The sequence below is a fragment of the Ischnura elegans genome, chromosome 5, assembly GCF_921293095.1.
Source record: "Ischnura elegans chromosome 5, ioIscEleg1.1, whole genome shotgun sequence".
Taxonomy (NCBI): Eukaryota; Metazoa; Arthropoda; class Insecta; order Odonata; family Coenagrionidae; genus Ischnura; species Ischnura elegans.
In genome coordinates this window covers 122,859,942-123,436,657 of record NC_060250.1, presented here as the reverse complement: position 1 = coordinate 123,436,657, position 576,716 = coordinate 122,859,942, and the positions used below count along the sequence as shown (strand labels likewise).

At 37.7% G+C, this 576,716-nt stretch overlaps 12 protein-coding genes and 1 long non-coding RNA gene across 23 annotated transcripts; 5 read left to right on the top strand and 8 right to left on the bottom strand.

Moving 5' to 3' along the window:
• The first annotated feature begins 70,410 nt into the window (after positions 1-70,410).
• Positions 70,411-71,113, top strand: LOC124159880. The gene is made up of 2 exons (XR_006865043.1): positions 70,411-70,800; positions 70,990-71,113. It is a non-coding gene; the product is annotated as an uncharacterized LOC124159880 (long non-coding RNA).
• A 2,994-nt stretch (positions 71,114-74,107) lies between these two features.
• On the bottom strand, positions 74,108-127,402 carry LOC124159520 (dynein axonemal intermediate chain 4-like). 2 transcript variants are annotated; one of them, XM_046535383.1, is made up of 22 exons: positions 127,201-127,402; positions 122,753-122,877; positions 122,093-122,173; positions 116,608-116,785; positions 116,172-116,308; positions 106,895-107,041; positions 104,441-104,533; positions 104,024-104,087; positions 100,071-100,142; positions 99,358-99,432; positions 98,610-98,693; positions 98,447-98,524; positions 97,963-98,040; positions 91,412-91,621; positions 86,285-86,394; positions 82,832-83,085; positions 81,441-81,730; positions 80,322-80,581; positions 78,723-78,902; positions 77,840-78,013; positions 74,874-74,951; positions 74,108-74,345 (listed from the first exon to the last, which is right to left on the bottom strand). In XM_046535383.1, the coding sequence occupies exons 2-22, from the start codon at positions 122,855-122,857 to the stop codon at positions 74,244-74,246; spliced, it is 2,850 nt and encodes a 949-aa protein (XP_046391339.1). In that variant the 5' UTR covers positions 122,858-122,877; positions 127,201-127,402; the 3' UTR covers positions 74,108-74,243. The 2 variants fall into 2 exon arrangements, with proteins under 2 accessions (XP_046391339.1, XP_046391340.1); XM_046535384.1 differs by having other exon boundaries at positions 122,753-122,874.
• A 12,229-nt stretch (positions 127,403-139,631) lies between these two features.
• LOC124159518 (WD repeat-containing protein 75) lies at positions 139,632-185,170 on the bottom strand. Its single transcript, XM_046535381.1, has 14 exons — positions 184,863-185,170; positions 184,572-184,770; positions 184,199-184,470; positions 182,058-182,245; positions 181,281-181,436; positions 178,926-179,128; positions 174,538-174,722; positions 174,210-174,370; positions 171,472-171,670; positions 168,064-168,242; positions 158,151-158,311; positions 157,606-157,815; positions 142,315-142,397; positions 139,632-140,143 (listed from the first exon to the last, which is right to left on the bottom strand). The coding sequence occupies exons 1-14, from the start codon at positions 184,967-184,969 to the stop codon at positions 139,894-139,896; spliced, it is 2,553 nt and encodes an 850-aa protein (XP_046391337.1). The 5' UTR covers positions 184,970-185,170; the 3' UTR covers positions 139,632-139,893.
• A 218-nt stretch (positions 185,171-185,388) lies between these two features.
• LOC124159519 lies at positions 185,389-186,090 on the bottom strand. Its single transcript, XM_046535382.1, has 3 exons — positions 185,903-186,090; positions 185,621-185,807; positions 185,389-185,537 (listed from the first exon to the last, which is right to left on the bottom strand). Exons 1-3 carry the CDS (start codon positions 185,984-185,986, stop codon positions 185,470-185,472), a joined length of 339 nt encoding a protein of 112 aa, XP_046391338.1. The 5' UTR covers positions 185,987-186,090; the 3' UTR covers positions 185,389-185,469.
• Positions 186,091-193,589: 7,499 nt separating this feature from the next.
• LOC124159515 (leucine--tRNA ligase, cytoplasmic) lies at positions 193,590-229,297 on the bottom strand. 4 transcript variants are annotated; one of them, XM_046535378.1, is made up of 20 exons: positions 229,170-229,297; positions 228,754-228,923; positions 226,858-227,076; positions 226,561-226,773; positions 226,126-226,287; positions 224,376-224,620; positions 222,557-222,782; positions 219,372-219,590; positions 219,135-219,275; positions 218,891-219,015; positions 216,762-216,949; positions 214,535-214,643; positions 211,722-211,992; positions 209,404-209,542; positions 205,684-205,792; positions 204,273-204,510; positions 202,641-202,919; positions 200,773-200,985; positions 194,960-195,200; positions 193,590-193,802 (listed from the first exon to the last, which is right to left on the bottom strand). In XM_046535378.1, exons 2-20 carry the CDS (start codon positions 228,754-228,756, stop codon positions 193,606-193,608), a joined length of 3,537 nt encoding a protein of 1,178 aa, XP_046391334.1. In that variant the 5' UTR covers positions 228,757-228,923; positions 229,170-229,297; the 3' UTR covers positions 193,590-193,605. The 4 variants fall into 4 exon arrangements, with proteins under 4 accessions (XP_046391334.1, XP_046391332.1, XP_046391333.1 ...); XM_046535376.1 differs by having other exon boundaries at positions 229,161-229,266; XM_046535377.1 differs by having other exon boundaries at positions 229,141-229,232.
• A 114-nt stretch (positions 229,298-229,411) lies between these two features.
• LOC124159517 (AP-4 complex subunit epsilon-1-like) lies at positions 229,412-253,738 on the top strand. The gene is made up of 15 exons (XM_046535379.1): positions 229,412-229,499; positions 229,588-229,767; positions 229,848-230,043; positions 230,126-230,352; positions 231,870-232,070; positions 233,478-233,722; positions 235,537-235,705; positions 236,819-237,033; positions 241,448-241,776; positions 243,135-243,328; positions 245,902-246,016; positions 246,411-246,557; positions 247,667-248,012; positions 250,008-250,239; positions 253,547-253,738. The coding sequence occupies exons 2-15, from the start codon at positions 229,651-229,653 to the stop codon at positions 253,631-253,633; spliced, it is 2,820 nt and encodes a 939-aa protein (XP_046391335.1). The 5' UTR covers positions 229,412-229,499; positions 229,588-229,650; the 3' UTR covers positions 253,634-253,738.
• Positions 253,739-254,428: 690 nt separating this feature from the next.
• On the bottom strand, positions 254,429-376,079 carry LOC124159514 (transient receptor potential cation channel subfamily A member 1). Its single transcript, XM_046535374.1, has 23 exons — positions 375,851-376,079; positions 363,914-364,307; positions 335,040-335,185; positions 330,976-331,236; positions 292,113-292,269; positions 289,929-290,019; positions 287,442-287,637; positions 286,381-286,590; positions 284,482-284,718; positions 278,341-278,541; positions 277,732-277,910; positions 276,559-276,671; positions 274,822-274,988; positions 274,396-274,565; positions 271,180-271,324; positions 269,232-269,339; positions 267,428-267,682; positions 265,465-265,736; positions 263,219-263,345; positions 262,185-262,457; positions 259,058-259,217; positions 257,842-257,969; positions 254,429-254,716 (listed from the first exon to the last, which is right to left on the bottom strand). Exons 3-23 carry the CDS (start codon positions 335,151-335,153, stop codon positions 254,558-254,560), a joined length of 3,723 nt encoding a protein of 1,240 aa, XP_046391330.1. The 5' UTR covers positions 335,154-335,185; positions 363,914-364,307; positions 375,851-376,079; the 3' UTR covers positions 254,429-254,557.
• Positions 376,080-376,483: 404 nt separating this feature from the next.
• LOC124159507 (cohesin subunit SA-2) lies at positions 376,484-456,732 on the top strand. Of its 2 annotated transcripts, none has more exons than XM_046535361.1 (23): positions 376,484-376,680; positions 377,097-377,277; positions 381,755-381,899; positions 384,151-384,283; positions 385,957-386,174; positions 404,521-404,694; positions 405,322-405,526; positions 405,631-405,856; positions 408,974-409,127; positions 410,313-410,461; positions 410,610-410,832; positions 414,533-414,751; positions 416,175-416,357; positions 418,552-418,764; positions 420,516-420,677; positions 420,986-421,171; positions 425,629-425,782; positions 426,955-427,088; positions 430,047-430,217; positions 431,739-431,947; positions 432,288-432,448; positions 434,669-434,744; positions 455,069-456,732. In XM_046535361.1, exons 2-23 carry the CDS (start codon positions 377,099-377,101, stop codon positions 455,418-455,420), a joined length of 4,026 nt encoding a protein of 1,341 aa, XP_046391317.1. In that variant the 5' UTR covers positions 376,484-376,680; positions 377,097-377,098; the 3' UTR covers positions 455,421-456,732. The 2 variants fall into 2 exon arrangements, with proteins under 2 accessions (XP_046391317.1, XP_046391318.1); XM_046535362.1 differs by lacking the exon at positions 455,069-456,732 and adding an exon at positions 449,024-451,132 and having other exon boundaries at positions 376,485-376,680.
• A 1,637-nt stretch (positions 456,733-458,369) lies between these two features.
• Positions 458,370-490,140, bottom strand: LOC124159512 (P2X purinoceptor 4-like). Its single transcript, XM_046535370.1, has 10 exons — positions 489,824-490,140; positions 489,613-489,724; positions 489,387-489,530; positions 486,417-486,592; positions 476,829-476,924; positions 470,164-470,305; positions 469,929-470,062; positions 466,737-466,884; positions 465,438-465,539; positions 458,370-459,038 (listed from the first exon to the last, which is right to left on the bottom strand). Exons 1-10 carry the CDS (start codon positions 489,961-489,963, stop codon positions 459,003-459,005), a joined length of 1,230 nt encoding a protein of 409 aa, XP_046391326.1. The 5' UTR covers positions 489,964-490,140; the 3' UTR covers positions 458,370-459,002.
• Positions 490,141-490,220: 80 nt separating this feature from the next.
• Positions 490,221-531,354, top strand: LOC124159510 (protein MTO1 homolog, mitochondrial). 2 transcript variants are annotated; one of them, XM_046535366.1, is made up of 13 exons: positions 490,221-490,737; positions 490,861-490,979; positions 501,100-501,310; positions 505,787-505,963; positions 509,923-510,035; positions 513,018-513,163; positions 514,365-514,522; positions 517,222-517,385; positions 520,510-520,681; positions 521,176-521,338; positions 528,881-529,120; positions 531,066-531,126; positions 531,223-531,354. In XM_046535366.1, the coding sequence occupies exons 1-13, from the start codon at positions 490,512-490,514 to the stop codon at positions 531,313-531,315; spliced, it is 2,043 nt and encodes a 680-aa protein (XP_046391322.1). In that variant the 5' UTR covers positions 490,221-490,511; the 3' UTR covers positions 531,316-531,354. The 2 variants fall into 2 exon arrangements, with proteins under 2 accessions (XP_046391322.1, XP_046391324.1); XM_046535368.1 differs by lacking the exons at positions 490,221-490,737; positions 490,861-490,979 and adding an exon at positions 494,675-494,774.
• Positions 531,355-535,259: 3,905 nt separating this feature from the next.
• On the bottom strand, positions 535,260-545,334 carry LOC124159509 (zinc finger protein 304-like). 3 transcript variants are annotated; one of them, XM_046535365.1, is made up of 3 exons: positions 545,248-545,334; positions 543,970-544,691; positions 535,260-543,251 (listed from the first exon to the last, which is right to left on the bottom strand). In XM_046535365.1, the coding sequence occupies exons 2-3, from the start codon at positions 544,647-544,649 to the stop codon at positions 541,013-541,015; spliced, it is 2,919 nt and encodes a 972-aa protein (XP_046391321.1). In that variant the 5' UTR covers positions 544,650-544,691; positions 545,248-545,334; the 3' UTR covers positions 535,260-541,012. The 3 variants fall into 3 exon arrangements, with proteins under 3 accessions (XP_046391321.1, XP_046391319.1, XP_046391320.1); XM_046535363.1 differs by lacking the exon at positions 545,248-545,334 and adding an exon at positions 544,771-545,023; XM_046535364.1 differs by lacking the exon at positions 545,248-545,334 and adding an exon at positions 544,771-545,023 and having other exon boundaries at positions 535,260-543,248.
• A 105-nt stretch (positions 545,335-545,439) lies between these two features.
• LOC124159513 (phosphoserine phosphatase) lies at positions 545,440-571,802 on the top strand. 3 transcript variants are annotated; one of them, XM_046535371.1, is made up of 6 exons: positions 545,440-545,601; positions 546,099-546,259; positions 557,997-558,131; positions 559,433-559,578; positions 569,701-569,862; positions 570,946-571,802. In XM_046535371.1, the coding sequence occupies exons 2-6, from the start codon at positions 546,120-546,122 to the stop codon at positions 571,038-571,040; spliced, it is 678 nt and encodes a 225-aa protein (XP_046391327.1). In that variant the 5' UTR covers positions 545,440-545,601; positions 546,099-546,119; the 3' UTR covers positions 571,041-571,802. The 3 variants fall into 3 exon arrangements, with proteins under 3 accessions (XP_046391327.1, XP_046391329.1, XP_046391328.1); XM_046535373.1 differs by having other exon boundaries at positions 545,475-545,598; positions 546,097-546,259; XM_046535372.1 differs by lacking the exon at positions 545,440-545,601 and adding an exon at positions 545,643-545,896.
• Positions 560,208-562,408, bottom strand: LOC124159511. Its single transcript, XM_046535369.1, has 2 exons — positions 562,148-562,408; positions 560,208-562,013 (listed from the first exon to the last, which is right to left on the bottom strand). The coding sequence occupies exon 2, from the start codon at positions 561,998-562,000 to the stop codon at positions 560,270-560,272; it is 1,731 nt and encodes a 576-aa protein (XP_046391325.1). The 5' UTR covers positions 562,001-562,013; positions 562,148-562,408; the 3' UTR covers positions 560,208-560,269.
• Positions 571,803-576,716: the final 4,914 nt, after the last annotated feature.

The following is a 576,716-nucleotide window of genomic DNA, read 5'->3' as shown; positions in this document are numbered from 1 at the left end:
GGAGACCACTTCTCGGGTTCCTCATTTGGCCTTAATAGCTGCTTAGTTGTGGACTTGTTTTCTTTAAGCCATAACTAAGAGATATAATGGGCTGCGTTCTTTGCTGCTGCCGACGCCAGCACCCTAATTATGTAACTGTGAGAAGGGTGAGAGCGATGTCGTTGCCAGGGGCAACGCGATTCCCACGACGGAAGGTGATAGCAGCGATTATGAAACCGTGATCGCTCTCTTTATCACGCTGCCAGCGTCATCGGCCTATCACGTTCGAAACGGATGGTGATAAGCATATGCTGACATAAAAACGAGCACTAAATGCATATGTTAGGAAAAAATTATTGTTTATTTAATTTAAAAATGCCCCATAATCGATTAAAAACCAATGAAATCCTTAATTATTTCTACTGGAGTGCTCTCTTGACATTATTAGTTGTCCACGTTGTTCAATTGTTATATGCGCACGGTAGTGAACTCTATTGAGCTGCTTTATTTCCACACAACAACTTGGAAAGTACTGCTAATTGAAGTACATCCGTGATTCAAACGTCAATTACTTTATATCGCAGTTTAATTATCAACATTTGCCAAGTACGTTCTCCAACATGTCAACATCGTTAAACTCAACTGATTTGGGCGTTACTTCTTGGATCGTTGAAATGTGAAACAAAACTCAGAACTATTCCACAAACTTTTATTTTAACAGTCAGGTTAGTCTTGATAATGACGGTATAAACGTCGAAAGTAGTAGGCTGTTAAAATAAAAGTTTGTGGAATAGTACTGAGTTTTGTTTCACCATGAACATCGTTAAACTCCTTTTCGATTTTTTAATCATCATAAATCAACTATTAACTACTTACATTCAAATCGCTAGCGCGATTACACTTCCATTATCATTTCAACATTAATTAGTTTCAATCCAAGGTCTCGACTTTTCGGCCATTCTCTACGATATAGTAAATATAATGACTGGAGCATCTCCCGGCGAGCATTAGCATAATGGATTACGTTATCACACATCTAAAAGTAATACTACACTTTTCCAATAACTTTACCATTATACAAGTACTTTATCATACTATTATCTATTGGCGAAGCGAAGTACTTAGCTTTGAATTGCATCCATTTTATGTTTCCGTTGTTTGTTATTGTCATTTCAAAGACTCCGCAGACGACGCATTCTCGGACAAAGATGTGTCGAAGGATTTCATTGGCTCTTCAGATTTATCAATGATACCAACCTCACGCGCTCGTACCTATATGATACGCGCGATGACGGTGGCTTACATGATCGCGCGATACAGCGGAACGTGATAGGAGAACGTGATGGTCATCTATCGCCGTCGTCGCTGTCACATTTACATAATTGAGGTGCAGGAGGAGGAGGAGACGGAGGAGGAGGTGACGGTCCTGGCTGAAGCAGTGACGGAGGGAGTTGTGGAGGGAGATGATCCCTCCGAGATTTCGCTGGATGCGTCCAGCGGAATCTCGGAGGAAGGCTACCTGGGGGACATAGAAGACGAAGGAGAGGAGGAGCTTCTACCTGTCCCCCACGATGGTAGCGGTGAGGGCTCGGGGTCCTATCACCACTTTCAGCCGCTGGTTGAGAGGGGCCATGGGTCTTTCGAGCGCAGCCTGATGGCTGGAGGTGACTTCTCAATGGATGACATCTTCCACGAGTGGTTCCTCCATGACCTTTTTTAATACTATTATTAAAGGAGGCCATGCGTACCTCAGTCAGGAAGCTGTGGAGTGAGTGAGAATGAACGGGGCCAGAGGAGGGTCACGGCCCTACTCTGACCTCGGGGGTGCGTGGTATAGGCCTGACCGGAACCGAAGGGGACCGGAAGGGGAATCCCCACATTAAACAGGATAACGAGCCGAAAGCGCGGCCTCCTGGGCTCGGCATGGAATGCGCTGAAGAAACGGTGGAACGCAACAATTGTTCAACCCAAATACAATTGAAATCAATCCATGTAAATTAATTACTCAAATAAAATATATTTTCGTCTGTGTCTTGCCTTTATTAATCCTTCGTCCTTCAATCCCGGCGAGAGTAATTGGATGTTCATGAGTTTTAAGTATTTTTTATATTTCTCTGAGGCTTTGGAGGAGGATCTATCCCCTCACTCCCCCCCCCCCCCCTAGTTACGCCGTTGTCATGAGACATCAATGCCTGATGGAGTCGAGGTATAACTGGATGGCAGGAATGGAAAAGGAAGACCACGAATAGAGGACTTGGAACAGATTAAGAAGGACGTGAAATTAAAGATATACGTACAGTGGCGGCTCGTGAGTCAAATGCTGGGGGGGCGCACACCACCGAGGGGTCATACATTTTTAATATTTTGTGTAATTTAGTGAGTTTTTTAAGGCAATATAGGTATTAAATTTTGTGAAACCATATGTTCCGTTTTCTTTGAACATAAATATCTAGTTTTCCTAATAAAGCTTGGTTAATAAATACTGAATGCAGTAGACTCTCGGTCAGCTTAGTCCGGACTCTCGATTGTACTGATCAATGATCTTGAAGAATAAAAATAAAGTTGCTGCGATATTTTACCGATACAAACGAAAATACGTAACTTTGCGTTTTAGCGCCTACATTTTTCGCGCGGATGTGACCGCAATAGACTTCTTTTTCGTTTTTGCAATCATAATGCGTTATTTGTCAACTCTATACAATATTTGAAATGATTTGGGTAGCAATGACACTTGTAACACCTGAGGAGGGACGGGAGTGTCATGGACCTCCACTAGGCAAGAAACACTTCTAGAATGCGCACGCTTTGTTATTGCAGATGTAACCTTCGATTGCTGTGTTGTCGTTGTTTATTGAGTACAGTATGATTTCAAATCAATAATTAAAGTTTAAACATTTCTCACACATTTTTTTAAAAATCTGAAATACTCTACTTACCTGCCTTTAGTTATATTGCTTGTAGCAGAAGTCCATCCTTCTTTCCCTTTGTCCAGCAAAGTGATTAATGGGGAACTTGCATGAATTTTTTTTATTTCACAGGCGGACAGAAAATTATTTTCTGAATACAACAAAGAAAACCGCATGTAAATCTGAGTTTTCCTTCGCGAGATATTTAATGATAAATATAACGAATTTTAAAGCGCGGGAAAAACTCCCTCACCCCCAAGCCACTGCCGACGAAGCCTCGATGACGTCAAAGGTGCCTAAACATCACGCGAAGCTATTGTTGTGATTGTTTGTAATAGTTGCCAGCAGTTGTGAGAGCTTCGTTTGTTAGACGTGTTGATTATTTTATATTTAAAGATAAATATCCGACGATAGAGGCTTGGAAGCCCTCATATTTTGCATTATTTATAATATTAATATCTGAGTAAGGGCATAAAATATAAAACTGGAGCAGTTAAACCAAAAATTTTATAATACCTAAATAACATCGTTGTAGGAGTCTGAGCCACGGCCATTGGAAGGGGGATACGTAAATTGTAAGTTGATGTTATCGACGGCATATCATTCATTTAAGTATGTAATTAGAACGATTTTGATGTTTACTAATGTCCGCTTAGCTTTTATATACAATAACTTCATCCGTTTATTCATAGGTACCGGAGAATTCGTCGTTTCGGACTGTATGTGCTTGTATTATGGGGTGAATTCCAGTCAATGCAACTTTTTCTCTCTGATTGGAGACATCTAGGAACATTTTTGTGCCAAAATAGTGTTATTTTCAACGTGACATCTCCCGTTAAGCTACTACTAATAATCACAGTTCCAGTGGTTGTAATGCACAAAGTTTGACAAGGTTGAAAAATATCGGCCAAGAGTTATCAGTGTTCCTTCGTGATTGAATTGTAAAAAGTGCTATTACGCTATCGATAAATGTCTAACAGTAGTGTAAAAATTGTCAGTGGCGTGCTAATCTCCGTTGTTCACCGTAGATATGACATTTCACGATCATGCTATTGAAATAAAAACTGTGAGTGAAGTTTGTTATTCCATTATTTCAACGAATAGTAGTGAGAAAAGTCACCTGTGTCACTTGTGTGGGCTAATTTAAGGGTTTAAATCAGTGAATGAATAGTTGTTTTCATCATAACGAGTTCTATTATTGTAAGTTATGTACGTGATGAATATAAGAATGTGACAGTGACATCCAGTTTTTGATAAGAGTATTTGCCTATTTTCCACTATATTTTTATGGTATATGCTAGTATATTGTTTGTGGATTTACCTACATTATTGAAATAGGTTATAGCTTGTGTGTGTGTTTGCAGCGGAACCGATTCGCGATCTCACATGTGGATTGTGTGCAGACTGCTTTGCTGTGAATTCGTACCGTAGGACGGATAGGACTACCTTCTCCGTTAATTCGGTGTTGCCAAATTCAACAGCACAGCTTACTCTAATGTCAACAGCACAGCTACGGATCGTTATCCTCCAGTATTAAAAGTTTCTTTTACAACTCGATTTGCCGCCGACGTATAGCAATAATTTGTCTTAACAAATTACATGAGGGTCGTGGCATCAATTTTTGGTGTCCTATAAAAAGGTTGGTGTCCTAACACCCCATGCCACACGCCTTTTAGGCGGCTGGCGGGGTATTATGTAGATGTAGATGAATTTCAGGTGTACTATTCGAACGAGTGGCAACGTTATCATCCATTTTTCTGATCACTAAAACATACGAAGTGAAACGCTTATACTTCATCATCCCGTTTCCGCATTATTAATATCCCAAGTAATAATCTAGGCACATTAGCAATAGGAAAACTTGCCCAAGAATAACAGAACAAAATAAAGTGACGATGAGCGGTTAAATACTCCCTCAAAAAAAATTTTACACCATGCGCTCAGCGTATTTCCCTACTCCCTACGGTTGTTTAGGCACCTATGACGTCACGCCTGGCCTCGGCAACGCTCGGGTGTCTTCGCGCAGTGGTCGGCTCAGAGAAAATTTTCTCGATTTTAAATGCAATTTTTTTATTTCTTTTGATGTTGAATGGAGAAACTGAAGGTATTTTTGCGAGCTAATGTATCCATTTGACTTATTCAAAATAGTTTTTAGAGCAATCTACGACCCATGCAAGTTCCTCATTACACGTTCGTTGAAATCAGCGCCGGGCAAGAATTTTTTTCGAGCCGGCCGGCGCAGCGATGCCAACACACTCGTCGCTCTGCGCATGTCCAGACGGCGTCCCAAGACTATCATAAGGCACAGGCTTAGACGCGTCATAGCACCAACAGCCCCCACCACTACCACTCTCCATATATCTGCATTGTGATGAATTGGGACGTTCTGGCCAGCGCCTCACGGCTACAAATACGAACCTTACGCGTTATTTTTTTTTCGTGTGTTTCGTACACTCTCGATGCATGCGATTGAAAATAAAACTTCAATTAATTAGATGTACAATGATAAATTAATGGATAATTATTTTTTTCCTTTTTCAAATATTTGGGAGGGGCGGCGTCCGAGATTCCTTATGGGCAAGACGCCACTGAGCTTGACCCATATTGAAAAATGAATTTGCAAAATATTTCTTCGGGAAAATGAACTTTTTTCGATTGTGAAATGTGTTAAAAGTAGTTTAAAACCCTCTACTTACACCGTGTTAGCATGCCTAGCACGGCCTTGCTTGGTACAACCCCTCCCCTATCGGCGAAGCCATCCGAGAGTATCCGGGCTCTCACGAAAGCTCAGCCGCAGGCATAAAGTGAACTATATTAGTGAGTTGACATCGCCGCGCCGCCCGACAGCCGTGTAATCTTGGAGTTGCAGTGTTGCAGAATACCTTCTTTTGGTGACCAGTATAAAATATGCTATTTAGATTGAGATATTATGAAAAAGTAAAAATGTTTATAATTCTATAGTAGAGGTGCTAGTTGCCTTCGTCGGGGGAAGGAAGACCAGATGAGGATATACTATATAAAGATGGACATTGCGAGTGCTCCTTCTGTTTGCCTTGATGATGACGCTAGAGCCGTCGAAATTAGTCGACAGCAAATAAAAGTTTGTGGAAGAGTGCTACTTGGTTTTCCCTTAACCATGAATATCTCATCGTTCCACGCCAAAATCAGTTGATTTCACTCGTTACTTTTATTCGGTGGTTTTTCCGATCTCTACTGGAATCGTAGCCGAAAACAGGATAGATGTAGCAAAGAAAAACCAAAATGTAGGCCAACTGCGGACATTGACTTAGAAAAAACAAAACATGCATTTTAAGGTTTTATAATGGGGAAAAAAAAGGTTTGCTAAAGTACAACCAGATTAGGCCCAGAAGAAAAAGAGAAAAACCAGAGAAAAAGCTGGACCAAAATAGGTTCTTAATTTTTCTCCGCATCTCCACTCTCGACCTCGAATTCTCGGTACCCTGAGTGCGCAATGTGCATCCGCTTTTCCCCTGGCTTCACGAAGTTGACGGACAGTTTGACGACGTCGTATCCCTATTCGGCCAACCCACTATAGCCCCTCCACATCTACGAGGCACCGTGCAAGCCACCAAAAGGGTGTGTGGCCCGGGGGGTGATTCAATACTAAGTAGGCATACCTACAGCACTCACATCCTAACAAGATAGCCGCAATCAAGAACACGCTCGCTCGTCTGACACGGGCCAAGCGCACAGGAAAGGAAGATGCTGTCAGACCAGAGAATGCTTAGGACACGAACATGCGAATAAAACCACTATGTAGAGATATGAAAACGGAAACTAGCGCAGCAAGTGGTTCATGCATGAATTATAACATGCCAAAAAATCATACAGGTAGTTAGTATTTAGAAATATAATAAGCTATTTACCTTTGCATTATATTCAGGTTCTCACCGCGTCCGTTGACTTTTGTTGACAACAGTAATAAGTTATTACCTAAACATACAGAGCCTATCCCACTTATTCCGAGTTAAGCTACCCGAGAGCTAAATTATCGCAGGGATAGTGAATGGTCTCTGAATTTTTGTGGAATAAGCGACGTCTTAACTCTATCGGTTCTGCAGTCTATTTCCCTAATCTTATCCTTGAGATCGTTTCCACCGTATTCATTAGGCCCTCTTATAATATCTTGACACCAGGCAAAAAAATTACTTGAAATTTCCACAAAGTAATTAATCTAATTTTAACCTCTCAATCGGTCAGACTTTGCCATTCTTAAATCAAAATTACATACACACTACTATTTCAACACATCTTGCTGCTCGCCTCCGTATTCCATTTATACCCAAAACCATACCTTTTTCATTAGAGTCCCATGCACTAGCGGTGTACACCAAATGGGGTCAAACCTAATATTGTACTTCAACTTCCTCTGATATCGATGTTTAAAAGTTCGCCTTCAACTAAATTTATGAGATTAAAAGAAAATTATCATTTATTATTATGAATCTAGACGATGCACTTTGTTTTTAGTTGTTATTTAAAAATATGAGAGTAGTAAAACCACTTCTTCGAAGGTTCATTACAATCCGATGACTACAATTGATATTAAACCACTCCATTAAAAGCATAAATCAACCAGTTCCTGACCTCTCATTTCATGCAGTAAATTTATTTTTAAGGTATTAACCCGCGGTAGCACGCGCTTTTCACGCAACGCGATAGCTCGAGGGGCGGGAAAAAGACGGTCGGGTGTTAGGCAGCTAAACAAACATTAATAAATAACGCAACGGTCATATATTTGATGCTTTTGGTAAGCTAAATATTTTGTAAACATAAAAACTTATTTTCGATGTAATAAGGAACAATAAGTGACCGAGGCAATGAGAATTTGACAATTTTCAGCTTTGAAGGTAAGCAAAAAATAGGCTTATTAGACGGCTAAAAGTTTTACCTGCTTACACTACTCCGCAGATAAATTCGATTAAACCGCTGACAAAAAGGATACAAACATTCGTTTAAAAGAGACATTGCAATGTTTCCACTGAATTTATTTTCACTCGACGCGTTTCGTTGTTAAAACAACATTTACAAGTTTTTCTTCCATCATATCGTGCCACATATCATATAAGATATAGGATACCAATAGTTTGGAAAAATAAAAGACTCTTCAACTTTGGCCCATGGCTGGCCCATTAGCTTGCAAATGTAGAAGGAAACAATTTATATCAGGTGCGGATTGATAAGCAAATCGGAAACATCGTCTTAAGAAAATGGGCTTCAGACGGGATTAATATTAATGTTTCCCACAGGTTGATGTTTGCAATGGTGAACGGTGAGGTTTTTTCGGTAGTCATTGGAATTCCGCTCTAAAGATGGTGTATGTGAGGAGCAACTACGTTGAGATAGAATGGCTTGGGCGGGAGCGGAGTCGCGAGACGCGTGTTGTCACAAAGTGGCTAAAACCAGCAAAATGTTATTTGGAAGTGAAACTAGTTAAGTATTGAAGGATAAATAGCAAAAAACAGTTTCCCTTCCCTTGTTTAAGGATGAAAAAGGGAACACATACGTCCCCATGAAAAGACCAGCAGATATGAAGTCCGAATTGAGAGCTGCGTCGAACTAATGTTCGGATTGATGGCATCTGATGAAGGTGAAGCACAAAAATGATAAAGGAAGCAAACACCAGGAATTCTCTTTTCATTAAGCACCGTCCAAGCAAGTCCTGGTAACCATGAGACTACGCTATCTCAGCAGGACAACGGTCGACTCTCTTTCGTCAGACCGAAAGGTTTAACGCACGATTTATATTTTCCCAAACAGATGTGGATACTACTCACAAAGTTCCATGAGTGTCAAAAAGATTTAGATTTTCGCTTATATTTACCTTATTATATGCTCATTTTAACGTCCGACGCATTTCTCCCCTGTTGCAGAGGAGAGCAAGGAAAGACGAAGCACATTTACCTATTTACAGATATACCTTCTGGCACTTCATTCTCGCCGTGAGGATAAAAGTCTCAAATTTAAAAAAAATGTCTCTCCGACGTCTTTTTTGCCTTTTGACCGATATTAAGGAAATCAGATATTAGTGTCGTATGTTATGTGAGAAGGTATCTTCCTAAATGGTATATTTAGAATTTGTTTACGTTTTTCCTTGCGTTCTGACTATTTCGTGGTTGCTGACTGTTCACTGAGCGGCTGCCTTATCGTCCCTTCCCAAAACGGAAGGCTATTCCTAATGACACCCCTGCGCTCATCCTGTTCTTGCAAGGTAAATCCCTGTAGAACGGCAAAAAAAGCAGTGAGAAGGGGGATTAACAGTCGTCCAAATACGTCACATTTATAGTCAAGTGGAGCAACTTATAGACATACCTTCTTACATGTTATTCTCTCCTTGGAGATTCAAGTTTCAAAACTCGAAGAATGTCTTTCCTGTACGTCATTTTTCCCTAACAGGACATTTTTTGAAGCCAGATATTGTGTCGTATAAAATGTCAGAAGGCATCTTCGAAAATGGTAACATCAGAATGTGTTTACGTTTTTTCTCGCGTTATCACTAATTCGGTGTTGTTGATTGTTCACTGAACGGCTGCCTTATCATCCCTCACCACGAAGGCGGGATATTTGTAACACACCCCCTTCGCTCATCCTATTTTATCTGAGTACAACGCCATACAATAGCAAATAAAGAATTAAGAAGCGGGGTAGTAGCTGCCGTGCAACGGATCGAGCTAAAGTAAAGTAGGGCAACTTACTGATATACCTTCTTGCTCTTTATTCTCGCCGTGAGGTTAAAAGTCTCAAATTTTAAAAAAAATTGTCTCTCCAACGTCTTTATTTCGTGCGTATACATCACGGTTATAGTCAAGCGGAGCAGGTTACAGATATACCTTCTTACACGTTATTCTTTCCGTGGTTATACACAGGCCCGTCGCTAGCTGATCTGGAGCCCGTGGCAAACTGGGATCGTGCCAAAATCACCACCCCCTTTAGAATGATATATCTCCAATTGGGAAATATAAAATATATAATTTGTAAACATTTTTTCATCATAAATATATTTTTAGATTATGAATGTAAAACCGACCAGAATATTTAAATATTTCGAAATGAAACAGTACAATAGAAATGAACATACTATAGAATAATAGTATTATAGAGGAATATAATTGTTAAATATTAAGGCCTGTTTACACGTTACATTGACACGTACGAGTTAATGTACGTTTGCGTGAATGATTTTTGTGGACCGGAACGGAACATGTACGAATGCATCAACCAAATTAGAACACGTACTATTTTCTGTGCATGTATTCGCACAAGTTGGGTGGTTAAACGGTGCATCTTGGCGTTTATTCTCGCGTTCATACATTTAGACATTAACCCGTACGTGTTATGTACCGTGTAAACAGGCCTTTATAATGGAATTTTTCTCGAATTACTTTTGCGAAAGAATTGATAAATTATTTAAAATTTAATTATATACCTTCCTCATCGTTCTCACCGACGACCTCTAGTAGGTTTTTATTAGTTTCAGGTTGCTTGAATAACAGTGACCGCTATCGTGATTTAAATACGAAAAGCTATCCACAGGTATGTGAATAAGTCCTGGTGGTCACCCTTCTTGATAGAATTCAAAATCTTCAATGGTTTCGCTTGTGTTTTTATTTCTTCGTGAATAACTGTGCCGACATGCTGTAGTTCATTGTGCAGTTCATTCCCGTTAATGCCAGAAATACCTTAACGCGTCAAATAGTTCTGAAGTTCCTGACAACACATCTCATATAACTGATCATTTTTCGGGAGGTCGATTCGATAGAATAGGAATCTCTATTTCTTTTTATGTTCATTGAGCTGGCTGAATCGCTCCTTGAGGGATGTAGATACAGTGTCTGTCAGAGGGTAGAACACGTCTCTCGAAAATTCTTCTTCTAGCGTGGCTTCGTAATTATCTGTGCTTTCATAAGAAAGTTGTTTTTTCTTCTTATTACGTCGATTTCTCGGGAAATCACATAGGATTCCCCAATTTTCAGCTATATATTTGACATCTATAATGGATTGACTGAATTCGTTCTCTCGATAATTATCAACTAAATGGATACATTTTTCAATTAGAGTTACTGCTAATGAAACATCTGCGGTTTATCCTTCATTACTGACGAGAGTTTTACTGTCGAGATTGACCTGGAATGGCAAATCTGCCAAATCTTTGTATCCTAATCCTAAGGTATGCCAAATCTTTAAGCAGACCAGAAATGAAAAATCTTCGAAATCAGACCATCGCAATTCATCGCAAGAAGGTAGGTGGAAGGGGTCTTCCTTCCCAACAGATACCACGTGATATATGAGGATATTTTATTGCTTGTAACTTTGTACTTGATGATGACGCCACTGCGTCGAAACTATTCGTACCACGAAAATAAAATGGTGGATTAATACAAAGTTTGTTCGTTTTTATTCAATAAAATGAACTTCCACAAAGTTGAGCCTGTGACCATAGAGATTGTTAAGTAATATGATATGTGCCTTCAAGATAGAAACAACTGATATTCTGCAGAGCTTTCGGAATTACTTTATTTCAATGAAAAAATTTTATACAATTATTTTGAAATGTTTATCATATTATAGGTCATCATCATCATTGGTCAACAATCCTAGGATTGGTTTGACGCAGCTCTCCACTCTATTCTCCTATCAGCTAATCTTTTCACACCTACGTATTTCTTCTCTTTCACATCTCTCTTCACTTGTTCCATATATTTTGTTCGAGGTCTTCCTTTTCCATTCTTACCTTCCACTTGTCCTTCGACGATTGTCTTCATCAGGCCATCATGTCTCAGGATGTGGCCTATAAGGTTGTTCCGTCTTCTTATTAAGGTTTTCATGAGGCTTCTCTTCTCTCCTACTCTTCTTAGGACTTCTTTGTTACTAACTCTGTCGATCCATTTGATTTTCATCATTCTTCTGTAGCACCACATTTCGAAGGCCTCTATCCTTGCTTTCTCCGCTGCGGTCATTGTCCATGCCTCACTTCCGTATAGGAGCATACTCAAGATGTAGGTTCTTATAAATTGTTTCTTTACTTCCATATTTAGGTTTCCCGCTGTAAGCAGGTCTCTCTTTTGGTGGAATGCTCTCTTCGCCTGGGCTATTCTGCTGATAATTTCTTTCTTACTTCTCCCGTTACTAGTTATCTTGCTTCCCAAATAACAGAATTCATCCACCTCTATCAGTTTTTGCTTCCCTATTTTAATGCTAGTCTTGACTTCTTCTCTTCTGCTGCATACTACAGGTATACATATTAAATGGATATTTAAATGATATTTCCACATAAAAAAACGTTTAAGTTTGAGCATTGGAAGTGAAGTGATTGATTGAATTATTTCCAAAAATAATATCTTATACCTATTCACCAATTCGTAACTGCAGATGTCTTCTTTCTATCGGCACTCAAAAAGCTATCGCGTGCCAAGCCATTTCAACATTATGAGTCTCAAGCAGTCTTAAAAGCCGCAACAAAGCTTCGATATCATTTTAGTTTTGAAAGAAAAAGACATTTTATTTAAAAAAGTTTCTTGGTCACATATTTATTTGTATATGAAAGGAGAACTGCATTGCAAATCGGTTATATTGTCATCACCTAAGGCGATGTAACGCATTGCTGAGGTATTGGAACTAGCCGATGAAGATTTTGAAGTTGGCTGAGCATCGCTTGCTCTAAAAATAAGGATCTGAGAGTGTTTGAAAATATTTTAACTCTGAAGAGTCAGATCATCTCAGCACTAGTACTGAAGAGGCTATTACATCCGAGATGAGAGGTAGAAATAGCCTGTGTGCTTTAGGCCCCCACGGGACGACACTGAAGAAGGAGTCGTACGGATTGTCGTGATTCAAATGCGGTAGAAGGAATAAAGGACTGCATATTGACTGCTCCCGCCCCAGTTGGTGTTCCACCATTCGCCGAGGACACAACTAATCGCCACTGCAGATAGCACTGCAGGCGGGAAACGAAAATTGTCTCCTCCACCCCATCGCAGAATCTGTTGGATTTCCGAACACCATCTGTTGCTCTTAGGACTTCTTTACATCGGAGAAAATAGCACAGGGGCGGTCTGGCCAGGTCACGACCACCGAGAGACAAGGCCTGAGCGCTGATGCCTTCTAATTGTCTGCCGTCACGAGCCGTAGGTTATCAACCACGCCTTCCGACAATGCTTGCAGTTGTTTATATTTATAAGCCATTGTGGTGAAAATGGTGATTGGGATGTTGAACGCTAAGTTATTTGGAGTTTTAAAGCTTTTGCGATGGTTTTGTGGGCAACAGTATTGAATACAAGTGTTCAAGAAAATTGTGTACTAGTGTCTGTCTCTGTGAAGAGTAAAATACACGGAGGAAACTAAAGTGTGTGTTTTCAAATTTCCTAAAGACGAAGAGACGAAGAGGAAATGGATACTTAGCATTCCAAGAAAAGACTTCCAGCCGACGAAATATTCCAAGGTGAGTTACTATCTTTTTCTTTCTATTTGGACGGCGTGATTATTCAGGGAAATGTTAGTATAATGTAAATGCTGATCGTCATTAAAAGTGAATTAATTACATTAAAAAGATATTTGATATAAGCATTGACCGGTAGTCGAATTGTCATTGGTTTCTTGAAACAATTCTACTCTCGAGTGTATTTGCAGGTTGATTTCAATATTATTTGCGTTATCCCTTGAATAATTAATGGTTTTCATTATTTCATAGCACTTAAATGTCTTTGAAATTCTCGCATATCAACGCTAAGTAGAATACGATAAATCCAAAAAAATTATCTCTATTTTTAAGGTGTGTATTCGGCATTTTCTGTTTGAAGATGTGCTTCATTAAAGCTCCTACTTCGATGAGAAGTCAGGAAAACTGCTGGCTGTACCATTGAACAGCCCAAAACTGAGGGATGGTGCCATGCCAAGGATGTTCCCTGATTGCCCTGGGTACCTTACCACTTCAGAGCAGACCAGGGATGCGCCATCAATGAGGGAACAGCGTCTTGAAAGTGCTACTGTGGAAGCTGCTTTAGCTGAGAGTATGAAAATTCAGGAAGCATATTAGGCTTACAAGCTAGACTCTTTCTGAAACGTAAATTCTCTGGTGAAGACTAATAAGTATTCAGCATTTTGGGATGTGGTCGTGAAGCCGTGCTGTAATATAAAAGCATTTGGAAGAGTGTGCACCACCTCTTATTACTTACTCATTAATAGTATACATTCATAATAATATCAAAGTCTACCACTGAAAAAGGGAATTAAAAGCAATATGCAAATTCACTCCACTTTTTCAAGCCTCTTTCATGTATGAAAAGTACCTATGATGTGTTGGATAGAATTTAAAAACTCCACAAATAATATAAATATTTATAGCGATATTATTTTTATTTTATTTTATTTTATTCCCAAACCTCCGAATACAGCTCTCGTAGGCCATTTTAAATCGGGGTATTCAACAAATTCAACAATGAAACGTACACGAACAACCATGCCCTGCATAAGGGGAACTTACCCAGGCGGGACTCGTACCCGCGACCTCATGTTTGGCAGGCGAGGACTTTACCCCGCCGCCACCGAGGCCGGCAACTGTAGCTCTACTGGAAGAATGCAAAATTAAAGACTCTGCAAATTAATCTTTGAATAACTTTATCAAATCACAAATGTCTCTTGTTCCAGACAAAGAGGTAAGTAGGTTCAAGAAAAGAAGGTAACTAAGGTGACATATTTGTATTTGCTGCAATGTTTTCCCAGATAGCATGCAAGCTTGCAGCAAACTTGTCATAGGCTTGTCCTTGGCTTGTCACGACAAGCCTTGTCGTGGCAAGTTTGCAGCAAACTTGCTGTGACAAACCTATTCTGGCATGAAAGCTATGTACAAGCTTGAATAAAGCTTACAAGTTATGTGAACACATACAAGCCGTAGACTTGTACATCACACCTGCAGAATACATGCCATATTGCACCCATAGCAGATTTGTCATATCATTCCTGCAGCAAACTTGCCATATCACACCTGCAGCAAACTTGCCATATCAAACCTGCAGCAAACTTGCCATATCGCACTTGCAGCAAACTTGCCATATCACACCTGCAGCAAACTTGCCATATCAAACCTGCTACTACCCACACATAGCATGTTAGCTAACGTGAAGCTTGACTTTTCCTTGCCATCTCAAGGTTGAATTTTTCATGCCTCTTTCCAGCCTATTTGGCTTGGTTGTAAGATTTTAATAATATGTACTTAATGAGAATTATAGTAATATAACTATATAATGTTATTTGATATAATTATCTTCATACTCATAAAAAAACTCAAGTATAAAACTTTTCCCATTATATTACGAACTTATTTTAATATTTTGGATTAAAAATCGTATTTTGAACTCGCGCCAAAACGCCCGGCGGCAGTCTTATGTACCACGTGACCTAACGGTTGCCGTTATTTTGTGATTGTGAATTTAGCTGTGAAGGCTGTGAAGTAAAATCTTGTTTTACAAGCAAATTTACGTTGAAGTATGCTATGGAAGAAGAAAATAATCCGTGTTTCGTAGTGAATACTGGCAAAAGGGGATTGGAAGATTACTGAATTCTCGGAAGCAGTGGCTTTTAGCGGCACGAAGAGATTTAAGAAGTTGCCTCTGTCAGCATCTACTCATCTCTGCTGTGCTGATCATGTAAATGTGAGTAAATGGAACATTTTTTTCTATTCGATACTATGTATGATTAATGAACCGCCAATTACTATCCAATAATTATTTAAGATTATTCATTATTTTATTCTCAGTGTAATTGCAATTTAGCATGATCTTTGCTTTCGCTGGCATAGTGAAAAGACTCCATTCAGACGGTTTAAGTTGAAATATCAGGGTTCTCGCAGTAGAATCCACTTTGTTAGCAGTTCTTCATGACGTTAAAGTATTAGTCTCAACCTCAGTAAACTCGTTTATGAAGGATTTTTCTTGAAAATGAATATTTATTGGGAATATGTCGAAGAATAATAGCAGTTAATTAGCTGTTCTAAACATAGCCATCATTTGAACTCCCTCTAATCATTATAATTTAGGCATTGATTTATGCTTTAGTTCATTTTTTTACAAATGCCCATGTATATATCGTACATTTCTGCCAGTACATTCTTAACAGGCATGTTGCACTCAAGGGCATAAGTAACACATTTCTAAGCTGTTTCTGTGCAATAAGATTGCAATTCTTAAAATTTTTGAGATGTAAAGTAATCAATTACTCGTGTTTGTTGACAGAAAAATTAGTGGTGTATTAAAATCTATGGTTAGCACCTGTTTGATAAGCATTTAGGCAGGATTTATGATGATTAAGTACCAAGTGTGCTAAGGTAGTATAATATAAGCAAATCAATTGGTATTATTGTATTTATAACAATTTCATATTTACAGGCTGCAGTAAATTAAAACTAAAGAATGACCAGCTCCTCATGTGGATGGGAGAAATGGCACCTGGGTTTTCTCACTTGGAGAGGAAAGTAGATGCTTTATTGGCTTGTGACCCAAAGCAAAAGGATTCTGCTGTGAAGGAGATGTATTTCAGCCGATTGCCATTGACAGCAGATGAGGATTTCATCAAACTCTGCCGTAGGATAAGTGAAGAAACCTCATTTGGGCCAAAGTTGGTAAGTGAATAATGATAATTTGTGTGCTACCTTCCTGATTCAAAAAATGTATGATTGTTTAATGAAAGAACAATTAAGTTTTTGTAAGAAAGTTTCAAAATTGATGTAAATCTGGAGCTCGCCAGACACTCTGTGTTTGGAATTCAAAGTGCTATAAAAATACTCAAGTACATCATAATTTTGAAGTGCGTATGGATTATTGTCCTATGAAATATTAAACAATTATGGTATGATTGGATTTTTGTTATTTCATATGCACTTGTGCACACATACTACATGTGCATACTAACCATGACAATTGTGTTAATTTTTTTGGTGAATTTTTCTTCTGGCTATAAACATGATTTTTGTTATTCTTGTATAAGCTGTTAACTCTTAATTGATCTGATCTTTTTTATCTCTAGATGCAATGTTTGGTAGCAGTTGGTAGAAGAAATGAATGAGCACTTCTACAAAATATGTTGCGTCGTCTTAGAATGACTATGTAGCAGAGCTGTATTCCCTTACGGGCAAACTTCAGAAGAATTCGGTTAAGAAATCATTTTATAGCACTTCAGTGTGTCCTGTTATTTTTCGTGAGTGCATCCAATAAGATATTCTAAGATTATTATAATAATTGATCGTTGAAATGAACTTTTAACACTGCATTAAGTATGTTTTTATAATTTCATAGGTGTATGCAGAAGGGTCTACTCTGATGCATCAGATGTGGTGCTGATAGGGTGTCTGAGTAATTGGCTCAACCAGGCTAAAGTCAGGAAAATAAGAATGTAAGTAGTCGCTTCTCATTTCCCTGCCACATTAATTTGATTCGATGGAAGTTGAATCATTTACTGCCATTGTGAGAATGTGGGGGTACAATATGGACATATTATTTATTGAATCTGATTGCTTATTCTTTTTGGAATATTAGTTAATAATTTCTCAATTTACCTCCCTGATTTAAGCAAATGATACATGATATATCATTTCACATGGAGTAATTACTATTTTCTCTTCAGGGATTGGCAGGATAAACAGACCGAGGATCAGGCTGATGAAGACAATAATTTTGCTTAAAAAGTTCATCAGTAACGATCTATAAGTATGTAACCATGTAAGTTCCATGCACAGCCTTGTACTCCCATAACTTAACAAGAATTCAAAAGAATGAAGTTTTAATTTTAAATCCTCAAAGCCAATCAGCATACTTGTGAATGTTTTGATAAAATTCGAGCAATATGTTTTTACCTTTTGAAGATTTCTGTAATTTAGTTATTACCATGTGTGGCCTAGGGGGTCATACATTTTTTTAAGTGTTTCTGTCTTAGATGTTTCCTATTCAGTTTGTAAGTATTTCACTCACTTCATTAATAATGATTAACTATTGATGACTAGACATCTATCTTTGGTATGTCCACTGCTGCCTCAACATGTACATAATTAATGAGAAAAATAAACTCTTCAGCATTTATTTGTTGCCCATTTTATTAAATAAATTTAGCAGCCAAATTCTGTGCATGTGAAATGACTAACAATTGATAGAGTAGAAAATTTTCAATTTTGTTGTTGTAAATTGATCATTATTTAGGAGAGCATTTTATTTAGCAGAAATTTTAAGGCAGTTTTTCCTCAGCAAGTGTCACTACAGAAATGGTAGGTGTGGAACTAGTTTTCCTAGTATGTAGCAGGTGTGACACTACACGTTTTCAGCAGGTGTGATGTGACAAGTTTGCAGCAGGTTTGATGCGACAAGTTTGCCGCAGGTTTGTTGCGACAAGTTTGCTGCAAGTTTGAAAAAGCGTAACTAGGAGGTTTGATTCAAGCTTGCCGCAAGCTTGCAGGCTTGTCATGACAAGCTTGCTGCAGGTTTGGTGCGACAAGTTTGCTGCAGGTTTGATGCGACAAGTTTGCCGCAGGTTTGTCGCGACAAGTTTGCTGCAAGTTTGAAAAAGCGTAACTAGGAGGTTTGATTCAAGCTTGCCGCAAGCTTGCAGGCTTGTCATGACAAGCTTGCTGCAAACTTGCAACTTTGTCATGACAAGCTTGCAGCAAGTTTGCAGCAAGTTTAGCATGCTATCTGGGATTTGTAGTATCTCCTGAAGTTCATAATTTTGCTCGCAATTCTGGTAATTTGGTTTTCCCACATCCGGTTACTGTCAAACGGCTTTGCTCTTCTTTTAAAGTTGGTCCAATTAATGAGCAAAATGAGCATGGGTTTCTATCTTACGTGAAGCACCGAGAATCTCATTACAGAGCCACGAGCGTTATATCACCCTTATGATGGATGAAGTTTATTAAAACCCTTTCTTGACTACAAGGGCAGATGTATAGTAGAACCTGCATATAACTCCAGCAGTTTAGCTTCTAGTGCTCATGTGTTCGCGGTAGAGAACTTACTGTATACATTTAAAGATGTTGTCCATATTTTGCCAGTGAGTACTCTGTCAGCCTGTGTTCTAAAAGATATTCTGAAGAAAGTCATCATTGGTCTCGAAAAAGTTGGTCTGTATGTGGCTTGTGTTATAAGTGAAACAAATACATTAACAGGAAGGCAGTATCTCTCTTCAACAATCCACCGAGGCTGAGTATAGTTTATCCACATCCTTCTCATTATTCTTGATCATTACTGTAAAAGCAATTGATTCTGTCCATATGTTTAAATGTATTCGCAACAACTGGATCAATAAGAAAAACTATTATGTTCCCAACTGAATGCATTATATGCTATATTTCTATCTTATCATGTAGGACATGGTATTTTTCCATTAAAAAAATTTCCCCAGGTACTTTAAAGCAGCAAATCCTAGTTCACCGTTTCTTAAAAGGTTACAATTAGGTGCATAAATTGCCATGAAATTATAGTTTGCAGATAGGTCTAATCAAAGCAATCCCTATGTAATTTAACAGAAGCACAAGCTAGTTTTATCCTAATCTTGCGCATGTGTAAGAACATAACTTTTATATTTCATAACCGTTTAATGCAGCGATGCTGAAAAAATAAAGCCCCGTGAAGGATGTAAAAACCCTATGACTTCTACGATATAAGTATCACTGATGAGTAAAAAATGTTTTACTGAATATAAGACTTTTAATGATATTCTCGATGTTTCGAATGCATTTGGAAGCAAGCGGTTTCTCTTCAAAGAAGATTTTCCGGCGAAGGCGTTGGTCCATTCGAAACAATTATGTTTCCCGAGGTAGGGATTTACTGTTAACATCGTTTAAATGTAAGTACATATGGTATTATATAAGGAAAATTGTAGCCGGAGAAATGTCTGTTCACATATCGTTTGGTTTCCTTACGCATTCCCCACAAATCGGCGCTATCAATGGCAGTCTTCGCTACTCCCTCCGTCCGCCTACGACTCGTGAGGTCACGATGGAGCGCTCAGGCCATGTCTCTCGGTGGTTGTGGCTCAGGCCTTCGCCGAGGGTCCCGAGCAGCAGGTGGCACCCACAACGCTCGCGTCTATCGTAAAAACTATTTGAAAGGGGCATATTAAAAAAATAACCAGATTACTTGAACCTTTTTCTTTGCTATTATAAAACTCCACAGTCTCATTAGTTGCTCTACACTGTATGCATACTCGTTGTAAACGTATTACATAAAAAATAAAAATATTAACCCTTTCACTGCTGTGGACTTACTTTTTCTTCGTACCTGCCATGCGGTCAGCACTTTCGCCGATGCACTCCGAAAGGTTGCTAATCCGGGACCCGGAATCCTCGACCAGCTCACCCACGCAGGACCGTCTCCTCGACCCTACCAGCGGGGGGGCCCTTTCTCCCGAAAAGTGACCGCTCTGACTTCAATTTGAAAATCAATCAATCAACCCGATCATCAAACTATGATTGTTTTCATCGCACTCCTGCCAATCAAACAATCATGCACGTCTTTGAACCGTGTTTCTGTGGTTAAAAATAACTATTTTGTTAACTTCGCTAACATGGCCATTTTCCGGTTGTCCACAGCCACGCTTTTAGCAAAGTTAACTAAATCGTTATTTTTCATCGCAGAAACACGGTTCAAAGACGTACTTGATTGCTTGATTGGTAGGGGTGCGATGAAAACAATCATTTTTCGATTATCGGATTGATTGATAGAATTTCAAAATGAAGTCAGAGCGGTCACTTTTCCGGAGGTAGGCGCCCCGCAGGTAGGGTCGAGGAGACGGTCCTTCGTGGGTGAGCTCCATGAGGATAGGGTCGCGGATTAGCGACCCTTTGAAGGGTGTACCACACCCATCCCGGAGGTACCTGTTCCATTGGCTGGCATTTTAACCTTTTCGCTGCATGTGAGGAGAAGGTTTTCCGAGATTGAACAGCAGCGAAAAAGATTAAACCGGCGGTATATAAAAGAGTCAGTCAGTTACAGCAGTCAGTGATATTGCCTCAAATATTGCTGCTGCCATTAAATTAGCTGAATGGAGAACTACCCCTGCTTTTCCCACATTATAAATCCAAAAATAATTTAATTGAATGGAGCAGTAATCATAAATCACAGAACCCCAAACGATGTGACATGGCCGAGAAAAAATATTTAGTGTCGCTAATAGCTCAGTTCCCAGCAAAATAATCTTTTCTGAAGCTCGGCAAATTGTCTCTTAGAAACGAAAGAAACTTTCAGGGAAAAAAGGCTCCGAAAGCAAATATGTGAATAATTTGAAATAAATACATGAATTCGTGATCCAGGAAATATTTCATTTTTAATAGCCTCCTCACCACCTCTATGCCCCAGAAATGCTTTTCTGAGTCGCACTTGCGATAGACCCTCCGAAGTGAGCTGTGAGGTTGCTCATCAAAAAGAGTCGCTTACACCATCACCAGTGGCTCCCATTTCCCAACCCCACATATATCATGGCCAATATTTTATTAATGATACTATGGAACTACCGATTCATATTGTTGTAACACGACTTATTTTCCAAACCGATTAATTTCTCATTAAATCCACACTCTTTGTTTGATATGTGTTCTTGCCAATTCAATTAAATTATCCCTATAATATAAAAAGCTCTGTCTAATAATAATAATAAATTTATTCCAACCATAATTATACACAATTACAAAATATTACATGTATTTGATTGGAATAAAGGTTCCCCATTGAGAAAAAACTGCTTTGGGATCATCAAGTCCCAGCCACCTTCTCAAAAATAGAATTCCAGGTTCTGTTTTCATCCATATAAATGACCAGATATTTTATATGGCTTACTCTTTCACTCAAAATACACTGACCACAAGACAAAGAATTGATATTAACACATTTAGTACATCTATAATATATCAAACTGTCAGGATCACTGGTTACTTTTTTGAGATTAAATATAATGTTTTACACCTTATTACCATAGAGTTTTTAGAAAAACCAATATTTTAGTTTGTCCAAGTCACTTTGCATTTGCTTTTGTAATTCATACATACTCCTGTCAGAGTATGAAAGTGCAATATCATCGGCAAATGAAGTAAGTTTACCATAAAACTTTCCATTACACAAATTATTAACAAAAATTAGGAAAAGTATTAGTAAAATCCTGACACTGAGCATTGTGGGACCCCCATATGTAATGTGTGTTTTATAACTGTTACAGTTATGGATATGCAGATAACAAAGTCTGTCACTAAGATAACTCCAGAACCAATTCAATGCAATGCCCATTATACCAGCTTGTTGAAGTCTTTCTAGTAAAATTTTACAATCAACAGTGGCAAAGGCTTTTGCTATGTCAATAAAAAGTCATGCTACTTTGCTGTATTTATTAAGTCCCTCATATAGAATTGAACAGAAATTAAGTAAGGCCTCTTCAGTATTTATGCCTTTTAATAAACCAAATTGATTGTTACAAAAAAAGTAAGATTTGTAGTATCGTGTTAGTTTATCGTTTTTAGGTTGTTTCCTCATTTTTTGTAAAGTGTATTTCGTTTAGAAATTTTGTGAGAAGTTTTGGTCATCCATGGCTTGATTAGACGATTTTTATGGCTAAATCTTTCTAGGGAACTTGCCTGACTTATGTATGATTTTGCACCTGAAATGAAAAGAGTGAGAAACACAATTAAAACTATGGATTAGGATTCTTAAATATGTGTCATTTCACCTTCCATTCAACAAACCATTGTCACTTCAGGTCACTTATAATACATTATCATTTGATTTGTTTTTATCAGTGGAGAATCGGATTATGTATAGATTCATAATTTCAATCATAAATAAATAATTTTATTATTATGAAAATACATATTCCAAAGCTTTTGCATAGTAAGAAACAATAAAGGAATAAAATGCAAACAATTATTTTAGGAAATCTTATATCACAATCACTATTATGCCATCAAAAAATAGGAAGACAGCAAAATTTAAATAGCTCAAAACATTGAAGTTGGTGGCAAAAATTTATGTATACAATGCAATTACGTTACAAATCAAGCGAGCATTATAATTTATCGAGGCTTGGTAAATATTCGGATTGAAAGTTGCTTTTTTCTACCGAGATAATGTTTTGTCCTTCAATCTAGAACGTTAATTTTTGAAAAATTAATATGGTAGTGCATTTTCATCTTGCACAAGAGCCGTTATTATTCCCAGGAAGATTAATCCTGATTACCCCACTGGGAACATAATTTAAGTCTTTGTCGTCATAAAATTTCCCTCTCATTTCACAAACATCGTAGAAATTGACACTGGAAGCAAAGGAGGCAGACATGTGAAATGTTTGTCTTTATTTCACGGGTTATCTCAAATTGAAAATCAATAACTTAGAGCATAACCCTTTACAAGGTAAAACCTTCTACTTGGTATGTTTCCGTAGTCAGGAATAATATGCCCCGAGCACGTTAAATTATTATAAAAAAATACAGAATTATAGTGGAAACAAGCATATTAGATAATATTAATATAATAATAATAATAATAATTTATTCGCTGAAGGCAATACAATTGCATAGCTTCGTCAAGTTACATTACATAAAGGATAAAACACAAACAAACAATGGCAATAGAACACAGTGTGTATGCAAATGACAATTAAAGATACATCAGGACAATATTTAATACATTAATTTACATTTAAGTTTTCCTTACATACAACATAACTCATTTAAGTTTTTCTTTACATACAGCATAAAATTCATCAGTAGAATATAAAGGTTTTTGTATTAAAAATTTTTTTAGCTCAGTTTTGAATTTAAAAAAATTGTTGATTTTTTTAATATTTTGTGGGAGTGAATTGTGGAGTTTTGCTCCTTTGTGGTATGGACCCTCAGTATTTAGTGTGGTAGATCTAGTTTTGATGTGGATATCTAGGTTTGACCTGGTATGATGCTATAATATACATTGAATCAGAAATAAATAATTTTAAAACAATATAATGCCAAAATATTTGCACAATAATAAACATCCAAAGGAATAAATAGCAAATAAACACAATACATATGTGAAATATAACTTTGTGTTAATTATTTTGTATTTCTTTAAATAGGATGTTTTCAAAATTTAAGTGACTTATAACATGAACTTTATTGACAGAAATTAATGAGTGTGATGTACGTACGTTACTAATTAAGCGAGGATCTTAATTTATCACGGTTTGATTAATAAACAAATTCAAAGCTGCTTTGTTCCTCCGAGATCACGATTTACCCTTCAATCTTGAGCATATTCCCTTCGCGACGGAAGTTCATTTCCATTTAAAAAATTAGTCATTAGTATTACACCGGCTGTAGGTCTGTGATGTGGAAGGCAAGAGGAAACCACCATAATATCATCCCGAGGAGTCGCAACTACTCCACTCATTTTATATCAAGACAAAATGGATTTCTCTATAGTAAAATATTCCGTGTGTTAACTAGTCCCAAATTCAGATTTCCTGGCTCATTGGTCAAATGTGGTAAAATGCTAAGGACAGGAAAGTGGAATGTTAATTCGCATCGTGCCTGTGGTAGGCTAGAAAACTTGGAGGTACCAAGAATGAACCTCAACATATTAGGCATCAGCGTAATGAAGTGGCTTGAGGAGAAAGACTTTTGGAGTGTAAGCCAAAGAACAATACACACAGGATCGCTAAATGGTAAATACTGGAGTAGGGATAATGCATTGGAAGAGCAGCGGGATGCATGTTAAAAGAAAAGTACCTGCAGTTTAAGGAAAGGATAGTAATGGTCAAGATAAAAACAAAAGCCATAGCTTCTGTAGTGGTGCAGGTTTACATGCCTTCATCAGATTATGAGGATGAAGAAGTTGAAGATGTCTATCAAACAGGTAAGATGGGGAAAAAACCTTACCATATATAGTGAATGGATTGCTGCCGTCAACGAAGGTCGAGGCAGGATAATAGAAGGGAAATATGGATTAGGAAACCGAAATGAAAGAGGAGGAAGCTGCTTGAATTCTTCACTGAACACAGGGCAGTGTTGGCCAACACCCCTCAAAATCCCCAAGCGAATAGGATATACATGGAAGATACCAGGAGACCTTAGGAGATCCCAAATCGACTACATTATATTGAAAGTTAGATTCATGAACCAGGTGAAGGACTTCAACAGCTACCCAAGGGCAGATATCGACTGTGATTATAACTAAGTTACGACAAAATACCCCCTAAAATAAAAATAAAATGAAGAAAGCCGTGAAAAACACAAGGCAGGTTGAAAAATTGAAGGAGGTTCAGCATCAACTGACTTTTAAAGAAGCAGTAAAAAAATAGCAAAATTTACGACCCATAAATCAATGGAAGAAAGTTGGGAAAGTCTACAGGCAGAAGCCAATTAAGTTCTTGCAGACGAAAAGACGTTATGGAAAAACCATGGGTCACGCAGGAAGTATTGGATCTCATTGAAGAAAGAAAAAAGTAAACAATGTGAAAACAGAGGAAGGTCAGAAACAAGAGAATAGGAAACAAGATATGTCGTAAAGCAAGGAAAAGCTAGAGAAGCGTGGATGAAAAATATCTGTGATCAGAACAATCTTGAGCATGGAAAACTAAAGGCCACCAAGAGGAAAGTGAGAAACCACCCTGATGAGAGGGGTGTAAGATGTAATACCCTTAGGGGAAAATGGAGAACTAACGATTGATAACAAAGGGAAGAAATGGAAGGAATATCTGGAAGATTTATACAAAGGAAACAGCATGAGAAGGAATGCTATGGAAAACGAGAGGGAAGTAAATGAAGGTGACATGGGAGCCCCTATTCATCAGAAATCAAAGATGAAGAGACCTTTGGATAAATAAGCCATCCACAACTGATGACATTCTACCAATCTAATTAAAAATACAAGAGAAAAGGCATTGAACCAGCTTGAAGTAGCCTTGAACACGGCATGATAGGCAGATAATATGATCCGGGACTCATAGACCTGGACGTAATTCGATTCGTATTCTTTCATGAAGATACTCCCCATTAAATAGATCATCGGCGCTTGGTATTCATCCATCACGTTAAAGCATGTCCATGAGAATCTCCCAGAGTAAAAGGGTATTACTTAAACTGCAACATAGCTTCACATCTACCGTCGGACATACGTATTTGGAAACCCCACTTCGCAATTTAAGTCTTCAGGTGACGGTCGCATAAGGACCTTCACTTCTAACACCTACCAAAACCTTATTAACCGATTGAGGATAAGCGTCTCCCTCTTACAAACAGCCAACGAAGTAACGTGAGGATGAGGCTAACAAGCGATGGCTGGACAGCTTCTCATTGTAATCCAAACAAAAGCATTTCTAGCTATCACACTCATGGGCGGATCCAGGATTTCTTTCTGGGGGGGATACAAGGACAAGGATACCTGTTAAAACAAAACGAACGCAATGAGAATGGGACCGTATTAAAAATATTGCATTGGCGTAAAGAGGAATATGCTTTTGGGGATGAGAGGGCTCTGGGGGGGATGAGAGGGGTTATTGGGGGATAGCCTTCCAAGAAACTGGGAGGTCAGGAAAAAGTTTGAAAAACAACATGTCTGAAAATGCATGTTTCATCATTTTGGCATATAAAATTTAACTTTAAGAAGATGAAGTTATTATATATAAAACCTAGAAAAGATATTTAAATATTTTTTATTTCTCAGAGGTTTTGGGGGGGGATACAACCCCTCATTCCCCCCCATCGTTACGCCCTTGAAATATTGCACATATATAGAGGTTTGGGGGGGGTATGCGCCCCCGTGCCACCCCCTAGGTACCGCCTACGATCACATTAGACAATGATTTCCGCCTACCAAGAAGAAACCTAGGAAATAGATCCAGCCCAATACTTTTTCCACGGGGGGTGAACTATCAAAATAGGTAACTTGCATACATTTGAGATATAATCAAGAGCCCTAAAATTATATAAAAATATATGTTTGCATACCTCGGTGAAAGTTTTTTTATTATTTTATTATAAAATTGAAATTGGCGAGACGCAAATGAGAATTTTTTGATAATATATTGCGAGTGGGTAACTGTCGGAAGTGTAATTATGACCTCGGATACTACAACCGACTTTGAAAAAGAGTACTGGATTTGTGAAAATTGAAAGAACAGTGAAAATTTAGAATTACCTCAAGAAATAGGTAGTACTTTGGACTGCTCCCCTAGATGTTTACAGAATTATAAATTGTTCATTTCCTAAATTAGTTATATCCGTTATCGAATGATACATATTTCCACTTAGCGTTCCCTCAAATTGGGATAATGTCTCTGAATTCAAAACGCGAGCCGCCAAGTGAAATAAAATAAATTCTCCCAAATCCGCAATTTTCAAGCTCCTTAAGGCTGCAAAGATTTCCGCAAATATTGACATAAATTGTCTTTACTCTACTTATACATAAAAAATTTCCGAAAACGAAAACATCTTATCCAAAAATGAAAATCTAGGAATGAGAGAATTAGGAAAAAAAATCGTTTGATTCTCCCCAGGAGGATGTATAATGCACTTTGCCGAAAGGAATAGAAGCAATCATCGCCAATGCCTCGCCTAGGAGAGAAGATATTAGATTGTAACACTTTTCATTTGCGGATGTATCAAACCATTAATGTACCACCAATTTAAATACATCACGATAATCTGGCCAATAGAAAGCCACCAAGAAAATTTCGGAACGTCAATGGCTGGAAGTCTATATTTTTGAAACAGCACAGAGAAACTGGTTTTCCCATCCACATCACTCATGGGAAACATCAAATTGTCAAAAACAGACGAAATAAATTAATAATTCTCCTGGAACTCATTTGCCATTACGGAATCTATCTTATGCACGTCCGTGCGATAGCAATTATTGCTGCACTCATAGATTGATGAGCAATGAAACTACTTTCACCTGTCCGTAATTACCCCATAGTTGGGATGTACGCTGACTTGCCCCTGTTATATTCTCAATTCACTTGCGCGACTACATACGAGACCTAAAGGGTAGCTTCTGAATCGCAGAATTGGATTGACTCGATTCACAATTGTGAAGAAGTGGGTGCGCGATGGGTCGTAAACGGATAATTAGTGAGTTAATTCAATAAGATTGACATTAAAAGAAAGTCCAAAAGTTGCACAATTTGTCATTCTTAATTATGTGCTAAAATTAATACTATTCACTCCAGCTGAGAAATAAGTCAAACTAATAAATGTGTATATAAGAGGCGAAGGGATAAAGTATTCAATAGGTGAGATACCAATAAGTCAAGAAATTAACAATGTAAAATGATGAGGCATTATCATTACCAAATGCTCTCATGTAATTGTTTTTAACATGCTCGAAATTATTGTGAAGATATAAAACATCCTACTAAATCTGTTTTTTTGGGGTAGCCACCTTACCCTACAAAGAATATATAAATGTAATTAATAAATATAATAAAATATAAATTATAAATATAATAAAATTAATGCCTTCGCTTTGTATTACGAAGTATCCTTGTGCCCCCTAGAACAAAATCCTAGATGCAGTCATGCTTGTGACACCCCCCCGCAGAAATAAAACCTGGATCCGCCCCTGTTTACCATTATATGGATAAATATTTCAGAAAATTCCTCTGTGAGGTGTAAAACACAAAAATGTCCCAGGTTGGGTGCACACATTAAAATACACACTTAAATATGAAAATAAATAAATTTTCAGGGGCACCTACCACCTTCCTCATATTTAAGAAATATGTTTATTAAAATGTCTTGTACTGTGTGTGCCCCACCTGGAATATTTTCATCTTATATGTATAAATATTCAAGGCTTTTATCCCAAAGACCCTTCCCCTCCATCTCACTGTCTAACAGTGTTATATATTTAAAAAAACAATGCAAATTAGCTACGCAAATGAGGCTCTAATTTTCATGGTTTAACTGACCTGGCAGATTGCTGCTGAATTCTCAGTTAGCCACAAAGCCAGAGAGGTATGAAGAGTTTGGGTGTTATGTGGCTTACCTGCACTGATACTCTTTTGTCGTCGCTTTGGAGGTATCAGACAATGATACACTCGTTACAAACTTTTCACCTACTTAACGATGAAATAATCTTTCAGCATTATAACAATTCCTTGATTACTGAAAGACTTGAGGACTTGTGGTCTTCTCAGCGGATGCGTTGCAGGTAGTCACCTCCAGGGGAATAATATGGGGGATGTTTACGCTCCCTAAACACCCCTACGCTCATAAAAAATTAAGACGTACATTATTAAGAACAATTTATACTGATCAAGCACTACCTGAACCATTACACTTATTTAAAAAATCACATTCATCCATTGTTATCCAATCCATTATTAAAGCTATACCTAACAAGATACCTCAATATGCACGCCTGAATTAATCTAACGCCATAATATGGACTCATTGTCACGATGTCCGAAGGCCTGCCTAGTCTGAGTTATTTATGATCAACAGCATTATATAATTAATATATAACCCATATTCTCCTGTTGTGAATTTTAACTGTAGCCGGAAAAATACATGTCCCTAATCTTTTTGTGTAACAATGTCATATTAACATTACCAAAAATGGATTAACAATGTTAACAAAATGACTACTTGCATACAATTGAATGAATTAACATATTGTTATGCACACAATATATGCCCAATGTAATTGCACCTTGATGGATGCTTTCTGAATATGCTTTATTTATTAAGGTTTATCGTCAACTGACAAATGTGAAATTTTGTCAATACCTTAACTGCATTCCATTTTACTGGATTTGCACCAACACTTTAATTTTCACAAAAGTTACATGCAAAATGTTTTATTTTGTGTCATCAATCACAAAGATATTAAGTCTCTAGTTGTCGGCGCAGTAACCTTCAGGTGTCTTTTTCATGGACCTCCACAGTTGTCTCCAAAAGCAATCACTGTCGTTGTAATGTAACAAAAAAATTCTCTTAATGCAATGAAGGGGAGACCTAAAAAGTTAACTCTCAGCCCAGAGATATCATTTCAAGGAAGACGTTTAGAAAATATAAACTTTTTAAGTGTCCAGAAGTTTTTTAAATTAAAAAAATGCAAGAGTGGGTAATTCCAAATTATTTGACGCTTATCTAATCGGCGATATTTCCATGTATTTCGATTATTATTTAAACATTTTAAAGATATGATTGGGCAATATTAAAAAAAATTTCCAGGAAATCATTACAGTGAGCTGAGTGTGTAATTTATGTAAATTTTTTTACAACTTACTTGGACTTCATGGGAATTACTAAAAATTAATTGCAAATATATACCATTCTCCATTTAATATATATATCTACTACTATATGAATTAGAAAAAAATAATAAAGTTATAAAAATCAATACGATGAAATTATTTAAAAAGATGAAAACAGAAGTTATAAATATGGCATCCATATTAAGGACGGCACACCTATCCATGAGGATGTATTTTAATACGAGTAATTTTTTGTAGGATCTATTTTTAATAATTAAACCTTCTAATACGAAAGAGGTATTGTAAGTTAATTCTGAAGATCATGCAAAGAGCCAGAGGTCCAAATATCACTTCAGAAACAAAACAGCCGAAAAAAATGAAAAATATATACTGATTTTTCCGACACCATTGGCTTAATAAATATTTTATAGCAAGGAAAATCGCGTCACCGGAAATTAAGTACCCAAAATTAAACAAAAAAGAGTATCAACCATTGTAACATTATTGTTGCAACTTTTTTTTTTAATATGTCACTTATGCTCATTGAATTCACCGAAAAATTCAGAAAGGTAGAAAATATGACCAGAATCTCATGTTTCCCTCAGATAAGGTCTCCGAAGAAGTAAATACTTGAGCGCCCATGACGGTTGCCGAATTACCTACCAAATGCAAGGCCAATATGGAAACCTCGACCTGCACATCGCAATGAGAAAATTATTGTCCTTAGATCACATTCATTGGAAAATCAGAGGTTTTGCGTCAACGGCAAATGAACTCCTTATAGCCGTTGGTGGTGAACTGATTGATCGCTGCAGCCCTCGACAATAACTTTTTCAAGCAAAAATGCTATGGTAAGTCAGTTCCGCTGCCCAGGTAGTGCAACATAAACATCATAAACATTTGCCGCACGCATGAACCCTGGCGATAACAAGTTGACAATATCTGTATGTTGACTTGAGCATACTTGGACATCTTAGCATCCATGCTGCTTATTTCATCCCTTTGACATCGGTGGTTACCACCCCTGTGTCCTCATTAGGGCCACGGTAGTTCTCTTTGATTAAAAAATAGTGTTTTTCATTTTATCAAGACCTTGAACCGTGGTTGTGCCATTTTCAGCTAGGTATTCAGAAGATTTTCAATCTCGAAATTTTTTAGCATGCAAAATCCATGCAAAATTTTACATATGGACCCACATTATTATGTCCACAATATTCTAATTTCAACTGTTTACTAGTGTAACTACATTTAAAACCAGGAGTAAACATATAATTATGAATTTTTCACCAGTAAATGAGATAAAAATAATCTTACAATACTTACACTCTAAGCGGAAGCCATCAACATGGATGGCAGGTTAGAAACTCTGACTGGGCACATAATAACAGCATCGAAGAAAAGCCTACCAAAAAAGGAATTCAAAAAGCGCAGTACTTCAAATTTTTATTAATTCAAGCTAATTCTACATATACTTACAAAAAACAATATGCACAAAGGTATAAGAAAAATTATTGCTAAATTTAAGCATGTAGAGACAGTTGAATCATGCATTTTACAAAAAATCCCCAATACCAACGAAAAAGGAGGAACAAAAATGTATTTTACAAAAAATATGCTTAAATGGGAACATAACTTAATATTTAATTCTAAAGAATATACCATTACAAAAACCAACATTATCAAGAGCAGTGAAAATGAATAAACATAGTAAATACATTTTAAATTACTTTAATTCCTTAAAAAAACACAGTAATATATATACACCATAGCATAGTAAAGAGAAAATATAAAAAAACAATACCAAAAATTGGTGGATAAAATCAACTAAGATATGAAAATAAAAAATTAATGGAAATTAATCAGTTATGTCACCAAGAAGCATATTTCTAACAAAAGAATAAAAATAACAAAAAATGAAAACATTATACACAGAACAAAATTATACGAGCCAAAAATTTCATAACATTCTATCACTTCAAACCTCCTAAGTACAAAGAACAAATACAGAATTTGAAATTGCCCTAGGATACCATACTGCTTTAGCCAGAGGAAAGTCCAACGCTATAATTCAAGCATGAGATAACATAAATGATTCATTAAAATCTACAATTGATTGTACAATTGGACTTTTCTCTGTTTATCCCCCTCCCCACGTAGAGGGAGCAGTTTGGATTTTGAGGGGGAGGTAGGGTGGGGAGGGATTTTTAGTGAAAGGAAGGGACAGTTAGTGTCAGTATTGCTACTAACACTACCATTAGTACTACTACTACCTACAAGCACACACTCACTCATTCATTAAACCACATTCCATTCACTCATTCATCAAATCACATTCCACTCTCTCGTTCATAAAATCACATTCATGCATTCATACAGCCCTGCCTACCTAAATACTGCTTTATACGCCTGAATTAATTAAACGCCTAAATACGGAATCGTGGCCACGATACACGAAGACCTGCCTAATCTGAGTCATTTCTACTCGACGGTAGGACGCAATATAAAATCCCTACTCTCCTGCCGCAAATCCTAACTATAGCTGGAAAAAGTACATGCATTAATAAAAAATATACAAACACCCTGTACAATAATTACAACAAACAATGCAAAAAAACAACCATCTTCAGGCTCGGTGTCTTCTTCCTTCCTATCTTCATTCTTCCATTCTTCACGATAAAATCCTCACTCCTCCAGTTGTCCGCGCAGTGACCTTCAGGTGTCCATTTCATGGACCTGAACAGTTGTCTCCAAAAGCAATCGCTGTCGTCGTCCACAAGCTTGACCTGTGGTAATGTAACAATAAAAAATTCTCATAATCCAACAAAGGGGAGACCTAAACAGTTAACATTCAGCTCAGAAATATCATTTCGAGGAAGACATTTAGAAAATATTAACTTTTTGAGTGTCCAGAAATTTTTTAAATTAAAAAAATGCAAGAGTGGGTAATTCCAAATTATTTGACGCTTATCTCGTCGGCGATATTTCAATGTATTTTCATTATTATTTAAACATTTTAAAGATATGAATGGACAACATTAAAAATTTTCCCGGAAATCATCACAGTGAGCTGAGTGTGTTATTTATATAACTTTTTTACGACTTACTTGGACTTCATGGGTAATACAAAAAATTGATAGCAAAAATATACCATTCAACATATATTTAATGTATGTACTATTTAATGAAATGGAAAACAATAATGAAATTATAAAAAATAAATACGATGAAATTATTTAAAAAGACGAAAGCAGAAGTTACAAATATAGAATCCATCCATGAAATATGGAGCCAGAGGTCCAAGTAATCACTGCAGAAACAAAGCAACCGAAAAAAATGAAAAATATATACTGATTTTTCCGACACCATTAGCGTAGTAAATATTTAATAGCAAGGATAAAAGCGTCAACAGAAATAAGTACCAAAAATTAAACAAAAAAGAGTATCAATCCTTGTGACATTATTGTTGCGACTTTTTTTTAATATGTCACTTATACTCGGAATATATAATTCACGGATAAATTCAGAGAGGTAGAAAATATGACTGGAATCTCACGTTTCCCTCAGGTAGGGTTTCCGAGGAAGTTATTACTTGAGCGCGCATGACGGATGCTGAGTTACCTACCAAATGCAAGGCCAATTATGGAAACCTCGACCACTACATTACAATGAGAAAATTAAACAGCAAAGTAAATACTTATGATAGACTTCAGAAAATCCCCATAACTGTCCTTCATTTGAATTATCAAATTTAATGGAAATGAAGTTTAAATCAAATATACGAAAGCAAACGCATATCATCGTCGTCAACCAATCAATGCCTTAAGATTCAGCGCGGGATCCGCGGGATGTAAGTTTTGTGAGTGTTACAAAAAAAAAAGCGAGATCTTAATTTTGGGTGCGGTTTAATTATATATTTTCGCATTGCAAAAGTGAAAATATTAATTTATTTTTCACGCAATCATTACATTTATCATCGAGGTTCGTGAATGTAAAAATTATAGTGCACCTATGTGATCACTAAATAATGGTTCTGAACTGAACTCAAAACTTTGAAGAGGGATGAATGAAATCTTACCGTCTGCCTGCCCCATCGAGCTGTATTCGTTCGATCTCTTTGCACGACCTGTCATCGAGGCCTCGAGTAGTCAAACTCACACAATACCTTCCAACAAACTCTGCAATTGAAAAAAAAACGAACACTCATAAAGAGACAAAGCAATGTCCTCGAAAATCGGCTTCATGGCCGAATCAATCAATAAATTTTCTTGTGGTGCATGGACGTTACAGAGTGAATAAGCTCACCTTTTAATTAGATTTAAAAAACTTCGAGCGAAAAATAAACTTTCCCGTAATGCATAGGAAATTAAAATAATATTCAATCAATTAATAATACTTGTTATAATAAAATAATTCCAATTAAATGGAATTATATCATTGTTTAAATAGCAAAAATTAAGGATTGATTTTGAAGTGGGTAAACTTTCACAGGACAAAAAATAGCTAAATAATTCTGTTTCAGAATGAAAAATAATGGTGGAGAATAAAATTTGTAATGATTAAACAGACAATTAGAAACTAATTCAATATAAAAGTTATTCAGACTGCTTCTTAATGTGAAAATATTTTGCGGACTCTGTTAAGGGAGATGATATTTTGACTCAAAAACATTAGTAAAGAAAATACGTTGATGCGTGATTATGAGTCCACCAGAAAAATGTTACCACAAAAAAAAATATTTGCAATATTTTTTCACAACTTTTCAATTCAATTCAAAATTAATATAGGTCAATGAAATATCACATCAGGTTACTAAGTACCAGATACTATTTTCAAACTAAGAAGTCAATGACTAAATTCAGGAGGATATTAAGTGTATTTGTTAAATTTGATGGCATTAAGGGCAAATTAGAAGTTCAGTATAAGCATGAGCACAATTGAGTTCCGTTAATGAATGCAAAATTGAACATTCTCAAGCAGCTCGTTAACTTAAAAATTGATATGGGAAAAATGAACCAAATTTGAATGAATATTATGAGATCATACCGCTCCTTATCTGCTGCAACTCATGTAGAGCCGCAAGAAGTCGGCTCGGTAAGGTGCACCATCCCATCTTCTTCCAAGTGTCTTCTTTCTCCTTATCATCATGTCCAGCTATGGCTTGCGGACCTAGGGAGAGAGCGGGTTAGTGCATACACAAATAAATAGCCCTTCCGAGGAATGCATCACTCCAAAGCAGCACACAAGAACGTGACAATGGCATCCATAGGAAATCATAAATTTCCTACCTAGCCACAGCCACGTTCCTGCATGACGCAATGGAATACGTAATGCAAAACCACGGCACAAAAAACTAAAACTAACGCACGGAAAAAACGCCTAGCCTTACGCAAATTTATGTTTATTGGCCGGAAGGGCCCAAAGCTAAGATGTCGCCTTCTTCTGGTCCCGCGATGCCATCCTCTTCTGTCTTCTCTTCTTCCGATGAATCTTCATTCTTCTCTTCACATCCAGCGGTGGCTTGCGGACCTAGGGAGAGAGCGGGTTAGTGCATACACAAATAAATAACCCTTCCGAGGACTGCATCACTCCAAAGCATCACACAGGAACGAGACAATGGCATCGATAGGAAATCATAAATTTCCTACCTAGCCACATCCACATTCCTGTATGACGCAATGGAATATGTAATGCTAAACCACGGCACAAAAAAACTAAAACTAACGCACGTAAAAAACGCCTAACCTTACAAAAAATTTATGATTAATGGCCGGAAGGGCCCAAAGCTAAGATGTCGCCTTCTTCTGGTCCCGCGATGCCATCACCTTCTGTCTTCTCTTCTTCCGATGAATCTTCATTCTTCTCTTCACATCCAGCGATGGCTTGCGGACCTAGGGAGAGAGCGGGTTAGTGCATACACAAATAAATAGCCCTTCCGAGGATTTACACCACTCCAAAGCAGCACACAAGAACGTGACAATGGCATCGATAGGAAATCATAAATTTCCTACCTAGCCACAGCCACGTTCCTACATGACGCAATGGAATATGTAATGCAAAACCACGGCACAAAAAAACTACAATTAACGCGCGAAAAAACGCCTAGCCTTACGCAAATTTATATTCATTGGCCAGAAGGGCCCAAAACTAAGCCGAAAATATCGCACACGTCTTCTAACGATGCTCCTCTTCTTTCTTCTGTGAATACTTGCGTCTTCAATCTCCTCTTATTCGTGCAGTCTTCACTCTTCCTTCCTTGAAGTCCAGCGATGGCTTGAATCTGTGAAGAGGTAATATTAGTGCATGCACAAACAAATAAATAAATAACACTAACATGCAAGCCCTAACGCGACGCAACGGAAAATAACTCGCAGCACACGCAAATATAAATAATATCACGCGGAAAAATATCACACGAAATCACACGATTGATAAAAATCACACGCAATCGGATTCCTGCCGTTCTTCGAGCTCAATTTGATGTCTTCAATCTTCATGGCTGTAAGGGAAAGAGTTACAGACATGTTACAATTAAGTACAAAAAAATACTCAGTTCAGGCGAGGGATAATCAATATCCACTCATTCCCAATACACACACGCATTATCCTCTCTCTTCATTCTTAGAGGCCCCCTGCGATGTCTTCAATCTTCGGGGCCTCAGCTACGTCTTCTTTCTTCATTCTTCACTCCTGTAATAAATGGTGTTAGTACAAAACCCACCCAAATACCTTAAAAAAACTACACACACAAAAATACCCATATGGATTTCCTGCCTAAGAATGCATTCTTTGTCTCCTAGGACCGGTCTCATTCGTAGTAATTAACTTTAAAGTGCACTTTCTGGTGCCTTTGTTTCAGCGCTGTTTCGAAACCTTTCTAAACTTGCTCCTTCGAGCCGTTACCATTCGTGTACCATTTTTACCTAGAGCTCGTGCTTTGATAATCGAGGGTGAATTCACTTTCCACCAGGAGTCTCTCATAACTCCAGTTGTGTGGTTCAGGTTGGCCCTCATTTACCATTTTACGCTCATGATAACCTGATATAAACCGGATGAAAATGTACGGCAATGCACAGCGTCCGAGGAAACTGCACTCTTCCCAGCTTTAAAGTCAAATCGATGAATGGTGTTCTAATTCTTCAATATTCATTCTGAAATTGAAAAAGCAAAAATGTGGATTAAAATTTGCGTCAAATCTCTCCGAACAACATAAAAGGAATTAGCATTTGATGTCCCGCGAGGCCATCGTTTTCTTCTCTTCTTCATTCTTCTTTCTCCACCCTTCATTCTTCCCCTCACGTCCCGGGATGGCTTGCACCTAAGGAGAGAGCAAAAAATTAAATTAAATTCGGGGATCAGATTATTAAATATGGGTCGCTCCAACTTAATTCAACAAGCGTTTGTCCCTGAGAGACTCAGATTATGATATATGTATTGGTCTATATTAACCTCAAGCTAAATACCCTGAGATATTTTTTAAAATATGGTTTTAATATGTTATCGATTTTTTCCAAAAAAATTGCCTAAAATCATATAAATCCCATAATTTAACTATCAAATAGTCTTACAGCCATTATTTATTGCTTATTCAAGAGCTTAGTCCTTTCGGAAGACACTCAGAGTAAGATATTTATAAAGTGCACTTCCCTGTTATTGTTATATTTAAATGTTTAAAACATTGTTAATCAATTTTTCTCGAATAATTCATCTCAGAATTGGCCCAAGTATTTATTTTTTAGAATGTTGGCTATTTCATTACCTTAGAACTAGAAATATTAAATTTATATCAACTTCTGAATGATATTTTTTGAAAATATTTAAACGTTTACTTTTTCTCCCGTGCGGCGCTCTGATTATTTCTAATACCAGTCTATGGACGTTAACTCATAGACTGGTAGTCTATATCATAGTGGTATGATCTACAGCGTCAACTATAAACTGTCAACCATGAATTTATCAAAATCTGAGACCCTACGGGACAAGCTTTTTGGAATTGAGGTGTAATGACTCAAACTATTATACCCGTTTGTCTTTAAAAATAGTGGAAATGGATGCTAAAACAAAGGCTGTTTAATTAAAAATAAGGACAACCAAAAAATTCTCGAGAAATTCACATATTTTCTCAATAACTTTTAAACATCAGGCTATTTTATAGGGAGCATGCTAAAGTGATATTGAATAGGGTAGGTATATTAAAATCTCTCGTAAACAGATTAAATTATTGTACTTAAATGTGGATTTCTTTATATCCACTTGATTTTAGCAGTGAAAGGTTTGTATAAAGATGTGAACTAACTTAGAAATATATAACTTTAATTATTATGTTAAAAACACTAGTGAATTCGTAGAATAAGCAGTAACAAAGAAATACATAGCAAACAAACATTTTCGGAAATATTACATCGTATCAACTATTTCTTTTAAATAGGGAGAAAAAAAAATTTAAACACATAAATAAAAAATTAGAGTTATTGACCACACGATGTTAGTATATTACAAGTTGAGCAAGATTCTTTAACTATATGGGATTTGTACAAATTGAAATTCAAAGTTTCTTTGTTCCGCCGAGATCACGATTTAACTTTATCTAGTTTATTTTGGATAAATTAGTACGGAAGCATCAAAAATAGAGTCAATATTAATGTAAAAATTTCCTTCTCTTTTCACATAAATCGTTGAAATTGATACTGGAAACATAAGAAACAGTCAAGTGATTCTTATTTCTATATTTCACGGGTTATCTTAGCGGAAAATGAAAAATCAATAACTTAAAACCATGACCCATAACCATGCGTTATTATCGCGACAGAATTGAATGCGTATTTTTAGTTTAAATACGTTAATTTAACCTTCATTCGTTAGAAAATTTTTTTAAAAGTGTTTAATCATTTTTAATGAAAAAATACGTGATACTTGCAAGGTCCCCCACGTGAGATAGGGTGACAATCGGCTTGAACCTCTCGGCCCCTCCTAAGCGCCTTATCTAATTAACCCTTTCGCTACTAACAAAGTAAATATTCGCCCAGAAGGTTTTTGACACGGAAGACGAAAGCAGCAAATTTTCGTCTCATATTTTCCTACGCAAACAAACTAATGCCGCAAATGTCCTTTTCGTTTCCCTTTTATGCCGGTCGCAGCTACGCGAAGTCTTATCGGGACCCAACAAAGCGGGGACATAGGCCGCACCCTCGAAATCCGGGAGGGGGTACCAGGACACATCGTCCGAGTTCATCTGCGTCCGACGTCGTCGGCGACATAAAGGCATAGGAAGCAGCTTGCATTGAGTGCCAACCCTGTAAGTGGTCACCGACACGGCCCCATCAAGAAAATGGGACTGGTGGGTGTCTGCATATTATTGAAAAGGACAATACTTGTTTACATTAATGAGACCCTTTGTGCTGGTAGAAAGGTGGGGTGGCGCAGAATGATAAGCACTGTAAGTATCTTTGGATTCGTGGAGGTAAAATTTATTTGAGAAAAGTAGAAAAGGAGCCAACAATTGTAGTTAGCATCTTGCTTATTTCTGACTAACATTAATTTTGGAAACTAAGAGAGCAAATTTTCGGAAATTTTAAGGACTTAGAGAACGAACCACGTATTAGAATAGGTAAAAGTACACAGGACGCTAGAAAATCTCTATCACCCCGATTTTCCAGTCCATTAAATGTAATAAATAAGCCGCTGCTGTATGGATAGTTATAAAAAAGCCTTTGACACAATAAAAATACAAGATGTTCTTTGATATACCACATCTGGCAGAAATTCGTAGCATTTCTATAAACTCATTTCGAAAGTTTCCCGACTTCGCGCTTAAAGTTTTTAAGGTATTATAATAGCCATAGAAGTTCCGAAAATATGTGTTCTGGAGTGGCTCAAGGATCAGCGTTAGGTCCAGTATGATTCTTATTATAAATCAATCATCTGTGTAATCGAAATTTTCAGTGGGAAACTAATCGCCTTTGCGGATAACCTAGTCCTTTCTTACAGAAGTTTGAACAAATAATAATACTGGGTTGATGTAACTGGATTGATGTACATCAATACTTAAAATGTGATATAAACGGTATCAACCAAAGGTTTGCAACGAACAAACTTAATTTAAGCGAGAAAACACTATTTATTTATAATGTATACAACAGCTTCCCCATTGACTAATGTTGTGTACCGTTCTTCCAAGCGAACTAAAATGACTTGCTTACAGTTTCACACTGCTTCGAGTTGAGGAATACAAATACCATGGTTTAGCAATTGATGAGCATCTAAAATTGAAGCATTACACAAATAATATTGAAAATAGTTTGAAAAATTATGGAATGAAACACTACTTGATTCGTAATAAGTGTTCTTTAACTGTAATTTACAATATTTATTATGCCTCGTGTAATCTAGGGTAAATTATGGTATGTTAAACTGGGATAGTGCATTTAAAAATTCGCTCAAACGTACACATACAGCTCTAAGAGCAATCACACTTGCTCCTGCAGCCGGAGAAGATGGCCTTTCACTCTCTTTTCCTATAATTGTTAAACTGCAGGTACCTACTACCCCCGAGACACTGATAAATCTATTAGGTGGTAAGGTTTTCTACCTTCGTGGTGGTGGAGGTAGTCGAAAAGTCTTGGATAAGCACTAATAATACTATCTACGAACAAATACTTCATGTGTATTGCCCAAACTAAAATGTAATTTTTTAAAGGCAGCTTTCTTTTCTTGGGACCAAAAATTTGCACAAGTTTGCGAAAAACAATCAAAGAGAGTAACAACTTGTATACCATCCTTAAGCAAGTGAACCTGGATGTATACTAAAAATGTACAATTCCTCGCAGTCTCACTAGGGGTAGTACCGATCGTTTAAGTTTCCTATTGATTCAAGTGATTCCCCTATAAGTCGCTTAGGGTCACCCCCAGAAGTTGTGTGACTTATGAAAGCACGTGCAATTTTATTCTCCCTAACTTCGTTGTGCAACAGCCGCTTATCTTCTTGAGGGAGCTATAATATAATATAATATAATATAATATAATATAATATAATATAATATTTCACCAAATATGATGGTTTCTAAACACCTTTCAAGGTGTTTAGAAAGGTGTTTAGAAACCCTCATATTTGGTGAAATGACACAAAGGTATGCCGCCGAATATTTCAAAAGACCCCGAAGCACTATTAAATAGGAGTTGAAGATTGCATTTCCAAGTTCCCCAAGCCACCCTAAAGTTTTTTGCAGGAAGGAGAATCAGCTTTTACTTGTCATATCGACAAAATTGCTATTATGATTTCCAGCTTTATTTGAGATTGGACGTTAATATTGTACCTCACCTGGCAAGGAAAGACTGTGCAATGTTTTTATAACACTGTTCCGTGCTGTGACTGGGTAAAGTCATTCTTAAAGAGGCACCCTCAGCTGACAACAAAGTTGTCGTCAAATTTTAAAAGAAATCGTGCTAAGAATAATGAAAAATTAATCACCGACTACATCGACCATCTTAGAGAGACAGTCAAATATGTATCGCCTGGCTAAATTTATAACTTCAACGAACTTGCATGTCGGATGATCCTGGAAGAAAAAAAATACTAATTCGTCGTTGAGGGTGCCAGTACCCTGAATATATCATGATTTCAACTAAATCTGACGTAGGAATGCCAATGGAGACTCGCTGCCTCCTTACGATATATGTATAAAGGAGTGCATTCATGGACCACGTGGACTGAAAATGGCTCTGAAGGGACGCGATACTTTTGGACGAAGCAGGGGTGGATTGATGGCGCAACGGTTGAAAAGCAAGAACAAGCTTCCCCACTGAAAATACTAAAGATGCAACAGATGGCATGGAGGAATTGAATAAATCCGTAGAAAAGGGCGAATATGTTAGTGTTCATTGGAACGGACTCCGACATCCAGGTTTGGTGCTCTCTGAGACAGAGGAGAGAGCAGTGATGGATTTCATGTCGCGAACCAAAAAATTTCGGAAGTGACCGAAAGATAAGAACTTGCTATTTCATAAGAGGAATGAAATTTTCAAAGCTATTCAGCCTCACATTTTTAAAAAAGAGGGATTTTTAGGGTACATTCATTTTATGGTTCATTTATAAGGTTCCTTCATAATAAATTATTCTTGAAAGAACTTGAAAGGATTCTAAACAATTTTTTACCTTATGTATACATGTTTAACGTGACCAAAAATATAATATTTTCATTCAATAGCATGTGTTTTTAAATATCCAAGGACTTCTTTGCCCCAAGTAGTTCTTTTAACATGTCTTTTTTAGTGAAAAAATATATCTTGGGCCAAAGTTAGCACATCCAGAGTGTAACATTGGCACAATATTGAAAACTACGAAAATTTTTAAGAAACAGAATTGAGCCAAAATGTAGCCGCCAGCTAAAGTGTATGATGTTATCGAAGTTTCATAATGTTGCCATAACATAAATTCAGTAAAAACTATTTTCTTATAGAGAAACTTGTTTGAAATTGATGAAATGTGGGCCACAGTAGCCCACGTGTACGGTACCAGTACAAACACATGGCATGAACAAGGGAAAACAAAGACACTGTGGTATTGCAGAATGGGATAACTCTACAGGCAAGATATAACTAAATGGAAGACATTGGCTTACGGTGTCCATTTTACATGCGCTATTGAGATAAGCTGCACTACCTGCAACGATGGAATGATGAGGAGAGCTCCATTTGAAGATATTTTATCGAGGGCCAAGAATAAATTGGAAATTGTTCACACTTATAATGGGAGAAAAGTCATTCTGAGGAGCATGGTATTAAATTGCGACGAAGAATGACTATTCCAGAAAGGTATTTGAATATTTCCTTAAGAGTATAGAAGATGCGTTGGAGTCGTTCGAAGAAGACGTATTATTTGTTGTGAATCAGATAGGTGAAACTATAAAATAGCTCTTCCAGTTTTAATCTGTAGTAAGTACATATTTTTTCTTGAATAAAAGAGACATTTTTAACACAAAAATGTAGATACAGTTAACTCAAGAAAAAGGCATTGCAGGATTATCACCTGGCTTCATAAAAAATAATGAATCTACGTACTTAAACACATGCACTTCTTTCTTAGCAGATCAATTTAGTGAGAGGAAATCAACAGGGAAGTGGTAGTGGTTGTATTATCGTGTCTTTACGGATAATTACTGTCAAAATCTCTGTCGATTAAAATTCCTATGCCTATGAAAAAATCTCTGTTGATTAAAATTCCTATTCCTATGAAAAAATTAGTATCGACAATACCCGAATAATAACTGCACACATTCTTAGTCATCATTTTAATTACCCTAGAGCAGCGGTTCCCAAACTTCAAAATTTCTCGAGTTTTAATCCGTAGTAAGTACATAATTTTTCATTGAGTAAAACAGGCATTTTTAACATCTTCAAGTGGATACTGTTCACTCAAGCAAAAGTCATTTCAGGATTTCCTCCTGGCTTCATAAAAAATAATGAATCTACGTACTTAAACACAATCACTTCTTTATAAGCAGATCAATTTAGTGAGAGGAAATCAACAGGGGAAGTGGTAATGGTTGTATTATCGTGTCTTTGCGGATAATTACTGTCAAAATCTCTGTTGATTAAAATTCCTATGCTTAGTATCGACAATACCCAAAAAATAACCGCACACATTCTTAGTCATCATTTTAATTACCCTAGAGTATGAGAAATGGTTGTAATTCCGTCTACAGTCATTGTAATCAAGAGCAGTTTGTCAGGAAAAATTTTTGGAAGTTGCGTGATTGAAAGTACAAATGATTTCCTTCCAGTAGGTGTGCTAACCTCACTAATCTCAGAGGACTAAGTAAATATAAAGTGGTATATGTACTCTTTTACCCTTCATAATCAGATGGATATTAACTATTATAAATTTATGAGCGAAAGGATATACTCCATTTCTTCATTACTTCAATAAATTAGGAGTAGTCACACCGAAATATTACTATTTGGAAAATTATGGTCCCACTCTCCGATTTTATCTTCAACACCTTTCAAACGAAACTTAATAGAGAACTTATTGGGAATTATGACAAAGGCATGACTACCACTGGACCCCAAATCAGTGCACGTGCCAGAGGAGCAAGTCCAGAACTTATTTAAAGCATTTCGGCCTTAAATATGTGAGCAGTAACTGCGTCAATGCCAAAACGTCTGCAAAAAGTAGCTGAGACTGCGAGTGATGAGACACAATATTAATTAACCGAAAAATGCATAGTTTTACTCAATAAGCACTTTTTCCACCCCGAAAAATAGTAATAAGAGAAAAATCACGTGTGAGCATGATTAAAATTTGGAAGACAATTGGCAAATGCATTTTGGTCACTTCGATTATAAATCATTGTGTTAACTTTGATCGAGTCAATATTTTGATAAACGTAGTCGTTTATAATTCAGCATTAACTTTTCCTTGAGCCCACTGTATCTATTATATTGATGCTAAACCACCCTCTTAAAAAAAAAGAAAAAAGTACGATTATTTCGAACTCAAACCTTCCCAGAAAGTCTCCACAACTACCGCGCAGAATAAGACACCTACTCTGCTAAAGGGCCACCTATTGGTAATACACAAACGTTGAGTCCAAATATGAAAACAAAGAGATAAAAAAGTTCGCCATTGAGCACGATAGAAAACGCTCCGAAGGCCCAGCGTCTACGGGGACGTGAGTTTCCTCAGTGCGTTCCATTCGCTAATATTAATTACGATAAGGCCTTCGATCGCGGAGTTTGACTTCAGCTTTGGAAAATCTGTCCCGTCCGCGTTCTTCCACGACGGCTCTAGGTGTAGTGACGGCAAAGGATGCAGGTTGCTTCGTGTGCCAACCTTCCGAGTTTTCACCGACGATCAGTTAAATAGGGCTCTTGGGTATATGCACATAATTGAGAACAATAGTGCAAGCGTGGATCCTGAGTCGCTGTCTCAAGCTTTGTCTTCTAAGGTTAAGGTAATTGGGTGCAAAAGAGGCATGAAGAGTAATTTCCTGAAGGCAAATGATACTTAGGTTTTCGTAGTAGTAATGATACATTTAAAATATTAGGAATAATTTATGCTAAAATTTCATTTGGAATCCTAGGCATTGCAATATAAGTCCATCATATATTTATAGTAAGAATAGATGTAGATACAGGAGCGTACTTTACTTAAGGAATAATAGTAATTGCTGGACCTACGGGAATTGAATTATTATTTATCATATACCCCTACGTTAGAGGGCAGTGCAAAATAAATGGGTACTTAGGATAAGGTGAAGTGATAGTGATGAAATGCGGTTTGGAAAAAGGTTAGATAAGGGGCCAAAAGATTTACTTAAAAGCTACTAATCGTCCACGGTTTTCATTGCTATATAAGCCCTTTGTGGATAGGGTATTGAGCATTGGTACATGAAGACGGTATTCCTAGGTGGAGTGCCAGGTGGAGGAAAACTTAGTCACGAAAAAATCTGGGAATTTACGCGATGGAAAATACCAACGCTTTCCTTCCAGTGGGTGTGCGAACATCAAACACCGCTAAATATCAGGATGAGATAAATTAGAGTATGAATTATTTCACCTTAAATAATACGACGACTATCGATACCTATACATTTATGACTTCAACATTTCACTAACTATTGAGTAATCATAGCGAAATATTTCTATGTGGAAATATCATGGTCTCACCTTCTGATTTCGTAACTAGAAACGTAAGAAGAACATAATGCTGGCTCATTCACCAAGCATAAACCCCATGCAAAAAAATTATTGGGAATTATGACAAATGGCAACCGGGGGTGCTAGCAATCAAACGCATATCTACGACTTGTATAATACATGTCGGCCTCGTGCACAAGAGAAATTAGTTAGATCAATGGCTAAACGTCAACATAAAGTTGTGGAGAGATCGAATGACTATACTCAATATTATGTAATAGAATAAATTATATGGCTTAACTAATTAAGCACCTATTCTACAGCAGAAAAATCCTCAGAGAAAAATCACTTGTGATTCTAATGAAAAGTATGAAGACAAGGGGTCATGCATTTCGGTTAACTCAGTTTAAAATGGTTGTGAAAACGTTTCAAACCAATATTATAACAAATTTAACCTTAAAAAATCAGTATCAACCTTTTCTTGAGCCAAATGTATGTACTCATTGATGTTATGATTTCTTTTAAAAAATGAATAAAGGATGATTACTTCGATTATTAACTCGAATCCTCTCAGAACTCCATCGCTACTATCAGTATAGAACCACGTATTAGCTATACACAATCGGTGAGTCTAAATACGAACTTAAAGAGACGAAAAACTTCGACACGTAGCCCGAAAGAAAACACTCCCAAAGCTCTTCCTCTTCAAGTGCATTCCATCTGCTGGTATTAATTCCGATTTTTCAGCGAACCAGCTGCGTCAGTAAAATGGGGCTCGTGGGTGTCTACATTCAATTGAAAACTCAATAGTGGAGCCAAGGAAAGAGGAAAGTGGGTACAAGATAGGCATGACTAGTAAAATTCCCTGAAGGCAAATTATACTTGGGTACTCGCAGGTAAGAATCTAGTGCAATATTAATTGTTACTTCAGATAAAAAGTGATAATGAGGGTAATGTGATTAGGTAAAAGGCAAGATTAGTGGCCAAAGATTTTAATAAAAAATATAGTGTTGATATATCGTTTTTGCGACTTTTTTGCAAAGGTTAAGTACTCTGCGTTGATGGAAGTAATTGATCTATCAGCCCAATTTGGCTGGTGTATGAGCTACTGGGACATTAAGACGGCATTCTTTAATGGAGCACTAAAATAATACATTTATATGATGCAACCAGAGGGTACGAAAATTACAGGAAAAGAGAAAGTAAGCAAGTTAAAGAAAGGCTTCGTTTGGTCAAAAAAATCGTCTCAAGAATGAAATGAGGAGGTACAATCTGTTTACATCAATGAAATTAAAATCAGTGTGACTCCAAACCAAAAAAAGGGTGTTTAAAAAAGGGTTAGAGGGTTACATTCTTTTTTTTTTCGTCTGAAGACTTTCACAGCTTCTTTTATCTATGTTGTTGGTGGTTTTCGGGTATTGCTGTGTACAAAACAAAAATACCATCAAACCATCCGCGAATACCATCCGCGTCTTATACGTGAGTCCATCGAGATAGCGAAAAGACCTAATAACTTTAATAGGGAGGATGGGTATAACCTCAGCCGTATATGGAGAGGGTTCCTAGCACAACATAATGACCAACGGCTAGCGGCTAAAATTCAAATCCGGCACAACAATGGGTAGCGAAAAAAACATAAACATAAATAATCTCGGGACGAGAATAAATTCCTTCCATTCTCTTGATAACGCTCCCAGTAGGAGGAGTGAAACGTCGAGTTAAAATGTTTTGTACACAGCAATACCCGAAAACCACCAACAACATGGTTACATTCTTGTTGTGCGATATTTGTATTTTTGTTTTTTTGCAATTGCTGTGTTGAAAAGGCTTGTTGTGCAAAAAAGTAAATTTCTGATTACGTTTGAATTGAAAGACCTCGATGTAGTGATAACTGCTCTTGATATGAGTGTAATAAATAGAAGTGATGGAATATTGGTAGATTAAATTATTTGAACGGGATCAACGACCATATGAAGTTTACAATGGAGGAAGACGGAGAACTTTCTGGTGGGAAAAGAGGGGATTGGAACATGGGCATATACTCATTACTCAGCACGAATAAATGTAGTAGTGAACACCTTGAGACACCGCTACAACACAATAATCGACCGAAACTACTCAGCCGAAGAAAGGCGGAAACTAGAGGCCTTCCTGCGTCGAAACGAATGCTACGACAGAATTATCTCACCAGCATTCAATAAAGCCATGAAAAAGAATTATGAGGACAAAGAAAACACCGCAGAAGCAGCGAACTCCTCAACAAATAACCTCAGCGACCGAAAGAAAGCCTACTGCATATAAAGGGGACGACGGAAAAAATTGGAAATATCCTAAAAACATGTCAGATAAGGACAATCTTCTCTCCTCACGTGCAGATAAAAAATCTCTTTAAATCCGTCAAGCACAGAGCTCCACTACAAGTCGAAGGGGTCTACCGGATCCCTTGTCAAACCTGTGGGAAGAACTACATCGGCGGAAGAGGCGGATGAGTTAGAACACGCCAGGAGGTACACGAGAGGGCGAGTCGACTGGGGTAGTCAACTAAGTCCACGGTAGACGAACACGCAGAGCTGGGCCACGCAGTCGACCTTAAAGGAACAGAAATTGTCGCCTATGTGAAAGGCTTTTAACAGAGAGTCCCAGAGAAGCCATTGAAATAAAAAATAGGGAGAAGAATAATCTTAACTGTGACATCGGAGTTAAAATAATACGTACGTTGATACCCGCAATTCGAAAAAAAAACATTCAACAACCTACTCCTCCAACCTCCAACTCCCATCCCCAAATTCCTATTTCAATATATGAACAAAAATTCCTACTTCAACTTATTCCCTTGAGAAAGCGACCAGCATTCGTCGTGCAAATGTTGGGGCCCCGCGAAAATTGACGCAGCGACATAGCCTTAAAAGTTTTTTCACTAACACAGTGATGATCGCTATCACTTTGTTAGAGGGGTTAGAGTATTTTAAGGTTGAACCTTATAGGTACACCCCAACTAAAGAAATGGTAGCCAGCATTTCAAGGAAACATTTGAAAGCATTTACAGTTGCAAAATTTAGATAAAGGTTGAGTTTAGTACAAAATGTTAACTTATGAATATTGTTTCTTTTTGGGTGAAAAGCATGATATAGTTAGAGGAGATGCAGTGTTGTAAATATGTTACGTGTAACTAAAAAACCCACTGCGATATAGTGGCAGCACTGTTTTGATGAGGTTGTGTGTGTTCTCTTTTGTGGTCACGTCACTGAGTCTGTTCCCTGACACACGACAGACAATTGTATTCATTGATTTTTTACGAGGCAATGAAGGTCTTAAGTACATTATATGCAGGGTAAATTATTAGTGGCTGTAACCCGAACAAGATGAATAATTAAAGGATGTTTTCTAAGGTAATGAGTAGCCACAGTGATGGAGCTATTAAACTTCCACCGTCAACGAAAGATATATGCCCCAACCCAATGGATAAAATCCATCAAGAGATTTACCTTTCAATTAGGAGTATCTTTATGTAACCATTATGTAAAATAATGGAATCTGTGGGTGAAGTAGAGAAATACCTTTGTTCAGGTTTACAGTGATTAAAAAATCGATACATCCCTCATTACAGGCGCAGTAATATCAATTACATGCCTACTGAGTACGCTTCGAACTTGACAACGGCCAGAAAACATGAAGGTGGAAATTCGAAGAATGCTCCTCGACGAATGCTATGCTGGAATGCTCGAAGGCTATGCTGGAATACGGTAACGAACGTTAACACGGGAATAGGTATGATGCTTAGCAAAAGTGCCGATTAAAAAGCCACCTAATGCATGATGAAAGGTTGGTAATGGTTAAGGTATAAAACAAAGCCAATAACTATTGCATCTCCGAATATTTGTAAGCCTTCATAAAAGTTGACAAATTGCAGAAGTGTAGCAAGTGTTATCAAGATATCACGGTAATATTCAAGCAGGTTAGAGGTGAAGAAAATGTAATTATTCTCAATGAATATAATGCTTTCACTGGCGAATTTCGAGACGGGAGAAAAACAGAGAGGATGTATCCAAAATGAAAGACTAACAAAGAACATTGCCAGTGGTCGCGAATACAAAATTAAATAAACACAGCCAAAGACGATATACAAGGAAATTGCTAGTAGAGATGAGAGATTCTAAGTTGATGAAATGCTAGGAACTTGTTTGAGGTTGATTCATGAACGAGAAAATGGACGTCAAACATTACCTTGAGATATAAAAGACCGAGGCTATGTCCCATTGCAATATTGTGTTCCCAAAAATAATATAAAAAAATAAGAAATCGATGAAAAGCATTTGGAAAGTTGAAAATAAATAAAACTTGGTATCAAGTGTAATTTCAGGAGGCAGAGTAGAACAAAATAGCATCGGATGTGACCGAGAAATCAGATGACGAGAGTCGCGAGATAATGATAAGTGGCCTAATGGGAGCAGCTGAAGAAGTTCTTGGGAGAAGGAAAATCATCAGAATGGATCACGCAAAAAGTCTTCAATCTCACTGAAGGCACCACTTAAGTAAGTAGAGTGCTAAATGAGAATAAGGAAAGATATTTGTCGTAAATCCAGGGAGACCAGAGAAACGTGGTCGGGAATACAAAAACATCGTGCGCGTGGAAAAGTAGAGGATCGCAAGGGGAACCTCGTCAAACAATGAGCGTATGATGAATACTGTAAGTGACAAAAACGGAGAACTTATCACCGATGACTAATAAAAGTGAAGAGATGGATTGACTATCTGTATGAGACGTGTATAGGAGGGTGACTAAGTACGAAATTAATTTAAATGGACATCGAATATTAAATATTAGAGTGTAGCAAAAAAGAGCATTAAAATATGGAGACAAGCATCGGAAGAGGTCGACCAGTTTCTCACCAAATTCCTTTACCCTTCTTCTTCCAAGAAGAATTTGACGCAGCAGTAGTGTGGATTGGAATTCCATGCTTAGAATTTTGAATGAAGTTAATTAAACAATGTTGAACAATGACATGTGAATGATCCACAAATTGTTTAAAAAAACAAGTCTGGGTGATATTTTATAGGGCTAAGCTATGAAGAATCAATATTTACGAACAAAGTCAAGTGATCTGAGGTAGTGTTATTTCATATGTAATTGTGATAGTTTACAACTAAATAGGCACCGAATACATCAAAGATAGTACTGGGAGTTTACATGGATGAATATCCTCGAGGAGAAATCATCACACGATTATAATATTTGTAAAATAGAAAAACATACTAGTGAAGATGGGCAGAACAACGACCAATGCCATCTGAGAATCATGCATCAAATACTAGGGTGTAGCAAACGACAGGAAGTTAAGAATAGTATAAAACTAGGGAAATAAACATTGGAAGAGGTCGGCCAGTTTAAATATTTCGGAAGCAGGATAACCAGGTGTAGAAACAAGAGAGAAATAATCAGTAGAATAGCCCAGGCGAAGAGAAGCTTTCAGAAAAAATATTGCATCAATTTTCTTATTAAAGAAGGAAATTTTATCATAAAGTTCGGAAACCTCCTATCAGAACTTACAATTCGAGTATTCTTCTCTATGGCAATGAATCATCGGCAATGACAGCAATGCAAAAACTGATTGGTATTCGGCTATATGAAAATTAAATAGATCGATCGAGTGAGGACTACGGGATTCCTTTGAAGAGTGGGAGAGAATAGAAAGCCTAGTCAATACTTCAAGTAGAATACACACCATCGTAATCGAACATAACTTAAGAAACTGATCTTCATGGCCTGATGAAGGCAATCCTCGACGGACGACTTAACAGTAGATTTTAAGAGCGGAAAAGTAAGATCCCTGATTTCGTATTTAAAAAACCATAAATGAAGTAATGAAAGAGCATTTGAGATATTCCATCGCTCTCACCGTGACATGATTAAATATTAAAATGTAACCTCTCAAAATTCACGTGGACTACGTAAAATTATAGCAAATTTAATACGTCCTAGTTGCCTTCATAGTCACGGAGGTTCATACCAGTTAACAGCTGAGGATTCCTAGTATAAAAAACTATTGTAAAATAGTAAATGATGAAATATCGTCTTAAAAATTAACACAGAATAAGTTAATTATTGCGCACCGCACAAGATTAAGTTCTTATTTAGCTACTAATAGATAAAAGAGAAGCAGAAGATCTGTGTATGGGAATATTCAAAGACTTATCAACTGAAGTGATTGCTATTGACTCACCATATTTCTTCTGTCTTCCTCTTCCTTGAAACCCCATTCAACCCCAACCGTTTCACTGCACTAATTCGCTAACCCAATATTAATCGAGGACCTGAAAAGAAAAAGTTCGCATTAATGGCTGGCAATATTCACGCAACAAAAGTTTACACTATACATGGAGCCTAACTTAAGGATTATGGTGAAATTATGTGCTATAACAAATTATCTTACTAACGACCAAAAGGTGAAATAAGTGGAAAAAAGAAAGGGCCAATTGAAGTGCTGTAAATCAAATTATGATCGCCAATGATCTATTATTTTTCCTCTAAATCAAAATCATATGAACAATAAATGCGGAGCGGTTTCAGAGTGGCAAATGCATGTTTTAACAAATTAAGTAGATCGCAATTTCCGAAGCTTAAATAGCAAGGACTTTTTAAAATGCCTCGTAGAAACTTTAATTATGCAGAATTACTCGCCATTCAGGCACCAATTAGGGAAAAATTTTAAATGATAAATAAGTGTTCCTGACTTGCAACTGAAGAAATCGCGGATAGGGGCTTCATTTTGAAATTACAGGTTCTTTCACAATCAGCAACGAAGCAGCTTGGCTAGCATGAAATACACAGTTCCAAGTCTACTTTTAATACTTAATTTTTACAGTCACAGCGATAAAATTCATCAGTTTGACCTTCGTCAAAAAAGGAACTAATCTGCTGAAGTAATAGAAGTAAGCTACCGGATTGCCGTTAGGATCATAATTCCTGCAATCAAGTCGTTATCTTTGATCTTCTAATAAACACGATAAAGGTAAAGATAAAACTACTCACAGGTTACTTACTTATTTCAAAAGTTGGCACTTCATAATGGAATTTTATTTTTATAATTTACACTTATTACATTCGAAAAAAATCAATTCAGTCAAGGGTCCAACGCGTTCAATGATCGAATACTAGCTCTGGAAACAAATAAAGTACGGAATTTAGTCCATTGCCAACATACTATTCACAAAATGTGTAAAACATTCTTAGATCACAAGAAAGAGAGTAGAAACAGGACGGTATTAATCGATGAGGATACTTCCCTATCACTAGCGTTCTTTAAAAAAAAACTACTGGTACACTAATATTAACTTCGAGGCAATTTCACACGTGGTAATAAAAGTTGGAATTTGAAAGCAGGTGGCGTAATGCATATCGTCACTCAAACTATATGCCACTCTGATCACGATAAATTGTATTTGCGAAGTATCCTACAATTCAGATAATAAGTTTAAAGTGCATTGTATATAATATGAAAAGGATTCACCAAAGAAGCAGTTAAGGTACTCACCTCTTAACCCCAAGACAGCTTGCCGCGAACTGAAGTCCAGAAACAAAGGGAGGGGAGGTTCCGAAACTCCGTCAGCCATGTGACGTGTGCCTGTGACGTCACGATAATTTCGAACCGATTTATTTATTTAGGCAACGATAAATCTATTTAAAAAACAGCTGGATATCGTAAAGGTCATTTGAAATTTTATCCAATAAAATACATCAATAAATACGGTCATTTTCTACATTATAAACAATAAAATATATCCCGCGGAAAATCAATAATAGGATTAACCAATGAGATTCGTTCATTTGGTGCCGCTGTCATACAAAAATAGCGCGGATTTTCTTAAGCGGCCAACGGTCAAACCACACGTGATCAATGTTCTAGAATTTTCTAGTCATCTGCGAAGGTCATTAGGTACGTTTGCAAAACACGTCATCGCATTACGAAAAACTGTACATCAACGGTCCGCATTCAACTGTGGTCCCCAAAGCAGCAACACCCCCTCCCACTACTTACGAAGAAAGCGCACCCCATACCCTCACCAGCCGTCCTTTCGGCAGTGTCGCACTTCTGAAAGTTTTTAAATTGTTAATTTTATTTCCTGGTCTGTTTCATCCGGTTCTTCCGTTCGTTGAAGTCACCGCCTCATTATGCGGAAACGAGGATGGAGAGCGATTACTACAAGCTGCATATCAACGGAAATACTACGAGGAAATGCAGCGGTATTGACTGAGGTAAGTGAGCACAAGTAATTTTTATGAATTAGTGAACCGAGAAAGTAATTTACATCATTATTACCCACAAGCATTAACATGTCACTAATTAAGATCATCTTCTTTCACTATGCTACAGATCCTAACTTGCCTGCTCCTTTGTAGAATTTTTCATTTATAATGGCGTAAGTAGCGATCACACCTTTCTTGGCCTCAAAATGGTGTCGCTAAGCCTAAATAAGTATGTCATTATACTTTCATGTGCACGCCGATCAAATTAATAGCTACTGATTGAAATATCATAATAGCAAAGTAGTATTTATTTTTTCTGGCCATTCGCAGATTCGTTTCCGTGATAGCAAAGCTCAACTTAAGCCATGTCCGGGTGGAGTAACCTGATGACGTTTTTTTTATACAAAGAGATTGCTAAATGGTTCATTACGAACCAACTGAAGATATAATTCACCTGCGAAAGTTACTACTTCAACGAGAGCATAAGGACCGACGTATAAAAATGAATTTTTTTCCGTGAAGATAGACAGCATTCTTGGTCTTAATCGTCGAATCTTAATCATGGTATGTCATGTCGTTATGATTTCATCATTAGAATTAATCATTTTGTAACGACTCAAATTCATTATCTTTGATATGGCAAATTTTATTCTTCACTGAAGGCATAAAAATTGGCATCTCGAGTAGGTTTTAACATATTTTAAATTAATATAAATTTTGCTTTAATTTTCCCCGAAATAAAACCATTGTCAATTAGAATTTTTGCGGACTTTAGGCACCACTTCTTTGCGCCACCAGGCATGCCTATTAGAAGTTCTGTGTTTAGAGAGGTTGAGTGAAGGAGATTTCGCAACAGGTCATCGAAGCCACAATGATTCGTCACTTACATCCTTTCAAGCTTCAAGAAGAAGCTGTACGGAAATAATCAATGAATTTCAGCTTCAGCACAAGCCTTTCATTGGTATTAGCTTGGTCACCTTTGCTAGAGGGATATTTCAATTGACAAATTGATACTAAATGAGTTTGTGGATTGTAATGAACGCGTTTCTGCATATCTTTGAATGTGTAACTTATCAGTATTGTGTAATTTAATGATAATGGTCGAAGTCAACAAAAGCTAGAGAGATACGTATCGTCAGCCCCGTAACTTTTAAACACAAGTTAAGTCGACAAAATAACGGTCAATTTCTTTGAATATTCTTTCGCAACTCACGAGTTATGGCAGTACAACAAGAAGGGTCTCGTGGTTTACTTCAGCTCTCAAGCTGTTTCGATTTCTCCGTAAACTATTCAAGTTAATTATTCACTTAATTAATTAATTATTAGTTGATCCGAGGGATCACTGACATTTGCACGTTCATGTGTTAACAGCGCAGTGGGAAGGGGAAAAGAAGCTTATCTACTTCTCCCAGGTCACGCGATAGCGTAAAGCAATACTACGGCATTTATACCTACCTATTGAACTAATCTGAAAATCCTTTTTTATTAATCCCGCTATACTACAAAAACCGATAGCTCCAACATTCCAAGAGTATTTTTTCATTTTCAAAGAGACCCCACGAATTGGGCCAAGACTTTTCCTTCCCATAAGAAAAAAAAGGAAATTAATCAATTTAAAAAATTACTTTCTGCAAAAACTGTTTCACCTCCACGTTGAATAAAACTGCAAGAGGAGAAGACTCCCTACCTTTTACTTGTTACCGGGTCCATCGGCGACAGAGCTCAGCTTTACAACAGCGACTCTTCAAAACACTTATATTCACCTGCACTTCACAGTGAACACAACACTGACAATGAATTATTTGATGAACTCTAGACACTTTCACCTCACTCTTTAGCCGATGAGTAACACATTTTGGTAACTTCACATAATTCCAAGAGACATGCACACTGCTTCTATCGTGATGAAGAACCAATTATAATTATCCTTGCGTTGAGGCAAAGGCTTTAAGAGATCGTTGACAGCTTCCTTATAGGATTGCAGTGTCATTCACTGGATTAATTGAATTGTTCACTCCACCTTTCGTAAACTGTAAAAAGAACAAGAAGCAGCTTCAAGCTGTAGCACTAAAAATTTGGAACTGATGAACGGAAGAGTTCTTAATCATTATACTCGAAAGGAATATGTAGTCAAAACCAAGGATGTGGGAACGAAAACTCCAATAATTGTGACCAAATAATTTGCGAAAGAATTTTCCCTTCTTGATCAAACATTATGAACATTTATGATTAAATTATTAGATTATCATGGATTAAAAGGTTATTTACGAGAATAGGACTCACCCTTACACTTAAGCGACGGAGGATACACCTTCTTACCCTAACCGAACTGCTGTGGGACTAAAACTTCACTAGGTATGTTAGAATGAGGAGGGCAGCCCACGCAAAGTGACGCACAGCTTATTGCTACCAGTCCTGAGAGGTAATGGAGGGCGGGGAATCACTTAGGATGTCAGGGGAGGTTGCCGGGCACAGAGAGCCCAAAGGTAGAGTCAAAATTGTCGGTCTGATTTCGAGTCCCAGTACATCGCGAAGGCCTTTGGGAGGGGTTTGGTTGGCGCGTCGTAGGGTGGAGAGCTGGTTGTTAAGGGGAGGTATTGAAGTAGAAGAAGAAGGGATGGGGGAAGGGGAGTCAGGGCGCCACAAAAGAGACCCTCTACATTCCTCTCGTGACGTCACGTACTTTGGTCGCAAGGTTCGTTTTACTGCGAATAGTTGCAGAGTGAGCTCTTATGTTAATTTAGCTGTGTTAAAGCAATGAATTTACAAGTACGAGTTAAAGCGTGAATATTTGAACCAAATCACATGAATATGGACCTATATTTTGCTATTATGCGTAATATTACTATGACCGTTCGTAGTGCATGCGGTGGTCATCTTGCATGCTGCAAGTTGGTAATTAATCACCCCCTGCCAAACACTCGAAAAGTGGCTTGCGGAGTATTATGCTGATGTAGAAGAATTAGAACATGCAGTATTTTCCGTTCAATTGCCTGCATAATTGGATTTGGTAACACGGTACCTTCTTAAGTTTATATATTTACACATTTTCTTTCACGTTTTTGTGTATCCTATTACCAAACATAAACACCAAGGAGAAGTTCTTATTCATTATACGCAAAAGAAACATGTGATGAAATGTTTTTCATGACAAGTCCTAATTCGATTATTATAGTAATCTTTAAAGTCTCAACTCACCTATTAAGTATCACGGGATTAACTTCCATCCGAATCTTACTTCATTTTCGTAGCATGAACTGTGCTATCCAGAATTGCAATACATAACTTATCTTATGCTATCACCGCTTTCATTTATTGCATAATTTTTATACCTGGGTGGAGGTTGGTGCGATGGCGGTATGTGACGAGGTTTTTAGTTTTCTGATCCCCCGACCAACCAACCACCTCAACTATAGATAGTTAAGATGTAATGGGTAATATTATTGACCTGAATATTTTTCATTTCTATTCAGTATTTTCTGCCTTCTTTTTGTTCTTCCTGATTTAATGTTCCGTGTCTGAGTATTGTTTATTTTTTAATTATGCTTTGTGTGTTCTTTTTCATTTCCGAGGGCTGTTTTTTCCAATCTCCAACGGGTCATGAATTAAAGTCAAAGTGATCGATTAAAAATCATTTCATCCCTAAATATTGAGTACACTTTCGCTTAACTTTCGTCGCAATCGCCTCGGCAATGGTTGTTCTTCATGAATCGTTGCTGCGAATGCCTTTCAATGCATTTTACCGGCATCCTGAATCTAATCGTCCGCTTTAAAACGCTTCCCTCATAGCCAAATTGTCTCTCCGACGAAATATGCAAGTCATAGATACATAGAGGGTGGTCGTAAACGTCCCATTGAAATTGCTCAAAGAACAGTTGGATTGCACCAGCGCTTAGAGGACGGGAGTTGTCATGTATCAGAACACTTCCAGAATTCAGCACGTCTCTTATTTTATTTTGAATGGCTCCGCGCAGTGTGTTTTTTTACCCCAAGCATTTGCAATTATCGCTAATCCCGGCAGAATGAAATCCAAAAGTAACACTTCTTTTTTGTTTCAAAACAGAGTAGCATCATATTTCGATTGTTTCAGGATCGCATAACTTTTCTTGGTTTGCTTGGTGACTTTTAATGCCTCCATTGCTTTGATTGTATCTTTGTTGCAGGTGTCATATGGAATCCGTATCATTCTTAGTCACAGTTGATTTTTAAATGTTTCTCTTTTATCAATATAACGGACAAGAATTTTCAATTCCCATTCATCAAATTTCGTTGTCACTCCACAGTTCTCATTAAGGGAGAGAATCAATTGCTGTGATCTTGCTAATGAGGCTTGCAACTAGCCTTAAACTGACTACTTGTGTTCGCAGATGACTGAGCTTGTGGTAAGGAGGGCGTGGAGTTGCCCGCTGCGTGCAATATCCTTCCGGATTACTCATTCGATCCATGCACTAGAACATTGGAACTGCACTCAGCGTCCAAACGAACGGAAGGGCTGGCGGGCGCAGAGCCACCGATCGCTTTCTCCCTTCCCCAGATCCTGCATCCGAGTCAGTGGTCGCCAAAGTGGACCAGCTATCTCCCCATGTCCAACCGAAAGAACTTCTGTGGCCCAAGTCCAGGAGAGCGCGGCTTGCGATGGTATAGGGGGACAGAGATAAGTCGGCGTGTTCCTGGAATGAGCAGGTGATGGCCGCTGGGAATGCGGACGGATGAGGAGAAATCTTTGTTTTCATCAAATTATAATTTCAGGTAGTCTTCCATGATACCCATACTATCTGAGATCTACTTTATCTTAAAATTTAGAGTAACTTCCTTTCACACGTTTGAATTGATATTTCATTGGTCATCATGTGATTCTAATATGACTTGATGTCCATTGGTCTTCAATGTACATCAAGTCATATTAGAATCACATGTAAGGTAGCTATCTGGCTCATGACAAAATTAATCCAACATTCACAATATCGCCGAAGTTAATATCTGCCACATGTTTCTGAAAGAAAATTTCTTCTCGACATAGGCAAAATAAGATAACACGTAATACTTGAAATTCCAATTTGAAATAGCATAAAACCTACTTTATTAAATCATTCTAAATTTCGTCTTTCCATTAGGTACCATTTATTTCTCTACTTTCTACCTTTCTTCAGCAGCATCTTGTCTCTCTTCTGAAATTATTAAATCTATTTTTTGAGAGCATATACAATTCAATTGCTTAATAAATGTTCATTTACTTCCTGAAAAATGCGCATGTGACCATAAAACAATTGCTTTGGCAATGACAACTTGTGGGAACTATTCTCAGCCATTGAATTCAAATATACCTATATTGTAAATTATCTCAATGACCTGAGCCTTGTTGGTTAGGCTATGACAAAATAGATTAGTTTTTTCAAAAATAAAGAAGTTTTATAATGTAGTAAACTAATTCCGCTTTATGAAAATACAGCGCCTCACAAGCAACATCACCATGAAATTGGCTGTACCAACAGTGCAAAGGACAACGAGAGCACAACGCAAGACAACACAGCTGGTGAATGGATACTCTTCGTCAAGTATTCACCAGCCCTGATGAGGACACGGTGGTCTCTTTGGGGGTTATATCGGCATCCCTAATGTTTCGGACGAATACCAGATCACAAGGCATCACGGAAGAAGATAGTTCCAGATGATTTTTATTTAACTATGTGTTGGCGCAGGTTGGATTAGAAAGAAAGAACGTCCATTCTGTTTGACACTCAACGGAAGACTCCGCCTTTTTTATTAACACAGCTGTCAGCTGTTTTTCAATACATAATTCAGTAGAGACAGATGGCACTACTTGTATGCCATGGAATGCCTTGAAAATATTGCAACTCCCAACACTATGTCTGCCACATTGTCACTTATAAATGTATTAAATAATAATAATTTATTGACAAGACTTGACGACGAATAGATACTGTAGCAAGGATCTATTGTATTTATCTTTTGTAAGTTATTAAATGAGGTTCATGGCTCAATTTTGGGGCAATGCCCAAGTTTGTTGTAAAATACTGTAATGTTATAATTTATGTTATGCCATAATTTGTACCATTAGCATTTTGTAACCACCCATCAGAATCACTTACTTGATTTTAGAAAATGAAATGTATAACAATAAAATAATATTAAATAAATATAAAACACCAGCCACGATGGAGCAGCAGCAGCAGAGAGAATTAAGAGGTAAACACAAAGTTGTCCAATCACGTTAGCATTTATGGTAAGTATTCATTGTAATGGCGGCTTGTCATATTATGCTATGATCATAATGATGTGTTCCAAACGCCCTCCTGAAAATGCTCTGGCATGCAAGATGCAATCTTTGAAAAATCTACTCCTCCACTAGCATTTGTATATAGTCACACAGGGAGCAGTTAGTTATAACTGATGTAAATATTTAACTGTGGTTATCACAGCAACCAGACCCCAGAGGTGTCATAAAACGACCGTTTTCGCAGTAGAATCCTGGGGTTCAGGGATCGGAGAGTAAAGAAGGTATGAGTCTCAGCTGGTATCTTTTTGGTAGGTCTTTTTGTATGAGTCCCAGGAAAACAACTCAATTTTTCGAGGCTTTTAATAGAAGCATGGTCTTCGATCGTATCCAAAGAAAACGAAATGAACTTCAATGAAACGTGCACTCACCTCGGCTGAAAAACCATAGACCATTTGAGAATAGGTGTCTTGAAGAAAAACATAAAAACGGTGAATGCTGAGCGTTATAACCCATACAGTTTCAATAATCTTATCGCGTCGCGGCTAATCCAACTCCTGACTCGCGAAGACGAACCCTGCCGCGCGATCGAAAAATCAATGTAATTTCCGGCGTCGCAAACTTATTTCATTGATAACTGCACAAACACCTCAAGAAATCTTCAAAAAATGTTCTCATATAAGTAACTCCGCGTGACTTTGCCGAAAACCCATTTGGAACTTAACGTTAAACAGTATCCGCCATTTTGTAACAACACGGTAAGAATTTATCGATGATATTCTTTAAGATAAGGGAAAATTAAAGAAAAAATACCATGCCAACAGGTTATGTGGTTTTTTATTCTGCAAGAATCTACCTATAACTTCACATTCTGCTTACTTCGGAAGATTTTCAGAGAAAATTGAAGACGGGCGTTTTTATGCGGGGGAAACGGGTGGGATCTTTGTCAAATGAAGTACATATCCTTAAATTTCAATCACTTCTGAGCATACCTGCGAAGTTTCAAGTTTATAACTCAAAAAAAGTCATTTTTTAATTTTGTCCGGCTTTTCCCGATTTCCGCGCACCGAGGGTCGCCTCGATATTTTTTTCCGTCTGGCGCGGCCTCGAAACGGCGTCAATAAGCTTCGTGAATAGAGTATTTTCACGTTTTTGGGAATTGGTTCAAAAAATTAAACCTCAATTAGGCTAAATTCCGAGTCGGAGAAAAGATAGGTATTCTTTAAGTGAGATATAAAAATATTAAAATTTGCAAAATTAATATTGCGGTGAATCACCAGGTGGCCATATTCTCAGAGCTGTGACGTCATTTTGTTTTATGTGTTTCCAGGCATACCTTGTTCGTTTGCAAGGCCGTCCAACGTCGTGAAAAGACTGGGTCAGCGCACGTAGTTGAGTCTTTGGCCGGCAGAGGCGCTCTTTTGAGAACATGAATAGGGAGCTTGCATAGGGCACTTGTATTTCAGATATAATCGCTACTCGGGCTAGTAATTTAATTTTCATATTTACTACTATTGAAATTTCATGTTAAATTTGAAATAAATATCCAAAGTTCTTATTTGGAAATTTCATTCTTTATCCCTTAGGTGCATGCCGCAGATTTTCCCTTTGCGAAAAATGAGCGGTATGTAAATGCAATTGGGAAATGGCTGGGAAATCAATGTCCAAAGAAGTCTTGTCTTGAATAAATTTAATTTGTATTGGATATTTTTTTATTTGCTTATGTCTTTGACTGCATGTAGAACTATATTATATTTAATATTATGTGGATGATATATTGCCTAATTGTTTCAGAGTCAAGAGGTCAATGAAGTAGTAAGTGGTCCACAAGGGGGCAAGATTGAGAGCTAGTTCTAGAGCAATCAACCTTGATTCCAGCTTGCATTGCTATCTATGAAGGTGTCATACCCTTGATTCCGGCTCTTTTTTTCAAGCTTGCTACAGCCTTGACCGGAGGAGACTAGTTAGCTTGAATCAATCTAACAGGCTTGTTTTTTTCCAGGTTGCTGCAAGCTTGCAGCCTTGATCAGTCAAGCTTGATTCCAGCGTGCATTGCTATCTGGGATACATAATATGGACTTTACACATCATATTCTCACAATCCAAAAAAATATCTGGATCTGCTATTTTAACGTAGACGGTTTGAAATAAAACTGTGTACATCCCCAGGCGGCACAGAACCCTCCGTATCTAATTCGTATGTACATAGTACCCATTGACCACGGGGATACTGTGCCGCTCCGTCGCTTTTCGTCAATGGATAATTTCCATTCGCGGCCTGTCGACGAAGCGCGTACGATTGGATACGAAGCGCGCAGGAACACGGCACTCAGGCTAATCTCAATCGATTAGGTCGAAAATTAGAAATATCGTAACTCGCACGATCGAAAAATGTATCGAACGCAACACAATCGATAGCTACCGACCGTAGCGAGAATGTTATGAATCATTATGAATTGTAAGTTCTCAATAGGTAAATAATACTATATCATGAATTCTAATTACCATGATACAGTACTATTTACCTATTGAGAACTTACAAAACTTACTCGGCCACTTAAATAACTCGGCGAAAAATGTGATTCTCAAGGCTAATTCACGCATCCCCAGCATCCAGCATTCTTAAGTGGCTCGTACTTACTTGGAAACCTTGAGATGTTAATAAGAGTAAATTCTTATTAATTTTGACACTAAATAAGACATCACATAGCCCACGAGCATTAAAAAGCTTACCCTAAAGCCTGACGAAATAAAATTTTTAAATAAAAATTGCCGATGAAACAGGATTGCTGACACATCTGCTATTAGTATGATCGAATTCATCAAAATGCAAGCAAAAATTAACGTATAGTTCAGTCTCAGCTACTAAAACTTACCCATATCAGGCGCTTAAGTATTTGAAAAATTATTTGGGATGAGTAAAAGTCTCTAGGTCACTGCAGTAAATGTATCAACCTATTAAAAATATGAAAGTCCTGCCAAATCACCAGCATAAACACTTGTAAAATAAAACATGGTATCTCTTAGATCACACCTCCGATTTTATACTTACTTTGCATGAAGTCACCACCACAAGAAATTTTAAATAGGCAGGAAAGAAAAAACCAACAGAAATACAATACATATATTATGTATTTTCTATTGTCAACCACAATAATATTTCCAATTTTCTCTTCTATCCCACATCTAATTTAGCGAAACAATTACTCTTATTCTCTTTCGAATAGAAAATTATTTAAAAGAGGACTGGTCGATACATAAAAACTATCTTCAATACTTTCTCCGATGAACGTCCACTATCACAGCATCAACTTGCACAAATCAAATCCACAAATATGTCACTTCTTCCACAATGTCTGTATTATGTACTTTCTATTGTCAACCACAATAATATTTCCAATTTCCTCTTCTATCCCACATCTAATTTAGCGAAACAATTACTCTTATTCTATTTCGAATAAAAAATTATTTAAAAGGGGACTGGTCGATACATAAAAACTATCTTCAATACTTTCTCCGATGAACGTCCACTATCACAGCATCAACTTGCACAAATCAAATAATCCACATCCACAAATATGTCACTTCTGCCACAATGTCTGTCTTCTTGGCGACAGGTAACAGTGAAGCAATGGTACCTTCCTCCAATCTGGGCACCTTCAATTCAGCAAGAATTTTCTCCTCGTCTTCTCGTCCAAGGCCACAGATTATTTTCTGATATCACAAGGTGCGATGTGAAGCTCACACACCTAAAATTAATAAATAATAAAATACCATGTAACTTATTAGGTCAAATCATTTCCAATTTTTGGTATTTCTCCATGAGAAATCAAATTACTAGGCTCGTAAATATAGTAAATATTTGTATGCCTGATATTTTTATTGTTTTCAACTATAGCATAAGATAATTTGAAATGATGAAAGCCGACGTGTAATACACCATAGGGCAAGCTAAGAAGCAATATTCGATCCTATAAACTTGGCAGCTTATTCCTTGTTTCTCCTTTAACCACACGTTTACCGAATGAATTAATACAATAAAGACAACTAAAATGCAAGAATTTTCAAAAGAATTGCTGCTACAATATTTTGAATAACCATTTTTAGTACTGAATAGTACTATAGTACTTCAGTACTGAATAGTTCGGGATGTTGATGCATCAACATCCCGAAGCCACTTCTAACTTTAAATTACATCCAAATAATTACAGCGAGAAAGAGTACATACCTCACAGTTTTTCATAGGGGTGAAATGTTTTCTTCTTACCGCCCAAATGCACTTCTTCTTCAACTCAGAATCTTTTGGAAAGCTAAAAACTTGAACCATGTCCCGGAGTTTCCATTACATCCCGACAATACACACACGAAAGGCATTTTTAACAAAAATATCTCACAAACACGTTTCTGAAGCCCAGTGAATGAAATTAAAGAATAAGGGAAACTTCACCATTACCAGACACTCTATTTTTCACAAACTTAACCACAAAAATCCCTGAAACGTGGTGAGACGTGACGTAAACGATGCGATCTCCAACGGCTTGTGAAGGCATGTGATCTTTCTAGGAGGATATGGCACGATGGCACCACCCGCGAAAGAAAATAGTCCCAGACCGAATACAGTTTTATCGATGAGATACAATTTTATCGATGCATATGAATTTGCCAGTCCTCTTGCATCTTTTTTCGTCATTAAAGGAAATAAAGAAACAAAACCTTTTTAGTAACTTCCTAAGCCGTATTTTTGTATCTTGATGGTCCACCCTCGTATTCAGGTACGAAAACTTCCAGTGCCGCCTGGGTTGTATACAATTTTATACATTGTATACAATTTCATACATTGTATACAATGTCATACATTGTAAACAAAATGTGTAAATTGTATATAAATTTGGCTTTACACAATTGTATACATTTTATACAATTGTAGGGGAGAGTGGGGCAAAACCGACCAGGCGGGTCAAACCGACCCCTTTAATATTTACTAGTAGGTGATTATTTCCAGCGGCAAAACTATGAACTAGTTGAAGAGGCCGCCATTTCGAGCTGATCGAGCTAGGTTTCGTTGGCATGCTTGACGATGTTGGGGTTATGTAGAGTTCTGAAGTTTTAACCAGTTTATTTTACAACTTTAATGGCATATTTATTTTGATTTGAGAAGTGTAACCACAATCTGGTTTACCGAAGGTGAGTACATGTGCTTATTTACTGTGTTTACTTATATTTTAACGTACGAGTAGCTTAGCTAATGATTTTGGATAACCTCAAATTGCCATATTTGTTTTACTGTGTACCTAGGGGCAAAACCGTCAACAGAAAGTGGGGCAGAACCGACCGGGGTCGGTTTTGCCCCACGATATTTCAACTTATCAGCTGCGCTTCACTATACCTAATAAAATAATATAACCCAATTTATTAAGTACTAGCTGTACCCGTTGCGGCTTTGCCCGCATTCACGATATTTCAACTTATCAGCTGCGCTTCACTATACCTAATAAAATAATATAACCCAATTTATTAAGTACTAGCTGTACCCGTTGCGGCTTTGCCCGCATTAAATTTTTAAACTGCGATATTAAATTTCACCCAAACTACTCATGACAGCTCCACAAGAAAAGGAAAGAGTTAAAAAGAAAGGAGGAAGAAAACCTGGAAAGACAGCCATACTTATATCGTCCCCTTAAAAAGTAGAACTGGAGGAAGACGAGAAAAAAAGGAGGAAAAGAATATTAGAAAAGAAAGAATGAAAGCTAAAAACAAAGGAACAGTGGCGAAGAATGATAAAAATAAAAATCCTAAAAGAAAGCTTGCTTTCCAAGCCACAGCCCCCCAAATATACAAAGTGAAGTCGAAGAAAATGAAAACCAACCAGTGTTTGAACTGTAAAGGATGGGCTCATGAGGCGTGCGCTAATTATGAAGAAGAAGATGACAATTTCATATGTGACTTTTGTTCCTAAAATGTAAATCTAAACTCACACAGTGTTAATTTCTTATTTTTCATTAATAAATATTGCTGTACATTGTAAAAACAGTGAGTTTTGTGATATAAATTCCCAAAAATAGCATTATAAACTTTTTTTTATGTAAAACATATGGGTGTCGGTTTTGCCCCTCCATTTTTCACCAACTTAACCACAAAAATCCCTGAAATGTGGTGAGACGTAACGTAAACGATGCGATTTCCAAAGGCTCGTGCCAGCTTGTGCAGGCATGTGACCTTTCTAGGAGGATATGGCACGATGGCACCACCCGCGAAAGAAAATAGTCCCAGACCGAATACAGTTTTATCGATGAGATACAATTTTATCGATGCATATGAATTTGCCAGTCCTCTTGCATCGTTTTTCGTCATTAAAGGAAATAAAGAAACAAAACCTTTTTAGTAACTTCCTAAGCGCGATTTTTGTATCTTGATGGTCCACCCTCGTATTCAGATACGAAAAATTCCTGTGCCGTCTGGGTTGCGCGCAGTGAGAGTTCCATGATAGGTGTCCCTGCAGACGAGCCATCACGCATTCGCGTATCCATACTAGTGAGACGCCAACTATCGACCGAATTCGGAAGTAGACCTCCGAGGATACCTAGCAATTATCTTAGGAAACCACGTTGACGAATCTTTGGCATTGTTGGGTATTTTTTTTATTTCTCCTGTTATTTCGCTCTCCTCAAAACCAAGAAAAAACTTCCTTGAACTTTTCTACGTTATTTTTCGAAACGGCTCGACGCTGTAACACCAATGTTATCATCATGTATTGCCATCTCGCTGGCGCTGTCGTAATTGTCTGTGTTGACTAAAAACGACTGCGCCTGCAGCACCGCCATTGGTAATTTATTCTCGCATGTAATTCATCGTAAGATCGGAATTTAACGAATTTATACCTTTAATATGGCTGTTGTGCATTATTAATGTATTTTACAAGTCCAACGACTTTAACAATCGAGAACAACGCTACATTTTAATAAATAAACACGAGTCGCCAATACGTAATTCATGCGGACGATTGCTACCGATCACTTCCCCGCCGGCGATGGTGCTGCCAACATCGGCGCTTTTCTCCGCAATTACAATCTGCGCCAGCAAGCTGAGATATTCCGTCGGGAAATACGAGGGGATATTGAAAAGTAAGGTCTCCTATCGCTTTAAAAATGGAACATAAATTTATTCTCAACTTTGCGTGTATCATTGGAAAGGATGAACACTTACCTATTTCTCTAATAGTCGCCTTGATGGTCAATTAATTTTTGCATCCTTGCAACCAGCATTTTAATACTGGCGGCGTACCACTCTCTCGCCGCGTTGCGAAGCCAACTGTTGACTCAGTCTTTCATTTCCTCGTCTGACTTGAATCTCTGTCCTCCTTGTAGTTTTTTGAAAGCGGGAAAAAGGTAGCAGTCATGTTGCTCCCCGAGCACAATATCCTGCTACGGATCATTTTCCAATGTCGGGCGGTTATACCGTCAAATGGGGTCGCCAACTGGCAAAATGTTTTGGCAATCGATAGATCGCATCGAGGGTCGAGATCAGAGGGAAATTGAGTCGAGGAAGATCTGAAATTTATGTTGGAGTGAGTCTAGAGTTGCAAACTTATATTTGAGCCTGGATGTTCGACCCGAAGATGATATCGAAACTAGGAGTCTCATTAAATTATCCTAAAAAGTGGGAAAATGAATTTCACCCAATAGTGCATGATGGAACGGTAGAATGGAGGGCATTTTTGAGAATTTCAAGCACTTGTAATTTTTATAACTAACTTTTACAAATGTATAAGTTTTTTGTTCATTAGAACATTTTTCTGGCATTGTTTGAAAATCTATAACGTTTACTTTCCCATCATTGATCAATTAGATCAATTAAAAGACTTTTCATGTTCCCATAGGAGCCCTATATTGATTTCCCATAGTAAATCAACGTGAATACCACGTTATCACTTGAACGCTAATGCATGTTTTCCCGAAAGTTTTCGATTGATAACCATGGAAACGTGAACTGTGACAACGTAAGCCATGGTAAAGCGAGCAAAAGAAAAGCGCATGAAAAGGCACATTAAAATCTTCATTTTCACCGGTCTTCCTTAAACTTGTATTCATATATTGGTATACAAAACGCATTAAAAACCATAAAAACTATGAAAAGTGTTGAATAATTATAACTAATAATACACTAATGTTATTATTTCTTGGGGAAAAACATTTACCTTCATTTGGATGCGAACCGGAGACTTCATTATAGCAATTTAATAGTCAAAGTACCTCTCCATGTCACGAATTACCAGTATGTGAAAATGAAAGATTGACATGGTTTTGAAGTGGTAATCATGGGAACAAGACCTGGGAGCTGTGAACTTTGGAACGGCGAACAATAGAAAAGCATGTCGCTCACAAACAATTTCATCGATAATTCGAACCAGTCTTGAATTTCTGAGGTTTGGAAGAGCCAAGGAGTATGTGGATGATTCCAGCCTTACGTGGACTGATAATAGACATGGGCTGCTATTATGGATAAGCGTTGCAAAAAATAGCATACGCTATTCTGCGGGTCATTATAGCAACGACCCCGTATTATGAATGAAGCGTAGTAATAATTTTGTTCGGAATAGTAGCATGCTATTTCTTGCGCGAGCTATTTGGAAGCTCCGCCTCTTCCCGTATGAAAAACTTTCTGAACAGTTTGCGTAACCAATGAGGGAGAAGATATTTTATATATTTTTCTGTATTTTACGGAATATTGACTTGAAATTATAAATAATTGCTTTATTTACATTTAAAAATTATATTAAACTTTGGAAATATATAATACGCTTTGAAAATCTCATTTAAGAAATCAGCTGTTTGTTGTGGTTGTGATAATTTCCCAATGGCTTCAGACAGGTGGGTTAGGTCATAATTTCGTTGTTATAATGATGATTTATCGGACATAAATATTCAATGATTTACCTATATCCGATCGGTCCTTTACCGTGAGATATATGCTATGCGAAATAATCATTGAAAGCTAAATATGTTTGATTTTCTTCGTAAATGTGTTAGGCTTCGAAGTCTGTTTGTTGCATATCAGAATTAATATGTATCAACTTTTATTGTATTGCTCGTGACGATATCGTTTTACTGTATGAACTAGAAGCTTTCGTTTCTAATGTTATCTATATATTATATGACTCCCTAATTTCAGTGTTCATTCTCTGTTTAGGAAATGAAGTAGGTGGCAACGTCACAGCTGTGCTTTCATGTATTATGATGGAATAGTATCGATATTTCAGCTGCATATTTGGAAAAAGCAGAGGGAGGTGATGGTGAATTTGAGGATGGATGGAACAGCTGTGAAAAAGTGAATCTAGCAATAGTGAATCGTGTGGAAAGTGCTGTTGTGTCAGTTATCATTGTTTTCGTATCAGCTGATTTTATTATGTGCTCACTGAAATTTTTGATAGACCCTGAACTGTGCCGATAAACTGAAACTTAATTGTGTGAATAACTTACTTGTCTATAGAGGAAACAATTTGTATTAAATTCCACATGATATATATTGCATTAATGATGTAGTGCATGGATATTCCATTAAACGTTTGTGGTGAATCATATTTGTTCGGAAACTTTATTGGTGTTCGGAGAAATCCTTTGTTTTCAAGCAAGTAATTCAAGTCGACTGCCCGTGTTTATAATTTAGTAAATTTTTAGTTTTAATTGTAGAAGGCAGCGAATAGTGGGGAAAACAATTTCGACTCGTTGCATGTATTTGTATATACTGTCCAATTGAGGAAATGAACGGCTGATCAAAGTATATGGTATTATTATGGTAATATATGGTTTTCATTGAAAGCTATAACTATTAATATATTTGGCGAGTTAGTGTGTTAACACAAGCTTGAAATTTTTCAAGAATCGACCTGATAGCCTACATTGAGGATATTTTTAGTAGCAAGTCAAGTGATGAAATAAAATTATAAATTGTAAATATGAATAAAACACGTAAAATTTGGGCTAATGGTAGTAATTCTTTGCATTAATTGTTATTGTTTTCGTACTGTCGATGAAGCAAGCTTGTGCTTCATATATTAAGCTCGAATGTTAATTCCTAACCAAATCACTTAAATAGTTAAATATTCATCACTTATGCTACTATTATTTAATTAAAATAAAGCTGATATCATTTTATTTTTGGCTATTATTCCATTTTTCAATGCTTGATTAGGGTCGCGGTCCGTTTCACGCTTCAAGCGCCTCAGGTCGGTCCGTTTCACGCTTTGGAGGGCTCTGAAGCACAGGAGGTGGGGCCCGGGAGCGAGCATAAATTATCAACTTTGATAGCTCCAAACGCCCCAGCATTTACGTGAAGTGTTTGGAGCGAATGCGATATATCGTTTGCAATCATTCGAGAAATTGCGCCAATTTCCCATGATATTATCGCGGTTACTATGCACTGGTGAGATAAATAAATAAAGCTGTGGAATAGAAGACATTACCATCGTAGCTGAGAAAGGTTTTGGTTAATAATTGAAAGTAATGGAGAGAAAAATAATATTAAATGTGCATGCCCGATCGGTTAAAGGAAGTCGCCATGCCGTGAAGGGCCATCAAAATCTACAGAAAGTAAGTGAATACAAACGATGAATTATTTCAAGAGATGTTAATGACTTTAGCGTTATAGTTATTTATGATGTTTCTATTTAATAGTGTGTTTACTGTGACGATACTTTAGTTTATTGAATTAATTAGCTTAGAAGTCCCTAAAGTAACGTTATTTCTTGTGGTAATCTCTATCAATTCATTTTTCCCAAGCAATGCCAAAGAAGAGGCGAGTCGATGTAATAATTGAGGAGTTCATTAAAAATATCAACCAGGAAAGGAAAATAACAAGCGGGAGCGCGAAATAGAGAGGGAAGAAAGAAAAAAGGCGACGGAGGAGAGGGAAAAAATTAGATGAAGACAAGCGTCAAAGGCCCGAGGAGAAAACGGAATTGTAAAAAACAGTGATAGATTTGATGAAGAAACTAATTTTTTTAAATCAGTGACATTCTTTGATTGGGTTTTCATAATATTTTTAACGTAATTGATATGAAATAAGTAAGAAGAGTTTCAATGCATTTTTATAAGAAGTTCTTGTAATTTGTTATTGTTTTATAATTATAATGTATTTAATTTCTTAGATATATAAATGTAATTAGTCCTGAGGTAATTCATAATCATGATTATCTTCCTTTTATTCACCCCTCTCATCCTAATTATGTTTTCATTTAATTTAATCGGTACTCTTTCCACGTCAATTGGAGCTACATCGGGCGCTTCGCCTCCACTTTCTTCACAATTATTAAGGAGCGCACAACAAACCAAGATGAATACCGTTATCTGTTCCACATATAATTAATTTCAATTCGTCTCTTACTTTTTTATCATTAATTACTTTTCGAGCCTTCGAAAACTTAGCATTGAAGAGTTTCTGATGCAAAGTCATCCCGCAGTGTAGTTCATCTTTTCGTTTCGCATCAAGACCCGTAAAATCACTGAATCTCTGAATAGTAAACTCAAATGCTCATTGATTCCATTAGCAGAGTCTGCAATGATGTGGGTATCATTGGGAAGGGATTCCTCTTGATGGCTCAAATGTAAGAGAGCCGTGATTTTTTTAACCCCCGCTCGTCATGAACGGTAGCTGCATTGCTCGCCACACGATTGATTTATTATTTTAAATAAGATCAGGCTTACCAATGACAATACTTGAAATTACTTGAGAACGTTAGTGCACTGTAATTCCCCACCACATTTTCTACGTAAGATAGAATCCGTGGCTTCAATGCCAGATTTCCCCTCGCCTCCATCATTTTAATGGCATAAATTACTAATAAATCCACCTCATCGACGTTTCCCAATTCCTCCTCACTCTCACTTGTACTAGCGTCATCACTCGTATCCGATTCGCCATCAAGAATATTTGTTAGCAATTGGAAAAAAACATTCCATTTCCGTGCGATTGAAGGTAAGATCGAGATGTCTGATTGATAACATGTTTATAAACAAACTCTTTCATTCAACAACTCCCTAGCAACCCAAGTCGAAATGCCCGCCGTTCTGAAATGCCGGTCCGTTTCACCGTCTTGCTTGAAGCGCTTCAAAGCGAAGGAATGAAACGGACCGGCCTTTAGAGCGGTGTCGCTTCAAATCGCTTGAAGCGTGAAACGGACCGCGACCCTGGTTACTTTAACCTCAGAAAAACAATTCGACATCGCAATGCGCACGTTTTCTGGTTGCAATACCGAATTGCTCGGCATCGAAGACCGCGTAATATTATAGCAAGCCTACCGGTTGCAATTCGCCGTTCATAATAGTAAATAGCAACGGGCCTATGCTATTCTGAGAATTACGTCTTCCGGTGTAGTAAAAACACGAATTGCAACCGTTCGTAATACCAAATAGCATAGGCGTTGCAATACGCTATATTATAGCAACATCGGTTGCAATAATGAAGAATAGCATAATGCTATTCCATCCATAATAGCAGCCATGGTGGAGGGCGGTAAACAGTTGCGCAAGTAGCTGAACTACTGAAATTATTCGTAAATGCCGTTTATTACTGGGTAAGGCATTTCAAGGAAGGCGATGAGCCACTAATGGGCAGGCGAAGGAGCGGTGGACATAAACGATTTGGCCAAATCTTGCCTGATGAAGTCGAGAGGCAACTGGATGTCACGAATGAAAAAGAAAGACCGAGGACAGGTAAAGAAGGGCGTGGAATAGAAGAAGTACATAGGTGCCAATATATTATGGCCGGCAGCTAACCGACATTTTGCCGGTGCCGGCGCGTGATCGGTGTGTTTGCAAGCTCCCATGCCCTTCCATGGTTTACTATTGGAATCCGATATTTTACCGGCCGTCCAAAATCGGTGCGTGTGCAAGGGGCCTTATCTCCATGGAAGTCCCATTGTTACCCAGAGATCGAGCCTTGAATATCTCATCCATGAAAACAAATGAAGGCGGGTACTTGAATTCAATTGTTGCCTCAGACGTGATTGAGATCTTTGGAGAGTCATAAGATTAATAAAATATAAAAGGAGATATCGCTGTAAAAAATTATTTATCCTTAGAATAAAATTATTTTGATTTCAAATTGAAATCCCTCGGTTTTATTGCTTTCTCAAATTTATTCTCATATGAGACAATTATAAGAAATCAGCAAGTGGGTCAAGATTATTTTGAATGAAGTTGTTTTATATCAATTATTGTCAGTGGTGTAAAATAGCCATGAAAGTATGTGGCTTATTTAAAAATACGTGAGTAATCAAATCGTGACATAGACTCGATCCAATAACCAACACCATCTGAGCAGCTCGTTAACTCCACTTGACCACCACTGCCATGCCTTAGTGAAACATACAGTAAACGTTTAGTACGTGAAATACAAGCCAACAGTGAAAACCGGGGCAAGTACGCAGTAACTTTACCCGAAATTATCATTAAATCCAACATAAATTAATGAATAGTGGATGGTGTAATCAACAACATTAATATCAGTTAATGGTGGAAAGTGACCTGTAAGTGATAAATGAAATACTTTTCATCTCCACAGCTCAATACAAGATGATTTCACATTTCGCATCTATGTTTGATGTCAATCAACTTAAGTATTTTTTATCCACAAAACCTCAGAGCGGTCTTTGCTAACTAATGTAGAAAACCTGGGTTCAAATATCAACTGGGTGGGTCATGCAGCCGAGAGAATACCATAAGTACGTGATTTTCCATTTGGCTAAGTGGCAGAGAGGACTAATTAGTCATCATTTTAACGTAAAAATTGTCGGCATTTTTACGATGCTAGCATACAAACATTGCGTCGTGAGCATAGTCAGTTGTTGAAAAAGATATTCATGCCCTGTCTCCATTGTTCCCTTCATAACTGAATGAATTTAGTTTCTTATTATATTTTATTGTCATATATGAAACAATCAGTAGCGTATTTACAATATGCATACTTTCAGGAAGACAGAAATATTTATCAGAGCGCATGGAAGTCTTCATTGCTTCAAGAACAATTTCCTCCGTTATTCTTTCGTTTTAAATGGTGCGCCAATGACCTCCAGTTCATGTAAGATTTCTGGTTTGTTCACCAAGGCCTTTTTAATCGCGTTTACCAGGTGCTGATCCTAGGGTGAGAGAATATTGCAATCAGTTATTGTTACTTTGCACACAAATTGTTAAATCTCCTACCTATTAAAATCCAGTTGACCCTGGAAATTAATTGGCTCTAACTAATCTGCAATGGAATACATAATACACTATGTACTTGAGGTTCCAGTAGAAATAGAGAATTACTTATCCAATTAGCAAATCCAGCGAGTCTATATCCAAGAAGTAATTCAAGCATAGAAAGATATTTTGTTGGCCTATGACTTGAATATGGATTCTTACCCAGAAAGTGTTCCCTAAAAAGCTATTGTACACGTGAATTGGTTTTTCCCAATTTTAAGTAATTGCCGAGTTTATCTTAGGAATAATATTCAACGGGTTAGTTTTACCAGGACGAACGAACATTTTTAAATGCTTCTTATTTATGGATTAGCATCATATTATTTGAAATTTTTCATGCATTATGATCCTGAGAGTTAATTAAATCATCATTGCTTTTTTTTATTTTTGAAGTATTTTTTAAATATGCATGCTGTTGTACTTACTGGAAATTTTGCCATAAATGGCACATCCATAAGGTGGTATACGTATACATTGCCTCCTGAATCTCCGGCTATCACATTCTGAAAGAGCAATGTCAGCCAGCTTATGAAATTCAGTAACAATTCTGTATGAAATATGTTTTGAGGGGATGTACAAATATTACGTAAACACTCCTTGTGGGGTAATGAGTTTTCTTACCTTTGATGAATAGTGGGAAGGAAGCAAAACATTGCTTACCACAGAGAGGATCAGTGATCAAAAAGAGTGTTAGATTAGGTTAGATTAACGCTTATTGTTAGTATAAACTTTTTCTGCATCATAAACTACTCCCAGTTAATGCATTATGCGTTTCAATAATTATTAAAGTATACTTACATATATTTAATGAGTAATAAATATTATCAGAGTACTTTTAATCACTCAAAAATTGGGCTTTAATTGTATGCTTTTTATGGAAATTATGTGGCAGTGCTAAAGAAACATTTCAGAAATGTATAAAATATTTAGTTTTCTTTAAATAAAGCAAAATTTGAAAAAAATTACTTAGGCCAGGGGGTTTGACAAATGCTTATTTTTGATTACATTGGAGGAGGGACCGAAAATGACTAAAAATGTACTCACGCATGGAAGAACTTGAACACTACCTTAACACAGCATGAGGAAATTTGTAGAAAATAGTGATTGGTCAAGTGATTCATATTTTTTGCAAGTGTTAACTTCTGTTTTCTTGATACATTTTATGATACAGGGATTTAGATTTACCGGATCCATTCAACCATCACATTTTGGGAGGAAACTCAAAAATGCCTCTATTACCAACCACCTGCGATCTACTGGGAATTCCATTCTAATGCAGGGGGTTCGTTTGATGCTGATAGGAATCATTGCAAATGGTTGATTCCAACAACCAGGGGCGGTCTGGGGTGAATATGGTTGGCTGGGGCTCAGGATGGACCCCGGGAAAATTTTAGGAAATTGCATTCACGGAAATGGATTTTGATGCCATTCTGGTTCTTGAAACCCAAATAAAAATGATTAAAAATAGCAATATCGTCAGAAAAAATACTGTCAAAAGTGAGAATGTCACAGCTTACAAAATTTTATAATATAAATCTAAAAAAAACTCTAAAACAAGCTTTTCAAAGAATCCTTTCAAAAAAGAATCAGGTTCTCTTAATTCTTCTGTCTCCTTTATTTTATTTATTTTTATATGAACTTTTTACACTGAGTATGTTGTAAATAAAGCAAATTAATGATAACTTAGAATTTTATAATTTCAAAAATAACTTTGGTTCGAGTAATTTCAATCTTTATTAATTGCACCTTTCGTATATGCTTCATGATATACGCGAGCGTTGTGGGGGTCCCCTAACCTCGGGGCCCTCTGCAATTGCTGACCAGCCTGTCTAGCCAGACCGCCCCTGCCAACAACATAATTAGAATTTTTATTGTTTGAAATATTTCCTTCTGGTGATTATACAAACCCTCGTAGCGAGTGGTCATAGTGAAAATTTTCAAACTCAGAAGATGGTATGGTATGTGAAGGAGACGACCAGCAGCCGAGGTCATTTGCGCCATGAGGGAAGGGTCGAGAGAAACCCGGCGTCGGCATTAGCCTGCTCTTAGCGAATGGCGCCAAGGGACCACGGTTTAACGTCTCATCCAACGGATGGAGTGTTGCGCTTGAAATGTCCTTCACACAACACTCAAGCAGGGAACAGGCTATCTCTAAAAATTTTCTGTCTCCGCCGGGATTTGAACCAGAGGCCACCGTGTGGGAAGCCAACACTCGAGCCACCACACCAACCCTATCCCCATACAAAAGATTCTGATCAAGTTGCTGACCGATCCGAATCAACCATTCAGAATGAAAAGGGGCCGTATTCTGAATTTTCAGAATGATTTCGGTCGGTTTGAAGCATGTCCTCCAGGATGTTTGATGATCTTGATCAGTCGATGAGAAAACTCGATCTTGATATTTTTACATTTCTCATTAAGATGCTCTCTTCACTATAATAGGCATTGCTCATTAGTCTAACAATGTCTCATGGATGAAAATCCGAATGCCCTATCATGAATTAATGATTGCGCACGTGCATAGGCGTGTTCAGGATTTTTTTACGAGTACTCCAAGAGTGGTTATGAGTACCCTCTTGTCCTTTAACGTATTCTCTTTTATGAATGACTGGCGGGACGTACCCGGCATTGCTCCAGAAGGAAAATACCCAAAGAAGTGAAAACCGGGAACTTAGAGCTCATGGTGCATAGTAGGATTTTTATGTTTTCTCTTTCAGGGTGTCAAGAGGTGTGCCTACCCGGCAGGATATCCAACCGCAGAAATTGTATGACATGACATAATAAACAATAGTGGCAAAACGATGCAAAGGACATGTCGGATGTAATCGAATGTATCACTATGGGCTTTGAGAGCAAGAGATGCACATGTGTACTAACTTTGTTCGCAATCCGTGCAACTGTATGGAAATCATAGCGGACAGACAAACAGACATCCCCTTATTAAGGATTGATGTAAAATGAGAGGATTTAAATAAAATTTTCCCTTTCTTCTGCAATTCAATTGCTATAAGAATTTAAGAAAGCTAATTACATTGATAACGAAGTGAGCTGTGTATTCTAATGAGAGAAGAATATTTTAGTCTTAAAAAGTAGTAAAAGAGTCAAGTTAGAAATCAAATTACATATTTCTTTTTCTTGGGTCTTCAAGGCTGCTTCCACTTGCCTTGGAGGAGGCACAGAGCGCAATCTCAAATTTATTATGGAATATGTGATATAGAGAATTATGTAAATTTGAAAGGTGAACTAATAGGAGAGTGGAGTGAAGAGCTATGTCAAACCAATCTTCAGATTGTGACTTATGGTGATGATGACATCGCGTTAAACATATATTGCTAAGCAAAAGCAAATTAAGCTGTAAATACTGTAACATCTCATTTTTTACTCAGCTTACCAGGCCATCCAAACTGAAGGTAACAGATGTGTAACTGTGTCCATTTGGGTTTGCAAATGTGGTGACGGGTGAGGATGTCCTTCGGGCCAAATCCCAAATGCAGAGATCGCCCCCTTTGATACTGGCCACGATCGTCGAATAGTGCTTTGACCAGTGAGCGGTTCCCACTTGCTCCTGAAATTGACGTACATTCCATGAAGGCATATCATCTTCCAATAGCTACTCTCAAAGCTTTGATTCCTCATTATTCTTCCTACAGTCAGCTTTCACTACATCATTTAGGTACTCTGTCTCATATGGAGAGAGATGAATTAAAAATGGAGAGCTAGGAATAAAATCCTCTAAAAATTTCAATTGCTAGGGAGGAAGAACATTTGAATATCTATTTTTCTGTATTATTATTATCAATTAGAGTTTGTATTGCCATAGCATATTCCCCCCAAAGCATATTCCTAGTTATGTTACTGCAACAGGGAATATTTTTGTTAATATTGAGACAACAGTTTAAGCAGGTGAGGACAAATGCAATTATTTAGCTTAACCCTTTCTAACCCAGAGGTACTTCGGGGAGAAATCAAATTTCAAGTTTTTTAATCTTGAAAGCTTGAAAATTTTGCACTCAATCATGATTAGTATGGGAATTTAATATTTCGTAATTAAGCTTTACACCACAAAATAATACGTAGTTTAGATATTTCTGACATAGAGCTGAAAAGTTATGCATTTTTGATGTTGCTTAGGAGCAACATTGGGTTATAATGGGTTAAGTTATGTTTCCCTCGAACCACACCTAAGAAAATCATGTCAAATCATGCATGGGTGATCTAGGATTAGGGAATTCTGGATTTGGGGTTAAAATAGGATTGTTTCATGTTTTAATTACCATATCATGCGATAAGGTGATGAGTGGTTGCCCAACACCGAGACACCATATTCGGACGGCCCAGTCTCCTCCACAAGTCAGGAAAAGTCGGTCAATAAACGGGTTGAATGAAAGGCAATAGACTGGTCCATTGTGTGCTCTGAAGAAATCGTCATGGTAATGCATTTTTCTGTAATAACACTGAGATGGCAAAGTTAGTCAGCCTTTTAGTGACCATTATATAAGTACCTATATTTCAGGTGTTATATCATTATTTATTTTAACTTGTTTATTCATTTATGCTATAATGTTACATGAATGATTAGCAGGTGAACAGTTGAATAGGAACACTGACTTATCTTTACAAACAGCATATGGTATTTTCAGTTTGGGAAAATCTGAGACTGTGTCAGGAGGAGTTTTTCGTGCCATTTCTTGCCAGTCTATTTAATCTTTGTACTCACAGGAACATAATAGCATCACTACAGACTTTAATTTTAACATAACTAGATGCCTATTGTCGACGACGATTGGAGTTAGATTTTATTTTGGTGAGATCAATTCATTGCTAAGCATAGACGCTCATTTTCAGATGATGTTTTGTTACTGGAATGCCTACTAAATTTATAACAAAATAGCCACATCCCCCTCCCAAGTTGTTCAAATTGATGTTCTTTCTGAAGGAAAACCATAATTTGAATGACGATAATATAAGTTGATTTTTTAGGTGTTTGTTTGCTAATATTGTTAACTTGATAAATCTTTTTAAAAATCCCTAACTATTACGTGTTGAAAGAACAGTTTTTACAGCAAATACATTGTAATTTTTACAAAATTTTTGGCTTCTCCTCATTCTTTCCATGGCAATCCCATTTTCTAGACTGCTTTTTTTGGCAGTCGATAAGGATTATTTGTTTAAGGATTGTATTGTAGTGCCCTATTGCTACTGCCATTAACTGTATTGTTTCAAAATGCATAGAAGCCAGCTGGAAGGTGAAGATAATTCTGACTTGAAAGATCATATGTAGCACTTCACTCAGTTGAGCTGATTTCTTCATAGGCGTTGGTGTTTATTCCTATTTTCTCTCAGTAGAATCAATGAAATTTGTATTTTTTCCCCTCTTTTTTTGTAGACTTCACACTTCTTACAAGACACACTGATGCTTATCAAATAACAATGCTATGCATTCTTGGTCATCCAACACGCATGCAGACATGATGTGGCCAATTATAAATTTAAATTCAGAATTAAATATTGACTATTTTGTAGACTGTTGCTGCAAAGTTGTACATTTTCTGTGTGCTGCCTCACATAACTTTGATTTGTTTTACGGACATAATGGGTGACGAAAACTAAACTTCATACAGATAATAGAAAAGACACACATCTACATACTAAATAAGGAAATTAAATCTTACTATGCATAGGAAATAATTTATCTTAAATGAACTTATTTATTACTGGCACTGGAAGATTGCTAGACTGGGACACCGGATTACCTGACGTGTCAGATTACTACTAGGCCTAATTACAGACATTGTACAGATTAGATGAATCATAAAATGATTAAGAGTTCACTGAGCTAGTATTTATTTCCTTAAGTTTTTAAATATTCCCACCTCATGAATGCTTCCATCATCTGTGGCTACCAAGTATAAGTGTGATAAATCATAGTCCAATGCAGCAGACACATTGTGTATTTCGGGCAACACAATTTCATCCGTTTTTTCCTCCACCTTTCCATGCCCTCTGCACTTCGGGTGCATCTCAATGCATGTCACTGCTGGTCTCGGTGGCACAGACATAGGCATTTTGGGAATAGGAATATTGCTTTCGATCCCCTTGACTTGTCCGCATATTTTTGGAAACTTGATCACCACTTCATGGAGAAAAGATGGAAAAGGAAAAAGTGTTTATACACTAAGCATGAAATTTGCCACGAGAAAATCATTTCGCCAAGCCCAGGATTCAAACCCACATTTCCCGATTCCCTGTGTTACCAGTTTCACCAACAAGCCATCTTCCTCCAAGGAAATTTCAATTTGGCTGGGTGTAGCATACCTGACTAGGAATTAGGAGATGCGGGTTCAACTTCCTAAACAGCAGACGATATCCATCGGATATCTAGATAAGTTTAATACATCCAAAATACATTGTTGTAACACAATGGATATTTTGACAACGTTGCATAGATATCGTATTTTTAACATTCACGACAAGTTGTAAAAATAACATTATATAGATATCCAAGTTGTAATATCCGTGATATTAAATAACAGTCATTCCAAACAGTATCCATGGGTAGCATTTGTTCTGTATGGAATCGAAGAACACTAATGTTTTGTTTGTATGCCTGGGGATTGCCTAAAACCATAGCAAGCACACCCATTATCTACTCATTAGATGTAGTGAGGATATCTAAGAGATGTTGTAATATGAACCTTCATGTCCACCGTTGGATATCACCGCAACGTTGTATTGGTGGGTCGTTTTGATATTTGACAGATATCCATACTATGTTCATTGGATTAACGTGGACATTGCATGGATGTCATATGTTATGGCATTGTTGTCCAGATGTTGTTGGGAATTTGATAGCTGCTTGGGTCCTGAGCTCAGCCAAATGATGATGATAATCACTTTCCTTATTTAAAAACTCTAAGAACCTGCGTAAAATCACAAGAACCAACTTATCCAGTAGTATTTTCTGTTTTATTTAGCAAACTGAGATAACTTACATTCAGACATCAGCAGCCCAAATGAGGTCTTCCAAGTAAATAATGAACTGTCTCGACCTCCTCCAACTAAGTAAGTGTCTGCTAGCAAGGCAGTAGAATGTGACTCATCATCCAATCCATCCTGTGGCTTATCATAATTCTTTTTGTTCTTCTTGTGGCTTGGTTTCTCAACTTGCTCAGCATTTTTCTTATTGTTTGACTTTTTCTTTGGCTCATCAACTAGTTGATCCAGCTGGGGTAAAAACCATTCCAAGGCATACACATGCCCAAATGAGTGGGATTCTTGCAGACTTTGTTTTAAAAATAAGAAGGATTACAAAAATCAATGCAATGGCTTTACAAAACTGCTAAAATTTCAATAATTCAGAGGATTATATGAATAATGTATGTTGTATTCTTGATAATGTAAGTCTTTGTTGATTTAATGAGTACTAATTCTGCTCTTAAGCTGGGTCTCCATAGTAAATGTTACTTGATAAATATTGAACATTATCAAAAAGAAGAAAATTTAGGATGACATATTTGTCAAAGTAACTGCAACTTAGTGCCTGTTTGTTATTACATAGGCTTACATCATTATGTAGGATGCTTGGTAATTTTGAATTATAACCTCTTAATTCCATATTGCAACACAATTATAAAGAGGATAAAATACAAAATCAGTGTTTTTGAATATTTTGAAGGGAATTCATTACTCTATTTAATGCTTCTCTCGTGGATAATACAGAATCAGCATGAATCAAAAGTCATTTTTTTTTCACTCAAAGTGGTGAAAACTTTTTGTTTAAATTGTGTGCATAAAAAGGGGCTGACTTGGTGCATTAGGTTTCTATCTCTACAGTTGCTCACTTTAAGCTGCAATGCCTCCACTAGCATGTAGCTCAGGTGTTATGCCCTTCCTCATAGAAATGGTGATATCCTAAAACATTACATGTTTATCAAACATACCAAAGGCATATATATGTATTGGAGTTAAAATATAGTGCTGATTGTAACTTCTATCTCCTACACCAAAGGAAAAAGTTGGAATCAAAAGGCAATTACTATATATGTATTTCTTCTTAATAAGTAAATACAAACAGAAGTCTCTCGCTTTAGGATTTTTGTAGTTTACAATGAAAGTGCACCACTGTACCTACCTTAATGGCTAGCTCTATAGAGCTATCATTATGGTATGGTTCTAATCAATGAAGATATGTAATAATGGAATAATGTGTCTACATAGAATCCAAGAAGCAGGTTCTAATACCACTTGCATACTGCTCCCTCATTAAGGAAATTTTATGCTGTGGTTTAATAAGAAAAAAATGTAAAGCAGATTTGGAGTTTTCTTCTTAAACCAATGAAGTGTCTTTTCGTGTTACAAAAAAATAGATGAAATAACAACTTACATTACATTGCTGCAGACACTTGATATATCTTCTTGGATTTCCACGAGAACAACATCACCACTGCTGAGCCCCAAGGCAAGAATATAGAAAGATTCGGGATGAAAGCGTATGCTAATCACTGATGAGTTAGTTTCCAGCCTACGAAGAGGTCGGTCTTTAGGCAGTGCTAATGACCAGAGTAGTAGCAGTCCTTTTTCTGGAGTCAACAGGCTATTTACATATCCTTTTTCACCATAGCCAATAGCCAAAATGTCCTACGATAGTGAGAGTCAAGCAAATGTATAGGGATAAATATTGTACATGCCAGGTGAAGTTTATTCAATGGTATATTCACTATTGTTAGAGACATTTTGTTCTGAGCTTAAATCAAAGTTCTTATTGCATGGCTATTATCACACTGGCACCAACATTGGTCACCAGAATTTTTTGTCTAACTTTGGCAGGCAGAATGGTGGAATTGAATGTTCATTGTGAATCTTTCTGCTCCCTTTATTCCAGTGATTTCATTCAACCTGCTTCTCTCTGATTAATTAGTATGGCTAATTATAAGTTGATCATTTACAAATTGCATTAATATGTTTAATCTCAATGTCGCACTCTAGAATGAAAATGGAAAAAGCTGGCCACAGTTCAAAAAGTTTTTTCCTGGTTACTTCAGAAGCTGAAACTTAAAGAATACATTTTCAACAGATCCTGCTACATAATAATTCGCCATGATAATGATGACATTGAAAATTTTTGCCCATAATATTTCTTAATACATATTCAATTTTTTAATAAATGTTCTTAAATATTTTTAAGAGCATTATAATAGGCAGTGCCAAGGTCTTGTCTTCCATAAACATCGGCTCACTGCCTAAAATTCAAGTTAATGACGTAGAAATAGATTATTCTGAAAAGGTTAAAAATTTAGGCGTTATTCTAAATAAAACACTAACTTGGGACGAACACATAGCATGCATCTCTAATAAGGTAATTAAATCTTTGCACCAGTTAAAATGCTTCCGTAACCTAATGCCAATACCATTGAGACTCAAACTAGCGAATGCTTTGTTGATTCCTCATATTGATTACTGTTCTTTGGTGACGTCGAACATTAACAAATGTCAGATATCTAAATTACAGAAAATACAAAATTGTATCTTGCATTATGTGTGTAACATTGGATATTATGAGCATGTCACTCCATATTATAAGGAATTAAAAATTTTAAAAATTGAAAAAGAAGAAAATTTCAAATGGGTCTCTTTATGTATAAACTTTTAAAAACTGAAACTCCTTGTTACATTTTCCAGCCTTACATAGATAACTTAATGAAAAAAACAAGATTTACAAGAAATAAAAATAAATTAATTGTACCTATTCATAAAACAACCATGTACCAAAATTCATTTTATGTTAATTCATGCCATGTATGGAATTCGATTCCCCAAGAATTAAAAAATATCTCAGGATTCAATAATTTCAAAAAGTCTTTGTTTTCTTTTTATTTTTATGATAACTGAATTTAAATAAGCGTCTGCAACTTGCAATTTTTTGTTTGTATGTTTTTTGTATGGTTTTTGATTTTGTTTCATGTTATTGGAAATCTGTATAAAGGTGGTTGTTTGAGTTGGTTGGTTTAGTGTTTGATGATTTCTTCTTTTTTTTATGTTAACCTTCTCAATCTGAGTGTTTATTATTATGTATTTATTTAGGCTCCAAAGGAAAGGATTCCTAGAGCCAATAAAGTTTATTTATTTATTTATTTAAGAAATCTATTTCTTTAAATGATGACATAATTAGGAGGGAATTTTTTTCATCGTCATCAAAAGAACACTAAAACAAATATGTACTTAACAAATGTTTTCATAAATAACTGATTTTTGACCTGTTCAGAATTCATAGTTGAAACCCTCTTGCTAAAGATTTGCAGTGGTAATATTTTGCCTGAAGAGTGTGCCAACCCAGTGAGAAATGGGTGGTGGAATCCACGTGGAACCCACGTGGAATCCACGTTGAGTGGTGGATATTTGGTGGTGGTGGATATTGAGTGGTTGGACCCACGTGGAATCCACGTTGATTTCAAGTGGATTTGTGGTGATTATCATAAAATGTTAAACAGAATTTCTAATTTGTGGAACTTAACTCTCTGGTGTGACATTGCCTCATTTATCATCCTGAAACCACGCTAGTTATGTGAAAATGTATCGCACATTCTATTTTTATATAATTCGTGGAAAGGCAGCCATGAGAGCACATGAAAAATCGTAGACACATATATAGAAGGTTTAGATATAGAGTGGTTGAGGTTTTAATGGTTTTAGGACAGCACCAACTGCTGTTTTAATTTTTCCACCAAATTTCCACGTGGGTTCCACGTTGATTCCACGACCAAAAACACGTGGTATCCACGTTAATTGTCCACGTGGGTTCCACGAGGATTCCACCACCCATTTCTCACTGGGAATACATAAAAAAGCAAAAAAGATCATAAGTAGGTACGTATGCATACTTTCCAATTATATTATTGCTGGATTTAATTCTGCTTGGGTGGCTCACTCCACTACTTAAGAGGTCCATTAAACCTACATTTTGGGAAACCATTCCTTTATCATAAATATTTGTGTCCCTCAAAATATTGGACCTTATATTTGGAGTTATTAATGTTACTATTTTATTTTTTAATGGAATGTCACCAATCTAAACTGGAAAATATTATGTGTATGCACTTTGATACGTCACTTCCATATCAGTAATTTTGAAAACATACTCTTATCATTCCCCACGTAGTGTTTCAGATAGTAGTAAACAATATCTCTATTAAAACTTGTTTTCTGTGATACTTCAGGCAAGGTTTAGCCTGCCTTCATGGACTTACCGCCTCCTCTTGCCTGGAGTTGACAGCGTCTCAAATCTAGGATTTCTTTAAAATTCAAGGAAAACAGTGTTCTAGCAACAAGCTCATCATTCCTACTGGTAAACAAAAATGGCTTAAAAATGAAGTGCATTCAAATATGTAACCCATCCAATCCCCTGATTGACTATCTTGTTTATTTCTGAAGGAATTTTTATGTAGTCTTTCATAGGGTATATTAAGGAAAAAATCCATTTGTTCTGTTAAAATGTGTGTAGGAGAATTTAAAGGACTGGTTCCTATATTCCCATGATGTCATTTAATGCACCTCTATTTTGTGGAGTTACAGGACACCCTCAGGGGAACACCCAGTAGTTCATCGCATATTTGGAGGTCAAAAAGGGAGATAGTTTAACTGGTTTGAAATTCCCCCGTTGGATGAGGAATAACAAACCATTTTAACAGAAAGCCATTTTACTGCTGAGAGATAGTGGCAGCACAAATGTTTTGTGATGCTTTCTTCCCCACTGAAGACTGTGCATTCCCTGAAGTGGAATGGTTAAACTTGCATATTTTGCATATAAATTCTGGTTGATTGGGAATGCATAGCATCTTACCGGACTTTCTATGCAACATGTAATGCAGGTGACTGCTTTTCCTCTGGCTCCTTCATCTTGAAATTCCCACAAAAGATCCAAATTGTACATTGATTCAACATCTGGCTGTTCTGGATAACAATGGCAAAAAATGTTGACATAAGGATGATTACCTTATTCTACAGGTTTGATTAACCAAACATAATGACAAAAACTACAAACGAGTATAGAAATATGATACATTATTGTTTTGGTTCATTCGCCACATGGAAGATTTAAAAATAGAACGAAATGTTGGGCAAGCAAGTTTTCAAAAATTGGATTGAACCCTTAAGAATTTCTGGGAAGAAATATTGTTTTATGTACCCCAGTATCCATTTGAATGAAATGAATATGGTGTGTGATGTCATTGGTCAAGAGACACAATTTTATGGCATTAGTTTGGGTTTGGTGCCGGAACACAAGGCAGTGGCCGGAAAAATGTTTCAAAGAGGTTCACATAGGTAGGGAGTTAGTTCATTGGAGGGGTGTGCCGATTATTGCATTTCCTAAGCCTTTTGGGGCATTTAAATTACTAGGCCATATCACTCACTATGGCCCAGTGAAGACAAGACAAAGAAAACATGTTAATTTTGACTGGCAATTTAATTTATAAAATCATGGCATTATTCAAACCATAGAAAAGATGATGATAAGATTTTCCATCAAATTATTTTGAGGCTTTGTATTCATCATCATCATCATTAGTCAACAATCCTAAGATTGGTTTGACGCAGCTCTCCATTTCTCTCTCCTATCTGCTAATCTCTTCATAGCTACATATTTATTCTCTTTTACATCCTTTATAACCTGTCCGATATAACTCATTCGGGGCCGTCCCTTGCCCTTTTTCCCTTCCACTTGTCCTTCAACGATTGTCTTCATCAGACCATCGTGCCTCAAAATGTGGCCAACTTAGTTGTCCCTTCTTCTACTTAATGTTTCTAGGAGGCTTCTCTTTTCTCCTACTCTCCTTAGCACTTCATGGTTACTCACACGGTCAATCCATTTTATCTTCATCATTCTTCGGTAGCACCACATTTCGAATGCTTCCACTCTTGACTTCTCTGCTGCTGTCAACGTCCAAGCCTCGCTTCCATGGAGAAACATACTCCATATGTAGCATCTGATGAATTGTTTCCTTACTTCTATGCTGGTATTTTCAGCTGTAAGAAGATTCTTCTTTTTGTAGAAAGCCCTCTTCGCCTGCACTATTCTACTGTGTATTTCTTTCTTGCTCCGTCCATCGCTGGTAATTCGGCTTCCCAGGTAAGAGAACTCGTTCACCTCTTGAAGCTTATGCTTTCCTAGGTTGATGTTTGTTTTAGCCTCCTCTCTTTTACTGCAAACTAATATCTTAGTCTCTTTTTGTTGATTTTCAGCTGATATCTGGCCATTATCGCTCTGTCTCCCCTCCCGACTTGGGCTTCCCCCTTCAACAGGGCAGTTTGTCAGTTCCCCTTCCCTTGGACAGTTTTACTAAAGGCTTACTTCTTTCATTCTGCCTTTGAATCCTATTCACATCCCTTCCTTTTCTTGTCTAGGCACTCTTCATTTCATCTTTGTGGGTGATCTGTTGTGGCTAAAGCAAAATGGAGGTGAGGGGAGGGAAAGTTTCTCGGCGCGTGACTTTCCATTTGCCAATCAGAAGACAGTTGGTGTGGCATAGCACTTTGGAAATGCAGTCGCTCTAAGACCTCCCTCATGTTAAAATCGTGAATCCACTCGCAGAGCAGAGTTGCCAAACCCCACGCGTTCTCTTGCATGTCTTTAAGTATGCCTTTCACCAATGCATTCCATATATTCACATATGCATTCAGTGTGGTAGCTGTCAATGTCATGGGTTTCTGTGAAGGGATTATCCTCAATACCTTCCAAATGAGTTGGTGTATTGTCTCGGCACCTTGCCCAAAATACCTGTGGCCACGCAGGACTTGCACGTCCACAGTGACAAATTAGGGTGGCTATGTATTTGGTAAGGTTAAGTTTACTCCTGCCCTCTCTCTAGGTACTACCCCTCCCCCATCAATAAAGCCCTTGAAGTGTCCAGGCTCTCACGAAAGCTCAAGCGCAAACATTAACTGAACAGGTAATAACATTCTTCTCTTTCGATACCCCCTCTCTCTCAGGATTTGCTCCATCCAAATTTTTTGTCTCCTCCGTACCTCATCTAGAAACTGCCTCTCCTCACCCACCATGTCTAGCACCCTGTTGTTCCTCCACCTCTTTGTCCACATCACCTTCTCCATTCTCCTTCACTCCCACATCTAGTCTTCAGTTATACTCCTTCCATCTACTCTGAACCTCATCTGGCTCAGATAGCATTCCATTAGACTTGCTAATTTTTCACATGGCTTGCCCTCTTTTGCCACCTGATAACGGCTTTACCTTGGCGTACATCACTCCTATCTCTTCTTCCTTCTGAAATACTTCCATTTCGTCACACTGTCTCTTCCACCAAGCATTTATTTTCCCCTCGTTTATTGCATTTAAATACATATATGGAAGTACGCAGATACAACGGTTGTAATTGAGTTTTAGTCTAGCTTTAATAAACCTCTATCCAAAAAAATTTGAGAGAGGTTTATTAAAGCTTAAAATTTAAAGTTATATATGTATACAGAGTGATGATGAAATAATCATGGTGGATTGCTATAGTGTCTTTCCTTACTGAGGCTACATTTCATTTGTCCAAATTCACCGATGTTTTAGCAGTAAATTTCAATTCTCATGTAAATTTGATGCAATCTCAAATTTATATTTTTGACATGTGTATAAGTGACAATTACTTTGTAATTAGCAAAATTTTACATTTTATATTATCTTTCTTTTGCTGGCAAAATAAATATTTCAACAACGGAAAATATTTTACTGACGACTCCACACAATTTCTTTACATGAACAATCTGTAGGTAAGCTAAGAAAAGCTAGCTTATTTTTAGCTAATTCAAGAAAAACAATCACCGCCCTTGGCTCTCCAATAAGTTAAGCTTATGAATTAATTGTGTCACTCAACTGTGGATGCCAATGGCATATCAATTGCTAAGTATATCCATTGTTCTCTAGTTGCACGCATGCAAGCATGACAAAACTTCCAAATGATCCTTTCCAAAGGTGTTTCTCAATTCTCTTTAAAAATTCTAACTGATTATTTAGCTGCTGTTGCAACTGGAATATTTTTATGGGCTGAAAAATGGCATCATCTATTAATGTGATTCTTGTCTTTATTTTGACTTAAGTTTTAGAGATTCATACCAGTTTTGGGTGCCGATACTTTAGAAAATATCGGTTGTCAATTTCATATGACGTTTCATATAAAATACAACAAGCCTACCATTTAAAATATTTATCTGTCCTCATTTATATAGTAGGTTTATTTAAGTTTTGTCTAGGTAATACTGAAAAGAATGTGAATGGTACACTGAAAATTTGACTATAGTAAAAATTATAATTTTTTTAATGCCTGGCCTGTTTGGAGATTGGCATCACTCTCTGGAAGTAGGCAACCATCAACTAACATATTTCAAATAGGTACGATATTCTTAAATTTTCCATACATTTAACTGTTCATGTAGTCACTGATAATTACAGATCATACACTGATATAGTTTGCAAAATATAGTGCTAAATAAACAGAAAATTATACCCTTAACAATGTTTCTTGGCACATTTTCCAGCCACGCTTCCCATGATCGAACTCATTAACCCAACGTTAACATTTATATTGTTTATTAGACAAAATGTACAATAAAGCCTAAAATATTATAATAACTACTTCATGAAAGAAGATCAAGCTATATTGGACATTGGACATATCACGTAGCCTTTGGGAGTGCTGAGCAGCAATTTCCGTTCATAGCATATTTCCATCCAATATTTCATATCCAACTATCATTACTTACATGATAATAAGTTCAGTTGAATCGCTCATTACATTTCTATCGATTTTAAATATGTATACTCTTAGAATATCCTAAATGCTTTGAAACTACACATTTACTTCTTGTAATCCATATTTATCAATCCTTGCATCATTGTAATGTTTGTATTCTTGATGGCAGTTGATGCACTTAAGTATATTTCAGAACGTTTTACTTTTTTATTATCAAATTCTAATCACTGAAACTGTCCATGGCCTAATAATACCAAAAATAGAAGACCAATTGTTGGCATGGATAGAAAATATTTTATTGAGAAATGAAAGTGGCCAGAATGAGATAGGAAAGAATCTTGAATCTCGCTCGAGATTTTAGAGGCAGGAATTTTCAAATTCTCACTCGACCTTGCGCGACAAAAATAATCCCCACTTGCACAGCCCCACCATCCATGTTTCAAATTCCGCCCCGGTGGAATTTTTTTCCTGAGGCAATATATGTGAATTTTACTACAACATACAGCAATTTAGGATTGCTACAGCAATTACTTTGGGGAGATATTGATTTAGTAGGACTTGTTAATCTTTTTTTTTTTGACATATAGTGTGATGATGTAATGGACAAACTAAATTTAGGTGACAATGCAAGATCATGATGCGTGATGCTGTTTGGCAGAAGTCACTTATAATTACAAGAGCCAAACATTTATGTTGGCTTAAGTAAATTAGTTCATTCATGAAAAGGATAGGAATAGAATATGTTACCGAGTTTTGGTGGAGGATATTGTATGTAATCAGGATACAAAAGTAACCAGCGAAAATAATTGAAATTATAACTGAATACCAGGAAATGAAAAACAAGCCATGCACTTTGTATTTTGTGTCAAAGTATTATTTGTAGTAACTGGAGCATAAATTGTTTGATTTTCCCATTGCTCTTCTAAAAAAATATTCAAGATTAAGTTAATGACCCATCCACTGTAGCTTTCAAATATTTCTTTGGGATGACAACAACATTAGCATTTACAATGAATTACAGCAAATCTGCGTTAATTTATCAGTTTTCTGTCAGTAAGGAATGAGCAAAATATCATTCTTTTTTATTTCAATAAAGTTTTCATCAAGCATCAGTATGAAGCTGATAAGTCATGCTAATATATGCGTACTTAAACAATAGGACATCAATAGTGGAAGGGATTGAATTTATAAGGGTGAAAATGGCAGTTATTACCTACCTGGTATGCATTCAATTTTCTTCGATCGACATAACTTATCATATTCTTTCTGGTATGTGAAAATATTTTCTAAAATATTCAAAGCTTTTTTAAATGCTTTGCTTCTTAATATCATCTGGTATTGTTCTTCATTTGAAAGGAGTTTTGGTGATAAGTAGTTAGCAAATTCATCGCTCTTCAATATCTCTTTAACTTCCTTGTAATCCATTACTGATTAAGAAGTGGAAAAGTTAGAAATCTTAAAAATGAGAATGATAAAATTCCTTATATTAATCAATATATTGACTTTGAAAAATGCTTAATGAAATATATCATGGTGCAATAAATGATCAGCTATTATACGCAATTGCTTTTATGTTTGTTTAAATTTTTTTACCAACACACTAATCTATTGAGTATGTCAATATATATTGCAGCTTCTTCTTGCATATGCATCACATTATTCAGTACATTTTGGTTGTCAGTGCCATTGAATATAATTTGGGCAACTTACTTGGGACAAATCTCCAAGAGCAGAACCAAATCGAGGCATCACCTTGAGTTAACTCTGGTTAATTGCAACAAAAAGAGCCACTTAAACGGGTCAGGTATCGATGGTGTTTGCCCAAAACTTATATGAAGGCGTACTATCTATTAAACACTAAAAATTGCTTACATATTTACATTCTCCTTCTCAATGGGTTAGCTAATCCTCAACATCATCCCACTTACCACTCCATAGACATGCACATCCATGCATGAAGACTGACAAAAATGGATTATAGGCTCTCATAATTTCAGTTAAATGTCAACGCTTTTCGCTAGTATTTATATAGATACAGTAAACTCTTGATTTTACGAAGTCAGTGGGACCGGAAAATTGGCACTTCGTAAAATCGAGTTTCGTAAATTCAAATCTTTTTCATAAGTCACGAAAAAAATGTTCGCTTTTGTTTCTTCCGCCGTTTTTTGTCTTTAGTGGTCTTATTTAAATGTTTTCAGTGGTTATTCCCGGTATAATTCATAGAAAAGGCTTTTTGCTATCGATTTATGATGTGAAAAATCGTTAAATAATTTTACCACCATAAAATTCCCATTTCTTGTTCATACTTCAACATCAACGATCGCTAAAGAAATTCCCGACCAGTTTAGAAAACGTAATCAAATAATGAATTGCAATGTTTATTATAAGAATTAACAGTAATAAATTTGTGGTTAGGAGCCAATAGCTACTATTAAGTATGCAAAAGATAGATATTTGTTTCTGACACCCACGGAATTTTAGCGGCAGCCGGCCTAACCGCCATTTATGTCGCCCTCTATCGCTCAGTGACGAGAAAAAAAGAAAAACAAGGGTCTTAGCCCGTTTCCAAAATAACCTTCGTAAGTTAATATTTCGAGTTACTTCGTATTTTCAGCAGAATGTGCTATATTTTCACTGAGATTCAATTACGATCATAAATAACGTAGGATGTGATTATCTTCTGGCGAATATTTGAAGTAAATTCTGTTTGAGTTCTCCGTCCGACTACTGTGTTCCATCATCTTCGCAGACGTTGCCATAAAAGACTTAATTCTTCATCAGGACTGTATTCTTCATACCGGGTGTGAGGTGACCTGTTCATATAGTATGTTTCTCTCCTTTTATGCCGACAGGAGCAAGGTTCCAACCGGAAAACGACAGGAGAAACATCTTACAGTATCGGAGAAATATAGATATAAACGTTATTATCCACATTGATTGTTTTCCTACAAGAGACGTTTTATCATTTCTCAACGTGGTTAAGTATTGGTTCGCAAGCGTGAATTCCAAAAAAATGACACGCAAAAACCTGTACCGTCACCTCATTTAGTTTTCGTGTTCCTTTCTCCGCCGTATTGAAAGTTAGGCAAAGGATCATTGACATAGAGAAAAGATTTTCTTAGTTTTAGCACTAAAAAATAGTCGCGCCATAATCGTAAATAAATATAGTGTGGAAAGAGCAAAGAAATTAATTTCAATTGAAAAGTCAGCTGAGAAGAAGAGAGACAATTATAAGCGCGGCACCATTTTCCCGATAGTGGAAGATACTTCTTCCGCCTCTCTCCGGTTAATAACTTCCCCCCGTTGCAGGTAAAGATGAACCATGCCCTTCTCCACAATCGGGGAACGTTCCCAGTGGGTGGGGTGAATAAGAGTGGGATGGGGATTGCCTGAGGGAAGAAGTGTGGTCAGCACAAGGACTGGTGGAGGGGGCAAGACAAAGAAGGGTGGGGAAATGGCCTTCAGCTCTGCCTCAGTCTACTTTTGGGGGCCGTATTTTTTTGCGACGCACACAAGCTCAGTCTCCTTAGGGAGGGAGTGAATGGGAAATGCTGGGGAAGGAGGGGTTTGGGATGCGTAAGGTGGGTGTCAGCAAGATCAGCCAAAGGCGGCAGGAGGGAAGGGACGGCTTTGGAAAGACGGAACCCCAGCATGGGAGAACGGGGAAGCGCGTGAGAAGAAAGTTCATGGTTAGACTTGGAAGTGCGTCTTCATTACGAGAAGCCTGAAATATAAATTGGCGGTAAATAGAGCCCAGTACTTAAGATATTTAAGTTGTTCATTCACAAAGGCCAATATATACACGAAAAGATATTATGGCGCGGATTGCATGTATCAACGTCCATTTCGGGATGTTATTAATTTCTGTTCCCATTTATAAAAGTAGCAAATAGATTTGAAAGAATGATAATCATGAATAAAAATATCTAAATCGATATCCAAACGCACATGAGCAAAATAGATGAATGTATGCATACCGATCCATCGCAAGTAATACCGCTCAAGCTTCTTCCGGTATAGGACTTTAAAATCCTGGATAATGCCTTGGTCCAAGGGCTGGGACTTGCTTGTCGAGTTCGGGGGTAAAAAGAGGACTCGAACATTAGCCCATTTTCGATCTTCCACGTATTTATGAACGGTGGCATTATCCATTATTAAAACAATTTTGCTGTTCTCTCCAGCAATTTTTCTCTGTAGACGTATAACCGTTTGCTGGAAAATTTCTCGGGTCATCCAGCTGTTTTTATTTGCATGGTAAAAAACGGGGAGGGCTTCCAATTTTACATGTTTTAAGCACCGTGGCCTTTCAAATTTCCCAATGACAACGGGCTTATTTTGTCCGTGCCCGTTTGGTTGACGCACAGCCCCACAGTAACACGCACTTTACTCTTTTTCCCCCCATGGCACCTTTGCCCTTTGAAACCCAGGGTTGCGTCAGGTAATGCATTAAAAAATAGCCCAGTTTCAGGGGCCAGCGAGGGTGAGCTCGTCGAGGAAAGGGTCCCGGATTAGGGACCCTTCGAAGTGCTTCGGCGAAAAGTAGTCAAGTAGTCTTCGAAGTACGTTCACAGCAGTGCAAAGGGTTAATTAGCGGTGTACGAAATACTCCGCGCGACCTTCCTGACATGTTAAACTACGAATTATTGTCGATGCTATGTTTACGAACAGGCACGTAAATAGGGGCATAATGTCAGCCGCGATATTTTAACTGAACTCCTACTCCCCCTAAATTCCCACAGTGAGGTTTTTGGCGACCCATTTCTCTCCAAAGTTGCATTATCATTTACGATTTCGCACTTTTGATGGACCACAGTTGGAAGCGCTGATTTTTTAGCTACTTCCGCCGGCGTAACTAGTTTTGTTGACAATTTTTTCGCCGTAGTTCGTATAAACGAATGCCATTTGCTCCTAGGGACCGAGCCGAGGTTCGTAAATTCAAAAAATTTCGTATAATCGAAACTTCGTATAATCGAATAGCGCCATGTATTTAGCATAGGCTTTTCACCGGGACCGCAATATCACTTCGTATAATCGAAAACTTCGTAAAATCCTGCTTCGTAAAATCAAGAGTTTACTGTAGTAGGTATGGACAGATCCTGGATTTTTTTTATCCGGATTCAGATCGGATCCTTGATTTTCGGATCGGATATTTTCGGATCCAAATGCATTTTCATATTTCTGCTATTAAATGAAGTAATTATTCAAGTACTTTCCTTCATAAGAGAAAGAAAAATCATGAATTTACAATAGATTTTTAAAAAAATGAAGTTCTTTTGATTAAGGGTGTGAAATTAGTTTGAAACCCTTTGTTTTGTATCCTGTTGTTTAAACATTACTCCCCCTGGTTTTGGACCCCCCCCCCCTAGCGAAGACAATGATTTATGGTCCGTGTGATTTCGGAAAAAAAACAACAGAGGCACGGGCTGATGGACGGCCAAAGGTGGTTTTCCAAAATCTGTGACGTAGTTACTTTTGACATAGTTATTATCCTACAATGCTGAGATTCCCCTGACGATTGTTCAATCTCTTGGGAAGAGTCACACTATGTGCCAGTCGTATTTTGCCTTTTTTATTTTCCACGGCTGTAATTCTGCTACGTAACTTCGGATCCAGATCCGATGTCTTCCGCGACTTTGGATCCAATGTATCTGATAAAGGGCAATATCCTAGGATATTTGGATCTGAGATACCCGATGCGACCATCCGTAATAGATATTAAATCAAAACTGCAATTTTATCCACAGTATTCTATGCTACACTTCAATGTCCATGTCTGTGTGTTTATGGAACCCGGAGAAATGAGACAGCTGCTCTGTTGGTGCAAAGGGTAATGGTCCCGATGTGTGCTTTTTAACCGCTATGGACTGTCCATAAAAGTTTATACATTTGATCTTCTTCCTCCCTTAAACTTAGCCTTCCCCTGCGCACACGTGTCAATTGGGTTGCCGTCTTAGTAGGATGAGCGATATATGTACTATAAATATGTATATGTATAGTATTTAATTTGCCATACTCTCATGCCCGAATAAATTGAGAGTTATTTCGTCAATTTATTTATTTCCTTTTTTAAATGGTGAATACCACTCTTTTGACATGGTGGTGACATTCCCTTTTGCATCCATCCATAGGGCAAATAGAGCTATAGATATTAACTATATGATGTACATTAACGTCAATGATGATTCACGTCACTTAGATAACATTTCAGTCTGACGCAACCTAGGTTCATTGTTTAATGTTGAGTCGAGAGCAGCACAGAAGGTACATAAGAATAATAGGGGCATTTTCCCGATGGCTTGGAATTCAAAAGTCCCCAGCTAAGACCCTAGACCTCAATAATGTTGACAAATGTCAGAAGTGTTGTGTTGGTAGTTGTTTTTCTTTATATGCTTGCAGTGGCGGGAATTTATTTTTGATTCTTGTTTGTTTCTTCTAATGCCTTTTTCCCGCACTAAAAAGTGGTCATCAGTTGACTTTGTGTGATGTAACTAGGTGAAGTCCCAAATATATTTCGTTGATCATGCAATCTCTCACCCTTTTTATTCCACTGCTTACCTGAACCTTACAAATAAGTAGTATATAGTCCTGTTGCACTGCTATAAAATATATTAGCAAGTACTTTTATGCTGCATATTATATACTACCTTCATATTAATTTAATATATTATGAAGGTACGGTATTTTTAAATTGTTACTCTACCGGTGACTGTTAACCTTAAGCCACCAAATTTATATTCTCTTCACTGTAGGATTTAATTCTGATTTTCCATTTAATGCTCTTTAACATTGCATGCATGTATGGCCAAGCAAGGCACCACATGGATTCCCCATGCATGCTTAGTGTTTTAAGATTATGAAGTGGTATTTTATATAATAATATGTATAGCTTCAGAAATTTTGTGGCCACCAATCGATTTGGGAGGATGGAAGGGCGTGGCTGTAGCCCTGAATGAAAGTCTTATTCTTGGTCCCAGGGTTTGTAATTTCCCGGGGCACTTCAGACCAAATAGAAGAGAAAAATAAGGTGTTGGAATGTCATGTGTTGAATATAGTTTCAATCATATGAGAGGTGAATTTTGCAGCTACCCCATACTATTCTTTATTCAGCCAATACGTGAGTATATGTATTTGGGATGTTGAGACCCCAAATGCCAATGATGCCTTAAGAGCAAACATACAAATAAAATCACAGGTAAGGAAAGAAAGGGATAGGAATGTATAATAGAAAAAAGACGAAGACAGTGGTGCTGTGGTAGATGGAAAAAGCCAGAAATCAGAGGGTAAAAATACAGCCTTACTAGGCCTGGATCCCAGAACCTCCCAGTTGGTGGCCGGGTGCTCTATCAATTGCACTACCAGGATGTGTAGATTTACTATGATTTCAGCAGGGGTTTATACACAGAAAACTCCCTTTGCTTTGGCCCACAAGAGTAACCAATGGATGGCACTGGGGCAGCTCACCACTCACCAACAGAAGAATTGGACAAGGACAAAAGAATGAAAGGAAAGATACACACTCACATGATAGCTGGAAGAGACAGCAACATACGTTTCAGGGCACGGTGAGCATAGTGAAATAATGCTACCATATGTAAATATAGAAGATTTTTTTTCAAATTTCTAGTAGCCCATTAAACATCAAAATTATTAATGGCGCCTAATTTTTGTAAATTATGCAACTTTCTGCAGCTGCAGATATAGCTAAGAGGACCTAAATGTGGCTAATTCATTTTAAGGAGCTAGAAGGAATAGCTTCAATTTTACTTACAAGGTTCATATCCTGGGAGAGGAGTTAACTCCAGTTTTTGAACTGCAACAATTGGTTCTTCTTCCTCCTCTTCTTCTCCTGCAAAAGAAAGATATTAATAATTAATACTTAAATTAATACAAAATGACTTAACTCCATATGGAGTTAAGTCATTTTGAAACCACAAACAAATTCTCCATAAACTGAGTTCATATTTTATTTTTATTGGTTTGGTCTTTCATGATTCATTGCAGTATTGAAATGATTTTTTTTTTTCAAAGAACAAATTATTACAATAAAATTGATCCACGAGAGTTCATAGTAAAAGTTCCTTTTAACATTCCTCTTATCTGTGGAACATGTCAAAGAGTAGTAAACACTCTTGTCGTGGATTTGTAACTTTACCCAGACCCATTGGCAGCACTTTTCGCATGAGGTCGGTCAAATTCTCTTTTTACAATTGTTTGTTGCATAAGAAGGAACTTGTAACCATGTTTTACAATACCTTCAACTGTCTCTTTTGGAGGTTGCAGTTTATCTCTCACTCTTCTCACTTCTGCGATGAAGCCATTATAGTCATTTTCTAAAGATAGAATGGTAAACCATGAGACAATTTTGGATCTCTAAAGAAGTTTTCTCATATTTTGCCCTAAAATGAGGTAACATACCCAATTCTTCTGCAAGCTCCTCGATATTGGGATCCTCTTCATAATCTCTAATGAATTTACAAATAATTTTTATTTGTTCATCATCTGAAAGAAAATTTAAGTTACATTATTTGCACGAAATATTAGTGTCATTTTTATATCAATTTTATCCTTTACATGGTCAGCTAAAAACAATGTAAAAATGCATCTGAAAACAATGTAAAAATAACAAAAATTGCAGCAAAAAGGTTGACAAATAATAATGAAGTACTTAGTGTAGTTAGTTATGTAGGGATTTATTTGCATTCACAGATTCTGAAGTTTTCTTAATGCTGGTGTTTATATGCAAATTGAAAAATATTGCCTAACATTTGGATTCTGTATGGAGGGACTTATTCGAAACATTTAAATTATTGATCACATTGTATATCAAAGAAACGGAGATGAGGTGTTTGTATATTATTTGAGTAACAAATTCAGACTAACTCAAATGCTCCAAAAAGTATGTATGCAGTAGGTGATTGAAAACATGAAGACATATGAAGGGACATTATACAAGCTATTGAAATTCATAATCATGACGTCCACAAGGAAATATAATCATTAAATGTGATGAAAAAAATATTTAATGTCTGCAAATTGCTGTCAGATGTTCATGTATAATTTTTAGATGATACTCAATTAAATCCATTTGTTCAAATTTAATGAAATATGACTTCAGCAAATGATCATTATTTACAATATATCGTTCTTTTCTTAGTGCACTTACATGGCAGTTTCTTCAATTCTTCATCCATGATTTGCAAATGAAAGTTGATGTAAGACAGATCATTCTTAAAGTGACCTGTATAAATAAAATAGAGATAAATTTTCCTTAATTCCAAGCGGTCAAAGTGATTAATTAATTATCTACACACAAAATATGCAATTATTCTATTTCAACTGCTGTTCAATGTGGCCATTGTTATTTAATGTGCATGAAGAAAGATGGTTAGAGACAATAATAATATAACATGTCAGAGTTAAAGTATTACATTTAAGTCAGCTAGGTTTGTTGATGATCAGGCCTTGATAAGCCAGTCAGCGAAAGGGCCCTGGGCCTGAAATCCATTTACTTAATGGGTTTATTACATGATTAAAGAAGACTATACTAGTTTTGCATAGGTAAAATAATGATGGCATTTAATTCATTCAAATACTAAAACACACATCCCACTTGAGATCATAATATTCGTTGCAAGGAAGAAATTATTTTTTTTAAATAATTATTCCAAACAAAATATTTTAGAAACAAAAAATGTAGTCAATTGACAAGTGTAATTTCAAAGAATACCTTTAATATGATGCACATACATATCTCAGGTTCTTTAAAATGTTATTCAGCTTTTTCTATGTCCTGTAAACAAAAAATTGGCCCAAGCAGGTGAGGGGTTAAAGTGGTCAAAAATTTTATCTGCTATAAGTGGTCATACATTGACTAACCATTAGGATCCATCAGTTTATCATACAGTCTCTGAAATAAGCATTTTCTTATCTTCTCAGCATTTCTGTTATCTGAAATAATAAAACATAGTTTAAATAAGCAGTATTCTCAGAGGGAGTTTAGTATTAATTCATTCATAAAATTTCTTTTTTAATTTAATTTAATGAAAACCAGTAGCCTAAAGAGCAGACATGCATTCATTTGGAATACACATATTGGCAAATCACTCATAACATTGAGATTCTGATACGGCCTAAATAATTTGCATGAAAATAATTACACATAGTTTATTCTCTGCTCTTACTGCTAAATATGAGAATAGGAGTATTGTCACATATTTTGCCATATGTTTTTTCAGGACAGCAAAAAGTTTAAGTTAGATATGAAATACTAATTCCTATCATGCTGGAACCAGAATGCAGTAGCATAGCGATGGAGGGAATTTTCCGGGTTACAATTGAGCTACAACAATACAACTTGAGCCTTTAAAGCTTTTACTTCACCCTATTTATACACTTTAATCAAATACTTCAGTAAATACTTGTACAAAATTTCTGTTTCTGAAAAATCAAGTTTTCAATATCAAAAGACCCAATATTTTTGGGGGAAGACCCGTAAACCCCCTTTGCCCTAGGGTTCTTCCCATACACCCTGTAAGGGCCCCGAAATCTCCAGTTCAAAATCCTGGCTATGCCATTGCCAGAATGGCAGATGCAACTATAACTAACTATAACTAGAATAACTATAACTACTACCTTATTTATAGAGATATGTGAAAATAGCATTTTCATTTTAATTTTATAACACTTTCATTAGCAGTTAACGTATAGCATTTTATAGCATTTTTTTTCTTTATTTTCATAATGTATCATTAGTAGTTGACCACAAAGTGTGATGAAATACATTTATGTGAAAAATACGGAATAGTTTTAATAATTATGAGGTAGAAAAATAATAAATTAAGGCTTAAGATATAAATTAAGTAATTAAAAATTATATTATTAGCCTGAATATTATTTAAACTAGTTGAACATCAACAATGAACAAGTTTCAACACTTTCTTCCTTCAACCGGTTGCTCCTGTCAGTCACAACTAGATTGTACTGGCTGAAAAACCTCCCTGCATCCACGATGTTAACTGGTGTCCAAATTATGTGGAATGCAGCATTAGCAAACTCAGTTTTTTTCTTCACAGATAGCAAGAAATATTTGCTTAATATCGTAGAAGCTACCAGGGTTCTCCCTCAACCTCTCTTAGTAGCTTCCGATGAAAATACATGTGACCATCTATGAAGCAGTAAGGCCCAACGTCCAGTGGCGTAGCGAGGGGTCCGGACCCCCTTTCCTCCCTCCCCGAGATATAAAAACACAATTACTTCGCTTCATCATAAAATAAAACAAAATATTGAAATGCCATGAATTTATAGAAGATTTCTTGGAAAATTGAAGTTTTTTTCTATTGTGAGAAGTGTTAAAATAGGGTAGTTTCCTTCATCAAAGAAAACTAAAAGAATTGATTGCGATTCCTTACCCATCATTAGTGAATTCATAATATACAAATTATTTGTTTTCAGAAATCCCAGTTTAGACGAATGGCAATGGTCAATTTTATCCTCATTTGAAAAAGGCCAGATCGGCACCCATGCGATTCCACTCCATGTGACGTCACAGGGACCTAGTTTCTATACGAGTAGATAGGAGTTTTACATTGTCTGAGATTACCAATGCATGCATGAGGCACAGAGCTCAGGGAAACATCTCGTAATAATCACCTATTAAAATTACCTAAGTTCGGAAAGTTTCCTTCGTTTGGTAGGGTATAAATCCTTATTTAAGCCAAGCGCTACCTGCTAGCAGCCTGCATCGTTTCAGCGCTCAAAGCCTCGCGCCAAGATCACCTCACACGGCGACAGCTGGAACCATAAATACGTCACACGGACTTTTCCCAGCATTCCTACTTAGCCGTTGCGTTTTCGCGCGCTTGAAAATTTTCACTTCTCGTTTAATCGCGAAAAATAGATATCGTCATTCAAAAATCTAAGAGCGTGAAATGCGTACTTTAGGAGGAATAATCTTTCGATTTAGGCAATAAAAAATAATAGGAAACCACCCTATTAGTTCAAAACCCTCTGCTTATTACCCTGCTTTGCAAAAACTTTCCCCCAGCTCCCCCCCCTTACTCCGGACGAAATTCCTGGGTACGCCACTGCCAGCGTCTCACGGCGGCACTCACGCAAGTTTCCCGCGAGACCTCCACACTCGAGGTGAGAACCGAACGATTACTCTGTGTCCCGGTTCACGCGGTGCCAACTGACCTCCTGCATCTAGCGATTTGATCGAAGAATTTTTCTTCCTCATAGAATAATCCTCCAAAATCGCTAGAACAGTCATGGCTTTGCCTGGTTTCGCTATTTAGTTGGGCCCTTTTCTCTTCTATAGCGTTGAGGTGTTTTTCCCCGTCCCATCCCTTCCTTCCCTATCCCATCCCAGAGGCGTCGTCGGGCTCCTATCGCGGCGGCGCCTCTTTCCTTTTCCCTTCCTCTCCTCCCCCTCCCCGGGTGATCGGGCGTATAAGTCTCTGACTTGTTTCCCGGCCCCGGTGTGTTGTACCCCTGAAGGGCTCCCCTTGAGCCCTCATTCTCTCTGACCTCCTGCCGCGCGCTGCTGCCCAAAAATGTTGATGCGTTCTCCGATCGACGAGTTTCGGTGAGACGTGGATGCCGAAAACATTTAAGTTGGTGGCGACTACTACCCGGCGGCCGTGGCACATGCGGCAGGGATCGGGTAAAATGTAACTACGTTCTTTCCAGGAGTGGATTTATTTATGACGACGCAATATCCTTTGAGATGACGCCATGAAGGAACTCGATTCAATTTCAAATGCAAATTGCGGAAAGGCAAAACACAGAATGTCATTATCGCTAAATATATACCACTAACGATCCTTGGTAGCGTTTTAATAACCGTGGTCAAGGTCATAGTTTTTTTTTTAAATAAAACACCACTCCCAGGAAGAAATAGAAGCGTTTCTGTCTCCCGGCAACTGTCGCATAGGTTGGTGAACACGTTGATTTCGCGCCTTTTACAAGTTCGCGGCGGAAGTGAGTGAAGATGGGCTGGTAGTGCCCAAGGAGTCCCAGCCAATTAAGCGGTAACTGTCGGCGAAGCATTTCAACGGCGCTCGGCACTAAATTCACGAATTTTTCCATCGAAAAGGCAAATTTGCTGTTTATTAGCATGAAAGTCCTGCCATCGCGCCCATATGGCATTTATTCACGTGCATCGCATCAATATCGCATTTATAGCATTTGCGATTTTCACGTATCACTACTTACTATACAAAACTTAGCTATGGATATGGATAACTTTCCAATATAAATTTCCGTATAATTAATTTATGCAATGGCTTTATTCTTTTGTATCTAATAAATTCGCCAAGGAAAACTGAGAATTACTTTTCATGCATTTTCGAAGTCATGTTAACTTTAAAAAATGCATCAGAAATATGTAAGTGGAGAAATACAGGACTTGCACCAAAACAAGTTAAGCCGTGTCCAACTTACAAACATCTTACCATTACATCCCTTGAAAATTATTACAAAATCACCCAAAACCAATCGATAAACCATTAGAAATATAATTTTATTCCTAGGATTTATTCAATGCAAACTTAGTTGGCAAGGTAGCAGTTGAAGATAACGCCATGTAAATTGAGGAAGTCTTCCCTGATTCATTTAGGATAAATTAAGGAATAGGCATGAACAGTGCTTTATCTCATGTTATCAATAAGTGCCTGAAATTAAAAATTTTAATTTCCACAGCTATCTCCAGATAGGTAGGTTATGATCTCTCTTGATCTCAATCTCAATTAGCTGATAGGAGATTTGAGTGGAGAGCTTTGTCAAACCAATCTTTGGATTGCTGACCAGTGATGATGATGATCTCCAAATACCTTGTTGCAGTGCTTCCTGTATACCATCATATATCTGTGAATCTGTGACAGTAACACTGAAATCCTGTAAGGAAATGGTAAAGGTATTTTAGCATAGTGTTCGGAGAAAAGGAAATTATTCTTTTAAAAGAAACTCTTGAATAAACATATTGGCCAACATTATTCATATATTAGTCATTTTATCCAATATTTAGATAAATTAATCATCAAAATCTCACGATGAGGTAAAATATCTTCATTAAAAAATTCCTTAAATTATTTACACATGTGATTTCAAAATCTATTTCTAAAATGTAGATTCCTATCTGTAATCACTAATTTTAAGCACAATTGGTCTTTCAGTTCCATTTTCATCCAATTTGACTCAACGGAGCTTCATTTTTCTATTGAAAGCATCCTATTATCCCGAATATTTACCTTTAGGGGTAGATCACATGTTTCCACCTGTTGGTCAATCATTAATGGCGGAATGGTCTGGGTCTCATGCTGTGCCGTAGACTTCCTTATTTGCTTTCAAGAGACAAGAAGAAATTATTTTACAATCATTATTTAATTTTATGCTATCAATCTACGAAGAGGAGATAGAAAATTAACTAATGATCTTAAATGTCCATCTTAAAAATTCTCAAGTTAACTTATGGAAAATTTCAGAATTTTTTGAATTTGCGATTTTGGAAGAGCAATTTCCCAGCACGGCTATGGCCGGGATGGAAGAAAATTGATTCCTTTCTATTAAAGATGTGTCAAAATATGTAACCGAATTGCAAAAAGTAATTGTTCACTGAAATGAATAAGTTGGAACATGTACAAGTCTCTGAAACACACTGTTCATGTCTGCACTTTCCTCGTGCGGTGAATTCGGGCCAGCCGTTATGCTCACCAGTCAAGCTTACTTTGAACGGGTGGCGGATACAGTTGGGGGCGCAGGGGGCGCGCACCCCCCCCCCCTTGCGGGCCCGCCCGTATTGCCAAACATAGCAGAACCACAATTATAACTTTTTCATTTCATAAGATGGCATTGTCTTGTATGCGTGTGTAATAAATTTGATTAAAATTTTCTTAAATTCGGCATGTGACTTGATTATTTTTTATCAGGATAAAAGTAAAGGTAACTCAAGATATCTTTTGCGCCTCCCCTCGAGTTTTTTCTGTATCCGCTACTGCTTTGAACGCAACTAAATCACTAACTTCCTCCAAGTGGTGCGTCGCGGTTACAACAGATGGCGGTTACAATGCAGACCAGCCCCTCTTCGTTTTCTCCCATCCCCCTTCGTCTTACCTCAAGTCATCAAGAAAACCTAACATATAAACTGCCGAACAATTAGTTGGCCTGGCCGTTCGTTTCCTCTCGGCGTTCGATTCCGTCTTGGAGTTCGTTATCATCTGGGGGTTCGTATTCATTTTACCGTTCGCGTTCTCATTCATTCGTGTTTATTTGGGCGTACTTTTGAAAAACAAAATTGGTTCTATAGTTTATTATCTGAATTGTATTAAATTGTAATTCGACTACAAAAGGGATGAACTTCGCACCCGTATGGAGAAAGTCGGCGGAAGCTAGTATTCATTATTTTCGGTGTAATACGGCTAAATCATAAGTAATGAAGAAATAACTTTCTCAACCACGCCGATTTTATTTGAAGGCCCATATTTTTTTACACTTTCATTAAATTATATTTTGACCACTTCACTTAATTGCACAAGAATGAACCACATAGCTTATAATCTTTTCATATTCATACTTCGCAGGGTTAAATTGATGTGGATTCACTTTAAGACAGAGAAAATATTTTTTTATGATTTAGTAATAAATGCATAATAATTAAGTAAATAGTAGTCGGACGGGGAAAGAAAGCTGATAACAAATCGCAAAGAGCGCAGACATAAAGTAAGTTCTCAATATCCATTTGAGGAAAAGTTTGTTTAAAAATCTTAAAGGGAATAAAATTAGGCCGAAATTATGTTTCAATTAAATATTGGTCAATTATGATGTCAGTTAGTACTATTTTACCGTATCGAGGTATTTTTAAGACACATTTAGAATAATGTTTAAAGTATCGATCAACCTTCACAACGCGGTATAAATGAAATTACGCGCAACGAGTTACTCGTTAGGAAGAAATGAACAGGCCCGGAAGAGGGAGTTTGGCCAGGGGGGGCAAAGATCAGTTTGCCGCCCCTATCCTCTGATCCTCCCTCGCTCCCTTCCTCCCTCTCTCCCCGCCAATTAAATGTAATTCATCCGGAAGCTATTTTTTTGAGTTGCGGCGATTGAAATTACACACCGTATGATTGCTATTAAGAAATTTTATAAATATAATTGGAAAATAATTTATAAATTAATAAATATCGTTGAATAATTTAATTAGAAAAATTATATACTTTTTTTTAATAAACTTTTCAAATTTTGCCGCCCCTTGTGATCTTCCGCCCGGGGAACGTGCCCCCTCTGCCCCGCCCTAGTTCCGGGCCTGGTAATTTCTCTGCAAAATTACAGTTTTGTTGAATCGTGAAATATAAATACATTGAGAACTTGTAATAACCACGGATTGGAATCGTGTATGCTATCGATAGGAACTAGACTTTCGCATTGCCAGCTTTGAATGCGGACAAAAAAAACTCTGGGAGAAAGATTTATTAACCGGGTGTCATAGTAAACTATATTAATAGCATCAAATAGAGGCTAAACAGAATAGAAATTAATATGGAAAAAGTTTATAATGCAGAGAATTCATAGAACTCTTGTTCAAGAAATTTATAATTTAGAACTGTTCTTTTATTGAGCAGAATGAAAATTAATGGTTCATCAAAATCAATGGTTTAAACTAGCTCTGTATTCTCCATATCATAATGATATTCGAAAAATGTCTCTACCTCCTTTTTTTCTTTTTTATGTTTTCTTTTTTGAACTTTCGGAGGCTTTGTTGCTTTGTTTTCTTCGGCTGTCAATGAGGTGTCCATTTGTGGGGCATCAATTTCAAGGAAAAATATTGTCTCAGTTTCCTCCAGTATCAGGACAAACTAAAAGAAAAATTCACAAAATTAGCGAAAACTTGTGATATTTTATGACTTGACTTAGGTTTTTATGAGGATGTAATCAATAAATTAAAGAACAATCTTGGTAGACAGCTAAATATGAACATGTCCACTCAAGACTAGATCTGAAGTTAGATGTCTGGTAACCAAAGCATTATTTTCATTACCGTTTCCCTAGATTAATGAGGCTGCATCAATTGTTATTTAGGATAAATTCTTTAATTTGTGGAAACAATCGAAGAAATAATTTCAATGACAGCATTCTCCCACACGCAGTTTATTTTAAGGCCTGCCAGTGTGCAAGTTGGAATAATTTTTTGCTTGGTCATTTTAAATAATTTTATTTCATTAAAGTGGGATATTTTACACTTTAAGTAGAGCTCTTAATTCGTGGAAGTACTTATATCATAATGATTGCTGATACCAACAGATGGGCTAATGTTGCAGCGGAGCTTCAAGCTCAAACGTTTACGACTTTTTCGAGAACTTTTGCGAGCAGGCGGGAAATTCTTGGAAAAGTAGAGTGAGGCTTATCGCTAACAAGGAAAACCCTTCGCCCAGCCAAATACTCCAAGGTTGAATAGGAGCTTTACTTCTCCTTATGCGGCTATAGAGAGAATAAACTGCCAATCACTGGGCCAATGTAGCAGCAAAAAAGGCAGAGTAAAGAGCTTTGCAAAATAAAATTGACAATTTTAAGAATACAACTGGCTGGTTGACGAACTTTAAACCTAGAACCTAGAGAAACCTAGAACACTGAAAAATTGCGGAGGAATCCTCGATGGACATTCAAATTTTAGATTAGTGTCATATCCGATGGTGGCCATACATGGAATGAATAAGCCCTAAGTGCACTTACAGTTTTGACGAAACTTTTTTGTTTTTCAATGTATTACCGCAGGTGACGTTGGGATTAAAGTGCAAAAATTCCATGGGGGAAAAACAAAAAGCAATTTGTGCGTGACAGACGGAATACGCGGGAATCAAACAGGCCCCGATATCATTACACCTGTAGTAATTGGGAAATTTGAAAGAACCCGGTGCCTTACAAATTTAAAAGTGGAAAATCTACCTGTTTTTTACAACTGAAATCCAAAGAGCTGTATGAACCGTGTAATAATTCAGGAAGCTATAATATGTTTGCCAATAAAAATGGCTGGTGAGAAAAGAAACATTGTCCACGCATAGGAAAACGCCGTAGTACATAAACACCTTGAAGATCTAAAATTATTCAAAGAAAATTTTTTATTTCCACCCCGGAACACGACCAGCAAGTGACAGCCGCTGGACTAAGACATCTATGGTGGATCGGTCTTATTATCATCCCAGTGTTACACCGATTAAGGCATGTTTCCATGAAGTATTTACGAATTATTCTGGCAGTCTACCCTCCCTTCATGGACTTCTCCCTTCAATTTACAATAAAGCCTACTCCCATTCATTCTATCTAAAATCCTATTTTCTTCCTTTCTCTTCCTGATATACCCAACATTCCATCCTCTAACCCTATTTTCATCGTACCCTCGCCGCTGAGCACTCTCTCCATCCATACCTCCTGTCTCCTCCGCATCTCATCTAAAAGCTGCCTCTCCTCACCCACCATGTCCAGCACTTCGTCGTTCCTTTTCCTCTCCGTCCCCTTCACCTTCTCCATTTTTCTCCAGGACTACATCTCGAATGCCTTCCTTAAGTGCCCATGCTTTCGCACCGCAAAGCATTACTCTCTTCCTGATGCTCTTACTACTGTGTCCGTTTTCCCCTACTGTGCTGTCCGAATAGTTGGATCACTCTATCAACTGGATCTGATTGGATTGTACACAAAATATTTTTGCCTCCTGTGCACTTGGAAGGTCGAACATATTTTCTCCGTGTTCTGCATTTCGTATCTATTTTGCTGCTTTTAGAAATGGTAAAAACATAAAAAACGTGCCGAAATGGATGCTCTCCATGTCATCCGCGCCTTATCACAGTCCTACAAAGATATTTCCACAGCAACAATTACTCATTAACTGTAAATCAACGCCATTCCTTTACGCCTGATGAGGATGTGTTAGAGGTCAGTAATCAATTAAGCTATCAGAATATTTTTTATCCCCGAAAATGTAAGGACTGTGGGTGATACTTTGTTAATAAGGATTATAAGAAATTGTAATGGGAAGAGGACACAAATGAAATCGCGGTGGAGACCAGGGTTAATGGAGACGACTTCCTATAATACTTGGGGCACGTTGGAGGATGATATCAGGTACTTTCAAGCCATTATATAGCAATCGACGGCTATCTTCTTACCTGCGAGAATGTGACGTCAGAAGCATCGTCTGAGAAACTGGTGGCCGGTACCAGTCACGACAACAGTGACGACGAGGGCAAAAGTAAAAATATCCTACATCAAAAATAAAGTTCTCCTCGGCATACAGCCGCTGATATATTTTAAACATGCGAGCAACATAGATTCAGAATTTAATTGTCACTTATCTACTTTGGAAGCCACAGTTCACACGGAATTATAAAGAGAAAATACCCAAAAAATAGTTTTTTGTGCCATAACTTATCATGCGAAACTTTTTCTTATTATCACCTATTTTCTTGAATAAACAAATTACTTTTTCAAATAAAGTATTTTGGCATATTTTCGAATAATTTACTTTTTCAGTAAATCCGTGTAATATTTAATAAAAATGAAGCAGTGAATATCACCTTCCAGCAAATTAGCCGTTCATTATTTCCAGTCTCAGAGTGCACCTTCCTTCCCCCCGATCTGGAAAATCTTTCTTCTCAAAAACCTTCGTTTACTATTTCTTCTGTGCGCACAACACCTCTCACTCTTTTCCACTTCCAATTCATTCTCCCTCAATGGAGGTGGACCTTAAGTGCGACGTAAAAAACTCTGTCCCCCTGTGTAGCCGCTGTCAAGGACAAAGCTCCCTTTCCGCCAATCCTTCTCCAATCTTATCCCGACCTCTCTCTCCCATCCAATAAGCGCAGACAACAACGTGTCCCTTTGGGGAAGAAACGCATTCTTCATTTATCATGGCGATAGGAGCAAGTTTCCAACCAAAGGAAGGATGGGTCCTGAAAATGGTGGAAACTTGCTATTCGCCATTTTTTTCGACATGTTTTTTGTCCTTTTTCGACGAATATTGGAGATGTGTTAGTTCCACCAAAAACTTCCAAGAAAAAATTCGTCATGTAAATAACGCTTATTATTCATGCAGAAAAAATTAATTTTCTGTTTTACCACTACAACTATGTTGCCCCATCAACTGAAATAAATATTTTTCCAGAACGGGGGCACTAACGAATGGCATATGTATTTTCTATTTCTCAGGACATACAACAATTATAACTTACAAACTAACTCGCTCGCTCAAGGATATTAATCAATGGTAACGTGATCTTTAATGCTGCTCATCGTAGACGCTAAGGGTGGGTTCCCACATTCGCTACCTATAGTACACCATTACGAAGAATGAAAATGCTAGTTTTTTAGGAAACCGAGCAAACTAAGTTTTCAAAAGACTCTAGTGCGAATTTTTCATATTTATCAATGAAAATGTGCTGCACATATTTTAAAGTGTAGGAATTTTCGTTAGCGGGAAAGGGCCCAATGAAGCAGAAATACGCATTTGATATCAAACGGACAGTAATAATTATTCACATAATTTTTCAATAGTTCCAAATTCAAGGAAACGATGGAGTACCTTTTTCGATTGATAATCCTAAATAAAAAATTACCTTACCTATGGAAATGATTCATTGAGAGAGCACCGATGTTACTATTATCAGGTTACCAGTTGTGAGAAATATATCAAATGAAGAAATCATAGAAAACCTGTCTCTTCCTGGAAATACTTCGCCAAAATAGTCATTCGCCGTATATCTTTATCGCAAAGTGGCGGTGTAACAGACAGTAGAGCTAGTCTCCATAGCGGCTATCAATGAATGCGGCAATAACGCCAGGGATGGCGCCATCAGATCCACTTTGATTTCACGTTAAGTTCTGCCAAAATTTCAATCGAAATCTCAATTTTTCACATTATTTCCGGACGGTGACGATTAAGATCAAATATACTGGTCTGCAATACGTTGGTTGGTTGGTTTGGTGGAGGAAGCATAGGAGCCCAAGGTGCAGCCACCTCCACGTGGTAGGCTCTGGGTCGTTTGGCTAGCTTCTCTGGATGGGTGAGCGAGGAGCTCCACATTTGCAAGATCATACTAAAATAAACACCTTTCCTGATCGTAAGGGAGGAGAATTTGACACTAGAGGAACATAAAGCCGTCATATCGAATCTCGAGTAAGAATTTCCATCTTCAGTGATATCTTTGTACGTGAAAATATGGTCATATGGTAAATATGGACCGAAAATATGGTCGGCGATGGCATAAAAGAGCATACTTTCATCCTAGCCATTACCCTTGACAACTTCAGACATGACAACCACGTTTTTTTACAGAAAAACATCTCTATTTCGCGTCAATTATCGCATGCACAGCGTAAAATGAGGGAGCGTATTGCGGGTTGCCTATCCCACAAAACTGCTTTCGAGATCACGATATAAGGTCATTTTCTCGACAATTAAAAGCAATAGAGATGACGTATTTGGTCAAAAATATCAAGGAAAGACTTATGTTATACCCCATTGGAAAAATGAGTGCCTGCTAAAACCTAATTTAAGTTATTTACATTTTTAACGTTTTTTGTTAAAACTTTCGATTTTTTTCAACACAAAATGGCAAGCAGAAGATATTAACCGATTTTGAAAAAATAATCATACCTGTTAATACTCACTCGGATACGAAACTTTTTCCGGGTATTACGATTCGCTCCGTAAAAAAAGTGGCAAAACGAGGCACCCTAGTGATCACTGATCAATCACCTTCCATCCAAATTGTTCGATGAGTGACGCTGTTTTGTGGGCCACAACCTTGTTCCCTGTGGGCATCACGCCTTTTCCTAGTGCAATCGAACTCCTTTCGTCAACCTGCCGCGTCTTTTGTTCTGGATAGCCCTTTGGAGTTTGCTTAGGGCCTCATAGTGCCTCGCGTGGTTGATTTTCGTATCCTAGGGTATGAAATCGACCATCAGGACATATTTTCTGTACCAGAAGACGTTAGCCGTAATCTTTTGCGCTGATTTTGAGAATTCCACTCCTTGTCATGAACGTTGAGGCGGCAATCAGTAAATTTTCTGCGCCACTTTCCAAGTCTATGCACTTCGGGTAACACACTTCTTCCATAGGGTAGTTTCCTTCATCAAAGAAAACGAAAGGCATTGATTGCGATTCGTTACCCACCATTAGTGTATTCATAATATGCAAATTATTTGGTTTTAGAAGTACCAGTTTAGACGAATAGCAAGGGTCAATTTTATCCTCACTTGAAAAAGGCCAGACTGGCGCCCATGCGATGCCACTCCACGTGACGTCACAGGGAATTAGTTTCTATACGAAAAGATAGGAGTTTTACATCGTCTGAGATTACCAATGCATGCATGAGGCACAGAGCTCAGGGAAACATGTCTTAATAATCACCTATTAAAACTGGCTAATGTGGGAAAGTTTCCTTCGTTTAATAGGGTATTAATAATCCTCATTTAAGCCAAGCGCTACCTGCTAGCAGCCTGCATCGTATCAGCGCTCAAAGCAATGCCCCAAGGTCACCTCACTTGCGGCAGCGGGAACCAGAACGACGTCACACGGGGTTTTCCCTGCATTCATACTTAGCCGTCGCGTTTTCGCGCACTTAAAATTTTCACTTTTCATTTAATCGCTAAAAATAGATATCGTCATTTAAAAGTCTAAAAGCGTGAAATGCGTACTCCAGGAGTAATAATCTTTCGATTTAGGCTATAAAAAAATAATAGGAAACCACCCTATTGGCGATTAATTTCAATCGGAGCATACCTCTTCGCATGCAGACACTTAATGACAGACCGCAGTTCACATTTGGCGGGAACAGCAATCGGGACAACCATCACGAATGGGTGCTTCGCCGATAATTATCTTGCTAATGAGAAACTGCTTGTGCGACGCCAATTCTATCATCTGACCTAAACAACGTTCATTTGTGGAGTCAAGAGTGGGGACTCGAACTTAATCTGAGCAAATGCATGGCGGTACATTTTTTGCGGAATTCGTCCAACACTAACAATGTTTATGCAGTGGATGGCATTAACATAAAGGCAACAGACGAAGTGAAGTACCTGGGAGTTACGATAACCTCGAACCTCACGTGGGGAACACATATAAAGAATATTTGCGGCATAGCCCTGAAGAAATTAGGATTCGTCAAGCGTATTGTGGGAAGATTTTCGGATGAGAAAGTAAAAGAAAGGTGTTATTTCGCTCTCGTCCGACCGCACCTTGAATATGCAGCGAGTGTATGGGATCCAGTGCAGAAAGACTTAATCCGCGAACTGAATAAGATACAAAGGAAGGCTGCGCGTTTCGTCAAAAACCGCTACGGGCGTACAGACAGTGTTACCCAGATGTTAAGCGAATTAGGCTGGGAGCCGTTGGAGACTCGGAGGCTGCGCGCTAGGCTTAGATTGCTTGAACAATTAAGAATGGATATCTTTAAGAGCGACACAGAGAACATAATCTTAGAGCCACACTATATTTCCAGGTCCGACAGAAGCGATAAATTAAGAGAGATTTTTTGCCGAACGGATAGATATGGGAATAGGGTAGTTTCCTTCATCGAAGAAAACGAAAGGCATTGATTGCGATTCGTTACCCACCATTAGTGTATTCATAATACACAAATTATTTGGTTTTAGAAATACCGGTTTAGACGAATGGCAAGGGCCAAATTTTATCCTCATTTGAAAAAGGCCAGATTGGCGCCCATGCGATGCCACTCCACGTGACGTCTTAGGGACCTAGTTTCTACACGAGAGGATAGGAGTTATACATCGTCTGAGGTTACCAATGCATGCAAGAGGCACAGAGCTCAGGGGAACATGTCTTAATAATAACCTATTAAAACTGGCTTAGGTCGGAAAGTTTTCTTCGTTTGATAAGGTATTAATAAACCTTTTTTAAGCCAAGCGCTACCAGATAGCATGGTACTCAGCTAGCCGCTAGCATCCTGCGTCGTTTCAGCGCTCAGAGCCTCTCCAAGGTCACCTCACAAGGCGGGAGGGGGAACCAGAAATGCGTCACACGGACTTTTTTCCCATCATTCCTACTTACGCGTCGCGTTTTCGCGCGCTTGAAAATTTTCACTTTTCATTTAATCGCGAAAAATAGATATCGTCATTTAAAAATCTAAAAGCGTGCAATACGTACTCCAGGAGTAATAATCTTTCGATTTAGGCAATAAAAAAATAATAGGAAACCACCATATTCGTTTTTCCCCCGAACAATAAAGGACTTTAATAAACGCTTGTCCCAACCTCGTTAGAGCACTTCTTTTTTTTAATAGCTGTAAACGGCTGGTGTCCTAACACCCCCTGCCACACGCCTTTTAGGCGGCTTGCGGGGTATTATGTAGATGTAGAGATAGAAAGGAGAGGACCAATAAATACGACAGGGTGGCTAGATTTTGCGTATAGCTGTATGCAGCGATTTCTAGTCTTTAGAGACCATATTTTTCATATTCCCTTCTTATATAATTCTAGCGGATCAATCACTTAGACTGTTTTGAAACATGGTGTTGTAGTATTATGCAATCAATTCGTTGTGACCTCGGCAAAGACAGTCGATCGATACAGCCCCACCCAATTGTATTCTTCACGCGGAATATTATTCTTCATTTCTCATTTCCCACCGTATCACATCGTCATCAATTGAACTTGATTACTGGCTCTTTCGGAAACGTCCAAAGAAAAAATCTCTTACAGTTATATTACAGTAATAGTTATATATAGTGCTATAGTAATCGCGCGGCTTACAATTCCACCATTACCAGCGGATCAAAAATGTATTGTTGACAGCAGCAAAGCGATTTGTTCATTAAAAATGTAAATGGTGCATTGCAAAAATAAAATATTTTGGCCATGACGACGTAAAGAAGTTGATATTTTGACGTTCACCCAATTTTCACTCGTTTTTCTTGACTTAAGTCTTCATGAAGCTCCACCGCAGTTTTATGCAAATTCTCCAGCTTCACCGTTAAACCTTTTCATTTAATTATCATAATTAAATAATTTTGTCAGGTACGTATAATTATTTTTATAATTATACGTACCTGACCATGGATTATGAACATTTAAATATCTCATTAAATCAATGTCTTATCATGGAGAAAAGAGGAGCTCCTCCTCATTCTATGGTATTATTTGTTTCCATTTCAAACTTACGCGGGTTTCGACGGTCGTAGATGTAAAACTGAGTGTTCCAGGAGATGTCAGGTAGAATACGAATCATACAATAATTTATGTCATACAGCCTTTGAAAAAAGCTTTTTAGATGATTAATTACTATAATAATATCAAAATTCGATTTCAAATGATTCCATAAAGACAATAAAAGTCGGAAAACACTGAAGTTAGTAATAAAACTTCTTGAAATTACGAAATTTGATATTACCAAGTGCCGATTTTTCGGTCCTGATGACTTCGTTCTATCATGCGTTTACTGCGGCTACAAGTAATTTTTCGGAAATGGTTTTATATATCACAGAAATATTTAACAGGATCACTTCAGATTATACGAACTAAATACCTTATTAAAAGGATACTAATAGAAAATATTAACAGGAAGCCTTCAAATCGCAGGCAAAGATTTTCTGGTTATATCGGGCAGAACTTGATTTAAATCGCTAATACCCTTTGGTATACTAAAGTATTTGTTACTTATATTTGTCGCAGGATTTTGCTTTTGAGTACATATTTAACAGAAGATAAATAGAAAACTTTCAATCATTTCTGTAATGCCACTTTAGTAATGTGAATTACAAAGGATTCAAAATTATTGCCCTTCTTGTCAAAGGTTTGAATAAAATTATATTTTCAGAAGCAGAAACAAGGTTCATTATGGCATAGGGAAAATTTGTATGTTAAGGTTAAGTAAATACTTTTGAAGGAAAATAATATTTTTAGTCATAACTTGAGACACAATTAACATTTCCAATATTATTTTAGCCCTTACGCAGTTATTTCATATGCTCTTACCTTTCCATCTTCAATTTTCTTGAATTCGGCTTTGGTGTACACTTCATCATCAAGGATTTTCACCTTAATCGCTTCCTCCGATTTTACCACCGTAGGAGTTATTTCTGCTACTTCTTCTTTCGCCAATTCCTCAAGATCTTTTAAAGATTAACAATTTTTCAGATTATGTTATTTCTAAATTAATTCTGTTGCATCTTATGAGGGAATAAATTATGTAAAATATCTATTGGCCTTTAACCATCTGCATGAAATGACGTTAAATTTGTTCAGTCTAAATTTTAAGTAAACTTGCCGAATAAGTTTTTTTGCTTTATAATTTTTAAATTTAGCAATAGTTTAATTTATTTTTAAGTCAACCTATTTACTTGACGAATTTGGTTGTTCTAATTCATCAAAACTTTAATTTATGTTGGCATAATAAGTGGTCGACACCTACCAATATCAGCCTTCAAGGGTTCATAACCAGAATCCTCCGACAGTGAGCTCTGACTGGGTGTATGGTGTCCATTGCTCTCTTTCTCTGTGGGAGGACTGTAGTTAAGCCATTCCGATGGATCAACCTCTAGGAGAGGAGTTGGAGGTGGTAAAGTAGGAACATCGATTGGTCGTAGAATCTGTGGAAACCATTGCATTTCATGCATTAGCATAGTTAGAAGCTGTCTGTTGGAGAGGAGAACAGAATTTGGGGGGGGACTGGACGAGGGAAACATAACATAATTATAGCCATGGTCTTTCCATGCTATTTGGTATTTCTTTATCCACTTCGAAGATAAAGGCTTGCAAGTTAGCACAGATTCGGCCTTATCCTTGGAGATTAATGATATTTTTGGGATGAGCTAATCCTTTTCAACTCGATTTTAAGCGTTTTGCTAGGGGATTTCTCTGTAATACATTGCCAAAATCGGAAAAAATAGCAATTTGCAAATTATATACCAGTACGGAGCGCTTAGCATGAGATTTCAATACCTGTTGAATTTGGCGTAACAATTAGCGTTGGGTTTGGTCGATTTTATGCCCACCCCAGTTTCTCCACCTTGACGTGGCGGGTAGCCTTGCGTGCTACAGCGACTTCGAGAGTTTTGCCGGCGATAGCCTTGGGTCTCTGCCTTGCCGGACAGGTCTTCGAGGTAGGAGCCCGACAAAGAGAGATACCCTGGCCCTCCATGATGGGGTCTGAGCGCTGGGCTGACGAACCGCCTCTTTTGAACTAATTCGTTTTGAATCATCGACAGAGAGCCTCCAAAACAGGAAAGGAAAAATAGGCTAAAGGGTCGGCTAGGATCAAAGGGACTACGATTTGGAACACAAGGACACTGGTGGTGAATGGAGCTGCGGATATGCTAGCAGAAGAGCAAGATATGTACAACATGGACGTGTTGGCACCACCAGAAACGAGATGGCCACCTAACGGGAGAGTAAATACCAAGAAACATTTTATTCACCACAATGGTTGTGAAGATAACAGATATTATGGGGGAGTTGGTTTTGCAGAAGGAAAGAGAATTGCATTATCTGCGATATATTTTGATGGCATAAGTAACACAATATGCACTATTAGAATAAAACGTAAATTAAAAAATATAGCTACCCTAAAGCAGTTAATACGCGCCAACTGAATACCCGGATTATGAAGAAAAAGACCCTTTCTATGAACTTCTTGACGATCACGCTAAATTGCTAAGAGATGACAAAAATTATTCTAGGTGTTGAAAATAATGCCAAAGTCGGTCGGGAAAAAACGTTGAAACCGGCTCTGGGGAAGGAAAGTCTGCATCATGAGTCAAATGACAACGGAACCAGACTAACCAGCTTCGCACTGGAAAATGACTTAAAAATGTCGAGGACTTGTTTCCCAAGGAAGGACATCCACAAATATGCTTGGATATCCCCAAATAGTGTTAAAAAAATATCATTTACTTGCATACCAAAGACACTAAAGTTGCATAACTAACGTTAAAAGCATTAAGGGAGTAGAATGCGTGACAGACCACGCTCCAGTTTTTATCAATACGACCCAAAGAATAGCCCATTCAGAAAAGTAAGAAAGGGAAAAGTATCGGAAAACAGACGTCGAAAAACTCATAAATAAATGCATAGTTAAGGAATGCAAGTTTAAACAAGTAAACAGGTTCCAAATTGTACAAGACATGGATAAAAATGGCAATAATATCAATGGAAACTGACAAACATTCAAAGAAGCAATGCAGCGATTGCGGCAAGAAAAAAAGAAGCAATAAACCTGGTTTGAGAAGATTATTGTAAGCAGGCAGTGGGAGAACGAAATAAAAAAATAAAAATGGTCTGAATTCACAGCAAAAGGACAGAATACAGGTAGTCTCACCTTGCGATAAACAGAGAAACAAATAAAATTTTAATTAAGAAAAAATAATACATGACATACTAGACAAGGCAGAAGAGGAAAACTCTACGTACAACCTAATAGAATTTTATAGGAAAATAATATTCTTAAAAAAGGTGGTATTCCATATCCATACAGAGTAAAGAATAAAGAAGGAGGTAATACAAAACCACGAATTATTAAAGAAATGAAGAGATTATTTCAGTGAATTACTGTACGTTGAAGAAGTAGTCACCATATCAGACCAAGACAGCGAGACCAACTATTGTCAAGTTCAACCTAACATAAAATAGTCAAACAGATAAGAAGTTAGGAATACAGTAAACTTTTGAAAAAGCAAAAAATCTCCAGGAAAGCATGAAATGACAGCTGCATTACTGAAAAAAGGTCGTAACACAATGATAGGTAACAGTGGCGTTACTAGGAATATACTTTGGGTGGCTTGGGAAAACTTAGGGGGAGGGGGGGCGACCCCCTCCGGGAAATGGGGAGTCCCGGTACGAAATTTTTTGAAAATAGTATGCCTGAAAATATATTTTACATCATGTTGGCACTTAGCAACAGATGCAGTTATTATATGCCAAAGCAAGACAATAGTTTTAAATATTTTTTTATTTCTCTGAGGCTTTGGAGGGGAGGGGGATCTATCCCCCTCATCCCCCCATAGTTACGCCATTGATAGATAGATTATGGGATATGTATGAGATTATGTAGATATGTTCCATATGGAAGGAGGAAGAAAAGTCAAAGGAATGGCGATAACCATGCATAAGATAGGGAATAAGAAAGAAGTGTAATAGTAAGGTAGTAATAAGTAAGATAAGATTGTCATTTAAGAGGCATTGCCCTTCTGGGCATGACATATAAAGTCCTCTAAAAATTAATCCTACATCGCATGGAATTTTGTACAAATGAAATAATCCAGGAACACCAAGCAGGATTTATGAAATGTACTACATCAACAATAAACCAAATAGTCATAATAAATAAATTATGTATATGAAAATATTGAGAGTATAATAAAAAAAGTTTCAGAAATCATATGACAGTGTAAATAGAGAGACTATGAAGAAAGTTGGACATGTTTGGAATCTAAAAAAATAATTGATGCCATGATGACCATTTCAAAATCAAAGGGCTCAGTACGGGTTAATGGCTACACCTCGTAATCATTTGGAATAAATTCTGGAGTCAGATAGGGAAAGGGCTTCTCCCCAATTCTTTCTAGCATTGCAATCGAGGAAGCCATGGAAAACGTACCGCAGATGGACCTTGTGCCAGGATTGGGACTAAAATCAATGTTCTAGATTTAGCGTTGCTTTTAGACCTCTATAAATACTTAAAGAGTAGGTAATTATTTCGTATGATAATGGAGAAAAGACTGGAAATAAACTAAATACAAAGTAGACTGAACTTAGACGGGTGCCTACACGTAAACATTAGGCTGTTCTCTTTAAAATCCCTATCCCCCCTATCCCATGAAAGAAATGTAAGAATAGACCGTAAAACAAAGGTTCAGGTACAAGCGAAGGACAGAAAAAGCTAACTCGGGACAGATATCGACAGTGACCTTAAATTAGTTATGATGAAATGCCACCTAAAAATCTAAAAACAGGAGAAAGTCGTCAAAAACATTTGGCAGGTTGAAAAATTGTAAGAGGCTCAGCATTGTAAGAGGCTTTTAAAGAAGCAGTGAAAAAAGAAAAGGATTGGATGTGACCAGAATTACGTCAAAGAGAGCTAAAAAATCGTTAGAAATAGATTACAGACAGCAGCTGAAGATTCTTGAAGCGAAGAAGTTATTGGTGGAAGAAGAGTTGTTTTGAAAATGCCATGTATCGCGAAGGGAGTCCTACATCTCATTTCCAGCCATACAAAGCTATAGGTGAAATGTATTCACCAATTGAGGTTACAAAGGATTTCGAAAGATGAATTATAATCCCAATTCCAAAGAGGAAAAGAGCGGAGAACTGCGAAGATTTTAGGACCATAAGCCTGACTACACATGCGTCGAAGATACTGACAAGGATCATCTGAATAAGGACCGAAAGAGGAACGAGGAAAAATGTGGATTAAGAAAAAGCAAAGGCACAAGGGTAGCAATTATGCTGCTCATAGAGAAGGGAATCGAAAAGGATAAACAAACGTGTGGCGATGATAAAGCCAGGGTAGCGATGCAAGCAAGTGGCGATGATAAAAACAGGGCCTAGCTGTGAAGAAGCAAGAATTAAGAAAGAAGTGAGACAAGGCTGTGTTATGTCACCCGTAATTTTCAACGTTTTCTTCGAGAAAGCCATTAATGAAATCAAAGAAATATCCTCGGATGTGAATATCCATGGAGAAAAAATTAGCATGCTAAGATTTGTCGATGACATAGTCGTTATAGTAGAAACAGAGAAGGATTTGGAATATATTCTTGTTAATATGGGTGGGTGATGGGTAAATATTAACTGAAAATAAGCACGAAGAAAACCAATATATTATAACGCAGCAGAAGAGAAGAAGTCAAGACTAACATTAAAATAGGGAAGGATAAACTGGAAGAGGTGGATGAATTCTGTCATTTGGGAAGCAAGATAACTAGTGAAGGGAGAAGCGAGAAGGAAATCATCAGCAGAATAGCCCAAGCGAAGATAGCATTCCACCATAAGAGACCTGATTGCAACGGGAAACTCAAACATGGAAGTAAAAAAAAAATTATAAGAAGCTACATTTGGAATGTGCTTCAATACGAAAGTGAGACATGAACAATGGCAGCAGAAGAGAAAGCAAGGATTGAGGCCTTCGAAATGTGGTGCTACAGAAGAATGATGGGGATCTAATGCATCGATTGAATAAGTAATGAGGAAATGCTAAGAAGAGTAGGAGAGAAGCCTTGGCAAGAAGACGGAACAACCTCATAGATCACATCTTGAGACACGACGGCCTGATGGAAACAATCGTTGAGGGACAAGAGGATGGCAAGAACAGAAAAGGAAGAACTCGAAGGAAATATATGGTACAGGTAAAGAAGGATGTGAAAGAGAAGAAATACGTAGAGGGTGAAAAGATTGGCTGAAAGAAGAATTGATTGGGGAGCTGCGTCAAACCAATCGTAGGATTGATATGAAGAATATGCAAATTAATAATTGCCCAATACTGATCTATGGGTCAGAAACGTGGACACTAAACCAGAAAGAGAATAAATCATTGATATAGTATTCGAAAATAAGGTTAAACGTAAGATAAATATACCCCATTATGAAAAAGGTAGGTGAGTAAGAAAATTCAATAGAGAGAATAGAGAGGGGATGAGAGAACTCAACAGAAGTAACGATATTAATGGTGAAATTGAGGGTATAAGAATAAGATGGTTTGGCCATGTGTTGAGAAAAGAACACGGAAGTTAAACGGTTGGAGTTCATGATCATCATCAAAGGCTCTTCTATATACTGATTGTTTTATCCCTCTTTTGTCTTCCATTTCCTCGTTGTTATTATCTTCTACTTCTCGCATGCTAAAACAGTAACCTGCTGTACAGTTCAATGGATATAAAATTACATGCATAAAGGTAAATACTTACGTATAAAGCTGGTGATGGATATGTTACAAACGCAGGATCTCTAAGAGGAGCAGGAGTCACATCTTTTCCTTTATAAAGTACCTGTGAAAACATATTTCCAGAAATATCATCACCTATTTAGACGCTCGAGCGTAGATCTGTATTTATTAAATGTTAACCTAAGGACAATATAGTTTATATGTTTTTGAACAGTCACAGAGTAATGTAACATACCTAATTATAATTTTAGAGCTCATGCAATTCAGTGGCGGATACAGAAAAAACTCAAGGGGGGGGGGGGCGCAACATATCTTGAGTTGTCTTTACTTTTATCGTAATAAAAGATGATCAAGTCGCAGGCAAAGTATATGAACATTTTATTTAAAGTGATTATAAACATGTAAAAGACAATGCCATCTTATGATATAAAAAAGTTACAATTGTGGTTTTGCAATGTTCGGCAATACAAGCGGACCCGCAAGGGGGGGGCGCGCGCCCCCTGCGCCCCCCATCTGTATCCGCCACTGATGCAATTCGAGTATCGATTAATCAGTTGACTTGGAAGAGTTACCTCTGTTTTAGTAGAATATTTCAGTTCACAACATTTTTATTAAATCCTTACTTGCCAATTTATTGTTTTTAGGGAATATGTAAGGATTTTTCTCCTGTGGGCACACAAACCTTTCCACTGTCCAAATATGTGATTTCTTCTTTTGGTGGCTTTGTATACTTCTTGAAGTATTGTATCTCCTTTTGCTTCCTACGGTTTACTTTTGCAGTGCTCATTGATAAAGTTTTGGTAGCTTCTGTAAAGAAGAGAATTACTTCATTCGGGAACTGTTGTGGACATTTAAAACAAGATTTTGCAATTATCATTTTAAAAAATTCATTTTGTCCAAAGATCTTATACGAAAAGGTATATGACACGTCAAAAAGTGGGAGACTAACGCATAATAGTAGCTCACAATAATCACGGTGAATGTAATATGCAAAGTAGGTATTTCTGTGACATGCAGTATTTTTTCAACAGAAAACAGGGTAATTAGACTAAACAGTTAAATAGATACTCCTCATATAATGATAATATATGGTGGGGAATATTTTCATTTTCCATTGAAATCGCGCCATTAATTCAGACGGCACTTTAAAATAGAACGGAAGTTTATTATAAATTCGAAGTCCCATTCTTTGGAGCCTAATTTTTATCTGCTTACTAAATTATAGTGAAGGTTTTGCATATTTCAAGTTTCATATCTATGAACAATGGAGTTTGCAACAACCTAGTCCAACATATTACATTGTATGACATAAGGAATAAAATTTTCAATGGAATGCCGTAAGCAATATATTTATTATAACAGATTTTCTACGGTTGAATAAAAGGTAGCAAATGAAGCTCAGCTTATCTGAATATATTTCAATATTCTACTTATGAAAGTACCAAGGCTGTTATTCGGAATGAGGGGTCGGAATATATAGCAGTTGCTATTCCGCATTCCGTTGCTAGTCATTATTACGCCCATCCGTATTTTGAACGAAGATGAGTGATTAATTACAGCCGGGCTAGTTTTCGCGCGAGCTATTGGAAGCTCCGCCTCTTCCGGTATGAAAATTTATGTGAACCGTTTTCGCAGCCAATGAGAAAGAGGAGATTTTACATATTTGTTCTTTATTCTACGTAATGCTGACTCTGCAAAGATGTGTAATGGTTTTGTTGTCATTTAACAAAGTATATATCACCTTGGATATGTATGCGCTTTAAAACCCTATTCAGGGAATCATTTGTTTAACTGTTTGGATATATTTCACGATGGCTACGGCACAGCCACTGAGAAAGGTGGCTGATTGCTACGGATAGGTGTATTTGGTATTATTTCATTATAATGGTTAAATAGGAATAAATATTGAATCTACTACCTATAACTACTCATTTGTCCAACGTAAGATGCATGTTATGCGAAGTAATCATTGAAAACTATAAATGTTTGAAGATGCCTTACGTTCTTGTGCAAAGTAATAATCTTGGAGGCCCGAGGTGATGACCCCTAACAAATTAAGTTGTATGGCATAAGGAATAAAATTTTACTCGTGACGATATAGCTTGACAGAATAGCTTCGAAGGTTTCGATTCTATAGGCCTTTTTACACGGCACACGGAATTGCGCAATCTGACGTACGTGCGAAGGCGCAATCAAAATTGCGTCGTGTAAAGCGGTGAATTGCTAGAACATATGCGAGAATGCGTGGATGCATGACGGCAAAATAGCCCGTTACAATTTCGTTCATGCATTCGCGCAATTCCACGCCATATTAGAAAGTAATGCAGCTCTAACCTGCGCCATTCCGTGCCCCGTGTAAAATGGCCTTAATGGTAACTCTAAATGATGACTCCGAAATTTCAGCGTTTATTCTTTATTGAGGAACATTAGATATAATGGGGCGTGTGACTCATTCACTCACGTATATTAAATTTCCCGATCTCTTCTAGAAGAGCTGGAGATCTGAAATTTGGCACAGAGATAAAGGACCGGAAGTTATCTGGAGGAAATTTCCGAAAACCGGAATTCTACGTCACCCGCCATTGTTATGACGGTTACGACGTTGAAATGGTGGAAATGTCACATTTTTTCGGAACGGGATTTTGGATTTTTATCAACTATTCCTATAGTATGTATGTGATATGGAGGGTTGTTGTTTTTAAAGAAAGGTAATGCAGGGGAACACGTTTCCTTGTAATTTTATTAGTTGTCTTTTAAGTTTATCATTGCGAAAAAGCCTCCCGATCCGAAATTTAACGGAAGAAATTGTATGTTTCCACACTTTGCGCTGTACTAGACATCCCTTTGAGATATCGACGGCGAAAATGATATTATCTATGCCTACAATGTTCTTTGTTGTATGTGGGTGGCAGTTTATTTTCGTCACCCTTGCCGTGAAAACATTGAACAATCTTTGAATGTCACCAAAAATTACAATTTTCTTAATATTAACGCATCACTTCGTCAACTTATATCCGACCAAATACCTTTAAACTCCGTAAGTTAGTATTTGACTTTAGAAATATTGAAAATTTTTGAACTGTTTTGATCTAATGAAAAAATAATAATGTCCGACACTTCGCATTTTTTCCGGACTTACGTTCAGTTTTACTTGAATACTCCCGAACTATGGGTGCGATGCGAATGGCTGTTATTTAATAAGAAAGCAAATGAATGTGGCCACGCTTTTTTTTTAATTTCAGTAGTTCAAATTAGATCAAATTAATTAGATATTTTTTTAACAAATTTTATCGATTTTCTCACAGAAAACTTGATTCCCGCATCAATCTCATATTTTAAAATGAATAGAATGGAAATACATTTCTCGCATAAAATTTATTGGAGCATATACAAAATTTGACGGCAAAGCCGGTTTCAAGGTTTAGCCACCGAGTTTATACATATAATTTTTATGTTTCAACCATGTATGTGGAAAAATGCTGAAAATCAGGGAGAGAATATGGTAAATTTGTGAACGGATGGAACAGCTGTGAATAGGTCGTTTTTTCAGACTTGAATAATTAGTAAAACACCAATAGAGATTGTTTTTTTCTTAGTAATGACTATCTTAACTTCGATATGCATTCTAGTTTAACTTTGACTGTTACTGGCTTTCGATTGGTAAATTCAGTGGGTTATCAAAGAATCTAGGAATGCACAAAAATCTATCAGAGCCGCTTCGCTTAAATTTTCATACCCGGCTATACTTAATTTCCATGATACTCTTGCGAATTACGTCCAATTCATTAACGCAAAAGTCTTCCAGAGACTTTTCCCAAATTCTCATGCAACTTCTCTTATAATATTGTGCCACTAACAAGCGTAATTTCTGAATCTCTAATACACTTAATACGTGGTAATATTCTAGATACAGAACAATTATGAACTATCCCTATCATAATTATGCGAACTAAAGGTGTGATGATACTTGTGGCATAATTTCACAAATTCTAATTTAAAATTTTATTTTCTTTGCAAGGAATTAATTGGTTGGCGGGAATTGTGGAGATCCATCACGTCGGGAGACCACCTTGCTTACATTGTCAGATTTAAAACAGTGTGAATTAGAATAGTGATGTCAGAGGTAATCCAAGTCCCAGAGAAGAGGATTAAAAGTAAGATTTCAGTTTCTACAATGGGACGAGTAGCCACGATTCCTAAGCCTTCTTTTGCTAACGCCGCTTTCAGACGAAGCGGCTTTTTGCATTTCGCTGTGGGCGGCAGGGAACCGAGTTTTGGAAATAATTAATGCGCCTATCGTTTAAGAGAGGCGTTAAGGTAGGGTAGGTCGAGAGAAATCTCATTTTACGTGGGTTCGAAAAATTTACGAATTCGCCTCACCTAATTCATGGACGGAAGGGTTCATTCAGACGCATCAAACTTCATCCATTTCCATTCGGCACGACACGGAGTGGTACCGTTCCCATCCACGGCGGCGATTGTAGACTGAGCGCCTTGGGCACAGACGCTACTCGTCGTGCCGTCCACAACGGATGGCAAAAAGTGGGATCGTCTGAAAGCGACCTTGCGTTGTACTGAGCACTCTACACTCCTCCATTTTAAAAGCTTTTTTCCGCGAAGCTGCCATCAGATTTATCGATAGATTAATACTATCTGTGACCAATGTGTAGCTCAAAAATGAAAGAAGAACAGGAAAAATGAAATTTTCGGGAAAACGACTAACACGAACCTATTTACGAGAGAGATAGTCAAGTTGGTGAGCGGTTAGTACTAGGGTCTTCGCACATGCTTATAGATGATAGCTTTAAGGTTTTAAATTAACCTCAACCGGTTAAATCACCGAGATTGACCCCTATTTGAAGGGGTGATTGGACGCCAATAATTCACTTGAGTATCATCCCGGAGAGATGAATCTTGAAGTTAAAGTATCTCTAACCGAGAAGCAATTATTAACTCTATAGAACAAATAAGTTAAACTCTAGTTCTAGCCCATAATTTCAAGGTTTACTCGAGAAGACAATGAGTTATTCTCTGTTTATTATCTTTCTCTCTAAATGGAATTCTTTCTTAAGACCGAACACAATTGTAATTTGATCTCTAAAAAAATCTGCTGGTAAAAATGGTACTCACGGTTATTTGGCTGCAGTAATATCTGGCTGTATATCTCTAACTTTCTCCGAAAGAAGAAGAGTAAACAAAATCACAGAAGCCGAACCAAATGTTAAAGGTTTCCAAAACAACTTTGTTGTGGCTAATGATAGAATATAGTGACGGTATGACTAATCGGGCGATTGTTGGATGAATTTCTGTTTGCCTGCTCAAATTATAATTCATTTTTGTTCTTCAACAATCTGTAACAGTGAATGAGGTGATTTTCGTCACATGTCCGCTAGCTCTGGCTGTCCACAGTATCGAAAAAATCACCGTATTTTCTTCGGAACACAATTTTATTTTATAATTTTCCGGAGCATTAGTGGATTATTCTGTCTTAATGCAACAATCGATGGCCTCTAATGCCAATGATCTCCAATGCTAATATTAACTTGGCGTTACTATTCGAATAATTTTGGTTTGCCATATAATTCTTCGTTATGTTTAGACGTTGAGAATGAAGATATAGCTTCGAAAGCTCCGGAAATAATTTTTCCCGTGTGAATGTTTCGAGTTAAAATAGATTAAAGCAAAAATTTTTCCGCGGGGAAATGTTCAGAATTACACAATCCTTTACGAATTTGACCATATAGAAGATGATTTGACTTTATAAAAGTTGCATTGAAATTACCTATCTTATCTTTCTTCTCGTTACCTTTTATCTCCTACCAATTATTCCCCGTTTTTCCTTTTCCTATTTCACCTCTGCTCCTTTTTTTTGTTAAACGATTTCCATCAATTTCTCAATTTACTTTGGTGTAAACCAATTAGTGCTGCGCGAGGGTTTGACGAGGCTCGAGAAGTTATCGCCCCTTCGAATTTCAAAATAGGATCACCATCTGTCGACAATAAGAGTTTACGATGTCATCCTTTGCGGATTCATTCACAAAATAAAAATATTTCATTTCATGAATTTTCCTCTGCATCCATTTATTTAAGACGTCGGCTAAGTGATAAGAATAACGTCCCGTGTGGCCTTCCGATTAAATTTAGTCAGACTCTCTTCAAGTTACAACAGTTGCAATTTCCAACGGAAAGACCATGAACATACATGGGAAAGACTAAGGAATTATGGACATGTATGTTCATGGGAAAGACTAAGAAATTTCCTCGTAAGAATCACGGTTTCCGGTCTATCAAATAATCGCTTTTGGCTGAAAGTAGTTAGAAAAATTACCGATGCAAGGATAAAAAGTTAAATAACCACGGACATATCTATTTTGAAGGAAAATGGGAAAAGTTAGAGAGGTAAATCCATGGAAAGTTATTGTAGGTATAGCAAAAAATTAAATTTAAAACGACATATTAAAATTATAAACCGTTAACACTGCCGGGCAAAGCGGGACACCCGAGACTCTCGCATGCAGCGAAAAAATTGCAAACTATTAAAACTAGATTTAAGTAGCAGAGGGCACCAGTTTTTGCCACATAATTTCGCATAAGTCAGTAGAAAAATAATATCTTCTTGGCAACTCAATTCGAACCTTAGCACAACATATTTTTAAATCGTCAAAATTAATTTATCAAAACAATCTACTGAAAATGTATGATTATGCAATGAAAAATAATCTCCACACTAAAAACTACAGTGAAAGCAGTTCTTCCATTACCTAAGAACTATTTGTAAAATTCCACTTTGAAAATTGTATAGTACACGTGCGCTCCAAACGACCCATCGCCAAGTTTACTGATGGTGACGTCAGTGTCCTGTGAACAATACATTAACGTGGTGCTAGTAGACTATTTTTGTCCCAGTTTTAGAAAAACATGTCTTTTTCCGTGCTTTTTTCTCAGTACAGTTTATTTTTTTCATAACAATACATGGGAATTACATCATCTCTCATATGACCGATTTATATCGAATAATTGACAGGTTTGTAAAATGTATGCATACCGAAAGAAGCAGCACAGTCTTGGCAAATAGCAATTGGTACTTTTTCATCCTCCTCATCTACGGGGATTTCCAGAGTGTTTTTTCCAGAGTGTAAGAGTTTTTTATTTATGTTCTAGTGTCACCTCAGCCCCAACAGGACGAACCCTCAAATTTCTTTTCAGTTGAATGTATCCGACTGCTGAATCACCGTATGTTTCTCTTCCAGACCTAAGGAATGCTGAGTAAATCGGCGTCAAATATGTACCGTTGTATTTCTCCAAAACGTTAACTTCACATATTCCAATATAGTACCTAGTACGCAATGAATAAATGGCAGTAGTTAGATGAGATAAAAGCCAAGATCTAGATTACTAGCTAACGACATAGTTGATTTAATTTATCTTACTTTTCAAATTTGCGACTTCTTAACTCCGCGTCGACGAAATCATGATTATCGTAGAAGAAATCATTAACCATGAATGAATCTACCTACAGAATGTTCCCAGAATGCGCCTTCACGTAGTCGGAGTTAGTCATTGCGCAATATGTACACCTTAAAATCTTTAAAACTATTCACAACTGTTTTGACACAACCTTCAAGTTACGAATAAGTAACGCCGTTAGTTATTGCCATGGAGTGAATCCTCAGAGTAAGGATAGTGAATCTGCTTACTCACATTCTGACGTCACAGGACGTTCTGGTAGTGCGAAAGAATTTAGTCATTTTTGCGAACTTGGGAGCTCTGTAGCAACAAGAATGCTGAGAATTATGGTCATTTTTTGCATATGCTTTAACTTTAACTTACCCATCAATATATTTTTAAAATTATTATTTAAATTTTATGAGAGCACCCCAAAATGAAGTGGAATGTATTAAAAATAACATAATCATTAATTATTTGCACTTTATGTTCTCCATACATTTATTATTGAATTTCAGCTCGTCATTATGCTGGAAATTAGAGAGATGTTATCCGGGCATTTAATAGGAAAAGACTGTATAACCCTAACGCTAGGTTGCGCTATATTGTTTGCTATTAGAGTATCGTTGGGATTGGTAAAGGTCGACCAGATAAAGGGTTGAGGGTCTAGTAGGTTAAGGTGGTGAAAAGTGCCCCAAGATATTTTGAATAATAAAAAATATACACTCGAAGTGCATCAAAAGTTATGTGTTTACCCAAAGTTTCAGGCCTTAGCAATGGATTAACCCCAAACAACCCCAAAAAAATTGAAACATGATTTTTAACCATATCTCCTGTTTGTATTTTTGTGTAATCGTTTTCTTGATTTTATAATGTATATACTTTTACGCTCCACCATTCAGATTTTTTTTTTCAAAATGTTTTGACCGAAAACTAAACTTTTACATAACTTTGAAATTTTGAAAATTTTAAAATTTTAGGACTCGGAAAAAATATACGTTGTTACCCCTACATCAAAGTATCATCCTGTTTTTTATCAGATTTTTAAAATTGATGAAACACGGTCAAAAACACGAATAACTGCGTTGCGCCATTTGCATCTATGTATTTCAGGAGGATATTTGATTTGATAGTCGAGAGCAACGATTGTTGATCAGTTTGTAATATTATTAATTTAGAATAAATATTAACATAAACAATACATATCACACTAAGGTTAATCTTATAAGCAATAATCTTATAAGAATAAACTAACTGTTTACAAATAACAGCTGTTACTAAGAGCAGCAGCAGAAACGGAGTTTTCTTTTATAGCAGCAGTACTAGCTCCCAGCCAATCAGCTGTCTTCTAGTTGATTCAGGAACGGGATGGTTTCCTATAGTATAGTTGGCTTCTTTTCTTGAGGTTTCAGTCTAAGCATTGCATTGGGTTAGCTGGGGAAAGGAATATGGGAAGGTTTTAGGGCAAATTTGGGAGTTTTATGTCTGCGTTTATTTGGAATAATGTAATCCCAAAGATTCATTATCAGTTCGTTATTGGTTTTGCCAAAAGAATGCTGAAATTTTTCTACTGCAGTTTTAAGAAATGACAAAATTGGTGTTATTTTGAGATCGTTTCGGATTTGGCGGTTGCTAATGAACCATGGTGCTCCAATTATTTTCCTAATAACTTTATTTTCACAAGTCTGTATGCGCTTCAGATGGGTTGCTGCGGCGTGTAGCCAAACTGGAGAGGCGTACGTTATAATAGCGGTTTGATCGAAGAGTTGTAGAGTAAAAGCTTAGTCTTTAAAGCCAGAGAAGAATTCGACTTCATCAGTGGAAATAAAGCGGCGTAGATTCCCTGCGATTTCTTAATTGATGACAGGATGTGACAGGACCAGGTGAGGCGTTTATCTAGCGTAACTCCGAGGTATTTTACAGTAGAGCATTTCGGAATACGCTTATTTCCGTAGTAAACATTATGGCCTTCGCCGGCTTTCGGTCGTCTGGAGAAAACTATATGATTGCATTTATCTGCGTTGACGCTGAGTTTCCATTCGGCCGCCCAATCTTCATATTCGTCCAGGTGGTCTTGGAGAATGTCGGTTGTTTTATGCGGATCGGATCCCTGGGCCATTAAGGTTGTATCATTGGCATACTGATAAAGGCGGGTTTGAGGAAGGGAAGGAGTATCATTCACGTAGAGGTTAAACAAGATTGGGGAAAGGATTGCGCCTTGTGGCACGCCGGAGGAAATGGGATGGAAATAGGATGCAGAGGAATAGATTTGGACAAAAAAGGATCGATCGGAAGTAAAGGATTGGATGATTTTGATTAGGTAAGGAGGAATATTGATATCAGTTAATTTTTTAATAAGGCCCAGAGTCCATACGCGGTCGAAGGCAGCTTCGAGATCCAACAGCACGCAGTGAGAGATCAATCTTGAGTTGAAGCCGGCGGTTATATCTTCTACCAGTCTCAGCACTTGATGAGTAGTTGAAGTGTTGCTGCGGAAGCCGGTTTGCTCTGGTCGGATGATGTTGTTTTCTTGCGTGAAGTTGCGTAAGCGAGAATGAATAATCGATTCGAACAGTTCTGAATTCAAGTACGTCGAGTAGTAGCGATTAAGCCGCAATATCATCGGATTCTTGCTGCAGTGGAAATATTGGGACGTTAAGTGAGGATGAACACATTTCCCCAGAGATAACGAGTGGTGTGAGGCCTCAAAGAGATGTAAGTGCTGCTTGGTCTCACTTCACAAAGTGTGGTAACAGTCTGGCCAAGTGTAAAGTGTGTGAGGCATTGATAAAAACTAGACAGTAATACCTCTGGTCTCTTTAGAATTTTGAGAAACAATAATCCGGCCTAACGTGTTGCATCATGGGAACTCAGGAAAATTGGTAAACAGCAGTATCGATGGAGTTCCGGTACTGACTAGAAACTCGGATCGTGCGAAGAAAATTACTACAGCCATTGCTACTAAGATCGCGAGGGACATGCAACCCCTCGACGTACTGTCAGACCCAGGGTTTCGATACCTGATGAAAACTCTAGAGCCGAGATACGATATTCTCTGCAGAACAGCATTGTCGAGGAAATGTCGTTCCTTCGATGTACCATCAGTGACAAGGGCGTACCCGGAATCAAAACTAGGGGGGGCAAGCCATGGTTGCTCAAGTTGTAGGTAAGCATTAAGCATGGAAAAGGTGAATGAAATCAACACTTTAAGGAAGCTGTAACAGCTCTTTATTAGTTTTTAAAATTATTTGCTTGAAAAAATATTATTTTCCTTAAAGACATTTGCGATTTTTACTTCTGGGGGGCGGGGGGGGCAGCTGCCCCCTCCTTCCCCTCGCTGGGTGCGCCCATGATCAGTGAGGCTAAAGTTGCTGGCCACAATAGAAGAGGATATATCCTCAGGCAAGTAACTAACGAATTCCATAATTTCTCATTATATAAAAAAAGTTTTGTACCACATTAGCATATGCTTATGACGCAAAATGTTTTTAAAAATACTGACAGACGAACATCTAAAGGAAGGTGGCGCGCGAATAACTTATGGATCTTATCATTCCGTAAGAAGAGGTGTAATTATGTATTTTCTAAATTACCAATTGCTATGAAAGCGAAATTAAATTCCAAAAACGCGCAAAAGGGAATTTTTCCATTATGTGCCGGAAAATCGGGTATTATGCATAATTTTTTCATATAAGTGTGATGGACACCTTGAAATTTGTTATCAATATTCGTCACAATTCAGCGCTAATTTACCAGCGATTAAAATCGTTTAGTGCTATTTAATTTACTATTTCCCATTCTAAAATAAAAAATGCATTTGTAAAATACTTTTGAATTAGCTCTGATAACATCTCTGTAACAGTAGTTAATAAACAGTAACAGAGATTATTTTATGAGTAACTGAAAAAAAGAACTCGGGAGTCAAAGGATTTTGTTCCAGGGCTAAGGTACCACCTCAGAGTCATAAAGGAGCAGGTACAGGCTGCCAATTTGGGCAGAAAATTTAGAGATGTACCAATTCCATCCAAAATTTGCCTCCATTCTGAATTTCTCGTTAACAACCCTGAATCACACGATACTTTTTCCGTTTAATAGTAAGGGTGTTTGATTCCTTTCCCAACCTCCCCTCAACGGCTGGCTAGTCGTAATGCACCGCCTCCGCTTATCCTCTTTTCGCTGATCACCACGGCAGCCAATCGCAAACAGCATTGGGAAGGGTGTAAATACTGAGTAGTCGTCCGCCAACAAAAACAGCTCAAGTTAAGTTGGGCAACCTACAGGGATACCTCCTTATATGTTATTCTCGCTGTGGAGATAAAAGCCTCAAATCTCGCAGATTATTTTCGCCTCTGGGACGTCAGTTTTGCTCTAAAAAGGGCATTTTGGAAGCCGGCTATTACTGCCGTATGTTATGTCAGGAGGTATCTTCGTAAATGGTGTCATTAGAATTTGTTTACGGTTTTCCTCGCCTTCTGTAGCTTTCGTGGTTGTTGAATACTCATAAAATGGCTGGCTTAACGTCCCTCCCCTCAACGGCTGGCTACCTCCCCCGCCCTTCCGCGTATCCTCTTTACTCTGAGCACCCTGCCAGACAATGGCAAATAGAGCATTGGGAAGGAGGGCGACTACTGGGTAGTCGTCCGCCAGTCGAAACTGCTCAAGTTAAGTTGGGCAACTTACTGGGATACCTCCCTACATATTATTATCGCCGTGGAGATACAAGCTTGATATCTCGAAGATTTTTTTCGCCTTTGGGACGTCAGTTTTTCTCTAAAAAAGAACATTTTGAAAGCCGCCTATTAGTGTCATATTATATGTCAGGAGGTGTCTCCGTAAATGGTATCATTAGAATTTGTTTACGTTTTTCCTCGCGTTCTTCAGCTTTCTCGGTTGTTGACTACTCATTGAACAGCCGGCTTATCGTCCCTCCCCTCAACGGATAGCTAGTCTTAATGAAACCCCTGCACCTATCCTCTTTTGGATGGGTGCCGCGCCGGCTAATGGCAAATAAAACATTGAGGAGGGTGAGTGTTCGTCCGCCAACGGCAAGTGCTCAAGTCAAGTAGGGCGACTTACAGATATACCTTCTTGCATGTTATTCTCGCCGTGGAGATACAAGCTTGAAATCTCGAAGATTTTTGGCTCTGTGACGTTAGTTTTGCTCTGAAAAGAGCATTTAGGAAGCCGGCTATTAGTGTCGTATGCTATGTCAGAAGGTATCTCCGTAAATGGTATCATTAGAATTTGTTTACGTTTTTCCTCGCGTTCTGCAGCTTTCGCGGTTGCTGACTACGCATTGAACGGCTGGCTTATCGCCCCTCCCCTGAACGGCTGGCTAGTCGTAATGCACCCCCTGTGCCTTCCTTTTTTGGATGAGTACCACGTCGGACAATGGCAAACAAAACATTGAGAAGAAGGGTTAGTAATACTTATTTACTATTAGTTTTTACGTAGGGTTAGTCCGCCAACGGCAACAGCTTAAGTCAAGTAGGGCAACTTTCAGGTATACCTTCTTACATTTTTCGGGTTACCGTGTTAATTTCGGCAATTTAATTATGTTGCCGCTTATTTATTTGCATTTCATGCAAAAATGAAGGTAAAAATTGTCTGTATTTTCACAGCTGTAAATCAATGAAGTAACTAATTTTTAGTGTGTTTGTAATGGGTGAAATATGTTTGCATTTCTGCCATTTCGACGTAATTCACCTACCTGCTAACGATTTTAAGTTACTTAAAGGCCCATCGTCTGCTCTCCTCTGCTTTCTGCGTTAGTATTTACTTACCTTTTAAGTGAATAAAAAAAATCAACTGATATCTTCAGGATTTACTTTGTGAGAATAAAAGAATAAACTTTATAAGGTTCACTAATATATTTAAAATAATACCAAGGACCACTAATGTATTTTTTAAAAGCTGTGTTTCAAGCCTCTAAAATACTTATTAGGTGCATTGCGATGATGTGTTTTCGAGTCTCGGGGAGCTTGTGAGCTGGCTGCGATTAGACTCCCAAATGACCAAATGGTGCATAATAAAATGCTCATCTTTCGCTTCGATTCAACGATGTTTTGATTGCCTAGAGCGTGGGGTTCCAACTCCACGGAAAAGTCATTACTAGGACAGAGTTTCTCAGGATTAATTGATGCCTGTATTCGGGAGAGGTTGAGACTAAAAAGTCTCCTCTTCCACTTAACCGCTAATAGGGTAGTTTCATTGGTTTGATATTTGGAGGGAAGACCCATCAAGGCCTTAGGACAGTAGATATCCATTGAGGGTTACTATAGGTCGACACATATAAATGAAAACAAATGTAAAAAGGCAACAACAATGTCTTGATCCCCTCATGACAATAGACGACTCATGCATCGAAACGTCGGCCATGATGGTGAACCTGACCCGGTGGAAATCCCTAATAACCTTCCACGACCCAGCAAAAAAGTTTGCACTGACAAGAGGATTAATATTAACTGTAGAATCCTTCGAGTTATGTTTTTCCCTTCATGCGAGTCAAGCGGCGTGCCTATCGGGCAGGATGTCCAACCGCAGAAGTTGTGTGACGTGACGTAAGAAATGGTAATGAGCAATCGACTCAAAGGACCCGCAGGACATAACCAGAAGTAGCACTACGGGCTTTGGGAGCACGAGATAGATAGTATTAACTTTGGATGCAATCCGTGAAATGCAAAGCGAGTAGACCGACAGTCACTTTTACATGCATATATATGTATTAGCAGGCCACCCGGCGTTGCTCGGGAAGATAGTAAGGCATAAATTAGTATAGAAAGGAATTCCTTCAATAAGTGTTCATAGTACCCAGAGAAGTGGTAAACTTACTAGCACCACGGGCGTCGCCGCCATAGGGGATGGGGGACGCGTCCTCCCCAATATTTGAAAAGTCAGTTTTGTCCCCCCACCCGAAATAGGGAACTTGCATATATTTAAGATATAATCAATAACCCTAAAATTATATAAAAATATATGTTAGCATACCTCGGTGAAAGTTTTTTTTATTATTTTATGACGTAGTTTGCGATAATTAATACATCAAAGTTTACGAGAATTTTCAAATGCAAGTGAGAATCAAAAACGCCCGATGATTGGCTGGTAGAAAAATGACGTCATAGTTCAGTACGAGGAGGCACGGCAAAGGTAGAGGTTGCATACTTGAATACCAGCGACAGCGTGGTTATGATTCATTTATTGAAGTGCAGACGTATCTGAGTTGTTCATTGTGACTTCAGGGCTATTATTTGATCTATTTCTCCTCCATTGAAAGCGATAGATTGCGTAAAGATGAAGGAATATGGTTATTCCTGGGCTGATCCTAGCAAGCTTCCTGTTACTGATTCCATCATGATAACAGGGTTTTTTAGTGAAACTGTAGATTTCGTCGGCGCCGAAAGTCGATGCCGAGAAATGGAAAGGTAGCTGATGTGCATCTGAAATGTTTTATAGTTCATAACAAAGTGAGACTTGAGTCTAATATTGGCGAAAGCGTATACTCATGTGAAATGTGTATTCTTTTGGCAGTCCGGTAGAGTCTTATGGTGAACTTATTTCCACCTCGAAGCTGTCGATGATTCTTTCAACTTAAAAATACGTTGCCTGGAGGGCGACAGGAAGCTCTGAGGAAGCCAGGCTATCAGTTTCAATTTAGTAGCGATAATATAGACGAACTTCCAACACAATCTACCATCTTGTGACTCAAAAACCCTGAAGCCACTTCCTATTCTGCAGAAAGAATCGGTCAATCGCACTTCGATCAATATAATAAACACAACGTCTTCAGGTGTTAAGAAGTTACTTTTGTAATGAAAGCCTTCCTAAAGTAGCATTAAAATGTGAATATTTTCCAAACAGAGTCTTTAATACATTTTGGGAGCTTTTCTAACGATATAACTGAAACCTACTCTAAAGGCGAGCTCGTCGTCATTGCGATCGGTTGTCACTTAAAAATTCCGTATCGGAAATCCTAGAGGGATGACCTTCGACGATGACCGTGATCACCTGCACTCTCACTATCACTGGAACCCGTGGTGAAAATATCATCCCAATCCAATTTCTATTTAGTTTTAACTGGGGAAAGAGCAACATAGAACTGCACATTCTTTGGGCAACTTTGGGTTTGACTTTCCCTCAAACACTCCATTTCCCCTGTGGTGCACATCAGTCCTATCTTTATACGATGGCCTGACAACCTTTAAATGGATCCTTGGTTTATCCTGACAACCAACTAAATAGAAATTGCTGATCCACACGTCTTCCTCTATCTCCACAGTTTCCAAATTAAGGGCAGCGGAACATTCATCTTGTGACTCAACTTTTTCTGAAAAGCAAGCAACGGCGTAGAATAAAATCAAAGAATGCTGCGATTCATTTTATGTGACCACCTCTGGATTCCATTCTTTTTCCATCTACAACTTCCTTTATCTTTCGGGGTAAACTATGGGACAAGATAATGTTTAAATATTTTCATTAATTTATAACAAAATATAGGTTCTAAAAATACCCAAAAGCGATTTTATTAATCCGCACTGATGAGTGTAAATTAATGTGGAAGATGAATGCTGTAGACGTAGTTTTCCCTAGGTTGAGTTGCAAAGTTCATGAAGTTGACAAAGCGGCTAATTTTTCGGTGCGCGGAGTCATTTATTGCACTGGCCGTGTCTACATTTTTGAATTTTTTTGTCATAAAATAATTCAGAATTTAGGATAAAATTTCCTTTAAAATGACGTATAGTTCATTATTATAGCATGCAGTGAAGCCAGGATATAAATTTGCAAAGTACAGCGGCACATCATTTTGAAGCCGACAGTAGGAGAAAACGCTGTCTTCTTGGCTGGCACTCGAATGCATGAGGATCAACGTTGCTCTATATTTTCATATCGAATTATCGAAAAATCTCAGTTTCAGGTTATTCAGACGATAAAATATGGAAATATTATTTATATTAAAGGTATCTTCGCTCACATAGCACACGGGTTTATCATTCCGTTTATTATACTCTTTATTTTTCCGTAACGCTCATCCAAACAGACGGCATGCATCGAGGCTTTTTTTCTAATTTCCTCCGTGGGAATGCAGACGAAAAATTTTTCTGGGGTATTACTGCACAGAGGAACAATGCACCACTTGTAATTTTTCCTTATTTCAGCCATGTTCTCCTTTAAACGCAACGTGGCTCTTCCAAACCTGCAGTTACTGGGCTTGGATCTTGGACTCCTACTGAACTATAACGTCACGGCCTAAGATTAGTGGGGGCGGTATTTTTTAGCCCGCGAAACTCGGGAGACTTTTGGGAGTCATTTTCTAGTGTATAAACTGAATTTTAAGCGGAAAAAAGTATATTGCGGTAATAAGTGTTTACTGTAGTATATCAGCATACTGTTTATAAGAAGTATGCAATTTCCCTATTGTATAAAAAAATTTAATATACCCCCATTTGCCCCCCCCCCCCCCCGAATTGTTGATGCTGACGACGCCAATGAGTAGCACCACGTGGTTTGGGAGCATGATATGTACCTAAGACTACCTTTTGCCGCAACCTCTGCAGCCGTATTGAAACGCACTTAGGATAGCCTAACAGAGATACCTCTTTTAAATAAAAAGATGATGATAATAATAATAGAAGACCATAAGTGATTCATCAAGTCAACGGTTGACACATGCCTTTAATTATGCTGCTCAGCGCTCCATTGTCTCTCGTCGGTAAGCCAATATAATGTGACTTCCAGCATAACAACAGGACAAAGGACAGATGTTTCGGTGGAAGATCACAGAGGTCAGATCCCAGGGGCTAGGTGTAAGGGAAGCCAACTGCCCCTCCCCTACACGCAAAATGCCCTTATCATTGGAGGGAGTGTATCACATCCCCCCATGGCGTTTTATCACAAAATTGAATCCCCGGCCCCCCATATTTGATTCTGAATCCGCAACAGCGGGAATATCTGCTGAGCGGGACCAATATGTACGTGTGAAGGCATACGAACCGCAATTCACAGTGCATGTCTGCCACGCTCCAAGTCCGTTTTTCCTCGAAACAACCAAGAATACAACCCTGAATACTTACTTATACAGGTGAATCAACCCGGAGAAGGATACAAAAGCACAACGTAAATATTTTTGACAGGTTTATTGCAAAATTGATATCGGTTTAAAAAATAACAGACGCTTCATATACACAGCAAATTCATTTTATCGAAGGAACATACACTCTGATCGGAAGACGGCGTCACACATAAATTTCATTTCGAAAATTTGCTAATGTTAATCCGTATTGGAAACACTTTTAGTTCTGATTTCATTTTCGGTTTCTTCGCACGGCCACTAAAAAAATCAGGATCTTGAATTTACACAATAAATACAATAAGTCCTTTTGTTTACAAGACTTTCACCCAGTCAGCACTTTCACCTACAACCTGTTGCAAATGAGCTTCTAACTCTGGCGTCGACTCAAGTTTGGCCCTAACTGCCTGACTACCAGCAGTCCTCTCCTTCGCAATGTTGTTACTGGAATCGTTTTCTCCTGGCTGCACTGCAGTACGATCACTTTCGTCTTCCGAGTCAACATCGTCATCATTCTTCCCCTCGTCCACTTCCATGTCCGATTCTTCATCTTTCTCAGTGATTCTGCAACGAAACGGAAATTTATACATTTAAAGTTTAACATGCACACCTGGAAAGAGCTGTAAAAATGACCGTAATATGAAAGTTAAAAGAAATGGCTAGCGAAGGGTCTGATCCAGAGAGAAGCGCAAATTTGGATATTACACTTTAAACGCCGGCGTATATAAGCCTTAAGAAAAGGTGTACTAGTCTGATCATACTACTTTCAATCATTCGATTTCAAAAATGACCGCAGAGTAGATAGCGGTAACCTTTCTCAGAAATATTGCCCAAGCTCGAGATATAAACATGATAGACTCTACCGCTTTTGTCTATGGCATTGCTATGGTAAAATCACAAAGATATCACATAAAAGGATCTCGATTAAATTTTCTAAAATGCGAACACAGCAGACCTTCAGCCGTCCAGCAGTTTCGTCTGGGTAACCTTTCACTCCACATCGTTACAAGAACATAATTGTCTACAGCGTCATCAAAGGCGTTTGATGATATCATTGATATTTATTATGGTGAGAATGATTTTTCTTTCGGCCAGCGATCTTCTCGAGGGGTGCAAGTCAAATGCGTTTCCTTGTGTCGTCTCCATGGTCGAAGGCTGTTGGGAGCGGAGAAAGATGAGTGAGTGTCGAGTTACATCATGATGTAGCTCCACGGCGAATAGTTGTATTTACCGTCCCAAAATAGGGTCATCGGCTAAAAACACCCACTTTCATTAGCATTAATATCAGTCCATACGAATTATATACTCTTATTGACATTGCAGACAAGTATTAATGACACGGTCGATATCAGCAGTACAACACTACCATTAAAGAAACTACAAAGATCCAGTCCTACCATGCCAATTGGTTAAATCTCTTATTTTCGCAGTACACATTATTTAAACCTAATGGGATTTTTTCGGAAATGTTTATATTAAAAAGTTCTTCTCTTCCATAGAAAAAGAATTACTTGCTCCTAAGTGATTGATATGGTAGCCATTGCTTCGCTGTGACACCTCTAAAGATGGGCATGTCATTCTTTAAAACTGCAATTAATTTTTGCGACAGCAGACGCAGAATTGGCCAAATTAGGGTGAAATTATTTGTGTGACACTTTTTCCTAGTTGGAGTATAAATTACTACCGTGAGAAACTAGTTTACGCGATCCGTCACACAAAAGCGGCCGAGATAAATGATTCGATGACGAATATTACTGACGAGGTGGCAATTACCGTAAATTATTTTAGAGGTCTATGCAGTGGGCCGGGAGATGTGCCGTCAACCACCGCACTGCATTCAAATGTGTTGAAAATAGTCGCCACTCGCCCTCACCCCTCAAGACGGTACTGGGTTAATGGCTGTTTACCGAAATTTACATTTGCGATGATATAATCTATCGGATTCGTAACTGTTCAACGCAATTTCTCGCGAGAGTAAATTCTGTGTCGCAAACATCGAGAATAAATGAATCGTTCTCCACTCCTCGCCGCGTGCGGACATACTTGAAAGAGGTTTGAAATGCACCTGAAGGACGCAACCCACCCGCCCAAACTATTAGCATCCGTTTACCCTCATCAATCTTCAAATCTTGAAACTAAACTTGTACGTACGTAAATTCAAGCCAATATACGAGATGTGTCCTAAAAAATAAGAGGAATTTTTACATTTCGCGAGTTCGGAGAGTCCCGATCGTTTTTTATTATGCTTTTACACATGATCCCTGAAGCATGATATATTTTTCAGCTTTAATCATTGTTTACTTTGTCTGAGGCTGCTGCTAAGGTTAGGCGTATTTTTTTTAACTCGGCGATTTTCATTTCTTAAAATAAATGGATCAAAGAATGATTGAAAAGAAAATAATGATCAGCAAATTATGTGCAAAAAAGTGTGTGAAATGTTAACGAAGGTCTATGCGGAGTCTGCTACGAGAAAAACAAGAATTAACGAGTGGTACAAGCGTTTTCAAGATGTCCGTGAAGACGTTGAATATGACGGACGCCCGACCACATCAACAACCGATGAAAACGTGGAAAAAGTGGAAGAAATGATTATCAATCAAATTTGTACCCCAATGAAAATCGAATGGGACTACATTGGAGGCAACAACATTAATGAAGTCGGATAAATAAATATTAATTCTCAAAAAACTAACATCCCGTTGTTTTTTGAAGCGGAAGCAATATTTCGAACTTACCTTTGTTTCTTAAATAAGGATGTGAGAAAGGAAAAGCACATCGTGCGTAAGGGCGGCATTGTGTGAACAGGCATGCGCAGCAACTGGAACAAAAGAGAGAATACACTCAGGTCAGACACAGGCAATAAAATCTTAACCCATATAATTTGATCCCCAGCCCTTAATAGATACAATGGAATGACGCTAATATTTGAATGAAGCCTAGAAATTCTGCATGCGGAGCATGGCGTTCCACGCGCAAGGAATCACTTCCGCTGGGCTGTTTTTTTCTCGCATACGTCGGATTGCATTGAAGACTATAATACTTAATGTTTTCAGAGTACATATGCAAGACCATAGTCAACATTTGCCTCGGCTTCATTTTTCTCTATGTAGAATACTTAAATTTGAGCTTAAGGAAAACATTTGGAAAGGTGTACGTGGCTCATAATTCTAAGAGGGAACTAAGTTGGGAAACTACATAATCCTTATATTAATTACAGAATACGCCATTACAGAACAGATACGTCTATTTAACATCATGCACACAATGACAAGGTTGCTTTGTAATTCCATTCAGCTGATCGCTGTGGATGGCCGGGTGGTCTTTTGTTTATGGGGATGCCGACTTACAAAAAATATTGGGGGGCCAACCCGGGGATCTTGCCCCGGGAAATTTTTTAAGTTGAGAGTTTTAAATATTTTAAGCATTTTAAAAGAGTCATATGATCAACATTAGAACCCTGATAACTCGAATCTCGATGTCAGGACACTCCGGGGAAAATCGACGGGCCTGACACATTTTTTCCTCACATCCATAACGAATTTTTGAGGGGGCTCGGGCCCCCTCTGGCCCCATGGAGTCGGCGCCACTGTTTGTTTAAAGACAATTTGAGTAAGGCTTTAATCCTTCAGTTCTCTGACATACGATATCAAGTGCAAACGCACACGTCCGTAAGCACTTTCTGATGTAATTAATGCGTTGACATTCGGATTTATTTTTCACTGTCATTGGAACGTTTTTTTCACAATTCCTGAAGTGAAACTGTTTTTTTTGTGTTGGTTTCTATTTGCCTTTACATTTTGTTTCCCAACTTTGCCTCCATCGATTGTTAAAAGAATTTCCAAACATTTTTGTGCCAACAAAATTCTACGTTATTTTTCTTGTTTTGCTCTTGCTACTGAATGCATAACTTATACCGTATGAGTTGAGCCTTGGGGGTGGGGGAAGAAGAGGCTATCTAGCCTCATTCACCCCCTATTAATTACATGGAACTGTACTCCGCCATTCCGGTGTGGCGACGATGCCACCTTGGTTCGCCATCGGAGAGAGCGAGTCCTTCCACAGAGGAGCTGCCCACAATTGGCTGTACGCGGGGTCCATTAGGAGGAGCGCGCCCCCCAGGGAGTGAACGGCGTGCATGCGGGTAGGATGGTGCAACAGCCGACGATCGGGGAATCAATTGGGGGAGAGGACAATGCCTCTTCTTACTACTTGATAGATGGACATCCCACAATCTTTTCCCCCATCTGCCGTCGCATCGATTAGGTGAGAAGCGTGTGTAATTGGTGGGTCGTCCGATGACTACAAGGGAATTAGTTTGGGAGTGCATTCGAGGCGTATATGGATTGAGTAACCATGTTATTTGTTTGGGCTGTTGACCGCACTCCTTCGCCACGTGAATAACGCATCCTCGCGGGCCATCTTCGATTTGACCAATGGGAAACGATCCGAGGACGACAGCACGTTGAACTGGTGGCCTCATTTTCACCCAGTCACGTTCTCTGAGAAGAGCTATTTTCATTTTATTTATTGAGGGACTTTTATAAGTCATACGACCTATTTTCAAGATTTTTTTACTTTCCGAGGGTTGCAACATGATCGACTCATTCAAATACCATTTTCTTTTCACCGAAAAACCTTCATTCTCCCTTCCTTTCAAAAATTTCTCCTTCACATGTTTATGCAAGAATTTTAAAGAGTATGAGTCAATAAAATTTATTTCCTTTAAAGATATAATTAAATTCTTTTTAAAACGTTTTTCTTCGAAACGAATGCATAGAAAAACAATAACTAGTAAACTTAATTACTAGCAGTAACTCGCATCATATTCAAATTTTCAAAGAGAGAAAGATGCGTAAGCTGAGAATGAAGCCGAGGATTATGCTCCTGGAATTTGTAGGGCGTAACAATTACTTATATTATGCTCCTGGAATTTGGGGGAATAACAATTACTTATACACAATGAAAGTTATGGTACTTTTTCTCACAATTTGTGAAAAAGTACCATAACTTTTTATTGTGTACAATGTATTTTCACAAAGTAAAGCCTGGAACAATCGAGTTTAACAATTACTTAGCAAAAACACGGTTAAAACAATGATGTGCAATGTGAAGTAATTAGATCTTTAGTTTTCTTAAATCAACAAATAAACTGGTTTTGCATCGTATTAATCTATATATTTCCAAAGACAAATCAACCATATCTTTTCCTCACAAAAACATGCCCTTAGCCAGGCTTTTCGAATTCGAGCGTAATGTATACATTTTCCCTGATGCCATGGACCCTGAATATTCCCTGACCTATTTCTCATTTCCCTGATTACCCGTTTCAAATCCCCTCCCTTTTCCCTCATAGTCCTGATTTCCCTGACAGTTAGCAACTCTGAATACGCACCAAACCTGCCACTTACGTAGACACCTGGTCACAATTGGGCTTCAAAGCCTTGTATTACGCTATTTATGTCAAAAGTCATTTCAAAGATAAAAATTCTTCTTCGAGAAAAACAAAACAACTTTATTTATCAAACATAAATTGACAATTTTCATAGATTTGTTTATAGGTGCAGCAACAGATGCGGTGAGAACCCAAATATCGGAGGAGACTGCATTCTAGCGCTATGGTAAAAATGCCGCGAAAACAAACATTTAAAAAACCGTTCCCAATAATACTTCCGCAGCTGAACTCCCCTTTAATTTACACCAAAAAAGGAAGTTCGACATCAGGAGAAATAACAAAGATAAATTCGAGCGGGAATCAGTGGCGATTAACAGCAGGAGTGGTTAGATTGGCGTTCGACGATATTTGGGCAGTTTGGTTGCGGGGGAAAGGAGGAAGAAGTCACAGGTGAGCGCGTGTACGTCCCTCCATTCGGACATGGAGGATGGGCAAAAGTGGGCTGCTGCGTGAATCGAGGGCCACCCTCCACATCCGAGTAGATGCCAGGGGGAGGGAAGGAAAGACGTTATTAAAACCGCCGCGTCGTGAAGGGGACTCCAGTGGAAGGAGATGACGCTGCGGAGTGCCATGTCGCCCAGGTCCGCCGTCTTGCTGATCGTCGCGAGCTGCCTGCTACTCTCCCTCGCCTATTCTCTCCCCGTCTCCTCCGACGCACAAGAGGTAAGCCCGTATCCAGCATCCGTACTTTTTACTCTACATCAGGAGCCTCTGAGAGGTTCATTATGTAAGAATTTAAAGCAAAGGTTAGTGAGGAGTCTGATCTGGAGTGTAGCGCTTTACGGTGCAGAGATGTGGACAATAGGGTGATTTCCTATTATTTTTTTATTGCCTAAATCGAAAGATTATTACTCCTGGAGTACGTATTTCACGCTTTTAGATTTTTAAATGACGATATCTATTTTTCGCGATTAAATGAAGAGTGAAAATTTTTAAGCGCGCGAAAACGCGACGCGTAAGTAGGAATGATGGGAAAAAAGTCCGTGTGACGCATTTCTGGTTCCCCCTCCCGCCTTGTGAGGTGACCTTGGAGAGGCTCTGAGCGCTGATACGACGCAGGATGCTAGCGGGTAGCTGAGTACCATGCTATCTGGTAGCGCTTGGCTTAAAAAAGGTTTATTAATACCTTATCAAACGAAGAAAACTTTCCGACCTTAGCCAGTTTTAATAGGTTATTATTAAGACATGTTCCCCTGAGCTCTGTGCCTCTTGCATGCATTGGTAACCTCAGACGATGTATAACTCCTATCCTCTCGTGTAGAAACTAGGTCCCTAAGACGTCACGTGGAGTGGCATCGCATGGGCGCCAATCTGGCCTTTTTCAAATGAGGATACAATTTGGCCCTTGCCATTCGTCTAAACCGGTATTTCTAAAACCAAATAATTTGTATATTATGAATACACTAATGGTGGGTAACGAATCGCAATCAATGCCTTTCGTTTTCTTCGATGAAGGAAACTACCCTATTAGGAAGGAGGACGAGAGAAGACTGGAGGCATTCGAGATGTGGGTGCGGCGAAAAATGAAAAGGTGAAGTGAAATGAGAGGAGGAGAAACGACGAAGTTCTGGACATGGTGGGTGAGGAGGGGCAGCTTCTAGACGAGATACATAGGAGACAGAAAGTATGGATGGAGCGAGTACTTAGCGGGAAGGGGATGTTGAAAACAGTGTTAGAGGGAAGAATGTTAGGTAAACGAGGGAGAGGAAGGAAAAGAATAGGATTTCTAGATAGAATGAAAGGGAGTAGGCCTTATTGTGAATTGAAGAGGGAAGTGATTGATGGGGAGGGAGGATCCCAGAATTCTTCTCAAGTACTCCATGGAAACCTACCCTAATCGATAGAATACTTCAACATAATAATAATCCAATCCTCTTCCTACACAGCGCAAATGATCAGAGGATGGTATTCCGGGCAGCTACTTCCCCCTTCCCCCACCCAATTCTTCCGATGAGTTTCCATTTGAGCGACCAATCTCCAACCACATTCAGCAGTTTGACATTATTCACTTCTCTCGCGAATTTTTCTCGGTCGCTTGAATGTAGTCGTCTCAATTACTTGGCTTCCCACCGCCTCTGATGATGCAAGGTGACCGTTAAGGAGTCTTTCTTCGACACCCGAAAACGAAATGCATTGAAAGAATTCGGCACAAGACAGAAAAATGTAAGTTACGACGAAAGAAGATCATCCCCATGCGCGGGACGAATTTCCAGAAGGATTGTATACAAAGTCGTGGAACCATAATCCTTAACTCTGGAGATGTGATTCTGGAGAAGAATGGAGAGAGTGAAGTGGACGGAGAGGAGGGGGAACGACGAAGTGCTGCACATGGAGGGTGAGGAGAGGCAGCTTTTACGTAGTTACGAACGTTAGAACTGCATTTCTCAATATGGCGTAGAATTGCGCGAAAGCACGAACGAAATTAGAATGGGGGCTATTTTGACATCTTACGTGCATGCACTCTCGCATACGCCCTAGTAATTCACCGTTTAACACGACGCAATTTTGACTGCGCCTTCGATCACACGTCCGATTGTGCAAGGACGTGCCCCCGTATGAAACGGCCTTTGGATGAGATACTTAGGAGACTGAGGGAAGGGATGGAGCGAGAACTGATCGGGGAGGGGATGTTGAAAAAGGTGTTGCAGGGTGGAACATTAGGTAAACCATGGAGAGAAAGTAGGGGTATACGATTTTTAGATAGAATGAAAGGAGCAGCCCTTGAAGTGAATTGTAAAGTTAAGTCCATGAAGGTAGGGATACAGCGAGAATACTTCGTGCATACTCCATGCAAACCGACCTCAGTAGGTAGAAGGCTTAGAACGCACCCGTCGCATCCACTTCCATTATAATTCGGAGCGCAAATATGAGGACGTAAGTGTTCCCCTGGTCGATACAGATTCATATCTTTGATAAGTGCTCACGTTGAATGAAGTTTGAAATCTTGCTTTTTGACGAAGTTGCCCGTCGAAACATAAGTTGAAGGCCGAATCTTAGCGCGAAGGATCCTGTGGCTCAGTTGAGATATCTGTAATGTGATAGGTTCGTACGCTCGCGATCAGGTTCACTGTGCGCTGCAGACAATTGCGGTCAAGGCAGTTGAGGGCTCTTTACCGACCACGGACATTCTAATCAACCGCACGACGCAAAATTTCGCACGACGCACGCAGAGTCGCACATCGCAACGGGAGCGTTCCAAGCCTTCGTCCAAGGCCGGAAGTAACAACAATGCTATCTCCACTAAGTATGCAGACTCTAAATTATTAATAACTTCAAGTTAAGAAGAAATTTCACAAATAGTTTAAAATCACAGCTAGTTTCAATACATTTCGCAGTACCTTCAGGAGAAGAATAATGCAGACTGAAGAGAAACCGATTGTAAGATTAAAATATTTGCGAAAAATTGCAAGTAACTTCCATTTTAGTAGGATGTCAGAATTCCCCGAGATTAAGCCTTAAGAGACTCTCCAGACACTGAAATCGCCTTAAAACAGGCCCAGCAATAGCTTAAGCAACGAAATCGCTATAGACAAAGCAATTTTGACCAGCTGATGAGTCTGTGAACATAATTGGGAAAAGATTCTTTCGGAAACTGTGGAAATGAGAGTCCCATTTTTTGGGTGTCCTACCGCACAAGGATGAGAGTCAAGAGTTTTGTCTGATGACCCATTCTGCTTTCGGTATTGCCGCCACGTTTTTGCCAGGTAGCCGGCTCATATATAAGCATCACTGAAAATACAGCAAATTCATCATTGACCTGATAACACACCCAAAACTGGACTAGAATTTAAGAAGTTGCCTGAAAAACAACCACTCGGCAGCATCCCTGAAAGTGTAATGGAGCAGTCAACTAGACATAGTGGAAATCTCAAAGCCAACAGTTTTGTTCCCTGTCCTGGAGACCTCCAAATGTCTAATCAGAGACACTCTACCTGAAGAAGACACCCTGACAGGAGACTAAACTGTTGTCTCTCAAACCAACCTAAAGCGAAGGAACAACCACAAAATGGACTCTCATACCTAATGTTGCAGAAACCTGCAGTAGAGCGTGAACTAAGGTTAGTTCAATCCTCAGATTAAAAATGAACAAGACGGCTTGAAGTGGCAGTGTGGAGAGAAGTTCAAGAAAATAAAAATTTCCATCAAAATAAACCTCGTGTAAAAACACACGTCGGAAACGGCCAATCAGACCCATAGGGGATCGATTGAGCACAGATTTTAGCATTTCTTCCAAACTAGGTTGCATGTGCAAATGCTGGAAATGATGACCCATGTCACATGTGCACAAAAAAAGGTCATATAAAGTTCCCTCCCTTATCAATAGCACAGACCCATTGAACCCAAGAATCAGAAATTGAACCATAACACCTTTGGCTTTCCAAGTCACTGCATCATTAGAATGAAGTAGCCTTTGTAATAAATATACCTACATAGTTTAAAGGTTAACAAAGAGGCCCATAAATCCAAAGGTCTGAATGTGATTCCCATCCCAAAAAAAATTGAAATTTCGGTGTTTGTACATATTTTACACTGATCCATTTGGATTAGTTGTAATGTTGCCCTCTGCATTAAATTCCTGCCATTAATTGATAATTCTACACACTTCTTGTTTTTAAACATGTCTTCATTGTGAGATGTTACCATGGATTTAAAGTAGTGATGGGTCGGTTCGATTCCTCGATTCTTCGATTCCTCGATTCTCGGCCAAGAGCCGGAATCGAAAACGAGTACTTGCCAAGGCGAAAAATCGATTCCGATTCCAGCAGTACCTACTTCAAACAACAAAATATACGACCGCATTTCCAATAGTCATTTGAATTTTCGTGCCACGTAATTGTAATAACAAAACACATATCTTATTGGGATGTGCGAGTACTCGAAAATTCAAATCGATCGAGTAGTTGGTACTCGACTCAAGCGTTTCGAGTAGCATTACGGATGTCGAGTCGAGTAGTTAAGGTTACAGAGCTTTCGAGGCTAGTAGGTCCAGCAATCTGCCGACAGGAAGCGCTATCATGAAACTCATGTTATAGTGCAGTTTTTAAAGCCGATAAGTCATTCTAATGCCTTGGTCTGGTAGTTTCAGCTTGCCGAATACACTACAGTTGTCGACGTGGGCGCCGAATACCTTTACGCCAGCCGCGGCGGCCGTTCGTCTTCCTACCCCGCGCACACTGGTCCGAAATCGGAAAAAGCTGGAATAAAGTCCAAAATGACCTTTTTGGGGATAGAGACTTGAAACTCAGCGTAAATACTCATAAATCATTACCAAATATTGATTTATATGCCATTTTACATAAATGCGAACCTTTAGTGAGATACAGAGGACCAAACATGACCAATTTTTCAATGCCACACGAGATATCGTTTTTCCTCAAAAAATCTTTGAATTTATTCAAGTGGTTTTGCGTTGGTATGAGTTTTGTGGAATAAAAAACGCAATATTCCTTTGATCTGGTGCTTTGCCTATACTTTCAATGACTTTTGAAGATTTTGGCTCTCATCTGTCTGGTTTTACAACGCAAAATGGCCGACCCGTTTTTCACGTGAAATTTGACATTAAGTAGACATTATCTTTCGTTTACGAAAAATATAACTCGGAAAATTTGAACCACAATATAAAGTAGAGATTTCTAAAGAGTACTAAGTAGAAATCTTGAAAAGAAAGTTGGCGACGAAGGAAATAAGAGCGATTTTTCAATCGCGCGTCAAGGCTGACCTACACGCCGCGGACCTCTGAGGCTCGGTAACTGAGGCCGATTTTTCAAGTTTTTTAAAACATTAGTCCTGAAAATCGTCATTTAAAGCATGGATAATCGTCTTCATTGACTTCAAACACTAAACTGAGGATGTTAAAAAGGATTATGTATAGATCGACTAGACCATTTAGCGCGCATTACTCGAGTGAAAATACTAAGGATTGGATATTTTTCGGAACCATCCCGCGCGTAAGAAATATGCCTCGGGTAGTGAAGTAAAGTGATAAGATTAAGTCAGTATGCTTAAGAGAGAGAAAAATGAACTGTTTCCGTGAAAGGCAACAAGCGATACCCTTTTTCCCTTTCCACCCTCGCCGAGGTGAGTCGCGCGGTAGGGGGAGTTTTCACACCACAAGGCTCTTTTAGCCTTTTCTATTACTGCGTCCGTCCGATGTAATATTCATTTGTAGCATTTAGTTTCTTTCTTGAACTTAAAAAAGCAAGAGATTTAAATGTTGATTGAATGACGTGAGAAGTATAGCATTTTTTTTGGCTCTACAAAACTAAAGTTTGGTTCTATAGTTGTTCGCTTCGTCCACTTGAATTCCATTAAGATTCAAGATCCAACAAATCGTTGATATAATTTTTAATAAAAATTCCAAAGTCTCCGAAATCTTGCAATTTTGGTGGGAAAGTACTTGCCCAATAACACACATGTGTAGCAAAAGGCAATTTTCTGCAGGCAGTAATACTGTAACATGGAGACGTCAAAACCTGCTGGCTGAGCATGTAGAATAATTGGATTTTCTGCTTGAGAATTTGAAAGGGCCAAATATTACATGATTCATATACGTAGTATGTAATCTTTATTACAGCTATGAAAATTCCTGTACTCAGGGCTCTCCCTTGTAGTTTGGATATATATATATTGTCGACATATTATGAGTGCCAATATTCTAGAGTAATACCTATCATGTAACACCACTTTTCAGGTATATTCTGTTTTGAAATTTAGCTATTATATTTTAATTGCATAGTAATGATATGAAAGATTCTTTTGTCAACTGACTCTTTCACAGAGTAATACTTTTTAAAAGTAGTTTTCTTGTTGCCTGGAATTAAGTGATATTTTTCTTGGAGCCTATGGTATCAGAATCGATGGAATCGCTATCGGTAGAATCGGAATCGAAATGTCAGAATCGGAATCGGGATCGAAATCGATAAAATTTTGGAATCGACCCATCACTAATTTAAAGGCATTGAATACATTTTGCATAGTAGCATAACATAATAAAACGGAAGAAAGGCTTTAAAAATTTATTTTAAATATCTCGTTATAGTTATAGGTAACCTAATAATAATATTTAGTAGAGAATTCAGTGTGTGAGGTTGCATATAGCTTGATGTGCCTATTTCAGGTGATTATTCTTTTTTGTTTCGAAACAATTTATATGGGAGGCTAAAACCCTACCCCTCGTGCTTGCAGGTGATTGACAGCATGCGCCAAATACCACAGTGGCACTGCCTGAGGATGAGGAAATTTCACCTGGTGAGGAAGTGCCGCAACTTGAGACCACTCAGCTGACAGCCAGACCTTACACACGGTGTACAAGAGCCAAGACTGTGACCACTTCCCACAGATATGCCGGAATTCTACACTCTCGAAAGCAAACGACTCCGGGGATGGGGAAGCATTAATAACATCTCGAATGAGCATCAAACACTTAAGACTAAGGGCTATGAGATGCCATTTGCTAATTAACAACAAAAAGTTATAACTTATTTATGTTCAACACACCTGATTCAATCACCGATATGTACAAAATATTATTTATTATTATATATATATATATTTATACTTCTGAATAGATAATAAAAGTAAATTAATTCCATCAAGCAGAAATTGGAATGCCTTAATCCAGAATACCTAACATTAACCTGACAGATGATATTCAAGTGCAAAGGACTTGAGTGACTAAATATATAGGCAACCGGAACAACACCATCAATGCATTAATTACGAAATAAACAAGGTACACTGGCATAGAAGAGTTAAAAGAAACATGAGTTAAAAGTTATTTATCACTATCTTCAGCCCTTACATCAGCAAAAAAACTCGGCTGTTCCCAATTTTCTATTTAAATTTGGCAATCTTTATGGTTGTTTCCTTCATTTAAAATCAAATCCTAGTGGCATTTCCCACATCATTAAAATAATAATTATATGCTAGTGACTGAAATTAAGGAATTCCGAATTACTTGGACAGCTAAAGTCAAATTTAACTTTGTTTGAAGAAGCTCCGAATGGCAGCCATAGCAACTTTTGGCTGACTGATGCTCTTGATTTATGTGACAAAAGATAGGTCCTAGTGAACTACCAACTGAATTTATCGGTTCAGAAGCACTGCGCTTTAAGAAACATGTGGTAATGATCATTTTTTTAAATTATCCGTAAGTGAAAACTTTCCTTCAATGTGAAAGGTATTATTTTTCGTTATAAAACCTTGTACGCATCCAACACAGTATTATGCTCGAGAGGCCTGGCAAATAAATGAATAATGTAATTTGTGTACAACAGAATACAAGCTCACTTGAGACTGGTTCATTTTGAGTGCTTTCTCTCTTGCATTCAATATTATTGCTTTTACATATATGGATGGATATAACTTAACATCCATTACATCATCAATTGTCTTTATCAATCTATTATAAGTTATATTCCTGTCATTAATATTCCATCAGTTTCCTCTCACTACAACTGCGACAACCTTAACATGGACTTTACTACTGGTAACAAAACTAAAAGGTTTTCTGTGAACAAGATGACTAGCTTTTGCCTCTGGTTTAACAAAAGAAGTTCAGATTGAGTGAGGGAGTGGGTCCTAGGCTAAAGGCCTGGTTACACGGTACATGAGAATGTACAAGAAAATGTGAGAATGTCTGAATCTCAGAATGAACGCGAAAATGCACCGTGTAACCACGCAAAATGTAAGAATGTATGAATTTCTGAACGCCTGCTCTAATTTCATTCAGACAATCATACAATTTGAACTCAGAGTCACCTGGTGGCAGAATACGAAAACGACACATTCATTTCATCTGGCTTGTATAGGCGACTTCTTTGTTTACGTACGGCCCCGATAGTTATTTCGATTTGATATGATCTTGCTTGACTTGGATATCTCACTGATTGGATATAGGTAGCGAAAGAATGGAACACAAGAAAAGGGGATGGGTAAAATGAAGGACCAGATGGAAAGGTGCTGAATGTATGAACCGCGAGACTTGTCCAAGATTGAGATCCAAATGATCGTTAAAAGGTCATAAAAAGCATGTGATAGGCAAAGAAATAAGATTCAAGTACTATTTACGCTGTATTTACTCAAGTTCCTGTTTTTGAATCGAGACCGACTGCAAAGCGAGTCGAAATTTTAGGTGTTGCGTTGACATGCAGCGAACGTTATGGGCATCGCAGTAATAAATATTGAATTTACCTTGCCAAAAGCCTCATATTTCTCGTATATTCCTGTAGCGTGCGCCGATTCACAGGAGAAGGATGGAGAGAAATCACGACACACTCGCTTTCAAATCTAAAATTCAACTGCCTTTATTATGCCCTGTTTATTATATCACAAGGCTTAAGGGCACGAGAAATTTTGAAAATGTGCTTTTATTATGGAACACTACTATCAACAAAATTTTAACGATATCGGCGAAAGACACTTTGAGAATATTCCTTGTTAGGGGCTCCTTGTGACGAGAGGCCGGCCGCCCATTACATTCCTTATTTTTCACCGTGGTTTAATCGTAATCAGTATTTATTCTTGTAAACAGCCACTTTCCTTATAATTTGATCCTACAATGGGTAGAATGATAGATACATTTATAGAGTTGTTTACAAAGTGAAATAAGTAACTTGATAAAATCATGCGGTAACCCTGATTTAATAGTGTACTTACGTTGAGGATAACCCGTTGACAATATAGATAATGTATTTGACTCCATTCTGTGGATCATCAACCACTCATTACTCAAGAATCTGTTCAGAAAACCATTCAGAAAAATGAACAGATTCTTGTACATTCTAATATACCGTGTAACCAGGCCTTAAGAAAGATTGTAGATTATCATATCACAGAGTCATTTGAAGCTCAAAATGTGACCCTATTTTATTCAATACTATCACACAGTAATTAAGACTCTTCACATCCAAAATAGGATTTTAGTATTAAAATGTGATATATGTAACATCATAATGAGCATTATTAAAACTTTTTAATCTTTTCTGCCATTCCTGCTTTTTAAAGGCACCGTTGCTGAACATAGCAGGCACTCATTACACATCTAGCTGCAAGGGGGAGATGAACTGACAAGGGGAATACACGACCTTCGCATCGCCGATCGAGCTCAAATTTTGCGAATCGGTAGTTTATGGGTACAAATGTAATATGCCGAAGCGAGACGACGCACTTCTCGTAAAATTCCGAGAAAAAAGCAATTAAAAATCGTTAAAAATGAAAGTACGCTATATAATCTGTTTTGAACGCCCATGTTAAACAATAGGGTGACAGCCCAGTGGATACGGTGTCCGCCTGTGGAGGTGAGGGTAGCGAGATCGATGCTCGCTCAGGGAACATGTTTTTGTGTTGATTTTTAAGAATTTTATTGTTTAAATTTTTAAAGTTCGTTTTCTTATCTTCGTTACTACTATGGAATATATTTTTAAAAGAGTTTTTTAAAATATTTAAATCAGGGATGGATCACCTTGGGATTCGGAACTGAGGATGAAGGGTGGATAGAAACCCGGCGTCGGCATTAGCCTGCTCTTAACGAAAGGCGCCAAGGGGACCACGGCTTAACGTCCCATCCGACGGACGGTGTACTGCACAACTAGTGTAATCCACATTACACGCAGGGATTGAATTTAGGAATGCCCCTTAATTCTTTACCGAGATTTGGATGTGGAAGGCCAGTACACTGCCTCACCACTCCAGTTAATCCTTTATTTGCAATTTTCAGGATGGAACTCATCATAAAGACATGTAAAGCAAAGTGATTTGCGGCACCACGAACAAGCAGAAAAGGCTGATCTATCGGAATGTTGAACGCGTGGTTCGCAGCTAATATAATTTTTATCGATGAGCAGCTCCTAGCAATAGTGCCACGCACACGTTAACTCATCCGTAGGAATATCCAAGGATAGAGTCTCTATGTTCAAAAGAAGTGTGTACCACTAACGGAAGGAAAGGAAAATATCACTTGACACACTGTATCTTATGTACATTCACTCCAAGATGGCTCTCTGCCTAACAATCTACTATTTATCTCTCCTCACCATAGTATCAAATCAGCAAAAAAAATCAAAACAAAAACAAACATGCTCACAGACAAATAAAACACAACAAATAAACTCAAAAACAGAAAACAAACCAAACACATACAAAAGTGATTCCAGTCATAAATACACATACATCACCCCTTTCCGCTCTTGCCCGTCGGCCGCGAAAAAGGGAAAAAATTTGCAAAACTTTCCCCAATTATTCAATTCATCTATTACAGGTTAATCAAGTACCCACATAAGCTTATATGTTTCCGGGAAAATTATTGAACATGCATGTTTGCTTCGAAGCTCGCTGGCACGAGACAATTTTACGTAAATGTAAATGACGTGTGTTTTCCTTCAAAAATTATGGACAGTCGTTCCAGTTGTGGAAAAAACGCCTTTTCTACTTGTTCGTGGTGCCGCAAATCACTTTGCTTTACATGTCTTTATGATGAGTTCCATCCTGAAAATTGCAAATAAAGGATTAACTGGAGTGGTGAGGCAGTGTACTGGCCTTCCACATCCAAATCTCGGTAAAGAATTAAGGGGCATTCCTAAATTTAATCCCTGCGTGTAATGTGGATTACACTAGTTGTGCAGTACACCGTCCGTCGGATGGGACGTTAAGCCGTGGTCCCCTTGGCACCTTTCGTTAAGAGCAGGCTAATGCCGACGCCGGGTTTCTATCCACCCTTCATCCTCAGTTCCTAATCCCAAGGTGATCCATCCCTGATTTAAATATTTTAAAAAACTCTTTTAAAAATATATTCCATAGTAGTAACGAAGATAAGAAAACGAACTTTAAAAATTTAAACAATAAAATTCTTAAAAATCAACACAAAAACATGTTCCCTGAGCGAGCATCGATCTCGCTACCCTCACCTCCACAGGCGGACACCGTATCCACTGGGCTGTCACCCTATTGTTCAACATGGGCGTTCAAAACAGCTTATATAGCGTACTTTCATTTTTAACGATTTCTAATTCCTTTTTTCTTGGAATGTTACGAGAAGTGCGTCGTCTCGCTTCGGCATATTACATTTGTACCCATAAACTACCGATTCGCAAAATTTAAGCTCGATCGGCGATGCGAAGGTCGTGTATTCCCCTTGTGAGTCATATACGCATTACATAGCATTCCCCGTGATGTTCAGAGGAGCAAAGCACTCTCGGCGGGAATGAAATTTTCATTTTTCAATTAATCACAATAAATAGGAATTGCCAATTAAATATAAAACTGGGACAAATACACAATCCAAACACTACAGTATTTCAATAGAGACAAGAAAAAAATGGGAACCACCCTATTCAGCATGGGTTAACAACACCCTGATGAGATAAAATTTAATATTTCAGTTCATTTGCTTCATAGGAAAAAAATTTAGGGGGTCAGAACAATGGTTCTCTCAAAAACATTTTTGTCCCAAATGCCCTAACCTCCACTTTACAAAATATTTTTCTAGTCCCACAAAGTACACTATGATAAGGTTTGACTGTAATTCCTCAAGAGGAAATGCCAGAACCAATATGTAATTTGAGAGCGTAAAAAATACCTCCTCAATTCTGTCCTTTCCAAGGATTCCATCGCAGGAAATGTCGGACGGGATGACAGGTTTCACTTCAGAGACCCTCATTGTATTAGCCATGAAAACACCAAACGGAGTGAGGTTCAAGTCACTCCTGTTGCTGATGCTCCCCTCCAAAGCGCCCCCACTCGCTGCTTCCCTTGATCTATCTTCTTGGTTCTCCAGAACCAACAGTTCCTAAATCAAAAATGGTTTGCATCGTATCACATATGATAACATGAAAGAGAGAGAAATTGCAAACTACATCAATTCTAAATTAGGGTAAAAATTAAGAATTGAATGACACTTTTTTTAATAGCCCCCATTTAAAAAATTAAAAAAATCATGTTTCCAATATAAAAAATATAGGAAAAGTGATACATGAAGAAACAAACCAGGGACACAAAGGCTGGAAAAGTGAAGATGGTCCAAGCTGTTGTAATTACCTTGAGTGGGATATCAGCAAAGTGATAGAAAAAAGGCATTATGAACATGGCTCCCATGTAAGTACACAGCTAGTACCCATAACTCACCTGATGTTCATTCATGAAGTAAAGCTGAGACTTCTGCTGCCATTTCATCAAATCACTCCTGGATTTTGCCTGAGGAACAAATTCTGCCAGAAGAATTTTATTTTCACCTAAGTTGGGCTTTATTAACACAGGCTGTGGCTCTGAAGGCTTGAAGACAATCACTGTAAATAAAATTTAAGTGAAAACCACTGGTCCCAAACCACATTTGTACAGTCCTATTTTAAAAAATCTTAAAACCATGCTACCTCAAATTACTTTGTATAAGTAATACATTATACATACTAAATCTGTACATAAATTGAAGACTAACTTAAAGGCAGCTTGTGACATTAATAATGAAAAATATTTAGATCTACATTTTTCATTTATAAACCAACCCAGGATTCATTACAGCATTAGTGCCATTATCTGGGTAACATTTTATCAGATGGCCAGGTACAATCACAGTTGAAATTGGGATAGGTAAGAATGGAGATGGGTGACGATACTCCAGTCTCACTCAATATTATCAAGTGTTTGCTGAAGATAATATATCTTGTATAAATGGTGATTGCATAAAAAATGTAAGCTGTTCACAATTTCAAAGAGCTCAAAAAAAATCAAGGGAAGGGTGCAAAATTGCAAGGTGAAATGCAAAAATTGCAATGAAAGGGTGGGTTTCAACCAAGTTATTTTTGATTGTGAATTTACAATTGCCGAATTGACACCAATACGATAACAAAAAAGAACTCCATCCCATGCAGGTCAATTAAGCCCTCACAAACCCCCTGCAGAACAAAGATCCTGTGCGAGAGAGCAACGAACTCGGGACAGGGAAAATGGTTTAGAGTAGTGACGGGCTTAGTCGGACATTCTTGTGATCCCAATCACGGTCACCATTCATTTCAGTCACTCTGTCATGATTGGCAGGTCATGAATAGTTGAATGTGGATGGCAATCACGACTGAGTAGGCAAACACTACCAGGTCTATCCATTTCAAATCACCCAGTCCATATTGCTCAACATTTTTAATTGTCCTGATTTCTTTATCATTGGTTCCCTACAAGTAGACAATCACAAAACCCCACTTGAAAAAATTTATGAGCCATACTTTTTTTGGGAGCCATTTTTAAAAGGGCGGCTGGGCAAATTTTGATGACAAACACTGTTTGCATAAAGTTTAATTTCAAAGATATTTCAATAGATATCAAAATTATTTAAAAACCAGTGTGGTTCAATTCAATGTTAGGAGACCATTTTTTTAAATTTTTCTATCATAAAATACTGTGTGTCAAAATCTTTCCGTAAAAACTCGGGGAAACATTTGTCAATGCTAACTTTTTAACGCCATAAATTTTTTATGAAGGAAACGAGACTCACTAATAAAATGTTATTTCTGAGTTGAATACTTAAAAAACTACTTGCAGTATAAGTTTTATCACTGAGAATGCACTCCATTTTTTCTAGAGCTTGTCAAACAATGCCTTTTAACGTCGATTTTTGCAGGTCAATATTTAAAAAGGGACCTAATGAAAACAAGTGAAAATTTTATAGAATGTTCTTTATACACACACAAATATCCCACAAAAAAATTATGACTGAAACTCTACTACCTTTAGAGTAGTGGAGCAGTGAATTTCAATAAGGATGCAACCACTTTGGATGCTCCTGCAGTGCAAACAAGAGCTCATGCAGTGCCAGTATGCACACAAAGGCTTGATTAAATATTTACTGTAACAATAAGTATTGTTTAAACTATTAAAATTACATTTATAATGAAAATTATTTCAATATAGAAATATTATGCATTTTTGCCATCATTACTGCCACCTGGTACAGTTTACTCCAGCAAGTGCATTGTGGTTACAGCAGATGGCGGTCACAATGCAGACCATGCAATACATTTCTATTTTTAAGTACCGTATTTCACGGCCGATAAGACGCACTTTTTTTCTCCTAAATGTGCTGTAAAATTTGCCTGCGTCTTATGCGCCGATGGTATACGGATATCACGGGTATAACTTCGTCCTATAATAAGCAACCGTTTTGACAGGATAAATAATTACCATTAAGTATTTTTAGTGTGTCAGGCATTGAAAATAGTTCAATTCATTAAAAATTTTGATAATAGCACTCTTTTGAGCAGGTTGTTACAAATAAAGTTTTAATACGTCGATGTCTAACTCTCTTTAAAAAATTCCCGGATAAATCAGAAATGCATACAATGTAGCATGTTTAGTTTAATCTTGCAATGGGTGCTGCTGCAAAACTTACATACATTGAGCCAAAGGAGATGTCATCTATATGCTAATACATTGTATCTCTCACGATAAACTCACGAGTCTACCGGCACCACCGGCACTCAACCTTAGGTAACAAAGTATGAGCTCGGTGTTCAGTCAGTTCAGGCGTAATACGTATCTTTCTATTTAGTCTGCACATGTGCTTCTAAGCACAGAAACTTGGTAATTTCTGTATAAAAAGTCAAAATTGGAATAACCTAATGGGATCTAAAGAGAAAAGATTGTCGTACAGTATTGCGTTTCAACTTGAAGTCGTGAAATATGCTTCGGAACACGGCAACCGGGCAGCTGCAAGGCGTTTCGGCTCACCTCCAACCGAGAAGATGATACGAGAATGGCGGAAGCAGAAGGTAGATTTAATGAATCCAAATAAGAGTAAGAAAACTTTAAGTTCATGTTCTCCGAAATGGCCAAAGCTTGAGGAGCACGTTAAGACCTGGATAATAAATCACACGAAGAACGGGATCATTGTTTCAACAAAAATGATTTTAATGGAAGCGAGAAAGTTGGCGATAGATATGTCTATTGCCGATTTTTCTGGGACAACGTCGTGGTGTGAAAGATTTATGAAGAGAAATGGTCTGTGCATGCGTACTAAAACCACAATAGCACAAAAACTGCCACCCGAATACGAAAGAAAAATTATCGAATTCCATAAATATGTACTTAACCTGAGAAAAATGAAGTGTTTTGAAATAGGACAGATAGGAAATATGGATGAGGTTCCCTTGACATTTGATGTGCCATCAAATAGAACTGTGGACGTTAAAGGAGCAAAGACAGGTACGATAAAGACTTCCGGCAACGAAAAAACACGCTATACTGTTGTCCTTGCGTGTTGTGCTGATGGTTCAAAACTCCCTCCTTTGTTGATCTTTAAACGAAAAACGCTGCCTAAGTGTACAATTCCACATGGAATTTATATTCATGTTCATCCTAAGGGATGGATGGATGGAGAGGGTATGAAACTGTGGTTGCAGAGGGTGTGGTCCCGGCGTCCAGGTGGACTTCTGAAGTAATCATCTTTGTTAGTGTGCGATCAGTTTATATAGATAAGGCCCATATAACGGACTCCGCAAAAATCCTTGCTACAGAACTGAAGACGCATCTTGCTGTGATTCCTGGTGGATTGACTTCTCAACTGCAGCCTTTGGATGTTTCAATCAATAAACCATTCAAGGAATTTATGCGTGAAGAATGGATAAAGTGGATTGAGGCACCAACTCACGACTTCACACCGACCGGAAGAATGAAACGGCCGTCAATTTCTACCGTTTGTGAGTGGGTGAAAAAGTCCTGGCAGAAAGTAAAAACTGAGACTATCATAAAGTCTTTCAAAAAGTGTGGAATCAGCAATGCGCTGGATGGAAGTGAAGATGACATTTTGTATGAGGAAAGTGACGACTCCCGAGAAAATATGTACGCGAATGATTTTAGCGGCAGTGATGAGGAATTTCTGGGGTTCTATGATGAATAAACTCTGATATATTTGCTCATTAATAATTTAAAAATTTTTTAATATTAAATTTCCGTTATTATGTAAAATTTTATCATTAAAATTCTTTTTTGTATTATCCAAGTATTTTAGTTTTTTTCGTAAATTCTAACCTGAAAAATCCAGGTGCGTCTTATGTGCCGGTGCGTCTTATAGGCCGGGAAATACGGTAATATTCATTATAAATGTAATTTAATAGCATAATGAAAAATTTAAAAAATGGTTTCCAAGTTTTTTTTAAGATGAACACACTGGTTTTTAAATTATTCTGATATCTATTAAAATAGCTTCGAAATTAAACTTTATGCAAATCACATTTTTCATTAAAATTTTCCCAGCCGCCCATTTAAAAATGGCTGCCAAAAACAATATGGCTTGTAAATTTTTTTTAAATGGTGTTTTGTGATTTTCTACTTGTAGGGAACCAATGATAAAAAGATAAGACTTATTAAAAATGTCGGCAACAAATTTTATTCATACTGGGTGATTTGAAATGGAATGACCCTACTCTGTTGTCAATCATGACCCGCTGATTGCTCTCTTCTTAAGAGTAATATCCATGTTGCTCGTTAAAAATAAATTGTATGTATCATAAATACAAAAAGAACTGCATCTAGTGGCTGTGCTGTCCGTTACGTTAATGAGTAAAATTCTTCACTTTTAATAGGACAATCATGAATATTAATTCTTCTCGCCAAAATTACCAAATGATGAATAATCCAGAAATGAGACATGTGCATTTAAAAATTTCCTTAATGCAGGAGACTGTCATAGAGAATGAAACAAAAGAATGCTGTGATTAATTAATCCATTTTATTTGCATTTCAGAGCAATAGTACCGACTACATAAGTATGAAATATGGAACTGGCTTCCACAAATGTGTACGACACTGCTGTACGATACATCGAGGGGGTTGTTTTCTTCTTACACCAAGGTTTTTTTTAAATTTTATTCTTACAAACAATTTTACAAAAAGTAAGGAATAAGTATTGTATACATAACAAACCTCATACAATCTTAAAGTAATTATTTCGTCAACAGAAATCTTTAAAAAAGCAAACTACATAAATGCCCTGAAAAGAAGTTGCCTCATGGTGCCTTAATATTAGATTAGAATTTTCTATGAAGGCCAAGAATATTTTTAAAATGCCTATGGAACAAATTCAGAATGTAAATAAACAACAATAATGATAATTTGACAAAACAACAAAAATATTACATATTTGCATTTATAAAAAGTAGCTGAGATACTTTTTCCCCTTTCAATAAAGACCTTGTTTCAGTGATAGTTCTACCTGCCTTTGAAAATATTCTTCCAGAGGGTACTTAAGTCCCTACCACACAAAAACTCTTCTTTGCCAATTGGAATAGCCTTGGGTATACTCACTCCCTCTCCTGCCACCATTGGAGAGGATTCCCTTGTCTGGGCAGAAGACGTTCTACTATATACTTGCCAACCTCAACAATTGAACTTGCAGTTGGGTCAGTATTTTCTACTCTACCACGGACTTAGGTGTCAAAAGAGTGCCAAAGAGATGGCATACTGCTAGCTCTATAGTGAGGCTGTGTGAGTGTTGTTGATGACATTTCCAGCACAGTGGTACGTTTATTTTAAAAACCTTTCACTCTTTCAATAATATTTGTTTTAGTTCGATCAAAACAATTTATATCATTAAAGTCCATGTTTTTTGAACCTTGGATCTAAAAATGTGGCAACTGCAAACACTTCATTGTCCTCAATATGTTGGAATCGCTTCTGAATGACCTCTAACAACTTCTCTGATAAAACTTTGGCTTGACTGGGGAAGTTGGCTCTTTGGAGAAACTGATTGCACCTATCCCTTAACCCCAGAGACATAGGTATAGAGTTGGATACAGCAACACATTTTTCACTACTTATTTCTGTGGTGATGCTATCAAATACCTGTAAAATTTTACAGCAATGCTCAATCACATCGATGTCATCATTAGTCAATTTTGACAATTTCGCATCATCGACCGCCAATGTTGACAAGAGGGACTTCCTGATCTGCACAATTCTTTTCCGCATATCAAGGGTGGAATTCCATCTGCTGGTTTTGAGTCTTCCTTCAATTTTAAAGTATTGTCATAGAATTTTAATTGCACTGCCTTTATATCAGTGATAGCTTTTGGGCTTCGCCTGAAATGCCGAACAATTTCTTTGACCATGTCCACTATTTCTCTGATAGAATTGTTGATTTCATACAGAACAAATAAATGTATTGTACGGGCAAAGCATGGTATATGTTTCCAACCAGTGAATTTTACTGCAGCTACCATATTTGCTGCGTTATCTGTTACTACAGCTTCAATTTTCTTTCCTATTCCCCAGTCATTTGCTGTGCGAAGCAGTTCCCTAGCCATGTTCTTATCAGTATGCCTATCATTGTACTGAAAATAATCCAATAATAGGATTTCATTTCTATGAAATCTGAAATAAAATGAACTGTCACTGACAGGTAGGTCACGTTGGACCTTGAAGTCAAGCTATCTATTGTCAAACAATATGAGTGAACTTTCTTAAAATGTTCCCCACTGATTCTGAAATTATGCCATGCAGTTGCGGAATTAATATTTTTGAAATTGTCCTTTGGCTTGGCAGCTGGTAAAAGCAGTTTTATTTTTATATGAACTCTTTAAAATATTTACTTTCCACCAACTGAAATGGTAGGTAATTTATCCCTATGGTTTTCACTAAACTAAAATGTATACCTTGATTTTTTCCCTCAGACATTGGCCTCCTCATGAAGTTGGTCAATGTGGTTTGCATAGAAGCACATTGATTAACTTGAGCGGGTGCGTCAACTGTCTCAATTGATTGAGATGTAGAAGGAGGAGGAGTATCTTCTATCAGGGCTTCCTCATCAGTGCCATGGGACACAGATGGGAAAATTCTTGGTGCTCTTATCAGAATTGTTGGGGAACCAGCTTTAGGAGCCTGGTTAAATTACCTGAAGCTACTCCTTTATAAGACAATACTTTGGAGCAAAAACTACATTTGGCTCTACCAAAACCCTCATCTTTGAAAAAATTCCATTTGCAGCCTGGCTTTGCTTTTTTTGGAGGCATTTTCACAAAAACCTGAAATAAATATTGGATCATTAATGTTCTTAAGCTGAATGGGTATTGTAGTTATAAATATATCAGGTCATAAAGTTCCACAATGGGTTACATTAACTAAAATGAGCTTCTCACTCTATCATGCAATGAATATTAACCCTTTTACTGCCACCGGGCCGATACATCAGCCCTCGCTGGTTGAGCGAAAACTGCCTGGGGCCGATTTACCGGCCCAAATAATTTCACTTTTTTTTTTCGTGATTGTGGCCTTTTCAAAGGCTGTAATTTATGTAAACCCCCATAATAATAATTCATGGTTATAAGATGCAAATATATCTTAAGAATTGGGCAAAAAATCTAGACGTATTATATAAAATTAGGTAGCTGAAAAATTTTTTAATCTGAAATGTTGCTAATTCCGGAAAATAGCCTTGGCAGTCTTCGTACATCCCGCCTGAAATGGGCTGACAGTAAAAGGGTTAAATCGACAATATTTTACCAAAAAGGAGGAAACTTTCATGTTTCACGATTTGTGGAGCTAGGAATTAAAATTTGGATAACAAATGATGACATGATGATGAATTTTCACTACTAAATTCTTTTTCAAATGCTGTCATTTTTAACTATTCGGACTGCGACTCTGTATACGCTACTTCTACACCTCTCTGGAGTTTCATGCCAAAGAGACTTCCCTAAAATTATACACTCATTTTGTCTCTTTCCACTCTTTGCCACTTTCACTCATTACTTTTATACTTTAATAAACAAGCTCTCTCCAGAAGTAATTACCCAAAATTATCACTTTAAATATGCTATAAATCTAAAAGATAATCACTTAAACCACTCAATACTCACCTTGTTTGAGTTGTGAGATGACTTCAGTCAAGGATAAGTAATAGATTTGAACTTTGAATTTTCTTGAACGAATATTTCAGGTGAAACAATAAGTCAACTCGTTACCCCTCATTCCTCTTCAAGATCTCGATAGTTGAGTACTTTCACATTCACAAAAATGGCCAACTCAAGTCGTGACAGACGATCATCAACGATCATCTTCGAAGAAGGATAGCGATTGGACTGAGTTTGAGAACGACTCATGAAATGAACAATGAAGAATGACCAAATGGCTGGCGATTGACAGAGAATGGCCACGATCATAATGACCTGCATCTGGAAATGAACTGCGCGATAAACGAAACAATCATGAATGACCAACTAATGCGATTGATGGAGAACATGTAGAACTTCCACGGTCATGAATGACCTGCGAATGGAAATAATCGTCGCAATGAAACAATCATGAACAACCGACAATCGCGACTGATGGAGAACATCCACGGTCATGAACGACCGATATGAGGAAATGACCCTCTAGGCCATCTGCATGATACCGTTCACCGATCAATCTCAGCGATGACCCTGGTCACATGATTCGATCGTTTATGACCGACCCATCACTAGTTAAGAGCCACCAAATGATTGTTTCCAAAATAAAGCTGAATTTCTCTTGTTTGGAAGTAAATATGATAAAAGAAATTTCATTAGGTAGCAACCACTTGCAACACCATTTATAAATGTTTGATCCCAGGATGCATATAGTGGGTGGCCTATTTTGGAGTTATTTCTTTTTCATTTAATGAGTATGTCTTGTTTTTGTAGTGTTTTTAATAATATGCAGATGTTTTCACATAAACATTTTGATCCATTTTGTTAATGCAATAAACTTTTTGTGTGGCATCTTTGACCTTTCATTTAACTTGGGCATATATCACATTAACAATACATGCATGCCCAAGCTATTACTAATACTCAAATCATTAAAATGTTAGAAGTACTGCTTGGACGTGGGTACCGACATAAAATTTTCGATTGCAGGAGGATTGGGGGAAATAGTAACAGTGCGTGTACTAAGATAGTGCGTGCACTGTAGTGTAATAGTACTGTACGTGGCAACATCCACAATGATGGTCTATACAGTGCAAATTTGTCACTTCAAAATAAAAATTGAGTTCAAAGGATAAAAAAGTACAAAAATAAGATTAAATACTATGTACTCTGGTACTGATCCTATACTGTGCCCAAGTAAACCCTCGCAATAGCAAATTATAATTTCTTTAAAGGTGGAGCAAATAATGTTCATGAAACCTATTGTCAACACCTTTTCAGGAGCCGGGTAGGTTTGATCACAGAAGTACTTCTCTTAAGGGAACATATAGATAATTGCCAAAAGAAAAGAAAAATTTCTTCGGCAATTCATATCCTCACTTAATCTCACCAATGTTGACTTACTTTGTTGAGAGTTACTTTTACTGATGGTTAAGAATAAAAAACTGAAGTAAGATAGTGGAACCTGATTTTTTTACTTTGACCAACTGCCAAAGCTTGTCCAGTTGCGCGAAGACTTCATCTACTAAGTACCGAAAATAATAATCTTTTATCAATTGTGTAAGGAAGTCGCTCGCCGTCTAGTGCCAGCTCGGTTCCGCTCTCGGTGTAATGGAAGATTCGCAGAGTCACGTTCGAGTGATGGGTCCAGTATCTGAAACTCATAACACGTTGCAACCTCTCGCGTGGGATCCATCCTCGTGCATGACTCTGACACCCTACTCCGATTAACAACTTGCTCTCGCGTGGGAATTGGTCTCCGCGTATTCCTCCAACACTTTATGCCGTAACACGTTGCAGTATCTTGGCGTGGGAAGGCGTATGATGTGCAAAATCATGCGGCCTCTTTCCGGCCAATAGGAGGACGCTGAGAGGGTCACGAGACGGACGCGACACGGGGGGAAGCCTCTTGGAGGGAATAGACTGGGGAGTCTTACGCTGTATCTCGGAGGGAGAGTTTGTATCTTTGCTAGTGACAATTAAACGTGTGGAACCAGACTTGTCATATCATTCTGTCTTCTACGAACCTGGCCCTTCCTATAAGCTTAGTGCTTACAATTGCATCATATAAAACCTTTAATACTACATCATTTTCACCAGCGAGATTTACAGTACCTGCATATGATAAGAAAAGAAGTAAGGTAAGAAAAATAATTGAATACACTCACAATCTCCACTGGGTGTAAAAGCGGCCATATGGCTGGACAATGGATCTGCTGCAAGAATATTAATTTCAACTGGAACTGTCCAAGTCATAGTCAAGCTTAGTATATTCCAAACAGCAATGCACTCGGGAAGTGTGCACACAATCAAGTGGCAACAATCACCACTTCCAAATTGTAAATGACTGGAAAGAAAACAAAAATTACACATAAGAAAAACTAATAAGGCAAAGTACGGTTGATCGATACGGGCTCAATTTTCACAAATATAAGAGCACATCATTTCTGGGCAAAATTATGTACAGTCGGATCCGGATTTAACGTCTTCGCATTTAACGTTTTTCCGCATTTAGCGTTTATTTTTTAGGGTCCCGATTCATTCCCTATTAGGGCAATGTAAAAATTATCCGTATTTAGTGTTTCCGCATTTTGCGTTTTTCCACATTTATGGTCGTAAAAATTTTTCCCGCACAAGATGTTTTTGCCCGATTTAACGTTTTTTCTTGACGACTCATGCAAATGATTATCCAAATCTTCGAATTTCTGCTCATCAACAAGAAGAGTCTCATGAAAGTTTACCAAGAGTCAATAGAATCTACCGGGGAACGCTTCTTCAACTGCTTTCTTCCGCGAATGCAGCGCTGGGTCGACCTTCAACTCGCAAGCTAGGTGATTTGTCTTCTCGTAATGTTTCGCTCCCCTTCTGATCCAAACACCAGACACTTTTTGTATCAGATCCGATCTAATGGAGCAAATTCATCCCTTAATAACCTCTAACTACCTTATCCTTCACTTCGTGAACTTCGATGATACGTGACGTCTGATGACACGAGTTATACCCCGAGGGCCGCTACAATGATGGTTTCCTCGAAATGTTTTCAATTGACGGCTTATGCCCCTTTAAACTCTACTCTCTACGGGTAGTCCATTTTTAGCCCAATATTTTTCCAGTCGGCTACTTTCTCTTTTCAAAAGAGGCCCAATATCATTTGCGCAGTTCACTAGAAGATTCTTTTTATAATCCATTCCAAGGTCAGTTTCCACGGAGGAACAGCGAAAGAACAGAGGAAGTGTTTCCCCTGCCATGACCGTGAGTGAGAGCATTCTTTCCCTACGGAACAACATTATTTTACATCGTAATTTAGATATCCCGGAGCCCATATACCGACATGCGGCTGGTTGATATCGCTGCCGATTCAAAAATATTTATTTGGTGCTATTTTATGTCAACAGCGAATGAAAATCGGAGTTTTGACGAACTATCACGGTCCATGACTCTAAATAAATCGCTCATGCTGGAAAAAAATCACCGCATAATCACGGTAAATTAGATGAGCGCGAAAAAATACGAAAATCCAGCAGGAATCCCTTGGTGGTTGACTGCGACATCATAACTCGGACGAAATTGCCAAACTCCGGAGGCACTGACAATTTTTCAGATGAAATCCAGTTCTATTGAAGATTAAAACTTTTCACTTAACAGAGTTTAGCTAATCGTTATTCAAGGTCCAACCAAATTTTATTAAAAGCTGCCGAGAAACGGTGAGTCGGAGTCAAGGTAATCAGCGTGCCGCATACCTAAGCAACTTCTCCCGGCTCCATTCGTCCTGTATGAGGCCGCGGATATGACAACGAGTCTGGTGTTATCATCGAGTTGAATCACCGACTTGTAAGCATACTAAAATAAGATTCTACTTTTTTGGATGACCTCGAAATCCAAAATGTGCGCACAGGAGGCTCATAAATCTCTCATTTCGCCGAGGCAACAGAAAACGTTAAATTGGCAAAATTCCAGTAAATCTCCCTTTTCCTAGATATTCCGTAGTTTAGAATTCGGGATTAGCGATCTTCTGCTGTCCCTTTATTTCACTCATCTTCATTGATGCAATGACGATTTTTTCGAGTACCTATTTACACCTTTTTTATTATATTAGAAATGCTATAGTCACCTACATGTCACTTTTACAGAAAAAAATTTAAATTTTCTTCGAGGCCACTGAAATATTCGTAAAATGGAATCACTAATTTCCATAATAATATTCCGTGTGGGAATGCTTTTAAGTTGATGAATATTATAATTTTCTTAAAATATCTCATTGAAACAATTGTCATCTTCTCATTACTTATTTTTACTACCCATATTTTTAGCTGATTCCTGAAAAGTATTATCCAACCTTAATTCGGCAAATAACATTTAATCAATGAATTTGTTGTTGCATGCAGCAACTTTTAGTTACTTAAAATAATATTTTTTATTCATAAAAAGCCATTCCAATCATTACAGACCCTAAAAACTGAAAAAAAATGGCAGGTCCTCATTTAGTGTTTTTCCGCATTTAGTGTTTTAAATTTTGTCCCCCCTGAAAAACCTTAAATCAGGATTCTACTGTATTTGCTACTAAAAACTTTGAGGGGTCAAATTGACCCAAGGCAGTTCTCCTCCTGTTTACAGCTTCTTTTTCCAACTACAGTAGAAGATCAATAATCCAGGACTCATAATAATGAAAGTATCTTCATCACAAAAGGCCTTTTAAATTTGTAAGCATGTACAAATGTAAACTCAAATTTTTATGGAGTGCTATCAAAATAACACCCATGTGAGCACTAGTTCATGATTGTCCCCCTTTGACTTGCATAGTAATTCAAAGAAGAGAAGGTTTCTAATACCTAGAGTAGAAATTGATTCAAAGATGATTGTACCACACAGCAGCAACACCATGAATCATATATTTTGAGAGCTTACCCCACCTCTCTGAGGGACAAATGAGGTAGCAGCCAAGTAACACAGTTAAACACAAGGCTCGCTCATAAATTATGACTCATTTACTATCTCAAGAATTCTGAGGTTTAATAAATTAACACACAACTTGAATTGAAAAGAGCAAAAAAAGATTTTTTAGGACCATGAAAATTTCAGGTAGTCGCCAAATCATCTAGGTTAAGGAAAATTTGTTGATTTTGAAAAATTTTTGATCTGTATATATGTTCCATAATGCCTCCCCAGAAAAGAGGAGTGTAGCAGCATCTTATAAGGTGTATGCTTTAATGCTCAGATGCACAATTCTGATAATCAAAGTAATAAGGATGATACCTGAAAGTCCCACAAATTGATGAGATACATTCCAAACATTTAAGCAACAAAAATTAGTTTTAGTTGGTAAATTAGGGAGAAAATGGAAGAGATTAAGGAAAGACTAACGATGCATCCACGGCAAAATTAGGAGAATATCCTTTCCCAGTTTCTCCTGGACTTTTATAAGAATCCCTCGACTTTTCCAGAATCTCCAAATTCCAAGATAATTCCAGGTTTTTCCTGATGCTCACCACTCTTGTATAAGTACACCTACCCAATTCAGCCTTCAGGTTGAATCACTGGGTAAGTAATTATATCCCGCAAAAGCAACTACAACTCACCGAATATTTTGATGGAAGTCAGGATGAGTGAGGCTAGCCTTCAATTCAGGAGCATCTGGAACCCATAATGTAAGAGTGTACTCAAAGGCAGCACCCAAAATGGAGCCATCAGAGGAGAATCCCACGTCTCCAGCAGCAAGGCCTTTGTAACTCCCGACACTCTCACACTGCCACACCTCTCCACTATCCACCTTATCCTCTGCATGACAAAAAGGTATTTTTATAATTATTCCCTTGATTTCAATATGAGTATCATCTTTGTGAACACCAAAATCTTCAAATCAAATCTATTTGGTCTAAAACTAAAATTTTTAGGTTGAGTCTGAGTAATGATGCCATAATTTATAGTCAACATTCTAAGGTAAAATGCAATCCATTCGAAACACGATTAAGCTATGTGTTACCAATGGTTACGGAGTTCCATTGCCTAGAACTAGGCTTGAATTGTAAGAATATGAGTCCATAAAATCATACTGCAACATGAAAGGAAACCAAGCGCATATGTGTAGTAAAAGTGCATCGTATTGCGACACGGTCAAAACATAATTCAAAGGAGGCTTCTTATGTGAAAGATGGGAAAACACTGCTTACACACAGAAACTTTCCTTGCACAGAAACAAAATTTTCCGTGAATATTATGAAAATGATTCTGAATAAGCAGGCAAGTAAAAGGAAAAGTAGAAAGAAATCATAAAAAATATGCCCAAGACTCGATCTAAGTGCTTTGGTATGAAAATCAAACACTGTAATCACTAGATAATAGTAACACATAACTTAATCTTGTTTGGATGGGACTACATTTTACCTGTAACTGTTTAAATGCATTTTTTAAAGCATTGGTTACGAAACCCCACATGGGGGATACATAACTCCATGTGGGGATTATATACCGTATAAGCGTGTGTAAGAGGCGCACCCCTATTTTGAGCATCGAAGCTATGAAGAAAAACATTTTACAGCATTTTTTTTATACTATCGCGCGGTGTTGCAGACGTACGCCTGGAATATCGACAGTTATTGAAATTTCTTCTTTCAGTACTAATTGAAAAAGGAAATTTTGATAACTGCGGCGGTAATAGCGGCATGAGAGGGAGTAGGAGGGGAGAGGGAGTGGCATGAGAGTTCCAATCTTCTCTTCGCATACGCCGTTGCTCTACGATGCTTGCCCTATTCACGAACGATTTTGTTTAAATGCTCTCGCAGGAGTATTGCAATAGAATTGCAGCCGTGGAAAATTTTAAGTCAAAACACGACAGCCACATAGCATGAACCTTCCCAAGAGCTTGGACAACAATCGGGGCAATCTCAGCACCGTAGGATAATAACCACGTCGTAGATTTAACGGAGCCACACTTGGCCCTCCATCAGCCAATGCCTCTGCCGTTTTTTTTACTTTCCGAGACCCCACACAAAAATAGGAAAATATCAAGTTACAGGGGAACAATGGAAACGTGTTTCATCCCTACCCCGTCTCACCAACTGACCTTGATCGATCTCCCAGTTTCTGGAGGCCACATGCTAGGTGATTCATCTACCGAGCCCGAAGATATCTTTATAGCTTTCAATAATTGTATGACACGCACCAGGTTCAAAAAAAGAAAGAGATCTAACGCGACGCATATCTGACAGAATTTAATTTTTTTAGCTCTAATTGTTTGACACCAATATAAATAGTTACAACAAGGCTACTAATATTCAAAATAATCCAAACAGCACAATTTCTGAAGGAACAAGCGTAGCATAAATGCATTCAAACAAGACGAGCCTGACTGGAAACTTCAGGCAACGCAAACTGCGTATATCACATTGCTGCGCCTTCGCCCCTTCGCTTTGAAGGCAACGACGTCACATGCAAGATCGGATGTGTTCGTCCCTTGCTCCTTCGCTCGTAGCCTCGTTGCTTCGAAGACGGAGGGTGCCTCCTTCCCCTCGACCTCTCCTTCAGCACTCTTTACTTATGAGCATTTCTGATTTCTTCTATCCACAATTTAGTCCAACAGTGAACATACTCGTTTGGATTTTTTAAACCACAGGTTTTGACATCAATATAATTTTCAATTGCAATAATACTCATATTAGTGTCTGAAGATGATTTTTGTAAAATCAGGTCCTAAGCGTAATGGAAATTACTCGGCAAGACAGATATTGACTATTACCCAGGTATGTCCTTCAAAACTACGCGTTTCTCTAAATTTGATAAGCGATTACTATAGGCAGTATAAATGCTGCGGGATGCCCACTCGTGGCAGTAAATTTAGCGCGCCCTCTGGAGCGAAAAACCTTGCGCGATCTTTTCCATATTCACCTCTGGGGTACCGACGTGACGGCGCGATGCTTACAAGAAAAGCAAACAGGAGAATTTTAAAAATTAGTCACTAAGGGAGAAACTCCCCTGCCTGCCGCTTGTTTTTGACCCAGGGTTTCAGATGACTGACTCAAGCTGAAAACCAAGGCCACTCAGTTCCCCTTGGACTTGCGACCGGTAAAGGGGAGGGAGGGAAGAAAAAAGTTTGTGTAGGAGGCACACCCTCATTTTCGGCTGCAATTGCTGGGAAAAAAGGTGTGCCTCTTACACGTGCTTATTCGGTAACCAAGAGGTTATATTGCGTGATTTGAGAGCAGTGCCTGATGGATTATAACACTGCAAAGTTTGATTGAATTCTGGTACCCCGATTTTGGACACTTCCCTTGTAAGACTAAAAATGTACATATTTTCTAAACATGTCAGCAATGATTACCATGAGAAGCTGCACTCTCCGCTAAACTCCATATCTTAAACTTTCCATCATCACCACAGGTGACAGCCATTACTTCGTGAAAGTCTTCCGTCCCAGGTTTCATTTCAAGGGCATATATCTCCCCAGAATGTGGTGATTCAATACAAGTGTTTAAGGCAAAGCTAAAAGAAAGAAACACTTTATCATAAGATAAATAAAGTAATAGAATTATTATGTGCAAATAAAAGAAGTAACAGTTTCCATCAAGTTGAGTTATACAGAAAATAACTGGCAATTTAATAGGATTTCATGCAAATAGTCATCTAACTTCCCATTTCATTACACTTACTTCTGCTTGTTCTCATTAAACTTCCAAAATTTCAGCCTTGATTCCAGTGCTGAATCAGGATCCTTCCTAACTTCAACTGTTGCCATCCAACTTCCATTGCATGTAAATGCCACGTGCATGACTTCAGTGTTGAAAATAAACTTATTATTCTCTTGAGTAAGGAAGTTCTGGCCGACTACATCCAGCTGGAGAAAATAAATTATGGAAAATTCTAAAAGCTACATTTACTGCTTCTTTACTACATGTATTGGTGCAGAAAAACATGCCTTTTAAGTGCCAAACAAGAATACCAAAATATTTTAATAACAACTATAAAAAAGATGGCACTTACTACCTGGGAACAATCTACATGTCTATCAAGTGGACTGAGAAAACCACACTCCAGTGTAGATTGTGATGGGATCAGACCAAATGACTACCCATGGAGCCCATCATTGCCAATGCAATTGCAGGCAGATTACCCTTTCACACGGGCAGCCCAGCACTTTGCAAGAAGCTCTGGACTCCAGGTGTGCTGAACAATGACAAACACAGAAGAGGGTAAGTAGAGGAAGGTGAGTAATACCACAGGAGAAAATGCAAACAGCATAATGGGAAACAATTAAGAGGAGGCACAAATTCCTTTGAAAAGAAGTTTTAAACAGAGACACTGAAAAACCAAGCAACAGCCAATCATTGAGAAATAAAAAATCATTGAAAAAATTACACCAGGCTACACACTGCGACCAACCACACATCATAATGGATTTATCCATCACTGGCGAGTTGAAAATAAGCAGACGACAGTAGTCAACTTATTCAAAAAGCCTCAGATGCACTCCTCTATCATCCTTACATCCATGGGTCAGGATGCATGGTGGAGCAGCAGTTAACTCAACTACTTTAAGCATAAAAATAACCCTTATATTCAAATAGTAAACTACCAAAAGAAGTCTTCGACAGAAAATGAAAATTCAACCAATTGGAACTACGGCACGTAAATTTAAAAGCAAATATACTGGCACCTTACAAAATGTTAGGTATCACAAAAGATACTCAAATAATATAATATATTTAATAATGCTACGACACAAATGCCATGTTACGTGCTGTGACCAACCACACATCATAATGGATTTATCCATCACTGGCAAGTTGGAAGTAAGCAGACAACACAGTTGTCAAACTTATCCAAAAAGCCTCAGATGCACTCCTTTATCATCCTTACAGCCATTGGTCAGGATGCATGGTGGAACAGCAGTTAACTACCTAAAGCATAAACATAACCCTTATTATCAAATATAAAACCAGCACAAGAGGTAAGTTACTCAAATGCTATTATACAAATACAAAGTTATGTGCTGCCACCAACCACACATCATAATGGATTTATCCATCACCGGCAAGTTGAAAATAAGCAGACAACACAGTTGTGCAACTTATCCAAAAAGCCTCAGATGCACTCCTCTATCATCCTTACATCCATGGGTCAGGATGCATGGTGGAGCAGCAGTTAACTCAACTACCTTAAGCATAAATATTCATAAGCGCAATGATTAAAAAAATAGACATCCAAAATAAATGCCACTAAGGAGTGAATAACTATGGTTACATTAAAATAAACATTTACCTTTATTTATCAGAAAGCTAAATACATATACATAAATAGCTGTTTTAAATTATAGTTACCATATCACCAACTCTAAAGACATTAAAACCAGAAGTTACAGGTGCATGTAGGGAAACTAATAAAATAGCATTACAGAGAGAGAGGGAGAAGCCTTCTCCTCTTGGAGGAAGTACGAGGAGGGTGAGAGATAACAGAAGGAATAGGATGGAAGGTAGATACAGTCATGTTCAGCACATTGCAAGAATCAACAAAGTGTTCTCACAGGTAGTTTTGGGCAATCATCATTTCCCATACAACAACATCACTTAAGCTCGGCGAAGTACAGCCAACTTCACCTCTGATTCAAATTTTCTTGGGAAATACACATCATAGATCTTGCAGACTTTTTTTTCATAACTTGCATTGCAGTCATACTTTCTATGAGAAAGAGAGACCAAGCATGCAGCAGAAGAATTTGCTTCCACAGTAATGTGAGGTAAGAAAACTTAATAATTATTTAGGAATAAAATAACAGCAAAGTTTTGAAATGCCACTTACAAGTAAAGATCCATGAAGTGGTTTTATTTTTTGCAAAAATTTGTTTTAAAACTATATGTTTTCGGTGTCATAGAAAATCTTGGCGGTGTTGTTATAATGTTAAAAGTTTTGCACATTTCTAAGTGTTTTAATATTTTTTGGTGCACATTTCACGATTTTTTATACTTTTTAAGCATTTTACATAACATTAAATACAATTTCAACAGTACAAAATTTCTGATAAACCAAATCAAGGAAATGGTACAGGGTAGATATATCAATGGTTCAAGCATTAATATTATAGAGTGAGCAAGAAAAGTTGCACCGTGAACAATTCACTTGATTAATTGTCTTTGTGAGGAAGACTAGATCAAAAATTGACCAAATAGTACTGAAATTTGTTTTAGGTTTTATTATATTAATATAGGAAAAATCATTCGCCTTGACCGGGATTCCGGTCAACTCAAGGGCCACTACAGGCACTACACAATAATTTTGCTTATGGTACCACACAGACGTCTTGGTAATAAAAATACAGGAAAGAAGTATGACACTTTATGAATTGAGTGCGGAAAAAGTAAAAAATATCAAAGATCATCCCTCTCAAATGATGATCTAATAAAATCCCTAGCAAACTTTCTGACAGGGTAAATGTGCATCCATAATAAAGTATGACAGGGCCACTCAGACAGAAGTTGAGGGACCTATGTCCAGAGCACCCAGGAAGGACCCATAAACTGTTTTCCGTCATGAGAAAAGATAAAATTTCCTTATGCACCCAACTCCTATGGGTAACCCTGGGGTGTACCGGCACAACAGTGCCCATAGCCACGTGCATCACTGCCCTGATGTAATTTGTAAATTTTTATGAAACTAAACTGCCTTTAAAAATAAACTGCCTTTTTTTGTAAATTATTCTACGTTTCCCAGTGAAGTCTTCTCTACACCCAGAAATATTTTAAGTACTTTGGAGCCAGTACAAAACAAAGTTGAGGAGATCAGAGGTTTACTTCCTTATGACCGAACTTCATTCCAAGTGAGCCCACATTAGGGAACTTTGAACCAAGCTTACTGCGGCATGTATTGCAACAGGCCATATATTTTACATGCCGTATGTTTCCTATAGCTTATCCTATCTCCACCCTTCGTCATCTTGTTTCCTCTCCCACAAACATGATGGTGCCCTAGCAGCTACCCCGACCAACTTTTTCTGTAAACACACCCCACCAAAGTCCCCCTATGTACTTTTATAAGGGCAAACTTAAAAATAAGGTCTCCTAAGTCGTTGCGTCGCCACATGAAGCAGCCGTTTCCATGGGGCTTCCCTCACATCTCCAACCAGGTTTGATATAGTCATACCATTTTTGCCTGGGAAAAAGGTGACATCTATCGCCATTAATCGTCAATTGGTTGAAATTTACGGTGAAAAATGTATGATTGTTAAAAACTTTTATAAGAAGTGCCACAAATTCCTTTCCGGCTGCGCAAACGTTCACCTTCAGGTGGATTCCCAAATAGCTCACTGTTGACCACCAGATGCAGCGCATGGAATGTGTGGAAGATGTTTTGCGCCATTTTGAAGAGGAAGGAGATGATTTTTTTGGACTCTTATCACCCAGCGATTTCCACATGTCGCTCGCCCTATAGCAACACCTAGCAGGGACGAAGTTCGTGACAGACAGCTAAGTGCAAGGGGAGGTCAATGCTTACCTTCGCAGCACAGACGGAAGCTAGTTTGACGACAGTATTCAAAAGTTCATCGTGCCAGTAGTGCAGGGAGGAGGGGTTTGGGGGTTAAAAACCCCCCCAGAGCCCAGAGAAATTTTTAAGTTTTATCCATTTTACTTAATAGGATTGATATTAATAATAGAATAGTGTAAGGATTAATAAAATATCCCTCAGAAAGCCGTAAAACTCACCATTTTGAACAGTTTATCTTTAAATTCCGCAATTTACTAATCTCGCACCTACCGCTTATCCTGGTGGGTATTCCATACCCCCACACACCCCGGTATTAGTTGCCACACCTAAACCCCCCCAGCCTTAATTCCTAGCTGCGCCCCTGCATTGTGCAGATAAGAAAAGTCATCTGGTGCCAGGGTGACTACATCAAAAAAAATAGCTGGAGCCAAGACCTTTCTAACGATTTATCCATCAATTTAAATAAATGTCATATTTGGAGATTACTTTTAAGTTTACCCTGGTACATTCAGTGAGAAGACATAAAAACAACATCAAGGGATGGGTCAACAGCAAGACTTACATTATACAGCAGGCTGTTGGAATAAGTGGAGAAGAACTGCAAGTGTCCTGAGAGGCCATTCAACACCAGACTCTTGGTTCGAGGATCGAACCTCATCCTCCTGATTCCCTTGTAGTTAGTTTCCTTGTTTGCAATATTCACATTCCAAGTAAAATTTTGGATCACTCTCTCAACAGTTAACCGAGGACTTATTAGTTGAATACCTAATTAACAGAAAGTGAACATGATTATACAATAAAAACAAAATACAAAAAAACAAGTAAAATAAAGATCATTATTAAGGTTTTCATATTTAAGAAACACTTCAAGTAAGTATAAAACAGAATACATGATATGCCATTTCACCAGCCCGTTAAGGTAGATGTGATAAAAACCTGAGTTGATATCACAAAGATATTTTTAATGCACAGTCAACTTTTGCCCTGAGCATATGATTGATCAACAAACATGGATAATCAAGTATGTTTATGATAAATGTGGTCACATTATTATCATTACACATTTTATAATACTTCGCATATATGAAGCATTAACCAAATGGCATAAATTGAAAAAATTAAATAGATCGTTAGCTGGAGCCATAGCTTTTTACCAGCCTTTATATCAACTCACCAACCTGTCTGTTTGTTTGTCTGGTACAAATCTTGTAACTGAAATTTGACTCACTTCCTGTGAAGCAAAAACGCTGAAATTTTGCACACTTCTTCATTTCCGATGACAATACATGAAAATATAACTTTTTCTCTCCAACCCCCCTTTAACCACCCCCCAGTCAACCTATAGCCCCCCAAAACATGTTTGTACGGGGTGGCATTTTTAACATAGGGGGGTGGCATTTTTAACATAGGGGTAGGCATTTAAAAGCATAGGGGTGGCATTTTGAAACATAGGGGGCTTACCATTCACTGAAAATTTAATAAATAAAGTGACTTTTTTAATACGTCACTTTTGGTTTTTCGGGGTCACTGAGTTTTTTTGCTTTGTGTCATATATAAACGTTGCTCATCCCCTGTAATCTAAATATAAAGGCTGGTTTTAAAAAAAAATTTTTTTATAAGAGCTTATTTGTAAGCAATTCCAACACAATGAGTAACTTGATAAATGGTTATTGGTATGCCTAGATGGTGTGAAAGTCACCTTTAAGAAGCTAATCAATTTTTGCAAATTTTCAGGCATGAAAAGATTAGTTGCTTAAAACTTTAATAGATCTTGTCAGCATTAAGATTTTTTTCAAGTTTAGCAGTGTTTTTGTTTTATTTATTTGATAAACCTGAGTTGATTTTACCTGAGAAGTTTTGAATTTTAAACAGTGCAATTCCATAGGTCACATTGAGACACCTGAAATCTGTCCAATTGTGGCCCAAGCCAAAGTGTCTCGTTGTGCCCAAGGCCCAATGTGCAGCCTTTGACTGTTTTGATCATACGAGAGTGATGAAGTTAATTGAAATACATATATTGAAATGCCAACTTCTATTTCATCGTATTTGTTAATTGAAAAAATATTTTGGAATGGTTCTTTTAGCATTTATGTACTGTGAAAGTCAACTCTCTTTGGAGTAATGTGAATTACAAGTGTTCAAGAGATATGGCAATTTATATTTGCTTTATGGTCTTATTAATTACATCTGTACGCATATTGCTACTCGCCACGAGCCTTAATGGCATGTGCTCTTGCAAAAAGTGGTTTTCATTCTTTATGTGGAAGTTGATCAGTATAAGCAAAGAAAAAATTAACATTTTAGCACACACCAGCCCTTGCAAGTGTAGCCGCCATATCTACACATTCAAAATGAAACTGCTTATATACCTAAATGCCATTATGATGATTAAAAAAATTGTCTCATGCTTCTGCTTGCTGCAATTAAAATTATTGATAAACTTGACGCCATTAGATCACAATGAAGACTAAAAAATATATTGCCATGACAAAGTCTCGAACCCTGCCCACCTGGGTGAGAGTCGACGACACTACCACTACACCAACTGCTAAAAGGTGCGATATTTTGGGATTATATATGGCTTGCTAAAAGTACCGCATGAAAATTAATTACCGCCAAAGTAAGGCCCATTCAATGTAATGGCATAAAAAATATGGCATTGAAAAAGGCGGAGCAAGGTACGTGGTATCCCCTTGTAAGTAGGATGAAATTCGCCACAAAAGAATCCAGATTGAAGGTCAGGTATGTTATCCTTTACAACAAACTATTTCATTACAAGGAGTTTACAAGACTCCTCACATTGGGAGACCTCTATTAGAATTCCCTGAATTCTCCTCAATTTGGTAAACTTATGATACTAAAAAATATGAACCCATAATTAACTAATAATGAAAGCTTTCATGAAGCCACAACTTACTATTATCTGCCATTGATGCAACCACAAATTGATTTTCAGGGGCAACAGCCAAATAGCATATTGGAGATCCCATCCTCGGAACAAAGTTCTTCTCCTGGTGATCCAACAGCCACTTGACCAAAACACACTCTCCTCCTCCACTGAACATAGACGTTCCTAAAAGATAAATGAAAATAATACTTGTAGAATACATTCAGAAACACAGCAATCAAATTAACTTTTGTCACTATGACATCAGATATGCCATCCACTAAAGGTAGCACGGCAGCTTCAGCAAATGCTCAAGTTCTCCATTCATCCCATGCCGAACTTCAAAAATTGTCCAGACAAAAAGGTAAATAAGGTTTTATAGGGGCCACCCAGTTCTAGCAAGTACAACAATATGTTCTCCAAAGTTAACACACTGAATTTTTTTAGATACATTGCAGACATTTACAGGGATTGAATATGCAAATAAGGAGAGCCCTAAACCAAATTTCCAAGTCTTAAACACAAGCATAAATACGATGCCATTTCATTGCAGTGTAAGAGCTTGACTGAAACATCACTCACAGTACTTCAATCCTTAGGTTGGTTTGGATAGGTTAGGGTACATCTCACGTGTGAAGGATAGGGGAGCCAGTTTCTTCCAATGGGCCACTTCACAATTCAAAGACTATTGGTATCACTCAGGATATCACCCTAAGATCCTTCAGTCGCTCCACCCACTATGCTACCCAAACTACAAATTATTACAGTTTTAGCACTTCAGAAGTCAATTTAATTATGCATACTCACCAGTGTCCGAGAAGCAGATAGCATTCACAGGCAAAGTGTGCCAATGGTAAATGGATCTTGGAGGAAAGTTTGGATTAAATATTGTGTTCCATATTGTAATACATCCATCAATACCACCAACTGCCAGAATCTGCTCCCTCTTGTGAGCTGCAATGCATGTGTACCTCCTTGTTGAATGGACAAAATGCCTGCCGCAATAGATGTTAATAAATCAATGAGAATGTTTAAAGAATTTTCTCATCAAGAATAAGTTCATCAACAAAATATCATGCATAAACTAAGTTCAACAAAAATAATTAACCATAGGTAAGCTCAACATTTTCTGCATCATTTTGCCGACATTTTCACTGACAGTGGTCTCCATTAATTCTGATAAATTTCTTACCACAGGTTTTCAATAGGCCCCAAAAGTGCGCCTAAATTTATTTAAGTAAATGGGAACAGAAATTAATGTACTTTTCACCCTAATAGATTGAACTTTTTTTTTTAAATTATCTGATAAGATTTAAAACTTTCCCAACAAAAAGAATGAATAAACTTTTCTCGGGTTTCCGTGTCTAAGAAAGTCTAAGAACTACGATGTTTCGATTAGCCTTGAGGATGGAAGATGAGACGGAACCTGAAATGCCGGCAATCTCAGATTTTCATACCCTTGCAGAAACCCAAGAAAAAATCATTCATTATCCGATAAGAATTAACATACTTCTCTGGGATTCTTATTCCCTCCTAGCGTCCCTATCCTCAGTCCACACTCAGAGCTCCTCTTGGCAGCTTCAAATTAACCCCTCAAAGTCAGCTGTGATCTTGAACTTAGTCTTACTTGTGACCCATACTCCTTTTAAAACAATCCAATCTGTTACGATAGTTCTCAGTGTGACCTAGGCTTAGAATGACATTAAACTCACAGCCACATACGCCACATCTTAAGGAAAGCTACGGCTATTGTCGGACATTTTACTGCCACACTGACATTGAAGACACTTTTACTCTCCGGTCATTATTTTTGCCTGCATCCTCCCAATCCTTGAATTCTGAGCCCCAATATGGATGACCACCTGTCCCACAACTTAGAGTTTCATTCATCGTCCTTTAAACACCTTTTCCAACCACCGCATTCCCTCCCACAGATATCCCAGAGAATCTACTCTTTCCTCCCTTGGAATTCCCCACCTCTTCCACTGACTCATGCTATGTGATTCAAAGTTCCTTCACAGTATTTGGAGTGGTAATCTTGGGCCCAAAACTCTTCTTCCCCTCTTTCCTCTGTGTGTTCCTCCCAGTACCATATGCAAGTCTCTTGCTTACAATCCTTCATATAGGCTATCAACATCCCAGCACTCCCTGTTCTACTGTCTCCCAAAAACCTAGCTTCAACTTCCTGTTGTCCCTGTCACCCTCACTTGACCTTTCTTCCTTGCTGTCTGTTTTAATGTGTACCCTATTTTCCCTGCATTCCCTTAATAGACTTAAAAACCTGTTTTTATTAATTTTCTAGTCCATATTTTTTCTAAAATAAAAAAATATTTATATTGCCGTAAGTAAAAAGCCTTGGTGCCATTTTTGAGCATTTTGAAATAAATAAATATAAAGTCCACAGAATAATGCTATTATCCTATGGCAAATAAAAGTTCAAGCACTGTGTGATTTGGAACTTTTACATAGGAGATCCTGCAACATTACTTGCAAGGATCGGGTAAACTTTCTCTCTTAACTAGGGTAATGTTACTTTTATGTCATTCTAGGAAGCAACAGAAAATGCCGATCAAATAAATCAACTTCACAATCTTGTACTGATGAATGAGCCCACAAAATAAAATCAATTTCATCGCTCTATTGATGATAATTTATGCCAATGACTGGGGTTCTAAAGGGTTCCAAACGAGTCAATAGTTGGAAACTACTGGAGTCTTCATCAATAAGGCTTCTAACCTTTTGGGGATTAGCTTCCCTGGATCGAATCTCATAAAGAATATGCAGAATCATCCATGGGCACCACGAATCTGACCAAGGGCAATGAACTGAAGATCGCATCAAAGGACTTGCCACAGAGGTAAAGGAGACACATGTTTTAAAAGATGGCACTAGTATTTTCAGTTAAGTTTTACAAATAAAATAATGTAATAAAGGAATAAGTCACTCACTTGACAATTTTTCCTTTCCGGATATCCACTGCATAAACGGTACTCTTATGAACCGTCCCCAAATACAGATTGCTTTCATGTCCTCCAACAGCAAAAGACCTTGGCTTTTTGTTCAACTTCACGTCCATTTCATCAAAGTCTTTACACGAAGACTTGTACCTTAGCATCCTGTCGAATTTTCGTCCATCTTTACTCAAGACTACTAAGATGTCTCTCTCTTTACCGAGAAAATGAGAGCCGCTGACTAAAGCGGAGTGAAGTAACTCCAATTGCTACAAGAAAAATGTACATTTATCAGATACCCGGTGCGCATAATTGCGCGGAGGCACTAATGACATATTCAATCGGGTTATCCGGAAATAATAATACTCACTCTTTCCTCTTGGATTACTCCAGAACTCGAATCCCAGAATATTATTTCTCCTGTCTCCGAGCATGCGGCCAAATAGTTTACATCGGGTAGTAACTGGAAACTGGAACATCGGTGAGAAAGACCACAGTATTCCATAAGAAAATTCCCCGTCTGGGTGCTGTAGGCTCGTACATTATTACCCCAAGCAACAAACAAAACCCTGAAAAAGATTTCGTGAAGGAAATATCTTATAAATGAAGAATGAGGAATATAAACTGCACCGCATGAATTTTTTCCAACACCATCACTTACTTTGAATCCTTGGAAATCACAGGAGGTAGCGACACAATACTTCCACCGCCCTTCCTTTTCAAAACCAATCTTTCACCTTCACACACGTGGCTCCGTGCATCAGTCATCTCTATTCTAACGTAACTAAAAACGTCAGAAATAAATTATGGCCACCTGAGAAGCAGAATAATGTATTGCAAATACATGAATTTGCATCTATCACATAATGATGTCTAATTCTCTTCGGATGCGTGGATAGAACCGGCCAGCTCTCGTGCAACAACAGGCACCTTGTGTACAGGAAGGCGGCTTGCGCTCTTCACTTCTTTTTTTAAGTAACATTCGTAATAATTTACGTATTTGTAAACAAAGACATTAGTTGACGTTAAATAAAACGTTCCCGTCTGCAAAACGGTAAGAATCTCGAAAATCCATCCAGTTATTCAGAGCGACTGTAATTACAGTTTGCTGAAAGTTACCACCAAGCGCAGTGATTGTACAACCTATTACAGACCTTTCAATGTTCTCGTTCCAAATGAGTAACTAGTTCATAAAAGAACACATTTTATTATAAATACCAATTAATTGACATATTTTATACATAAATGACATAAGCATTGAATACAGTTCATTCTTGTCTCCAAGGATTCTTCTCGGTGTTGATGATGACTACAGTTTCATTGTATGCTGCCATATCTGTGAATAACCAGAGTTATTGCCATCAAAAGCCAAAGGTATGAATAAAGTAATTTAAACACGCGCTTTTATACAATGCATACCAAAATTATTAGTAACTTCTGGGGGAAAGGTAAGATAGTTCTCAGATTTCACGACATTTCTTCCCATGCCAACGCCATGGACTTCTACGATCCCTTCCACAGGTTCTTGAAGCGGTTCATCCAATTTCACAGTGACAGTGGTATTATCAGAAGAAATCATGTCGAAGGACATGCCATTTGGGTCACGCTGAAAAGGATAAAATTGCAGCAGTTCATTAAGCCGTCAGACACCGCCAAAAGAAGCCGTCAAATTAAACGTCAAAATACCATAGGAATACCTACATTACAAACCTTCCCGAGAATAATAACCTTTTGCCCACTGTGACGAGGAAGTAAGGACCCACTAATACGAAATCTCTGATCCATTTCTGCCCAAATTATAAAGTAAAACACTAGGATATTCACACGACTGGCACTAACTTTCGTAACATATGCGCATAGAATGCGAAAGACAGGTTTGGCGGTTTTTTGGACCAATCAGAATTTTAGAGCGGGTAAAATGAAACTCATTTGCAGTTCACACTTAAAAAAGTAGGCATTCTTCGGTTAAAATAAACCTCCACGTTAGATATATATATTTAGAGACTATATTGGACTAGTCTAAAATTACAGGTGAGAAAAAAGAGACTTTAGGAAGCCATTAAAACAGCCTTTGTGGAGAATATAAAAGAGAAAATTATAATCATCGGTCTTAAATGTTTTATACCGATCAAAGATTAAATTTTAAAAATTACACTACATACGTCTTTAGTAAGACCAATCACGACTTTCTTGAAAAAAATGCTACTCAAAAGACCCATTTCCATGTGTATGCGCTTCGCTTTGTAATCACATGAATTAGGATTTAAATTCCAGTCCACAATATACCCCATTATCATCAAAACATTACTGGTATTTTATCCATAAAATAGATTATTCTAAATGCTTTCCAACAACCTTTACTAAGGATATATAAGCATGGACTTGTGAGAATAGATTTATCCTTCACTTTGGCCTAAAAAATGAAATGTTTATTAAGTGTTACTCTTCTTGCATATAAAGACTGCTAGCTAGATCTACATCAGCAGTACTCCCTTGTGAATAATTCTTTATTCCTTAAATTTGCTCTCAGACACACTATGTAATAACCTATGAGGCACCTTTGCCATTATAAGATATATCTTGTCACCAATTAAATCCTCATAAGTTCATGTCTCTCAATAGGCCAACTCAAATAGGCTATGATCGGTAAGCACCAGCAAGTGGTACCAGCTAGTACACACCACAGCAAAATTGGCATATTTTTATTTATATATCTGGAAATGGGGAAACAATTTTGCAAGTCCATAGCATACGTGTACTTTCATTTGCAATTTCATCAAAGATATAAGAAGCATTCATCCTCATCATGTGTTATTTAGCAACCTTAACTAGGATTTGAATGACTTATACATAGAACCAGGGGAGGGATATGGGGGTGGGTCATAACCCCCCGTCTCCAATTTATACTAGAAAAAATGGTTATTTTTTTCAGTTGTTAAATAAACACAGGTGAGGAGAGCCCCTCCCCCCTTTGCCCCAACCCTTAAGGGTCCACTTCTGCAATTCTATCCATTGATCCACTCCTGCAAAGAACAGTATAGATGTAATGACCCAGCGCATTTCTCATGAAAAATATTACAGCTAGTTTACACAAATTTCAGATCTCTTCAACTATCTGAAGGCATAGCCTGGTGAAAAACTGTAGTTTCTATAATGTATACATTATCAGCATTCACTAATTATAGCAGTGATGATGGGGATAATAATATTTTTCATGATGAAATTCACATGAAAAACTACAAAATCACTGAGAACTTGTTCAGTATTAACCCTGCTTATCCACAACCGTGCCTGTAGCCGACATTCATAGGTGGATTTAGGGGGAGGGGCACGTGTCCCCCAGACACTTAAAAAATAGACAAGATTTTTAATATGGTTATCATTAAGTTCGTTTTATTTTGTTTATTGTAAAGCCTCAATAATTTGTATCAAAATGAAGAACATTTTCTACAATAATTGTTGCATTTTGTGCACATTGTTGCAATGATTGCACAAATATGAGAAGACCTGCCAGACCCTTGTGCCTCCACCAGAAAAAAATCCTGGATCAACCCCTGTCAGCATTGATAACTACAAAGAGGCAGTATTAGATCTTTCCATTTTTTTTTGGCTCTCACACTTGCACTATTGGGGTCAATGCAGATTTTAACAACCAATGTGCTAAAACAAAGAATAGTGAGTCCCTCATGGAAAAAGATGTGATTGAATATTTCATGCTGCCATGAAAAATTTCATGGTTTCATAGTCCTGAGGACGATAGCCGAATTGGGCATCAAAACATCTGCAGTAATACAGTTCCTGACCCCGTGGCAATGCCGAGAACTTTTCTTGCACCTATGAAATGTTTGACAGTGGGTGAACCATCACCAACACCCACCATGCACAACACCATTCATGGGAATTAAAAGTTTACTTCGTCGCACATGCAATGAGCACACTATGTATTGCAAGGTCCCCTGGATTCCAGTAAAAACAGCAGGAGAGGAAATTTAAAAATAAAATTGAAGATTGTGAGTATAAGCACAATGCTCCAAATTCTAGCAATATTCACAAGTAAAGTCAGCATGTACAAGCATTTGTAACGTTTCCAATATGGTCAGCATTAAAGACTACCCAATCTGTGTACAGTGATTGCATACCTATATAATAGCAACATATACTGTCCGCAGAAGTTTCAGCACATGTTTTTACAGAAAATGCTCTTGGGTTGAGGAGGATACTTATGGGATTGTAAAAGCATAGTTGACTAATAGGAGTATGATGCCAATTGTAAAACTTAATAGGAAAACTACATGAAGGTCCATAGAGGTAGGTTTGAAAAATTAGTGAATTTAGGATGGACATTTCTTACTCGTTTACTAAAAAGGGTAGAAAAATTAAATAAAACATGTCCTCAGTGCATAGTGGGGGAGACTTCAAAAAAGTTGTAAAAGGATAATGGTGATGACAGTGTAATATTATCTAAGAAGAGAGGTTATAGGAAAAATAGTGGATCAATACATACATAGCTATGCAAAAGGACTCTTTGTTTTGCAGTATGAGGAGTGTCTCAATTGATTAAGACCTTAATCCAATGGAGAAGATATTTTCATCTAATGTCTTGAAATATGTATTACATATTTGGATACAAGCCTCACCTGATTGAAGCTATTCTCAACTCGTTGAAAGATTTTAGTAGAATGGTGGGTCTTTAAATGGTAAAAGGTTTATTAAGAAGTCACAGCACATTAAATGAAACCCATTTCTGACCCAAAGTGAGTGGCTAATTTTCCAACTAAAATGTTGGTCAGATTTTCTGAGCCAATTTATGAAAACCATTACATTGATAAAAACACTATTATGTACTTGATAACCTCTCCTTGGATAGGAAGAGGTGAATTTCAGGATATTAAAAAGCAAAGGGAATATAGTACCACCCAAATTTGTCCCCGAAACTACTTTTTTCTCCTCAAGCATTTACCAGCCCCTACAGGCACACTTACCTGATGCAGCATCCAAATGTGTAATTTTGTTCCCGATTAATTAATTAGAATACATTACAGGAGAGGCTATTTCTTAGCCACTTTACAACTTATCCATTTCTTAAACAACGTAGGCAATGCCGAAGACATTTGATGGAGACCTGGGTAAAACACACCCATCATCGCAGTTGCCCCACATCTGAGCAGCCAAGTCTCAACAGCGTGAGATTCATAGGAAATCGTTCCTAGAACAATGTAATGTTTTCAACTCCACTCTATATGTACTTCTGTGGCACTTTTTAGAGTACCCCACCCCAAAATTTCTGGAAACCCCCCAAAAATTCCTCCGCAAATCTTCAGAACATCTGCTGAACTTAGCAATGAAAAGCCCTTAGCAGGAGAAGGTTTTTTGCACAAAGGATTTTCGTGCAAAGGCACGGAGACTCTGAATCTTGGAACTCTACTCTCCAAACTCTGCTCTCTGAACCACCAGGAGATCAAGACTTAATAGCAATTATGATTAAAAACTTTTGGGCTATGTCGCCGCATCAATTCTTGGGTGATAAATGGAGTGGTAAACACTTTGATTCACTGCTCCTACGCAATAAGTGACCAGGAAAACTTTGCCGAAGAGAGACGGAAGCTTGAGGCCATTCTACGACATGGATTCGACGACAGAGTTATTTCTCGCACTTTTAATAAAATCATCAAAAAGAACGAAATGAAAAACAACACCGCAGAAGCCACGAACTCATCCATAAACGACCTCAGCGACCATAAGAAAGCCTTCCTGCCATACATTAAGGGGACGACTGACGTAATAGGAAATATCCTGCGAAAATTCCAGATAAGGACAATCTTCTCGCCTCACACACAGATAAAGCATCTCCTACACACCGTCAAGGATAGAACTCCACTACAAGTGGAAGGGGTTTACCAAATTCCTTGCCAGACCTGCGGGAAGAACTACATCGGCGAAACAGGCAGGTCGGTCAAAACATGCCTAGAAGAGCATGCGAGAGCGATTCGACTGGGGCAATCAACAAAGTCCGCGGTAGCCGAACACGCAGCGCTTGGCCACATCATCGACCTCAAGGAAGTGAAAATCCTCGCCAGAGTTAAAGGTTTTAAACAGAGACTCGTCAGAGAAGCCATTGAAATATCCAAAGAAGATAAGAATAATTTCAACAGAAACACCGGCATTAAAATTAGCCGTACTTGGCAACCAGTAGTAAGAAAAAACAAGCAGCAACCCACTCCCCCAACCTCCGGCTCCCCTCCCTCCACCTCCTGACACAGACGCCTATATAAAAGATCTTAAATTCCCATCTCTTCACAATGCCTTGAAAAAGCGACCAGCATCGGTTGGGAAACGTAGGGGCCACCCAATAATTGACGCGGCGACACAGCCCAAAAGTTTTTAATCATAATGACGAGCACCCGCGGAAGTTTTAACGAAGAATTACTTAATAGCAAGTACGGCAGAGGAATACTTGGATCTGGAAATCCAGGGGAAGTTGGTGCTGAGGCATAATCTGCAGTTCGGAGAGAGTGGTACATAGTCCACTTTTCACCAATGAAAACTCTCTCTCCCTCCAAGACCTTACACTACCATGTCTTTCCCCTCCTAGACTACCAATAGACGGCCAGAATGTCTATCCTCCCCTGCTTGCAGCGGTCACCACTGCTGGGAACATTGGATTGTTGAGTCAGAGCGGCATTTTTTGCAGGAGGTTCTTCCTCCTCCTCCTGCTTGTCACGATCGAAGTAACCTCCCCTCTGCCAGTGGTCATATTCCCCCCACTCTCGCACTGTCTTTTTCTGGTCTCCCTCACTCTCTCATATCGTCCTTCGGCATAGTTACATCGCTCTACCTATGACAGCGATTCTCAACTTAGTTTTTGGGGCTGAAACACCCACCTTTTGTACTTAGTTTTTCTATTGGTTAAGCTTCGTTGTGAGATTATTAGTTATTAATGGTTACTGCCAAGATTTGACAACGTAATGCCACACTTCCCCTTCATGTTTATTCACTACACCCATCCCTATACCACTCACTCTTCTTCGCTAGATACTGAGTAGTAAATAGTCATACTCTTTTGTCCACTAAGCATTTTTTTCTCCTGAGGAAAGCTCTTTCACAGGGGCTGTATTTTGTTAATATGTACCATTTTCTTAAAACGTGGTCTACAAGAAAACTGACCTGCTTCACCTGTTCCAGCTTGAGTCCTTTTACTTTAATATTTGCTTTCTCTTGATTTGCTGTATAAAAACCTCATGAATTTCTACACCATTAACAGCAGAGATTATTGACAGGAAAGATATCATTTCATTTGTCCTGGATCCGAACCTGTATTTCCCAATCAGTCCGTTCAGGTATGAGATATTCAGTGCTGAAGACTTTTTTCTGCGATGGCCCAATAATGGGTTAACAAGGGGAAGTGTCACGTATATTCACATGTTAGTCACACTGTGCCAAATGCTCATAGGCAATTGTTTGGAGTTGTGATGTGTTTTTGTCTTGACTTGTAAATGTGAAGTTAAAAGCCACCATTAAGGAGTATGGTGATGTAGTGCATTATTTAAATATATATTTAAAATAATACATGAGACATCACCAGCTGTGTTTAGTATCTGAAACTGGAGTTCTTGTGGGCTGCATAAACTAACAGCATTAATTTACACAGTGCATTATTTGAAAAGGTGCAGCATATCGCAACAATGGGATTTACGTTAGCCAGCTGTGAATTTTATTTTCTTCAGATTTTCGCTTTGGATACCTCGTAAGCAGTTACTGAATACAACCACAGTACAGAGAAAGCTCTCCAACTCCATCACTGTTGACTTATGTGGGAGGATAATCAAATGCAAACATGAAGTGGTGAAAAAACTTGTAGAAAAGAAAGGCCTCAATCTTAAGGCCAATCCTAAGATTAGCGTTTCACCCAATGCTAAGATTAGCAATGGCAATAGGATAGAAAACTTAGAACAAAATTCAGAGCTTGAATTGAAATCTAGGCACATGGGGAACTCTGCAATATTTATAAATTATGCTACAGTAAACTCTCATTCTTACAACGTTCACAGGACCAAAAAACTGGACGTTCATAATAAGGAACTTCATAAGAGCGTTTCTTATTGGAATCATCGCATAAAAGCATACCTCCCCAAAATTTCTTGACTCTTCAATTTCCCATACTCATAGTTGCCCTGCAGAATAGCTTCAGAGTCATACATATTATATATGTACGTGATAAAATTGTGAACAAATACAGTAAATCCTCTGTACACGAACAGGATGCATTCCGAGACCTTGTTCGTAAACCTATGCAAGGCATCGAAAAGTGTTGTTATCCTGTAGAATGCAACACTGCATTACAATTGTGCGTTAACACATGCTTGTGACAAACTGATCTAGCTGCACGCGCGACGAGGCTGGAGCCGAAAAAAATTCACTGTCCACAGTAAGGAAGAATGGGCAAGATGCTGAACAGTCCCTGACTTCACATCGGATTAACTAATACAGACTTTGTTCAGACTGTGCCTATAAAAGTGAGAGATCCTCTATGCCACACCGCATCGAATCAGTCAACTCCATAGGTGCCAAATTTGAAATTTCGGGCACGCTGAATTTTTCGAATGATCGTATTTCTGAAAGTCGAATGTTTATCAGAAGAAGACTTATCATACGGCCAATTTACGATAAGTAATGAGTGGGTCACCATGATTCCACAGGAACTAAGCTTAATATATATTATTTCATGGATACTCTTATCTCCAACTGAAGAAAAAACAATAATTGGTGCACTTGGGCACCATGCACGAGAAGAACTTAAGCATTACGCAATGATTACAGGGTAGCATAGTGTATATCCACCTAAATGCCGTTGCTTCCCTGTGGAACTTTGTAATAACTTTCACTTTATAACTGCCACGACTGGGACTGAGGTTTGTAATTTGGTGATAAAATTTCATTAACTATAGATTGGATAACCCTTTTCTTTGGGACCAACAATTTACTTTGCAAAAACGAGAACTTCCTGATAACACTGTTTGTACTAACGAGAGTTTACAGTCATCGTCAGATCATTATTTAGTTGATGATGGTATGAGAGATACTTTATGAGTCAAGGTCTAGATATATATATTTACATACCAACCAATTTCCTGCAATAACATTGAACTACCATAATTGACTGTTGGATACAAAAATCAGAGGTAAAATGGAGAAAAATGCTGAGGAAAAATATCGTACCCATTCCTCTTTTCGGCACCGTTATGTAGTTGAATTCAATTCCATGATCACATTTGAAGACATCCGTAATTAAGTACCATTTTCCATAGGCAACATTAATTTCATTTTTCAGCACCGAAATGAAAACTATATAAAATGGATAATTTACAATTCAAAATTATAATTAGAATAATAATATTTCATAAATATTATTTCAATATATAGGATACAGTGGAACCCACAGGTACTTTAACACCATCAACAATCACATGGACCACTTTTCCATCAAGAGTAAATGATGATGTACTTGGAATAAGAGTTTTTCCCTCATTACTGCCAAGAACAGGTATTTTTCGGACACCCAGCTCAGCATCCTTGAAGTACCAGAGTTCAACAGAGCTTCCTTCTGAAATAGGAAATAATTGAAATAAATAGAACTCTTATTAAATGATGCAGAAAAGAATAAGGCAAGATAATTTTCTACACACGAACATATTCAAAAGCCATGATTGTTATTCAGATTAAAAAAAAACTTTCTTTTCATACAGATGTCAGTACCACATTCCTGATTGAACAATCCCGTTACATACCTACATTTTAATATTATAAAGATTAACCCTTTCTTAGTTCAAAATCCTTAAAATCCAACCAGAAGGACAATTATTAATTATGAGAGGCAAGTAGGGCATAAAAGGGATCGAGCCAAATCTTAGCCAATCTCATGTGTCTCATGCAAAAAAATTGTTCCAAATTCTCCCTGATTGCAGTTAAATTCTGATCAAAATCTGAGACTTAAGTGAAGCAGGAGTTAGTCGATTGGAGGCATTTACCAATGTATTTAAATAGGAATTTGGTAGAATCAATAGCATTTTTTTCATCAGTGTTTATCATTTAGCAGGAATTTTGTAAGGCAGAGGTTTTAATATACTTCACGGAGACAGGTGGTTAAGGCTTGACAAAAGAATTTATCCACATGTGCCATTCATTGGTAAGCATACTATCTATGCGATAATTGAGGCACCAGGTTAAGGAGGGAAATTGGCCAATATGATATCATAAAATCCAGAGTTCAAGCAGACTAATGGGAAAAATTTAAGTTTCCTAATGATGAAATGATTCACCTTACAGCCCCCTAGCAAAGAGCAAACAAAGAAACTCTCACTCAGCCATCCACTATAATGCCATGTCCCCCAGGGGAAAGACTGCTAGAAGAATCGGTGAATGTGACAACACCCAATTATGCAACTAGCATTTTTTAAAATTTTGATCACTGATATCTATACTTGTGGGCCATGAGGGCTCGTAAAATTTCACACAATTCATATTCCCAAAGTAATCTTCAAGTCAAGGGGTCTTCATTAATGTTCCTTGACAGTCGTCAACTTCAGTCCGTGCTGGATGTGAAATGACCCATTCCAATGATGACTCAAAAACCAGTTACCAGTTTTGGCAACACATAGTTTGCTGATAATTCTATTTACACAAAATAATTACTCATAACTATCAAAATTAAATTCACAAATTTTAAATATTAATTTAAGAACTTGAACATGAAAGTCCTACCTTTGATAACTCTGCTGTTTATCTTCCTGAGACGGGACACCACTCTGTCCACTGTATCACCATCTCGAATCGGAATTGAGCATGAGAACAAGCCACTACAAGGCACAGGATTGATGAAGTTCAGAGGGATGCTCGGTAAGGAATATAAAGTGATAAATGGAGCACCAGGGCAGCATTCCTCTCTCAGTTTCTCATCCACTGCTCCACTTTCATCAGTGAACTTAAATTGGATGTCTTCAAGCTGAAAAGAGTATAAGAGTTAATTGAATGTTTTAACTACACAGCACAGCCATCAAAAATAATATGGAGTTACAATCAGCAGTGAAGTAAGCCCTCGACATATGAAGAAAATGCATTCCCAGATCTTGTTCGTAAATTGAAAAACCTAAGCAAGGCATCGAAAGTTTTAGTATTCCTGCAGATTACAACACTGCATTACAATCTTGCATTAACTCACGATGGTCACCAACTAATCTAGCTGTGCCTGTGATGTGGCTGCAGACGAAAACATTAAGCTGCCCACAGAAAGGAAGAATGGGCAAAACGCTGAACGGTTCCAGACTTCAAAATGGTTTAATTGATACTTTGTTTAGACTGTGCCCACAGTGCAAGCTCCTCAAATCATTGCACAGTCAAGCCACACCACATTGCATCAGCCAACCTTAAAGGTGCCAAATTTGAAATTTTGGGCACCCTTGAATTATTTTGAATTTTCGTACCTCTGAAGGTTAGTAAGTCGAATGTTTGGAAGTAGAGGACTTAATGTATTGAATTTAAAAAGATACACAACATTTTTGTCACAATTTGAAAATGATAATGAGTTACTTAACCATTTTTTAGACACTTTGAGAGTGATAGAGTATTAAAAAATAAAAAAATCCACATTTATCAGTTTTTCAATCCATCATCTCCTTCTTGAGCTATTTGCAGTTTATATACCATATTTACTCGTGTAAGCCACACCCTCGTTAATCCTGTGCAACCCCATTTTTGGGCCGGCTCGTGAGGAAAAAAACTTCTTAGTGCTTATAGCTGTCTAATATAATTTTGAGGATTCATGTAAACCGTGCACCCTGCTTTTTTTAACTGGTATTTCCGGAAGAAAGGTGCACGGCTTCTATGAGTAAATACAGTATTGGCAGCCTTAACCCTAATTCAGATAAGCTGCTCAAGAGGAGAGGAGGAAAGCGTCAGAGGCCGAGGGCTGATGGATGGAGGGGTCAGGATTTTGGGAATTGCGCTACGTAGTTACTATCCCAAGGCACTGAGGTTCTCCTGGTGGGGGAAACCGGGCATTTTCGGATTTTTTCACCCAATCATTTTCGCTTCCCCATGTCAAACTCTTTTCACCGCTCTACTCCGCGAATTTGATGTAGTTCATCAACTTGCCTATAATGGCACTGCATGCATTAAACGATTAGAGTTCTCTACATTTTACCGAGACAACTACCAATGATGTGCGTGCGACAGTGAAATTCAAAGTATTCGAGGTTGTACCTTTAGCATAATTATTCGAGATCTCGAATATCGAATACTTTCTAGTATTCGAGGTATTTGAGTATTCGTGGACACTATTCGCACATCTCTAATTAAAACTAAACACTTATTTTTCCACTAAGTTGATGTGAGCTAAAAATAGAATTGCATGCGTCAAAGCTATTTAAATGACATTGATATTAGAATAGACAAGATTAGCATTCATGTACCATCTAATTAAGACGATTCAACAAATCGTCTTAATTATATGATATTTTTTTGCTAATCAGTTGATCAATTGAATTGATGCTATATTTGATAAGAAAAACATTAAGAAACACAAATGGTTAAATGCAGTAATTTATCGCATGTAAGTGTAAAGAAAAAAAGGAAGAGGGTCCAAGAATCATCGTCTTAATGATTTAAATATAGTTAGATATACAGTAAACTCTTGATTTTACGAAGTCAGTGGGACCGGAAAATCGGCACTTCGTAAAATCGAGTTTCGTAAATTCAAACCTTTTTCATAAGTCACGAAAAAAATGTTCGCTTTTGTTTCTTCCGCCGTTTTTTGTCTTTAGTGGTCTTATTTAAATGTTTTCGGTGGTTATTCTCGGTATTATTCATAGAAAAGGCTTTTTGTTATCGATTTATGATGTGAAAAATCGTTAAATAATTATACCACCATAAAATTCCCATTTCTTGTTCATACTTCAACATCAACGATCGCTTAAGAAATTCTCGACAAGTTTAGAAAACGTAATCAAATAATGAATTGCAAAGTTTATTATAAGAATTTAATGTTATAAATATGTGGTTAGGAGCGAATAACAACTATTAAGTTCACGTATGATAGATATTTGTTTCCAGCACCCACGGAATGTTAGCGGCAGTCGGCCTAACCGCCATTTATGTCGCCCTCTATCGCTCAGTGACGAGAAAAAAAAAGAAAAACGAGGGCCTCCACCCGTTTCCAAAATAACCTTCGTAAGTTAATATTTCGAGTTACTCTGTATATTCAGTTGAATGTGCTATCTTTTCCATTGGTTATTTTTGTTGAGATTCAGTTACGATTCTAAATTTCGTAGGGTATGATCATCTTCTGACGAATATTTGAAGTAAATTCTGTTTGAGCTCTCCGTCCGGATACTGTGCTCCATCATCTTCGCAGACGTTGCTACGAAAGACTTTATTCTTCATCCGGACCATATTCTTCATACCGGGTGTGAAGTGCTATGTTCATATAGTATTTCTCTCTCTTCTTTTATGCCGACAAGAGCAAGGTTCCAACCGGAAAACGACAGGAGAAACATCTTCCATTATCGGAGAAATAAAGAGGGAAACGTTATTATCCGCATTGATTGTTTTTCTACAAGAGATGTTTCATCATTTCTCAACGTGTGTGAAGTATTGGTTCACTTGCGTGAATTCCCAAAAATGACCCGCGAAAACCTGTACATTCTCCTCATTTTGTTTTCGTGTCCCTTTCTCCTCCGTATTGAAAGTTATGCAAAGAATCATTGACGTAGAGAAAAGATTTTCTTAGCTTTAGCACTAAAAAATAGTCGCGCAACAATCGTAAATAAATATAGTGAGGAAAGAGCAAAGAAAATAATTTCAATTGAAACGTCAGCAGAGAAGAAGAGAGAGAATTATAAGCGCGGCACCATTTCCCTGATAGAGGAAGATACTTCTTCAGCCTCTCTCCGGTTAATAACTTACCCCGTTGCAGGTAAAGATGAACCATGCCCTTCTCCACAAACGGGGAACGTTCCCAGTGGGTGGGGTGAATAAGAGTGGGATGGGGATCGCCTGAGGAAAGAAGTGTGGTTAGCACAAAGGATTGGTGAACAGTAGTGAAGGGGGCAGGAGAAAGAAGGGTGGTGAAATGGCCTTCAGCTCTGCCTCAGTCTACGTTTGGGGCCGTATTTTTTGCGACGCACTCGACCTCAGTCACCTTAGGGGGGAGGGAGTGAATGGGAAATTTTGGAAAGAAAGATCTCTCGGCATGGGAAAACGGGGAGACACGCGAGAAGAAAGTTCACGGTTAGAAGTGCGTCTTCATTACGAGTAGCCTGAAAAATAAGTTGGTGGTTAATAGAGCCCAATACTTAAGATATTGAAGTTGTTTATTCAGGAAGGCTATTATATACACGAAAGGATACTACTAAAATATCAATTATTTTTTTCCTTTTTGCCCTTCTCCATCGCCGCTTCCACCATGTTCTCACTTGCATAAATGGGAATGAAATTGGGGACCTAACTCGTCAGCCAGATCAATATATCTTAATGTTTGGAGGGCAGCGGGTACTTCTTTTTTATTTGGTGAAATTACTTCACTTTCATCTTCGTCGTCACTGCTATTATGACTAGTCCCGGCCGCTGCTTCTTCCGACGCATGTACCAGCGTCCCATTGTCGCAAGCCCGGAGTTCATCGTCAAGGGCAATATAATCGTTTGATGTTGCGCGCTGTGCTCTTCCTGCTTTTTCCAAGAATTTTTCAAAATCATCTTTTAAGCCTCTAATCTCCTCCGCGATTTTATCCGCTGCTGCTTCCTGAATGTATAGCGTAACGAATCAACCATAGCCGTGATATTATAGCACTAGAATTACTAGTAGGCTAGTTGTATCAATTACCAACCTCGAGAACATCCTCATGATGCGCTATCAAAGGGAATCCGGCCGATTTCCAGCAATTTGCGATTGTAGTGGAGGAAATAAAGTACGTCTTTGAACCGTGTTTCTGCGATGAAAAATGACAATTTTATTAACTTGGCCATTTTAGCAAAGTTAACAAAGTCGTTATTCCTCATCGCAGAAACACGGTTCAGAGACGTACTTGAATGCCTGATAGGCAGGAGTGCGATGCAAACAATTATTATTGTTGATGGCATTGATTGATAGATTTTCAAAATGCAGTCAGAGCGGTCACTTTTGGGGAGAAAGGCCCCACGCTCGGAGGGTCGAAGAGAGGGGCCAGCGAGGGTGAGCTCGTCGAGGAAAGGGTCCCGGATTAGGGACCCTTCGAAGTGCTTCGGCGAAAAGTAGTCAAGTAGTCTTCGAAGTACGTTCACAGCAGCCTGCCTTGCGAGCGTACCAGGTAAGTTCACAGCAGTGCAAAGGGTTAATTAGGAGTGTACGAAATACCCCGCTCGACCTTCCTGACATGTTAAACTACGAAGTATTGTCGATGCGATGTTTACGAATAGGCACGAAAATAGGGGCATTATATCAGTCGCGATATTTTAATTAAGTCCTACTTCCTCTAAATTCCCACCGTGAGGTTTTAGGCGAACCCTTTCTCTCCAAAGTTGCACTATCATTTACGATTTCACACTTTTGATGAACCACAGTTGGAGGCGCTGATTTTTCTAGCTACTTACGCCGGCGTAACTAGTTTTGTTGACAAATATTTCGCCATAGTTCGTATAAACGAATGCCTTTCGCTCCTGGGGACCGTGCCGAGGTTCGTAAATTCAAAATATTTCGTATAATCGAAACTTCGTATAATCGAATAGAACCATGTATTTACCATAGGCTTTTCGCCGGGACCGCACTATCACTTCGTATAATCGAAAACTTCGTAAAATCCTGCTTCGTATAATCGAGAGTTTACTGTAATTAGAGGAGAAAGAATATTTTCGAAAGAGTTGAGGAACTGGTAGAATTAACTGTTGAAGCAGTATAAAAGGGCAAGGGAATTTCACAATTCCATATTATGGAAATATGCTGGTTTCGTGAGATAGGAGGCAGGGAATGGAAGACAAGATGCTTAATGAGTAGGAGAAATTCAGGAAGGATATTTTCCTAGAAAAAGGATGTGTGCAGGAACAGTTGGCATACAATGTAGACATAAAATAGGTGGAGTTAAATTCTGTTTTTACTTAAAACTACTGACAACAATTAGATAAAAGCAAAGCCATATTTTAGTCCTCATTATCCATTGAATTTCAACGGGCGCCTTTCCTAGTGTTATAATAAAAATAACTAAATTATTGCACTGCTCACATGAAGTCGTCTTAAATCTGTTGCATTGATAATGATGCTGAGGCACACAAACAGGTTGAAATAAAAGAAACATTGAGGACAGTGTAGTAGCTGTGCTCTTACTATTTAGTTTTTGGGTATATCTTTCTTTTCAATTTTTGAGCTCATTCGTTGAAAGACTAGTTGTTTTGAGGTGCGGAAGGGAGGAGATGAATAACAAGGTTACGTTAGGGAAGGGTGAACAAGGGAGTCATAGAGGGAAATGCTAAGACAGATTATCCAACAAAAAAATAATCAAATGACAGAGATTTTAGGTTTTGCAACATGCTCACATAATATTCATACTCACATCTAAAGTATTGGTTAAATATGTTTTGTTCATTTGAAGAACCTTCATTTCATCAAATTCCAGAGTTAGGCTAAGAGCTTGAATGCCGACTTTGTCCATTTTCTCCCTGACGGCTTGGACAAAAGGCATTACTTTCTTAGCATGCTTCTTCAGTTCACTTTTTGAATTTAGTTCCGAAGACAACACCTTGTTATCTGGCAGCTTTTTGTTGGCCTATAGAAAATATTTTTATAAATAAAAAGAAAATCATAATCAATTTCAGTTTCATTATCCTTTTTCTAGTATGCAAGAAATTATTTTTCTTAATGATTAAATTTATTATGCATCAATCTTATTTCACTAAAAATTTCAAAACATCATAGGCAATATAGAACATGTACAATTTTTTTATATGAAAGTCCCTAGCTCAAATGTACTCGCCGAATGAACAATGTTTTTTAACTGATATACAAGCCTATAAAAACTACTCTTCATCAGATGGTCGAAAACACGACGTCATCGAGGCTCAACACATTTGACGACATGGCACGGTATCCACTGATGACAGAGGGAGGAAGTGGAGAGAAAATTGGTCGATGTAGGGGCTCAAAGCAAATTTGAGGAAAGTAATTGCTATATTAACGTCAGATTGCAGATTGCAAATATTTGTGAATATGTTGGGTTAGTGAAACAAAGAAAGGGAATTATTTGGGGAGAATTGGAAAGACTTACACGTAAATAAGTTGATTGCATTGATTAAAGTATATACCGTATTTCTCCGAATATAGTCCCCCCCCCCCCCTAATTTTGAGGCTTCAGTTTCAGGAAAAGTAAAAAAACTGTGTTTGAATATAGTCCCCCCCTTTACTTTTACCACAGGCATTTTTGGTAAAAAAAGGGGGGACTATATTCAGAAATATACAGTAAATTGGTTTCAAAGAAGAATTCTTGTGACACACGAAATTCTTCTACGCGACACACTTATATCATTTGTTTAATGCAACAAGTGCATTAGCATTCATCAAAGCAGCATGGATGTCCAAGAGAAAAACATGTGAAAACCATAAAAATCATGCATAGTGCCCCGTCGCTCAAGTACCTCCATTTCCTCACTGGGGCTAAGCCACGGCTTTCCAAGCTATTTTGCTTGTCTCCCAATGGACAAAAATAAGAGAAGAAAGTGGTTGATGACCTATTGAATGGCTTTAAATTCTTTATCTACATCCATTGTAAATGGGATATTTCTGTTAGGATCATTTAAGCTGAAGTACACTCATGCATCAGTGTTACAGAGTTTTATGAAAAATTGCCCGTATTTCTCGGATGACCACCAAATTTAGGATGTAACTCTTACTTCACTTTCCAAACAGCCCTAAAAGTGTACCTCTTAGTCTGCCTATTCTAGGATTAAATATAAAGGAATTTAGCAGTAGGTGGCTATTCACAAGAATAAATATTAAACCACGGAAGACAAATAAGGTATATACGAGACATATGAGGCTTTATGCAAGGTAAACTCAATATTTGCTACTGTGTTGCCCATAACATTCACTGAATATAAATTCCAAGTCAAATCTTTGAAAGCAATGATCTATCTGGTCCCAAGAAAAAGGATGAAACATAGAATTTGATACAATCCGTTAATCGCATGAACATAATGAGCTGAGATGGAATCACATTCAGAGCTTTTTATGAGGATTGATTCCCGTTATGCAAAAATAATTTTATAAACAGAGATCAAACATATAAATAACTTGAGAATTCCAAAGTTCCTAAAACATGATTATGCACCACTTAAAATCAGAGAGATTACATAAAAAGGAAGATGGGAAGGATCTAGGGATAAGTAAAATCATCTCCTAAAGTAGATATACACATTGCATACTTACATCAAGCTTATTAGCCATAGTAGTAAGCACTATTGTTTGCCAGGGAGGAAATGTCTTGGCAACCCATACTGTTCCATGCGTGGGTTGAGCCTCTTGCAGTGACGATGGGGGAGCGGAGTGGTCCTTTTTCCCTCCCTGTGACTTCCTCTTTTGCTGGAGGTAGTTTTTTAAGCATATTCTGAAGGTGTGAGCAGTATCCATCAAGTAATTAGAGGATTTGATCAGCACTTCATCAACAGGACCTTCCACAGGCCAGCGGGACATTAAAATACTTCTCTCCTATTAGTAGATCAAAAACACACCAAATGTTCAATGATCACATACGATGGACATAGGAAAGTAGGGATGAAAATTTGCTCAAATATTACGTTGACCTGCACTCCTTCCATTGCTGAAGGAATTACTCTCTCAGATCATTTCTTTTCGCCATTATCCAAAACCAGACTCCTACATACCAGTGCAAACTAATCATTCCCCACAATAGAGTTACCCTACCCCATGTCCATCCAATCCAATCCTGACCTTCTTCAAATTATTCAAGCCCATAAAATTATTTATTTCAACTCCTTCCAAACTACCCAATCAAAATTTTGTAATTTTCTACTGGTTAATATCAAATCATTACCAGAAATTATGCTGTTACCAGAAGACCTGCATTTTATTTAGCTAACTATATTCTGCACATTTTATTAAAATATTTTCTTATAGTGACAGTTTTTGCTTTGATTTCTTTAAAACCTACAACCTTATATATTTATATAAAATCAATATTAAATCTTCTGTTTATAAGATATTTGTTTCGGAGCAGAATATGGTGATAACATCATAGGCAATACATGGCCAATGAATTTCTGCAATCGAATAATCACAGGTTGAAATAGCAAATAACTCTGAAATTATCCTCGTAGGAAATCATTTCGAACAGATACCAATTTAATAGCTCGATACGTGATGTTTATCATTGCACGGTGTAAGGAAAAAAAAAATGCACTATAAAACAGGCTGAGCACTTTAATGATGTTGATACAAAACATAACAAACTAATGAGAAAGACGTTCATCGACACGTCACTTGGGATTAGAATTTTTATTTTAAAATGTGCACTTGTATTCTGACAAAATTACCTATGCAGGCACAAGGGCAAACATTTAATTTTTTGATAGAAATAATTTTTTCCTCCCGAATCAACCCGAAAATGAGGGAGGACAGGAAACAGAGGGGTGCAGTTTACACAAATAAACAAAGTCATTACTTTATCTCTCTTGGGGGTTACCTTAGAGCATAAATTAATAAACATTCATTCATCACAACATCAATAATTATATTCTGCCCATGGTACAAAAAAAAACTGAAATAAAAGTTACACAATAAAATTATTTTCCTTATTCCATATAAAAATATTTCCTTAGTCCATTTCACAGGAGACAAAATATTTTCACATTTAGCATAATATAAAAAATAAATATCCTCAATCCAAAACATTGCTATTACCTGACCATCCTAAGTTGCACTTAGGCATTTGCACCCACGATTAAAAGTATGCTGGCTTCTAAATTAAGCCATGTTACCCATAACCTGACCAATTAGATGTAGCTCAGATTGATAGAAAGCATAAGATTAATTGTGACCTACCTCTCCCAGCAGTCTCCACACATGCTCACAAACATGGGGACAGATTGGTGAAAGCAATACGGCCTGCAGTCGGATGAACTGTAAGACTAAATCCGCATGCATTCCACCTTCCCATTGACTGAGCTCCCGGTATGAATCACGTGAAGCTTGCAACTCAAAAAATCCAACTCTCAGTGCCTCCTTAAACAACATTTTCTCATAAAATTCATCTGCTTGCTTTGCCTTTAAATTCATTTCACTGAAAAGAACAATTTTCATTGATATGCATTACTTTCAAATTCAAGCTATAATCACTTACCATTTAGTTACTTAATTCAATTTGTGAGAGAAAGAGTCTAAATGAAAAACACAGAAGTAGGACTCTGCAAGGAGGGATTTTTTTAAATCAAGAGAGAGCAAGCGAGATCCTTAAAAAAATCTTGAATCTCGAGCGAGATACAGGTGAGAGCATTTTTTTTTCTCAGGTGTTCACTTCTATTACTCAACAAAAAATATTCCCACCAAGCCAAAATTTTTTCATTCATTTCCTGTAATGTCAGAGATAGATAGTTCCAGCATTTTAAAGTTTATGTTAAAATCATTATAGGTCATGAAAAAATATCAGTGTTTACTGCCATCAAGAATACAAACTATACAATGCAAAAAGGATTAATGAATAAATACAGTAAAATCTCTTTACATCGTAATGGAAGGGACCAAAATTTGGGCAATTTGATGTATGGAGGTTCAATATAGAGAGGTTTTAGTGATAGGCACCATTTTTTCATATCCTTTGGAAATGAAAGGCACTACTGTCTTTTAAACCACTATATTTATGTGTTTAAACACACATGCATGCATCAGTGAACATATATTTATTATTTAATAATTACAGAAAGCGAGTGCTATCACATGATTTTTGCCATGATTTGAGAGAAAATGATGTGATCTCTTTCAATTCAACAGTCACTTAAAATGATTGGGATAGTTGGATACCTTTTTTCTTATTTACTGTTAGGTATGCTCTCATATTGAACAAAATGGCCACGACTAATGATTAACGTGAAAATTACAGCATAATAAGGTGTATAAGAAAAAAAAGAGTGAAACATTTATAGCTGAAAATGTCATTCCATGCACGTAATCGCAGCTGCATTAATGGTCACTTGTCGTCTCGGTATTATTTGCGGAGGTAGTCAGGCCGTCTCAGGGGTATCTCCTTGGTATGATAAGTGGAGGTTTTACGATAAAAAGAGGTTCACTACAAAGAGGTTGGCCTATAAAGTAACATGTAAATCAGACGGAACTGTAGAGGTGGTATGATGTATGGAGGTTTATGATGTAAAGAGGTTCACTACATAGAGGTTTTACTGTATTATAATATATTGCACACTTGTCCATATAAATTAGCTATAATTAGAAGGTTACTAACCTTACAAAAACTGGATCGTTGAAAGTATTGAGGGGTCCCTTTCGGAATGATTGAATGTTAGCCAGGACTTCTTTCACCCACTCGATGAATGTGTACAGACGAAGAATACCTTTCCAAAAAAAAGAAAAGAATTATTGTCGGCAATACCTGAAACAATTAATCAACTCAATCTGGCTGAGGTATGTTAAAACTATCATTTAGTCGATAGAGCATGAGGTGTGCCACCAAATAATGAACATTCTACAGCCACTCAGTGCTTCAATGAAATAAATTCCCTAAGGTCATGCTCTTTTGCGGGAATGTTACGGAATGACGTCGTTCACTCACATCTTATACCTCAATACATTTAAATAATTCAGTACATGGAAGGGAAAGATTTAGATGAAAAATTCTTCCCAAGTCAACCATTCTCTTATTAGTTTCAAACATTGAAATGCAAAAGTTACTGCCCACTTTTCATGAGCATAATTTACACATTCAGGAGAGGCTTCCACTGAGGGAAGAAATTGCTCATAAGAGTGACAGCACAATAACACATGCGAGCATTTCAGCTTAAATAAGGCCAATAAGAACTACACACATTATATTTTTGTCCCACAATAATTGAGCTCTCGTGTGTGTGAGCTAATGATTCTTGTGTAGCATATTGTTACATATATGATATATGAAGAGACTTTCCCGGCATATGTGAGCAATGAATTACCCTTGGGCCTCCACTCGGGTTAAAAACTCCGTCATCGCCAACATTTCAAAGAGCGTGTTGTCAATCATCTTCAGGGCAGTCCTGAAGACAGTGTTCAACTAGCTCTTCGAAATGTTGGCAATGACCAAGTTTTTAACCCAAGCGGAGGCCTGAGAGAAATTCATTGCGTTTTTACATGTATTTTCATGTTGATGCATTGATCTGAAGATAATAATAATAATAATAATAAATTTATTGTTCTAGGACCTTGTCCTATGGAACATATCAAATTTAACAGTTAAGTCTCTGCAGTGAACAACATAGAAAAAGTGAAAATACAATTTAACAGTATCAATGACAAATATATTACAGTATTTTAATTACAATCATATTTTTCGAGTAAATAATCATAGTTCATAATCATAATTACAATCATATTTTAATTACAATCATATTTTTCGAGTTAATAAACAAACATTTTCATTTTGAATTGATTAACTAATTCATTAATTAATTCATTTCTCAGTTTTTTATACTTCCAGAAAAAAGTTTTTTAGATTTACTCCTTGTGTAACTGCGGCGAATTATGTCCCTTTTATTGATAATATTTTTTATTTCCGGGGTTATCCATGGAAGTTGGTTTCGTTTCGGAGTAAATCTTTTTAGTGGGGCATGAATATCTAATAATTGATTTAAATTAATCATAAGGGTTGATACCTTGGTATCTACAGAATTGGTGGACATGAAGTCTGCCCATGGCATATTATCAAATTCTTCTTGAAAATTACGGAGGACAAATTTACTGAAATCGCGGTAGCAAATTACCTTCTATTTCATTTTTGGCACCTTAAGATTAAATTTGATGTATATTAAATCATGGTCAGATAAGAAAGGAACTGGATATTGGCCATGTTCCTTTATTTTAGAAAGGTCATCTATAATAAATATATCTAATAGAGTACTTGATGTGAGCCGATGATGAGTTGGATGAGATGGTACTAAAGACAGATTGAACCTGAAACATAGGTCTCTTATGTAGTTACTGTCATGCGTAATCTTTAAAAGATCCGAGTTAAAGTCACCACATATAAGTATGTTATTTTATGACGGAAGGAAGCCTGCCAGCGTACATTCAAAACATTCACTCAAGTAACCAACCTTAGGAGGTCTGTATACAACACCGAGTAAAATCTTTCCAAGAGGACATGTTATTTCAACAAACATAAATTCAAGCTTGAAGTTTTCATTGACACAGGACAATATCTTTCCATTGAGATTCTCTTTGATATATACACACACACCTCCACCACTTCGTTCCAACCTGTCGTTTCGTAACAATATATAATTATCCAAATTAACATATTCAGTGGGCACAGATGGTTTCAACCAGGATTCAGAAATTGCTATCACATGATAATCACCACAAACAAAGTGGTTACGAGTGGTCAAAGTGGTCATTGAAGGGCATGGAGATCGCCTTCGGTGCGTAAAAGAATTCGCTCACTCCCATCACATTCCCTTGCAAATATTTTCCCCCCTCTTATCCATAAGTATTTAAGTTTACCGTTCTTTTTAAGCTCTCTCGCCTTAGCATACACTTTACGATTCAAAGCACTGAGTGATTCATTGACATAGATGGGGTAGTTAGGGGAATCACTGAATCCAATATCTCTTGTTGAGAAACTCCTTTTTGCTTTTCGAGCTTCCAGTATTTCTCGTGCTAAATTCGATCTCATGAACCGAACCCGGATGGAAGGGGGTCTGTTGTTAGGTAAGTTTGAACGGGCCTTCAGTCTATATGCATAATCGACATCACTGGCATCTAACTTGACCCCAAGGCCCAGCCCAACTTGACAGACAAGGGTCTCCAATACCTCATCAGACTTAAATGGGATCCCGTGAATTTCTACGACATTCCGTAGAGAGTCCTGCTCCCATGTGTTCAACTGAGCTTCAAGGTTAGCGACTCGCTTCAACAAAATTTCATTTTCAGCCACCATACCGTCGAATTTACCACTTATATTTGATAGTGACTCGATAATTAGAGAAATAGTTTTGCTATGTTCGTTGATTAAGCTTTCCCAGGTTGATATAACTTTCTTTAGTTCACTTATGTCATTTTTTAAAGAATTCACAAGCTCACTTTGGTTTTCTTGGATTACCTTGACACGATCCAATAACTCCTTCAATATGGGATTGGAAACCTCACGTTGACTCTTGTCATAGAGAGATCCAGGGTCCAGGGCTTTGATCGGGGTGTCATCACCGCGGGTGGAGCGACACTTCGCTATGCAGGTGGCGCAGTTCCAGGCACGACTAGTGTCCTCTAGCAGCTGCAAATCCACGGCGTTGAGCGAGGCGCAAGCAGGGTGGAACACTTTTTCACAAGTGCGGCAGGTTACAGTTTTCTGCATGCGCTTAAGAACTTGGCTGCATTGCGAACAGGCAGGCATGATGAAGATCACCAAAGAATACCACCAAAACCACCAGATGAAGATCACCAACAACACCACCTTAATACCGTCGGCTAGCACCACCTTACACTCAGGCAAATATTCGAGACTTAGAGGCACGACCAAGGCCGGGGAAACGCGTCCGTTCACTGCGAGAGCGCGAAGCAGAATCAGAGTAAGGCCCTGCTTTCAGGAATTAATTTCTGAGTAGGCCTTGTGCACTCACAATCAGGTTTACAAGGATTTCTTCCACAGTAGCGATCAAACTCGTACCATAGAGCATGGCCTTGGTGAATTTTTTATAAAAAAAAAACAAAATCTATTTATAAAAGGCCATACTACGAGAACTGCATGCAAACCAATGGGAGGGATAAAATGATCAAAGACGCATTTGCTAGAAGCATGAATTGTGTCCAAAAGAGCATGGCTTCACATATTAATTACAGTAAAAGAATATCACAGGGTATTAAACGGTATCAACTTGCCAACTGACTTCAAGTTCTACAAATATTACTTATTCTTCAATGTTTGAAAAACCATTAACATCCCATTATTTGAAAGCAAATCCAAGATAAATTGCCTTACCAGCATCAGCCATGCTTTCAACAAAATTTGCATCTTCAACGGAGTCGCCTGCATCTGCCAAGCAGAGTCTCATGCCATCAGCACTAAATTTTTCCATTGCCTCCGCTAATGTCAAGAAATTGCCTTCTGATTTTGACATCTGAAAAAGTTGAGTGCAATATTTGACACATTTGTTAACATTATTGCCAGAATATATATAATAGCATACAAAATATTTTGAGCTGTTTTGAACTTAAAGTAGGAAATCTGGATTCTTAATGTGGAGGTGCAGAGAAAAAGATGACTAAGTCTCTAAGCCTAAAAAATCATTACATTTCAAGCCATAGAATAAAACGCTAATAAATACAAATGACTTCAATTCACAATGTAAGATCACATGAACTGAAAAAATAACTTTGCAGCTGAAATGCTTCATGATGGAATTCATGAGCATAGATACTTTGTGTCCCACAAAAAAGCTTTATTACATGAACAAGGTTTTCTTTGAGGATCAGCCTCATCAGCTACTTTTAAAAGTTCTCTTGCTGTTCAAATAGTCAATCGAAGTCAGGGGTGACTAATGAAGATCATTATGAAGCTATTCTACAAAGCAAAATGAATTAAGTGAACCATTGACAAATGATATTTGTTAATATTCTGCCCGTTCAGAGAAATTTCTGTATTTCAGAGAGTATGTTGGTGAAATATTTTGTAAGCCAATCCTTAGTCAATAAAATGCACACATGAGACATCTAGCATCTAGTATGAATGTATAGTATTAGTATATTTTATTATCCGAAGACCAGATTACACTGATATAAGAGTCGTCAGGCACATAAAAAATTTAACACAGGTACATAAAAATATAACACAGGTACATAAAAAAATATAATAGACAAATAATTATACACTATTACCCTGAAGAAATTCATCTACGGAATAATATAATTTTTCTAGTAAAAAGCGTTTAGCTTGTATTTTAAATGAACCAGAAGTTTTACAATTTTTTAAACTGGATGGTAATTTATTGTACAGGCGTAACCCTATAGTTTTTGGGCCTAGAAAGGCTGATTTAGTCCTGACATAATTATAATGAATGGTATCATGACCTCTTGTGTAATAATCATGGACATCACAGTTTTTAGGGAACTCATAGAAATTAGTTTTGATAACCATGAGGACAGAAAGAATATACACACATGGGAGTGGGAGAATATTGAGTCTTTTCAAAATAGGTCGGCATGGGGCATTATACGGAGCAAAGACCATAAGTCGTGCAATTTTCTTTTGCAGCCTAAAAAGCTTAACTGAAGCAAGTGATGATCCCCAGTAAATAATGCTAGTAATGATGCGGGAGTAAAATTGGCCATAATAAAGTGTTAACAGCACGTCAGAACTAACAGAAAACCTAATGAAACGTATAAGAAAACAAGTGGAGCATAGAATTTTAAGTAGATAACAGATATGTTCTTCCCAAGATAGATTTGACGAGATTGTAAGTCCTAGGAATTTAACATCTTGAGCTTGGCGCATGAATTGACCATCATGGGCAAGATTAAGGTCAACACCATGTTTTCTCCTGAGATTAAAGTGCATGGCTAGGGATTTATCAACATTTATATCTAAGCAATTTAAAGAACACCAGTCTCTCAACTGCTGAAGAAGTATTTCACTTTTCTCAATTGTGCACTGTAGTGATGTGGATGAAACTAGAATGTTAGTATCATCAGCATAAAGGACAATCTTTGAACAGTCTGTTTGTAGATTATGAGGGAGATCATTAATATATATCAGGAATAATATAGGGCCCAAAATAGATCCCTGAGGGACGCCGCAATAAACATCTTTAGGCGTGGAGTTGTACACAGAACCTTCAATTTTCAAACTAACTCTTTGAGATCTATCAAATAAATAGGATTGAATCCAGTTATTTGGGATACCACGAATGCCTAACTTTTCCAGTTTCTGTAACAGTAAGTGATGGTTAACATTGTTAAAGGCCTGTGAGAAGTCAATAAATAAGCCCACAGTATCTAATTTGTTATCTAGTGATGCAAGTATGAAATCCACAGCATCATGCACATCTGTTGAGGTGGACCTATTTTTTCTAAAACCATGCTGGCTTGACGAGATTAGATTATGTGATTCTAAAAATGACACAAGTCTAGCATAGAAAACTTTCTCAAATATTTTGGCAAACAGTGACTGCAGAGAATAATAGGTCTAATAGGTCTACTTTGAGTATGAGGAGTTAAATAGGTTGTCCAGAAGGTAAGAAAAGGGGAATGTAATAGCCAGGGACAGAGGTTCAAAAAGATAGAGTCCTTTCAAAAACTTACTTTTGCAGAGTTCAAAAGAAGGTGTCCATTAGCTCTAACTCCCCTGGGCCACATGGATTCATCCTCAGGCCAAATAGCACAGTGGTTGTAAAGGAAGAAGGTCAAGTGATTCTGAATGAGATCTTTTCCAGAACACCGAAGGTCGACAGGGTACCAATAATCAAATTCGCGCTTCATTTGTTTCAACAAATCCTTTGGAATTTTAGATTTCGCCACAGGAGATTTCTTAAAGAATATGTAATCCCAAACATCGGTAGTCATATCCTCAGGTCTAAAAATAGAAAAAAGGAAAATTAAAAGTCAACCCACAAATCATCTGACAGTGACACTAACCACATCTGGTAATAAGAAATGCAGTAATGAAATGCCACGTCCGACTGCACCAGAATCTTAACTTGATCAAAATTGGGTCATTCACTGGGACCCACAATCACATAAAGAGAATTCAAGAGATGGAAAGGAAATTACTTTTAAACACTAAGGATGGGCAACTCAAATATTTGAATACTAGAATGCCACAAATAATTAAGTTTTTGTGATATTTTCAATAATTGGAGAAGAAATTTAAGTGTTGCACCAAATAAGTCTTTAAAATTTTGCAATAGCAACAATATTCAATACTATGACCAAACTAGTTTCGGTTCCAAATTATGAACCTTAACTAATATGGTTGCGGAAGATAAATAGAATGGTCTGAAGCAAATTGTTTCCCATCAGATCACATGGAATGATTGAATAGAAAATCGAGCAGTCATACTCCCACTCATCAATGTCTATAAATAAATTCATGCACAGAATAAAATGCCTTAAAAGCAAGAAAAAAAGTTTTCGGACATTATAAAATATTAAATCACACAAGAGGTCAGTTATAACAAGGCCTATCACAAGGGTAGAGCTTATCGAATTCAAGATGGTTGTAAGCTCATTTCACCACGGTTGGGTATCGTAGAGGAAAAAAAAGAAACATTATTGTCTCGTCAACAACTAACTGAAGTCATTGTCCACTAAAGATCATCTTTCCTTGCCTGGGGACCACCTGGGATACATATGAAATCGATATTGAACCTGAGATTCCAGCACATTGTAGTTCTGTTGCTCACAGAATCGTGGGAGACTTCTAGTGCAATTATCCATTTTCTGGTGACTTTACAGCCTTCTTCCATGCACCCTCACAAATATTTGGCATTGCCTCCACACAGCAGTTATCCGATGTCACTTGAACTTTGAGATATCACAACTGCACAGATCGCAACGGCTAAGGATAAGGCACTGCCCTTTGACTCATGCCTTTCTCTTTACCAAAGAGAAGCAAGCTCCTCACTGTGATGAGTGAAGGTGCCCCTTAAGTATCCGACATATCCTTACAGTGTGTGACAAATACCGAGACGAGCAAATACGGTTCAATATAGGGGGGGAGGGGGGGGGTACCTTGAATCCCTTCTAGGAGACCACCCCACTAATTTGAATAATGTAATATTATTTCTCAAAGAAATCGGTCTGCTTAGCAAAATATAAAAGTTCATACTTATTTTATGTAAATAAATTTTTTGAATAAACGATTTGAATCAAATGACTGAGTAGTGGTGCAGAATGACCGACGCCGTCGACGCACCCGAACACTCCATTCTACCACTAATTGCACACATAGTGATGATCTGCCCCGTGGCAGTGCCAGACGGCCAGGCACCGTCTCGCTCTTGGTTGGTGAACAATTACATATTGGTGACAATTTACATATTAAGATAGAGAGGGAATTTATTACCATGGAGGTGTTTGTATTTGTTGTTATTTGCAATTAGGATTGTTGTCACTTCCAAGGTCCATGGGGCTGATGAATTATGTACAAGACATTTTCAAACCTGTGAAGCTGCTAGCAGTGCTGAATGTTATATTTACAACTCCAATTCTGTAGATAGGCAAATGTGCCATGACAATCGCTCTTTGTGGGTATGCATTCTGATTGGGTGAAAGGCAGTGGGAGTGACCTTCCTCCCTGCCTCGGCTTCATGAGCTAAACACATGAGCATATAATCAAAATCCTACATTACGAAGGCTGAAGGCACCAACTGAAAACATGGTTATCTTCTGGATATGCTCACAATAGGCATTTATTGAAATTTCCAAGATGCTATGCCGATATACCATATTTTCCTGAGTCATTTTAGTTTTCTGTACAATTCCCAAACATCCAATATTTCCCATGTTGATCGACACCCAGCTAAACCATAGCGATGGCTAAGTTCTAACAACACGTACCTCAAATTCGGCCGGTTTGAGACAGGTATCTTAAACAAAGTGTAATAACATTTTAAAAAATAAAATACAAGCAAAAAACAACTCTTTGTTTGCAAATGAATGCTTCTTCTTCAGTTACATGAACTTTTGGTTTTTAATTTCAGTCTACAATCAAAAATATTAATAGTTTTTTTTTGCTCGACCTAAAAATTTGCTATTTTGGAGATACGTGTTGTTAGACCTTAGCCATCGATAAGCAAGTTAGTTTTCTGAACTATAGTTGTCCCTGATAACCTACAAGTCTTAATGCAATTAGCAAACTAATCTGTGAATAATGGAAGGTAAAAGTTCAGTTGATAGCATATACATAGGTTATGTGCACGCTGCCACAGCAGTTACAAGATGGCAAATACTGTGGAAGGTTGAGGATCAGGGGGCAGGAGTCATCAACAATCCTGTCTCTTGTTTGGGATTAATTATATTTTATAAGACATAATTTTGCTTCACTATTTAATACGTACAATACCAAGTTTTTCACCTTGATTTAAAGCATGCAAACTATATAATCAAATTCATACTTAATTTTTCCAGCTTCCAGTATGTGGGAGACAGTGTAAAAAGCCATGTATATGGTTGAGTCGGAGAGAGACTCTATCAGCCAGCTTTCATCCCAAGGTAGCTTGGTTCCTAGAATGTGGAAGATCAGTTCCATGAGTAGCATCTCATTCAGAATTGATAAAATCTCCTAAGAGGCATATATACCGTACTTGGATGAATCTAAGACAAACACTATTCTAAGACGAAGATGACAATGAAGACGACTTTTTTTTTGGAACTTCACAGGAAGAAAGATGTAATTTTGAAAAATAATTACCGTAGGTATAACTCCAAATACAATCCCCCATTTTTTTCCCCACAATCTCCTGAAGATAAGTAGGAGGGCTGCCTTTATTATAGACTCATTCTTTACTGCAACACTAAAAGAGGCCTTGCATATATTGGAGTGCAGGACTAATTAGGCAACCCTGCACATCACCTTTAAGGTAAAAATTTCAACATGGCAAACGAAATTATTAGCTAAACTGTCTTTGTCAAAGATTGATTTAGACTTTGTTACAGTTAATAAAAAACCGAAGTCTATTTCTGTCAGGATCAATTAGCAAACCACTGATTTCAGAGGAACGCTTGCAAGAATTTGAAGCGCATGCAATCATGACAACTCTGAGTTCAGTACATAATAATTTCTGCATGCAAACTTGTAAAACTTTGGAACCTGTCCAACAAATCTGAATTCTGAAATTTATTCAGAGAGTGGTGCTCAAAGAACTATTCTTTCTTTAGGAGTACTTAATCCTTAAATCCGTAGTATATCCCAACTCGTGTCACTGAGGTAGACGTCATTTGAAATTCACACAGTTATACTTTTTGGTACCTATTGCTAGTATTTCAAAACTTGAGGTGACTTCCTTCTGATGCAAGATTTTTAAGAGGAGAAACGGCTCAGATTTTTGGCTTAGGTTTGATTGCATAATGGATTCGTTACTCTTTAATTCAAAATGTTCACAAATTCTAGCTGCAAAATCAGCTTTTTCTATTGTTCTAGTTTGCTTGACAGCGGAATAACCAATGGTAAGAGTAAACTCACACTATAACTGATGCTACCTTAAACAATATAAAACACCTTTTCAAGTAAATTTCTAGTCTCAAGAACACGGCTATAAGACGGTGACGGACTCTTTTCTGGAATCACACCTTGCCGAGAAAAATTATGACAAGCCAATGATCAATCACAGATACAGAATAAAGTTTTTGAAATCATATTTATGAAACAACTATCTACCCACACGAGGTAGCTTGGAGAGTATAGAAAAACTGGTACATTTCTAAGCCAAAACCAGGGTAAAGCAGGTGTACCCATAAATGGAATTACACCCATCAACTGAGCAGGGAATCTTCTAACAACAAATGGAAAATAGGTATGTTTTGCTTCCATACACGCATGTAAAAATAAGCTAAATTATGGCAAAGCTATTTTTAATGTTCGTTTTTCATTGCAAATCTATCAGGGGGCAAACTCAGGTATCTAAATTCAGACTATGCAGCCCAGAGCAAAAGTCGAGAATTTGATTATGCAACCTGCAATTGGAGTTGAAAGCTTTACATCCAACTGTAAGATGAACCCTATTTTCTGCAGATATCTGGAGGGAAAAACCTTGTCTTAGATTCTTGCAAATACAGTAAGTAAATATTTGATTCTTTCTTTTCAATGAATCAAATATTAACCACTTTCCAATTCCAATCTAAACAAAAAGTAGGCTTAGCAACTGCTTTTCCAATGATATGAAAATATTTCAAATATGACAAAAATATTTATTCCACCATCAACCACTGCCATCTATACAATTTTTTCCAAGTTAATAATTGAACAGTGCATGCAACATAAATAAATATATGAAATGGATTCTATATGTATACGGTTGGCTGTATGAAACTTCATTAAAAGCTATGGCACCATTGAAAGTTTGAAGAAAAAGCTTTGATTTCTCAAAAATGAATTTGCTAATTTCACCACATTGTAGTTCTACTGTAATATTTTTTCCATTGCTAGGAAAAAGAACATTAAAGTAAATTTAAGTTTACAATATTCTGATTTGATGCTGTGACTATGAAAATTAAATGAAATACTTTCAAAAATTCACAAATACAGGATTTAATCACAACTTCAGCAACTTAGTGATATGGATTTTTCAACTGCGTTTTTTTAATTTACATCATTTCAATTGATACAAAATTAGAAATACTTACCCAGTCCATAGGTGCGAGAGCATGCATATTCATGGAGCCAACTCAGAGTGGCAGAAAAATTTTTCCTAACTTCATCATGAAAGGTATTCATATTATTTAGAGCCCTCTCTGCTTCTGCTTTCCAATTTTTGTCACCATAATCTAAGTACCACTGGTTGCAAAGGGCAACCACACACTCATCCCCTGACCTGAAATCAGGTAAATAACTCAGTGTCAATTAAGTATTTAAACAGAACTGCAAAGGATTGCAATGAGCAGCAAAATGATAGAAGATTACCTGAACAAATACAGGTATATCCAGAGATTTTAGTTGGGGGGTGGGGGAAAATAGACCCCCTGCCCAACAGAGGAGTACTCCCACTTCAAGAGGGGGTGCTTCTCCCCAGGAATTATTTTTATTTAACCTTCCCAGAACTTAAATTAGGTAAGCCTATTTCACAATTAATGTTGAGTTAAACTTTAATGTAACATTTATAGGAGAAAAACAATGAGTCAAGTGATAATGAATGGTAATTGCTGGTGTTGGGGTGGAAGAGAGAATAGAGGAGTATGGTTGTGAAAATTGTGGCGTGCGGGTGTGCACGTTGTCTCTACCGATGATTTCGCTGGGAAAACCGATAAAAAGTGTTTATTAAGTGTATTTACGATATTTGAGAAGTTGAGGAGTAAAGAGGAACATTACATTTAACTGATTAAAAGTGTGTACATAGTATATTAATCATATTTGTGAAACTTACAAGTAAAGTAAAACATCACACCTAATTTCAGATGAAATTTTCCCAACCAAGCAGTGGAGCCCACAAACAATGAACACATACAAAGTCCCTCTTTTAACGAAATGAAAGTCCTTTCCCCACCAAAAAAAACCTTTATGCTACGTCAAAAATTCTGCTTTTTATGAGGACATACTGAAAGGTGTCCCAATTAAAATGAAGTTGGTCTCCTGGCAAGATATAAATATTTTTTTTACACATTGAACCTATTCTGACCTATTACAAAACATTATCAAAATATCTTATTCATCTTCAGGTGCTGAAAACTCTAACAATATCTAATTCTTTCTGCCCACGAATTCTCGATGATATAGCTACCATTGTCAATGGAATCTCTTCTTAGACCAGAAGAACACACCCACTCCCAGCCCTGCCATCGGCTAGACATAACCATATCTCTGAAATGCATGGGGCAACTCCCACTCCCTGTTGCTAGCTACCCCTCCCCAACTCTGCTATTGACCCTTCCCGTGTTTGTCACTCTGGCGGTTTTCTTCTGCACCTTGTGATACGTTACCCAAGTGCACAATCATATAGACAGTCTTGAGATATTGATCACTATGGAAGGTGATAAAGGAGGAGGAAAGTGTTAGGTTCAAATACAAAATATGAAATTTTCATGGACAAAGATGATGAGATGAATAAGACAAATGCAGCAAAAAGTATGGGATTCCTCTCGATACTTTGTCCAGAGTGTTAATAACTGAGGAGAAAAGCAAAAAAATCTAGTGAGCTTACGACTTTTTTGTGACTAAACAATTGCCATGATATTACTGCAGTAAGCTTGGTTCAAAGTTCAGTTCAAAGTTTATGCGTACAACAAATTTCGGTTTTAACAAAGCATACTTCCATCCCTCTCAACTTCCTTACACATATAAAGGCTCCACTGTACTAAAACTTTTGATTTTCGGAATTGCCAAAATTTTCTTGGAGGGTCATAAGCCTTCTGGGAGGACTCCTGGGAATCTCTAGCTACACCCATCTATGCAAATGAAATTATGTACATATTTGCATCTAATACCTCTATAAAAATTGAAATCTTATAATGTATTTGACAAACTGAAAGCCCATAAGAAATTAAAATATTGAACTTGAAGATGTCCACTCTTATTACTTGATGCATATCCTGGCAACTGGGAGGTTCTGGGTTTGAGTCCCCATCAGGCCACATTTTTACTCTCTGATTTCTGGCTTTTACCATCTACCACATCACCACTGTCCACATCCTTTTTCAACCATGCGTTCCTATGCCTTTCTTTCATGCCCTATGAATTTATTTATATGCTTGCACTTAAGGCACCGTGTGAATGAATGGCGTAATTTTACTAATAAATATATAATTCAAAAATACATTACCGTGACATAATTTTTTTCTCAGGTTCATAATAAATAACAGCTTCTCCTCTATCCACCAACAGTTTTTGAAGGTTTTTCTTGATTTCCTGAACCTTCTTACCTTTAAAGTCTCCAACAATCATCACCTGTAAAAAACAAGGAATATATTAGGAAAAATTACAGCATTTGCTGTACAAAATAACCAGTAGCCAGAAGAAAATAAACTTTAACAGTAAAATCATGCTAAAAATATAATGGTGCTTACACCATCATAAAATCCTTTAAGGTAAACCATTTCTTTGGCTTCTTGTAATTTGTCACGATCATTTTGGCTTTGAATTTTCAGTTTTTCATACACAGTTACAGCACTAAGCTTCCCAAACTCGGGCACATCAATTATGGGTATCTATAAGAAAAGATAAAAGATTTTAATGAAATCACACTTGCATTTTCAATTATTCATTTTATGCTCAAGTTTCCATTTTCCAAATTAAATTCTTACAGGCTCAAAGTCCATAACCATGCTGTCATCAACACCATACTTATCCCGGAAAGCAGGCTTTTTCTTGAGATCAACCAGGGCAGCATAATCATCTGGAGAGTCTGATGGAACACTGGTAACAACTCCTGTACCCTTATCCTCCTTGATAGTAAGCATTGGTAGGGCAAAAATTTTGTTGTGACTTGTCAGAGGAGCCTTCAATGGTAATCCTATGATATCCTGAGGGGAAGAAAACATTTCAAACCATGATTCAACATTATAAGGAATCGTTTCAGTCATGATTTCATGGAAAGACCCCACTGGCAGAGTAGCCCCTTGGTTGAATAGTGCCTACCAATTCAATTGGCATATCTACCTTAATTATACATGTACAGGGCACTTCAATACAGTGGAACCTCGTTAAAGCGAGTACGGGTTATAGCGACACCCCCGCTATTACGAGAGATAGCCGATGCACCGTCAATTGACCCTATAATAAGCGTGTTAAAAAATTCGTTTTTACGAGACCCTTTCGCCGTTTGCTCTCGCCATAGCGAGGGTTTCACCGCCGGAAGACTTGCATCAAGACTCCTTAACCTCTGTAACTGCTAGCGATCTGTTAGAAATGAAGTTAATGGAGTGCTCAGTCTCAAATTTATGTGGTAAACTGTCGTTCGATAAATATAATGATTGACAAAACAATGCTTTGCATGATTTTTATTCAGTGCGGCGCTTGTAAATTGTTTGAATAGTTAGTCGTTATTTGAGTAAGGAAATTTAGTGATGCAAAAAAACATCGCCTTTCGTCTGGATTTATGCTTACGTTTATCGGATAGATGTTTATCTGTCGCCGCACCACTCCTGTTCCTGTATATCTGTTCGCAACTGGTATATTGGCTATTATTTGCTCCACCTACGGTAAAGCGACAATTCGCTATAGCGAGTGTTTATTAGTGCAACGTGGGGTGTCATTATATCGAGGTTTCACTGTATGTGGTGGATGACGAAGTGAACATTGTCCACTGGTATTTAGCTTTATAATTTATGCCATCTCGTAAAATGGGTGACCCCAACTAATTTCAAGTAATTAGTGGTGCATCGCTCTGAAGAAAAAAAATCTCATTACACAATACCTTTAACATTAACTTTAGCCCAATAACTATGGTATAAGCGAAGAATGTTTCCTGTAATTCCTGTTTCCAATAGTTCCATAGTTTGAAGCCTGAAGACACATTCTACATAATAAATTGGCATAGGTTCAGTCAACATAAGTTTAAAACGGCTAAATGGAGTAAAACATTTGTGTAGTTGCAAATTTTTGAACAATCAACCATACTGAACAACCCACAAAAACCCCTGACCAGTGACAAATGACAAGTAATGCAGACATTGCCTACAATTAATACTTTTTTCATTATAAAAATTCTCATTTCCCCTGGCTTTTTGTTCTCTTCTTTCAATAATTATACAAAATGTTTGTTTGCCTCAGTCAATAATGGCCAACGTCACCAGTAATTCAAGTTCAGCAGGGAAATACACACTGTAATTATTACAGATTACTTGAACTAGCTCACATTGAGGTCAAATTTTCCATGAGTGAACATAGCAAAGCTTAGAGTAGAGCAGACACATTCAACCGTATGAGAAGGCACGGCAATAATTGCACATTTGCAATATGAGATAGAAAATTTACGACTGTAGATAACATTTCTCCTGATTTACGATTCGTTAACCTCTGAAAAATTGCCTAAGACTAATCAAGAGTTTCCCCTCCCCACTAACGGTCGTCTGGAATGCTAGTGCAGATGTCCAAATAAACTTGATGCATTCCATGCATGCAAGTAAATGAAATACAGCTGATTATCCGGCTGGCGGATTATCTGTGAATGAGCTCGCGGTCCTTCGATGTTTTCTGCGATCTTTATAAAAAAATAAAATCAGATGAAAAAGCACCAAGATATTTGCACTTTTTAAATACAATGCTACGATGGGCTAATTGTTTCCATGAGAATTCCCTTCTAGTAGAATGTTTTATCTATTTGCTGACATGGAATATTTCAAGTTTACTTGGACATCTGCTTTTGCATTGTAGACGACGATCAGTGGGGGAAAAAACCTCTTGATTAACTTTAGAAGATTCTTCAATGATTAATCATTCGTAAATTCAGAAAAATGTTACTTATGATCTCTGATTGTATATTTCATATCGCTAACGCACAATTATTGCCGTTACCAGTCAAGGCGAAACTGGAGAGGAAGGGAAAATTAGAAGTGAAAGCAGCGGGGGAAGTGGAAGTGTTCAGTGATTACAAATCCCACAGCAGTTGCATCCTGGGCAACTTGCATGAGACGCAACTACTGCGAACTTTACCCATGGAGCCTGTCAGTGTAGTTCCTGACGTTGTGTAGTGGTTTCTAAGTGGATTCGTGCAAACCACTTTTCTGAATCCGTGACCTCGCAACCACGGGTGCGTGGTATTTGGAAACCAGATATTATATGTAGCAGTAGGAATACGAGCACAATCACGTTATCACCGAGAAAAAGACTGTAGTTGGGAAGAGAAAGCTCTTAACGATATGGAAAGCATTCTATAATAATAGACAATATGCGTAAGCAATAATAGATTTTTTGATTAACTTAAATTAAGAAAATACAAGAAATAAAAGTAAAGTTTGGGTTATCCGTGTTTTGTGATTATTCGTGCCACCTCTCCCCATCATTAGCCTGGATAATCGGGAGTGTACTGTAATTCCATTTTACATTTGGGGATTCCAATGGATATAACAAGCCCAGAGTAGCTTTGGATTAAAATGCAAATATCCCAGAGCTTTTGCGTTCGATTTTATTTTTTCATAGAAACTGGAAAATGTTGAAGGAGCGTGAAGTCATGCATGGGTAATCCACAAACCGGATAAACCGCAGCCGGACAATCGGGAGTCTGCTGTAGTTTTACATGGTAATACCCAAATTCAAATCGATTGCATCTTTCTTTGCTTAAAAAGCCAAGACAACAGTGAGGTGATTATTTTGGTTTGCTCAACATAACAAAAATTTTCCCCAATGCTATGGACAAGATTCCATGACTTGTTCCTGATCTCCCTAACCCATTTCTAACCCCCAGTCTTTTCCCTGAATGACCTGACCTCAAATATGCCATAATTAAACAGAGAGATTTATACCGCATGTATATAAATAGATCTTTTACCTGGCCCATAAGTTCCATGATCACATTCACTTTTCCCTCTTCGGATGTGAATCCCTGATAAGACATGTTCCTAGCAGCACGACTCATGCACACAAATACTTCCCCGTTCACAGTCTCAAAGGCAATATAGCGGCTGTCAGGTCGCACCCAGCAGTTTGTCTGACCGTACATAGTCTCTGGCCTCAATGTGGCTGCCACCAAAAATACACTCTTTCCTGCAAATGACCTGGAATGCAGGAAATTTTCAGATTTATACAAATTCCTCGGAAGATAGATAAAGATTGGAACTAAAAACTAGGTGGTATGTCCCAATAAAGTCAATTATTACACTCAATGACTCCATCTGTTAAAATCAGACAAACTTACAACATCCCAACACTTAAGAACTTGAAATGATTTTATTCCAAATTAATCATGACAGTTTTGCACTTTAATTAACAGCTTTGATCCTTTTCAAAGACCTGTAAGTGGGTGAAAAGGTTTAGCAGGACTTCAAGCTTTTCTCTTCAAGCAAGTCAAGAGAATAAGTACTCTTAACTTACTAAACATTCACCCTGAAATTTAATTTTTACATCACAAAATCAAGAAAAAATTCAATACAAATTTCAAAATTGAAAGATTATTTAATAATGATAAGGCAAAGTCTCCCAGAGTTCCTTGGAAGTAAGAAAACAAAATCAATATTTAGCAATACACAATGCTATGGAATGACATTTAGTCAGAACTTTAATTTTTCTAAAACATGGATTAAAATAGTTTTACAGCAGACTCCCGATTATCCAACTGCGGTATTTCCGTGTTGCGGATTATCCGTGCATGATTTTCACTCTCGCTCAAAATTTTCCATGATCCTTATAAAAAAATAAAATCAGATGCAAAATCATCGGATTATTGCATTAATGTACGTTACACCGCACTTATTATTTCTGTTAGAATCTCCTTCGTAAAACGGAAGTGATCGCCTGCTAGCTGCATTCACAGGAGCACTGTGTTCCAGTTTTCCAAGCCTCGTAGCGTGTGACCGCGCTCTGTGATCACGGATACACGTCCCACAGCAGTTGCAACTTGTGCAAGAGGCGACTACGTGGCGGGGTGCCTGACCCACGGATGTGTGGTTTTCAAAACCATGCCTTACATGGAGCAATAATATGAGTAAAACCAAGTTATCGCCGCTAAAAGTAAATTATGAACATTACAAGCCATTAAAGTGTAAGTTTGGGTTATCCGTGTTTTCCGGTTATTCGCGCTGTCTCTCCCTGTCATTAGCCTGGATAATCGGGAGAATGCTGTATATGGAGTTAAGCCATTCCCAAAGTCAAATTTATTGAGGGTACTGCCACAGCTACTGATTCACCAGCAGCCCTAAAATTCTCTTGGATCTAATGCATAAAAAGTGATGTCTCTATTGGGGACTATCTGTTTTTGATGAATTTGCTGACATCAATGCTATGAAAGTGATTATGAGCAGGGTGTGGGCCTTCATGCTGTTGTTGTATTTGGCATCCTCTCCCAATTGTCCAGTCACAATTTGCACTTTTATCTAAAAATAAATATATATATATTCCCTGTATTAACAAAACTGACCCAATTTAATGATTTTTAAGCAATTGTAAATTTATATCTGCTTTTCATATTATGAATTAGAATGGAATGGCCTTTCAAATCCTTGTCTCTTCAATTTCAACATACATAGGTCTTCCTGTTTATCACAAAAAAAGCCAAAACACACCTCTGCAGATCTATGTAAATTTTTTTGCCATTTTTGTCATTCCCAAGTGAGTACCTCTAATGATTTAATTTTAATTAACAAAACACTAACCTCAGTTTTTCTGGATACGGTTCAAGGACCCGCATTTTGATAAGTGTGTACTCCTGTGGGCCGACACCCTCACCAGAGCTTCTGTCATGGTCCATGCAAGGCTGATTGTCCTTGGGCGAAAATATTGTATGTCGCTTCCCATACATCACCTTATTTCGTTTCTTTAAATGAATAAATTGCCATCTTACAAAACTGTCAAAGAAAGGGTTTGCATCTGTAGTAATAAAACTGCGCCTCCAATCTACCTGTAAGGATATAATTTGTCACAAATAAAATTATCGAAAAATACCAACTGATTTCATCATCATACAAAATATAATTAGGACAGCTTATACATAGTAAGATTTTTTACCACAGTTGGCCCTTGTATGAAACCATTTCAGTACATATATTGCATCCAAAATTTTCCTCTGATAGGCAATTTACATTTCATACCTCACAAGATTCACTTCATTATACTAAGCAAGTGATTCAACAAATTTACATCACACAAATGAATTCATCAATTCAAAATGCAAACAAAACCAGAGCAGTAACTCCAAACATCACAGCCTCCAAATTCAACGAAATGGTACCACATATGTATTACATATTCTGAATGGAGGAATTTTAGATGAAGCAAATGCAGTCTATTTCTTGTCCAACTAATTTTAACCCACTAGCTCAAGCAACATAAATAAAAGAAGTGCTAACTGCTATGGCTAACTGCCATCCCTGATATGGACTAATTTCTCTACTAGCTTGGAACTCGTACTCTATTCTGACTGGTAAATGTTCATAAACAATCTAATAGTTCAAGTAACAATCTTCTCAATTCATCATGATAGTCTAAAGGAGGAAGGATTTGTTTTTTTTATGTGATCAAGGCTAGTGAAATAAAGAATGTCATTACTGCCTCTTTCAAACACTTAAACATGTCGCAGAAAGTGGGCATAGACTTCTGCCAATCAGCGTTTGACAGAGGTCAGGGGAATAGCCTTCCATACCTTCTCATTCTGAGAGCGCTCAAGATTATGCATTGAAGATTCCACGAGATGCCACACAATCAACAACGCCATATATGAGCTAGAAAGGGGGAAGGTATCTGATCACTTTAGAATGAACAAGGATTCTAAACTAAAAATTATCTATTGTGGAAGGTTATTTAGGATTTCCACCAAGTCAGATTCTCCATCACAGCTGATGTTTCAATGAATGAGTTGTCCATCATCATTGATGACAATTGACAACTCATAAGAATGAGCATTTTTTTTAAATTCCATCTTAAATAGCCACCGAAAACATTAAACAGGGCCAATAAAGACAGAAAAAGGGTGGTGGGAACAAAAGCAAACATTTTTTCGTGACTTATTAAAAATGTTTGAAATTACAAAACTCTATATTATGAAGTGCCTTTTTCCAGTCCCAATGACTTCGTATAATCGAAAGTTTACTGTACATTGAAAAATTCATAGCTAATACATTAATTTGAAGCATAAACCACAAACTATCCAGCAGCACACCTTTACCGGTAACCCATAAATAAATTTAATGAGCAAAAATTCCATAGAGGAAAAATCATTTGCCTAGACTGGGATTCAAAACTCTGCAGAGGAAAAACGTTGGAAGTTCAAACACCTGGCACTAATTCAGGAGACCTTGGTTTAAACCCTGGTCAAAGCAAATTATTTTTCATCAGTGGAATTTCTATAGCTTATAAATGGTTAAAATAACAATTTCAGTTAACAGACATGATTCAAAGTATACTTACATGGATTCCAAGTCTCATAAGATCCATTTTAGCAAGAGGTGGGAAGTACTTAAGCCAATAGGAGGTATCAGCAAAGAGAGGAATGATTTCATCCTTAATGCCCAAACTTTGCATTATCTGCCATTGATACTTAGCACCACCAGACTTAGCTGTAGCTTTGCTCTGGAAAATAGAATATATTTACAATTTTATACTCCAAACGGTGAAGAACACTATACTAAATGAACCACATTAAAAAAAATAAAAAATTGGTAAAAATGAGCGAATAGATTTAGAAAGCACAAAAACATTTGCAAAAAAAGCAAATTCCATCAATTCTAATGACTAAAACATTTGCAGACAAGAATCAACCTATCCCAGTAATAAGACAAAAGTTTTAGTTGAAACTGAAAGGACTCATGTCTAACAACATCAATCAAAGAAAAGAATTATTACCTTCTTCCCTTTACTTTTATCCTTTATGACAACTGTATCCTCTTTCACCGATTCAACTTCAACAGAATCAGCAGGAAACACAGGAGGATTTCCATATTCTTCCATTTCTCTCTTCAGCTTATCTGCACACGCTTTGATTGGCATTCCAGTGCAATGAAATGCAAATGGAAAGAGGCACTGCTTTCCTTTCAGTCTATTATAACGCACTGCAAACTAGACGCAGCATTTCAGTCAATTGCAAGGAAAACATTTTCTTCAATATGAACATAACGAAAGAAATTATTTTTTCACACATACCTCGCATTTGGAGAGAGAAAATGTATGACCAAGATGAAGTCGGCCATTCATGTATGGAAAAGGGAAGGTGACAAAAAACTTTTCATCGGGAGACTTCTTTGGCTGAGGAGGTGCATCTACTTCAAAAATCTTCTCAGATGCCCATCTTTGCTGAACTTCCTCTTCAATTTTTTGTAAATACTCAACCTTAAAGGTTCCCTTCCGGTCAAGTGTGGCAGACTGAAATAAAATACAAAATATGGTCCCCTCTGGATAGGCCTTTTCTCTCCTGCTAAGGTATCTAGTGCATGGGCGTACCCAGAATCAAAACCAGGTGGGGGGATTGGTGGCAAAACTAGCTATGGTCATTCAATTTATAACATTTTTGCACAGAAAATGTTAATGAAACCAAAATTTTAAGGAAGTTATGATGGCAATGTATTAGTTTTTATTATTATTTGCTTGAAAAAATAATGATTTTTATTTTAGTTCCATATCTTACAGTAATATAATTTTTCTTCAAAGGGAAAATTTATTCATACCTTTTGTTTTGAGCTAAATTTATTTTCGATTCTAGGGGGCAGCAGCACCCCCCCCCCCCCCCCCACTTGGATACGCCCATGATCTAGCGAAATTTCTCTGGCAAGCATTTATGTTTCCCTTTAAAGTGGTTGGCCCATGTCAATGATGTGCTAATTTGAAAGTCACCATCAAAAAATTTAGAATGCAGCTGCCACAGCCCACTGCTGAAGCATTCTTGTGGTGATTGCCATTTTCCCTATACTCAAAGAAACTGTCATAGGTCTACTTGTTGATCTTGTCTTGTTTGTCCCACACGGTTCCACCAGAACCAATGTTTTCTTCCTAAGAATAAAAATCTTCTCAACATTTCAAATGATGGGTCATGCAGGAAAGTTATTTTATTGATCATCACTCCACCACGGAGGAGTTTAGTTGCTGACACTACTTTGACTTTCACCTCTAATGGGACCCCGATGGCGAGCCAGAGAGGAAAAGGTCAATCATCATCAAATCAATCAATCATCTGTATACAAGCCATCAAGAGATCCAGAGAAGTGTCTAGTTGATAAATTTTGCTTTTACTTCTCCTAACAAGAGAATTATCGATTCTTACGGGTAAAACACATAGCTTCTAGGTTGTTTTTCTTTACATCCTCTGCATATTTCAGAGAAATTTTTTTATTGTACATGCGAAAGTTGCCCACTAATCATGAGAGCTCTAGCCTCATCTACTCATTTCATTCGGGTAAGAATTCCCTCCTAGAAGTGTGAACAACAAACAACATTCCCCCGCCCAAAAAGGATAAGTACCTTAGATTCGGTGAAACGCTGATATGAGCTGTTTGTGACAACACTCCGAATGCATGGTTAGACAAACCCTCCAATGCTCCCATTTACCATCCGAATACCCACGATTAAGTGTAGGCAGAGAGAATGTCAGACTACTCCTGCAGGAGTATGGATCTCACCACCATTAAGGAGTTGTATTCCATAATTTTGTATGTTACTTTTAACAACCAATATCATTTTTCAAGATTTGTCAATTTCCCCGAAATTACATCATTTTCTATACAACGAAATTCCTTAATATTCCAGGCTCTTTAGAGTGGCCACCCAGTCTATTTTCTCTGTCGATATGACTCCGCAGGACGTGAACACAGAATACGTTATTTACAGAATAACAACCAAGAACTGTCACATATTTTATGCGGGAATTCCAACTAAACATTTTCAAAAACCCTCCAACATGTACCATAAGCATAAAAATTACTTCTACGCTCCTGCTTTACCCGTACCCTATAGGAAATCCTAGACTACAAGTGAAAAAAGTCTTCCATAAGAATAATTCTTCCCAATATGACTGATTTACAACTTTATCAACAAATAACGCCTTACCATTTTTAAGGTCTATTTAAAACTCTTCAGATTCTAACTTTTCTAGTTGACGACGAGAAAAACACTCCATTCACACAATTCCACAGGGATTATTGAGTGTCCCCAGGGTTCCCGGTGTCTGCAGGGTCAGCCGAAGGCAGCCATGTGGCACTGCCGATCCAGTGGAGACACTATGAAGAAACCCAATGACACAAAATACGCAATCAGGGTGAGAGAAGGGAATAAACAGCACACAAACTTGAACAAAAGAATTCCCAATGCATACAGAAGTGATGGGTTTAACGCTGTGTAGCAATGAACAGGCCTAATATTTACAATATCTTTTCAAGAACTTGTCAGCATATTATATTAAGTTATCCTAAGACATATTCACAAAATTCGTTTTACCCCGGTACTGCCACACATACAATATTCACCGTATGATGATTGAGCTCTCACGAGCGCTGCAGCTATTGGCCCAAGAACTCCACAATATTGTACTAAAATTACAATTATTCTACTTTAACTAATCTACGATTCTTTTTTTCCGCCATCCACTCAGTGCTCGGTGATGTTATGGTTTATTGGTGGATGACAGTAAATCAGTGCTGTTGGTACAATACTTTCGATGAGTTCCTACGATTTTCACTATCGATTCCAATCGAAATATTTAAATCTATCGTACTTCATCGACGGGAGGACGTAAATATTTTGTTTTCTGCTGCTGGAATTGCTGTAGTGAGATAATAATTTACCACTTCTGTATGGTATGCTACATATTTTGATTGTTTTCAAATCTTTTTGTGCTATGCCTATATTAGTATTACTTTGCCATGGAAGTTCTTGACACCGCAGAATGGCTTAAAAGTGAACGAAGAGAAATTTAACCACAATATAGGAAGATGAAATGATATCAGTATGGCTAGAATTTTAGAGAAGACTGTTGAGTCGGTAGAGTCTTTCCTCTCTCCGTTCAGCACGTTTTATGGGTTTCAGTCCCTAATTCAGAAGTGTATAGCATCCAAAACAAAAAAGGTATTTGCTTGACATCTTAAATAGAATATTGGCCATTTAGGTGATTTTATTGAGTATCGTATGATTTGTAATTATTTCAGGAGGAGGAAACCCTCATTGGAGGATGTTTGCAACTGGTGAAGTCGAAATTGGGAGAGCCTTCACCCAGTCATAGGTCCATAATAAACTGTCTTTCCTTTGTGGTGTTTGCTGATCTGTTGGGATATAAAGCACCTTTCGCTCATATACATGCAGTAAAATTAGCAGGTTCAACATCAATACTCCTTAAAAAGTTGGGTATGTCTTAGGAACTTACCAATAACGAAACAATAATACCATTTTTTTGCACATTAATTTAATGGTGTATCCTACATTGCAGGATATCTTTTTTGTTCCTATCTTCTTGAACCAACTCATGAACTATCACTTTTAATGGTGAATACTATTCTACGAGATTTGTCTCTTCAATCGTCTATTGCTTCATATGACGACTCACAGGATCCCTTTGCTGTGGCTGCTGCATTAGCCGCCGCTTGCTATCTTATTCCTGTGGACTCTATATCTACCATCCTGCCTCATGTTTTGGACAAGCTCAATCATCCTAGTGTAAGATTATAAATTCTTTATCACTCCTTCAATTATTTTCTGTGACATAATTGGAATTTTTAAGCGTCCCTGACGAAAGTGTTAGCCAATTAGAGACTTCCATCAGGTTTTCAAGAGGATTTTTCGTCGGAAACCCCTTGAAAAATTAAAAAAGATGCTTGATGAAGTTTTGTGCTTCATTGAAAATCCAGTTTTCATGCTTGCATTGAAAACCTCTTGGATTTCGCACCATAACTTCCATTCAAATACTGCTATTTACAAACAGTGCACGCGGGTCGAAAGAGGGAAGCTTGCTGAAGGCAATGCTCACGATCAGAAGATTCGGAAGTGGATATTAGTCATGCACGGAGGCAGAGAAAGGGCTCCCAGCCCGACTGGCAGAGCACGCCAATTGACATGCTCCGTAACTCGGCTTAGACGGGACCACATCAATTGATGTGCTCCGCGCTGAATGTGTTAAATAGAGGTGTCAGCGACCTGGTTGAAATTATCTCTGAATTGACTGTTGGAAAACCCCCACAAATAATGTTGGAAACCTATCATTTACTAATCCTAACCAACACCTCTTACTAAGGCACAGCAGAAAACCTTTTTAGGTTTTACGGAGCATTTGATTTTGATCATTGTAGACCTGTTTCTCTCTGCTCCAAAAACCTCCTTAAATTTTCTGGGTATCATCTAGGAAAACCCTTACGTGTCTCTTGAAAGCTTCCATTCACACTTCATTGAGATTCACGAAACTTGGATGATACTTATATCAGTAGAACCTTTCAGAAACCTAATTAAATCATTTTTCATAAAATTCCACTTTACTCTTTATGCTTCAACCAGTTTTTATGCCTATAGCATTATTATTAAGGTAAAACAAACAAATTGATCTTGATAGTGGCTCGATAGATATTTAAACATTCAAGCATATTAAAAGTCTTGTGGAGCTGTTGCTAACAGGGACGCCGGCTTACAAAAAATATTGGGGGGGCCTAAACCGGGGATCTTGCCCCAGGAAATGTATTAAGTAGTGACTTTTAAGTCTTTTAAGCATTTTAGAAGAGTCATATGATCAACATTAGAACCCTGATAACTCAAATCTCGATATCTGGACACTCAAGGGAAAATAGACACATTTTTTCCTCACACCCAGAGCGAATTTTTGAGGGGGCTTGGGCCCCCTCAGGCACCATGGAGTCGACGCCACTGGTTGCTAATGTTTTAATAATGATTAATTGTTAAATACATAATAATTCCACAGTGTAATTCCTCTATCCTTCAACTTGATTGTTTCAAATACCTCTTGAAATCTTATCATTTTTGTCAGGGATGTTTGTTGAGGTAGCACTGGTATAAAAAGTAACTTCGAATTGAATGAGATACATGTATGAAATAATTTGTCTGTGATTAATATTATTTTTGCTGGTATTCTTAATATTTTATTTGCATATTAAATAATCAAATTTGAGAATAAATAGCCTGAGATGGTATTTTAAAAATACTTCTCTGAAATTCTTTTCCAATTTCAGCCATTTGTGCGTGGTAAAGCAGTTTCAGCATTGCAGCATTTATCCTCACAATTGACTGGATGTAGATTCTTTCATACTCCTGAACAGCTGTCATCAGTTTTCAATGGGCAACCATCTGCATTGATGTGTAAACTGGTGACGGACCCTCATCCTTCTGTTGTGCTCATGAGTTTGCAGTTTGTTCATTTTCTTGCCTCTCAGGTAATCTTCTAATTTTCCTTCTCTGTTTGTCATTGAAAAAATATTTGCCGATACATTGCATTTACTGTGGTATCAGAGTAATTTTTTAAGTCTCCTCTGGTAACATGTATCTTGATGTAAAGATCTGGTTACATGCTGCATTTGAACATGTAACAGTTAATTTCTAAAAGCATGAATGCAATAATGAATGTGAAAATGCACCATTTAACCACCCAATTAGTGGGTACACAAACAGGAAATAGAGCCTGTTCTAATATGGTTTATGTGTTTTTGCATGCTATTTTCCTGTTCACCAAAATCATCCATGCAGTCAAACATTTTAAATATGCAGTAATTGTTCATGTATAGTCAGTAGCGAACGCAGAAAACACTCAAGGGGGGGCACAAAAGATATCTTGAGTTGCCTTTACTTTTATCCTAATAAAAAATAATCAAGTCACAGGCAGAGTAAAAGAAAATTGTAATTAAAAGTGATTATACACGTGTAAAAGACAATTCCATCTTATGATATAAAAAGTTACAATTGTGGTTCTGAAATGTTTGGCAATACGGGCGGACCCGCAAGTAGGGGCATGCACCCCCTATCTGTATCCGCCACTGTGTACAGTGTAACCTGGCCTTAAATTTATATGAGGGAAATACATGTGTGTGTAGTACCAAGCGGCTTATTTTTATAAACCAATTTATTTATGCGGTAGGACTAGTTTCAACGCACCTGAGGATGACGCCGCTGCATCGAAACTAGTCATACCACGTAAATAAATTGGTGGATTAATACAAAGTTTGTTCGTTTTTATCCATTGAAATGAACTTCCACAAAGTTGAGCCTGTGACTATAGAGATTAAAACGTCCATCGCTGAATAGCAACTATGTAGGGTTTTCTCCTCATCCGAGTCATAGTAAGCATGACCTACATCTCCTGTGCTACAAGATTAGATTTGGGATGTAACCGACTTGTTTGGTCAACCCAGTCTGAGATTTGCCTTGGAGGAAAATGCCAGTTACACCATCAAGAGGGCTGGTGGTGTAACTGGCTGCATACATACTTGACTGGCTATCGGGAGATCCAGGTTTGAATCCCGGCTGAAGTCAAACGATTTTTTCGTGGAAAATTTCAATCTGGTGTAAATAAATTTGCTCCAGTGCACCTGGCTGCTTAAAAATTCACCTGTTTCATGCATTGTTAAGTTATAATGTGATGATATTTTTAATTTACCCTCATTTATATTCTGTGACACTGTGATGTTATTGCTTCTTGCTCTGCCATGTGACATTCTTAAAATGAAAGGCTAATAGTTTATCCAATACCCATGATTTTCTGGGTTCGGAATATTTTTTTTGCAGAATTGTGCTTCACAAGCTATAGGTTTAGTTTCTTTCTGTTTTAAATTACATTTATATTTTAGTTGCAACACTTGGAATCAGCTGGCAATGTTGAGGATTCTCAGATCACTGTGAAAGTTGATGGATGTGTTGAGAGTGAATTTCTGCGTTCTGGAGATGAAGATTCAAATAAATATGATGCCAGTGCATTGAAAGATTTTGCTCCAGCATTGGTACACATTCAAAAGCAAATACTGCAAGGAAAAATTCCAGAGGAATACATTTTTCATTCTGTTCCAGCCCCGTGGGTGCAGATATCAATTCTCAAGTAAGTAGATTTCGTACTCATATCTTGTAGTTTTTGTATGGTCAAAGTGGCATGGTATTAATGATAAGACCTGCTTTCATCCCAGATTTCTGTGTACAAAAGGAAAAAAAAATATGTGATGCCAGGAGTGTAATGCAGTTTTCCACGAAAAAGAATTGCCTCTAAAACATTTTGAAGTATGTGCATGATAAGCATTTCCCTGTTGCACACTGGTGGAGGAATGTGTGAATAATGGAGGCAGTGTGTTTACGTGACCTTGAAATAAACAGACAGTAAAACAAGCCGAGAAGTTAATGGAAAAAGAAAATTGTGAAGAGATGCATTTCTTCTTATTGCACTATATTTTATGAAATGAAATACATAAGTGCCTATTTTTAATATGCATCAGGAAAAAGAACCATAGTTAGAATTTGCATGAATTGAGGTTATTGAGGAAATATGTATCTGATTTATATATGTACATGTAGTTGCTGTACACATTCAATTTATGGTTAAGAAATATCAGTTCTAACAAAAATTATAGATTTTACTCTAATGATATGGAGACTCCCTCACATTTGATGGGTTTGCTTTAGAATGAATTCATTTAATGATCTTCTTGTTACTTTACAATACAATTCATACATGTTTGGCAATTTTAAATTTAGTCATTTGGGGATGAGTTTGAATACTTTCTTAGCTCTGTTACAATTGCTTTGAATTTGGAAAACAGTCAGAAACTCCATCCTGAAAAGCTGTGATTACACGATTGGGGAGAGCTTGGATATGTTCAGTATGTTTATTCTATGTTTTTGATTTGCATCATGTATATGCCGTATTTCTCCTAATATAGTCCCCCTCTGAATATAGTCCCCCCCCCCCCTAATTTTGAGGCTTCAGTTTCAGGAAAAAATTTTAAAAATGGATTTGAATATAGTCCCCCCTTTACTTTTACAATGGGCATTTTTGGAAAAAAAGGGGGGGACTATATTCAGACAAATACGGTATAAAACGTTTTCATTTTGTTGCTATGAAAATAACCATTTGTTGATTTGATGACAATGTTTGACATCAAGGTGCTTTTTTACTGGCAGAAACCATATTTTGGAAAAGTAAATATAATAATAAAAAGGAAGTAAGTACACCAAAAAAATTGTTGCTGGGGCTGACCTCTTGAAGCTAATTATGTACTTGGCTCTGAGGACTTTTGCACTTGCTCATTTGTCATGGTGTTCTACCAGCCTACCTAATTTGAATAAAATCAAAATCATTCAATTTTGTGAATGTAGCTTCTGAGTGAACATTGTCCAAACTTTTAAGGAAGAGCAAATTGTGCAGATTTTTTCATGTGTCAACACATACCATGTGCCAGTACATACTGATCAGCTTAACATACTGATGCTGATCAGTATGTACTGGCACACCAGGAATTTAAGGTTTAAGTGAAATCTGTTAAAGTGTTCGTACCAATGTTTAAAATAGTTGTATCTGATCAGCATCCAGCATTTTTTGACAAAAATGTGTAAAACAATATTTTCAGATGGAAGTACCTCTAATGGGCCAAGATAAGCTAAAAGTTTTAATATTTAGCTATGAAATGAAGGATTTATTGAAGTTATGCTTATGCTGTATATCTAGCCATCATTATGAGATTTTTCTTATCCTTAAATTGTGCACGAGTAATCATTAATTCTCTTATTCAAACCTTCAATAGTCTGCATCACTGATCATAGTATTTTTCAATCACTAATTTCTCTAAAATTCATGTTATGTATTTTTAGTTTTTTATTTCCCAGCTAAAATTTAAAATTTGATATGAACTCATTTTTCGTTAGGCTGTTAAGACTCTTAAAACAAGAAGAAATTGTTGCGAATGAAGTGCACAGCTTATTGATAGAGACTTTCCAAGCAGCTAGCCGGAAGTCATTGATCGGGTGGGCCATTGTAGTTGAAGTGGTTCACACAGCTGTGGAGACACATCTTCCAGAATCCTCGTTTTCTGAGGTAATACATTTCTATTGAACTATTCCATTAATTTTAATTTTTTTTGGTTTTCTTAACTACTTCTGTAATTTATTTTATGAAATTCTTGAGGGTTCGGTCAAAGATTCATAAAACTAGCCTGGCGAATGTTTCACTTTATTTATGGACTGATAAACCAAAAACAATTTTAGAAATACACCATACTTTAAAACACTATGTTGCATGTATAGTTATTCTGAAATATTCAAATTCAAGAGACCCTATGAACAATATACCTATCATATGCTCAGCATTAACGCAATTAATGGACAACAGATTCTTTTTTAAATTTCCACACAGCTGAGGGAACAAAAAATATCAGCATTTGTATGCTTAAGAAACCAAACCATTAAAATACTGTTGCATCTGTTAAGTATTGTGTAAATTTGAAAAAAAGAATCTCTTGTCCATTAATTGCATTAGTGCAGAGCTTCTGATAGTAGTGTTAGTTATTGGGTCTTTTGCAATAATATTTTAGACTAAATATATGTGTGGCATGATGTTTTAAAGCATGCTGTATTCCTAAACTCGTCTTTGCTTTTTGTGCTGTAATGTTTGGTTTATTATTCCTGAGTATGCTTCATAAATAAGATATAAAGGATCAAAAGAAAGATAATAAATAAGATAAAATGGAAATGCAAGATAAAATGGATCGACCGAGTAAGTAACAAGGAAGTGCTAAGAAGAGTGGGAGAAAAGAGAAGTCTTCTAAAAACCTTAGGCAGAAGACGGGATAACTAAGTTGGTCACATTATGAGACATGATGGCTTGATGAAAACAATCGCAGAAGGACAGGTGGAAGAGAAGAAGGGAAAGGGACGGCCCTGAATGAGTTACATAGGACAAAGGGTTATAAAGGATGTAAAAGAGAAGAAATACGTAGCTATGAAAAGACTAGCGGATAGGAGAGAGGAATAGAGAGCTGTGTCATACCAATTTTAGAATTGTTGACTAATGATGATGGTGCTTCATAGAGAAAGCAAACTTTTGGCCTGGCAGTTTTTTTACTCTTTGCCCAAACCCTCTATAACTTCACAAAAAAATAATTTCAGTGTAAATTTGATCCTGCTCATGTTAATGAAAATCATGTTGCAGATTGTTGATGTTTTGGGAAAGCTGGTGATTGACAGTGGACCTGGGAAAGATTCTATACCAAAATGGCTGAGCAGCAATCTACTGCACACGAGTCTGTCACTGCTGCAGTTACTTGGAAGGAATGACATCTCTCTAGTCAATCAAATTATTACATCGTATGATTTACAAGATGGCCTCAGTGGTTCTGTTAATCATATTGACCCTTCAATAAGAAGGTAAAGCATTGCTTTTCTCTTTTTCCTGTGATATTATTTATAGACTGAGCAGGTACTACCAACTTTCAAAAGTTTTAGGACTAAGTTAGTGGCACCACTTCTGCTTCTCAAGGTAATTTGGTCTCCCTCATTCCTATCTTCCATTCAATGTCCTTGGGTATGCTTTGCAAATACACATTTCATTCATGCTGGAAGATATTTGCACTCAAAGGGAGAAGTTACTTCATCATTGCAAATTTATGATTATGTTTCAATTTATGTAAAACTACAACACCCCCCAAAAGTTTTTCAGCTTTTCCAAAAATATTTTGTGTGACTGAATGAACTTAAGGATAATTATGGCTTCATCATTTGAACTTAAAACTTTTTTTTATAATTTCATATCTCTGGAATTTTGGGTTGATCTATATGTGAAGTGGTCTATGTGCCAATAAAATTTAAAGGGGATGGATTACTTGCACATTGAACGTGCTCCTCTCCCCACATTTTGTGGTTTGTTATTCCACATTATCCAGCAGACTCCCGATTATCCGGCTGCAGTTTATCCATGTTGCGGCTTATCCGTGCTTGAGTTTTATAATTCTTCGATGTTTTCCGTAATCTTTATAAAAAAATTAATCGGACACAAAAGCACCAATATATATTTGCATTTTGATGCAAGGCTACAATGGGATTATTATGTATATTAGAATTCTCTTTGTGAAACGGAATTATTTTATTTGCATGTGGACAAGGAATGTTTCAGGTTTACTTTGACATCTGCTCTAGCATGCAGACAATGATCAGTGGTGGGAAAAAAAACTCTTGGTTAATTTTAGTTTCTTCAATGGTTAACAAATCGCAAATTAAGAGATATGTTGTCTATAATCATACATTCATATTGCAAAAGCACAATTATTACCGTGGCCCCGCATTCCATTGAATACGGCCCAAAGGAACTGGAGATTTCGTCGTACTCAAGCATATTTACGCTGTGACAAATCTTGTTCAAACTGGAGAGGAAGGGAATAGTAGAAGTGAAGGCAGCAGGGGAAGTAGAAGTAGAGCAAGCATGAGTGATAGCCAGGCTCTTGCCTGCGTATAAAAATTGCCAAAAGTCCTGGTTTTCTATGGCCGCTGCTGCACAATGGGGTGATCGTGCCCATTACCTTCACGGAAGCTCTGATTTCTTGGTATCTAAACGTCACTGTGCACAATTGCATTCAGGGTTCACTAAACCCAAAAACTTGCGCGAGGCATGACTATGCAGCGTGGTGCCTTAAAGTGTAATTTCTGACGTTATGCAGCGGTTTTTAAGCATTCATGCAAACCAATTTCCTGCATCTGTGATCTCGCACACACAGTTGCACGGTTTTCGGAAATCAGGTATTACATGGAGCAGTAGGAATACAAGTATAATCACATTATTACCGCTAAAAAGATAGCGGTCGGGAAAAAATAGCTGTGAATGATTCCGGAAAGCAAGCTAAAACCCCAGACTGCATGCGTAAATGATAATAAATTGTTTGATTTACATGTATTTTAAAAATTAAAGTGAAACTTTGGATTATTCGTACCCCCTCAATCCATAATGCCCAGATAATCGTGAGTATGCTACATTATCATATCCCTGTTGGTAAGAGCAAGGATGCCTTCACAGATCTGCATTGCGTCAACACCACGAGAGCTCCCACCCCACCAGCAAATTTTGCCCTTCACAGCTATGCGTTGCGAAAACAAATGTAAGGCAAGAAGTGTCGTCTCCTAAAAATCGACCCAGGAGCTTGTCATCTTATGATTTCAAGCCAAGTGCACAATACATATGTTGTATTGTGCATATTCACACAATTTAATTTCTTTAAATATTCTTCTTAACTAAGGATGAGTCGGTTCTTAAATTTTTTCAGTTCTCGGTATTGGTCCGGGTCTCTCCCATTGGTTCTTGGTTCTTGATACCTACTCGGTTCCAAGAATGAACTCTCATTAGCTGAATTAATGGCCAATTTAAATGAACAACCACAAGAAGTGAATGGAAATAACTCCACTAACAATGTAAATTAGCGGGAAAGCTCTGTAAAAAAAGCTTAAGATTGTCTCGATAATTTTATTTGCCTTGTAAAAAAGTTTAAATAACACATTGTTAAAGATTGCATTATCGACCAATGTGTCACATTACATCAGGCAGCCTCTGCTTCTTCCTCCAGGTTTTGATTTTAAAAATTCAACATTTTTACCCTATCTGGGTCTAATCTATTCTTTTTTTGGCAGAAATATTGCCTGCAGTGCTAAACAGGTGTTCACTCAAAACAGTGGTGGTCAATATTGATTTTGAAGGACTGCACGAAATATGCTTGGAGCACATTTTACATACTGAATGGATAGTTAGCATAGCATCAGGATCAATATTGAAACTCAGCCAACTTCTGACGACATCATCCATTAATCTGTTGTAACTTGTGAGTTAGTTCAAAATATATTCTGTATTCTGCGATGTAGCCTAAATTGTTACTTTAATTGACAACTTATTCTCATGCTTCACTGGCATTTAAAAGACCATAGTCATTAGCAAGGAGCTCTCACCCTGTATTTAGCTGGTAATACCATTGACGGGTATATATTATGCTAATCTATGATCCTCGGTGATTATAATCTAATGTAAGGTTAACATTTGTCTTATGTTTAGGAAAGATACATATCTAAACGTAAAACTTCAAATATATAGTGAATTACAGTGGAACCTCGTTAAAGCGAGTACGGGCTATAGCGAGACCCCCGCTATTACGAGAGATAGCCGATGCACCGTCAATTGACCCTATAATAAGCGTGTTAAAAAGTTCGTTTTTACGAGGCCCTTTTGGTGTTGGCACTCGCCTTAGCGAGGGTTTCACCGCCGGAAAAACTTACATTAAGACTCCTTAATCTCTGTAATTGCTAGCGATTTGTTAGAAATGAAGCTAATGGAGTGCTCAGTCTCAAATTTATGTGGTAAACTGTCGTTTGATAAATAAGTAGTTAATTTTGGTGAAAATATTGTGGCATTAGCATTTGCAAATGCTTGATCTTCTTTTGTTCCTCGTGCGGCAGAAAGCAGTCGTGAGCATACCCGCACGTCCATGAGTTGCATGAATAGAAAGCATTTGATGGCAGGCACCATGGCCAAGAAAACACCAAACAATTAGCCGTTGTTTGAGTAAGGAAATTTAGTGATGCAAATAAACATCACCTTTTGTCTGGATTTATGCTTATGTTTATCAGATAGAAATTTATCTGTCACCGCACCACTCTGTTCCTGTATAACTGTTCGCAACAGGTATACCATATTGGCTATTATTTGCTCCACCTCCGGTAAAGCGACAATTCGCTATAATGAGTGTTTATTGGTGCACCGTGGGGTGTCGTTTTATCGAGGTTGCACTGTATGAAATTAAAGGCATTTGTCACTCCCATTTGAGCCCCTCCTGCATATTTGCATAGGTACCTAAGCTTCCCATAAATAAATACCAATTTGAAATCGCCAGCATACTGCTGTCTCCACAGAAAGAAAATCTGACACGATCAGATTTTTCTGCAGCGATGTAGCGGGTTGGCAACAAGATGTCATCAATTTTCAAAGACGGGATCTGATTGGCTAGCGAGCCACGGCGTCAATGCAATGCCGAACTATGAAGGTTATTGTTAAGAACAATATTTGCAGATCAGAGCATTGATTGGAGAGCTCTGTCAAATCTATGTCTGGATAATAATCAGCTCAGGAGTTTGATAATGGATAGAGACATTAAATCCATATTGTTATTAAGTTAGCCCTCTAGAAATTCCTTGCCTTTGACAGGTGCATTCTTAATTGAGAAAATCCATTTGTTTTTATTTATTTATGTTTACTTGCAAACTATCACATTTCCAGAGTTGCTAATGTCTGTGAGAAATTTCTTGAGTAATTCCTGAAATGATCTTAGTTTTAATTCTGTGCTAACCATAAAGACAAAATGTTATTTTTCTCTAAACTTTATGTCTATCATTTCGAATTATTGCATCTTGTTTGTAACAGTGGGAAAAACTGGAATATAATGGTCAATGTTAATATATCCTTTGTTATTTTTTATTGCTAGCCATTAATTATGAGTGTCATAGAAATAGTCTAATAGAATATCTGCTTTATTGAATTCATTTTTCCTTTGTGGCTGCTCCCTGAGGACTATATTTGATATTTCTTGTTATATATCCTATGAAATTTGGTCGGATAGAAACAATTGTTCAAGCTAGTGCCATATTTTCTTATCTACATCATTTCATTTGAAATTTTCTTCTCTTGCACGAAAAAATTCTACTCATTATTTGAAGTAAAGTGAAATTGAGTGAAGAAACTATATCTTATTATGTTGTGTTATTTTTAAGGTAAAACTATGTGTGTCTAATAATTGCGTGTTGACTGTTGAAGGCTAGCTGTTGGGCTGGTCACCGCACATGGAAGCCTTACTTCATCAATGAAAGGGAAGTGCTGGACTGCTGAAAAGATTAGTCTACTCCTGCTAGAGGAGTGTTTACCAAAAAAATTACATCCCCATGGAGTGATTCAACCAGTTGACCATTGGAAGAAAGAGTGCCTTGAGCGTATCGTTCAAATTACAAGTACTCCTTGCGAACCAAGTGAGGGGACATCGTGGCAATTGGCTGTGCTTCTAAGAGCTCTTCCCCTCGCTCCTGATCGTCCTACTGCAATTGTTATTCTAGATCAAATCCAGAGATTTCTTCTTCCACCAAGAGAAGGTAAAACATTGCAGTACATATTTATTGTTGACTTTTGCTCATTCATAAATTTGAATGAGACCAGACCTATTGAACAAGGTAATGAGGAAAACATGAAAAATTGCTCAATCAATCTCAGAACGGGGCAATCTCTATTGTGGCTCGCAATAATGTGCGCATAGTGACAGTCAATTATCTTTCAAAGCTTGTATTATCCATATGGCATATGTACTTTAAAAATGAAATAATAGCTGAACATGAAATGAAATTGGGCAATCTGTATTGTGGCTCGCAATAATGTGCGCATAGTGACAGTCAATTATCTGTCAAAGCTTGTATTATCCATATGGCATATGTACTTTTAAAATGAAATAATAGCTGAACATGAAATGAAATTGATGTGTTTATAGATAAGAATTCAATTAGGAATTTTTGCATTCTTAGATTTGAATTAAATTAAGAAGAATTAAGAAAACAATATGCCGACAATATCAGTTTTGTTGAGTTTTTGAATGTTTAACCAGTACATACATCAGACCCACATTCCTTTGCATAAATGAAATATCGAAATATACATCGCCGGGTATCATGCAACAGCAAGGAATGTTGCTCTAGCTTTCCATTAGTCGAAAGTCAATGTAAGTGCACCGATGTAACTATGACAATGTTGCGCTTTCAACTTCCATACCTAACACAGGAAAAGTTGGAGGCGGTATCACTACAATGTAGGTTCCCGCACTTAAGATGTAGACTATTGTATTATTATAGCGACAAAGCCAGCGGAAGAGGATGGGGGAACTAACTCCCTCTCTCACTGTCATCTTTCTCCAATTATCCTCCCATTGATTGCTGGGTGTAACAAAAGAAGAACATAAAATGGGATCGTGCGGAGCATACTCAAGGCCGTGAATCACAAAAATACTTGGACATAACTGGCTTTAGGTGTTGTAGATCTGACACACATCTTGTATTTTTAGTTTAATAAACAGATAATACGAAACATAATATCTAATGCTTGCTTAGCGGTTCATCGCCCTCGAGAAATTCTATCCTAATACCGAGCGTACACTGTGGAAGGAATTTTTTGACCTCGTTTAATCTCATTTATTTAACTTGTAAAACATAGGCCGTTTGGTGGTACAAAGACTATACATATCTTGCTAAAACACGATTCTCGTAATATGCCGTACTTGCATAACTGGGGTTCCACTGTATAGAGTAGTTGTACTTATTTTCATTTTTAAATCGATTATGCTATTGATGGCATTAACTTAGCAATTCAGTAAATTGTTTACTAGCATATAATATCTGTGTGTAGTACAAATTTATAGCTTTACATGCTTTAAATGGATTTTTTTCATTCCCAATAATCTTTCCAGGCTGTGAAGAGGTTGGCGCTGATAATGTCCCGAGGGATAAAGTTTTGAAGCTGCTTGAGAAGCACTGCCACTCCAGGTGTGCCTCATCCTATCTGCTTGAGCTGTATATTTGGGTCCTCAGTAACTTCTACTACCTCCTTCCAGACACATGCCCTCTTAAGGCTCTGAAAATGTTAACTCATCTTGGTCAGAAGGTATATTTTTTGAATGACAGACAGTTTTGCTGGTTAATTATTACCTGTGAGTAATTCCATGTCTTATCACTCACCAATTTTCAATCGAAAGTTCTCTGATTTTCTTAAAACATGGTATGTACAATTAACATAATCGACATTGTAAGCATAAATCTCAATTTTCAGATTTCAAATATGACAAGTTATGTTATAACAAGCTACAGTGGAACCTCGTTAAAGCGAGTACGGGCTATAACGACACCCCCGCTATTACGAGAGATAGCCGATGCACCGTCAATTGACCCTATAATAAGCGTGTTAAAAAATTCGTTTTTACGAGACTCTTTCGGTGTAGGCTCTCGTCATAGCGAGGGTTTCAGCGCCGGAAGACTTTCATGAAGACTCCTTAACCTCTGTAATTGCTAGCGATCTGTTAGAAATGAAGTTAATGGAGTGCTCAGCCTCAAATTTATGTGGTAAACTGTCGTTCGATAAATATAATGATTGACGAAACAATGCTTTGCATGATTTTTATTCAGTACGGCGCTTATAAATTGTTCGAATAATTGGTCGTTATTTGAGTAAGGAAATTTAGTGATGCAAAAAACATCGCCTTTCGTCTGGATTTATGCTTACGTTTATCGGATAGATGTTTATCTGTCGCCGCACCACTCCTGTTCCTGTATATCTGTTCGCAACAGGTATATTGTCTATTATTTGCTCCACCTCCGGTAAAGCGACAATTCGCTATAGCGAGTGTTTATTAGTGCACCGTGGGGTGTCGTTATATCGAGGTTTCACTGTATATGACAAGTCAGTAGTTATTTCAAAGCTATTATTATGTACCATCTAATAACTTTTACTACTTAATTTTCAGAGCTAAATGCCAATGAAACTGTCAAAACAAGAGGAAGAAATGACACCCATTTTAGCCATGATCAAGTAGTTGTAGGTAATATCCAGCCTTATGTTCTAAATTTTAAAGAACAACTATTCATGAATGTCCTGCGTTTTTGCCCTTCCTCTGAAAATTGAGATTTTTGTATTCACAAATTGTTAATTGAGCTCATCATCTGTGGCGGATCTATTGGGGGGGGCGAAGGGTGCTAAAGCTCCCCCATGAGTATCCAATTTATGCTAGATAGAATGGTAATTTTTGTTCGAACCCCCAATACCGCTGGAAGATTACCTCCACTAAGCCTTGTTCCTATCCTAGATCTGCCACAGTGTGGAATCACTGCTGTGTATTGCATGTTGAGAATTACCTGTTAATCCAGTGAGAAGACATGAATTAAGAAAATTAATGTGCTGTATATTTCTTATTTTAAGATAATTAGGAGGATAATGTCTCGTTGATATTTTCTTTGCATTCTTACTATATTTGATCCAGTCATTTATCACTATACAGTTGAGGACCTCAAATCTGGAAAGCTTGGTACCAAAAGGTTTCTGAATTTATGGTTTTTCTGGATTTCTGGTCTTCAGCAGGCTGAAAAAGTGCTACACTTTTTATGAGAATTTTAATGCAATAAAATCAAAACTCAGAAATTACGCAAGAAAAGGATTTTAACATTAATTAGCATTAACCTTCCAGCAGCATTTAAATTTGATATACATAAAACTTTGCTTTCAAATGATTGGAGAAAAAGTAGTAAGTGATTTGATACTCATGCAAATCAAAACATTATTTGGATTTTGAGCAAAGAAAGTTTTTATGTAGCAAAGTAAGCTGTGAGCACGCACACTCAGCATTCTTTTTACTTTTGTATTCATTCACTGTTTGATGTCAGAATGTACAGTTGTCACACAAGACAATGCCGTCAAAGCTCGTCTTTTCATTCAGACATGTGGGTGCTGCCGTATGTCAGTCATAAATTGTTAAGTATTCACTCTACACCTCGAAACTAAAGTACACAACCGTTGGATAGCAAATTTACACTCTCAATCCTCTCAGCTGTGTAAAAGGAGCAGAGGTATAGGTCTATCTACATGTGAACGTGTAGATGGTCTGTCGAACAATCCCTAGAAGGACATTCATAGCCTTAGATGGATTCAAGTGCACTACATTGAAGGAGGCAAAAAAACTTGCTAAATAAGTTGTCAAATCACGGCCATAGCTTCCGCAGCATAAACTATACTTGCTTAATACTGGTTGAGAACGAGCAATAAATTCATCCTTTTCTTCATGCTCAATAGCTTTTGTTGATAGCATTGGCTAGCAGACGCTGCGATATCTATCGGTACCTTCCTTAGTCGGACAGTAAATCTGTCCAAATGCTTCCATATTTTGTTAATTAATTATTTTATAAATGCGTTCAGGCTCTTGCGCTCGTTATTTGAGATCTCTGCCTAGGTTGTTAGCATGTGTTCATAGCGTGTGCTAACTTCCTACTTTTCCCAGAACAAGGAATGCTGAGAGAGTGGTGCCACAAGGTGGCGAGTCGAAACACTACGCAGAGGAATTTTCAAACGTCCCGGATTCTGGTTTTTCGGGTTTCTGGATTTGAGGTCCTCAACAGTTTATCTTATTTTTATGCGGTGTGTAAAACTTTCAGTTTAAGCGTGAAATATACTTAATGGGTTGTTGATTTTAGGTTGTGTTCAATAATAGAAAAGGAAATCTATTGACTGTGGTGGATGTTTTAATCGGAGTAGTACGGGGAGTGATGCTTATCACTTTGAAGAAGCTCAACTTTACCAACCAAAAAGGTAAGAATGAAATATTTCTAAATGCTGGGATAAGATTGACTCTCATTTTAGACTGTCTCATCCATGATGGTTTATGTTTGACCTCTAACTTTAGGCACTTAAACTTTCGCGATTTTGAAGAATTTGGCATATGCTTGTAAAAGGTTGCATTTTCTGTTTAATCAATGAAGTGCCAGCCAGCCAGTCTAATGGAATGAAAAAAACACTGCTCTAATACCTTAAAGCCTTATGATGATAAAAAAATCCATCTCCTACCTATGCTTTCTGCAATTAAATTCAAACATTTAATTTGGCAACAAATTTACACGAGGTGCATTTCCATTATTTTGTCCCATCCATTATTCATATCAATTCATGTATCCAAAATGTCAAAATCCAATGTTATTTATTTCAGAAGAGGAATGGAATGAAGCACGGGAGTTAATTGGGAATTTTATTAGGAGTATGACAGAACTGGATGGAACGCCACAACTAATGGATGCTTATAGTGAACTGTCTAGAGTGCTGCCTCATGCTCAAGAGATAGCTCATGCGATGAAAGGTGAGTAGATCAGGGGAAGTGATCAAAGTATCCACCTTCAACTTCATTGATAATTCAAAAGAAGTGAGAGATTGATGAGAATTGACTCATTCACTGCTAAACACTGTGCAATCAAGTAAATACTTAACAAATACGAAAGGCTGCTTGAAGCTATCATTGAGGTCAACCTCTATACTTTTCTAGCGTACCTTGGTAAATTAGAGGTTTAAGCTAAAACTTCCATTAGTAAGCAAGTCAGAGTTGTGAATAAGCAAAATTTATAAACTAACAAAACCACAGAGAGCCAGTGCCTGCCGATGACATAGGCTGATTCTAAATTATCCTTTAACTCTATTTTGAATTTCATTATATTGATATTCATTTTCTCAGAAATATTCAATGTGATGTGCCTACGTTTCAATGAAGAGTCAATCATTAGAAAAATTGCTGTCCGGGCAAAATTTGTCTATTATAAATTGGTAATGAAAGTAGCATACACTCAATTTCTTGAATTGTAAAAAGAGAGTAAAGAAAGATTTCAGGCTTTGGTTAAGAATTGGCATTATTAACCATCCATATTTTTCTAGCTTTGATTGTAGTTAAAGACATTGATTGATTATTGGGCTGTCACCACAGAAAAGATTTGACTTTGAAATTGAAACTAAAACTAGGTGTCTCTGAGGCAATATTTTCAATCAATAGGAAATGGTTTGGTACTGCTCATGTAATCGGGTTTGTACTCTTCAAGTAGTGATGTATCACCATAACTTACAATAGTAACTATTCTTGATTACTAATGGCAAGGCGTGCTAATCATGCGTGAGCAGGCGTGCTGTCATGCTCAAGTCATGCTAATCATAGAGCATTTAGTTGGAAAACATTTTTGAAAACCTGGCTGGAACTTCTCAACTGTCAAGCTCTATGCATCAGATCCCAAATAAATGGAATGTTTAGCATGCTGAAAAATCATTTAAACCCCCCATGTAATCTTTGCTCATTAAACCTTTGATCCTTGCCATTTAACTCATTAGTGAACGTTCTCTCAAAAGTCAAGATATACCGTACTCATTAGCTGTAACCTGTATCTCATGAGGAAAGTTTTTGATTCCTTTGTTTTTTCAAAATTTAAGAATCATCCGTTGGCGAGGATTCCCTTTTGGACTTTACTCTCTCCTTCTTGGATCCATACATTTGTAAAAGATTAGAAGGAGGTGCTAATAAGCATTCAGAGGCTTGCCAACCTTTTCCATCTGATTGTTACAATGCTGAGCTAGCGATAAGTGTGCGGCGCCAAATGTCCCTTGGCCTGCCATTGCATTGCCATCCATGGAAGGTTGACATGCATGTTCCAGAGGCTGCTAAGGATGATTTCGAATTCTCTGCTAGCATGTCTCTAACCCAACTACCATCTTCATGCACTCCAAGCAGCCATGGCACAAGCATACCAGATGAATTTCTTTCCCTCTCCATGGAAAGGTGGGTTATGTTACACAATTCTGATATGGACAATTTTATATTCTTTCTAATTTAGGTATGAAAGATAAGAATGTTGATTATGAAGGATCTGGGGCATTCCCGGCGGATTGATAGTCGGAAGAGTTCTTTGGTGTCCATGGGTTTATTGGCACTGATGTTTCAAGTGTGTAGTCTGCCAGCGTTTACAGGTTGATCACTGGAGGATCACCCTTGAGACGATGACATGCTATACCCTCAGTATGGACCCAGTGGGAACCGATAACTCTTCCTATTAACAATGTTGATTGGTGTCAAGAGTTCATAGTACTCTTTTAGCATGTATTATGAGCTGTATTTTTATGTCAATGTATTTTTTTGTTGAGGATGCTAACTAATACTTGTGCTAGTATAATATCTGGAGATTCTTGCTAGATGGAGTGGAATTTCTCCATATTGGAATGACAAGGTGCATTATTCCCCAAGACTTACTTTTGATTTGACCTGGGTTTCAATGTCACTACACCATCAACACTGTGCAATTGGTGTGAACTGCAGCCAATTTGTGCACGTTTTGGACGAAGGAGAGGGGAAAATGAGAGGGGAGGGGAAGCGGATGGGAAAGACTAACGGAGGTGTGGAGTTGTGGATTGGGAGGAGTGGAGTGTGGGAAAATGGTGAGTTGCCTCCAGCCTACCCTCAGATGAGCACCTCTTCAATTGGCCAGCTATCCCGCTGGAAAATAAAAACCTGCTGACTACCCACAGCTATTCACGGATGGCTTCTAGCAACAATCCTGAATTTCATCTGACGAGGGGAGACCATGTACCTTGCTCCACCTTTTTCAATGCCATATTTTTTATGGCATTCGGAATGGTGAACACATTTCTGAACTGATAGTGGTTCCATTGAATGGGCCTTAGTTTGGCTGTAATTAATTAATTTTCAAGTGGTATTTTTAACAAGCGTTATATCGATACCTCCACTGCATAAACGCTCAACAATCGCCCACTGAATCAAATCCGCTCATCTAGATAGCCTTTATAGTACTAGATGAGCGGATTCTATTCGGTGGGCGATTGTTGAGCGTTTATGCAGTGGAGGTATCAATATAGTACCAAAATAATGCAGCATCATACAGATGGATCAGTTGGTGTAGTGGTGAGCATCGTTATTTACCACCCGGGGGGCCAGGGTTCGAGGTTTTGTCACGGCAGTAAATTTTGTAGTTTTCATTTTGATCATGCGGTGACAAATGTTTCACTAATTTTAATTGCAGCAAGCATAGGCATGAGAAATTTTTTTATCATCATTACAGCGTTTAGGTATTTGAGCAGTGTCATTTTGGATGCAGTCTCTCCCCTTGTGAGTAAGGAAAAGAGAAGAGGACCACAATGAGTTTTAGGATGCTCCTATTTTATATTATATATCAAAATGTCAAAATCCCAGCATTACCCTGATCTCACCCATGTGTCACCTGTTTTGCTTTTTCCATGCATCGCATCTCCTCTCATTCCCCTACCCTCTCCAACGCTCGCCATTTCCCCTCTCCCCTGCTCCCCATCCATATCATCTCACCCTCCAATCTTTCCCATCTGCTCCCCCTCCTCTCTCCTTCGTTTCCCCCACTCCTTCATCCAATGTATGTATAGATTGGCTGCGCTAATTACCATTTGTACCTTGAAGATGATTTAGCAGCATTGAAACTTGGGTCATATTAAAAAGTTACTTTTGTGGAATATTTCACCTTGATTCTCCAATAAGTTGCACATGTATCTTCTTTTACCATTTAAGCTGACATTCACTCAAAGTTTAAAGGTGTGGCCTGAGTAGATGCACAAGCAGTCACTTGATGTAAACCAACCATTGAAATTCTTGGTTTACTGACATGCTTATTTTCATTTTGTCTCTTTCATAGCTCATCTTATTCTTTTGTTCACCTTCTCTGCCTTTAACTTTTTATGCATTTCAAAATTTATCATTATTGGTGGAAGAAGTAAGGGCTCGTATTCATTCCAGCCAACCAAAGGATTCTGGCGAGAAGGATGGAGGGGTAGCACCCATGAGTACAGTCGCTCCCAGCAAAATATGGACCTCGTCTGGTCGTACCATCAATTTAGATGAGACACCTGCATCGTACATACCATTTTCAACATTCAGTTTGGACCAGAGAACTCATCTAGGAGAGAGCAGTGTGCAGCCTGATCTTATGTCTTTACTTCTCCACACTGGAAATTCTGGAGTTGCTTTGGTAATAGTCAGTAGTGTAGCTAGAATTAGGGTTAATTATCATCAGTGAAATATCTTTAATACAAATCAGGACAATGTAAAATTCTAATTACACTTAGCAAAACTGATGTTCCAAAAATGATCTCTCTTTAGCATACGGTTTTGATACTGTGGAATTCAGAATGAAGCATGTCTGTTTAGGTGCAATCAGACTAAATGTAAACTTTATGATCTGTGTAGTAGCACTTGGTGTTTTTTTATAACTTTGGCGTATATCGGGTTGCTTACCCTTTGGGATTGCTTTGATCACTTGAAGTCTCCACGAAAAGAGGTTGTAACATTAAATTTGGGAAATTTTCCAGAAGTATTGTTGAACATGGGGAAATGAAACATGTTGCATATGGGTGGTACATTTGTCACTTATTTTCAAAATACCTAGGGGCATTCACTTAGATCAAATATTGCAATGCAGTGTAAGAATTTGGTAGTTAGAGGAGATTGGTAAGTTTTGGTGGAAAAATTTTTACTCTCTGGTAAGCTTATAGTAAGAAAAATGGAACTTTGCCTCCCTCTTTTCATGAGTTGGTGACTTCACTAGAGTTCTGTTTCTTTTATCAATTCAGGGAGGATCTTTCATTGAGTGAAACAGTCACTAATTCATATTTCCCAAAGATTTTGTTTCATTGGAGAAGTATTTGTCTTGGGTTTCACTTTGAGTTCAACTTTGGAACCTAAATTACATTGCTAATTTATATTTCATAGTTTTTTAATTTTCTTGTAATCTTTCTAAGATTTTTTTCGTGTGAACATTCTTTTATACGTTTCACCAAAAGTTAGTATCTGTATTTTATCATGTTTCATTGTACAATGCATGAAGGTCTTAATTATTTAAGAATGTTGTTTGTGTTGATTAGCGTATTCCTGTGATATAATCAAAACTTTTTGTTATTTTCACTTGCCATTCAAAAACAACAATCATCTTATACTGCTGTTATTTATAAATAAGTAAGCTTCGTTCAATTTAATAACAAAATATAAGTTTAATTTGTTGCATTGATAGAGATCAGAAAGATAATCTTGAATCAAATCAGACTGACTTTTAAAACTTAGAAAATAGTGTTTTCAACTACACTCAAAGCTTAGGATTTTAGCAATGGTCCTATAGCAAAAATACCTATATTGTTCTCTTAAATCTCATAAATTAACTTTTCTTGGAGAAATTCACTTAAAATTCTGCTTTAAGAAATGCATTAATTGTAATTATATCTCATAATCTTAATAAGAATTTAGTTTTTCTTTTGTTTTCGGCGGTATTTAATGAAGTTAAACAGCTTAAGAGTCATTATCTGGCTCAATCTGGTTGAGTTTCAACTAATGTAAAGAAAGAAACGGGGGATTTTCAATTTTATAAAATATTAATTCCCCCAGTTGTGGTGATTTTATTCCTGTTCTTGTATTTTTTGATCGCCTAATAAAGCTGTAAAGACAGCGTAACTAGTTGGAATCAATACGTTTGGTATGCGGTAGTCAGCTTTTGTCTTTAACATCGCACCATTTATGGGCAGTCCTGCAGACCTTTGTTGATAAAACCACTGGAATAGTGCAGATTCCATTTGTGGATGTTCCCCTTGCCACAAATATTTTTGGCTGCTAGGTTTTCCTAGTTTGGCCACTGCTGCACAAATTTTATCTATGTTCTTTAATACTGAGAACAACGTAAATGATGAGACACCAAACTGCCTCCCAATATCAGTTTTAAAGTTCGGCTACTTTTGCACTCGTCTATAATTTTAATTTTGGTATTAAGGCCCTAATATTTACGTTTTCTGGACATATTGCACTTGCACAAACTACCTGACACTATGTACTATGCCCATGAGACTGAGTACACTCTGCCCCTCCAAGCGAGTAAACTCCACCCCTCACCCACATCCCAACTCTCCGTTGTTGTGTAATTGGGCGCATCCAGTCGACGGGTTGGTAGAGGTTTTTCAATCGCTCTCTTCCGAATACTGAGGCCTTATCAACCCTCTGCCTTGGATCGTGCTCAAAGGATCAGGTGCATTGAGTTCGCTCCTCTACGTAGTCTGGCCACCAAGAATTGTCTGATGACTGCCAGAAGGGCCTGGTTCGGGGTAGGGGGTAAGGATGCCTGGTAAGAAAGGGAAACGCCCACGTTACATGTAAACAAAATGCTTCCGTGAAGAAAGGAGCTGGAAGGGATGACGACTTTGAAGGACACAAAGGAATAATCTCTTGTTTTCGTGATTCGAAGAAAGGGCTTGTTTTGGTTTTTCAGGCTTTGCTCTAGCTTTCCATTAGTCAGAAGTCAATGTAAGGGCACTGATCTAACTATGACAATGTTGCACTTTCATCTTCCATACCTAACACAGGAAAAGTTGGAGGGGGTTTCACTACAATGTAAGCTCCCCCACTTATGATGTAGCCTATTACTATATATTATTATAGTGGCAAAGCCAGCCAAAGAGGATGGGGAGAACTAACTCCGTCACTCACTTTCATCTTCCTCCCATTCCCCTCCCACTGATATCTTGGCATAACAAAAGAAGAACGTAAAATGGGATAGTGGAGAGTGTACTCAAGGCCATAAATCACGTAAATGCTCGGACGTAACTGGCTTTAGGTGTAGTAGATATGACACGCATCTTGTATTTTTAGTTTAATAAACAGATAATGCAAAGCACCATAGTTAATGCTTGCTCAGCAGTGCATCACCCTCGAGAAATATTTGTTGTAATACCGATTGTGCAATGTGGAAGGAACTTTTTGACCTTGCTAAATACTATTTATTTTACATGTAAAATATTAGCCGTTTGGCGGTACAAAGACTATCACCCACTAAAATGCCATTCTCGTAAAATGCCGTACTCACTAAACCGGGCTTCCACTGTATTGTATATTGTGGTTAAGATGATGTCATAGTCAGTAGAGCATAAATCATTCTTAATTTGGATAATTTCATTTATGCTTATGCTTGTCTAAAATATATTTACTCTGCATTTAGAAAGAAATCTGTTTAGCTTGATAATGTTTTGAGTTAATCAAGGAATCTTTTGGGAATGAAGTTTTGAATTTAACTTTTAAAGTTTAATTAAAGGTAGTGATTTGCTTTTATTCTCCAAAAATCTTTTTCAAATTGATTTTAAGGATGTTAAGCAAATACAGGTATGCATGTATGGACTGCAATAGGAAAGTTGAAATCTTTTACTTTAATACAACTTTGCAGAAAGGAGTGAGTGTGTCTGTTTAATGACGTGATATAATTCAATTTTTACATAGTGTACCAAAGTCTGAATTCTTTATTTCAGGACCAAGAACAGGCACAGCCTGCAAGTTCAGATCCTTTAGATGTGCTGCTGAGTGATGGTTTGCACATTGGTGATATGACCACGTGAGCCACATTTGTATACCTGTGATTCCTTTTCGTATGGAAAATATATCATTGTTGCTAAATTGATGTTAAATTTCATATATTTTACATTAAATGAAATTTTTTACAACTATAATTTTTTTAATAATAAATTTAAAGCCCATAGTTTAGAGTTCATGATTTGGGATCCTTTTCCAGGTGCCCTAGCACTTCAGATCTGTCTTAATTCATTGTGCGAACCTCATGTTTACCCTGCCTTTCACTTGCAAACAGCGGAAAAGAGCACTGTGGTTGAGGTATGCATGGTCACCCATCCAACCGTATTTCAGACCCAACCTCTGCCAAGTTTTTCTGCCAGCTGGTGGTGATTTGTCTGTGTGTACTAGTGCTGTATGGGAGAAGATTGAGAGCTATCCTCCTCAAGCTCCTTCTGCATAACAGAAGTTTGTGTACATTAAATATTGCTCTTCTTTACCATTCATTCTCCTGTGGGCTAAAAAAATAAATAGTTGTCCTCTTGTGGACTATTTCAACTCTTGTCTGAAATTCACATTAAATGCCATCGGAAACAAGGAGAGATCAGTGGTGTGCTCATTGGATTTTGAACTGCTCCCTGAGGGAAGATAAGAGGGTGCAGCATCTCAAAATATAATTTGGTAAGCTTAGTTTCTCTTCAGTTTCACTATATCACTCACATTTTTCTATTAAACTGGTCAAAATCAAATCATGTTGTAGCAAAGTTCAAGTGAATATATTTTGGGTACAAGAGCATAGAATGACATGATTGAGCAACAAATTAGGTCCAATTTTTTCCAGGAAGCTAATCATTTAAATTGAGAAAACTAAAAACAATCTACACAAACAGGTTTTAGTCTCGCAACCAGTAGCTATAGAAAGTTTTTCAAATAGCACTTGCACAAATAAATTAAATAATACTTTATATTTTCTCTTAAGTTGAATGTCCTTTGGTGAAACTTAGGGCGCATCGTAGCTTCTTCCTCATTTTTGGTGATGTCCATTTGGAACAAGATGACAATGTTGACCGGATAAGGTCATTTGGAGATACACCTTCATCAATATCATCAGCCTCTGTTTTGATCTCCATTTTCTATAATGGAAAAAATTTTAAATTAGTACATATTTTTACAATAAATTTTGTCTATTTAAGTATGGCTTCACGGAGCTAAGCCAGGGGTGGATATCACAGACCCCCCAAATTTTATCAAAATTTTTAATTTTTATTGGTATAATGTTTTTTGTATCATTGTAAAGGAGTAAAGAGAGTGTACATCATCCGTGGGTCCGGACATGTGTTGAGACAGCAGGTTGATTGTTGTGACGTGTGATTGTTTGTGGTGTCGTCGCTTCACAGCATGGAGCCCACTGTCAAACAATGCTACGCTGTGAAGTTTTGCATTTAACTTGGGAAATCTGCATCGGAGACACTTGAAATCATTAAACAGGCTTATGGATATGATGCCCTAAGCTGCACAAGAGTTTTTGAGTGGCACAAAATGTATAAGGAAGGCCGGGAACTCGTCTAAGACGAGCACCGCATCAGATGCCCGACGACCACTCAAACTGATGCTCGGTGGGCAAGGTGAAAAAAGTTTTGGACTCAGACAGGCATTAAACTATTGCCCTCATCAGTCAGGAGACTGGCCTTTCGGTCAGAACGATCCACACCATTGTAACAGAGGATCTTGCGATGAGGAAATGTGCGCGAAGCTGGTATGACATCGCATGATGCACGTGTAATCAGTCATTGCCAAAAATTGGAAACTTCACCATGGCAATGCGCTGTGCAACATTGCGATTGTTGTGCGGCAGCGGCTAGCGAAATTCGGCGAGGTAATGTTGCCTCACCCCCCCCCCAGCCCTGACCTGGCTCCACCTATTTTTTTTTTTTGTTTTCGCAAATAAAAAGGGAGCTCAAAGGATATCAGTTCGACTCCATTGAGGTGGTTCAAGTAGCGACGACAAAGGCTCTGAACAGTATTCCAGAAACCGACTTCCAGAGGGCTTTTGACAGTGGTAGATGCGCTGAACAATGTGTATCAATGCAGGAGGAATGTATTTCGAAGATTATTAAGTAATTATTATGAAAACTGAAATAAATTTTGATTTTTGGAACCAGTTCCAATACTTACTGAATGGACCCTGTGTATGAAAATGCATGGCTACAAGTCCCAAGCGTGAGAGAAATCTGACTTGTATTTATCGTAGAGTGTAGCATTCCCTACAAAATATTTTACACAGGTTGAGAATGCCCCTCTCTCCCAGAAGGAGTTTTCCACACTCCCAGGACCCAGGTCATGACCCCCCCCACATTTGAGATGCTGAATTTGTCCCTGAGAAGAGTATCATCTACTATAAAACTTAGTGACAAAAATTAGTACATATAAGTCCACGTACACTAATGCCCTCACAATGACACAACCAGTCCTCAAAAAGGTTGCAGTACCGTATAAGCGTGTGTAAGAGGCACACCCCTATTTTGAGCATCGAAGCTATAAAGAAAAAAAACATTAGCGGCATTTTTTTTATCCTATTGTGCGGTGTTGCAGACGTATGCCTGGAATTTCGACAATTGAAATTTCCTCTTTCAATGCCAATTGGACAACAATCGGGGCAATCTCAGCGTCGTAGGATAAAAACCTCGTCGTAGATTTAACGGAACCGCACTCGGCCCTCCATCAGCCAATGCCTCTGCCGTTTTTTTTCCTTTCCGAGACCCCACAGGAAAATAGGAAAGCATCAAGTTACAGGGGAACAATGGAAACGTGTTTCATCTCTACCCCGTCTCACCAACTGACCTTGATCAATCTCCCAGTTTATGGAGGCCAAATGCTAGGCGAGTCATCTACTGAGCCCGAAGATATCTCGATATCTTTCAGCAATTGTATGACACGCACGAGGTTCTAAAAAGAATGAGACCTAACGCGACGTATATCTGACAGCATTTAAGTATTTTAAGCTCTAAATGATTGACACTAAGATTTATAGTTAAACAAGGCTACTAATATTCAACATAGTCCAAACAGCACAATTTCGGACGAAACAAGCATAGCATAAGCGCATTCAAACAAGACGAGACGGACTGGAAACTTCAGGCAACGCAAACTGCGTATATCACATTGCTGCGTCTTCGCCCCTTCGCTTTGAAGGCAATGACGTCACAAGCAAGATCGGACGTGTTCTTCCCTTGCTCCTTCGCTCATAGCCTCGTAGCTTCAAAAACGGAAGGGAAGGAGCGCGCTCCTTTCCCTCAACCATTCCTTCAGCGCTCTTCACTTATAATCATTTCCAATTTCTTTTATCCACCATTTAGTCCAAAAATGAACACACACATTCGAATTTTTTAAACCGCAGGTTTTGACACCAATATAAGTTTCAGTTGCAAAAATCCTCATATTGACGTCTGAAGATGATTTTTGAAAAATCAGGTCCTCAGCGTAATGGAAATTGCTCGGCAAGACAGATGTTGACAATTAACCAGGTATGTCCTTCAAAACTACGCGTTTCTCTACGTTTGATAAGCGATTACTATATGCAGTATAAATGCCACGATTACTATGTGCAGTATAAATGCAGTATAGATGCCCACTCGTAGCTGTAAATAATGGCACGCCCTCCGGAGCAAAAAACCCTGTGCGATCTTTTCCATGTTCACCTCAGGGGTACCGACGTGACGGCGCGATGCTAAAAAGAAAAGCAAACAGGAGCATTTTAAAAATACGTCACTAAGGGAGAAACTCCCCTGCCTGCCGCTTGTTTTTGACCTAGGGTTTCAGATGACTGACTCACGCTAGAAACCAAGGCCACTCAGTTCCCCTTGGACTTGCAACCGGGGAAGGGGAGGGGGAGGAAGATAAGAAGTTTGTGTAAGAGGCGCACCCCCATTTTCGGCTGCAATTTCTGGGAAAAAAGGTGCGCCTCTTACACACGCTTATACGGTAATTAGATTATTAATTATATTAAATTGGAAATTTTACAGAATGCCTTTCATCCTCACCATATTTTTTCAATATCTTGTCAACTGTTTTCAACAAGCATATGTAGCTAGTGTAAGTGCTCATAGTCTGTTGCTTTGAGTGAAAAAAATAGAACAAATCAATTCCTCTAAAGTGACCAGGACCTGGAACTTGGGTGAGCTTTTCTAATTTTCCAGGAAAAGACTCTCAAAGTTGAAAATATTTTTTTTATTCTATGAATGTTTAATCAGAATTTTACCTGCACAATGAGTCTTAATAATTGGTGCTGCATCTCTATAGAAGTATGCATTTCTTTCAGACGCCGTTTCTGCTTTTCCAGCTCCTCTGGTATGTAGTCCTCACTGTTTTCAAGCATACCTTCAAGTCCTTTAATAAAGAGACAATTTAATAAAATGATTAAAATAATTTAAGGTAGGCAATGGTTTTCAAATCAATGAGAGTCCAAGAACTGGTAATGCATATTGCATGTTTTAAAGCTTGAAATCAAATTAAACTTACACATTTCACTCTTACTATTAAGATAAAATTATAAACTAGAAATTTAGTAGAGCTTTGCAATTAAATATTTTAATATATACTGCTTGCCCCAACTGGATGATATCATGTCTGTATCATACAATCTTTGTCAATTCTATTAATTAATAATTATTTACACTGTGTAATAAAAACCTATAAAGCTGAGTACATCCATATTTTAATAAAAAGCATCAGTTTTGATGCACAAACAATGAAGATTCCTCACTCAGTACATTGTTACTTTTCAATGTGGAATTAAACGATTTCATATTAATATCCATTCTTTCAGTTGGTAATGTGAAGTGATTTTATTCAAGTATAGGCAATAATAAAAAGATAATTATGGTATTTCCTAGTATAAATATAACAAGGACCTCATATGAATGAGATCAGGAGTGCAGTCAAGTGAAAAGCCATCAGGAATATATAATTTATGAGTAGGATAGTATCGGGTGCAGAAGAACGATGAGGATTGATCGAGCGAGTAATGAGGAAGTTCTGAGAAGGGTGGGAGAAAATAGAAGTCTTCTAAAAACTTTAAGAAAAGGCCAAACAATTTGATCATCCACAGTATAATTGTATAATGAAGACAATTTTTGAAGGTGGATGAGATTAAAGGCAAAGGAAGGGCCAGAATGAGTTTCGGAGGACAGAGTGTATTAGAGATTCCAGAGAAGTTTATTAGAGATGCCAAAAAGCGAAGAATTATTTAGGGACGTATAAATGAAAAGGTTAGCAGGGTGAAGCCAATTAACAGTGGGGTAAACCAGTCTTTGGACCGATGGCTTATGATTATGATTTTATGGCATTATAAACTATGAATATGTATACTTTTCAAAAATTAGCTCTTTATTAGTACTTGTGTACATTCTAATTTTTGGATTTTATGTGAGAGAGGTTGAATTTAGCAATCTGATGACAAATGAGCATCTTCTTACCATCTTCTGAAAAAGGGCTGCCAAACCATTTTTTCAGGATAGAATCCAGGATACCTCTCTTCCCTTCCACATGATTTGGATACTCAATTATTTCCAGCTTATCCACTTTTTCTAACAGCATATGCGGCAATTTCCTCTCTAACTCAGTGTGCAACACCACCTATGCAAGACACATACACAGAGAGATAACTACAATAGGTTGTTGATGGAGTTGGTGGGCAAGAAAATGAAGAAAATGCTGCTACCGTATCCAGGGTATTTATTTTGGATTCAACATCAGCACAAAGTGAGGGAGAGGTGGAATGGAAGGGATCATGGGTTTCAAACCCCACAAAAATGTTTGAGAGCTCTGTTAAAAGTTACTGGCATCAGCTGTGCAGAAACCCATTTCAAGCCTATGCGAGTTAATTTGAAGAATATTGCTGGGGGAGAATGGATTGTGGGTTAAATTTACCATCCTATTCTAGGACTCCATTAAGAATGCTTGCACTGGCTGCCAACCATCCCACATTTGCTACCACAAGATGAACAGATTACCTTAAAATTACCCCTTTTTTGGTTGGTCACCCTAACATCCCTGCCTTCCCTTGACCCAAGGGTAGCATTTAATTTCGCCTCCAAACAGCCAATGCCAAGGTAACTTTCCCTGACATTCTGCACATTAAATTGCTAGGAACTTTTAGCAGAGCTATGCAATCATAAGCGGTGATTTGCAAGAATTATGTACCCATGTGGCTTCATATATAAAGTACTGGGAGAAGTTTCCTTTTAATGTTTGATGGTTAATCCCAGTGGCAAAGCATGAAGTTATGCTCCGTCATCACATGCATGGCAGGTGGCCCGTTTCCAGGGTTACCTATTTTCGTCGAATTTAACCTGGGTGGAGAAAACAACTCTTTAAGTCCATGAGGTCAATGTTGGGGGGTTTCCTGGATCGAAGGTCCTAAACGGCCTTAGGAATCCCTGGACTCTTTCAGTATCTTCCATTTTCCTTGGACTCAGAAAGTACAAGTACTGTATTATGAAAGAACAAGACAGACCCCTGCAGTGATTACAGCCAATCCATTTTTCTTTCACACTTGTCAATGCATTGTAATTATCAGCATATATCGGGGGCAGGGAACCCAACTTGCTGCCTTTTCAGTTTAGTTTTCACATTTCGACTCTAATTTCATGTGCTTCACTCCCTTTTTTGCCTCTTGGGGCCATACAAACATGTTGCCACCCCTGGAACTAGCGTACACACTTACAAATTTAATAGTTAATTTATATGGGAGCAAAAGTAATCATCAGAGACATCAGGAAATTGACATGCAAGATTAAATTGCTCTCTACATATCGCGTGGATTCCCAATGTCGCTTTTCACAAATTTTAAAATTAATTTTGTTGCGAAGACTTAATGCTAAGGAAGTGGAAATCATGATCTTTATGATTCACAGGAATGAAAAAAAATGTTTGAAAGCCGAAAGATGCCTTTTGAATGTTATTAGGTAGTTGTTAGGAAAGGCAGGTCGACAGATTTTTTTATATATGTAGAAGTATGATATATACTTAATTTTGATCATTGTAAGACATGTCAGGGCATGAAGTGTATTTCTAGGAGCAAATACATGACAAATGAACATAATAGCAGGATAACACATTAGGTGCTTCAGAGAAATATTCCATACAGAGATACCATGGAATAAATGCTTGGTTTGATACTCTTGGTAAAGGAGCAAATGCAAGCTCTGTTGATAACAGTAGATACAATGAACTGTTATTGATTTTTCGGTTAGAATAAGAGATGGAGCCTCGTACAACTCAAGCAGACTTGTAGTCATGGCTATCTTATGCTAAGTTATTAGAATTTTTACTGCTTAATAGATATTGTGCCAAAGAAAATTAGAGCATGGGCATCTCCATTCACTAGATGACTGTAACTCCACATCATGTTGTTCGATCCACCCAAAATGTGCGGACGTGGAAACTGCCTCTTTTCACGTCAACCTAAAGCTCATTAGAAAATAACACGATACAATATCAATTAACACAGCTGAGTGGATCGCAGTGTGCTGACATGCTGTGGTGCAGTACGCCTCAGATCTGAATTTTCTCTCGTGCCTTCACACAAGCCTCTGTGGGCCGCACAGAGCTGACAGCATTCTCCAACATGCCTACAGATGTCACCCCACTACTGGGTGGCATTTGTTGAACTATGGTCAAGCTTTGCTCCCCTATCCTAATGAGACCTTCTGAACGTGACCGAGAGAAGCCCAATGAGCAGAGACTTGCAGGCCTCAACAATAACTAGCCTACCTTTACGCCATAGCTATCTTCATTGGAAGGGATGGGCGAGGCTGAATGAGGGGAATAGAATTGCCACCAACAAAGATTCTCTAAAACGATCAAATCCATGGCTAGTTTTTAATTTTTTTATCTCGTTTCTTCGGCAACAAACGGAAAAACTGCAGTAGTACCCTTACTTTCACTAGTTTTCTGACTTTTCCTTATGTCTTCTTAACATATTTCATTTTGGTTCAGTCAGCGGTGAATCCAGAGATAACCAAATGCTTTGACACTAGTTAAACCAAATTACCCCATTAAATTCTTGAACCACAAAATATGCACACACCAAGGGACTGAGAATCATCATTTTTAGGAATTCGCACTGAACAAAGCAACACACAGTTTTCAAAGAACAAAGTTCACTTAAGTATAACATAATTTCATGCATATTCTATAATCCTGAAACTCAGAATTGAATAAAATTCCTTAACACATTTACAGTGGACTTTTCCCATTAGCCTCATCCAACTATAGCTATATGAACTAGATGAGGCTCATTTATTTCAAAATTCTCCATTAGTAACAAATTCTGCATTCAGTAAGGCCCCATTTATTTTAAGCCTCAGCAAATGAGTTGATGGGATAGCTCAACAACTTGCAATCCAAACTAACAAATCCAAATTGAAAACTTAAAATCAATATTGGATATGTAAAAGCCCTGCAAATTGCCTGGTATCTGCAAGTTGCAAAACCCAACTTTCCATGCACTAAAGATTTCTCAAAATTACCCACAAGGCAACTTCTTTTAATAATAATAATATAATTTCATTGTCATTGTTAATTATAGTACAGTAATACCTGCATTGCCAGCCTTTTCAACTGTGCATTTCTTCTGACGGATTCAATATCACCAACTGCCAAACCGATGAGTAGATTCATTAGAAGTATAGGCATAAACACCATGAATATGCCTAGAATTATAAAAGTTAATATTGGATATCGCAGAGATTTCTCTGCATTCACTTGGTAATATGATTGGACAAATGTGCCAAGGAAGTCGATTTCCCCAAGCATCATGGAGAATGTTCGCATCAAAGACATGGGCACATTTTTAAATGATAAATTGTCAATCTGAAATGAAACAAGACAAGGAATAATAGTATCATTTTAAAACAGAATTTCATGTATTGTGGCTAATGTAAGTTGCTCCATTGTTTAAAAATCAATTTGAATACCAGTGACAAATAAAATCAAGAATCTAAGCTTTTCCTGGTGAATAACTTGAATGAACTGCTCTTGGTTTCCATCTGGGTCAGGGACCATCAGGCCTGAGGATGGCGGGAAAGTCTCCCAGAAAAATATTGGCCCCATCATGAGCCCCAGTTGAGGACCCCAACCACCCTTAGTTGTAAAATTAGGTTATTCAAACAATTGTTTATTTAAATATTTCCATTAGGAATTCCAGGAAGAGCACATAAAAATTCTATTTTGTCTTGGCGAAAAGCTAAATATTTCTGAGAAGAGCTGAATGGTATTTTTTGCTAACACTTGATCCCTTTGTACTCTCAATTAAGTGGTTAGACTTCATCACTCACTCATTGCTTTCACGTAAATGTTGATGAGAGTAGGAAAGGATTGTGCTCATTTTGAGCTCAGCCTCAGGCACATAATTCTCACACATTTGGGACATGTGTCTTAGTTAGTTTGTATATTTAGAATATGAATGTTCATAGGCTTCTCCTAGATTTGAACACAGAACTCTTTGATCAGTGGCCCAACACTTTGCTACCTCTGCCCACTATGCTAAGTACCACTCTAAGAACTTATTCCATCCACAAATTTTCTCAACTCTTCCTAGATTAAGTCAGTAAATACTAATTATTTCAACTTACTGGCAAAAGAAGAATGTAGAAGGACAATCCAAAAGCAATTATCAAAATGGAGAATATAAGCAGAACTTTTATCAAGGTTTGAAGAATTTCTAGGAACATCACTATGTATATTCCTACTTGGTCGAACCTAGAAAGAAAAACAAATGGTTAAGCTACCAATAACCCTCTGTCATCTTTCTATATGCAAATAAATAATCTTCCAATTAGTACATAATCAAAATTGGAGTAATGGTTATCACTAGATGTTTCCACGTTTTTGCCTGAGGAAATGCACCAAACCATCCCTAATTATTATACATGATGTTAAAATGGATAAGACAAAATCAGGAATCATGTGCATGAATTCATCATAAGCAGTACCAATGAAAAAAAATGAAATGAACCCAGCATATAGGCATTTTAAAGTATTAAATTTCAAACACTTTCTGGATTCTGTTGGTTTTTCCAGGTTTTTCAGGGAATAAACGCAAACATAACAAGACATACCACATCTATGCGTTGGGTGATGAGATACCACCTCCGTGGCATTGAACCCCAAGATTAGCAGGTGAAGACTTAATCCCACTACCACTATGATCAGGTAGAAATATTTTGCAGCTGTTTGGCCCCAAAGTACGATTTCCTAATAAAATTTCTTCAACCTAACCAATGGATTCTCATCCAAAGTTTATCTACGAGTCATTTCAGATAATATGTAGTCTAGTCTAAATTTAGTTTTGCTTGGAAAGAATTTAATTAGTTTTTAGGGAATAAACAAACCATTTCTCACCCTTGTGATGGATTTTGGGGCACTGAATCCAAGCATCGAGTTCGTTCACAAAATTTGATGTCACAACATTCCTAATAATTTTTTTTATTTATTAAATTACCTCTGAAAACAACTCAATTAGGTCTTTACATCATGGGATTCAACAATTAACACACACAGCCATGCTCCGGATAGGGGCAACCTATACAAGTGGGACTTGAACCCTCGACCCTCCGTATGGTAGGCAAGGACTTATCCCCTTCACCACCGAAGCCAGCATTAACTTGGCACAATGGCATTAGCTTGATATTTTATGGCTTATTTGGACTCTCTGTCTAACTCGCTAACTTTTGACTTTGACTTTAACTCTCCTCTCTCTCACGTGATATGATGTGAGATTTTACTTGACTCCTATTCCCTTAACACATTCAGAGCGGAACACGTCAATTGATTGTGTGCATGGTTTCAGCAAGATTTCCTCTTTCGAACCGTGTGCTCCATTTGTAAAAAGCAGCATTTGAATGGAAGTTATGGCATGGAAACTTCCATCTATTTTTTCCAGCCTTTATATCAACTCACCAACCTGTCTGTTTGTCTGGTTGTTTGTCTGTTTGTCTGGTACAAATCTTGTAACTGAAATTTGACTCACTTCCTTTGAAGCAAAAACGCTGAAATTTTGCACACTTCTTCATTTCCGATGACAATACATGAAAATATAACTTTTTCTCTCCAACCCCCCTTTAACCACCCCCCAGTCAACCTATAGCCCCCCAAAAAATTCACAATTCTACAATCACATTTCTATGTGTTAGTAACCAATCAGAGAATTAAATTTACGCAACCTAACTAATACATATACGTTCTTTACTCATAACCTTTCCTTATTTTTTGTACACACTACACGAATCTTTACAATTTTCTCATTTATTCACATATACATTTAATTTGTGAAAACTGTACAGCAGCTAATTATGATCTTCATATATTTATTAACAATTGTAAGGTTTTGTAAATGTTTGAATATTGTTTTACCGTTACATAAAACGTACGGGGTGGCATTTTTAACATAGGGGGTGGCATTTTTAACATAGGGGTAGGCATTTAAAAGCATAGGGGTGGCATTTTGAAACATAGGGGGCTTACCATTCACTGAAAATTTAATAAATACAGTGACTTTTTTAATACGTCACTTTTGGTTTTTCGGGGTCACTGAGTTTTTTTGCTTTGTGTCATATATAAACGTTGCTCATCCCCTGTAATCTAAATATAAAGGCTGGTTTTTAAAAAAAATTTTTTTATAAGAGCTTATTCTTTCTTATTTTTATGTCCAATTTAGACGACTTCAATGAAAATTGGACCCACATTGAATGTGTTAAATGCCTCAGATAATTAATACACTCTTCCAAATTCATTGCTACAAGATCATAAAATATATTCTAATAATAGACATTTACATAATCGTATTCTCTACAATAGGTCAAATATTTACTCGCAGTACCTTTGCAAATATAAGAGAAGATTGAAGCAACTGAGGAAAATTGTTGTTGCTGCACAAGAATACTGGAGCTCTCCTAATCCAGTGCCAAACATTGGAAATACCATGGTGAAAGCAGAGGCATACAACAGCAAAGATACAACATTAAATGGATCCAGAAGATACTGCCATTTTTGTTGATATGCCTGGATAGCTTCCCTCAATATATTCAGTATGATGTAGGTTAATATGGCAATACCACTGAAATACATCATTGGTGGCTTAGAATTTTCTCCCTGGAAAAAATGTACATACATGTACATAAATTAATAATTTCAAAGGATATAATGTAAATTATTAGAATTTAAAGAATAAAGGGCTGATTTAAGTATACCGCAACCAGCCACCTGTGATAACTTTATAGAGTCACCTGCAATGCAGAAATTGTGCAAAATTTCCAGGGACAAAAAAATCATTTGCTTTTACCAGGATTCGAACCCTGATCCCCAAATTTTCAGTTGAGTGCTTCAACCAGTTAAGCTGCCAAGGCATCCCTTCCCTCTGAGGAAATTTGTGGACTTTACCAGATAGATGATCTGGACTGCTGTTCATATTATACGACTAGCGGTCCAAGTTGTGCACTCTGTGCCACAGCTGGAGAACAAAGCCCAAACTTTGAAGAGTAGAGGTGCTCTCTCTTGACCAATGTAAGACTTAAAAAGACTTTTCTCTTCTGAATTTTCTCACAATTTGTGCATTGTGGGTGACTCTGTAAATTTATCACCATGGCTAGCCCCAAAGTGCCCCTCTGTGTTTGCGTTTATTTGCCTCAATGTCATACTTAAATAAGCCTCAGTAATGAAACGTGCTAAAACATTTGATCAGAAATTGGGTAATCCAGAAGTAAATCCCAGTCAAGGTGAGCGTTTTTTCTTTTTAGTAGAATTTTTACCAAACTGAAAGCTGCATCTACAGATGCATCATGATTAAGTCTTCTCGGATAAAAATATAATTTGGAATGAAAAATTGAGTGAAATGTTTTCGCAGGAAAAATTTTATTTTTATAAAGGCTTTTGCAGGAATTACATGCACAGTTCAGGGACATTTTGAGGCTTTTGACTGCATTAAGAAATTAGACTTCTTAACATTTCCAACTATAAAAAATACAGAGCACTCAATTATTCAATGCAGCAGTGTTCCTGAAAATGTTCTACAGTTTTTTTTAAATGTCAGATTTAAAGCACATCATCGCTTTTGCAGATTGATCATGCATCATAATGTAGTCAAACTCCATTTATTAATTATGTAAATCACTCTCAATTGTGAAATAATTTCATAAAGAACAGCTGTAACTGATTTTTACAGTAGGTGGCTGGATAAATAAAGATAACCATCAGCAAAATGGGAGGGAAGTGTCACAGCATTGGTCAGGTCAGGCAGGAAGGCCTCACCCAACCGTGAAGGAAGGAAGGAGTAGAGATTGTGTGGTACTCAGCTGGTTTTATATTCAAGGTAATTTTTTCTACACTTTACAAAACTCCCAAACAGTATATAGCTTTATGTGTGCTATGTAATAGTAATTTACTTTGAAATAATTTGATAAATTTATTTGCTAAAAATACTACTCAAATACTTTAAAATCACACTATTTATAATAATCATTTGAAATTGTTAAAAAAATATAAAAAACATTATAAAATATTTATTTTTCTTTATATAGGGAGAATATAAAAAAATAAAATACCTTTTGTAAGCAAGTGGGTTTGGTTAATGCTTATTTTTGCTTGCAAGGGGGGGAGAGGGGTTAAAAATGGTCAAAAATTTCCTCTCGTAACACTTGAACGCTCCTTCATGGTTTGGGTAGATGCATATGCCTGATTATGAGAATTAGGGATACTGGTACCAATGTATACCACCAACTACACCATCAAATGCACCAGAACTTGAAATTTGCATTTAGATCTAATAATAATGGAAATACACTCACCTGATAAGATACACTTGAGTTGTGATAACTGGAACAATTTTCCGGTTCAGAATCATTGCTATGGCATTTTCCCTTGTATCGAGGATGTAAATCTAAAAGACATGCTGTGAAGGATGTGATGAATGCCAAAAATATGGTATAGAAAAGAAGATTAGCTAAATGGAAATATTTTCCATAAGAGTTCCACTTCATTTGAAGATATTTTTGGCTCAGAGGGTGAGCCAAAAGCTCAACTCGTCCATGCGCAACCATAGCCTGAAAGAGAGAAGACAAATTATGAGCATTTAAATAAATGCAGATGCATACAGAGTTTGCAACAGTTTGTGCACACGTCATCCCTTGTATAAAAGAAGGTGTACTGACTGGATGGCAGACTGATTAACTCACTCATCAACGCACGCACACCATTCCGATGCAGAGAAAGCAACAAAATTTTCAGGATACATATAACCATTATGTCATGAACAGGGGCAACAAGAGAGGATTTTTGCACAATTATTTCGGTGAGTATAACAATGAGTGGACCTCCAAATAACCTTTTCTTTCTCCAAATTGCCTACGATATCTATCAATGTCCACAAAAGCGATTGAAATGCTACAAACAGAATTTAAACGCCAACCAATCTGCAACCCAATGAAATGGGATTTTGCGAGAAACAATGTTTGGGGTAGGTTTCATCCCATTACCATTAAAATTTTGGTTCTCATAAGAAAATCATTGAATTCTATACAGATCTTTTTTCTCTCGATTTTTCAAGTTACTCACCCTTGAAATATTGAGGGAAAATTAATACCATTGACCGGGTAAATTAACACTACAGTCAATTATTTTATTCAATTTTTCTACTCACAAAGCTCATTATTATTTTTAGATCCAAATTAATCCATTTTTCTCCCATAACCACAGCTGTAAACAATCAAACACTGCTTAAATCATTGCATTGCCTTATTCCAGTCTTTAATACCCGTTAAATTCCATTGGGTACTTCTCGCTAGTAAAGGTATACTTATAAATGCTTAAAAGGAGTGAAGCTCATTTAGAATGAGAGATTAAATCCAAAACAACAAATTGGAGGTAAAATCTTCAGTGCAGAATATATGATTAATTGTTGAGTTTGGAATACAATGAGCTGATTAATGCTTGAATTCTTCAAGTGGATAATCATAAGAGAGCAGACTTTATTAGGTCAAGTTATTTTGCATATTGTGAGCATAAGTACTATAAATAACCAAAAACTTTTTAATCAATTTTAATTAAAAACTTTTTATTTAATTTAACGGAAAAATTTTGATAGCAGATGCTTAATGTAATAAGCATATTCACACAGTATTATCTGTTAATAGCAATCACTTATCTGCTATTAGCAATCCTGGGAGTAGCATTAGCAACATTCCAAAAATGAAGATAAAATTTGGGCCCAACTCAAACAAACTCAACCATCATTAGCAGTCCTGATGACAATAAAAGAGTTACAATGAGAGAGAAAGAACATGAGAGAGACAAGGGGGAGATGTGGGGGGCCTTCAACAGCCTTACCCTAGGTCTAACCTGAGAAAAATTTAATACTAGAGGATGAAATAACTGAAAATTGCATTGAAATGAGTAATTCACAGAATGGAGGGCAAGATAAATAAATTGCTGTCAATATGAAACAACATACTCATTTTTTTTTCACTTAACAATCCAAGTCACAGCTGATCAACTAGCATTTTCAGAACTTAAAAAGTCTTTTCATTCAACTTCATACCCAATTTTCAGCAGTAGTGTGTATGCCAAAACTAACAAAATTAAATCCATACTCACATTAAGAGCAGGGAGAGGAGTTGGTTTTGTTGTTATGAAACCATCTTCAGATTTATGATCCACTGTGGTATGGTGCACATGTTGAAGACACTTGAAATTGTACCTAATCTGTGTAAGGCAAAAAATAAAAGATTATACTCCATTAATTACAAAAATTAAGTCATACATTTAATTAACTTGCAAAATGAGGACAATAGAGTCCACCTTTGCATTTACAAGTTGGACAATCAGACATGTCATGCATACCCTAGGTGGTGGGATTCAAGCCCATGACTTCTGGTTTGGCAAGCAAGGACGTTACCCTACCACCATTGAATTACTACATGAATATTAAGATAATTTCTATTTTTTTAACTTCAATATGTACCTCAATTGAACAGAAAACACTGGAGCAATTAAGTAAGGACATTTTTTTGGAAACCAAAATCATTCAAATAAAAGCCATTATTTAAGAATTTGGCTATAGCTAAAAGCGTGACAATAAAAATAATAAACTATGTATCTTCTCAAGTAGATATCCACTTTAACAACACTGTTATGAATATGCTGAGCCAAAATTTTGATAATTTTTTAACAAGAAATATTAAAATGTGAGTAATATTGAAAGTCATAAAGAGAAAATTCACCTAGTCCAAAAGCCATAGGTCTTTGACTTTTATTACTAAATATGCACATATGCTACCCCACTAAATCACTCATATTACAGATACTACTTTGAGACAGTTTTTAGCTACATTAGTGGCTGATCAACCTTGTACCACTTATAACAATTTTTTGAAGTGAAAACTTCTTTAGCGGCGTTAAGCACTTTTGTGGGATGGGGAAAAAGCATAGAATTCACGTGAGCGTCACCGACCAGACACCGCAATCGCTACAGCGAGATATACATGTGTATAGTGTGTATAGTATATACAATGGTATAGGTTGCGTCACCGCTATACTTTTACACACTGACTACATCAATTACATATACATACTGGCATCTGTCTGCTTCTAGTTCTATACTGAACATTATGTACTTTTTATATACAGTGCGTATTATTTTGTTGACTGTTAAAAGAGATTAATATGGAAAAAGATTTGATGATTTGCCAATGATTTTGAGGGGAGATTTCAACATAAACTTTGCAGACGATAAAAATATATCATTAATTGAATTTTTAAATAATGAATTTGGTTTAAAAATGTCAAATGATCGCAATCTCAGTACTACGAAATATAAAACTACAATAGATGCGGTCTTTACAAGACATTTAAATAGATTTGAATCAAAATTGTTCATTTCTTATTTTAGATACCATAAACCTATTGTATCAGTTTTACAAATTGATGATGATGGTGCTGGTCGTCAAGATGGTGAAAGTGTTGTTCAAACTGTACATGAAAGTTAACTTTTCAGAAGTATAAAATATTTTGTATAAACTAGTTTTAAAAATATTGTAAAATAGTGCAATAAAAGCATATTACATTGTAACATAAATTATAGATGTAAAAATTTTATATGGTAAAGAAATAAAAGCATATTATACTTTAATATATCAATGATGTTACTTTCTATTCATACACATCATATTTTTAATATTTATTTAACAATAAACAGTTTGCTGAAAAAAATAATTTAAATTTTTGTTGAAAAATGAGTATTACTGGAAAAATTAGTTCTTTAATAATATTAAATCTATATAAAAAATAAATGGATATTAATGATTTCAGTTTTCACTTTCTGTCGGCCAGTCCCACGACTGCCCCGTTCTTTTGGATATATTCCTATGACAGGCAAAAGTATGTTTTTATTAAAAAGGAAACTTAAGCATTTTTAACCAAATTTGAATCAACCGTGGTCTAATCTTAGGCAGAATTAATGAGCAGTACTACCCATAAAATTATAAAGTATTTTTTACAAACCACTGCAAAACATATTTAAGTATTTTTACTTCCATTAACTTACATAAAATGATTTTGAGTCCTTCTTACAGTTGGCCTTTGTGATACCTTTATCCTGCACAGCTTCAAATACCCGAGGCATAGAGGCTATCAGTGCCAGCACCACACATGGATGTTTATCAGATCGCAGGGCTAACACCTCTGGTCCCCTAATATTTCATTTAAGGAAAAGAATAATAAAGCTCATTATTTTGGCAAATAAATGCCTACCACTAAGAGAAAAACTGAAAGAGTTCTTTCATATATTAACCCCCAGATTACAATGTGAAAAAACGGCCATCAGGACAATAATGCATGTACATACCTGGGTAAACACAAACACAATATATTCCACAGTTAAAGGATTTTTTATTCATAGAATTCCTTCAAAAATTTATGTCTGAGGTGTTGAATCTTGCAAGCCAATAATTATTAATCAAGAAGGAAAAATGAAATGGTGATCGGCAGGCCAAATAAAGAAATATATTAGAAAACATAAGTACTTAGGACCAAAAATATTAAGGATGCTACCAGCAGATTTGACTGATACTAGAGATGTATAGAGATTCTGTGAAGGAGAGACAATTTGGTTGTTTCAACTGAGGATGAGGAGTCCAGAATCAAATAATCATTAGGTATCATTGTCACGTGACAAATTTTGACAAAACCAAGGTCATGAAAGTTTTCATTGTTGTTCACCATGAAGCTTTATAGTGTTCACTGTGTCATTTGCTTGTCATGGAACATTCATAGTGCCACATCCATTTTATTTTTTAACTCGTTTTAGTTGCAATGGAAGAGTACTGTTCCTAAGCGATTGAAAATTTAAGTCTAACTAAATCAACTTGTTGCTTTCAGCTTTATTGATTAGGGGATTTTCTACCACACGAGAGATTGCCGTACAACCTACAGTGGTGGGTGAATTAGATTGCGAGGGAACTGCTATTTATCACACACTTGCTTGAGTGATGCAAGTATTTGTTATTTCATATTTTAGCTTCAAGCAATTTTTGTTCCTTGATTACAACCCTTTTTGAAAGAACCTAGCACATATTATTTATTGTTAGAAAAAGCATTGGACCCTTCCATTATAATATTTATGACCACAAGTTTATTTATATGAGCATTGTTGTTTACATATTGATTGCCAGTTGTTGATTCATGCCTGAGTTAGGACATCAAAACTACACCAAGTTTAAATACCAATGGGTTTTATTGCCTCAATGTCATACCATCAATGAAATAACCCCTATTCATCTAAAAAAACATGAAGACATCTTTAAATTGAGAATAAAAACTATGGCTTTCTTCTGTTAGTGCCATTTGAACTCTGGCCAATGTATTAATTAGTATCACTATTACATCCTTCAATTTATGCAACCAACACCATTTCTATGCAAAGTTGGAGGCACAAGAGCACACTAAAGGATGACTCGAACGATTCACAGGAATATCTCTCTCAAATCACTGAGTTAAAAAAGGTAAGATGGGTCTAAAGTGGTTGATTGGGTCAAGGCAATTGAGCCTTGCCACTTATTCATTAGAATAATTATTACATCCTTCGAGCTATGCAGCCAACAACACTGCTATGCCAAGTTGGTGGCATAGGAACACCCTATAGGTTGACTCAAACGATTCAAAGGAATATCTCTCTTGAATCATTGAATCAAAAAAGGGAAGAAAAATTAGCTAATTTTTAGCCAATAAAAATAATTTACCAGAGAGTAATTTTTTACTCGACACCAACATGTTTCAACTTTTTCTAGGAATGGGCAACATGGGCATGATTACTTGAATAGCACACAAATTATGGTGGATATATATTTGCAAATTTTCAATGATCGAGGAAGAAATTAAAATGATGTCACAAATACATCACTTTGAAACTTTTAAGGTATCATAGACATAAGACGTTGTCCATATGACTCCAATTCTCCCCAACCAATTGCCTCTCTTCGACGTCCTGGTTAAAAGGAAAAGAAAATGGATAGATTGTGCACAGGAACACACCCAATGCAGAAATTTTTGGTGGTTTCAATACTCATTTTTCAGGCATTCCACATTTCTGACACCTAGTCAGTACATGCCTCATAGAAAAAACCCCTGATGACTAGCCTCGAACCCAAAGGCTCAAAATGGTCCAAAGAATACCAATGAAGGAGAACAATGTAGATTCGAAATAGAAAAGACTACCAGTCAACCCAGAAAGAAACATGCAAAAAGGATGAGGAGACAAAATTTAGGAAGCGTGCTGTCATTTCATCCGGCACCTCAGAGAAATTTGCCAAGATTCTGAAAAATCAGATTGTAATTTCAAGATTCACTTGCATGGTCAAAGCAGAGAATATCGTACCAGGACCCAAGGACAAATTACCAAAAGTGCTACGAGGTGTTTACAGAGTGCCATGCTCTTGTAGTTGATTGTTGAAGTATGCTGGTCTCTGAGTGTCCACCTCTACAAGCATATAAGGGCAACATAAAATGCACAATTCAAACTCTTTGCTGTTGCAAAACATGTCAAGAGTGGACATGCCCACAGTATTCTTTTTCACAAATCAATTACTGCTGCTAAAGAAAAATAATTTCTTTCCAACACTAATTAAGGAAGCGATTGATATGACAAAAAAAATTTGAACAGAAAAGATGGATACCTGCTTAACCATTTGTTAAAGAGGATTCTACTGGAATGAAATTAATCAACCAATAGGTGTTCAGCTTGAAAATTGGTACCAATTTTCCCTATAAAAACTATCAGAAAATTCCCAAACATAACTTAATCAGAAGAAACTGCTTGGCATACGAGAAAAACTATCATCACAAGATAAATTAAATGCAGTAAAACTCAGGAGTAATGTAGTAGTGTTTGAATTGTTATAGCTTGTCATACGTACTATACAATGTAACTGAAAATAAATTTAAAGTTCTGAAGCTAACTTTTGAAGTTCATCCAAATTAGCAGGCAGTCAAGAAGTTATACTCTATCTGCCCCATCAATGTCTCTGAATACAAGGATATGTACACATATACAGAATTAAATCATGCAATAGCTAGAGAAATGAATACAATATATTTTCAAGTATTTTGATGTGTTGCAAGATATAAATTATTTTATACTCGTCTCTCATATTGGAGAAAAAATTTTGTACCCGAGCTCAATATTAAAAGGAGGTCAAAAAGGTATTTGACCCATCCCAAATTGTTTCATCAACTCACAGCATATCAAGAAAAAGGAAATGCTTACCTCTCTTCATGGGTGACCATTGCCAATGCAGCTTCAGGAAATTTGTAATATATTGCATAATCTATAGCACTGAGACCTTTTGTGTTATATAATAGTTTGCAACCCATGTATAGAAGGAGTGATATTGCACTAGGCTTATTTTCCATTGTTGCTAAATGCAGGGCAGTGTTCTAATTTTGAAGAAAAAGAAGTATTTTATGTTAGAATCTCAGTATTCTCCAGTTACAATCTAAACTTTATTTACATATCGTAAGTGTAAAATAAAAAATTGTTAGCAAAAAAATACAAATTATATTCATTTAAGGTAAAACTTGCTCTTCCCTGTAAGATGAGAGATTATGTACCTCAAGAGCATAACTCTTTGGCATTCAAAAAAGTTCATTATCTATGCATAAAAAATGTAAAAAAATTAAAGATAGCACTCACTCCATCTTTATCTACTTGATCTAGCAGGTGGGAGTGCACAGAGTGAAGCAATTCCATGGTCTGAGTGTATCCACTCATGGCAGCCAGATGGAGGGGATTCCTCCCATTGTGGTCCCTGTGCAGAAGAGCTCCTCGATTCAGTAGCAACTGCACCACTCTGGTGTGACCTACAATTGGCATGAGATGTAAAGCCAAGCAATGCAATACTTCCTCACTTTCAAAAACTGAACACAAATGCGAAAATATTCGCAATTACAGCACATGCATTCCACACCACCTCAGACTAGAGATGACCATTAACCGATCAGATTTTAATGAAATACGTGTCAATTTTTGCCTCAACATAAATATACCACTTGAAGCATTTTCCAAAAATTGAGAAAAAGCTGAAAAATGGGTATTTTCAAAAGGATGTTTTTTCCTAACTTCAAATTAACAAGTACAAATTGTTTGTGAAGGAATCAAGTAAATTGATATTTGAAGACTATTTTTATGTCAAATGTTTTTTCATAATCCGAAAGTAACCAAACTGTGGGTGCATTTGTTACTGTTCAAAAAATATGTTGTGCAGCAAAAAAAATAAAATAGGTACTTTGATCATTATAATTATGTATTCACATTTTTTTACCAATAATACTTTGTTCCATTATGAAAATTATATTAAAAATATGGGAGGATGTTCTTCCATTAAAGAGGGAAAAAGTTTTGAATTTTTCAGTGGAATGGCCATTTGGTAGTAAATGCCGGTTAGAGGAAGAGAATTCCCCCATTTAAAATTTTTATAGCCTCTAAACTCCTTAATATCACATATGTAAAACAACTATGTAGTTGACCTAGAGCATTTAATGCTTCATACACAGGAATAAAATGAGAAATATGAGGCTATTACATGCGTACCTGAGGGTGATCTGATACACAGCAAGGCACCTAATAATAAATGTTAAAGTATTTCTTAAATTACTTACTCATTTATTAATTGCCACAAAATTTAACTTTTGCAAATGAGAAGTATGTATGTATCTAGGTAATAAAATTAAATTTATAGCTGATTAGAAGATGGCACTTGATAGAAAAGTTGACTATCAATTTTTATAGACAAAAAAGGGAGTAAAATTCAGTCCATTACATTGAATTTCTTCAACATTAGTCACCTATAAAAACAAGTTGAAAATCAAGGTTCTACAAAAACTGGTAGCAGGGATATTTATAAAAATATTATTCAAGGCATTTATATTCATCAATATTTCAATATTTTCCAGAAAAAATGTGATAACGTAATTCATTATTTTTTTGCTCCTATAGTAGTCACAGAACCATAATTATTTCTTAGGAATTTATTGAAAAATACATATGAAAATGGGATTACCCATTCCTTCACTCACATAAATAAAATCTAAGTTGCAGACCATCCTAATATTGCACAAATTATTTTGTCCCTGAGAGGGATCCTACCCCAAATGGCTTTTCAGAATCGGGATTACAAACTCTCTTCACTATGGCTCTGATTTCCTTATTATGCCGTCAGCGAAACAAAATACAAACTTTCTCAAAGATTCAATACATACATGTTATCTTAGATAAATGTACAGGTGAGATAAAACTCCTTATGCTGTTGAAAATTTAGCTAATTGAGTGCTAAATTAAGAACCAGAAGTGAGAACAAAAAAAAGAGGTCCTACCCTTGACCAAAATGTGAAGTAATCATATTATTAAGCATTGTTGGTGGAGCACACTCACCTTGCTGTGATGCAATATGCAGAGGTGTCAGACCTTCGCCATCACTTTCATTGATGATAAAGGTTCCTTTCTCAGAATCCAACAGCTGACGTACTGAGTTGTATCTCCCATATCTAGGGAAAAGTAGCAAGAGGAACCTTACAGTTACAGAATATAATTAATTATATTATATTACTATTAATGATAGTAATAATTCAAACAGCTGTAGTAATTTTCCACACTTTTTTAATTTTTATTGACTGCTTCAAAGCTTAAACGTCATTTTCAAGAGCTGTCCTTTGAAAATGATATGACAGATCTTGAAAATGATGCGTAAGCATTGAAACCGGTCGATAAAAATTAAAAAGGTGTGAAAAATTACTCCTCCTATTTGAATTAATACTATCCATGAACTTCCACAAAGTCAAATTGTCGACAATCAATCTGACTACTATTATGGAGTACTTGAACGGTATCACCAAAAAGGTAAACAATCTAGGAAAAGAAAAATTGTTGTGGATAAGAGTTACCCTAGGCATGAAGTTACCAAAAACAGTATGTATGTATTTTCAGCATAAGTGAAAGTTTATCACCACTAAAAACATATACAAAGCAAGTGTCCAGGCCTTGTCAGGCAAGCAAGTGTCTTGGTAGAACCACATACATATATACATGTGTATATTGTGAAATATGTATCTTGCTTTATTATGTACCACAAAACTTTATGTATAAGGTACTTCGACCCTGGATTTCAACAACTAGATATTCTGCATTCTCACTTTGATAATGAGTATACAGTGCATAGTTGAAACTTAAGGTCAGAATAGAAAAATTTTGTGGAACATAACAAAGTGAGTTATTTCACACTACCAATAAAACAAATTGTTTCATAGCTGTCGGATGATAAAATAATAAGTATGAAAAATGTATCATTTCTTAGCTACGGATGACACTATATTTAAGCGGCTCCAAGTAAAAAACTCGAAACATCCAAAAACACAGAAAACATTGAAGCAGGATAAAACTCATAAACAGATAATCGGCAACATGGATAATTCACGCCCAGAACCATGGCAGTTTACAACACTATTTATTGAACAAAGACAAATAAAGGTATATTATTTATTAATGTGTCACATAGAGCAAACAATTGTGGTTACTTATGCGTCAAATTCAAAATCAATGATTTCTTACCTTGCAGCAAAATGCAATGGACTCTCATTATTGTTATTTTTAAGATTGATACAGGCCCCTAAGCGTATGAGATTCTCAAGACTTCTGATATGCCCTTCCCTGCTGGCATAATGCAAGGGAGAGCAACCAGAAACATCTTTTTCATTGAGTAATTGGCGCAGTCCAGCCTCTGTTTGTCCCTGTAAGGAGTAGATTCAAAATGTTTCAGTTTGGATTAATCTCTAATTTAACAGCTATACAATAACTGCAACAAATGGATTGCTCAAGGATCATCAACACACTAACAAACTCAACTCTTTAATTAGAATATGTCTTGAAGTGAGGGATAGGTCAAGATCAATATTATCTATTTCTATGTATTTACAATCCTACACGGAACTCGAAATCCAAATGATTTTATTAATGAATTTATCAGAAGTTCAATTAGAAATTCTTCATGGGTGTTTTAGTTAATAAAAATTCTCTAGCCCTGATGGTGCATAATTAAAATTGCAAAACATTCGCAAGAGAATTGTTTAACTTTCAAGATAATATGTATGTATTGACCTTGGCCTATTTCCATTGATTTCAAGACATAAGTTATTAGTGATAATGTGCAGCAGCACACACCTGGCTTACTCTATGAGCAAACTCTTCCAGTCTGCCTCCATTCATCACAATCAGGTGGAGGGTATTTCGCAGATTGTCATCCCTCAAGCGGATGTCAGCCCCCAGCTCAATGAGGGTGTGCACTGTCCGCCATGCACCTCGTGACGCTGCCAACAGTAAGGCAGATCTCTTCTCCTTATCCAGAGCATTAATATCAGCACCCTTAAAGGAAAATGCACACCATAGTATTTTTAAGAACTATTGTTTACATTGGAGCATAAATAGTCTGGCATAGTATTTGGGCACATGCCTCAGTACCATAAATTGTAAATTTCTTGAGATAAGGAAGGAAAAATCTAACAATGACACAAACACAATGAAAATACTGCACAAAGTGACTGAAGACTTACTCAGGATCAGGGCCGATTTAAGTGGTAAGCAAAATCTGTGGCTCCATAGGGTGAAAAGCAAAAGGGGGCACTTAGTGGTCAGTCCAATGTACAGTACTAATCATATTTAAGATTGAGGGGGGGGGGGGGTTCGGAATGTTGTTCGCTTACACAAGGACCATGTCCAGAATTGGGCCTGCTCAGGATTCATGCCAACAGATGAGCCTACCAAATTTGTCAAAAGACTCAAAAAGAGAAAGTTGGCACTTGAACTAGGAGTTAATTCTGGTACTCTTATTGCTAAGGGTTAGCTACTGCCAACATTAACTAGCCATAGGAATAAAATAAAACAATCCAATTGATAGTCGCTAATATCTTGGCAAACCTCAGTTAGCCGCTGCTAAAAATAACCAGGAAAAACACCCTAGTCACACAGGCATTAGCTGTCCCCATTTGTACCCTACAGCCAAGCTTAGTCATAAAATGCTGTCCCTTGGACATGAATCATCCAAAAGCCCCTTTTTATTCAGCCTCCTTTTCAGTTCTGTTCAACACAATTACATACCCTTCCTTACCAAAACATCTGGACATTTCATAAACTGCAGTCATTTTCACTGATAATTTTATCTAATGACTTTTTCTGCAAACATAGAGAAGACAAAAATTTAATTGATTTGAAGATTAAGCAATATAAAAATATAAACAGAAGCAATAGTACACAAGAATGTACATCCTAAACACACCTACGTCTCCTGGTCATCTCACATTGAACACCAAAGTCACTAAGCACTCTAGGAGACTTGAAAGAAATTCTAATGGGTAAGAATCACTGTTAAGAGGTGCAACTTCAATTTTGGCAGCGTAGTTGGGGAAAAAGAGAGTGAATCTCGATCTCACTAAAATTGGAGTTATTAATTACAATGCTACAGAAAAACCATCCTGAAAAGATATCCAAGCAACATTTCCCAACTATAAACATAATCATTAACTCAAATTAATGATCTGCAGCTAACAAAAAAAACTGCAAAATATCCAAGCATTTGTTGTTCTTTTATTACTCATCTACATGAACGATTTTATGTTTCTTCTTTCAAATTTTAGCACAAAAATACTCACTGATGTTTGCTCAAGATGATTTTTCTGCTCAAACTTGAAATACTTGGTGAAAGAAGGTAAAGGCAGGTGAGATCTTGAGGAATGGACCTATAGAAGACGCAAGCCAAAATTTTACGGAGTGTTCTCAAGTAATACACATCATAATTTCATTATAAATAATGCAACTTAATGAAATTAACTGTAATTTAACTATCTAAAGAAGTATTTGCCTGTGAAGTTCTACTGAGAACCAACTTCAAATGCTCACTGGATATAGTTTCCTTGCTCAGTCTACTCTTTCAAGTTAATGAATACCTCCTAAATGAAAACTCTGGGGAAATATTATGATACCATTCCATAAATATTCACTTACACTTCACTTAGGTATTTTTACCTAGCATGTCATGGCACACACTTTATCGTATTCCTGTATTCATTTCCTAGGCTTCCTAAAACAGCACAATGGCCTTGTGGGTTGAGGTATTTGATCATCAATTTATGATTTCTCAATTATCATCATTATTTTGTGAAGCATGTCATTAGGATAGGTTTAAAATACAGTGGAACCCCGATCTATGGTTCCCGCATTGATCGTTTTCCTGCATTCATCCTTCGCCGTTCCTGATCCCAAATAAATCCATAAAGACAATGTAATTTTTTCCCGCATCTATCGTTCCCCAAAGTATCGCTTTCCCTCATTGATCATTTGAAGATTGCGGTCCCGTCGTATAATTTTCCCACATCCAATCGTTTGACGAAAATGAGACAAAGTGTTTACAACGTGTTATTTATGGCTATTAACAACAGACACATAGTTTAAATCTTCCCCAGGAGATTGAAATGCGATAGGGAGAAGCAGAGTGCCATGGGATAGTAACATTAGCGCATTTCCCAAGATCCACTATCCCCCATTTAGCATTCGCCTGCCCCCCTCTGGCACTTTCCTCTTCTCCGAAATCAAACAAAAGGTCCCAGCTCGCGCAGGGATTGTATTACGAAGACCTTAGCTTCGAAAGAAAATTTAAAGTTACACGAGAACAATAAAAATGTGTTTTGCACCTCTCCGATTCTCGCCCAATGAGTTTTTTCAGCCTTCCTCCGTTCGAAGTTCCCAGTTTCTGGAGGTCAAATGCTGGATGAATCACCAATTAGCCAAAAGGTGTCTAACAATAATTTTCGGCAATTGGTATTATACTTTTATTAGATTGAAATATCAATAATGTGCACGTAATTAAAAGAAGAGTGAGACCAAACATTATATAAATTGAGTGGAGTAGCTGTGACTCCTCGGGATGATAATGTGGTGGTTTCCCCTTGCCTTCCACATCGCAGTACTACAGCCATTAAAGTAAATGTTACCACGCCCGTAGTGGAATGTGTGTCGCTGTACCGACCAGTATGGTCTCCACCTTCGAGCTGCTGCCCTCTCCCCCGGGTGATGAGAGGCATAATTATTGGCGGCCCCCAGTCGCCAAGTCACGGTATCTTCACAGGTTTTGGTATCTTTTAAATGGTCTACCTTATGGTCTAAACAAGCGGAGAAAGCAAGGATAGAGGCCTTTGAAATGTGGTGCTACAGAAGAATGATGAAAATCAAATGGATCGACCGAGTTAGTAACGAGGAAGTCCTAAGAAGGGTAGGAGAGAAGAGAAGCCTCATGAAAACCTTAATAAGAAGACGGAACAACCTTATAGGCCACATCTTGAGACATGATGGCCTGATAAAGACAATCGTCGAAGGACAGGTGGAAGGCAAGAATGGAAAAGGAAGACCTCGAACAAAATACATATATGGAACAAGTAAAGAGAGATGTGAAAGAGAAAAAATACGTAGGAGTGAAAAGATTAGCTGATAGGAGAACTGAGTGGAGAGCTGCGTCAAACCAATCCTAGGATTGTTGACCAGTGATGATGATGATGATGAGACCAAACAAAACATATTTCTAATCTTACTTAAGCATTTTAAGCAAGGAAATAATTGGAAAAATACGATCGTGATTTCTGGCAAAACTCGATATCCTCGCAGCTGAGCTTCTCGGCAGTTGATGCAGCAATATTTTCCGAAAACAGGACATCAGGTTACAATTTACAAGTTATGCTATATGCTATAAAAAATGGACTGTAAATAATTGAAGATGAAGAAAAGATTTCAGGCTAGTAGCGCGTGAGTATTGCTATGCCTCGGGTTGTCCGCTAGCACATGACAGCAGGGGTGGGGGTAGAGCTAGATACCTAGTGAAAACAAGAAGTGGGATGAAGCCAAGGATCAGGTGAATGTGCTGCTGAGGATTAACACAACATTGTTCATGCTTTACACATTGCCTCAATTATATGAAAAATTTAAATGTTAGAAAGGAATATTTCAAATAATAAACTATTTTTGGCCTTTGTGATCCATCTCACCACCAATCACTACATCGGCGAAAGAGGTTGTTTTAGGCATAACATGCACATTGCTCTCGTAAATATGTGAACTTGAAATGGCATTTGATGGATAAGAATTTTTACATCAGACAGAAATCCATAATAGCAATGCAAATGCCAAGTGGAGTGCAAACATTTTTTGGCAAGGTGGTGTGTTCTATTAGGATATTTGAAAGAGATATAAGTCGAATCAATGATATGACCTAAGTGTTTTGAGAAAGCACTAATATTCCTGTAATCAGCTAAAATCTTGTTTGAATCCCTTAATGAATATCATAATTACTCGCAAAAATCCAGCGTTTCCTGTGGCATAGGCAACCTAGCCAAACATTCACAGATTGATCGTTTTCCCGCATTCATCGTTTTTTTCATCCATCCCCCTGAAAAACTATTGATCGAGCATCCACTGTAATATTATAGCCACATTGTGACCAGGAGAGACTACAGCGCAGTACAATTTCTTTTGAATTTTTGAGGATTCAGTTTTGGTTAATAGAGTAACATGAACTTGAACTCATTATTCCCCCCAGTACTTTCCTCCTCAATATTTTAGGCAAAAAAGGGCTATATTATGCTCAATATAGCTGGCTGCTAAACAAAATTTTTCCCGTAGTAGGGTAATGAAAGGATCATCATCATCATTAGTCAACAATCCTGAGATTGGTTTGGCGCAGCTCTCCATTTCTCCCTCCTATCCGCTAATCTTTTCATAGCTACATATTTCTTCTCTTTTACATCCTTTATAACCTGTCCGATATAACTCATTCGGGGCCGTCCCTTGCCCTTTTTCCCTTTCACTAGTCCTTCAACGATTGTCTTCATCAGACCATCGGGCCTCAAAATGTGTCCAACTAAGTTGTCCCTTCTTCTGCGTAAGGTTTTTAGGAGGTTTCTCTTTTCTCCCACTCTTCTTAGCACTTCCTCGTTACTCACACGGTCAATCCATTTTATCTTCATCATTCTTCGGTAGCACCACATTTGAAAGGATGAAAGGATAAACAAGGAAAATGTATGGTGGTGAAAGTACAGCCCCAGTAATTCTGATGCCTGTGAGCTCTTGAGGTTGCCAGTGTATGGAAACCAGACAAATGGTAACAGTGAATATGAAGGTATGCACTTTGAGTCACACAAAATGCTGGATGGTGAAAAATAACTACTCTACACTTCCAAGCAAAATGTATGCTAGTGAATCTATCGTTAGTCCCATATAAAATAGTTAAATAAAACCTGGCACCCACATCTTTGTCTAAATAAAACCCTTAGAATTGATTCTAAAACGTTTTGGGATTTCTAAAGTCCGATAAGATCTGCAATGATTTTGTATGAATTCACCGATATATATTTGCCTGCATACAGAAATGTGGAACAAGGAACAAGTTTTACTTACATATTTATTAAATCCACACCACTTAACATCAAGGTTTTCTAATAAGCTAGCAATTAAATGTGCACAGACATCCATGCCCTGTATACATAGGGGCAAAAAACAGAGGCAGGAGTCAAAATCTTTGATTTGGAAGGCATGGACTTTACTCAGCCACCATCTAGGCTGGTATAGTAGTTGTTTGAACTTTTTTTGCTGGAAATTGCATCACTGCATTGCTGCAAGCCTACCAAAATCAAATCCATTGATGGAAAATTCTTTGCACCAATGTTCTGGTGGCCCTTTACTCATTTTATGGACTTACTGTATGACAAGTAACGGATACATAGAGATGAAGAATAAGTTGGTCACAGATGCCATAAGGCAATATTCAAAGGGATGGCAAAGCTAAATTATTCATCTCCTATCTGACCCATTTTTGGTTGAGGTGGAAGACCACAAAATATTTTTATTTGCACTACAAAAATATAAAATAAATTAGTAGGCAAAGAAAAAGATAACTGTGGTAGGCTTTTTTACTACTGTGGGATGAAGTTCCCTCCTCGTGAATAAGGCTAAAGAACTCCTCAACCTACTTTTACACTAACAAACTAAACAGCAAAACCAAAGTGTGGGATTTACAATAATTATGAACAGTTTGTTGACATATGCAAATGCTCATGAAATAAAAACCAATTCTAAGTAATGGAATAACAGTGATAAAGTGGAGTTAAAAGCTTAACATTTAACGAACAAGAAGAATGTCTTGGCTCAAGAGAGAAGACATATGCACACTAAAATGCCAAGTGTAGTAGTAATGGATAAAAGAAATCTCAAAATAAGTTGATCAACACATAGATGGGTTAGTAATTTTTTCATCTTTCCACTCACCTCCTTAACCAAGTATTCCACAATTTCAGGATGATCAAACATGGCCGCACAGTGAAGTGGAGTCATTTTCTGAGCATCACAAGAGGCCAGGCAAGCTGCCTTTTCCTTCGGCTGCATGCTAAACATTAAGCGCACTATTTCTAAAGCACCTTGTGCACACGCTAGATGAACGGGTGTAGACAAATCATGCTGTTGCTTTGAGATCTTGGCTCCACTTCGGAGGCAAAGCTCCACTGCCTGAGGGAATGTGAAAAAAATTCAGATATGAAGCAGAATTATGCATCGACATCTATTCTGGTTCCAAATATCTTTGCAGGTGTAGCTGAAAATATGAGGCTACAGCAAGTGGGAGAGGGGGCCCTTTGCTTGACTTTTTCATTCAGAGGAACTGAACGCATGCTTCATAACAGTCCACTTCCATGCTAAGTAGGCATTCCTTTCCTCTGAATGCAAACATTTACGGCCAGAGATGGCTTTAGCACTGGCAGATGGTTCAGCATTGGTTATGGCTTTCTTGAAATCTTATTACTCATGCATTTGCATACTTTGCAGACCATACGTATACAACTCCTATACTCAGTTCCAAACATCTTTTTGGGTGATAGAGGGGAGCTAAAGCAAGTGGGAGAAGAAGGGTGCCCTCTGTTTGAGCCTCGACATTGTAGCTGGGCTCCACAGATGGGGGAGTACCTAATTAGAATACCCAAGCGTGCCACTTTTCAAAGGAAAAATTTGCACTCTTTGTATCTTAGGTCCAGTCCTGATACAATGTACAATGATACAATCATCATAAGTAAAGGAAATTCTCTGATCAGTCGTCCTGGAGAGGGTTGGCTACCCAGCTGAAATCAGTCCTTGCGTGGGTGGAAAGTCCTGCCCAATGGGTTTTGATGGGAAAATGGGAGAGGTAAGGGCACAGAGGGGGAATGCTAGATTTGACAGCACAGCAAGTAGACTTACGCATGATGTTAACGCAACTGAGGTCTAAGTGGGACTGAATTTCCATCATGCCTGTTGTGATCTGATTGGCTGTGGGAAAGTCACATGCCAAGAAGCTTGCTCTCGTTCCCCATTTACACAAATCCTCTCCCTCAATGATATTTGGAACCACTTATATTTACATAGTTATTAATTCCTAATTAGCGAGCTTACAACAACTGCCTCTATCACCTCTTATCTTTCCATCACCATGGTATTTCAAGCAAGTCTTCAAATACTTCTTTCATCCATAGACCTTAAAATATTATTACTAAATGACCAAATCCATTGAGAGAGGAGGAAGGATGGAAGATTCCATTCGCCCCTATTAAATCCATGGATTCGAGGAGGGATTCTCGCATTCAATTTAATTTAATTTTTAACATATAATTTTAACCTGATTTTCAGATAACACATTTGCTCAAAACTCAATATTACAAGTCCAATTTCCTGTACCCTGATAGAGCATGTGATATTTCGAGGGTCAGTTTGGATATTTTGTTCTTGGTTCCACCAGTTCTTGGAGCTTCAAACCATAATTGGAATCAAAGGCAAAAAAATCAGAGTTGAAATTATTTGCACAAAGCTCTATTTAAAACTTTACTTCCGTGTAATATAAATAACATACATTTAATTATCTGATACTCCAGATCCAATCATTTGAGAAAATAAAAAACGTGTGATTTTAAGTTATTTTCATAATACCTTAACAAAAATCATAGCAAATTAAGCAATGATAAAGAAACTTTGAATAAGAACCAAGAATTGGAAGGGAGAAGCAATGATAGGAACCAAAATGGAATCAGAACCAACGAAGATGTGGAGCCGACCCATTGCAAAGAACAGTTTTCCTCTCATTATCAACACTGTGAGAACTCGGGTGCAGAGAGTAAAGAGGCCGAGGATGGCATCCTAACTTACCTTAATATCACCACCATGCACAGCAGAGTGCAAAGGCACATTGCCCTCAGCATCGTAGAATGAGATCATCTCTTCTCGTGTACATCCTCTGGATTCACCCCACTGCAAAAACACTTCCATTGTTCGTGAAGAAGCATTTTTGGCAGCCTCATGTATTGGATAATATCCATTGTTACACGGACATCTAGGAGTTGCTCCAAATTCTGTAATCTTTAGAAAGCAAAGGAATTTGATACTCAAATATTTCCCTCGGGAAGCATTTAAAGAACATTTTTAAGATAAATGGAAAGGATTTGATTTATATGTTTTGATTGAGTATTATTATTATAATTATTATGCATGATAATCACCCAAAAATAGGAATGGGTTAGTTCAGTACTTAAGTTCTAGGCTCCACAAGTTTTTGAGGGACCAGAATTGATGCCAAAAGGAAACAGTACCACAAAAAATGGAGGAAAAAGCTGTTTGAAACCCATCACTCATTGAAAACTAAGGATTCATGAAATGATAAGGAGCTGAAGATTTTTAATGCAGAAATCTAAATTACATAAGTACCTATTTTATACCACTCAATGTATTCCAGAATTTTGTAAATTTGTTATTTTATGATGCCCCAAAATGATGGTGATATTTGCTGATAGCATGCATCCTCCACATTCAGTCTGGCTTCCAAGACAATGTAAAAAAAGAATATTATTTCTAATATGCAAATAAAGTTCCTGAAGATGCTACATAATGGCAACTGGAGCATGCATTGCCTTATTCCAAAAGCTTATCTGTCTCTTTGTAGAATGAATGTGGGGGAAAGTTCCATAGTTTATTCAGAGCACTGATCACAATTCACTCATATTGTATACCAAGAGATCGATTGATCAGCTAGTGACATTCTTAGTATATACCCCTAGGGCAGATCCAGCTGGCACTCTACATAGAGGTTACGTTTACCTATCCAAATAAACCCCCAAAAATTTTTTTTCCTTGCTTTCAAAATATTAACCAAGAATTTCCAGCCAAAGGAAATACATGTATAGTTTAATTAATAAAACAACAATGAAACTTACAAGAATTCTTGCACATTCATCATGATCATATATTGCAGCTAGATGTAAAGCAGTCCTGCCATGGTCTCCACCTAACTGAATGTTAAATTGGTCTTTGTGACGGACCATCACCTGGAGAACTGATAGCTTATTAAGCTCAGTAGCAAGGTGCAGTGGAGCCTGCTTCTTGTCATTGATGATGCTTGTATCCACATTACTGAAATTTGAATAAAAAAATATACCAATATCATCTTGAAAAAAGAGGTGTTAATATAATAAAGAAAAAAGTCCAAGATAATGTGTTACCAATGATGTAAAGAGAGGTGAAATTAATTTGGGGTTCAGGAAAGGAAAGGTGTGAGAAAGTTAACCCTTTTACTGCACTGGATTTCAATTCTCAAGTGAGAAAGCATGAAGACTGGGCGTCTGCACTCAAAATGAGCACTTGCAGAGGATAGGAGTGGATTGCTTGCTACATAGCATACTCTCAGCTTCTCCCAATGGACAATCTCTGCTCTAAAGGTTTAAGTACACCTAGCAAAACACCACTGGCTCACTAGCACAACTATTTGAACACACTCCAATCACCATTGAGAGGTCAGGCAAGTAGCAGACAAAAAATCTGCTCCGACAAATGAAAAAAAAAGAAAATTTGATGAAAGTGCTCACTCAGATGGGAATTGGAATGGTTGGTTACATGTAAGGGAAAACTTGGGAGCTCAGGCAAGCACTCACTCAGGTTATCAAGCTTTCCATTGATCAAATATGAATAATAATTGCATTTTTATTGATTAAAGTCTGAGTAGAAACAAAAACTCCTGTTTACTCAGCTCTCTCCATTTTCATGCCACCCCACAAGCCACTTAAATAGGCATGTGGCAGATGGTGTTAGGACACCAGCCGTTAACGAAAAAAGGAAAGAAAAAAGGTGTGCGATGGAGGTATTTAACAAATGAATCCCATCTAGAATTTATTAGTCCTTTGTTGTGCAGGTGACAGACCAATTCCTATACCCATTAGTTTGGCAAAATGTCCATCTCATTTTATCGTATCTGTGGGACCTAGTGAGGTTCTAAGATGATGTTCTCTATGTCACTTTGAAAATATTTGTTCTTAATACCTCAAGCAGTCTAAGCCAGATATGTAGCCTCCAAGTCTATGGCAATGATCAGTCTAATTCATATACAAGCCGAGTATTGCTTTCTCACTAAAATTTTCTGTGCTAGACCTCATATCTGGCGGAGTATTCAAGGTGTGGCCTTACGAGCTCAAAGTAGCACTCTAGTATTGGTGGTACTAGAGGGAGATAAAAAAGCATCGTAATGAAAATGAAAAACAAAGATAATTGGGAAATTTATATCCGCATGAAGTATATAATTTGTATTCACATTGTGAAGAAACTGTGCTGAGATGCTTTCTACATTATGAAACCTAAAAATGCATTGAAAAAAGGTGCATTGAGACTCCCATTTATATTAACCTCCCAGTAAATATTATCCACAAATTCATACCTTACACATAAAATTAAACCTACTATTGAATGAATTTTTGCATTTAAAATATTTTTTCACATGAATGCACTAAATTTAGCCATTGCTAAATGAAGCCTATGAGATGCAATGAGACCAATCACATTCTGAAATGGAACGTGCCTGAAGAAGGGTTAGTGTAAATTGACCTTTTCTGCCACTTTGAAGCTTCCTCGACAAGACAAGTTTTCGTTGCTGGCACAGGTATTTCCCTATTCCTGAAGATACCTGAAAAAATGGAATAATACCTTCTTCTCGAAATTCCAAGGGATAAGAGTTATTCCTAATTGCTATCCTTTCCAACTGGAACATTCACCTTCTTCACGATAATTTCCGTACAGAATGCATATGTAGCCAAAGTATCATTCATGCCATTCTCAGTGTTTCTCGTAATGGAAACAATTGAAAGCAATAATTGATGTGTTAGAACTAGAAATGCAATGATAGCGGACTGCAATAAGAATTACGTATTATGGCATAATTTTCAATGCTATAAATGTAACAGTACACCCAATAGCATCCTTCATCATAACAGAGCAGCTGCAATATATTACAAAATAACCCTCATTGCATCAATTCTTGCTTGTTCTTCACGTAGCTTCATGTGATAGTAGAAAGACTTTTGAGCTCACTTTCCCTGCTAATTAGTAATTCATCATTTTTTATCATTTAAGTGGATAAAATGACCTTCAGATATAAAGCATACCTTTATTCTAAAAATAGGAATCTTTCCACTCTTCTTAGGAGCCCTAATATCCCTTATTATTTGAAACCAAATGAGACAATTCTTTTCATTTTACTACGGTTTCACATTGCGATTTTGTTGAGTGCAGATTTCACATTGAATTTATGTTACAATTGATCTTTGTTACAAGTTTTCACTTGAGCTACAAAATCAAGGAAAGTATTATGAAAATAACAACAGTAATGTTGACAAGGCAAAAAACAAAGTCAGGGATAAAAAAAGAGCTCAACTTACCATTGCAGGAGATAATCAATGACTTCCAAAGCATCATGTTCAATGGCTACATGTAGTGGAGTATTCCCTGCCTGATCTTGGATGTTTAGATCTGTTGAATAAATGATAGAAATTCCTCAATACTACAAAAATAAGTAAAAATCAAGAGCCATTATGATGCAAAATATCCCAGCTGGTGACATTTCCAAGAGGCATTAGCAGTCTTCCCAAAAACATTAGTAGAATGTATTAACTCATTTATGCCTAGTGCTCCATATTTCGATACCTCCACTGCATAAACACTCAACAATCGCTCACCGAAACAAATCCGCTCATCTAGCCCTTTATAAATGATCTTACTCTCTCATCTATCTACATAGCATCTCATAGCCCTAATAGTACTAGATGAGCAGATTTGATTAATGGGCAATTATTAAGCATTTCATCTACATCTACATAATACCCCGCAAGCCGCCTAAAAGGCGTGTGGCAGGGGGTGTTAGGACACCAGCCGTTTACAGCAAAAAAAAAAAGTAAACATATGTATGCAGTGGAGGTATCGATTTGGAACACCAGACACAACTGTGCTATTTAAAGACTGCAAGCATAAAAAGGGCAATATGTCACATTTTTTCTTTCTATGCCTCTTTATAGAGGCATACAGATTAATAGTGAACAGAGTTGGTATGTTTTGTTAACTCATCATTGTGTGTCTTGAGAAGAGTGGATATTATTTTTCAAACCCCTTTTTTTTATCCTGGGGGACTAACTCAGGGAATGCATCATATGATTATGTTGCCCCAAATGTACTGCACTCTAATGTTGTGATCATTTTCTTATTGATTATTATTACTGATAGTTATTTAGTGCAATTAGCTGAAATTTTTTAAACAATCTATTTTTGTTTTTGTGACGAGCTATTATTTTACAATGATCTATTTTTGGAACACTAGACAAATCCACCATCATCATGGGTGCATTCAGCCAGGTTGAGTGGTTTGCTTTGCATTCTGATCTTGGTAGTAGTGTGATGGGCTGTGACTGAGGGAAATGACACAATGCCAGACATTGATCAGTTGATATTTAGTGAGAAAATAAATACATTAATACATTGTAACATTAGCACTCAGGTAAGAAATAAAATGAAAGTCACAATGCGAAATCTGTATTTGGAACTTCCCCATTGGGTGATATAGATGTCATTGTCCACTTATCATAAAGCAAATTATGGCTGAATACACCAAAGGTCCTTCTTCTTTCCTGTACGGGATAATGTTTGTCACTAGAATGGTTTTAAAAGTGCTTGCACCACACTCTTGTCCAGCCCAGAGTGGCTTGAGGAACACTGTTCCTCCATCCTTGCCACCATGCTTACTACATATTTCTGAACCCTTTGCTCTCATTGTTTATGTTATAGGAGCACAGACTAGATGAACATAATGCTACAGCAAATGGTAAAATAAGATGTGAGAGATTATTTTTTTTTTTACAATTGGCAGACTGCAGATAATGCTCATTAGGACCAAATGAATAATTTTCTAATACCTCTTGTAGACTGATATAGATACAAGACATTTGTACCAAATATAATTTTGTGGGTCATCTAGAATCTTGTAGCCATGTGGCCTATGATTATGTTGTGGCTTATGGTCTTACTGCTGACCATGGCAAGAAAGTAAGATCATTTATAAATGGCAATCTTGATTCATGCCATTACCACTCAATTCCTCAAACTTTACCATGTCATTTTAAATAATAATTAATCACAAATTCGTAAAGCAAGAAAATCAAACTAGCCATGCCCAATGCCACAAAAATACCACTTACTAATTTAAATCTTGTATAAATCCTTTTACAATTATTTTTGACCTTAATATCATCACTCTTAGCAGAGAGTTAATTGATGACTGAAGTAAAATTATGGGTTTTAACATTGAGTACATTATGGATTTGCTCATAGTTCCATTTTTTAAACACCTCATTCAAATAAAAAGGAGGAGAGATTGTTGTTTTTTTATTTTAACTATTATTTTAATATTTATTTATACCAATCTAATGTGCAATCATGATAAATTTTGTAACTTTAAAACCTTTGGCATAAATGGGTTAACAGACCATTCAAAAGATGCAGATCTCTACATCACCATGGTATTCGGCAAGAAGGGAGGCGATGGTCACGTGATATTTTAATTTTAAGTCACTCACCACCACCATGCGTAGCAATGAATTGCAGGATCTGCGATTTGTTTCTCGCAGCTGCTTGGTGTGCTGCCGACCTCCCTCGTGAATCCTGCACACGCAACCTTGCTGGCTCTGCAAAGTACAATCGGCCAAATTCTTCCAAGTCACCACTCTCAGCAGCCTGAAAAATCAATAGAACCATGAATGACACAAAGGAAGCTCAAATAATTCAATAAAACTTTGAGCAGTGGGACTAACTGAGGAAGGTTATGTGGTCCAAAACACGAAACAGTAATTTATTCTATTATTATCCAATAGTCATTTAATCATTGCAACGATTCCGGCGTGTTCTTTTCTTAATCATTTCCTATCATCTAAATAAAAAAGATCATGTCACGCTTTACATTTACCACAATTTTGGAGCTATACAAGAAACCATATATCCAGTGAAAATGAATATTTTACTTCTAATTCTGGATGGCATTAAATAAATGTAACATTTATTTTATTAATGAGTAGTATCACTGATAACTCACAATTCCACGGAAACACAACAAGAAGTGCGACGAAAATGTGAGAATGATAGCATACGAAACTGAGATCGACGTGATAAATTGCCATCGGGGAGACCCCGTTCAACAGACCACCAATGTTTCACAAGTGTCTCAAAATAAGCCTAAATCCAAGGATAACCGGCATAGGCATCATAATATGACTACACGCAGCGGTTCCCAAACTTTTTCTTTCCGCGACCCATTTTATCCCATACGTTTTAGCTGCGACCCCCTAAAAATGGTTGTCTAAGTTTAAGTACATAGTTCACCATATTATTTGTATACATATCGCGACCCCTTTCCGAACGGCCCGCGACCCCCAGTTAGGGAACCGCTGGACTACAGGATCTAACAGTCGGGATGCAATTGGCCCGCTGACCATTTTTTTGAATTTCGATTATAATACGGTTCAAAATGAAATTGTCACGTACATTTTTCTGTTTTTAGATCCGTCGCCTACTTTTCAAGCTATTATGGGCGAAAAATCTACGGCCTTAACTATTTCGCAGGTAAGTTGTTGGCGTCATGAACTAATGCCGAGTGGGTCACGGCTCCTCCTCGGCCAGAAGCATGAACCACTCGCGGTTCGTTGCCTTTTTTTTACACTTTTGTGAGCGATTCCTTCCCTCCATGAAAGGGTCTCCCTCAACGAGTAAGTAAACAGGTGCTCTACTGACGTCACCAACTGAATGGCATGTGGACAGTGGAAACTTTCAGGTATCTTAATTTTAAAATTATGAGAGGATGGCTGAATAGAGAAGATTATTACGTTGCGTCTAGTTTCCCATTTGCTGAATTATTTGATCGGAAAGAGATTTACGGTGTGATGGAAAAAATAACCCCCAAGTGGCAATCCTTCACAAAGAGGAAACTTGCCACACTTCAATTGCCTCAGATGCCAGGCCATCGACAGTTCAACATTTGAATTATATATTTATTCAGTCGGCAAGTCTAAAACCAACATAGAATATTCCATGGAGATATGTGCACAGCCTGGCATACTATTTCTCATTTAGATTAAAAATGCAAATGGGTAAAAAGTTGAAAAAATATTTAAACCACCTGGATTCATTTCATCGGAAAACTACAAAATTCATGTGAATTTTGTATATTTTCGCTCTTAGTAATGGAATAACGACTATCAAACATATACCAATTAATAACAGAATTCAGGCGAGATGGGGCGGAAGTATAAGTTAAACATTAGTATGATGATATTCATTATTCTTGGAGATGAGTTGAGAAATAAAAAATGTTTAGGAGTGAGTTGGAGACAGTAACTTTAACTTACATCTCTGCTGACACGATTAACTTCCACCTTCCTCTATAAGTTTTTATTTCCTTATTTCCATTTGTTCGATTACTCTTGCCTTCCGTTGCATAGCATACGTAGTACTGGCTACAGGCTCTGGGGAAATGTACCATAAATGGTTCCGAAATATGCTCAATGCCGTACCACTAACTCCACAATCGGACTTTCTGTATTCATTAACATTTTTGAAATATAATAAATATCGCCTAGGAGCCTCTTCTGCATTTGGCGCAGTAATCCAAGCCTCCACGTAAAGACGCGCAAAAAACAAGCATGCGTCGCGAGTTATGTTCTACTCTATGCCGAAAAAAGGAACTCCTTGCAGAAAAGAAATATTTACAGGCAATACAAAGCTTTGGACATCCATCTTACATCGTAAAAAACCTCGGGAGCGGAGGTACACCGCCCAAAAATATTACAGTAAATTCGAGGAGCTCTCTGTAATCCTCTCTCGGGTGATTTTCTTCTAATTTCTGCAATGAAAATTTCACAATATCTGCGACTCTTTACCCTCATTTTCCCCTCGGTTCCTCACCTACTTCTCCCTCTGCTAGTCGAATATCCATCAAAACTGGGAAATCCACCCAACCTCAGGCCGCTCCTCCCCCACCTATCTATTAACTCCCAACTAACTCCACCTTTTCCCGATACAAAGAAATAAAATGTCCTAAATTGAAACCCAGAGCCTGTACAATGGCAGAGAAATACATGCAAGAAGAAGCATCTTCACATTACCATTCCGGGTGTTAGCTCTCAGAAATGATTCGCTGAATTTAGATAGAATCACTTCGATATAAGATTTAGATATGGAGAATAAATCACTGCTACTAAGCCCGTTTTGGCAATAAACAGTGATAAATACAGCATTCAAGGTTCTATTGACGAAGTTTAAAGTTTATGTAAAGAATTTCATGCTTTTACGATGAGTGAGAATGATCAACAAATATTGAGAGTATGCAAACCGCGCGCCACCCAGAGTGTCTGCCTGGGGTGGCGCGCGCTTCCCCTTGGTGCGATATCCCGGGAACCCAAGGGCAGAAATGACAGATATTTGAGGTGACACACTGCAAATGTCTAACGAGTCGTTGTAGAAGAAAAAAAAGTGATAAAATAACCCGAGAGTGACATCATCTTCAGTTATGCCCGAAAAGCACCAAAAATACCAAAATTTCAAAACTTTAAATACGTCGCAGCACGTTTTCCCGGTACCCGATTGCAAAAATAATTTTCATGATTTACTTTCCTACCAAATGGGACAAAACTAAGGGACTTCCCAAAAGAAATTCGAAAAATTTTAAAATAAGGACCACCCTAAGCATACAATCTTGGAATTCAAAGTTCAAACTCCGGCCGATCCGATGGCGTAGGAAAGGACACTCAAAAACAGCTTCAATAACTATGGCCTAAAAACCCGTCACATCCTTCTTGAAAGTCTAATTATATGAACACATTATACACCTCCCTTTCCAACCTATCCTCCTCCATTGTATCCCATTAACCCTCCATTGTAAATGTCCTCCTTAAAGGAGTGTATAAGGAAGGTATCATCATCGGCGAAGAAGTCGCCTTACGAAAGCTTCCACATCAATATGCCGAGAGGATACGACAAGATGGCATCAATGTTTTGACAAAGTCCAAGCCTCCACGTTCTAACTTACCCTTGAACCAAAGACTAGTGATGGACGACCTTAAATCCAATGCCGGCATAATCATTCTGGGAGCCGGCAAAGGGAATGCCACTCTCATCATCACCAGAAAGGATTACCAGGCCAAGAAGAAACTGCTGCTAGAGGATCCGATCTATGAATCACCCACCCACCCGGATGTGATAAGAGGGGAAAGTTCGCTGACCGCTCAAGGACAGGACTCAGAGATCCTCTGACTTCAAGGTCACTCCTCCCCCAACCACTCCAGTGGATTGAGAAGAGGGATGATGAGCATATAAATGACATCCACCTTTCCAATTTTTATTCATCGCCTGATGATACACCCCGCAATGGCCGCGAAAGCTCGCTTGACAAAGCGCAATACGCAGCTGCTCCCGAAAGCCTCCCATTTTCATAAATCTCGGTTCTAAAGCCGACGTTTCAAGAATGGTTGATTGAAATCTTGTCTCAACGATATCGAACCCCACAGTGAACTAGAAATTATTTGTGTTAAAACGAAATTCTGAGATTCAATCAACAACAATATTGTGCGATGATGGAATAATTACTCCCACAATATTCTGTCGTTGCAAGACATTTACGCGATAATGGCAATAATTACTTATATTATATATAATAATTATGAACGACCTGATGACGATGTACAACTCGTTCATCGAAACGTCGACCGAGATGGAATTAGAGAACCTGACCCGGTGGAAATCCCGAGTAACCTTCCACAATAATTACTTTAACATATCAATTTAGATGAGAAAAATATCGTAAAATACTCATTATTGAACATATTTTTTTAATCAGAGTTGAACACTTAGCACTCTATCGTCAGCAAAATGCTCGTCATTCGTTTTAATTCGAAAGGAAAGTTGCATCATTTCATTCATACCGAAAAATAAATCAAGTTTCCTCAGATTTGTATGCCATTCAAAGTTATTGAGACTTTAAAAAAAACACTTTATGAAATGATATGGATGGAAAAACAGCGAACAATTCAAAAGACGCAAAAACCAATTCGAGAATAGAGTTGTTTTTTTCTGGAAACGATGCCAAGTAGACGAGACACGTGGACCGAAGATTTGGGCTCACGAAAATGACGTCCATACGCTATCGTATCCCCAGAGTCCCTTTCAAAGCAGAATCGCGTGCAGCAAGCGGTAATCCGCCGGGGACGACTCTCGGTATGGCATTGAATGAGAAAGGTTTTATCACGCAAATCACAAAAGAAGCAATAAGCACTCACTGCCACGACGATGACCTGCATGCAAAGGAAAACCAGACAGTAGCAGCACATCCACTCAATCCCGAAGCAAAACATTTGCGGGGATTATTTCTTGAAAGCATGAATTATAATGGGGTAGATGCTGCTGGGACGTAAACTATCCCTGTTTACGGAAATTGGTACATTCCTCAAATTATAAATTTTCCTCGAGTGTCCTAGAGAAATACTAGTGTCTCCCACGGGAAATGTTATCGAGGTCGTCTTGCCATCGAGTGAATTTGAAAGCACTCGATTCGTAATGAGAAGAAAAAATATAAACAATGAAAAAACCATTAAGGTTACCAGAAGTCACGCCATAGGAATTCGAGAGACGACAAGAAACCGACATAAAAATAACGCCTTTAGCAATGGCTATTCACATCGACTGAGGAAATACGCAAAATTATAAACTCTTTTCAATAAGTTTAAAAAACAATAACAATATAACACATCTAGGATATAAATAATGACAAAATCTAAGTTAACTCAATTTTATGCAATGTGGCGATTAAGTGCCAATGATCCCAACAAAGCTTAATATCAAAAAAATGACTTAACAAGCAACTGATTACCAAAGAATGTTAACTCCAAGACGTAAATTATATCCAAATGGTCACAAGATGATTGTCACGACTCGTTTAATAGGATATCAATTTTTTATTATATTGTAGCCAATTTTATTAATAATGTAGCCAAAAATCTGACCAAAAATTTACCAGCGTATGAACTTATAAGAAACTAATAAAACTACAGCATACAACACCAGTCTCTATCGATATCTGAACCCTTAATATAAATCTTATTTATATTCACAAAAAATGGCTAGGTTGAATGATTTACACGTTAGAAAAGAAAAATTAAGATAAAAAGGAATTTTGAAAGTAGCAAAATAGTCATTATTAAATCCCCGAACTTTCGCAATTTCTTTTTACCAAAGGAAACTTATTAGTTCCGTGTGGTCCCTAATTATCCAAAAAATATTCATACCGTCAAATTAATAAAACTTTTGCGGGTTAAGTTTGTCAATACTAATGGCTTTAAGGCTAGCCCGTATCAAGATTTTTAAAATGGCCTATGTTTCCTCTCCTATGCCAGAGACCTCATCAGGTATCAATTTGTAGGTATATGCTGGAAGAGAGCTTTCTGAAGTTTTTTCTTTCATCTTAGAAATGACTGAAAGCCATTTTTTGCTAATCATTTGTCCATTGTCTCTATTATAGCTGTTATTATGCTTTTTTTTAATTTACAAGGCCTTCCGGAAAATTCTTGTATTGAAATGTTTTTCTCTGGCAAGAATTTGATCAATATCCAGACATTCGAAGGCATCAAATAATAACCGTGTTTAAAACACGCATGAAAATAGAGGACATAATCCGGAACGTCAAAGGAAGAGAAAAATTGGAAACGGAGGGAGTAGCATACCAATAAAAATGCGGCAAATGCGACTGAAAAGTATGAGGGTGAAACTGGACTAGATTTGAGGAGCAGAGTGCGGCGATTCAACTGGGGCACGCCGATAAATCAGAGGTGGAGGAACACGCCCCACAAGTCCACACCATTGATGTTAACAACGGTAAAATTCTCGCCTGAGAAAAACATTTCAAAACGAGCATCTTCAGGGAGGACTTGGAAATTTTTAAAATCTCAGGAACAACTATTTAGCATCGCAGCATTCATTATGGTGTTTCTCTCGGTAATAAATTCGTAGAAAAGGTAGTAGAGCAGGGGAAACGATTGATTAAATAAAAAAACAGAAGGAAACCGGGGAACAAATCACATTCTGCTCTAAGCTTTTAAGGTGCGCGGTTAATGTGAAACGACGTATTGGAGGAGACGCTACAGCCGTATTTTGCACTCTTTTGATGCAGTGAGGCATATTTAGTAATTACAAAGAGCAATTTCCACAAGATGGATGTCGCTACTGACGTAAGCGACCAATATGTCATGTTGATCAAGACCAAGCATTTAAACTATATTCTATTAAAGTTTTATTAATGGAAAAGCGTGTATACCCATAGCTAAGTTTTAGGTTTAGCTTACATATTGCCAGGTTTCCAGAACCGTTTACTAATCGTTTGTGCATTTAAGGCTATTAAAATAATTAGCCTATGTAATAATGATCGTAAATAAGCTTGTTGATATTCAAATGTTATAGGTACTGTAATAATTAAGCTTATTTAATACCTACGAAAATAATTATTAACTTTAAAATATACACAATAATGGTGTTTGGTTTCGAGAATGATCAGTGCCGTCCATATTTCGAAGTTCCCATTCTGTGCAGATTACTTTTCTAGTAATTTCGTACGGAGTACGGTAAACGGTAGGCTATATAAAGGGAAGTAAATCCAGTGATCAGTATTACTTGCATGTGTGCAAGTTATATCACATGTGTAGTGAATCGTATTGTAAAACGTGATAGTGAAATGAAATATTCGTGTTGTGTTAGTGAATTGTTATTATTTCAGACCGCGTCCTCTTTGAAATATAACAAATAGTCGCAATAGTTTAAATAGATGACACGATATAGCAGCGTGACGACATTACACCATTACAGAGCGGATGGAACAACTTGCGATCGAGTCTACATCAAACCACGTTACCAGTTCCACAGAAAACCAAATGTAATTAATGAAAGGGAAATCCACATTTTGGGAAACAACAGCACATTAGACAACGGTAAAAATCCTCTGCAGAGTAAAAATCACTTGTCTCGACCGGCACTCGAACTAAGGTCCAATGAGCGAAAAACCCACTGTGAAAGAAACACTCACAAGATAAATATTAGTAGCAATATATTGTTAGAGCACCTGTCGCGACTTCTGTCCGTCGATTCACGGCGTCCTTAAACAAGTCGAGGGCATGGAAAGTCTTTTTCTTAAAATTCATGTATCTTGACCATATTTTCCATTATGCAAGGAGTTATCGGTCCGAATAGACCAAAGTTTAGTCAATTTTACCATACCATGAATTCTCACACCTAATAGTCTGGCATTTGAGCAATTCGAATTAAGTGATCACGTAATGAGATGGATGTTCTTATACGCAAGTGACTGCCTTGGAACCCAAGGTAGCGAACCATTATTTTCATCACCAACGATGATCGACGTATTCGCATCAATTGAATTGCCCTAAGTTGGTTCAACTGAGTCAGTGAGATATTTAAATGGTTTTGATCTCTGTCAACGTATACAGATTCAGAAAATCAAAGATGGTCATAAAAAGTAACGTTTCACGCGTATTACATATTAAACGGGATGAAATACTAAAAACGGTTAATTTTTATCACGCCGCTCCTTGATGTTTGCTTCTATAACCTAAATTGGGGGAAATGATAATACGTTCCTTCTATTGCGAAATACCCTTCAATTTCGAAATGTTTTCGCATGTTTTCGCAATCGCATGTTTTCGCAAGATGAGGCTTAAGCTGCGAACATGCGTCTTGCTGAAAACATGCGTCACTAATATCCAAAAGTTACATTAGCAAAAATCTCGCACAGTTATTACACAGTTACTCACGGGAAATGGATGACTACCACAAGAGGAGAAGTATCTACAGAATTACCAGAATATTTTCTTAAACAATTATGAATGAGCAATAAAAGATTTGAGGATTAAGGCTATCAAGTTCGGAGGATAAAGGTAGTTTTATGCAAATTTTACCCTGATTTTTACATATTGTAGATAAAAATATGTATGAAAACAATATCGGAAAGAAAAACCAATTATTAATTACGAGGTGTCCCAAAAATGGAACACTAGGCAAATCCACTACTATGACGTACTCATTGATAGCATGCAAAAAATTTGATTAAGAATTTATTAAGTCACTACTAAGAATGATATCCAGGTGAACACTTGACATGCAAGGATACACTGGAATTTTAACATTGAAAAGTGGTCTTTTTGTCACATTGGACACAGTGAGTTGCTTTCCCTGCTTAACATTATAATGATTCATGCCATCATGACGTGATTCAGAGTTACGCTTCATAGATGGTCTCCCTTTCTTACCAGGCTCAGCAATATGACAATATGTCTCTATATAGTGACAGGTCACACGGCGACGAAATTCAAGAGGATTCATTGGCTTCACATCGTTAATTTTATGCAATTGCCAAGCATTTTGTGAAGCCAGCTTAAAGCAGTATAACCGGAGGGTTCGAGTACCATCTCTTTCCACGGATTGATGCTTGACACTTGTCAATACTTTCATCAACTTGGTCCACTCCTCCCATATACTGATTATACACCTTAAAAATTTGGCTGAGTAACTTGAATCTTTTTTTTCTGCTTTTGAGAATAACGACTGACTGTTGCTAAGGATTGACACCAGCACCGGAAGATGCAACAGTCACAACACTGTCTTTTCCATCAATTCGGTAATCAAATGTGCCCCTATCTTTTTTTATTTAGGGTATCATCAGATAGTAAAGGAGGTTTGTCTACGCGATCTTTTCTCGCTGTGCCTCTTGCTTGGTTGCCCATTGAGTGAAGTTTATCGAGGAGTGCAATGCTTGTAAAAAAAAGTTGTCGAACACATAATGGTATTTACCAGGATGCTGCGTTGGGAGTGCCTCAGTCAATCGCAAAATAACTTAAGCACCTACACCATATTATTGGTATTGAGTGTTCGGGTTTTTTCCTTGATAAGGCTGAAACCAGCAATGGTAGCCTAGACATGTTGGACCATACAATAATTTATACCCAAACTGAATAGGCTTACCCCGAATGAGCTGTTTGCACTCGCGACGACCGAAATAGGAAATCATGGCCTCATCAAAGCTGAAGTATATTTCATTTGGTACAAATTTCATACAAATGTCATTCAGACGCTCAATTAGAGGTCGCAACTTGGAAAACTTGTCCACGTGGTCCAAGTTGGAATTGTCAGCAAAATGCAAATTTGAAAATATTGTTTCAAAAAGGTCACGTTTCATTGCACCACTAACTAGAGAATTATGCGAATCTGGTTTTTGCTCCCAAAACATATGTTGTCTCGGAACAGAGACGTAACCACTCAGAAAAATAGGGTGGTTTCCTTCATCAAAGAAAACGAAAGGCATTGATTGCGATTCGTTACCCACCATTAGTGTATTCCTAACATACAAATTATTTTGTTTTAGAAATACCGGGTTAGACGAATGGCAATGGTCCATTTTTATCCTCATTTGAAAAGGGCCAGATTGGCGCCCATGCGATGCCACTCCACGTGACGTCACAGGGACCTAGTTTCTATACGAGAAGATAGGAGTTATACGTAGTCTGAGGTTACCATTGCATGCATGAGGCGCAGAGCTCAGGGAAACATGTCTTAACAATCACTTATTAAAACTGGCTAAGGTCGGAAAGTTTTCCTCGTTTGATAAGTTATTAATAATCCTTATTTAAGCCAAGCGCTACCAGTCAGCAGGGTACTAGGCTAGCCGCTAGCAGCCTGCGTCGTATCAGCGCTAAGCCTCGCCTCAAGGTCACCTCGCAGGGCGGGAGGGGGAACCAGAAATACGTCACGCGGAGAGACTTCCCGACATTCATACTTAAGCGTCGCGTTTTCGCGCGCTTGAAAATTTTCACTTTTCATTTAATCGCGAAAAATAGATATCGTCATTTAAAAATCTAAAAGCGTGAAATACGTACTCCAGGAGTAATAATCTTTCGATTTAGGCAATAAAAAAATAATAGGAAACCACCCTATTATTCCCAAAAAACACCGAGACTCACCGACAGTCAGTTCAAGGTTTACGCCCTTACTTGCAGCATATAAATTGGAATATTTGACAATCATATCAATCACTGCAATACCCAGAAAGAGTTCTAAATATTCTGCTAGGATTTTTATTTTCGTGATTTGTTCTTCTGAAACTACCTCCTACTGGCTGGGCAGTCAGATCAGCTTTTTCCGTTTGCGCACAATTTTGGTTACCTTTTTTCTTTGAGCAAGAAGAGGTTGAGGCGAAGCAGAAGCCGATGCACCGTAATTTTTAGTAGTTTCACCATCCGATATAAGCAAAAGGTCAGCATTGTCAAAGTTCTCGTCAGAAGAACCATGAATGAGATGAGCAGAAGCGCGCAGCAATGAACCGGGAAGTTTATTAATTGTTCCACATCGAATTGCTTGCTTTATTTAAAATTAAAGTGAATATTTCAGTGCGCCTGAATGCACGCATAATAGTAGTGGTTTTGCCTAGTGTTCCAAAAATGGAACACTGTTAAATGAAAGCGTATAACTAAAACAAAATACGTTGTTTCAAACTTTTCTTCATTAAGCACTTTAGGTTAACTATTACTGAAAATACCGGGGAAAATTTACATTTGGGCGTAATGGAAAATAGTTAACAATATAACATTAGAGATAGTCTCAGAAAAACTGCCTTGAAAAAAAGACCGATATTTCTCAACACACTGGCTGCGAGGGGTTGGCAAAACTGACTAAATCTTTGCGCCCCATAATACAATATATCTTTATAAATAGGCACAGGAAGAAAAACCGTGGCATATTGGTGTATAATGAGTCGTAGTCATTAAACTAGAATGTCGCGTCAGGTGTTCCAAAAATGGAACACTAGACATAAATGGGTTAAATAGCCTTTTCGTTAAAAAAAATGAATTAGAGGTAAAATGTCGACTGCAAATATCGCTAGGACAGTAAAATCGCGAGATATACAAGAGATTACAAGCTGATCACTTCAATGCCACTCAACTTTTAATGATTACATACCACTTCGATATGGCATCGCGGCGTGGGCTTCCGCGGGGCTTAAATGAAGGGTTTACTATCTATTGGGTTGACTACCTTTTGGCTTTCGCGTACAAGGGGGGGGGGAAGGCGACCGATGATCAACTCTTTCCTTGATGGTATTCTCATCAAGGATCGTCTGCAGAGGCATAATTGGTTGGAGCACGGGTGGTTAGGGCTCAAAATAGTGAATGGAATGTGGCATGGGAATGGAGAGAGTAAATGAAATGTCCAACGGAATGAGGAACTACAAGTGAAACCGATACTAGGCTAACTTGTGACTGGAATGGGCAAACATACAATCGAATAACTAAATATCCAAAATCTAATCTTAAAATAAACTTTAAAACGTAGCACAAGCGAAACAAAAAATTATGAGTCGTTATTTTATGCGTAGTATGAAAATGGATAGGTATTTAGTAAAATATTGACATAAAATTCTTTCTTTACTGTCCAAAACAGGTCAAAATCATAAAAAATATTGAAAATATCGGCTCGTAAACTAAGAATCCTCATAAGGATTGAAGAACTTCTGATAAGTACTTTAGATTAGAGTAATAAGCCTTTTTTATTTAATTTTTTATAACTGTACGGGCATCTGGATTTTATTATGGACGCAATTCTTATTCATGACTTTCTCAAAGATATAAAATAATATCAAAGTCGTCTTAATGTATTTTTTTATGATAAGTGATGAATTCTGAAGTGAATGATGAGGCGAAACTGTATTAACTTGAGAAATATTTTGCGAAGGGGACTGCTAAAGTTTTTCTAGAACGGTAACAGTAATCTAGTAAAAAGGAAAGGTTTTGGAATGATGAAGAGCTTGAATCTTACCATGGGGGCCAATAACTGAAACATCTGCCTTGTGAGGTTAATCAGGAATTTCCTAAATAAAACGCGTGAATGAACGACAAGATAACAAAAAACTACTCAGAGCAAATATCGATGACAAATATGGAAACGTAAGGAGTATCTCTCGCTATATATGATAAATAAATCGGTTATTGCTCTAACTAAACGTGCTAGTGCCATGTTCTAAAGGCGGATGCGGATGTGACAATCCCAGAAGAATATAATAAATAACCTTTAAATTTAGTACAAATTGGTGCGGCATATAGATCAGCGGAGTTTATAGACAGTAAAACGGATAAAATAGAGTGTAAAAATTATTCAGGTTACTCGATAACAAAATCCGAACGCTAAGAAGAAGTTCATTAACGAATGCATCATGCTTACTCCAGGCAAGCATGCCAACGTGATGGTGGCATTGGAAAGGAGAGAAAATAGAAAGAAAGAAGGAAGAAACTGACAGTAATGTATGTGATTAAGGACTCAAAAGACACTATGCATTCATAAGACCGAGAAAAATAGAACAAAATTCACCAAAATTGGGAAATAAGAAAATATGTGGCTTTTGGAGATAACGCAACATGCAATTAGACTTTGTAACAAGTTATCCAAGGGTAAATATCGTTATAAAAAGGTATGCGAAAAATTAATAGCATTTATGCAGCAAATTATGATGGTCCTAAAGTTGGCAAGGATAAAATAACAAGTAAACTTGCGGAATGAGGATGGAATAAGGAGCTGGGAAATTTCTGGAATCATAACACCAAACGACGATGACCAGGACAGTAAGAAAAATACGGGTGTAGAAAACTACCGAGTGAGGATTCATCACAGGCGGAAATCTAAAAGGGATCCGGGATGTGAACGAAGAAAATAAGCCTTGATATCACAACCTGAAACATTTCCTGGGCGTAGGAGAGTTTCCTGATGGATCGCAGTCCGAATAGCGCCTTCCTCCAACTGTTTACGGGCGGAGAGCGTCCCATGTCTGATGAGAACAGGCGAAACGTCGCCGAACCGATCCTGTGGCTTCGCCTCGAGCGAAGAAAACCGCCCGGCTTCGTCTCCGTCGGTGGTGAGCGAAAGGAGATGAGGCAAGTAGCGCAACTCACAAACCACTGCCCATCCACTCGGGCATCGAGGGCCACGAATCAAACTGGGGTGTGGAGGGGGGGGGGGAGTCCCCTTCGCCCCCACTGAAGTGCGAGGCCTTGAGGTCAGAGCCCTTGGTCCTCAGGGAGGGAGGGGGGTGAGAAGAGTAGTGCGCGGAGGTTGAGCGGAGGAGGGGATTGACAGCTCCCTCTCCTCCATCCAACCCACCTCAACAAGTGAAGGCAGGGTAAAGGGCAGTACAAGAGATGATAGGATGCATAAAGGGAGAGGCGGTGCTTCAGCTGCGTCCACAACCGTCGCTTGGTAGGTACCCCCAAAAGCTATACTGCTAGTTAACTAGAGCGAGAAATGATGTTCCAAGAGTAAACATTATTTCCAAATATTGGAGCGAGTGAAAGACTTACTGCTTTGCCACTTATTACATTTTTAAATCAACCGATTCATTGTAAAGTTTTTTTTCATCGATCTCGGTAATTCTGAAGGGTTGTCACAATTATTGACGCTCAAATTATCTCCAAGGTGATGCACAGATGAAAGTTGTCATCAGTCACTTAAAGGTTAAAAATTAAAACAAGATACAATGTGGGTATCAAATGGAGGATTTTAGTTATACAAGCAATAACTGACTTCGAATTTCCGATAAAACGTAATGAAAAATGGATCAACCAATTTATACCTTGAAAGCTTGAAAATTAATGTACAAACTCGTCGATTCAATGCTCCTTAAAAATGAAAATAAAAATTGACGCGGGTAATAAGGATTCAATAATCAACTTTTGAACGTTTGAGTCTTTTCAAAATTCGATATTAATCCATAGAATATGCTTAAATTTCCTTTTTCTGTAGTACTAACATATAAATTTAACCAAATTAATAAATAACCAATAAATAAAAGCTTCCGAGGACAAAGATCGCATCTTTGAACCGGTTTTACGGAACATTATGCAGGAAATACATTCTCCATATATCGTAAACGTATCCTAAACACCCACGTTCACGCATGTCATTAAAGTATAACCTATTGACTAAATAGCAGGATACACGCTTACATTCAAATGTTAAAGGCAGTGACTCCATTACGTTGACAGTTACTTTACAAGTAACAACCCTAGTCCGCGAACGAAAGCCATTACAAGTCCAGAAAATGTGATTCATGCTTTAGAGCCGTAGAATTAAAAAAATCAGGTTATGCGACATCAATGCTAAGAAAATTGAAGCAGGAAAATAATAGAGAAACATAAGTGCTATGTCCATCATCATCACGAGTGATTCGTTTATTTCATTCGTTTCCATTAGCCACTTTATTTATATGCATTTGATGAGGTAATGAATGTGTTGGAGGAATAAATAAGTAATGAAGTTCAGAAGAACGTTTTGAACTCACATGGCCAGTAAAGCCATTTCGTACTTTTCTTACGAATTCCAGTAAAATAAAATACATACAATTTGAAAATGGTATTGTAAGATGTTGTGGAAGGAAGTAATGTGTCATCTAAGAGGATTGAAAAGAGGGATTTTTGACATGACATATACAAAAATGGAAATATCACTGCACTCACAAGGAAAATTCTAGAGCATGTAGATGGAAGAATTGAGTAAAACGCGTAATGCTTCGCAAGTCAATCACGAAACGGTGCATTTATTTCCCCGAGGGTTTAACATGCAATTTCGATCAGGACGAATTTTCAAAGAATATGAGACATAAATGGCGTGCAGACTTCAAATCACGAGCCTTCGGAGCGTGGAAAGAGTACTATCACGCAGATACACCACCTACTGCATCCGAACCTAAATAAGATGCGCCGTCGTCAACGTTTTCTTGACAGTTAACGCAGAAAAACAAAGCAAAGCATCAAAGCTCATTAAAGCATCAAATCAATGCATACTTTAAAAATGCAGTTAAAATACGTGGATATAGTCAAATATTTACTGAAAATCAAAACAAAATATTGAGATCGATGTCGGCAGCAAGGTTTCCGCGACAGGTAGTTGAATGCTCTATTCTGTTTTCGGGTTTTCTGCCGTGTAGTTGTCGCATTTCAGACAGCGTTTCTCCTAGAAAACGAGAGAATTGAGCTCTACGATGCTGAAACATCAAATATTAGTAAGACTACCGAAGAAAAACGCACTTGGTGTGAATTTTGGTGCATCTGAGGCGTTCTAGAGTGGAGCGGGGAGGGGTTACCGGCGGCCTTCACCCAAAATCCATTTAGTCACATCTGTCGGACAATACCGGAATAGAAGTGCATATCCTAAGTTCCAACGCCTTCATAGCCACCCGAGAGGCGTGTTCATAGACCGTAGTCTCCTTTCCTGCGTTCGCAGATCTAAAAATATTTCATCACTTCTCTAAAAGTTGGTAACATCGATTTGTTTAACGCCGACGAGGCGCCAAATAAGGGACAAGTCGTCTCACTACGCATCGTTTTTTACCTTCTACCATCTTCTGATTTATATTATCAAAGATGAACGCCCTCCTAGCAGCACACGCGGGATGAATTTTGCTGCATTCGAGGCGTGGGAAGGAGAAAAGCGAGCGGGGAGGGGACGGAATCGGCTTGCTGCTCTTGTATCCGCGACGCTGCGTGGGCGTTGGAATATTTTCTTCGCGGGCGCGGACTCAAATTAGGCATTCTGTGGCTAAACGGTGTCAGATACGTCAAAATGCACGAAATTTGGTCTTATAGGATAGTAACTCGGCAAAATCTATAGGGAATGACCATAAAATATTATATTTGTCGAATTTTGACCCTCCCCCCTAAATTTCATTTGAGCGAGGGTCAGGGGTTCACGTAGAGGTCTCAAATTTTTCAGGCCTTATTTTTGATTGGTCCCACAACTTTTTTTCATTGGGCCAGATGGATTTGAAAAAAATCGATTTTTGCGATCCACCCTATTGTACAAACCCACTCCCACATACACAAAACCAAAACAAGAACCTTTGTGAGGGCTGTAGTACCCAAACTAAGGTTTCTTGGTCTACAACCGGGATTATTCTTCACAGGGCTGGAGAGACTTCGCTAAGGATGTCTGGCCTTTGTAAGATGTACACACACGCACTCAATGTGCGTGACTGTTTGATTTTTGTAAGGTGGACGAGCATTGGGAGATATTATACGGCCAACTGAGTTTAGTATTCCATATTGTAACGTTTCTCCTCGCGTATTTGACGCATTTTCAGGTCGAAAGATGGAAGATTTTGCAGATCATGTTCGACCCGAAGTCGCCTCTAAGACGGCAGGAGAAACGTTGCCTGAAAAACAACAACAAGGCAGCGATCCCGAAAGCGGAATGGAGCTGTTAAAATAAGATCGATCTAAGATTATCCCTACACAAGAAACCATTTAATTGGTCACGGGCTTTGCACTACGAGATAGACTTAATATCCACCGACGTGTCGCGCAATATTTCGAAAAACGGCTCGACAATGGAAAACAAGTAGTTTCACATTACTTATCTCTGACGAGATAATTCTGCAGAAGTTGTCAATGGAAATATTTTGAGCCGATTAAATGGAACATAAATAGACAAATTTCGTTGCATAAATATATTTTTCCTCGTCCGCTTTCAATATCCACCTTTTAACAGAAATATTACCTCCGGTATATTGGCTAAGCATTTTGTGGTTGATCAAGTGAAATAAGTAGTCAGAAAAATATAATTTATTGAATAGTAGACTAGCCCGCTTATACCACGGCTTTTATTTGTTACTTGAGAAAGGAAAGTCTGGCACTGATCTGCCACCAACAAAGAATGTACCAGAACAAACTTCAGATTGCCTTGTTATATGTTAGATACTACATGAACTCAATATTATCACAACGCATAGAGAAAAATACACAAGTAACACACTTTACCATATAACTTACTTACTTCACTATTTTTTTAATAGTAAATTTCAAACCTGACTAGTGAATTGAGATGAAATTCACACTTAAGGAATTCAAGGGCCAAGCACCTACCACCAAGAACCTTAGTAAAATTACCATGGGAATTATCGAATCTGGATAGGAATAGGGTAGTCCCCCAAGTCAAAGTGCAATTGGCACCCTTTTGATCATTATAGTATACTACCCAAGTATGTATACTACCCTACTATAGTATTATACCCAAGTATGTGTTGCGGATGGAGTCAGCAGCGGATAAGTCAAATATCTGGGAGCAATTACAACTTATCGTGGGGATCACATAAAAGAGATTTTTGTGGCAGATAACCAAGGTAGCCAGGGTTCGTAAAGCGTATTGCGGGAACGTCCTCAGGAAAAAAGAGTAAGAGGGTAGCTACTTTGCACTGAAATTGCGCAAATTTCGTATGGTATTATATAGGTTACCATGCATTGGTGAGATAAAATCTAAACTGATCTCAACAAGTATTTATATTTTTAAAATATTTTGAAACTACAGAATAATTTGTGAATGTATTACAGCAGCAAAATAACAAATTATATTAGAAACTGTACTTTAGATACAAAATACAAGTCTCAAAAGTATGGAAAATACGCTCTTCAAACACCTGTGTTTTCGATATTGCCCTTCACCATCGGTCACTCCCAAATACCCCTCACCTGGTTACGGCCTTAAAGAGCGCTTCGATTCAGGTCAAGGGTCAACTTTCATGCGAATCGGGATCACAACGGGACAGAAAAACGGTTAAAAATATTAAGATATTGAGTCACGCGATCCGGCAGAAAACTTAGTGTAGTGTTTCAAGTGTAATCCCATCCCTATCCATTCCAAGTAAGTCCATAAGTCAATCAATCTCTTAATAGTGAAAACTGTACTAATGTTCATATTTAAAGATTAGCCGATTAGAAGAATTGAGTGGAGAGCTGCGTTTCAAACAGATCTCCGGATTGTGGACTCACGATGAGCGAAAATTGCATAAATGTGTCATTTTCATCGTGGAAAAATTTCTCCTGGTGTAATTCCTTTTGCTAAAAGAGTCTGCACAGATGATCTGAGTAACATTTTAACAAGCACTTCGGGAGCGGCACCGCAGTTCTCCACTAAAATCGTAAGCCACCTCGTCCGCCTCCACTAGTGAACTCGTGACCCTCGTGTAGCCTATCGGAGGGGTGAGAGACACGTCCATTCGCCCATCGAACTTGAGCGTGGAGGACAAAGGGTCTCCCAGTATCTTACACCTTCGGCTCGCGGCGTGAGGCAATCGCTATAATCCCGCTTCCACGACCGAACGTATGAATCCGGGCGAGAGAGGGACCAAACCTCCTAAGCAGAGTCCTCTAGATTGCTCTCTCAACACTACTCTCTCATCATGTCGAGTCGTCGCATAGGCTTCCACTATGGGAATGACGACGTCCGCCATTGTTAGTCCTAGCAGCCCATTTACCCATAAGGAGATGTGGGCAGATTTCTTCGTTTGTTTGGTATGCAAAGAATGTTGGTAATTTTCGGATAGTTGATACTAATTCCCGAAACCTTCGGTAACATAAATACAAATTTTCTAGGCATGACAACAATGGAAACGGTGAAAATAAAGATAAAACCACGGCAAAGACTAAACGTATTACGACCTGATAGAAACCTTCTTTTAATGGGTTGACATTCAATTGCGCTTAATAATCACTGAAAATACTATTGTATATTGACAATCATGGACCATCAAAACAGCTTAACACAAGAGCAACTAGTGACTCTGTTTAATTACTCTAGAAGTATTTTGAAAACCATTTTTCAATGTAAAGTAGCAAGGCTGATGCTATAGAAGTAATGAAAAATGGCATAACTGAAAAATTGCCAGAATATAAACAAAGGCAATGTGAAAGAAAAGAACTTGTAATGTATAGTTCAATCTTACATTCAAACAAACACGTCAATTTGAGAAGCTACCTCATTTGATAGATGATAAGCATTAACAAAGACTGCGTGCCTATTTTTCAACAACTGTGCAGATTTCTCAAAAAAATTATAGATGAATGATAATGCTAACAATTACTTCATTTAAAAATATACATATGTAGTCATATCTCAGCAAAATACCAAGCGCAGGTGACACGTATGGAAGATGAGAAATGACTTACACTACCTAAAGACACTATCATGAGGCATAATAGAAAAAGACAAACTACAAGAGATTTTAGGAGTATATAACTCAGGGTAATAGGTGCTTATGACATGAATAAAAGCACAAATAAAGACATGCTCAGTATCTCCAGCTCCTAAGACTGCATGTAGTCATCAAAAACACTCAACCCCTCCAAGAAACGAAACCTTGGAATCATCCAGCCATCGACTATGCCAAACATGAATTACACACAGCGGATTTTTCCAAGGAACACTATCGAGATACCACACGTCAATGATTTTGGTTTCATGCAAAAAATTTGTATGAAACGATATACGATAAATAGAATATGAGAGGTCTCCTCTTTGGTGTAATAGGCTTAGGATAATTCGCGACGTCGAAAATCGTCGGAACATCAGTAGGCTTTTAATTTATTCCAGCCTTCCTTCCGAGCGGATTCAAATTTTGATTCCTATAAGTGCACCTGTGGCAAGGAAAACGAAGATAACTAGCACGAAAATGTTTTCATAATGATTAAATGGCTAAATAATTACGTGCACGTACTGTATGTTGCCTTTCCCGTGGGCTACAACCTTGTCGCGGTGGAAAGGCTTGCGCGTTCCTAATACCCCTAGAGCTGCACTGGCGGGATTAATTCTAAATTATTCCCGGTAGGGCCACCCATGCCAGATAGGTCGAAGGGTAGGAGCCAGACGAAAGGTAGTCCACGTGATGGTGTCACGTGAAAAACACTGTTGGAATGGAAGTGGGAATCCCCACCAACTATCTCTTCCCTGAAAACATGGAGTACAACCAAATGAGCCTCGGAATCTCATCGACCGGGACCCGTCCGCAAAGGGCGGGTGTCGGGCACGGCAGCGAGGTCGGCAAGGTCATCGGGGTCGTCAACATGCGAAATCCTTGCAGAGACTTATCATCATCACCAGCAGCAGCAGCAATGAAGAGAGAAGAAGGCCAAGAAGATGGAGAAGAATAAGTCGGCTATAAATGTAGGGACGTGGAATGTGAGGACAATCATGAGGGCATGGAAGTTAGAAAATATGAAAAGGGAAATGGATAAAGGGAGGATAGATATCTTAGGATTATGCGAGGTGAGGTGGAGGGATGGGGGGACTATTGGAGTGATGGGTATAGGGTTATATATAGTGGTGGGGGGGGGGGTAAGCCAGCAAGGGGTAGCTTTATTAGTATTAAACAGGAAGATGGCTAAGCGTATGGTAGGTATAGATCAGGTAAGCGATAGGATTCTGGTGATAGAAATTGAGGCGCGGCCCACCGACCTTGTGGTGGTCCAAGTTTACATGCCCACTAGCAATCATAGGGAGGAAGAAGTAGATGAGGTGTATGAAACGCTGGAGGAAATAATTAGAGAAACCCCGGGTAAGAAAAATTTGGTAGTGACGGGGGACTGGAACGCTTTAGTCGGGGAAGGGAGGGATGGAAGCGAAGTAGGAGAATTTGGATTAGGAATACGGTACGATAAGGGAGAGAAAGCAGCAGAATTTTGCAGGAGAAACAAGTTATTCATCACAAACACGTGGTTCAATCATCATAATGGGCGAAGGTACACATGGAAAAGTCCAAGGGATGTTGGGAGATATCAAATACACTACATTATGGTAAGACAGAGGTTTATGAATAGTGTGAAAAACTCGCGTAGCTTCCCAGCAGCAGATGCAGATTAAGACCACAACCTAGTACTTATAAAATGTAACGTAAGATTCAAAAGACTTTAATACTAAAGTTAGAAAGGAGAAGAAATGGAACGTAGAACACCTGAAGGGGAGGATATCAGGAACAATTGTACATTAGTATACGGGAGACTGGAAGTACACAGACTGAAGAGGAAGGGTGGGATAATATTAAAACGGGAATAGTCAATGCGGCGGAGAAGTCAATTAGCTACGTTGACAGCAGAAGGATAAAGAAGCCTTGGATTACGGAGGGAATGGTAAAAGAAATGGAGGAAAGAAGAAGTGGAAGAGCGTGGACACAGATCAGGGCAAAAGAATGTATAGGGAACTAAATAATCGATTACTACGTGAAACTAAGAGGGCAAGGGAGGATTGGCGGAAAAGACGTTCCAGAGGGATGGAGAAGTAGGCGCGTTGTACGCCAAAGTTAAGTCGCTATCGGACGGCAAAACAGGAGAAGCCATGTCTAAAAGTAAGGCTAAAGATGGAAGAATGCTAACCGAGCGAGAAGATGTACAGAGTAGATGGAAAGAATACGTGGAGGATCTCTATGAAGGAAGGAACAGACCGGAGAGATTGACTTTAGAGGATGAAAGTGAAGTGGGGGAGGATAATTTTGGGCCGGGGATATTGGATTCGGAAATAGAGAAAGCACTTTGTGATATGGAGGCTAGTAAAGCAGTGGGCGTGGACAATATCCCGTGTGAGCTTCTGGAGAATCTAGGGAAGGAAGGTAAGAAAAGGTTTTTCAAACTAGTACGCAGGATATATGAGGAAGGATGATGGCCGCAGGATTTCGTGAAGACGGTTTTAATTCCGCTACCAAAAAAGAAGAAAGCTGTGGAATGCGGAGATTACAGGACTACCACCCTAATATCGCATGCGACGAAAGTGGTGCTGAGGATATTGAACAGACGAATGGAGGCAAGGGCAAACGACTATTTGGGCGAAGATCTGTTTGGTTTTAGGAAAGGGAAGTCAACTCGCGATGCAATAGCGATAATGAGGTCCCTGGTGGAGAGGAACCTAGAATATGACCAGGACGTATATGCCTGTTCCGTGGATTTTTGAAGAAGCGTTAGATAGCTTGAACTGGTTAGAGTTAATGGAAATCCTCAAGAGAATAAGTGTATATTGGAGGGATAGGCGACTAATTTGTAATCTGCATATGGCCCAGACTGCGCAAGTGTGGGTAGCGGACGGAGAACCTGGGTGGGTAAGCATTAGCCGAGGTGTGAGGCAAGGCTGTCCTCTGTCGCCGCGTATGCCTACTTTTTATCGTATGCGCTGAGGAGATGGTAAGAGAAGCGTGGGATGAGTTAGAAGCTGGAGTAAAAGTGGGAGGAATGATGTTCAAATGAGTGAGATTCGCGGATGATCAGGCGTTGATTAGCCAGTCAGCGAGGAGGCTTCAGGCTCTAGTGAATGCGTTATACGAGCGTCACGAGGAGTATGGGATGAGGATTAATCACAAGAAAACTAAGTTAATGCGGTTTTGTAAAGCATCACGAGCGAGGAATGTGAGACTTAAGATAAAGGTGGGTGGTGAATAATTTGAGTAGGTTGAGCAGTTCAACTATTTAGGCAGTACGTTAGAGGTAAACGGATACGGTAGTAAGGACATTAGGAAGAGAATTGCATTAGTAAAGGAGGCGTTCGTGAACAGGAAGGAAATTCTGAGAGGATTGTTGTATAAGAGTTTAAAGAAAGGTTAGTGAAGAGGTTGATCTGGAGTGTAGCGCTTTACGGTGCGGAAACGTGGACATTGAGGAAAGAAGACGAGAGATGATTCGAGGCATTCGAGGTGTGGGTATGGAGAAAAATGGAGAAGGTGAAATGGACGGAGAGGAAAAGGAACGACGAAGAGCTGGATATGGTTGGCAAGGAGAGGCAGCTTTTAGATGAGATACGGAGGAGACAGAATTTATGGATGGAGCGAATAATTAGCGGAGAGGGGATGTTGAAAATGGTGTTAGAGGGTAGAATGTTGGGGAAACGAGGTAGGGGAAGGAAAAGAATAGGGTTTTTAGAAAAATTGAAAGGAAGTAGGCCTTACAGTGAATTGAACAAGGCAGCACTGGAAGGATAGGGAGTCTCCCAAATCACTTCATTAGTACTCCATGGAAACCTACCTTAATCTTAATAATTATAAACTGTCTGTTGACTATTATATTAATTAAGGAAGGTTTCGCTGTTTATAAACCGCATGTAATTACAAGGTGTAAAATCCAGCATGAATTCGAATACAATTATCTGCAAATATTCGTTACCAATAACGTAGTTCCAAAAGGGACATACTTAAATATTACATTATTTCAGTAAGTCTTTCATAAAAACTGGTATCATTGATTCCATTGCGCGTTAAAGTGCCTCATGGTATTTCAAACGTGAAAGCACTTATATGGTTACAAGTATAACTTTCAAGGACACTTACAAGTATAACTTTCACGCGACGAAATAATAACAACTAACCACATTCCATCATGTGAATAGGTTGCGTATTCTGATGTATATTGTTTGAATTAATCACTTGAATGTATCTCGGGTTACTTGTATTAGTTTTACGACACTATGAACGTTTTTAAACACACTATTGCCACAAATAACTTTATAAACATGAAAAACTCTCAACAATAGCAGGAATTATTATGCACTCTTTTCTGTTTACATTACGTACAACGTAAAACTGAGTACCAAAGGTATTAAACTTTGAAATAAATCACAGCCTTTCATCAACTTAAGCCGAAACTAAGTAAAAACTTGATCTTCATATGAATACTTATCCAATACATTGAATTAAATCAACTTCTAACTCACCTCACAAATTGTGGAAGACGGCTATGGTTGCCACTTATCCATCCCGCAAATTTGTAACCATATCGCCCTTACCTCAGGATTACAAGGAAAAACAAAAACACGGAACCCATCCCTGCAACTAATGGAACAGCTTCGTGCAGAAGAACCACCCATCTTTCTTATTAACCAACTACAAAAATGGAAAAAACTGCACCTACTTGACGTTACGCCTATGCTACAACACAGCCCGCCATTGATGATTTGACCAACAATGGCGGATTGCGACGACTCAACTTCGTAGTTATTATATAGCAATATAGAGGACTCTGCTCATAAGGCACTGAGAGCGCCGACACCGACAAATAGCGGCCGACGAGCGAACTTCGATTAACGCTAAATGCGATGCCCCGCGCTGAAACTGATAATTCTCAGGAATGGATGATATCAAATTACGCTATGACGGAGGGGGAATTTTTTATGGATTAAACTGGCATAAATGCTGCCTCACAACCGGCATTTTTCAGAGCGTGACTTTTTTCTTTCCTGAGCATTAAACGTCCAGTCATTAAATTTTTGCATGTGCAAAATACAATGAATGTTAAATAACTCCCATTCAATTATTCAGTAACATGGCTGGAAAGACGGAAAAGTTAATTTTACCGGAAAATCCGCGCGAAAAGGAGGCTACGCAGCGGAAAGGCAAGATCAACTTTCAAATTAATAGCAAGTACGCTGCGTTGACGAAAGATTGACGTAATTTGGGAAAAGCATTCACTTTTTCTTATAATATTGAGTAATTGATGAAAGAATTTGAGAAATTCAACTTGAATGACACGAGATCGACGAAAGTCAACAACTAGAAACGTCTTCGAGATTACAGCATCAAAGTAAAATAATATATTAGAAAATTTTATAAGGCTACGCAGATGCACACGCTTATCCTTATAGTACTGATTTTAACAAATTACCGCGATCGCTTTCCATTCATAAAAAGTTATGCATTTTACGTTAATGATTCATTTGTTTTTTTTTTTCATTCGTTTATATTCTGAGCTATTAACTTTGATGTTGACTTCTATATTTTTCTCTCTCCATTTCATGCTTTTTATTGATTCTGAGTATTTTATTTCCAGGTTTATATAAACATTAAAGAGATGATTTAGAGTTTAGGAACAATCATAAAAGAAAGCGGGATCCGAGGCCTGTGGTGGGGCAATTCTATAAATGTGCTGAAAATTGCCCGTGAATTAGCAATTGAGTTTATGGCCTGCAAGCAGATGAAGGCAATTATAAAGAATAACAACTATAAAGACCTACCTGTTTATGAGCGATTTGTTGCTGGCTCTATGGCAGGTGGTGTTAGTCAAGCGGTTATTTATCCACAAGAGGTAAAAAAGAACAGTTGATTGCAAATGTTAGACATCCATGATGAAAATTTCTCATTTGATAGGAGTTGCCTATATGACCTGAAGAGTTGATTCCTTATTTTATTTTACAGATATTGAAAACTTAAAAAAATCATCGAATATAAGGCCTCAAAAGCTTTTACCGTAGCTAGGGACCTAATATACAACATATATTAGATATTATTCCATTCGCTGGAGTTGACTTGGCTGTTTATGAAGCAATCTACCTTTTTCATGGATTCAATTTATTTTTATTTCATATTTTTGTAATGCATTATGGGTTTTTGCTAATATTTTTATAGATTGGCACACAAACAAGATACCACAAAGTCATAGGGTTATTCGTTTCTTATAGTTTTCCAGCACAAAAAATTAATAACCAGCTTATCGTTAGCTAAGGGAATTATAGAAGGCAAGGATAATATTTTAGGGAAGGATAGGTAAGGAATGCCGTTAAATATCCTCATATAAACATAACTCGCTTCTGTTGGAGCGCTAAACGCGGCAGAACCGCATACCACACATGCTTCGCTGCTCTGCCTGACATAAATTTAAAGCCTACTGGTGAAATTCAGCGAGTCTTTATTATAGCTGAACAATTGATAACAGATTTTCCCGTCAATAGAAAAAAATTAACAACTGCAAGCAACTGGCTGGTGAATATGCAAAGCAAAATATACATACTTTTTCCTAATGGCGGAAAGAAATAAACCGCTATCAGGAGAATCGGACTTATAATCTGCAGCTCATTAGTTATACATGCTGACCGCCACAGTGTCAGATGAGGAGGGTCGGAGTAGGTGCCTATTTAAGATGTAATTGTATAGAAAAACTTAGATGCTTCGTGTATGAAACAAACTGCATGCATTCAAGGTACACACAATCAGAAATTTATGAACTTAAATTTTTTCAGTTAACCCGATGAATAAATTATTGTTGTTAGAGTTTTCTTTCCTGCATTTTTATATCCTACGTGGCTATTTATGTGAAAACGTGTTTCTTTCTTAAGACCGTGGTTTCGCCATCATTTCATAAATATAAATGATTTTCAATATGGCCGTATGATGTTATTTCTACTCATACGATAGAAGCACCAAGAATTGAGATAATACTTTTATACATAAATTGCTTAATGAATACGCTAAAACGAAGAAATACCGTATAAACGCGTGTAAGATACGCACCCCTATTTTGAGAATCGAAGATAAAGAAAAACATTTGTGGCATATTTTTGTCCTATCACGTAGTTTTGAAGACGTATGCCTAGACTTTCGACAGTTATCAAAATTTCCACTTCCAATAATAATATTTTCGTGGCATTTTCCAGATAAATTTACACGATATATATGGCGCTCAGAGATAAGTAGGTATTCATTTGAAGTCTTAACCTGCGATGCTTACTATGGATGGTCGGATCGGATACCTCGGATCCAAATATCCACGGATAATGCCCTTCACCTTATACTTCGAAACCAAATTCGTTGAAGAAATTGAATCTGAACCCAAATTTTAAATCAATGCTTTCGTGAATGCAATGTCCCACTAGAATAAGAAGAAAGAACTCCGAACCTCCCTTCGCATACGCCGTAGCACTGCGATACTTGTCTTACTCAGGAGCAATTTTGATCTAAAGTTCTCGCAGGAGTATTGCAATAGAATTGCAGCCGTGGAAAATTTTAAGGCAAAACACGACAGGCACACAGCGCGAATCTTCCCCGGAGATTGAACAACAATCGGGGGAATCTCAGCGCCAGTGCCGTAAGAAAATAACCACGGTTTAGATTTCATAGAACCACCCTCGGCCATCCACCAGCTCATTCCCCTCAATTTTTTTTCCTTTCCGAGACCAAAAAGACCATAAAATCGTACCTTCGAAGGAAAATATCAAGTTTCACGGGGACAATGGAAACGTGTTTCATTCTTACCCCGTCTCACAGACTGACCTTTTTCGGTATACCAGCTTCAATTCCCCCAGTTTCTGTAGGCCAAATGCTAGGTGAGTCACCTACTGAGCCCGATGATACCTCGATAACTTTCAGTAATTTTATGACGTGCACGAGATTCAAAAAAGAATGAGACCTAACGCGACGCATATCTGACAGCATTTAAGTTTTTTAAGCTCTAATTGATTGACACAAAGCTTTATAGTTACAACAAGGCTACAAATGTTCAACATAATCCATAGAGCACAATTTTGGAAGAAACAAGCATGGCATGAGCGCATTCAAACAAGACGAGACGGACTGGAAAGTTCAGGCAACGCAAACTGCGTGCATCACATCGCAACGCCTTCGCCCCTTCGATTTGAAGGCAACGACGTCACATGCAAGATCGGACGTGTTCGTCCCTTGCTCCTTCACTCGTGGCCTCGTTGCTTGAAAGACGGAGGGAGCGCGCTGCTTCCCCTCTACCTCTCCTTTAGTGCTCTTCACTTACAAGCATTTCCGATTTTTTCCATCCACCATTTCGCTACGCTGCCTCTCTGTTTTACCTTTACGAGATTTCAAGGGGTTCACAACTTAATATGCTTGTCGGCTGTGCACTGTAAGATCAAAGGGAGATTCAATATTTGATCTCTCATGATTTTTCAGCGATGATTTAAATGATTTTTCAGAGATTGAATTCACTTAATCACTATTGATTTGGATAAAGAAAAAGTAAGAGCAGATTGATGAGTTAATTAACTCTGTATTTAAATTTAAATGTATGAGCTCAGTGAGCCCTAAAGAGCATGTTCTTGTTTATTTTTGACTAGTGTGTGAGTGTGTTATTCTTTGCTTTCCTTCTTGTACCCTTAATATATTCTTCTCCTGTTGGTTAATGGTGAACCAACCAATATCATGGTGAACACAAGCGTCCTATTAGCACAACAGGAAGAGCATTTGCAGGGCAAGTGAATGGTTCTTTCTTCCATTTCACCCTCTCATTTCCGTCTTTTTTAATCTACCACAGTACCGCTGTCCTCATCCTTTATCAGTTATGTGTTCCTATCAATTCCTTTCCCCTTCTGTGAATTTATATTGTAAGCAAAATATTTACTCTGACATGGTCGTAACAGTTGTCCCTCGTCCGGATTCAAATGGTCTATTATTATCAAGGAACAATGAAAGAAGATCGTCAAAAAAGGTTTGCTGTTTTTGCTACCAAAAAACGAGAAGAAACATTGCAAAGAGTTTCAAGCAACAAATAAACTAATTTGTGCATAAAATACTATATTTCATCAAAATGGATGTAAACAATGTACTTCACAAGGTCAATCGGGAATCCCACCGGGTCAGGTTCTCCAACTCCATCTCGGCTGAAGTTTCGATGTACGAGTTAGCCATCGTCATCATGCCCTGATGATAACGGACAATTCGTACATCGAAACTTCTGCCGAGATGGAGTTGGAGAACCTGACCCGGTGGAATACTGAAGTAACCTTCCATGATTCTACACGCCAGTAAAGCCTGCGATAATTCTTCAATATACTCCACTATTTGGCAGCTAATGTGACCAATGTGACGCTAACTCCAGAGACATTGAAAGATACAGCACACTGTCCACAATACAGAAGATTGAAATTTCACCAAATAAAATTGTTTTTAAACATGATGGGTGGGTTTGGATAAATTTCTTATTGATTTCAGCTGGCCGAAAATAGATTTTTCTTACCTTTTTCTTTACTTACATAGATTAAGTACTCAAATAAACTCGCAGTTTCAAATAACATGCTGTAAAATGAATATTCTTAGTCAAAGTGGCTAATCTTACCCATGGCTGAGCTCAAGGATTCTATGAGGGGTATTCTAGCCCATTAGCTGTAAACTACTATGAGGAGTATGGAATAATAAGCCTATTACAGTCATAATATATTTCTGGGTGGTGGTAAATAAGTATACATATGTGCATTCAGTCATATATCCAAGAGTAAACCACATAATAAAAATCATGGGTCAAAACTTATTCCTCAAAGGGCTTTAAAACTCTTTTTGAGTACCAGGGGAGAAGGCCCATGCTTGATTCACATAGTGTTTGCTGTTTTTGCAGTGGAGGCATGGTTCAGCAGCATTGCCAAGTTGGCATCAATTCAGGGCTTAAAAATTTTTGGGTCCTTTGTGATAAGTTTTTTCTGTGTCTCACCCTATATTAATCTCCCCTTCATCAAAAACTTTTAGAATTGCACTCCCATAATTTCAGTAGGAAATCATTGAATGCAAGTTTTTAGTCAGACATTTCATAGGAGTTTGATAAATTTTCTAGTCAGGTAAATTATGAGTAAAAACTTTAGAGCTTTTAGTTTGAGGTTTCTGATATATTTTAATGAAAACATAATTAATATCCTTGCTGGAGATTATAAAAATATCATTAGATTTTTTTTCAATTTCTAAATGATTTTTATATTCAAACAGTATTCCTATTTTACAATTTGATTTGATTAATTGACTAATTGGAGCCATTGAACCCTTTTGTAGATGAGGTGTTTTCGCAATTCAAAATATTTTGATGCTCAATTTTTATAATTGGCCTAACTAAGCATAATATTTTCAACCCCTTCCACACTACAAAGGTGCATGTAATCCTAATTTCTTCACTCACTAGTTTGCTCATTTCTATTTAGTTTCTTCCTCTACACCCATGTCTCATATAGCGCAATTTCGATTAGCGCAATTTCGATATAGCGCAAATTCGCGGGGAAACATTGCAACGCAGTGTAGCCTAATCAAAAATCTTAAACGCTCTCGTGATAAAACGTGAGCTTGCACTAAGTACACACGAAATTTCTATCATTTTACGCATATTAATATTATTGCTTGCCTCAAATCTTCTTTTTTGTTTATATATTAATAGAAATCCATTGCTGTGTAATGGCCAAAAGTATTACTCGTCATTGGGTCCAGATAGCCGGCCTACCGAAGTAATTTATCTCGTCTCCTTAACAGAATGATAATAAATAATTTAGATCGTTAATTAAGCGTGGGGCTAGTGGAAATGAGTTTTTTTTTCAGCAATACGGTTTGAGACGTATTTTTGCCGTCGTAGGTTACCGGGCGATTGACTTCCAGGTAGAGAGTCTACGCTAAAGCCTTCAAGGTCATCGGTATTCACGGGGGAGAAATGGAGCGGTGGCCGAGTTGCGCATGAATAGCATCAACATATAAGAGGGTCTGCTATAGAGTCTCAAACACAATAGCTTCGTTCCCTCCCCGCAGTCGTAGGCCCTCTGTGTCTCAAGAATACAGTTCAGCAGTAGAAGGTGATTTCGATAGAGCCATGCAGAGTAAAAACCAAGAGAAAAAGGCAAAAAATAGGAATGCGGGTAGAAAAATCAAGAATTTATCAAGAAAAACCATAAACCTAGAAGAGAAATTGATATAGGTCAATTGCTTTGAAAATGGAGAACGTCAAAGCGATATTGCGCGGAAGTTTAAACGCACGATGCCTTATTCTGAATAAAGACGAAGTTAAAACATCAGTGACCTCAGCCGCACCAACTTCAACCAAGCGGTCTACACATACGGAAAGTTCATAGTGAATCAGTACAAAAAGACGAGAGTGGGAATCGCTCCGTGACATTTAGTGAAAGCTCCGGTTGGTTCCAGAATTTAAACGGCAAGCAGGTATTTTCAGTGCGGCGATATCAGGTGAATCTGCAAGTGTTGATAGCGCAGTCACCACAACATTTTCTGATGAACTCCAAGCTGTGATTGAAAGTGGCTCCTTTCCCCCTCAACTAGTTTTTAGTGTTGACGAGACGATATTCCTTTGGAAAAGAATGCATTCTCGTTCATTCATTTCCAGGGAAGGAAAACCTGGGTCAGGTTTCAAGGCATTTAAAAACTGTTTCACGTAGCTGCTAATGACTCGGAGGACTTCAAATTAAAATGATTTATCATTCATAAACTCCGCTAGCTATGAAATGGCATTCAAAGTAGCATTTGCCTGTCATTTCGATGAGCGACAAAAGGGCCTGGGTGACACAATAGTTGTTTTTAGACTGGTTTGAAAAATCGTCAACTGCCGGCAATGCATTACGAACCCCTGAGATAGCAGATGTTAGCCCACCCGCACGACAGGAGGGAATTTCAAAAGCACGTAAGAATTTTTTTTAACGTGAATAAAAGTCTTCAAATGCGTGCGTACTATCTTTCAAGATGTTTTAAACTATAAACATTTATATAAATAATGTTTTCTAAGGCTATTTATGGGAATATATATGTTTTAGAGGAAATTCAATACCCAAGACCTATGCTACCAGGAACGCATCCCTATCTTCCCAATGTTAAAACGCTCTTGTATAACGCAAATTCGTACAGCGCAAAGACCCCAAGGAACGCATCCCTTGCACTATATGAGACATGGGTGTATTCGTGTAATTTCTAAATTTGCTTTTTGCATTGAACTGTGAGAATACCCCAAAACCTCAATAAATGTACTGATACACACCATAATTTCTTTTTCATGTCTCTGTTTATGCTATGAGTTTTTAGCAGGCAACCACTACCATGAAAACAAAGAAGCTGATAAGTTTTGGTATGCTATTGAAGAGAGAGAAGATTTCAAAGATCAATTCAAAATTTCTCTTGAGTCATTACAGGATGAATGCAAAAAGTGCCGAGGCATTTTTGCTGATTTAGCAGTAATATAGGAAAAAAATAAGGTCTCAAAAACAACTGAAGGCATATATTCAAAAACTTTAAGAAATCTTTATTACATGTGGTTTCACCTTTTCAATGTATTATTTGATGAATATGTATTAGATAACATGAATTAACTTTTATAATTTATAGAAAATAGTTAATGTTAAGGTAAAATGAATATTGACTATTGAATGAATAGGAGGAGCACGATGGCACTTCCCGGCACTCTAAGGGTTAAGTAACTTAAAATATTCTGTCCATCACCAGATTCTATCACTTGAGCAAATAAAGAATATGAATATTGTAGAGGTGGGAAATGTTGGCAGTTTGCCATTGAAGATGTATCAACTTTCTTTTGATAAAGTGTAAAATGGTGTATCAATTTTGTTTTAATAATGTGTAAAATGGTACATGTAGTCAGAGCAGTGTCAATTATATTGATTACATGTTTTCTTTCCTCCTTTTATGAAAATAAAAATTTGGATTGGTATATTTCTCAGGCAGTATAAGCTTCTCTTATGGCTCCACCAGAGCTAGTTGAGTGGTAAAGTACATGTTAAAAAATGTCAATGCATGGGAAAGTGTCGGTGACTTCAAGAGTTTCTCCATAAAGACCTATATTCCACTAGACACGTTGAACTGAATTGTAATTGCATTTTCTGTGGAGTAAATCTATCATTATTATAACTTCAGAGCCTGTTGTTTCTGCCAGCTTCTGAAGAGTTCTTCACTAGATATGCTCAAATTCAACTATCATTTGAAAAGTTTAGATGGTAAAAAAAAGTAAGGGGTTATTAGGTTGTTTCGCATTCATTCATTCAAAATTCGTCTTTTTTAATTACGAAATATTCACCATTTTCCAGAATGTGAGTCAGAGATATTTTCAGGGACAAGCTACCCAAGCCTTCGGACAACCCAAATCAAAATCCTCGCAGTGCGAGGTGGCTCGGGGAAAGGAATTGGTCCTCATACCCTGAATGTCTAATGTACACATGCCTGCAGCCTAGTCCAGGGTGAGCTCTTACCTCACCTAACCAATCTGTATTTTGGGTTGAATCACTGAGTGAGGGATGCAGCAATTAGAGAGATGAGGTCATCTTGCTCCTAGGGCAAATCTTCCATTCAAATACAGTTGAAGTCGCAGTCAAACTTAGGAGTGGAGATACTGAATTCTCATTAATGTGCAATATGATTCCATCTTATAATGACATACCTAATTAATTACATGCTCTAATGATTTCCAGGTTTCTACTGCATTGTTTCTGTCAGATAATGACAGTTTTTCCTGAATCTAAGATCACAAGTGGAGTTTTACGAAAAATAGGTGTGTATCTGTGTGCCAAAGTGGTGTTGGTAGCAGTCGTTTTTCAGTTCCTCTTCTTCAGCACACATATACAAGCCCAATTTGCATCAAACTCCAATTATGACTTAAAGATGCAGGTGGGATTACCAGTGAAGCTGTCGTCATCAAACATGTAAGGACTGTGTGGAAACCAGGAGATCACAAGAACATCTACATACTACTCATCGTGGATGCCTTTGCAGGTTCCTAATTAATTAGTTACTTATTAATCCTATCAAAGCTCTTTCAGTCACGCTCATTAAAAACATTTCAAAACATTAGCAAATGGTATTATCCATGATAAATATTTTTACAATAGATGACCTTATGAGCCCTCCACAATTATGTTCCAACAGAGGTAGCAACCTCAGTCATGCAGCGAGATACAGCCCTCGAGGCTTGGTTGCTGGGAAATGATGCAGTTAAGTCAAGTAAGACCATCCTCTTTCATCATATCATTGGTTTGTTCCCACCTCTTTGCCAGAGTCTGTGCTCTCATCTCTCCATGGAATTTTTCTCTCTCTCCCCACTATTTCTGAGAGAAGGTATCCCTTGCTCAAGATCATAACTGAATATAGACACCAATAAGCCATGTCAGTTAACTGTAGTTTGGCAATTTTGAAAAGTGAAGGAGGGAAAGAAAGCACAAGGTTTGTCTGAAGGGGAGTGAGACATGGAAAGGAAAGGGATTAAAACACGAAACGGAGGGGTTGTAAATAGGGATGGTACCTACTTGTGTGTAAGTGATGGTAAGTGAGTGGACACTTTGGCATTCTATGCATTCTTTTAACCTTATCAAAGAATGGATGACAGGGGAAGATTTGTGTTTTGTCCAAACCTAACTTTCACTTCCATCCATTGAATTATTTAAATGAATGAGGAACTTGCATGGGTCGTAGATTGCTCTAAAAACTATTTTGAATAAGTCAAATGGATACATTAGCTCGCAAAAATACCTTCAGTTTCTCCATTCAACATCAAAAGAAATAAAAAAACTTGCATTTAAAATCGAGAAAAATTTCTCTGAGCCGACCACTGCGCGAAGACACCCGAGCGTTGCCGAGGCCAGGCGTGACGTCATAGGTGCCTAAACAACCGTAGGGAGTAGGGAAATACGCTGAGCGCATGGTGTAAAATTTGTTTTGAGGGAGTATTTAGCCGCTCATCGTCACTTTATTTTGTTCTGTTATTCTTGGGCAAGTTTTCCTATTGCTAATGTGCCTAGATTATTACTTGGGATATTAATAATGCGGCATCGGGATGATGAAGTACAAGCGTTTCACTTCGTATGTTTTAGTTATCAGAAAAACGGATTGCGAACGATGCAGAACGTTGCCACTCGTTCGAATAGTACACCTGAAATTCATCTACATCTATATAATACCCCGCAAGCCGCCTAAAAGGCGTGTGGCATGGGGTGTTAGGACACCAGCCTTTTTTTAGGACACCAAAAATTGATGCCACGACCCTCATGGAATTTGTTAAGACAAATTATTGCTATACGTCGGCGGCAAATCGAGTTGTAAAAGAAACTTGTAATACTGGAGGATAACGATCGTAAGCTGTGCTGTTGACATTAGAGTAAGCTGTGCTGTTGAATTTGGCAACGCCGGATTAACGGAGAAGGTAGTCCTATCCGTCCTACGGTACGAATTCACAGCAAAACAGTCTGCACACAATCCACATACAGTGAGATCGCGAATCGGTTCCGCTGCCAACACACACACAAGCTGCAACCTATTTCAATAATATAGGTAAATCCATAAACAATATACTGGCATATACCATAAAAATATAGTGGGAAATAGCCAAATACTCTTATCAAAAACTGGATGTCACTATCACATTCTTATATTCATCACGTACAACTTACAATAACAGAACTCGTTATGATGAATACAACTATTTATTCACTGATTTAAACCCTTAAATTAGCCTACACAAGTGACACAGGTGACATTTCTCACTACTATTCGTTGAAATAATGGAATAACAGACTTCACACACAGTTTTCATTTCAATAGCGTGATCGTGAAATGTCATATCTACGGTGAACAACGGAGATTAGCACGCCACTGACAATTTTTACACTACTGTTAGACATTTATCGATAGCGTAATAGCACTTTTTACAATTCAATCACGATGGAACACTGATAACTCTTGGCCGATATTTTTCAACCTTGTCAAACTTTGTGCATTACAACCACTGGCACTGTGATTATTAGCAGTAGCTTAACGGGAGATGTCACGTTGAAAATAACACTATTTTGGCACAAAAATGTTCCTAGATGTCTCCAATCAGCGAGCAAAAGTTGCATTGACTGGAATTCACCCCATAATACAAGCACAGACAGTCGTAAACGACGAATTCTCCGGTACCTACGAATGAACGGATGAAGTTATTGTATATAAAAGCTAAGCGGACATTAGTAAACATCAAAATCGTTCTAATTACATACTTAAATGAATGATATGCCGTCGATAACATCAACTTACAGTTAACCTATCCCCCTTCCAATGGCCGTGGCTCAGACTCCTACAACGATGTTATTTAGGTATTATAAAATTTTTGGTTTAACTGCTCCAGTTTTATATTTTATGCCCTTACTCAGACATTAATATTATAAATAATGCAAAATATGAGGGCTTCCAAGCCTCTATCGTCGGATATTTATCTTTAAATATAAAATAATCAACACGTCTAACAAACGAAGCTCTCACAACTGCTGGCAACTATTACAAACATTCACAACAATAGCTTCGCGTGATGTTTAGGCACCTTTGACGTCATCGAGGCTTCGTCGGCAGTGGCTTGGGGGGTGAGGGAGTTTTTCCCGCGCTTTAAAATTCGTTATATTTATCATTAAATATCTCGCGAAGGAAAACTCAGATTTACATGCGGTTTTCTTTGTTGTATTCAGAATATAATTTTCTGTCCGCCTATGAAATAAAAAAAATTCATGCAAGTTCCCCATTGCAATTTTGGGTGTGAGTGAACAATCCTTATACATACCGTATAAGCGCGTGTAAGAGGCGCACCTTTTTTCCCAGAAATTGCAGCTGAAAATGAGGGTGCGCCTCTTACACAAACTTCTTATCTTCCCCCCTCCCCTTCGCCGGTCGCAAGTCCAAGGGGGACTGAGTGGCCTTGGTTTTCAGCGCGAGTCAGTCATCTGAAACCCTAGGTCAAAAACAAGTGGCAGGCAGGGGAGTTTCTCCCTTAGTAACATATTTTTGAAATGCTCCTGTTTGCTTTTTTTTAAGCATCGCGCCGTCACGTCGGTAAGCCAGAGATGAACATCGAAAAGATCGCGCGGGGTTTTTCGCTCCGGAGGGCAGGCTTAATTTACTGCCACGAGTGGGCATCCCGTGGCATTCATACTGCATATAGTAATCGCATATCAAACATAGAGAAACGAGTACTTTTAAAGGACATACCTGATTAATAGTCAATATCTGCCTTGCCGAGTAATTTCCATTACGCCAAGGACCTGATTTTTCAAAATCATCTTCGGACGCTAATATGAGGATAATTGCAAGTGAAAATCATATTGGTGTCAAAACCTGCTCTTTAAAAAATTCGAACGAGTGTGTTCATTGTTGGACTAAATTGTGGATGGAAGAAATCAGAAATGCTTATAAGTGAAGAGCGCGGAGGGATAGGTCGAGGGGAAGGAGCGCGCTCCCTCCCCTCCGTATTTCAAGCAACGAAGCCCTATGTGCGAAGGAGCAAGGGAAGAACTTGTCCGATCTTGCATGTGACGTCGTTGCCTTCAAAGCGAAGGGGCGAAGGCGCAGCAATGTGATACACGCAGTTTGCGTTGCCTGAAGTTTCCAGTCCGTCTCGTCTTGTTTGAATGCGCTTATGCTACGCTTGTTTCTTCCGACATTGTGCTGTTTGGACTATTTTTAATATTAGTAGCCTTGTTTTAACTATTAATCTTTGTGTCAAACAATTAGAGCTTAAATAACTTAAATTCTGTCAGATATGCGTCGCGTTATATCTCTTTCTTTTTTCGAACCTCGTGCATGTCATACAATTATTGAAAACTATCGAGATATCTTCGGGCTCAGTAGATGACTCATCTAGTATATGGCCTCCAGAAACTGGGAGATCGATCAAGGTCAGTTGGTGAGACGGGGTAGGGATGAAACATGTTTCCATTGTTCCCCTGTAACTTGATATTTTCCTATTTTCTTCGGAAAGGAAAATAACGGCAGAGGCATTGGCTGATGGAGGGCCGAGTGTGGCTCCGTTAAATCTACGACGTGGTTATTATCCTACAGCGCTGAGATTGCCCCGATTGTTGTCTAAGCTCTTGGGAAGGTTCATGCTATGTGCCTTTCGTGTTTTGCCTTAAAATTTTCCACGTCTGCAATTCTATTGCAATACTCCTGTGAGAGCATTTAAACAAAATCGTTCGTGAATAGGACAAGCATCGTAGAGCAACGGCGTATGCGAAGGGAGGATCGGAACTTTTTCTACTCCCTCTTATGCCGCTATTACCGCCGCAGAAATTCCAGGCATACGTCTGCAACACCGCGCAATAGTATTAAAAAAATGCCGAAAAATTTTTTTCTTCATAGATTCGATGCTCAAAATAGGGGTGCGCCTCTTACACACGCTTATACGGTATATTCATCCAAAGAATCCTAAGTCGAATGTTTTTTTTCATTCTGATATAGAACAATGGGCATAACAGGGTTAATAAAATACAACCCTAGCAATTCCAATAGTAAATACTTGAGGTTATAGAGTTCACTGCATCATTTTTTTCAATGAATGTGAACAGTGATGAAAACGATTCCCAAAAAAACAGGCTCTAATTTGTCAAGTCATTAGTAGCACATTTGTTTACTTCAGTTCAAATCTATTCTACCATATGGTTTCTATATTTAAATGAAATGAACTGCTCAGGAAAACTTACGTGTATTCATATTTGAACTGCTCATAAATTTTAATGAAATAACTTCACATGAAAAATAGAGTGAACTTAAAATGGCACTGATCGTCTCCAGTGGTGGATACACATGGGAGGTGAAAGAAGTACAAATGCAGAAACAACGGGAACTTGAGAGCAGAGACACAAAATATCCTTTTGCAACATAGTCACACAGAGGAAAATGTAATGTCCTGCTCAACTCAGACGCAAGACTCAAAATATTTTCGTTCATTCTAATAGCATGCGTGAATGCATTTTTTTCTGAAGTAAAAAGAATGAAAGTGACAACCACACACCCCTTCCATGGTAGAATAAAATTTTTAGTGAAACTTGCATGCTAGAGACGAAAATATTTAAGTAACAATAGCAATAAGACCATAGACAGAAAAAAATTATGAGGGGAGAGGGGTTCTTTTGGTGATGAGCTGCGCTGAAGACTGTATCCATCAAACATTTCAGTGGGATTTGAACTTTCTGAACCCTTACTCTTAGTTGCCACAGCTTTGCATATGGTAAAAAGAAAAAATCAAAACAATATCTCTTACTTACCCTGAGGATTCGGTATGGACTGTCTGCAATAAGACACACTATCTCATTTTTGTTTGTACCCAATGGATTGTCAGCCTCTTCTTCCTCATTGTCATTGAGTGCTAAAGATTTCCTGTTGTGATTCATACTTTTACAAGTAAAATGTATCCTTCTGAAGCCTTGGAAAGATATTGATGTTGGCAGCATAGTGGCATGTTCCTCCAAAGAGGGCAGCCAAATTCCTGGGCCGTTCTGTCCTTCTCCTCCATATTGCCCTCCAGCCTGATCATAGAAAAGGAAAATAATTAGGTGTACAACTTGAAAGGCATTAAACACAGTCACAAGTACTTTTTTGCATTAAAAGGATTAATTAATCTGAGAGGGGTTTGAGCCATCAACTGCTCATTAGTCACTGCAGCTGTTCACTCATAGGAAACCCACCGTCACATCATTTTTCTCCCCTCCCCACAAAATTCTTCAGTGTAAAGATGTACTAAAATCATTAGGAGTTCAAAATAAAAACAAAAACTGAAAGGCATACAGATATTTTTCTTTCTTTCATTAAAAATAAGCAGTGCTTGAAAGCATAAATATCACTAAAAATATCAAGAATTGATGACCTCAAGTCTAAAATAATGAAAACGTGTCCCCATTGCACACCACCTTCACATACTTAAATTTAAGACATTCCTGGTCAAATTATTTCTTTTGACTGTGCAAAAGTGGAGATGTAATACATCAAAGTATATCAAGATGAAAATCATAAAATCAATCACAGACAATGTAAAGAGAATATTTCCAAGAAATTACCAACAGTAATAATAAAATTCAATAGGCATTAAAAATTATAGTAAAATGATAGAATGAGATGATTTTCAGCTGTTTGAATGAAGTACGTATAATAACATGCTATTGAGATTTCAGTACATATCTCATAATTGTGGAAAAAACAGCCCTTTATGTCACAGCATGTACGCTAATTTCATATCATTGTCATAATAAGATTCAAGCTTAATTTGAAATTAATTCTTTAAAAGAAACAAAAGATGTATTGTTCCAATGATTATCCCAATTACTAAACTTGATCATTAATTAATTATTCCCAGTTAGTAAACCAATGATTATCCCAATCATACTTTTACTTTTAGGAATAGATGGATTCAGCACCCATAAGAGCTTCTTTCACACATTTTTTTTTACTTTTTCAATTTAATTAAAATCTAATCCTCATGAGAAGACAAATGTAATACAAAAAACAGAATGTTACATAAATATATGCATATTTTTCAAATTTCATGCAGTAATTATTCACTGTTAGTAGGCAAGTGCATTTATAATTCAGAGTTTATAAATAAGAGAATTCTATCTATATCGCCACAATTCAGCTCCCCACGCCCAATCTCACCCATCCCCTCCACCGAAGACAACTATGGCATAAAGGTAGGTTGTTTATCACTGAGGCAAGCAAATCCCGGCTCATTCCGCTTCTCTCAGAAGCTCTTTTTGGGATAGGGGAACAAAGCTTGCCACCACATGGTGACACACAGAGAGTTCAACAGTTGCCAACCAGTAGCGAGTACCACAGAGGGACGGAGACAGGCGTGAAGGCAATCCAGATCCGTGAAGTATTGCGCTGCAGCTCATCAGTAAACACATGCTCTACTTCACTATTCTGAGGCATTGTATCATAACTTTTGACTTTTTTCTTTTTTTTTCAAACTTTTGGGTGACCCTCAGGTCGATCCCAATGGTGAAACAAGAAATTTGCCACATCTGCCCTTATTGGGTGGACCAAATGGCATAGTATTGAATAAAAATTATCTGGTGAAAGGAGATGCCCATTTTCAAGTTTTCATTGTGAAGATATCTGCTTAGCAGTAAAAATTGTTATATTTAATTTTAATTCTAGAGATAAAAGGCAGTCTCCACATACACCCCTCTCATGTGGACCAAATGTCATGGTGTAAAGTTAACGTAATCTAGTGAAAGGAAATGCCATTTTCAAGGTTCCTTTGGCATCACATCTGTTAAGCAGTAAAAGTTCTGAAATCTCAGCGTAAGACAGCCATGACTACGATCCTGCATGAGTCATACCTTCTTCTATCTCGCAAATTAACCTGAACAACGAGGTCCATTGTATCAGTTTGCATCAAAAACCACGGCAAACATTTGCTTCTTTATTTTTTCCGAAGAAAATCTTGTTACACGCTGCTAATATATGTTTAGTTGTTTTCTCCTACAAATACACTGCTTAATCTGACATGGCTTGTGATGACTGAAATCAAATACTGTACTTCATGGCAGGTAAGAGGTACTTTAACAAGTCAGCTGTTAGTGTTTCAGCTGCATTCATCTCATGATTTTATTACAGTTGCCGATTGCTGTAAATAACTTTCATTTGTTTATGAAAATAGAAAATAGTGAGTTTCAAGCTTCTTTGAACAAACAATGCCTATTTAAAAGTCTTCACGCCCAAAGAAATCAAAGCTCAGTTGTATGGAGTTCATGGCACATCTTCTCCTTTATTTACAATTATTTACTGAGTGAATTGATTCAGTGGGTAAATGAGTTTAAATGTTTTGTATATCCACAAAAGATGAACACATATTTCCGGAGACCCAGTGGATGTGTCTACCCTGAAATTATGGACAAAATCCATGATATGGTGAGTTAATTGAGTGACGAATCAAAGTGCGCAAAACAGCTGAAGCCACAGGCATATCACTTCATAGTCACTTTAATTTTGCAAGAAATATTAATCGTGAAAAAAATCTCAGGAAGATGGGTGCTGTGCTTGCTTAAAGTGGTGAATAAGTGCAATTGGGTGGTCAAATCTTAGGTTGTTTAAGTGCTTTTGAGCCTCAATTCTTTTAGGACTTTATGCATTGACATTTGCTGTTGATGAAACATGGATTCATCACTACCCTCCCCCACCCCCCCCCCGAGAAAAAGTTAAAACAGAGGAATATTTTTAAGGAAAACTGGCTCCAAAGGTGGAGAAGACAGTGAAATTGGCTGCCAAGGTTATGACGACTGTCTTTTGGGATGGACACGGAATAATAATAATATTGATTACTTGATAAAGACAAAAACAATAACAGGAGAGTATAATGCATGGTTAATGTACCAGTTGAGCGAAGAAATCAAGTAAAAACATCATCATTTGAAACAGAAAAAGACATTATTTCAAAAGGACACCTGTGCAATAGAAATGGTTAAAATTATGGAATTGCAGATGTAACCATTACAGCATTCACCGGAATTGGCCCCAAAGGCTTCCCCTCATTTCCCAACTTGAAGAATGGCTTGTCCATGGTCCTTATATACTGGTTACTAATCTCCGGCTCGGAGTTTGTTGCCTGAGATTCCGCTTCCACCCCTCAAACCCCTCACACGCCTCCCCTCAAACACAACTATGGGCACAGTGCGCTGTCACTAGGGGAAATATGGAACTAACTGCACTGTCGGCGGCAGTATATACTTTCGACAGCGCACTGTGCCCATAGTTGTGTTTGAGGGGAGGCGTGTGAGGGGTTTGAGGGGTGGAAGCGGAATCTCAGGCAACACTCCCGAGCCGGAATATGTCGGGAGATTAGCAACCAGTATATAAGGGCCATGGGCTTGACATACAAAGGTTTATCTCTAACGAGGAGTTCATCCCCCAAACAAATGCCAGTTTTGTGGAGCATCCAAAATCATTCATTCAGCATTGGACAGCTTAAAAAGTTTGGGAAAATTCAGAAAAGTGTATCGGGCTGAAAGGACATTATGTTAAAATAATCCCCAAAATAATTTCTTTTCCTCCTTATTATAAAAACTGAGGGAATGATCCTCATATTCGTTCAAACTATTAATGTAATACAATGTGAACTTAATATCATAATTTGAATTTGTTCACATGTTATTTTGAATGAAGTCTACCCTTAAAAATATAATTTTAAGAAAAGAAAAAAAGGAGGAAAAAATAAAAAACCCATGATACAGCTCTGCCATTATAAAAATCAAACATCCGTGAATCAAAAGTACCACAAAACATCAGCAGGATTAGATGAAAGAGAATTGATATGAGGCTTCAAGCAACTCACAGGCCTCGAAGAGGTGTTGGCACTTGTACCAACCCTAGCACTCCCATCAGCACCCCTACGGAAGGATATTAGTGCCTGAAGAATGTTCCATGGGCTGGGCATGCCAGATGGCATACCATGTGGTTCAGGATCTTCCTCCACGGCTCCTGGAACATATTTCAATAATATTAAAATATAGCAGGAGAAAAATTGGCATGGACTTAAAAACACCAAAAAATGCAAGTAAACATGAGAAAAAAGTAAGTTAGTGATTTTGCCTGGCTAGATCACTTGTACAATAAAATTGAGGGTACATTTGGCCACTCATAGATATAGAAGGAAACTTAGTCATACCCAAAATCACAATCCGTTAACACTAGAATGCCGAAGGGTGTCATTGCGTACATTTTTTACGGAGCTGGCCCTTAGAGAGTGTTGTAGAAAAAAATCTTTCGTGACTTTTATTCATTTTTAGATCTTAATAAAACGACAGTAAAAGGGATACCCCCCTAATTTTTTTCGTCTCAAAAATTCAAATTTACCTTGAATGCCGAAGGGTGTCATTTTGACACCCAGTATATTATATCATTTCTTTCTTCGGTTTAGGTGTCTCGTGGGATGCGGTTTGATAATTATTTGTCAAATTAGTATAGTGTAGTGCATTATCTTCATGTATAGTACCTTTATGTATAGTATAGTATATTTTAATATAGTATATCACCTTCATGATTGCTTGTTTTACATAATTTCAATGAGCATCGGCTGTATACTACTTTTTACAAAAGTTTAGTAGCTCGTTAGGTAAGTATATTCCGCTGCCTTTTGCAAATGATACGCCTTGAAACCAGCTAATTTTTTTACCATGGTGACACTTATTTGCCCTGAAACATTGAAGTGAAGTGACGTGCGCGACAATGCAGTTAGCTGCTGCCGAGCCTCTGTGTTCGGCTGCCTGGCTCCCGCGCGTGTTTGGCGGACTGGGTCGCTTGTGTGTTGCAACCTGCTGCTTGCTTCGGCAGTTCTGTCTTGATGATGGCACTGCATAGACGTGTTACGATGGAGCAAAGTATTGCAATACTAAACGATATTTCTGGAGACATGTCGGAGAAAGGGTCTGATGCAGATGTTGAGTCGGACAACGATTGGGTTGCACAGGAAGTGCAATTTATATCATCCAAAAATGATGAAAATAGTGAGCACGGTCAGTTTCAGTGTTTTGTATATTTCAGTTTAGTAATTTAATCACGAAAGATAAACATATTTATTTTACAATACGCATATACACATAATTGAGTTACTGGATCTGCACTGGTTATCGGACAGAAAACAAATTGGGCGTGGTCTTGACATGGTGTGCCGACGTGGAAGGGGCGCTGGGTAGACTTCAAGGCGACGTCAACTCCTTGTTCAAGATCCTAAGAAGGAGATGGCCATGCTGAGGAATCATAACCTGGGCCTAACATAACCATTGAGGAACAGCTGTTTCTAGGCAAAGCTAGATGTCCATTCAAGCAATTCATGGCACCAAAGCCTGATAAGTATGGGCATAAATACTGGTTTGCAGTATATAAAGACAGTATGTATTTGGTAAAGTGATTCCATTAACTTCCAGATTGACCAGAGGCGTCAAGGACGGCTCTCGTCAAGCTGGCGATCGCGTTTCAGATCATGTTGTTTTGAAACGTATGCAACCCTACATGAGCAAGGGCAGGAATGTAACCACTGGCATTTGTTGCACATCGCTTTTGCTAGCTCTACTTGAAACAAAAGGGTGCTTGCCTTTCGGGAACCGTAAATAAGGGAAGAAAGGAAATACCTGGTGAAATAAAAGCTTCTCGGGAAGAGTTGTAATCAACTAAATTGAACAAAAATGGTGAAGTAACACCTACTGTTCATCAGGGCAAACAGAAAAAATGTGTTCTTGTTCTATGATCTCTTCGCCCTCATATTGACATTAGTAACAACTCTAACAAATCGCCCGAAACTGTAAGGTGTTGTATTGAGATAAACTTTGAAGTAGATATTATTGATCATATGGGGCGGAAATATTTGGTCAGAACTAGAACCAGGCGATTGCCTGTTTTTTCTTTCCAGAATACTTTTGACTTGGTCACTATAAATTCCTGGATAATATATATTAGGAAATAACTTCACAAATGTCCCGATTTATTTTTACAAAATTTATCAGAATAGCTCGCTTTTCCTTACATTGCGTCAACAAATATCTAGCACCCAAATCCAGAACTGACTAGGGATTGCCAAGCATAGATAAAATGCAATGAAAACAGAACTGTTGCTTTTTGTAAGCTTAGTGAAAAGTCAGTAAACCTACGGCCAAAACAGACCAAAAGTGCCAGAATGTCGAGAATCTACTATTTCGATGAATCTTTTTGTAAGTCTTGAAAAAGTCTTATGAAAAAGTATTTGATTTCTTTTTGGGTTCATACGAAGTTTTTGAATTTTATTTTAAAAATTTCGTAGTTTTGCGGCCGCATTGGTTTTATTTTCATTTTCGTCTTTTGAAGCACTCTTCTACAAATTGATGAAAAAAGTTAACAATAATAATAAAAAGAAAAACAATCCTGTCATATTCATTTTAATTGTTTTACGCACATAAAATTTAACCAATTACAGTGAACAATAAATACTTATAAAAAAGTATTCAATGATTATATATAGGTATTATTGCACTTTCAGGCGTCCTCCGACGTTTCAGCACAATATTTTCGATGGATGCCACATTCCAGGAGAAAATTTTTTTGTAAAAAAAGTTTTACTTCAATGGCACTCTATTAAAACATTAAGTTTTTTTTTAAATATTAGGGCACAAAATCAGTATCAAACAAAACTTGACACTATCGACTCCGAAATAAAACTAATCTGCAACGTAACATGCATAAAAAACATGGGTGTCAAAATGACACCCTCTCGGCATTCTAGGGGATACAAATTTCCCGGCATTCTAGTGTTAAATGATTTGGTCAATATAAGCAAAAGGCAATGAAAAAATAGACTATTACTGCCCACTTCCCATGATCCGGAGACTTCATTAGGGTTTTGGCTCATTAACCATGCATCGAGGGAAAGAATTGCAGATGAGAGAGCATAAGCAATGACAAAAAAATAGTGGCTGATGCATGAGTCTGAGGAGTAGCAGAGAAGTGGTTCTGGACATCATCAACTCATCTGCAGAAGGGTTATATGTACAGTAGGGCGGATCGGAAAAATCGATTTTTTTCAAATCCATCTGACCCAATGAAAAAAAGTTGTGGGACCGATCAAAAATAAGGCCTGAAAATTTTGAGACCTCTAGGTGAACCCCTGACCCTCGCTCAAATGCGATTTAGGGGGGGAGGGTCAAAATTCTAGAAATGTAATATTTTATGGTCATTTCCTATAGATTTTGCCGAGTTACTGACCTTCAGCACGAAAATTTCGTGCATTTTGACGTATCTGCCACCGTTTAGCCACAAAATGCCTAATTTTAGTCCGCGTCCGCGAAGAAAATATTCCAACGCCCACGCAGCGTCGCGGATACAAGAACGGCAGGCGGATCCCGTCCCCTCCCCGCTCGCTTCTTCCCCTCCCACGCCTCGAATACAGAAAAATTCATCCCGCGTGTGCTTCTAGGAGGGCGTTCATCTTTGATAATATAAATCGGAAGGTGGTAGAAGGTAAAAAAGGATGCGCAGTGAGACGACTTGTCTCTTATTTTGCGCCTCGTCGGGGTTAAACAAATCGATGTTAACAGCTTTTACAGAAGTGATGAAATATTTTTAGATCCGAGAACGCAGGAAAGTAGCCTACGGTCTATGAAGAGGCCACTGGAGTGGCTATTAAGGTGTGCGAACTTTGGATATGTGCTTCTATTCCGGTATTGTCCGACAGCTGCGACTAAATGGATTTTGGTTGAAGGCCGCTCACGTCCTCCCCGCTCGCCTCTCCCATGCCCAAAATGCACCAAAATTCACAGAAAGTGCGTCTTTCTTCTTTAGTCTAACTAATATTTGATGTTTCAGCGTCGTCTGTGGAGGAACAATCACGAAAGAATTACTCAATTATCTGCTTTCCAGTCTGTATTTCTTATGTCATTGTATTCCTAGTCTTTCGCTGCTGTAAGCAAAGTTTTGGAGAATTCTTTCATGAATCTCACGTCCATATGTATAATAAAAGGAATATTTAACTTCAAATTTGAACGTTCATCAATAGATTTTTGAATTTCCACAGCGGTAGGGTCAGATATAACCGGAGGTACCGTGGTCTCTCTCCAATATATCATCAGCGGGTAGTGCTTTACGTCGATATTCTAATCCAGCAATGAAAAAAATCTCGGATTGGTCGCCAAAAGCATCCTTGCAACAACGGAAATTGAGTCCCTAGATTGCCCTCTCAATGTTTGTGTCGCAAATCTAAGTCAACTTAGTGCAATTAGCAAATATACCACTGCAAGGATGAAATATGATTTTATCCTTTCCCGGCGAAAGATGTGGATACACTCTTCTCGGGATACAAAACATTTACCCCTGAGGATGAGTTCCGATTCGGAGCTTGAAACTTTGGCGATTGCGGTAAATTAACACGGTGGGAATCCCGAGAAGAGTTCACTCACGCTGCAAGGGATATTGGAATTATGCTTGCAGCAGAGGGATGATGCCTCCTTTTTTGGCGGTATTCACTTCGTACCATCGCATTCAAATCCTTTTTAATTTTATCTACTTTTCACTCGGAAAGGATTCGAGAATCGCAGATTTTATAACTTTTGGTAATCCTCCGACGGGGGAAGCAAACCGCCGAAATTGGGACCCTGTTTCTTCAACTAACACCGCACACTTGGATTGATAAGTCGTCTTGCCTATTTTTATCAGACAAGAGTATAGTCTTTCATTCCATCAAAATGGAGCCCTTCGATACCTCTCTTTTCGTATTCACAGTAATTAGCATCTTTTTCTGTCTACGTAAGTAATTCTGGTACACTACCTTGGATGTATGTTACGAAGTTATGATTTTTGCGTCAGGTAAAGTTACGGGGACGATCATTGCTGCTGCTGGGTGCTTGCATACATCTCTATCACAGTTGACAGACGCATTTTCCCCGCAGATGTTCAAGTTTGAGTTTAGTCATTAATGTTTATTTCATGAGGAACGTAGAGATATAAATCGTCTGATTTCTCGTCAGTTTACTTTTCTTCGGACGAATTGATGAAGAAAATTTTTGATACTATTTTCCATTACAAGAATTGACGATCGGACTTAATGATCTCCGACGATTCCTTTTTTTCCTCAGTTTTCGAATTTCTATAGGATTCAATCCAGCAGCCATTATCTTTCGTTTCGTCCGCTTGTCTCTCAAAATAATTCTTCATTAGGGGGAACCTTATCCTCCTTTTTCCACACACACGCAAAAAATATCGCATAATTTCAAATTTTCATTTAAAAATGTTTGAGTTTTGTACTTCCCTGTAATAAAACCCTACTTTTGGCATACTCACATTTTCCCTAAGTTTTAGTACTTCCTGCGGTACCGCTATATCCATTTAGTCACACACATAATGGAAGAGAAGTGCGTCAGCATTGTTTGTACGCCTTTATAGCCACTCCAGTGGCCTCTTCATAGACCGTAGGCTACTTTCCTGCGTTCTCGGATCTAAAAATATTTCATCACTTCTGTAAAAGCTGTTAACATCGATTTGTTTAACCCCGACGAGGCGCAAAATAAGAGACAAGTCGTCTCACTGCGCATCCTTTTTTACCTTCTACCACCTTCCGATTTATATTATCAAAGATGAACGCCCTCCTAGAAGCACACGCGGGATGAATTTTTCTGTATTCGAGGCGTGGGAGGGGAAGAAGCGAGCGGGGAGGGGACGGGATCCGCCTGCCGTTCTTGTATCCGCGACGCTGCGTGGGCGTTGGAATATTTTCTTCGCGGACGCGGACTAAAATTAGGCATTTTGTGGCTAAACGGTGGCAGATACGTCAAAATGCACGAAATTTTCGTGCTGAAGGTCAGTAACTCGGCAAAATCTATAGGAAATGACCATAAAATATTACATTTTTAGAATTTTGACCCTCCCCCCCCTAAATCGCATTTGAGCGAGGGTCAGGGGTTCACCTAGAGGTCTTAAATTTTTCAGGCCTTATTTTTGATCGGTCCCACAACTTTTTTTCATTGGGCCAGATGGATTTGAAAAAAAAAACGATTTTTCCGATCCGCCCTAATGTACAGCCAATGATTTGTAGCTGCAAATAGCTTGAGAAGATGGCGATAAATCAAAAAGTGGAAAAATACCAATCTCTTCATTTTTTGACTCAATCACAGTCAGCAATAAAATTAACTAGCCGGAATTACTCTTTGAAGGAATACGGTTGAGGGGAGTGGTTTAGAAGTGATAACCTTGGGCCAAAAAGTATTCAGCATTATTTCTTGATGGAAAAATCCAATGTTTATTTCATAATTTTGCCCTTTTTAAATAATGCCAATGACATGAATACAAAAAATACTAGTTAGGTTAAGAGGATGAGAGAAGATATAAATCTAATGAAAAGAATCATATGGATGCCCTGATTTGCACCCTACTATCAACCACAGGCACCACATATTCTTTCCCTCTCTCTCTCTTCCGCCCTCTCCGCCATCTCACCTGGAAACCAAATAACATGAAATGGGTCTGTTACCCTTGGTGATTAAACAAGCAGCGGACTAAGTATGAACTAAAGCCGCAATTTCAATTGAATAGCAAGCGACACTTCCAATACGTTTCTGATGAAAGAGGTGAGTGAACTAAACTACGAATTTATCTTGAAATAAAGTATGCAAGGAAAACTAACCCGTGAAAATTTTCAGCACCAGGCACCTTGATTTCCATCGAAACCATAAGACGGCAAAGACTTACGAAGGATTTAATTTTAAATCTTACTAATTCGAGGTTCTGTGAGCCGGTATCCAGTATTTTCCTTCAAAAACGACGCTGGCGTCAAAAACACGGCAGTTTGATATCGCATATCTTCTCAGCGGCCATTATGGGGATATGATACATAGCTTACGGTCGCCAGCAGGAGGAATTGGGTCAATGCCAACCTGGAGTAGCTGCTACGCAATAAATCAAAACTTTATCGGCGCAATTTCATTCAGTGCGCGTTGCATTTCCTCCCATGACAACAAAGTGAGCCCCTAGCTATCAAATGCCGCAAGAGTTGTTAACTTGGGGAACAGTAAGCGCATTTGCGATGCCCCATTCATCGGCTGAAAAATGGGGCAAAGATCCGGAATATTCCGCTACAATAGGGAACTTGCATATATTTAAGATATAATCAAGAGCCCCAAAATTGTATAAAAATATGTTTGCGTATCAAGGAGAAAGTTTTTTTATTATTTTATGACGCGGTTTGCGATATTTAATTCATCAAAGTTCACGAGAATTTTTAAATACAAGTGAGAATCGAAAACGTCCGATGATTGGCTGTTGGTAAAGTGACGTCATTATTCAGTACACGGAGGCACGGCGGCACGGCCATGGTAGAGGCTGCGTACTTTAATACAAGCGACGGCGTGGTTATGATTCATTTCTTGAAGTGCAGACGTATTGGAGTTATTTATTGTGACTACAGGGCTATTATTTGATCTATTTTTCCTTCATTGAAAGGGATAGATTGCGTAAAGATGACGGAATATGGCCATTCTTAGGCTGATTCTAGCAAGCTTCCTGTCACTGATTCCATCAGCTCTTTAAGATTGGAATCTGAGGAAGCCAGACTGTTAATTTTTACAATTTAGTAGCGATAATATGCACGAATTTCCACCACAATCTGCCAGCTTGTGGCTCAAAAACTCCGAAGTCACTTCCTATTCTGCAGAAAGAATCAGTCAATCGCACTTCGGTCAATATAATAAACACGTCTTCAGGTGTCAATAAGTTACCTTTATAATTAAGGCCTGCCTAAAGTAACATTAAGATATGAATATTCTCCGGACAGAGTCCTTAATACATTTTGGGAGCTTTTCTCATGATATATCTGATACCTACTCTCAAGACGACCTCATCGTCATTGCGATCGTTGTCACTTAAAAATTCCGTATCGGAAATCCTAGAGTGATAACCTTCACCTGCACTCTCACTATCACTGGATTTTGTGGTGAAAATATCATCCAAAATCAATTTCTCTTTGGTTTTAACTGGGGAAAGAGCAACATTTATACTCTTATTTTCCCGTAACGCTAATCCCGACGGACGGCATGCATTGAGGTTTGTCTTCTTATTTCCTCCTAGGGAACGCTGAGGAAAATATTTTCTGGGGTGTTATTGCACAGAAGAACAATGCACCACTTGTAGTTTTACCTTTTTTCAGTCATGTTCTCCTTTAAACGCAACGTGACTCTTCCAAACCTGAAGCTACGACGCTGCGTTTGTATCTACTACTCCGACTGAATTTTGACGTCACGGCGTAAGATCAGTGGGGGAGCGGTATTTTTTTACCAGCGAAACTCGGGAGACTTTTGGGAGTCATTTTTTAGTGTATAAACTGAATTTTAAGCGGAAAAAAGTATATTGCGGATTTAAGTATTTACTGTAGTATATCAGCATACTGCTCATAAAAAGTATGCAATTTCCCTACTATTATCCACGTGGTGACAGCTGCGTCCCTCATTGAAATAGCTCCATGTCGCTGAGAGATCAGAAGAGAACGGACGCATGCAAGACATTGCTAGAAATCCTGGAGAAAAACTAACGGTGAAGGGGACCAGTAAAAGGAATACAATGAGTAATATAAAGTCCACGCTTGCACCTCTAGGAATGATAACATTCTGCTTCCTTTCCTCGAGGATTTGAATGAGGTGGTCCACTCGGACGCGAAATCACAATTCGTTTAAAGAATTCTGAGGGTGAAAGGGAAAAACTAGTTACGACGAAAAACAAATTCCTCCTTAAGCCATTCCGTCTCAAGTTTCAACTAAAAAAAAAAACAGAAGTTACCTTTCATTTTTCCCGAGTTGGTGACGTTAATAGAGTTCCGGTTCATTGATTCTTTCAGGGAGATCCGCTCATTTATGGAAGGAATTGTTCACAACAGGGGGGCGGGTTCAGGATATGGGCAAGGGGGGCTAGGGGCTCTCCTCTCCTGAATATATTCGACAACTGAACAAAATTAATATTTTATCCAGTTTCGCATTGCTGAAATTGCATACTGAAAGGGGGAGGCTATAGCCCCCCTTAGTCCCTCTCCGGAGCCGCCACTGGTTCATAATAACGTAAACAACAACGAACCACTTTAGGACCTTTGAAGAACCATTGAGGCCGAGGGATAACGGTGACCTGCTAAGCAAGAGTTTAACGTCCTCAAATTCTCAGCGAATTTAAAAAATGATTATTCTCATTTAGTCACTCGCTGGTGAATTAAAGACAAAACTCGCGTCAGCTTCCGCTCTCTCGAAATATTCGCGCGGTCTAACTTCTCAACTCGATATCTGTAGACCCCAGGACAGGGAAACGCAGCGAGAACCCCATGAACCGGGGTGGAAAGTGAATTCGATGTTTCCCAAGCTACGTCAAAAGATACGGAAATTCAATTACTCAAAAAGTGTTCTTTGGTTCAATAAAAGTAAAACTAAGATTTTTCGACCTCTAACAGACATGTCTCACCTTGAGTGAAGAGCTTTACGGTTAAGTAACATGGGCACTTAGGAAGGAGGACGAGAGAAGACTGGAGCCGTTCGAGATGAGGGTGCGGAGAAGAATGGAGAAGTTAAAGTGAATGGAGAGGAGGAGAAAAGACGAAATGCTGGAAATGGTGGGTGAGGAGGGGCAGCTTCTAGACGAGATACGGAGGCGACGGAGGGTATGGATGGAGCGAGTACTTAGAGGGGATGATGAAAATAGTGTTAGAGGATGGAATGCTGGGTAGACGAGGGTTAGGAAGGAAGAGAACAGGATTTATTTTAGATAGAATGAAATGGAGTAGACCTTATTGTTAATTCAAAGGGGAAGTCCACGAAGGGAGGGCAGACTACCAGAATACTTCTCAAATACTCCAAGAAAACCTATCTTAATCGTTGGAATTCTTAAATAATAAAATCAGAATTGTAGTAACATAAATTAGCAAATGGAGTTATTGAATAGTTACAAAAATAAAATTGTAAGTTCTTACTGTGTTAAAGAACATAAGAATAGAATCATAGAACGACGTTGGACTCAACGTACTATTGTTATAGAGATACTATGGATCCAAAAAGTTCTAAGCGGAATGAACTGGGAGCGGATTCCTGCACGCAAGGGGTTCACTGATGGGTCAGAGAAGAGAGTTCCGTTGCCGAGAAAGGGGTCTCAGACCTCACCCAGTTGGGGCAGTCCTTTGGGACAGCAGCATATTAAGGTTTATTGCTCAGTCGGGGGTCATTCCCCAGGGGTTACCGCCATTGGCATTTCTTCTTTGGAGAGGAAACCTTTATGAGCTCCTCTTCGGCAATGGCCAGCCCCAAATGCGGATCTGTCATTTCTACAAGGTGTCTTGAATTTAATATTCGTGATAATTTCAAAATTTAAATACGTCCTTTTAATTGGCTCTAACGAGTGTCATCAAGTCAATGACACTCTCCGGGTTTCATTAATTTTTATTTAAAATACGCATATTTCCATTAGCACTAATGGGTATATGTGCGCAGTCACCATCTTTCGATAATACTAGCATAGATTTGAGAGCATAGCAGCCCTAAGGTCAACTTTCCTATGCAATACTTTAACCAAATCTTTTCATATTCCATTTTGCCGTTCCTATACAGCCTACATAACTTTTAGCCGCATTACTCTATTGAGGCATTCTTCTGCCGGTCCTCCCATCAACCACTCATACAGTGATCGATTTCAAGAAGGAAGTGGACACACACGGTGTTAAGTACCCAGAACACACTCAGGTTGATACAGAGAAATTATTAAATTCTAATACATCTACACCTACAATTCTCTATATTCCTATGGGGTTCACAATAAAGAAAAATTGGAAGATTACAGAAGCAGAACATATCTGGGAAATGCTTAAGAGAATAAGACAATTCCGTAAAAAGTAGAGTTCTTGAGAAATTCATCCAGAGCAAAGCGTTCTTCGCTCATCCCGAAAACATCCTCATTGGTGAATGATGAAAGGGCCGAAGTGCGAAGAGTAGCCTTCCAAAGGATATTGCAGGCAAGAAAGACCTATTCGCGAGATGAAGGCATCAGGGCTTTTCACATCCCTGACCAGTGTATTTATATCAGTTCATAGGCGGGCCATAGAGAGATGAGGAGATCCTTACTCTAGGATGGGAAAGGGGAAAAATGTTGTTGTATATAAACGGTATGGTCAGATTAGTGCGATCATGCCCATACGAGTACACCAAATTAAAATATATACCATTAATTAAGAAAATTTCAAAGTTTTTTATGTTTCTTTGCATTTTAATACCGGTGATTGTATAATAAACGTTATTATTCGACCTATGTTGCTTACCTCGACTATTTCGTACATGACTGGTGCAGAATCGGCTGAAAAAATCATTAAAATCACGACATTTATCGCCGAAATAGCGTAAAAAGAGGGAATGTGTTGCGGGTTGCCTAAGCTTAACATAAACGGCCCTGGTGCAACCGTAGGATGTCAACCTACATGAACAAAATTTTTTCTCTGTTCATTTGGTACGTCGGGCTACATTTTGTAATATGTCGAACTTTGACTTTCGAAAAAGTTGTTTGATGACCGCCCCTAACCTACATACTACCTGCAAGCCGTCTCAATAGGCGTGCAGCGAGGGGTGTTGGGGCAGCATTTGTATACAAATTACGTTAAAGGAGAAGCTGTAATGAAATTACGCCTCGCAACTATAGAAGCCCTCAATTGTTTGGGGGAAAAAAGAATTCCCATGCCTATCCGTAAAATATCTTTCTTTATTTATTGATTCTGTGGAAATACATTGGGGTTCCAATACGATGCTTACCGTGTCGCTCTTATAGACAATTATTCTCAATTGCTCAAGCAACCTAAGCCGAGCGCTCAGCCTCCGAGTCTCTAGCGGCTCCCAGCATAATTCGTGTAACATCTGCGTACCGCATTCTGAATGCCCATAGCAGTTTTCCACGAACCGCGCAGCTTTCCTTTGTGATTAATTAGTTCAGGGAGTAAGTCTTTCCGTGCCGGATCACACATGCTCGCTGCATAATTAAGGCGTGACTGGACGAGAGAGAAATAGCACCTCTCTTTTACTTTTTCATCGATTATGACAGGATAACTATTCTGCAAGGGATATTTTCTACTAATAACGCTCTGCAATTCACTGAGTGCTAATGGGTACGTGTACGCTGAAATCCTTGACAGAGGAAAGCATTTCCAGTGGGGGAGGAATGGGCAACATGTAAGTTATATTTCGATTGGAGAGATAAAAGAATGAACGCCAGGGCGAGGAAAGATATCCTTTGGCGTAACATGATTCTGCGGACATTTGAGTAGTAAAACGGTTGCTACAAAATTAAAATTATGTAATTCCCTGACTTCTCCAGGTCCTTGGCAACTTTTTCCTGACCTTTCAAAAATTAATAGAATTCGTAAAATTATCTATGTGAGCATTAATTACATTTGAGGGGAAGAGATTTTGAATACAAGATCCAGCTTTCCTTCATTTACATATCACTTTTGAGGAGTTTTGAGTAAATTTAAGGCATAAAAGAATTCACAATAACTGGTATAAGTGCTCATTTATAGGTTCATTCCTTAAAATTAAAATATGATAATTATTTTAATACAAAATAATTAATATGATAATAAAATTGAAATGGTATTAGAAATTGATATCGTGAATACAAGATAAACCGCATGCAGTTTCATTAGCATTTCTTTCTATTAACTGGGAAGACTCCTTTATTTATGACCTGCGACCACAGTTTAAACAATCGAAAAACATGTCAATGAACAAGAACGTAATTCAAGTCAAGGAATTGAAAAATGAAGTATTAATGGCTAAATAAATATCCATTTCCAGGTAGCAATGAAGAATACCCTGGCCTTTCCAGGTTTTACACGACCACTTTAAAATATCCTGGATTTTCCAGGCCTTGGGCAACCCTGAATAAGCAGAGGTTATCCTTACTCACTTGGCGATTCTACCCAAAGGCTGACTTGTAGGAGGGGTAGAGCTCACCCCTGACTAGGCCACCAGCGCATGAATTTTACACATTCAGGGTAGGGAAGGGAGCGGGTCCTTTTCCAGGATCGCCTCGAATTTCGAAGACTTTGATCAGGGGTTTCCGAAGGCTTCACCTGGCATTGGGACCTGGGACCAGTCGAACAGTAGCCAAGTTCTCAATTCAATAGGCTACCACTCACCCATTAAAGATTTTCTTATAGGATTTAAAATGTATTTCAGTTCATGGACCGCTTCTAATTTATTATAAAAAAAAATAATGCAGGTAACTACCACAGCAATCCATCTTACGAAAACAAAGCTACGAGCCCCAATAACGAAGACATTGCAATTATGAATCACGCATCCGTCCATTAGGTTGATTACATTGGCGGGGAGATGCGAATGTGTTTGAATAAATGCATAAACCTGCAGGAGTTGCTTCCTTTCGAAGATAAGTGAAAGCAGCTTTAGAGGTAGGCAGCGATCCAAAAGTGCTCACAAATAAATTATTATTTTGAGAACACAAACATGAAACGATTGAAGGGCGGGGTAGGAAGGAGCAAAGGCGGGTGCGGCGGCGTGGGTGAGCCTTCTTTTCAGACGGATCAATTTTTTCATGCCGTAAATAATTTCATAGCGAAGGTAAAATTAAAACAAACGTGCAACTTTGCACAAGGAAAATTTTCCTAATAAAAATTGGTTTCGGTGATAAATATTTGTTTGTTATATCGTATACAAAGGTCGAGATGAAGAGGACAAGACTTAGTGAAAACCCCCAAAACAAATAATAATCAATTGAAAATTAACAACTTGATTGAAGAAAGAAGCAAATAAAGACGAAGCTCGTCTTAGAGAATTAAAATCAAGCTGTCTCCTAAATTTCAGATTCACATTTATACGAAGTAAAATCCATACGGTCGAATAACACTCCCAAATGGGGATTTAAAGGGTGGAAATAAATGATAAAGCTCTATTTGATACCGTTGACATACTATCAGTAAATTGTACCATAAATACGCAAGTTAAAGAAATGTACGACCTTACGAAGTACGAAAGACGGCAGGTTTAATCAGCGAGCCACAGGCCTGTGAAGTTACTATTGTGAAAACGTTCGTGGAAACTGATTAAATTTTCGGTGTAGCTGGATTTTCTCTCCAAAACTTCATACTTTAGAAATTTTGAGTAGACATCACTTCAGATGTCGCTATACTATATTAATCAAATTTACAGCCTTAATAGCTATAGCTACAGGTTCTATACACAGAGCAGTAATATTTTTCATCCCTCATATTTTTCTCCCCGAAACTCCTTTCTTAATTTGTCGCCCCACCTCCATCAACTACAGCTATAGGGGATGAAAAAGTATTTCCCAAGCTTAAAGTGAAGTTTTTAGAAGTCATTATTTTATGACTGAAATTTGATAATACGCTCCCACACTTACTACTACCATAATAGAATATAAAGTAATTCTGATCCATGTTAAAGTTCGAATGTACGACGATGGCAGATAATGGAAAGCTATGATTAAAATGTGTTGTAATTAAAATACATTTTAATGATATCGCGTAATAAAACAATGAACGGGGTAGTTTAATCACATCGCCACAATTCATCGTCTGATCTCATATTTCAGCAATGGAGTACTAATACGGATTTTAAATTATTTGAATGAGAAGCATAAATTTTACGCATAACAAATGAGGATTTATAGTAAAAACATGGTATATATCTCGAGACGACATTAAAATATATCTCGGACGCAATTTTGTGTATAGGCTCTTAACACACCTGTGACACCAACTATAAGTCTCGGTAGAAAAATCACCAGCATGCAAACGCGATAAAAACCAGTGATAATGTTCAGTGATGGAATGCGTCATGCGTCAAAGTCCTACCACGTGGATAAATGCGCCCTCGTGGTTCTAAACGAAGGTAGCAACGAATGGATAGGAAACCTCTTCGTCGAAGAAACACTCGGTTATCTCTCCTAGAGTAAATAATCCTCGAAACACGCAATTTCATCGCCAAATGAGATATCATGAGTTGCGTTCACCTGACACAAGTAATGCCAACTTGTTGCACGACCAAAGCCGTCACTTCGATCCCCTCCCGTAGGCAAAGGATATTACTTAGGTCTGAAAGCCTCTCGTCCACCATAAACTCTCGCCTCTTTTCATTTTCTTTGACGCAAAGGGAGTAGTACTACCAATCCAATCCACTTTCAAACGAGATAACCTTGCACGTAATAAACAAGAGCCGTCGAATATGTGACTGAAGAGAGAATTCTTGTATTTAAATTACGATGGGGCTGACACTCAAGACCGCGTATTTTATGGACTCTTAGTCCTTCGTGGAAGAGTAGGGGCACCTCAAAGCTCATTTTTGATAATGGTCACACCAAAGAGACAACGCTCAAGCAGACATCTATCTTCCCCTTTTCCAACGATTGGAATTGGTATTATTTACATACGAAAGGCTGAATAATGTTGGGATTAACAAGATTTTGTCTGAGCGACTCCTCTTTCGAAATTGTCCATGCAAATACATGAAATCATAATGTCCACGATGACAGACACAAATGGAATGCGAATTTCTTTTTATTCACTTTGAGGCATGACCATGTTCCTTGCACTTCTAAGGTAAAAATAAATCACTCCTGGGCATTAATTATTCAAGAGAAACGACAAATTATCTTGGCAAATACGAGTTGTGCGTCTAAATGGAAAAGTCGAAAGAATGATGAGGTTACATGAAAGCAATACACTAGCAATTAGAATCTGCCATAATACATGTTACAAGGCAATCTACGATACCTTCAATAAAATGCAAAATTGTACCTCATTCAGTAAAATTCTTCCATTATCGTGCCATTCCAGGTTTTATTGAATGAGAATTTTCATTATTATCCAGAAAATTAATTTACTTTCATAAAATTTTAGATGACTTCATAGACCTCGACATTTTGGAACAACAACCATTATCAGTATAACTATTTTTAGAATAGGAATAACCCTACTTCAAAAATAGATCCTGAGTATTCCATTAGTTCTGTGAAAGTATACAGAAACATCTTATCTGATGGCAACAGCGGCAAGCTATTGAGCGGCATGTTAGTTGATACATTATAAAAGTCCGGGAGACAATTCGAGTTGCGAGTCCAACTTCCAAGAAAAATCCAATTCATTTGGGTTTTCCGGCGAATAAGTTATTACGATTACCATGCTTTTTTGGAAAATTGACGGGGAATTCAATTCTACTGAAAACCTGATCACGATAAACAAAATTGGAGAAAGGAGTCTTTCCTTCAAGTAGCTAGTGACTTTCCCCCCAGAATGTCATCTGCTACGCACCACTGATTATGAGATCACAAAAACCGTATCCAGACAACTAGAGACCGCTGTCTACCCACGATATAGTATGAGATATTCAAACATTTCGATCCGAGAAAATGTTTATCTAAAAAAAGAACTAGCGTTCTTTGTCAACAGCTACATGCGGTACCTCAAAAGTCACCACCACGATCAAAAATTATTTTCAATTTTATGTCTACCTCTTCAGATTTCAATCCCGAGATATTAAGCTGTGAAACACATGAACGGCATTCCATCTGGTTATAAGATTTCATCGCTTTAACTTCTCGCCTTAAGCTATAAATAAAAGTGATAAATATTAACTTGGTAAATTAATCTTTCAACCCATTTTCGATGATCTCCAAGAAAAACATTGCAATAAAATAAAAATTTAAGAGAGAAATCAAACTCGTGCCCTTAACTTGTAAAGCCGATTTGTGTAAAAAAGTATAAATAGTAGATTTGACCCTGAAAAAGTCATTTAACTGAGTGGAATACATAGAATTCGGTAGATTCAAATTCGTCCACAAGGAGCCATAACAATTAAAATAGTTGTTTCAGTAAACTGGGTGACCATTACTTTTTGTGGTCATATCCCAGCATTTTTCCAGACAATTCTCTCCCTGATAATCTAGGAAATTGCTTGCTAAAGGTTTTCAATACGTCCCAAAGTGTACCAAAATACATTTGGGTAAATAGGAGAAGAAATCAACACACTCCTCATGATGATAGATTTACATTTTAATGAAAAATTGTCCAATAGAATTAACGCAATTATAATTATACTAGAATTTCATTTTCATTAATTAATATTCTGATAATAAATAGCAATTCAAAAAATGAGAAAGTACTGGTAGAAAATTAACAAACATATCAATCAACTCCTCTAACTTAAAATATCATCAAACAATGTTAATTAATCAGTGTGTAAATTTATGTGAAAAATATGGCTGTCTAACATTAAATTACTAGGAATTAATAAATCAGAAAAAAACCGACATTCCTTCTAAAGTAAAGCAAATATTTTCATCTCTTCATCTTCTTAATTTTCCCCCTATATCTTCCTGCTTTTTTCGGGGTTTGATTCTACAGTTTTAACTTATTTAACCCATATTTATTCCTATTCTCTTCTTCTCTCTGTAATCTTTTCGTCTTCCCCATTTCCCTCGTATCTTCTGAAGAGCATCTCTGAACTTGACACTTGCTTCACGGGCATATCTAAACGACTTCCATAAAAACCTCGCCTCCTGCATGAAAAATCCCATTTAAACTCTTCTCAGAGTAGAGAGTCTTCATGTAGGTTCTCAACTAACTTGTGTTTGTTCACAGAAAACACGCTCTCGATAAAGACGTTTCCGTGTGAGAATAGCACAAAAAGTTGCCTATACAATATATATCCTTAAAGTTCACTCGTTTTTTAAGTTGACTCGCATTGAGTGAATACAGTCTATCTGTATCCCTATCAAATCCCCTCGGATGTTGTATGGGCCAATATAATTTCACGCAAATATGAAATTTAAAAATTCGCCCCAAAAGAAAAGATTAAAAAAATGGACTGTATTATGATTATGAGAATAGGAGAGAGAGAGAACGCCCGATGTCCACCTACCTTCCGCTGCTCTGCCTTCTCCCCTCTCCCCCGATGAGTTCGGCTCGCGGTCCGCGTCGCACCACGCACAACACCGTACTGTCACGTACTGCCTTGCCCACACGACAATACAACTCAACAATCAGTTCCTCCTCTATACCCTGGGAGCTTTTGTGTCATAGGCCGACACCTAGCGGCCTCTCTCTCGATTGTTACCAAACAGATGTACCTAAACTACTTGGATACTAACATTCTGGATTGGATACTAGCACGATCTGCCTGCAAAGCGATCATTTGGCTTGCGGACACAAGAACCCCAGGATAAGAATTCATGTCTTTTTCGCACTACTTAGATTTTTAAAATAATTTTGAGAGGATAGTGCATGGTGCAGCTTTGGTAAATTTGTACTTAATTACAATTCTCTCAACTGTGTTATTTTCAATGGAGACCAAACACTTCTTAATTTATAACCTAAATTTATCCTCTTCGACGTTCTTCACTTTTGCATCAATGAGAGCAAGGATTGCCATCACACCAATATTGATTTGGGACACTTTCAATCCATTCGAAACATCACCTATATCAATATTGTTCATCTGGTAGTCTGTGTTTGCTTTGTTCAGGACGTCTGACTCCACAAACCGCCAACATACACTTCTCGGAGATGATCCTCAATGTCATCTTAAAGAAATGAAAAGATTGGCTTCGGCGTAAGATACGCTTTGAGAAATGGGTCAAAAAATGTCACTAATGTCGCAAAGATATGAATTTTCGCCAGTAAAAGATTTAAAAAACTCAATCGGAGAACGTTAAGAAGTCGCGAATCAGTCTCAAATATTGAAAAAAACTATTTTCGTGTTGAAATCCACGCATTTGTATACGTTACAGGGAATTACCGCTTGGTTGGATGAAATTTCAATTCGTAAGATGATTCTATAGTGTTTCGGCTATGATACTACACCAATTACATCTTTTTCCGTTAAGGGAGTGCGTTACAAAGGTTTCATATCGATAAAAAAATTCTTCGAGTTTGCCTCCTTCGCAGAGGGAGTGACGGTTGGGTGCATGAGTGCACAAGATTCCGTATGGCAACAATTTTATCTTCATTCGATCAGAGAGTGTGGCAGAGGGGGCTGGTATACCGACATATATCCCTTCCTTGTCGCACTGGGCAAGTAAAACTAATAAGGAAAGCACTAACGGCTCACGATGTTGCACGGTATATGGCGCTTACTAATTATTTTTTATTCCCACATTTTGAAAAAGACTCCGAGATCCCAGACATTTTTCAGTCCAATTCCTTCGCATTTCATGTCCCTATTTTCCGTTTTTCACGGTTTGCGGCCAACCTGGTAATAACCAGATGAGTCAAGGAAAAGCTACCGGACAATAGGAGGAAATAAGGGCCCATAGTGCCCGATGGTGAGGGCCGCGGACGGAGAATCAGGATGATCACTCAGAAGCCGGTACAAGTGCCAAGGCTATCATGTTCATAACATACAAGTAAGAGAAACGCATAAGCTATTAACTAACTAAAAAATAATTGCTAGAGTAAAAAGGAAAAACTACAAGCATGATAATTCGAAATTTAGGTAAAACCACATTATTCTTTTGGGTTTAAATGCAATAGGGAGTCTGTAACCCTCCCTGTTTAACACGAACGACCAGGAGATGGTGAGGGTGGCATGGGAATAGTTAGATGCAGGAGCTAAAGTGCGTATATATGTATATGAATTGTTGAATAAACATAAATAAAAAATCCCTGATCGACGGTGAATAAAGGTAGTTCCGCTGATGAACAGGCGATGATGAGTTTTTCCTAACTATTATTTTTCATTACTTTATTTTAATATTTTCTGCTTCTTATTCTAACGGTCATTTGCCCATGAAGACGATATAATAAAATTAAATGGTTAGTTAATTATCAATAAATTTTTGAATCTGACAATTAGTTCATATAGTGTCATCATGTAAACATTAATAGTACCTATTTTGTGTTTATATTATTTCTTCGACGGTGATTTAAAGTATAAATTGATTCAATTACATTTCACAATAAGTGTCACTAGTATCAGATTTAGGTAAATGTAGTTTTTATATGAAAACATTATCCACCACAGGAGTTAATTCAGACCCTAAACGTCATCGCGAATCATCCTTTTCCATTGTGCGCCTAGAAAGTGTCTTTCCCGCGTGTCCAAGAGCCTAGTTCGTGCATACTCTACAGGATGAGATGATTCTGAATCCAAGCCATATTTGGGCTTAGAATCTGCGATGGTGCAAGGTAAAGAGCATTCATTTAAAAGAGGAGTCTCTCATCAGCTGGGAATATGAAGATTGAAGGTAGCAATTCAATAAAACTTATATTTGGAGGATGCTCCCTTGTGGTAGTGAAATCTGCCGAAGAGAGTCAGTCGGAGAGCAGTGGGGTAAGGGTCCGAGGGTGAGAAAGGACGACGGGAAGGGACAGAAGGGTGCGAGATAGGGGTGTGAATGCATCAAATGGAGAAGGTGAGATGAAGGGAGAGGAAAAGGCACGAGGCATGGTTGGTGGACAGAGAGGGCACTGATAGGGGATATATGGAAGAAATCATGAGAGATGGAGGAGCGCTTGCGATGAGAGGGTTTTGATAATCGGGTCCGGGAAGTATGTTGGGCAAGCGGGGAGGAATAGAACAGCAATTATGGATAGAATAAGGAGTGTCCTTATAGTGATTCATAGATGAAAACTTTAATAAATGAGTAGGGGATAAAAAAGGAAAATTAGAACGATTGGTATATAGAATTCCTTGTATACCTAAACTGCGAGTTTACAAAAAATAGTTATTGCAATGGCTGATCGTACGGATAGACCACTCACTGGTAGGTTAGGAGAGGATTTTTATCATCGTGTAAGTTACATAGAAGTAAGAGGAACACATAAACTACTGAATGAACTAAAAACTCATGGCTTGTGTCATCATCACTGGTCAACAATCCTAGGATTGGTTTGACGCAGCTCTCCACTCAGTTCTCCTATCAGCTAATCTTTTCACACCTATGGCTTGTGTAATGAGGAAAAACTACACGTATGGTAATTCGAACTTAATTTAGGTAAAATCACATGACCTTTGTGGGTTTAGATGTAAATCGGCTACCAGTGTGCATATTCATGGGCATACCAAGGTATTATTACAATGCTATGATTACTACAGCCCTTCATTTCTCCTAGCACCCTATGCTCGTTCCGTTACACTGCTGTATTTCTTATTTCCGACTAAGAACTCTTCTCTTGTGTCAGCTTTACGCATTGAAATATGATGTATGGCATATGAACTCATTATATCCTCTCACGTATTTTTCCTATTTCGAACCACTACACCTACGTCACTGATTCGTGTCGCATCAGAGACCAAAAATAATTGACTTAATGTTTTTAGCCCCTTTTTCGCTCAAGAGAGAAGAAACGTATCGCTCATTCCATGTGACTTTGATTAAAACCGACATCAGCATTAATAGTCCATCATTTTCTACCACCCGATACCTTTCTAAAAACAAAATTTGCCCTTCGAGCGTCCATGCCACGCAAACAAGAGCCCATGCTAACATTGTTTTTTTCCTGATCCACCCTTTTGACATTCACCACCTCGTTTCCATTACCCCTACTCTCGTGGCGACACAGCGCGAGAGAAGGAAATTGCCGCAAGCAATCGCACCCTCCAAATGACTCATCAACTCGCTCTTCTGTTTGCGCGACGGAGAGAAAGTAATTGAAAAGAAATGAACGGCAAAGCCCCACAAGCACTTGTGAAACCCAGTGAATGCAGTCCATCAAGGAAAGTCGCTTTCATTTAGTCACAGAATAGATGCGGATACGTTTTCCTCTTTGAGGTCACTATAGTACACAAAATACACCGGTACAGATCCAATAGCTGCGATAAATACCATCGACTGTGTTTATTCACATAATATATAATTAAAGTCGGAAACCACTAATTACAGAAAACAATGAACTTCGCATTTCCACCCAACGTTTCGAGTATCTCCCTTTAATCATGTGGAGCCACCCCTCCTCTGATTTGCTGCCCACTGCTCTGAATTGTATCGGCATGCTTCTACTTGCGACCGCGTTACTTTCGAGAAGGACGATTTTGACGTCTAGCATTTTTTTAAATTCATGATACAAATTAACTTTTCCATTGATTAATTTTTTCGATATTCATACGTAATGCAAGGAAAGTCTCGTTTTTCAGGAAATTTTTGCCGGTAAAAGTTTTTGCAGAACTTAAAAGTGTTGCCACATAACGTCATATGAAGGTTTGAAACCTGATAAGCCAATGCGGTGACTGGTCACTCACCGACAAATTGAAGAGAATTTTTCATTATCCACATTCATTTAAACTTAATTTCCAAAAACATTCTCATTTTCGGGATTATTCTGGACTTTGAGCTCATTTCCAACACAAGACAGCTCGGCAACCGCTGCTCAAGATGACTCAACACAATACCCAATTTCCGTCCCTACATGTCTCGCAGCCATACAATAAAACCTTACAGTTGTGACCCACCCACATTTTATGAGGCATATATGGTCCGTATCGCCTTTCTCTCAGACAAAAGAAAAGTCAACGAAAAAAATTAATTCCTCCCATTTGGATATGTTCAGAGCTCCCTAAGGAGCAGTCATAAAATTACCAAAACATTCTGTACGGTTTAGTTTGCTAAGACTTCCACCTCAACAAAAATAAAGCCTACGTTGTACAAAACCAAATAAATATATAATTAAAATGTTCTAGCACATAGCCAAACTTCTGGAACTCAATATCTACAAGGAATGTAAGGAATACTAAACTAAGAAGAGTATTCAATCAAACTTGAAGTTCAATCAATGCGTTACTATTGGACGACACAATTATTTTCGAGCCTAAGGTCGCCGTCTTACAAAATCGCTCAAAAAGCTTCGTTGTCATGCTTCACAAAATAAGAAAAAACGTTAAAATGTAAATATTCAAATAGGTTGGGTGATTTTTTTAAATTCTATATGAATTCACTTCTTCATCCTGCAAAAGTACGCCTAATTGGATTACACTTGGCAAAAATAACAAACTAAAATATCTTTCGGTATAACCATTATGCAATATTCTTAATTTCACGAATTAATTCATTTCGGTTCACCAATCACTCGACGGGTTTTATAAGTAGCGATGACGCTGCAATATTCAAACGATTGGGTCAAATACCGTGTCTGCGTCCGACCTGTCTCCGAATATTTGCAAATATTATAGGAAAAACACAATAGCAAGAAGACAACAGCGAGAAAGTTCTAAAATATATCAGAAAAAAAGAGCAGCATGGCTTCGTGGTACAACAAGATTTAATTTCAAGTTAATAATGAAGGCAGAAGAAGCACCGGCTATCGTAAAGCTATCGTAAAAGTTGCGAGAACGCCAGAACACTGTGTAAACATCTAGAATGAACATAATTAAAGAATTAACATATCTCACCGGCAATGTAAAAATAATTTATTACAGAAGGAAGACAATTTGTCAAAGATCAAAGAAAGAACTTTTCAGAACGTCATGGAGAGCATAATACCTTACTTATGTCAAAAACAAGGGACAATCTATGTCCGATCTACCAACTTTAAAAAAAGTCATACCATATCATCACAGATTTTTAAAAATTAAAATTTCCTAATTACTGATAGAGGCATTACCGTAGCATGTTGTCAGTGACTTTAACTTGGGTTGGCCACCGATCCGAAAAAAAATGTTACTTGTATTCAAAAATAGAATCTTGATACCTCAAGTTTACAAATTAATTTCAATTCAAACTATGTTACCAAAAGAGCTGGACGGATAATTATTTTTGGGAAAATTTTTCTCGAAATTTCATGACTGCTTTACTGACCATGATTTCTAAACTTAGTCACATTCATTTTATTCCTGGACTTTTTTGACCTATCATTAACTGAACGAAAAGCAACGCACTGCATAACAAAGTAGAACCAAATATCATATCAATGTCCGTATCTACCAAGCAATAAATCAATCGCAAGAAATCTTGTGACGATTCTTACAAATTTACGATAAACTTGGAAAGTATTATAAGTGACCACTATTAAATGACACATTTACGGCAATAAAATTCCTTAATCTGCAGAAAACCATCGCAAATTTAAACCTCATCGCACATTGTTGAATGTTTATGACAGCTAAGAAAACAAATACTGGAAAAGTTACCAATGTAACTTTTGATCACAGGTTAATATGCTCATTGAATTTCATTATAATTACTCGCAATAAGACACGGGAAGATAGAGTAATTGGACAACGAAACAACTTTCACCGTAGCCAAAGTAATTAAACGGAGACTATGACTAGCAATAATGGTGAAATTTTGGAGGCCAAACCCTCGTGGAAACCGTGATAAATTAAATTAGATCCGCGGCATACTTTCCATTACGATGAAACTAAGGATATAACAGATAAATAGATAAATACCGAGAATAAACAATAATAATTTTACTGGCTGATTTCAGCGGGTTAAACTAACAAGAGCTAGATCTTCAGTGATACGAAATTTAAAGTGAAGAAACATGCTCCATTTGATTTCTTCGGAAAATGATATTAGTGGATTAATATGTTTTTTAACGTAAAATAATTCCATAGAAGAGATTTTTTCTCACAGCATTCAGACATGAGATATTTTGAAATTTCACAGGCCTTGACATTAAACCGCTGACAGCTTTCCAACGCTGAAAGGGAAATACCCGATGTTCCACTTAGTCCATTTCCCAAGAACAAAGGTGGTCTAAATCATCATTGATCTGTTGAATCTTGCCATTCTGGTCGAGAGTAATCTGTTGACTCAGTGGAGGCGACTGCGTGGAGGGGAAAAAGAGCCACATATGTCACCCAAATGTCATCCTCAAACGTATCCGCCACTTATCCGTATCCTGACCCGCCTTCTCCGTAATCTCCCCACCACCCAACGGGGCGCATACGAGATAAGTGATAGCGACAATTTGTCTTCCATCATTCTAATCTAATTTACACACAGAATTATTCCTAACTCAAGATAATGGAAATGCTTCCTACTATACACGTCCGCGACTGGAATTAAGTTAGCCCGCGCGATCATTCGCCGCTCATCTATCTCATGAAGCATACACCTTGTGAAACACACACGTCCATAAATACAATTTCAAATACAAGGTTTCAATTACATACTTCGGGCATGTTGATTTGCTGCCAAAAACCTAGAGCTGAAATCGTGAAAGGCTTTACGGGGCTGACCTGTAAGAGTTGTAACACCTCAGTAAATGTACTCCATTTCTGAAGCTAAACATAGCATTTCTGTAGATGGATAATTTACTGCTAAGCAATACATCACTCGTAGTGCTCATCGGCAGAAAAATGTTAATTGTTACGATAAAAACACCAGTGAATGCGAGGGCATGAGCGAAGGTCCTCACAGTGAAGGGTCGCGCGAATGAGGCGTAGCTAGGGGGAGGTCCAGGGAGTCCGGATCCCCCAGAAAACTAAAAACGTAATTACTTTGCTTTAGAAAATGTAACAAAATATTGAAAAATCATAAATTCACTTAATAATTCTTTGAAAATGAAGATTTTTCGATTATGAAAGGTTTTAAAATTAGTTTAAAACCTTCTGATTAGTACCCGGTTTTTCAAAAATTTCCCCCCCTGGTTTTGGACCCCCCGAACAAAATTCCTGGCTACACGAAGCAGCAGTCCACGATCCCTCCTCGGTTGAGGGTTTAGAATATGAGTTGTATACAAAAGATGAATATAAGCAAAATACAAGAAAAATAATATTATAAAACGAGGGGATGCGCCTGAAACTATATTAAATTTCATAAATACAGCAAATTTTACTTCCAGCCCCAGCCCCTACAAACAAAAAGTAATAAAATGTAATTTTGGACTGTCAAGTGCTACAATTTTTTGCCAACACGAAAATTAATGTCTGGGCACACAAATACTCAACTTTTTTTTGTCGCACGAGATCGTCCGTCCGTTGACAACGAGGAAGCAATTCAAACAAGGGAGTCAGTGGAATCATAGCTATGCTAACAAAAGTGGGCAGAGTTTCTACAGGAAGGGTGAAACGGAGCTTTCTAAGCTTTAAAAATGAGTGAATCATTGAATTGAAACTCGAAGGATCCGCAGAGAGGTCTGGTTAACTAACTCGCTGTTTTTATATGCACCTGAGAAACTAAACGATGGTGAAATGGTTCGATAAGATCTCCCTCGGAAATTAATAGATGGCGAAAATCATCAGATAAATGAGAATTGTGAATCAGATTGGAGATATAAAATATAAGAAAGTGAATCAAATGACAATTTATTTTTTCAAAGAAAGAGGCTCATTTTCACTCATTTTCAGACCTATGATCGCATTTCATTCTAAGAATTCGGAATAGCGATGGATTGGAATGCTAAGTTGGGACTATAAATGGGGACAATAAATATCCCCATTTAGAAATTCTGTCGTAAGTTTAAAATTGGAAAAAGCGAAAGTTGCAGCCCAATTGTTTTAGTTAGTGACGTCATTAAAGGTGTGATTCATTTCCTTTTTCGGAGAATCGCTTATTGAGGTAAGGAATCGCTCCCTTCCCTCGATCAGTCACAACAACGAAAGGCACATACGCATGATGGAGTAGCTGAGACCCGCTCTGAAAGAGCTCGTGATGTCATCAACTAATCTGAGAAAGGTTGATTTTATAGGCGGAGAAAAATGAGGCGGATCGAAAAACTGAGAAATACGGGACTTTTTATATTTCAAACTTAATCAATATCTACAATAAAAAACAATAATGAAAGATACCATTACAAAGAAGACCATTCGCTCCCCCTCATCCCATCTCCTTAATCAGTCCCAATTTCTTACGCACAAATTAGAGCAATAATTGCTCCTTCGTAATTTGGGAACAAAAACGTAGCCCTACGAAAAGCGAGCGGTTATGACAAACTCTGTAACAACTTGTATTGCAACATTGTAACATTTATCATGGGCAGTCACAAACTTCTCGTTAACTTTTACCCCCGACTACCTCCATTCCGCAGCAACATCCCCACTGCTGTTCTTATACGCCACCAGTCCCGCAAATCAAACTTCATATCCATATTTTATTCTCGCCTTATCTGCAATCCTTGACGATGTTATCGTCCTTATTCTGCCGCGATAACGATATTAGTGGCGAACCTTTGTCGAGAGATCTAAAGGGCCAAAGAAAATGCTGATGTGATGGCTTCAGTGTTGGTGTAGTGAGCCCGGGTTCAAATACCGTCGTTAACGAAGATTTTCCAGAGACTGCTGCTTGATTGTTAATTTTTTTAGCATTCTCGTGTAAGGCGCAACCGACCTAAGCTTTCGGGCACCTCCAATTACCTACCAACCTACAAAAAATAGTTCTCTCCTTCCATTAGCTTTGCCGTCTGCCCTCCGATGTTGGAATTTTAATGAAATCCCTGCAGAATTATGGGATGATCAATAGCTAACTTTGAGTAAATAAGAGGAAAGCACTTTGGATGGCACGGTCGCAAATGGCACAGCTCATAGAAAATAGATGAGTAGCGACTGTTGCTGTGCGGGGACTTCGATTAGAATAGAGCCCCGTTGTGTAGCGACAATTGAAACACCGTCTAAAAATGGAAACTAAAAGAAACTTTGTAAAAAGTTGAAGGCCATTCCAATTCCGATATTTAAGTTATTGCCCTCCAGTAAGCTTCCTACCGATTCCTTCCCTTCATCTTAAAGATGAACCTGGTTTTTCCTACGATTAATTCCATTGGGTTCACTGCCGATCAAGCTGCCGTTTCTATAACGAATCGTTGTCTATTTTGGAGCCAGCTCCTCTCTTCCGATCCGAATGGGGCCCTTGATTAGTTGGAGACACCCTCTTCCAAGGCAACTGCTACAATCTCAACCAAATAACCACGCCCCTCCCCTCTACCATTCTTCCGCCAAGATGAATCATACAAATCCCCATCGGCGGATCTAGGAGGGGGGGCACAGGGGCAAGCCCTCCCCCCCCCCCCCAAGACCCATAAAAAATATGCAAGATTTTAAATATGGTCCCATTATCATTGCGTTCGTTTTGTATTACGAGGTATCCTTGTGCCCTCCCCCTCCCCCAGAACAAAATCCTGGAAACGGCCTTGCTTGTGCCCCCCCAGAAAGAAATCCTGTATCCGCCCCTGCAAATCCCCACACCAATCTGATATTTACCTCTCGCCTCTTCTCTCCTTTCATAAACAACTGCTTTTCCTCAGATTTGCTGAGCCTTCCATCTGCGGATTCCCGCACCTTTCCTAAAGGATCATCTATTTATATTGACGCTATTTCGGCAACTGTTCAACGACTCCCATTTTTCAACTCTATTATGAGTCCTTTGGGTTCAGATTATCATAGATTAGACTTTTTTCATCGTAATTTCAGAACTAATTAACAATAAAGAAAATCCTTCGCGAAGTAGGATTACCAATTAGGAAGAGTTGTCCATAAATCTTGATTGCGACCAATTAGTTATGCAGTTTAGGCTTGCCTCAAAACATCGGGAGAGCTGCTCAAACCAAAAAGAGTATTAAATTCGATGCATGATCCAATACTTTTGAGAAAAAACTATTAATTAACACCTATTAGAGATCATCCATACTTATTATACAACAAATATGTTATGGAAGCGGGAATGGTCAGGATGATAACGACCGTAAAATAATTTATTTACAGTCAGGAAGAAAATTAATACTGTTAACATAACGTGGAAAATTATTTTTATAGTGCTTCCGGAAAGAAGTGATAGCCTCACCTGTTTTGTTCCCCCCGTTTTCAGGAAAAGCCAGCCTGGGTAACTTCGTTCAATACACTTAGGCGGTGACGGTAACTCACCAAGCTCGCGGAGCAATGGGATTCGTGGAAACTTCGACTCGAAGTTCCAATTTGACTTTCTTGATCTCCAGCGACGGTTCAAATCTCCGAAGACGATGGAGAATCCTTGGGTCGGCTTTCCACGCTTCGAACTGGTGCCTCGCTTGCATCTGACGTAACCGATCCACGCGCGTATCAAACGAACTATTGAGAAGCCGATAGATGTCACTACCAGTCAAATGTGGGCGGCAATGTCGGTTTACCGACCTTGGTGGGCGGCATATGCGGCGGTCAATTCTGAAGGGATGGGCTGAGCACATTGTGATGACATCAATCTAAAAATAAAGTTATGCCCTAATAAATATAAAAAAATAATGTGCACCATTAAAACACATATCATAAGTAAAGTTCACGCTAAGAAAGCATTTACGTACGCAATCCTTTACAAGTACCTCGTTTCATATTATGTAATACGCAAAAAAATGCGAGAGAATAATTATTCTACAATGGTTGCTAACCCTGAAGACGGATTCTTTTCGACCATGATAAAATTGCATATCCACAAACTAAATAAATTATGTAGAAAAATACATCATCCCTAATTGAGAGAAGCAGTTTCATAAAGGGTTATGACCCCCAACCCTTTTGGCAAAAAATTTAAAATTATAAAAGGGCTTCAAAATGTACTCATGTCCACAAACATGTAGTATTATAGGAGAAGTACAAGAAGCATTAAATGAAAGTAAAAGAGAGAAGTAAAATGTTTTTGAACCATTTGAAAGCATTTTAAAATGTAAAGTGATCATGATCGACCCAGTTAGGGTAAGACTCAGTATAACAGACAATGTAAGACACAATAAAAAACACTCACAGGACTAATTTTCGGTGGCACAACCAACTTCCTCAGAGTTAGAAACAAGAGTATTGGAAAAGGATGAAGGTGAGCTGAGGGAGGGGGGATTGAGGGGATGTAAAGTAGAGGCAGTGGCGGCTTGCCCAGAAGAACTCTCGGACGCCGCCCCTCCCAAAGATTTGAAAAAGGAAAAAAAATAAATACCCATTCAATTGTAATCATACATCTATTAACCAAGGTGTTTCTTCAATCGCATACATCGAAAATGTAGGAAAAACACACAAAAATAGCCGGAGAAGTTCGCATTTGTAGCCGTGGGGCGCTGGCCAGAACGTCCCAGTCCATCACCATGCAGTTATATGAAGAGTGGTAGTAGTGGGGGCTACTGGTGCTATGAGGCGTCTAAGCTTATGCCTTATGGAAGTCTAGGGATGCCGCCCGAGGATGCGGAGAACGACGTATCTAGTGAGTTGACATCGCCACGCCGCGCGGCGACCGCATAATCTTGGTCTTGCAGTGTTGCAGGATACCTTGATTTGGTGACCAGTTGACTTATTATGTGTAAATTGTTTTAATTTAAATAGGCCTAGTTGAAGTTGAGTTGATCGAGTGAGTAGTTGTTAGTGTTTTAGTGTTAGCGATTGTTTTTTGAATTAGTGGTCCCTACATTGCCTGAAAAACTCACTAAAATACACAAAATATTCAAAAATGTTAACACCCGGTTGAGTGTGCCCCTCCCAGCATTTGAATCATGAGTCACCACTGAGTAGAGGGGGGGAAAGTGGGCTGAGTTAATTCAAGTGATTATCTATTTACGTTTAATTCAGGAAGATGAAATGCTTTGAACAGCCAAAAGTGTGTTAATTCAATTAAATAAAATTTAAGTGGGTTGTCTGTGGGGGAAAGGAGGCCAAAACAGAAACATGGTAACAATCATTAAATGGATGCTGAAGAGGGGCTGACTGCTCTGACACAGTGAAGGATGTAAAGTGGGTAGAAGTGCTTCATAACCTGTGGTTGTTAATGCTAAGGTTAGGGGAGATACCTATATTGAAGGAGGGACAGTGTTTGCATGGATTAAGGTAGATGACATTTCTGGATGTGCATGAGGACGCTGTGGGAGGTGTTATACAGAAGATGAGATGACTGGGGAAAGAATGTAGAGTGAAATTGGTAAGATCTTACATCTACGACAACCACAGGGCACAGGTGTACTATTGGGAGTAGCAGTGGTGCAGCGTAGGGGGATAAAACTCCCCCCAGAGCTCAGAGAACTTTTTAAGTTCAATCCATTTCACTGAATTGGATTAATATACTAATGGAATAGTGTAAGGATTAATAAAATATCCTTCAGACAGCCGTAAAACTCACCATTTTGAACCATTCATCTTAAAATTCCACAATTTATAAATCTCACACATACTGCTTATCCTGGTGGGTATTCCAAACCTCACACACCCCGGTATTTAGTTGCACCTAAACCCCCCTCCCCCCAGCCTTAATTCCTTGCTGCACCCCTGGGGAGTAGTGGGTGACCTTTGTAAAGGATTTGTTGAGTGAAATAAATCTGAAAGGTTTGCTGGTAGTCCGAAGGTGATACTGGGAGGTTTGACAAAAAGATTGGCTGTACAATTATTATTCTTCAGGAATGGGAACATTTTTTTAAGAAAAGATTGCAGGGATCATATTCCAGGAAAGTAAATGGTGCAAAGGGAAAGGTCATGTGTTTTGTCTCAATTGCAAGGTTTTGGGGGGCATCTGGGCTTGATAATTATCGCTATTATATTATCAATAATTATCGCTGCTGACTCTGCAAGGATTTTGCATGTTGGCGACCCCAAGGACCTTGCTGACCTCGCCTCTGTGAACGATACCCACCCTTTGTGAATGGGAGCCGTTCAATGACTTTCCATGCGGTTCCATCCTTCCAATTCATCTGGAAGATAAGTGGGACTGTTCTCACCAGAATGCCAACAATAAGACACTATGACTATAACAGTGGCAGGATAAAAAGTGATGAAAGTGAAAAGATACATGGCCTGCAGCATTAAAGAAACTTTCACCATATATAAGATGGAACATTAAAAATTGCATATTGCAAGATAAAATTTGTATGCATTATGACATGCAACTAAGTGGGTTGTCCCACACCCACCTAGAGATGTGTTTATGTGTGTGCTGTGTAAATTTTAAACTTTGTGTGGTAGCTTTGAAGAGCTTAGTTGAAGATATGACACCTTCGTTGGACATGTGAATTGTTAGTGGTCTGTGATACAGAATGAGAGATATGTTTGTTTCAGGACTGTTGTGATTGCCCTGGAGAGGAGGGGCTCGACTTTCAGACACTTGGTCTGGAAAATGTAGCAGATAACTCTTCTGAAGTTACATAAGTAACATGGGAAGAAAATGAACTCATTGCAAAAACTGTTACCATTGGCGCCTTCGTCGACAATCTTGGGAGGTGAACAGTGATAGTAGTAACATACCAGCATCTGAATTAATTGCAACGAGAACACATTGCTGAAGTGAGGGGATGGGTAAAGGCTGCAGTTTTAATGCTTCACTGTGGTTTTGATGAGAGCTGGTCTGTGGTTCTACCACAAGAAGTTCAAGGATATCATTGGAGTAATAACCAAGCTTCAATTTTTACAGGAATGACATATATTTTCAGAAAAAGACAACAAGTGTTGCAGTTATAAGTGATGACAAATGACATGACTCAGCACATGCAATGCTGGCAATACACAAAATTATTCAACCTTGCCATCACAGGAAGAAAAGATCATAATAGGGTGATTTCCTATTATTTTTTTATTGCCTAAATCAAAAGATTATTACTCCTGGAGTACGTATTTCACGCTTTTAGATTTTATTTATTTCACGCTTTAGAAATGACGACATTTTTCGTGATTAAATGAAAAGTGAAAATTTTCAACCACGGGAAAACGCGACGGCTAAGTATGAACGCTGGGTAAACTCCGTGTGACGTCGTTCTGGTTCCCGCTGCCGCAAGTGAGGTGACCTTGGGGCAAGGCTTTGAGCGCTGATATGACGAAGGATGCTAGCACGTAGCAGAGTACCCTGCTACCGGGTAGCGCATGGCTTAAATAAGGATTATCAATACCCTAGCAAACGAAGGAAACTTTCCGAACATTGGCAGTTTTAATAGGTGATTATTAAGACATGTTTCCCTGAAGTCTGTGCCTCGTGCATGCATTGGTAATCTCATACGATGTAAAACTCCTATCTACTCGTATAGAAACTAGGTCCCTGTGACGTCATGTGGAGTTGCATCGCATGGACGCCAATCTGGCCTTTTTCAAATGAGGGTAAAATTGACCATTGCCATTCGTCTAAACTGGTACTTCTAAAACCAAATAATTTGCATATTATGAATACACTAATAATAATAATATCGTTTATTTTCGTAGGCACTGGGGCACATGAGAAAATATAAGTCTTACAGCTTTCTACATTTCACATTGAGATAGATAAATAAAAGAAAAAAGTAAATAAATATATATACATATACAGTCAAATGTGAACAGTGCATATCGCCTAGTGCATGAAAAAAAACAATACAATATTTTCGACAAAAAAATAAATAATCGCACTTAGGTATAACACACTAATTACAAAATTTAAGGTGACAAACAAAAGAAATATGAACAAGAGATATGAACATAAGAAAGTGAATATAAACAAGAAATATGAACATAAGAAAGTGAATATGTATAAACAAGAAATATGAACATAAGACAGTGAATATAAACAATAAATATGAACATAAGAAAGTGAACATAAACAAAAGAAATTTAACTTGGGGATAAGGAGGCATTCTTCAGAAACCCATATGTGCTGTGTTTAAACCTATTGATATTTGCACTGCTTCTTATTTGGGCTGGGAGAGAGTTCCATATTCGTGAGGGGGTTACTATGAATGATTTGTTCATATGAGGCGTGTGATGTTTTGGAATATGGAGGTCAATGTTATGATTACGGGTAGGTATATTATGAACCTCAGATTTTCTAACGAATTTCTCGTACAAGTATGGCGGGTAACCGGTCGTTAAGACACTAAAGGCTAGAGTTATTATGTGAAGGGTGCAACGCTCTTTATACTTAAGCCAGTTAAGGCGGTTGTAATAGTTACTAATATGGTCCCATTTTTTTAATTCGTAAATAAATCTTACTGCTGAATTCATGGCCAATTGGAGTCTATTATTGTTTGCGTCGTCTTGGTTAGTGAATAAGGCTGTACAATAATCCAAGTGAGGGAAGACTAGTGTTTTAACTAATGAAATTCGTATGTCGGGTGTAAGTATTTCTCTGGCTCTGACAAGTTGATGCAGTGATCCCAAAAATTTACGCCTCGCATAATTTGTTTGAGGCTTCCAGCTAAGGGTTCGATCGAATATGACTCCAAGGTTTTTTACCGTTTCCTCATAAGGTATATTGTGGCTACCAAGTCTTATTTTTGGTAGATTTTCATGGTCTAATTAAGAAAATAAATAATTGCTCCCTATAATTATTGCTGTTGTTTTCTTGTCATTGAGAACCAAATGATTGGCCTGCGCCCAACTGTTAATTCTCTCGATGTCCTCATTGATAAGTGCGATTGAATTAATAATATTGGACGGCGATGAATGACGATAAATTTGAAAATCGTCTGCGTAAAGGTGGTAGTCACAATGCATGAGGACATCAGGGAGGTCGTTTATAAAGAGAGAAAAAAGAAGTGGGCTAAGAACTGAGCCTTGTACCATCCCCACGGGATTAGGGATCCAGTTTGACTGTAGGTTACTACTGACCACCACTGCTTGAGTGCGACCGCTGAGGTGATATCTAAGCCAGTCAACAGCACTCTTTGAGAAATTTAGGGTACTCAGCTTGCGGAGGAGCAATTCATGGCAAACGGAGTCAAAAGCCTTGGTGAAATCGAATAATACTAAGATCGTCACCTGGCGTTTGTCCATTGCCTCACGAATGTCCTCGGTAATTTTTAAGAGTGCAGTTTGAGTGCTATGTCGACCGCGGAAGCCAGACTGCAAGGGGTTTGGTAAGTTAGCAGTGGATGTATATGAGCTTAATTGCTGAAATACAATCCGCTCAAATATCTTGGCAAAAGCACATAAAATTCCTATCGGTCTGAAGTCATCAGGTGTAGAGGGCTGGGGGCATTTAACAATTGGGTGTATAAGGGAGTGCTTCCAGGTCGCAGGATAGTGTGCCGTTTGAAGTGAGGCATCTATTATATTTAGGAGCGAGGGCAAAATGACAGGTAGAGCCTTCTTAATGCAAGAAATGGGAATTTTATCATGTCCTTTGGCATTAGAGGTGATTTTTTTGCACGCGCTAAAAACTGAGGACGATGAGACATGTGAGAAGAAGAACTGATTATGATTCGCTGGAGGTGGGATATGAGGTTCGAGGGAGATTTGCGGTTCACTTTTGACAAACTGATTATTGAGGACATCTGGATGGATATTTAAGATATTGTTATTGGTTTTAGGAGGTAAGATTCCAAGATTACGAATGGATTTCCACATAGATTTAGGATCGCCCTTTTTTCCTAGAGTGCGTTTGAAATAATTTTTTAACTAATGGTGGGTAACGAATCGCAATCAATGCCTTTCGTTTTCTATGATGAAGGAAACTACCCTATTAGTTTTTACGGTGCCCCGAGTCACTTCAAAAACCGTTACTGACTACTTGTACTTGCAAGGTCTCTTGTTCCAATCGAGTGGGTATACAGTGCTACTGGACTTGGCAAGGGGCCCTGTGATGGTGTAGGAGCCCTGCTGAAGCTCCATGGACAGGGGGGGAGGGCTCAAGTGAGGAGGGGTGCTCAATGGAGAGGTGCCTATAGCGTAACATTGGGTAAATCCGGCCCTGACCATGCAATAAAACAATCTTTCCAGCCCAAGTACACCTACAATTCAGAATGCCAATTAGGAGTTTACAAGAGTGGCATACACATCAATAAACCTGATCCTGTTGCCCAAAGATAAAGTTGAAGAATTCTACCCACAGAAAATAAAATAATGGTCAAACCAAACTATCCCTGTGAAAGGAATTTAGAAGAGACATGTCTAGACTCAAATTGATAGACAAAATTATATTGTACGAACTTTAAAAAGCAAGAAAGATGAGATTTCATTTGTCCAAACAAGATACCTTAGAACTTCAATAGGAAGACATCACTCAATATCAAAGGATGAGACTGATGCTATTGAACAAATATTTAGGTCATCAAATTACTAAATCCAGTTCTAAGAAGAGTGCGCTGAAATATGCTTCAGAACCTGCATATTTTTTAACCTGCATGTATAATTTGAAAGCTATTAATACATTTGATACTTGTGTCTGTTACACATGCTGAAGAAAATTCATAAAATGTCAAGTAAGACTAGAGATTTTGATTTAATGTGACCAATATCTGAGAATGGGGTAATGGAAACTGGCTTGAATGTATCAATTCTTTAAATTGTTTAACACTTTGAGGCCCAGGGTATTTTCATATGCGAGTTGCCAGAAACCCAGGGGTTTTGTTGTTTTTTTATAAAATCATGATTTATTTGGATAACTAGAGAAATAAATTATCTTGCAAGAATTTTATAGAAGAAATCTTATATTTTAATGTAAAAAAAGATCGAACTTCCTGTAACATAAATAAAATGAATATGACTCAAACAATACAACCACTTTTTGAAGAAAAATAAAAAGTCCTGACATTGATATCACTGTGTCTTGTCAAGTTAGTCATTCACATACAAGATATAATTTGCTTTTGTGTGGTAAAGTTTGAAGCAATCTGGCATGCATAATGCCACACCACAACAGGAACACCACCAAATTGTTTCTCTTTTAGTCACTTTTCCTGTACATACTGGCTTTTCCCCTGTCAGCACATACTTTGCAGGTTCTAGTGGGTTGTGATTTATTTTCTGTGGCTGGAATCTTTTCCGCAAAATGTCGACCCAGAAGTCTGTTTGAAGAAATTGCTGTAGAGCATGTCTCCTTAGCTAATGTTGTTCCTTTCTCAAGTAATCCCTCTCCAATCTTCAGCATAAAATCTGACAAATGCAAATTTTTCTTCTGCTCCTTGCTTCGAGTTGCCCTGAATAACACATAGGCATTAGTTATGGCCATGGTGAACATATGGAAAAATAGTTTCTTCCACCACTTCAGCTACCTACGTTTGAAAGGGTAATAAGCAATCATTTGGTCACTTCTATCCACTCCTACTTTATTCACATTGTAGTCCAAAATGGCATCTGGTTTGTTTTTCATCAAAAGTCCTTCCTTGGTTCGGACTTGAACCGAACTGGATGTCATCTTATGTTTTGTCGATAAGAGCAAAACATCACGGGTGTCTCTCCACTTCAGGCACAATAAATGTTTTCGCCGCATTTACGCGGTTTCCCCCATTTTTAGCTTCCTTTTTATCACAGTTTGCTTTGGCAACCCCTTTCTGTTGGACATGCAAGTCCCTACAGCTTTTGTTTTTTTCTCCCATAAAAAATCAAACAGCGCAGGTGAGGTGTAGAACCTATCTGAATAAACAGTATGACCCTCATCAAAATAGTTTTGGAGCAGTCTTTGAAATAGTGGCATGATTGAATTGTCTGCATTGCCTTTCCTACAATATACCTCCATTTTTAGCACATAGCCTGATGCAGCGTCACAAACAATGAAAAGTTTTATTCCATACTTTTCAGGCTTATTCTTCATGTAAACCCGAAAATGTACACGTCCTCGAAATCCACACACCCCTTCATCAATTGTCAAATTTTCAGATGGTGCATACGACGAAGCAAAGATTTTCACTAGATGGTCAAAATAGGGACGAATCTTGTGTAGAGGACCATGATTTTCATTTCCTCGAGAGATGTAGGTAGCATTGTCGTTTACATGCAAATTTGAGAGAATAGCGGCAAATCGATTTCTACTCATAACAGACGATGGATACGGCGTTGATATAAATTTGTTGGTGGACCAATATTCTCTGAGTTTAGATTTTTTCACCAACCACATATATGAATAACAATCGAAAAAAATAAATAAAATTCGTGCATCTTCACGGGCTGCCATGAGTTCCATAGGCTATTTTTGCCTAGCCTTTTTTCTCGCCTTATTTTTGCAATGACAGATGATGCGTACCTGTTGGTTTCCACTTTTATGTGTTTTGCCATGGATGGTGGAAAGAATAGCTCGAAACATTCAAATGGAGATGAGGCAGCATCAATTGACGCCGTTACACCACTTTCATTACCTTCTTACATTACCAGATTCGTCAGAGCTACTATCACTGCTATCTACAGTATGTTTACAAAGAAAGATATCGAGCGTTAGAAATAAATGACAACAATAAAACTAATAATATAATGTGTATTACAAATTATAATTAGAGCACGAAAATACAGTAGTTCCCTCACTTTAGTCGAAGACCTTACCAGATGATGGGAATTCAGGATCTTCGGCGATTTCATCAATCTCTCCTTCAGAGCCAGAATCCAAGGTAGGCTCTTCTAAGGCCTCTAAAATGTCATTTTCATCTAAATTATTTGCCGTATTCCAATGAAAAAATATCCAACCTCAGCAAGAAATGTACACATACGTCGCACAACGGTGAACACGGTCGCACGCAAGCTAAGAACTCACAGCCCCGTAGAGCAAAAACTGGTGAAAATTGTGGAGTCATTTCCTAATCCGAAAAAGTGCATTTAGAAGCCGCTAAATGCACTTTTTCGGATTTCGGACAGTACCGTTGATATAAAAAGGCCAGACAGCTAAATGAATAGGTTACATTGTTTGAGACCGAGAAAATCACACGGAATATTTTTTAAGTAATTTAATCCGACAGCCCGAGCTCTGCTCGGGCTCGGGTCCCTGGGAGGAAATGTGCAACCCGAGCCCTGCTCGGGCTCCTAAGTGTTAAAAAGCCTGTGAAACTGAAAATTGTAAGTTCTCCTTTTCAGGAATTGCAGCACTCTATGGCAGCGGTTCCCAAAGTGGGGGTCGCGACCCCCAAGGGGGTCGTAGGCCGTTCGGAAAGGGGTCACGAGATACTAATAATATGGTGAACAACGTACTTAAACTTGGACGATCATTTTTAGGGGGTCGCGGCTAAAAAGAATGAGCTAAAATGGGTCGCGGAAAGAAAAAGTTTGGGAACCGCTGCTCTATGGTGGTATGGTGATATTTTAGTCTCCGGGGAAGACAACATTCCAGTAGACGCGATTTTTCTTGATTTCAAGAAGGCATTTGATAAAGTACCCCACAGAAAGTTAATAATAAAACTGAAATCTTATGGTCTAGACGAAGATGTCATTTCCTGGATAAGAGAATTTTTGAGCAACCGCGTCCAAAGAGTAGTATTAGACGGTGCAGTCTCCAATGAGGTTAGAGTGACTTCTGGCGTTCCTCAGGGTAGTGTCATTGGCCCACTCCTATTCCTTCTTTATATAAACGACATTGGCGAAGTAGTGCAGAGTAAGTTACGATTATTTGCAGACGACGCTGTAGTTTACAGAGAAATTCGTTCCAGCAAAGATATAGATGAACTAACGAATGACCTTGCTGCTATCCAAGCTTGATGCGATGCTTGGCAGTTAGAATTAAATTTGGAAAAATGCGTCGCAATGAATTTCTGGAAGAAGAATAACTCCCTACAGCGTAACTATGTCATTCGGGGCACGCAGTTAAAGGCAGTTGAATCTGTGAAATATCTAGGGGTTAGACTCAATAATGATCTATCGTGGAATAAACATATTCGAGAAATAACCGGTCAAGCTAATCGTAAAATGGGTTTTGTTAAAAGAATATTAGGAAAGTGCGACGACAAAGTGAGAGAAATTAGCTACTTTTCCCTCGTTAGACCACATTTGGAATACGCTGCCAGTGTTTGGGACCCTCATGAAAAAGGCTTAATAACAGAGTTAGAACGCGTGCAAAGAAGAGCTGCCAGGTATGTGAAAGGTCGTTACGATAGTCTTGTTAGTGTAACTGACCTCTTACATAAACTCGGATGGGAATCTCTGTCGGACCGTAGATTGAAAAATAGACTAAACCTTTTAGATAAATTCAAGAGCAGTGTCTTTTCTGACGAAGTTAACCATATCTTGCGGACGCCAACGTACTACGGAAGATCAGATCATATAAATAAAATAAGAGAGATAGATTGCAGAACAGACAGATTCCGAATGTCATTTTTTCCACGATCAATAAGAGATTATAACGGCAGCAATAGAACGCGTAAATAGATTGCATGACTTGTAGTGTAGCCTACTAACCTATGTAAAACTTACTGCATGTTTCTGAATTGCTATTCTATATTCTATTTCTAACAGCATATAGTAGTATAGTTTGTTATTATACGGGACGTTTCTTGGACGGTGTGGTGTGCATGTGGGAGTCCAAATGCATGCTGCATGCTGGTGATTGATCACCCCCTGCCAAACACCCTAGAGGTGGCTCGCAGGGTAATTTGTAGATGTAGATGGTATTGGTAAACAGTGAAAAAATAGCAGCAAGAGCACACATTTTCAAATCAAGGGTATCATTTTAATGTTTAAAAATATTATCTTTCAAATAAAACAAAAGGGAGCAAAATATCTTGAACTCTTCCTAAGATATGAGCATTTTAGCATTTCGTTGAATATTGCATGCGAAAAATTGGAACAGGATATCCACAGAATCAGAGAGGGCCTAAGTCGAGCTAAGCTCCCAGCAGTAGCGGTCCTTACAAAATTACCATTACATTTAGTGTAAATTGGATACCAAAGGGGGAGGCTATAGCACCCTTCGCCACCTCCCTCAAATAGACCCACACTGCCTGCGTGTTTGGTGGATTGTATCTTGGGCCAAATCATTTTTTTATTAAACTAAAAAACTTTTGTATTTCACATCAAGTTCCCACAATGCAGCACCAATTATCATTTCTAAAAGTGCAGCTAACATGGGCTGATAGTCAAAGACTGATATATTCAGTTACCAGAAATTCCTCTGAAAACTCTCACTCACCTTCATTTCCGATTCATGTTTGGAAAGCCTCATTCAAAAAACTACTTCAATCTCATTGTTCAAATAATCGATGCGACTTTACTATTCGTAAATTTTTCATCAGCCAAAGTTCACAAAAATTTAAGTATTGTAAAAACAACATTGATAATTACATTATTAAGGACACAATGACAATATTAATGACAACTAAGTTAAAAAACTTAATTCAAATTTTCTGCCAATAGTTGAGCGCATGCGACCCACGAAGGTCACGTGTGGTCACGTGGTTACCCACTGTTGCCAACCCATAAACTTACCAATCTTCGAAATCAATGCTTTACTTCGCATAGAATTTACTTACATGGGCTTTACTGAGGCTTACCATGCAGGTGGTAGGACTTTTTGAATATGCCAGAGTCCTCTATAATGCTTCATGATAACTACGACGGAGTAATATTGAGAGGGGGTGTAAACAGCTAGAGGATTATATAATCCCCTGGATTGCCGATAATACACTATATACGAACACCCTCTATATATGTATATTAAAGTGTACTACAAGTTTACTTATTAGAAGGTTTACAATATTTTAGCTTGTCCCCTGTGAGGTAGTAGTGTAGAGAACTGCCATCCAGAGGACTCTGGAGGACAATATGTTTGGCAGCACTGGGCGTGGTCAACTCTGGAACTAAAATCCTTATGCTGATGCTGTAGCGCCGTTTATTCTAGCAATGTCGGCTGTTCATTGTTATTGTATTTCGTGTTGTTTTTATGAAGAAAGAAAATAGTTTTTGCACAGTAAACGTGGAATCGTTGTTTGTTTTATCCGCTGCGTCCTCGATCTGTTTCAGGTAATGGCCTCATTCTCATTGTTTTCGGTAACCGTATTTTTGTTGGCATCTTCGTTGCATTTCTTGAATTAAAGATTGATGATAATGTTTGCCCTGATGGGCATGAAGAAGTTTAATTTTACGTATTTTTTAACGAAAAAAGTGCATGATTTCTAGTAGTAATTATAGCTTTAAGTCGTCCTCAGTGGGAATTACGCTCCATTGATTTTTCCCGCCTTGATATTTACTCAGTATTTACTGTTAATGGTGATGATTACCAAATAGTTGGAATCAAATATTGGTTGCTGTCTTTTTATGGATGTGCGTTAAATGGTTTGCATCCAATATCTTAACTAATGCATTAATTAATGATCATGTATGTAATACTTGACTTTGGTGTCAGCTACTTGGTAAACCCTCTTCACTTTTTTCTGCAGACATGATGCAGAGGAGAACTGGCGGTAAGCGGATCCGTATGGATGAGCCGCCACCGCCAGAATATGATTCTTCCCCTCCAGCGACTCCACTCGGTGATGGTGTGGCAGATACTCTGGAACAACCATATACGCCTTATACTCCATACTCCAATCAACCGGAGACTCCACTCACGCATGCAGGGTATGAATTTGATGTAACAAGAATAAAGCTGTATGCTTCTGAATTTAGTCATAGTATTCCCTCTGTGCATTATTCCCTTAATTATCCAGAAGCTGAAGCTGTTGATAATAATTAGAGTACCTTCACCGTCTACTAAAGGAATTAGTTAATGTGTTCTTTGTGTTATATATATTTGGTGATTTTAAATTGAATAATATGGTAATTCCGTACATACTGTAGACGTTAATACCGAAGCTTGGAATAGATTTTTCCTCCCAAAACTGAATTACTGCAACCCCCAGAAAAGTAATGTCCACTCCATGATGGAGACTCAAATTATTCTGAAACTAGTGCTCCTGGTAGTATAAAATTTATTTAATTGGAGATGAATACAATATAAGCAATTATTTTTGTGTACAGTGCATAGAAATTTCATTTTATGATTTTAATATCAAATGTTTACAATTTTTTCATACAGGTTATAATTCCAAAAACTGCATCAGTACAAATACATACAACTAATAACAAATGATAATTGTGCCTCCAATATAGCAATGCCGTGAATATGACAATAGCGTATACTGTCTGTAAAAAAAAGCTAAACTCCCTAGTTTGAGGAGTAACATCTAAATGGAGCAATCATTTTAAATGAAACCTGAAGCACATAAGGAGAAATTTTACTTGAAAAAATCTTTGGCTTCACAGCACTTCTTGCACTTAATTTTTTCTCAAAAAAGTACCAGTATTTTGCACGTAAAATCAAGTAGCTCAAGGGTTTGTATTCCCGTAGTTTTCATTTCAACAACTTGCAATTTTGATGTAAGAAAGCCAGATCTAGTGTTAACATTTTATTGTTTATACCACTAAAATTGACGGATTTGTTAAAAGCAATACAAACCTCTGCTAACTTTGAAACCAATGGGTCAATTGATAATTCATATGTACTGTTGTATGCTGTGCAATGAATGCAATGTAAGCGAATCATATAAGCTTTTGTATATATCAGGTGATTGGGTGAACATCGATAAGTTTTCATTGATTTATTGAGAGTGCAAAAAGATTTTGTTGATACATTTGTTACTTTGCAGAGGAAATCAACTTAGCATAATTCTGCTACTTTCTAATGACTCCTTTTACATTCTGATTTGCATCTACTGCTCATACCAGCCTTTGGAATGGGATTTCTATTCGCTTTTACTATTATGGAAATTATTAGGTTTTAACATAATTTTTTTTGCTTCATCTACTGTTGATTGTTCTTTTATTAAAATTCATACTTGTAGGTTTAGTGAGAATATCCTTTGCAAATTGTCTTCTTTATATTGTCTTTAGTATAAGTGTGCTCACTTCCTATATAAGGGATATCGTTATAAGTACTCTCAAGGATTTATATTACATATTCAATGGTTTTCGTCGACATCTCACAAGTAAGAAAGCGCTGAGCTCATACATGGTAGTTGGTAGTAGAGGGTGGTAGTTGCCAGGTGCGTTATTGACCCATCTCACAGCAGGGATGTGAGTTTGAGTACCATGGAACCCCCCCAATCTATTGTTCCTGCATTCATCGTTTGCTGTTGCTGGTCCAAATAGGCAATGTAATTTTTTCCCGCATCTATCGTTCCCCAAAGTATCGTTTTCCCGAAGTGTAACTTTCCCGCATCTATTGTTTAATAGGGAGAAGCTGAGTGCCGTGAGATAGTTACATTAGTGCATTTCCCAAGATCCGCTATCCCCTCCATTCAGCACTCGCCTCCCCCCTCTGACCCTCTTCTTCGAAATCAAAAAAATGATCCCAGCTCGTGCAGGGATTGTATTACAAAGACCTTAACTTCAAGTGAAAATATCAAGTTACAGGAGAACAATAGAAACATGTTTCGTGCCTCTCTGATTCTCGCCCACTGAATTTTTCCAGCCTCTCTCCTTCAAAGTTCCCAGTTTCTGGAGGTCATCTGTTGCATTAATCACCTATTAGCACAAAAGGTGTCCAACAATGAATTTCAGCAATTGGTATTATACTATTATTAGATTGAAATATTAGTAATGTGCACATAATTCAACAAAGAATGACACCAAAAATGATTCATTTCTAACGTTATTTAAGCATTTTAAGCTCGTAAATGGTTGGAATAATACGATGGTGATTTCTGGCAAATCTCGATATCCTTGCAGCCGATTGTAAGCTTCTCAGCAGTTGATGCGACATTTTTTTTCGAAAACAGGTCATCAGATTACAATTTACGGGTTATGCTACAAGTCTCACTTGTCTCACTAACAAAGCGATATCTTCTTAGGATATTTTGTTTCTCCGTACTAGCAATCTGAATTCATCTGCTCATCTAGACCTATGCTACTTATTGTTAGAAATGAGTGGGTAAGTTCCCTTCTCTATTGGGCAAAAAATTTCATTGCGCAGTCATATGGTCATGTTTCACCCTCTGCATTAAGCTCTGCTTATGCCGTACGTGATAACATCAGTTCCGGACTTCAACTCCCACGAGTGGTTCTGTACTTTCCAGGGGGGGTTGACTTAAAACCAGTCAGTGTTTTCCGTGTGGGTTCAATAAAGTCTAGTTTCATTTTTATTAGTTTTATTCTTATTCACCTTCGGACCATGGCCCCTCCGAAGAAACAAGTGAGAACTTTAAAAGATGGACTGAAAATAATTGAAGATGAAGAAAAGAATCCGGGCTAGAAGTGTGTGAATATTGCTGAACGCCTCAGGTTGTCCAATAGCACGTAATGGCAGGGGTGGGGGTAGAGCGAGATACCTGGTGAAAACAAGAAGTGGGATGAAGCCGAAGCTCAGGTGGGCGTGCCGCTGACGATGAACGCAATATTGTTCACACTTTACACACTGCCTCAATTGCATTAAAAATTTAATTGTTAGAAAGGAACATTTCAAATAATAATGCAATATTGTTCACACTTTACACACTGCCTCAATTACATAAAAAATTTAATTGTTAGAAAGGAGCATTTCAAATAATGAACCATGTTTGACCTTTTTGATCCATCTCACAACCAATCACTGCGTCGGTGAAAGCAGTTGTTTTAGGCATAACATGCATATTTCTCTTTTAAATACATGTACTTGAAAGGGCATTTGATGGATTAGAAATTTTACATCAGACAGAAATCCATAATAACAGTGCAAATGCCGATTGGAGTGCAAACATTTTTAGTGAGGTGGAATGTTCAGGAAGGACTTTAAGATATTAGTCAAATCAAAAATATGACCTTAGTGTTTTGATAAAGTACTAGTATTCCTGTAATTAGCTAAAATCTTGTTTGAATCCTTTAACAAATATCATAATTACACGCCAAAATCCTGTGTTTCCTGTGACATAGGCAACCTAGCCAAACATTCACAGATTGATTGTTTTCCCGCATTCATCGTTTTTTTTCATCCAGCCCCCTGAAAAACAATAGTTTGAGGTTCTACTGTATTGCCCTTGACTGGGAAGAAGAGTTTTCAGTGCTAATGGTAGATTTCTCCTTGAGCATTCGTGGGCGAAAATAATAAATATAATGTATGAGACACATTTTCATCATTTTTTAAACTTTTATTTATTCAAAAACTTCTGGGAAATGCACCCTCTTGTGTTTGCATCTTAGCCTCATTGACATTGCCTATCGACACCGAATCTTTGGGCTCGATTGGCCACCTGAATGTCGTGTATTACCATTTAAAGTAAGAAGGTATTCTAACCTCAAATACCTGCTATAGGAAAGAAAGTGCTGCCCTTTATCTCACACCAAAAAGGAAATTAATTAACTCTAGTCATTTTTATTCATATGCACATAATGTAGATATAAGCTCTAGGCTTTATTAATAAACATGGATAGCTCTTGCAATCCAAGTCTTATAATGTGTAGGATACAAACCAATAGTACACAGGGTAAGTACGCAGTTAATACATGCAAAATAATCTTTAAATCCAATAGAAATTAAAACAATGATAAATTTGCAATAATTAAGTAACTTCTCCCTTTAACTGCATGTATATTCATGCTTATATGAAATATTTGCATTACGCCACCAAAGATAACAATTAAAATAAAGGAATTGAAATTTCCATGAGAAGCAGTAGTGTCCCACACTTAGTCCTACAACTTTTGAAAGTGGCTATCTCATTTTCAGTTATCTGAGTGATGAAAATTTGCATGGTATTAACCCACATGGAAAGGGGAACATTGAACATCTCTTATCTTTTGTGTCATGTCAGAGTTCTCATCAGTGGCAGGCTAATATTCTTTTGTTGAGTCTACTATGAGATATATTATAGTGTGTAATTCCTCCCCTTAAAAGTAAAAACTTCCTTTTCTATGGTTGTGTTAGGAACACCTGATTAGTAGGATACAGAGTGTAAACCAAATCACTGGAGAAAGGCTGTACTCTTCTGACATCTCTCAAGATTTAATCTATGAATGTTCAGCGCTAATTTGTGATCTGTTGCTTGGGAAAAATTTTTCCTCATGTGAGTCACTTTGTGGGCAGGCTTGACAACAGCGGAGAGCATGAGAATCTGGTTCAGCTTCATCCCGTGACTCCCCTCTCGCATTATGTGCAGCAGCCCCAGACACCAGCACCTCACTTTGAGACACAGTTTGAGCAGCAGTGTCAGCTTCAGCCCATGAACAAGGTATGGTTTTGGAATGTGTTAGGAAAGCAATTCTCCTTAAAGTGCAATGTACATAATCATTTTTGTCTGTATAATAGAAGCTAATATTCCGATAACATTCCTCTTCATGAATTTTCTGGTATAATAATTTCATACTCGATATTCTTTGTAATTATCAGTATAATGAGATAATGCTTGCACTGTTTTTCCCTCTCGTGTTATGTGAAGTGCAGTTTTTTAGAATAAGTGCATGTTTTATTGATCTTCATATGAATGGGGTAACTTGCTATTCTTGCTTGCTCTCTTCCTCTACAACCCTATTCCCTGTCTTTTCCATTTTTATCTATTCATTCAGTGATGGAATCAAAATCTAACAAAGTTAGCTTGGAAACCATAGAAGGTGTATGAAGTTTTGAAGGTAGTTACCTCTAATGGGGAACTTGCATGGCTCGTTGATTGCTACAAAAACTATTTTGAACAGGTAAAACAGATATATTAGCTTGCAAAATTACCTAAATATTCTCCATTCATCATCAAAAGAAATAAAAAAATTGACTTCAAAATCGAGCAAAATTTCCGAAGACACCCGAGCTCTTCCAAAGCAAAGCGTGAAGTCATGTGTGCTTAAACTGCCATCAGGAGTCGGGAAGTCGCATGCTGTAAATATTGTTTTGAGGGAGGATTTAACCGCTATTCGTCACTTTTGTATGTGCAGTTATTCTTGGGTAAGTTTTCCAATTGCTATTGTGCCACGATCATTACTTGGGATATTAAAAATGTGACATCAGGATGATGAAGTACCAGCGTTTTACCTCATATGTTTCAGTTATCAGAAAAATGGATGATAACATCGCCACTCGTTCGAATGGTACATCTGAAATTGATGCCACGACCCTCATGGAATTTTTATGTCAAATTATTGCTATATGTCGGTGGAAACTTGAGACAAAAAAGGAACTTGTAATATTGGAGGAATATGATCGTAAGCTTACGAGCCGTGCTGTTGAGTTTGGCAACAATGAAACGATTCCAAGCACAAGACATGCACTTATTGTTAATAGAAACGTTTATTTCATGGAAATGGGACAGAGATGCACTATTTCATTGGTTTCATGAATACGAATTCACAGCAAAATAGTCTGCACACTATGCACATCTGAGATCACGAATCGGTTCCACTGCCAACACACATAATCTACAACGTATTTAATTAATATAGGTTAATCCGCAAACAATACTCTAGCACACACCATCAAAATATAGTGGGAAATAGGCAAATGTAATCATAAAAAACTGTTCAATACCATTCTTATATTCATCACGTACAACTTACAATCACAGAGCTCATTACGATAAGAACTACTATTTATTCACTGATTTAGAGCCTTAAATTAGCCCATGCAAGTGGCACAGGAGACTTTTCTCACTATTATTCATTGATATATCAGAAAAACAAACTCCAAACACAGTTTTGATTTTGATAGCTTGATCGTGAAGTGTCATATCTACGGTGAACAACAGAGTGAACACGCCACTGACAATTTCACATCACTGTGAGACATTTACTGATAGCGTAATATCACTTTTTACTATTCAATCATGATGGAACACTGAAAATTACTCTTGGCTGATATTTTTCAACCTTGTCAAACTTTGTGCATTGCCACCACTGGCACTGTGATTATTAGCAGTAGATTAACAGGAGTTGTCACGTTGAAAATAAACAATATTTTGGCACAAAAGATGTTCGTAGAAATCTCCAAGCAGCGAGCAAAAGTTGCATTGACTGGAATTCACTTTTTAATACAAGCGCAGATAGTCCTAAGCGACGAATTTTCTGGTACCTACGTATCTGGTATGACGTCATTGAGTCTTCATCAGCAGTTGCTTGGGGGGTAAGGGAGTTTTCTGCGTGTTTTAAAATTTGCTATATTTATCATTGAATATCTCGCGAAGAAAAACTCAGATTTACATGCAGTTTCCTTTATTGAATTCAGAAAATAATTTTCTGTCTGCCTGTGAAATTAAATAAAATCATGCATGTTCCCCATTGTGTAAGCAAGCAACAGAGAAAAAAATAATTCGCCTCGGCCGGGATTCAAACCCGAATCCTTTGATTTCTGGTTGAGTGCTTTAGCTAGTTAAGCTACCTGAGGCATCATTTTTCTCTGTGGAAATTTGAGGACTATCCAGCCCTGTTATACTTAATGTAGTTGTCTCTATTTTTTTATATAAAAATTCTGGTTATAATTAAGGGATGTCTTCTCTCCAGGCAGCTGAAGTGGCTCCCGAGATCCAAGGGAATGGCACTTACGAACAGGGTGAACAGTTTGAGCAGCCACCAACCCCACCTCCTCCATCCTTAAGCACACGGCCAGTCCGGAATGCAAGAAACAGGCAAAGAGGTAAATGTTGTGAATTCTCGTTGCAATATTCTTGCAAGCATTACTTTATTACAAACTGATGAAATATGTGTACGTCTGGGAAGATGATAGGTAGGTATTTGAACATATTGAAGGGGTAGAGTACCACTTAATTCAACTGAAATCACAAATTTTTGTTGCTACAGAACAATTATCTTCCTCTATACAATAATTTTGGCTGATGAGTGAGTTCACACTCAAAGAGAAATTGAAACTTTGTTATTGTGGCTTTGGTAAATTATTTAAATTGCATCAAATAAAAATTGTCAGGCATGGAATTAAATATTTGGCTTGTATGGTTAAGTCCAATACCACAAGGGCTTATTGCTAGTTCAGTGCTTTAGGGAGCGATTTTTTGTGTTGGTTGGTTAATGTGGAAAAGCATAGGAAATTGTCCTTATAATGAGTGCTTATGTTTGTGATGTGTAGGTCTTCAATCAGTCTATTTTGCAGTGGATGTCATACTGTATGTGTAACATTCAGGATAACCACATGCTAAACTTCAGCCGCAGAATGGGCGCAAGCTCATTTCAGATGCATTTTCCTTAAGCCTGAATCACACCATCTTTTTTTTCTGTGCCTTAAGAGTGACAGTTCGAGCATGAGATCACACAGTCATTCCCTCCATCCCATTTTCTGTCGGATATTCTGTCACCCTCTTAGGGGCCTCTCCCAGGGCCGGTTTTATTATGTCTAGTCAGCGTTAACCGGAACATTATACTGTCGTAATCTTAACTTGCAGGCATTTTAGAGTTGAAGTAGTGAAAAGTAATTCAGGGTAAAGGTTAGTTTAACAGGTTACTTCAAGTGGAAGATATCGTTAACTCTGATTTTTATGCTCCGAAAAAACTTATCTAGACATTATAAAACCGGCTCTAAGAGTAAGAAATTTAATGTCAGTCCCTGACTCATCTGTTGTAATCTTATGGACTAACAAGAAGCAAAGGGCTAGTAGCTCTCTCCCTCCCCTACCTCACTCATTCCTCAAATTTCTCCTCCCGCTCAAAAGCCTTCGTGCACACGCAAGTGCGCCCGACTTCTCACGGGTCCATTTGGAGCAAGCTTCGTTTGCAGTTTTCCTATAGCAGCGAGTAGAATGTTTTTTTATTGAATAATAGTTCATAGATTTAAATGAAAATCATCCTACTGTGTCAAAGGCACAAGCCCTGAGCGAGCCCACAGGATAGCAGTTCTTTTGATTCACCTGTGATGGCCAAAATTTTTCCTGACGCTTTGGTCAAGATTCCCAGCCATTCGCGTGATTTTCCATTTCAAATACCCCTGACTTTTCCATGATTTATCTTAACCCTGCTTGTTTTAAGGCTGGGGTTATGACGATGGCTGCTGGCTTAAGAGGACAAGGTCCCAGTATCAAAGAATTAGGCATTACTTGAGAACGACCATACCCCATTGATAAAAAAAACCCCACGTTGAGCCCACTTGAGAATTTTGAAGGAAACAAAATCTCTTTTATCAACAGCCATGTCTGCAGGTTAAAGGAAAAAGTAGGTATTTGGAAAATTTTTTTCAATTGGGCTCTGCATAAGGTGGTGGTTTATCGGAAAACTGATGGTCCCTTGGAGAGCTCCGCAAGAGTAATAAAAATCTTTGTCTTTGAGGGAAGCCTATGTACTCATTTAATCCTTTTTTTGAAGCTGCTGCAACTCCTGCCACTGGAGGGAACCCAGCGCACTCTACAAGACGGGCAGCAGTTGTGGCTGCAGTAGCTGTAGCTGCAGCTGCTGCTGCTTGTAGCTCTCCGGATGAGCCTATCAAAAAGAGGCGTCAGAATAAGAAACCTGTCACAGAATCACTTTCGGAAGATGAAAACAGTTTATGCTTTGTCATTCGTCTTGGAAGAGCATCTTTACAGGTAAATTTTGATTTTCTGGTAAAACTTTGTCATTTTACCTTTTCTCTAGGTCTTTCATATTAAGGAGAATATTCTCTGTAACATAAATAATGTCAGCATGTCGATATGCTTCACACCATAACTCCCTTCTCTGAGAAAATTTAATTGTCATATATTCCCATTAGCCATTGTAAAACAGATAGTGTCTTGAGTAATGGTTTTTACTCATGAAGTGATTCTATTCGAAGGCTGGTTTGGATTGGTGAGAATAGAGCTCGCCCCAAACTAAGCCACAGGTGGACGAAATCCATACATTCAGGGTATGGTGGGAGTAGTCCCTTTCCCTGGCCCACCTTCCACTTCCACATTACACCCATGCCTCGCTTAGCACAAGGGATGCGTGCCTTGGGGTCTTTGTGCTAGTCGAATTTCCTTATTTTGGACCTTTTTAACATTGGGAAGATAGGGATGCATTCCCGGTAGCCTAGGTGTTGGGTATCGAATTTCCTAAAATATTCAAATATTGCTATTAGTATCCTTAGAAAACCTTATTTATGTAAACCTCTATTGTTTAAAATATCTTTGAAGATAGTAGGCATGAATTCAAGGACATTTTTCTTCTTTAAAAAAAATACATATGTGCTTTTGAAATTTCTTCCTTTCATTCAGGTGGGCTAACATCTAGGAAAAAAATGCATGCTATCTCAGGGGTTCGTAATGCATTGCCGGCAATTGACAAATTTTCAAACCCGTTTAAAAACAATTGTTGTGTCACCCAGGCCCATTGGTTGCCGGCAATAGGGTGGTTTCCTATTATTTTTTTATTGCCTAAATCGAAAGATTATTACTCCTGGAGTACGTATTTCACGCTTTTAGATTTTTAAATGACGATATCCATTTTTCGCGATCAAATGAAAAGTGAAAAATTTCAAGCGCGCGAAAACGCGACGCTTAAGTAGGAGTGATGGGATATCTCTCCGTACGTCGTATTTCTGGTTCCCCCTCCGCCCGGTGAGGTGACCTTGAGGCGAGGCTTAGCGCTGATACGTCGCAGGCTGCCAGCGGGTAGCCTAGTGCCCTGCCGCCTGGTAGCGCTTGGCTTAAATAAGGTTTATTAATACCTTATCAAGCGAAGAAAACTTTCCGACCTTAGCTAGTTTTAATAGGTGATTATTAAGACATGTTTCCCTGAGCTCTGTGACTCATGCATGCATTGGTAGCCTCTGACGATGCATAACTCCTATCCTCTCGTGTAGAAACTAGGTCCCTGTGACGTCACGTGGAGTGGAATCGCATGGGCGCCAATCTGGCCTTTTTCAAATGAGGATAAAATTTGACCCTTGCCATTCGTCTAAACCGGTATTTCAAAAACCAAATAATTTGTGTATTATGAATACACTACTGGTGGGTAACGAATCGCCATCAATGCCTTTTGTTTTCTTTGATGAAGGAAACTACCCTATTGACAAATTTTCAAACCAGTTTAAAAACAATTGTTGTGTCACCCAGGCCCATTGGTTGCTCATCAAATGACAGGAAATTGCTACTTAGTACCATTTCATTGCTCGCTGAGTTTGTGAACGATAAATCATAACTGGCTTTACCTTGAAGTCCCCAACAGTATTAGCAACAAGCAGCAAAGTGAACCGGTCTCCAAATGCTTTAAAAAGGTTTTTCTTCCCTGAAAATTGATTTGCTTTGCGTATGCCTTTACTGCTTGGCTGAAGTCAGTGTGGCTGATTTCACTGACGTTTTGACCTTGTCTTTATTAAGAATAATAGTGCACACTGTCTATGTCGTGAGATTAAACTTGCCCGCAATATCGCTTTGACGCTCTCCATTTTCAAAACAAATACAGTGAAACCTCGATATAACGACACCCCACGGTGCACTAATAAACACTCGCTATAGCGAATTGTCGCTTTACCGGAGGTGGAGCAAATAATAGCCAATATGCCTGTTGCAAACATATATACAGGTACAGGAGTGGTGCGGCGATAGATAAACATCTATCCGATAAAGGTAAGCATAAATCCAGACGAAAGGCGATGTTTTTTTGCATCACTAAATTTCCTTACTCAAATAACGACTAACTATTCAAACAATTTATAAGCGCCGCACTGATTAAAAATCATGCAAAGCATTGTTTCGTCAATCATTATACAGTGGAACCCCGATTTATCGTTCCCGCATTCATCGTTTTCCCGCATTCATCGTTCGCCGCTCCTGGTCCCAAATTATGTTCCATAAAGACAATGTAATTTTTTCCCGCATCTATCGTTCCCCGAAGTATCGTTTTCCCGCATTTATCGTTTGAAGAACGCGGTGTAACGTTACGTCGTAAAATCTGGTTGATTTTTCACGTAAGTCCAGACAAGGGAAATACTCCAACCGTCGGTCACATGCTGGATCAGGGTAAGACCACAAACAAGAAAAACAGCTCACAAGAAAAAGGTAGCCAAAAACAATTTACGAGTTATTACCGTACGATATCTATTCAAAGTAGAGTATTAAAAAAATCAGAAGTATTACAGAAAACAATGATAGTAAATTCATGATCCCAAAGGAAACATTACCAGCTAAATACCAGCAGAAAATTGCTCTAAAAATCTCATGCCTCACAAGACATGTGACTCCCAGCAGGTCACGACCAGAAAGAGCCTTGCCTAAGCAGGACAAGACAGGATGAGAGGGGAGGGATTCTTCCAGGGAGTGGAGGGGTAGGCAGGCGAATTCAACTACGGCGCCACTCTGCATAGCACGGCCGCTCCACAAAATCAGCCTTCCCTGGTTTTGAGACAACCGCACAGCACCCAGAATTTTCCCCTCAACTTCTGGGTTGGAGACATCAGAGGAATCAGTTCATTGGAACACATGGAGGGGAGGGAGATACTGGGGTGAGGTGTTGGAGGGAGAGAGAATTGTGATAGGACAATGGTAAAACTTCTCACTCCAAGTGCAATACTAAGGCCTTAGCACCGATTTCCCCTTGCTTGCCAAGGAGAAGTATTTCTCCGCAGTAGTCCTATATAAGTCTTGCATTGCAGGTAGGCTGGTTCGGGGCTGGTTCGGAGGCTGTTTCAGAGGCTGTTTCCAGAGGCTGAGTTTCCAGAGGCAGGGTTTTCAGAGACAGGATTTTGCGCGAAAATCCTTTGCGCGAAAAACCTTAGCACGAAAAATCCTTAGCGGGAAAAGTTCTGCGGATAAGTTCGGAGGAAGTTCGAGGAATTTCTGGGGGGGGGGTACCAGAAATTTTTGGGGGGGGGGGACACTAAAAAATGCCACATCCTCTGTGGGAAAATGACCACAAAAATTGCTTGAACTTGGGGACCAAGACACGTCCACCAAGAACTGATTAATGCCTAGAAAACTTATCGAGGCATCACAGGTCCACTGGTTTTCACTGGATGAACCCCCACTGTTTAACCCCCATGAATTTCACAAAAACCATTATTCAGTGGTTAGAATTGAACTGAATATAAAAAGTTTATTGATTGAGACAATAGTTTTCAAGAAATATCACTCAAAAAATAGTTTTGACAAGAACATACATTTTTATCACTCTGTAAATAATAACCTCAGGAGTGATGTTTGGAATTCAACAGAATTCTTAAGTGAGTAACATGACATAATTACAAGAGTGAGACAAGAAATATTGCTGAATTGATATAGAGTAGATTATTTAGTATTACATAGCAAGAAAATAAAATTAATAATCAATATGTCATAATGTGATGCTTGTTTCGGTGTACAGTGAATCAAAATTACAAATAATTATCATCAGCGACTAGAAGGAACTGGGAAGATTTTTATTGGTATAACACCAGGATATCTTTACCAAACTCAAATGTTCCTTCTCTCATCAGAGATATTTTGTGGTTTTTAAAACCAAGTAAGGCAATACAATAACCAACCACTTAGTAAATGGGCAAGATTGGGTTGGTAAAGCAGTTAGGTTCATGAGAACCCTGGGTTGTCCCATTAGTTGGGTTCAACCACCTTATCAAAAAACAACGATTCACAAAAATGGGTTTTAACTTCTACCCAAAATTCATATTGCAACCCAAGAGAAAGTTAGGGTCGACCAACAAAATATATATCCCAATTTATATAAACAATAAATACAAGGTTATTCAAATATACGGTTATTCACTAAATAATTATTAGTTATCAAAATAGCAGCAAAAATATTCAGCATAATATGTGTCTCACTTAATTGATATACTTTGGCATTATTAATTCTCCATTTAAACCCTCCATGTTTGTAAATATTATCAGTCCATAATTAATTATCAATAAAGAATCCTCCAAAATTCAACAAGATTTACATAAATGACAATAGATTGCACTAATTCCTCGATTTTCCAATAATTATTAATATTTACAAGGCATATGGTATTCATGTCAGCTATTGATCAAGTACTGACTAAATTTAATCAAGATGTGTATATATATCTCTCAGTATTAATTAAACAAGTCAAAAAAGAATCATAGGCGATGCTAACAAAATGACAACTGCATATTGCATCAACAAAAGAAATCACTCTAAATTTCACTCTTCAAGTAATAATAGAAATGGCTTGAAAAGCTACGTGCTGTTTGCGACAAAATGAAAGTTCATACTTGTCGGGCGATGAAGGTCGCAACTCAACGCCAAAGCCACACTAAAACACAGTAGGCAGTCTTAAGATCAGCTGATCAATTCAATCACTCAGCCATCGATAGAATATCGAACACAGTAAAATCACGACACTTATCACTGTCAAAAATCACCAATTGTGAGAAAGTCCATAAAGTCTTGGTGGAGGAAAGGTGACACAAAACACAATTGAATCTTAATAACTGGGGCCACCTCCACAGCTTATCTGGAAACGAGCCATCTCGGGGATTTATCCCCAAGTTATTCTCCCGTCCTCTCCCTCCAAGCACCCATAATTCCTCCACCTTACCCCATCTCACAATCACAGTAGACCAACACTAAATTACATGAGTGAATTAAGCAGATGAGAATAAGCAAGTACAATACAATATTTCAGAACAATTTCAATTACAAGCATAGAAATAGACTTATTATTCATTATTCAAAACAATATTATTAGGAATCAATAGAAATACAACACCGAAATCAAGCATCAAATAGTATTTGAGAAAGCAAACATTAGCATTCATTGAGAAAAATAAAAAAAAAATCAATGATATTTCTCTCCTTTTAATTACTGGAATTAGCAATGCCACCATGATATGCAATGCCATGGAGAGCCAGGAGAAGAATGATGCCATGATATGCCATCATTCTTCTCCTGGCTCTCGGACCGAGCGGACGTGCTTAGCAGACCTCTCCTGGAACTGTCATTAACCCTCGCCCAGGACCCTTTTACTACCTGCTGCGGCTACCAGCTTGCTTGCTGTTGTTTGTCAGCTCTTGGCGCAGGACTCTTTTCTACCTGCTGCGGTCACCTGCTTGCTTGCTTGCCGTTGTTTGTCAGCTCTTGGCGTAGTAGACTGTTGCTTGGTGTTGGGATAAGTGTTTTTATTTTATATTTTTATTTATATTTAATAGTTATATTTTCTCGTGACTTAGCAGAGCTTGCTTGTGCTTATTAGATTACATCGCCTGTTGAGTCGTCAGGAGTCTTTCAACCCGGTTAGTTTTGTTTTCCGTTTTCGTGTTGATTTTGATCGTAAGTCTAACTCTAATTGTTCCGCGTTCAATCCTATCAAAGTTTCGTTCGTTAACCTTCTTTGAATTTTATATAGTTTATCCGGAATAAATTCGTTGATCACTTTCGCCTATCTATAAGTTCAGTGACATTTTCTTATTTACTTTCGTTAAGTGGCAAAGGTAGTTAGTCTCTCGGTTTTGTTTACTCTCACTCGTATATCTATAAAGTGTAGCACCCCTTAGGTTAGCTTTTGGGAAATAAAAAGTTGCGTTAGTGATAGGATGTCTCTGAATAGGTCACCCGTTGCCGGAGTCGAAAATGCCGGTGAGTGCGAGGCTCTCGTGGCCCGCATTGCCGCGTTGGAGACGATGGTGCGGGAACTTCGGGCTCAGTTGGAAAGGGTGGCTAATACCCCTAAGAGGAATGGTTCTTCGGGTGGTTCTTCGAAAGATCGCCGTGCCACGGGGGCTGCACGGGTTCGCCCGATTGCAAATACCGGCTGGTCGATCGAGAGCCTTCCTCGTGGTCCATCTCTCGATGAAGGGGTAACGCCACCCCGTACTACTGAGTTTTGGAGGGTCGTGTCTCGGAGGGACGGTGGTAGAGTCACTCTAAGACGAGGTTTGGGGGATGCTGAGGCTAACCCCATCCCCGTCTCGAATAGATACCAGTTGCTGTCGGAGGGGAACTCCGAGGTATCTGACGTGCCTACTCCTACCCCGAGACCGGCACCTAGGAAGAGACTACAGAGGGAAGGGACGGGAATTTTAGTGATAGGGAGTAGTAACGTCCGCCGTGTGATGGTTCCTTTGCGTGAAAGGGCACGCGACGAGGGTGTGAGCCAGCGCGTGACGTCTTGGTGCATTCCGGGTGGCGGCGTTCCGCAGGTGACGAAGGCGGTTGGTGCGGCGGTTGTGGACACGAAGTGCTCCATATTGCGGGTTGTGGCTCATGTCGGCGTCAATGATGCCACCTTCCGTGGATCTGAGGAAATTCTAGATTCCCTCCGGGATCTGAATGCCGAAGTCAAGCGGGTGGGTGGGACCATTGGGGTCGGCATGGAGCTTTCGATCTGTAGTCTTGTCCCGAGGATCGATCGTGGACCCCTGATTTGGAGCCGAGTGGAAGGCATAAATCAGAGGCTGCGTCAGTTCTGCAAGGATATCGGAGCCTCCTTCGTTGATCTGCGGCCGGTAATCCGATCGTGTCGGAACACTCTGGATCGTTCGGGAGTTCATTACACGGCCGAGTCAGCGAGGTGTGTAGCGAGTAGAATCTTCGAGCATTGTAGGCCTTTTTTAGGTTAGTGAGTAGGGCAGAGTGTAGGGTAGATATGGGTATAGTAAATCGTGGGGTAAAAGGTTCCGTCCAAACAGCAATAAAGCGTTCAAAACGTCAAAATAGCCCTAGTGAAAATAGTGATAGAGCATCACAAAAATCAAATATAGCATGCAATGAGAAACTTAAATTATCAGGAAAGTCCACAAAACCGTGTATAAAAGAAGCTTTATCGATCGTAGTTGTAAATTGCCGTAGTATTAAGAACAAAGTTGCTGATTTCCACCATTTAATTCTAAATACAGAAGCTGATGTAATCATAGGAACTGAAAGTTGGCTATCGGATGAAATACACGACCGAGAGATCTTCCCGAAATCATATTACATATACAGAAAGGACCGTAAAACGAGAACAGGAGGAGGAGTATTCATTGCCGTCAAGGATGAGATCAAAAGCAGAGCCGAGAATTTTGGAGATAGTGCATTGGAAAGTGTTTGGTGCTCAATCGAATGCTCAGCTAAGAGATACTTTATATGCGCATATTATAGACCACCAGATTCAAGCATAGATTCAGTTTTAGAGTTAGATAACCAGATAAGACGTTTTACTTCTCAGAAAAATCGTAGTAGTGTGATAATTGGCGGCGATTTTAATGTTCCATCAATCGATTGGGAAAAATACTGTTTTAAAAATGGAGGGAAAGACAAGGACCTGTGCGAAACTTTGCCATACTCATTCTATTCCAATTCCTTGACTCAGCTAGTAGATACACCAACCAGGGGTAACAACATACTAGACCTATTAGCAACGAATATTCCAGAGTGCGTTATCAGAACTGAGGCTGTGGCTGGTATAAGTGACCACAAGGCAGTGCATGGAAAGTTTCGTATCGTCTCCGATAGAAAACCTGTGTCAAGAAGAAGGGTCTATTTATACCATAAAGCGAATTTTGAAGGGTTAAAGCAGTACTTGACGAACTCATTCACTGTTTTCAAAGACGCCACTCTCAATCTTGGGGTAAACGAAGCATGGAAGAATTTCATTAGTATTATGCAGAAAGCCGTGGATAAAACGATTCCCAGTAAGTTAAAACGTTTTAATACTGAACCGAGATGGTACAATGCTAAAGTCCGTAAAGCTCTTAAGCGACAGAGAGCAATTCACGCTAAAATAAAAAAGATACATGCGGGACTTACCTGTGAGAAAATACAAGAAATGCGTGAAGATTATAAAAAATTGAAAAAAGAGACGAAAAAAACACTTAGGGAGGCGTTGAGTGAATTCAAAACAAAAATATTGGGCGAATATTTAGATGACAACTCTAAGGCTTTCTGGTCATATGTGAGGGAGGTACAGGGAAATTGCGCTACAGTCTCTTCACTCATTAATGAACGTGGCGAAAGAGTGACGAACAATCGAGATAAAGCTAATCTCTTAAATAACTTTTTCCATAGTATCTTCTCTAATTTCACGACCAATATGTCAACACCTCTACCTCGACTCTACCAAGAGCAGATGCCGTCTATCTGTATTTCAAACAGTGGTTTAGAAAAACAACTCAGCTCTATTGATCCAAAGAAATCGACAGGCACTGATCTCATTCCAGCTCGAGTGTATAAGGAATCAGCGTCAGAGATAGCGCCTTACTTGAAGATAGTGTTCGAAAAATCTCTAGCAGAACACACAGTCCCTAACGATTGGAAAACAGCGAACGTCACGCCTATATTTAAAGGTGGGGATAGGGAAAAGCCTAGTAACTACCGTCCAATTTCACTTACTTCCATTTCTTGCAAAATATTGGAACATATTATTTTCAGTTCGATAATGGCTCATCTTGATAGCCAAAATCTGTTAGCAAAAGAGCAGCACGGGTTTAGAAAAGGGAGATCTTGTGAAACTCAACTTACTCTCTTCGTTCACGATATCTTATCCGCGGGTGACAGATATGTTCAAGTCGACGCCATATTTTTAGACTTCAGAAAAGCATTCGATAAGGTTCCGCATTTAAAGCTGATTCAAAAGTTGGAAGCATACGGCATAGATACACACGTTATTGGTTGGATAAAAGATTTCCTAAAGGATCGCGAACAGAGAGTTGTTTTGGATGGAGTTAGCTCGGATACAATTCAAGTTACCTCAGGCGTACCCCAAGGAAGTGTTATCGGCCCTCTTTTGTTCCTTCTTTACATTAACGATATAACCACCGTGGTCACGAGCAAAATCCGCCTCTTCGCAGATGATGTAGTGGTATACCGTGAAATTTACGACCTTAGCGATAGATTAGCATTACAAAAGGACCTCGTTGCCGTAAATGACTGGTGCAGTACTTGGGAGTTAGAATTAAATCTTGAAAAGAGTATGGTGATGAATTTTTGGGAAAAGGATATATCTTCAAGAAGGAGCTACACCGCTAACGGGATTCCACTACCAAATACCGAATTCGTTAAATACTTGGGGGTCACCATTACCCGGGATCTTTCGTGGAGTAAGCACATACGTGAAGTATGCGGGAAAGCTAACCGTAAACTTGGATTTGTAAAAAGAATTCTCGGTAAATGCCCAAAAAAGGTGAAAGAAATAAGCTACCTGACTCTAGTGAGGCCTCACTTGGAATATGCTGCTAGCGTGTGGGATCCTTACGAGGTAGGACTAATAGGTGAAATTAATCGAGTACAGCGCAGGGCGGCCAGATTTGTGATGAGTTGTTACGACAAAAAGTGCAGCGTTTCAAGTATGTTAAACGAGTTAGGATGGGAATCTTTACAGGAGCGTAGATCGAAGTATAGGCTTAACTTACTTAGGAAACTCGAAGAAGATATTTTCTCAGACGACGTGAATCATATCCTTCGTTTACCATCGTACTATAGTAGACGCGATCATGAGAAAAAAATAAAAGAAATAGACTGCAAAACAGAGAGATTTAAAATGTCATTCTTCCCTCGTACTATTAAGGATAGCAATGTTGTCTCAATTGAAAGGATTAATGGCAACGCTCGCTAGGATCACCCATTGCATGTTTTTTCGTAGTTCTAACCTTGCATGTATTTGCTCTAGGAATTACTAACCATTAGCAATTTTTTTATGAATAAGCATGTACATTTTTCTAGTGTGCGTAATGTTTCTTTGACTGTGTGGTGTGCATGTGGCGGTCCTCTTGCATGCTGCATGTTGGTGATTGGTCACCCCCTGCCAAACACCCTATAGGTGGCTCGCAGGGTATTATGTAGATGTAGATGTAGATATGCCTTTAAATGAGAAACATGACAAATTTTCTCTTTCCCAGGAGAAACTTCCAGAATAACTGTTACAGGAGAGAGATACTTTTTAAGGACGAAAGGTCCGTTCCACAGAGGTTCCAGTTTTGCCATTTTCTGTTCACCTTTAGAACTGACAGGATGGTTTTTGCAGAGAACAAGATCTCCCACACAGAAAGTGATTTGGGAGTGAGATTTATCATAGGATTCTTTATGCCTATTTCTGGCCTTTTTTAAATTAGCTATAACATGATTCAGACATGCTTGTCTGTCATTATCGCTGAGATCATTCTCGAATAAAGATCTTGGAATGTCCCACTGATTAATTAAAGGATGCTTAAGTTCTCTGCCGAAAATTATTTTGGCAGGAGAATAACCACTGCTCTCATGAGAGGCAGTGTTCAAGGCAAAATTTAAGTCAGCAAGCATAGAGTCCCACGTATGGTGAGCATTATTGCACAAAAAAGCAAGTGCAGATTTTAGATTTCTATGCAATCTCTCTACCTGATTAGAACAGGGATAGTATGGAGAAACAAAAATTTGCTTAACCCCCAGTTGCAAACACATCTCCTTAACGGCATGAGATTTAAAAACTTGTGCATTATCAGACACCAAATATTTAGGAAAACCGAATTTCGGGAATACTCTTTGAGTGAGTATTGAAACAACCGAACCAGCAGTAGCCTTACGAACTGGCTCAAGAAAACAGAATTTAGAAAAACCATCAATAAGAGAAAGTATATATTGGTGTCCACCTTTAGTCAAAGGTAAAGGTCCCACAAAATCAATATAAAGTCTTTCCCAAACTTCAGAAGGATTGTGCGACGATAGCATGCCAGGAGGTGGAGCATTTCTGGGTTTACAAGTTTGACACAGATGGCATTTTCTGACCATGTCATAAACCTCTCTTTTCATATCCTTCCACCAAAAGTGTCTGCTAATCTTATCATAAGTTTTAGCCATGCCCAAGTGAGCAGACATACTAGAGCAGTGAAAATATTGAAAAATCATAGGCCTCAAGACCGTAGGCAAAACAGCTCTTCCTCGCTTAATTTTAGAATTCCCATAACATAATAGCTGTCCCTTCAGAAAATAGTTTTTGTCGTTCAAGGAATTATTATTAATCTGATTGAAAATATCCTTTAGAACGAGATCAGTTTCTTGGTGTTTTCGAATGTCGACAAATGACAAAGGCAATTTATGTAACACACAAGAATAAGGAACAGCTGACTCCTTATGAGTGTTAGATTCCACATCTAAATGACTATTTGTAGATGAGGATGGCTGAATGCGAGAAAGACAATCTGCGACAGAATTAGATGATCCTCGAACATGATGCACAGTGAATTTATAAGAGGATAATTTAAGAACCATCCTGCCTAATTTGCCCAACTGCTTAGGATGAGAGAAAAGCCATGTCAAGGCACCATTATCAGTGTACAAGTGAAATGGTTTTACTTGTAAGTAAACGCTGAATTTTTGAATTCCAAAATGAATTGCGTGACACTCCAATTCATAAGAAGAAAATTTACGTTCATGTTCCAAGAGTGCCTTACTAGCGAAAGCCACAGGGACAAAATCACCATTTACTTTGTGATTCAGGACAGCACCAACCGCCAAATTACTGGCATCGACAAATAAGTGAAATTCCTCGTCAAATCGAGGGAAAGATAATACTGGTGGATTGGTGAGAGCTTTCTTCAACTGGCAGAAAGCCTCATTTTCAACGGCTGTCCATTGAAAAGGAACATTTTTACGTTTCAAGCGATTCAGTGGCATAGAAATTTCAGAATACCTTGGAATAAACTTGCAGTAAAACCCACAAAGTCCAATGAATCTGGCCACTTCCTTCACGTTTCTGGGAACTGGGAATTGTTCAATTGGTCTCACTCTCTCAGGATCAACTTGCAAGGTTCCATTTGTGATGAGATGGCCCAGAAAAGTGAGTGATTCCACACCAAGCTTAACCTTGTCCTCGCACACCGTCAAACCGGCACTGCGTAGTTTGTTGAGGACAGCATTAACATGAAATACATGGTCTTCAGCAGACTTGGAATAGATACACAAGTCATCAATATATGGATAGACACATGAATATTTCAAATCGCCCAAAACTTCATTAATGAGACGAGTAAATATTTGAGGAGAATTTACAAAACCAAATGGCAATCTATTATACTGGTACACTCCGAACGGCGTCACAAAAGCAGTTAATTTCTTAGAATTCTCAGATAATGGTATTTGATGAAAGGCAGAATTGAGATCAAGAACAGTGAAATATTTAGCATCAGCAAGATATTGGAATGCATGTTCAACAGAAGGTGTTGGATAACCGTCTGATTTAACAACTTTGTTCAACTTACGGTAATCAACCACTAATCTTTCAGATCCATCCTTTTTAGGCACTAGAAAAGCTGGCGAACACCAGTTTGAATTGGAAACCTCAATCACTTTCTTATCAAGTAAAGATTGGATGTGCCTCTTCATTAAATTTGCCTTTGGAGGTGACAATGAATAAGGATGGGATCGAATCGGAGTAGAATCTAGCAGTTCAATTTCGTAGGTCATAACAGATGTGACCCCCAATTCTTGAGAAATCACATCAGGAAACTTTGACAATAAACCCTTCAACTTATCACACAACATGATTTCAGTGGACGATAGAACATGTGATTCGGACGAGTTACTAACTGGCGCCGATTTAAACGCTTCGCAATTGTCCGTAAAAGAAAAAAGAGAATTCGGGGCAATTTCAAAACTGACGTTCGCCGGACGAATAATCATCTTTGAATTACAAATGAAATCCACACCCAGTAACACGGGAAACGGGATTTTAGCTAGATAAAACACGTGGTTCCAAGAAAACTTGCCTATTTGAACCTTGAGTGAGACAGAGGAATTAATATGAAAAGGCTGCCCCGACACAGTGATTAAATCGACGTCAACATTCTTACGAATAACCTTTCTCCGGCAACATTTCAGAGAAGCAAAGAAATCTTCATCACACAGTGAAACTGAACACCCAGTGTCAATTAGAGCCTGGCATGGCATAGAATGAAGATTAATAGATAATATTGGCAATCGAGTCGAACACTTGTCACGGACACTCATCAAACTCACGGCAGGCTGAGTAAATCGTCGTCTTTTGCGACACTCGTTCACTTTGTGGCCAGGTTTATGACAGTAAGAACAATTAATAGGAAAAGAAACTTCCCTAGGCGCACTGGAAGAGGCAACAGAAGACGTATTCCTAGAGATACGATGGAAAGTGTTGGAATATTCAGCACAATCCATTAAATGTTTAGAAGCCTGCGTGATAACAGAGTCCAATTCTACAAATGTGTTAGGCTGATTTGAGAACATAATTGCAGATTTTGTTAAAGGATTTAACCCTTGAATAATGAGTCGCACAATAGAAGACTCGGAATACTGCAAACCCAGCACCTGAGTGGCATTACGCACAGAACACACGAAATCGTGGGGCGTTTCGCGAGGGAACTGAAATCTCTTAACTTTCGTAGTGATCAAGCGATCAAACTCTCTGTCACTAACAATTCTAGCCCAAACTTTTTCTGTGATTTGAGACCATGCGAGATTCAAGTTTAACATAGACAACCAAAAATGACGAGAGCTGGCAGGTAGTTTAGATACTACAAGGTACAATAACGTTGACAGAGGAACCAAAGACAAAGAAACGATTTCATTAACTTTTAACATGAAATTAAACCAATTCTCACTGTTTGACACTTCAAATGGCGGAAAATCACTGAGTAATTGTTTGACAATTACTAACCCTTCAGAAACTGGCAATGTCTGAGAAGCAGACATTTCGTGAGAGACGTGAACATCACTGCTTTCCTCGTGCGTTGGGCGAGGTGGAACCACTTCTAAAGAAGATTCCCGTTCATTATTAGAAACTTCACTTCCTACGGACACATTAGCAGTACCCCTAGCCTTACGATCCTCGCCCGTGGTTAAATAAGTTTTTTCGTACGGGTTGTCAGTACCTCCAGGCATTTTGAAAAGTGAAGTGACGACAACGAGAAAAAGAGAGAGAAAGAGCGAGATTTAAAACTATCTATCTCTGCTGGAAGAGTCCAATCACAAAAAATAGTGCGAGAATAACTAGCTGCTATCCAAACTATCAAGAACATTACGAGCATTACGAACATTAATGTCAAATGGCATATGACCACGAGGAAAAGTCGGCAACACTAGTCACGTAATCCCACACGAACCAAAAAGCACTTAATGGAACATAAAATAACTCACTTTTAAGAGGAGAAACAACCAGAAACTGCAAAAAGTGGAGAAATAGTGGAGAATTGTCACCATTGTCCAGTACTCGGAGACCTCGACGAAAGGACAGGAAATCGAACCACGCTCTGCTACCAATATGTAACGTTACGTCGTAAAATCTGGTTGATTTTTCACGTAAGTCCAGACAAGGGAAATACTCCAACCGTCGGTCACATGCTGGATCAGGGTAAGACTCCACAAACAAGAAAAACAGCTCACAAGAAAAAGGTAGCCAAAAACAATTTACGAGTTATTACCGTACGATATCTATTCAAAGTAGAGTATTCAAAAAATCAGAAGTATTACAGAAAACAATGATAGTAAATTCATGATCCCAAAGGAAACATTACCAGCTAAATACCAGCAGAAAATTGCTCTAAAAATCTCATGCCTCACAAGACATGTGACTCCCAGCAGGTCACGACCAGAAAGAGCCTTGCCTAAGCAGGACAAGACAGGATGAGAGGGGAGGGATTCTTCCAGGGAGTGGAGGGGTAGGCAGGCGAATTCAACTACGGCGCCACTCTGCATAGCACGGCCGCTCCACAAAATCAGCCTTCCCTGGTTTTGAGACAACCGCACAGCACCCAGAATTTTCCCCTCAACTTCTGGGTTGGAGACATCAGAGGAATCAGTTCATTGGAACACATGGAGGGGAGGGAGATACTGGGGTGAGGTGTTGGAGGGAGAGAGAATTGTGATAGGACAATGGTAAAACTTCTCACTCCAAGTGCAATACTAAGGCCTTAGCACCGATTTCCCCTTGCTTGCCAAGGAGAAGTATTTCTCCGCAGTAGTCCTATATAAGTCTTGCATTGCAGGTAGGCTGGTTCGGGGCTGGTTCGGAGGCTGTTTCGGAGGCTGTTTCAGAGGCTGTTTCCAGAGGCTGAGTTTCCAGAGGCAGGGTTTTCAGAGACAGGATTTTGCGCGAAAATCCTTTGCGCGAAAAACCTTAGCGCGAAAAATCCTTAGCGGGAAAAGTTCTGCGGATAAGTTCGGAGGAAGTTCGAGGAAGTTCGAGGAATTTCTGGGGGGGGGGGTACCAGAAATTTTTGGGGGGGGGGGGACACTAAAAAATGCCACAGCGGTCCCGTCGTATAATTTTCCCGCATCTATCGTTTGACGTAAATGAGACGAAGTGTTTACAACGTGTTATTTATGGCTAATAATGACAGACATAGTTTGAATCTTCCCCAGGGGATTGAAATGCGATAGGGAGAAGCAGAGCGTCGTGGGATGGTGACATTAGCGCATTTCCCAAGATCCGGTATCCCCCTCCATTCAGCACTCGAGGCGATCGCCTCCCCCACGGTTGAAGCTTTCTTCTTCTCCGAAATAAAAAAATAGGTCCCAGCTCGAGCAGGGATCGTATTACGACGACCTTAGCTTCGAAAGAAAATATCAAGTTACTCGAGAACAAAAGAAACCTTTTTCACGCCACCCCCTCTCTAGACCGCTGACTTCTTTTTAGCCGACTCGCTTCAAAGGTGGAGGTCAACTGCGGCATGAATCACCTATTAGCCCAAAAGGTATTTAAAAATGAATTTCGGCAATTGGTATTATACATTTATTATTTTGAGATATTAGTGATGTGCACGTAATTTAGTAAAGATTGATACCAAACACGACGTATTTCTAACGTTATTTAAGCATTTTAAGGAAGGAAATATTTGGAATAATACGATGGTGATTTCTGGCGAATAACGATATCCTCGTAGCTGATAGTGAGCTTCACGGCAGTTGATGCGATTTTTTTTCGAAAGGGCGTCTGGTTACAATTTACGAGTTATGCTACAAGTCTCACTTGTCTGAGCTGCTAACGAAGCGATTTCTTCTCAGGATATTTTGTTTCTCTCTACTAGCAATCTGAATTCACCTGCTCATCTAGAGCTACGCTACTTATTGTTAGAAATGAGTGGGTTAGTTGCCTTCTCTATAGGATAAAAAATTTCATTGCGCAGTCATATGGTCATGCTTCACCCTCTGCAGTAAGCTCTGCCTACGCCGTATGCGATAGCAACCCAAATTAGTGCCGAACTTCACCTCGTAGGAGTGGTTCCGTACTTTCCGGGGTGGGTTGACTTAAAACTAGCGAGTTTTTTTCCGCGTGGGTTCAATGGAGTCCGGTTTCATTTTTATTAGTTTTATTCTTATTCGTTTTCGGACCGTGGCCCTTCCGAAGACACAGGTGAGAACTTTAAAGATGGACTGAAAATAATTGATGATGGATAAAAGAATCCGGGCTAGAAATACGTGAATATTGAAGAACGCCTCGGTATGTCCGGTAGCACATGACGGCAGGGGTGGGGGTAGAGCGAGATCCCTGGTGAAAACAAGAAGTGGGATGAAGCCGAGGATTAGGTGGGCGTGCCGCTGACGATTAACGCCTCATTGCCTCAATCATATCAAAAATTTAATTGCTAGAAAGGAACATTTCAAATAATAAACTATTTTTGGCCTTCTTGATCCATTTCATAACCAATCACTCCGACGGCGAAATCAGTTGTTTGAGGCATAACACGCACATTTCTCTCGTAAATACGTGTACTTGAAATGGGATTTGTTAGATAAGAATTTTTACATCAGACAGAAATTCATAATAGCCGGGAAAATTCCGAGTGGAGTACAAACGTTTTTTAGCAAGGCGGCTTTGTTCCTATAGGATTTTAGAAAGAGAGATAAGTCGAATCAACAATATGACCTAAGTGTTTCGATAAAGTAATAATATTTCTGTAATCAACTGAAATCTCGTTTGAATCCATTAATGAATGTCATAATTCGCAAAAAAATCCAGTGTATCCTGGGTCATAGGCAACCCGCACAAACATTCCCGCATTGATCGTTTTCCCGCATTTATCGTTTTTTTCATCCATCCCCCTGAAAAACGACAGATCGAGGTTCCACTGTATTTATCGAACGACAGTTTACCACATAAATTTGAGACTGAGCACTCCATTAACTTCATTTCTAACAGATCGCTAGCAATCACAGAGGTTAAGGAGTCTTCATGAAAGTCTTCCGGCGGTGAAACCCTCGCTATGGCGAGAGCCAACACGTAAAGGGTCTCGTAAAAACGAATTTTTTAACACACTTATTATAGGGTCAATTGACGGTGCATCGGCTATCTCTCGTTATAGCGGGGGTGTCGCTATAGCCCGTACTCGCTTTAACGAGGTTCCACTGTAGATAACTTTCAATTTCTCTTCTAGGTTTATGTTTTTCTTTGATAACTCCTTTATTTATCTATCTGCATTCCTATTTTTTGTCATTGTGCCTTGGTTTTTACAGCCTATGGCTCTCTCTGTGTACTCGATCAAAATCACCTTCCTCTTCTGAACAACTGCCGCTCTGTATTCAGATGCAGAGGGATAGGCATATAGTCCCACCCTATTTTCTAAAAACTGCCAGTCGTAAAAGTAAAGGGGAGACTATATTCAAATGCATTTTTTAAATTTTTCCCAAAACTGAAGCCTTAAAATTAGGGAGGGGACGATATTTGGAGAAATATGGTAATATATTTTGATGAGTAATGTTTGGTGATGGATATATATTGATATGAAGTTATATCAATTAATTTCATATTCTTCTATGCTTTTGATCGGTTATGTCTTAATTTTTTTGGAAATTACAAGGCTGTTAATGTGAGTCTTTATATATCTTTCTGTCTCCGTGTCAATCTTTGTTTTCATTTTATGTCCATATCTTACTTCTATGTAAAGCAAATGGAAATGACCCTCCCGATAGGTTGTAATTCACATTTTCCGAGTGGTTACTGTTCAATTGTTAACTGCCAGTTAAACGGTTACATGTGCACAGTTATTCTAATTTGTTGTTATCCTAGATATAATTCTCAATTTCTCCTCAAATTACAGCAAGTGGTCGATGATTGGATTGAGAGCTACAAAGCAGATAGGGATGGTGCTCTTTTATCTTTGATGCAGTTTTTTATCAATGCTTCGGGGTGCAAGGGCAAGATTTCTCCAGACATGCAAGCAAGTATGGAGCATGCTGCCATCATCCGGAAGATGACGGAAGAATTTGATGAGGTGATTCTCGTTTTCTTTTTTACTACTCTAGTCTTTTTCTAATGTAGCCCATTAAATTTCTTTGTGCTCCATGTCCTTATACAGTATGCTCTAAAAATTTCTTTCAAACCTTTGTCCTACATCGTTAATTTCTTATTAGGGTTTTCACCACTCGCTTATGGCTTGTAAACTTAGCATTAGAAGATTGCTTATCTGTAATTTCCAACTGCAGAAGTATCTATTTACTGAAGGTTTTCTAGAATTTTGAAATAAGATTTTTATGTCATCCTGGTTAATTTTCATGACCTGGTGATCACCACATTAGCTATTAATAAACCTATACAGTTACCTCATATAGGCACTATGTAGCATTGTTGTTCTCCTGTATGATGATTTTCTTCATGGGGTGTTCATATAATCTGTGAATATGTCCAAAGATGGTAAATCCAAATGCTAATGAAAGTTTTAAGGAAAATATGACTGTTGAAAAACCTGTTTTGGAGGTATTTTCCTTCGCACTTCAATTGGTATTTGGATTTCCCGTTTTTGCATCACTCTAACTCGTTATCTCTCTGGCAAATTAGTAGTTCAACACAATTATTGGCAATGTTGTATGTAATTTTCCTATTTCAACACTTATACTTGTAGGAAAGTGGGGAGTATCCTCTCATAATGACTGGACAGCAGTGGAAGAAATTCAGACAGAACTTCTGTGATTTTGTGCAAGTGTTAGTGAAGCAGTGTCAATATTCAATTATTTATGACCAGTACCTCATGGACAATGTTATATCTCTTTTAACGGGATTATCAGATTCTCAGGTTCGTGCATTTAGGCACACAGCTACCCTTGCAGGTGAGTGATATTGATTTTTTACTCTTGCTTCATGTATTTGAAGCACATGTAAGTTGATTTTCTTAATTTTTATGATAAACTCGTAAATAATTTTATTTTCTTAGCCATGAAGCTGATGACCGCCTTGGTAGATGTGGCATTGACTGTCTCAGTGAATTTAGATAACACTCAAAGGCAATATGAAGCAGAAAGGCAAAAAGCAAGAGATAAGAGAGCATCTGATAGGCTTGAGTCTTTGATGGCCAAGAGGCAAGAACTGGAGGAAAATATGGATGAAATTAAGAATATGCTGACATACATGTTCAAATCAGTTTTTGTGCATCGATACAGGTTAGTCTTTAAGATGTAAAAGTTGCTTTAAAACTTTTATTTTTTGTCTTTTCTGTAGTAATTATGTTTTTTAAATTAGTAGAGAGTGATAGACTTCCTTGAGGTTGTTCTCCATTGTATGCATCAAATGCTTTCAATGGTATTTAGGACTTGTGGAGTCAAAATGATGTATGTACCTGCATTGCACCCTAATGCTAGGATCTGACTCATTGATTAACCCTCTTAGTGCCACCAAAATTTGGTGGTACTAGCGAGAAGTGCCAACCTAAATTTAAGGGTTTTGTTGCACTTTATGAAAAAACACAATATGAAGTTACTTTTTTATATATTGTGACAGAGCACGTCATCACATACGTGGTTTGGAGGGAGATAATCACGATCGTCTCGAGCAAAGGAATACTGGAGTCAAACAAACCATCACTCACGCTTAAACATACAAAATATATTTTACCCTTCATGAATTGTTACATTTTTCACAAAACAAAACAAAAAGAATAATACCCTGATGAGAATGATGTGATTGAAATGATCCCACTTAGCAACAAAAAAAAAAATGACGATGATGAGAACGTGATGCTTCCCACCCTCCAAAATAGTACAAGTTACAAAAAAAATCTAATGTGAATTATTTGGGCCACTATCAACTTGTATCCTTGGATAAAGTTTTTTTGAGCTTGGCTTTTCTGAGCACTTCTTAAAGTTATTTGAAAGGACGCGATGCACTAAGGTCTTGGAGAAAACAATTTCTCCCTTCTGATTAGGGGAAATGAACGGTCGTCTGACCTGAAACAGATGATATAAGAGTCGCGACTGCGACTTTCTTACAGTTTTCTGTTGCAGCTGGAACGGAGGAATGGTTTGTAGCACAATGTTGTGGATCAGATGATCCACGGCACCAAGGTAACTCCTCTCGCACCGGGCGTGGGACACTGCCGTAACTCGTCCGGGCTGATGCCAGCGTTGGCCACCAAAAATACTCCGCTTCCAGCTCTGATGGCGATCACGCACATCAATACTTTCCCCTTATTCGTCCAGTCAATTATGCTCTCGATGCATTCCTTTCACGGGCATTTATACCCCTCGGGAGGGGAAAAATCACAGGTGGAATGGTTTGCGGGGAGGGAGGGTGATTCCACTGGGGCCGGAAATAAGTGGGTCACTAGCTGGTCCTAGATAACTGGGGCCAACACACCGGCCACCACACACCTGACTCATTCACACTCACGCATACACACCGCGCAGGACGCTATGTCTGACTCCATGACTATCCCCTGCTCGAGTCGTCACGCTAACGTGAGCAAATACGAAAAAATGCCCATTCGGCATATAATAAAAAAGATTACATTCTGTACGGTACGCTACAATATAATGTAATGTTTTTTTTAATTTTACTTAAAAGGATAATTTGTTGATTATAATATTCTAATACATTGGATAATGGATAAATTTAATTATTAAAACAATATTAGTTTGAAAATCCGGTCTACGCTCGAGCCGATATATCGGCTCGTGACACTTTTCGCCCGTGGAGCAAAAGCTGATATATCGGCCCGTGGCCCTAAGAGGGTTAAGCTTCAATGATATCATAATCCTGACCGTTATTTTGTCTGACAAATGGTACTTTTCCTTCTTTGTCTGACAAATGGTACTTGTCTTCTTTTTATGCTTGCCAAGTGAAAACCAATTTTCAATTGCTTTTAATTACCTTCCAATACCCACTTAAGTATGAGAAGTTATTCTGGTGATATAACTAGTACATTATTTAAGATTTTACTCTGCACTTAAGATAAAAATAGCATTGCTTTGATCTCATAAAGCAGTAAGATTCTTCAATAGCTTCAGGTTTTCAATTACAATCAGAGTTAGCTTTTCGCCTACGGAGGCCCTCTTGGCCAGCTGTGCGGGCCTTTTCCTGTAGATGAAGAACTGCCTTGTTAGGTAGCAGTTCTTCGAACTATATAAAGCCTGCATTGATCATTATATGTCATCTTAGGTAAATATTTCAATTTATTATTACAAAAATGGTTCTACTCTCGCTGACAGACTTTTTCCATGGTGATAGGCTCACCAGTTCTAGAGATGACCTTTTTTCTTTTGTTTTTAAATTAAATTTTATTTTAAACGACTTTTGTTTGATCTAATTACAATTCTACAAATCTGATTAGCCAAGAAGTATTTTATATCAAATGAGACAAAAATGAAGTATGCCTCACAAAACAAGCCATACTCATGTACAAAGCTATACACCCTCCTTACAGAGTCCAAAAATGGGGATCTTTTTTTTTTAAACGCAAACAAAATGGCTAAAATTGCTAAGAATATTTTACCCATCCGGTGTAAAATAAGATAACATTTTTATTGATGATTGTTTCGTCTTCTAGTAATTATTTGTAGCTAAGATGTATGCTTTCATACTAGAGTCAGTTTAATTTTGAAATTGACTGATGTCTGTTGGAAAATTATACTTCCGAGGGTACTGTAGCCAATAAGGCATGAGATCTACAAGCATAGGGGATATAGTGCTGTAGCAGGGTGGAATAAAGCACTGTGTCCTCATTCCACTCTTTTTCATTAAAACAAACAATTTTATGGTCATTATTAAGGGTTCATATCTCAAGGGAGAGACTAACCCAGTTGTGTTTCAATAAATATCGCTGAATTAACACAAGGACATTTTCATAACTGTTGGCTTAAAAGGCTGTTTTTCACACCATGGGAAACTTAATAACTTTGATAATTTTTATCTTGGGATTACAATATCGTTGCATAGCCCTCAGGTTTTTCATATTGTGCAAGATTTTTTATCCTCTATTACCTCTTTCTTTTATTTTTTAAAATCAGCAAGTCCCTCATTTTGTCTATATTTTCTGTGAATATAAAGCCCATTTTAGAGTAATGCTATGTTTATTTTTTTGCAGTCTTCTTAAAATAGTTAGCTCTATGGTAATATATGTACCTCAAATGTGCCTTTTGACATACTTTCTCCTTTGATATATTTGTGATGAATCAGAAGTGCCAGTAATTCTTTATTTTTTGCTAAAATTCATATTATTAAGGTTGTATTCCTTTTTCAATTGAATTAATGTGTAAACTTTTCTGTTTTTACTTGTATTCCAGAGACACATTACCAGAAATAAGATCTATATGCATGGCAGAAATTGGTGTTTGGATGAAGAAGTTCCATCAAAACTTCCTGGATGATTCCTATCTTAAATATATTGGTTGGACATTGCATGATAAAGTTGGAGAAGTTAGGCTTAAATGTCTTCAGGTGAGTTCCATCATTTGGAAGTTACTCAATCAGTTTTGCCATTGTGTTACTTTTATTCTACCGAATTCCTACTGAAATATAACTCAAGGTAGTAAATTCATCCTCAAATTTCAATTATGGGCTAACTGCATCATCAGTGTGCTAACAGAAATAGCTTAGGTGCCAATTTAATCAGTTTCTCCATGAAGTAATATTTTTAACAATTGTATAAAACACTGGTATTAATTAGGACATCTATTTTTGTAGTGGAGTATTTGTGAGATTATTATATTATTGTGTACAGTTGAGTATCCTGAATCAGGCACAGTAGGGACTTGGAAAATTGTGCACTACTCTCTTACAATGCTACAATCATTTTTTACAATAATTAACAATGAAAACAAATGTAATAAGTCATTTTTATGCTCCGCAGCGGGGCTAAGTCATGTCTGTGGGCAAGCCTAATCATGTCCGCATCACGTCAGCAGTGCATGTAGCAGTTTCTGTTTTGGCATTTAAGTATTGTAAGATTACCTGTGGTTGACAGATGCAACTGGGAGAATTTTGTTAAGAGTGGGAAATAGCTTCTGTATGTGAAGACAAATGCAATTATTCTGCATAAAATTATACTTCCCTCAAAGCAAGTCTGGGATATATTGCTGGATTATTGGTGTCTGGATTAGAGAATTCTGGATTCAGGGTGCTCAACTGTGTTATCTGTTTCATTAATAAGAACAGCCATAATAGTTATCAATGCGTGGTGTACACCCATGTGTCAGTAAGTGCATCACTTTTGAGCACAGCTTTGGCACATAGTAAAAACTTGATCATATGGAGTTAGAGTGACCTAAATGTGGCTGTTGTGTAGAATAAAAACAAGTCAAATCAAGAGTTGTTGAAGAGGGTGTACATAACGTGTAGGATATCCCTTGTACATCATTTTTAAACTTAGACATATACATCATTTAACCCTCGAGCAGTTGTGCTTCTTGGTGAAACACGAGCATTCATATTGGCATGCTCAGTGCCAATGACAGTTAATACGTGTAAAATCAAATCTTTTCTTTAGTTCAATTCCGTTTGTTAATGAGTCATACCTATTTTATATTTCTTCACTAGTCCAGCTTTTGAGTGCTAAGGAAGATTGTAGAAAGGAGGCTTTGTTTGTGTCAGTCAATTAATTTTTAATGTAATAATTTCTTTCAGGCTCTGCAACCTCTCTATGCATCTGAAGAGCTAAAGGGTAAACTTGAACTCTTTACAAGCAAATTTAAGGATCGCATCGTATCCATGACCCTTGATAAAGAATATGACGTAGCTGTTCAAGCTGTGAAGCTTGTTATCAGCATTCTAAAGTGAGTTCTAATGACTTTAAAATGTGATGGTGTTGTGGTATACTTTGAATTCCTTTTCTTAGTGGTGATATAAATTTATAATGTCTCAGTTGGGGTTTTCTACCTTATTGCTGAAAGTAAAATCTAAATTTGTTTTTTTCTTCTTTAGGCATCATAGGGATATACTCACTGATAAAGACTGTGAACATGTCTATGAACTAGTGTACTCATCTCACCGAGGAGTTGCTCAAGCTGCGGGTGAGTTCCTTAATGAGAGGCTCTTTGTACCTGATGAGGAAGCTGTTGCAGGTGTCCGCACAAGGCGTGGAAAACACAGACTTCCAAACACTCCACTATTACGTGATCTGGTGCAGTTCTTCATCGAATCAGAGGTTAGTGTATAGGATCTTGAAATCATAATTAACCTTAAGAGTATCTAAAGGCTGTTTTACACTGTGAATGATTTCAGCAAATTTTCTGCGCAGAAGTGATGCGCACTGACGTTTGGTAGGGAATACCGTACTACTTAATGAGAGGAATTAAAACGGTACGTAATTGATTGCGGAAAACCACTTTAGAAAATCGTACGTTTTGTGATCCTGTAACGAAGTAATAAGTTGTTTTCGATGTTGTGCAACCATGATTATGCTTCAAAAAAGTGTGCTCTAGAACATGATCCGAAGGAAACTTATCCTTCAAATGGTTATCCAAAGTCTATTCCCTTCCGATTCAGTAACTTAGAAAGTAAGTGAAAAAATAATTTGGGGAAGAGCTCTACATTGTTTCTCCCTCAGAAAAAACCTACCTCATGGAAACAAATCCCGTATTGACACCGCAGCATCCAGCTCCTATAAAAAAAAACACAATAAGCTTAGAGCAAAGGCTCCGCTAAGGTGAAAGCTGGTCGACAAAGAGTTTTTATGTTTGGTGTCCCATCGGGTGCACGGCTTTCACAATGCAGTCGAGTGAGGGTCATTCCTGTACGAGAGATGAAAGGGACGGGGAAAAGAGAAAAGGAAAGGACCTGCTCAATTTTTGAAGAGTGCACTTCAGCATCTTCATACTTTCTACCATTAAGTCAGCTCAATGTTATCTCAATGCTTGCTACTTCCCAATTACCGCAAGGCTATGAATTCTTTCAAGATATCTTATGGGATATTGTGCGTAAATACAGTTAAAGGTTTTATAAGTACCTAAATTAGTCACCACAGAGAATTCAATGTTCTTTAAATATCGATGCAGGGGAAGAAAGTGGATTGTGATATTGATGGGCTAGTATATGGGGTTTGCCCCTTGACTTTTAGGCAACATTGTGACTTCCTAGGTGGGCCATTATGATATAATGGCTCATTTTCTTCTGCTGTGTTCACCGAATAAATGGAGATTTTGTCATTAATTGGGACTCTCACCCCAAACTTTTGCGTACAAATCAAGAAATATAGTTTAGTTATTGTAAAGTAAACAAAATATCGCTACAATCTAGAAGAAAAACTATGTTTTTGTTCTTTTGTGGTGTAGAAGAACTCACAGTATGGGCACAGTCTGAACAAAAGTATCAATTAATCTGTAGTAAAATCAGGAACTGTTAAGGCCGTTTTACACGGGGCACGGAATTGCCCAGGTTAGAGCTGCATTAATTTCTAAAATGGCGTGAAATTGCGCGAATGCATGAACGAAATTAGAACAGGGGCTATTTTGCCGTCTTACGTCCATGCATTCTCGCATGTGTTCTAGCAATTCACCGCTTTACACGATGCAATTTTGATTGTGCCTTCGCACGTACGTCAGATTGTGCAATTCCGTGTACCGTGTAAAGCGGCATTTCTCCCGTTCTTCCCTCCTGTGGACAGCAAATATTTTTCGGCTTTAACTACGTCGGATGAGCAGCTAGATCAGTTCGTCACAATCTTGAGTTAATGCAAAATTGTAATGCAGTGTTGCATTCTGCTGGATAACCACACCTTTTGATGCCTTGCATAGTTTTATCAACTTACTAACGAACAAGGTCTCGGAATGCATCTTGTTCGATTATAGAGGATTTACTGTAGTTGTTCATAATTTAATGGCGTAGATCATGTACGCATGACTCTGAAGCTATTCCGCAGCACGACTATAAGTATGGGAGATAGAAGAGACTAGGAATTGTGGCAAGGTATGTTTTTTTTGCAATAATTCCTAAAAGAAACGCTCTTACGAAGTTCGTTGTTACAAACCTCCCGTTTTTCGGTCCTGTGAACTTTGTAATACAGTAGACTCTCGTTAATACGAACAACGTTGTTACGAAGTTCTCGTTATTACGAAGCAAATCGTTGGTCCCGTCGAAAAGGCCTATCCAAGCTATAATAAAAGAAACGTTATTACGAAATATTCGTTTTTACGAAATTACGAACCTAAGTCCCGGTCCCTGCGGTTACAATATGAACTTTATTACGAAGTTACACGCACAAGTCACGGCATTTAGGTGGATATTCACTACAATTAAGATTTAATAATCGCGCCACGTTTAAGTTATTCTCGTGTACTGTGCCTAAGAGGGTCAATTATGGTTCTTTATTCAGTTTACGCGCTACATCATATAACAGCCTTCATTCCTGCGAAGTCGTGGTGACCCACTCATAACCGTTAGGAAATTGGATGTGCAGTCAATCCTCTTCCTTTGCACATTCGATGCACGAATTTTCCGAGATACGAGCATTCAAAACTTTCAAATTTCAAATTTGGCGCCTTTCGATTTGGCCGATACTACGCGGTGTGGCGCTGGGAAACTCTCGCTGTGGTCTGCGCTCTCACGACCTGAATAAGGTATCATTGAATCTGGTGTGAATTTAGGAACTGTTCAGCGTTTATCCCGTTCTTCGTTACCGCGGGGAGCCATTTTTTCGGCTCCGGATTCATCGCAGGACCCGCTATATCAGTTCGCCACAATCGTGAGTTAGCGCATACGTGTAATACAGTGTTGCATCCCGCAGGATAACCGCACTCCTCGATAACTTACCTGCAGTCCGGCTGGCGAGGGTTTTCCGATTACGGCACAGTAGGAGGAGATAACGGCACGGTAATCCTGCGCCAGCACGGTTTAAAGCCAATCGCTGTCCCCCAAACGCACCTCATACCCTCGCCTAGTCATATAACATTGTCAAATGCAAAAAAACGAGCACCGAAATAAGCCTGATCCACCAAAATAAGCCCATTCTTCGAATCATAAGAACAAGTAATTATTCCTCTAAGTCCTTCACGCTCGTCGTCCCTTCCGGTTCTTTTCTTCATGGAACACTTTGTAAGCGTTTCCCTTTCTTACCTGGCCCCCTTACCCCCTACCCAGAGCATTGTCTGTTACTGGACAACTCTCGGTGGCTGGACTGTAATTTTATCAACCTTGGAACTCGGCCTTGGGACGCATCTAGTTTGAACACTGGAGTTCATGTGTTCGGGAAGATATCAACACTCGATTGCGTCATGGCGCAGTCTTCTGTTGAAAAACGAAACGAAAATCGCGTAATTTAATAGCGTTAATAATACACTATGTATTTCTTTCGACGATTCCTAAAATAAACGTTCTTACGAACTTCGTTATTACGAACCTCCGATTTTTCGGCCCCGTGAACTTCGTAATAACGAGAGTCTACTGTAACAAGAATTTACTGTAAAAGGTTCTGCCTGAACAAGTAATTTAACCAGAACTCTAATGACATTACAAACTCATGAAAAGTGGACTGAGAAAAAACTATTTTTGTGTTTTAAACTAATTAGAGCATGGCTAAGTGGGGAAGAATTGCACATTAAGCGATTCCTGCTCTTGTCTACATTCCCTCTTCTCTACCTATAGCTTAGGGATGAGAGTGGAATTCCATAATGGGTACATTTGTTATATTTGGGCTTTTTTGCATGACAGAAAAGTCATAGCTGATGAGGAATGGTTGATAATTAATGATGGGATTTTGTTGTAGGCAAGCTCATTTTATGTTTGCCCCACTGTATTAACTTTCCTAGTTCTACAGCTGTTGCTTGTTGTTTTTTTTTTATTTATTTTGGTTCTCTTGGCATTGAGTGGATAGAACTGGTATTTACAACTTCTTGTGCTTTGTTTTTCAGTTACACGAACATGGAGCATATTTGGTTGATTCCCTCATTGAGTCTAACGAAATGATGAAAGATTGGGAATGCATGACAGATCTTCTTTTGGAAGAAGCTGGTCCTTCAGAAGAACCACTTGATGACCGGCAGGAGACTTCTCTAATTGAAATCATGGCATGCTGTATCAGGCAAGCTGCCACAGGAGAACCTCCAGTGGGAAGAGGCCCGACTAGAAAGGTAACCATTGTGTACATATATGCAATTTAATGTGGTAGATAATTTATGAATGGCACTAAATCTGTTAATTCAGAAAACTGGTGAATTAAATCAATGGCAAATTATCCATTCCCTTTAGCTGAAATGAAAAAAAAACATGGAATTTTCCTTCAAAAAGCTCTCTTAACTAATTTATTTGAGCTAGACATTAAATTTAAGGAGCAAAACTGAGGTCAAGGCCAAAATAGATAGCTTGTTTTCACTTGACTTGACAATTTGGTTGACAGAGTTAAATATTGAGAATTAAATGTTTTTCTTATTTTGCTGCACAGATGATTTTTCTGATATGACTGACTGGTACTCTCTTTGCAACTATAGTGTATAGAAAAACCAGATCATCATAGTGAGAAATTAGTATTTCATACACCAAGAACCTGTGCAGCAAAAAAATCTTTTCAATATTGCTTTGCTTGCTATTGTTGACATATATGTAATTTTTGGCTAACTAGTGTTGGGTATTTGTAACTATAAAAGAGATTTTTTAGTTATTTTCTTTTGTATTCATGTCAATACTCTGTAGTGAATGATCCTGATGATTAATTCCACCAACAGAAGGAGAAGTGTTGTATTATTTAACATATTCATTTAGCTTTATACTTAAGTTAGAATTGTTACTTCATCATAATAAAAACAAAAATTACGGCTGTTAGTATACACCAGAGAATCTTTTTTAATGAAAACTTGCAAGGTATTCACATAATGTTTTAATGTGAAATTTTAACCAATGTGATATCACTGAAATATATCTTTAATTGTGATAAATTGGATAAAGATGTATGTGAAGAGTGTAACAAGATGAAAAGAATTCTCTCTAGCACAAAAAACTTAGTTATAAGTGGAACTCAATAATGTGACTCAACTTTGGTTAAATGCATGGGGTAGGGAGTTTGGCTGGAGGGGCCAGCTTCCAGGGTGGGTGGCCCCTTCTGGGGGTATCCTCACTTAAATAGTTTCTCCCTCATAATTATTTCTCACATAACCTTCTCACAACCTATTTGTAGACTAATTTCTGTTAACATTTTTGTATCGTTTGGTAAGGGATTGCCAGCTCTGTATGGAGTGTGGTGGCCACTCAAGTGTATATGTGTCATATTTTTCTGGGGGTTGGTACTCTAGGTACACCCACTGTTGAAAGTACGGTAATTAGTGTTGTACATAGGCATTTTTTGACAAAGAATGCCTGGAGCTTTGTTGAAAGCGTGGCAATGACAGCAGGTTTACTCTTTTTGTGCTCCACAGTATCTAAGCTCAATCAAGTATGGTGAACTGAAAACAGTTGTAAATCACGTCTTACACTACTTCACATGCATGCTTTACTTTTATCTTGAATTTAAGGTAGATTATAGCCTTTTGTAAAAGCTACATCTTCATGTTTGCCCATCAGGTGCTTTCCGCAAAGGAAATAAAGCAGGTGCAAGAGGACAAGGCTCGTCTCACAGAGCATTTTATTCAAACATTGCCTGCACTGCTAAGAAAGTACTTGGCTGATCCGGAGAAAATAGCCAATTTAATGTCCATTCCTCAGTACTTTGATTTGGAAATGTACACAACTTCTAGGCAGGAGAAGGTAAGTTTGTTTTCTATGTGAAATATTTATCTATACCATTTTTCTTGGCTGACTGATTTTAATATTTACTGACAAGACGATTCAATTTTTTTTCTTTTATTACGTATCAGCTATAAATGGTTGAAGTTCATTGTAATAAGTTTTGAAGAATCCTGGAAAATCACTTGTTATAAAGCTAACTCATTGGATCTAATGTCTAGCAAGGAACTCCTCTTTTTCCAAATATTATGGTGTGAAAAGTAGAAGGCTCCATTTCCTATTCAAGTAATTTAAAAATTGTCTGCGCTTTTTGAATTTAAAGTCATACAAATCTGTCCTGCTCGACATTTTTTCTCCAATTTAGCATTTTTCATGATGGTTCATGCAGAAGATTATTCAAACACCAAAAATGATTATCACCAGCAATAGTTTTCAGTAAGTCAAGTCCACTAGGCATAGCACTACCCTCGCTGTAGGTCACTCTCGTTCATGCACTTCTAGTTTTTCTCTAAACCATGAGCCTTTTTATTTTGTGCTGTGGGCTCATTCAACGTGAAAATTCTTATTTAATCATATTTTGGGAGCATTCTGCAAGATTAGTATTGCAACTACAGTGGAACCTGTTTAGTACGTTTCTGAAGGGACCACAAAAAATGAACGTACTAACCAGGAAAACGTGCTAACGAGGAAACTAAAAAATAGCAGTCGGGGTAATTGCAATCTGTGGAAAAGTCGTCACAATTACAATTACTATCGGTAGTTCTCGTAGGATCGCCTTCCTGAACTCTTTTCACCTTTAAAATAAAGAAAATGGGCGCTACATTGAAAAACAATACCATGTGAATAAAAAATCACAATGTTTCATAGATTTCCCGAAGACAATTACATGAAAACGGCGTCTTTCTCCCGTGATTTATCCCATATTTATTTATAGAAAGAGGACGAGTATAGCTAAGTCATTTCTTTTTTGTCACAGCATACTCGGAGAATATAAAAACAACCCTGAGTATGTCAACGGATTGTTTTTAAACATCATAAAAATTGGACAAAATTATATTAACCTTAAATTACGGCAACAGCCGTACACATTCGCGCTTCTGGAATAAAGCCATATCGATTGTTATAGCGATCGATATATCGAATAATAACACGCAAGATTATTAGATTACGAGGTAATTACAAGAAGATTTGACATCGTGCAGTACTGCTTTAGATAAAGTGGGAATTGGATAAGACTCATTTCTTCATCATGATAACTCGTGCAATAGCAACAATTGTCCACTCGTGAAATTTGTGCGCAGTGGGCACTGCAGAGGCAATAGAAGGTGAGGAGCTCGGGGTGGGGAAAATTGCGGCTTCTCATTGGCTGCAGTTTTGCATAGTCAGACATTCCTGATGAATGGCCATATTTTATTATTCATCGCGTCATAACATTTGAGAAATGCATTTGGATAAATCACGGTCGAAGAAAGATATTTGGAATGAATGCAAGAATTTTAATGGCTAATAATAATAAATTAAATCATGAATTCGGAGCTTTACGACCCTTAAGAAGATACTGGAGAACGAATTGCGGGTTGCGTCACGGCTAGCAATTGAGCGTACTAACCAGGAAAGCGCAATTTTTTCAAACGTACTAACCAAATACTTTTACCTGTATTTTGTTCCGATGGTACCGGGACGGAGAGAAATCGTCGTACTAAGGAGGAAAACGTACTAAGGAGGAACGTACTAACCAAGTTCCACTGTATCTGAAGTTCAGAACACTTGTATCGTTACTTCTTTATTGATCTATTTATTTCATCAAATAATATTACAAACTTCTTTTAAATTGAATATTATGAATGTATTAGAGCAACATTTACTGGAAGCAATTTATCAGTGCACTTGAAAAATAAAAGCCAACTTCCCTATTTCAAGTTTCAAGTGGATGTTATTTTTTTTTTCAAAATATTCTTTCTAGTGCATGTAATGATTTTAAAATAATTTAGGTTAAAAATAAGATATTCAGTGTGAGAATGATAAAAAATGCAATCTTTTTTAATTATAAGTTTTTTTGTATTCAGAGCTGTCAACTTGCACTGGAAATAATGTTCAAGGATGACAACCTCTGTAACTGATTGTCACCATTTATGTATTTGTTCCTATAAATGTAACCAGGTAGAATTTCAATGTATATGAATTGTAATAAATTCTTGTGAATTGTTTCCCTTAGAATCTAGATGCCCTGTTGAAGTTGATAACTGAAATTGTGGATAAACACACTGATTCAGAAGTGTTAGAAACATGTGCAAAAACCCTTGAAGTGCTTTGTACGGAAGACACTGCCATCTATACTCGTTGTGATGTTGCACGCTCTACACTCATTGATGGAGTTGTCAATCATTTTCGGGAAGCAATGGATGATTACATCACCCTCATAGCAGGCGTAAGTATCTTTGTGTTGGATTTGTGTTTATTTGAATCCTTTTAAGGTCATGTTTTGGTTATGATAGGCCTGTATGGTTTTTTAGTCGAGGTGGATTGGTGGATGAATTCTCCTGACTACATATCTAAAATAATTCAATCCACAGAAATTTTTCAGTAAAAATTTCTTTAAAACTTAATGTCATAACTGTAGTGAATGATTGTCTGGGTTTTTTTAATGGATCAAAAATAATTGATTAGTGGGGAAGAATTTGTCGAGTGGTCTATTCTTTATTTTTCACATAAAGATTTTAAATCTGTCCCTTCTTTGTGGTCATATATACTGCAAACTCCTGGATATCCAGGCTAATGTTGAGGAGAGGCAGCATGAATAATCGCAAAACACGAATAATCCAAACCTTCACCTTAACTTCTTGTAATATTCAACATTTACATATATCAATCAATCTATTATTATCCGCGTACATTTAAGTTACCATATTTCTCGGAATATAGTCCCCCTGTGAATATAGTCCCCCCCCCTAATTTTGAGGCTTCAGTTTCGGGAAAAGTTAAAAAAATGCGTTTGAATATTGTCCCCCCCTTTACTTTTACCACGACCATTTTTGGAAAAAAATTAGGGACTATATTCAGACATGTACGGTATTTTATATTGCTTTCAGGAATCATTAAGAGCTTCCTTTCCTGACTGCGATTTTTTAGTGGCGATAACGTGATTGCATTCGTATTCTTACTGCTTCGTGTAAAACCTGGTTTCTGAAAACCATGTATCCGTGGCTGCGAGATTACGGATTCAGAAACATTGTTTACACAAATGCTTCAAAACCGCTGCATTACATCAGACACCGCAATGCTTGGAAAACAGGAACACAGAATTCCCATGATGGCAACTGGCGTGCGATCACCCCATCACCCAGCAGTGGTTATAGGAAGCCAGGGCTTATGGCAAACTGTCTACGCAGCCGAGTGCCTAGCTATGACTTTACTTCCACTTCCCCTTTGGTTGTCCTCATTTCCACTCATCTGCTTCCACTTTTCCTTCCTCTCCAGTTTGACCATGACTAGTCACGGCGTAAATATGCCCGAGTGCGACAAAATCTCTGCTTCTCTCGGGCCGCATTCAACCGCATGCAAGTCAATGGCATTAATTCTGCATTTGCAGTATGAAAAATACATTTAATGATCATAGATAACATTCTTAATTTTCAATTGGTTAACTATTGAAGAACCTTCTAAAATCACCCAAGAGTTTTTTTTTTCCTGCCACTGATCGTCGTCTACAATGCTAGATCAGACGTCCAAATAAACTTGAAACATTCCTTGTAAGCAAGCAAATGAAATAATTCCATTTTACGAAGGGAATTCTAATGAAAATAATAGACACATTGTAGCCATGCTTTAAAATGAAAATATCTTGGAGCTTTTGCTTCCAATTTTATTTTTTTAATATAGATCGCAGAAAACAAATACATATTAATGAAATTAGAGCTCTTGATTGAGGGAATTTAATTTATTGCTTGCTAATAGGTACAAATACTTTTCCTACTGATGAGTTATTCTATGTCAAGTTTTCTCTCCCTCTTGCCCCACGCCCCCATTATTCGTAAATGTTGGGCTCTTTATGATTTTGCTTGTACCTTCCCTTTGCTTTAAGATTACTTAAGATATGATTTATGTGTAAGATTGTCTTACCTACTATCTCTGATAATACTTTTCCAAAGTTATTGATATTTTGTTTTACTTCTTTTAAAGGAGGAAGAACCTGATGAAGATGAAACATTTTCTGTTGTTCATGGTCTCAAAAAAGTTTCTGTGGTTTACTCTTGCCACAATATGGGACCATGGCATCTTTGGGACCACTTGATCCGTTGTATTGTGGAAGCAAAGGATGGTGGAAGAACCTTACCTGATGAGGTATGAACATTGAAAATTTCTCTTTCTTAGAGTAAGGTCTGGGGATCACGTCATTAAATAAAAGGATTTAAGGAAAGAAAAAAATGTGCGATGCTGGTAGGCTCGAAAGAGCGATCCTGGATGTCATGTATTAAGTTCAAATTTTTTTTGTTGAATTAGGGAGCTGCACTTTGCCTCCCTGAAGTGTAAAATTATTTGATGGAACAATGCTAGGGAGTGGGGAGATCGCTGCCCACTGAATGAATTGTTGTTGAAAATTTTATCCTCGGTCATTTATGTAGAAATATTTTTTTCTTATAATTTCTAAGGCTGTGAAGCATTGCATGTCAGCTGCATTCTACGCTATCCTGTGGGAGCAGAAGCATGTTGAAGAGGTGGCGGAGAGAGGAGGTGGGGGAGAGGAGTTGGAACTGCTGCGATCTCATCTCCATTCGCTAATGGACCTGATGAAAGAAATCCTCCTTACATCAAACAATCAAATGCTTAAAGAAGAGGTAGGAATGCTATATATTATGCCACGAGTGTAATAACCTGTATGCTGCCAGGCACAGTAAAACTCAAAAACATTGTGGCCTTCCCCAGGGAATGACAGTTGTACAAATCTTCTCTGGTTTGGCTACATTTGCCAAGTTAATCCATGTTGGGATTTTTATGCTTAGCTTGCTAAGAAAGGATGAGACGAATGGTCAACAATCAAAAATAGTTCCAATGGTCCAAACCCGGCAATCAGTCTCAACTCTAATGACAATCCGGGAATAACTCGATGAAATGTTGGCCTTCTATAGTCTCATACTGTGCCAACCCAAGAAATTTTGCAAACAGTAAAACTCATTTGCAATGATCAAATACATACTTAACAAAACCATTCTCATAAAAAGGTAAGCTCTTGGTCTTCTGGACTTTCCTTTTGTCACATTCGTAAACAGTGCTGAGGCAAAATATAGTTTATTTCCTTGAACAAATATTACCCTCAGCATCATTACCTAACGGTGTCTTTACAACTATTGGTTCCATTGACATTGGAGGTCACAAATCGATAGGATCCTGCTTGAGAATTGATGACTGCATGTTGCCTGGTTGCTGGTGCAGTGGCAGAAATATCTGTCAGATTTTATGAAACACATTATATTTCTGTGTGTGAATGCTGTATTATGCTAGGAATTTCAAGGTGATATTTTTATATTGGAAGTTTAGGCAGCCAGGACAGAAGACGTAAGGTGGACAATACCAGTTTATTGTGTAAGAGACGATAAGGTTTCATTTGTATGCCACGTTGATGCCTTACCTTGTCAAAATGTGTTTGAAATAAATTTACAACCATCCTGTGGTCCAAGTTAGTGTGGAGGTATCCTGAGAGTTACCGTATAAGCGTGTGTAAGAGGCGCACCTTTTTTCCCAGAAATTGCAGCCAAAAATCGGGATTGCCCCTCTTACACAAACTTCTTATCTTCCCCTCCTCCCTTTCCCTGGTCGCAAGCCCAAGAGGAACTGAGTGGCCTTGGTTTTCTGCAAGAGTCGGTCATCTAAAAACCAAGGTCAAAACCAAGCCGGAGGCAGGGGAGTTTCTTCCTTAGTGACGTATTTTAAAATGCTCCTGTTTGCATTTCTTACTCATAAGCATCGTGCCGTCACGTCGGTAGGTACCTCAGATGTGAACATGGAAAAGATCGCTCGGGGTATTTCGCTCTGGAGGGCACGCTAAATTTACTGCTATGAGTGGGCATACTGTGGCATTTATACTGCAAATTGTAATCGTATATCAAACGTAGAGAAACACACAGATTTGAAGGACTATACCTGGTCAATAGTCAACATCTGTCTTGCCAAGTAATTTCCATTAGGCTTAGGGCCTGCTTTTTCAAAAATCATCTTCAGATGCTTTTATAAGAGTTATTGATTGAAAATTATATTGGTGTCAAAACCTGCTGTTTAAAAAATTTAAACGAGTGTGTACATTGTTTGACTGAATGGCAGATAGAAGAAATCGGAAATGCTTATAAGTGAATAGCGCTGAATGAAAGGTAGAGGGGAACGAGCTCGCTCCCTCCGTCTTTCCTCCGCAACGAGGCTGAGGGCGAAGGAGAAAGGGAAGAATTCGTCGGATCTTGCATGTGACGTTGTTGTCTTCAAAGCGAAGGGGCGAAGGCGCAGCAATGTGATATACGCAGTTTGAGTTGCCTGAAGTTTCCAGTCCGTCTTGTCTTGCTTGAATTCACTCATGCTACGCTTGTTTCTTCCAAAATTGTGCTGTTTGGAATATTTTGAATATTAGTAGCCTTGTTGTAACTATTTATATTGGTGTCAAACAATTAGAGCTTAAAAAACTTAAATTCTGTCAGGAATGCAATGATTTAAAATTTCAGATTGAGATTCAATTTCTTCGACAAATTTGGATCCGAAGTACATTAAGGTGAAGGCCATTATTCGTGGATATTTGGATCTGAGGTATCCGATCTGACCGTCCCTAGTAAGCATCATATGGTTAAGGCTACAAGAGAATACCTACTAATATCTGAGTGCCATACATATGATGTAAATTTCGCTGAAAAATGCCGCGTGAATTATTAGTATTGAAAATGGAAAATTTGATGACTGTCAGAAGTCCAGGCTAAAGTCTGAAACACCATGCGATAGGATAAAAAAATTTTTTTCTTTAGCTCCGATGCTCAAAATAGGGGTGTGCCTCTTACACACGCTTATACGGTATATACAGTGTGTCCTCGTTTAACATCGTCCTGTTTAACGTTGTTTCATGATAACGTTGTCCAATAATTGAAACCCTTGATCATTTAACATCGTTATTGCTTCGCGATAACATTATTCAAATTATGCGCGACGAAAAAAAAATGAATGGCGAGTGGGATACAAGCGCCTCTGATGTATAGTAAATATTACTATATTAATGCGATTGATAATTTTCGTTTGACAGAAAAGGTTGGCGTGGGTAACGTAAGTTAAATATGCATTTTAAGCGAATAATTATCGCCTCATTTACCCATAATCCGTATATTTTTCTGATTCCAACCGAAAATAATGTCCATGAAGAGGAGTGGCTATCCTGGTGGTTCTTCAGATGTGAAGAAAAAACGGCGATATTAGAACAAAAACTTGATATTATTAAAAGAATTGAAGAAGGTGCAACTGCTGGAGAAATCGGTCGAGTTTTAGGTTTTCAGGTCAAGTTTTTACAATTAAAATTTCTTTTGTTACTGAAGATATCGATGTTTCGCCATTAAAATACTTTCTCAATTTAGTCTGTATATTTCATTTTATAATGCCTTATTCCCAACCTTTTATCGTTGTGCTGTGCATGAAACGTAATCATGCTGAAGTGAATAATCGGTAATGAATGTTTCTCGTGATTTCCGCCGGGTTAAAGAATTCATATCATCTAGAAAAATGACTCGCCCTTCATCCTCGTGCTTCCGAGTGTCAGATTTTTTTTCATTTGGCCTTCTAATGTATATCTTTGGCCTGGTTCAGGTGTCTCCCGTATGGTCACGAAGTCTGCTTAAAAGTTACGGCTCCGATAATTGACCTCCTTGGATTCTCGCCCATTTGACTGTATATGTATATATATTTATTTACTTTTTTCTTTTATTTATCTATCTCAATGTGAAATGTAGAAAGCTGTAAGACTTATATTTTCTCATGGGCCCCAGTGCCTACGAAAATAAACGATATTATTATTGTTATTATTGTATTCATAATATGCAAATTATTTGGTTTTAGATGTACCAGTTTAGACGAATGGCAAGGGTCAATTTTACCCTCATTTGAAAAAGGCCAGATTGGCGCCCATGCGATGGCACTCCACGTGACGTCACAGGGACCTAGTTTCTATACGAGTAGATAGGAGTTATGCATCGTCTGAGATTACCAATACACGCATGAAGCACAGAGCTCAGGGAAACATCTTTTAATAATCACCTATTAAAACTGGCTAAGGTCAGGAAGTTTTCTTCGTTGGATAAGGTATTAATAATCCTTATTTAAGCCAAGCGCTACCTGCTAGCAGGGTACTCTGCTACCTGCTAGCAGGGTACTCTGCTACCTGCTAGCATCCTGCATCGCAGCGGCACACTAATCTTCCCCCAAGGTCACCTCACACGGCGACAGCGGGAACCAGAATGAGGTCGAACGCGCTTTTCCCAGCATTCACACATAGCCGTCGCGTTTTCGCGCGCTTGAAATTTCTCAATTTTCATTTAATCGCGAAAAATAGGTATCGTCATTTTAAAATCTAAAAGCGTGAAATATGTACTCCAGGAGTAATAATCTTTCGATTTAGGCAATAAAAAAATAATAGGAAACTACCCTATTCTGGATTCTTTACGAAGAAATGGATTGTTGGGAACCAATTTAAATTTTTTTTAGATTGTTTCTTATGGGAAACACTGCATCGTTTAACATTGTTTCTCTTAAAGTCGAGTTTTTCAGGAACGAATCGACAACGTTAAATGAGGACTTACTGTATCCAGGATGATATCCATGGCAAAACAGGCTCATTACAGCACTAACACAAACATGAGCACTCTTTACAGGCAGATGAGATTTCTCTATTCTTTTCTACATCAGCCAACTGGCACAGAAAGACACTCACCATAACACTACCCTTGCTACATTTTACGTACTTGTACTAAGTATTTGTAATAATGGACTTTACTGGGCTTTGCAAAAATACTGTTTGCAATGAAATACCATTTGTGGCAAAACTAAAGGCTCCTCCTCTGAATGAGTTTTATTGTACATTGTTATAAAAGGAAAAATATTGTGGTTATCATGTATGCATTTCGTTCATTTATGTACTACATATTTGATTAATATATCTATTAAGGAACTATTGTTGGTATCTTATAAATGTGTATGATGTCTTCATTGATTAGGTTACATATTATGAGTGATGATAAAATTTGGGCCAGATTTTAACTATGGTTTATTTTCTCTTCAGGCCTATATAACCATTTGTGACTTATTGATCCAGTTTTGTAAGCAATTGGAAAGCAACCCATGGCAGAGAGCACTAGTATATGAACCTGATAGAGCCCTGCAGCAAATGCTTAACGATTTTATCCAGATGTATGTCTTCATTGAGGATGATGATGGTGAGCCCTTGTTTACACCTGAAACTGAGTTGTTACTGGTCCGAGTTGTAATCGGAACGAAGTGATGGGATGTGGAGTCAGGGAAAAGGCGGGGAATATTGTTCACAACATCTGGGAAAATTCATGTCATGATGACCTATCTTCAAAAGAACCATATGGTTGGCTGACGTAGGGTCTTCATTTTGGATTTTCATTCAACTGAAATTAAGTTTACAATTTCTGTTTTTTTTTGTGGTCATTATAAAGAAATTTGTTTTATAAATAACTTGAAATTATTAAAAAAAAACAATTTAGAATTTTACTGACTGTTGCTCCTCAAGACATTATGTCATGATCAAAAGAGGGAGTGAAAATGGCAGGGGAAATAAAGTTTTTTTGTCTGTAATAATGCAGGGAATTTGAAATCTGGAATCTTCTAACGACCCTATACAAGTGCATGAAATCACATTTAGGTATGTGACATTATCTGGGCAGGTTTAATCTTTCATGGTGTCTTAGGTCCAGAGGGTCGCTTAAATCCTCATCACTGTGTTTATCAGCATGAGCTCAAGTCTTTTTAGATGGGGTGTCATTTTGAGGAAAGTGTTCAGAGATGGAAAGGGAGATAATTACAGTAAAACCTTGACCTATTTATTTCATAAGCCTCTCAGTATAGAAATTATGGCAATGTCAATACCTGTCCTTCATAAAAGTGTTCTTTTTGTGCAGCGATTATAAAACTTGCTATGTAGAACATGCGATGTTTCATTGTTGCAGATGAGTATGAAAGTTGGTTATGTGATCTTTTTTCAAAATTTTGCTGGATGGGCTACAACACTAAGATTGAAGGGAGTGGAGATAAAAGGCATCTGTCACCAAGATAGCTGGCACAATTGTTGCCTTCTCTTCACCCTAACTGCGTCTAGCACTTTGTCCTAGAGTAGCAAACAAGTCTTCCATAGTGGCAGATTTAGGGAGGAGTCATAGGGGAAAATGTAGTACCATTGTTAGATACAATATGACTTATTTAACATATGATTTTATACTTTCCTGGTGGATCGCATTCATTCGCATTCACTCGGGCTTCACATCTGGTCATGGAGCTTATTAAATTCAACTTTTCTGTGGCTTAGTCTTCGAATGATACTCATCACTATTAAGTGCTATTTTCAATTCCCAATTTTTATTTTCAGATGAGCAGGATGAACATACAAAAATTGAGGAGCTTCATAAAAGGCGTAACTTCCTTGCATCCTTTTGTAAATTAATCGTTTACAATGTTATGCCCACCAAAGTTGCTGCTGATGTGTTCAAGCATTATGTCAAGGTAATGTAAATTTCCCCTTAATTGTGCCTGCGATTTGTTTAAGTTTATATTTGGTCAATGGCTGAGGAGTTTGTGCTATGGAAATTCATCTTACTAAGTAGTGAGACTAATACAAAGTACAAGAAAGCGTTATGCTACACAATTTTAGGGGAACCTCCATGTTTTGAAGTTAGTCTGTCTGGGCTCTTCCAGTGGGTAATGCAAGTTAAAAAAATTCCAAAGGGAACCTCTCCGATTATGAAAACTCCATACAACAAAGTGTGCACTTGGCCCCAAAATAGGGATAGTGCACCTCTAATATGATTTTTTGTAAAAGAGACATAGTATTTTCCGTTTACAGGTAATGTTTTTCATTTATGATGACATAGTAAGCCAGGAGTATTCCAGAGTGTAGGGTACCTCCTTCTAGCTGCTCTGTTCCAACCTTATCTTTCGATGGCTACTTGATGGTATGCAATGCCTCTCAGCGATAATGTGTCTTAAGTCTAGTATGAGTGGATAGGTGGTTTTTTGATGAGCTATAATTTTTTTTAACATTTGTTTGTTGAGGTGGTGAAATAAAAACTTTAATTGAAGAGCCATCTAAAAGATAAGCATCTTTTCAATTTTTTTTTAAATTACAAGGGGTCAGCTCCCCATCTTACCCTGGCCCCCTCAATCTGCCCCTGGCTTATGCCACCACTCTGCAGGACAAATATGTCCTTCTGTACTCTTAACAAGCATAATTACTGCAGAAAGCCGACTCTATGGCTCAATCAATTGATATCAACTTCAATTATTACTTTTCAAGAATAAAATTGACTATATATTCACCAAAATTATGAAGCATTTGGAAAATATGTAATCCACTGGCGTTAGTTTTGGTGGTCCTTTAATTTCAGATTGTAACTAAAGCAGGGTGTTCAGTGGCCACGAGAATTGTGTGTGAATTTTAGTCCCTTTGATTAATGTCTGAATTATTTGTGAATTCTTTCTCCAACCAGGAATTTCACAATCTTTTATTTCATGTTCATTTCATATAAAATTTTGCCAGTTCAACACCCATTCTCTGGCCTAAAATGTGTTTTTTTTTTGTATTAATGAGTGCAGTAGCTTAGTAGAATTTTTACATCCGCATTGAAACGTGGAATGTCAGGCAAGAATGCAGAATCGAAATTTCTAGCACTCTTGACTCAAGTAAGTCTCTGAAACACAAAGGATAGAATGCCAGGTGATGTCAACATCTACTTATGAGGTTGATGCAGTGTCTTGGCTTGCATTGGATAAATTTAAGTTTTAAATTCAATTTGTGCTAAGTAACCTATTCCTTGTCCTTGTGAGTGCATAAATATAATATTACGAGTGTGCTGCGTCCGCTCCCAGCGGGCTTCCCCCGCTCTTTTCAATGCAGGTCTGCAGAGGGATAGGCGCGTTTCTAATTTTAAAATGTCGAAAAAAAAGGCAGGGTCTTATGTACAAATTTAATTGAAATGTTCATGTACAAATTGAGGTCAGAGGACCTTTTTAAACACATCATTGGGAGTAATTACACTATCCTCTGTTAAACGCACATTATGACTCATACTTACGAATCAACAGGAGACTCAAATGTGGAATCAGCCGCATTTTGATAAAAGTTATTTAAAGAATGCGAGATATTGTTGCAAATGAACAAATGTATCAGTTTGTGCACCGGTAACGTCAGGAATATTTACCGGTTTTTGTTTTTTTTTTTTTAATTATTTAAAAACCAATTTTAGGAAACAATAGCAATATTTAGGAAGTAAGGTATGCCGTCGCATGTTCTCTGATAAATTCTGTGTATTTTGGTACCTCATTTGTAGAGTTTGGTTGCGTATAAGTTGAGAAAAAGGTATCTATACAGTAGAAATAATATAGAAGATTTAAAAGTATTTAAGTAATTATGTTTGCTTTAAAATTCTCATCTGTCACTGTTATCACGTAAGATTAACCTGGAATTTAGTAACATTTCCCTGGAAAACCAGAGGAAATATGCATAAATATTTTGCATTGATTGGCTGGACACCCTGTGAAGTAAGTGATGTAGCATGAGGCTGAATCAATGAGAAAAGCAATAATTTCCATTAGAACTATACAGGTGGAAAATGAGTGATGATTTCAGTGGTATTTGATGGAAAACTATAAAAATTGTTTATCATCTTCATAGGATTTTTGTGACAAATGAAACAAGATTGAGAAATTTACTTGGTTTGCATCACATAACATTCAAAATACATATGTATTTGATTGCCCCTGTGATGATATAACCCATATATCTCCTCCATAAAGCGAGACTCCCTACCGCAAAGTCATGACTTATCTGGTCCTAATAAATTTTTTGTATGGAGGTTTTACTGTATATATGTACTTCTGGGCCGGAATTAAAAAATTATGTAGGGTAAAAGTTGGAAAGACTTTTTTCAAGTGCCTAATACCTACTCATGTAAGCAAGTAAGAGGCTTAACGCTCTGAAAATTTGACAAATCCATTCCAAAAATTAAAAGCAACAGTAGCTTTTCACACAAAATATTCATTCTTCTAACTAACCATGGTTTCTGTACCGACCTTGACAGTGGCACAAGTGCCTAAACCATGGTTTGTGATTTAATATTTTGTCTAGTAAGTTACTAATGTTTTTAATTTTTGATGTGCCTACAACTTATTTTGAAATTATTTTAACAACATAAACATTCTGAAGCTAAGAGCTGCTTTAAACCAATCTTAGGATTGTAGACCAATGATGATTAAATATTATTTATGAAATACATTACTTTAAATTTTGTCTTAAATATGTATGGCTGGTTCAAATTTTGTATTTTAAATCCTTGATTGGCCATCCTTTTCCTTGTGATCATCATCACAATTTTGAGTTTCGAAAAAGACCCTTAGAATATGCCTGGCATACTTATCAAGGCTGCTGTAGTTCGTTCATTGAAGTTCAATCTTTATTTATTTCAGTATTATAATGATTATGGTGACATAATCAAAGCAACTCTTGGGAAAGCCAGAGAAATCAACAAAGTCAACTGTGCAAGAACAATGGCTTTAAGTTTAACCATGCTCTTCAGGGATTTAAATGGAGAAGGTATGCGGATCAACAGACAAGGAGAGGATTTCATCAGCTTGAAGGCAAGTTTTATATTTACACCAGGGCATATCTCCCAGTTCAGAAATCTGTTGTATGCTTGGAACTGATATTCTATCTCTGCTATTCCGTATCTTCTTTAAATTTTTGAAGGAACCAAATTTAGCTTTTTTAAAGTGCAATGTGAATTTATGTTACTATAATTTGAAATTCAATTAGAATCATGGAAAAAACGTGTCACTATAGTCACATACAGTTTATATAGTGGTGTACAGTTTATTTTTTGAGAAATTCATTCCTTATTGAAACTATATGACACCACCTTTTAGCCAATTAGAGCACATGGCTGCAAACAGCAATTGTAATGCCGAAGTCAGCTATCTTTGGAATCAGAGTGGTAAACACAGCATTCATTAATGCTAGCAGCTTCAAAGGTTTTAAAATATCATTTCAATTCATCATCTCATGGACTTGGAAGCAACCACAGTCCAAATTGAAAATAGGGTGGTTTCCTATGTTTTTTTTATCGCCTAAATTGAAAGATTATTACTCCTGGAGTACGTATTTCAGGCTTTTAGATTTTTTAAATGATGATTATACATGAACTGCCTGAACATTATGTACTCCCTCGCCACGTCATTCCCTAAGCGTTCGTAACGAAGAACGAAAGTCGACTTTGGATTGCCTGGAAGGCTTCTTACATCATTATTATCTAGCGGAGATGATATGTATGAACTGTTGTGGAGCTCTGGCCTCCCGGAGCCGTGACTACGCAATCATAAGCGATTACCATGCGGAACATATGAAGTAATTATGTGGAAACATGATATGGAGGAACATGGTTTGTAAATGGAAAGCAGCGACACTGTTATCAGTCTAGCTTTGTTCAGTGCACACTGTAAAGCAATGCCTACGTCTGTTTTGATTCAGTCTTTTAAACCCTGCTGCAGGCATGTGTAATTCTTTGAGAAATTTCACGATACGTAGATGAAATTGAGATTAGAATCATCTTCAATAACTGCAGGAAGTCGAAAGACAACTCCGTAAAATCAAGGAATAAAACTTTGTAAAATTCACTATTATATTAATATGGGCATGACCCGGATTTCATAACGTAGTTACATCTTCAGGTGACTGAACTTAATGGTGTACCTGAAGATGTAACTACGTTACAAAACCCGGGTCGTGCCCGTATTAATAAATTAGTGAACCTTACAAAGTTTTATTCCTTTATTTCCAATATGCAGAGGTTTCACAAAGTAAAGCCTGAAGTCATCAGTTACAGCAAAAAATCAAGATCAGCGGCCTCTTTGGGGCTGGGGTTATGCTGCGCAAAATCAAAAAACCACATAAAATCAAGAAAAGATGTAAAATCGAAGTTTCACCATTGCAATTCCCTATGATTTCTGGCCGGACTTGAGTGTCACTGCATAAAAACGAGACTTGATATAAAATCAAAGTGCATTAAATTGAAGTTTTACTGTATTGCTGTTGGTCACATTAAAATTTTTCAAACTAAATTTTATTTAATAGCTTTTTAACAGTCTTTATTTTGTGATTTACAGGAGCTGGCCAAGCGATTTGCCCTCTCATTTGGGCTGGATGCTGTGAAGAACCGAGAGGCCATAACAGCATTGCATCGTGAAGGAATCCTCTTTTCTGTGGATCCATTGGAAAACCCTCAGGATCCCACTGGGCCTCCACTCAATTTACCATTTTTGGAAATCCTTACAGAATTCACCAACAAACTCCTAAAACAAGACAAACGTGTTGTGTAAGTTCATTATTTTAAAGTTCGTTATATGCATATTATGTGAATCACAGCAAAAGCTTTTATAAGCATGATATTTTTAGTAAAAATCTCCTTATGAGTAATTCCAAAAAATGTATTGGGAAAATTTTTATTTTATGCTGTTTGATCTGGTTTTTTCTGTACAGAAGTCCATTTGTGCAGTCATTAATTGGTATTTTCCTTACGTGAAATTTTTATCACTTGGCCTTGATTTCCCCCTTTTAGATGAGAACTCTCAAGGAAAAGTTGTTTTAGATTTTTTTAATGGGATGAACTTTCCTTTTAACAATGATTTTTCCTGTTAATTTTTCCCAAAAAACAGATTGGCGTATTTAGATCGTAGAATTACTGCTGGAATGCCATCCAGTCGAGGGGAGGACTGGCAGCCTCTTCTGATGTACCGAAACAGTTTGGTGCATGGTGAAACTGATCTCCCACCACAAACTTCGAAGCGAGCCTACAGTCGCAAGAAGAAGGAAAATGGTGAATATCTTATTCTGGGAGCATGATATGATATGATTTATCGGTGTGAGAATTTTACATAGTATAACATAAAACTAGTTAAAATATAACAGATACACACTGCAAACAAAAAAACAATTGCTTATTTTGCGATTAAAACACGCCTTGAAAAACTCATTAATGCCATTTGTAACTTTTTTCCAACAGAAAAAGTTTTAGTTTATTTTTAAATGTAGCTCTCAAGGGAGTATTTTTAATGATCAGAGGCAAAAGAGTGTACACGTATGTGGGTGTATGAAAGGGGCTCTTGTTGTGTATAGCAGGCGAGTGGCAGTACATGTATACACATGCACTTTGTTGAGTTAGATTCCCATGCATTTGATCATTGGTGGTGAGTTGTTCATCTCATTACCAAAATTATGATCCAAAAGACTTTGGATCCGGTTCTTTATTTAGCACCCACAGAAGCTCAATGGGCGCATTCAGGTGGAGTGAAAGCTCAGAACTCACCGTGACCATGGGAGCAGACTGCTCTGTAATTCATTCTAATCCTCCCTGAATGAAGAAAGTTGGGTGGGCGCTTAAAATGGTCTTTTGAATCATCCAGCAACCACCTATTTTGGCCTCCTAGAACTAATGTTTGATCTCCAGTGAGCAATCAGTGACAAGTGCTCAGGCAAGTTGCGGACGAAAAGATTGCTGCGAGGAATGAGGGAGTGCTCATTAGTACATTTCTTTTTGTCAGTAGACTCAAAACGTCAACAACTATAGTGTATTCGGCAAACTGAAACTACCAGGCCAAGGCATTAGAATGACTTATCAGCTTTAAAAACTGCATTATTACATGAGTTTCATGATAGCGTTTCCTGTCGGCAGATTGCTGGAACTACTAGCCTCGAAAGCTCTGTAACGTTAACTACTCGACTCGACATTCGTAATGCTACCCAAAACGCTCGAGTCGAGTATCAACTACTCTACTCGAATTTTCAATCCCTAGAAGATATGTGTTTTGTTATAACGATTACGTGGCGCGAAAATTCAAATGACAGTTGGAGACGCGGTCGTATATAAATTTGTGCTTTCAAGTACTACTGGAATCGGAATCGATTTTTCACCTTGGCAAGTACTCATTTTGGATTCCAGTTCTTGGTCGAGAATCGAGGAATCGAACCGACCCATCACTAGTATCAAGTTACACGAGAACAATAGAAACGCCCTTCACGCCTCTCCCATTCTTCCCCACTGAACTTTTTCAGCCTACCGGCTTCAAAGTTCCCCATTTCTGGAGGTCAACTGCAGCATAAATCACCTATTGGCCCAAAATGTGTCTAACGATGAATTTCGGCAATTTGTATTATACCTTTATTAGATTGAAATATTAGTAATGTGCACAGAATTCAAAAAAGAATGAGACCAAAAACGAGGTATTTCTAACATTATTGAAGTATTTTAATCAAGGAAATAGATGGAAAAATACAATGGTGATTTCTGGCGAAACTCTATATCCTCGGAGCTGAGCCTCTCGGCAGTTGATGCAGCATTTTTTTTCCGAAAACAGGATATCAGATTATTATCAGTTATCAATTTTCGAGTTATAGTATAAGTCTCACTTGTCAGAGTTACTGATGCAGGGATATCTTCTCAGGATATTTTTTCTCCCTACTAACAATCCGAATTCATCTGCTCATCTGGCGCTACACTAATTAGAAATGAGTGGGTAAGTTGCCTTCTCTTTAGGACAAAAAACATCATGGCGCAGTCGTATGGTCATGCTCACCCTCTGCAGTATGCTCTGCGTGCGCTCCTTGAATACTTACGGAAACCTTAGGTCTATACTAATTGTTGTACCATGCCAGAGTCATTGAGCCTTCCTACATGATATTCATGGGCTGCACTTGCTTCCCTTCACAACTCCCAGATTCTGAAAAGCTTAGGCGGAAAACTATTGCTCTTCTCTTTTACTCTTGCACTTTCCCACAGAGCAAGGAGGGAGTCAAGTATTAACATGACACTGCATTCGGCAAGTAGGTTTACTCGTCGACTAACTTAAAGTGAGAGAAGACGAGTGCTGTCTGTGCACTCACTCCTTACATCAGTTGCGTTTAAACACACTGTGGAAAATTACATATTTTGGTCTTCTCAAATTAAAACGTGATATGTTTAATTTATTATGTATTTTACTTAAGTGTATTGCATCACTTCCACAATATCATTTTAAACATGGTGCATTTTCGTTTGAAGGTGGCATTGCTGCTGATGAAGAGGATGTGGGTGACGATGGTGATGATGGTGGCTCAGACACAGAGTTCCAAGCACCGTAAGTGTTCTCTTTTTTCTCTAGCTTCTCAGTCATCAATTACTGTGGGATTCATTCGGTTGGTGGTGATGGCATTAACAATGCTTGCGGATCGTGTGTTTACCAGTCATTGGCTTTTCTCTTCTCTGGCTGTAGAATGCAATTTATTGTTGTCACACTAAGGTTACTATCACTTGTACTTTTTGTGACACAACAGGTGATGCTGGAATAGTCATGGTGAATGGGACAAAGGAATTTACTTCTCTCATACTCCATTTATTAGTGTTACCACTTTCATTGAGTAAGAATGTTTAATGTTAAATCGTCTCTGCACTCTATTTTAGTCTTGTAAAGAATGATTTGTTAAATGCGAGAAAGGTACACTTTTAATTGTAATTATCTTCCTTGTAGCTGCTTAAGGTTTCGGGTACTGTTTATTTTGTGGTCATATGTTTCTCTTGTCAATATCTGCATATATAAGTCTTGAAATGCCTGTTCATTATCAAATTTATTGGGATATTTTGTGTTGGATGAAATCAATAGCCTCACCAGTTATGTATTTACATAGTTTTGGCATTCCTGTACTGAGTTGTGTATTAAAATAAACTACTTAAGCATGTATATACGGTAAGCATGATAGGACATAGAATTCACAATGAGTGTGGTGTCATGGGCCTTAATTATTAGGATTACAAAGCCCTGTAATATTTCAAACCTGTCAGGAAAGTGTTTACAAATGGAACTTGGGCTCCTCCACTAAACTTATATGGTGACTTAAAATTTACTGCTTCGTGATTGGGGGTCTTATGGTTGGCCAATTTGAGAACTTAGAACTCTTTGAGGTTCCTCATAAGAAGCAATATAGGTGAACAATGGTTTTCTACAGAATGAAACTACAGTGTAAATATTGGGATTCAATATCATTTTCACTCCTTTTTAACTTGGTAATTCTACCTATCCTGAATGTTCTTTCATTACTAATCTCCATGTAACTATATGTTAACATGAGTATACTTGCCTGAGCCTTATTGGTTAAATCTGTACTCATGCCAGCTGCCTTTTTTTTCATTTTTTATATAATTGAAAACATTTTATTTTTATATATCTTTTGCTGATAAAACTTGTAGATGAGTAATGCAGGATCTTATGGGTACAATCAATTCAACAAATATTTTTGTGAGCAAGTTTGCTGAGGGGAAACTCAAACCTGGGTTGGTCTATTAAAAAAAGGCTTTTCAGACCATAAGAAGTTGTTCTCATTTCTGTAGCAAATATGAAAACCTAAGGAATGGACTTACTTTAACCAGTTATTGCTTGAGTTGTTCCCTGTGAAATGATTTCCTTTCAGAAGTTAGTAACTATAGTCTAACATATTGAATCTGATTTTGTGTAAAGCCAGTATTAATTCCGGTCCATGGAGAAGCATTTAGGTACTTCTTAATATTCCTAAGTGCCCAAAAACTGAAGTCCCTCTATTTTCACGGCCTATAATAATTCCTCATTTTACCATTTATCTCCTTAGAGTAATTGAAATGAATGGCAAAAGTTACCAACTTCAGTTGATATTAATGAAGTGATCTTATTAGTGGTAATTTATCCTAAATCAATTTATATCTTTTGTCAGAATTTTTATATTTGATTTTGTTTATTTCCACAAAAATACGAAGTTTTTTTTTCAATGTGGCCATATATTTATTTCCATAAGGTTAAGATTAATATTTTCAATGCCTCAATATTTTAATTTTTGGTCATTTTTCATCGCAAACTCCACAGTGTAGGAAGTTATTGTACTTGCATGTATTTGCATTTTTTCTCCATTCATGCTGTGAATAACATGATAAAAGTGAGCTTTTTGATCAGTACTTTCAAAGTCATGCCAAATCATTATCTAGATAAGTCAAAGCTATGGAGAAGTTTGATTGATGATGCTGTAGCTGGTGCTGAAATTTTGACTTTAAAAAAATCTGTGAAAATTCATGAGGCAACTTTGGCACATCCAGTAACTTCTCCATCTCTTGAGGTTTCTCAAAAATTTGTTGCCTTGGGATGTAGTGGAAAATGTATCTTGATTGACCGGTTTAATGGAGAAACAGAAAAGGGCAAATGTTTGTTTTAGGATGCCTACTTCTAACAGTGAGGGCATTATGTGGCACCATATTAAGTCATACAATCAATAGGGAATGGGCTTATATCTGTCATTCTGTGGTTTTAATTACAGTATCCATCTTAGCTGTTGTATCTTAAAGTGATCTTTTTTTTTAAATGAATCTCTCTAAGCTGTCAACTGTGCGATATGAATACATCCATAGAGATCTATGGTAAGTTGAAAGAACAGTGCCGTGCCATGTATGGTGGTAGGTGAAAAATCAGCTCATCTAAGCGGCCGTGGCTAAAATGTTACGATGTTGGTGAGAGCGACAAACTGACGAATCCTAAAACGCACCCTTAGCGAGCAAATCTCGAAAGAAAAAACGTGGACCCCATGCAATCGGAAAGTAATATATGAGTTTTTAAATCTTTTTTTTTCTTCACTTTTTGGCCTTGAATACACTGGAGACCATTCGCTTTTGGGCACCAAATTCGAATCCTCACCACCATTCCGAGCCGGGCCCAAAGTACCGACTTTATGCGATAGGTTCTCGATACCGTTTCCACTGGCCAAGAACGAGCAGTACAGAGAACTGGGTACTGGAACCCTCCCGTCTCTAATAAAATTACAGTAGGAATGTTTCAATAACCGGCTTTGATGCTAATGAGTGAATATTTTGTCAAACATAACTACCAATAACTACTGTTTCCAATACTGTGATGAAAACTCTTCAGCTTTACCGTTTTAATAGCTATTGACTTCTGAATGGGTCCTGTCATGCTTTGAAAACCATTTATAGTTAAAAACATATTAGGGAAATAATAATGTCTCGCCTTGATGCTTGTGTAATACATTTTTACGTCAAATAACTACTGTCAACACAACTATGCTGAAACATTTTTTTAGCTCCATGTATATTTTAGGTCTATTTGGAAATATTTTAGCTCTTCCTGCTTCTTTTTCCCTATAATCGGGATTTATTCTTGGCGAATACGATCGGCAGACAGCAAGTCCCCACTACCCTTCATGTATGTACTTTTGAGCCATTCCCAAATTTTTGGATCATCAAGTTTCTCCTCACTAATTCCAGCGTTTGAAAATACTTCAGAAGTAGGGACAACAAACTCCTCTTTCTCCTCCTTCCATTTCTTTGACTGAGTAACTGTCTGTTCAAATGATAGCTGCCTTTTTGTGGGTCTCCTTTCTTACGCACATTTACATGTATCGTTTACTGATGTGTTTGTGGTGGTTCTCGGGTATTGCTGTGTGGATGACATTTTCACTCCTCCAGGGCGTTTATTAATTATCATTCTCTTGATGACGCTCCCAGTAGGAGGAGTGAAACGTTGAGTGAAAATGTCATCCACACAGCAATACCCGAGAACCGCCATCAACATCGATAAAAGAAGCTGTGAAAATCTTCAGACGAAAGTTTACTGATGTGCATTAAGTCTTACAGACGCAAGTCCTTCATTGCAAAATTTGCACAGCAATACTTTTGTCTTTCTCATAAAATCTTTCTGAGCTAAATTCACTCGCCCTGGTATGAATGTTAAAACTAGGTAGGCATTTTAAAATTCCTTTCCTTCATTTGATATTTACCCCTGTAAGCGTGATAAAAAACAGTCCAATTGCGAACCACGACCACTTATGACTTTTTTTTTTCAAACTGAGTGCTTGGTAGCTAGAGTATAAACATGAGAAATGTAAAACTTACATTTTGGCCAAAATTTTTCGTATCATGGTCTCCCTTTTGATCCCTTATGAAAGAAGCATGCGTAACTAAACACAATCATGTACAAAGAAACTTGAACCGGGGGTGTGTCAAATGATTTTTTTTGCAATGAAGGTCAGTGGAGCACCAAATATCCGACAATCCGTCTGCTAATACTTAGCACTATCTCTCCTCCTATCCTTTCTATTCCTTCCTTTCCTTCCCAAAACTACTGGACTTTGTGCTAGCGTCATGGTCACTATGGCACCCATTTCAATCAGGCTGACGGTGTGCCGTCTATGGTGTGAAATTCAGACAGTGTTACATTGTAGTGATGGGCAAAGTCGATCATTTAAGTGATTCAATCATTTTTACTCGAGTCACATAAATGATTCAATCATTATGATCAAAAAGACTCAAATGAATCAAGATCGAAAAGACTCAAAGGAGTCATGATTGAAAAGACTCAAAGATCGAAAAGACTCAAAGATCGAAAAGACTCAATCAATGGATGTAATAAATCACTTTGAATAATCAAATAAATACTGCCTCATCTGAAAAGAGCATTGGTAACGCTGATTGCTATCCATATTATCATTTCATATACTATTTTGATTGTGAATTCCTAGATGAGTAAATTAGATTGCAAAAATGAAGGAAGTAGTGTCATGAAATTCTTTGGGAAGGCAGCCGGCAGAAAATTGTCTTGTCAGAAAGCGGCCTTCCGTTCCCAGCCAGCCTCCATGTTTAATGTAAGCCTACAAAATTGTTAAGTTAAGCCCACATAAGGTTTTTCTACAACAACTTATCCAATAATGTTGTTTACTGTGTCGCAGTGAGTCACCAGAATTTCTGCTGGGCATTGACGCCTGCTGGGTGCGTGAGCTTATGTTTCTGCTCTTTCACGGCCGCATTAAATGTCTTTCAGAATTTTATTGATTCAGAATATCTAATTCTTCAAGAGAGATAGCACGTCATTCTAGATATTTCCGAGAACTTCAGGATTGATAAATGTTAAGCGAGGAGAGAGGCCGTGATTAATTGAATGGCCAATTCCGCTAGAGACATCACTACAGTTTGCGATATTACACGAATGCGATATGCGCGAGACAAAACAAGCCAATTGATCTTAGAATCGTAATGAGATCGATTGAATGAACGTCAGCTGCATTAAAACAATGAAGGCTTAGGCTTTTACAGATTATGACTTAGTAGATGTGATTTTTATCGCTAGTTCAATTTGCTTAAAATTTGTGAAAAAGGTGAAATTTTGTTTTTATTTTTAGATTTTGCATTATTTCACGATACTCTGTCTCGCGAAATTCATGGATCTCTACATATAAGTGCCCAAATAAAGGTGCAATCACCCACTTTGTGCCTGTGAAATCCACAAAGTGCATAAAATACTCAAAACAACAAAGCTGTCTTTCACTCGGCTACATCCATACTCAGTTACTGCTAGTTAAAGTAATGGCAGTTCCAAGCCATTGAAGACCATGTTCAGTTACGTGAAAACTTATCAATAATGATTTATGTTGTCACTAAAATGACAAGTAAAAGTTTAAGGGAATGTCTCAGAGGTCGATGGAACTGGCATAGTGCTTCTCCGTCTGTTTGCAGTAGCTCGTGATATTGATCTGTAATAAATGTCATGTGCATCTTTGGGCGTTAAAATACAATACATACATATTTATTATATTATGGTAATGTCTAATGTATCCAACTACACTAATGTGATCGACAGTTGTACGAGTATATTTTTCACCCACAATGACGAATTGCGCTTGTGATGCGAAGATTTATTCAGCAATAACCACAATCTCAAGAAATGAGTGTGCAAACTTTTCTTTATTAATACCAAGAGGTGTGTAAAGTTCACTCTAAATTCAACTAATCAAATGAACACACTTGTCCAGGAAAAGTACTCACGAAGAAAATCGAGAGCAACGACACTTACTGTTACTTCAAATCTAATGTATAAACACTATTTGCTAATACAATTGTCCAGGAAAAGTACACATGAAGAAAATCGGGAGCGACAACACATACTGTAACTTCTCTTGCACGGAAATTGTACTATCCCATTTTGCTTACAAACAAAGTCTTATTGAGACATTCATTATTCAATTATTGCCCTTTGTTGCTCCCGATGTCCACATCTAGGAGCGCATAATCTCGCTACATTCATCTACATCATCAATCCTGCCCATAGTAGATGTGGCAACGCTGCCCCCCTCCAATTAGGAGCGATTTGGAGTACGGATATCAGGTGTCAACGGAAGAAATCCTTCGACTGACCCACTTATTTCAACTGAGTTGAACCTTACAATGTACACACATGTAAACTTTTATATGTACATCTACATCTACATAATACCCCGCAAGCCGCCTAAAAGGCGTGTGGCAGGGGGTGTTAGGACACCAGCCGTTTACAGCTATTAAAAAAAAAAAAAAGAAGAAGTGCTCTAACGAGGTTGGGACAAGCGTTTATTAAAGTCCTTTATTGTTCGGGGGAAAAACGAATTCTTATATCTATCCGTTCGGCTAAAAATCTCTCTTAATTTATCGCTTCTGTCGGACCTGGAAATATAGTGTGGCTCTAAGATTATGTTCTCTGTGTCGCTCTTAAATATATCCATTCTCAATTGCTCAAGCAATCTAAGCCTAGCGCGCAGCCTCCGAGTCTCCAACGGCTCCCAGCCTAATTCGCTTAACATCTGGGTAACACTGTCTGTACGCCCGTAGCGGTTTTTGACGAAACGCGCAGCCTTCCTTTGTATCTTATTCAGCTCGCGGATTAAGTCTTTCTGCACTGGATCCCATACACTCGCTGCATATTCAAGGTGCGGTCGGACGAGAGCGAAATAGCACCTTTCTTTTACTTTCTCATCCGAAAATCTTCCCACAATACGCTTGACGAATCCTAATTTCTTCAGGGCTATGCCGCAAATATTCTTTATATGAGTTCCCCACGTGAGGTTCGAGGTTATCGTAACTCCCAGGTACTTCACTTCGTCTGTTGCCTTTATGTTAATGCCATCCACTGCATAAACATTGTTAGTGTTGGACGAATTCCGCAAAAAATGTACCGCCATGCATTTGCTCAGATTAAGTTCGAGTCCCCACTCTTGACTCCACAAATGAACGTTGTTTAAGTCCGATGATAGATTTTCATAGTCAGAGTGATCACTAATTTCGCGGTAGATGACAGCGTCGTCAGCAAATAAACGTATTTTACTGCTAATGCGGGAGCAGAGATCGTTAATGTATATAATGAACAACAGGGGGCCGATTACGCTTCCTTGTGGAACACCTGATGTAACTTTTACAACATCAGAGCTAATTCCGTCAAGAACTACTTTTTGTTTACGATCTCTGAGGAAGTCGCGTATCCAGTTTACAACTGTTTCGTTTAATCCGCATGACTGTAATTTGTATAAAAGTTTTATTAGTTATGTAGCAGTTATGTAAAAGTTATGTAGCAGATTATTCATGGAAACCAACCTCCGCTGAGACGGAAAAGGTACCAGTGTCATCACATTCGGAAGGAGCATTGGTGGCATTTGAGCTTGAGAAAAGTGCAATTATTGTGTTCTATAGGAGCCAGACTACTGCCCTATGCCACTCAAAGTTGAGTTATAAAGGATTCCATTATTGAGCTGAGGAATGCAAAGAGAGATGATCTCCGATAGTAAATAACTGACAGGGATAGATATTGTGATGTTAACGATAGTATGACGAAACTTTTGTCGTAAGAATATATAGAGAGTTTTTTCGGCTAAATAATTTCTCTTTTCTATGAATGGTATTATACAATGGAGATATTGTTTAAAACTACCCTTAAAATGTAATATAAAAATTCATTTTGCAATAAAGCTTACCTACTCTAACATAGGAATTCATTTTTAAATTGCAAACCCATTTATTTCTTGGTTTTTCATATGTGGACCGTTTTTAACTTCATCAGTTGGGTATTACGTTAAAGCCAATATATCTGTTCTAAGGGTTAATCATGTCTACAAGGAGAGAGAATGTGGATAAAAATGTGTAAGGACATTCACTGCAAGAAACTCATAACCAGAAACAAAAAGTTGTTTGACACAGCGTTGTTTATGAAGGAATTTCTAAGGAAATTAAAGAAGTGGTCTTGTGTAATTGTATATTGTGCCGTAAATGCTGTACTAGTGTAACTTAATACCGTTTTACTCAGCTCATAGCATTGCGCAATCTTACATACGTACGAAGGCGCAGTCAAAATTGCGTCTTGTAAGGCAGTGAATTGCTAGACCCAACAAGAGAATGCACTGTTGTGAGATGGAAAAATAGCCCCTGCTCTAATTGCAGGCTCGGATTCTCGCACCACTAGTACATTGGCTCATATGCTGGCGATAACTTCATGGTTAATTAGAGTCAGGAGATATGAAAAAAAATAATTTTCGGCAGAAGTTGTATTTCTCGAAGCTTGAAGACGAACTTAAAGCTTTACAGTACAGCTATAACCAATAATTACGATTAATCTAAGTGTGATAGGCATTGTTTATGTTAATCTTTATTCTTAATCAATAATAATAATAATACAAACTGATCAACAATCGTTGCTCTCAACAATAAAATCAAATATCCTAATGGAATACATAGATGCAAATGACACAAAACAGTTATTTGTGTTTTTGACAGTGTTCCACCAATTTTAAAATTCTGAAAAAAATTAGGATTATACTTAAATGTAGGGGTAACAGCATATATTTTTTTCGGCATATCTATTGTTTCCTAAAATTTTTAATTTAATTTTGAAAATTTCAAACTCATGCAAAAGTTTAGTTTTCAGTCAAAAAACTTTGAAAAAAAAAAAACAGAATTGTATAACGTAATAGTGTATATATTTTAAAATAAAGAAATAGATTTTACAAAAATAAAAACTAAAGATATGGTTAAAAATCGTGTTACAATTTTTTTTGGTTGATTTCCATTGTTAGGGCCCGAAACTTTGGGGAAACACATAATTTTAGATGCACTTCAAGTGTATATTTTTTGTTTTTCAAAACATGTGGGTGCACTTTTCACCATCTTAACCAGCTAGACCCTTTAGCGACCCTCTGGAGCGAAAAACCTCGTGCAATCTTTTCCATATTCACCTCTGGGGTACCGACGTTACGGCGCGATGCTAACAAGAAAAGCAAACAGGAGCATTTTAAAAATATGTCACTAAGGGAGAAACTCCCCTGCCTACCGCTTGTTTTTGACCTAGGGTTTCAGATGACTGACTCACACTGAAAACCAAGGCCACTCAGTTCCCGTTGGACTTGCGACCGGTGAAGGGGAGGGGGCAGATAAGAAGTTTGTGTAAGAGACAGCCCCATTTTTGGCTGCAATTTCTGGGAAAAAAGGTGCTCCTCTTACACGTGCTTATTTGGTATTTCATTCCCTATAATGTTTTTGACATTGAAATCTAAACACTGAAACTGTCTATGCCCTGACAATACCACTAATAAATTGCACATTGTTGGCATTGATAAAAAATCTTTTGTTGAGAAATAGAGACGGCCAGAACTTCAAAAGACAAATTCTAGAATCAGGAAGAAAATTTTGAATCCTGAACTCTAATCTTGCTTAAGATTCAAGATTTTTTTTTTCAAATTCTCATTTAACTAAAAAGAATCACTGCTCACACTGTCCCAAGTGGCATGGCTTTTGTCATGATTTCCAAACTTAGCTGTAAAAATTCTGATGGAAGACATTTACTGATTTGGAAATAAAATCACGTCAATGGCATCAATACGAGTTGGTAGCTTTTGCTAGTTGTTTTGAGGTGGTCAAAAATCAAAGAATAAGCGGCCAAACCAGGTAAACTCGAAACTCAAGATCTGGTATGTTGGATAAAATGGTGTTTTTATTGAAAACATGTTATTCCATACTTATTTCAATGATGGCAAGAATTATATGGTACTTCACCTTATGGTGACCATATATTTGGATTGTAATTAATGATAATTATGACGCATGTTGGAATGATGTTTGGGCCATTAATTGGTGGGAAATGCACGGAAAATATACTCCAAGATTTTTATTGCCTGTAAAAGTTATAGCCTACTTTTTACAAAGCCTTGCTGCATGTGAAATTCACAGCTTTCTTGGTCCAGGGGATGTTCTTTCCACCTGGGTGTCTACCGTTTAAAATGGAATTCTTTTATTCAAACCATCAATTTTATTTCAAATTTTTAACTCACAATTGTAGATTTTTCATTCTTTATTTTAGGGGTATGTGAACTCGAAATTCGAGTGAAATTGAAGTTAAAACTCAATGTGACTTGCACTTTTTCAAAACTTGAGTTGAGTCAAGTTAGCAGTTGTTGATAGAAGAACTATGCATGAGTGAGAAAGTACATTGTTTTACCATTGGTGATTAGGTATGGCTGATAATGCTTTTCAATTTAATTGTCCAATTGCTGTATATCTCTTAGTAAACTACCCTGTTTTTGCAAAAAGTTTCAGGAGAAAACTAAAAGTGATGCCTAAATTTTAGTACACAATATTTGAGTCACCAGAACATTGCTGCCAAGATATAAATAACGGTGTAATGGTGGACATACTGTGCTATCCTTACTTTTTTGAATCCTTCACAAGATGTTATATTTTTAGATGGAAGTGTGAGTCAAGTAATATCACGTTGAGTCTGCAATCAATCAATTTTGACGATATGATTTAATTAGTACATGTAAGCGGTGAGCTTATGTTGATGCTCTTGTGTTTGCTCTTTTTTTTGCTCTCAATGTACTTGAAATCTGAATTAAAAAATAATCATCAGTCAATTAACGTTTATATGCAGTGGAAGCTCGTTTTAGTGCATAATGGATATAGCAAGAATCGCATTATAGCAAGTGATTGGCATTGTTCCATCAAAATGCCTACGATTAACTAGTAAAATAAATATGGTTATGTTGAGGCCAAGAAGTCCCTGCTGCAGTACGAGCTTGGTATTAAGAGGAAAATCTCTTCAGAGCCGTGCATAACTTCCTGAAAGTAAATGTGATGGCTGAAGTAATAAGAAGTAATAATTCCAAAACAGGTGTGCCATGTTTATTTAGGCAGCTACTTAATGTTTAAGAATCACGATTACAATGCATATAATCATACCTATTAAATTACTAGGCACAGCTCAACTGACTACCTAGCTTGTGGGCACAGAATATTTACAAAAAACATGCAGTATCAACCAATAAGGCCAGCGTGGCTTTGTGCAGGGAGAATAATAGCAATGAGCATTCTTGGAGTGCCCCCTCTGATTTCATTCAAATTCGGTGTGATATTAGTGCGCCATGAAATTTGAACAGGTGCAAAATTTCCTGTGACCTCGTGGCGTAAAAGCTGAGTAATTAGCTTCCCAAGTGCATACCTAGCCTGCCACGCATTTTTTGGTGAGGGGCCCCTCACTCGAGGATTTGCTGCTAGGCATCTCTGCAGGCAAGGCCTGGGTCTGAAAAATTTAATTTTGAGCCATATTGTGATATTAGTAAGTGTTATGTATGCTTTGAATTGCACTGTTACTTGGTCAGGGAGCTCGTTTATTTATTTGAATTGATATAATTTAAATTTTTGATTTTGTGAATTGTATGAAAAGTGGCTATCAAATTCCACTTCTGATTTTCCCCTTATGTTGTAAATGGATCTTTTGCTGCTGTCTCATGCATTTAAGGCCGTACCCCTCCATCAAATACTATCCAAAACAACCATGTCCATTAGCTTCATCACAGTTCCAAGAGTTTGATAATGAGTATGGCCAATGGTATCATTGGCACTTCTTAACCAAGGGCATGACATGCCATGCATGCGAATGAAAGAAGGCGAAATAACCAAAGCACCTAGGTCTTGTGAAAGAGGAGAAAATGATATTTATTGAATCTAAATAGCTATAAACATACTTATTCTGAATTAAGGGCTGTCTGGTTTGATTACAATAGTAATATAACTACGTATTAGCTTGTATAGTTATTGCTAAGTTGTATTTTCACAGTTTCCGAGTATTAATGCATGGCTTTGTGATTAGATTACATTAGCTGTAGGAACTTATATTGGATAGTTGATATTTTATATCTTTTATGATAGGACTTAAGACTTGATTAGTTACAAATTTCTATATCATCACTCAAATATGGCATAAATAATCCTATTGTGTTCTACAGTGTATTAAACAAAAGTTTTTACTAAATCATCCATTTTCTTTCGTATCCAAGAAAGCATTTGGGTAAAATAAAGGTCATCTATCTTAAATGAAGTGACCCTAGTGGTAGACTATGTTGCATGAATGCGCACCACTCTCAGCTGATAAATTTAGTTACATTTTTTTGGTGGATGGTAGTCATGGTGTAAGCCACTGGAGTTGTGATTAACCTTCAAGGAAGTTGAAACATATTAAGGCTCAAAATAATAAACTAGATCCCTGTCCTGTCATTTGAGTGATTTCTAATCAATCTTAATCCCGTTTTAGTATCAGTTTCACCAAACACTATTTGACTTGCATAGGTGTCTGATTTTCTTTTGTATAATTTTATATCTTGTGCCATTAGTTTGCCTCACTTTAAAAGGGCCACTCACAGGGAAAGGAAAGCTCTTTGTCCCTGATCCATAGCTTAGTGGGGCCCTGAAGGGACCCTTTAAGTAAGAACTCAAAGGAGTAAAAGAAAGTGGTCCAGAATGTTTGTCCTTAGCCAATGGCTAAAAATTTCATTCTTCCATATTAATCTACCTTTGCATAAGCCTGTCCTTTTATTTTAATGTAGAAGGGAATTATCTGTTACTATTTTAAGATTGACCTTTAAATGTAGTCAATAATTAATCCATAGATATAGGAATAAAGAGTGAGTAAGAATGTACATAATTTTATAGTAACTAAAATAAAAGTACATATGTATATAATATTATTTTATATGTGCTATCATCTCATTATTTTATAAAAATGTTAAGATAAGATAAAAATCCATAAAAAAATATTTTCAATAAAAGACTTCAGCTGCTAATATTGTTTTTCATTAATGAGAAGAGGATAATTAAATCTATTTTGGGCTGTTATTTTTTTATGGAATTAACCCCTTTACATCAGTCTTTATACAGATCAATTTATTTTCCATTCTATATTTATTTTGTTCCTTACATTGCATACATTGTACAGCTGGAGATGTTTTGGATAATGTGTTGTGTAATACATATATACATTGAGAGCTTGGAAGTTTTATAGCTTTAATGTGACCAGTATTAAGTGTTTTGTAGAATAATTCATCATGCTTTTCTATACTAAATAGTGCGTTTAAAAATGTCATTTCTCTGAAAATATTTTCTGAAAGTATTGTGTTCATTTTAGGCATGGGTGTTTTAGAAAAAAGGTACTCTTAAATTTTTAACTGTTGAAATTGCAAATCGTAGAGAATGTTTTGGTGAGGAATTTAAACAAGAAAAAATTATGCGTACATTTTGGAAGTTCTGGTTTCAGCTAATGAGTTATTGGGCACTATTTGATGTTGGTAGAACAGTCTTTGTGTCAGAGTGCCTTTGATGAACATTTTCAATACCCTTTTTGTATGGATAGCTTAAATTTTATTAATGCTTTGTAATGTATTTTATCGTCAATTAGTATCAAAGAGTGCCCTTAAAAAGCCATTTACCATGATAGGAATTTGATCCAAATTAGAGCTACAAGCTGGAAGTGGATTTGCATAATCCTTACTGTGATCGGAGAATAGGATTAAAAGTGAAAATGTCATATTTGCTGCCAAATATATGATTTTACTCCTAACATTTCAAAAGAAAATATTTAATTATATCAATGGATAAAATAGAACCTTTTCAGATTAAAAAATCTTTTCTTATTAAAAAAAAAAACACTTTTCTTATTAAAATCTCTTTGCTTAAAAATTGCTTATCACCCTCAGTGAATGTTAACTGAATTACTGCTATGTAAGTGCATGACAGGCCAAAAATTTCCACCGATGAAAAATCGTTTGCCTTCACCTGGACACAAGCCAGAGTTCAGGCTGAGGGCTTTCCATAATTAATATGCCGAGGTGTTATTCTCCCTGGTAATTTTTTTTATTGACATTAAGTAATATGGTGGTGTAGCGCTAAAATACACATTGTGCAATAAGGTAACACTCTCTTACTGTTAGCACCACAGTACAGTGTGAACTACACAGAAATTGTGTTTTTTTTCCGAGTATATCCAGCACCACTACTCCTTTTAGTCATGTTAAGCATGGAAATGGGAGATGGTTGCCTGGGAGTCTTAATAGTTGAAAGGCTTCAGGGAGGGGGGGGGGATCGTTGCTAGACTCCAAGTCAATTTGAACTATTATTATGTGGTTTTTAGTTGCTCCATATGATCTTAGATGTGTCCTCTACCCAGAATTAAGGTCATTTCATGTTATCATTTGATAAAATTTATGAAATAAACTCTTTGTGTTCTTAGTTGACATGTGTAGTTATACTCTTTTTTGTTTTGTTTTCCAGTTACTAATCCCTGTCTCACGAAATTCAGGGAACTATGTGTAATTAGGGGGTTTTATATCACATCATCTGGGAATCTTCATAAGGATCCTGGCCTGGAGTGGTGATGATGATAGTAACAGTAATGAAACCACATGTAATCAGTCATTCCTCATTTACTCCTATCATCACTTATCCTTAATTTATCCTAATTATGAATTGCAATTTCATTATTTATTTGTACTTACCCTAAGTATTTTTTATCTGTTCTGTAAGTTGTGAGGTTATTTGGTATAAAAATGATGTTTTTTCAAGTTCATAGAGAGCTCCAACTATGTACTTGGAAGTATTCAAGCCTATTTGTAATCATTGTTCAGCAATATATGATGAAGTGTATGTTTGCTGAAGTACTTCCTCAAGACCAAGCTGCAGCATTTTTATTTGGGAGGCTTTGGTTTCAATTCCATTCCCTCTGGAATTTTGGAAGTGGTCAAGTGCTTGTTATTGAGGGATAGATCATATTCAGTACAATAACAGCAATCTTCCCTATGGAATCATTTGCATTTCTGTTTATAGAGGAGGGATTTCATGATATGTTATTTTAGTTAATTGGCTTACAAAGCTATGTACATATTCCTGCTATCATTGTTCTTGTTGAGGTGATGAATGCAATATTAGTCTTGACTCTTAGACTTTCAATGAAGAATTTCATTGTATTTTTTTGTAAGTTATACCATTGAGGAACCTAGGACCTTATTTCATAGCACTCGCTCACCTGCTATCTCCTCGTAAACAGTTTTGCTTAGTTTTTAAAAAACTTAATATTTATGCTTGCTGTGATGTGTTTTTAGTTGTTTCCTCTATGCTAACATCCCAAGGAAGAGAAGATAAAAATTCTCTGTAAATGAAATTATGAAAATTTGGACCTGAACTTCCTGTATAGGATTTGAATCAATTCTCTATAAAAAAAGTTGTTGATGTACTACAGTTGCATTTACCTTTTTCTCTAATGGCAAACATGAGCCAATCTCTTTTGTGTGGAATTTGGATTTGAAGTGCTTTGAATAATGTTATGTTTCACTTCATCTAAAACAATAAGCATTAAGCAGACTATAATTTGACTATTCACCTTCATCATTTGACTTTTGAATTTATATCTCGTAATAATCATTAGAATTTGGTTAAATGAACTGCGTACATATGAATTTTGTTTTGCACATGATTTGAAGTGGTTCTTGTGCCTTGTTAAACTAACTGCCAATCATTACTTCAAAAGATATGGTGTTGAAGAGTCTGGTTTGGAAAATATTTTTCTGTTTCTCTTGATGTGATAGGCTACAGTATAACATTTTGGCTGGGTTTTATTGCTAATTTTATATTAAGTCTTGAATGTTACAATTATTTTTCAAAAAAGTATGCTGAATGTGTATGTATAACTATTGGGAATGCCCTTCTTTAGACTTAATATCTCAGCCATAACTTTTTTATTTTATTTTTATTAATTTTAAGAGTTTTCTTGTATGTTAAAATGTTGCATTGAAGTGGCTCTGCAAATACTTCTGATACCCAATTTTTGTCATGGCTTATGGACGTTGCGACTTTTGAAATCATCATCATTGAATGTTTGTTAAGGATCAAACATTTTATTCAGAGGTGACTCCGCAGTGATTTGCATTGCTCTGCTGAACTCATTTCATAGAGTACCTATTTGTAATGATCAGAAATAATTGGGGGAAGGATATGAAATAAATTTCATCGTATTCGCAATAAAATTAAGGATAGTGTCTTGATGAAATGTTAGCTGTGGCATCTTTTTCTGGCTTGTACATATATTGTCTTGATAAAAGGAGTGACACAATGATTGTATAGTTGTAGCATTATGTGTACAGATAAATTATTTTTCATGTAGTATGAGAGAATTTCATAGCTGTAACCAAGCAAAAGGTATTTTTAAGCTGTATGATGTTTTATAAGTATTTACAATTAATTAAACTGGGTCATCATTTAGGACAATTTACATAAGCAGTTTTTTTTATAATTGATAATGATTGTACCGCATTGCTTTTGGTCAAACCTCCAATGTAATATAACAGTCCAGAATATACTATTTTAAAATAAAATATATTGAAATTACCTTGCGTTTTGTCTTAATTTATAAATCATTCCAAGAGAGTTGAGTGTAAACTTTTGTCCCATTCTTAAACAAGGTGGTTCAGTGATGTGACATGTCTTTGTGTACGTGGAATTATTGCTAGTTACACCTTGTTTGTTGTTTGGTAATATTATTTCATTTATATTTCATGATTAAGTGGCATTAATCAAGTTTTTTTCCTTGTAATATATCAATATGAATTATTTACCTAACTGTAGTTTCTGATTGATGTAAGACTTGAGTGCAGAGAGCAAAAGCCAATGATTGAAGTAGAGAAGTTTAGAAATCACCTATGTGTTTGCATTAAAAGCTTTATACAAACATAATAGTCCCTATTCTACTGCATACTTATGAATATTCCTCAGAGTCATAATGATCACATAGTAATAATTTCAATTGACAAACCTTTTTTTGTGGTCTCTGTCCATCTTTTTATTACAATCAATTCTGATCAACCAATAAAATTGTAAACTTCCTATTCTGTTACCAGAGTTCTTATGTTTTTCTCTCCTAAATTCAGCCTACTTTTATGTTTTGTCTTAGTGTTGCTTAAAAATTCTAAATAACTTTTTCAACATGTTTGGTCAATACATCTATATTCTCCAAACCCTCTGCACTACATTATGTATCCCATTTGAAAATTTCAGCAGTCATTTCCATATGACAATATCTCTTCAGCAATAACCAAGTAATAAGTATAGTAAGTACAAACTGCATTTTTGACCCATCTTCAATGAATGCATGACACATAAGATTTCGTTGTATACATTTAATTCCTCTGTCAATTATTCTTTCCTTTCAGTTAATACCCATCTATTATCCCAACATTAGTCAAAATTCCACTGCGTTTAATTTCTTGAGGTATAAATTTAATTCGTAAAATAAAAGAACTAACCTTGAAATCTTATGCACATGAATACAGCTATATAAGTATGTAAGTACATGGCTCAAGGAAACAGGTTTTCCCTCTGCATTTTGTTACTTAGTGTTATTTAAAATTCAATACATTAGACAAAGAAACTCTCCCTTTTGAAGGATATTAGTGAACACAATTGACTTAGTAGTTTTAACATTTCATACAAATAACACTGGAAGTTAGGTGCTAACTCTCAGCAACAGTACTGCCAACCTCATTCTTTTGCAGGGCTATTGCCTGAAAGTAAAATTATTGAATATATGCCTTCACAAAATATAAACTATGTTATCTTTAATTCCTCCAAACCCCAGTAGATGTTACATCAACACATTTTTTCCATTTGAACTCAGAAGAAAAGTGCTGCATGCATGTGCATAATTGAATGTTCGGAAATATTGGTATCGAGTACCTATTCATTTTTATAACCATTATATTTTTTATCAAAACAAAATGCCTGCAAATGTTACAGAAGTAGTGTGCCAACATCTATATCCTCAAGCAGAGATTTAAAGATATTGTAGAAAAAGGAATAAGTGGTTCTAACAAAAAGATGACCTTGGTTGTAATTTCATGTGCTTTCTACATCTTTTGTGCACATTCCTCTAAAATGTATAAAGGCATGGCTGGGGAAATTTTGGGGAGTGACTTATGGAAAGATTATTTGATGAATGGTTTATCAAACAATGAATGATTAGCACTCTTTTGTATTTGATTATTCAACCAAGTTTCCCTTATCCTTTGAAAATCCTCTTTAAATGAATGTGCAGAAACTTATGTAGTTTTGCTATGAATGAAGAGTGGAGTTGTAAGCTAGAATTTTCTTATTATACATTTGTAATGAAAGATTTCCATCAAATAATGCCTGAGACAGTGTATTGTATTAAATAATATAAGAAAGTCATACTAGCCTCCTGACCACAAATTTAATAACTAATATATTTTTGCAATAGCAATATCTTTATGAATTTGCAGTAGATGCTGATGAGGTTTTAAAAAATGGTACGCTGCATTGGTTCACGAAAAGAACCTGTTACTGGGAGTTGGAAGACCCGAGTTTTTTAATCTCCGTCAAGTCAACCATATAAGAACATTATATGCATTTCCTATACTTGTGGAGTATTTCAATCATTCTGTATGAATAGCAGAAAATTCATAATTAATTTCCTTGCAAACAAATTTTCCCAAGACCAAGAATCGAGTCACGGACCATTGCGAAATCAGATTCTTTCTGGGCCACAATGCCACCAAGGTTCCTTAATTCCCACACCAATAGGGTAGTTTCCTTCATCAAAGAAAACGAAAAGCATTGATTGCGATTCATTACCCACCATTAGTGTATTCAAAATATACAAATTATTTCGTTTTAGAAATAGCGGTTTTGACGAATGGCAACGGTCCATTTTTATCCTCATTTGAAAAGGGCCAGATTGGTGCCCATGCGATGCCACTCCACGTGATTCACAGGGACCTAGTTTCTATACGAGAAGATAGGAGTTATACATCGTCTGAGGTTACCAATGCATGCATGAGGCGTAGAGCTCAGGGAAACATGTCTTAATAATCACTTATTAAAACTGGCTAAAGTCGGAAAGTTTTCTTCGTTTGATAAGGTATTAATAATCATTATTTAAGCCAAGTGCTACCAGCCAGCAGGGTACTCAGCTACCCGCTAGCAGCCTGCATCGTATCAGCGCTAAGCCTCGCCTGAAGGTCACCTCACAGGGGGGCAGCGGGAACCAGAAATAAGTCTCATGGAGAGATTTCCCGGCATTCATACTTACGCGTCGTGTTTTCGCGCGCTTGAAAATTTTCACTTTTCATCTAATCGCGAAAAATAGATATCGTCATTTAAAAATCTAAATGCGTGAAATATGTACTCCAGGTGTAATAATCTTTCGATTTAGGCAATAAAAAAATAATAGGAAACCACCCTATTGTTGTGGTGCTCATGTTACTAGATGCTTGGCATATGAATTGGCTTATAAATATTAGCTTTTTTTCTCATGCCAATTCACATGGACTTTCTATTCTTGTCTCAAATCTTTTCATTTTATTTTTCCAATGAATTTTTCCCTCGTATCCTTCTGTCCTTTGTTGATCACTTTGTATTGTTACAGTTTTGAGCATCACAATTTGCAAAGTAAATATTTTCTGCTGTTGGAATCATAGGGATATTTTTGGTTATTACGTGATTTTTTTCATTTCATCAATTGGCAGCCAAATGATTGACAAAAGTGGAGCTAATTAAATGACAAGTAAACTAGATATTTTTAAGCTCATGTTGTTTTCATTTATCACCAGGACATCTTTTTATGAGAATTTCAAGTATAAAAATTATTAATCTGCATATAAAAACTTGCCCTAAATTTTAAGTGCATAGATATTTATTAATTTGATTGAATTAAATTTTAATGTACTGATGATGATGGAGTCCATTGTTTGCATTCTAACCCTGAAAGTGGTTACTATAAAAGCTGAAAAATTTTCAAAAGAAAATATTTAAAAAAATATGATTAATCAGAGATTTCCAGAAAATTATATCTATTTACAATTTTCTTTCTTAATTCGTTATACAAGTCTGCATTTGGCAAATCAATTGTTATAAAACAATATATTTTGTACTGGCCACTCCTTTTATTGGAGAAAGTTGTTGCCAGAGTGCTTTGAAACAGCATCATAGTCGGGTCAAATTAAGAAGTTGAGTTCATAATTTGACCTGATGGTGATGTCATAAGTTATTCTAAGTAACTTACACTATTAAAAGGGGTGGAGACCACAAAATATGTATTTTATATTGATTATTTTGTTGTTCCACCTCATCTTACCAAATACAGTTGAACTGCATGTAAGAAATTAAGGGCTTGGTCAAGGTTGCATTGTGGCTAGAAGGGATGATAAAATTAACAAATGACCTTTCACTTGAGTCCTCTTAAATATATGATCTTTATGAAGTTACCATTTTTGAGTTAATGTTCATGTTGTATCCCAATCCTGGAAAAAGAACAAGCTCTGCACGCAAGACACAACGCAACAAGTCACGAGGGCGCGCCACGGCACCGACCGTGCCATCTCCTCGGCCACCTTCAACCTCGCCAACTGCGCGAGCCAATAACAGTGAGAGCTCTCCATCGAGGGGAAGTAACATGCATCCCCCGGCCGCTCAGTCCGAAATCTCTTCGGACAGAGCCGCAGTCAGTCCCAGGCCTTGGAAGAGGACCCGGTGGAGCTTGGATCGCCCAAGGCGTTCTAAGCTGTACCCAGCCAGCTACAGGGAGGAGGAGATGGAGGGGTGGGAGGAAGCGAGCCAAGGTCTGCCAGATGAGGAAGAGGGTGAAGGAGTTGCCAACTATTAGCAAGTGAATGTGAACATACTTCTATTGATAATAGAGGATATTTTGAGCAAGGAGTAATTCTTTAAGTTGAAGGTTTGAGAATTGTGTTGGACAGTGCAAAAGTCTCTCACCGATGATATTCTTCCCAGGGAAGCGAGAATTGGCCAGAGCTCTATTTCTTCAAGAAGTCACCTTAAGAAGTCCTGATCAAATCAAATAGACCATTTATTTAAATGTGAATTGAGTACTGTGATGTTAATGTGTAGGACTTTATATTGCCTAACTAGCTACTAGAATCTATTGGCATTGATATATTGTGATTTATTCTGTTTCAATATTTAGTTTTCCTATCCATATTAGTCAGTTTCATTTTTGCTCGTTGAGGCATTATCCTTGACTTTTGCACTTCCTTTTAACTTGACCTCTCTCACCTGTTTGTACCTGATGTGATGATCTCTTGTCTATGCACTCTTAGTTAATGCCTCTGGACAAAGTTAATCAACTCTTACTTGTGCAGATTAGCGTGTCTGAATCAATATGAGCCCTTGAAATTAATGTTCTGAAGATATTAATTTTCTCAAGGTCCATCAGATGTAGTAAAGCCTCTCATGAAGATGATTTGTGGATGCAAATTAGTTAATATGTGAATTAGTTAAGGGTTCATATTGACCAAGTAAGAGTTTAAGGTAGCTATTGTCATTGTTTTTGTCATGTATTATTTCGGCACATTATATACAAGATGCCTAGTTGTTGATGTTGTACAGATTTCAAGCAAAGTTGCTAAAAGTTTTGTTGCTTTAAATCTGTTGTGTTTATTGTGGTTAATGTAATTCAAAGATTTGGGAAAGTTTATACAAGACTTTCCCTTTTCTTTGTACACTGAGTCTGTGTATTTTTCTTTTAGGTGCTAAATTTGCCAAGAAATGATCTCAAATATTTTGAGCCAGCCACTTTAAAAGTATAATTTTATGTTTTGAATTATTGTTCTTTAGTTTTTTCTAGCCTTCATAGAAGCATTTTACCTCAATGTTGTATATAAAGATGGAAAAATATTAATACTTTAGTCAGAGTTATCTTTTTCACCAATTTCCAGTTCAGTGATGTTTCCATTGTGCTTTATATTTTATAAAAGATATGCAGTTTTCGTTATAAAAAGATATTTAAAATTAAAGTTACTTTACACATATATATATAAAAAAAATTAAAGGTTTTTTACTATTTTAATTCATTATATCCTAAAAAAATAATGCCCATTACTTCATGATGACCTTTTTGCATGGTTATTGGAAGTGTTTGTTGTACTTTTCCATAAGAAATAAACTGATTGAAGTTACTCGTGTCGTGATGTTATGGCTTTATAGAAAGATTTTTAATTGCTACCACAAAACTTCAGTCCCCTTCTCTGCACTCTCAGTTTTTGTCTGGTCATTGGCGGCACCCCGTGCGAATGATATATGATGTTCAAGAGATTGCTTCAATCCTTACCGTGAGTTCCTGATGGTGACATGTTTTGCATGGGAGTGATTCTTTTTGTCTTCCAGCACAAATCACTGTCCATGAAAAGAAAAAAAATAAACTGATGGCATAGTTATAATCTCCAGTTCTCTAAGAACCCAAATATGATACACACTGCTTGATTTTTTTCTTTTAAAAATAAAAAATTCAATGAGGAATAAGTATCCCCTTATACAATTCCATCTGCATTGATGGAGAAAAAAGAATAATATATGTAGTGTTTTCAGCATATCAAAGCTGGCAGAATGTTTTCAGACGGACAATAAATAAAAAAGAGTTCCACTTTTTACATGAAGTTGTTACATATCTGATTATCATTAATGAAAATGATACAAATAATAAGACATGCAATGAAATGACAGTCTTTTGTCACACTTGTAAAAATTTCGAGCAGAGTAACTGATTTACTCTCTACCACTAAAACCAATCTGCACATTCTGGTCCTGGGCATTTTTCCAAATACATATTGGCAAAAACATTACTATGGAAGGGGACCAGGCAACAACAAAGAGCCAAACGATGCAGTTGAGTTCAATTCATTGGGAGATTCATCATCAAATCATGTTATTTCGTAGGTTGGCATTGCATTGTGAGCTTACTGTACACTGTATTACTGTATTCACATACTTACTGTATTCACATAATGTACTATAGTTAACCTCATTCCCACAATTTTTCTTCGAATAATTCACGTTAAATAACCTGAGTCCCACGATTGTTCTTCCATTTGTATTTTTTTTACATTTTGGGTATCCACTGGGTTGTCTGGGGAACGTAGGTGCCCTACAAGGTCAAGCAGTTCATTCGCACCTTAGTTCAGGCCTCCCTCTATAAGGTTGAAGATAATTCAGAGTGAAATGGGTTGTCAGGTCAGACTGTCTGTAGTCACAAACTGGGATTTATGTAGTGGAGCATTATTTTCAAAAGGGGAAAATGCAAAGAAAAATTATTGACAGGCAAAAGGTTATTTGTGAAGGGCTAGTTATTAGAAAAGGCTGGAACTAAAGCAAACCTACCCCAGCAGTATCCAGCCCACCAAACATTATCCAACCAATGTATTCCAATATGAATCATTGCATCCTAGTTGTACATTCAGCACATAAAAGTTGATTCCCACAGCAGAAAGTTGATGATCTACTCAAGAGAAACAAGAGACAGTGGCAAAAGAACATCTATCTGTGCCACCTGGCATGAAACAAAGGAAATACACAATGGATAATGTCAAAAATGAAGTGGAAGTTTTCTCATTAAAAATCCTATGCTTAGTATTTTGCAAGTAATGTACAAGTTAGATGGCAAAAGATGGACAGAAAGAGAGTCCAAAATTGTACTGTCCCCCCACATTATGATATAAGATAAAAATTGTAACTAATGCTCAAAATGCTGCACAATGTATTCAGTCAGATACTTATAAATAATGCTAAATGAATTTCAGACAAACAAAAATAATTCAAATTTCAAAGAGGTAGTTAAATTATTTATTCAGATCAGATAATAAAATTCATAAATATGGAATTGCATTCAGTGAGCCAATCTTGATGATGTGTCACATAAAAACACTAAGGTAAGTCGAGATCATTCTCAGCTAAAGTTCTGCTAATACTGTTAAGCCATCGGCCAATACCCTTGATTAAAATAGTGCACTTTGATAAGTGGCATGAATTTCATTAACTATAGCTGCCAAATATTTTAATGTCTCACTTTGTTTTTATCAGACAACTACAATTTGCATAAATAATGATACATTTAACTTAATTTTAACCTTTATTAAGTTTTCAGCCAAATTTTGAAGGTGCTCATTCCTAGTAAATATTAATTGAAAGAAAGCATATGGGATTTAAAAAATTAACACACCAACACTAACAAAATAAATTATAATCAACAAATGCATATTTTTCAATATTTACAGATGACAAATTACTTATCCCAAGAGCGTAAATGGAAATAAAAAATATATTTGGTCGAGTAACATAACATAATGAGACTCAGCAGAAATATTAACAAATTCTTATTAAGTATCAAATCAGCCCTTCAGAAATCTTAAAAGAACTAGAAAATGGACCACTACTTCCTCAATTCTTCAAGGTATCAAGATAATATGGGTTGGTATTCTTCACGATTCACCTGCAAAATATAATATTCATTAAGTCCATATGCCAGGAGTTACCAGTCAGCCATTGAAATGTGAACAAATCATCTTCAATTGGCCATAAATTAAAGTCAGTAAAATGACAAGCTATTAGCACCAAAAAGGATCACATTTATAATTAGTACCAATATCTATATCATTAACATTAAAAGTAAAGATATTGCAGCACCCTTAAAGCACATAATGCACACAGCATATCACCTTACAAAATGTGCAAAATATGTCTGGGATATCCTTCTGATGCTATAGATACTTCTCATGGGGATACAGTAATTTTGAAGATTGTGAAGAGAGAAACACTCCTTTATTACATGACAACTATAAAAAAACCAGCTAGCACATTATAAGTCATTGAGATAAGGTGAAAGGAAGAAATAAGGCAATTATCAAGTAAGATTATGGGTTTTTTACGGCCAGGCCGACTAATACAATGACAAAATGGATGCCAAACTTTCAGCACTTCCATACATGTTGTTTTTAATCCATCGTTTTAGAGTATTCATCACGGGATTTATGTAAAAGAACAATTTTTCCATTCTTGGCACGTCCATAATATGAGTACAAATAATATCATACAGCCATAATTTGAAAATCATTCACATTAATGAAATGATGGTAAAAGAAGGTTGTAAGAAAAACACAAAGGTAATTTCACAAAAATAGTGACGTAGAATAATATAAGAATGCCAGAAGGAATCTCTAATATATGTATTATATTCATCGGATTATCAGACCATAAATTAAAATTCATAAATGGTAGATTGTATGGACCTTGAATAATTTAAGTTTTTTCATTCACACACCAGCTAAGTTTTTCCATATACAGTAAAACTTTGATTTTACGCAGTTGGAGGGACCGAAATATGGGCACTGTGTAAAATCAGGAGTTGGAATTGAGAAGGAGTATAGTTTTCAGGATAACACTTGGTCCTTATTTTTAGAAGGCTTAGGGCCGGTTGCAGGAACGATACATATGTATTCAATGAAGTAATGGGACTCATAAGCCATGATAACCGAGCAATTTGCGTTGCAGGAATGTTCAATAATATTATGAGTCCCATAAACCGTTCCATTATTTATCGGGCCGAATGAGCGGGGTTAAATTAGATATGAGTTCCATAACTTTGTGGGACCCATAGCTATCGGACCAATAGCGGCAGTTTCTTGCAATCAGCCATTAGTCGTACAGTGCAGTTCTGAATTAAGCCAGAACCGGAACCAGAAAATGTCTCATATGTGAGGTTTTATGGTAAAAGAGCATGAAATCCTTTTCAATCACGTCAGTTTCCTGGATTAAATTACTCTTTGGAGGTAAGAAAATGAAGCCTAATAATCTTATTATTTCACAAGCAACACCACAGATGACGTGTTACCTTAAGAGAAACAACATTGCATTCCTGAACAATGTTTCCCATGGTTGAACAACATGGTTGAATTGCTAGCATTTCTGGCACTAAGATTACTTCTGTTACCCAGGAGAAATTTCGGAATGGTGATACTAAATGCTTGCAGAGAAGCTAATTTTCCAAAATATTCTCATTAAAAGCAGTTTTCAGGAAATCCGTTAAGCCACCGGCAGACAAACAAAGATTGGAGATTGAAGAAATGAGATATCTGAGGATAGTCATCCAAATTAACCCCACTAACAGGGAGCAAAATTTCGCTAATACATCACAAAGGCTAGGCTTTACACCCTGTGGGCCTGGGTTCAAGTTCTGGCAATAGCAGAAACTTATCAGAGATGGCCGTATCCCTACTTGAGTGTAATGTGTAGGGCACTTCCAGTGCACCACTCTGTCCAGTGGATGGGACGTTAAGTCCTGGTCCCTTTTGAGCTTATCATAACAACCTGGCTAATGCCAACATAGAGTTCCTATCCCCCCAGCCCTTACTTCATGGCGCTAATGACCCCAGCTGTCGGTTACCTCCTTCCAAATAGCATACCATAGATAATACGGAGCAAACAGGACCCGGGATAATCGGAAATTTCGATTTTTCCAGTGTTTAGATCACTTTTTTTAAAGTGAGCTATTTAAATAACCGTGCAACTACCGTCATGCCGCCAGTGATGAGTAGAAAAATTATAAATAGCCCGGAAAATTTTTCCCTCTTTATAATTTTTATGCATTAAAAAAGCATTTTCCCTTGAATTTTACCATTAGTAGATTGAATCTACCGGGAATAGCTTCTCTGTGGGCATTCTTCCGCGAATTGAGCGCCAGGACCTTCGACTCACAAGCCGTGTGACTCATCTTCACGTAATGTTTTTCTTCCCCATATCTGATAACAACACCGGACACTTTTTGTATTTCGATTTAATGGTGCTAAGCCATTCCTGAGTTTAAAGGGACTGCCTTATCACTCACGTCTTCAATATGACTTCAATGATTACATGACGATTGACGACGCGAGTTATTCTCCGAGGGTATTAACTCCTGTTCCGTTAAAAATAAACGCTTGCCACCTAGCGGAGTTAAACTAATAGCTATTTAAGTTCCAATCATGTTTCATTTAAACCCACTGACAATGTGATACAAGTTGAGTCAGTTCTGTTAAGTGCGCCGCGCAAGCAACTTTCCCTCGCCTCCATTCGTCCCGCAGATGTGGGGTTAGCCCGCGGAATGAAACAATGCATGCTGCTTTTACCATTGTGTCGAATCACCATTGTCTTACGTCCATACTAGAAGTACGACTATCTTATTTTTGGATCACCTTGGAAGCCAAAATTTTGGCACGGGAGGATTTTTAACGGCTCATTTCGCCGTTATATTTCGCTGGGGCGACGGAAAAGCATTGGCAAAATTCTAGAAAACTTTCCGTTAGGGATAGATCTCGCGGCTGAGCTTAAAGCCACCGAGTGCATCCACCGGGTTGCGGATGGTGGGTCGACCTTTAGATATAGAGGTTAGTTGCGAGATAAGCGAGTTCTCTCGTCGAATAAGCAGTCGTGGACAAAAAGCGGCGGTATTCTGAGGGGGTATTGGGCTACCCTTGGGTAAGGTAGGCCATTTAAAAGATACCAAAACCTGTGAAGATACCGTGACTTGGCGACTGGGGGCCGCCAATAATTATGCCTCTCATCACCCGGGGGAGAGGGCAGCAGCTCTTCTTCACACGTGCGAAGGTGGAGACCATACTGGTCGGTACAGCGACACACATTCCACTACGGGCGTGGTAACATTTACTTTAACGGCTGTAGTACTGCGATGTGGAAGGCAAGGGGAAACCACCACATTATCATCCCGAGGAGTCACAGCTACTCCACTCAATTTATATGAAGGCAAGAATGGAAAAGGAAGACCTCGAACAAAATATATGGAACAAGTAAAGAGAGATGTGAAAGAGAAGAAATACGTAGGAGTGAAAAGATTAGCTGATAGGAGAACTGAGTGGAGAGCTGCGTCAAACCAATCCTAGGATTGTTGACCAGTGATGATGATGAGGGATAGATATTCCGTAGTTCATAATTCCGGATTAACGACCATCTACTGTAATTACAATAAATATATTATAAACAGCGTCGATCAATAAGTCGAATAATAAACGAAAGGTGATAATGTTAATATCTCCAGCGATCATCTGTCTTCATCGAAAGTAGTTATGCATACACGGCGATTGCCGTATATTTTAGGTTTCGATATCCTTCTACAGCAAATTTGAACTAAGAGCGTTATTAGCGTTCATAAAGGAGCCTGAAATATTACTGAGAGGGCATAGGGGGAAGCAATAATTAGATTCGCAATGTTTTTAGTTTCACGCTCAACAGCGCGACGCCATTTCAAACGTTCCTGTATTCATTTTTGTAACTCATTGAGACGAATAAATAGCCTAACTTCATATTGCTCCAGTTGGGATTTTCTAAACAAGTCGAAAGGCAACTGCGTAAAATCAAGATTAGCAGCCTCTTTGGGGCTTGGGTTGTGCTGTGCAAAATCGAAAAACTGCGTAAAATCAAGAAACGATGTAAAATCGAAGTTTCACCATTGCAATTCCCTATGCTTTCCGGCCGGACTTGAGTGTCGCTGCGTAAAAACGAGACTTGATGTAAAATCAAAGTGCGTAAAATCGAAGTTTTACTGTAATTGGATTTTAAAATGGTAATTATGTCTTTTACACTATCTGTTGCCGTGGTGTAATAATTAGCATAAAGAGCTGTGGATGCGTAGGTCATACGTTTGGTTCTCCCAGATTTTTTTTTTTTTCAGCCACAAGGATAAAGTACTTGTATTATGCTTTGTATCTTCACCAGCCAGTCGCTTGCCTTGGTTATACTTTTACTATTTACGGGAAAATCTGTTATCAGTTGTTAAGCTCTTATAAAGACTCGCTGAATTTCACCGGTAGACTTTAAATTCATGTAAGGATGAGCAGTGTAGCATGAGTAGTATGCTGTTCAGCCGCCTTTGGCACTCCAACAGAAGCGACTTCCGTTGTCTGAGGATATTTGATGGCATTTCTTACCTATTCTTCCCTAAAATCTTACCCTTGCCTTATGTAAGCCCCTCAGCTTACGATAAACTGCTTATCAATTTTTTCTGTAAGAAAACCATAAGAAACGGATCTCTCTGACTTTGTGCTATCTGGGAAGTATTTACCCTTTTAAACAACAAATTTAAATCATTTATTTATAAGACCAGAAGGATACATTTTTTATAACAAAAAGTTAACTAACAAGGGGAGACCACGTACCTTGCTCCGCCTTTTTCAATGCCGTATTTTTTACGGCCTTCAGGATGGTGAACACATCTCGGAACCGGTAGTGGTTCCATTGAATGGGCCTTGGTTTGGATGCAATTAATCAATTTTCCTGCAGTACTTTTAATAAGCCGTATATAACTTTAAAATATTGCACCTTGAGAAAGATTTTGGGAAGCGGCAAGCACAAGACAAATTTGACGTAATTGTTGCTTTTAACCTTCGAGCAGGCGTGCCTGATATTTTTACTCCACCAGGTGCACAAATTACTTTGTCCATGATGCATATGTGATAACACTCGTTTTTGTTATAATTAATCTTTATTTGTAGGAATTAGTTCAATCTTGTACATTTATAGGTGATGCAGATATAATAGTAACCAGGTGGTACAAGGCTGGTCACGTGGCGGGCGTAATTTATATGCCACAAGTGTCGGGTTCCTCTAGCTGATCTTAAAAAATTAGCTACAATACTTCGAGCTTTGAAAACTCTCACTATAGAGACTCAAAATGACATAGTAAGAACACACAAGGCAATTCTAGACCAGAATGTACATACAATGTTGAAATCATTGGTTTTCGATGATTGGCGTACTTCATACACCAATACGTTCCAGAGTTAAATAATCAACTTTTATTTCAGCCTATTTGTTAATTGAAATAACATTTCAGAATGGTTCTTCAAGCATATTGGTACTATGAAAGTAAAATTCCTTTTGAGTAATGTGAATTACAAGTGTTTGAGAGATTTTTTAAAATATTTTTTATTCGTTTACATTTTATATTCGTTTTGCATTCTTATTAATTACATCTGTACGCATAATCCTGCTCGCCGCGAGCCTTGATAGCATGTGCTCTAGCAAGAAGTGGTTTTCATTTTTAACGTGGAAGTTGATCAGTATAAGCAAAGAAAATATTAACATTTTAGTGCTCACCAACCCTTGCTAGTATAGTCGTCATATCTTCGCGTTCGAAATGACAAAGCTTAAATACCTAAATGCCATTATGATGAAAAAAAAATTGTCTCGAGCCTATGCTTGCTGCAATTAAAATTAATGAAAAACTTGAAGCCATATGATCACAACGAGGACTACAAAATATACGGACTTGAAGAAGTCCCAAACCCTGGTCTCCAGGGAGAGAGTCAACAACGCTACCACTATACCAACTGACCCGCCTGTCAGGAGGTGCAATATTTTAACGTTATACACGGCTTGTTAAAAGTACCGTAGGAAAATTAATTAATTACATCCAAACTAAGGCCCATTCAATGGAACCTATACCAGTTCCAGAGATGTGTTCATCATCCCGAAGGCCATAAAAAATACGGCATTGAAAAAGGCGGAGCAAGGTGCATGGTCTCCCCTTGTAAGTATTACTAAATTTTTAATCAAATATTTTGAAATTCTCATCAATACATTTATACTCAATTTATACTGTTATTGAAAAAAAACCTAATTGATAATGGAAAATTATGTACTTCATGTTAACCCTGTAAGGAAACTGTACCTCATTTTGACCCATAACCCAAAGTCTATGTTTATCTTAATTTTTTTAACCTGGACATACCAGATAAATAGCTACGTTAGTGTCATATTTGTACAACAATTAAATAGGCAGTGATAACAAATTTAAACATTTTTATGACGATGCTACACAAGTGCATAAAGATTTACTTACCCTAAATGCATCATCACCTTCAACATATTCCACCTTACTTGTTTTATATCTCTCCCTTGACTTTGTAAATCTCAATGCAATATAGTCACAGACAAATGGAGCCTAGAATAAAGAGGACAGATACATAAAAACGTAAAGGAATAAAACAGCAAGCACAAGGGACATGTTTGCTGGAAGAAAGTCTGAAGATTTTGGGGAGAGAGAGTCTTCTCCAAGTTTTCTTTGTGTCAAAGTGAAACGTAGAGGCTGTAGGGGGAAAGGAAGTGACTGAGAAGCAGAAATGCAGAAGACAAGTTGAAGGAGATGTAGAAATTTTCCATGGCCACTCCCCTCCCATCACAACACACAATGGTGGACAGCATGGAGGTGGTTAATTCATTGGTTGTGCATCAGCCTGAGGTCATCTCTACACTATCAGGGGATGCAGCATTACTCCAGAATACTCGTTTGATTATACTAATAATATTTTTTACAGATTAAGCTAAGTTCAAATTTATACCAGATGTACCTATTTGAGTACTCCCATTTCTTTACTTTAATTTTGCCATAATGGACTTTGTTTTCCACCATTATTTTGGATACATTAGACGTTTATATAGTTAATAATGCACACAAATTTAATTTAGGCGATGAAGAAGGTGAGTGCAGAATAATATTTATTTCATCTACTACTTATATAGGAGCATCAAACAATTATAAAATTACAACAGCTAAGTGCACGAAAATGAATATTGGTGGAGCTTTCAAAATATAAAAAAGAATTTGTTTTGCCATGTTTAATAACAACTGAAAGAGGTTTAAAATATAAAATATATCTTGCCGCGAGAAAATCTTTGTTATAAGAGGGAAAAATTTCAGTATGCCTTCGTTAAAAGGATTTTTACTTAGCAAAAATAAAGCTTTTTTTTGAAGGGGAATGGCTTTTACTTCATTAAAAGTGGGTTCATTACAAGTGGACTTCATAGAAGGCTATTTTGGCTGCAGGAGTAGCATTGAAAAGTGGATTGCTTTACCATTAGAAATAATTTTTATTTGGCTATTTGTAAACATTATTATTGTAAAATAGATACGTATTTTATGTAATTACATAACTATAGCACTATTTTCTTCCAGCATGATGGATAATTAAAGGGCGGGGGATTTGGACCCACTTCTTCTTCCATGCATATACATAAATGAAAGCATAAAATCCAGCGAAACTGAATAGATTAACAAGTATTTAAACAAAAACTACTTCATTTCTTGATGCTATGAACTTATAATCAATCAAATATCACTCAGTACTTGATCTCTACTTACCAAAACCATGAGGCCTGAGCCAGCTCCAACATTCAGCAGAGTTGGGATTAGATCAAATTTTCCACCTTTCCCAATTGTCTGGATAACAAATCTTATGCCATGAGCTTTTAATAACGTCCTTTTTTCATAGCCCTCATACACAGGAAACCTGTAGAAAAAGTTTTATGGAAATTTTTCAATATTTTTTAATGGAAAATTTATTTTTATTTCCAATATGATTAAAACTGCATATTATGATGGACAAATGCGATCATTTTCCAGGGATGGTTCAGCAATTCACCTATCCAACATAGAGAAAGGTTTCACGGTCCTAACAACTAGCGCCATGAACCTTAGTATAAAGTGCCATGGGAATTAAGGAACCTGGATAGTATAATGGCCTTCTCAGAGGCTTGGAAAGCAGAGGTCCATGACCCAGAGGAATTTTTTCGCATTTCAATTACCGTATAAGCGCGTGTAAGAGGTGCACCCCTATTTTGAGCATTGAAACTAAAGAAAAAAAAATTCAATACTACTTGAAAGATGAAATTTTGATAACTGCGGCGGTAATAGCGGCATTTTTTCAGCTAAATTTACACAATTTGTATGGTGCTCGGAGATAATTATCTATTCACTTGTAGTCTTAACCTCATGATGCTTACTAGGCATGGTCGGATCGGATACCTTGGATCCAAATATCCATGGATAATTCTCTTCACCTTATGCTCCGGATCCAAATTAGTCGAAGAAATTGAATCTGAATCCGAAATTTTAAATCAATGCTTTCGTGAATGCAACGTCCCATAAGAGGGAGTAGAAAGAGTTCCGATCCTCTCTTCACATATGCCGTTGCTCTACGATGCTTGTCCTATCCATGAACAATTTTGTTTAAAAGCTCTCGCAGGGGTATTACAATAGAATTGCAGCCGTGGAAAATTTTAAGGCAAAACACGACAGGCTCATACATAGCATGAACCTTCCCAAGAGATTGGACAATAATCGGGGAATTCTCAGCGTCATAGGATAATAACCACGTCGTAGATTTCACAGAACCACACTCGGCCCTCCATCAGCCAATGCCTCTGCCATTTATTTTTCCTTTCCGAGACACCACAGGAAAATATCAATATCAAGTTACAGGGGATCAATGGAAACGTGTTTCATCCCTACCCCATCTCACTAACTAACCTTTTTCGGTCTACCAGGTTCAATTCTCCCAGTTTCTGGAGGCCAAATGCTAGTTGAGTCACCTACTGAGCTCGAAGATATCTCGATAGCTTTCAGCTATTGTATGACACGCATGAGGTTCTAAAAAGAATGAGTCCTAACGCGATGTATATCTGACAGCATTTAAGTTTTTTAAGCTCTAATTGATTGACACAAAGATTTATAGTTAAAACAAGGCTACAAATAACCAACATAAACAGCACAATTTCGGAAGAAACAAGCGTAGCATAAGCGCATTCAAACAAGATGAGACGGACTGGAAACTTCAGGCAATGCAAACTGCATATATCACATTGCTGCGCCTTCACCCCTTCGCTTTGAAGGCAACATTGTCACATGCAAGATCGGATGTGTTCTTCCCTTGCTCCTTCGCTCGTAGCCTTGTTGCTTGAAATACGGAGGGAGCACGCTCTTCCCCTTGACCTCTCCTTCAGCGCTCTTCACTTATAAGCATTTCCGATTTCTTCTATGCATCATTTAGTCCAACAATGTACACACTCATTCGAATTTATTAAACCACAAGTGTTGACACTGATATAATTTTCAGTTGCAATAATCCTCATATAAGCATCTGAAGACGATTTTTGAAAAATCAGGTCCTCAGCATAATGGAAATTACTCAGTAAGACAGATGTTGACTATTGACCAGGTATTGTCCTTCAAAACTACGTGTTTCTCTACGTTTGATATATTATTACAATTTGCAGTATAAATACTGCGGGATGCCCACTCGTGGCAGTAAATTTAGCGCCCCCTCCGGGGCGAAAAACCCCACACGATCTTTTCCATGTTCACATGTGAGGTACCAATGTGATGACGCGATGCTTACAAGAAAAACAAATAGGAGCATTTTAAAAATATGTCACTAAGGGAGAAACTCCCCTGCCTGCCGCTTGTTTTTGACCTAGGGTTTCAGATGACTGACTCACGCTGAAAACCAAGACCACTCAGTCCCCCTTAGACTAGCGACAGGGAAGGGGAGGGGGGGAAGATAAGAAATTTGTGTAAGAGGCGCACCCTCATTTTCAGCTGCAATTTCTGGGATAAAAGGTGTGCCTCTTACAAGCGCTTATACAGTAATGTGAAGTTCATGCTGCAGGATAGAAATATACCACCCTTTCAACCACTCACAACTTTAGAGCTGGTATAGGGTTCACCACCTGTAAAGGCTTCCATGAAGCCAATTTTCACCTTGCATTGTCACCCTTGAAGTGACACAGAGAAAAAAATCAAGGAGGGAAAGGGTATTGGATATTATTTGGGTGAGAGAGAGAGAAGGGTGGGAGCAAAAGGGTCGAGGGAGGGGAATTCCAGTTTTCATTGGCAGCAGCTTCCTTGGCTTTTTTTCCAGGTGGCATTGTCTTCAGACCCACAGGGAAGGTGCCTCTCCAGCAGTGGGCACGTGCTCGTAGTCAATCAGGTTGTCTCTTTAGTCGGGGGGTTTGGAGACTTAGCTGGGGTCTCAAAAATGATCGTGTTAGGAAACTAACTGTTCATCTCATTAAGTTATTTTCAAAAAGTAGAAAATTACAATTCATTAAACAGTAAATTATGGATCATTTAAAAAACTTCGACCCCAGAATCATTTATAGGATTTCAAGAAACTGAGATATTGTGACAAGGCCAGTTGTAACTGGGTTTAAGCACACTAAGCACAGTGTTTGCACCATATCATCACACTATGTTCATGGAGTTTGCATACTGCTCTTGTTCATAAGTCTCTTTATTTTTCAAACCCTATCCCAAATTACGATAAAAATAGATCAGTGAACTAGTCAAATCACACTTTTGTCACAATCTCATTACCATACTGGTTCATTTCACACATTCATGCTTCTAATGCACATGACACTTTTTAACACACTAAACATCAACGACTATTACCGCCGGAAATGTTAGCTAGAGCTAATGACATACTGGTCACTGAAATCTCCATAATACTGAATGATGCCAGAAAACTTGTGTGTATTCATGGACTATACATACCTAAAATTCAAACCAGGAGAAAGTCGTGAATTCTTGTCATCTAGTCGATAGAATGAATACTCTGGTTTGCAATACTTCATAAAACTCCAATCAAGATCACAATTCCATTTTATTGTGATTGACATTATTCCACCCTGAAATTTTGGCAAAGTCAGGAATGTAAATAAATGAAACACAGGAAAGGCAAATTGGATAAATACACAGAACTGCATGATGAAATGATCATAATACTTACTTTGTACGCCATATCTTCGAAATTTTCACCTGCATCAGATATTATGTCTCCAATTCTGAACACTGGACAAAACGGATCAGTCTCTGCATCAAAACGACATGACTGCAGATAAGAAGAATTGGTTGTGTCCAAGATATTATTCCTGAAAAGAAATGGTAAAGTTTGCTTGGTTGTTTTTCATAACGCCTAAGACCAATTTCATCTATAAGATGTCTGCTTAAAACATTCATTCATAGCAAATTGTGTCTCAAGTATAGCATAGTACTTTCATAATAAGTGTGAGGAAAAATCAATAATAATAAATAAAACAACACATGCTACTGAAGAAATTTGAAAACCCCAAAAATCAGAATTTTTACTCTGAAATCCATCTTCTTGCGATTTTAATAACTCATAGAAATATTGTACATTTCTTTGTAATTAAATTCTTTGCTACATTAAATATCCCAATTTGGTTTTCAATGTTAGAGAACTGATAAAAAAATGCAGTCCTGTCTTATAGTTTTTGTCGAAATTCAATTCATTGCGAAATAATGTTGCAATTAATAATTGAATCCATGTTGCAATCCAACATTGGTTCACTGCAGCCCTCTATTTTGCACTATGCCAGCCAGTTCCTTCAGTTCTTCTTCCTTGTGTTTTCCCCTTTGTATGACCCTTATACTTATCTCTTGATCTTTCACTTCATACCTATTGAGCTTCAACCTACAGAGGCAGTGATGCTTTCCCAGGGAGAACACCAAGGTCAAAAAGACATCTTCTAGGCGTCTTATAGATCATGATATGGTCAATGGTTTTACTTTGGTTTTGAAAAGAAAAAAATGATGAGCAAAAGTTTTTTTAAATAGTTCGCTTAGCAGTTCTAGGACATTCTGGAATCCATTTTCAAGAAGATTACTCGTTAATTCAAAATGTATTTACTTCATCACTAACGTGGTCTATGTTTGGTTTTGAAATGGTCTAGAAAACGTTGAATAAGACGCCCTCAGAAGAGGTCGAAAAGGCGTCAAAAAAAAGTCATTAAATGGTCAGAAAATCCTCTTGATCCCATATTAATAATACATATTCCCTATAAATTTTCCCTTTACAGGTAAGTTGCCAGCTTATATCAGGGTTTCGATCCTATTTTTTTCAAAATCAGATATTGTTGACCTCTGCCGCTACCCAGGGAGAACACCAAGGTCAAAAAGTCGTCATTTAGATGGTCAAAAAAAACCTTGCGATCCCCGGTCAAAAAACTATTTCCTTCCCTCCACCTTGACCTAATCACGACGTCTTCTGGTTGGTCAAAAATATGTCTTTAAGACCTCATTTAGATGGTCAAAAAACCTTGCGATCCTAGGTCAAAAAACCTATTTTCTTCCCTCCACCATGATCATGATCGTCGTGATTAGGTCGACCTAATCACTACGTCTTCTGGTTAGTCAAAAAGGCATCTTTAAGACATCATTCAGATGGTCAAAAAACGTATTAATCCCAGGTCAATAATACCTATTTCCTTTGAAGGTGGATGGATAAATGAAGTCATAGTATGCACGTGCACCACAATGCATAGGCTACTTTTCTGGCAAATGTTCATAAAAGCGATTTAAAGTTGGGAAAACTCATTCTTTAAATGTCTTTACTAAATATATAGCTATATCTATTCTAGAGAGTAATGGAGTAGAATAATAGAAATTCTATAGAATAACTATTTTATGAAAGTATGGTTGTTGATTGAACTTCAAAAATACCAATATTTTAGATTATGTAATTAATTTAACAAAGAGATTATTTAAACAAATGATGTATCCTTGAAAAACAAACATAGTTGTAAGGAAAGAGCAGACATCACCATTTAAAGCAAAATTTATAATTATTTACTTAATCAAAATTGATACATAACTATGTACTGAATTATCTTAGTTACCATCAATAAACAAATCCAATTCAATGGAATAATTGGTATGTATCAAAATTCTAGTCTCTTCTTTTTAATTAATGTACAACAATTCTGTTTTTATTTTAATATCGCGAATAATATCATCATAACCTTTTATGTTTCACAATTATGTACTCATATTTATTCATAGCCCTGATGAAGGTGTTTAAATACGTTGGCAAAATTTGCATTGAAAATACTTCAAGACCTACACTGCAAGACATTGAATCAACATGAATGCATTCATTGATAATGCCGCAGATGCCTTTGAGACATCTAAGATATCTACAACATGTTTAGAAGGTGTCTTCAAGTTATTAAAGTTGTATTCTACACATTAGCAAAAGACGTATAAAATATTACATAGACATTTTGTCGATATTTTGTGCTATATGGGAGTTTTCTACATTTTGCTATACTTTCTGTTTCTCGGACATTAATCTTTGCTTAGTTTTCTATTGGTTATCTAATTAATAAATTACTTCATTCATCTCATGTTTTATCTCCTATTTTTATCACCTAAGAGATTTTCCTTGAATCTTGGTGGAGGGAAGAAAATATGTCTTCTTGGTGCATTTTTCAAAATATTTTAACCATCAAAATGTCGTCTTTTTGATCAAAAAGAAAAGGTCATGATTGGGTCATGGTGGAAGGAAGGAAAAAGGTTTTGTTAGTCTGGGATCAAGAGGTTTTTTGACCATCTAAATGACGCCTAAAAGACGTCTTTTTGACGAACCAGAAGACGCCGTGGATAGGTCATGGTGGAGGGAACGGAAATAGGTTTATTGACCTGTGATTAAGAGGTTTTTTCAACCATCTAAATGACGCCCCAAAGACGTCTTTTTGACGAACCAGAAGACGTCATGGATAGGTAATGGTGGAGGGAAGGAAATAGGTTTTATTGACTTGGAATGAAGACATTTTTTCGACCATCTAAATGACGCCTAGAAGACGTCTTTTTGACCTTCGTGTTCTCCATAGGTTTGAGGTAGGTGTATGATACCTCTCGTTCAAATCTTTCTCCTTAAAGGTGGGCGTGAGCCGCTATTTTCTCTCACCCACATAAACATTAGTACCTTTGTTCTGTTTAAGTTTCACACAGCGAAATACAGCATGTTGGATCACCAAGATTCATTTGATTCCTCATTCAAGTACTTCCTTCATTGCTTCCTGCATAAACATAATAAGCAGTCCAGATCATAGATTACATTCTTGTCAGACCTCTTTGTTAATTTCTCTCTCTTTATTTCCATGAACCTGCTTGCATCTTGTGGCTGTACACAGTCGCTCTAGAGGTGGTAAATGATTCTTCTGTCATGCCTCCTCCTCAATTCCAAGCTATTATTTCCATAATACTGAACATACGGTAGTATTCCATTTATCTTTATCTATTCCCTTCTCTATGTTCATTAAAGCAGTATACAGTGAGTGGTTTGCTCACATAGATAATTTCTTTTCCAATGGTGTGAGACATAGAATATCCTCCCTTGCTCTGCTCTTGCACAATCCCCACAGGTTTTCCAAAAGGTTTGCTCAGGTTTTTCCTTTGATTCTCCTGCCTATTATCCAAGTAAGGATTTTGAAGGTATGTGACAGACTAAGCCTTCCATGCTTCTTGCATTTATACACTCACTTCCTCTACACTATTGTCACCAATATGCTCTTCTTGAACCCTTCTGGTGGTTTCCAAGATTCGTAGCAATCCTGTATTATTCCAAATGTTGCACCCTACAATTTTTCATTCAGTGCTTTGATTAATTCTCCGCTATTTTTATCTTCTCTGGGTGCCTTTCCATTCTCCAAGTCCTTCGCTGCCTTCTCAAATTCGCTCCTAGACATACCTACCAAGGCCACGGTTATCTTCCTAAACTAGGTTCTGGTCTTCTGTGATAGGGATGTAAGTCATTGATGCATATTATCTGTTCATTTTATCTCTGCGGGTCAGCTTTCGTGAGATCCCGGACACTATCAGAGGACATCGCTGAAGGGGGAGGAGCCTCGCTGAAGGGGAAGGGGTAGTACCGAGAGAGAGAGAGCAGGAGCGACCTTAACGTTGCCAAATGTACACAGGCGCCCTAGCGTCACACTGAAAAGGTGTGACTCATACGTGGCCACAGATATTTTGGGCCCGGCGGCGAAACAATGCATACAATGTATAGCTACTTATTTAGAGGGGATTGAGGATAATCCCATCTCAGAAGCCAGGATATTGTCCGCTAAATGCGAGACCGCTGGTGAAAGGCATGCATAAGCGTAACATTCTGATAAACGGGGATTGCAAGGGAATTCGTGAGGATGAGGATGCAAAAAGAATGGAGAAAAGTAGTACGACGGGTATTTTATAAAATAATTTATTTTGTAACTTATTGCTGGAGTGGTGTGGCTAATAAATCAACCTCCTCGTCTTCCCTCCCGTCAGTGTCTTAATTTTCGGAGTCACTTTCGGAGCCTTCAATAAACACGCTCGGATGTCACTCTTTTAAATCAGAGGTATACAAAACTATATAGGTTGTAATACCCAAAAGTAAATACGGAGTTGAGGAAAAGGGTTAGGGTTTGGTAATAAAGGTATCGGAAAAGTACTGAGGGAATAGGTGGAGGGAGGGAGTCGGTGCTGATGGGAATGCAAAAGGTGAATAAAAATGTTCTGGAAAGGTGACGGAAAAGGATTGAAGTGGAAGAATAAGGAACAGTAAGTTATAAGTTAGATTTAAATGGAAGAATCGAAGAGAACCAAGAGAACGCGCGAGATTTGGCAACACAGCTAGCAGATTCACGAAGTTGACACGACGGAGGTCTGAGAGCAACTGAAATTCCGAAGTGCTAGGCCACGCCTACTGCCTGCTGATTGGAAGAGGTAAAGTCACGTGTAGATAAACTTTCCCTCCTCTCATCCCAACTCGGTTAAGCCACACCAGCTCACCCGCAAAGATAAAGTGAACAGACCTTAGTTTCTAAGAAGGGCAAGGGTAGAATTAAATTCAAGTTCTTCCCAGTATAGGGAGAAGTTTGAAGATTAACATTGAATTGAATGGTAAGCCAACACAGATTTTATTGGGGCATGGAAACTTCAGTAGCTGTCATCACAAAAACAGTAGGTTGGTAAAAATGTGTGAACCAGCAGAAGCAAGCCACACACAATAAAATATAGGCTGTTTAATTAAGAGAACTATGACAGGGAAATCAAAAGCCTTATGACAAAAACTGAGAACTGGATGGTGTGCCTGGAAGAGAAAGTGGGAGTTACCCCTAAAGCAGATGATGCACTTCTAGACTTTAATAGTGTAACTGTTCATGGTGATGTTGGTGCAAGGCAGACATAATATATTTTCTGGTAAGATGGAATGAATAAAATAACGGCAATGTATAACAAATGAATACTAAGAAAGAATGACAGATTATAATTTGATATATTAAATGCTTTATGAAGCAAGATTAGAAGATGAAAAAAATGAATAAATGCACAAAATAGGAACGAATGAATCAATGATACAAGCAGTGCGATTGAAAATTTAATAATGAATAAAGTTAATTATAAAAGATGAAAACTATTAATGCTTCATATCTGACATTGCAATTAAAATATTCAAATGATGGAAGGAATGCATGTAGGATCTGTATGATAGCAGGAACAGGCTGGAAAAATTGAATATAGAGGAGGTAAGAGCAGGGGGGGGGGGGGGGGTGAGGATGATCGTGGGACGGAGATCTAAGACACAAAAATCGAGAGAGCCCTTCCTGATATGAAGTCTAGAAAAGTGGTGGGCATGGAAAATCCTGTGTGAGCTTCTGAAAATTCTAAGGATGGTAAGAGAAGGTTTTTTTAACTGTCCCCAATAACCACAAAACAAGGGTCTCAAAAGATGAGAACAGAATGCAAACGCGAAGTGTTTTGGGACTCAACGCAATGATTTTTACAAAAAACCATTTATGTAGTGGTTTTCACCCCATTAATTTTACCTTTTTCACTTACACAAGGAAAACATTGAATCCTGAGCAGACATTTTTCTATTGCTTTTTGAAGTTACGTACACTCCATTTATTTCCAGGGAATTTTACATCATTGTGTGGAAAAAATAATACGAACAATCTTTGATTCATTTGTTCCACTTTTCTAAAACCTTTGTTCCATTCAGGCAATTTTACTTTTATGTCCAAATTCATCCATTTTTCATCCAATACACTATGGGAATAATTGTAGCAAACAGGCGGAAACCTGTTATGTAATAGCATTCAAAATAAATAGAAAAGCAATGCTAATTCATTGAAATGACATTCATATTTGCAGCATTATAATTTCAGGCTGAAATGCAAGCTAAAAAAGTTCTAAGAACTTTTAAACACAACATTACAATGCAGTTTTTTCTCTGATCAGTTTATTTTATACACCCTATTTGATCATTGCTTAATTCAATCATTTTCCTCGGTAGACATTTATGCTTCAGCTTTGAACAGGAATGCATTTAAACATGATTAAATAGATTTTAATTGGTATTCTTTCCTGACGTATTTGAAGTAGGAATATTGATAATAACTATGTAATTTGAATGTTATAAGACATTGTTCCTTGTAACAAGACTCATCTCAACCTCTCTCACCTCCAGTGTTTTTCAGCTATCAGTTTCATTGACTACACTATTGTGGGTCAATAATACTATTAAATAAAATTTTGCTAAGGAAGTAGAATGGCTCATTTTAAAAACTTTAGAGTAAATAATAGGATAGCAAAAGTAATCAAACATACCTTCTGTATTTAGGACCAAAGGATGGAAAGGCAATGCTATTCTTGATCAACACTGTGTAATTTTCAGCTCCATTAATCAAGACTCGGTTCCCTTTTCTGAAATAAATTCCACAAAAATACTAAGAGTAAAATGATTTTCATGAACTTTATCAATAATATTAAACATCAAAGAAAAAACTTAGTAAACTGGAGATAAACTAAGAACTTAGGCCTGTACATTAAAAAAGTTTACTCATTTTCAGCAAAAATCACTGCCATCTACATGATTTTATTTATGATCTTTGAAACAAAATTTTCTATTTACTTTCATCTGTAGCCTATTGATGCAATTTTCTTTCATTCCATCAAATCGACTTCATTTTATGATATCTTTGATAGATATCTATTCCCATAGTACTAGTGACCCCTTGAAATTAACACAATTATTACTAGAGATGTGCGAATAGTATCCGCGAATACTCGAATACCTCGAATACTAGAAAGTATTCGATATTCGAGGTTTCGAATAGTTATGCGAAAAGTACCGCCTCGAATACCTCGAATACTTTGAATTTCGCGTCATACACTGTCGCACACACGTCGTTGGTAGTTGACTCGGAAAAATGTAGAGAACTGTAGTCATTTAGTGCTCGCAGCGCCGTGATACTCACGTTGTCGAATTACATCAAATTGGTGGATTTTAGCGGTGAAAAGAGTTCGTCGAGGGGAACCGAAAATGGTCGGGTGAAAAAATCCGAAAATCCCCGATTCCCCCCACCAGGAGAACCTCCGTGCCGTGGGATAGCAACCTTAGGGCATTTCCCACGATCCGCTATCCCCCTCCATTCAGCACTCGCCTCACCCACTCTGACGCTTTCCTCTTCTCCGAAATCAAACAAAAGGTCCCAGCTCGCGCAGGGATCGCATTACGAAGACCCTCGCTTCGAAACAAATATCGAGTTACGAGAACAATAAAAACGTGTTTCACGCCCTCCCCCCTTTTCTCACCCACTGACCTTTTTCTGGCTACCTGCTTCGAAGTTCCCCATTTCTGGAGGTCAACTGCTGCGTGAGTACCGTGGGATACTTACATTAGCGCATTTCCCAAGATCCGGTATCCCCCTCCATTCAGCATTAGCCCCCCCTCTGAGGCTTTCCTCTTCTTCGAAATAAAAAAAAGGTAACAGCTCGCGCAGGGATCATATTACGAAGACCTTAGCTTCGAAAAAATACCAAGTTACACGAGAACAATAGAAACGTGTTTCGGGCCCTCCCTTTTCTCCCCCACTGACCTTTTTTTTCCTACCAGCTTCGAAGTTCCCCATTTCTGTGGAGGTCAACCGCTGCATGAGTCATCTATTAGCACAAAAGGTGTCTAAGAATGACTTTCGTCAATTGATGTCACACCTTTATTGAATTGAAATATTAATAACGTGCGCGTAATTTCAAAAAGAATAAGACCAAACACGACATATTTCTGAGTTTATTTAAGCATTTTACGCAAAGAAATAAATGTCAAAATACAACGGAGACTTAGCATTCTGGCGAAACTCGATATGAGCAGCAGAGCTTCTCGGAAGTTGATGCGGTATTTTTTTCCGAAAACGTATATCAAGTTTCAATTTATGAATGGTGCTATAAATCTTTATTGATACAGTCCCAGACAAAGGGATATTTTCTCAGAATATTTGGTTTCTCCCTGATAGCAATTCCAATTCATCTTCTTATCTCGTGAGAATTCCCAAAGATGGACTGAAAATAATTGAAGAAAATCCGGTGGAAAAGAGCTTGTATTTTGCAAAATGCCTCAGATTGTCAGCTAGCACTTGGCAGCAGGAGTGGGGGTAAAGCGATGTTAGTTGAATTAATTATATGCCAAATTGTTTCCATAAAATTAAAATATTCATTAATCAGCTAAATTCCTGTTCGAATCATTTAAAGGAAATCAAAATTACTCCCCAAAATCTTGTGTTACCTGCTGCATAGGCAACCGAGTCAAACATTACAGCATTCATCATTTATTATTCGAGGTATTCGAGATTCGAGGTATTCGAATATTCGAGCAATGATTTAATATTCGAATTCGATATTCGAATTCGAGAAATCTGCTATTCGACCCATCTCTAATTATTACTATTAGTGTTAGTGAGTCGCCCTTGTGTTGGGATAAGAAGGCCTGAAATAACACTTAGGAAATAGAGATCTCTTTCTTTTGCATGAAGAGCCAAAAATTCTCAAAATCACCCAATTTTATCACAAGGATTCGGCTGTGCCCTGTGAATTACAGATATGTGTTCACTTTTTCAATTTGTCTTCATATTGCCAGAAGTCAACAGTAAATTCCTAATTATCTGTTCACAGATTATGAATGTAGCGGATTATCCATGCATGAATTTCCTCCTCCTTTGATGATTCCCACAATCTTCATAGAAATACAATCAGACTAAAACTACAAATGTTAATATGCAAGGACCAACAAGCCTTATTATTTCCATTAGAATTCAATTTGTAAAACATAATTATTTTCTTTACTCGCTGACAAAGAATATGTCAAGTTTACTTTGACATCTTCTCTAGTATTGCAGAAGACAATGAGCTGGAGTAAATATTCTTGATTCATTTTAGAAGATCTCTTCAAAGAATAACCAATTGAAAATTAAGAAAATGTTATACACAATCTTTACTTGTATACTCATAAAACAAAATATGCAATCACTGCCATGGCCTCATATGCAATTGAATACCACCCAAAAGAACACATGATTTTCACTTCACTTGGGCATGAATTGTTGTAATGTGAAAATTAATATTTTGTAGAAAACTTCGCTTCTGGTGTCCTGGGTGAGGGTGAGGATGGGTGGGTGTTTTTTATTTACGTTGCCAATATCAAAGTGATTGTTGTACGGCCTTGGGATATAGAAGACGAATAAAATAGTTTAAGACGTAAAGAAGATTTTTTCGTTTTTTGACAGATTATGAGACTTAAACACTAAGTGTTGATGCGAAGCGAAGTTTTCTTTTGATGGTGTGAACGGCGAATACGTTTGAGGTTAGAAGAAGTGAACCCCATAATTGTTCTTTGTAAGTTCGGAATCATCAAAAATGGCGGAAGAAAAGAAGACGTGTATCCCAATACTCGACAGCGATAATTACGATGTATGGGCTGTAAGAATTGAAGCTTTTTTAATGAAGAAAGATTGTTGGGAAGCGGTAAAAGGTTTCCATCCATACATAGCATTCGGCAGTGATGGAAACGAGATAGAAATGGAAGACGAAAGCCAACTCCCACCACAAGAGGTTAGGCGCCGTCAGCGACAAAATCAACAGGCCAGAGCCATTATCATACAATACGTAGATGATTCATTTTTGGATGATATCGTGGGACTGGACCTAGCGAAGGATATGTGGGAGGCATTAAGAGACGTGCACCACTTACGACGTGTTCCAGGAGATAATGTTTCTAAAGGAAATGGTAAATACCGAAAAAACGGAAGACCTTTCCATGATGGAGTACATGAGCAAGATCCAGAATTACAACCGTAAAATTACTAAGTGTGGCATTAATCTCCCGGATAGAGCACTGGCTGCGTTCTACCTCATGGGTCTGCCTCGAGAAAAATATGCTGGGTTTATACGAAGTATTTACAGAACAAATGAAGGAGACATAACATCCAAATATGTTAAGTCCCAACTCCTGCTAGAAGAGAAGAGAATGAAAAATGAGGATTACGCGAAGACAGAAGAACACAAGGTTCTCAAGGTAAAGAAGAAGCCAAACAGACCTAAAGTAAGCAGTGAAAATAAATCACAAAATGCTCCAAAGAAACCTATTGGGAGGAGATACATTTGTTTCACATGTGGAAAGGAGGGGCATACTGCAAGATTTTGTCCTGCCATACAGAAGCAAGATGAAGAAGAGAAGAAGTCATCAGCATCAGTAGTATCAAGAGGCTATAAAGTACTCTGCATGCAAAGAAATCCAAACCATGCAAACAACGGCATATGGATACTGGATTCAGCAGCATCGGATCACATGAGCCCTAGGAAAGATTTGTTTGTTGATTTCAAACCCCTCTCTGGAGAAGTAACTGTGGGTGATGGTACATCACTAAAAATAGAAGGTCAAGGATCAGTGACCATCCAGATGTCGAATGAATGTGGTGGATGGAAAATAAAGTTAACTAATGTGTTATATATTCCTTGCCTCCAAGACAATTTGATTTCGGAAGGGAAATTAGAAGAGAAGGGCTTGACCATTGTGAGGAGAGACGGAAAGACTACTGTTAGCGACGAAGAAGCTACTCTGTTCCAGGGGTATCGCGTTGGTTTCCTGTATTACCTCACTACTGAAGGGAGTGCTTCTATTTCACAAATAAGAAAAAAAGCTGAAGAACATGAAGGTATGAAAGCATGTAAAATTGCAGCAACAACATGGCACAACCGTTTGGGACACCTGCACCATGAAGGGATGATGAAGATAGAACCATTGCGGAACTTAATGAGTAAGAAGACAGAAGAAGAATGTGAAGCATGTATACAGGGAAAGTTTAAGAGACTGAAATTTTCCTACAATGGAGAAAAAGACATTCCCTTGAAGGCCAAAAGTGAAGTCACTGAGCAGTTCATAAAATATCAGAAAATGATGGAAGTCACACATGGAACTAAAATACAGGAGTTCCAGAGTGATAATGGTGGGGAATACTCATCAAATGAATTCAAGAAACACCTTGAGAAGAGTGGAGTCCTACATCGTCTCTCTGTACCATATGTCCCTCAGCAGAATGGTCTGGCCGAGCGGTACAACCAGACAATTTTGAATACCATCCGTGCTATGCTGCAACAATCTGGTATGCCAAAACATTTTTGGGCTGAGGCCCTAAAAACCGCATGTCATTTAAGAAATCATTGTCCATCAACAGCAATAGATTCTGAAATTCCACTAAAGAGGTGGCTTGGAAGAGAACTTGAAGAGAAGGATTTTCAGTACCTAAGGGTGTTTGGTTGTCAGGCTTGGTATCGAGTAGTCCATGGTGACAAGCTAGATGCCAGAGCAAAGGAAGCAGTGATGCTGGGGTACCCAGAGGGCACCAAAGGCCAAAGATTGTGGGACCTCAATACAAGGAAAGTCATTATTAGTCGAGATGTCATATTCAATGAGACTGTGTTCCCATTCCATAGAAAGGTAAACAGTGAGAAAGGCGACCAGACAGAAGACACATCGAGTGAAGAAGAAGAAGTTGATGCAGCCCTCCCGACACATATGCCACAAGCCATAGCCCAGAGGCCAGGAGAGGAAAATGCAGAAATAGAGGCCCAGGTCCAGAATGAGGAACAAGAGCAGGAAAATTCTCAAGTCCTGAGGTCAAATCGGCAGCGGGTGCCCAAAGGACCGTGTGAATGCTGCAACGTCACCCGTTCTGTCCTTGGAAAAGATGATGTCCCAACCAGTTACCGCCAAGCCATAGAAGGATCTCAAGCCGACAACTGGAGGTTAGCCATTGAAGGAGAATTACGGAACATCGAAGGCCAAGAGACCTGGGACATCGTGAGAAGACGACCGGATATGAAAGTAGTGGGCTGTAAATGGGTTTTTGCTCTTAAAAAGAATAACGAAGGGAACATTGTAAGATTTAAGGCAAGACTTGTGGCTCAGGGTTTTACTCAAATATACGGTGTGAATTATCATGACACTTCCAGTCCAGTTGTTGAAAGGAAATCAGTTCGTCTGTTAGCCTATATTGCTGTGGAAAATAATTGGGAAATAGATCACCTAGACGTGGTGGGGGCTTATTTAAACAGCAAGCTGGATGAGACCATATATATGTCTGTTCCTGAAGGGGTGGATGTAAACAGAGATTATTTTGTTTGTAGGTTGAAGAAGAGCCTTTATGGTTTAAAACAGTCAGGGAGAAATTGGTATGAGTTTCTCAGTAAGATTTTGGTGGAGTTAGGGTTTGTGAAATGTATCAGTGACCCTTGTGTGTACTTAAGGAGCAATGTAATTGTTGGAACATATGTTGATGATTTCTTGATTATAGGTGAGAAGGAAGAAGTAGGTGTGTTCAAAAATGAAATTGCATCCTTAATTCAGGTGAAGGACTTGGGTATGGTGAACACATTTTTGTCCATCCAATTCACCAGACCAAACAGGGGAACTGTCATTTTGAGTCAGAAGAAGTATGTCATGTCTTTTCTCAGAGATTTTTATATGTTAGAAGGTAAAGGTGTTTCTTGTCCACTACAAGCAGGTGCAAATTTTGAGAGTAAAGGAGAAGGAGAAATTTTTTGCAAGGAGAAATACCAGAGTGCAATAGGCAGCTTGTTATACTTGAGTACCAATACTCGTCCAGATATTGCAAACGCAGTGTGCAAACTTAATCAATGCTGTAGCAACCCCACTGTAACAAATTGGAATGGAGTTCAACATGTAATGAGATATTTAAAGAGTACATGTGATTATCAACTTGTTTTCAGGAAAGGTGAAGGTTTTGCATGCTATTGTGATTCAGATTGGGCAGGGGATAGAGATGATCGAAAGTCTGTCACTGGGTATGTTATCATGCTGGGAGGTGGAGCAATGATTTGGAAAAGTAGGAAGCAGAGAAGCATAGCCACCTCAAGCACGCATGCTGAGTATATTGCTATTTATGAATGTGTGTGTGAAATCCAGTGGATGAGGCCGTTTTTTTGTGAATTTAAGCAAAGCAGCCTCATTCCAAAGACCTGCACCATTTTTTGTGATAACCAAGGTGCCATATACATTGCCAATAATGACATAGTAAATGAGAGGAGTAAACATTTCGTGGTAAAATACAACTATGTCCGAGAGGCTGTGAAGGAGGGAGAGATTTCATTGAAATATGTGAAATCTGATAGTAACATTGCAGACTGTTTGACAAAGAGTTTGTCTGGACCTAAGACATTATTGCTTGCCAAAGAAATGGGCATAATTAAGTTGGAGTAAGAAACTCACAACTAAAGTTACGAAGTTATGTATGATGTTTTTGTGTTCCTTTCCATCATCCTCGAATGAGGGGAGGTGTTGTAATGTGAAAATTAATATTTTGTAGGGTTTTGCATTTTTACGTTCAAGGTGATGATGAATGTTAGTTTTGTTTTTTATTTACGTTGCCAATATCAAAGTGATTGTTGTACGGCCTTGGGATATAGAAGACGAATAAAATAGTTTAAGACGTAAAGAAGACTTTTTTCGTTTTTGACATGAATGATCCTGACAATTCATTTGTGCCCCAGGTTTTGCATGTGGTGATTACTTTTTGAGGACATGCGGGAGTAGACTCAGCCAGCAACTAATCAATCAGGTGCAGAGAACTTAAATGAATAACTTGACAGAGATGAAAATGAGCCACACAATTTTTATTTTAAGTTCCTCGCCGCAACACTGCAAGAACAAGACAACGTGCAATTTGCTGAGAAAAGTTCATACAGGCCAATATGTAACTAATGGGCAATCAAAGTTATAGAATTAAGTTTTTGCAATTATATAGAGGAAATAACAATCTAGCCATAAGAGGCACTGAGGAGACAATTAAAAAAGAGGTGTTTTTCTAAGCCAAACCCAGGATAACTCTGACAAATTTGCAGACATGAGAGAATGCACCTGACATCTGATCGGTGCCAGCTGGATTTTTAGCTGCGGCCAAAAAGTTTATCAGACAGCAGACTTAGGGATCCATAATTTAGATTATGCAATGTGCAAAAACGTGCATTTGAAGTCCAGAATTTTGCATCTGATTGTAAGTACATGCATTTTAATGCTAGGCTACGCTAGACTTATTATTTCTACTTGAATCACCTTTGTAAAATGGAATTATTTTATTTACTTGCTGACAAGGCATGTTTCAAGTCTAGTTGGATGTCTGCTATAGCAGTGCTGATGGTGATCAGCAGAGGGAAAAAAATTCTTGACTGATTTTTAAAGATTCTTCAATGTTTAACCAATTGTAAGTTAGAAAAAATGTTATTGACGATCTTTAATTGCATATTTCATATCGCAAATTCGCAATTACTGCAGTGGCGTCGCATGCAGTTGAATACGGCCCAAAGGAACCGGAGATTTCGTCGTGCTTGGGTGGAATAGTATTGCAACGAGTCAAGGTCAAACTGGATAGAATGGTAATAGTAGAAGTGAAAGAGGCAAGGGAAGTGGAAGTAGAGATAACATGAGTCATGGTCGGTCACTCGCCTGCATACACAATTTTTCATATGTCCTGGTTTCCTATAACCTCTGCTGCGCATTGGCGTGATTGCGTACCCGTTGCCTTCACAGGAGGTCTGTGTTTCTGTTTTCTAAGCATTGCGGTTCGCGACTGTGCTCAGTGATCACGGATCTGCATCCCGCAGCAGTTTCATCCCATACAACTTGTGCAAAACGTGACTACACGGCATCATGCATGAAAGTGTAGTTTCCGATGTTGACAGTGGTTTGGAGCATTCGTGGAAACCACTTTTCTGAATCCATGATCTTGCAGCCACGGATGCGTGGTTTTCAGAAACCAGGTATGACACGGAGCAGTAGGAATTCGAGTACAATCATGTTTTCACTGCTAAATAGATCGTGGTCGGGAAAAGAAAGCTCTAAATGATTCCGGAAAGCAATCTAAAATAACAGACGATGTGCATAAATAATATTTAATCGTTTAATTTATACGAAATGACGTCGTTACCTTCAAACCGAAGTCGGGCACGCTACGTGATATATGCAGTTGGCGTTTCCGATCCGTCTCTACTTGTTTGAGGGGTAAATGCTGTGCTTGTTTCTTTGAAAATTGTGCTGTTTGGACAATTTTGCATATTAGTATAGTCTAATTGAAAATAGAAAACTTAGTGGCAATCGATTAGAGATGAAAAATAAACAGAAATATCGTAAGGAATGCGTCGCGTTTGGTCTCATTCTTTTTTAAATTCCGTGCATGTCATCTAATTGTCGAAGCTATCGAGACCTCTTCGGGCCCAGAAAGTCACTCACCTATAATTTGTCGTCTAGAAACCGAGAATTGAAGCAGGTAGGCCAAAAAAAGGTCAGTTGGTGAGACGGGGTAGGGATGAAACACGCTTCAATTGTTCTCCTGTAATTTGATATTTTCCTTGGAAGACAATGATTTATGGTCCGTGTGATTTCGGAAACAAAAAAAAAAAACAGAGGCACGTGCTGATGGACCGCCAAGGGTGGTTTTCTGAAATTTGCGACGTAGTTACTTTTGACATGGTTATTATCCTACAACCCTGAGATTCCCCCGACGATTGTTCAATCCCTAGGGAAGCGTCACACTATGTGCCAGTCATATTTTGCCTTTTTTATTTTCCACGGCTGAAATTCTCCTAGTTGCATTCACTGAAGCTATTATTTAAAATTTTGGATCAAGATCCAATGTCTTCCGCGACTTTGGATCCGATGAAGGGCAATATCCGCGGATATTTGGATCCGAGGTATCCGATCCGACCATCCCTAAAATTAAATGATATTCAAGTGAAAGTTTGGATTGTTCGTGTTTTCCAATTATTCGTGCTGTCTCTCCTCATCATGAGCCATTCGGATAATTGGGAGTATGCTGTACATATGTATCCAATGAAAAAATGCGTACTTACAGGGGTAATAGATCTTTTTCAACTGGACACCATGCTTCCACTTCACAGACTGAAACCCCTGGTTTTTGGGTGCTAGGAACACATTTCCCTGTGGTTTTACCATTTCCAAACAAAAGAATCTCGCCAACAGGGCAAGGATTATTTCCATCACAAAGAGCACCAAGTATAGTTGGATCCTAGAAAGTAAATAAATCATACACTTTTGAATGAACATTTTCCACGGGGATCATCAAACCTCTCAACAGCTGTAATGAAGAAAATACAAAACTTTTCTGTTACTGAGAGAAATTAGAGACACTACAGTAGACTATCGTTATTACAAAGTTCACGGGACCAAAAAACCGGAGGCTCATAATAATGAAGTTTGTATGAACGTTTCTTTAAGGAATCTTTAGTTCATAAAGCTACGCAAGCCATCAAGAAGTACAGTAATCCTGCATCTACATTAAAATTGTGCACGAAATCACTATAGTGACGGACTGATCTAGCTGGGAGTGCGACACAGCTGGAGCAACAAAAAGTTGCTGTCCGCAGGAATGAAGAACAGGCAAAACACTGAACAGTTCCTGACTTCACATCACATTAAGTGATACTTTGTTCAGATTATGCCCAAAGCGGGAGTTTCTTTACACCACACCGCATCACATCGGCCAACTCGAAAGACGTCAAATTTGAAATTTCAGGCACACTAGATTTTTCATATATGTACTCATATCACTGAAACTTCGTTAATCGAATGTGCAAAGGAAAAGGACTAACTGTACGTCCTATTTACGAGTGGTAATGAGTGGGTCACCATGATTCCACAGGAATAAAGCTTATTATATGATATTGTGTGCATACTGAAGTATCTTCTACTGAAGAAAGAACCATAATTGACACTCTTGTGCTAAGTGCACGAGGAGAACTGACACTACGTTTAACGTCATTTAGACTACGTTTAAACTATGTTTAGGTGGAATGTACACTATGCTATGTTTAACGTAGCGCAATGGTTGTCACATAGCGTGGTGTACGTTCCACCTAAATACCATTGCTTATTCGTGGAACTTCGTAATAATGTTCTTTTTGTAGCCGGCAGGACTTTGACTGAAGTTTGTAATTTCGTAATAAGGTTTCCTTTACCATAGATTGGATAGACTGTTTCATTGGGACCAATGATTTGCTTGTAATAAGGTTGTTAGTGATAACGAGAGTCTACTGTAATACACTTTTATGGTCTAGGTTTCAGAATTATCAATCCAAAGCTTTGCTTTGTGCCCTTTCACTGCCATATTAATTACAATATTAAGTAACTCTCCCCCAAGCAAATATGTAGGTATTTGTTTACTAGGCAAAAAAAGTTAGTTTGGATAATGTCTTTTTCTCATCCAATATTAAACCTCTGTCTAGCAAACTTGGCATTTGGATTAACAATAAGTACAGCCTTCAAATTTTCAAATGTCTAAATTCCAATTAATGGAAAATTTAAGCCCCTATTTGCCACGACCTTTCCCTTCGGCAACAACCTTATTGCAGTGGAAAGGCTTGCACGTTCCAATGACCCCTAGACCTACATTGGCTGGATTATTTTGCAATTATTCCCAATAGGGCTACCCATGCCAGATAGGTGGAAGGGTAGGAGTCAGACAAAATGTAGCCCATGTGATGGTGTCACGTTAAAAACACTGTTGGAATGGAAGTGGGAAACCCTACCAACTATCTTTTTCCTAAAAACATGGAACTTCATCAAACGAGCCTCAGGTAAAATAGAAGGTACCAGCCTATTAGTGCAGGTGTCGCAGGTGGCAGTGAGGTCGGCAAGGTCTTCGAGGTCCACAGCATGCAAAATCCTTGCAGAGACCTAACATCATCATCTTTTTCAGTAGCAACATACAAGGATGAGGAAAAGAAGACCAAGAGGATGGAGAAGAAGGCATCAATGAAGGTAGGGACATGAAATGTTAGGACAATGAGGGCAGGTAAGCTAAAAAATTTATAATGGGAAATGCACAATGGGATGATAGATATCTTGGGGCTATCCAAAGTAAAGTGGAAGGATAGTGGGGACTACTGAAGTGACGGATACAGAGTTATATATGTAGTGGTATAACAGCAGAGTGATTAAAAAGTCATGGATAAAAGAGGAGATAATAAGTTGGGCACAGTGCAGGGTAAAAGGATGTATGGGCAAATATATAATTGTTTATGGTGAGTATCTTAGAGGGTGAGGGAGGCTAGGTGGAAAAGACAGTGACAGGAAATGGAAAAGCTTCAGAAGGAAGATGAGGTAGGCACGTTGTACACCAAAGTGAAGTTGCAATCGGGTGGCGAAAGAGGGCAAGCCGTGTCAAAAATTAAGGCTAAAATTGGAAGGATCCTAATCGAGCGGAACGCAGTTCAGAATAGATGGAAGGAATTTGTGGAGGAGTTGTATAACAGCAGGAAAAAACTGTGTACTTTGCCAAAGTACACTCATTACAATTGTAAGGTATTATGTTTTGGGGTAACCCCCCAAAACATAATACTCTGAACACCAGAAAAATTATGGACAGTTTCCAGGTATGAAAATGTCATGTGAAGCTTTGAACCATATTTTGCATTCTAAAAACCCCAAACCTGTTCTAGACCAAGAAGATTGGTTGACGCAATCTAGAACACATAACATATCACTTCAGATAATATATTATATGACCTATAGTAACCATACATTTTATTTAAATTTCTTGTGGTTCATCAATATTTTCAGAATCCATGATGGCTACTTTTCATTGATTAATAAGAAAATTACATCAAAATACACTAAGTTTAAGTAATCTGACACTGAACGAGTACTCCGCAAGTGTAGAGTCAGCCAGAACTTTGAATAAGGATCGAGAGTTTAATTTTGGCAGCTTGGAAAAACACTGATATTGAAATCCAAAGGATTATTCACTATAATATATACACGTTATTTGAACTAATGTCATAACATAAAAATGTAGTATTTACCTCATCACATGTTGATTGTGTTTGATTTGGAGTTATAACTACGTTCGTTATTATGAAAAAGGCATCGTTTTCTGAATGAGGCACAACGTACTCGGCAACATCCCATACCCTGTTATACAATGCGGCGGTAGAACTATCTGGAAACTAAGATGTTGCGATAACAACACGTAACTCATTAAAAGTAGTAGAAAATATGTGCTACAAACGATTCTATCCATATACATACGTTAAAATCCGATGAACTGTAATTAGTCACAGTAACACCCTTCACTTTAGTCATAGTTGCACTCTCTACATTTCCAAACGATTGATATCCTTTTTCATACACAAGCACATACCTAAAAAATAATCATTGATCGGTATAAATACCATGATACCATTTTCATTTTTCGCTTGGAAGTGACTCCTATTATATACACAAGATTAAGAATACTAACCCTATTATATAACACAAAACTAATAATTGAATAAATCGATATGTAATGCTAACTTTTTTGCTTTTTATCACTACTACTTTGGCAGTCTCATATTCAAAGATAGGGGATAGCAAATTCGGAATGCACCTAAAGCAAGACATGCTTGAAATGAGGAAATTATCTCATGCTTTTCCAGTTATATATCAGCTTCGAATGGGAGCCCAATCAAACACGCTGAGCATGCTGACTGATGCTGACACTGGATACTTTTGACAGAGACAACCGGAGACAACGGAGTCTACGTTTCATAACATCTCGCCATGAACACTCGCTTATCTCGTACATGTGTATGGTGGGGGTGGGGTGGTGGTACTGTTGATGCTCGCATTTGAAACTGTGGTATCCCTGGTTGGGTAGTTCGGGAAATTTGTATTGCTATTGTTTTGCGGTATCATGTCGCTGTACTTAAGAATTAATATATTAATATAAATTTCGGTTAAGGATATTCATTGGATTTTTCGATGAAATTATGTGCGCTAAGCCCTCGACTCTTTTATCGCAGAAATGACGGCAATGAAGAAAACAAATAGTAGGATGGTGCTGACAGTGTTCCCGTTTTCGTCGCAGTCTTCAGTGTTTTGTGGGGAAATCAAATGAAAATATTGCCTTTCCGAGTTTGTAATTAGTTAATAGGCATTTCGCGATACAAATGGCTAGTCATTTGAAAGTAGCGTTGAGGGCATATGCTCCGAAGCGGTTCTATGTCACACGTTCCGGGGATCGTTTTAGCAATGTGAGGGCAATATCTGGCCAAAGTTATGATATATATGATGTCATTGTTGTTGGAGGAGGTCATGCAGGCACTGAAGCTTGCGCTGCTGCTTCCCGAATGTCCAGAAAAACTCTTTTGCTGACCCACAAAAAAGAAACTGTTGGTACGTACTTCATATTCGAAATTTATTTTCCCTTACCAGTTTCTCCAAATTTACAGGCTGCTAATTTTTGCTCTTAGTGCCACAGCCATTGTCTTAAATTTAATATGGTTATTATATCCGCAGGTGAGATGTCATGCAATCCTTCATTTGGTGGAATTGGAAAGGGGCATTTAATGAAAGAAATAGATGCCCTTGATGGACTATGTGGTCGCATTTGCGATTTGTCCGGAATTCAGTATAAAGTAAGCTCAGCCGGTCATTTCATTTTTTTTTATTTGCATTAAGTACTCTCTTGTAATAATAATAATAATAATAATCTTGATTGGTCAATAGTATTCATTACATACACAGACCTCGTCACAGATGAAATTCAATTGCACATACATATAGAATGTACAAGAAAAGATAGTCGCAGTTCATAGGCAGTGTACAATTAATAAAAATAATAAAAATAAATGAAATATAATAGAAAGTATATGAATATATTAGAATACAATATCACATGTGCTAAGAGTAAAATATTCACTGACAGAATACAATGGCTGTGAGGCTAGCCATGAGTGAATCACACTCTTGAATTTGGTCAAGCTAGCCATTCTGGCTGAGATAGGGAGATGGTTAAATAGCTTGATACCTAAATTATGTATGGAGAATTGGGTTTTGGTTAATCTGCACTGATTTAGTGATAAGGAATTCTTATTTCTTAGGCTATGGTTATGAGTTGTACTTCTTATAGGGAAAAGATCAAGGTTTTCTTTCATATATAGTAAAACTCTGTACACGTACATACTGTAAATAGTTAAAATGTTCAATCTAATAAATAGTGGGCGACAGTGTTCACGAGATGGAGAATTAGTTAGTATTCTAACTGCCTTTTTTTGCAAAAGAAACACTGATTTTATATCAGGGGCACTACCCCATATTTCTAGGCCGTAATCTATGTGGCTGTTAAAAAAAGCATAATATATAGATTGCATATAATCAGAAGGGACTATCGGACTTAGCTTTCTTAAAATAAAGAGAGCTTTGGAAAGCTTTTTATTAACCTCAGTGGTGTGATAGCTCCAACTGAGTTTAGAGTCCAGATAAAACCCAAGTAACTTTGTGGGCTTGACTTTGTTGGCAGGCTTCAGGTTACAGATAAGCTTTTGAGTTTTTTCTATGTTAAGTATAAAGCCATTGAATCTAAACCAATCATTGGCCAATACTAGATGATTGTCTGCACTTTGAGCAGCATAGGTAGTAGTTTTGCAGACATCTATTAAGGTCGTATCATCAGCATAAAGAATGGATTTTGAAGGTATACTGCATGGTAGATCATTGATCATTACTAAGAATAAAATGGGTCCCAGGACAGACCCCTGGGGAACACCGTATTGGGTAGGGAGGGAGGAGGACTGCACTCCCTCCATTTCAACAAATTGTTGACGATTAACTAGATATGATCGGAAAAGAGACAACTCAACTCCTGAGATACCATAGTATTTTAATTTTTCAAGTAATATGGAGTGAGAGACACAATCAAAAGCCTTGGTGAGATCACATAGGGTTAAAGCCACTGATGATTGATCTTCAAAAGAGTTGTGGATAATATTGGTGATAAATTGTAGAGCTTTTGTGGTGGTTTTACCTTTACGGAAACCATACTGAGATGAACTGAAGAAACCATTACACTCTAAATAGTCATATAGCTGAGATTTAATAATTACCTCAAAGACTTTACCAATGATTGGTATAACAGAAATAGGGCGATATGAGTTAGGATCTTCTTTAGGGCCTTTTTTGTATACAGGAGTTACTTTGGAGTATTTAAGATGATGCGGAAAGACACCAGATTGAAGACAAGTATTGATTATTATACTGAGAGGCTCAATGAGAGATTCATTTAAGGTCTTTAAGAGGTTATTTGAGAGGCCATAAATGTCTTTGCTGCTTGAGTTTTTAAGAGATTTTATTACTTTAAAGATCTCATATGGTGTTACCCATTTCCACTTAAAGTACCTTTTATCAATTGTGTGTTTGCTTAACAGAGACATAGCTTTAATGTTATCAGAGGGTGTGGTTGAAGTAATGTTCTCAACTGTTTCAATAAAGAATTTGTTGAGGTCATCTGGAGAGATTGAGAGATGAGGAGAAGTTTTTGTTATACCAGCCTCTTTTTTAATGACCGTCCATGCTGCCTTAAGTTTATTGCCAGAATTGGAAATGTATTCAAGGTTTGCTGCTCTTTTGGCTTGGGTTACAAGCATATTATATTCATTCTGTGCTTTGGTAAGGAGTTCTTTATTAAGTTTGTTACGATTCAAACTATATGACTTATGGACCAAGACAAGTTTCTCCTTCATTTGGAGGATGGCAGGAGTGAAACAGGCCCTCTTAGGTGTTCTTGCACAAGTATTAATAAACTTCTTTGGGAAACACAGCTCGAAAAGACCCATAAATTCAGAGAAGAAGAGTTTAAAATTTTCCTCCCCATTATGTTTTAGAAGAGAGAACCAGCTGATATTAGATAGAAGACTTTTAAGATTTAGAACACCAGCAGGTGTGATGGGTCTGACTAAAGTACAGTGAGAGCCTTTTATAAAGGTTCTGTCAGATGAGGAAACGTGCAACTCAAATGCCAGAGCTAAATGGTCTGAGAAAATTGGATCAATTGTCTTTAAATCATATTTCCCAACATCCAGATCAGTCATAATGTTGTCTAGGCATGCAGCAAGTCTGGTAGGTTTATTGTTAGAGCAGTGAAGGTTGAATGAGCTAAGAAGATTAGACAATGTACCGGCACTATTGGAGGCTAGAGACATGTCAACATTGAGATCACCACATAAAATTATGTTAACATTCTTCCCTTTACACAGAAATAATTCCAGAGCTTGATACAGTTTATCACAAAAAACTTGGAAGTCTCCATTGGGAGAGCGGTACAATGAAGCTACAATTACTCTATATTTTTTAACGTAGATTGCAACCATCTCAAAGTCAAGCTCCATACAGTAGCTAGATACATCGATTACGGAGAAACAAAGGCTGCTTTTCACATATATTGCCACACCACCATTCTTGTTAACTTCCCTGCAGAATACACTTGCTATTTGGTAGCCAGAAATAGGGTATAAGTTGACTTCAGGAGATTTAAGCCAATGCTCATTAAGACAAAGGATGTCATATTTATTATTTAAGCAAAGAGAGTCAAGTAAATGTACTTTGTTTCGTAAGCACTGCACATTATGGCTGTATACAGTTAGTGAATTAACACTCGATCCTCTGGGATGACTACCATGTAGTCATTTTAATTATAATCCTATAATAATATAATCATTATAATTATAATCCTTTACGAGCAACCTTATATACCTCACAAGGCAATATTATCATTGGGTTTTTCTCTGATTATTTTATATTTAGAAAATTAAATATTTATTCCCCTTTTCACCAACAAATTTTTATAGTCAATTTTAGTGATACAACAATAGTTTTACAACTTAAAGAAATGCACCATATAGTGGTTCCTGTGATATTAATACCTTAAAAAGGTAGTGAGTCAATTTCTTATAATTAGGTGGATGATTAAAATTATCAAAGGTGGCACTAGCATGGTCAGTGGCATAGCCAGGAATTTCGTTCGGGGGGGTGGGGGGGGGGCTACTGCTGTTTTCTTTCCCCCAACACTAGACAGCAATGCTGCATCTCCTAATGATGACTTATTATCATGGCTCCCCACTTCACATCCTCTTGAAGCAGCCTCCCTGTCACAAAATCACTAGTAATCGTGACCTTGGAACTTTCCAGTACACTGACCATAGAATAGTCTGACGAGAGACCTCTCAACATAATGACTCCGATAAATTCATCATCGACAGGAGCTCTTATATCAGCCAGCTGCTGAGCTAATAGCATTACCACTATTATTTACTTCTCCATGTCATCAAAGTTGTCCAACTTCACTCCAAAAAGTCTCCTCAGCAAACGTTAGCATCTTGTGAGCTCCTTATTTTCGTACTCCGCTCTCAAGCTGTTGGATTGGGCATGATAAAACGGTAAGGCATGACCTTTGAACAAATGTTTCCTCGTGCTTTTGGTATTTCTTTACGTTACTTTCAGGACCACTGGTCATATGTACATAATCCTATTAGTCTTCGTGCAGCTAATACAGCCCCATCAAGAAGTTTTAGTTGTAGTAATTGCTCGTACCTTTCAATTAATCTACCCCCAGCAAAGTGCTCGAACTCGAAATTCGGCATCATTCAGGTTTACGTCTGTCCTCGTTATTTCTAATGGCTAATTGCCTGGGCTCATGACTTATGAGGGTTTTACCAAAAGTAAGGTTCTCATATTTTTTACAAATAGAAAATTATGTTAATGGTATTAATGTTCACATCGTTGAAAAGCTTACACTTTTGCCTATTTGTCAACATAGTCTCCATATCTTATCACACACTTTTGAAGACAGAACTCCAGTTTTTGTATCCCTAAGTTGAAGAAGTCTCCCACCAACCCATTGAAGATGCCTGTGACCTCTGCTCAGACTTCATCGTCGCTCTTGAAGCATTTGCCACCTAATTGTTTTGTTTCGGGGGTTTGATGGAACACCCATGTTTCATCTCCCATGGCGATAGAGACCAACAACTTCTCCTTGTTGTCTCCCCCTCACATTGTTGAAGAAATTTGCAAGCATAGTCAAGTCGTTGCCTCTTGTGTCTGTCAGTCAGCATCCAGGGGACCCAGCAAGCACTCATCTTGCGATAACCTAATGTTTCTGTTAAAGATCTTTCAATTGTGCCGTGGGAAACTTCAGGAATGCATTCAACAAGTTCACAGACAGTGAACCTCCGATCTTGGATCTTCGATCATCTTATGGATAATCGCATAAGAAACCGGCGGTCTTCCACTCCGTTCTTCATCGTGAACTTCCGCGCGGCCCTCAGCAAAAGCTGTGCACCATTTGCGGATATGCTGAACAGACATGCACTCTTTACCATAAACTTCATTCAGTTGCCGATGAATTTCCACGGGTGGTAACTTCCTTTCGTAGAGAAATTGGATTACTGCTCAAGCCTCACACTTGGCGGTAACGGGGATCAACACTTTCATTGTTGACAGTTGCGAAGCCAATGATGAGCAACATAGTGAATCGCGGACGGGCGGACTCGAGAGTCGGGGAACCACTGCGCACGGCACAGTTGTAGGATTTAGCCTCGCACCTTCGCTCAACATTGTAGCTATATATGATTTTACACTTTCCCGGCGAATAACTTTAGAAAAATCTTCTCGGGATTGCGCGCGGGTTAGATTATTTAAGAGCGCCGACGTTTCGGGTACCGACTCGCTACCCATTCTCACGGCTACTGATAGAAAATTCGAAAAGACCGTTGAAACCCAGCGTTGAAGGAAGACCAACCTAAACCGACAGCCAGGGCCTTTTTACCCTATATTTCCACTATTTCGGGCAAGATTTCTAGGGTTTTGAGGAGGTATAATATCGAAACCATCCATCGCCCTATGACGAGTTTAAGAGATCGCCTCGTCTGTGTAAAAGATCCAATTGGCCTTATGACTCCTGGAGTTTATAAAATCCCCTGTGAGTGTGGTAATGTCTACGTGGGTGAGACTGGGCGAACAATATCTACTCGTCTCAAAGAACATCAAAGGCATTTCCGACTTGGTCAACCGGAAAAATCAGCCATAGTCGAGCATAGCTTGGATGAGGACCACAAAATACAGTGAGATGACACCAGAGTTTTATTGCGATCGGATCATTTCTGGGATCGTTTAACCAAAGAGGCGATTGAAATTAAACTTGAAAATAAGAAAGTAAACAGAGACACCGGATTTTCGATCAGCAGCTTTTGGAATAGAACCCTTAAAAGAGTTATGCTTGCCAGAGCTAAGTCTACGCTGGTCCACGGTCTTCCGCAACAACAATCGGATCTCGACCAATCCGGCTCCTCCTAACGCTGGGCTTCAACGGTCTTTTCGAATTTTCTATCAGTAGCCGTGAGCATGGGTAGCGAGTCGGTACCCGAAACGTCGGCGCTCTTAAATAATCTAACCCGCGTGCAATCCCGAGAAGATTTTTCTAAACATTGTAGCTTATTGGTAACCTTACTTTTGGTACAACCCTCATATTATAATTAGGTGGGTGATTAGAGGTAATCAATGACACTCAAGCACATTGAAGTGTCACATGTTTTACTATACACACACCAGACCGGAAGCTATAACATATATAATGGTACACAAGTATCACACACAAAAAATTATAAAAAGTTACCCTAGCATGGTGTTACCAACCTAAAATACATAAATTGGCAGGAACCCAAGTATAATAAATTGACTCAATTAGAGATTTTTGTCAGGGTTTTCAAAAGGATTTTTATCCCTAAAATCTTAAAAACTTATCAAAAATGCCTTGAAGTTTTTGTACAACATCGAAAAACCCTATTGCAATGCCTACATCAAAAACCTCTGGGATTCCCTGTAGAAATTTTAAGTAAGAAGTCTTAGAAACCCTTGTTGAAATCCTCTCTCAATCCACTGTTACAAAACCTGCACAAATATTGTTGAAAGCCTCTTTATAGGATTTACTAATCCTAACAAAAACCTTTTGATAAGACACACTCACATAAATCCCTTACAAGTCTCTAGGAAATCGTGATGGAGATATTCAAGTCCTTCCAGAATCAATTATTGCAAAAGCTGCACAAATCGTGTGGGAAATCTCTTCACAGCATTACAGAAATCATGATTGCATTGTTAGGTTGCATAGAGCATTTGAACAGGATTCTTGCAGGTTTCTCACTGGCTCCAAAGACCTCTTCGAATTCTTATTCGCACTACAAATACTATTGTTATATCTCTGTCTGTCTCTTCAAATTCCCTGAAATTCTCCTGTAGAACCTCTTTGCATTGCAACTCACTCTCTCCAAAAACTTTCCATTGAGTTTTAGATTGAGATACACAAAATCTCTGAATAGAAACTCGCAGAAACTTCTGGAATTTGACTCATTTTCATCAGGGGTGTGGCGCTTGAGCTTTCCTATTGATTGGTTTTTAGTTTTGGAGATAAAACATATGATCATCTTTTTTGCACGCTATCTTCTCAGAAATATTGCTATGCTCCTTTTCTCATGGATAAAATATACAAATTAGCTCTGGTTAAGGAGGCACTTGGCAGGCGGTATGGTGCCTATGGCTTCTGATCGAGAGCAGGAGGGTATTTAAACCCCAACGGTAGACAAGCGGTAGGAAAGTTAATTATGAAGGCTTACTTGTACCTCTCTTTGCTCCAAGTCCAAGTTAATCGTGCTTGCTCTCATCCCGTCAGAGGTTGCTCATGTCACTGTGGAGGCTATTGAGATGCCAGTTTGCTCCTCATCTGAATATTGCTGTGACACAGCTCTCTATTCAATGTGTTGAATGAATTCTGGGTTAGAAAGTAAACTATATCTTCTATGAGAATGATAATCAGACCATAAAGAATATATGTATAATTTATTTTCTGTAAATTTTATATTAGTTAAATTTGGTTCTTATAAGGAATTTTACAAATTTATAAACATAATCTCTGTGTGTTTATCGTTTGAGTGATTTTCTTGTGCCTAGTATTAGATGTAACGACTAACAAGGAGAGGTCGCCAAAGTGATGTTCGGGATCTGAATGACGATGTTATTTCCTGAAACAATATAGGTAATGTAGAAAAAGTGTCACGGCTTTCTTCCACATAGGCCCGGGTTCGAGAGATATTCGCATGTAAAGATTCCGCGCACCATGACTTCCTTCGACTACTCTCCCTCGTACAGCAAGCGGCGTAGCCTAGTGGGTTAAGGCGCGAGGACGAGACATTTGATGTATACTATGTGTGAGAAGAATAAGTTGAGATCATAAATATATGAAGAGGCTGAGGGAACAATGTCTTGGTCGAGGATGAGCACATTACCTGAAAATTAGTTATATGCGTCCTCAAGTCCGCGTGGTAATTATATATTTATTTATTTAATCCAGTCAAAAAACAGCACGAGGCCAATTAGAGAGGATAAACAATAACAGGAGAAACAATTTAATAATATAAAGCATCGTAACCATTAATGAACAAAAAATATTCAACAGTATTTACAAATAAATAACAAAGAATAGTAAATTTTATCGGGTGGTGTGAGGGATAGGGGACAAATTACGATAGTGATGGAGCAAGATGTATGAGGTATGAAAAAAAGGATCAAATTTGGAACACATTCGGCATAGGAGTTAATGGAAGGAGGAAGTCTGAATAGAAAAGAACGTTTAGAGACAGAAAGGCGGGGGGTGAAAATATGAAATAGGCCACTCGACCTCGTCGTGCACGAAGGAACGCGAAGCGGAAAAAAGAAAGAAGGTCAGATGATCTGTATTTGCAATTAATGATATTCAAGAAAAGTCTCCGGTCATTGAGGATACGGCGATCAGCTAAAGTAGCAATGCCAAGAGAGGATCTAATCTTATTGAGGGAGAAGTTGCGAAAAGGCAAGTGGCGGTAGCGGAAAATAGAAAGGAAAAAAATTCCAAGGGCTTTCTGGGAGCTTTCATAAAGAAGGTGGGGCCGTAGACCAGATTTGGCTGCAGTATTCTAGGACCGGAGAGACACAGGAAAGGAAGAAGGTGCGTAGAGCAATTAAATACAACACCTCACTCTGGCGATACATCTTACCCACCAAAGACATAGCGCAGGTAGAAATGGAAACCATTCGGAGTACTATTTAAAATTCGTAAACTAATATAAAAATAAAAGATAGCAAAGTAACTGACATAAACAAATAGGAATGAATTATAGCAGTGATTTTAAAACATAATAAGGAAGAAAAAAATTTGACCCCACTGGGACTCGAACCCCGAACACCGCTTGTTGTACGAGGGAAAGTAGTCGAAGGAAGTCATGGTGCGCGGAATCTTTACATGCGAATATCTCTCGAACCCGGGCCTATGTGGAAGAAAGCCGTGACACTTTTTCTACCTTACCTGTATTGTTTCAGGAAATAACATCGTCATTCAGATCCCGAACATCACTTTGGCGACCTCTCCTTGTAAGTATATTTCAGTCTCATGTTTAAATCACCTGAGTTTAAGCCTGGCGTTCCATTTTAAATTGCATACGCATAAGTAAAGAAACTAAGAGGTTGTTGTTAAAACTGTGGTTTAGATTGAAAAATAAAAATCCATGTTTTTCCATTTTTTAAATTCATGTTCTCATGGTATTTGTGATGAAAAATCGACAAACTCAACCCTTTCACAGTTAGGCAACAACTTTTACGTCACGAAGTCATGCTGAGCATATCTCAAGCTTACGTGGTGTCTATAGAAGTCTATTACTTAGGTATTGCAGCTATGGATGCACCAAAGTAAGCTAATGGACCATTTTATTTCTGCATATTGAAATTGTTTCATTATCTTAATTTACTACGTAGAATTTACCAATCTACAAGAAAACCATTTGACCCGTAATAGGTCATGCGACTAGTTGAAAGGTAAAAATTGGTGGTTGAGGCCCAATCTTCTTTTTTCCTGCTCTTCATGGTGACTGCAGTCTATTTTTAAATGACTTGGGATTTGATTTCACCCATACTGACTTCTTATTTGACCGTTGTTCATGTTCAGCCAAATGTTTTATTAACCATTAGTCTGAAAGTATTTGCCTCCATTTCCTCAATTCATTTGCAACTGGCTTGTAGCTATGTATCTCTGGCTGATGCAGAGGAGTTTGAAAGGATAGCAACTTGGCCATTTCTATTTTACAAAGTAATCAATAATTTTATTTTCTGGTAGTTTTTGGCAGCATCTGCGACAGCTTGTAAATAACGTTGTAACCCATTCCAAAACCTAGTTTTTCATGTGTTTCTCTTGGCTTCTGTTTTCTGCATGCCTTAATTGCATAAATAAAAGTTTTCGCCGTAGTTATGTTGTCAGAAAATATCTGAGCTAAGCTAATTTCATGAAGAATACTTTTATTCCACATTTCATGTATTGTCATTTCATAACCTGGTGCACATTTTTCATCAATATTGGTGATTGCTTGCCTGTGTAACGCTGGAAGGATATGCCCATTTGGTGACACTATAGGCCTCTGAAGGGAGAAGAATGGCACTGTCAAATTTATGGAGCAATGTTGATTATATCCTTAGCTTGGCATGTCAAATTATATTTATTTAAACCCCTGCTTTCTCTTCTATTCTTTATAATAGTGCATTGTTTATAAGTTCTTTGCTTACATTAAGAGTAGAGGGTCTGCTATTGTGTTGTCCTCATGTTGTACTGGTGTTTCAATCAATTAATCATATCCTTATTTTCGTTTACAAGCATGTATGTGTAACATTATTTTTCCTCATTCATAGATGCTCAACCGAAGGAAAGGTCCTGCCGTGTGGGGTCCCCGAGCTCAAATTGATCGAAGTTTGTACAAGCAGCACCTTCAAAGAGAGCTTTTCAATGAAACTAAAAACTTAGAGGTTAGAGTTGCTGCTGTCGAGGATTTACTGCTGGAGAGTCATTGTTCCAGCATTCCTGGCCAAGCTGCTGCAGTTAAGTGTGTGGGGGTCATTCTTGGTGAGTGTTTAGCTGGCTCATCTGGTCATTTCCTGCCGTTATAAGAAGCATGAGGGTTAATAAATTTGCTGAATCTTCTTGCAAAGGCTCCTGTGGTGACTAGTTAATTTGATCATGCTTTCTCCTGCATCATTAAATGCCTGGCAACAACATTTTCAGACAATGACGGTATTGCTGGCTTAACTGTCCACCAACATCAAACAACACAGTGTAAACCTGGAAGCAATATTATATTAGCTGAACCTTTCAACTCCATCCTAATTCTCATGAATAAAACACTTTCCTAAGTATTATGCCCTCTGGATGCAGAAGCACCACAAAATTATATTATTTTATAATTCCTTTGTAATGAGTACCTATATGTTAGGCAACAGATATGGGAGGAACTTTTATCTTCTTCATTGGAGGTTCCATTTTTACATTAATTACTTTTGCACCTCTTTGATTTAGATTGCTCTGTGCCTTATCAAAATAGACCTCAGAATCTACTTTGTGTATGTTTTATCAGTTTTAAAAATGAAGTAAAAGAAGATGAAGTATTTCTAGTTGTTAATATGCCCAAAGGAATACCCTCAATATTGGATTAATAATAACGATTAAAGCGAGAAAAAGCGTGTTGGCTAAGTGGATAGGCTACTACATAATTGAAGGGTCCATGATACAAGGTGAAGCCTATATCCCCGAACTAAAATCCTCAGTGTCCAAGGTGGCCCAGGGAAAGGAACTGCCCTCATATTTTGAATGTGTGAATTTCACATGCCTGTGGCTAGGTCTGTTGTGGTGAACTCCATTCTTGCCCATCGAAACCAACCCTCAGGTTGAATGGGCTTTTCCATTTTTCCTTAGTGCCAATCTAGATATGGTTTGAAAAAAATAATAAAGAGACGTGCATGCTTCAGGTTTTTGATCCGTTGCCCAACTCTCGAGCTATTCGCAGGGAAAAATCAACGGCCCTAACCATTTTGCAGAAAAGTTGATAATACACTATGACAAAGGTTTTTAATGGGTTTATGATACTTATGAAAGTTTATAGTACTTTAAAACTCACAGTGCTCGTATATGTAGCTCATATATCTTTGAAAATTATGAAAACATTTTGAATGCATGGGTACAAGACATTTTACACAAGTAAGTATTTTGTTAGTTTTGCATTGCTTGCAACTTCTCCTAGATTTGGTTTTATCAATTGATGGTCCACTTTCTGCTTTATCTTTTTTTTTTATGTCCAGTGGCAAGGACACGCACATTGGCCTACCCTTTTTTTTTGGGTTAGATGGTATTCTTGCTACTTCACCATCATTCATAACTCAAAGAACTTGTAGCGGGTATGGGCTTCTCTGGGAGGAGCCAACTTAATTTTTCTCTAAATCTTTCCTAAGTTAATCTGAAATTGAAATCATTATGCAAACTTACACCTATGGGCTCCCCCACATTCTGCATCTTGCTGACTTCCAGAATTACTTCTTCTTTAATATTCCCTTTGTCATCTTACCCCATGCCAACTGTACATCAGATTGAACTCGTCTCAAATAACGTTGCTGGTGCTGATGTCACTTAATATCCCAGTGCACTCGAAGTGAATAGTTTTAGATCTCTCGCTCTTTTACCCACTCTCTGTGACACTCAGTCGCCTCCAGTTGTATTAACAGCTGGTATTTGCTACTACCTCAGGGCCGGATAGCAAACTTTACCAGACACGTATACTAGGGGCCTTCCTTACAGCCATTCATGTCCCCTTCTTTAATAAATACATGGAAAGGCTTGTCGGTGTCAATCAGCAATTCAAATCCTAATTTTCACGTTCCATACTCACAAAGTTTTGGATACCGTGCAGGGGCTGCCTTATTCATTTGTGGGTTAGCAGGAGGGGTCAGTGAGCGATAATAAGGTGGGTGAAGATGGTTAACTTGTGGGTGTGGGTTGTTATTCTCTCGAATGCAGGTGGGGGCACTGGCCACGGAATGTCTGCTTCTCTCAATAAGAATCAGGATCTTCTTCCTCTATCTTCCTCCTCACTCACTGTCAGTCCAGTCCTCAGAAATGTTATAGTTTTTTTTTTTCAAAGTAGTCAACCCTTGGGTTGGTTTACAGTAGTCGTAGTAGGAGCATTGTTGTCTGTCTTCCGCCAGCCTTTTCAGCTCCAGGTAATTGTTACAGCCTTTGTCTTTCATTACTTGGGTAATGTAATTCAACCTCGGTCTTCCTCTGCTGTTCTTTCCTTCCATGGTGCCTTCCAAAATTGTCTTTACCAATCCATCATGTCTCAGTAATTGACCAACCCACTTATTTCTCCTTGCAGTCATAATATTCCACAGGTCTGTTTTCACTTCCAGTCTGTCCAGTATTTCCTCATTCGTAACCCGGTCTACCCATGAAACTTTTAACATTCTACGGTAGCACCATAGCTCAAAAGCATCAATTATTTTTTTCTCTGCTGCTCCTACTGTCCACGTTTCACTACCATAAAGCATTATGCTCCGTAAAAAAGTTTTGTGTAGATTCATCTTAATCTTGATTCTCATGTTTTTTGATATGTATGTCTTCCTCTTCTTGTTGAAAGCTATTTTTGCCTAGTGTATTCTACTGCTAAATTCCCTTTCGCTTCTGGCATCCGTGGTGATCTTGCTTCCTAAATATGTGAATTCTTCTGCATTGTTCAGCTGTGTATTACCCAAGGTTATATGTGCTGGTAATCCTGTTTTTCTTACAACAGTGTCATGGTTTTGGTCACTTTAGATTGTATCACGCCAGCGTGACTTCCATCTCCCTAAGCACTTCCTGTAGTTGGTCTTCACTTTCTGCCAACACTGCTAAGTTGTCTGCGAAACATTGCTTATATATTCTCTGCCCATGGACCTTAATTCCTGCTTCCTTAAGTTGTTCTCTCCCTCATCTGGTGCTCTTTGTAGGTATAAGTTAAATAGCGCAGGTGACAATGAACATCCCTGTCTCACTCCTTTTCTAATTTTGGTCTGCTGTTCATATTGTACACATCTCAGAACTGCAATTTCTTCTCTGTAGAGACTCCAAATAATTCTCCTATCTTTGTAGTTTATCTTTGCTTCTTTCATTATCGTAATCTGCTAATTAGAGCTGCTTCCAATCAACACTATCAAAAGCTTTTTGAAGATCCACAAAAGCTATGTAAGTGTTCTTGTCTTAACTCAGTCTTTTTTCTTGTATTATTCTAATGGCAAGTACTGCATCTTTGGTCCTTCGACCTTTTCTAAGTCCAAATTGGTCTTCGCTGAGGAGAGTTTCAACCTTATCTTCAACCCGGCTTACTACAATGTTAGTCAGTATTTTAGAGGCATGTGAGACAAGGCTCAATGTGCGGTATTGTTCACATCTGTTGGCTGATGTTTTCTTAGGGATTGGTATCATTATACACTTTTGGTAGTCTGAGGGAATGTCACCATTTCGTAAATCTCACTCACTAGTTGATATAGTGCATTATGTATTTCTTCTCCAGCCATCTTCAAGAGTTCTGCTGCTGGCTTCAAGAGTTCTGAAGTTGTATAGTGTGTGAATGAAAATGCCTTAACACATAATTACCTTCTAATGTGCATATGCACAGTTGAGCTATCTATCAGTTGGCCTATACTTCAGATTGATTTTTGTGGAGTTCACTTTGTTCACTCTACTGGTTTCAATGTTTACACGTCATTATCAAGAGCTGTCTCTTAGTTATCTACGTTTTTCTGAGTCAACTACCAACGATGTGCATGCGACAGTGTATGGCGCGAAATTCAAAGTATTCAAGGTATTAGAGATCGTACTTTCAGCATTATTATTTGAGATCTCGAATATCGAATACTTTCTAGCTATATAAATTGATTAATGGAGATAATTTATGTTTGTTAGTTATTTAACTGAATTGGGTTTCGATAGCAAGAGTGTAACTGCAATGTGCACAAAAATATACAACTTAGCAGATCAGCTTAAATGTGTACAAAGAATTTCTGTTTTTAAAAAAGCCTTGTTTCTATATCTTCTTGACTAGTGCTATTATTGTATCATTGACTATTATTGTAATCATAAGGATTTACTCGCAATGTGTTGTATATGATACATTTTATCTGTTTTATGTAATTTAGTTTTCTGTTTTACTTTGAAAAACTTTTTTATAATACTTTTAACTTCTGTTTGTGTAGCTGATGTGCCCTATCTTTTTCTATGACATGTGTCTTTGGAAAAAATAAGAATTATACATATTATTATTAGATTAATATGTATTATTTTATTGACGGAAGTGACCTAAAATTTTTAGGTTAACCTTTAGTGTTTAGTAACATATTATTGGTCTTGACTCCATATATTCTCATATTTCAGTTCAGATACTCGTTGTAATTCCTAATATAATTATCATTTTCTTTGCTGGTGGTATTAAGGTATTTTTTAGCTTTGTAGTATTTAATGGAAAATACTGCTTCTGTTAAAAAATTTGTATAAAATGGTGGTAATGTTTGCTTTCAGGTAATGGCAGTGTCATACGAGGAAGGAGTGTAGTAATAACCACAGGTACTTTCCTTCGCGGTCAAATTAATATTGGACTGGAAGTAAGACCAGCTGGAAGAGTAGGAGATGATGCTGCCATTGGGCTTGCCAATACTTTAGAAAAAATTGGTTTCCGGATGGGAAGGTTAAAAACAGGTTTGTATTTTATTAAGTTTTTGTCCATATTATTTAGCTTTTTCTCCCATGTGTTGTAACTTGTCAATATGCATTATTGTTTTTACGGAGAGGGTGGAGAGGTAGGTCAATTGTCAATGGGCTCAGTTTTACTAATGAGAGGGTCACTGCTTCTCAACTACCTGTCGGCCATGTTCTTGGTCCTCATGTGGTTCGCTTTTGTTTGCACTCATGTGAGCAATTCCCTCCCGTGATGTAAGGGCATCCCTGAACAAACAAATGAGCTTCAAATCTCTAATGGCTACTCGTGAAAAGTGGGCGGCAACTTTGGTATATTCTTATTTAAATGTATGTGAGATTAACTGAATGGGAAAGATTTTTTCATCTTTACCTATCTTTCATTTCCTATCAACCAAATTCCTTGAATGAATTTCAATTTTAGTTTTTGATCAAATATTTGAGGGACTCATCAGGGATGGTGCCTATGCTATCTTGATTTGATTTGCCAGTATATTCTCAATGATGCTAGACTACTTCTGCACCCCACCCCACTTGTTGGTTTTACTTCCTATTCAAAGTATTTTAGGTGATTCTAATTCAAATAGGCTTGTTTTCACGAGCTCGTTAGTTTTTCTCATCCTTTCTGTGTATAATTTGAGTCATTTCAATTTAGATGTATCAGATTAATGTGATTGCACTGTAGAATCTCTTGTAGTGATCAGGAAATGGAAGAGAAATGGAAGATTTCCATTTCCATAATATGCATAAACGTGTTGTTGTGTGATGTCTCAGAATAGCCAGCTATGTCAAACTATGCCTTGGGATTTGTACTATTTTTCACTTTGGAGAATTCCTGACCTTCCCTTTGCCCCTCCTCTTTGACGAAAACATCCTGATTCCACTTCCCTATATAATGGAACGGTGGAGATGCTATTGGGACTCACTCACTTACGGGACTCAGTAACTCACACTCATTCACTGGTCACTTGTCTCTCTTCAGTCACAATGTAGCCGTCAGCGGGAGTCGAAGCGCGGGCCGTATGGCCTGTGCTACCAAAGCACCTCACTATCCACCCATGCCATCACCAGCGGCTCCTCTCCTTCCCGAGACTTTGACAATATCTTAAATTTTGGCTATTCTAGGCACACAAATTCATTATTAGTTTATGTCTTTTTATCGAACTGATTTTTCAACTGGGATTTTACATGGAAATAAACTTTTGGTTAAAACTTTAAATACTTTTGTGTGATATTCGCTTCCCGACACCAAGGGCAAGAACCCACACGAAATACAAAGTGTGCGACCCACGGCTTTTTCGAGCTGAGGGGCCGCACCGAGGGGTCAGTAAATGCAGTCAAATTCCAATCTTATGTAAAAAAATTATTATGCTGCTCATCAAAATCTTTAAATTTTCCTGTCAAATATTGCCCATTATAGAGTTTGTATTTTTTCAGACACATATATTCCATCAAGAACAGTCATAATCTTGGAAGTGGACTGTTGTCACTCACTTACTGTTGATCTCATTTCGTCTCCCGCCCAGTCTGGAAGAAGTTGGCTTGTGTGATTATTCAAGGGCAAGGTTATACCAAGGGCAAGAACCCACACATTTTAAGCGTGCGGCCCATGTTGCGGGCTGTTCGGTTACAATGGTGGCAGCAGTGGGATTGTTTTATGCCATAACCTCTCCGAGGGAGGGATTGGCCATTACATCCCAAAAGACTGTAGAATTACTGCCTAGGTAGTGTAAGGCTCATTTCTGATCACCTCACATGCATCGGAACAATAATCACACATGATTTTTATTTTTGTTATGTCTCTAGATTTTATTCTTAATGTAATAAATTGCACAGAATAAATTTAAATTGTCAGAAAAATGAGGTTGATATGTCACAATACCTTTTCTCGGGAAGTAGAGCTTGGTTTTAAGTGGTGGATGCGAAAGGCTATTGCTTGCTAATATATTTTCGTGAGTAACTGTAAAGTCCATGAGAGCTGAAAACAAAATACATGTCATAATAATGTGGTATTTCGGAGGAAACACATTTTCAGACGGACATGGGCCTCCGGGTGGATAGATAGGCACTTTGGTAGCACAGGCCGTACAGCCTGCGCTTTGATTCCTGCTGATGGTTACATTGTGACTGAAGAGAGACAAGTGAACAGTGACTGAGTGTAAGTTACTGAGTCCCGTAAGTGAGTGAGTCCCAATAGCATCTCCACCGGGCCATTATATAGGGAATTGGAACGAGGATGTTTTCGTCAAAGAGGAAGGGGAAAGTGAAGCTCGGGTATTCTCAAAAGTGAAAAGATACAAATCCCAAGGCATAGTTTGACATAGCTGGCAATTCTGAGCCATCACACAACAACACATTCATGCATATTTTGGAAATGGAAATCTTCCATTTCCGGATCACTACTCTCTAATTAGATCATTCACCATTTAATTATAAGTGTCAAATGTGATAGAGTTTAGAGAATTTAGAGACCTATATTTTTTCATTTTTTAAGCTAGCGTGTCCTTCTGGAGCTATTTTGTGATGAATTATCAATGGCTCTAAGCCTTTCACAAATAAATTGATGAAGTCGTAAACTCATCCTGAGCAATTAGAGAATTTAGAGACCTATATTTTTTCATTTTTTAAGCTAGCGTGTCCTTCTGGAGCTATTTTGTGATGAATTATCAATGGCTCTAAGCCTTTCACAAATAAATTGATGAAGTCGTAAACTCATCCTGAGCAAATCACCTCTTGTGGACTTCTTTTCAGCCTTGCATGGTTTGTTGCTTCTTGCACTCTTGTTTCTTAAAGGCGATTCTTTCCCACAATGCAAGGTTCTCCAAGTACAAGTAAATGAGCCAATAATGAACTCCAATCTTGTCACCAATTAATGAAAATTGGGCATTTTGGAAAAATTACTTTTACTTGTTTCAAGTTTACAAGGGAATTGCTGGATAGATCTTTTTTTTTTTGCTGTAACTTATCTTTCGCTTCCATCTATCATATTCTTTGAATGAATTGTGATTTCAGGTCTGAATGAATAACCCCAAATTTAACAAATTCAAGAAGTACACAAGTTTCATAACCTTTTATTCTACAAGGTTTGTAAAAGGTAGGTTTGCTTTGTGTGTTATGGGATGCACGTATTAGTCATGTGGCTGAATTATGATCCCCCTCAATAATTCATCTCCTCTCACTTCATCTGGCTAATATTATGCTCTCCAAAAATGAGGACAAATTTGAATGAATGAGGTGATTTTCTTATTTCAATGATAAGATTTTGTAGAATGGTAGAACTGTATACGAGTGACTAAATTTTCAACTATCAGGTTAAAAATCAAAATTTTTTTGTGTGATTAGTATGCTTATCCATGATAATATAAATTCATCCAAATTCATCTCATCTAATCATCTTATTAGAAATGTTGTGAAGTATAGGAGACTAAGTGAGGCATGCTTTAAAGTATCAAGGCCTCCAGACTGTTAATAAAAAATATTAAGGAAAAGCTAGCTACAAAAATACAGCTGTCAAAATTACCATCTCCTCAGAAAAGGGTGTCGCATCCCAATGAGTTGAGAATCAAATCACTCCTCAGTATCAATTTATCGATATCATGTGCCAGTTTAGCTGATCAGTTTTTCATGGTTAGCACAGAATATAATTGAATAGCTGAGTCATCTCCGCCACCACTAAACCTGATGGTAGTGAAGAGTAAGCGAATGACTAGAATAATGATGGGGAAGAAGTGATTTCCACTCAAAAAGTGAAAGTCTTGTGAAAGTGAACATTTCCACTCAAAAGGTGTTTCAAGTGAAAATAATGATTCGCATTAGTAACTGAAAAATCAGAGCACATATATGATTAATATTTGTGATAGTGAAACCTATATTTTTTCTCTATTCATTCACTTTTCTAACTTTCAGGGAATTTGCCTCAATCTTATTCTAGTTCTGTTTTTTGTATCCTTTTTAATATACAGGTACACCACCTCGTCTTCACAAGGACTCAATCAATTTTTCAGCCTGTGCAGAGCATCATGGTGATAACCCACCACACCCCTTTTCTTTCATGAATGATGATGTTTGGATAAAAGTATGTATGTTTTGCCATATTTTGGGATCATTTTGCTAAATCATTTATGTATAGGGTATTCCTCATTTAGTTGACAGTGCAAGCCTTATAGAGGACAGTATTGCCAAACCTCCACTCAATCTTGATGGCCACTATGCAACACATTGCACCAAAATGTTGTATTCAGAATAAATTGTAGTAAGCCCTTGGTCTCATTGTTTTGATCTATGTTGATTCATTGTAAATAGCATTCGGTGTACACCCATGCCTCGTATAGCACAACGGATGTGTTCCTTGGGGTCTTTGCGCTATACGAATTTGTGTTATACGAAAGCTTTTAACATTGGGAAGATAAGGATGCGTTCCTGGTTGCATAGGTTTTGGGTATCGAATTTCCTCAAAACCTTATATTTTCCCATAAATAGCCTAAGAATACCTTATTTATATAAATGTTTATTGTTTAAAATATCTATAAAGATAGTAGGCACGCATTCAAAGACTTTTATTCACGTTAATAAAAATTCGTACAGGCTTTTGAAATTCCCTCCTGTCATGCAGGTGGGCATACATCTGATATATCAGGGCTTCGTAATGTATTGCCGGCAGTTGACGATTTTTCAAACTAGTCTAAAAACAACTATTGTGTCACCCAGGCCCTTTTGTCGCTCATCGAAATGACAGGAAAATGCTACTTTAAATGCCATTTCATAGCTAGCGGAGTTTATGAATGATAAATCATTTTAATTTGAAGTCCTCCGAGGCAATAGCAGCTACATGGAACAGTCTTCAAATGCCTTGAAACCTGACCCAGGTTTTCCTTCCCTGAAAATGAACGAACGAGATTGCATTCTTTTCCAAAACAATATCGTCACGTCAACACTAAAAACTAGTTGAGGGGCAAAAGGAGCCACTTTCAATCACAGCTTGGAGATCATCAGAAAATGTTATGGTGACTGTGCTATCAACACATGCAGATTAACCTAATATTGCCGCTCTTTAAATACCTGCTTGCCGTTTGAAATTCTGGAACCAACCGAAGCTTTCACTAAATGTCTCGGTGTGATTACCACCCTCGTCTTTTTGTACAGATTCACAATGAACTTTCCATATGTGTTGGCCACTTGGTTGAAGTTGGTGCGGCTGAGGTCCCTGATGTTTTAACTTCGTCTTTATTAGGAATAAGGCATGGTGAGTTCAAACTTCCGCGCAACATCGCTTTGACGCTCTCCATTTTCAAAGCATTTGATCACTTTCAATTTCTCTTCTAGGTTTATGGTTTTTCTTGATAACTTCTTGATTTTTCTACCCGCATTCCTATTTTTTGTCATTGTTCCCTTGGTTTTTACTCTGTATGACTCTATCAAAATCATCTTCTACTGCTGCACTGTATTCCTGTGTATTCCAGAGAGGCAGAGGGCCTGCGACTCCTGGGAGGGAATGAAGCCGTTGTGTTTGAGACTCTATAGCGGACCATTTTATGTGTCGATGCTATTCATACACAACTTGGCCACCGCTCCATTTCTCCCCCGTGAATACTGATGACCTTGAAGGCTTTAGCGTAGACCCACTACCTGGAAGTCAATCGCCCGATATCCTATGATGGCAAAAATTACGTCTCAAACCGTATTGCTTAAAAAAACTCATTTCTTCTAGCTCCAGGCTTAATTAATGATCTAAATTAACTATTGTCATTCTGTTAATGAGACGAGATAAATTACTTCGGTAGGCTGGCTATCTGGACCCAATGACGAGTAATACTTTTGGCCATTGCATAACAATGGGTTTCGATTAATATATAAACAAAAAATAATATTTGATGCAAGCAATACTATTAATATGCGTAAAATGATAGCAATTTAAATTTACGTTTTATCATGAGAGCGTTAAAGTTTTTTGATTAGGCTAGACTGCATTGCGATGTTTCCCTGAGGAACGAATTTGCGCTCTATCGAAATTGCGCTGTTCGAAATTGTGCTATACGAGGCATGGGTGTACTTAAAAAACGCAACTCCCACTCCAAATTATCGCATTTATAATATTTTCACTTTATATGCCTACGTTTATCATCTCATTGAAAGCCATTAAAATACAGTCCTCTACTTGTGAACATCCGACGTATGACCTTTCAGAGTTACAAACGTTTATGCCCAATCGAAAAATTCAAGCATGCCCAAAATTTCAAATTTGGTGCCTTTGAAGTTGGCTGATGTGAGTTGTGCTGCAGTGAGGATGAGCTCACACTCAGCGTTTAATGTGTACATTGCGAATTCTTTGCCATTTTGAATTCTTTGTTGCAACGAATGCTAACCATATTATCATATTACATATATAGATCCTTCAGGGGAAATGCGTCTGAAAATTTTGCTTGATAGACAGCTTCACTAAGTATGACTGAAAGAATATCGTGAAATTGATGGCTGTTCTTGCATTACTCTTGAGGACTCACTGTGATAATATTAATTCATCCAAAGTCACCTCACCTAATTATCTTATTAGAAATGTTACAAAGTATCGGAGACTAGGTGAGGTATGTTTTAAAATATCAGGTACTCAAGACTGATAATAAAAAATATTAAGGAATAGCTAGCTACATAATAGGTGACAAAATGTAGTATAATTCAGAAATAAAGTATGTGCACAATGGGTTTTGGCTTGCTGTGTATGAGCAAAATGGTTCCTTGGCTTTGGTACATAAGTAAATTATAACGGAAGATTCAAAGGCATAAAGTTTTCATATCTGCACTTCTTGTAAGTTACACCGCAGACAAACAAAACCATGGCAAAAAAAAAGAGCGAAATTTTGCATATGACCTAGTAAATAATTTTTTGTTACTTTTTATTTAAATTATTGATTTAACCATCACAAAGCATATTTGTCTTTCATTGATTTCATGTGTTACTTTTGAGGAGTATCCTAGGATGTAATATCCATTTTAGCTTCAGGCAGCTAGTTAATAAATAATGAATCTTTGAATGTTTTGTGTTTGGGTGGTGGTATTTTAGCCTGAGGACCAGCTCTCTTGTTACATGACATTCACTGGTCCTGAAGTGGAGAAAATCGTCAAAGAGAACATGCATCAAAATCGTCATGTTGCTGAGGAGATTAAAGGACCACGGTATTGCCCTTCCATTGAGTCTAAAGTTTTGAGGTAACGTACTAATTTTCAGGTAGATTGATCCATTGAGTCTTATGCCTCGAATTAAGTTACATAAAAATTGCTCCTACCTATGGAATCTCGCCCATCATTGGCATTTCATTCTTTGCTGTGGTTTTCATTGCTTATGGCTCAACATTGCTGTTGTGAGGTGGATTTGTTGCCGAGGGTGGCACAGTTTGGTGCCCACTTGATGCTACTGGACTTTATTTCACAATGTATCTTGCTGCTTTTTCCTGTAAAATCCAATTTTGTGCTTTGCCATTGATTTAAGGAGAGGGAAATTTAAAAAGAAATGGACTGGAAAAAATTAAAAGTGGAAAGTTAGTGAATTAACTGATTAAGGTACACATGTATATTCAGTGAAAAATTTTTATCACTCTTTGAAACAGCATTGAAGAAATAGGTTAGCTTTCAAGTTAACGGAACGAGTGGTTGACTGGGATTCTTCATCTGGGATTCTGCATTGCCACTGTGTTGTTGTTTTCCAAACAATGATTCTCCTTCCAATTTTGATGCATCGTGGAAGCTTCTATGACCTAGGAGGAGAAATGTTGTTTGGTAAAGAGCTACTGCGTGGCAGTTTTTTGGTTGTATTTTATTAAGTACAAGGATTAAGTTTTTCCTGCCTACATTAATCTTGCTGCTCCAGATATGGTCCACCACTATGCCAAGATAAACATTACTTTCGGTGTTAAAAAGTCTGTTTGCTTCAAAGCAAGACTTAATACTGAATTTGCCTTATTAATAATCTTCTTTAAGCCCTAAATCATTGAGTTATACATTATGATAAGATGTTTAATGCTATTTTCATTGCCTTGACCTGCTCTCATCGTCTATAAGCAATCGCCTTGGCAGACTGCTCCCATCGCCTGTTGACGATTTTCATTTATTTATGTATTTTGAAATTATTTTTCGCATAATTGTAATACATGTCCTAAAGTTCATCATTTGATGTAAAATCAGCAGAAAATTAGTCAAGTAAACATTTTTGAAACATTTTTACTCAAGTAAAAAGTTATAATTAATAAAATTATGCAAAAATAAAAAAATATCATTTTTTTGCGCCTGTGGGGAGCTCTCTTTCAGCTTATTTGCACAGTTAAAGGGTTAAGGTTGTCAGTAATGTTTTTTAATCAACCCCTTTTTGATATCTGAATTTATTTTGCCTTTTTATTTGTGTGTGTATGCATAGGTTTGGAGGTCGTCCTCATCAGATATGGCTAGAACCAGAGGGGCTAAGCTCACCCATAATATATCCTAATGGTATATCTTGCACCCTTCCCGCTGAAGAACAAGTGAAAATGGTTAGAACAATCCCAGGCTTAAATGAGGCAATTTTAGTTCAACCGGGTGAGACATGGTTTTCATATTACATACTTAGGTCTATATTAAATCTGCATTTGCAAAGAATGCTTCGGACTGATCTATGGGGCAGGTGTTAAGTAATTAATTTCAAAAGTTAATGATTTTTCTCGAGCTGTGCAGAAAAGATAACAACATAGTTGAACTTTTATTAATGATGAAAATATTAGAAGGCTGGATAAAAAAAGCTGGCTTCAACACATTTATATTGGATTTTTGTAAGATTCTAAATAAAATCCCACAAATTAGTAAAAAAAAATCTTTGGGCAGAGGTTGGGGTTTGCTCACCCTATGTTTACCCATTTGCTTTCCACCCGAAGCAGGGGAGTTTTTATGATGCAGTTAGCCCGGAGATGCACTCTCTTGTCCATTTCCCAGGTCAACCTCCGCACGGGAACCCCGGGAGGGTGGGGCTGGGCAGTGCCTCTCCCAACATTTCTCCCCACTACAATCGAGCACATTCTTACCCTTTTGAATAATTCATGGTGAAACAAAACTCAGTACTATTCCACAAACTTTTATTTTAACAGTATACTAGTTTCGACGTTTATACCGTCATTATCAAGACTAACAGCAATAGCATACAACGTCCATCCCATCAACTGTCACACTATTGTTGGGTATATAAGGATGGACGTTGTACACTATTGCTCTTAGTCTTTATAATGACGGTATAAACGTCGAAACTAGTAGACTGTTAAAATAAAAGTTTGTGGAATAGTACTGAGTTTTGTTTCACCATGGATACGAGGGTTGTACCAAAAGTAAAGTTCCCATATTTTTTACAAATACAAAACTTTTTTTATTGATATTAATTTTCACATCGTTGAAAAGCTTACACTTTTGCCTATTTTTCAATGTAGTCTCCATTTTTTCGACACACTTTAAAAGACAGTGCTCCAGCTTTTTTATCCTTAAGTTGAAGAAGTCTCCTGCCAAACCGTTGAGGAAGTGTGTGACCTCTGCTCGGACTTCATTGTCGCTCTTGAAGCGTTTGCCACCTAAGAGTTTTGCTTCGGGGATATAATGAAATACCCATGCTTCATCTCCGGTGACGGTAGAGACCAACAACTTCTCCTTGTTGCCCCCCACCTTAAAATTGTTGGAGAAATTTGCGAGCAGTTTCAAGACGCAAAAATGGGGGTTGAGCTTCTACGGCCTCTGACGTTGCTCCATGAGTCCATCAGTCAGCATCCGGGGGACCCAGCAAGCACACATCTTGTGATAACCCAACGTTTCTGTTAAAGTTCTTTCAATTGTGCCGTGAGAAGCTTCAGAAATGCGTTCAACAAATTCACGGACAGTGACCCTCCGATCTTTGAGCAGCTCACTGTTAATCCTCTGGACAATCCAAAACCGGCGGTCTTCCACTCCATTCTTCATTGTGAACTTCCGGGCGGCCCTCAGCAAAAGCCCTGAAACATTTGCGGACGTGCTGAATGGACATGCACCCTTCACCATATAGTTCAGTCAGTTACCGATGAATCTCCAATGGCGGCAACTTCCTTGCGTGGAGAAATCGGATTACTGCTCGATCCTCACCCTTGGTGGGAACGGGGATCAACACTTTCATTGTTGACAGTTGCGAAGCCAATGATGAGCAACAAAGAGAATCGCGGACGGGCGGACTCGAGAGTCGGGGAACCACTGCGCACGGCACAGTTGTGGGGTTTAGCCTAGCACCTTCCCTCAATATTGTAGCTCATTAGGAACCTTACTTTTGGTACAACCCTCGTATTTCATCGTTCCACCAAGTAACGCCCGAATCAGTTGGTTTTTACTTTTGAATACTGTCATGTGACAAATTTTAACAGTTTAGCTATAGCTGCTGTTGAATTAGGATAAGGTAACTATGTCATGTGGAAATTGGTCTTAGCAAGGATATTTTTCTGATTTTCAAGGAAGTGTGACCAGAACGACAGCAGTGGTTTAACACTAGAATGGATTGACTTGGTTTACCCCCTTCAACATCTGAGGGGATCAAATTGAGATGTACCTTGTATGCTGTAACAACCTACTAAGTAGCAATTCTTTTCCTGTGGTAAAATTCCTCTAAGGAGAGTGTATGACAAAAATTATGTCTTATAAAAAACATCCATTTTTCAAAATGCAGTCTTTCTTGCTAAGGGATCAGTTTGATCCTTGTGGCTGATTAGGGTGAATTTGATATGTACGTACTAAGTTTTGAGAGTTGATGTTCCTGCTCTTTTCCTCATCTATGAAGTACAAAATGATAAGAAGTCACTAAATAAAATGACTCGGAGACCTACTGTTTTCAAATGGTATTCATCTCAAATCAATAAAGTATCAAATTGATCCCCTTAGCCATTCTAGTGTTAAGTGACTGAGAACAGTAAATTCCAGGGGATTGAATCACAAATCAAACTTCATCACAACTTTATTTTCATTACTGCTGGGACTGCGACTTTGGCTTGTGATTTCGTAAAATTGAAGATTTTAGATTATTGTTTCTTTTGCAATATATTAATGCACCCATTTGTCAGGACCATGACTTAACTTTGTTGTAATGAAAACTTCATAATATGTAATGTTGTTCCTATGAAAGAGAGTCTACTGAAATGATTCTATATAGCATGTTGCCTTTCTGTGTTTAATGAATGTAATTTTGGCACTCTGGCTTCCAAAATCAATGTTGATTTGTTGAAAGAATTATATCCTTTGTTTAGGCTACGGTGTGGAGTATGAGTATATTGACCCAAGAGAACTTGCCCCTACTTTGGAGACTAAGAAAGTCGAGGGACTGTTCTTGGCTGGGCAAATTAATGGCACAACAGGATATGAGGAGGCTGCTGCTCAAGGATTGCTAGCTGGGGTAAATGCTGCTTGTAAGGTATGATGTCCTTTTTAGTCTGACTTTACTTTCTCTTGGTATTTTGGTAATTCCACTCCATTCCAACCAAGTATTGACTTGAGATGTTGTTACAAATTTATAAGCACATACTAACCTCAAAGTGAACACCCCAATACCTTTTTCTAAAAAAATTTTAATCTCTACACATTTACAGGCATCCCCCGAGTTACGTTTGCCTCGACTTACGTAAATCCGTACTTACGTAAGTGATACCCGTATTTCAAGTGATTACGTTAATTTTTGAATGCGAGTGCGAAGAAGTAGATATTAGCTCGTATAACCAATGGTAGAAAAAATATCGAATAGTTATCGAGTTTTTTACGTGCTAAACATAACAAAGTGACCCATTTTTGTCATTCCTCGAAGGAATTTACATCAATTTCCGTAGAAAAATCGCTTATAAATCCCAAGTCAGCAATCAACGTGAAAATTTGCAGTTCTAGCGATGGAAGTGGTTGCGCTCACCCCTTGCTACGACACCATAAGCTTTTATACAGCATGCACACTCGAACTCCGTTTCCAACTGTGGAATTAAAAGAAAATGAAGTTCGAGCAGAAATCTTTATTGCGGAAAAGAATAGGGTGGTTTCCTATTATTTTTTTATTGCCTAAATCGAAAGATTATTACTCCTGGAGTACGTATTTCACGCTTTTAGATTTTTAAATGACAATATCTATTTTTCGCGATTAAATGAAAAGTGAAAATTTACAAGCGCGCGAAAACGCGACGGCTAAGTAGGAATGATGGGAAATCTCTCCGTACGTCGTATTTCTGGTTCCCCCTCCGCCCGGTGAGGTGACCTTGAGGCGAGGCTTAGCGCTGATACGTCGCAGGCTGCCAGCGGGTAGCCTAGTGCCCTGCCGCCTGGTAGCGCTTGGCTTAAATAAGGATTATTAATACCTTATCAAACGAGGAAAACTTTCCAACCTTAGCCAGTTTTAATAAGTGATTATTAAGACATGTTTCCCTGAGCTCTGTGACTCATGCATGCATTGGTAACCTCAGACGATGTATAACTCCTATCTTCTCCTATAGAAACTAGGTCCCTGTGACGTCACGTGGAGTGGCATCGCATGGGCGCCAATCTGGCCCTTTTCAAATTAGGATAAAAATGGACCATTGCCATTCGTCTAAACCGGCATTTATAAAACGAAATAATTTGTATATTATGAATACACTAATGGTGGGTAACGAATCGCAATTATTGCCTTTTGTTTTCTTTGATGAAGGAAACTACCCTATTGGTTAGTACCCACGTAACAGCATTGAAATTTTGAGTGTTAACAATGAACGCCGCGAAAAAGTGAAGAAAAAGTTGACGCACGATATCAATGCGTACTTGTTTACATGTTTCTGGCGGTTACCGTGTTGTATTTTGCAAAGATTTTATTAAGAACCCTACATGTAGGGTTCTTGGATTTTATTAAGATGCATTATCTCGTTCACTCATGTTGTGTGCAAATGTAAATGAATACTGCGTCCATGGATATAAGGGCCATGATTGCGTCATTGAAAAATTTTCCCCACGAACTTTGTTGCACGTTAATGACTGAGTTGGCTGAATAAAAGCTCACTTTTAATTAGCTTCATGCAATTTAGCGTCGCCACTTTTAATTAGCAATGCATTCGATGGGCCCTTAGATCGCAGAATAACATAATGAATCAATTTAAGTATTCAGTTTAGTAATGTGGCGTTGAGATACCGTACTTTCCCGAGACCACGCGATCGGTCAACTCGGGGAATATTATTACTAATGCATTTTGATTGGCAATGCTCGAGATATAACTCTCAGACTATATTAATGTTTATTGATTTTGTATGTAATAACGTAATAATACGCGGAAGAGATCATGAATATCGCAGTGAATTGAATGAAACTTCACCGAGAATTTACCGCGCATTTCTCCGCTGAGAATTTCACCGCACCGATCGAAATCTGAAGCACTGGCGCAAATGCTCGACTTACGTAAATTTCGACTTACGGAGAGTCTGCCGGAACGCATCTCTTACGTAACTCGGGGGATGCCTGTAATTATTTTTAATAATTTTGCCAAGAAAGGAAGTGCTGCAATCAATTTTATTTTTTTACGTATCCGCTCTTGCCGACTGTGGAGGAAATATTTCCAGCTCATTTAAGGGTGAATATTTTTTGTGACATTAACTAGAAGTAAAATCTATTCTATTGTGTTGTTCTTTTATGCCCTAAATATTTTTCTCTAGTGCTCCCATCTCATAACTCTTTCTTCTCATCTGTTTATAAAATTAACTAACATTAGAATGTAGCTTGAAATTCATTTGGCATTATATATTTTCACAATATGGTGTTTGAGTGTTTAGTTTGAATTACATATGCGTACATGAATTTCAATCAAAATCTGACATGTTAAGTGACAGTTCTTTGTTGAATTGAGGTGAAATGGTGCATGTATGTGAGGCATGTGTGTAAGCTGTGCGTTTCGTGGAAGAGGAATATTTGGAATAATTTGGAGTCAGGTTATGAGCTATGAAAGTGAGTTGTAATGTTTCGAGAAGTGCATATTTATTCTGGATGCTTCACATGTAATATTCCTGTAGTAATGTTCCTGTGGATTAGAATTATGTACACTCTTCAAAGTCTACCTATCCTGCAGAAAGGTATTGAATTTTGAGTACCACAGGGAGCTACAGAGGATAGCAGTAATATCTACGTCATACTCAGAATTTAAGATAATAGCCAAAGTATTTTTCAATCTTTCTACCCTAGCACTTTTTATAAATTTCAGTGCTACAATCAGTCATTACAGTGTGGAGAAGCCTATCAGCTACAAAGCATTTGGGTGCTGGATCCTTACAATATCCCTCTTTACCTCACTATCTTTGCAATCCTTGTTTAACCAGACACTCACTGTGCGATCCCTACTGGATCCTGGGATAGTGATATCCCTTATGCTGAGTGGCTATTTTGTATCCTGGGGTTTTTGGATAGCTAATACCTTTTGCTGACTGGGTACTATGCAAATTGAAAACTGGTGGTGGGAACCTATACTTTAGGAAGAACACCAGCAAAAAAGCAAGTTATCAATCATTTGAGTTCTGCATAATTGCTCTTTATTTTTTAATAGGTTCTTGGACAACCTCCTTTAATTATTAGTCGTTCTGAGGGATATATTGGTGTGCTAGTTGATGATCTTACTACTCTTGGCACTTCTGAACCATACCGCATGTTCACCAGCCGTGCAGAATTTAGACTCTCTCTGAGACCAGACAATGCTGATGTTCGTCTTACAGAGAAAGGTAACTGAGTATTATAATGATATGGAAAAAGCCATGTTCTTATTTTGCTGAACGATATTTTTTAGTATCAGCACACACTATTTGAAACCAATGTTAACTCTCACTGGATATCATTCCCTGAACAGGTTTTAAATCTGAGCTCCTTGGCCCAATTGTGTGTTCAATATTTTTCAATTTCAACATTTGCATTGGCAGCTTTTTCCTTTAATATTTTATGGAGCCATCTTACCCAATCCTTTGCATTAATGAAAGTTTATCCACAGAAAAAGAACTAAAAATAAATAGAAAAATTAGAAAGTCATATCGAAAAATTCTTGGTCATTCATACACAATTATGTCACATTTATCTCATTGTAAAAAGTTGGAGCAAGTCTAAAACCTTTCATTGCAGTTGTCATTCATATTCATGTGACCAACCATTGCTGTGAAATACCTTAATAACATTAGGGTACATGTAAAAAACTTTATGTTACTATTAAATCCATTTATTCCAGGGTACCAAGTTGGATGCGTTTCAGAAAAGCGATATGAACGTTTTAAATTGATCAAAAAAGAAATGGCAAGAGCCATGGAACTGCTTTCATCGATCAAAATGTCCTCGTACCGATGGCGTAACTGTTTAGGATTATCTCCCTCCAAAACCACAATGATGAAAAGGTAAGTTAATGTTGCATATCTTAATATGTAGCATGCTTTTCGTGCGCAGAAGTTATTTTTTTATGTTATCATCAGTGGCCTGAGCCATGAATCTTTCTTTTAGCCTCAGAAAATGAAATTCATTTCTGTAAATACATGACAATATTCATTATACATAATTTATTTTTGGTCAACCAGGACACCTTTAGAAATTCTTAATTGCTTACGAAAGTTTTCAAACAATTGTTTTCCTGCATTCTACAGCAAAGAGATAGAATCTAATCCAACCAATGAAGTAATTATTCTCTCAGCCAATGAACACACCGCCTTAAACACAGGTTGCCTTAGGTGCACTGTTCTCTGATGAGAATATTTCACTGGCAGTGAAATATTCTAATCTCAGCTCCCTATATTCTGGTGTTAGACTATTTCTCCCTCCCTATTAACACACTGACACCAAAAGAAAAATGGACCCTCCCTCATAGTACATACTCAGGCAAATAATTTACAGCAGTTCAGACAGAGGTGGGAGATTTAAAGGATGAGAACCAGATAACAAACAAAAAAAATACTGAAATTAGGTTGGTCTGTCTGAGCCTGAACACACTTTCTTGATTTTTGGTCAGATGAAGCAGTCCTGGAAAAGACCTCTGAGCCAACTACAGAAATATGAGTCCCAGGGTAAAACTGAAACCACACTCTATCCTGCCAAATGTTAGTGTTACCACAGGGAGAATTTCAATTTTGAGTCGGTTTCTTTTTTATAAAATAAGTGTGGAGTAGGGTGCCTCATTTTGCCACTTTTTTTAAGAGCGAATCGTAATACCCGGTAAAAGTTGCGTACCTGGGTGGGTATTACAGATATGATTTTTTTTCAAAATCGGTTAATATCTTCTGTTCGCCATTTTGTCTTGAAATTTCGAAATTTTTAACGAAAAACGTTAAAAATGTAAATAATTTAAATTTGATTTTAGCAAGCACTCATTTTTTCCAATGGTTTATAACATTGGTCTTTCCTTGATATTTTAGACCAAATACGACAGCTCTATTCCATGTAATTATCGAGAAAATGACCTTTTCTCGTGTCCCCGAAAGCAGTTTTGTGGGTAGACAACCCGCAACACACATTCTCATTTTACGCTATGCATGCGATAAATGACGCGAAATAGAGATGTTTTTCAGTCAAAAACGTGTAAACCATGTCTGAAGTTGTCAAGGGCAGTCACTAGGATGAGTGTATGCTCTTTTATGCCATCGCTGACTATATTGACCATATTTTCGTGTAAGAAGATATCACTGAAGTTTCTGTCGAGGCATGTGCCAATTGGAAAAAAGCATCTATTTTAGTAGTTACGTAAACGACAGCACTTCAATTTATCTCACGCTACCTGCTGAAAAAAATATGGCAAATTAAATCCTATAGAGTAAAACGGTATTTCAGAAAACATAGGATGACTTATTCAAGTCTTTTACTAAAGAGGCAGCGAAACTATTTGATACAGCCTTCTGCAAATGTGCCAACTTTCCCAATTGTGTCTGTCATAAGAAAAAAATGTTTCTATCCTAGAGTACCAGTTCCTTGTGGAACAGCAAGGTTGAAGAATAATCCGAATTGGAACTACAGTGAGTCCTCGTTTAACATCACTTACCGTTCCTGAAAAATGTGACGATAAACGAAATGGCGTTAATCGAAGCATAATATCCCATTAGAAACAATGTAGAAAGTGAATATCGGCTCCTAGACCTCACAATTCCTACGCGAAAAAAATGTTAGCATATCATATCTGGGGCATTTTTTACGGTGGGAATGCCAAACTATCGCATAAATACGAGTTCCTGTCTTCATCGACGACAATAGCAGCAGTGACGTAAATCCTTCTCCATTTTTGTATCTTCCAGCATTTGCTTTTCGGCTTCGCTTTGGTGGTCGCCCGGGCGAGCGTCGTCTGGGCATCATCCAAGGTTCTTAGAGTACAGTGAAAAAAGTGACGAAAAAACTCCGAGTTCTACTCGGAAAAATGCCTTGAAATCACTTTTTAGGTTCCTGAAAACCATTATGTCAAGTAAAACCTTGCGCACCTACGCAAGAATTCATTTTGCAGAAATTTTTGCTAAAACCGTAATCGCAATTATCAATAAATAACACTGTTTTACACTTTGTATAGACTGACTATATTACCGCCCACAAAACGAACAACCTGCAACGCCCGCCACTTCGCCTTTTTTTTTCGCGCGAAATTTGAAAGACTAGACGTTATCGCAAAGCGTAGGTGCGATAAACAAATGACGGTCTCAAAATTTTCGTGACGTTATCGCGAAATGACGTTAAATGGGGTGACGTAGAACGAGGACTCACTGTATTGACATCCCTACAACAACAAATGCAACAAAGGGCTGAATGTAATCATATAAATGAGAGGCTTAAACTCAAATCATCTGAATCAACAGTTTTCGTTTTGGAATGAAAGTGAATGCTTTGAGGATACTCAAGTTGATGAGGAAAACCGTGACGAGAGGTGCACTAAAGATGTGGCATTCCCCAAACCGAGAGAAAGAAAGTCCATAGTCAAGTTAGACTTGACTAAGACTGCCATAATTCACCAAAGATATAGCGGGGGACTGCAGCACACATTACATCCATTGTACTTAACACAGCTTTAAAAGCAGGAATTATAGTTCAAGAGCAATATAGCGACATAACGTTAAGCAATATAGTTCTTGGCTATAACCGGACGAACACCAGTGCTGGTTGGAATGGTGTTTTCCTGCGAAAATTGGAAGAAATGTCCGGAAAACCTATGCAATTTTCTATTTGCCATCTGCGGTTCATTGAGTCACCTTTTCAACCTCTCACCGCTCACATTGACCGTGCTTTTTCCAGCCCGTATTAATACACAGCTAACATAGTTTCAAAACTGCCTGAATATGAAAAGCTCCCAGTGGTGTCATTTCATCTCATAAGTTGTGACTTGCCAAACGACTGCCCAGAAGAAATCTGAAACCTTAATAAGGAACTGAAGTACTTAGTCAAGATACCCCAAGCCCTTGCGTCTGGAATATGTCCAGAAGGGCTAGTCACTATGATTCCTGGGAAACTAAATAAAGCTCGTTGGTTGACCACGCCGAACACAGTTCTTAGGTTATACATTTAGGCTAAGAAACCTAGCAATTAAGTCTTCAAAATAGTAACATTTATATAAAAGGTCTACGTAGTGATGCAATTTAGGATCAGGACTCAATCTTCGTTCGCCGATGATGATCGTCACGTCTGTGAGACCATTCAGAGATATGGATACTTGCCAAGGAAGCACCAAGCAGTAGTTAATTCATCCATCCAAATAAAAGTGTTTCCTGCACTCCCAGAAAATATTCTAATAGTGATAAGTGATCGTCGAATGACTGTCCAACAGGCACAAATTAAAATTCTTAGAGATATATATCACAAAGCAGGTAATTTAAATTATGGCATCAGATGCAAAATTGTTTCCCATTTGAATTTTGAAGCCATGGATTATGGAGAAATGATTCATTGGGAAAGCACCGATTTTACTATTCTCAAGCTACAAGTTGTGAGGAATACAGTGGAACCTGTTTAGTACGTTTCTGAAGGGACCACAAAAAATGAACGTACTAACCAGGAAAACGTGCTAACGAGGAAAGTAAAAAATAGCAGTCGGGGTAATTGCAATCTGAGGAAAAGTCGTCAAAATTACAATTACTATCGGTAGTTCTCGTAGGATCGCCTTCCTGAGCTCTTTTCACCTTTAAAATAAAGAAAATGGGCGCTACATTGAAAAACAATACCATGTGAATAAAAATCACAATGTTTCATAGATTTCCCGGAGACAATTACATGAAAACGGCGTCTTTCTCCCGTGATTTATCCTATATGTATTTATAGAAAGAGGACAAGTAAAGCTAAGTCATTTCTTTTTTGTCACTGGATACTCGGAGAATATAACAACAACCCTGAGTATGTCAACGGGTTGTTTTTAAACATCATAAAAATTGGACAAAATTATATTAACCTTAAATTACGGCAACAACCGTACACATTCGCTTCTGGAATAAAGCCATATCGATTGTTATATCGATCGATATATCGAATAATAACACGCAAGATTATTATATTACGACGTAATTACAAGAAGATTTTATATTGTAATGTTGAAATTTTCTTTAAAAATTAGTTTAATGTCGTCTGCTTTCGTGCCGAGATCAAGTATTTTTAAGCTAAGCTTCGCGTGGAGATCCAGAGCATCGTCTGCTCCCGCAGCAGTAGTCAAATATGCACGCACCCCGTAGCATTGACGTCGTGCAGTACTGCTTTAGATAAAGTGGGAATTGGATAAGACTCATTTCTTCATCATAATAACTCGTGCAATAGCAACAAATGCCCCCTCGTGAAATTTGTGCGCAGTGGGCACTCCAGAGGTAACAGAAGGTGAGGAGCTCGGGGTGGGGAAAATTGGGGCTTCTCATTGGCTGCAGTTTTGCATAGTCAGACATTCCTGATAAATTCATCACGTCATAAGAATTGAGAAATGCATTTGGATAAATCACGGTCGAAGAAAGATATGTAGAATAAATGTAAGAATGTTAATGGCTAGTAATAATAAATTAAATCATGAATTCGGAGCTTTACGACCCTTAAGAAGATACTGGAGAACGAATTGCGGGTTGCGTCACGGCTAGCAATTGAGCGTACTAACCAGGAAAGCGCAATTTTTTCAAACGTACTAACCAAATACTTTTACCTGTATTTTGTTCCGATGGTACCGGGACCGAGAGAAATCGTCGTACTAAGGAGGAAAACGTACTAAGGAGGAACGTACTAACCAAGTTCCACTGTATATCAAATGAATAAATCGTTGAAAAACTATCGCTCCATGAAAATACTTCGCCAGAATAGTCATTCGCCTATATCTCCACCACACAGTGGCAGTGGAACGGAGAGTGAAGCTAGTCTCCGAAGTGGCTTCCCATGCATGCGGCAATGACGCCAAGGATGGCGTTATCAAGTCCACTTTGATTTCCCGTCAAGTTCTGCCAAAGTTTCAATCGAAATCTCAAAATTTCACAATATTTCTGGATGGTGATGATTCAGAACAAATAAACTGGTCTGCATAATGTTGGCTGGTAGGTTGGATAGAGGAGGCGGAGGAGTCCAAGGTGCAGCCACCTCCACGTGATGGGCTCTGGGTCGCATGGCTATCTTCTCTCTCTATAATTGCGACATCATACTAAAATAAATCCCTTTTCTGACCGCAGGGGAGGTGAATTTGACCCTTGAGGGACATAAAACCATCATAGTGAATCCCAAATGATAATTTCCATCCTCAGTGATATCTTCTTACACGAAAATATGGTCAATATAGTCGGCGATGGCATAAAAGAGCATACACCCATCCTAGTGACTACCCTTGACAACTTCAGACATGGTTTACACGTTTTTGACTGAAAAACATCTCTATTTCGCGTCATTTATCGCATGCATAGCGTAAAATGAGACTGTGTGTTGCGGGTTGCCTACCCACAAAACTGCTTTCGGGGACACGAGAAAAGGTCATTTTCTCGATAATTACATGGAATAGAGCTGTCGTATTTGGTCTAAAATATCAAGGAAAGACCAATGTTATACACCATTGGAAAAAATGAGTGCTTGCTAAAATCAAATTTAAATTATTTACATTTTTAACGTTTTTTGTTAAAAATTTCGAAATTTCAAGACAAAATGGCGAACAGAAGATATTAACCGATTTTGAAAAAAAAATCATATCTGTAATACCCACCCAGGTTCGCAACTTTTACCGGGTATTACGATTCACTCCTAAAAAAAGTGGCAAAACGAGGCATCCTAGTGTGTAGCATTACTAGTAGTCAGATCCGAAGTGAACGTCTTCGCATTTAGCGTTTTTCTGCATTTAGAGTTTATTTTTTTGCGGTCCCGATTCATTCCCTATTAGAACAATGTAAAAAATTATCCTTATTTAGTATACTGTGTTTTTTGCATTTATGGTCGTTAAGATTTTTCCGCACAAGATTTTTTTGCCCGATTTAACATTTTTTCATGACGGTTCATGCAAATAGTTATCCAAATCTTTGAATTTCTGCTCATCAACAAGAATAGTCTCATGAAATTTTAGCAATAGTTGATAGAATATTCCGGGGAACACTTCTTCATCAGCATTCTTCCACGAAAGCAGCGCCGGGACCTTCAACTCGCAAGCTGGTTGATTTGTCTTCTCATAATGTTTCACTCCCTTTCTGATCCAAACACCAGGCACTTTTTGTATAAAATTCGATGTAATGGAGCTAAATCATCCCTTAATAACCTGTAGCTACCTTATCTCTCACTTCTTGAACTTGACTTCGATGATTACGTGACGACTGATGACACGAGTTACTCTTTAAGGGCTACTACAATGATGGTGTTCTGGCAATGTTTTCAATTGATGACTTATGCTCCTTTCAACTCTACTCTCTACTGGAAGTCCATTGTTAGCCCAATATTTATCTAGTGAGCTACTTGCTATTTTTGAAAGAGGATCCCTATATCATTTGCGCAGTTCACTGGAAGATTCTTTCTATAATCAATACCAAGGTCAGTTTCCTCGGAGGAGCCGCGAAAGAACCAAGGAAGTGTTTCCCCTGACATGATTGTGAATAAGATCATTCTTTCCCTGCGGAACAACATTATTTTACATCATAATTTAGATATCCCGGAGCCCATGTACCGACATGCGGATGGTTAATATTGGTGTTGATTCAAATATATTTATCTGGAGCTATTTTATGTCAAAAGAGAATGACAATCGGAGTTTTTACTGTGGGATACTTGTACAAAAATGCAATGAAGGGGCCCAGTCAAAGTCAGTTAAATGAAAGCAGGGTTGAGCAGACCCAAGTTTCAGAATGTACTCTCAGATGAGAATACACAAGACCACTCAAAAGCAAAGTCCTTGATGGAATGAATACCTCCTCGGCAGCATTGGAGTGTTATAAATATGTCAGAGTGTTGAACACAGGAGAGGGAATCACCAAAAACTTTTAGTGACATTCTTTCCCATGGCTGATTAAACGGATAAGGAGCTCATTTTGTTCAAGTAACTGAAAATATAACTTATAACATTATAGTTACTTTTTAAACTTTAATAGAATACTTTTTAATTATGGCAACTTTAAATTAGACTATGTAGTTACTTTTCCCTAGGTAACTTTTACTAAAATCAATTTATTTTTTTTGTAACTTTCCCAACTCTGATTCACACAAATAGTGAACCCCTAGATTTGCTGAACCCATGAGGTTTAATTAATTGTTGTTCTTGTTTCCATTCTATATCAGCTGTGCATAGGAAATACTTTCAAGCCATGATTCATCTTAATTTTCAACCAGATATTTTGTATTGATTTCATTAGTTTATATCTTATTCAAAGTTATGGAAATTCACTGTGGATCCTTCAAATCGGACATTCTTCAAGTTAATAATGGTTGTTTTTTGCGATATTATCGCATGAGTTACATTGAAGGATAACTTTTAATTTATTGTTTGCATTTTATAGTGCCCTAGATATGTTATCCGTGCGAAACAGTTCAATCTCTGTGGAAAAATTGATAAAAGCATTGCCTGAACCTTTAAGAGACCTCAAGCCAGATAAGTGCCTGGTGAATGCAACATCACTCTATAATAGATTACAGGCTGAAGCACTGTATTCAAGATCAGTGAAGGAGCAGCAATCTGAGATACAAGAAATAATCCGAGATGAGGCCCTTCTGATCCCAAAAAATTTGGACTATTCAATGTAAGTAATCTCATTAATTTTATTGTATCACCCTTCCCATGGACAATATGTGTAAAAAACAGTCCTTAAAGAACCTGTCTTTCTTATGGACTAATGGTACAATGAAGCCTGTGCTTGGGTCCAAAGCAAGTAAAGTTCACCTCTTTAAAGAACTTTTGCTAAACAAATGCAGTATTTTGCATTTGCAGGTTATTCTTTCTGTCATTATTGACTTAATTAGCAGGGAGTAGAACTGGAGTAGAGGTTACTACATCATTAGCACTAGATTTTGAGCTTTACTTTCTGCATTGCCTTTTCAGAATAGAATAGAATGTGTATCTTAATTTGCCCATGGATCTACATACATAGTAGGTGCATATAAAGCATGAACAAGGTAAAAGGCACGTCAATAGAAGAGTAAATACAAACATAGCATCCAGGAAATGAACTTTCGCACACATTTTACATATAAGAGCTAAAATATTTCATTGAGGTATTCCTCAACAGAATAATACATTTTGGCCAATGATAGCCTTTTCAATTTCAATTTAAACAAATTATTGTCCTTCAAAGTTTTAAGAACTGTGGGTAGTTTATTAGTTTGCTGCCCATTTCTTTGGGTTTCATTTTTGCAACTTAAGTGTGCACAAAACTATAATGTATATCTTCCACTTTATGACTTTGTCAGAATATGTATGCTGTGTCTTGGTGTTAATGCGTCTAAGGTGTGTGATGTGAAGGCAAGTGGCTTTTTGCTGGTTTTTTGCTTTCCCCAAGGAAGGATTACTTTGCTACACACATACAACTACTCATGGTGAATAGGGAACTGGGTGACCTTCCGGATGGGCTGGCCTCAAGGTCATGAAATTAACATTAGCCTATCTCAAGAGAGTAGAGAAGGCTTTGACCCCTACAACTCTCTCTTCACTCTGCAACAGTCTTTCTTTATGATAAAAAAGCTAATATCTCGTTAAAATGTATCTCAATGAATATTTTACCATGATTACTTCCTGATTAGCTGAGAATAGTTTGTTGAACGAAGTGATTCATTCATATTTTCAATTAACGAAGAAGTGATTCAGGTTTAGCTGCACTTACTAACCTTGTCTTGTTATTAGTAAAATGAAATCTATAAAAATTATATCATCAAGTTGCATTTTTTTGTTAAGTGTGACAGTTGGTTAGACTAGGTTTTTAACTCACTTGATGCTTTTTTGTTTTATTCTGCTTATTTTTTTATCTTCCTGCCCTTGTCTTCAACTATATGTTGTGTGTAGACATGTATTATATCCAAGCATGTATTATATAAATCTATAAACATACATTTTGTTTTTTACTATGCAAATTACTCTGAACAACTACACGTACTACGGCTGTGGCTCACTGTGATTTGTTCTGGCCGTGTGTGATTAAAGTTATCAATTAAGTCGCAATACAATCATCACTGATAAAGCCATTGATTTGAAGTCCGTCTCCATAAATTTTCCAAATTCCAATGTGTTATCTTGAAAAGGTGCATTTTTTTAGGGTCCTCGAAACATGGTAAATCACAATAATGAAACTGAATTATTCCTCTAGCCCTAGATTTCCTCCATTGGGAATGTCAGGGAGCAAATCGTACTACATATTTTTCTCAAAATAGGCAAAAAATCTTCATGGTACCAAAAATTTATTTAGTTATACAGAAATGTTTGTTAGAAAGAGGTTATCAGCATAAACTGACAAAATGCATGTAGTTAATGGGAGAAAAATTTCTTTTTAGAGAGCTTTTTTTATAGAGGGTTGCTGTAGAGAGATTTGGCTGTATGTCTCAGGATGTTGTTCTCTAAAGTTTGAGCTCTATTTCTCAAATGGATAGGAATTAAATTATAAGGCATTTTATTTAAGCCCTATCTTTTATTCTAGCTTTTTTGAAGAATGTTTTTTTTTTCTTATCAAATTTATTGTTGGTTAATCTTTTTTACAGACCGTATTTGTGCCTTTCGAATGAGGAACAGGAGAAACTGGGAGCAACTCAGCCTCATAGTGTAAGTAATGGATTAAATGAAAAGCTATAATTTGTTCTTGATGAGAAAAGTGGATTCATTTAATTCTTCCATTATGCTTTTCATTATTACCTTTAGATTGCCGCTGCAAGCCGCATACCCGGAATCACCCCTGTTGCTTTGTTAAAATTAATGAGATACATTCGGCATCACCGCCATCCTGTTATGTAGTAGTTAAATAAATGAAATATATTTGTGTGTGTACATGAATAGATGTTTTCAATCCTATTCCATATTTAACATTGGTAGTTTATCGAGTTAAGAAAATCAAAGTTTCCTTTTACTTACATGATGCCCGGAAATGTTGGGATTTTGTTGATTTATGACAAAAAATTTCTCATGGTGTCTCCTTCACCAAATATTAGCTGGAGCACAATTGCATCATTTATGCAGCCCTCATCCAGGTTCTTAAAACCTCTTAAGGCCATATTTTGTAGCATAGTACTCTTAAAGTCATAACTTTCAAACTTCTGTTCTTAATATTCATGTTTTAAGAGCTTTTTTTGCACAGGTTTAAACATGCATTGGATTGCATCAAATGAAAATGATGGTTTTTGTATTTGTAGTGAGAAAGCCATGTAAATTTATGAAATACATTTTTTTAGAGTTCTGTGGTATTGAAAAAGGATGAATCTCAAACAATATCATTTATCATAAAGTGCTATCATGGATTCCTCATAAAAATTCTGAAATATCTGTACCTGAATGGTGAAGACTTAACTTATATTTGGCATTTCTGTTCACCTAACTTCTTGTCCCTGATGTGGTGGAATTATGATGAATGTAACAGAAAAGAGCTAAGAGTAAGTTAAATGCCATTCCTACATCTCCTAGTGGATAGGAAAAGAGATGTTTGTAAGGGCTGTTCAGTATACGAGAGAAAATCGTCACCAAAAAATATTTAAATTTAGCATCTCAAATTAGCATCCACCACTGAGGTCTTGTGTTATAAGAACATTAAGTTAATGTATACCTCCTGCTTGACTAGTATATTTTGGTGATAAATTACTTGCTTAAAATTTTGGTATTGTCTTAAAATTTTCAGGAATATATTACGCGTATCTCAAATTTGAAAATTTTACCTTAGTATTTTGTCAGATGCAGATTTTACATATGTATTTGAGAAATAGACAAATGGTGGCAATGGTGTGCTCTGTATACTTACTGACAGAGTGCTCTGAAACCACTGCACTGATGGAATTGCCAAAGTATTGCCTTTACTCACCTATACAAAGTTAATGAAATAGTCTCAATTGTCTCCAAGGGACAATCATGGTTTCCTTAACCTATGCATATAAGGTTACCTGCTGCTGCAGTAGAAGCTTTGAGGGACATGGTAAGCAATCTACCTCTTGTCATGAGAAAAAATACCGCCGGGAACCCTGGACCAGGAATCATAAATGGACTTTTGGCTTTACTGACTGAAATATTCCACAATTGCCTAGAAGTGCTTCAGCGTACCTTGGGTTTTACCTGTCTGCAAATTTAACGTGGGAAAAACTGGTGAGAAAACTAAAAAGTTCACAACATTCAAGTTGTTATTTATTCAGATAATTGGGCCATACTACTGGCATCTATCAAATTATATGATACTGTATTCCATTCTGGGGTACTGCAAACCCAATAATTTTGGGGAGCACCCCATTTCCTTGATGAAATATTCATTATTCGAAAGAGAATTCTCACTATCATCACTTAATATCTTAATTGTGCTCCCTCAAAACTTATCTTCCTTTCCCTCAAAATTCTTCTTCTCACTGGCCTATATTTACTGCAGGTAGTTTCACATGTTACATTATAATTATGCTTAATTCTCCCCAAAGTCAGATGTTCATTGTAATTATGTATATTCACAGAAAAAGCAACCTCTACTCTTTTGCAGGGAGAATGAGATGTGGTCCAAATGAAAAAGAAATTTGGGTGTTCAATAAACTACTAGTAGAATTTTTTGCAAATTAAAATCACCAACTTCCTCAAGGCAAAACTCAAGTTTCTTTCTATACTTCTCGGTGACTGAATTCATGACTGATGGATCAGCATAACACACTGAATAGTTTCTTTTGTTAATATTCTTTTACACTAATGTTATATTTTGTAATTTTTTGCAATGGATTCAGTAAATTATTGATTGGTTCTAAAATGTATTTTTATACTGAGATTCGTGTACACATCTTTTTTGATGTGCCATTTATCAGTAGCCACTGGTGGTAGCTTCTCGGAAGCATGTCCGTATTTCCCTTGCATTGCCATCCTTGATGGATTGTACCATCAATCTCCATAAATTGCAGTTGGAACCAATGAACCTGGATAGAGAATTCTGTCTGAAGTCTGCACAGTGACGCACAAAGCCAAAGGGACAATTTCCAATCCATAGGAATTTTTTTCCTATTACAATTAAAGTGAATTTTACTGCTGTTCATGTGGCAGGACTCGAATATTTTGCAAGCACATAAGAGGAATAGAGATTACACAAATGGGTAACTGAAGCAATCATAGAACATTCTTCCATATAAGATGGTTTTTGACCAGCTTAGTTGTGCTTGCGGTTTTTGTGCAGCTAGTTACTTGTTCTGTGGATCAGTTCAGAGTCTCGTCACAGCCCTCCATTGTTTGGTTTATTAATAATGGCTAACGATGTCGAAGCATAGACGTCGAGATGCATGGAGTTTATATTCAATTGAAAATTAAGAGAATGGACAATTCCTGAGACCCAAACATTTCTTAATTTCAGCCATGAGAAACGTAAGTTCACTTTTCTTGGTAATTATGAAAGAAGAGCAAAATAGCTGAAAATGTGGTGGAGGGATAAGTGGCAACCATCTCAATTTTTTACTATTTTCATGGTAAGTTGAAAGCCCATTTGATTAATTTTTCAGTATGAGTAATCAATAACGTGCTAAATGCATTTTATAAGTGTTTACTTAGTTAATGATAGTAATTTTATACTTTTCTACTTCTGTCTAGTAACATTGCAGGATCATTGTGTTCAATGCATCATTCAATGTTAATGCTGATTGTGAGAGTATTTTATTCTGAATTTACTGATACATTTGAAGCTCTATGAGCAACTTTTTCAAAGTGCATAATACATGGAATGAGGGGTTTGCATCATTTGTCACAAAAATACGGTACAGTTAAGTACACATGGTTAAATTTTTCCTCGAAGAAGCTTTCACCCTCTTCAACACACATATGACCCCAAGGGTACGCTGTCTGCTGGTTCACAGTAATTAAGTTCACTTTCTACAGTTATGAATTTATTTGAATTAAAATCCTTTTATATATTTTAAAGAAAATCACAGGAAATTAAAAGAATATTGGCCTAGGTAATCCTGCCACAGAAAATTTGACCTGCACCAATGAAAGTAATCCCAATGCAAGTTTTACTGGAGAAGAGCTGTTTTTTTCACTACCCCAACCCCTCCTCCAAAATAAATTTAGCCTTGAGTCTCACAGCAAGCACAGGGGTGAGGTGATACTTCTTGTGCATCCATGCAAGGAAATTCTGTGTATTTATCATTTATTTCATCTTATACAAATTTCCAGTATTTTTAAATACATAACTCAATAAATTATTTGATTCCAGATTCTTTTAATCACAGTCCAATTTTTTACTACTTGTAAGTTACGGTGTTGATGCTGGAAAATTCCTCAACAACCAATGCACTTGTTTTCTGAATGATAGGATTGAATTTAGTGAGACACAACTTAAGCAATTTTTTTACTCCCCCCTCCAATCAACCTTACGTGAGATTTTTCAAAATGATTATTTTTAGTGTAAATATCTGCACTTCATAGCACGGTGATAATTAATAATAACATAGTTAAGAATCATAGAGAGATCAAACTACAAAATACTTAATGCAAGTTAACAATTTCTTGCAGGAAAAAAATTACTTGATATACACCAAGCTTCTGTGATATGGGTTGAGATTCACTGTGACCATCTCACGTATTATGTTTGATTGTTTGTGCTTTTTATGTTTGTTATACTGAGCCACTATAAAATGGCAAACTATACTGTATGTGGACAATTTGATAAATAAATAAAATTAATTACTGCACTCCCCCTTTTTTGAATAATAATAGAGAACATTTGCAGTAAAACAGCAATGGACCATGAAAAAAAAAATCATTTTATTTTTCCAGGATTCAAAACACATCTCACAATTGCTATTCAGATATACTGGTATAATTATGTAGTCATCATTCTTTGAAGTACAGTGAGGATCTACTGTATAAACTGCAAGTACTTAAGCAATCGGAGCCACTTCCTTTCCTAGCCAAGCATACTTCAGTCATACGGTCAGATTCAATCAACTACAGGTTCAGTTGCCACAGTAAAAAATACTAACCATAATAGAGAAAATGGTGTTATTTATTTATTTTTCATTGTACATCCATCTGCTTATAATAATTTTTTTCAAAATAAAAATAACTCTTACAGTAAAATATGGCATTATATTGGCCAATAAATAGATCTTATAAAAAAAGTGCAATAATGGTCACCAAATATATCTTCCACTACCTCTATGATTAAATCAAATCACTATATTTTTCATATTCAATCCATAGAAACAAAATAAATATTAATAGCACTTTACAGAAATCATCATTAAAAACAGATAAATTCATTCAATTCAAAGGTAGTTACTTTCAGCAAGCAAGGTGACCACATTTCTAAATTTTGCAGAGGCAGTAGTTAAGTCATGTTTTATACAGATATCCATGAGGGGTCAAACTAATTTAGATACTTTGGTAATATTTACAGCATATTTAAGAGCCAAAAGCCATTAGATACACGACTGATTCATTTAGAGCAGAAATTCCACAGCAGAAGAATCTTCCACCTCGCTCTGAATCAGAAAAAGTACCTCGGGATGCTGCACCAAGCCATTTATTCCAGTTCTTTTGTTGCTAAGGGTCAGCTACAGCTAGCTAGCCGTAAGAAGATAATGAAGCACTCATAGCTAATGTCACTTATTTCTTCATTGAGTTGATGAACTCTAATAGTTATCAGATTCAACACCCAGATATGTACATACTTAGAGCAGTACAATTAAATAACAGGCATTTTTCCACTGTGGAATTTGTGCACCAGCAAGTGACTCCATAACGGTTTACTGCTGGCCAGTTCATGGTTTTTTCTAAACTTTGAATACATCTTTTTTAAATTTACGTCTAATGGTCAATCCATTGTGTAATATTTCTTACAAACACCTCGAGCCAATTATATAGCGAAGCATATGCCACTTAACTCAGACAAATGCCCAGTAAAATGCAACTTAGTGAGAAGGAAAGAACTAAAAATGCAAAATAGAGCTAGACATGGTTTCAACAAAACTTAATGAAGAACCACATGGAATAATAAATAATGGAGTACTTTGGATACTAATAACTGGTATCCAAAATTCTTAATTTCACCAGACACTACTCAGTAATAATGCTGCTTGCTTGTCTAAAGGTTACCACTTTTCAACATATGCTTGCTTCATATGCAGTGTGTTAACTGGGCAATAAGATGACCTGCTACAATTCATGTAAAATAGAAGCCTAGTTTTACCGTCCAATACATGGCCACAGCTCTGTCTAGTAACATTCCACAGTAAAGTACAAATCACTGGAAATTTGACTGGAGAGAATCAATAAAGACATTAGAAATGCATCAGAAAGAGAATTCACTATTGTCCATTTTTTAATAGCACGAAGACCTATGATCGGAGCTCGATGTATGAGCTCTGATTTGGTGCATCACCAATGATTCTGATATTTTTCAGTTTACTGATCATAATATCACTACTTAACGTTTTAAAAATTGCGTAAATGATAATTAATACTAAAAATATTAATCTTCAAAATGAAATGCTAACAGGGATGATTGGTAATTGCTGAAGAGTACATGAAATGCTCACTAACTACTAATTACTGTAACATTGTCAACTTATGTAAGATTGGAACTAAGTAAATAGCAGTTAATAATCAAACTGTAATACTTGGTGCCACCAACTGGCATAAAAGCTGCACACTTTTCAACTTTTAAGTTACAACACCACAGGCTTTCTATATACAAGCGAGCTCACATGATCACCACTGATCTTAAAACCCAAAAATAATTCCTATAATTACTTCAGCAAGTTACTATTTGCAGGACTTACAATGACATCCACCCTATTCTTTGAGCTTATTTACAAACAAAATCCACAACAGCAATGAGTGGAGTTGCTTTTGCATCAAGTAACATACAATCAACTAGGAACCTGTTTTGAATGATTTTCAAATGAATACATGAGTTTATAACTTCCACTACTTCAGATTCTCAAAATATCTGAAGTAATATGGATTACACATCCTTAACTAAATACAGAAATTTATCAGTTACTTTCATCTAACTATTAATGCCTATTTTCAATTACATACAACTTTACTAGTTTCTTCACTAAGCAGGCTGATCGGTGATAATATTAATGCAGTCACACAAGATCACTAAATAGAATAGATACAAGTCAAACTGAGAGCTAAATTTATCACTGGAATGTCGACTACTTGAGAAGCATACTAAAACAGATATGAAATGCCATGGTCTGCATTATCCTCTAAGTTTCACCTCAAAGGGATCATTTCAAGTAGTATCACAAAATGAATACTGAATCAGATAATACATTTTCCCCAAGGATTAATAACTTTTTACCACTTTCAACCCACTTTATTCTAGAAACATCAATGTTTGACTGAGAGCAGTAGTTCATCTTCCATTTTGTAACCCACACCCCACGCTATCCCACATTCTTACTTATGTCTTAATCACACTATCATTTTTTCTGCCCCTAATGGGCGACAGCTCTAGAGATCACTCCAATGATGGGGGAAAATGATCGTTTCACACAATTGTTTTCTGCGATGTCTCCAGGGATGGGAAGTCCCACCCCTTTTTCCATCACTCAGCGCATCCCTGTTACCCTCACTTGCACCGTCTCTCAACCAATCAGAACACATGACTGCCAGCGGTGACTGTAAAACCAATTTTGGTTTTTAATAGAATGACAGTTGCACAAACGGAAAGAGACGGAAGAAGCGATTGAAAAAGGGACGGCGGAATGACCATGTGATTCAGAATATGTTGGGAATAGGCAATCACTGTTTTGATCCCTCAAAAGCTATTGCTGGAGGGACGGAAAAAATGATTGAGTGATTTAGTAATATGCCTACCACTAGGGCGAGTGCAATTATCAGATATGCTTCTGATTACTTCCACTGTAATTAGACTACTTTCATGAAAGCAATTAACAGCCAAGAAGTAGGAACCCATGAGGACACACACACAGTCAGGTACGTAACCAATAACTTAAGAAACCTTCCTTTAAGAGGACAGCCTGACTGAATAGTAGGTTTCATCATAGCAACAAATCAACAATGGATACTGTTTCTTGTGCAGCCATTGAGTGACATTATTGTTGCCTAAAATATGTCACACTGAGTCATTAGTGCATCTGAGAAAACAAGAAATGAAGGAGGATTTAAATAAATGAAATTTCATTATGAAGGAGGAATTTTTGTTAATGCCAAAAGCACAATGATTAGCATCTGAATTCATTAACTAATTCCACTTCATGAAATATTTTCCACACTAACATTATCATAATGAACTTCACTCATCACATGCCAAGCATGGGGCTTCAGAAAATTGTAGATCTCTATAAAATAACAGGAACTAAGATAAACTTGCAATGAAATAAATGGTTTCAGGTGTTACTCTGTGGCTTCTAACATTCAGTATATATTTGTACAGGACTTATTAAACCGATAAAGAATCTAATAATGTTGTTACAGAGAAACAAGTTTGTACCACAAAAGCCTGAGGAAGAACTAAGTGTATACTGATTGTTATAATAAACAAACTATGTCCTTTTGAACAGGAATGTGCTAGTACAGGATGTTTAGCCTTTGAAGAAATATTAATCATCTCAAAGGGGATAGCTACTAAACTATGACTCCATCAGCCCTTTCGGAGCTGCGAATGATGTCTGTTCTCGCGTAATGCACTGAAGATGAACTTTCCCTTTTCTAATTCCTTTCTGGAAAAAGTATTATTACATGCCCCACTGAATTATTTTCATTCATATCAATTTGAAACCAGGGAGGGTCAAACTTATGAACACTTTAATTCCCTTGAATCCCTTTTCCATTGCAGCAAAACGGCAAAAAATCAAATAACTAAATGCATGCACACCAATGTGACTGATCTAAATGAAATCTTGGATTTTCCAATCCATCATTCATTTGATTGACATGACATGGATTACTGCAAATTATCGAGTCTTCACAGGTTTATCTACAATCATTAACTAGCGGATAAGTCTCTAATAAATAAAATGCCTTAAGCATAATCTCGTGTTCTATCATGATATATTTTATAGGCAACTAGACGGAATTTCTCTATAAATTACCATTTCAGCTACATTATTTAAAAAATTCTGTTAGACTTTCACATAAGGTTGATAATAATAAACAAAAAACTTCAAAACATATTTGCATTTCTGGAATCAGACATATTAGGGCTTCCTTAAAATGAACATAGCCAATTGAGTATTGACTTCATACTAAATATGTACTACATACACATTTTTGTTCTCATTGAATTTAGCCTGAAAAAATTATTCATGGACATTTAGGAAATCTTAATACCACAAAAAATCATCAAATTCATTTGCCTTTAAAAAATCATCTTTCCTAAGAAATTAACCCAAAGGAGTCCTTGATCTTCACTCTCTTGAATCAAGCACATCCAAGTAAAAAGATGCATGTGACAAATCATAGCTATCAAAATAATGACGTCATTTAAGACATAACAATTAAGAATGAAACCACATTAAAAGATCTACAAACAACCACAATGAGGAATTGTATGAACAGCACCTCACGTAGTGGCCGCAAAATTCTTATGAAACAGGAGTTAATGATGGGAAAAAACAGGCGCAAGGCACCAAAATGGCTTTAACTAATATGACTGCTGACATCTAATCAGCGGACATTTATCCAACATATAATAAAATTAAATCAATTCATTTCAATTTGTACTTCAAAATCCAAAGTGAATAAGAATCCAACCAGAGAAAGTATCCATATATAAATAATGGTAATTATAGAGAAGGCCCAGGCTGTTCAGTACAATGGAAGTACACCTCTACCCTGTTGTGTGGAACAGGAATTTCTATTTAGAATTTCGAAGAAATTAATATGTACTTCTAAAAAGATTCCATTTAAAAATGTCAACATTTAAATTCCAATTATTTTTAAACGAAAAAAGATTCAGTTTAAAAAACTACTCCATTTCAAAACAGAATGTAAATGGTCACAGTTTAAAACTTGAACAATATTACGGATAAAGTATCAGAACAGCAAAGTTTTCCCAATGGGTCATTGCCTAACCTGACTTCTATTTGAATGTATCCTGTGGATTTTAGTATTTCAGCACTAAAAAAATTATAATTCAAGGCCAGACGTAGAATCAAACAACCTTCGAGTTGAACAGAGAATGAAGTTACTAGTGGAGCAGGCCTTTAGTGTGTGGGATTTAGAATACAGTCTGCATTAATGATGATATCCATTCATGGAGTAGACCTCAAGGCGCACACCCATGTAGCCCATAATTCACCCCCTATCCCATTCATTGGAAAATATACCATTCTGAAGTCAATTAGATTCAATTTTGAAATGTTTGCGCTTCACGAGTAAAGATGACTAATTGCTTTTCAATCTGAAAACGGGAGATGAGAAGTTGATAGAATTGCTATAATAATCATCACTGATTTGATCCATTTAACTAAGGAATAACATGAGATAGTGGCACAGAAATATGGGGCACAATCATCTACAGGGTCCCTTCACCTCCAGATGGAGTGTGTGCAGGCTGGGGTGGACTTGAATGTTGGATTTCAGGAGGACTAGAATGTTGAAGCATTGTTGATGGACTAGAGTGTTGCAAAGAGGGGGGGTTACTAGGGTGCTGCTGCTGTTGTGGTACTTGCTGCTGAATGGAGGGTGCTGCAGAGTCCAAAGGTCTGGCGGTGGTGGTGGTGGTGGAAACTGGAGGCTGCGAAGGAGTAGGCTGAGGAGCAGGGTCATCGGGTGGATGTAGGCGCGAATGCAAGGATAGGCTGTACTTCTGTGCAAATGACTTCCCACACTTCGTGCAAGTATGCGGCTTCTCGCCCGAGTGTCTTTTGGTATGCTGAACGAGACCGTGCTTCTGTGCAAAAGATTTCCCACACTGCAGGCAAAGATGTGGTTTGTTGGGCTGAACAGGCGTTTGGGATGCCGTGGTCCCGATCAATCGGCCGTCCGTCAGCGAACCAGAGCTGGAGCTTCCTCCGGCGGAGGCCATGGCAGCGCTGCCGCCACCGCTGCCCGCGGGGACCATGCTCCTGGCCACCGGGTGGTTGCCCGCCGTCATCCCGGGGAAGGCGAGCCCGCAGAGGTCGGTGACGAGCGACCTCTCACCGGCGTGCAACCGCAGGTGCAGGGCCAGCCCCTCCCGGCTAGCGAAGCAGTTGCCGCACTCCCGGCAAGCGAAGGAGCGGCCGCCGGCCGTGTGCGCGGCGCGGCAGTGCACCGCGAGTTCGCACTTGCGCCCGAAGGACTCACCGCAGTGCTGACAGGCGAATGGGCGCTCGCCTGTGTGCAGCCGTGTGTGCGCCACCAGCGTGCGCTTCTGCAGGAACTCCTTGCCGCACATCTGGCACGAGTAGGGCCGCTTGCCGTGGAGCCGCGCGTGCGACACCAGCTGGAACTTGCGCTGGAAGGCGTTGCCGCAGTCGGGGCACACGTAGGGACGCTCGCCGCCGTGAAAGCGCGAGTGCGTAGTGAGGTGCTCCTTCTGCGAGAAGGACTCGCCGCACTCAGAGCAGGCGAAGGGCCGCTCCCCAGTGTGCAGCTTCGTGTGGGTCACCAGGTGGCGCTTCTGCGAGAACGTGCGTCCGCACTCCTCGCACGAGAAGGGCCTGTCCCTCGAGTGGACCCGCGTGTGGGTCACCAAGTGGTGCTTCAGGGTGAAAGACTTCTTACACTCAAGGCAGGTGTACGGGCGCTCGCCGGTGTGCAACCTCTGGTGCGTCACGAGGCAGTGCTTGTGGGCAAAGGATTTTCCGCATTCGGAACAAATGTAAGGGCGTTCGCCCGTGTGGACTCGAGTGTGAGTGGTGAGATGGTGCTTGAGAAGGAAGGATTTCCCGCACTCCTCGCACGAAAAGGGTCGTTCTTTGGGCTTCCCCGGACATTTGGGGTCTTTAGGATTCACGGTTGTGCCCGTTGCACGACCACCATCGACTGCCTCTACTTCCGAGGAGGCCCTCTGGTCGCCTTGTGGCGACTCGGTTATGCCCGTCTGTGTTGGACATACAGACACTTCTCTCTTTACAGTATCCCCACAGTCCAGAGGAACCACAGGAGGCTGGAGTACGCCACAAGCGGAGAGCTGGTGCTTGGCGGCTGCTTGAACGTGCTTGTCAGCAAACACCAAGCCATTTGTGCCACAGCAAAAGGAATTTGCGTCAAAATTACACTTAGGATCCACAAATGGTCCAGGGGCCGACGGATTGCTAAAAATATTTTTTCCGTGAACACGAGAGTTATTTTGAATGTTATCGTTCATCAAGAACATCGTTCTACACATAAAATTGCTATTCATATTTTTGCTGTGATTGGCCTGCTTGAGACCAATATTTTGCTCGTTATTCACTGCTTGAGGAGTCTTGAATATATCATTTTGAAACCTAGATGCCTGCCGATTACTCGCCGCACGTCCACTGGAAAAGTCCACTTGATTTCCACTTCGTTTGGCGTTACTATTAACTCCGTAATTCTTCACGCCGCAAGATGAGGCTATAGCCCATGGGCCGTGAAAAGCTGCAGCAGAAGTTGAATTGCCACAAATACTTTTATGTGATCCAATCTGGTAACTACCACCGTTCTGGAAGACATCCCTAATGATGGAATCCTCTTGCCGTATCCTTTCCACCAATAATTCAGGTACAACTTTCAGAGAATCAAGATGCACTAGCGAGGGATGGCCAGTCCAACCCATAGACGTCGATATTCCTTGATTCTGGCTGCTGAAAGTAGAAAGAGAAAGGTATAAGAATACAATTTTCCGTGATAAAACGAAAATGGCCATTATTAAGTATTTTAATCCTTTCATATCAACAAAACATAGGTATATAACTGCATTAAGAAAGTAACGATGAATAGATGATGCTTAAGTTAATTATCTACAAGTACCTTCCCCACTTAGCTGCATTTCTGCCTACGAACTCAACTAGGCGTCGAAAACAATGCCATTAAATGTCTTTCACCTCCAAACCGATAGGTCCGCCATTTCCTAACATCAGCAAGACAGAGAGCCTACGGATATGTATTTGATTCGCTCTTTAAAATATCACTAATAGAATCATAAAAAAGGAATAAAAACAAATCTGCGTTGACATCCGCTCATTCACTATTTGAAATTGAAACCAAAATTTACATTAACACCTTTTTTCGTTTGGCTCGGTAACCCAAACTTCGATATCGATTTCGTACGTCATCCAAGTGTAAACAAACATGCGTTGCGCACCATCAACATCAACTTTTCTGCGCTTTCAATTTTCAAGCAGCTACGATGTACGAGACGAAATGACCTACAGCTACCGCGAAAATAAAATGTATGCTCCAACGATAAACAAGAATAATAAGAACGTGAATAATTTCTATCAGCAACATCACGGGCAAGGTACAATTATACAACATTTCCAAAAGTAACAAGAAAACAAGTGTAAAAAAATCCATCCTTACCCTTTACAATCTAATAGCACATCTTCCTTCTTCACGAAATGAGCCACTACATCGGAGGGGTTCCCAAACGGTGGGTAAAGTAATGCAGTACAGTGCAAGCCCAAGTCGTTCACCTCACTTGTATCACAAGACGATTTCACCGGACTCTGCGAGTCATAATTAGATTTCTCAGAGGAAATTTCATGACTAGATTGGATTGTTGTCGATGAGCTGTCATTCGGTATATTCTTTTGCTTCACTGGTTCCGCTTCCTCCTCGTATCCAGTTTTTCCAGATGCATGAGACGATGGATCGACATTAACTTGACTGCAACCCCAAAACGAGGATTGATCATTTGATGCAGTGATAGACTGCTGGTTGGTCTCAAAAGGTAGTTTGTCCTTATCTCGACCGTACAACAGTGAGTTCACTCCTTGAGCTATATGAGGATCTGTGCCATGAACTCCTACACTACTGTTTTGTTTAATATTGCAACCAGGGAGTAATTGAGGCTCACCACTACCTGAGCCTACATCCATATTAAATGACATTCTATCTTCATCTTGACCTTTAAAACGCTGCTCCACAACATTTAATTCCATTCTACAATTTCCTACAGGTAATGTGAGGGTATCACCTCCATTGTCCTTGTGATGCCAATGGTACGCCCATTGTTCCGGCACTTGGCAAACATGGGTCATATTTCTATTACAATTTTGTTTTCTTTCTTCATGGTTATACACCTGCAAAAAAGGAAAATTAGTGTCCCCCGTAATACGCCAAAGAACACTAACAACGTTCCCAAGCAAATATATTACTCACAGCGACAATTAATGCAAATGTGGACAATAATTGACAACAGCAACTTAATTGATATACCGATATACTAACGAACATTTCATAATTCTCGATGACAAAAGGAACTGATCGAGCACTATGCCCTTATCGTAAATGCCAAACTCTCAGTGGTGATTCCACATGAACGCGTAAATGGAACCAAAACATTATATGGATCATATACCACCAACTTAAATTAAGCATGGGCGAATAGAATTCGAAACAATGGGCTAAGACAGGTCAGTAATTTGTGATTATAATCATATAAATTCCACGATGTTCATTCAACCATACTGTAAACAATAAGCAACTCCACAACGTTTTTAAATAGAATAAATTTCAAGTTCCATGCATCTCTTCCAAGAACCTAAATGGTAATTGTATGTTAAATACAGTGATGATCGTCATCACTACTTCGATATTGAAGAGCATTAAAATTTTAGCAAATCTCATTTTACTAACCTCGCCGACAGTCCAAATTTGTTGTCACGGCTTTTAAACGGACAGCGGAGTTATTTAAATGGAGATAATCATTTTTCTATCAAAATATTTCCTTTCTGTCAAAATTAGACATTGCCCATGAATGCCGATTGGTTCCTAAAAGTTGACTGTCGAATTGATTTCCCCGAAAGGAGATCACCAGATCAAAGTTGACATGTGGGATGTTGGAGATGTAATAGACTTGAATGGTTTTTATGGTTGCAATGAAAGTATTGCAGCGGACCTTGCTATTCGCGGTTCAGCAGGTTTTGAATGTGTAGCGTAACTCGAATGTGCAGTTGGTTCATTGCGCACGAATTGCAAGGGAAAACATAGGTAATGTATACGTTGGTAGAATCAGCGATTGAAAAGTCACATTTGATCGTCACGCTGGTTTCTTGCGTATGTTTCACGTGTGATGCATTAACGCAATAACGTCGCTTTCATAGGTATCGAAGTCCGACTTAGGTCAAGGAGGGCAAGCACTTGGCTTACTTCCAGCGCACTAAGTATCAAATCTACTAGTGTGAATGTCAATCTTATTGTTTCTTTTATATCTGTGATTCACTAGCACCTTGCAGCTTTTCAAATCTGTAGCAGTGCACTTCGCTATAACATCTCAAAATTTGGGGTAATGTCAATTCTATTTCCATTTCATTAGATACTAACTTGTTTCATAGCATTTAATATTCAGTGTTGACGATCACTCGATAGCGATTTTTTTTGTTACGACTCTTTTTCATTTTAACCGCATTCGTTTAATAATTCCTAAAGTATCAACTTTTATCGTTGATTATTTTTGTGAATTTAGTGGAGATTTTCTGTACTTACAGCACGTAGAGACTGAATTGAAAATGTCAACGACCGAAGCTGTCAAAGGAATCTGGAAGGATGCCGATGCCGTTTGTTTCGATGTCGATTCTACAGTGTGTGCAGATGAAGGGATTGACGAACTTGCCAGATTTTGCTATAAAGCGGAGGACGTAAAAAAATTGTGCGCATCTTTCGTTGCCTTTCAGTTACCCGTTCACTTTAAAACCATGTCCTTAAGGCGAGGCTCACTGCATCAGCGTATCATTATCAATTTAAATATGGGGCTTCTTAATTTATCCCCTGGTATAAACATCCCTCAGATAGAATCTGTAGCGTAATATAATAATGTTTTTGCCTTCGGGGGTGCTTGTTTTACGATGCGTGCACTCTTGCTGTTGATCATTAATATTCCCTCATAGTGTGTAAAATAGTGATGCAAACACTATGTGAGGGTCTGCTGTCGCAGCTCACACACAGTGGTCACATTTGTAAGTGTGATGATAATATTCTGAATAATGTGATGGTGACGGACAATGCTTGTTCTAAACAGGTATATTGAAATCATTTGCATAAACCACAATATATTTTCTCAACATAAAAACTCATAGCCAAGGTTTCCAATGATTCCAAGCCAATATGATGCTTACAATTAGCATCTATTTCTGAACATAGGATTGTTTCCACTTATTATTTATTAATCCAATATGGGGTTTGCGAATTGAAGATTTTGGATACGAGTGGCATGAATAATTGATTTTAAATGCTGTTTTATAAGGGACACGTAATTGTGCAGTTCAGAATTGCATTGATTTCTCATTATGGCTTACAAATGCATGAACAAAATTAGAACAGCCTATTGTGCCATCTCATGTCCATGTATTCTGACATGCATTCAAGCAATTCACCACTTTAAGGCCGTTTTAAACAGTACACGGAATTGTGCAATCTGACGTACATGGGAAGGCGCAATCAAAATTGCATTGTGTAAAGCGGTGAATTGCTAGAACACATGCGAGAATGCATGGATTCGAGATGGCGAAATAACCCGTTCTAATTTCGTTCATGCATTCGCGCAATTCCACGTCATTTTAGAAAGAAATGCAGCTCTAACCTGCGCAATTCCGTCCCCTGTGTAAAACTGCCTTTACACCATGCAATTTTGACTATGCTTTTGTACACACGTCAGATTATGCAATTATGTGCCCTGTCTAAAATGGCCTTATGAGTGGAGGGGCCTATGTTTCAGGGCAGTGGGCACCATTAATTATCCTCTGGAATGCCTTGTGGAGGTAAATGGCAAATGTGATGTGGGTGTATGGTTTGGAAAATGGGCAGCTTTAAAAACTCATTTGAAACACTCACTTTTGGCTCAGTCATTCGTTTCATAAAATCTCAGACTAGAGAATCTAAGGGGCCAGTCACCAGTTTTTGTTTATTGTTGATTGCGATAGTTTGGCAAAGAAGGAAACGTGTCATTTTTCTATTTTTGATCCATCGCATAATTATCATGTTATTCACTGTGAAAAATACCTCAATTGTTTCACAGTTAAGTTAGTGGTGTTACCAACTCCTGTCGATTGACTCCCCTGGTGAGTGGTTCTCCCTCTACGAGTTGATGAACCGCAACTGTAATGTGGTCACCAACTCATCAAAGGAGGGAAACAATTTTTGTGGGATTTTTATTTTAAAATTATGAGAGAGTGGCTGAATGAGGAAGAAATTTTTTGTCCTAATTTATCTTTTGAAATTCCTGCAAGGGCTTTCACAGCGATGTTCATGATGAGTGAAGTTTTCCTGGGCGCTCCAGCCTTGTTCATCTGTTTCGAGTATCAACAGTTTCGAAAGCCATCCCACCCAAAAGGCCTCTGTGGTCTTCAGAAGAATGGCTACGATCAGAGAAGGGTCCTGGTAAGGGCCTAAAAGATTGTGATCTACACACTTGGCCACCGATGGAATGCCATACCACTGAGGATGGGGAACTGGCCAAACCCCCAGCACACCTGACCATTCTGTAAATTGCACGAACTTCGGAAAGCATTGCCAGTATCCTAAAGGAAACATGACAAGGACCCAAGTTTCAATTGTGTGACCAAGATATACAATGTTGTGCCTGAGCCAAATGATCGCATCTTGCAAGCTATACGATGGCATTTATCAAATACCATGCTCCAGTGGAAAGTCATATGTTGGAAAAACATGCCATGGGCTTGTGGATCAAGGTGCATGTTAGAGCCATGAAACAAACAATAATATTTGTAACGCATATTAGAGAATGTTAGCCAGTCAGCGTTCAGCAGAATGGTGGAAAGCACTATAAAGCGGCAAAACAATGAGCTTCTAAACTTCAACCTGAAGACAAAAGTAGGATGGCTTTCGAAACTGTAGTCACTTGTCACAGACATGGAGTATCTAGAAAACTCAAGGAGGTTGTAAATATGTGGAGGGGGCACCACTGGTTTCGAGCATGGAGCAAAGTGTGGCCGGAATGGGGGTGCTTGGGTAGGACAAGCCACGACGCCCACTTAGACCAAAACATTGACTATTCCATAAGGGTCAATGGTTATTATTTGGTGAAATTTTTGGTCATAACTTGCTAATACACTAAAATAAACAATGGAGCACAAAATTTAAAGCTTTTTCTTCTTACTTCATTGGTAGGCTTCGTGAAGTTATGACTCAAACATCTTTTCCCAGGGAAAAATTATTATCAAACACCACGGTTACGTTCTACAACCAGCTCAGCTTAAAATAAAATTTTTCGTATGTAAACTAGTCATTTACCTGCACTTATACTGGTATTGAATTTCATTATAGCCAACGGAAATTAACAATTACAGTAATGAAGTGGGGATCGGGTGGGTGTGGTGGCTAGAGTGTTGGCTTCCCACCCTGTGGGCTCGAGTTCAAATCCCAGCAGTGGCAGAGACTGCCCGATCCCTGCTTGAGTGTTGTGTGGAGGACTTTTCAAGCGCAGTACTCCATCCGTCGGATCGGACGTTAAGCCATGGTCCCCTTGGCGCCTTTCGTCAAGAGCAGGCCAATGCCGACGCCAGGTTTCTCTCCACCCTTCCCTAATGGCGCAAATGACCTCAGCTGTCAGTCGCCTCCTCCAAATACCATACCAGTAATGAAGTATATTTTCAACGATATCCTCACCAGTAAAGTGGCTAACAGACACAGAGTTTATACACTAATAGAAGTATTGCGAATCCAGCCAAGTGGAGAAGACTTGGCAGAACAGCGGACCCTGCAATAGTGGAGTACTGCTTGGATGAAGAAGAGAATTATTGCAAATTAGGGAAAAAAGTCCTTTGACAATCACCGGTGAAATACTAATGATTATGGTAGCATTTTTCAATTAATTTCACACATTTTCAGAGTATAACTTAGCCATCTCAAAATATCAGTCGGAGACAAAGTCTAAAAATTGTCAAACTAAGATGGTGGAACTTCGACCTTGCCAAAAACTCGGAAACAGCGCCTCCAGATATTTACAACCTCCTTGGGAAAACTGCACTCGTCAACTTATCTGTTGGTTCCACTGACTGAATTCTTTAAATGAATCATGAATGCAGGTCTGAGCGAGCGACTCCAATCCTATTGGTCATTTGATTGTAATGTAACATATCTTCAAAATCACTTTGGTGGTCATGACAAGGTGTATAGTAAAGTTGATCTTTGTATGGCTATTGTTTTCAACATCTTAAAAACTCTCGTTGGCTCTCACATCAACCCTTTCGAGACATTGGAGTTCTTAGCATGATTGCTGGACTCTTCCGTACCCTCTGTTAGGAGGAGAAGTGTCCCGTGAATAATGAAATACTCTCAGCTTTAACCTTTTTCGACCCCTCCTAGCAAGGAATCTGCGTTATCTTCTACTCTGAGCATAGTTGGACTACCTCCTTTCTGGGTTTGTAACCCTACCAACAGCATAGGTTCAGTGTCAACTTATGATTTGTTTATATGTATTGGCTACATGGATAATTGTTGCTTGAACATAAATTGCAGTTTTAGAATTGAATTCATCGGTTTTTTGTATGTATTGTCAAATGTTTAACGAGTCTTTACCATCAATGTTAACAGATTTAAACCATCAATAATTTCCATGTTGATGTTTATACTGAAATCAAGATATTAGTTAATATTTATTGTAGAATTTCATTGAAAAATTCTAAACGCTGCTCAAAAGACAAAGAATTCAATTCTTAGTTTATATTTTTTGAGAAAGAAACATATTCATTTTGCAAAATGACTGGAATTAGCAATTGTATTACTGGGGTCCCTCACCACAAAGAGGGGTAATGTAAGATGAGGGGTCTGGGTGCCTGCTCCATTAGTTCAAGGGTAAGGCCCAAGCCCCGCTGCATTGGTACCCAAAACTTACGCTTGGCCTACCCGCAACCGTCATAAAAGGGTGAAAGAAGGGAGGCTGATATTTGTGGCATTCGTTCGCCTGCATTGGAAAATCCCTGTTGGGAAAATCCATTTCTGGTTTTTGTCTCTCAGGTCAACGAACATACTACTTGATATCTCAGGCATAAGTAGTGAAAGGGTTAAAATGATAGATCCACTCCAGGTTTTCACTTAGGCAATGTCGTCATCTTGTGAATTCCACTGTTTTTCTTTGCATCCAGTTGGTCTTGGGTCTCCAAACATGGCAGCAAATGCACCAACGCAAAACATTTTTCTTGTGAACAAAGCAATTGTTTCAGAGTATCTCTGTATTGATTACTTTGTGCAGTATAGCCTTTTATGTGTTTTTGGATAAAATCTCAATTAGAGACAGTCGGCTTTCACTTAAGAACTTCTCATGAATTAAGAAATTCAGCTACTTCGGTGTCAATGCCCCTACAGAAATGAATTTTCCTTTCAATGTAAATTACCCGTGCAAAATGCCTTTATGTCCCTCAGTAGCTATTGTTAAAAAATGAATAATCAAAGAGGTAGGCAATTCGAGAAAAAAATTTTGAAATTTTCTAATGGAAATTAAGGCATAAAATGTATCCATGATGAACTTGTCTTGAGCAGCTACCGAGTGGAAAGAATTAAGGAAGTGACCACTGAAGAGAGTTTGTGGGGTTTTGAAGAAGAAGGCCCTAAACAAGAGCAAGTATTATATATTTTTGTATGAAATGAGAATTGAGGTGCAATTTCCCACAAAAATTACATGTAATTTGACCCAGGTTTCAATGTTACTGCATTATGGGGAGGCAACCAATGGTATTAAGTAGAGTCGATTTATACTTATTTTGGGGAGAGTAGGAAAAGGGTGGGGTGGGGAAGATGAAAGAAGTTGGTAAAAGAGGGGTGGAGAGCTGGGAAATGGTGAGTGTTGGAGGAGATAGATGTTTATTTGCTCTAGGATTGTCCTATGGAGCATGAGTAAATACATACACAAGTTTGAGAAAAACAGATCTACTTTCAATATATTGACATAGCCATCAAATTGCCTTATGCATAGAGAAAAATACTCATCAGAGCAAATTTCATAATTTATAATAGACAAAATACAGTATTTCTTAAAAAAGCACGATGACTTTCAATAATTTAACATAAACTGTCAACCGGGACAACTTTGCCAAGTGGGACAACTTTGCCAGGTTTTGGAAAATATTATCTTTGGTTCCCTACTAAGTTCCCTAATTATCCAAGAAAGGGTCTATGTTTTCATCACACACAAAATATATTGAGTGATAGCCTTTCCACATATTTGTAGTCTTACAAGTTTTTTTTTCAGGTATTTATAGTGTTTTATTTTCGTTGCGCCAAACTGAATATTTTGGTACGCTATTTAAGTGTCTCGTCCTGCCCATTTTCTCAAACATAAGTAAAAATTTCTGGTATCGTTCAATAGAGCATAGAATTTACTTTCAGAATCGCTTTTTATTGTAAAATGTATGTAGTAATTAGGTTTAATAATGTAACTTGGCAATGTTGCACTAGGAAGCTTGGTGGAAATGGGACAACTTTGCCAACTGACAATATTGTTATTTCTCAATTGCTAATACACTTTTTCCTAAGGGTGCGCTTTTCATATTCGTTTTATAGACCGTTCAGATGCCATGACGCTTTAATACCTAGTGGGGAGGCCGCAGGTATCGAAATTATGATGACAATACGCTGCAACTTGCCGTCACTGCAGAGATTAATAATAAAATGAGAAGGTGGAAAGCAGTCCTGAAATATAATATTCCACATAGGACAATTGACAGTAAGGTGAAGTGTCGCCATTCAAAGAATCCAGGGCGCCAGACGGCATTGAGCAAGGATAAGGAAGAAGATATCCTCGAACATGTGCTTGTTTATGCAGACCGGGGAATGCCTTTTAATGCCATTGATTGATGATTGATTCGTTTTGTGTTCTTACGCCATCGTCCAATAATTTATGACAATCTTTTGATGTTTCAGTCTTCAAACCTTGTAAAAATAAATGGAGAGCCATACTGAAAGACCATAAATTGTTAAACTTTACTAGTTATAAAAGTCTTGAAAATAGATCATTTCCAACACTTTTGGCAAAACAATCTCAGTGCTTTGGATTAAGAAGGTAAAATGAACTCATCATATCGGGGTTCGAGAAATGTAGCAAGGTGCCACTCAATCCCAAAGAAGTTTAGTCTTGAATTTCGGATGCATAGAAAACTGATCGTAATGACACTCCTACAAGAGTAAGTGCTTCATTTTTTAATTATCCTCAAGCCTGTCGTCGTAATCCAAACAAAAGTTCGCCATAGAGAAGAAGACGGAAAATTAATGTGACCCCAGGAGAAACCGTGGAAAAATCACACTTGATCACTTGACCTTCACACCAGATCACCAGAATCATATTGGAGGGCCTTGTAAATAGAAGAAAAATTAGGGGAATAACCATAGCATATTATGTTCAGTGTTTTGAGTAATAGGGTAGTTTCCTTCATCAAAGAAAACGAAAGGCATTGATTGCGATTCGTTACCCACCATTAGTGTATTCATAATACACAAATTATTTGGTTTTTGAAATACCGGTTTAGACGAATGGCAAGGGTCAAATTTTATCCTCATTTGAAAAAGGCCAGATTGGCGCCCATGCGATTCCACTCCACGTGACGTCACAGGGACCTAGTTTCTACACGAGAGGATAGGAGTTATACATCGTCTGAGGTTACCAATGCATGCATGAGGCACAGAGCTCAGGGAAACATGTCTTAATAATCACCTACTAAAACTGGCTAAGGTCGGAAAGTTTTCTTCGTTTGATAAGGTATTAATAAACTTTTTTTAAGCCAAGCGCTACCTTTCAGCAAGGTACTCAGCTACCCGCTGGCAGCCTGCGACGTATCAGTGCTAAGCCTCGCCTCAAGGTCACCTCACCGGGCGGGAGGGGGAACCAGAAATACGACGTACGGAGATATTTCCCGGCATTCATGCTTGAGCGTCGCGTTTTCGCGCGCTTGAAAATTTTCACTTTTCATTTAATCGCGAAAAATAGATATTGCCATTTAAAAATCTAAAAGCGTGAAATACGTACTCCAGGAGTAATAATCTTTCGATTAAGGCAATAAAAAAATAATAGGAAACCACCCTATTGTGTGCACCATTCTATATTTAAGTGTTTTCTAAGTTAAAATTATTTATTCCATTGTTTTATTGAGGTTTCCGCTGGATATAACTCCGTTGGCAAAGTTGCCCCAGTTCCAGAGAATCTTTGCCAACTATATTTTCAATTATTTTAGCGTATAAACTTTTACTTAGGTTGTAATTTTTTCACACATTTTGAAAGTAGAGACCAAGAGTAATGGCTGAAAATATTTTTAAATTATTGCCGTACATGAACTTACAAGAATGCAGTTGAAAAAGACAAAAAGTGGCTAAGTTGTCCCAGTTTACGGAACATCAAATTTCATTCAAATAAAATAAGAATAATCTTTTTTTTTAATTATCTGCTGTCATGATACCCTTCAGATGTTGAGGAATGGAATTCCATAAGTACATGATTTCACATAAAAGGAATTTTGATATGTGGTGGCCCGGTGACACAGTATTATTAATTTATTTTTGCTTCTGGTAGTCCTTGTTTTTTGGCTAAATTGTTCAGGTAAGGTCGAAAAATGTATGAAAGGGTTTCAGATTTTAAAGAGTTTATACATACATACACCCATTTGCCATTTTCTTCGCTGTGCAATTTTTAGAATTTTTAATTTTTGGTAATGTGAACATAATATAAAACATAGCGAAGTTAACTTGTAACACAATTTTGATATTTTTGTAGATTATATAAAATTATGATTTTGAAATATTTCATATTGTGAATTTGAAAGTTGGGGTTAAAAAAATCTTCCACATGCAGCCACTCTATAATATGTTTAGAGAGTAAAAAGGCAAAAGTTGCAGCCAAATTTTCATGAATTAGTGATATCATTAGAGTTCTGGTTCTTGTACATTCCCAAAGGGAATGAATCATAAATGTGTTAACAATAATGAAGCATGGATTGCCCATGCACAAAGGTGATATGGGTACTTGAGGTCATCAACTTATTTGTGAAAGGGTGAACACTGTCACCTCAAATAGCTTAAGAAGGAGCGAGCAAATTAAGAAAGTACTCGTAAAAATTGTTAAATTTGTATTTTGTCTTCATTTTGAAGTTCAAAGTGCCTTTACCTGTAAAACACTATAAGATGGAAGAATTTTAATCCTTACAAGACGGTGGAGTTCTCGCCTCAGCATGACTGCTGTACTGAGCCCCGAGAGATTCTTCCGCCCCCTCCGTATGGAGTATTTTTGGTGGACATTTGTTAAGAAGGGTGTTGCAGATAATCACACCCTCTCAGCACCAACCTATTCTGACCCTTCCTAGCGGGGATTCCGCATTATCTCGGACTCCGAGGGTGGTTGGGCTCCTTCCTTTCAGGGTTTATAACCCTAGCAGCGGCATTGGTTCGCGGTCAATCATGCTGTATATGAATTAGCTATATGGATAATTGTTGCTTGAACATAAATTGCAGGCTTTGAATTAAATTCCTCGTTTTATTCTGAGAATTGTCAAATTTTGAACGAAGCTCCACCGTCAATATTAACACATTTAATGCAGCAACGATTTCCATGTTGATGTTTATACTGAAATCAAGTTGTAAGTTAATATTTATTGTAGAATTTTGTTTAAAAATTGTAAGCGCTGCTCAAAAGACAAATTCAATTCTTGGTTTATATTTTTTGAGAAAGGAACTAATATTTATTTCGCAGAATGACTGGATAAAAAATTGTATGACCACGGTCCTTTGCTGCTAAGAGGGGTAATGCAAGATGAAGGGTCCTGGTACCTGCTTCTGGATTTTGAGGGTGAAGCCTAAGCCACAGAGTAGATATATATAGAGGGGACATTAGGTGGCTCTACCATAGGTTTCTATGTAGTGAAAAATCGCGCGGCGGCCATAGTGAAAATAAGTAAAATTATGCGGTAAATTCAAACCAAATAGTGCTAACGACTTACCATCCACCGAAAAAAGGTTTAAAATTCAAAATAGCCTAATTATTTCTTTACTAATAAAGGTAGAGCAAGGAATGCCAAATCGTATGCACAAATCCGGCAGTTATTATGTAAATAACTGACAGTCTTGTTTTTTAAATCCGACCGACGACATCGAATCACCCATTCCTTGGACCTGCGCCAACACCACAAGTACTTATTAAACTTTTTCGACAATTTCATTTCGCATGCAAAATAATACTCGAATATAAGTTTAGTTTCTTCGATTAGCAATGTAACTCAGAAAAAATATGAAATTACTTACCTCACAGGGTCTTTAGGGAAACTGAAGAAACTCAACTTTGCTTCCGTCATGCCTGCATTGTTTTTGCAGTGATAATAATAATAATAATAATAATAATAATTTATTTGTCCGGCGATTTGTTCTCACAAATATAGGACACGTCAATTATGGTACAAAAAATACACAGATACAAAAAACTACAAGGTATTACCATACATCATGTAAAAAGCAAGGTGTTATGGATGAAGAAAATCATCCACAGAATAAAATAACTTTTTCAAAAGAAACTCACGAAGCTTTGATTTGAAGAGATATATGTTTTTGACTCCCTTCACTTCTGGTGGGAGTTTGTTAAATAGCAGTAGGCCCATGTGCCAAGGTGCATAACTTGAGTTCTTGGTTCTTGTAAATGTTTGATGGAGGCTTGTAGAACTCCTTGTATAATGACAGTGGTAATCACCATTTGTTGCATAATTCGAAAGATTCTTTTTTGCACAGACAATTACAGCATACATATATACACAGGGGAGAGGTAAAATGTTGAATTTCTTAAAAAGAGGGCGACATGGAGCATAAACAGGCACCTTGCCGATAATACGCAGTATCCTCTTTTGAATTTTGAAGATTATTTTGGAATTGGGTCTAGGGCCCCAGAAGAGTATACTAAACATTACATGTGAGTAGAATTCACCATAATAAATTGATAATAGTACATCAATATCTACAGTTTTTCGGATAGACAGGATCAAATAACAGACAGAACTCAATTTACTGCGAAGCTTCTGAATATGTTCCTCCCAAGATATTTGATTATCAAGAGTTACACCCAGGAAAGAGGAACTGAGGTTTTGTGGAATAGGTTTACCATCAGTCTTGACAGAGATCTGTGATTGCTGTTTATTCTTGTTGCAAAAGTAAATTAAATTAGATTTCTCCACATTGAGGAGGAGAGAATTTTGATTACACCACTCTTGTAAGACACGTGCTGCATCATTAGATTTTAAGGTCAGGCTTTCCATTGATGTGGCAGACACTAAAACATTGGTATCATCAGCGTACAATACTGGAAGTACACCTGGTACATATTTAAACATATCTGGGAGGTCATTTATAAATAAAAGGAACAGAACTGGTCCCAGAACTGAGCCCTGGGGAACGCCCATGACAATTTTTTTCTCAGGGGACATAAAATTGGTTCCATCCCTTCTAAGGACAACACTTTGTCGCCTATCACTCAGGTAAGACTCAATCCACTTGTAGCCTGCACCTCTAATTCCAAAAATTTCAAGTTTTTGCAGTAATAGACCGTGATTGACACAGTCAAAAGCTTTAGAAAAGTCAAAGGAGAGAATATTGATTTTAGAATTGATTGAGAGAATATTTTGATTGGCTGGACACCAAGCAAAACCTTTTCTTCTCGTCTTATTTTCCACTTCCTTCATTTTCCATGCTTCTTTAAAACACTAGCACACTACGTGAAAGCATTGAAGAGTGGAGGAATAAAAAAAAATTTGTGCGACAACACTCCATGCCAAACGCGAATGATAGCAACCAAATAGCAACTCAAGCCACGTTTCCTTATTTAGAACATGGTGAAATGTGCAATGAGCTGATTACTGCCTTCAGCCGTTTTGTCCTCTCTGTATATCCCTACTCTGTGCCTAAGCCCTACAGCGTTGGGTCCCAAAACAAAGACATCGCACACCTGCGGCCATCATAAAAAGCAGAGAGCTAGGAAACATGTATATTCCGCATTCGTTCACCTGCGGAGGAATATCTATGACAACATTTGCTGCTACGCATATTTTCGTCTTTAGTAGGGAAAAGGTTAATTCAATAGGGTGTAATTGCCATTTTATTTTTTTTTAGTTAGCATCTTAAATAGGATGTGGATTAACCCAAGCCTGTTGACAATCAAAATGGGGTGTGTACAGATTCATAACCTTCTAGTTCACAGATTCCTCATTAGGTAAAGGTACTGGCTCCAATTTAAAGCTCTGAATGGCAAACAGATGAAGATACTAAATAAATTAAAAAGAAAAATGTTACTTACACTCTTATGAATGTAAGCCTTCACATGTCTCTGTAAATTCAGTTCAGTCTTGAATAAGCTGCTAAATTATAAATTTTTCCAATCATAAATAGTGTTCCTTTATTCTCTTTGCCTTTAGGACAAATGAAGCTATGAAAGGAAGCATGGATTTTAGAGAATCCCTTTCCATGAGACTTAATATCATTCGACCCAGTTTGGAATTGGTGAAACAGTTTCTTGAGTCGCATCCAGTGAACCTCACCCCAGGAATTGAGTAAGTTACAATATTAGTGTGACTAGCAATTATTAAATACATTTTTTCCATCATTCCTTTCAGTGAAAAACTTCTGTTAAAGGTGTTATTAAATGTTGCTGCAGTCAGCTGCTGTACAATGTTAACATTTGGTTCATTAGAAATGTATCACCTATAAGAAGATGGCTTGGAGTTGTAACTGGTTAGCATACCCGACCGAAAATTAAAGAGATCTGGGTTAGAATTTTGGCTGAGCCAAAACATTTTTTAATTTCAAATTTAACCCTTACTGTATATTTGCACTTATGCTTGTGATTGTTCATCCCCTGCGACCAATGAGTGAAGAAATTCTTCACCTTCCCCTTCAAAACCAGCAAGAAAATGCTGGATACAGTGAACAAACTTCTGCTTTTGTTCCTTTGGCATTCAGTTCAGTCATCATTTTTTTTTAGACCTATCTGGTCGACATTTTTTGGCAATGCAGACTATTGACCAAAATAGAGTGAATGGTCTCTGCTACACAGACGCTCTAGTTGTTTGGCCATTTCGATGAGAGTTTGACGGCTTAAAAGGTTTTTCCACTGGAAAGAGCTTATAAGCTCCTTCACTCTCCGTACAATTTCTATTCTATGGGACGGCTGGCCACAGCGCTCCTCATCATGAACGTTTAGGCACCCAGCGGTAAATTCTTCCAATATCCGATGAATTTCAATCGGAGCAACCTTCGCATGCAAAAAGTAAACGACAGACAGCAGTTTGCACTTGGCTTCTATAGTGAATAGATGCTGTGCCAACTATGAGCTTGCTAATGTGGTACTGCTAAAGTGACTTGAAGAGGGAAGGACCTACAAACACGACAAGGTAGCCTGATTTCGGGTAGCACTGCATACGGAATCATGCAGGCCTTGGAGACTTACTTTTTATATGCCTCTTGTACTAAGGTTCTTGGTGTGACCACTGATGCTAATTTGTCTTGGGTAAGGCATAATAACAATCTCACAGATAAACTTTGCCCAGTTTATTTTCTAACTAAAACTGTAAGTTAGGCAGTGTCTTATGAAGTACTTGAATTCTTCTATAATGGTGAATGTTATTGCTCACTTACTCTACAGCATTCTTTATTGGAGGCTTATTGACTGTATCCTATATACCTTGTCTTTGCTGTCAAACTGAATTTACTACCTTCTTTTAATATTTTTGCTTTTTTATTTCTCACAAGTGAAATAATAATGCAAGTTCTATTAATTTCTCTATTGTTCTCTTTTCTATTCTACTAATTCTATTCTCTATTCTAATAATTTCTCTATTGTTTTTTTCTACAGGCGTTTGGTGTCAACATTACATCAACGTAAAGTTCCTGTTTATCTCATATCTGGTGGATTCTGTAGCCTGATTTTACCTGCTGCTAAAAAACTGAACATCCCTCTTGAAAATATATATGCCAACAGGCTAAAATTTTATTTCAATGGTAAGTACCGTAAGTTGGGGCGAGTTCGGACACTTTTTTACATATAAATGCGATTTACGCATCGAAAAACTTGTCAAAATGCGTGAAAATCGAAATTTAAAATCCTTAATCCTTTGAAAATACTAAGCAAAGGAATCATAAGATATTGTCTTAGATTTAACTTCGAAAAATGATCAATAACACCATTCGAACAAGCCTCACGTTTTGGGGCGAGTTCGGACGCATGCGAGTTGTTAGCGTTAATGTTGTTGTGAACGAAATATTTTTCTTAAAACATGTTAATTTATTAAAAATATTACTTTCTACTTATCTTGATGATGTTAAACGGCAACTATGAGCTTTTATTTTTATTTTACTATCAGCAAATTTGTTGAAATTGAAAAGCGAATCGCATATCTCGCGAGCGTTGCATTGATAGATGTGGACTAACATATGGTGGCATTTCGCGTCAATTTTATACATTAAATACAGACGGAGTTTTAATTTAACTCTTTGGTATGAAATAAGTATCATTGAAACAAGAAATTTCTTTAGGTTAAACTCTCAATCGGACCGAATAGCTCAGGTTAAATTCCGAGGCCTCGAAATGGTTGTCGATGAAAACGGAAATGAAAAAATTTACAATAATATCAATTTTTCACCAGTATTAATAATGAATTTTTAATGACAATCAGATACAAAATTTGACATATTAATCGACATCATTAACATCACTTAAAGAACTAAAAACGAAGCGGCCCCTTCGCAAGTCCCTTGGCGGAGCAAGCTGACGAACAATTTGCGATTTTCCCACTATGCACTCGTCAGCAACATCTGGAAACCTGAAATAAGTTTCCTTCGCTGTATTTTTTTTTCGAAGGCACTGCACACGGATTTTTTTGTTGGAGCAGACTTCAATCACTTTCCCTACAAACAGCCTATCTCGTTTATTGGTCCCAAATTTTAATAACACGAACGAATTTTCTGTGAGAGAGCCGGGAATTTCAAAATCGACTTCATTGTTGACATGCGATGCCAAAACCTCATCAACATACAGATTTTTCTCTGAGGAAATGTCAACCACATCATCACAAACAGATTCATTTTTAATTTCAGCACTCACACTTTTTCCTGCTTCAACATTTAGTTTCTTCCCCCGCGATTTTCTACCCTCTGGTGTTTCTGCGCGGGATGATGCTAACATCTCCAGAAATGCGTTGGACCAAGCATCGGAGGCTGCGTCAGAATTTTCCTTTGGATTTAAAGAGGGGACTTTACTAATGACTCGACTTTTGTCGAATGGAAAAATTCCCGTGGCTCTAAACCCTGCACAAATATTGGGAGACAATGAAGATCCCATGGACTCAAAGGCAGACTTTAATAACCTGGGGAACTCACTTTTCGGAAGAACGCCACGATTTTTGCGCTTCCACTGGTCTAAACATTTTCGCCATGCAATTTTGAGAGGTCTAAAAAAAGCTACATCGAGGGGCTGGCATAAATGGGTCGAATTAGGTGGAAGCATGACAAAGTCTATTCCCATTTCTTCACACTTCCTAATTACTTCCACCGAGAGGTGACTCGATAGATTGTCCCCAATCATAACTTTCGGCCCCTGCCTGTTTTTGAAGAATGGCACGCACGTCGTGGTGAACCAGTCTTCGAAGGTTGTGATGTCAAACCATCCACTAATATTCCTATTGAACCTCGATCCCTCAATGCCGCCTTCTACCCAGGTAGGATACAAGTGAACGGCTTTATATACCGTGTATGGGGGTAAAAGTTCCCCGCTCGCTGATGCGGCGATCATTACAGAAACACTCGTTTTGCTGGTGTCCTTAATCACTGACGGATGTTTCTCCCCCCTCTTAACAATCACCCGGGACTTTCCAGGATCGTCACTGAAATTAGTCTCATCGTAGTTGACAATATTTTCCGGAGGAACACCATTTAAAACCACCTCTAAATTATTAAAGTATTTTTCCAGAACTTCCCTTGTCACTGCTGCGCGGACTCTCTTAATGTTCTCTCCCAAACGCACGGTGAGTTCCCGCCGTCTTGACAAGAAACCACGAACCCATTCCATTCCCGGAAAGTTGTCTTTAAAAACTTTTTCTTTTCGTCCCATCCTGTTCAGGTATTCCCGAACGACTAACCTTAAGTCTATTGCTCGCAAGGGAATGCCCCATTCGGCACATTTGAGAATCCCTTGCGCTAGCTGGTCCTCTTCCTTGGCGGATAAAACCGTTTGTCCTCCAGATTTCTTTGGGTGTTTATCCTTCAATATGTCGTGAACTGTGGATTTTGGCACTCCAAACTCCTTGCAGGCCCCCCGAAGACTCATTCTTCCAGATTTCACAGCCTCAACAGCCTTCTCAATTTGTTGGTTGTCGTGTCCGTGTGAGCGCCGGCCTCCAACGACCCTTGCGTAATTTCTCACCATTCTGCCCTCGGAGCTAGGTGCATGAAATCAAATAACGCGCTCTAATAAATAGAGTATTCGAAATATTTACACGAAATTTTTCACACTTAATGAGAAATAGCACAGCTTTTGGAGGAATTGAGTATTATTATATTCAGAAGTACTTACCAAAGAGGAGAGATGTTTCTTTTCGCCGGTAAGATTTTTCACTCTAATGTTGCGCTGCAAACTAATCGGATGAACTGCGACCAAAAGCGACAGATCCATCGCTTTTATACGTAATATGATACATTGTACCTTTCTTTGTCTTAAAGCCATGATTACAGTGTATTACAAAGCGAAAGTCGGAAGGAAATACAATGTAAGCATCAGCCGGCGCGATCGTCCGGACTCGCCCCGCGTGTCCGAACTCGCCCCAACTTACGGTACTCATAAATCGTATCTAACAAGCATCCTTGCAAGTCTTGCATTAAGTAAAGGTATTTGGTGAAGGTTTTTAGAATTCCCATGGAAAGAAAGAATGTACATATTTCAAACAATAAAAATGCTCCAAATTTTTTTAAGAAAGGGCATAGTTGTTTTAGGCCATTGTAGGTACACCGGCAATGTCAGTGCAGGGTACTGTGTATCCTAATAGATCCTGTCACAGAAACGACCAGTACCGAAAAGAGCAGCCAGCAATGAACACGACAGGTTGTACGTTGGTGCCAGCATCTGCAGTCAATTACATTTCTTTTAAATGTTCACTTTAATGTGCATACCAGCTTTTTTAGCGTTCATGTACCAGATTTTCACGGAAGATTTTTTTATTTAGATACAATTTCTCTTGCCTGATGACTGATATCAATTGCTGGCTATTGCCTCTGGCAATGCTGGTACATGTGGAAATCGTCACTTGCATTGCCAGAACCAGCAAAGCAAGCAATAATTGATAAGTAAGGATGTTTTATACAGAAATGAAGAATCTAATAATGCAAAAATAAGACAATATCACACAGTGGTGATATCTGAATGCTTATATCCAAGCAAATGCATAGTTGTGATCAGGGGCAGATCCAGGATTTTTTTCTAGGGGGGGAGGAGGGGGGGCAAAAGGGTCTGATAGGTCATTTTATATTTGAGATTAAAAACAAAATATGTACAACAATAGGGAAGTACGCTAATGTTTCAAATGCACCAAACACATTTTTTAAATTAGAGTTCAGAATAACATAATGTCGTAAAACCACAGTTTAAATCCTAAGAGTGAATACTTGATTCGAGATGACCGTACGAAATATGGAAAAATTCAAAGGCCGCTAAAACGGGTGTCCATGTTGAAAATTGGCCGTGACGTCACAAGGCAGTAGCAGAAGGCAACTTCTACGCCGTCTAGTTCTACCGCTATTATTGCATAGAAAAATTACAGAATTTGAGGGTATCCATTTTTTGCTGTCATAAAATATCTTCAGAATATATATGTGGCTGCTTCTCTTTTGAGTAAATGACTTCATCATTGCGTAATATATTAATATTCATTTACGTGTCAACTTCAAGTTTGGAAAGAGTAGTACGAATGGCACATTGAATCTTTAATAAATAGGTAATGTTATTTATTTTCGCTGGGTATATTTTGGCACAATGCCGTTTATCATGCCAAAACCTTTTTTTTGTAAGAACCGAGTCAAACTAATAAACCTATTTAAGACGTTTGCTGCAAGACTTATTCGTTGCGTATGTATTCACGCCGGCCGGATCGTTTGCCCTTCACAACTAGAATCATGGGATGTTAGCCTTATTTCCGTGCTGGCTGGTTGTTGCAATGGTTCGTTGTCCAGGATGGGTTCAGGAAAGATAATCTTGGTTGGGAGAAGGAAAATTCCAACGATTTATAAATGGTATACCAAACTTTGATGTATTTATGGTCACTGAATTTTTGAAAAAGGAGGACAGGTTCAACGCTCCATAGAAATGCGAGACGTTAAGGCTAACAAGGGGAGACCTCGTACCTTGCTCCATCTTTTTCAATTAGGGCCTTAGTTAGGCTGTAATTAATTAATTTTCATGCGTTCCTTTTCACAAGGCGTATATATAAATTAAAAATATCCTCCGTCACCTAATGGGTCGGATGGGGTAGTGGTAGCCTGTACGAATTCCCACCCTAAAGACCAGGGTTCAATACTATGTCATGGCATTATTTTTTGTTGTCTTCATTGTTATCATATGGCGTCAAGTTTATCATTAATTACAATTGCAGCAATCATTGACATAAGACAATTTTTTTATCATCATAATGGCGTTTAGGTATTTTAGCAGTGTCATTACAAACGCAGAGCTACGATGACTACAAGGATTGGTGTGCGCTATAATGTTAATTTTTTCTTTGCTTATACTGACCAACTTCCACATTAAAAATGAAAACCACTCTTGCAAGAGCACATACCATTAATGGCTCGCGGCAAGCAATAATATGCGTACAGACATAATTAATAAGAACGCAAAGTGAATATAAAATGCCATATATCTCGAACACTTGTAATTCACATTACTCCAAAGGGAGTTAACTTACTCAGTACCTACTAGTTTACCTCAGTAGCAGTGCTAAAAGAACCATACCGAAATATAATTTCAATTAACAAATAGGATGAAATAAAAGTTGATAACCCTGGACCGGGCGCGCTGGCGTATAAAATACGTCAATCTTTGAAAACCAAGGATTTCAACCTTGTACCTTTATATCTGTATCACCTATAAATGTACTAATTTCAACAAATAAAGATTAACTTTAACAAAAATCGTTTGTTATCATATCTGCACATATCATGGGCAAAGTACGCATTTTGCCAGGTCGTGTAAAATAACAGTCGCGCCATAATTCTTTAACCAAACTACTGTCAGTTTATAAATTACGTAGGTCTACGCGGAAGATGCTATATTTTGACTTAACATACTTTCTGATGTGACGGAGGTACCTACTAAGTAAATTATTATAATATAAATATCAATTTGATCTTACAATACCTTCAAATGAACTTCAAAACAGAATATCATCGATAGGTAAGAGTCAGGAGCAGCCTTGAACCATTTATTCCGTATAGCTTGTGCTTAAGGCATGGGAATGAATATCTTCTCCAGGCTTTTGTTTTGACGTCGAGATGAAATTTGGAACAAAAAGTCATTTATAATTCTATTTTGAATTCATGTTTTCGGTACTAGACGACTTTTTTAGGAAGCAAACTCCACCGATTCCCGGAAACTCTCGCCGCGCTAAAGAAGGCGACGGCAATCTAATACAGCGATACTCCACTTGTGACTACTGCCTTGTGACGTCACATCTCAATCAAGATGGAGGCACTGTGTTTCAGCGCAACATGAAATTTTCCGACTTTCAAAACGTTTTAAAGTGCATACCCCAGATGCAGGAAATAAAAGTGACTACACTAATGTTTCTTTTTCAGGCTAAACTTTCAAATTCAGCAATAAAAAAAAATCAGTGCACTTCCCTATTACTGTAGAAAATATTCTCTTTATTTTGAGATGAAGGTTATTAATATTAAATTAAATGATTGAGGCTCCGTAATACACAACACAAAAGAACGTAATGACAAATGTATCTTGTCTATTTTTTAAGCACCTGGGGGAGTATGTGCCCCCGTGCCTCCCCCCCCTAAATCCGTCTATGGTCGTGATGAAGGATAGGACAAACACGTATGTATACTCCTTTTGTTTTGTGGCTAAATAGTTCACCATATGCATATTAGTAAGCAGTGCTACGCAAATCTGACTGAACAGCTACAAAATCTCAACCACCAGCCCAATCTTGTCAATTGACTTCAGATTAATCTTATCTGAAGATTCTATATCCTGGCCAATAAACTTTGCTGAGATCCTCTGCATGTCAGCTCCATCCTGTCATGACCACATCATAGACCTGAAATACCGTATATCTCCGAATATAGTCCCCCCTTTTTTTCCAAAAATGGCCGAGGAAAAGTAAGGGGGGGGGACTATAATCGAGTGTAATCCAATTAAGCATACTAAAGGTGACCATCAAGTTATAAATAACGGCATAATGGCTAATGTTCTCGTAGTATTTCTATTTGAGTATATTTATGAGGATTATAATCGAAGGTATGACTATATACTGCCACGTTTTACCGGAAATTAAGACAATTTTTGCCACAAATGTTGTAAAGATACAATTCTTCCGATTCAAATAGCATATCGAATACGCATTTTCACGGAATCCATGGGGTAGCCGTTAATTTTTCTTGGAAAAGTATTGTTAGAATAATTCAATCGACACTGATCTCTTTATGACGCAAAACAATAAATAATTAAAATCAAAACTAAACACACACTATCACACTAATCGAACACTAGAATTGAATCAATAGTATATGTACCCGTCGCTCATTTAATAGTAACACGATTTAAATCATTGCGAAAAATAAACAGATAAAGTAAACCTTTCGTGACGATTTCGCATTTCATTGCGGCCGTAGCTACATGTCCATGTGCCCGTGCGGTTCGTGTTTACAACCACTGCCTTTACCGCCATCACAGAACAAGAATGCGCAATGGTTATGCATTTGTTTCTGAAAAGGCGCAATAATCAATGGCTTTAAACCAGAAGCGCCGGCATTACTGCATTTGATCGAAATCCAGCGACTCAGCATCGAAAGTGCGATCAATTTATGGAGGAATATCTTCAATTCGCCAGGGTAAGTAGGATCGATAAATTACGTCACATAATATTTCGCAATTATTTTCGCGATATTTTCTTTAATAAAAATAATTTTACGTTCAACAGTGAGGTGATGGATCAAGTAGAAAGATGAGGATCAATCCTGCGGCAGATTAGAAGCCAGCAAAGACGGAGTTTCGATGCCAATTTAAACATAGCCGTTGCAAAATGCGCCGTAAATCATAGTATTCATATGACGGCTGAAAAATTTGGCATGGAAAGAAAGTCTTTGGAAAGATTGCAAAGCGCTAATACATCGCGGAAGTCATTTCGGGGGTCTCGATGCGGCAGATTCATAGAATTAGAGGAAAATATCGTCGAATTTGTGCGCAAATGCAGAGCAGAAACTCTTTGTGTAACTTATGCAATGATTCGCAACGATGCATTGACAATTGATAACATATTTTTTCAGTGTTTATGTTTGGTGGAAAAAGTTTATTTCTTAATTTTATTACTTTGATATTTGTAAGTCCTGTAGTTTAATTATTTTGCTTAGCAGGCATTAGATGGCAATATTTTTATAATATTTATAATTTATTTAACACAATTTTATTTAGATTTCCTAAATTCTTCTAGTCACTTGGATTTGACATGACTTGCGATGGGTGTGTTACACTGGGTCTAAGGAAGTTTGAGGGCCAAATGCAATACTCTTTATGGGCTTTATGTTAAAGCTTATATATTTACATTGTCTGTAGTCATTTGGAAATCAAAAATATTAATAATTTGCTAGTGTTTAAAAAAAATACAATAGCCTTGGATACTTGAAAATTTTTCTCATTTCTTCATTACATCTGGTTAAGGAACTATAAATTACTGATACATGCAATGGATAACAACATATTTTAGGAATAGTTATTTTGTTGTGATGGAAAATGTGTGAACAGATTTGTTCTTATTATTCACAGAAAAAAATAGTTTTTATTGACTCTAGAATCTTAACTTGCTAACCACAGAAAAACTGCCTTCCTTTGCATTTTAAAATTTTTCCCAAAACTGGGGTCTCAAAACTAGGGGGGGGGACTATATTCAGAGGGGGACTATATTCGGAGATATACGGTATAAGCTGAACTTAAGCATACATACTTTATTTCTATATATTTAACTGTAGCATCAGCTTAATCAATTTAGATGATCAAACAATAATTTGGATCATTAACTTTCTGGGAACGTCAAATTCTCCACACACGTTGCTGAAAATTTACTTCCATCTCTGACCATAAATGGTACACTATACATAATAATCATCCTAGAATGTATGCTTTTTTCAACTCACACATGCGGTGCACGGTAGTAGATACAAAGGAGTGTACTGAATCACATTGCCTGTACAACCAAGGAGCAGTCCACTGCGGTAGAGTTTACAGTAGATATAGTTTGTCCCATGAGAGGTGTTTGGGTTGATATAAAGGTTGAGGATAAGGTTACCTGGACAGAAATGATAATGAATGCCTATGGTCAGAGATGAACTAAAGCCTTCATCAAAGGAAGGGTTCAATACATCATTAAAACAGATAATGAAAGAAAGGGTACATTTTAGGGATGGTCGGATCAGATACCTTGGATCCAAATATCCACGGATATTGCCCTTCATCAGATACATCGGATCCAAAGTCGCGGAAGACGTTGGATGTGGATCCGAAATTTTAAATAATAGCTTCAGTGAATGCCCCATAAGGGTGGAAAGAGTTTCGATTCTCTCTTCGAATGCGGCATCGCATGCGATTCTTGTCCTACTCATGAACCGTTTTGTTTGAAAGCTCTCGCAGAGGTTACGTAGGAGAATTTCAGCCGTGGAAAATAAAAAAGGCAAAATACGACTGGCACATAAGTGTGACTCTTCCCAAGAGATTGAACAATCATTGGGGGAATCTCAGCGTCATAGGATAATAACCACGTCAAAAGTAACTACGTTGCAGATTTCAGAAAACCACCCTCGGCCGTCCATCAGCCAGTGCCTCTGTTGGTTTTTTTGTTTCAGAAATCACACGGACCATAAATCATTGTCTTCCAAGGAAAATATCAAATATCACGAGAACAATTGAAGTGTGTTTCATCCCTACCCCGTCTCACCTACTGACCTTTTTTGGCCTACCTGCTTCAATTCTCTGTTTCTAGATGACAAATGCTAGTTTGCCTGGCTTCGCTTTGAAGGCAACGACGTCACTGAAGCAAGATCTGACTTGTTCATCCTTGACTCCCTCATTTGTAGCCTCGTTGCTTAAAATACGGAGGAAGCACACTCCTTCCCCTCCACCTCTCCTTTACTCGCTTCTGCTGCCCACCCCTTCCTCATGCTGAGTGGTCAAGTATCTCGTCGCACGTGATGTTAATGCTGTTTTAATTACTGTTAATTGTGTTGCTGATTGTTGCTATTTAATTTAATGAAATACTGATAAAAATGCCTTTTATTGTGTAGAAACATTTCTATTGGGATGAGGAGAACCAGTGGATGCTACGTGCGTGCACTGTAGCGTGAAACTATCGCGAGGAAGTGCTAAATATACCTCACTGCATTTTCGGGTGAAACACAAGTCGGTATGCGATGAGAAAGTGACAAAATTAGGGGGAAACGTGAGTGAGGAAAATTTAAATGCAGTCGATGGCAGTGGGGTAGCCTGGAATTTTGTTTGGGGGGGGTTCAAAACCAGGGGGGGAACTATTCTACTTGAATTGTACGCACAGTCTGCAGAGTACTCTCCACCCCTTCTCTTCTTTCATTATCATGAGACAACTCTTGCTGGCTTGACTGATGTCTACAGAGTGTATATCATCTGACTAAGAGATATTCTATGAGGCATGATGTCAACTGAAAGCAAAGAATACAGGAAAGCCTTTTCCTGTATTTGCACCTGATGACGCTGCTACAATACTGGTCAATATTAAAATTATTTATCTGAAATCTGCACAGTTTTTTATTCAACATCTAGAGTGAGATTGAATTTCTTGTATTTTATTTACCATTGCTGAATTATATTTCATATTTTCCATTCAGGTGAGTATGCTGGCTTTGATGAAGAGCAGCCCACATCTAGGAGTGGTGGCAAAGGAGTTGTAATTCAGCAGCTGAAAAAATCGTTTGGGTACCAGAAATTGGTCCTCATAGGTGATGGAGCTACTGACATGGAGGCTTGTCCACCTGCTGATGCATTCATTGGTAATTACTCAAAATTCAGTCTTTGTGTAACTCAAGGGCATCAGGGTCTGAAGTTTGAATGTGAATGGCAACTGTGCCACAGAAATTTGGTGAATAACTTGGCAATGTAAGCTGCTAAATTTGAATTAACCCTTTCACGCCGGACGTCGGGTGGAGCCGACGGGCATTTTCATACGCAGATAATCTGACGTCGGGTATAGCTGTCGTGGATTTTTCAACGCAGACGACCGGACGTCGGCTCTGGCCGATGCGAGGGAAGGGAAGTGACCGCAGAGGTAGCAATTGTCCGATAGATTGAGGCCCGGCCTGAGATCCAGCTTAGCGAGTCCTTAGGGCCACTCCCAGGCAATAAAGCCCAACCCTCCCACTCATTTATAACCGTCCTCACCGCAGGAAACCGTTGCATAGTAGTTACGTTTTCAATAGTTTTTTTCAGAGATATGTTTTATTGCATACTACTATGTTTTTATACTTTTAAATGAATTCTTCGTTTTGTTTTGTGCCCAAGCAATTTTTAAACGGAATTTTAGCGTTAAAAATAACGTATTTCCAGACTTATAGTCTTATTACCTTATATTTATAACTTTGTTGTTATTAACGCTAGAAACCCGTTTAAAATTCCACAACACTTAAAAAAACGTTAGTAATTCTTTTAGAAGAGTAAATCATTTAAAATCAACTACAATGTTTGGTTGAAAAAAACACTGGTAACGCAATAAGTTGACCGTGGATTCGTGCTATGATAGGGTTAGAGGGTGAAGTCCAGTGTTCGGGGTAAGGGACGGGTGCCATATTGAGCTGGGCCCCAAATATGCGGGACGAAAATATGTACCCAGGAAACTCACCCCCAAAAAAGAGCCATACGGAAAGGTTTAAAATATTTTTATGCTACTTGTAGCACGAAAACATTTTTCTACTGTAGGTGCCGGCAGGAAAGGGTTAATGAAAATGGCAGGGCCATGTAGACAATTTCTCATGCTGGGATTATTTCAACTATTCTGTACCACAGTTATTCTGGTTGTTGCGCGATATTTATTAAAATGGTTAAACTCCTATTAGTATACTTTCAAAATTTTTCCACAGGTTTTGGTGGGAATGTGGTGCGTGCCGAAGTGAAGAAGGGTGCTCTCTGGTTTGTCACTGATTTTAATGAGCTTATAGAGGCTATTTCCAACTAATGGAGATTTTTTAAATATTTTTGTAGTTCCAATTTTAGATGAGAACATTATTAACATATAAAGAAACAGTATTTTTTAGATTCTGAGAATTGAGAAAAATATTTCATGAAAATTCCAAAATATCCTTTTATGCATTTGAACTACATTGACTGACAATAAAAAATATGGGTTATCCATGTTATGTTAACTTACACATAAACATTAGTTTATGCAAAGATATTTTTCCACATGATTCAATTTATGCAATTGAAAGTTATTGTAATGTTCAACTACTAAATATAGATATACCTACAGCTTAATGAATTACAGAAACTAAACATACATAATTCCAGAGGAAATACAGAATAATTAACTAATATTCAAACAAAAAATGCACTAAGTCCTTGGCTATATCAACAGCTTGCCATTTGCTGTTGTGGAATATGTGATTTGAGAATATTGGTGCTATACATATTTATACCTTTTATGTTAATGGTTATGTTAAATGTGAAAAGATATATCATGCTATTATTATTCATGGGAAGGAATATTGTGTTGAAGAATGAAAAGTCTTCTGCAACGTGTAAGTAAGTATATCTTCTCATTGGCTGTAAAAACTGTTCATAATAGAAGCCCTAGAATATCAATTTGTTCTGATAAAAAAAAAACTCATATGTTTAGCACACCAGAATTATGTGGTAAAAATAACATTGTGGCACACCACTGGAATAATTTTTGAGGTATTATCAAATAAATTCTGCAAGTGGAAAAATTATCCATTTATAAATGTATGCTTTGAATTATTCTCCTTCTGTTTTGGATAATTTTAATTATTGGCATCAGAGGATGTACACTATAAGGCTGTTATAACTTATGCATTTTTTTTGGATGACATGATGAAACTGAATTAAGAAGAAATTAAATTTTATGGGTTACTTTCATTTGACACGGAAATATGATATTTCCTTTGTATGAATTAAGAAAGATGTACAGATTTTAATTTAAAATAGCTTTAAACCTGGGGTAATGGCAGGGAAAGTGAGTTTACAAAGGCAGTAGTCCTACCAAATATTGGTATGATAAATAATGGTCTTGTATTTCACTCTATCAAATGGCTGAAGAAAAATTTATGTTTTTGATGAATTTTAACTTTAACACTTTCCGTGCCAACTGTTTTTTAGAGTGAGTGCTCGGTGACTGATATTTTGGCAAAAAATTTATATTTTTTAATTTTTATTTTAATGAAGTTTTCTTATGATATGTGATGCTGGGGTCATGTTTTCATTCTTTTTTTTAAAGTAACCCTTCATTTGCTAAATACTTGAAACTAAAATTTTCTAAGTATCCTGCCAAACTTGTCATACCTTCCTGCAACACACATCAATATTTCTTCACCCTTTGTCACTACTGTGGCACAAACCCATTCAGACTTTATTATTATTACTTAATTATTAGCCAATAGGAATGTACTTATGGGTAACAATCCTAGCCAATCTAAGGACTATGAAGGATAGCTTGCAACCAGCACCAGCTAAGCTAAATTCTGTGGCCATATCATCACTGATCACCCTTCTCATGATTCACGAGGTGGGATATCTGAGGCAGTATTTCTTCCCGCTACTCTCAAATGGACCTGTTTAACATGATTGGTAGCCTAGAACATTTTTTATAAAGCCAACATGACATATGATACATTGAAATATGAATTTCAAATATTTTGGTATTTCATGTCCTACCATCTTATAAGCAAATGGTTCATTTTTTAACTGCTTCTCCAAGGTCCTTAACTCAGCCTCTGTGGATATGTTTAAGAATACTCAATAAGTTAAAATCTTATTGTGGATTAATATTCTCTCGGGATACCCAATGGGTTAGAAACCCCATTTCTGCCGATGTTAAAAGCTCCAGGGCACGGAACATAGCGATGCCGTCGTGCCGACATGTCGGTGGAAATGGAACTTATAACCCAGTGGGAATCCCAAAAGAAGTTAACCCACATTATTTGCCAGGAAAGCATAAAATCTTTTTCAAAATTGTACTCACCTTCTAAGGACAGCGGGTGCTGGGATTTGCTGTGCGATGGTTGCTATTTGGAGTCTTGATGATACAGTGACTTGAAAATTTTGTCTCAGTGAAAAAATGTGGTTAACTTGCAAGCACTTTAGTGAGATGACTTTTTACAACTTTCGACACAAATTATCAAGCGTCCAGAATATTTCTATTAAATATCTCTCTTTATGACATTATACCTTATTTGATGATCATAAAACAAGCACGATGTAAATTCTTAGCGTAAAAAAGGGTAAATTAGCAATTTTACTTGGATGACTCAATTTTCATTCTTTTGCACCTAAGTGTGTGACCTTAAGAAAATTTTTCAAAGAAACTGTCCACATTAATTTTGGTTCAATAGGACTTCACAAGTGTGGTCAAAACTTTCGTACAGATGGGACACTGATTGGACGTCCGAGATCCGGACAGTGTGCAGACGGATGGCAAGGATGGCAGCTGGTCGTCCTCTGGCTGTCCTGAACTCAGCTGAAGTACTCACTACACCTCTTCTGTTTTCTTCTTTTCTGTCTTTCTTCTTTGTCATACAGTCGGGGTAAAGTCCTGATAAGCCCTTGGTTTTGGATGAGGCAGGCTGGGATGACGGTTTTCTCATTAAAGGAGTCGGAGTTATAGATATAGAGATTCTTTAATTTGAATTGAAAAGTAGATGAGAGGAATTTTCCTTAAATTTTCTGTGAATAAAAAGTGACGGTTCAGTAACAGTAAGTTCAGTAAGTGGATTCCCAATTTTTTATACAATTAGATGGATTTTCTTTCAATGGGAAAGTAAGACATAATTTGATCCCAATGATCGATGCCATTCATGTAATTGTTGTATCCAACCACCGCCTGTGGCTTTCCTGGCGTGCACCCTCGTCTTTTCGTGGATTCAATCATTTGTGCACTGAATTCAGCGCTGATCATCCGCACTTCACGGAAAAATTCAAGTGCACGGAAAAAATCAAGTAATGCATCTTAAATGAAAATGTTAGTGAAAATAATTATTATCCTTAAGGATGGGGAAATCTGGCAATTGTGCATAAAATGTCGATAGTAAAAAAACAAAGGGCAATGTGGAACAAAGACTTCACTAAAGTTGTTGTAAAATTTATGCAAATATGGTTATAAGTTCAATTGTAGCAGCAAATAAACGTAGAGATAAAAAAATTTTTTCCGTGATGAAATCATAGGAAATGAAATTCCCGTGGAAACTTAAAAGGTAATAGGAAGAAAGAATTTATTATTTATCGTAAGAATTGAATTACACATACCTGGAGTCTGCACAAAATTAGGCAACTAGCGAAGTAATTTACCATGTGAGGGGTAAATTGCTTAGCTAGTCAATTAATACAAAAAATAAAAATAACAACAAGGGAAAAATATTTCCATTCTTTCTTGTAGAAGCATTCACATAAATACACGTTAAACATTGAGTGAAAAGTCATAAAGAAAGTTAAAATACCTTGTAATAAATAAAGTTACTTCTTCTCATCAAATGCAAAAGGATCTTTTTTAATTTCACTTGGAACACTTGTGTAAGACTTTTTTGTAAAAAAGGTATAAGATGAATTGAGAGAAAATATTACTGTTTTCCGCATTATAAAATGAAAGCAATGATGAGATAAATTGTAGAAACCCCCCTCCAAAGGCATCCTTGCAGAGCATAATGGGGTAAAAGGGAAAAACACAGAAAAAATCAGAATTTTTTTTCTTTCGGAGCTTTCCGCATGGCAAACAGGCAGAGACTGGTGACTTGCCATCTCCTGTACCCAAATACTGGTGGCTGGTGCTCAAAGTGGAATATAACGCAAGCGGGAATCATGACGTAGCCCTTACGTCCTCAGTCACTGGGTAGCTTCCACCATGCCGTAGACGTAATGCCATGAGCACCGAAGATGTTAATATAGATGAGTATCTATTTTATGATTTCAATCATAAAAACTTAAACTTCTTGTAACATACTTCAAATGAATACTGTTACACCCGAGTTTGTTGTACTCATCCGTGTTCTCCTCTGGCCTCCTTGACACATTGTTTGTACTGCCATTGATCATCATTGCCTTAATATATTACTTTTAATCTCCAATATTTAATGGGTATTATGAATGCATCCTATCAACTTGGAATTATTGCTAAATCCATGTTGCATTGAAAAATATCCATATATTACAGATGCATGAAACCTTAAAGAAGTACCAAATCACATAAGTGTAAGTGTTGGGTACCTACTGTGGAAAGTGTTCAAAATTTACTGTATAAATAAAACATTACTCTCCTTTATTAGAAGCTTATTCTTCATAAATAAATTGTATGTTTATAATAGCGAACATATGAAGCTCTCTTTCACAAATTATTTGAACTCACCTGGAATTTTTACTCTTCAGTGTCATTATCAGGGACAAGAAATGTTAATGCTAGGAAGAAGAAACGTATATATGTACATACATGTACACCAATGGTAACACTAAAGGCATTCAAATGTGCGTTCCAGTTGCCCTGTGATTACAATGATATCTACTTGAAGCTTTTGAGTTCTTATATTTCTTCAATTAGTTTTATAGGTGCATCCTGTTCTTATCATATACTAAAAATCATTGTCCTTTTTCTAAACTTATGTCATTCTATTTTTGAATCAAACTTGCCAATGTGGCTGGGATCATGCTTACCAATTCAAACTTGAATCAAGTGAGCCAATGTCAATATTGATGTAGCAAGGGAAAGTCAAGCTGGACATAAATATTTGTCCAGCTTGTTAGTTAACTTGCATACTTTCTGGGATCCATACCATCAGGCTTAATAGTGCTAAAATATATTTGATGAGTATTATGTGAAAAATTATTTTTATGTATGTACTGTTTAGTATTAAATTGGTCAGATAGCAGTAATGAATGGGGTAGTTACTAATGAAAGTTTAAACTCTAAAAAATGAAGATTATAGATATACTATATTAATTTGTATATCTTGGAAAAGTGCATGCAAAAAAAAACTGAGCAAGAGAGGAAAAAAGGTAGACACATTTTCAATTGACATTTCATTGAATGTTTGATGGTTAGTTTGGAAAGCATTTGGTTCCAGTTAATTGTTCAATTTTTCCTTCCCCTCTTTTAATAGGGGTAACACGAGGGGTAATAGGGGTTATCAGGAATAAAATCTTTGCTTAGAAGAACTTTTAAAAAATTGTAAGTAAATATTTTTAAAGATTTGAAAATCAGCCCTTGAAAGACAATTAATTACTACACTTCCTGTCATAAGGATGTTTTCCCCACTACTAACACCCTTCTAAAAATTCTTGTGTTCTTCCTGTGTCCACAAGCACAAGCGAAAGATCCTTTGTCTGTATGAAGACTGAAAATATATTTACTTATGGGGCACAACTGATTAGCGCAAAGGTAAAACGAATTTGCTATGCTTAATATCTAGAGGGAACTAGATATCACTGCTAGTGAGGTGTTGGACGAATTTACAAAAACACCTTGACGACTTGAATTTCGATCGTCCTTCATAATTATGTATAAACCCCTAGAGTGGGGAATGATTCCAATTTTTTATATATTTTATATATAAGAATATATTTTTCCTGCTTGATGAAGTGATTTTAGTTTATTTATACGGTGACTTCTTAGTCTTAATTTAATCTTCACCAA

Excerpts from the sequence above, each read along its gene's own strand:
- LOC124159511 (XM_046535369.1), bottom strand. The coding sequence starts at position 562,000 with ATGGTGAGAAATTACGCAAGGGTCGTTGGAGGCCGGCGCTCACACGGA.
- LOC124159512 (XM_046535370.1), bottom strand. The coding sequence starts at position 489,963 with ATGTCTTGCTTTAGGTGCATTCCGAATTTGCTATCCCCTATCTTTGAA. Across the intron at positions 470,063-470,163 it reads TCGAAGATATGGCGTACAAA|GGTGGAATAATGTCAATCAC; the intron begins GTAAGTATTATG and ends CCAAAATTTCAG. Across the intron at positions 466,885-469,928 it reads TCTCCTGGTTTGAATTTTAG|GTTTCCTGTGTATGAGGGCT; the intron begins GTATGTATAGTC and ends CTTTTTCTACAG.
- LOC124159518 (XM_046535381.1), bottom strand. The coding sequence starts at position 184,969 with ATGACTGATGCACGGAGCCACGTGTGTGAAGGTGAAAGATTGGTTTTG. Across the intron at positions 184,471-184,571 it reads GAGTAATCCAAGAGGAAAGA|CAATTGGAGTTACTTCACTC; the intron begins GTGAGTATTATT and ends TTTTTCTTGTAG. Across the intron at positions 179,129-181,280 it reads TGCATCAATGGCAGATAATA|GTATTCAACTAATAAGTCCT; the intron begins GTAAGTTGTGGC and ends TCTGTTAATTAG.
- LOC124159513 (XM_046535371.1), top strand. The coding sequence starts at position 546,120 with ATGTCAACGACCGAAGCTGTCAAAGGAATCTGGAAGGATGCCGATGCC. Across the intron at positions 558,132-559,432 it reads AACCTCACCCCAGGAATTGA|GCGTTTGGTGTCAACATTAC; the intron begins GTAAGTTACAAT and ends TTTTTTCTACAG. Across the intron at positions 559,579-569,700 it reads GCTAAAATTTTATTTCAATG|GTGAGTATGCTGGCTTTGAT; the intron begins GTAAGTACCGTA and ends TTTTCCATTCAG.
- LOC124159507 (XM_046535361.1), top strand. The coding sequence starts at position 377,099 with ATGATGCAGAGGAGAACTGGCGGTAAGCGGATCCGTATGGATGAGCCG. Across the intron at positions 416,358-418,551 it reads CAACTTCTAGGCAGGAGAAG|AATCTAGATGCCCTGTTGAA; the intron begins GTAAGTTTGTTT and ends TGTTTCCCTTAG. Across the intron at positions 434,745-455,068 it reads GACACAGAGTTCCAAGCACC|AACAAGCTCTGCACGCAAGA; the intron begins GTAAGTGTTCTC and ends TCCTGGAAAAAG.
- LOC124159515 (XM_046535378.1), bottom strand. Across the intron at positions 204,511-205,683 it reads AACGATCCAGTTTTTGTAAG|TGAAATGAATTTAAAGGCAA; the intron begins GTTAGTAACCTT and ends TGTTCTTTTCAG. Across the intron at positions 195,201-200,772 it reads ATTTAACCAATACTTTAGAT|CTTGAAGACATCCAATTTAA; the intron begins GTGAGTATGAAT and ends TACTCTTTTCAG.
- LOC124159509 (XM_046535363.1), bottom strand. The coding sequence starts at position 544,845 with ATGTTCGTTAGTATATCGGTATATCAATTAAGTTGCTGTTGTCAATTA. Across the intron at positions 544,692-544,770 it reads CATTTGCATTAATTGTCGCT|GTGTATAACCATGAAGAAAG; the intron begins GTGAGTAATATA and ends CCTTTTTTGCAG. Across the intron at positions 543,252-543,969 it reads GTGCTATTAGATTGTAAAGG|CAGCCAGAATCAAGGAATAT; the intron begins GTAAGGATGGAT and ends TTCTACTTTCAG.
- LOC124159514 (XM_046535374.1), bottom strand. The coding sequence starts at position 335,153 with ATGCCATCTGGCATGCCCAGCCCATGGAACATTCTTCAGGCACTAATA. Across the intron at positions 284,719-286,380 it reads TGCATGGTGGTGATATTAAG|GCAGTGGAGCTTTGCCTCCG; the intron begins GTAAGTTAGGAT and ends ACATTCCCTCAG. Across the intron at positions 276,672-277,731 it reads CCATTGCATTTTGCTGCAAG|ATATGGGAGATACAACTCAG; the intron begins GTAAGAAATCAT and ends ACTTTTCCCTAG.
- LOC124159510 (XM_046535366.1), top strand. The coding sequence starts at position 490,512 with ATGGCTAGTCATTTGAAAGTAGCGTTGAGGGCATATGCTCCGAAGCGG. Across the intron at positions 505,964-509,922 it reads GATGGGAAGGTTAAAAACAG|GTACACCACCTCGTCTTCAC; the intron begins GTTTGTATTTTA and ends TTTAATATACAG. Across the intron at positions 521,339-528,880 it reads AAAACCACAATGATGAAAAG|TGCCCTAGATATGTTATCCG; the intron begins GTAAGTTAATGT and ends TGCATTTTATAG.
- LOC124159517 (XM_046535379.1), top strand. The coding sequence starts at position 229,651 with ATGGCTAGAATTTTAGAGAAGACTGTTGAGTCGGTAGAGTCTTTCCTC. Across the intron at positions 232,071-233,477 it reads TTCATTTTCTTGCCTCTCAG|TTGCAACACTTGGAATCAGC; the intron begins GTAATCTTCTAA and ends TTTATATTTTAG. Across the intron at positions 235,706-236,818 it reads CAGAATCCTCGTTTTCTGAG|ATTGTTGATGTTTTGGGAAA; the intron begins GTAATACATTTC and ends ATCATGTTGCAG.
- LOC124159520 (XM_046535383.1), bottom strand. The coding sequence starts at position 122,857 with ATGAGCACTGCAAAAGTAAACCGTAGGAAGCAAAAGGAGATACAATAC. Across the intron at positions 104,534-106,894 it reads ATAAAAAAGAAAAAAAGGAG|CAAATAAGGAAGTCTACGGC; the intron begins GTAGAGACATTT and ends GTCTCTTGAAAG. Across the intron at positions 99,433-100,070 it reads TAAACTGATGGATCCTAATG|GTCACTTTAAGAATGATCTG; the intron begins GTTAGTCAATGT and ends TTATTTATACAG.
- LOC124159519 (XM_046535382.1), bottom strand. The coding sequence starts at position 185,986 with ATGGATCAGAGATTTCGTATTAGTGGGTCCTTACTTCCTCGTCACAGT. Across the intron at positions 185,808-185,902 it reads TTCTCGGGAAGGTTTGTAAT|CGTGACCCAAATGGCATGTC; the intron begins GTAGGTATTCCT and ends TATCCTTTTCAG. Across the intron at positions 185,538-185,620 it reads AGAAGTTACTAATAATTTTG|ATATGGCAGCATACAATGAA; the intron begins GTATGCATTGTA and ends GGTTATTCACAG.